This window comes from Hemitrygon akajei, chromosome 3 (assembly GCF_048418815.1).
Source record: "Hemitrygon akajei chromosome 3, sHemAka1.3, whole genome shotgun sequence".
NCBI classification, from domain to species: domain Eukaryota; kingdom Metazoa; phylum Chordata; class Chondrichthyes; order Myliobatiformes; family Dasyatidae; genus Hemitrygon; species Hemitrygon akajei.
Genome location: NC_133126.1, coordinates 142,951,582 through 143,499,131, shown reverse-complemented (window position 1 = coordinate 143,499,131; position 547,550 = coordinate 142,951,582). Strand labels below are relative to the sequence as shown.

At 39.2% G+C, this 547,550-nt stretch overlaps 5 protein-coding genes and 1 long non-coding RNA gene across 8 annotated transcripts; 3 read left to right on the top strand and 3 right to left on the bottom strand.

The window, feature by feature from the left end:
• Positions 1-8,476: 8,476 nt before the first annotated feature.
• Positions 8,477-71,553, bottom strand: gfm1 (G elongation factor, mitochondrial 1). Its single transcript, XM_073040977.1, has 18 exons — positions 71,407-71,553; positions 64,574-64,726; positions 62,941-63,073; positions 61,824-62,028; positions 59,858-59,974; positions 52,136-52,286; positions 51,709-51,863; positions 50,767-50,851; positions 49,652-49,789; positions 47,496-47,597; positions 46,778-46,834; positions 44,640-44,777; positions 35,916-35,998; positions 14,771-14,933; positions 13,664-13,808; positions 11,097-11,257; positions 10,368-10,421; positions 8,477-9,221 (listed from the first exon to the last, which is right to left on the bottom strand). Exons 1-18 carry the CDS (start codon positions 71,479-71,481, stop codon positions 9,090-9,092), a joined length of 2,247 nt encoding a protein of 748 aa, XP_072897078.1. The 5' UTR covers positions 71,482-71,553; the 3' UTR covers positions 8,477-9,089.
• On the top strand, positions 24,525-33,349 carry lxn (latexin). The gene is made up of 6 exons (XM_073040979.1): positions 24,525-24,775; positions 31,811-31,876; positions 32,144-32,312; positions 32,413-32,549; positions 32,645-32,707; positions 32,824-33,349. The coding sequence occupies exons 1-6, from the start codon at positions 24,557-24,559 to the stop codon at positions 33,016-33,018; spliced, it is 849 nt and encodes a 282-aa protein (XP_072897080.1). The 5' UTR covers positions 24,525-24,556; the 3' UTR covers positions 33,019-33,349.
• Positions 71,554-81,029: 9,476 nt separating the features above from the next.
• On the bottom strand, positions 81,030-119,721 carry mlf1 (myeloid leukemia factor 1). The gene is made up of 7 exons (XM_073040976.1): positions 119,500-119,721; positions 112,268-112,430; positions 110,700-110,777; positions 110,351-110,479; positions 109,101-109,260; positions 95,058-95,169; positions 81,030-82,928 (listed from the first exon to the last, which is right to left on the bottom strand). Exons 1-7 carry the CDS (start codon positions 119,532-119,534, stop codon positions 82,805-82,807), a joined length of 801 nt encoding a protein of 266 aa, XP_072897077.1. The 5' UTR covers positions 119,535-119,721; the 3' UTR covers positions 81,030-82,804.
• A 2,891-nt stretch (positions 119,722-122,612) lies between these two features.
• On the bottom strand, positions 122,613-507,058 carry rsrc1 (arginine/serine-rich coiled-coil 1). Of its 2 annotated transcripts, none has more exons than XM_073040974.1 (10): positions 506,930-507,058; positions 477,066-477,263; positions 474,992-475,120; positions 428,629-428,805; positions 338,662-338,698; positions 289,702-289,753; positions 177,334-177,399; positions 130,416-130,519; positions 124,567-124,710; positions 122,613-122,882 (listed from the first exon to the last, which is right to left on the bottom strand). In XM_073040974.1, exons 2-10 carry the CDS (start codon positions 477,245-477,247, stop codon positions 122,784-122,786), a joined length of 990 nt encoding a protein of 329 aa, XP_072897075.1. In that variant the 5' UTR covers positions 477,248-477,263; positions 506,930-507,058; the 3' UTR covers positions 122,613-122,783. The 2 variants fall into 2 exon arrangements, with proteins under 2 accessions (XP_072897075.1, XP_072897076.1); XM_073040975.1 differs by having other exon boundaries at positions 477,066-477,257; positions 506,930-507,026.
• A 2,747-nt stretch (positions 507,059-509,805) lies between these two features.
• shox2 (shox homeobox 2) lies at positions 509,806-519,141 on the top strand. Of its 2 annotated transcripts, none has more exons than XM_073038574.1 (5): positions 509,806-510,409; positions 512,702-512,904; positions 515,185-515,242; positions 515,594-515,682; positions 517,718-519,141. In XM_073038574.1, the coding sequence occupies exons 1-5, from the start codon at positions 510,163-510,165 to the stop codon at positions 517,994-517,996; spliced, it is 876 nt and encodes a 291-aa protein (XP_072894675.1). In that variant the 5' UTR covers positions 509,806-510,162; the 3' UTR covers positions 517,997-519,141. The 2 variants fall into 2 exon arrangements, with proteins under 2 accessions (XP_072894675.1, XP_072894667.1); XM_073038566.1 differs by having other exon boundaries at positions 512,702-512,910.
• Positions 519,142-520,171: 1,030 nt separating this feature from the next.
• On the top strand, positions 520,172-521,430 carry LOC140724074 (uncharacterized). Its single transcript, XR_012098033.1, has 2 exons — positions 520,172-520,410; positions 521,285-521,430. It is a non-coding gene; the product is annotated as an uncharacterized lncRNA (long non-coding RNA).
• The last annotated feature ends 26,120 nt before the right edge of the window (positions 521,431-547,550 follow it).

Below are 547,550 nucleotides of genomic sequence, written 5' to 3'. Positions count from 1 at the left end.
AGGACAACAGGGTGGTTCAAAGCTTGCACTTAAATCTATAGAAATGCAATTTGAAGTACTGTAAAAAGAAATGCTAAAATGACAATGACATAAGTAGAATTAATAGTCTTAGAACGTGACAGCGCCAGCGGGAAAGGAACGTGAAATGGTTCACAGAAATGGAGAAGGAACAGTTAAATCAATTTTTAAGGTGTTGACTGGTCCACCTGAAGGAAAATGTCTCTTCCTTCACATATTTAAAATATCGTAAACAATAATGATGTTTGTTTTTCAGATTTTGATAATGGCATTTTGCAATTTCTGTATAGTTTACGGAAGGACATCTGCCAAACACACTGTTCCCTCCAAGAATCTGACATTTTCACGACACTCGTAGCAACTTTTACTAGCAATGACAGCAGGTATAATACTGGAAAATTAACATTTTAATGTCTAGAGAGACTCAAATAGTCCCTCCACGTTAAACAGCAATTCATTTGTATCTCTGCCTATTTAATGTGCTGCATTGAATGCTCACGATCTGGTCTTCTCTATAATGAAGAACCAAATAAGAATAGCGACTAAAGGAGATGCAAATGCTGGAACTTGCAGCGAGAAAAAAATGCTGAAAGGCCTCGACCATTCAGGCAGCATTTATGAAGGCATAGGGATAGTCAATATTTTGAATGCAGAGTCCTGAAGTGTCAGCTATACTTAAACCTCCATAAATGCTGCCAGATCTGAATTCCTTCAACAGATTTTATTTTTCTTCGGCCTGGGAAGTGCATTGCAGAATGCTTCTGTATAGTCAACAGGGTCGATCCTGAGATTCAATTATTTTTTAAATCAATGTTGAAAATTTGACCCTCAAATTATTCCCATAAAGCATTATAATAGATGAAGAAACATCATCTTCTGAGTGGTATGTTTTGATGAATGGGTAGAATCACAATTTTCTTTCTCCATCTTTTGCCTAACCTGCTGAATTGTTTCCAACATTATTTTTCTCCTTTCTTCCTCATTCATCCCTTAAATTTACATCTCTTCCAGATACGTTAGCTGTCATTAAAAAGCCTTCACCAGCATCTCTCAGCCAGTACAGTATTCATGTAATTTTTGTCTCCATTTGAAAATACATTGTTCTGTCCTTTACTCCAGACCCATATCATTTACAACTTTAAATATTTGATTTCTGGTTTCTCCCAAATTTTGATAAAATATCATGGACTTTTTTTCTCTTTCTCTACATTTGCTGAGTATTTCTGGCATTTTCTGATTCTACAGCCTGTGCACCTTTGATCTCGTGTTCTCAATATCTTGTTTATTTATTATTTTTGTTTTGTATCCTTTTTGTATTTGCAGTTTGTTGTCTTGTGCACATTAGTTGTTTGCCCATCTTTATGGACTCTATTGTATCTTTGTATTTACTGTGAATGCCTGCAAGAAAATGAATCTCAGGGTAGTATACGGTGACAAAAATGTACTTTAATAATAAATTTACTTCAAACTTTAAAAAGTTGCAATCATCTAATTTTTTTTTCTCTTGGACATTCATCAAATGGAGAACAACAGAATATTTAGAAAAGACACTGCAGGTTGTGAAAATGTCATTTTGGTTTATGTGACCTAAAACATCAGAAACAATTTCCCCAAACCTTTTAGGATTAATAGAAAAGCATAAAAAGGTGTGGCAGAGTATGTACGCACATTAACAGTTAGTGTAACACTTTATAATCCCAGCTTTAAGATTGGGGTTCAATTCCCTTCACTGAATGCAAGGACTTTGCATGTTCTCCCTCTGAATGTATGGAACTCCTCTGGGTGCTTTGGTTTCCTCCCACATTCCAAAGACATGGGTTCAGGTTATAAAGTTGTGGGTATGCTATGTTGGCACTGGAAGCATCGTGACACTTGTGGGAGTGTGTTGGGACATTGAAGCAAACAACACATTTTACTGTAAGTTTTGATGTGGATGTGACATATAAAGCTAATATTTAATCTTTTAAGCTTGTGAAATACATGGTCATTCCAGTCCCGGAAATTACAAACTGCCCAATGCATCACCAGCACCAGCCTACCCACCATCAAGGACATATGCACAGAAAGATGCTGGAAAAGGGCCTGTAACATCTTTGAGAATCCCACCCACCCTGCTTATCCCACTCACCAAGGAAGATACTACATAGGATCCATCCCAGGACCAACAGTCTCAAAAACAGAAACTCTTTCCAAGCTGTAAAGCTGATCAGCACTTCTGCCCACTAACTGCACCATGGTTTTATTTCCCGTTAGTCACCTAATGTAGAGCACAGTGCCACTTTATGGACATACAATCAATCTTGCAACTTATGTACTTATAGTTAATGTGTTTTATTAACTGGCATGGAGAACTTTACTCACAACTCAACCTACATACTCACTTTCAAGGACTTTTTCCAACACAAGTATTCATCATTATTATTCTATTTGGACAACTTGTCTTCCTTTGCACATTGTTAGTCTTTGTCTATGTATGGGATTTCATCAATTCCATTTATTTTCCTGTAAATAGCTGAGAGAAAATGAAGCACACGGTATAGTATATGATAAAGACATACTACGATAATAAATTTTACTTTGAGTGAGTTTAAGTGTACAGTTGATGGTTGGTAGGGGTTCACTGGCTAAAGGGCCTGTTCCTCTGTTGTATAACAGTATGACTCTAAACACCAACAAAATCTGATTCCAATTATGCATCCATCAAGCTGAAAAGGGCAGAATGAGATCAGGTTTAATATCACTGACATATTTCATGAAATTTGTTGTTTTGCAGCAGCAGTACAGTGTAATACATTAAAAATGACCATAACATACAAGAATGTATTCAGGATATATATATATATATATATATATATATATATATAAATTAAATAAGCAATGCAAAAACAGAGTAAAAATAGTGAGGCAGTGCTTGTTGGTTAGTTCATTGTCTGTTCAGAAATCTGATGGCAGAGGGGAAAAAGCTGTTCCTAAAACATTGAATGTGTCTTCAGGCTCCTTTACTTCCTATCTGATTATAGATGGGGTCCTTAATAATGGATGCCACCTTTTTGAGGTATTGCCTTTTGAATATATCCCCAATGCTGGGGAGACTAGTAGCCATGATGCAGCTGGCTTTTGCAACCGTCTGCAGCCTTTTCTGATCCCACAGTGGCCGCTCCATACCAGAAGGTGATGCAATCAATTAGAATGCTTGCTACAGTACATCTGTCAAATTTTGCTTGAATCTTTGGTAACATGCCAAATTTCCTCAAGGTCCAAATGAAATATAGCCATGGATATGCCTTCTTCAAAATTGCATCAATATGTTGGGCCCAGGATATTCAGAGATGTTGACACCCAGGTCTTGAAACTGCCATCCTTTCCACCACTGACTCCTCGATAATGACTGCTGAGTGTTCCCTCAAAAAGTGAATGGGCGTATTTATCATAATGTGCCAAAAGTTCCAAATTCCAGGAAATCTATATTCCTGCCAACCTAACTGCTATCTATATTACCATCTAATTAGTAGCAGATTGTTCTCACAATAAAAACATTCGAGTTAGGAGTAAAGAAATTTGGCCCTTTCAAACCTGCTTTACCATTCGATAAGAACGAGGCCGATCTGATTTCACCACAAATATATTTCTGACAAATGTTTTTCCTTGATCTATTAACACAGCCTGAATTGCTGGACAATCTTACATTTATAATTTTTAATTTTCCATTGTTTATATTCTCACTCTCTAACAGTCCTCATTTCATTGCTTTTGTTCATTTCCTATGTCTCTAATTGCCCCATCTCATTAATCCATTGACCAAATGTTATGAACAATTTATACCCATGGTTACACTTGCCTCGCACTACCATAGATATTCCCTGTATATTCCCCCACTTTGTCTTCAACTTTTCCCCCAATTCTGACCAAGGGTCTTCAAGTATTCTGTTTTTCTCTTTCCACAAGTGCAGCCTGATCTGTTAAGTGTTTACCGTATTTATTAAGTTAAATAGGATTTTGTAAACTAAAGCAATAAGACAGCACTTAAAGAATTCAATCGGGAACTACTTCTTGTTACATACATCTGTTAGGGTGCATTCTCCAGATACCTTATGAGGTAACCATAGCCTTCAGCCAGGAGCAGGTGTCATCAGGTGGTTCCCAACCTTCACAGAGTGTTTCGACCCTTAAACACGACACTGTCCAGTTGGTGGGCTGACAGTGGTGGCCAAATCACTGCCCATCTGCTCCTGGCTTCCAGCTTCTCTCCTCTCTCCTACTCCAAATCCAACAAGAGGCTCTTTCTGCCTCTTCCCCCATCCTACGAGCTGCTTTCATCCAGGCTCAGAGCTGACAACAACCACCATGCTGATTTGGCTGGGAAACCTCTGCAGCTGATCTCCACAGGGAACAACCATGCCTGCCATCCCTGGTCTTTGTACTCCTGCACAAAGAACTGGTACTTCAAGGCCTTGTTCTCGTGGGCCTCTTCCCATCCCTCCTCCCACGGCACCGTCAGCTCAACCAGAATTAATTTCCGGTCTTCAGTTGACCACAATACCGGGCGGAGGGTTGTGTGCACCACCTCAGGGAACTGCAGCCTTCTTCCCACATCGACCCTCATCTCCCAGGACCTGGCTGTTAGCAGCAGATTTGGCTTTGGTTGTTTAGTTACGAAAGGCCTGGCTCCCTCTTTGATGAAGGTGATGGCCTTCCTCAAATCTGTGCCAGCCGTCCTCTTCTTGCATCTCTCTCGCTCTTGTGTGTCAGCAAGAGCAAGCAGCACCTTATCATGGCACCACCTATACTGCCCTTGAATTAGAGCTGTTTTACACCCAGACAGTATATGAGCCAGTGTCCCCTTTTGACCACAGAGCTTACAGTTTGGGTCCTCTCTCATCCCCAATGTGTACAGATGTAATGGCAAAGGAAGGGTGTCATACACGGATCACCAGAGGAAGGAAATACGGAAGGGCTCCAGTCTCCATAACTCTGCCCATGAGATCTTGCGCTTGGGCAGATCCCATTTTGTCCAGACACCCTGGGACACTTGTTCCATTGCCGTTGACATTCGCCTCTCTTCCTCACGGATCCATACTTCTGCCTGTACCGTGTCTCGCCTGTTCCTTATGCTTGCGTTTCCCCACTGCTGGAAGTGAACTGAGCCGAGGCCTTGCAGCTTCAGAGAACACACTGCCTGCTCGACTGCTGCATTGGCTGCCCATTTGCGCCCAGATCTGGTTGCAACGCCTGCTTGATTTACCAGGTCGTCATTGGAATCTCTCAAGCTTGATAAGGCTCTGCATTTAGCCACCTTGAATTCCTCCACAACAGATGACAGGGGAAGCTGCAGTTGCCCAGATCGCATATAGAGGCCCACTGAAGAGAAGCTTGGGGGATCTCCTAACCATCTCCGCAGGTGCTTGTTGGTTTTCCTCTCAATGCCCTCTACGGCAGTCATGGGGAACTTGTAAAGTGTGAAGAACTCTTCTGAATACTCTACTAACTGTGGAGGCTGAATCATTAAAAATGAAGACAGTTTTTTTTTGGTCAAGAAAGGAGTCAAGGGTGAAAGAGAACAGTGAGAAAAAAAATTCCAAGGCCTAGTTGAGAACTTCCATAATTTACAAATGAAAGGAGGAAAGAGCAAGCTGTCTGATTATTTTGATGTTATAATGAGGAATTCTACCAAGCTTCAAAGAAAAATGCTGCAACAAAATCTAAAGAGGGTCTCCTGGTGGCATAAAATAGAATTACACCATCTAACAGAAATTAACAACCCTTACATTAGGATGAGCAATACAATACTAGAACATTAGAAAATTTTTGACAAGAACAGGCCATTCACCCAACAAAGCTTGCCAAATTATTATTCACATAGTGTGTTAAAATAACCATAGAGTTTAGATTTCAAAGTCTCTAAGGTACTACTCTCAACTACATAACTAGGTAGTTTGTTCCATGTGTCCACAACTCACTGTGTAAAGAAATGCTTCCTAATGTTAGTCTGAAATCCCCCTTTAACCAGTCTCCATCTATGGCTTCGTATCCTTGTTGATGGATTAATTTTGAGTAGCAACTGGCATCCACTTTACTTATACCCTGAATGATTTTGGATACTTCTTTAATGTTTCTTCTCATTTTACCCTCTACTTAGGCTAAAAAGAGTTAATTATTTCAATCTTTCATCCTATCTCATACCTTGCGGGCCTTGAATGAGTCTAGTCACCATTTTTGAAACTCTCACCAGTGCCTTCACATCCCTCACAAAATATGGAGAAGTATATATTGATACAACACATTCAAAATGTTGGAGGAACTCAGCAAGCCAGTTATTGATGATGCCCTGCACAAAAAGTGATTAAGTTCATGTCCAAAAATTAAGAGTTGCTCTAAATAGCATTAGCCAGCAACCTTTATAAAAACATAATCGGAATATCTGAAAGATAAAATGTTAGAATGGGCAAAAAAAGTAGCAATTGGGATATAATGTAGGGAAGAGTATGGTCATGCATTTTGGTACAAGGAAGAGAGGCATGGACTATTTTATCAAGTGAGAATATTCAGAAATCAGAGGTGCAAAAGGATTTGGGAGTCCTTGTGCAGCATTCCTGGCCATATGTGCACAAGGACTCCTAAAGATTAACTTGCAGACTGAGTCAATGGTAAAGAAGGCAACTGCAATATTAACATTCATTTTGAGAGGTCTAGAATATATAATCAAAGGTATAATGCTAAGGCTTTATATGGCATTGGTCACATTACACTTGGAGTGCTGTGAGCTGCTTATCTAAGAAAAGGTGTGCTAGTATTGTGAAAGGTCATGAGGAGATTCGTGAGAACAATTCCAGGAATGAAAGTGTTAATGAATAATGAGTGTTTGATGGCTCTGGGTCTGTACTCACTGGAGTTTAAAAGAATGAGGATCTGATTGAAACCTATCGAATATTAAAAGGCCTAGACAGAGTGGGTATGAAGAGGATATTTCCTATAGTGGGGGAATTGAGAATGAGAGGACACAGTCTCAGAATAGAGGGACATCTCTTCAGGACAGAGATAAGTAGGTACTTCTTCAGACAGAAGCTGGTGAATCTGTGTAATTTGTTGCCACAGATGGCTGTAGAGGCCATGTCATTGGGTATATTTGAAGTTGGACAGGTTCTTGAATAGTAAGGTCATCAAAAGTTACAGGGAGAAGGTTGAAAAATGGGGTTGAGAGGGATAATCAGTCATGATGGAATGGTGGAACAGAATTGATGGGCCAAGTGGCTTAATTCTGCTTCTATGTCTTATGGTTTTTCTGAAATCCCTGACCACAAGAAGGAGGTGATTGAATAGTCGGTGGAAATGATTTCTTTAAGGAATGCTATCATTGGCAGAATTATAAAATCTTCCATGACCAACAATTTACTTTATATTTATAATTTTATTTATAATCTGACATCTGTTTCAGATCCTAGAAGCTATTCTAAAGTGGAAATAACTTAGAAACATGTTTCCATAACCAACTGCTGCCAAACTAGACCTGCAATGGCATTTCTTCAACTACTGCCAGTTTGAACAATGCTGTACAATGTACAAACAACTTTACATTGTTTCAATTCAAAAAGTGGTAGTAAAACATACAAGTAGGGGTCTTAACAATTGTAATGGCCTATCGTTTTGTTTTCTTGGAGATCTGAACAGTACAGTGTTCCACTCTACAACTTATTTCGCCTACGTCACCTAAGTGCCAAATATTTTGAGATTAATGCACTCATCTAAATTGCTTAGAGATAAAAGTCACCTGTTGTAAAATTTCATGCTCAGCATGATGGGAATGAAAATTGTTCAAAACTAGAAATAACACGACCTTCAATTTTCCAAACCACAATAGCCAGTTCTATAGTTTGCAGTTCAGTGCAATTAATGTTTCCAATTCTACTTCCCTCAAAATAAAATATTTTAAATCATGTTTTGGAGATTTCAGAATTGTAATCCATGGATTTACAATATATTTTGAAGATCCCAATCAAAAAAGGATTTGTATGTAATTTCAAAAGGACCTGGATGACCTTAAAAGTGAGACGAGAACTAAAAATGCAATGGAACATGAATCTACTTTTCCGTGGTGGGAATTTTATCTTTAAATAAAACCCCATAAAATTCTCAATTCAACTGGAAGACACACATAAAATCTATTGTTAATTAGCCTGTACATAATAATAGCCAAATTAGTTAACAGTATCATCAGTGGCCAAATGAAATATATTTCACCTAATATAACATTTTTCGTATTCTGTCTTTGCCGTAATTTGCTCACTGTGAAAATCCCTGTGATACATGCTAAAAGGGCACTGACTTAGTCCCATCTACAATCAAATCAGCGAGGGCTATTGATACCATAGCCTGCTTAGTATTTCCAGAATTCTCTTTTACTTCACTTTTGAAAGCTTGATTTAATGTTTAGATGCAAGTATGCCACCTTTATATGCCAGCATATTGAAAAAGGCAATCTTTATGGAAAAATCATTCAGGAAACATTACAACAGAATGTGGTAAATAATCTCAATAAATAGCGGTACATTTTGTAACTGACACATGACAATGCACCAAAACTTAGTTATCTTCGTCGTCAAAAAACAGTGGCTTCATACTTTAAATTAATGCAGTACCCTTTTAAATTATCACAAAATATAAGTTAAGTTTTATTTTTGAAATACAATGTCTAATCGGAACAAAATTTAATTGTCAATCACTGTTGTAATCAGAATTAAACAGGTCATAGTTGGTCAAAAATCAGCCTTAGTACAGGATTTTGTGCTTTGATGGATGATGAAATACTAAGGAAAAACAACAGAAACAAGAAAGATTGTCTTCAGGAAAAAATGCTGAAAACAAGTTTTTGAGGAAAAACCTTTCAAATAAGTTCAAAGTGCTCTAAACAACAGTGGATTCAAAGTAGCAGCATGAAGAAATAACTGTCCATGCGTTATAACCTGGTTATCAGTTTCCTTAAAAAATAGGTTGATCTGTTAACTGGAAAATTACAGTACAATCAGCCACTTCTTGAGATGTAGCGATTACTAAATTAACTGATAATTACAAGACATTTAGTTCTTGGCTTTTCCTTTTTTAGCTGGCAATTGACCAGTTGCTTCCAGGTACTTGTTGACCAACTCTTCTTGTACACTGGGCAGACAAGGCTGGTATCTGGTGTAGTCCATAGTGTATTCACCTTTACCCTGAAAAAAATATTTTAAAAAAGTTGTGAACAAAACTTGGTGTACCCTTTAAAGTATTTTGTCATTAACTTGAATTAGTTTTGATATGTTCAAAGACTTAATACACTTGATCAATTAGTTTTCATTACATTATTGCTGAGTGTCATTGAATTGTCGTCAACTCAAGGTGACACTATGGATAGTGTAGTTGTCCATAGGGTTTACGAAAGTAGGTTGCCAGGCCTTTCTTCCGCGCAGACACTGCTGTTACCCAGGTTGGGACTTGGTCTGATTCAAACTCAGGACCATTCACCTCGAAGTCCAGTGCTGATGCCAGTACACCACCAGCCAGCCCAGTTTTCATTATATAAAGGACAAAAAATCAAATCCAAAATATTTATACTTAATCTACAAATAATGTATCCTTCAATCACATTGCTACATCAATTATTGTGAAAAGTGATTGAATAAGTGATTGACAATAAACTGGACTGGTCAAAGAACACTGAGGCTGTCTACAAGAAGGGTCAGAGCCGTCTCTATTTCCTGAGGAGACTGAGGTCATTTAACATCTGCTGGACGATGCTGAGGATGTTCTACGAGTCTGTGGTGGCCAGTGCTATCATGTTTGCTGTTGTGTGCTGGGGTAGCAGACACCAACAGAATCAACAAACTCATTCGTAAGGCCAGTGATGTTGTGGGGGTGAAACTGGACTCTTTGACGGTGGTGTCTGAAAAGAGGATGCTGGCCAAGTTGCATGCCATCTTGGACAATGTCTCCCATCCACTCCATAATGTACTGGTTAGGCACAGGAGTACATTCAGCCAGAGACTCATTCCACCGAGATGCAACACGGAGCGTCATAGGAAGTCATTCCTGCCTGCGGCCATCAAACTTTACAACTCCTCCCTTGGAGTGTCAGACACCCTGAGCTAATAGGCTGGTCCTGGACTTATTTCCACTTGGCATAATTTACCTGTTATATTATTTATGGTTTTATATTGCTATATTTCTACACCATTCTTGGTTGGTGCGACTGTAACGAAACCCAATTTCCCTTGGGATCAATAAAGTATGTCTGTCTGTCTGTCTGTCTGTAAATGGCCTTCAAGTAGAGAATTATGAAGTTATCAACAATAAGCAGTTTTATATATTTCATGATCTACCTCTGTGCAAGACCGGAGTTCTGAGGCATATCCGAACATGTCATTCAGTGGTACCTGCAAAAAAAAATAAAAATTTTGCTTTCTAGACAATTCAAAATTGCTTTCCCTTACTCAATTAAGTGTTCGTTGTTTTGTGATTTGGCATGAAAGGTAAATGACTTGACACTTAAAAGAAACAGGTAAGGAAGTAAACTGATTCAAAATTAGTCTTTTTAATAGCTTTTTTGACAAGTCTCACAAAAGCATATTATGAAGATTCTTACAGAGTCTATCATACCTACTGCTACACAGTACACTACATTATATCTCACCAACTGGGATTCTTTATATGTGATACCACTATTGATTTTTCATCAATTATATCTAGAACTAAATAAAAGATTTTGCAGAAACCATTCCAGTTAGTCACATCTATTTAAAAATTTTGTGAACACACAAGCAGGAACATTTCTCGTAGAATTCTTTAGAATATTGCTGTGGCACTTCTGTGGTTCATGTGATGACAAAATACCAATATTGCCACCAAAAATGGCAAAGATTTCAATCCATAATACTTTAAAATTAATCTTTCATGACATGTTCCAAATGTAGGATCTCCTTCTGAAACAGCTTTTGGTGCTTATGGACAGGAAGTACAAAGAGGGAAATATCTTCTTCAGAATAAACATCACCATGGTGACTCGGTGATAATTAACCATATATTACACAATAGACAGGCATAATACTTACATCAGCATAAAGTGTGAAATATCCCTCTGCTCCATCCTGGCCAGTGATAACACCATGTCGGCGATTGATCCCAGCAATGACAACTCCTTGAAATTCATTAGGAGCTACCACCTCGACTGACATGATGGGTTCCAGAATGATCACACTAGTCTTCTCCATAGCTGAACAACAAAATTAGAAAGTAGTTATTACTGTAATATGCTTGCTTCTTCAAAATCTCAAGGATCAGGACTACTATACAATTAGGAAGGTATGCAAATCCTTGTTTAGGAGTGAAGATACATTTTCTACGTCCATCCAAACCAGAGCTAGGTGTTTGCTTCTCTTTCTTATATACCTTCAGGGGATGCTCCACTCACTGAATGCCAACTGACCAACTGAGTTCAATTGACCAACTGATGCCCACATTCTCAAATTTAATATCTAACCTGCAATTTACATGAAGTTAAGTATGCTCGTAATTTTTCTAATTAATGCAGCTGCAAGAAGCCACTTCCATTCCTCTCCTTCCCCTCCTCCACTCAAGGTGTTAACAAATCACATTCTAAGATAGCAGGGAGAGAAAAAAGATTAAAAGACCAATTAGCCAGTTGGTAGGAATTGCTTGAACATAATGTCCACGAAATAATAACAGAATGACTAGAAAAATCACAATATGCTTTAAAAAAGTCAACATGGTTTTAGAGAAAAATGTAAATTAAGTTCTTTGAGGATGAAGGTAGAACAGGCAAAGAGAAATAAGTTGACATACTATGTTTAGATTGTCAAAAGATTTTTGATATGTGTCATACACAATATTGTTGCACAAAATGAGCTCTCTGACCTATTTTGTATATTAGCAAGGATGAATAATTATGGAAACAGAAGAAACCTAGACCATAAGATACAGGAGCAGAATTAGACCATTTCGCCCATCATGTCTGCTTCGCCATTTCATCATGGCTGATCCAATTTTTTCTCTCAGCTACAGTCTCCTGCCTTCTCCCAATCAAGAATCTATCAACCTCTGTCTTAAATATACATAAAGACTTGGCCTCCACAGATGCCTGTGGCAAAGAATTCCATAAATTCACCACTCTGGCTTAAAATAAACAGACTATTTTTGGTCAGCAGGTTATTACTTGCTGATGGCACAAAATGTTATGTTGGACTTACTGCTATTGACAATTATCTGAATGAAACTGAGTATAATGTTTACTAACAACACTAAATTAGTTGGTTAAATGAGCTAAGTTCGATGCAAAGGGCTATTGACAAGAATGTGCACTGTAGTAACATATTAGAAAATGTGAGCCTTTACTAATTTTGGTAATAATTAAAAAAACACATCAGAATATTTTTAAATGGTAAAACCAGAATAAATGTTGACATGCATGTAGTTGGCAGGTAATCAAACTACAAAAAGATATCATTCAGGTGAATGATTTGGAAGACAAATTTTATTTTGTCTTTTATCTCCGGAGTGTTGAGCACAAGAGAAATCCAAAGAAATTTATTTTCATTACTGTCTTAAGCACTGAACCCAGAACTCTGTCCCTGATTTTAGATTGTCCTAGCCTCACAGCATCTTTCCTGTTGAGACCTCTTGCTAACTCACGTGTTTCAGTATGATCAACTCTCACTCTTCTGAAGTACAGGGCAAGGAGACCACTCCTGCTCTTTTCCTCAGTGCAAATCCCTCTTCCAGAAATATTCACTAACCCCGACTTAATTATCTTACTCTTAAAGAGGACACTAGATGCTCATGTCAATAAATATATTCAAAGCTGATATTCATACAGAGGGGTAAAATGGGAGTTAAAATTTTGGGTGGAAAGTTCATGATTTGCATGATTTTGATATGGGAAAAGTCAGCTCAATGGGTTGCATGGATATTTCCAGCTTCCATTTCACAGATTCTTAGCTGACCATTCTTACCAATGGCTGGGTAAAAATAAATCCAATGGAATTCACTTTCCATCAAAATGTGTGATTATCTAGATCTGTATAACAGTGTTTTACGAAGCCATACATTCCTTATATGCAATTACCAAAATTTGTAGAAGTTCAATTTTGTGACATGTGCTTGCTTCGCCCCCCCACCAAATACATCAGATACAGTTACAGTAAATGTAATATAACACAAAGTTAAAATGAAAATGATAATATTTTCTTTGTGAATAATCTTTTGTCAACAAAGGCAAAGCTCCTAGCATGAAGAAACTTAGTATCATTTGTGGCATCTGTTAGATAAAAATATTAAAATTTTAATTTTTCCAGAGTGCCAATTTAATTCTCAATTTCGAAACAAAGATATCTACAAAAATAAATTCATGTTTGCTGAAAATAAAACATTTGTACTTCTCAAACAATAGACACTTCTGGCCAAAATTAGATCATCTAGTAAATTCAATAACATATTCCTTAGTAAAAAATTTATTGAGGAATTTGTATAATTCATAAATTTTTTAATTAAGAAATATATTATTGAATTTACTTTAATTTCACATTTTAACTCCCAAGATACAGAGGACTTTGAGAATATTCATAGTTAATATTTTTTCTTATTTTCTGTGAACTCTACAAACCCTGCTTGACTGCACCCTCTCCGGCTCTGATGAAAGAGATTTCATTGGAATCCACCATGTGATGTGCACCATCCTCCAATACAAATCGCACTCCAGAGATTTTATGAGCTGTAAGAGGACCCTTTTCACAGGCTTCAAGAAAACCCTGTAAAAATAACATGCAACTTTATGATATTTGAAACACACAGATACCAGAGGAGGTCTAAACCTAAAATAATGCCTGCTAACTGTTAAACCCAATGCAGAAGATAAAGTAAGCTGTATATTCACCTTGTAGATAAATGTTTAATGATGCTTTTAAGATTAAAAGGATTTGATGAGATGGATGTAATAACAATGCGTTGATCATTTGCAGGACAATATATTTCAATTTCTCCTCCTCTCCCTTCTCTCTTTTTCCATTTCCCATTCTGGCTCCCCCTTACTCCTTCTCTTCTCCGCACTCACTACCGGCTCCCCTAGGTGCCTCTCCTTCTTCCCCCTTCTCCCAAGGTCCACTCTCCTCTCAGATTCCTTCTTCTTAAGCCTTTTACCCCTTCCACCTATCGCCTCCCAGGTTCTCAATTCTTTCCCCTCACCTGACTTCAATGATCACCTGCTAGCTTGTACTCCTACCCCTTTCCCCACCTTCTTCTGGCTTCCTCCCCCTTCTCACATCCTGATGAAGGGTTTTGGCCCCAAACATCGACTGAGTATTCCTCTCCACAGTTGCTGCCTGACCTGCATTTTGTGTGTGCTAGCCTGGATTTCCAGCATGTGCAGAACCTATTGTATTATATTTCAATTTAGTACTAGATATCGTACGGTCCCATAAATTTCATGTGTTCTAGTTAGCTAGTTTTAATTTTGCCTTTATCTACCAATAACTCACTTCTTTTCTGCTTAACAAACTTAAATGTTTGGTTCTGTTGGGAGTAATTTGTGGGTAGCAATTATTCTGACAATTTTTCTTCAAAAGCAATTACAAAATCTCGACATTTCTGTTCTCCTACCCCAAAGAATACAGTATAATAAATTGGGTTGTTGAAAATATTGCTGGTGACAAATTAAGAAAAATTATAGTAGATAAAAATGAATTAAATGGAGATAGAAGTAATAATCCATTACCTTCTCAATGGCTGGTATAAACTGCTGTGGTACATTTGTTCCAATTGTTCTGTCAGCAAATTCTAACTTGATGTAGTTTTCAGGCTCCAAAGGTTCCAACATTCCAATAACTTTGCCAAACTGGCCTGCACCACCAGACTGCTTCTTGTGAGTAAATTCAAAGCTGGGAAAAAATAACAATCATCAAAAAAAGATCCTGTAATAATTATGTAACTTGTAAATACAAAACATTTTCTGCTAATGTATTTAGTTTGTCAGAGGGTACTGTTTTAATACTTACGTCTGAGAAGTGGAGAGGATGTTTCCTATAGTGGGGGATTTTTGGACCAGAAGTTATAACCTCAGAATAAAAGGATGTCCTTTTAGAATAGAGATGAGGAGGAATTTCTTTAGCCAGACAATCCGAATCTGTGGAATTCATTGCCACAGAAGCTGTGGAGGCCATGTCATTGAGCATATTTAAAGTGAAGGCTGATAGATCCTTGTTAATAAGAATGTTAAAGGATATTGAGAGAAGGCAGAAGTATAGGCTGAGAGGGATAATAAATTAGCCATGATGAAATGGTGCAGCAGATTCAATGGAGTGAATGGCCTGATTCAGCTCTTATGTCTTATGGTCTGAAGATAAACTATCTCTGATCATTTTCATTTTGAGATCCAATCCATTCAGAATGACATGACGCTACAATGCTCCTGCAATTAACTATCTTTGGGTAAACCTGCTGCACTTTGGGCTTTTCTATCACAGAACCAAATGAAAAATTGTCATGAGAATGCTTAATGAGATTGCCATGGAGAACAGTGATAAACATTATTACACCACTTCCAAAACTGTGGCAAACTTCAGGTCAACTTCACATTAATAAAGATACATGACAGACTTCATTGCAGATATTTATGTAAAACTCATAACCAGAAAAGACTTGTTGTTAATACGAGAGAACAGCAATAATTAAACTAGTTATTTGACCTTCATTCTGCAGAAGATTATAAAAATGTTTCATCAGAATCAATTAATCTGAGGCGCCACTGTAATTTTTGGTAGGCTTCGGGAAGATGTGGGGAGAATCAGTGAAACTATCTTCTAATTTAAATTACTATAATCCCTAGCAATAGGCATAGTATGGAGAATAAACAAGAACAAATATCATCTAGCTCATTTTTTGTTAGTTTGTTTCTAACATTTATACATATTTTATAATAAAAGGTAGTAGGCACCATCTACCAAAAAGACAGGACAGCTGAGTCTTTTAAAGGAAGAGGAGGTGGAATTTGCTTCATGGCAGTTCTTTCTCAATCCTGCTCACCCGACCTGGAACATCAAGTAATTCCACCCCTGGCCAACATCACGCAGAGCTGAACACTGTGGACAGCAGTTATAAAACAGCACCCTCTGATGCCCTCCCTATCATTGCAGGAGATTTCAACCAGGCCAGGTTGAAGAAGTCTCTGAACAACAGCCACCAACATACTGCCAGTGGAGCCATCACACTTGAACACTGTTATGCCACCATCAAGAATACTTCCTGTGCCATCCCACACTCACAATTTGTAAAGTCCAATCACCTGGCTACACTTCTACTCTTGGTGTATAGGCAGAGACTAAAAACGCAACACTAGTTGTGAGGACTAAGGTGTTGTCAAGGGAGGCGGAGGAGCACTTACAAAACTGCTTTTGAGTCGGTGGACAGGACAATATTCAGGGTTCATCTTTGAACTGAATTAGTACGCCACCATTGGCACTGACTTCATCAAGACCTGTATGGAAGAGTATATGCATTGGAGAACTTACCCAAACCAAAAGCCATGGATGAACCAGGAAATTTATAGTCTGCTGAGGGCTAGATCAGTGGCATTCAAGATTAGTGATCCAGAACTATACAAGAAGTCCAGGTATGACCCATGGAAGGCTATTTTAAGAGCGGAAATACAATTCTAAAAGAAGTTAGAGATGGAATCAGATGATGTCAATTCTGCTAGGGCTTGCAAGCCATTATTTCCTACAAGGTGACACTTAACATCATGTATTGCTGTGATACTTCATTCCCACATAAGCTTGTTGCCTTTATGCATGCATTGAAAGGGAGAATAAAACTAGACCTGTGTGAATCCCTACAGAATCTTGTGATCCAATGATCTCTGTCTCTGAGGCCAACACAGGCAAGGCATTAGGACCTAATGGTATATCTGTGAGGGCACTAAAAACTTGTGCCAACCAACTGACAGGAGTGTTCAAGGACATCTTCAATCCCTCACTACTGCAGTTGGAGATCTGTATTAAGTTCCTGCCTGCTTCAATTGGGTGACAATCAAACTAGTGCCCAAGAAGAGCAGGGTAAGCTGCTTCAATCATTATTGTCCAGTTGCACTCATATCTACTATGATAAAGTGCTTTGGGAGATTGGTCATAACCTGAATGTACTCCTGCCTAAGAAAGGACCAAGACTCACTGCAATGTGCCCAACAGGTCAAAGGCAGATGCAATTTAATTGGCTCTCCACTCGGCCTTGGATCACTTGAACACTGAGTGTGTCAGGCAGCTATTTATTGATTACACCTCAGCATTCAACACAATCATACACTCAGTTCTAATCAACAAGCGTCAAAATCTGGGCCTATGTATCTCATTCTGCAACTGCTTCCTTAACTTCCTCATCAGGAGATCATTGTCTGTGCAGATCGGAAGTAACATCTCTCACTGACAGTCAACTCTAGCACAATTCAAGGATGCATGCTTAACCCACTGCTCTACTCTCTCTAACATTGAGCTAGGCACAGCTCAAACACCATCTATAAATTTGCCGACGATACAAATATTGCTGGCAAAATTTCAGATGCTGACGAGGAGGTATACAGGACTGAAACAGATCAACTGGTTGAGTGGTGTCGCAACAATAATGTTGCACTCGATGTCAGCAGGACAAAGGAATTAGTTGTGGGCTTCATGAAAGGGAAGTCAAGGGAACACACCCCAGTCCTCATCGAAGGATCAGCAGTTTCACTGGGTGTTAACATCTCTGCAGATCTATCCAATGTATTGATGCAATTACAAAGACACGACTGCAGCTATATTTCATTCGACATTTGAGGAAACCTGCCGTGTCACCAAGGACTCGTGCAGATTTCTTCAATGTACTGTGGAGAGCATTTTAATTGGTTGCATAATAGTCTGTTATGGAAGGTCCACTGCACAGGATCAGAAAAGGCTGCAGGAAGTTCCAACCTCAGCCAGCTCCATCATGGGCACTATCCTCCCCTGCATTGAGGACACCTTCAAAGCATTGCCTCAGAAAGATGGCATCCATCAAGGACCCCCATCACCTTGGGAGATACATCTCACACAAACTACCATAATCTCAGAACACATTCTATACTATCAGGAAAGCTCACCAATGCCTCTACTTTCTGAGGAAACCAAAGGGAGTTGGACTATGCACTTCTATACTCAGGTCCTTTTACAGATGTGCAGCAGAGAGGAAGGCTCTACAATGGGTAATCCAAAACTGCCCAGTATGCGCCAGAAAAGGGCCAGTAATGTCATGAAGGATCCTACCCATCCTGCTCATGGACTATCTGTCCCACTTTTCTCAAGGGGAGGCTATGTAGCATCCATGTCAGGACCACCAGATGCAAAAACTACTTTTCCCCAAGCAGTAAGCTCCTCCACCACTTTAGCATTTCCTACCACAGTCGTCTTATGTACAGACACTCCTAGTATCACTTTATGTACAAAGTATGTAAGCTATCTTATTTATATTGTGTTTCATTGTGTTCTTTATCTTATTGAACTTTTTTCCCCACTGCATAGGATCAAGGGTAACAATTATTTCTTTTTCTCCTTTACACTTGTGTACCAGAAATGACATTAAACAAACTTTAATTTGAAATCTTGAGGAACAGATCAGGAAACAGATTTTACAAAGGTACAAAAATAACAGGGCTGTTGTCATGGGTGACTTCAACTTCCCTAACATTAATTGGCACTTCCTTAGTGCAAAAGGTTTAGATGGGGCAGAATTTTGTTTGTTGTGTGTAGGAAGGATTCCTGATAGAATATGTAGACAGTCTGACTAGAGGAGAACCATACTGGATTTGGTGCTCAGCAATGAACCAGGTCAGGTATCAAATCTCTCAATAAGTGAACATTACAGAGGGACCTTTAACATTACCTTTAAGAGGGATAGGGCCAGATGGAATGGGAAAGCAATTACTTGAGGAGGGGGAATTAGGATGCTATTAGGCAGGAAATTGGGAACATAAATTGGGAATGGATGTACTCATGGAAAAGTGCAAGTTGTTTAGGGAGCACTTGCATAGGGTTCTGAATACGTTTAACTTGCTGAGTTAAGGACAGTAGGGTGAAGAAACCATGGTTGATAAGAGATGTGGAACATCTAGACAAGAGGGAAAAAGAAGCATATATAAAGTTTAGGAAGCAAGGATCAGACAAGGCTCTAGAGTAGGGTTTCTCAACCGGGAGTCCATGAGAGATTGTGATTAATTAAAACACATCACTTTTTGAACCTTGTGCTCGCAGTGGTGGGCAGTGACTGAGTGACCCCATTAGCCATCGCGTTAGAGGTCTCTCAGCCCAGTACAGCAGTACACAGTAGGCCTCTGTTTATTTGGTTGAGTCCATGCTCAGTCTTTTTCTGATGCGAGATGGGGAGGCCATTGATAATTGTTGAGCACTGTATTGCATGGAGGGGAGGACAACAGGCTGATAAGGAGCATGGTGCATTTTCCAAGCACTGAATGGACTTACCCATCTTGGGCTGTGACGTCAGCCTCTCCCTCCCGAATTACCCTTTACATGCGCTTTACTGACTTATGGGAGTGAACAAACTCTACTGATGTAGTAGAAAATTGGAAGGAAATTTTCATTCTAAAGAAGACATTTTTACATGACTTGACTCAGCTGCTGCCCTGCTGCTTTGCTGTTGTGGTAAACATTACAAAAGGTGGATTGTGTAGGTTAGAAGTGAATTGTATAGTGAAGTTCCCTCATTTAATTACTTATTATACTGCTCTTTTTGAGGCCCATGTGCCACCTAGGCACTAAGGGTTCAGATGACAACGACTGCTCTAATTATGCAATAAGAACAGAAATAAAGTCTGTCTTTACAATGAAAACTAATTATCAATGGGCTTTACATGGACTGATGATCCAAGTTGTGCTATTCCTTTGTCCTTGGTTTGTAGCAAACAACTTATAAATGCAGCAATAACTCCAGCAAAATTGACACTAACTACAAATTACCACCATATGACATGTAAAAATGCTGATTATTTTAAACAGCTATTGGAATCTCAAACCAAACAGAGTAAAGCTTTTGTTAATAAAGTCACAGTCAGTAAAAAGACTCAGGAAGCAAGTTATTTGGCAGCAGAACTTACTACCCAGAACATTTTAGCCAGAGAGTAGTTAATCTGTGGTGTGCTCTTCCACAGACTGCGGTGGAGGCCATGTCAGTGGGTATACTTAAGGTGGAAGTTGATAACTTTCTGACCGGTCAGGGCATCAAAGGATATGGTGAGAAGGCAGGGGTATGGGGTAGAATGGAATCCAGGAATAGCCATGATGAAATGGTGGTGCAGACTTGATGAGCTGAATGACCTAATTCTGCTCCTATGTCTTATGGTCTTCCCCCGAAAAGGAAAAGTCACACAGTTGGTGAGAACCTAATACAGGTGTCTCCTGTTCTTCGAATCTTCGATTTACAACACCTCTCTGCTACAAAAGACCTACATTAGTTACCTGTTTTCACTGACAAGAGTTTTCACCATTACGAAAAAAGGCAAAGTGCGTGAAAAAAGGCAGAGCCTCCCCCAGAACTGCATTCTAGCCGGCAGTGCTTAAACACGTGCCTGTGAGTATTTGTGCTTTATGTCGATTTATTTTGTGCATCCGTTAGCAAGATGAGTTCTAAGGTACAGTATGCGAAAAGCCTAAAAGAGCTCGGAAGGGTGTTACACAGCGTAAAACTAGACATAATTAAGCATTTCAATCGTGGTGAATGAAGTAAGGACATGGTAAATTTGGCTAAGGAGGCTGGGTTTGTGGAAGTTGACGAAGATGATGTTGAAGAGGTTTTGGCATCCCATGACCAAGAACTGACAGATGAAGAGCTGATGCAATTGAAAGAGGAAAGGATAACAATCAAAACCGAATGCAGTAAGAACTGAGTATGAAGCAATTGCGTGAGATTTTCGTTGCAATTGACAATGCTGCAATGACTGCAGAAAAGTATGACTTTAATTTTGAAAGGGTACGTTGGTTTAGGGCACACTTGTAGGATGGTTTGAGTGCTTACAAAGAACTGTATGATAGAAAATGCACGAGGCTAAGCAGTCAAGAAGACTGTTGTTTTTCAAGCCTTCCACATCAGCCACAGCAGACGACGAAACTCGACCTTCGACATCGAAGCAGGCAGACACAGAAGATGTTAGTGACATGCCTGCCCTGATGGAAACAGAAGACGATGAGATGACACCCCAGTCTCCCACCACCCCAACCTCTGACGATTCAGCCTAACACACCATCATCAGTGTGCTCGCTTGTCTTCCTGATTCCGGTAAGTGAAGCTACACTGTACATACATCATTTCTACTTTATATAGGCTGTGTATTTTTGTGTGTTATTTGGTATTATTTGGCAGCTTCATAGCTTAAAGGTTACTGGAAAGAGTGGTTCTGCCCAGAGCACTTGTGCCGGGTGTTTTTGCCGAGAGCACTTGCATCAAGTGTTTCTGCTGCAAGTGCTGCCAAGAGCGCATGTGTGAGATTTTCACTACGGTGGACAGTGTTGCAACGATTGCAGAAAAGTATTTCTACTTTATATAGGCTGTGTATTTATATCATATAACCATATAACAATTACAGCATGGAAACAGGCCATCTTGGCCCTTCTAGTCCGTGCCGAATGCTTACTCTCACCTAGTCCCACCTACCTGCACTCAGCCCATAACCCTCCATTCCTTTCCTGTCCATATATCTATCCAATTTTTTTTTTAATGACGTTGATAGAGTGGTTAAGAAGGTGTACGGTGAGAAGCCTTCATTATTCAGAGGGATTGAGTTCAAAAGCTGCAAGGTAATGTTATAGCTCTATAAAACCCTGGTTAGATCACACTTGGAATATTGTGGTCAGTTCTGGACACTTAATTTTAGGAAGGCCATAGAAACTTTAGAGAGGGTGCAGAGGATATATACTTAGAGACGCTTTTGTTACGTACCCGTGACACGTGACAGTGGTGTACTTGTCACGTGACAGTGGTGTTGAAGCTATACTGGACTTGAGGTAATGGTCTTGTGATGGTGGAGTGACGTCATTTTCCCGCCAGTAGAGGTCATGTGACAGGTTTTTTTTTACAGGGTATAAAAGGAGGACCCCTCCCTGTGAGGAGGGGCAGTTCGTGGCTGGATTTGCCAGTTTGACTTCATGCCACTGTGTGGTTCAATATTATGACACAGTTTAGTTGAAAGATGGAGTTTTATTTAATGCCTAAAGTTTAAAAGGTCATTGCCGGCAGTTTCTTTATCATACTGCCAGTTAAAAATCAGTGGAGAGTGAAGATCGGAGTTCGGGAGTTAAAAGATCGAGGGAAGTCGATTTCAACGGTGAAACAGGTTTGACCTTGTTTGATCCTCATTCGGAAGGAATTCGTTGGCTGTCCCTCTGATAACCCCTGTGAATAGCAGAAAGGGTTTGGATAGTTTTGTCAAGGAAAGGTCAGGGCCTTTAAGCCGTTTCATTTCCATCTTCGTAAATTCTCCGTGGGAAAAGTAGTTTGACTGGGAATCACAACAACACGACGTGAAAGAGAATTTAAATCGTCTAAAAAGTCTCTCCTTTAATGGACTGTAAGCATTTTGAACTTTTGCAGTACTACGTTGAAGAACTGTTTTTGCAACATCGCTTTAAGAACTGTTTTCGCTTTATTCCTTTAAGAACTGTTTAAGCTGCCGCACAGCAGTTGATTTCCGGTTACGTTAGTGGTTTGTTTACTTTTGGGGGTTTGTTTTTCAGCGTTTAATAAATGTTTTATTTGTTATAAAAACCCCTGCCTCACTCATATATTTATTGTTGCTGAATCCGTAACACTTTAAAGACATACTGCCTGTATTATAATGGAGAGGTAACGTACCACGGCTTTTCCCTTTAGAGTTACGGAGAATGAGAGGTGACTTAATAGATATGCACAAGATGATAAGAGGCATAAATTGAACAGATAGTCTGAGACTTTTTCCTCAGGGTGAAAATGGCTTTTTCACCAGGGTGGGCATAACTTCAAGATGATTGGAGAAAGTATAGGCGAATGTCACAGATAAGTTCTTTACATGGAAAGTGGTGAGTACATGGAATGCCCTGCTAGGGCTGGTGGTAGAGTCAAATACATTAGGGGCACAGAAGAAACTCTTAGATAGGCACATGGAATATAGAAAAATGGAGGCTATGTAGGAGGAAAAATGTTAGATTGATCTTAAAATATGTTAAAAGATCAGCACAACATTGTGGGCCAAAGGGCCTGCACAAGAACCAAAAGGTTTTGGGTTTCTTAATAAACATTTCAGTATGAAAGACCTATAACTTTGGAAAGATGTAAAATAAGCTGCAGTCTTCATATGACTTACATGATAACCGATTGCTCTTTGAAATTAACTTATTTCATTATTTAACACTAAATGCAGACAACTAATTACAACAATGACACCTGAATACACTTTCATCAGACGCTTCTCAATATCTGTCTAATTAGCTTAGACAAATAACTGTAACGAAGCCTCAATCTGATGAATCAAATTCAGAACAATTCAAAAGTTTAATATTTTCTGCATAATCACTGTCATGTTAAAGTGCTAACAGATTTTAAACATAAAGTATGAGATCCAAGAGATTTTGATTTGCATTACATTATTTCACCTCCATTTATTTCACTTCACCCGGTGAGCCATTTACTTAATCATGTGGAAAATAAATTGCACTCACCAAACGGGAGTAAAAAACTCAAAGCTAGCCAAGTAAAAATACAGAGACCAGATGAAATGACCCAAGGCAAACATAACCTTTCATTCAGTTTGACATTTGAGATACACTGGTTAAACATTGGACTCAGGGTGTAAATGGCTTTTTTGGTTTACTGCCTTGCAACCTTTGCAAACACATACTTCCCTCCCCCAACCATTTCTGAAAGTTTTTGTAGTTATCTGATATCCTAAATGCATAATTTATTTTGGACTATCTAAGTACTCCACTTCAAATTTCTAAGCTAGCACAAAATGGAAATACAAGAGATATACCTGTAAACTGTATTGGGTTCCTTGAAACAGCTGTACTTCAAATCTCTGTGCAAGCAATTTAAAATAATTCTCTCAACAATGACAAACAAGTAATGGAAATAATCAATTTGTTACTATGATGCTTCTGTTATTAGTTAAGATTGAAGGTGATGGAAATTAACAGCATTACAAATTCCTATCAATAGGGAAATAGGAAAAATGCACTACAATGTATTTTGGACTGAACATCAAATTTCAATTGTTAAGGGAAATCTTTTTTTCTTAAAACTGAGATACACAGAAGAAACAAAATCATCAGGGCATCATGGATAAAGGGAAATGGTCAGGTATTACAGACAAGCTTTTAAGGTCATGGCAAAGAACATGAAACATTAGAATTTATTAAATGCGCAATGGTTGAGATCATGATTCTGACGCAATGTTGAAGCTGTACCTTCAACAAAAGTACAGGCTCAAAGTTCAATTCCAGATTGGTTTTATTCAAGCATGTACTCGATTCGAGGTTTAGTCATTTGTGTCTTACTATCATTGAATGGATTGTCAAAATCAAACGATTTAGAGATTCCAGGCACTAATACTGAAATTCCTGTAGGAAACCGCCTTGCTCACCAAGCTGCAAGTGTGGCTATTCATTACTTAAATTACTGTCATGGATCGCCATACCGACTCTATCAGCTACATAAGCTGAAAGAAGTCCATCCTGAGGTAAGATTACATTAAAAAATAATCACTTGCTTTCTAAATTATTATTTACAAAGGTTGTCTCAAGATATATTTTAAAAAGAAATTCTGAATGTGCTGTTGCTGCAAACTGTAATCAATTATGTTTCATACCAGACACTCAAGTTACAAAGTAGGTGTAAATTAAAATGCAAAGCACATAAACAAGAGATGACACTGCTTCGTTACTGATTCAGAAACTGTGCAAAAAAAAACCCCTCAATATTTATTTTACTAATAACTCGGGACTAATCAGAAAATCAGCTTACATTATAGTTACCAGCTTATATCACTCACTCTAGCTAGCATTTTTAGTTTCAATAATAAACTCATTGTTTGTAAGCTTATAAAACTAAATGGCAGATTTAAAGTTGAAAGCTCCTTTCAAATTTTCAAGTTACCTTTTTCTAAATCACCTGTACATACTGTACATTTGCTTTACAAACTGTTCACTTTACTAAAGAAATGAAAAACATACACAGCTCTATTCTGCAAACATCAGGGTGGGTTAGGCTGTTTAACAGTACAAAAACTATTTTGGCTTCAATCTATGGTGCTTAGCAACAAAAAAGATCTCTTGCATTTACTAATACAATATAATATTTAATCTTAGAAACCTAAATAAAAATTTCTATAAAATTTATCCAACTCAAAGTTTGCAGATTCTTCTGCTTTTTTTGAAAAAGGTCATTTCCTATCAGTTTACATGGTTAAACATTAGTCACTCTTTCTTAACTAGACAATAGACCAGTGAACAGAGTACACTGAGTTAATCCACACTACATTATAAACAAGAGAAAATCTGCAGATGCTGGAAATCCAAGCAACACACACAAAATGGCAGAGGAACTCAGCAGATTAGGCAACATCTATGGGAAAAAGTAGTCGACATTTCAGGCCGAGACCCTTCAGCAGGACTGGGGAAAAATGATGAGGAGTTAGAAGGGAGGGGAGGAAGAAACACAAGGTGATAGGTGAAACTGGGAGGAGGAGGGGTGAAGTAAAGAGCTGGGAAGTTGATTGGTAAGAGTTACAAGACTGGAGAAGGGGGAAGCTAATAGGAGAGGACAGAATGTCATGGAAGAAAGAAAAAGGGGAGGGGCACCAGAGGGAGTCAAAGAGATAAGGTGAGAGAGGGAAAAGGGGACGGAGAATAGAGAAGGGGGGCATTACTGGAAGTTTGAGAAATTGACGTTCATGCCATCAGGTTGGAGGCTACCCAGACAAAACATAAGATGTTGCTGCTCCAACCTGAGTGTGGCTTCATCGCGACAGTAGAGGAGGCCATGGACAGAGGTGTCGGAATGGGAAGTGGAATTAAAATGGGAGGCCACTGGAAGAACCAGCTTTTTCTGGTGGACGGAGCATAGGTGCTCAGCAAAGCAGTCTCCCAATCTGCTCGGTTCTCACTGATATACAAAAGGCCACACCGGGAGCACCGGAAACAATAAGTGACCCCAACAGCCTCACAGGTGAAGTGTTGCCTGACCTAGGACTGTTTAGGGCCCTGAATGATAGTGAGGGAGGAGGTAGAGGCGCAGGTGTAGCACTTGTTCTGCTTGCAGGGATAAGTAACAAGAGGGAGCTCAGTGGGGAGGGATGACTGGGTCCAATCGTCCCTCCCCAGTTTCACCTATCACCTTGTTTTTCTTCCTCCCCGCCCTTCTAATTCTGACTCGTCTTTTTTTCCCCCAGTCCTGCTGAAGGGTCTAGGCCTGAAACGTTAACTGTACTCTTTCCCATAGATGCTGGCTGGCCTACTGAGTTTCTCCAACATTTTGTGTGTGTTACTAGATCTTAATTGGATTCTTTTAAAACACATTAAGGAATGGCAGATATACTTAAATAATTTGTAAGTTTTTAGTTATATACTTTATATCTCTGTTTTTGCTTAAAAACTGACATTGGGATTTATTAGAATGCAATCTCATAAAAATTTACTGATACAAATGATAAATCAGAAGTTCTCACTGCAACTCTAATTTAAACTGGATTACCTCTGAGGGTGTATATGAATCAGAATCATATTTATTATCACTGGCATGTGACGTGAAATTTAACTTAGCAGCAGTTCAATGCAATATATAATCTAGCAGAGAAAAAATAATAAATAAAATAAAAATAATAATAATAAGCAAGTAAATCAATTACATATTTTGAACAGATTAAAAATGTGCAAAAACAGAAATACTGTGTATTTTTTTAAAAAAGTGAGGTAGTGTCCAAAGATTCAATGTCCATTTAGGAATCAGATGGCAGAGGGGAAGAAGCTGTTCCTGAATCACTGAGTGTGTGCCTTCAGGCTTCTGTACCTCCTATCTGATGGTAACAGTGAGAACAGGGCATGCCCTGGGTGCTGGAGATCCTTAATAATGGATGCTGCCTTTCTGAGACACCGCTCCCTAAAGATGTCCTGGGAACTTTGTAGGCTAGTGCTCAAGATGGAGCTGACTAGATTTACAACTTTCTGTAGCTTCTTCAACTGTGAGTGAGTGAGGCCTCCATTGGTCAGGGTCAACCACGGATGTTGCTTCATTGCTGGTGAGATACGCAAGCCTACACAGTACAATATGGAGAGCAAGCTGTTGCCCAGGTAGCAACTGCCCCTCTCCACACATCTAAAGAACCCAAAGGAACAGCAGAGACCGATACAGTTTGGTACCAGCAGCATTGCAGAAGTTACCAGGCAGCACTGAACTCAGCTTGGGTCTGCCTTAGGGACTCCGGCTCAAGATTCTTCCCTTGTACGCCCAAAGCTTTCCCCATGAGTGGGCATAGCCACAAGGCAAATGTTTGAGATCAGAATATGATCTGTACATTTATATAATAATGTCAAAAATATTGAACTATACACAACTGTCCATGCATCAATAATAGCAAATCAAAGTTAATATAGATAAGGTGTTCCTCTCTTAGCATCGAAACCACAAGGATGAGATGTTAAATTCCATTGAGATTTGTTGCAGTAGATCCTTTGTAAACAGGATCTTGTTTTTCTTGACTACTAGAAACAAAATCCTTTCTTGACACAGAAACCCAAGCATCATTCTGGTCACCAAGGTACAGGAAGGATATGAGAAGACTGGAGACAGCAGGGAGAGATTTACTAGGATTTTGAAAAGAAACATGAACAAGATATATAAAATAATGAGCAATATGGATGACACACACAAAATGCTGGTAGAACACAGCAGGCTAGGCAGCATCTTTCAGGAGAAGCGCTGTCGACATTTCGGGCCGAGACATCGACAGCGCTTCTCCCTATAGACGCTGCCTAGCCTGCTGTGTTCTACCAGCATTTTGTGTGTGTTGTTGTTTGAATTTCCAGCATCTGCAGATTTCCTCGTGTTTGCTCTAGAAATATGGATGGATAGATCGCAGGAAACCCTTTTCCATGTCAGAGGTAGAAAAACTAAAGGACATAGGGTAAGGGGAAGATTCAGATGGGATACAAGGGAGATCTTCTTCTCCCAGAGAGTGACAAGACTTGGAAATCACTGCCTGATGGTGCAATTGAAACTGAATTGCTGACAGCAAGTGTCAAAATTCATGCTTAAATTGCTAAGAGGACTATAAACCAAATTTTGGGTGATGGAGTTAAAAAGGAAGGGTACCGACTGGTTAGAATGAACGTTGGGCAAAATTGCCAGTTTTTATGCTGTACAAGTCTATGATTTTAATAAAATGGTTGATTGGTATCAGTGTTACCACCATGTGTATTGCCGGATACTTGTTTTAACACTATTGAAAATGAAGCTCAAAAGATTCAATTTTTCACAATAACAATTAACCCACTACATTTCATTTTTTGCATTCTGAGCCCTTTCTGCTTAACGACTATGATTTTCTAACATTACTTGCCTTTCATTTGGTTTTCTTCATATGAACAAAATTAGCAAAAGGCACAAGGATGTAAAATTAGCAAAAGGCACATAGTTTATAAACTATGACAGGCAAATCAACATTTTGTTTTAAGTGTTGGCACATACATCTTGTACTGGGTTGCCATTTGAACACTTTTATTAATATAAATTTCAGATTGTGGCAAACACTATTCAGTCTATCAGAGGCTCATCACATCCATCCATCCAGTCAATCTTAATAGTGCATTGCATCTGGCAGGCTGGCAGTCTCAGAGATGCCTACCACCTTCACCATTCCTTTTTCTCTCTTCTACACACAAGGGAAAGTTACAGGAGCTTGAAACCTGGGATGACTAGACTCAAGAACAGCTTCTTCCCCACTGCTATCACCTCGTTCACATTCCCTTCACAGTGGTAATGCCAGTGTCATAAACCTATGATTCTTCTTCTTCTGTTATTGTGACTTTAGGATTTCTTTCTGCATACCTCAGTTTGCGTTGCTATATTTTGCACTATTCTGTTGTTTGATGCTTCTCTGTGTATTTATGTTGTATTTATTATAAACATGTTCATTGTTTATTCCTTGAGCTTTCGTCGGACTTCTCAAGGTTGTTGTCTAGTGTAGCACAAGCTAAGGTGATGGTGAGTGCCTGTACACAGGCAAGTTTGGCTGATCAGGAATGCCACTTACACATGTTTAGAGTAATTTTGATAAGACCAATCCTTGTACTGATTCTAAGTTGTAAAGTTGATGCAGAATGACCAGTTAGACTGAGCCACAGTCTTCCTCAACATTAGATGACTAGCCAAACTTAGAATATCAACTCCTATCACCACTATCAAGGCACAACAAAGAATGACAAATAGGTCATTCTCTTTTTCTGGAAACCTTCTTCAATGAAAGTCATGAAATATAGGACCTAATTGCAGCAGCTGCACTCAATGCTTGAAGGTCTCAAAGGGATTGTTTAAAGATCAGAGAGAAATTATTTATAAAGTGCCTTCTCCATTAATTTGCCCAATGAAAAGTCAGTGGCTTGAGGGATTCACAATGGCTTCCCTCTTTTTAGTAGCCTGCCCCCATCTCTTTGGTGATTTGGTGTTTTGGTGAACAGCTTTCAAACACATGTTTTGGTGAACAAGTTTAAAAACTCAGCAAACAGGCATATCCTCTTAACCCAAATGGGACTGATGGGACTGAAGGCTGATAAATCCCCGGGGCCTGATGGTCTGCATCTCAGGGCATCCCAGTACTTAAAGAGGAGGCTATAGAAATCGTGGACGCATTGGTAATCATTTTCCAATGTTCTATAGTTCCTGTGGATTGGAGGGTAGCTAATGTTGTCCCACTTTTTAAGAAAGGAGGGAGAGAAAAAAAACGGAATTATAGACCAGTTAGCCTGACATCAGTGGTGGAGAAGATGCTGGAGTCAATTATAAAAGATGAAATAGCGGCACATTCAGATAGCTGTAACAGGATTGGTCCAATTCAGCATGGATTTACGAAGGAGAAATCATGCTTGACTAATCATCTGGAATTTTTTTGAGGATGTAACTAGGAAAATTGACAAGGAGGAGCCAGTGGATGTAGTGTACCTGGACTTTCAGAAAGCCTTTGATAAAGTCCCACATAGGAGATTAGTGGGCAAAATTAGAGCACATGGTATTGGGGATAGGGTACTGATATGGATAGAAAATTGGTTGGCAGACAGGAAACAAAGAGTAGGGATTAACAGGTCCCTTTCAGAATGTCAGGCAGTGACTAGTGGGGTACTACAAGGCTCGGTGCTGGGACCGCAGCTACTTACAAGATACATTAATGATTTAGATGAAGGGATTAAAAGTAACATTAGCAAATTTGCAGATGACACAAAGCTAGGTGGCAGTGTGAAATGTGAGGAGGATGTTATGAAAATGCAGGGTGACTTGGACAGGTTGGGTGAGTGGGCAGATGCAGTTTAATGTGGATAAATGTGAGGTTATTCACTTTGGTGGCAAGAACAGGAAGGCAGATTACTATCTAAATGGAGTCAAGTTAGGAAAAGGGGAAGTACGAGATCAGGGTGTCCTTGTTCATCTGTCACTGAAAGTAAGCATGCAGGTACAGCAGGCAGTGAAGAAAGCTAATGGCATATTGGCCTTTATAAAAAAGAGAGTTGAGTATAGGAGCAAAGAGGTCCTTCTGCAGTTGTACAGGGCCCTGGTGAGACCACACCTGGCGTACTGTGTGCAGTTTTGGTCTCCAAATTTGAGGAAGGACATTCTTGCTATTGAGGGAGTGCAGCGTAGGTTCATGAGGTTAATTCCCGGGATGGTGGGACTGTCATATGTTGAAAGATTGGAGTGACTGGGCTTGTATACACTAGAATTTAGAAGGGTGAGAGGGGATCTGATTGAAACATACAAGATTATTAAGGAACACAAATTGCACTACAGATGGTCAAATCAAGACGTACAAAAAAGCTGGATGAACTCAGCAGGTCAGGCAGCATCTGTTGAAAGAAGCAGTCAATGTTTCGGGTCGAAACCCTTCGTCAGGATTGGACATGCCAGAGGCAGGAAACATGTTCCCGATGTTGGGGGAGTCCAGAATCAGATGCCACAGTTTAAGAATAAGGGGTAGGCCATTTAGAACGGAGTTGAGGAAAAACTTTTTCACTCAGAGAGTTGTGGATCTGTGGAATGCTCTGCCTCAGAGGGCAGTGGAGGCCAATTCTCTGGATGTTTTCAAGAGAGTGTTAGATAGAACTCTTAAAAATAGCGGAGTCAAGGTTTTTGGGTGAAGGCAGGAACAGGGTACTGATTGTGGATGATCAGCCATGATCACATTCAATGGTGGAGCTGGCTCAAAGGGCCGAATGGCCTACTCCTGCACCTATTGTCTAATGTCAAAGTTGTTCAAAATAAATCCCACTAGGTGCAGTAGCTGTTGTACTTTTAATGGAGGCAAGAGCTGCAACTAATTTCTGCAATATGTAAGGAAAAGGGCAAATTCTAGAGAACCAATTTTTGTGAAATTGTACCCAGCTTCTTATTCTTGGGAATTTTTGATAAGGGCTGATGATGAGAAACAATTATTTTGCATTCTGAATTATATTTCCATTAGGAGCAAGAATGACTTATCAAAGAACCACAATAACACAATTTATTTCGCTAGGGAATTTTCAATCTTGGAAATAAGTACCACCTTGAATTTGAAGTGAAAAGTGAAAGCTCCTCAAATGTAAGTAAAATATCAATACCAAAATTATGTCATGCATGCAATATTCTTTGTCCAGTTTTAAACAAATAAATCTTCTTTTATACATAATTTGATTTTGGTAATGTGCTTTTCGCAGTCGGGAATCACATGAATCATTTGTAGTTATCTGTTTCAAACAACTAAACTAGGGTCTAAGCACCCTTGCCTCAAAAGAATAAACAGAGCCAAGTGATGGAAATGATACTACAGAACTAAACTGAAAATTAAAATCATTGCCTTTCATCATAGGTTACTGAAACCTGTGTAGCACATGTAACCTTTTACAAGAAAAATACTCCAGATGTATCTCTGCAGTGTGATTTAAGAGACCTCAAGAATGACAGCTTAAAGAAAGATAATGAATTTTTCTTCAATTTGAGAAATAAGGAAGACCCGGTGATAGGCGGAAATATTCCTGGTATGATGTCTTAGTTACACATGTTTAGTAGCATTAGCATTAAGAAAAATGTTCTGAAAATATTATGACTTTAAAACTATTTCTCCCCTCTGAACATCAGATAATTTTGGATTTATAAGCCCTGAAATGATGCCAATCTGGCAACTGTCAAAAGTTAGTGCCAGCTATATAATGTGGCAAAAATCCACTGAAATTAAGAGGTATAACATGCTTCAAATACGGAAAATTAATCAATGGGTAAGAAATCAAAATAACTATCTTTTCATCATTGGGCATTGCTGATTTGTGGCATTTTCATTTCATGTTTTAATAATTAAATATCTATCTTTCAGATCAAGACAGACAAATTTCTTCAATTTACCTACACTGTTCTTCTCCATGAGATCCCAACCCAGGTAAATTATTCAAAAATGAAATCCATTGGCTCCATAGCAAGCTCAAACTATTTTCATAATGAACAGGCAGCACATTAATTACATGAAATAAATGCTATTTTCTTTGTCCTGAATAGGAAATAATTATATGTAATATGTGGGTGATGTGGAAGCCTAAACATTCACCGATGGTGAAATACACTTGCTTACCCTCTCCATCCGAAAGTTCTTCTGAAGAGTCAGAATTTGGGAGGACGGAGAGCCCTGGATTCCAAGTACCGCAGCAGCCCAGATCACAAGTGCTGGAACACCCCGGAGCGCAAAGGCGTTAAAAGTCAGCTACTTATTACTAAATGTCCAAATGGGACACCATGTATTTACTAAAAGAGTTATTTTCCTTTATACTGGCAGCCCAAAAGAAACCAAACTAGGGACATTATGAGAACAGTATCTGAAGTAGTTTACCTGTTACACTAATAATGCTACTCTAAATGTCTCACACTCTACCTTGTATTTCAAGACCTGCTATAAAACTACATGTACTTTGTACAAGATAATCAAGACATACAGGGTAAACCTCTTTCAAATTAAGAAAATAATTGTTAACATCCATTTATTGCATTAATAAAACCTGTGTTTCTATCAAAAAAGAATGGTCAATGAAAAATTTTATTTCTGAGCAGATTTATAATCCATCATAGTCTGCTTTGATATGTTCCACATCATAGCTTTAGATCAAGAATACTTTTTAGCAAACCAAAACATCTAATCTTCAAAACACTTTAGTGAAGGAGTGTGAATGTGGCAACAAAGACTCAAAAAGCCTGGAATGCACAGACTTAAGGTGTCTGTGTTTTCAGTCAGCAAAATTTATTTTATTCAAACTGGATTTTTGCTACTGTTTACTGTCAGGTAAAATTTACAAAAATAAAAAAAATCCAAGCACATGCATATTATTGCTAAGAGCTCTAACTTAATCCTCACCTGCTCTTAAAAAGAGGACAGTCTTTAGAGTGAACATACTGTAGACTCACAGCAGTGTTAATTCAGAACAACACACACAATATGCTGGAGGAACTCAGCAGGCTAGGCAGCATCTAACGGCCTGCTAAGTTCCTCCAGCATGTTGTGTGTGTTGCTGGGATTTCCAGCATCTGCAGGTTTTCTCTTGCGTGTGTTAATTCAGAACTCCTGTTCATCTATTTTTATTCCAACTTCTTAAATCTTTCCTTGAAAATTATGCCTTATCTTCATCAGTATTTCGACTACCTTGAAAAATTGTCTCCATTGTTTCTCTGTGTCAAAATTTAGAAATTGGCTTGCACTTAGCATTTCTAAAGAGGCCACAACTTATCACTATTTATAGTCAATTTACAATGAACCATATAGAAATAACTGAAGTATACATGTGCAATTAAACAAAAAAATTCAAAACTTCTATTAGTAAATCACAAACACAAGAGATTCTGCAGATGCTGGAAAACTAGAGTAATACACACAAAATGTTGAAAACCTGTGCCCTATCTGCCAAAAACAGAACTTCCTGGTGGCCAGCCATTTTAATTGCTTTCCCCATTCACGTTCCAACATGTCAGTCCATAGCCTCCTCTTGTGCCATGATGAAACCACTCTCAGGGTGGAGGAGTAAGGCTTCCTATTTCATCCAGATAGCCTCCAACCCGATGGTATGAACATCAATTTCTCCTTCCAGTAAAAGCGTTTTCCCTCTTCTTCTATTCCCCACTCTGGCCTCTTACTCCTTCTCCTCACTTGCCTCTCACCTCCCCATGGTGCCCCTCCAACTTCCTTTTCTTCCATGGACCACTCTCCTCTCCTATTAGATTCCTTCTTCTCTAGTCCTTTAACCTTTCCCACGCACATGGCTTCACATTAGCCTGTCCTCCTTCCCCTCCCACCACGTTTTTACTCTGGTGTCTTCCCCCTTTCTTTCCAGTCCTGAATAAGGTTCTCAGCCTGAAACGTTAACTGTTTATTCATTACCACTGATACTGCCTGATGTGCTGAGTTCCTCCAGCACTTTGCGTGTGTCAATCAAGCTTCTAATAGTGGTTTGCTGCCTTTCAGTAGGTGTGTGCTGCTCTGGTATCTTCAGTATAATCTTTAGAAAAATGATTCGATGAGAACTTTGTACAATTATTCAGACTGTTAAACATGCAAGTCTTGCAATGCAGACTGCTGATTCTTCATTGGGGCTTTCTTTGAGGCAATTGAAAAAGTCTTGCCATGGTAATCAACATGTTGCTCGATGAGAATCATTTTAGCTTCTGAACTGTATTCAAATGTCTTGTAATTCAGAAAACAATTTTCCTAGTTAAACCATTCCAAATTAACCCAAAAGTACAAAAAAGAACAGCATTCTCAGATTTATTGCAACATTATTCATGGAACATGAGCATAAGAGACTGCAACTTTCACTTCCTCATTTAATGAAATGCAAACTTGTGAGTGCACAAAATCAAACCAACAATATTCTCTCTCTGCCAATATGCTGGAATTCATTCACATTACAGTGTTAACTTATGTATTTCCCAATATGAAGATTATAATTAAAAAGATCATCACACTCGTAACACACACTTATCATTAGATTCTAGTTCTTCCATTATAAAAAAGATTGATCAAGCTTTACAAAATCTTGGAACCGTTTGGAACCATGAACAGTTTTAGGCTGATATTGGCATGGAAGGCCGATTCACCAGATTGTTAATGGGCTCCAAATTAATTTTACATTTCATGGAATAGATACTTGATTGACATTTTTATCAATGAATCAAAATAACATTTTCTGTTGGTAAAAGAATGACGTTAAAATCAGCGACTGACCACGTAGAAGAGATGTTCTCACAAAAAGAAGCTCTTGATATTACTACTTTTAAATGTAAAATTGATAAATTTTGGTAAAAAAAGAACAGCGAATGATATGGGGCCCAGGTGGATAAGGTAGAGATCAGCTGTGATCTCACAGACTAACACAATAGAAGCAAGTGGACAATAAGTCTCCTTTTGTTCCTAAACCTCCCAGCCACGTAGTGCCTTAAGATAATTTTCTTAACAGCAACATTTTACTAAGTATAAAACATTTCAATTAAAACACATTAAACACTCTAGGTGGAACTTCAGTAAAATTGGGAAATCAGATTTTTAACTTCCTTCAAAGCTCCACAACATAGCATACATTAGCAAAGTTTTAATATCAAAATTTACTTACGGAACAGGTGAAGAAATAGTTTCTCTGAAGGCAACTTTAGGCTTTCCCATTACACATGGACAATTGTATTCTCTTTCTAATCTCTAATAGTGAGCAGAAGAAAATCAATTAAATACCATCTATGTTTATTTAAAGCATCACATTGAGCTTACCACAAGTACGGTTAAAGGTACTTTTACATTGCTTATTATAGTTCTGAATTAGGGAAACCAATGTTCTTAAATTGGTTTAAGAAAACTTAGATCATTTCAATCTGGAAATCATTTTTGGAAGGCTTGCCTGATGCAGCTGCTTTGGAATCAGAATAAAAATAGCAGCATAAATACATCGTATAAAGTCTTATACATGGAGAAACAAAACCAAAATATGTCATTGCATATATAAAAAAGTTAGTGATAAAAATTGTGTATCCTAAAATTTGTATATCCTATGTTGCATATAAGATGGCAATAAAGAAATTACACATGGACTAAGATTTCAAAATGCTCAAAACCTCAAAGAATTCAAACAACTGTTTTTCACTGAACTTATTTTTTTATTTTAACAATTAGTAAACTATAAAACAAAATACATTTTGAGCATCAGTTTTAAACAACTAAGTTTTTGGAAATGTGAGCTACCAACTTACATATTTGCTCTTTATTTTAGGATCCCAGGGATTGTCTGGTTGTTGCTTTCTATGCATTTCAAGAAAGCATCTTTCTTAGAAATTGATGCCTATTCAAAATACTTCACAAAATCAAGCAAAATCCCAATGTCATAGCCAGTTTCCTCTCAATTTCACTAAGAAGTGATTGTTATAATATTCTGGAGCAGCTAATCTTTTGGCAGGTTTCTGACAAAGAGCAGCCTGTGTGGATCATACCAGCTTTCCTCCATTGCAATCCATAAGCAATCAGGTTAATTACCGTAGATTCCGGACTACAGAGCGCACCTGATTAAAAGCCGCTGGCTCTAATTTTAGAAATAAAATCAATTTTTTAATTGTAAAGGCCGCACTGGATTTTAGGCCGCACCGGATTTTCGGCCGCAGGTGTCCCACGTTGTAATATGAGATATTTACACAGAAAGATATTACACGTGAGGATTTTTTTAACTTTTAATTAAATCCATATGGTAACAAAAACAAATACATATTGCAAATGCTTTTTTTCGAACCGTGCCCGTAACGCGGCTACTTTTAAATATACGTTGCGTATACTTCTTTACTGAACAACATTCCAATATCTCCTAACGACTGGTAAAAAATATATATACTACAGCCTACCAGGAAAAGTTATTGATCACCTTTAACTTAAAAGCAGCGTTCGCTCAGATCCAAAGCCGCTCGCGTAATGCGCTCCCTCCCTCCGTCCCGTTTCATCGCAAACCGGCATTTTCCCACAAGACACCGCGAAACCGGGTGTGACGTCATAGCATCCCGCGATGTAGTACAGAAAACAAATATAGTTAAAACTCTTCTAACTTTAACTAGAAAATGAATTACTAAGCGAAAATATTATAAACTAAGTAACTGCCATAAGGCAGCACAATGCTTCGAGTGTTTTCCATGTTGATGAGGGTGAGTACAAATGACTGATTTACAATAATTTAATTGTGAAAGTGCGCTTGATTTATCGTACAATTTCATTGGACCTCTGTGAACTACTCATCAATTTTATTGGTCTACTGTTATGAGGCAAAATGTTTACGAGGCGGCATGAAAAAAAAAACCATGCATTAGCCGCTCCGGATTAAAGGCCGCAAAGTTCAAAGCTGTTCAAAATGTGGGAAAAAAGTAGCGGCTTAAAATCCGGAATCTACGGTATGTCCAACTGTAATAGAAACATTTTAAAAACTGATGCTGTACTTGGGTCAGATTACCAATTACAACTTTATATTTTAACATTTCAATTTTTTTCCAGGTCTGGAAACTATCAAGGCTGGCAATGTTGGCAGTTATGTTGCTGCTCTAGTTACTCCTGAGATGTTGGACTTGAATGCTTGTGTCACTTTTCATAGTGCTTTAAGAAAGAGAATTCCGGGATTTACTTTCAACAACAAGGACATGGTGATATATTTCCAACTTGTGGTGGTGTGTGACTAGATGAGGAACTTTCTGATGGTGCTGTTCCTCTGGACCTATTGGCCATGCTCCCTTTGATGGTGGAGGTCATAGGTTTGACAGACAGCATTGGAGTATGTTCAGTTGACGTTACACACTTCAACCACTGTACATCAACAGTGGATGGAATAAATATTTGGAATAGTACATGGGGAACTAATCAAGTGGGTGGCTTTGTCATAGCTGAGTGGTATAATAACAACAACCTCTCACTCAATGTCAATAAGACCAAAGAACTAATTGTAACTTACCAAAGCACTAATTCAAGAAAGAGAAACAAGAGAGCCATGAGCCAGTAATCATTGGAGGATCAGAGGTGCAGATATCAGTAACTTTAAATTCCCAGGTGTCATTATCTCAGAGGAGCTGTCCTGGACCCATTATATACATATTATTGCAAAGTAAGCACAACAGTGCCTCTGCTTCTGCAGGAGTCTGCAGATGTTCAGCTCGTTATCGAAAACCATGGCAAACTTCAACAGATATGTGGTGGAAAGTGTGCTGAGTGGCTCCAGTACAGCCTAGTATGGGAATATCAATGCCTCTGAATGGAAAATCCCTCTATGGGAATACCAATGTCTCTGAATGGAAAATCCCTCTATGGGAATACCAATGTCTCTGAATGGAAAATCCCTCTAAGGGTAATGGATTCGGCCCGTACGTCACAAGAAAATCCTCCCAACCATCGAGCGCATCTACATGAAACGTTGCCATCATCAAGGTTCCTCACCACACAGGCCATACTCTTTACTTGCTGCTGCCATCAGGTAGAAGGCAAAGGTGCCTTAGATCTCGCACCACCAGGTTCAAGAACAGTTACTATTGTTCAACCATCAGGCTCTTGAACAAGATGGGATAGTTACACTCCTTTAAGGACTCTGTTATACTGTTATTTCATACTTGTTATTTATTTATATCTACATTTGCACAGTTGTTTACAGTTAACAATTCCTGATGTTTGCAGTTTAGTTACTGTTCTATAGATTTGCTAGGTATGCCTACAGAACAAGAATCTCAGGGTTGTATGTGGTGACATGTAGGTACCCTAATAATACATTTTACTTTGAAGTTTGAACTTAGAGCTAGGATGCACCTCGACAGGAAAGGCATTGGGCAGTGTGGGCTAATGCAGACAAAGGGGATCAGCATAGATGGATGATAAAGTTAGCATGAACAAAGAATTCTGAAGGGGCCCAATTTTATGCTGTATGATTCTATGATTTAAGTTCCAAGTTATGCACATTGCTGTTCATCCTCTACCAATGACCTGCCAGAAATGAAATCTTGGAAATATATTCCAGGCAGATGGGGCTTGTCAACCACGGTTGCAGCTTATACAGAAGAAGGAAAATTCTGATCTCAAACCTCTGCTACCTTGCAGCTATACCCAACCATAGGGAAAACTTCTGGAGCTTGAGACCCCAAGGCAGTGCTATGTTGAGTTCAACATTGACTGGCAACTCCTGAGCCAAACTGCACCAGTCTTTGCTGTTCCTTTGGACTCATCAGCTGCATGGAGAAGAGAATTCTGCTAAACGAGCAACAGCTTGCTCTCCATATGATAAAACCACAATTGGTCTCTTTTCCAAATACATATATTTATTATAGAAAGTGCAGGGAAGATTCATCAGACTAGTTCTTGTAATAACAGGTATAAAGGGGGTTTCTTCTTTTTCTTTGTTACTGTGTATGTAAACAAAATGGCTTCTTTGTTTTGTTAAAAGTAGGAATGCTTCTTTGTTATGATAAGTGCTGTAAGTTTGTTTGGGTTAAAATTACTGATATCGTGAATTGTATTTGTTTGTTAACCAATTGGGATTTATGTTGTTCTTTCTTCTGAGTCTGTAAACTATTGTTGGCGGGCTTTTGGGAGATCGGCACGAGGGGGTGAGAGAGAGAGGATGTGAGACTGTAAACTGGGCGAGGAACGGACCTCAAGGGGAGGGGTCCGAGGCCAGGAGGTACCCCGAGGAGAGGAGACAAAGATAGATGTGTTTGGTTGACCACTTCGGATGGTCCTGAGCTGCGAGTCGAGGAGTTTGGAGGGGGTCGAATGGTGGCCAGAATACTTCAATAATTGAGCTCCAATGGTTGTGCACGAAGTGGTTTGGACTTTGAAGTGGGTGAATTACCCGGGAAGCCCTTTCTAAAGTATGTGTCCGAAATGAAGATGGAGAGACTGGAGAAAGTTGATCTGGAAGAAGTCATGAGGAAGAAAAAGCTGGAGAGAAGTGCAGTGAATACTGAACAGGAGGCTGAAGAGACTGCAGGAGCAGTGCAGGCCATGTGTTTCCGTTTGGAAAAGATCAAACAGCAGCTACCGATCGCAGAAATGAGGAAGAATGCAGATTTGATGGATGATGTGCTGGATGTGTGGTATATGCTGCCTTTCCCTTGATTGAAAAAGAAACCTTTGGCCCTTCTCCCACTGAGTCAGGTGTAGTGGGGAGGGTTAGCTGTGTGCAGTGTGGGGCATGAGTGAGAGGTTGAGAGAGGAGTTGGTAGCGGGCCCGTGGTATCCCCAGTTGTGTCCGAGTCTGAATGGTTTAGGTGAGGAGGTACGGAGGTCTCAGAAGGGTTAGGGAACTCCCAGATAGTTGGCCTATGTAGCGCCTGAGGAACAGGGCGTGAGGTTTACTGTGTGGGGAGGAGATGTCACTGTTTGTGCTTGGGTTAGGGTGTATTGGCAGGAAAGGTGGCAAGTTATTTAATAGTCATGAGGACATGACTTTTATTTGGTGAGGAGAGAGTGTAAAGGGGGTTTCTTCTTTTTCTTTGCTACTGTGTATGTAAACAAAATGGCTCCCTTGTTTTGTTAAAAGTAGGAATGCTCCTTTGTTATGATAAGTGCTGGAAGTTTGTTTGAGTTAAAATTACTGATATCATGAATTGTATTTGTTTGTTAACCAATTGGGATTTATGTTGTTCTTTCTTCTGAGTCTGTAAACTATTGTTGGTGGCTTTTGGGAGATCAGCGCGAGGGGGTGAGAGAGAGAGGACGTGAGACTGTAAACTCACGGACCTCAAGGAGAGGGGTCCGAGGCCAGGAGGTACCCCGAGGAGAGGAGACGAAGATAGATGTGTTTGGTTGACCACTTCGGATGGTCCTGAGCTGCGAGTCGAGGAGTTCGGAGGGGGTCAAATGGTGGCCAGAAGACTTCAATAATTGAGCTCCAACGGTTGTGCACGAAGTGGTTTGGACTTTGATAAGTTTGGTGCCTTTTGCTTTTTCTTTTATATATATTGTATTGTCTAGTACTCTTTTAGCTTTAGTAAACTCTTTAAAGTGTATTCCGTAATGGTATCTGGTGTGAGTTTGATATTGTGTGTGTACGCGCGGCATAACCTTGATTCCCACAGCCCCTGCGTGTACGGGAGGTGGGGTTGGTGAGTGGCTGGATCTCCTTTTCCCCTAGACATATACCAGCCTGTTGGGTAAGTGTTACACAGGTCTGTTATATGAGGAGTGAAACAGCAGGCTAGGTCTTTCTCTAGAGTTTAGATCAACTCCATTTCTCACTCATTAAAGTGTCAAGGAAGACTGAAACATCAAGGCAAATGCGGTAGAGAGCAAGTGGTCGAGTGGTCACTCTCCTGATGCTGCCACAGGATGTTATCAAAATTCTGAGATTTATGAGTTGAACTGTGGACTGTAGTTCAAACTAAGTGTAGTTCATATTGGTCTCCTTCAGTTTTCTGTATTTGCGTCCATATTTTCTTGTTGCGAGTTGAGGTTGGGGGATTTGGGGTTTGATGTCGTTGTTGCTGTTTTTCCGTGTGGATCAATCTGTTTGTTTTTTTGTGTGAGGGAGGGGTTTAAAGGTTTGGGTTTAGCAAGTTTTTGTTTCTTTTTTGTGCGGGGTGGGTGGATTGATGTCTTCCTTTCAATGACTCCCACGGTTTACTTTGTTTTGTGGCTATCTGGAGAAGACTAATCTCACAGTTGTATACTGTATACATACTTTGATAATAAATGAACCTTTGAACCTTTATACACTCACGATTGGAATAATCAATCAGGACTAAATCAAAGAGAAATTTCTTTAGGAGGTGATGACTTTCGGAAGGGTAAGAAGAAGAAACACATACCAATCCTCATAGAGGAATCAGATGTGGAGAAAGTGAGACTTTCAAGTTCCTGGGTGTCAAGATCTCTGAGGATCTAACCTAGTCCCAACACATCGATGCAGTCATAAAGACAAGACACCAGCTATTCTTCATTAGGAGCATGAAGATATTTAGAATGTCAACAAATACGCTCAAAAACCTCTATAGATATATCGTGGAGAGCATAATGATAGGCTGCATCACTGTCTGGTATGGGGGGAGGGGGTTACTGCACTGGACCGAAAGAAGCTGCAGAGAGTTGTAAATTTAGTCAGCTCCATCTTGGGTACTAGCCTACAAAGTACCCAGAACATCTTCAAGGAGCGTTGTCTCAGGAAAGCAGCGTCCATTATTAAGGACCTACAGCACCCAGGGCATGCCCGTTTCTCACTGTTATCATCAGGTCGGAAATACAGAAGCCTGAAGGCACACACTCAGCGATTCAGGAACAGCTTCTTCCCTCTGCCATCCGATTCCTAAATGGACATTGAACCCTTGAACACTACCTCACTTTTTAAATGTTCATTATTTCTGTTATTTTGCAAGATTTTTAATCTATACATACACTGTATTTGATTTATTTATTTATTATTATTTTATTTTGGGGTTTTTCCTTCTATATTATATATTTCATTGAACTGCTGCTGCTAATTTAACATATTTCAGGTCACATGCTAGTGATAATAAACCTGATTCTGATTCTCTTTGGAAGATCCTACTTTGCAGAGGACATATCCTTAACAGCATTCAAAAATCAAACAAAATGGCGTAACAGGGGCCAGGTGTGCAGGGCTGGATGGCCAACTTCTGCTCATATATTTCATGCCAATCTCAATGAAACAATTCAGCTCATGGGTTGGATCACCTGCTTTACTGTCTCCCCTTGAGGTTCAGTGAGATCAAACATGCAATATATAAGATCAAACACAAGATTATATCAGTGAACCTCAGTGCCTCCACTGCTGAAATCTTTATGCATTATTTTGTAAGCTCATGACAAGCCATCCGCTGATGCTTTCCCTGTCCATAACTGCATCATCTTCTCATGGAGTTTGGTCATTTACGACTACTGACATCTACTGCTTCCCTGACCCCCAATACACAAAATGAAACTGGTAAACACAAGAAAGTCTACAGATGCTGGAACTCCAAAGTAACACACACAAAATGCTGGAGGAACTAAGCAAGTCAGGCAGCATCTATGAAAAAGAGTAAACAGTCAACATTTTGGGCCAAGACCCGAAAGATTGAGAGTTTACTCTTTTCCAAAGATGCTGCCTGACCCGCTGTTCCTCCAGGTTTTTGTGTGTGTTAAATTGAAACTGGTCATTGTTGGCATATCCCTTAACATCATGCACCTTATCTCTCCAACCTGCAGCCCTACATCTTAATGCGCGTTGTACAATTCAACGATCCTCCTTCCGTGTTCCACTTTACTTGCTGGTAAAGCTTTTAACCACTTTCATCTGCCCAAAATCATTTCTCTCACTCTTTTGTGAAACATGTTAGAGAACTGTTAAAGACAGTACACAAAATGTAATTGTTGCTGTAACTGCTAAAACACACACTCTCTCAGGTTTTTCCATGTTCAAAACTGCCAGATTCAATAAATGAATCCAAAAGAAACTAATGTAACAGAAAGATAAACTTCAAACATGTTTGTGTATCAGTATAAAAATGGTCGTTTTTTTGAGAAGATTCGATACCCTGAAAACCGCAAGGTTTTGCATGGGTTCTAAACTTATTATCACTAAAGTGAAAGGTAATTATACTTCACCAATTACCTTTATAACTGTCAAATCAAATGTAATTTGTCCAAGTTAAATGAGGCATACTTTACTTAATGTAAATGAAGTCATTTCCCAGTCCATAAAATTAGCAACAGTAAAGCTACCATAAATTCCAGTATAATGGTTTCGTAAGTATGAAGGTCACAGTGGCTTGCTTAATACTGGGCAGGATAATGAGAAGATAAATTATATCAGTATGTAAATTCCAACAAACTAGACCATAAAACCTAAAAGGCAATGCAAATCACACTGCCATCATTAAAACTATATGGAAATTAATATTAGGAAGGGAGTATCTTTGTCAATAACATAAGCAACGGTTACTCAGCTGTTTCCATATTTGGACAATGGGCGAGAGAGAAAGGGAAGCCCAAAAGTTGACTATAATAAGCTTCAGCAAAATCCATTTCAGAGATTAAAGGACTTACCTAAGTTATGCATATCATTAGAATTTTAAATGAATTACAGAGAAAAAAAATTCTTCACACAGGTCAGCTGAAATTATTGGACATTGTCCTCTTTTTACATGGGTGTAAATAGGTATTTTTCATGAACCCACATCTTTAGTGTAACTATAGACATCTCAGTTCAAGTAACAGTATAGACATACAATTTTAAAGTTCTGTGAAATACATTGATTTTGAAATATAAACTTCAAAATGTGATAAACTAAACCAAAAATTTAAACTATTAGATAAAATGTAATAACAATCAGTTAAATACCTGTGCATAAATTTCCAAATGCAATTCACCCATTCCTGATACAATGGTCTCTCTGCTCTCTGCGTCATAAGTAATTCTGAAAGTAGGATCCTCTCGGGTAAATCTTCCAATGCCTTTGGAAAATTTATCCAAATCATTCTGAAACAAAATGCAGGAAATTATGAAGTGTTTTCTATAATATTAGAGCAGAGAAGTACTTTCATTCTCTCAAAACAGTATATTTAAATTTTTAATATACGAACAAAGGAAACTTGTATCTTCGTATTTGCAAATCAATACAGATTGTGGTGGGTTACAATGAAATACAGTCAGCCCTCCTTATTCGCGGATTCCACATGCGTGGATTCAACCAACCGCAGATCGGGAAAACCTGGAAATTCTCTCTCCAGAACTCGTTGTTCGAGCATGAACAGACTATTTCTTCTTGTCATTATTCCCTAAACAATACAGTATACCAACTACTTACATAGCATTTACATTATATTAGGTATTATAAGTAATCTAGAAATGATTTAAAAGTACAGGCAGTCTCCAGGTTATGAAGGAGTTCCGTTCCTGAGTCCGTCTTTAAGTCGGATTTGAAGTCGGAACAGGTACGGCCGGTATTATTTAGCGTCAGTTAATCAAACGTTTTTCTTAGTATATAGTATATATTTTATGTTTCTATGCATATAAAACACTTAAGAAATGTATGTATTTCAATAATCAAACCACTGCATTGCTTATTAATAATTGTAGCTTTCATCGAGGCAGGGCCTTTCACATTATCCATTAAAATTGTTCCAATCGTTTACCAACTGTAGCCTAACACTTTTCCAATCATCGATGGCGTTTCACCTCTTTCCGATCGCTTTATTACTTCCACTTTATTTTCAATCGTGATCATTATTATTTTCATGAACAGAAACACTGCGGATTCACAGCTGCGCTGGGTCCTAAAGACCATCACACTGAGACAGGTTAAATAAGGGATTTGAGCATCCTCGTTTTTTGGTATTCGCGGGGAGTCCCAGAACCAAACCCCCGGGGATAAGGAGGGCCGACTGTAACTTGTGATTTTAATTGGAGAACTTAGGGAACCAAGAATACTAAATGATTTAAAAGAAACATTTTCTATCTAATGTCCTCTGCCGTTATTCAATTGTTATGCACAGAAGCATAGGTTATCTTAAATATTCTTATTTTAAACATAAATATTTAAGAAAACCTATTTGTCCTTAAATCTAACCAGTGTAATGTATTTACTTAGAATATTACTTTTTAGAAACATTGAAAACCTACAGCACAATACAGACCCTTCGGCCCACAATGCTGTGCCAAACATGTACTTACTTTAGAAATTGCCTAGGGTTGCCCGTAGCCCGCCATTTTTCTAAGCTCCATGTACCTATCCAGGAGTCCCTTAAAAGATCCTATCGTATCCGCCTCCACCACCATTACTGGCAGCCCATTCCACGCACTCACCATTCTGCATAAAAAACATACCCCTGACATCTCCTCTGCACCTACTTCCAAACACCTTAAAACTGTGCCCTCTCGTGTTAGCCATTTTATCCCTGGGAAGAAGCCTCTGACTAGCCACACTATCAATGCCTCTCATCATCTTATGTTTCTAAACACAAAAGGTAAAACATTAAGTAAATACATTGCACAGTAAAGCATTAAATTAACCTGGATAAAAAGATCAATTTAGGGGTGAAAATTATAAAATGTAATTTTGCTATAATAAATTACTTCACAACCTATTTATTTATTTAGAGATTCAGCATGGTACAGGATTATTCATCCAATCTATTTTTACATTATTGTTCCCGCTTCAAATTATGATGGAAACTTTGTCATTCTTTGCGATTTTTAGAAGGCCAACAAAGTACTTGAGTAATATTTATACAATATTTATTTCTAGCCAATCCTCTTCAAGATGATCTGAGACTGGTTGAGAACGAGTAACACAAATTCACAAGCTATTTTGCGATATTTGCCTTTATTAGTACACTTAGGAGGACTTTATACTCCAGCGTTTTGAATTATGGAGAAAAGATCTAGAAACTTCGAGCTTACTGTTCAAAATAAATGTATGGAATGGAATTCAACACATAGAAAATACAGTTCAGAAGTATGGATCTAGAAATGCATACCTTATTAACAGGCTTTATTGCAACTGATATCACAGGTTCAGGAACATGAATAGACTCCTGTAAAAAAAAATTAGTATCACATTTGTAATATCACAGATTGCATTAACAGATTATTTTTTCATTAAGTTCCAGTGAATTTCTAAATTATTTTGTTGGTGCATCTTCAACAGCAAACATTTTAAAATGTTGTGATTTAAGGAACTTGAAAATAAAACAAAATAAATTTATTTCATGTTAGTTACCAGATTTTAATGAAATAAATTTATAATCTGGTTATTTTGAGGCAAAAATGGAAGAAAGCCAATTGAACCATTCAGTTCACATGCTTACAACTATTTTCTGCATCAGAATATCTTTACAATTTTACCAAATGAAACTTATAAATAAAACAACTGGTTAGCTGCAGTTCACTAAATCAACGCAACAACTGGGGAGAACTTGAATATATGAGAACAAGTGCAGAACAACAGTGAATACAAAGTTTAAACAGCTGAGCTCCAGTGGGTAATAAATTACTTGTCACAGAAATTCATAATATGAACTGCTTCAAATGATTACAAGACTTGTAGACTGACAGAGTCACATATTTTCCCTTGTTGCCCGATCTTAATTGAATTTCAAAAGACAAGATGGATTTTCTGGAGGAGTGTGTATCTTACTATCATAGTTGGAGAAACTAAAAATATTTGCAAGATTTTGCTGATAGTTCCTTCCTTACCATTGAAAGATTGCTGTTTGTTTTCGAGGTAAACGTATCACCACTTGCACAATCAATGCCAAATAAAGCACAAATGTCACCAGCAAAAACTTCCTCCATATCCTAGCAAAGAAAAGTGGAAAATTATTTTTCATGGGTAAATTGAAACAATTAGCCATTAATGTTTACATTATTTTTATTCCCATCAAATAAAACCAAATGAAGTGTCTTACTAATTAACTTGATCATAATGTTCAAACATTCAGTTTTGGCAGACTATAGCTTGTACCACTTCCACCAATGAACTGAAAGTTTTGTAGTCAAATCTAATCAAGAAAGCAATCATTTAATTTCAACAAATACTTAACAACTGCACAGAAGAATTTTGCATTGTTGAACAAATTGCGTGAGACAAAACTGAAACAATTAAAAATTTTGGCAGGTTTCTTCCAACTTATTAAATCACTGTAAAGAGATTAATGTAAATTAATGTGGAGTCTGATGCATGACAGAATGATATCCAACTTACTTTAATGAGTATAAGGCAATTCCTGTATTTGCCTTCGTATAATGGATAGCCTTCAAGTAGGACAGATAAAGGGAATGCAGTGGATGTTGCATATTTGGACTTTCAGAAGGCCTTTGACAAGGCGCGACACATAGGGTTGCTGACCAAGTTAAGAGCCCATTGTACTACAGGAAAGGTACTGGCATGGTTATGGCATCGGCTAATTGGTAGGAAGCAGCGAGTGGGAATAAAAGGGTTCTTTTCTGGTTGGCTGCTAGTGACTAGTGGTGTTCTGCAGGGGTTGGTGTTGGGACTGTTTCTTTTTATGCTGTATATCAATGATTTAGAAGGTGGAACAGATGGCTTTGTTGCCAAGTTTGCCCGGATACAAAGATTGGTGGAGGGGCAGGCAATGTTGAGGAAACAGGTTGGCTGAAGAAGGAATTAGATTAGGAGAATGGGCAAGAAAATGACAAATGAAATACAATGTTGGAAGATGCACAGTCATGCACTTTGGGAGAAGGAATAAATGTGCAGACTATTTTCTAAATAGGAAGAAAATTCAAAAATCTAAGGTGCAAAGAGACTCAGGAGCCCTGGTGCAGAACACCCTAAAGATTAGCTTGTAGGCAGAGTCAGCAATGAGGAAGGCAAATGCAATGCTAGCATTCATTTCAAGAGGTCCAGAATACAAGAGCAGGAATGTGATGCTGAGAAGGCACTAGTGAGGCCTCACCTTGAGTATTGTGAACAGCTTTGGGCTCCTCATCTAAGAGAAGATGTGCTAGCATTGGACAGGGTTCAGAGCAGGCTCACAAAGATGATTCCGGGAATGAAAGGGTTATCATATGTGATGGCTCTGGGTCTGTACTTGCTGGAACTTAAAAGGATGAGGAGAGATCTCATTGAATCCTTGCAAATACTGAAAGGCCTAGACGGAGTAGATGTGGAAAGAATGGTTCCCATGGTAGGGGAGTCTAGGACAAGAGGGCACAGCCTCAGGATAGAGGGGCGTCCATTTAAAACAGAGATGCAGAGAAATTTCTTTAGCCAGAGTGGTGAATTTGTGGTACTTATTACAACAGGCAGTTGTGGAGGCCAGGTTGTCCGGTGTATTTAAGGCAGAGCTTGATAGGTTCTTGATTGGACAACATGTCAAAGGTTATGGGGAGAAGGCTATGGAGTGGGGCCAAGGAGGAGGGGAGAAAGGATCAGTATGATGAATGGTGGATCAGACTCGATGGGCCAAATTGCCTAATTCTGCTCCTATGTCTTAAGGACATAATCACATGACAATACTGCCTGTCCTATACTGATGGTTAAAATCAACTGCCTTCACTTTAGTTTTTTTATTTTTGTTTGGATTTATGATACATATGGTTATCACGTGAGCAGCAAGCATTAGAATCATAAAAATTCTTTAAAAAAATTTGACATACAAAATGCTAACTTCACAAGGTAAACTTCAAGATCAAAAGAAAAACTAAGACTTTTAGACATCGTTCTGAATAAAAATTGCAGTTTTCTAATCTGAGTACATGGGTTATATCACAAAATAACATATAGGTTGGATGGGCAGAGAATGGATACAGAATTATGTGCATTAAAAGTAAACTGGAGAATGTACAGGTCAAGGAAAGATATTTCATAGATTAAATAGAAGTCATACCTCCATTTGATCTGCATGCATTCGAACTAAGCGCTGCACTCGAATCTTTTTGCCAGTTCGTGTGTTGTATATGTTTTCACTTTTTTTCAGCATGCCTTGGTAAACTCGAATATATGTTAACTGTCCAAATTTGCCTGCCTGATAAAACAAAAGGAAAACTATACTTATGCAAGTAAAGCTTTTCTCAGTATAATTCATATTCATATGTAGTAGTGGAATTCTTATTCATTAAAAAAATTGTATTATTGCAACTGAAGAAAACAAGTCCAACTGTGCTTTTCAGTTACATTAAACTTAGTTAAATACTACATGTAAATATTAAGGTTACAATTTTTAAAGGTTGAAATTATTTTGCAGATTACAGAAAATTAATGTAATCAACCTTTCCTGATAGCAAATGAAAATATCAGTAGTTAGGTCTATGATACAAATTTGCTTCAACTAAATTTGAAAGTCAATGAAGAACAGCTTTTTAAAATAAAGTTCCAGGTTTATCACCAATGCAATTTGTTTATTTGGCTACTGAGCTTTTTTAGGCAATCAATCATTAGATTTAAAAGTAATCTAACAATTGGAAAATTGCACATGGAAGTATTCAAAGGAGATTCAACAATTATAAGTCACTCTGAAACAATTAACTGTTTAATTAATCCTATATTGTCAAGTCCTATATTTAATGAACTTACAGCCACAATATCACATACTTATTTCATTTGTTTTTATCACTGGCAAGCAACTGTAATCAAAACAAGACTACAAACAAGAAAAACATGAGATTCCAGATTAATCTTCAATCATGTGGCATTTCGGTTGATTTATTTTTTCTTTGTTTCTTATCTGCAGTTGGTTTCATAAACCTTTTAAATGATGATAATTTCCATCAAAACTACTTGCAAATGTCATGTTTTGTTGCATGAGGGAAATGAGCTTTTTGCTTCTCTGGCACGAAATATACTAACTTTGAGTGATAGATTATGTAAAATTTCATTCAATGTTAATAAAAACTACCGAACCCTATTTTAAGGAGCAACTTAAAAGTTTGCCAGAACAGTCATCTTTTACCTAGCTATGGAATTAAATGCATAAGCAAAAGAATGTAATCATCATCAAATTACCTCAAGTTTGAAGGCTAAACCTACGAATGGGTAAGATGCATCTCTTTTAGGATCCATACAAACTTTCACATAATCTTCTGAATTCCTGAAGAAAATAATGTTTTTTAAATGTATTTTTCACTCAGATTTTACAGTTAACTTGTGAAAATATCAATGCAATCAAATCTGCTACTTTCATTCCATCCTACATTAGCCCTGTTTAGTATTCACCCCACTTCTCATGAACGTTAATTTTTTAATGTGCAAAATAACCTGTTTAAATTCCTGCCAAAACTTGGCCCTCCCTATCCCAGGAGCCGATCCAACAACAAAAGCCTCCATTTTCTATTTCACAAATTCTGACCAACTCTGCATTCTCCATTTGCTTTGGTACAGCATGCCACAACTTCAGCAGCCTAGTCATGACATTCTGGATTTTCCACTCTTCACCTCCACTTCTCCAGCCTGCCATTCTCTTTCAAAATAAAACCCTCCATTTATTAAGCTCTTAGGGTACAAATCCCTTCAGATTGTTTCTTCTTTTTTCCTTTTTAAAAACATCCATTTTTTAAAGATCTGCTGGCTACAATGTGCCATGGCATATACTGCTATATACATAGTACTGACATAGAAAAATAATCACAGGCCTGTCGATATATTACCAATGAATCTAAACAAATTGAACAGATAAACAGCTTAAAGAATCTGAACTCCACAAGTATGATCTGAGCTTGAAGGTTAGATTGCCTATCCTTTTTATCATGTTTTTCTGGCTGAGTAAGTTCTTGTTGTGAGAACAGATTTGTCTCCCTTAGAGTTAAAGCTTCAAATTCTAATAGCAGTTAAACTCGACCCTTATCACAGGACAAAAACAATAACGATCAGTATAACCATTAGTTGAATAATTTTCATGATCATGCTAATGATTGAAGTTTTTAAAATCAGTAACAAAAAAAAACTTACTCCTGGTTAGCAATGGCAAAATTTTGGACTTCACTTGGATCTGGTAGATAGTCTAGAACAGCATCCAACAGTGGCTGCACACCTTTATTTTTCAAAGCACTTCCCACTAACACAGGAGAGAATAACCTGCTTATAGTTACTCTCCTTATAGCAGCCTAGAAATCAATAAAGACAAAAAAGATCTCAATACAGCCACTAGATAAACTTTACAATTAAAAAAACAAAATGATTTCAACAGTTGCTTCACTCTCAGCTTTTGTGTCACCTTTATTCCAGAAAGACAATGATATGAAATCTGTAAAATGAGATCTAAATGCATTGAATAAAGTTCGTCAACATCTCACTTGCTTCTTATAGATAATGACTTACAAGAAGTCTGCAAGCATTTGAAGTCTGGCACCATATCCTATCTGTCAAAAAAACATACCTTCAGATCAGCAATTGTAGGAACTTTCTCTTCAAGAAACATTTCTCCAAGCTGCTCATCCACATTGGCCACACACTCAACCAGCTCCTGACGTCTGTCTGCAGCTTCTGCACGCATATCAGCAGGAATGTCATCATACCTAATATTTTGACTAAGCAAATAAGACAGATATTAATTTGTATTCAAATCCTTCAATATATGCCTTGTATTTCATCAGTTACTAACAAGTAATAAAACCAAACACATAAAGCCAAAATTCTTTATAGCTTAAAACTTATCCAGGTTTCAAACAATATGTCAAATTATTACAACAGTACATGTATAATATCTGAGAACCTGACTCTGATCTTTTAAGTACCATTGGATATAGAAGCTATGAAAATATAATACTTCTTGTTTAAAGATGATATGCAATGTAACATTCCAGCTGACATTAGTAAGGGGTTTCTGGAAGTACTAACATGGATAAAACTCATGCTGATTTTATTCAACAAGCAGAGATTTGTAAAATGCAATTTGTACCTGACATATTTAATGCAGTAGAAGAAGCAAATACGGTGGATTATATGTCAATGTATTTTGCAATGGTGTTTGGTTAAATAGAGATTTATCGATAACACTGAATGGTGTTTTAACAGAGAAAAGTACGAAAACAATATCCGCTTTTCAAAGTGAAATGGTGTAAACACCAGACTCCCCCACAAATCAGCTCATTGCTAGTTTCTTTATAAATTTACATTATTTCTATGTGCATGATCAGGACTTGGGTACACAGAGAACAAAACAAATTATGAAGTAAACTGTCTCAAGTGAAAATCAAAATCAAATTCAACATCTGATTTGAAGACAGCATTACATACTTATTATACCAGCTGTACTTCAAATGATTTACAATATTTGCACAAGAAACCTTGAAATTACAATTAGTGGTGTAAGTTGGATAAGTCACCGGGACTGGATGGGATGTACCCCAGGCTACTATGGGAAGTGAGGCAGGAGACTGCTGAGCCTCTGGCAATGATCTTTGCATCATCAATGAGGACAGGAGAGGTTCCGGAAGATTGGAGGGTTGCGGATGTTGTTCCCTTATTCAAGAAAGGGAGTAGGGACAGCCCAGGAAATTATAGACCACTGAGTCTTACTTCAGTGGTTGGTAAGTTGATGGACAAGATCCTGAGAGGCAGGATTTATGAACAGTTGGAGAGACATAATATGATTAGGAATAGTCAGCATGGCTTTGTCAAAGGCAGGTTGTGCCTTATGAGCTTGATTGAATTTTTTTGAGGATGTGACTAAACACATTGATTAAGTTAGAGCAGTAGATGTAGTGTATATGGATTTTAGCAAGGCATTTGATAAGGTACCCCATGCAAGGCTTATTGAGAAAGTAAGGAGGCATGGGATCCAAGGGGACATTGCTTTGTGGATCCAGAAATGGTTGCACACAGAAGGCAAAGAGTGGTTGTAGACGGGTCATATTCTGCATGGAGGTCAGTGACCAGTGGTGTGCCTCAGGGATCTGTTTTGGGACCCCTGCTCTTTGTGATTTTTATAAATGGCCTGGATGAGGAAGTGGAGCGATGGGTTAGTAAATTTGCTGATGACACAAAGGTTGGAGGAGGTGTGGATAGTGTGGAGGGCTGTCAGAGGTTACAACGGGACATTAATAGGATGCAAAACTGGGCTGAGAAATGGCAGATGGAGTTCAACCCTGATAAGTGTGAGGTGGTTCATTTTGGTAGGTCAAACATGATGGCAGAATATAGCATTATTGGTAAGACTCTTGGCAGTGTGGAGGATCAGGGGGATCTTGGGGTTCAAATCCACAGGACACTCAAAGCTGCTACGCAGGTTGACTCTGTGGTAAGGCATACGGTGCACTGGCCTTCATCAATTGTGGGATTGAGTTTAAGAGCTGAGAGGTAATGTTGCAGCTGTATAGGACCCTGGTCAGACCCCACTTGGGGTGCTCCATTCTGATCGCTTCACTATAGGAAGGACGTGGAAACCATAGAAAGGGTGCAGAGGAGATTTACAAGGATGTTGCCTGGATTGGGGAGCATGCCTTATGAGAATAGATTGAGTGAACTTGGCCTTTTCTCCTTGGAGCAATGGAGAAGAAAGGTGACCTGACAGAGGTGTCCAAGATAATGAGAGGCATTGATCGTGTGGATAGTCAGAGGCTTTTCCCCAGGACTGAAATGACTAGCATGAGAGGGCATATTTTTAAGGTGCTTGGAAGTTGGTACAGAGGAGATGTCAGGGGTAAGTTGTTTTTTTTTTATGCAGAGAGTGGTGGGTACATGGAATGGGCTGCCGGCAGCAGCGGTGGAGGCTGGAACGATAGGGTCTTTTAAGAGATCCCCTGGATGGGTACATGGAGCTTTGAAAAATAGAAGGATATGGGTATAGCCTAGATAGTTCTAAGGCAGGGACATGCTCGGCACAGCTTTGTGGGCCCTGCTGTACGTTTTCTACGTTTCTATGTTTTCTATGTGTTAATCCTGTCATAAGATTACAGAATGTCCAAGCACAGAAGCTGTACCAACTGAATATCAAGTCCACGCCAATGTTTTTCACCTCCTTTAAGCATTTAAAAAGGAAAATTCAAGATGATAAAACTTCAGATGGGAGGGGTAATGGTCATATTTTGATCATTTCAACTGATGAATTTAGAAAAAAAAATTTTTGACTTGGTAGCATATGACTTGGAGTCAAATTCAGGATTTCGAAATTTAATTCCCAAGCAATATAATGGAATGTTATCATAACAAAGTTGATTAAGACAACATCTGGACTGGGAGTCTTAAGAAGCACTTGTGAAAAATAATACAATGAAAGTTCAAAGTAAATTTATTATCAAAGTACATTCATGTCACCATATACAACCCTGAGATTCGCTTTCTTAAGGCATACTCAGTTAATCTAAGAAAGATAATAGAATCAATGAAAGACTGCACCCTATAGGATGGACAACCAACCAATGTGCAAAAGACAACAAACTATGCAAATATAGAAGAAAAAAAAGACAAATAAGAAATAAATAAGCAATAATTATTGAGAACATGAGATGAAGAGTCCTTGAAAGTTAGTCCATGGGTTGTAGAAACAGTTCAGTGATGGTGCAAGTGAAGTTATCCCCCCCAGTTCAAGAGTCTGATGGTTAAGGGGTCATACTGTTCCTGAACCCAGTGGTGTGGGTCCTGAAGTTCATGTACTTTCTCCCTGATGGCAGCCAAGAGCAGAGAGCATGACTTGGGTGCCAGGGTCCTTTTGGACAAATGAGGCTTTCCTGCGGCAGCGCTCTGTGTAGATGTGCTCAGTGGTGGGGAGGGCTTTACCCATGATTGGCTGGGCCGTATCCACTACTTTTTTGTAGGATTTTCCGTTCAAGGGCATTGGTGTTTCTATACCAGACCATGATGCAACCAGTCAATATACTCTCCACCACATATCTAAAGAAGTTTATCAAAGTTTTAGATGTCATGCTGAAATCTTCGCAAATTTCTAAGGAAGATGAGATGCTGCAGTGATGTTTTTGTAATTGCATTTATGTGCTGGGTCCAGGACAGGTCTTCTGAAATAATAACATTGAGGAATTTAAAGTCGTTGACCCTCTCCACCTCTGATTTGGACTGACTCATGGACCTCCAGTTTCCTCCTCCTGAAGTCAATAATCAGCCACTGAAACTTCTTCACTAAGCAATTTAGGACAATAAGGAAAATGTAATCCCAATGGTTCCAGTAGTCATTCACATAAAGAGTATTCACAGGAGCTGGCTTCACAAATACACAAAGGTTGCTTGCCTGTATTCACCTTCTCTAAACAGAAAGAAATGCTTGTTGATCAACTGCATGTTCAGTCCTGACTAAGAGCTATGACAGGATAAATTTGGACTTTCTTAAACAGCTAAGGCCAAAGTAAACAAATGTACTGTCTAACACTGAGTTGATGGAAGATTTGCACGTGAGGCAGACAGGAGTAAAATATCTGGTGTATAGAGCTTCAGTAAAAGACTATAATGAGCCATGTACTGACAGCATCCCTGGTAGAGTGCTCAGAGGATGTGCAGACCAGCTAGCAGATGTTCTCACTGACATCTTCAACATCTCCCTGAGCAGTGCCACCGTTCCAACGTGCTTCAAGGCCGCCACCATCGTCCCCGTGCTGAAGAAGTCTTCAGTGTCCTGCCTAAATGACTACCGTCTCGTTGCAATTACATCCATCATCATGAAGTGTTTCGAGAGGCTCGTCATGAGGCACATCAAGACCCTGCTGCCCCCCTCACTGGACCCTCTGCAATTTGCGTACCGTCCCAACCGCTCAACAGATGACGCCATTGCCATCACCCTCCACCTGGCCCTAACCCACCTGGACAAAAAAGACACATACATTCGGATGCTGTTCATAGACTTCAGTTCAGCATTCAACACAATCATCCCTCAGAAACTGATTGGAAAGCTGAGCCTACTTTGCCTGAACACCTCCCTTTGCAACTGGATCTTAGACTTCCTGACTGGGAGACCTCAGTCAGTCCAGATCGTGAGCAGCCATCTCCAACACCATCACACTGAGCACGGGGGCTCCCCAGGGCTGTGTGGTCAGTCCACTGTTGTTCACTCTGCTGACCCACAACTACGCTGCAATACATAGCTTGAACCACATCATCAAGTTCGCCGATGACACGACCGTGGTGGGTCTCATCAGCAAGAACGACGAGTCAGCTTACAGAGAGGAGGCGCAGCGGTTAACAGACTGGTACAGAGCCAACAACCTGTCTCTGAATGTGAACAAAAGAGATGGTTGTTGACTTCAGGAGGGCACTCCCCGCTGAACATCGACGGCTCCTCGGTAGAGATCATTAAGAGCACCAAATTTCTTGGTGTTCACCTGGTGGAGAATCTCACCTGGTCCCTCAACTCCAGCTCCATAGCAAAGAAATCTCAGCAGCGTCTCTACTTTCTGCAAAGGCTGAGGAAAGTCCATCTGCCACCCCCCCATCCTCATCACATTCTACAGGGATTGTTTTGAGAGCATCCTGAGCAGCTGCATCACTGCCTGGTTCGGAAATTGCACCATCTCAGATCGCAAGACCCTGCAGCGGATAGTGAGGTCTGCTGAGATCATCGGGGTCTCTTTTCCCGTGATCACGGACATTTACACTACACGCTGCATCCACAAAGCAAATAGCATTATGAAGGACCCCACACACCCCTCATACAAACTCTTCTCCCTCCTGCTCTCTGGGAAAAGGCACCAAAGCATTCGGGCTCTCACGACCAGACTATGTAACAGTTTTTTCTCCCAAGCTATCAGACTCCTCAATACCCAGAGCCTGGACTGACACCTTACTGCCCTATTGTCCTGTTTATTATTTATTGTAATGCCTGCACTGTTTTGTGCACTTTATGCAGTCCTGAATAGGTCTGTAGTCTAGTGTAGTTGTTTTTTTTTTCTCTCTGTTGTTTTTTTACGTAGTTCAGTCTAGTTTTTGTACTGTGTCATGTAACACCATGGTCCTGAAAAACGTCTCATTTTTACTATGTACTGTACATAGCAGTTATGTTGGAAATGACAATAAAAGTGACTTAACTTGGCTTAATTGCACACTATTTCATTATATTAAGCTATCATTAAAACTTGGTGAATTTGTAGACAATTGAATTTAGGTTTAAGATTTTTTTTACATTTTCACTTCCCACCTACCCTAACCCCATTATTTTGGAATTAAAAATCTGCACAGTTGAATATGGGATAGCAGAGGAGAGGAAAGACTCTAAAAACAGAAGTAACTCAAGTCAGTAAGAACGCCAAAAAGAACAAACTGTTATCTTGTCTAAATAACCGCACTGTTACAAATTAAGTTATAATACAGAATAATTACTGTTCGTTCATATATACTTAAGCCTTTCTATCTGATGAAAGGATTAAAAATTCTTTGTCTATCCTTCAGAAAGTAAGAGTTGAGAAATACATTTGTCCACTTATGGGAAAGTTTTACTACTAGAACCTTAGCTCATGTAAATATACTAACTAGATAATGGCCAGTGCAAGTAGAAACTAAATCTAAGGGATTCTAGATCTGCATTTGAAATTAAATTGAAGGAAGAATACATAATCAAGCCCCAATTTGAAAGAAATTGTATGATTTCTAAAAGGAGTGAAGCTATTGACAAAGCTTAAGGGTTTCGGTCTGAAGTGTCGACTATTCTCTTTTACATAGATCTACATGGCCTGCTGAGCTCCTCCAGCATTTTGCGTGTGTGCTTTGAATTCCAGCATCTGCAGATTTTCTCTCGTTGGTGAAAACTATTAACTTGCTTGCCATGACCAAATCTCCTGCTGCTGCTCTGCCATTCCTCATCAGGCAGCATTCCTGCAGCATCTGCTTGAACTGGATAATATTTGATGGAAAGAAGGGTTCATTCTCAAGGATATGCAAGATGAAAAAAGGTAACAAATATAAAAGCATTTACTCACTGGGTATTGCAGAAAAAGCATATGTCTGTTGCCTTGGTCAGAGTACACATATTGGTTGAAAGCATTCACTAGAATCCCAGAGCTTATTTAGAATTTGGAGACCTATACATAACATGATCTTCTCAATTCAGCAGTTGAAAGGAAATGGCATAAACATTGCCTTCAGTGGCCTCACCAAGTTCTTCACTTGTCTAAGCAAGGGTGATTCATTTAGGTTGTTGAAGAAAATTTCAGCTTGCTAAAGATGCTCAGAGTCATTTACTCTTTTCAAACTCCAAAGGGCAACATTTCATTATCACAGGGCACCAATGAAATCCATCAAAATGCAAACCGGGGGCAAAAAGGGTTACATTTTCATGTTAAGGTGAATCAGTCTTTCACATGCCATCTCAACCACAGAAAGCATCTATTTCCACAACAGAAATGATGGAAAACTGTCCAGTCTTGTCAATCTGAGAGCCAAATTAACAACAGATCCTCATCATGAAATTGCTCTACACTGACAATGAATTGATAGGACCTCATACCACAGAAAAATGATCATGCAGGACATTAACTGTGGGCTGAACACCAAACTGAGCTTCCCAAACCTGTCAAAGCAGCAAAGAATGCACCACATGTAAAAGTATAAGAAACAAAAGGACAGCTTCCACCTTGCATGTATTAGACATGTCCTAAGCGTTTTCTGCATATGCTATGTTCATCGGCATACAGCCATAATGAAGTCAATGAAATCTGCGGTGTTGACCATGTCCATCCAATAGGTAATAGCCGAAGTCTTTTCATATCGGGGAGCTAGTTAATGGATCACAACTTGTTGCAAGTCTGTAAAAGAGCTCCGAGGGTAACTGCAAACAAAATGTGAAGATGCTGGGCGCTGAAATGGGCAATTGGAATATCCCCACCAATAATTATTATTGATTAATTATAATCAAGACCTTTGAAGACTGACTGTCCAGGAAGAAAGGAAGAATGGAAAATACGGCTGGCAAAGAATAGGACCAGAGTAAATAAAAGACATCAAATTTCATACCTTCTCAGTTACTACCCTCATCTGCAGCAAGTGCAACAGAAACCAACATACTGCAAAAGGCACCATTTTATCCAATAGAATCAAAATAGTAAAATAATTTTCAATGGCCTTGTATGCTTACAAAACAAATAATATTGTTACCGTTGTGGCACTAGATTTTCCAAAAGTTATAAAGTAAGTTACTATAACATCTGTATTATATTCTTACCCAAACTGGCCATCAAAGTAAACTGCACGTTCCTCTATGAGATCAATAATGCCAGTAAGGTTTCCTTCCAGACCAATTGGAATTTGAACAAATGCAGTGTTAAGATTCAATTTTGACCTGCAAGTTGAAAGAAAATCATTTTTTGCACCATCCATTAAAACAAAACATGATTCATTTTGGATATTCTTACTTTCAGATCTTAAGATACAAAATAAAAATTAAGTCCAGTAAGTTATGCATCATAATGAAAAATAAAATTACCCCTTAAAAGATGGGCTCGTAAATGTTTCAAGTACACATAACCAGTAGTCAAACAGAATGGACTACCTCACATAGAACCACATTTTCAACGACTAATGGTTACTCTGAAATGATGACAGGCTGAGCTAAATAGAAATAAAACAAAAATAAGGACACCTGGGTTTAAGGTTATCTAATGAAGTCTACTGGAAGATCTGAGGTCAACTGCAATGATCCAAAGGTTTAAATCATCCAGTCACAGTCTCTATCACACAATGTATCTTAAGGGTGGGTGCCAATGTCAACTATAATAATTCACTCAAGTACAAGTCATATTTTCTTCTTAAATACTGGAGACAGATGCTATTAACACTCTTTTTGCAAAATATCAAATCACACTGTATTAATGTAATACATTTTTTTACATAATGGGTGCTAAATTGTGAAAGGCTTAAAGCAAAAGGTAAGGATTTTACACAAGCGTAGGGTTAGCTTTACTATGGCCTAATCTGCCATCTAGTGGCAGAAATTTAGATGATCAGCACAAACTGAAGTGAGGCTACAAACTGAATGAAAAATAAACAAGTGAGAATTTGCTATTTTTAATTGGGATAGAAAAGGTGAAAAGATTGAATGGGAAAATTTTAAGAGAATCGATATTCTAAGAACCTAGACAGGTAGGTTGGAATAAAAAGGATTTGTTGTATTTGTAATGGTGTATAGCAAATCTCCAATTATGAAAAGGGAATTAAAGAAATCTGCACTCAAATGAGAAAATTGAAAGACGATGATAGAGCTACTTGGAGATCTTTTAAAAAATTATAAAACTATCTGGAGAGATGCATGTCTCTCTAACACTAAATGGGAAAAAAACAGAAATTCCCACAATGTATTGAGGATTCCGTCCTCATTTAAAAGAATCTGACAAAATTCACTTTATATGTGATTCCAAAAATAACAAATGTAAAACACTCAAAAAGAAACATATTAAAAGTCAAATTTAATCCTTGAGAGTAACATGCACCAACAAAAATTTTGATGGCAGCAGCTAACATTTTCTGTGTGCCTGCCTGCATCTTTTAAATAAATTTCACATGAATTCAGAAATTTTTATGTTACTGTATTTTTGCCAATTCTACTTGAACACTAAACACCAGAAGATATGGCTTAGTCCTTTCATTGCAATGTGCTGCACATTAGAACATAATTGTACTGTTCAATATATCACAACTGTCCACCATTTTCCTGCAATTCTTTCCTAATTGAAAGACTTCCTCTCAGAAGTATCAGGAGCTTTACAAATAAGAAAGCAACAAACAGCAGATGCTGCAAACCTGAATTAAAAGCTGAAAATGCTTTGTCAACAGCATCTAAGGATGAATGGATGTGATAACGCAATGTTCCAAAACATTTTTTTTTTATCTCTGTGGATGTTATCTTGCCTGCTGAACATCTACATTACAGCATTTTCTGATTTTATATCAGGAGTTCAACATTATCTAAGAGAGCAATCTCTAAAAATAATTAGAATATGTATAAGAAACCATGAATGTTCAAGCCTTCTTTCTAATGTTATAAACCAGCTGTCATTTAAATTTCAAGGTATTCGCCTCTACTGCAGCCCTTCAACTCACTTATTGAGCTGAAATCTTATGCATTTACAACATAGTTAAATCATGTAGTCTCATATTTAACAGTTTGATATTTTGCACATTCACCAACAAACCTCATTTGTTGAAGAGCACGATTGGGATTAGCTCCCAACCTGTCCAACTTATTTATGAATGTAAGGAATGGAACACCATAACGCTTCATCTGTCTGTTCACAGTCATTGTCTGGCACTGAACTCCACCAACTGAACATAAAACTAGAACAGCTCCATCTAAAACTCTTAGTGCACGTTCCACCTCTATTGTAAAATCAACGTGTCCTGAAAAACAAAAAAATAAAATATCTGAATCACTAGAAACTACATTACACGATACTAAATTGCAATTTGTTTAGTGATATTATAATTTTTTAACATTTGATAAATGACAAGACTGAACCAGAGTCAATACTTTGCTAAACAAAAAGCTGCGCAATTTTTCCATATTTAAGATAGAGTGATGTGCTTATGAACATTATCAACAGGGAAGGTTCCAGATTCAATTTCTGCTCTCAAATTAATTAACTGTCTTTCAAAGAAAAGGCACTGTGGAGTTTCCAATTGCTCCATCAAAAGAAAATTTAAAAAATAGGATCCACCATCTTTCCTGTGATGCCTTTGAGAACAGTCCATGGATTTGAGAGAACTTAATAAATTCTGCCTGTAAAATCTACATCACACTGATACTTAATAATTAACTTCAAAGATAGACGGCATTCGAAGACAAATGATACACCATTACAGGCTGCTAACTTTAAGTAAATGGGAAAAATGGGGACAGTCTTAAATATTTGTTTGTGTTTACTGGTTTAAAATGGGCGAACATCTAATTTTAGCTCACAGATTATTAAATAAAAGTGTGACTAAATTTGTTAGGGACTAGTGATGTGGGGCAGACAAGTTTCTTGTACACTAAATAAATTACTGTAGACTGAACCTGCATATGCAACACATACAAAATGGTAGAAGAACTCAGCAAGTCAGGCAGCATTCATGGAAAAGAATAAACAGTTGACGTTTCAGGCCAAGACCTTCTTATACCTTCAACTATCTTCCACTCAACTCTCACAACATAATTTTCTTCTGACAAGCAATTTTTGGACAGAATTATTTCTCCCTTCTCAGTATTATTCAAAGCTCCTCTAAGTTTATCTTTAGAAATTCATGGATATTAATCATTTTCTTATATATTACCTGGTGTGTCAATTATATTGATATTCCTTGATTTCCATACCGTGTAAGTGGCTGCAGATTGGATAGTGATGCCTCTTTGCCGTTCCAGTTCCATGGAATCCATTACAGCACCCACACCATCTTTTCCTTTTACCTGTCAATCAAAAATGAATCATTAACATGGAATAATTAAATTTGAAAATTCAAATTTATCTTAATTTTGCACCCATCCTGTATTTGCTAACTAATGAAATACATGCCTACCTAAGTTTGGACACTGTTATTTGTCATACTTTGGATCAAAGGAAGAAAATTAACAGACTGCTGTGTTAATTTATCTGTATTAGTATACCACAAGTTACTCAAACTTTAGGAGCTGTGGGAAGTTTGAATGAAATTCCCTTGTTCTTTATTTTAAAAGAGAGCCACAATTAACTGATATATTGTTCTGATATTCTGATTTATTATTGTTTATACAATAGCAATACCACATAATTACTAATTACCAGTTTATAGTCTAAATGCATAATTCATTAAGAAGTGACTTTCCTTGCATCCTGATGCACTGTTATGACTGAGTTATCAAACTAAATAATTTAACAAGATATCCCTAAGTTATCACAGATATCCCTAAGATAAAGAAAAAAACAATAGTGCTGAAATCACTGAGCAGGTCAGCAATATCTGTGAGTAATAAAGTGAGTTTAACATTTAAGTCAATGACCTTCCACTAGAATTAAGAAAAGTTACAGGTAAGTCACCATTTCTTTCTACAGATGTCATTGACTTAATAATTTAGACATATTATGTTTTATTTCATAATGGTTTTCTCTCAGATTTTTGTTCAAAAATTGATAGTTCTTTCAATAAAAGAAAAAGGGTTTAAGAAAAAAGTAAACCAAGAGTAGTTAACTATTTACAAACCAGACATGTTGCTACATGTATAGACACTATAACCAGTTACAAGTTCAAAGATAAATGCAGACTTATTTTCAAGTAAATGAACAGGTTTCAAGAAATATTTTTATTAGTAGCATGACACTTTGCCATCTAGAAACACTGAGTGAAAGTTTGTTCTCCTCCCCCCAAACATGTGACACATAAAAGTTTGCAATAGATGAATCAGACCAGAATTATTTCATTCCAGCTCTGAAACTAATGGTAGCATAGTGATTAGTGTGACACTATTACAGCTCGAGGACGTCAGAGTTCGGTGTTAAATTCTGACTTAAGAAATTTGTACATCCTTCCTGTGAGCATGTGGGTTTCTTCCAGGTGCTCTGACTTCCCCTACAGTCCAGACACAAATTGGTTAGCAGGTTAACTATTCACTGTAAATTGTCCCATGCTTAAGCTAGGGATAAACAGGCGGGTTGATGGGCGATGCAGCTCGTTTTGCTGATAGGGCCTGTTCCACACTGTATATCTAAAAAAAACATGCTCAAATAGAAAAATTCAGTGGTTGGGTTTCAACAATTTAAATAACTTGTAACTCGTGAGAATTCGGCTGCAGAAGTAAATTATGTAAAATTATTCTGATGAAATTACATATTAAACTTGGGCCAAAATTTTATTCTTTTAAATTTCCCCAGAACTTGTCAGTCAACAGGCTAAAAATTGGAACATTTGAGAAATGTAAAAGGATTCTTAGTACCTCATGCATTTCAGCTATTCTTCCTGTATAGTATAGAACTCTTTCTGTCAGTGTTGTTTTCCCAGAATCAATATGTGCAGAGATTCCTATATTCCGAATCATTTTGTTAGGTAATATTCGAGATGAACATTGTCGACAGACGCTCCATAAAACCTGGTAGAAAATAAAGTATTGATTTTACAACACCTCTATATTGCTTCTCACAAAATTCTGCACTTGTAATTAGTTTTAACAAATGATTAATTTATATTAAGTAAAACAGTGACATTATATCTCCATGATTCAAAACTTTAAACAAATTTCCAACAATATTTCCCATTGATTTCCCCTTGGACAGTAATCTGCACACCTTTAATTATTTAATACAGTTCTTCCTAGAGTAAGAAGTTATCAAACGAGAGAAATATGACCCACACAATCTAATTGTCTATTCATCCAATCAGCTGACAATTTTTACATTGAATGGAAGATATTGACTCCTATCCCCAAGAGGAAATTACTGAAGAATCAAAAATTTGTTATTTTACTGACTCAATTTGCAGACTCAAACATCACGATTTCTTCTGCCATTACAAAATGTCAAAAACTAGAAGATTCTTATTTGAATGTGATTTTCAATAAACTGCAAGCATCACTGAATGGCAGTTTGGCAAATGAGTGTTTTAGTGTCTCATCTGCACTCTCCCTCATGATAACAATGCTACCTCAACAAAACCACACTGCAGCAGGCTTGAATTACTGTTCAGAGACATGAATGAATATTAGCATCCCTCATAAGAAATGAATTGAGCTAACGAATGAAAACGAATACCATATCAAGAAAATAGTGATGCTCCTGAGAAGCTATAGGGGCTTCCTAACAATATGATTCGATAAAGGTCCTAGCTTATACAGGGCAAAGAGTGGATGGTTTTAGGCACTAAGGATTTAAATTGATGGACATCAGGTATAAGAGTATGAGAAAAAACTGTTTACTAGGCGGGTCAATATACCACCTAACCCCCAAAAAATTGCAAAAAACCGTTTTATGATCATTTATTTACTATTCAATGTGGAGAACAACGTATCAAAAGTTGGACAATTTTGACACACTGGAAAGTCCCTAAAAATAACATCAAAAAACAAGATGGCCACCAGCAGAAAAATGTCAAAAATCTTACTGATAACCATCAAATTGCAAGTTTTTTAAACCTGATGTTTTAATGAATGCTCTTTTCACCAACGCTTTTCATATAACAGTAGTTCCTGGAATGAAAGTTGCACTTGTACTGACGTCATGACACATAATATGCTACCTTATGGCTTCTCAAATGCAGTCTTGTTCATCATCCTCTTCTACCACTGGCTCATTTGTCATATTGTCACAGTTGCCATCTCGGCAATGCCCACATGCACTGGTGCATTCCAGCCCGTGCTTTCTGCAGGTACATATTAGCGTACTGCAGCCTCCTGAAAAGTTGCAGTGAATCATCTGAATGAGTACCGGTACTTCTAGAGCAGGCCTTTTGTCTGTCATCACTGGAATGAGTTTTTCCCCTTCTACCCTCCGTCCCCACTCAGACGGCTCCATTTCATCACTACAGCCCATCCACTCCATAACCTGGTAGTAAGTCTGCAGAGAGTGAAACTTACAGGCCGAGGTGGTTGGTGGCAGTCTTTCAGACGTGACAGAAGTCTTAGCTCTCACAACTTTCTTGCAGAGCATATTGTATCTGATAGATGCCAGGGAGTTGTTCTGATTTCCATTAAACAACGCCACCATTGCCCCTCAGGCATTGGTTTCCACAACATCTTGACGTTGCTTTGGTGAACAGAACGCTTTCGAATTGTCTCTGATTCCCTTTTCTTTCTTGATAATTCTTTGCAACCCCGACTTCTTTCTGATCCCAAATACTCTAGACGTTGAGTCACATCCGGTAAAGGGACGGAGAAACAAAAGATCATTACAAGCCGAGTACCTGCTTGATATTATAGGCATTTGATTTTGCCTTGACCGAGCAGAAACAGAGTTCAGTGTAGTTTGTTACCACTACATGGTAGAGGAAGAGCACGAGGAGATCTGTATCTTCTCCAATGTGAGTGGTAGATTTGAAAGCAGACATTGTGGCGGCTGATTTTGCAATCTCAATGTCGGCATCTTCTTCAGCTTGAATCACTTTGCAGCCTCTCTGTCGTAAATGTTCCCAGATGAGCTGGATAAATATCTGCTTGTTTGCCTCATTCGACAAGAAGTCCTCCTTTTTTCTAACAAATTTTGTCACCCCTGTAATGTTTACCTTGTTCGCATTCAAATTTCTACTTTGACGCTGATGAGTACAGCCCTTTATGCTTGGCCCAACCCCATAACCATCAAACACTACAGTGGCTCTGGCGTAATGTTTGACAGTGAATGAGGAGTAGTCACCTGCAATTGAACTGTAGGTGCACCCCTCCGTCCATTTTCATCTGTGCAGAAGTGATCCCCCATTTAGGACATAGTGATCTGTCACTGGGACCGTCTGTGTGACAGCATTGTCCGATTTGGAGGTGACAGTTCTTTATCGCCTCTACCAGTTGTGGCTTATCCAGCTGGCGCAAGATGTTCTTTGCTTCAAACAAAGACATCGCATATGGACAGAGTTTATTAGTTCATCACTTCGTCTAGCCAGAGATCACCTGTCTGTGATACAACTAGGAACCTCTGGAATAAAACGCTGGGTCTATGGTACGGTCTTCAGCAACTTTGACTGCTCTGCTGGATGCTACTGTCTTGACCTTCAAACTCCGTCCATCTTCCTAACTATGTCATTTCCTATTGTGACCAGGCCATGTACATTGACATCCACATTTGCATAATCCCCTGTGATGATGTTGCTCAATGATTTATCGTCCGAAAATGGTGTGAAACAGTCCAGTTTTGCTGCGACTTTTTCATGGTCAGCCTCATCTCTACTCACTCTTGAGGTGAACAACTCCTTATGTTGTTCACCTGTTGTGTAACCCTTTGCAGTCAGTTCCTGCATGGCAAGGTCGACACAGTGGAAGACAGAGTCCAAACTGCTCTCTGGTGCTCTGATATCCCACTTCCTCGCGTTAGGCCCCCTTGGCTTTTTAGTGAGTGCATTATTGTCTGTTCTATCACAAGATCAGAGCCAAGGCCAGCCTAGTGTTGGCTGCTACACCTGATTACATGGAACCCAGACTGGAACTTCTAATGAAACTCAGGGTTGTCATCCTCCAATGCATGCATCTTCTAAAGATAGAGATAGGCCGACTTCAGATAATTTGGATGGCCAGAGGCCGCAAATATCGACAAGCAAACTGAGATGGCACTGAGATGCATCTCCCATGACCCCATTCGATCGGTCGCAACAAGTGCCCTAGCAATCTCTACCATGTGCTGGTAAGCTGACCCACAGTGTGACGTCATGAAATAATAGTTCATAGTTCTGGCGATAAAACACACTCTGCGGGTATTCCCATTCACATTTTATACCACAATTATGGCACTACCATTGTTAGAAACAGTGAAATATAGCAAAATAAGACAGGTATGGGTCTGATTCTTTTCACTGGCAGACATTTTTTTAACGTCAGATTTTTTTTTTATTTTCCTGTGCGTTTCTGTCCAACTTTTGATATGTTGTTCACTACATCTTAAAGTACAAGAAATGACCATGAAACTTTTTTTGTAATTTTTTGGGGTAGGGGTATTTTGGTGCTATATTGACAGCATTATACACTCAGTAAACAGGATGTGAAATGTTTGATATATGAAGAAACAGAGTCAATTCCTGCAAAAGGAAAGTGGACAGACATCAGATAGGATAAGTTGCAGCATTATGAGAAAAAGGTACAGAAATAGGACTGAGAGAATTGGTCTACAGGAAATGGGCAGAGATTCAATGAGCCCAAGATTCAAGTATATTATTAAGAAATGTATAAATTACATAATCTTGAGATTTGCTTGCTGTCAGGTAGTGACAAGGCAAGAAACTTGCAAAAAAAAACGATTTAAAGAAAAATAAAGGAATACAAAAGACCAATACTCAATGCACCAGAGAAAGAAAAAAGTACAAATCATGCAAACACTTGAAGTGAACAACAACAGCATTCTGAACCAAAATTGAGTCCCCAGATCCGAACCATAGAGCAGCCCGCAGAAGGCCCAGACCCATGCTAATCAATTCATCATAATAGCGGACACGGAAAACAGCAACTGGAGCAGTCTTCACAGCCTCAGCACCACAGAGAGAACCATTGTGGAAAACAAGCAAAATCAGCTCTCGCCCATCTTTTCAGTCCACCTGGGCCAGCATTTAAATTGACCCTGTGATGGAACAGTGAAATGCTCTATCACGCTGGAGAGAGGGATGAAGATCACAGAGAGCAGGCAAAATCAGTTATTAGCTTCAATCTGGGCTGGCATTTAAATTGTCTAAGCAGTAGCATCACTGCTGCTAAACACCCCGGGCCAAGATCACGCTGCCCAGCGACTCACTCTGGGCCCACGTTTCATCAGCCAGGCTGAAGCTGCTCTCAAGCTCTTCAAATAAGCTCAGTGCCCTGAGCGATGCAACCTTGCACTCGGGCCAGTCATACAGGCATCAAAATCGAATCCCCTCTGCCCAAGTACCAACTTCTCCTGACCGCACCCAGAGCGATTCAACCTTGCTCCGAGCATCAGAACTCCATCTGCATCAATTCATCCCTCTGAACTCGCCTCACTATCACCTGCCCCTTCACAGTTTGCGGTGATAATTGAACACAATTTACCTCAGGAAAAGTATTTTTAGCTGATTTCTTAGTTTTTTTTTGACTCCCAGGAAGCTGCTGCACACATTTGGTATCCTCAATTATCAACTGCAGTGTTGCAATAAACTTTGATAGCAATACATACCAAAATCCATTTTGCAGAGGACATTTGTTAATTGGCTGATGCAATTTGAAACTTCATATAAATAAATGAGAAGGAACAAATTATATTGAGCTTCCAACCCTGATTCATATCGAAAGGTGAGGTGCTGGCTGGTAAAGCAGCAATGCAGAACTATTTACACGCTAAACAGTGACAAAGCTAAGTTATCCCGTGCCCAACAAATCAGATAAAAGCTGTGCATCCTGCCTCATCCAGTTGTGAATGGTGCTGGACAGTTGCTGATGCGTACACAAAGTTCAAATCCATTCACAAATCCTCAGCAGGAACCAGTCGTTAGCTGCATGCATCTATAATCAAGACAATAATCAGGCATAGACTAATAACTGGCATGTAACATTCGGACTGCAAATGTGCCAGACAATAGCCATCTTCAACAAGTTTAGAAACCTACCCTTCACACTTAATGCCACCACCATCACCAAGTCCCTCACCAGCAATATCTGGATTCACCATTGTGCAGAAACTTAATCAAACGAATCACTTAAGTACAGTGATTACAAAAGCAGGTTGAAGCTGGGCATGCTGTGAAATGTGACACATCTACTGACATGGCACTCCAGGAATATAAAGGCACACCCAGCATTTGCCTGACTGAATGCAACTTCAAAAACACTTGACAAGCTTAAGAACATCCAAGACAAAGCAGCATGGTCATTCCAGTTGACCCAAACAAGTGTAACTATGAGTACGTTAAAGGGTTGACACAATATCATGGGCCTGTACTGTGCCACCTTCAGTGCGGTACAGGCAGCGGGACACCTTCAGCACAGTACAGGCCCTTAAGCCCATGATGTTGTTTTGGTAGGTCCAATTTGAAGACAGAAAATAATATAAATGGTAAGACTCTTGGCAGTGTGGAGGATCTGAGAGATCTTGGGGTCCGTGTTGATAGGGCACTCAAAGCTGCTGCGCAGGTTGACAGTGTTATTAAGAATGGGTATGGTGTATTGGCATTCATCAACCATAGGATTGAGTTCAAGAGCTGTGAGGTAATGTTACAGCTAAATAAGACCTTGGTCAGACTCTGCCTGGAGTACTGTGTTCAGTTTTGTTCACCTCACTACAGAAGGATGTGGATACTATTGAGAGAGTGCAGAGGAGATTTACAAGGATGTTGCCTCGGGTGTACCTTATGAGAATAGGTTGCAATTACTTGGCCTTTTCTCCTTGGAGCGACAGAGGATGAGGTGACCTGATAAGAGGTGTATAAGATGATGAGGGGCATTGATCATATGGAGATCCAGAGGCTTTTTACCAGGGCTGAAATGGCTAACGTGAGGGGGCATAGTTTTAAGGTGCTTGGAAATAAGTACCGAGGGGATGTCAGGGGTAAGTTTTTCAGACAGAGAATGGTGGGTGCGTGGAATAAACTGCCGGCGGCGGTGGTGGAAGCGGATACAACAGGGTATTTTTTTTAAAGAGCCTCTTAGATAGGTACATGGCGCTTAGAAAAATAGAGGGCTATGCACTAGGGAAATTCGAGGTAGTCTGTAGAGTAGGTTACGTGTTCGGCACAATATTGTGGGCCGAAGGGCCAGTAGTACGCTTGTAAATTTCTATGTTCTATGACGGTGATGGACAATTTAAACAGCTGATAGGAGGACCATACTACAACAATAATCTCATCCCCACTGATGATAGGCCCAGTATATGAATGCTAATGGGACGGCGGCAGCTTCAGGCAGAAATGTTGAAAAGATCCATCTCAACTATCGCCTGCGATCCCTGCCATCAAAGACGCAAGTCCAGAAGCAGCTGCAAGACCGGATTGCCAGTGACAGCAGGGACAACAGTGCACGTTCAGTCGGTGAAAGCTGGCTCAGGAATCACGGTCCCCATCATTAAACTTGCTCCTGCCAAACTGCGACAGGGGTCTCAGACCCCTTCTCCAGTCCACCTTCAGGACTGGTCTTACCTGGCGGACACTGCACAAAACGGCGGGCCGCGCCGGTTTCCGCGGCAACGCGAGAGCGGCTTTCAACAGGTACATGGCGACGAGTCCTGTCTACCCACGCCGCCGGCTTCTCTGCGCTGCTGCTTCCGGCAGGCAGCACGCAAGGTCGAGGCTGCCGCTTCCGCCGCACGGCGCCGGACTCCGCACACTGCGCCCTCTACCGGCGGGGCCTGGGGAAGTTCCTCCGAGCACATCCGCTGCCCCGCACACCACAGCCGACAGCTCACCATCAACTTGTATGTTGTTCCTGGGTCGTCCCTTACGCTCATGCTTGTAGCTCCTAAACCCCGATCTCAAAAGGAATATGCAGAGACAAATTGAGAGCTCCTCAAACAAGGAGGTTTTATGTTTCACTCCTGGACAAGTAGTCATAGTGAGGGACTTCAGAGAAGATCAAAAGTGGGTACAGTACTTGGAAAGATTAAAGACAGAACTGGACCCCCCTCTCTACACAGTGGAGATTGTATCTGATGTCATCTGGAGATGACACGTCGATCAATTGAGGAGAGCAGTGGCAATTGTTAGAGAAGGAAGATGGTCACAGCTGTCAGAACCACTCCCCTGCAGTCCCAGAGTCACCTACTACAGAGGAGGCTCAGAACCCGGTATTGTTTCACAACCACAAATCTCACCTGCCAGAGTCCTCACCGCCCCCACTTCTATCAGGAAAGACTTTATCCCACGAATCCTCCACGACGATTACAGTTTTAGGCCTAAATGGGACAGTTTAAAATCTTTTGCTGTTAATAAAAGCCTATCGCTCACTTCCAGTCTCCTGAAGTTATTGATGGTGCATCAATGGGTGAGCGGCAACATCAAAGAGCCGGGAAATAGTGTGGGATGTAATACCTTGAGAGAGCAGCAAGCACAACTATGTATTACCAGTGATGATTTATGATATATAGGGTAATTAACCACGTAAAAAGACTGCAAATCAAACTGATATATACTGCATGAAAATGGCCCAAATTTAAATTAGTCAGGACTTCATTGGCAGTGGCATTTTAAAGTACATTTTTAACGAAGAATAAAGTTCTAGATCAATATTTTCAGTTACTTCAAATCACATTAATGTTGAGTAGTTCTGAGAGAAAGGTTTTTGACCCTTTGAGACTTTACTGAGACATGTTAGAGAACCTAACAAGAACTTAGCCAGCTCTTTACGTCCTATTCCTGAGGCCTGACATCTGCAGTCAGCTACTCTGCAAAGACTTTTTTCCCGTACATCTTTAAACTTCCCTTCCTCAGCTTATGCACATGTCCTCTAGTATGACTGACTGCCCTGTCTGTGCTTCTCATAAGTTTGTCAAACATAGAACAGTGTAGTGCAGGGCAGGCGCTGTGACGCACGATACTGACCCTAGTGTATCTGCCTCCAGCAGTGTGTTTCACAAATGCACCTCTGATATCTCCCCTATGCTTTTCTGCAGTCACGTTATAAGAATGCCCTCTTGTATTTACCATAGCCACCATGTGAAAAAGGCACTGGCTGTCCACTCTACCTATGCCATTTATCATCTCATACAACTCTATCAAGTGTCCTCTCATCCTCCTGTGCTCCAAAGAGAAAACTCCTACCTCAGTTAACCTTTGCTTTTTAGATATGTTCTCGAATCCAGGCAAATTTCAAACAAGAGAAAATCTGCAGATGCTGGAAATCCAGGCAACACACACAAAATGCTGGAGGAACTCAGCAGGCCAGGTACCCACTATGGAAAAGAGTACAGTCGATGTTTCAGGCCGAGATCCTTCCTGGTAAATTTCCTCTGCACCCTCTCAAAAGCTTCCATATCCTTACTATAAGGATGTGACCAGAACTACACAGTACTCCCAAGTGTGACCTCACCAACATCCTATACAACTGCAACATAATATCCCAACTCCTGTAGACAATGCCCTGACTGATGAAGGCCAGTGTGCCAAACACCTTCTTCAAACCTTTCCTTACTGAAGGACCCGGCACACCAGATGGCATCTTTAAGAGGCCAAAGGCTCATTGATATGGCTGAAAGCAAGGGAGAGGGGGACTCCAAGCCAAGCTGAGACAAAGAGGGTTGAGGCCTCCTCTATCCAGCATCCTGTTGGAGTCACTGGAGAACAAGATTGAGAACCTCACAGTAAGACTGCTGTAATGAAGAGAACTGAGGGTCTGTCCACTGTTTGCTTGATTGAGATGTGGTTTTCTCTGGGCACACCAAATACAGTGATCAAATCCAAATGCTTCTTGATTTACTGTATGGAGCAATCAGGTGAGTCAGGAAAGCCAAAAGGAAGAGGTGTGTGTTTTATGATGAACTCTTGTTGGTGCTCCAATGTGGTGGTTTTGTTGAACTCGTGTTTCCCCTGACCTTGAACACCTCGCAGTCAATGCCATCTGTTCTCTTTACTTAGGGAGCTCTCTGTAATTCTGACCACAGTTTACATATCACCAGTGACGGACTATAGTCAAGCACTCACAATACTGCATGATGCTGTCTCCAAATAAGAAACAGTCCATCTTGGTGTATTTCAAATCTTAGCCAGAGACTTCAACCGGGCTTGTTTGAAGAAAATCCTGCCCAATTACCCTCAGCATATAACTTGGAGCACCAGAGATCCCAAAACACTGGACCACTGTTATATTAAGATAAGGAATGCCTAACTTTCCTTGCCCTGACCACATTTTGGTAAATCAAATCACTTGGCTGACCTTCTCCTACCTGCATACAGGCCAAGGCTAAAAAGCAAAGCTCCAGAGATGAGGAAAAAAGAGGTGGTCCTGGGAGGCAGAGGGGCAGCTACAGGATTGCTTTAAATCAGTGGACTGGGCCAGGTTGAAGCATTCAACTAGAGATCTGAAAGAATCAGAAGCCCTGCATGAACCATGAGAACAAAATCTGCTGAGAGCCAGATTGGAGACATTCAAGTCTGGTAACCAAGAAAGTTACAAGAGGTGTAGGTACAATTGTCGGGAAGCCATCTCACAGGCAAAAAGGAAATCCTGGACCAAACCAGAATCAACAAAGTGTGCTCAACAGTCGTTGCAGGGCTTGAATACGATCACCTTTTATATAGTTAAGTGACATGAGAGACAGCAGGTCTCATTGCCTCCTGTGCTCACCTTGACCATCAAAACATGGAGGAACCATCACAAACTCTCACATCTCCCAATAATCCTATGACTTCAGTCTCTCAACCCAACATGGAAGCTGCTGTCAGGACGGTGAGCCCATGACAAGATCTGGCCTGGACAGGGTACCCAGTACAGTAGCACTTACATCCACTGTGATGAAGTGCTTTGAGAGTCTGGTGATGAAACACATCAACTCCTGCCTGAGAAGTGACTTCGATCTGCTCCAATTTGCCTACAGAAGCAACAGGTCCGGATCAGATGCCAACTCATTGGCTCCTTGCTCAACTATGGAACACCTGGACAGCAAAGATGCATACACCAGAATACGCTTTATCAACAACAGCTCATCATACAATACCAGCATCCCCTCAAAACAAATCAATAAGCTCCAAGACCTTGGCCTCAATACCCCCTTGTGCAATTGAATTCTGGATTTCCTCACTTGTAGACCCCAGTCAAGTTGGATTGGTAACAACATCTCCACGATCTCCATTAGCACAGATGCACCACAAGGCTGTGTGTCTAGCCCCCTGCTCTACTCGCTTTACGTTTATGACTCTGTGACTAAGCACACCTCCAATGCCATATTCAAGTTTGCTGATACACCACTGTCTCAGGCCAAATCAAATGTGGCAATGAATCAACATATAGTAGAGAAATTGAAAATCTTGCTGAATGGCGTCATAACATCAACCTCTTCACTCAGTGTCAGCAAGACCAAGGAACTGATTATAGACTTCAGGAGAAGGAAACCAGAGGTCTGTGAGCTACCCCTCATTGGAGGATCAGAGGTGGAGAAGTTTAGTAACTTTAAATTCCGGGATGTTATTATTTCACAGGACCTGTCTTGGGCTCAGCACCTAACTACAATTCTGATGAAAACATGGCAGCACCTCTACTTCTTTAGGAGTTTGTGGAGATTTGGAATGACATCTAAAACTTTGACAAGCTTCTATAGATGTATGGTGGAGAGTATATTGACTGGCTGCATCACAGTCTGGTATGGAAACACCAATACCCCTGAATGGAAAATTCTACAAAAAGTAGTGGATACAGCCCAGTCCATCACAGATAACATGAAATGCTGTCACAGAGGAGCAGCATACATCATCAGAGACCCCCACCACACAGGACACACTCTCTTCTCACTGCTGCTTTCAGGAAGAAGATATAAGAGCCTTATACCTCATTTAGGAACAGCTACTACTCCCTCAACCATCATGCTCTTGAACAAAGGGGATAACTTCACTTGCCCCATCATTGAAAGGCTCCCACAGCCAAAGGACTCACTTTCAAGGACTCTTCATCTCATGTCCTTGATATTTATTGCTTATTTTTGTATATTATTGTTCCTTCATTTTGCATTTGCGGTTTGTCATCTTCTGCACTTTGGTTGAAACCCCTAGTTTGGCAGTTGTTCATTGATACTCTTATAGTTACTATTCTGTAGATTTATTGAGTATGCCCACAAGAAAATGAATCTCAGGTTTGTATATGGTGACTTTGTACTTATAGCTTATATTCTCTAATCCAGGCAGCATCCCAGTAAAGCTCTACTGTACTCTTTCCAAAGTCTCCATATCCTGTAATGAAGCAACCAGAATTACACACAATACTCCAGGTGTGATTTCAAGTGCCCTGATCAATGAAAGCAAGCATATCATACACCTTCTTGAAAAATGCTATATACTTGCTTGGCTACTTTCAGGGAGCCATGGACTTGAACCTAAAAATCCCTTTATACATCAGTGCTGTTAAGGGTCCTGTCATTAACTACCGGTATATATTTCCTCTGACCCTTAACCTCTCAAAGCATAACACCTTGTACTTGCTTGGATTAAACTCCATCTGCCATTTCTCTAACCATATCTATTACTGATGTATATACAAAATCCCATATTATCAAATTTGAAAATCTGATATATGTACGCATTTGTTCCTACAATATTGAGTGGTCCTGTTTATTTCTCATTTTATCAATTTCTGCTAAAATTGAACCCATTCATAATGCTGGGAAAACCTGTATATGGGTACAGTAATGAATTTTCTGGCTTTTTCTCAATCTATCTTCTTCAGAAACCATCATGCTGTCAACAAAAGACTATTCCCTCATCCTCAATAAATGTAATCCCATCCCAAACTTTGCTGCCTTTTTTCTCACTACTTGGAATTCCCTTTAATCACCCATAGAAATCCTTCAAAAGGACCACAACCTTGTCGTAGTTTGGAGGTTTGTGTGCCTCAATGACATGGAGAGGTGTGTTGGCTGGAGTCAGGGCTTTATGCTTTGGCTCTTGATAGGATCATTCATGCCAAACAGATCAAAGGGTAGAGGCCAGACTAAGAGTGGTCCACCGATCCTCCATTTTCAGGTGTTCAGCTCGGGGCTAACAACCATGACTGGTAAAAACGGTTCCAGAAACAGCAATGAAACACACTTCTGCATCTGAGTGTGATGGTATTCCTGAGTCTCCACCCGGGACGTGCATAACGGACAAAGTGAAAACTGAGCTACTGACATGATGAAGGAAGTCCTGAACACTGCTAGAGATGGAGGACCTTCATTGCTACCCTGAACATCAGTGGCCTAATGGGTAGTAGGACCCATACACATACAGCATTTCCTCTTGATACCCAAACAAATTCCAACTTAAATTTCTTATGCACATTTGGCTTTATTTTCCCCTATATATTTCATCATTTATGGACTCTTCAGGATCTCTAATTCTCCCAACTCTGTTTCACAATTGATAATCAACCTTTAAAATATCATTGTACACACACTGGAATTCTCTCCTGAAAAATTCTCCTTAAACCTAATCCCTGAGGTCTTTAAGATCTCCTTTGATCTGGTCTCAACATTAATTAATTTCCTTTAAGAAATAAAGTTGGTCATCAATCTGAAAAGACATATGCTTCAGTGAGATTACTAATATTTTTATTATCATGATAATGTTATTGGTGGTTATGTTGTATGTGATGCCACCACCCATTTTTCCTGTTATAGCATTAGACTGTAATAGTATTTATAGTACAGTACTTCATAGATTGTGTAGACTCAGACTGTTCACTCCCATCAAGGGAAGACCCAGTCTGTTTATTACAGCATCTTCCAATTCACCTACATAAGAGATACTACCCGTCCCTATATATCTTCCTACCATCTCTTCTGCTTCCATGAAGCCAAACTCTTCTTCCATGTTAAGCATCAAATTGATGGTAACTCTTCCAATCAGTGTATACATTTCATGCTTATGGTATACTTGTCTCTTTATTGGAGAAACCCAAATCAAATTGAATGGCTGTGTGGATCAACTGTATTCAGACAGCAAATGTGATTGTGAGCTTTAACTCACCATTCCATTTCCTGTTGTGAACTCTCTATTCTTGGCTTTTTATAAAGCTTATGGTGTAGCATCTCATCTTTCAACTTAGCACACTATAGCTCTCAGAATTTAACACGAAGTGCAACAATTTCAAATAACAAATCCTTCCAGTTTGTATCAGCACTGGCCAATCCTGATGAAAAATTATCAGTCTGAAATCCTAACATTGAAATTTTCCATCTCTGCAGATGCTTCTGACTGGTTGCAAATTTCCAGTATTTTCATATTTCCAGCACTAGCAATGTTTTATTTCCCCATTATTTTATGCCATTACCTTACATTTTCTCCCTTTCTTTCTCTGTTTATCATTCATTTCATTCTATTTATATCTGCTCTAGGCAGATCAGCTGCAATAATTTGCCAAAATGTCTCCTAGACAAAATTGTACTTGCCTCTACCATTTGTCTGGAAACTTGTTCCAAATACCCAGCACCCTCTGTGTGAAAAGAATGCCCTTCTGGTCCTATTTAAATCTTTCCCCTCTCACTTTAAATATATACCTCACACAAGAAAATCTGAAGATGCTGGAAATTCAAGCAACACACACAAAATGCTGGTGGAACACAGCAGGTCAGGCAGCATCTATAAGGAGAAGTACAGTCGACATTTCACGCCGAGACCCTTCATCAGGAAAGTATCAACTGTACTTCTTCCTTTTGATGCTGCCGGGCCTGCTGCGCTCCACCAGTACTTTGTGTGTTAAATATATACCTTCTAGTTTTAGACTTCCCTGCAAATAAGACTGTGAATATTCACCTTATCAATGGCCCCCATGGTTTTACATAACTCTATAAGATTATGTAACTCTATCAGACTCCTTTGTTCAGTTCCAGCCTATCCAGCCTCTCATAATTCAAGACATCCTATCATTGTGAATCCTTTTTTAAACTATCTCTAGTTTAAACATATCTTCCTATATAATGCTGACCAGAAGCCTTTACCAACATCATGTATGTCTGTAACATGATGCCCAAATCCTGTATTCAATGCCTTGAATCCCATTGACTATTCCATAGCTCACTTTCACAGTTACAACCTTAGAAAACTGTCCTCTGCACCATTAATTTTGCTGCCAATCACAGACTGACTAATTGTGCCACATTCTGTATATTCTCATCCAAGTCATTTACATCTATGACAAACAACTGGGGAATCATTACTGATCCTTATGGTACACTATTTGGTACAGGGCTCCAAACTAACAAACCACCTTCCTCCACCATCCTCTGGTTCCTTGAACCAGGCCATTTTGTATCCAACTGGTGATTTCACCTACATCCCATATGATCACATCTTCTTCTACACCAGCTTACCGTGCGAAACTTGTCACAAGTTTTCCTAAAATCCAGGTAGATATCTGCTATCCTGCAATCTTCATAAAAGAAATCCTGTCAAATTTGGGAGACATGTACGAAGCCACGCTGACTATCCGAAACAGTGCTTGCCTTTACAAATGGAGATAGATCCTGTTTCTCTCAGAATACCCTCAGTACCTTTCCTGCCAGTGATGTAAAGCTCACTAGACTGTGGTTTGCCCTTAGAGCCTGTGGTGAACTACATATACCTGTCTGGACTGCTCCTGTGGCTCCTCCCACAGACCCCTGCTGACTGCTCCTGTGGCTCCTCCCACAGACCCCTGTATAAAGGCGATTGAGGCCTGAGCCCGGCCTCATTCTCCAGGATGTAGTGTTGTTCATTCTTCCAGTCAATAAAAGCCGATATCTCACTTCTTACGTCTCAGAGTGAGTTATTGATGGTGCATCAGAGCCCTTTGTAAAAAAAAGGCATTGAATTAGCCTTCTGCCTTTCTTCTGCTACCTTACCCATGGCTATGGCTGGTATAAATATATCTGCAGAACTCCTGCAATTTCTTCACTTGCTTCCTACAATGCACTAATTGGTCAGGTTGTGGTGTTTTATCCACCTTTGTGTTCTCAAGTCTGTGAATTCCTCCTTTGTTAGATTGTTATGTTTCAGGGCATTACTGTTCACTCCCATGAATTCACCAGCTACCACGATCCCCTGAAGTGACCATGTTAGTCAGGACCCTGATCAGTTATCCATAAAGACAGTGTACTCCCCTTCTTTGTTGTTGCCAGCTTGTTAAAAAAAAACAGTAGTATAAAAGTTTGTTTTAAAAGGATGTGGGGAATTTACACTTTCCAAACCTTAAAGCACTTACAGTTTACCTGTGCAGCTTTCAACAAAGGAAATTTTTCATGTTTATTTCAGATTTTCATCATATGCAGTAGTTTTTGATTTTCCATTTTATGGGCTGCTCCTGAAGGTGCTTCCAATGTGGATTGAGGCCTCACACATTTTTGCTCTGTCCATTAAAAGAGCCAGGATCTCTGATGGTCAGCCATTTTAATTCCACTTCCCATTCCCACAATGACACTGACATGTCTTTCCATTACCTCCTCTAAAGCCACCTTGAGGCCACAGATTGGAGGAGCAACACCTCATATTCCATTTTAGCAGTCTCCAACATGATGGTATCAACGTTGATTTTGATAACTTAAGGTAATCACTCCCTATTGTTTTCACTGATCCCTCTAAGTCCATTCTCTTTCCCTGTTCCCACCCTCACAACATTCCCATAACTTATACTCTACTCCCTATGGTTTTCCACCTCCTTCCCTTTGTCCTATGTTTCACTGTCCTCTCCTATCAGATTCTTCCTTCTTCAGCCCTTTGCCTCTCACCTATCACCTCCCAGCATCTCACACTACTTCCTTCCCCTGTCCCCCCTACCACAAATTCCACCCTCCTCATCTCACCTAGATTCATTCACCTTTCAAGTGCCAGTTAATGCTTCTCCCACCACCTGCCCTTTTTATTTAGGCTTCTGCTCTCTTCCTTTCCAGTTCCAATGAAGGGTTTAAACCCAAAATGTCAACTGTTCATCCCCTCCCTAGATGTTGGCTGATATGCTGAGTTCCTTCAGCATTTTCTATGTGTTGCTTCATCTGCAAACTGCTCACTTACACAATGTAAATATCGTTGAAGTAGAGTTCATACTTTTTGAGCAGTAGTATTACTTTGAGAGTATTAGTTCTCCATTAAACTTCTGTCTTTAGGAGGTTAATTTCCCCTAACATCTTCCTCATTTGGAATTTTTTTTCACTTGCCATATTGCCAGTGAGATTGATACATAGAAGTTACATTCAGGAAGCAGTAAAGGTACAACGTGGTTTAGTATTAAAGCCCTAGGATCAATGTGTTTTAAGTTAGCCTTTGTTCTTTGCTCTGGATTTATTTTAAATTTCCTCAAAACCCACTGTCAAAGGGTTGAATTCAGGCAGCCTCTGATTACAAAGCATCAACAAAGCTGCATGCATTTAAATAATGGTCTCATTAGTTTTTAATATGTACAAGGTTATCACCATTATTGTCTTAATGATTAACATCTGAATGTATTTAATTTTAAAGAGTGCCAACATATGCTCTATTACTATCTTGAGGATAGAAAATGGGATGGAGACATTTTGTCCTGGATTACCTCATCGGATAGATATTTTTTCTTCAGTAGCTATTTAGTCAAGTGCTTTTTTATCTGATAGGCAGTCGTGTACACCCGTTTGTCAGAAATTGCTAGCACACTGAATAACCACTGAAGCAATTTACACCACATAACATTCTGGGGTTATTTATCTGAAGAAGAAAGTCTTCTCCAAATGCTAGGAGTTGCTTGTTTGCCCCCCCTGCTACTCCAGCTGTCCAGAAGCACAAACTGTGCTAGGCACAGTGGGAATCGATGCAGGCAGGGGGTTTTGAATAGAGCAGAGAAGCGAAGGGAGTGCTGGACTGTTGGGTTCCATGGAGAGCTCAGTGTTTCTGCTTCATTGCCCAAGGGTTGTAGAGCAAAACATCAAAGGTTTCAGTTTAGTGTTCAGTTTCAAGCAGAAAAGTCAGTAACTGCCAACAGCTCACAGCCAGAAAGGTTTAGGAAGATCACTACTGTTACTTGAATCTCTTGCCTCAGTAGTTGATGCCTTTTAAATTTATTTATTTGGAGAAACAGTGCAGAACAAGCCCTTCTGGCCCTTTGAGCCGTGACACCAGAAACCTCCAATTTAACCCTAGCCTAATAACGGGACAATTTACAATGTCCAATTAACATGTCCAATGTCCAGTTTGTACTGGAAGGAAATTTAACATGGCATCTAAAAAGAAGAAAGCACCACACCATGAAGACGCAAATACTTACCAAAACCTTTTTTTGAAGTGGAGGAAGATATTACAAAATAATTGAGAAGTTATAAAATTATTGGTGGTGCAGCTGAAAGAAAGGTCATGTAGCAGGATTCTTGGTAAAAGAGTCTTTGTAAAATCAGCTGACTTTTTCAGATTTTTTCAGACCCAGTTGATATAAGTGATATAACTACTTTAAGAAACAAAAAACCTGCTATATTTCCTGGGTCTATTATGCAGTAAAATTAATGCTGGCAACTAATCATTCATTTGCAAATTAAGCTATAGACCAAAAATCAATTGGATCTCACAGTAACGTCATCTAGTAAATACAGTTCCATACAACATATCGCACATATTTGTATGTAGAGTACAAGAAACTCACACCAAAATTGATTAAGTCAGCTACCTTTTCTGTATTTCTGAACCCTACTTTATTGGATGCCTAACTTGATGCAGTAATTATTTACTTTTAACATCTATAAAATACACTTCCTTTATTTGGTGCCCCTTGAAGATGACAAAAATGAAATGCTATTTATGGAACTATGGTAACTAGCTGGAAGTGAACTGAATTATTCCACAGGAACTAAATTAAAACTCAAAAAACAAAGCCTTGGTATAATCACACAGAAATTGCCTGAGCCAAATAGTTTCAGAAAAACGCTTATTTTCTTCCATATTTTGATGATGCTTTCATTCCTGTAGGAGCAGCACTCGTACTAGGGCAGCCACAAGAAGCAGGGGGAGGAGTAAGTTTCGAAACAGGTTGTTTTTTACTATGTTTTGTCCTAAAAGTGGAAATAAAAACAATATTGTTACTTTAATTTATGCACATAACATCAAAAGAATTTTCACTTCTATCAACAATTCCTTTTTAAATAGTACTGACAATAGAAATAGAAATTCTTCATTTGTCAAAATTCATTTTATCTGTGATTTTTAAGTGTCAAATACAGTGGATTCTGGTTAATTGGGATGCATGAGAACCAATATGTTTTGGTCCAATTAAGCGGCTGTCACAATTATTTGAAGTTTCATGGAAATAGTTAAAAAGATATAATAATCAGTTTAACTGAATAACAAAGTATGTATTTAAATGAAATACAGAACAAATTAGAACATTACTAATATTATTACTGTACTCTAAAACTGTGTATTAGTTCATAATGATAACCAATGGAGGAATTCATTAAGTATATGCTGGCCTAATACTCAATTAGTAAGGTGTACATTCTTAGCCCCTTAAAGTATCAAGGTTCAATGCATTTCCCAAAAAACAATAATTTCTTTTTATTAGTTCCTGACATATTTGAAAAACAACACAGTTATGGAATCCATTGCTTTCTTTTGTCATAAAAAATAATAGTCCGGACTTTAAACAGGCTTGATCGAAAAAAATCTGCCCAATTATCATCAGCATATAACCTGCAGCACCAGGGGTCCTAACACACTCGACCACACTATACTATGTTAAGAAATACTGTTCCATGCCTAGATTGCATTTTGGGAAATCTGATCACTCGGCTGACTTCTCCAATCTGTATACAGGTAGAGATGAAAGAACAAGTTTCCAGAGATAAGGACAGCAAAGAGAGTGTTGCGGGAGGCAGGGAGCGGCTTCAGGGTTGCTTTGAATTGCCGGAAAGAGGGCCGTATTCAAGCACTCATCAGCAGATCTGAATGAATACACCACAGTTGTCATGGACTTTAACAGTTGTACATGAGTGTGTCCTCACAGAAACTTTCCGAGTCTTCCCCAGTCAGAAGCCCTGGATAAACTATGATTTTTGCAATCTGCTGAGGGCCAGCTAAGGTTTATTCAGGTCTGGCAACCAAGTAAGATACAAGAGCTTCCAGGTATGATCTCCGGAAAACCATTTCACACGCAAGGTTATAATTCTGGATCAAATGAAACTGGAAGGATGCTCAAAAGGTGTAGAAGAGCTTGAATGCTTCACTCCCAGATGAGCTCAATGCCTTCTATGCTCACTTTGACCATCAAAGCATGAAAGAACCTTCACAAACTCCCACAACTCCCAATATCAGTCTCTGAGGCCAATGTGAGAGTATCCTTCAGGAGGGTGAACCCAGCCCAGATGTGGTTTCTGGCCGAGTACTAGATGCCTCTGCTGATCAACTGGCTGGACGGTTCACTGATATCTTGCTTTGACTGTCTGAAGTACCTACCTGCTACAAGTAGTCTTTAATTATACCAGTGCCTAAGAAGAAGAAGGTAACCTGCGTCAATGACTATTGTCCAGTAGTACTTACATCCATGATGATGAAGTGCTTTGAAAGGTTGGTGATGAAACATATCGATTCCTGCCTGAGAAACAACTTGAATCTGCTCCAATTTGTCTACTGGCACAACAGGTCCACAGCAGATGCCATTTCATTAGCTCTTCACTCAACCCTGGAGCATCTTGTCAGCAATGATGCAGTCATCAGGATGCGCTTTATCAACTACAGCTCAGCATTCAATGCCATCATCCCCTTAAAACTAATCAATAAGCTTCTAGACCTTGGCCTTAGTACCTCCTTGTGCAATTGGATCTTCAACTTCCTTACTTGTAGACCCCAGTCAGTTCAGATTCGCAACAACAGTTCCTTCATGTTCTTCATCAGCACAAGTGCACCATAAGACTGTGTGCTTAGAACCCTTTTCTAGTCACTTTATACTTATGTCTGCAATGCTAAGCACAGCTCCAATGCCATCTTTAAGTTTGCTGATGGCACCACTGTCATTGGCTGAATCAAAGGTGGTGACAAATCAGCATATAGGAGGGAGATTGGAAATCTGGCTGAGTGGTGCTACGACAACTACCACTCACTCAATGTCAGCAAGACCATGGAGCTGATTATTGACTTCAGGAGGAGGAAACCAGAGATCTATGAGCCAGTCTTTATCAGGGGATCAGAGGTAGACAGGGTCAGCAACTTTAAATTCCTTGGTGTTATTATTTCAGAGGACCTGAGCTGGGTCCAGCATGTGTGCAATTCTGAAGAAAGCACAGCAGCACCTCTACGTCCTTAGAAGTTTGTGAGGATTCTGTACAAAGAATTAGAATTGAAAATACACATGGACTAAGATGTTAACTGTCCTGTGCTATCATCAGTGGGATCATCAGTTGATCTGCCACCTGTCCTCAGGAGTTTTGGCCCGCTTATGATCAAGACTCCCTCGAGGTGGTGGGCCAGCAGTGCTAAAGCACCACCTCCCACTGATGAGCTTAACAACTTGGCATCTGCCTCTATCAGAGTTGTTGGTCGCTTCCATCCAACAGATAGTCCACTCTTCAGGTATCTACGCAGCTACTGAAGAGTTTACAAAAGATGGATACACTGTCTGACTATCTGCCCCTCTAGACGTACTTAGTCCACACCCATGATGATCCTGTCTCTGCTGCCTCAGCTACAGCCCTGCTGGTTGACTTGATCTCTCTTCTAGTAAAGCCAAGGTCATGCAGCCACTTCTGGAAAGTGAACGCAATAAAACCACGGCAACCTACTTCGAATGGATAGCATGAGACCTTCCACCCTCTGTCTCTGCACTCCTGATCTTAATTCTGCATACTTGGTTAACTCAGGGTTGTATATGGTGAAATATATCTAATTTGATAATATGTACTTTGAACTTATTTGAACCTGATAGTGCTGTGTGTTTCTGGCAAAGGGAACCATACAGCATGGCACAATAAAAAAGGTCTGCTTCATTGGCATTGTAGACACCATCTGCACAAAATCTTTGAAGCAAGTAGTGGGAGTTAATAGATTTCCATGTTTCAGCACTTACAGCATCAACACTACCTTTCTCAGTGAGAAAGGAAGGATTTAATCAAGATAGGATTAAATTTCTTGAATTTAATGTGCTGCCTACATTTCCATCGAGACAGTCAACTTTAAAATCTTCATGACCCAGCTTCTTTGCTAGTTCCACTTACATGTTCTTTAACGCTGGTCCACTAATGCACACTTCGTCCAGTTTAAATGGAAAACCATTGATTGAAGGCCTCTTCAACATCTGGATCCTTATCTTCACTATTTCATTTTTGGAATATTTCCTGTTGTCCCTCGCATAATGCCCATTCTTCTTGCAATTTATCTTGCTGATGTATTAAGCGTGCAATTGTAGACTTCGGCACTCCAGTTATCTCCAGCTGACCATGAGTGGTGTCAGGTGGATGGCTTTTATTTTAGTCCAGTAAGGTAATTTTTTTGGCTATTGTCAAATCTTTAAATAGCAAGGGTCTTGAAAAATTTTCATGACAAAATAAAAAAACAAAATAACCAAAAACCACTGCTTTTTGAATTGGTGTCCATCAGCTCGAATGGATAACATAACACAAGCATATGCAACTGATGCAACTGTTTGCTCTAAGCATGAAATAGTATCTAATAGCCACACAAGTGCACATGACTGCAAAATAAGCAGCATAGTGCCCTAAATAAACAAAGGGAATCCTGGCTATTTTCTTGATTTGTTTTTGTTCTTTAAGAGTTGTCCCAAATAAGCGGATTAACCAATGGCACAATTAACTGGAATACACTGTCACAACCATTGTTAAAATTCTTTAAAGACAAAATCTCCAAAAAATTCTCATTCAACTTATTTCATAAAAACTGCAAGTGTTTTCAGCCTTGCCTTCTCAGCAGTTGGGATTTTAAAAGATTTAACAATTAAGTCTTCATTATATGTATGTATGTATGTTTATATGTATAAATGAATAGATAAATATTTACAACTGCTAACCAAATTTAAGTAATATAAGTAGTGACAAAAATGCAATTTTTACAACTATGTCAGTTAGTAGGTCATTGTTCATGGAAAATCTATTGAAACTAAGTCACCCCCAAGGCTCTAACATCCAAATCCTTGGATCAGTGATGAACAGCTGTTCAGAAATCTATCAATATTACAAAAATAATGTTTTGAACAAATAACAAGTGAAAAATAATCTAAGGCATGCGAGTCAAACCAATTTATTGTTTAGGAATTTTAATGTGTTAAGTTCAGGCATAAAATTTTTTTTGATAAGCTAAATTTAAAAGAAAATCAACCAAAATTTGTTTGGCGTATTAGGACAGAATACTAAGCAAATCCCTTTCGAGTACTGCTATCTGTTCCATACACTTGACTGAATTTCGGTGCAGAGTTCCATTCAGTAAGTCATGCAAATGTTATTTTTTTTTTCTGAGGGAATACAAAAGCATCTAGCAATTTTTTTTTGAGGATTAGAAAGTTAATTTACAAGGAATAGTTAAATAAATGTTGGTTCTGCTTTGATTTGGAAAACAAAATGGGAAAAAAGAACAGTTTAACTGATTTTCTTTAAGATTAAGGAGGAATGGCAAAAAAAAAGCCTGTGGCTTTATCATGATAACAGGCTCAAAGAGTATGGGGTAAAATTTAAAAATAGGAGCTTAAGCTCTGTACTTGCTTAAAAGCTGTTCATCTCTAAAATCTTCCTCTATTGATGAAAGATCATTGACCTGACACGTTAATTCTGTTTCGCCCTCCACAGAAGCTGCCTGACCTGCTGGGTGTTGCCAGAATTTTCTGTTTTCATTTAAAAAAATAGGATGTTAGGAGTTAGGAAAAAAATAACATTAAGATCATCAGACTTCTGGAACTTTGGCACAGGCTTTTTTTTTAATAATTTAAGTGATTATTATAATAGTTTTCATAAAATGTTAGGATGCTTTTGAGCAAAAAATTGAGGAGTCATACCTTCAAAAAAGTAGACCATTATGAAAACATGCAGATATACAGTACCTATAAAAAGTATTTACTCCACCTTTGGGAGTTTTCATGTTTTATAGTTTTACAACATTGAATCACAGTAGATTTAATATGGCTCTTTTGACACTGATCAAAAGAAAAAGACTGTTTCATATCAAAGTGAAAACGGATCTCTATAAAGTGATCTAAATTAATTCAATATAAAACAGAAAGTAATTGATTGCGTAAGTATTCAATTAATACTTAATTAATTGTTAATTAATTAACAATTAATTACATATTAAAGGTGTGTCCTTTTAATATGACACACCAAATCATCACTGGTGCAGCCAATTAGTTTTAGAGGTCATGTAATTAGATTAATGGAAATCTGATTTTGGAGACCTGTGCAGTCAATGTGTTTCAATTGACTGTAGTAAAAATACACCTGTATCTGGAAAAATCTGGCTAAATCTACACCATAAAGACAAACAAATACTCCAAGCAACTCCATGAAAAGTTTATTGAAAAGCACGAGTCACAAGATGGATACAAGAAAATTTCCAAATCACTGATTATCCCTTGGAGTACAGATAAGTCAGTCCTCAAAAAATGGAAAGAATATAGCACAGCTGTTAATCTGCTTAGAGCAGGCTGTCCTAAAAGTCTGAGTGACCATGCAAGAATGGGACTAGTGAGGGAGGCCACCAAGAGACCTATGACAACTCTGGAGGAGTTCCAAGCTTCAGTGGCTGAGATGGGAGAGACTGCACATACAACAACTGTTACCCAGGTGCTTCACCAGTCACAGCTTTATGGGAGAGTGGCAAAGAAAAACCCACTGTTGGAAAAAAAAACTCCCATGAAATCTCAGCTAGAGTTTGCCAGAAGGCATGTAGGAGACTCTGAAATAGCTGGAAGAAGGTTCTATGGTGTAATGAAACCAAAATTGAGCTTTTTGGCCATCAGACTAAATGCTATGTTTGGGGTAAGCCAAACACCACACATCATCAAAAACACACCATCCCTACCATGAAGCATGGTGGTGGCTACATCATGCTGTGGGGATGCTTCACTACAACAGGCCCTGAAAGGCTTGTGAAGATAGAGGGTAAAATGAATGCAGTAAAATATAGGAAAATCCTGGAGGAAAATCTGATGCAGTCTGCAAGAGAACTATGATTTGGCAGATTTGTTTTCCAGCAAGACAATGACCCCAAGTGTAAAGCCAAAGATGCATAGGGAAGGCTTGAAACAACAAAGTTAATGTCCTGGAGTGGCCAAGTCAGAGTCCAGACCTCAATCCAATTGAGAAATTGTGGCTGGACTTGAAAAGGGCTGTTCACTCAAAATCACCATGCAATCTGACAGAGCTTGAGCAGTTTTGAAAAGAAGAATGGGGAAAAATTGCTGTGTCCAGATGTGCAATGCTGATAGAGAACTATCCACACAGACTCAAAGCTGAAATTGCTGTCAAAGGTGCAATTACTAAATACTGACTTGAAGGGAGTGAATACTTATGCAATCAATTATTTTGTGTTTTATATTTGTAATTAAGTTAGATCACTTTGTAGAGAGGTGGAGATATGTTTTCACTTTGACATGAAAGGGTCTTTTTACATTGATTAATATCAAAAAAAGCCAAATTAAATCCACTGTAATTCAATGCTGTAAAACAATAAAACATAAAAACTTCTAAGGGGTGAATACTTTTTATAGGCACCGTAACTGTTCTAATTCCTGCTTATTCCTCGTCCTACACTTCTTTATGATACATTACAAGGAATTCAATTATAATTAAATTAAATGCTTTACATTGCAGATGTATCTTTTCCATTACATATTACAAGTATTAAACTTGTTTCACATCTATCACTGAAAATCTATGAAATAAACATTATGTCTGAAGTATTATTACTGGCTTGATTTGTAAAGCCAGATGATCAAGTTTATTTCTGAGATTCAGGCTTTTTTATTGCTACCAAAAGCCAAATATTATGTTATTTTTGGTCCTGCTGAAAGATTTTGGCCTGAAACGATGACTGCACTTTTTGCCATCGATGCGGCCTGGCCTGCCGAGCTCCCCCAGAATTCTGTGTGTGTTACTCAGATTTCTAGTATCTGCAGATTGTCTTGTTTGTGTGTTTTCTTTATTTAGTTTAAGGAAACTCAAACTCATCAATTCTATAATGCTAGTAAGACACTGGACCAAGGGTTTAGAGCCACAGAGTCATCCGATGTAATAAATACAGTTGTGTGTTGTCTGCATAGTTGTGGTAATTCACCTTGTGTTTTGGAAGAACCTGACCTACTGGGAGCAAGTAGAGTGAGAACAATAATGGGCCAAAAATTGATCCTTGCGGCACACCAAACACAATATCATGGATTTTGGAGGCACAATCACCACAGTTAACAAAGAATTTTCTTCTTGTTATATAAGATTCAACCAGCTTTAAGCAGTACCAGAAATACCTACCCACTGACTAAGGCAGTTTATGAGAATACTGCAATCTACAGTATCAAGCAGTGTCTCAAATTCAAGAGCACAAAAACTGAAATGTTACCTATGTCGGCATTAAGCTGGAAGTCATTAACTGTTTTAAGCAACACAGTTTCTGTACTATGATTTGACCTGATTATACTTGTCAAGAATAGAATTTTGTGATGTACTTTTCATTATGTTTACAATGCTTCTAAAAAGTAAGACACTGCTATTGTAGAGTTGTTAAAATAAAGGAACGTAATCAACAACATGGTAGGAGGTAAGGTCCTGAATCCATTTTGGATGACTAACAATGCATTTTGTAATGTCCAAGACCAGTAGCTACATGTGAAGATTTAATTAAATTGTCCTGTCATTAATTACTAACCTATTCATAGCATTTCATGTTGAATCTGTAAACAGTTTCTTTTGACAAAAATGCTACTGTGTTCACATATGATTGTAAACTATGTCAAATTTGATTATTGCACGGGAGCATAACTGTCTGTGTAATACTATTACAGCACCCGTGACCCTAATTCAATTCCGCCACTGTCTGTGAGAGGTTTGTACGTTCTCCCAGTGGCTGCGTGGATTTCCTCCAGGTGCTCCAGTTTCCTCCCACATCCCAAAAACATACATAAAGTACTGGAGGAACTCAGCAATACAGGCAGCATCTACGGAGGGGAATAAACAGTCGATGCTTTGGGCTGAGACCTTTCAGTCCTCTATCGATGTTGCCCAACTTGCTGAGTTCTTCCACCAGCACTTTGTACATATTTCTCATCCATATGTTGCCCTTGGTAGTATGATTTAACAAATATCATATTTTGCATGTTATTGCACACCATTGCCTCTCAATACTTCCACTGTATATGATTTGTCCCGCTGCTTGTACAATAACCTTTACAAGATGAGCATTAGTCTGACTTTGGTGCACATGGCATCAATTTCCTAATCACCAATTCTATCATACACCTCCAAAATCTGACAATTCAAAGTATTCCTCCTGGACCTCGAAAGTCAACCAATCATTTGTTTTTATCTTTAACATTATTAACAGATCATCTCACTGAACTCATCTGTGCAACAGAGAGAGGCATTTGTTAAGCAGATAACAAAGGTTCAATATTTCCATTAAGAAAGGGGGATGGACTGAAGGCAGGAATTTCATGAATACAAACATAGTATTTGATAAGCATAGAATGAAAACTAAGTATCCAGCATCTATAAGAGTGGATAAATCACCAGGCACAAGCAAAATGGATCCCAGGCTTCCCAACTGGAGATCGGAAGCCTGAGAAGACAAAGCTCACTCAGGTTTGCTGATTGAGTAGAAAAGGCAGCGACTCATGGCAGTATTGTGCTTTGAGCAGTGGCCAATCAGCATTTGGGATTGATTGACAAGAACAAATTCAAGTAAGGCAGGGGGCAAGCAGAGCGGCCATCGTTGGAGTGGACAGTGTTAGAGTGGGCTTTTGAGGCATTCGCTCTTCAAGGCTTTAGTCAGAGAATCTCCCCATAGTTCATTGTTTTTCCTTTACAGTTGCTCAGTTAGCAATAGTTGAGATGTCGGGCAGGATAAGTGGGATGCTCCTCCAGTGGGATGTGGGAAGGCAGAGGGACCTCTATGTGTCCCTGATAACCAGACATGTGAGAAATGGGAGTGCGGAATGAGCTGCCAGATGAAGTTGTAAACGCGGGCTCACTTTTGACATTTAAGAAAAACTTGGACAGGTACGTGGATGAGAGGTGTATGGAGGGATATGGTCCAGGTGCAGGTCAGTGGGACTAGGCAGAAAAAATGGTTCCGCACAGCCAAGAAGGGCCAAAAGGCCTGTTTCTGTGCTGTAATGTTCTATGGGTCTAAGTGCATCCAGCTGCAGCTTCTAACATTCCGCATTAAAGAGTTAGAGCTGGAACTGGATGAACTCTGGATTATTTGGGAGGCTGAGAGGTGATGATAGGACATATAGAGAGGTAGTTATACTCATGGTGTAGGACAGGAAATTGAGTGACAGTAAGGAACAGGAAAGGGGTTAGACAGCCAGTGCAGAGTACCCTTGTGGTCATCCTCTTTAACAAATATACCACTTTGGATACTTTTGGGGGAGATGACCAAGTAGAGGAAAGTCACAGCAGTCAGCTGGCTGGCAGAGAGTCTGGCTGGGTCTGTGACTCAGAAGGGAAGGGGGCAGAAGAAGCAAGATGTTGTCATAAGGGATTTTTTAGGGGAACAGAAAATCATGATCGAACTTTGCCATTTGATCATGATTTACTATTCCTCTCAACCCTATTTTCCTGACCTTCACATAACCTTTGACACCCTCACTAATCAAGAACATATCAACCTCCACTTTAAATATACTCAGTGTCTTAGTCTCTTCAGCTGTATATGGCAAAGAACTCCACAGATTCATTACTATCTGGCTAAAGGAATATTCTATTTTAAGGCTGTGCCCTCTTGTCCCTTCTTCCCCACTAATGAATATATCATCTCCATGTCCATTCAATTTAAGTATTTCCATATTCAATAGGTTTCAATAAAATCCCCCTTCTTTCTTCTAAACTCCAGTAAGTACAGGCCCAGAACTATCACATGCTCCTGATACATTAACCCTTTCATCACTGGGATCATACACGTAAACCTCCTCTGGACACTCTCCAATGCCAGCACATCGTTTCTTAGATATGGAATGTAAAATTGATCACAATACTCAAACATGGTCTGACCAATGCCTTATAAAGCCTCAGCGTTATATCCTTGTTTTTATATTCTAGTTCTCTTGAGATGAATGCTTCCTTACAATTGACTAACCTGGAAGTTAACCCTTAGTGAAATCCTGCACAAGGGCTAAGTCGCTCCCTGTTTAGAAAATATTCTACACATTTATTCCTTCTACTAAAGTCCATGACTATACACTTCTCTGTACTGTATTCCATCCACTACTGCTTTGCCCATTCTTCAATCCTTCTGCAGACACCTTGTTTCCTCAATACTATCTGCCCCTCCACTTATCTACGTATCTCCTGATAACTTGGCCACAAAGCTATGAATTCTGTCATGCAGATCATTAACATAAAATGTGAAAAGTAGCAGACGGAACGCAGCTACTTGTGTAACACTACTACTGTCACCGGCAGCCAACCAGAAAAGGCTGTTATTCCCATTCTTTGCCTTCTGCCAGTCAACCAATATTCTATCTATGCTAGAGTTTTCCCAATAATACAGTGAGCTCTTATTTTGTTTAGCAGCCTCATGTGTGGAACCTTGTCAAAAGCCTTCTGAAAATCCAAGTCAACAACATTCACCGATTCTCCTTTTGTCTATCCAACCTGTTATTTCCTCAAAGAATTCCAACAGATCTGCTAGGCAAGATTTCCCCTTAAGAAACCCACACTGACCTTGTCCTATCTTATAATATGCCTCTAAGTACCCTGAATCCTTATCATTACTAATGGACTAACAAACTGCCAACCACTGATGTCAGGCTAACTGGCCTATGATTTCTTGTTCTTTGCCTCCCTCTTCTCTGAAAGAGTGGAATGACATTTGCAATTTTCCAGTCCTCTGGGACCATTGCAAAATCTAGTGATTCTTGAAAGGTCACTACTAATGTTCTCATAGTTCTTAAGTTCCCTCTTTCAAAACCCTGTCATTATTCAGTACTTATTCAGTTTGTCCACCATTTCTTTGTTCCCTCTTTACAACTTCTCTAGCATCTTATTCCTGTGGTACTCTTTCCTCTCATTTACTTATACATATATATATATATATATATATATATATATATATATATATAAAACTTTTGGTATTCTCTTTTATATTATTGGATAGCTTATCTTCATTTCTCATCTTTTCTTATTTTTTTTGGTTCTTTTTAAAAGTTTCCTTATCCTCCAGCTTCCCACTATTTTTTAAAATCATATTGTATGGCCTCTCATTTTTCCTTTTCTGCTGCCTTTAACTTCCTTTGTCTGCTACAGTTGCCTCATCTTCCCTTTAGAATGTTTCTTCTTCTTTGGGGTGAACAAATCCTGCACCTTCTGAATTACTCCCAGAGACTTCACTCTACTTTCATCTCTGCTAGTGTCCACTTTCAATCAACTTTGGCCAGCTCCTCTCTCATGCCTCTGTAGTTACCTTTACCACCTAAAATACCAATACATCTGATTATAGCTTTTGCTCTCAAACTACAGGGTGAATTCTGTCTTATGATGATCACTGTCTTCAAAGAGTTCCTTTACCTTAAGCTCTCTAATCAAATCTGGTTCATTGCACAACACCCAATCCAGAATTGTCTTTTCTCTAGTGGGCTTGACCATATGCTGCTCTAAAAGGCCCATCTCATTGACATTCTACAAATTCCTCTTGGGGATCCAACACCAAAGCATGGAATTGTTGGGCAGAAACTCCTGTATTCATGCTATATTGCTCAAAGACTCTACGGTTCTATGTAGAAGCAACAATATGAATAATCCTCAAGAGAGGGAAACTTACACATAACAAAAATATTTCTAAATTGTCAGCAGTTTTTCCTGAACCTTGATATTTAAAAAAATATTATAATTAAAGGTAAAAGTACAAAATATGTCAGTGAACAAAATATGCTCATCCACACAAAGCAACATTATTAACACTTACTAAATTATATATCAATATTAGGCAACATTATTAAAAAAAATAGCCATGCAGAGAAAAACATCTTGAGATACCTTTGTCCTTCCATGGCCTTTTTAACATCCTGAAGACCATACACTTGTGCTCCCAGAGGCATAAAATCTGACACCTTTTCCCGCCATTCCTGGTCAAACAGGTGTGCATCATCTGTGAAATTTCGAAAACAAAAATATAGTTATAAAATATAAACTGAAAGAAGTGAATCAATGATGCCCAAACATGAATTTCATCTGGATTGATTTCAGAAGGTCATGTAACAGAGAAGTTTCTGGCTTGGTTTATGGATGTATGACCATAGGAATAGAATGGTAACTATTGATTCAAATACAGGTTTCTCAGTTCAGTTTTCTACCTGTGGAAATCAAGACAATAGAAATGTCTTGGCAGTTCATTTCTGGAATAAGATGGTGTTCAATTTCTTGGTTTTAAGCAAATTTCCTGGGAGTTTTTCAGTGTTTATTTGTGTTAAAATGATAACATGTTAAAACAATAAATATGTATTCAGATCTTAAAAATTAATATTTCCATATTAAGTGCTTAAAATAATTTTGCAATATTCAGGAAAAGCAGGACTTACAAGTTTAATATTTCTATTGAAGTTTGAATTCAGTACCACATAACACTAAACAATATATTAAAATACACCACATAACACTACTAAAATACACCAATCACAGCAGCTAAATATGAACAACAACACACACAAAATACTGGTGGAACACAGCAGGCCAGGCAGCATCGATAGGGAGAAGTGCTGTCAATGTTTCGGGCCGAGACCCTTCGTTAGGTCTCGGCCCGAAACATTGACAGCACTTCTCCCTATCGATGCTGCCTGGCCTGCTGTGTTCCACCAGCATTTTGTGTGTGTTGTTGTTTGAATTTCCAGCATCTGCAGATTTCCTCATGTTTGCTAGCTAAATATGAAATCAGTTTGATTCTGCCTGAACAACTCTGTGATTTCAGTGAGTCTTATATTTCAAAATTGTTTTAGTTTAATCACATAGTACAGAAGCAGCAGTTGCTCAGCTATCATTAACACTGTTCTTTTACCTCACTGTAACTGACCCATTCTCCTTGATTCTCTTAATTTCCAAACATCTACTGATCTCTGTCTTGAAAAGACTTGGCAACTGAGCCTCCATATTCCTCTTGAGGATTCCAAAGATTCACTACCTCTGCATGAATAATTTATTTTTGATGCAGTCTAGAATGACTGATTATTGAGACTGTGATCCTGGTCCTAGACACCTTTGCATAAAGAATAATCAGCTTTGCATCCACCCTGTCAAGCTGGAAAAATTTTGTTTCAATGAGATGATAATTCATTCTCTCAACTTAAGAGAGTCTTCTGCTCATTACTGTCTCAAAAAACCTCTTAAAAGCTTTATCAAAAATTACCTCTTTTCCATGAATCCATGTTGATTTTTTGATTATCCAATTGCCACCTCTACAGAGTCTAACATTTTCCTGCTGCATATGTCAGGACAATTGTTGATACTTCACCATTTTCCTTCTTGTTTCCTTAAGTGTGGGTTTACCTTCTAATCTCTAAAATAATCTGTATTTGTTTCTTATGCCTTTCACCTCTAGACATGTTTGAATGAGGAAAAAGCACATAACATTTATTTTGCAACCTTCAGGGAAGAAGATATAGTGAAATATTGGGGAAAAAACCTTTACACTCTCAGTCTGTAAGGAATGTACCTTTGCTAACCATTTCCTTTTACACATTACTGTACTAGTTTTTACAGGCAGTGCTTATGCTTACTAAATTACTTTTCCATTCATTATCAATATCTTGGCTCCTTTTTGCTGAAGTCTAAACTTTTCCCAATCTTTTGGTAACATTATAAACCTTTTCCTTTGATGTTACAATCTCTTTTTTTTGTTTTGTTAAACAAGACCAAGACCTTTCTTAACAATATATTTGTTGTGAACTGTCTGTTAACTTGTCAGATGCTATCCATTGCTTGTGTATGTCAAAGCTTATGATAATTTCCAACCTTTGCTCTGCAGTTTGCTTTGTTCAGATTTAAGAACCTCAAATTGCACAGTTACTTTCAATTTGATATAAAATTTTATCATCATTATTCTTCCCAGAACAGCACTTAATTATTTATTATTGCAGAATTCTGGATGTAATATCATATGTTCTGTTAATAGTAATTCAATATACTGATCTAAAAATCATGTCTTATGTTGTCTACTTGAACAATTTATCTTACATAACTATTCATTTTGTTTGTTCACTTTATTAAGTAGATAAAGATTCCCATAAATACCTTCAATACTGGATGCACCTCAAATTCCTCTACTTGAACTGTGCTTCACATTTTCTCTAATGTTTAAGACCAACTGACTCCTCCACAAATGTTTTACCAGTTGCTGTTTCATATTTCCACACAACTGATTCTAGTTCCTGATTTTCTGAACTTCAATCCTTTCTTTCTACATTCTCACCATTCCATCCCTTATCAGCACTACCCTGATCACTTTGCAAATATGTATTTGTAATGACTATCAAACTGTGCACATTAATTTTCCATTTGTGCCATTAATTCAGTCATCTTGTTATGAGTGCTCAGTAAAATAATACTGCAGAAAAAAACAATCGGAACAAAAATTATATATTAATAAAAATGTTCTAATTAAAAACTATAGTATATCAATAAAACAGTTACAATATTGAATATGAAGGAAACTAAGTATTATCACGAATTGCCAGCGGCATGCCCTGGAAATAGTAACAGGCCAGTTCATTGGATTTTTATAACAAATTTAATAATTTTACAAAGTAGTAAGGACTGCACTATTCAATCCAGGTTGTAGTGGCAATGCAGATGTAGAAAATATTCATGGCTCCCACAATGGTAATAGAACACATTAACCTTTTTTTCATGAATTGTTCCTTCGAATTTATGTAACTCTTCCATGTAATCTGTGGAAATATATTCAAAACTTTGAGATCTTTTATGTATTTAATCTTGTAATATGTGACAAACTGGATCCTGTATAATCCTAGAGTACTTTGCTATAAACCACGTGTGTACATGGCATGAGGCATTTAATGTCCTGATCTTTGTTCATTGTGTAACTAAGGATGATGGTTGATAAACTGCATGGCCTTGAGTACTGCAGGAGCGGACTCCCAGAATACATAACAGCCAAAGAATAGCCTGAAAAATGAACTTTGTAAGCTGTAAATTAGAAGCTGCCTGCCATCCACGAAGAGTGGAGGTGCTCCTCCTTGCAAGTGAAAAAATGCTTTTGAACAGATTCACTGTGTGTGGTTTTCTTTGGTTCCCTGTTGTAAGACCTAGTGAAAGGTACACGACTGAACTTGAAGTTCCAGAGATCGCTTGCCTAAGTGCAGCAGCAGTGTGGGGGAGTCCCAGTGACTGGGTTGCCCGAGAGAAATTCCCTGGCAGTAATCATTGCCAATAAGTAAGTCTCTTTTCACTTCCACGGATTTTCTCTCTTGGAGTCAGACCTTGGGTTTCTGTTTCTGTTCGCTATTGCCCTATACACTGCCCTATGCCCTATGCTATGGCCTTGAGTGGATCAGTATATTTCACTGTGACTCCAATGCATTCAGCACATTGACAAAAATGCTAAGGTGACCAGGATAGTAAAAAGGGTAGTAAAAAAGGTGAGCAAACAAATTGGATGATTCAGTGTGAGGGACACTTAGAAAGATCGACCTACTATCTGGGAAGCGTGGCTCGAGTGGCTAAAAGTTAAAGGATAGTGTCAGGGACATATGGGAGGGTCGATCCAGTGCCTAGAATATACTAAATTACTGTTAGTCAAAGTGAAGTGGTACTAATTGTTTACCCCTAAATCAACAAAAGGACATAACAAAAATTACAAATACGTCCGAACAACGTAAGGTTTGAACCCTACCTGTAGTGGAGAAGCAAGAGAGTGCACTGATTAAGAACGAAAGAGTAAATTAATTGAAGGGTAAGTGAGAGATGGGACAGAATGCATCTTTCCCTGATCCAGAAAGTGAAACTTACTGATTCATAGATACAGAGAAGTATGGATTAGATATGGCAAAGTTATTTCCCATGGTAGGGGAGTCTAGGACAAAAGGTGGAGGGGGAGGGAGAGGGAGAGGGAAAGAGAGAGAGCAAGCAAAGGCTGCTCTGTGTTTGCTCTGTTGATATTGAGAGAAAGTTTAAATTAATCTTGTGCTCAGGAAATATTTTACTTGAGTGAATTGGCTCTTGTGTTTTAAAATGTGTTAATATGTTGAGGCCCCCACGCAGTTTTTCCCCTGCTTGGTTCTTTGTAAAATGTGTGAAAGCTTTTCACAGTGAGAATTAACTGTTACTATTTTAAGTTTTGCAGTTACTCTTGAAGGTTCTGAAGGAAAAAGAGTAGAAGCATGGATTTTTTTTTGTTTTGTCTTGTTGGGTTTTTTTTGGTTTGTATTTCCTTATTTGATTTTCATGTAATTGATTTTAGATAAATGTCCATATTGGTCATGTGAAATCAGGATTGAGAACACTGGAAATCTGTACACCTGTATTCTGGATATGAGATGCCCACATTTCAGAGGGAAATGGGCATTTGGGGAAATTGCTCGGTGACGGACACTTAAATTGGGAATTTGAAATTTTGGAAAGATTGGAATATTTTTGGGAGCGATTCTAAAAGTTGCATACTAACAGGACTTCTTTTATAGAACATGAAAGATGTTGGTCAAGACTTTTGATATATTGATTTTGAGTTTGAGATTCCTTGGAAGAGAGTTCAAACTTCAAAGTTCAAAGTAAAATTTATTATCAGAGTACATACATGCCACTGTATACAACCCTGAGATTCTTTTTCTGTGGGCATACTGAGCAAACGTATAAAACAGCAACTGTAAACAGGATCTGTAAACTGTAACCATCAACAATTGTAAACTGTAAACAAACTGTGAAAATGCAGATAATAAATAACAATAAAAAATGAACATGAAGTAACAATATAAAAGAGTCTTTAAATAAGTGTTGTTATCCCTTTTTGTTCAAGAGCCTGATGGTTGAGGAGTAGTAGCTGTTCTTGAACCTGGTGGTGCAAGTAGTGAGGCACTTCTACCTTCTACCTGATAGCAGCAGTGAAAAAAGAACATGGCCTGGGTAGTGAGTATCTTTGATGATGGATGCTTTTCTACAGCAATGTTTCATTTGATGTCCTCAATAGTTGTGAGGATTTTACCCATGATGTACGGGGCCGAACCCACTACCTTTTGTAGGGCTTTCTGCTCAAAGCTTTGGTGTAATCAGTGTTTTGTCATGTAAATTGTAAAAGGAAGAAGGTAAGGTGTTTCTTGGGGACTCTACTCTAATACAGTACTTGGATGACCCCCCCCCCCATCTAACTCCCCAAGCAAGGAAGCTTGTGAGCAGGGTTCCCTCTATGGCTTTTACATTAACTAGTTAAGAAAGGTCATAAAGCATCAAATCAGAAAAACAGTTTAGAAACATAGAAACATTAAAAACCTACAGCATAATAAAGGCCCTTCAGCCCACAATGCTGTGCTGAACATGTGCTTACTTTAGAAATTACCTAGGGTTACCCATAGCCCTCTATTTTTCTGAGCTCCATGTACCTGTCCAGAAGTCTCTAAAAAGACCCGATCGTATCCGTCTCTACCAATGTCGCTGGCAGCCTATTCCACGCACTCACCACTCTGCGTAAAAAACTTACCCCCTGACATTTCCTCTTTACCTGCTTCCAAGCACCTTAAAACTGTGTCCACTCGAGTTAACCATTTCAGTCCTGGGAAAAAAGCCTCTGACAATCCACACAATCAATGCCTCTCATCATCTTATACACCTCTATCAGGCCACCTCTCATCCTCTGCGGCTCCAAGGGGAAAAGGCCGAGTTCACTCAACCTGTTCTCATAAGGCATGCTCCCCAATCCAGGCAACATCCTTGTAAATCTCCTCTGCACCCTTTCTATAGTTTCCACATCCTTCCTGTAGTGAGGCGATCAGAACTGAGCACAGTACTTCAAGTGAGGTCTGATCAGGGTCCTATATAGCTGCAACATTACCTCGGCTCCTAAATTCAATTCCACGATTCATGAAGGCCAATACACCATACACCTTCTTAACCACAGGGTCAACCTGCGCAGGAGCTTTGAGTGTCCTATGGACTCGAACCTCAAGATCCCCCTGATCCTCCACACCGCCAAGAGTCTTACCATTAATACTATATTCTGCCATCATATTTGACCTATCAAAATGAACCACTTCACACTTATCTGGGTTGAACTCCATCCACCCCTTCTCAGCCCAGTTTTGCATCCTATCCATGTCCCTCTGTAACCTCTGACAGCCCTCCACACTATCCGCAACACCCCCAACCTTTGTGCCATCAGCAAATTTACTAACCCATCCCTCCAGTTCCTCATCCAGGTCATTTATAAAAATCACAAAGACCAGGTGTCCCAGAACAGATCCCTGAGGCACACCACTGGCCACCGACCTCTATGCAGAATATGATCACTCTTTGCCTTCTGTGGGCAACCAGCTTTGGATCTACAAAGCAATGTACTCTTGGATCCCATGCCTTCTTACTTTCACAATAAGCCTTGCATGGGGTACCTTATCAAATGCCTTGCTGAAATCCATATACACTACTTCTACTGCTCTACCTTCATCAATGTGTTTAGTCGCATCCTCAAAAAATTCAAACAGGCTTGTAAGGCACTTTGACAAAGCCATGCTGACTATTCTTCATCATATTATGCCTTTCCAAGTGTTCATAAATCATGCTTCTCAAGATCTTTTCTATCAGCTTACCAAACACTGAATTAAGACTCACTGGTCTATAATTTCCTGAGCTATCTCTACTTCCTTTCTTGAATAAGGGAACAACATCTGCAACCTTCCAATCCTTTGGAATCTCTCCTGTCCCCATTGATGATGCAAAGATCATTGCCAGAGGCTCAGCAATCTCCTTCCCTTGCCTCCCACAGTGGCCTGGGGTACATCTCGTCCAGTCCCGGTGACTTATCCAACTTGATGCTTTCCAAAAGCACCAGCACATCCTCTTTCATATATGCTCAAGCTTTTCAATCCACTGTAAGTCATCCCTACAATTGCCAAGATCCTTTTCTGTAGTGAATACTGAAGCAAAATATTCATTAAGTACCTCTGCTATCTCCTCCGGTTCCATACACACTTTTCCACTGTCACACTTAATTGGTCCTATTCTCTAACGTCTTATCCTCTTGCTCTTCACATACTTGTAGAATGCCCTGGGGTTTTCTTTAATCTTGCTTGCCAAGACCTTCTCATGGCCCCTTCTGGCTCTCCCGAATTTCTTTCTTAAGCTCCTTCCTGCTAGCCTTATAATCTTCTAGATCTCTATCATTACCTAGTTTTTTGAAACTTTCATAAGCTTTTCTTTTCTTCTTGACTAGATTTACAACAGCCTTTGTACACATGGTTCCTGTACCCTGCCATCCTTTCCCTATCTCATTGGAACGTAACTATGCAAATATCCCCTCAACATTTGGCACATTTCTGCAGTACGTTTCTCTGAGAACATCTGCTCCCAACTTATGCTTCCAAGTTCTTGTCTGATAGCTTCATATTTCTCCTTGCTCCAATAAAATGCTTTCCTAACTTGTCTGTTCCTATCCCTCTCCAATACTATGGTAAAGGAGATAGAATTGTGATCACTGTCTCCAAAATGCTCTCCCACTGAGACATGACACCTGGCCAGGTTCATTTTCCAATACCAGATCAAGTACAACCTCTCCTCTTGTAGGTTTATCTACATATTTGTACAATCAGAAGTTACTTGTCTAGGACATACCCTATCCCATGATAAAAGATCATTGATTAAGACCTGAATTGAAGCAATAGTTAAAACCCCACTGCCAACAATTCGAAGAGAAATTAATCATTTCCTGCAGATGAGTAGGTATTGTAGACAGTGATTTTTAGATTATGCAGCTATTATTCAGCCCCTCCCATATCTCTTCCCAGTCATCCAATTTGTTATCCTGGACCCCGGAAGCTGAGGAGGCATATGAACGTATAAAAGAGGCAATGGTATCTGCCCTAGCTTTGGGCCTCCCAGACGAAGAATGGCTTTGCTCAGTCCATTTTGACTCAGGGGAAGACAAAGGCAGATAGCTTATTTCAGTGCTCATTTAGACCCAATAGCTAGAGGTCTACCCAGCTGCCTTCCAGCGGCAGAAAGCACTTGCCTTGCTGTTCAGCATATGCAGCCTCTGACTCTTAATCATCTAACTCATATCCGTGTCCGACATTCAATGGAAGCATTACTGACTCACTGTGCCATGCAACTCTTTCTACGCTGCTGTGAAACTGTTAAACAAGTATTAATACCTCGTGAGGACCTATTTAATTTTCTGTGGTGGTGCAGACATTTAAAAGAAAGAACAGTATGGAACCTTGATTTTAGGTATTGCTGGTCACTAATAAAACCATCGACATAAGAGGAAAGCCATTGTGGATTCACACCTCAGTGCAAGAAGATGCCTAATGAGATTAAAAAAAATCAGTGATAGTTGGATTAGCTCTTGCCCTTTCCCTGTGTGACCGCCACGAACACTCAAGCTACTGGGATTATATGGCTGTCCTGGCACATGTAGAAATGGGTGTGCTCCTTTTACCTGTGTTCTTCAATGGAACAGAGATGAACTTTTACTTTAAGTGGTCCAAGCCCTCAGCCCAGGCAGGACATGTTTGGTTTCTGGTACAGTGATGATAAGACTCAGAAACACAGCCCCCTTCCTTCATTTATCAGTATAGCCAGAATGTCACTGGCAGAAGATGGGGATATAAATTTGGAAACAAGTGTTCCAGAGGATGGTATAATCCCATATGACAATAACCTCAGGGTAAAAAGGACTTAATGTTGTCCCCGGGGAAGTTAACACTTACCTAGGGAACCAGCAAGGCAGCTTGGGAACTGATTAACATGGTATCAACATTGGAAAAGTTAGCAAATGAAACTGCATATACTCTCAATCAAACCAATAAGCATTATCTAAATTGTTGGCAGAATTGGTGACGGTCCATACAGTGGCATTGCAAATTTCAATGGCTTTGGATTTGGTTTTAGCTGAGAAAGGAGGCACGTGAGCCCCTGATTGACCTAGGATGTTGTACTTGCATTCTAGATGAATCAAGAGAATATAATTCACTTGAGAGATCACATCCAAGATGCCACCAAGAAGGTTAAGAAGCAGGAGATCAGTTCAATAATTATAATCCCACAGGAAACTGAGGCTGCTGGGGATGACGGGATGATGAGAGAATGATGGACTGCTACCCTGCATTATGCAGTCTCCATTGGTATTATAATATCGGCAGTCATCCACTTGCAACTTTCATGTAAGGCATTCGGACCCAGAAGAAGAGAGTATTAGAAAATAGCTACCTGTTAGTGTGGACTAGGAAAAGGGGATTTTGCTTGACTAAAGCTCAGACTGTATCATTATATTAATGTCTGATGCCTCTTTGATTACTGCATTCTAAAGCAGAAGCTTATGAAATTATGGTGTTGTAATGTAATGACAAAAGGGAGGGAATGTGGAAATATATTTGAAACTTTGAGATGTTTAATGTATTTAATCTTGTTATGTGATAAAATAGAACCTGTATAGTCCCAGAGTGCTTTGCTATAAGTTAAGTGTTTACATGGCTGGATGCATTTAATGTCCTAATGATTGTTCATTATGTAACTAAGAGGAGGTTGATAAACTGAATGGCCTTGAGTACTGATGGAGCTGACTCCCAGAACAGGCAAAAGCCAAAGAATAGCCTGCACTTTGTAATCACAGAACTTTGTAAACGGTAAATCAGAAGCTGCCTGCCATCCATTGAGGAGTAGAGGTACTTCTTACAAGTAATAAGCATATTTTTGAATAGATCCACACTGTTTTTTTGATACTTTGTTATAAGACCCAGTGAAAGGTACATGACAAATCTTTCTCCGCCATGAGTACTTATTGTATTTTAATTTGCATCTTATAAAGTCATTCATAGAAAACAATTCTACATAAGCAAACCATTATATAATCAAAACTGCTCTGTCATACAATAAAATCATTGCTGATTTCTGAATTCACTTTGTATAATCAACACTTCTGCCTTTTGACATCTCTGAATTCAAATACTCAGTTGACAAAAAATACACCAATCTTGCATTTGCAAAAAATACTATTTTCTTTTCCAGAAAGATTTCTAATTTTTTGTCATGATTAACAGGCTAAACAGGATAAACTATGATCAACAAATTTTAGGACAAGAAACTAGATGTTTCAAGTTTATGTCTTCATGCATAGATAAATACTTCAATATGGAAAGAACTCATAACCATTTCTCTGTGAAGCATATTTTGCTTTCTGAAACTGGCAGTAATTTGAACTTTTAATCTGAACTTCTGGATGTGTCAAATGGTCAACAGTCCAATACTTAATCATGTTTAAATAATTGAATGTCCATGTTTCCACATTGACCCTCCAACATTAGACAGCAACTGCAGCCTGTCCATGTATGAAGATCTTCCAGCTTCAGCTTCGTATCTTACAAACTTATGCCAGCAGTTACACCCGCAAGTGCCTGTATTTTCTAGTGTATCAACTTGGAAAATACTTTACAAATAGGCATATCCTCAGGTCGAAGTATTGCTTCCAGGGCACTCATTCTGTGATTGAGCTCTCAACACAAGTCAAAACAAATGGAAAGTGCTAAGATACTCTACGACTTGGATTCTGAACCACCGGTTGACTAAATGACAAAGATATTGCCGTGTATCCCTTCTATCTAATTTCAGCTTGTTGAAATAAACCAACATATACTAACATACCAAACCCCAGTCCCAGTCACAAACAAACACATATGCTAGACCCCAGGTATTCCCAGTCCCAATCGAAGCTGGGCGGCGGTGTTAGCTGTGAGGAGGATGCTAAGAGGATGCAGGGTGTCTTGGATAGGTTAGGTGAGTGGACAATTTCATGGCAGATGCAATTTAATGTGGATAAATGTGAGGTTATCCACTTTGGTTGCAAGAACAAGAAAACAGATTATTATCTGAATGGTGGCTGATTAGGAAAAAGGGAGGTGCAACGAGACTTGGGTGTCATTGTACACCAGTCATTGAAGGTGGGCATGCAGGTACAGCAGGCGGTGTAAAAGGCAAATGGTATGTTGGCATTCATAGCAAAGGGATTTGAGTACAGGAGCAGGGAGGTTTTACTGTAGTTGTACAAGGCCTTGGTGAGACCGCATCTAGAGTATTGTGTGCAGCTTTGGTCCCCTAGTCTGAGGAAAGACATTCTTGCCATAGAGGGAGTACAAAGAAGGTTCACCAGATTGATTCCTGGGATGGCAGGACTTTCATATGAAGAAAGACTGGATCGACAAGGCTTATACTCATTGGAATTTAAAAGATTGAGGGGGGTTCTTATTGAAATGTATAAAATTCTAAAGGGATTGGACAGGCTAGATGCAGGAAGATTGTTTCCAATGTTGGGGAAGTCCAGAACGAGTTTAAGGATAAAGGGGAAGCCTTTTAGGACCAAGATGAGGAAAAACTTCTTCACACAGAGAGTGGTGAATCTGTGGAATTCTCTGCCACAGGAAACAGTTGAGGCCGGTTCATTGGCTATATTTAAGAGGAAGTTAGATATGGCCCTTGTGGCCAAAGGGATCAGGGGGTATGGCGAGAAAGCAAGTACAGGGTTCTGAGTTGGATGATCAGCCATGATCATACTGAATGGTGGTACAGGCTCGAAGGGCCGAATGGCCCACTCCTGCACCTATTTTCTATGTTTCTAACCCCATGATCATGACTACTGCTCCACAATCTCTTCAGCTACCAATTTCAGAACCCTGGTGGATAGTCCATCTGGTCTAGGTGACTTATCTACCTTCAGGTCACTCAGCTTTCCAAGCTCCTTCTCTTTAGTAACAACTACTACACTCACTTCTGTGCCCTGACACTCTCTGATTTCTGGCATATTACTGGTGCCTTCCACTGTGAAGACACTGTTTGTCCGCTATTTCTTTGACCCGTTACTAGGTCTTCAGCATAACTTTCCAGTGGTCCAATATCAACTCTTGCCTCCCTCTCCTTTACTCTTTATATAGTACATCTGAAAAAGAAATTGGTATCCTTGTTTTATCATTGGCGAGCTTACCCTTATAGAAACAGAAAACCTACAGCACAATACAGGCCCTTTGGCCCACGATGCTGTGACAAACATGTACTTACTTTAGAAATTACCTAGAGTTACTCCTAGCCTTCTATTTTTCTAAGCTCCATGTACCTATCCAGGAGTCTCTTAAGGATCCTACCATAATCGCCTCTAAGACCCTATTGTATCCGCCTTATAGTTCATCTTTTCTCTCTTTACGGCTTTTTTAGCTGCCTTGTTGGTTTTTACAAGCTTCCCAAACCTCTAAATTCCACTATTTTTTACTATATTATACACTTTTTCTTTTGCTTTTATGCTGTCATTGACTTCTCTTGTCAGTCACAGTTGCCTCATCATTCCTTTAGAATACTTTTTTGACCTTTGGGATGTATATATCCCGTGCCTTCCCAACTGCTGCTAGAAACTTCAGCCATTTTTCTGCCTTCATCCCTGCTCATGTCCCCTTCCAATCAACTTTGGCTACCTCCTTGCTCATGCCTCTGTAATTCCCTTTATTCCATTCTAATACTGATACATGATATTTAATAATACTGATACTGATAATACATAATACTGATAATTCTAATACTGATACATCTAACTTTTATCTTCTCCATCTCAAATGTCAGGAAAAATTATATCATGTTCTGATCACTGTCTCTGAAGAGTTCTTTTACCTAATCAAATCTGCTTCATTACACAACACCCAATCCAGAATAGCCTTTCCCCTTGTGGGCTCAAACACAAGCTGCTCTAAAAAGCCATTTCCCAGGCATTTTACAAATTCCATATCTTGGGTTCCAGCACCAACTTGATTTTCCCGATCAACCTGCATATTGAAATCCCCCATAACTATCATAACATTACTCTTTTGACGTTTTTTCTATCTCTAGTAGTAATTTATGTCCACATCCTAGCTACTGTTCAGAAGCATGTACATCAGGGTCTTTTTACCTTTGCAATTTCTTAGCTCTACCCACAATGATTCTACAATCCTACGCCATGACTTTCTAAGGATTTGATTTCACCAACACAGACCTACCTGCCTGTCCTTTCAATACAAAAGTAATGGATGTTAAGCTCCCAACTGGGATCTTCTTTCAGCAATGACTCAGTGATGTAGGTATCCCACAACATCATAACTGCCAATCTCTAACTGCGCTACAAGATTATCTGCCATATTCTGTATACTATGTGCATTCAAATATGATACCATTAGTCTTGTATTTATCACCCTTTTTGACTTTGCCCCCATGTTACAATTCAACTCATATTCACTGATTGCAATTTTGCCCTATCATCTGCATGTCCTTTCTCTCAATCTTACTACACACTGCATCTACTTGCATACCAACTGCCCCCATCTTTAGCGCTATCACTCCGGCTCCCAATCCCTTGCCGAACTAGTGTAAATCCTCCCTAATAGTTCTAGCAAACCTACACACAAGGATACTGGTTCCCCTTGAGTTCAGGTGTAACCTGTATTTTTGTACAGGTGATACCTTCACAAGAAGAGATCCCAATGATTCAGAAATCTGAAATTCTTCCCCCTGCAATAGATCCTCAACCACCCATTCATCTATACTATCATCCCATTCCTGCCCTGACTAGCATGTGGTACTGCAAATAATCCAGAGATTACTACATTGGATGAATTGCCTTTGGATTAAATAACAATCTTAAATGAGTTGATAACATTCTGAATCAGTCAGACAGTACAAATAGAAATAGAAGTTGAACAAATATAATTCCAGAGCATTGGTTATGATTGGGTCATGAAAATAATCCTAAAATAATGAAATTGAGAAATTCTTTCAATGTTTACTGTATATGTTGTTAACTTCAATGTACTTAATTGCAATCTTTTGAAAGAGACAGCCAGGATGGAGATGCCTCACCTTCATTTAGGTTGACAAACTCTTGATTGACTTCTTCATCACCTGTTTTCTGGTTTCTGACTTTCTGAATGACATGAGAACGATCTTTAATGTGATGGCCAATTGATATTTTTTCAATTCCACTTTCAGAGTCTTTTATGGCCCGTCTTGTCTCTTTAAGCTGTAAAATTCCTAGATTGTTAATATTTTTCCAAGTATGTTTCCAAAATACCTAAAGATTACATTTTCCAACACAAATTATCACTAACTTTAGTTGGATATTAAAATAATTTAACTGTTTTAACAGGTTTCAAATCGTAAAGATTGATCCTTGTTCTGTATAATTATACTTACATAACTCATGGGACCCTAAATCAGTAAACACTGAAAATATGAAAATATGAGAAGAATTGAATTAGGGCAGCAGACTTCAGTGAAAACAAAGTCAATAGGAATCATTCCACCACCGGCTGGAGTTTGCCCAGCAGAAAGATCCAATCTTCTGCAGCTGCTTCATCAATGACCTTCCTTATATCCAAAAGTGAGATGTGGGAATGCTGATTGATAATTGCAATGTTCTGTTCATTCCTCTAAAAAAAACTGTACCTGAATGTAGCCAGACCTGAATTACAGCCAGACTGGGGTAATGAGACTGAATCAAATCACTTCCCCATCATACTTAATAAAATAATTATCAATCAATCTCAAACAAAATTCTTAGTAGCTGGATGAGTTGGAGAAACCAAGGTGTGCAGCTTACAATTAGAGTGATCATCCATCCCAACTTAGTTGATAAAATTTATGAACAGCAAAACTTGAGTCCTAATGACAGAATGACTGGCTGTAGGACAACATTTGTTCCACATTACTTAAATCCCATCCAGCATTTCCTTCTAGGAACTCCCTAAGCCATACTTTCTAACACAGATCCATTTTGTGGCTCCTTTCACCAATGTTTTGCTTTTTAAGTCAGGCCATGACCAACTCACTTCCAAATAGACACTGAAAGTGATAGAATAATGACATTCATATACTTTAACAGAACTGTTTAGACCAGGGGTTGGCAGGTGCTGGATCGCGTTTTAATGAGTGGACAGTGGGCCAGATAAATGCCATAAAAAGTTGAAATAAGGGAATTATCCATTTAAATACATCTAGTTATGTTTTGCCTCAAATGAATGAATAACGCATGCTAGAAAATCATTTGTGCTTAAGGTTGTCTACCCCCTGGTTTAGACCTATTGAGAAATTCACTATTTCAGAATACTTACTCCACCAGGAACATAGTATACATGACTGGAAGCCTGGAACACTTTAGGAGGTTCATTTCCCACTTTTGAATAGCTCATTACAGTGGAAGTGTTTGAAGAATGATCTTTGGGATGCTGAGATGTATTTTTCTGTTGAAAAAATATACACATTTAAAAAAAAAATTAAAGGCTGCAGTTGTCTTGCAAAGCTAAATGAACATTAACATGATAAAACTCTGGAAGCGTGGACTAAATTAAACCTAAATCACAATATATAACTTTAAATTATTTGATAGGCAACTTTAACATTTGGTTGTAGTTGTGGAAAATACGAGATTTTGGCTGTTTACCTACATAACATTACACTTACAATGTTGTGTTGCATTTCAATCATTTCTTTTCTCATTTTTTCCATCATTGATCTGAAAGGATCTGCTGAGCTACTTGCCTAAGTAAACACAAAAATGGTTATAAAAAATCTAAGGAATGTAACCAGCAAATTATGAGTAGCATTCAGTAAATTAAATTTTACACTTCACATATTAATGAATGGCAACATTATAATAGCAGGATGAAGTAAGATTATGTTTTATTCACTGGTTGGATTTTACCATCAGTTGCTAAAGAATGGAATGTGCCATTCTTGCACACATTAGATCAGGAATAAAAAAAGGTGAATTTTTAATTAACACATACAAATGTTCGATGAACTCAAGAGGTCAGGCAACATCTATGGAAATGAGTAATAGTTCACCTTTCAGGCTGAGATCCTTCTTCAGGACTGAGAAGGAAGGGGGAAGATGCCAGAATAAAAGGTAATGTGAGGGGAAGGGTGCTAGCTGGAAGGTGATAGGCAAAGTCAGATGGATGGGAAAGGTGAAGGGCTGGAAAAAAAGGAATCTGACAGGAAAGTAGAGTGGACCATAGGAGAAAGGAAAGTAGGAGGGGTCCCAGGGGAATTAATAGGTAGGTGAGAAGAGGTAAAAGTTCAGAGTGGGGAGAAAAGAAAGGTGGGGGGGGGGGAATTGGTTTACCAGAAAGAAAAATCAATATTCGTGTCATCAGGTTGGAGGCTACACAGGTTGATTTTTTAATTAAAACATTTGACATCAGAACAAGAGCAGTACTCTTGAAAATCACCATCTGTGAAAGAGAGTGCCACACTTTCCATGCAGGACACTGTGAGAACATTCTTCTCCCAATGTTTTGCTTATATATTTCCAATTTTCATTTAAAAGTGGACACTGCACTTTTTGCCTGGATTAAATAGTAATTCTCACCTTGCAGCTTCATATCTAGAACGTTCATTTTGTCATACAGATCAGCTAGATATGCCACATCTCCACGTGGAAGTTCAATCATGCTTCCCAAGCTCTTGTTGACTTTGAGCAAAAATTCAACCACAGTGTCAGAAAAGATAAAAAAAACATTTTAAGCAGCAGCCTTTTGACAGCCAACACAGTTCAGTGGAAAGAAGCAAGTGTTCAAACTTTTCATCGTTATCTTAGCATAACTGGTGAAATATTCTGCTATTTAATGGATGAGCTTTTATTTTGTTGATAGCAGATACTACAAGAGTCATGCTTGAAAAAAGTTGCTGGCTGAGGTTTTTGGCTGCAAGATATTGATGATGAATTACACAAAGAATTGCAAATAGACTTGGAATTTCTTTCTTCATAAATGTCAATACACCAGCATGGCAATCTGTCATATGGTGCTCCATCTGCTCCACAAGAAACAATGTTCCTAAGTGGAATACTTTTATTCTCAGTACACATTTTGAGCTTGTCATAGATTGATTCAAAACATTTTTTACATATGCCTCAGACTTCTGCAGAGTACTGTGTGTGTGTATATGATACTATAATGGAAAATAGTTATATTTACATACTCATCACCCATTTGAGAAATTTCATTTCCCGTATTACAAGCGCATACCACTACTGAATGCTTGTTCCTGTCCGTCAAGCTCTGTTGCCTTGGGCATGTCTGAGGAGGAACTCTGTCATCTGGGAAATTCAACAAGAGGTCTTGATCCAGTTGAATTGGAAAACTGGACATCAACTGACTGAGGTTTTCCTGATGTGAATGAAAAGGGTCCCTAAAATTGGAGAGAAAATTATTTTTTAAAAATGTAATAAATTTATGACACTCATTAAAAACCTCCTAACTCATGTTTTAAAAGTTACATTTTGTGAAAAATGTGACTGACATTCTTTCATCCATCAATTTAAATAAAAGATCTTGAATGTAATTAGGTTGTTGTAACTGAATTGAAAAAAACTTTACCCAGTTGATATAACAACACATGCAAAGTACTGGAGGAACTAAGCAGGTCGGGCAGCATCTATGGAGGTGAATGAACAGTCGACGTTTTAGACTGAGACACTTCATCAGGCCTGGAAAGGAGGGAGAAGAAGCCAGAATGGGGGAAGGGGGGGAAGGGAGAGACAGGGGAGGTCATAGGCAAAACACAGTGAGGGGAAAGTGGGTGAGTGGGAGAGTGAGAATGAAGTAAGAAGCTGGTAGGTGATAGGTGCCGAGCTGAAGAAGGAGGAATCTGACAGGACAGGACAGTGGATTATGGAACCTAGTGCACATAGTTAATTTTGTTCTTTTTAGACATGCATTCACAAACTGGACTTCATAGGTCTTACAGTAGGAACACCAAACTGTAAGGAGAACACAATGCAATATGGGTCCTCATGCAAAATAGCAGATATAAAAGTGTAGATGATGTAGATGTCAAAATCAGCAGCTTTGCAAAAGTTAGCATGGTTGAAGACAATTTCCAAAGCTCTGTTGATTTCTCCAGTTTAAACTTTTTAACAATGTCAGGATCCGGTCCGAGGGCTCCAGACTCCGGGTCCTGCAGTTGTCCCTCCTGTCACCCATGATCTAGTTAGGACCCTTCTGGCTCAAGGAAGCACACCTGTAACTCATTGAGCTGCAGGTGTTTATAAGGGGCCTTGGGACTGGGAGCAGGCGGGTGGTCATTTTGTTCTGTTTCCCCGCTGGCTCTGAACTCTTCTCTGCATTCTGTTATCCTGTCCGGGCTCAGATCTACTCTTCATCATGCTTCTCTGCCCCGTACCAGTACTACCAGGTTGGTTCTCTCCCCCACCTTTCTTCCCATGCGCTGGTCCCGCTTCTCTGCCCCGTACCAGTACTACCAGGTTGGTTCTCTTCCCCACCTTTCTTCCCATGCGCTGGCCCCGCTTCTCTGCTCGTTTGTCTAGTTCATGCGGTCACGCTGTCTGCCGGCCATTCCCGATTTTCCTGTTATCATGACTGTTTTGTTGGTCACCTTGGACCTATGCCCGTTCCTACCCCTTGCCTCCATCGGGCAGATCCGGCCGACCTGCTGCTGCCCGACAGTGGTTCTGCCCGTTCCTATCCCTTGCCTCCGTCGGGCAGGCCCAGCCGGTCTGCCGCTGCCCAGGGAAGGCTCTCCTCTGCCCCGTCCTCCTCTTCTGCCTGAACTCTGGGATTGTGCCCTGCACCTGCCTAGGGGTTCGCGTTGTGCCTAGGCCTCTGGTGTTTCCGCCTGGGAGGCGGCCCTTCCTGAGATATATGTGGCCCGCCCAGGGAGGGCTCTCCGCCAGCCTATCTAGCCACCTAGATCTGCCTGCCTGAACCCCGGGGAACTGCCTGCCTGCCTGAACCCCAGGAGCCTGTCTACCTGAACTCGAACTCCGGGAGCCCGCTCTGCTCTGCCTGCCTGAACTCCGGGAGCCTGTCTACCTGAACTCGAACTCCGGGAGCCCGCTCTGCTCTGCCTGCCTGAACTCCGGGAGCCTGTCTACCTGAACTTGAACTCCGGGAGCCCGCTCTGCTTTGCCTGCCTGAACTCCCGGAGCTCGCTCCGCTCTGCCTGCCTGAACTCCGGGAGCCCACTCCGCTCTGCCTGCCTAACACTCTATCTACCTGAACCCCAGCTCTACCCTTAAATGCCATGGCATCCCCATCCTGCCCTCCCCCTAGTACTTCAGTGTCTGCGTCCTGCGTTTGGGTCCATCCGGCCACGTTACTGACAAACAACCCTATCCCCACAACCCCTCCCAAACTGGAGTGATCTTCCAAGTCAAAATTCGACCCTAGATCAAAAATATGCGTGTTTTCAAGCTAATTAACAGTCAATATCAAGCAAATTTGTTCATTCCTTGAGTAGAGACAGAGAAGCAGTTTCAGCGACAGGTTACTATCGATGCAATGCTCCTCAGACAGGATGAAGAGGTCAATACTCCCCAATGCCATTAGGCTTTACAATTCTACCGCCAGGACTTAAGAACTTTTTAAAAGCTATTATTAATGCTTTTTGAGATGGTGATTTAGATGCATATCATATTTTTTTTTACTGAGTTAAGTATTGTATGTAATTAGTTCTGCTACAACAAGTGTATGGGACATTGGAAAAAAAGTTGAATTTCCCCATGGGGATGAATAAAGTATCTATCTATCTATCTATTGATGTGGCTGTTTAAAACACTTAATAAGCTAAAAGTTTACATTTGGCTTGAGAAGTGATATAACAAAGGAGCCATCTTATCGAAAAGTTAAGTAATTGCAGGGCTGCAGTTTCAGTAGTAATTAGGAAATATAATGCTAGGAATTAGGAAACATTGCCGTCTTCTACAAGTGGCTTCTGAACTTATTGACTGGCAGATCTCAGCCTCAAATTGGTTATAATATTTCATCCACCATGACCCAGTTTCTCAGGCTGCATGCTCATCTACTTTCTGCATGCTCATGTCTGTGTGACCGGATACAATACTAACTCAAACTTGCTAGTGATATCACTCTTGTAGCCCTGTTCAACAACAATGAAAGAGATCGCAAATGCTGTATCATTGGATAAGGGCAACAATCTAGCCCTGCAGGGCAAAAGAAACCTGGCAGATTATCAGAGGGAGTGGGGAAGTGAACACAATCACGTCCACATCAAAGAAGCAGTTGTTGAGATGGTTGACAGCTTCAAGTTTCTTGGCATCCACATCACCAGCAAACTTATCTAGTCCCTCCACACTGATGCTGTGATCTAGAAAACAAATCACTGTGTTTACTTTCTAAGACATTTGAGAAGATTAGGCTTGTCTGCGAGGATTCCATCAAAATTCTACAGATGCTCCACATAAAATTCCTTAAATATAAGAGTTCTACAGATGCTGGAAATCTTGAGCAACATGCATGAAATGCTGGAGGAACTCAACAGGCCAGGCAGTGTCTATGGGAAAGAGTAAACAGTCGATGAATTGGGCTGTGACCCTTCATCAGGACTGGAAAAGAAGATGAGAAGTCAGAGCAAGAAGGTTGGGGAGGGGAGTAATAAGTCCAAGGTGGTAGGTGATAGGTGAAACAGGGAAAGGGAATGGTGAAGTAAAGAGCTGGGAAGTCGATTAATGAAGCAACTGAAGCCATGCTCATGTTGGAGGAGAAACACCTTATATTCTGTCTGGGTAGCCCCCAACCTGATGGCATGAACATCAATTTCTCAATCTTTCAGTATAGCCCCCCCCCCCCCCCCTCAGCATTTCCCCATTTGCATTTCTCTCTCTCTCCTTTTCTCCTTACCTGCCCATCACCTCCCTGGTGCTCCTTCCCTTTTTTCCATGGTCTTCTACCCTTTCCTATCAGATTCCTCCTACTCTATCTCTTTATCTACACCAATGAACTTCTCAGCTCTTTACTTCAGTCCTCCCCTACTCCCAGTTTTACCTATCACCTACCACCTTCTACTTCTTCCTCACCTCAACCCCCCTTTTGCTCTAACTTCTCATCTTTTTTCCCCTGTCCTGATGAAGGGCCTTGGCCCAAAACATCATCTGTTTCCTCTTTTGCATAGATGTTGCCAGGCCTGTTGAGTTCCTTCAGCATTTTGTGTGAGGTGATAGGTGAAGCCAGGTAAGGGCTAAAGGGGGGTGGGGGTGGGGTTGATATGTAGAAGGGCTGAAGAAGGAATCTGATCAGAGCGAACAGTGGGCCATGGAAGAAGGAGAAAGAGGAGGGAATCAGAGGGAGGTGAAATTACAAGGATTTGGAGAAATTAATGTTCATGCCATCAGGTCAGAGGCTACCAAGACAGAATATGAGGTGTTGCTCCTCCAATCTGAGTCTTCTTCATGGTAGTAGAAGAGGCCATAGACAACCATATTAGAATGGAAATGAGAAGTCACATTGAAATAGGTAGCCACTGGAAAATTTTGCCTTTTGCAACAGAGCGTAGGTGCTCAACAAGGCCGTTCGCCAGTCTAGGTCAGGAATCACCAATGTAGAGGAGGCTGCACTGGGAGCACCGTATAGATGACTGCTACAGACCAGCAGGTGAACTGTTGCCTCACCTGGACGCACAGTTAAAGTGTCACCTATCTCTCACCTGGTCTTACCTATCACCTGCCAGTTTGTACTCCTTCCACCACCACCACCTCATCTTCTGCCCCCTTTGCCTTCCTGTCCTGATGAAGGGTCTCAGCCTCAAGCATTGACCATTTACGGTATTTCCCTCCACAGATGTTGTCTGACTTGCTGAGTTTCTCCAGAATTAAGAGTGTATGGAAAATTTCCGGTTAGATTATATCTCAGCCTGATGTAACAAGTGTACTGTTCTGGACCAAGGGAATCTGTAGAAGGTGGTAGGCACCATCTAGTTCATCACAGGCCTATCAATTCCCATTCAGTCCAGTTTCATGGTTTACTGCTTTAGGAAGACAAAGATTATCTTCAAGGATGACTACCACCCTAGCCATTCCTATTCTCTCTTCTACTTTCTAGGATTAGCTGCCAGGAGTTTGAAAGCCTGGATGACCAGACTTAAGAACACCTTCCTCCCCACTGTTATCAGACTTCTGAAACAATCATCTCTTTCACATTCCCTTCCTGGTGGAGATGCTATATTCCCCAATCTTTAGTTCTACAGATGCATTATTTAAAATTCTCTAAATACAGGAGATTCTGTAGATGTTAGAAATCTTGAGCAACACACAAATGGCGGAGGAACTCAGCAGATCAGGCATCATCTGTGAAGGAAAATGAGCAGTTGATGTTTAGGGCAAGATGCTTCATCAGGACTGGAAAGCAAGGGGGCAGAAGCCAGAACAAGGTGGTGAGGGGAGGGAAAGGAGTACAGGTTGGCAGATGATAGGTGAAACCAGCTGAGGGTGAAGGTGGGTGGATGGGGGAAAAGGAGGATGAAGTTAGAAGTTGGGAGCTAATAGGTGGATGAGCTAAGCTAAAGAGCTGAACAAATAGGAATCTGATCAATGGACCATGGAAGAAAGGAAAAGAGGAGGGTATCGGAGGTGAAGGACAGGTGAGAAGAGAGGGGTGAGAAGGTAGCCAGAATGGTTAATTCTTCTCCATTGATAATTTCATTATTGTCACTTCAGCATTCTTCTTACACTACTTCAGATTACATAATCTTTGCAGCGTTTTGTTGTTTTGTGCACTTCACTGTATACAGTATTTATTATCAATCCATACTGTTTATACTGAGCTTTACACAAGGAATTTCATTTACACCCTAATGTATATAGTATGACAATAAACTAATATTCTTACTTGTAACATACATAAATTACCACCCAGGTTCTTATCCAAGTCATCGTGTATATTACAAAAGATTGTTGGAGCTGCACTTATCCACTTGTGTGGATAGTATGCGATTAAAATCATTTCTTGTCCCATTACTTACAGCTATGCGAGGCATTCTTTTAATCCTTTTGTAACCAAGCTCTCAACTGATTCATTTCTTTTTTCTCTTAAATATGTTCTACTTTAAGAATACAGCAACAGCATCAGCAAGTTTGCTTCCATCCACCCCCTCACCCCACATCCGTCCCTGTCCTTATCCTCATTGATTCCAAACGTTCGAAATTATTCAGAAGTTGTGTACAGAAACCACGGCCTCATCCCAACGTGTGTCTAGGTTATAAATCAAGTGTGTTTCTATTAAAAAGTGCATCCCCTCATTTGAGACTTAATGTTTAGCACTTTTGAGCACTCTGTACAATAGGCATCCATCTAATGTTCTATCCTTTTATGTCTGAGCTTATATGTTCTTGTTGATTTTATTGTGTTTTGAAAATTTTGAAAATAAAGTATTTAAAAAAAGTGCATCCCCATTCAAGTATTTTCCAAGTGAGAGAAGTAAATGAGCAGATTGGCAAACAGCAAGCACTTTGGATACACCTTGGTCATTACAATTAGTTGAGGAATCTATACTGCAAACACCTAGCTGAAGGGAGTCAAGTGCAAAGTTTACTGCCGTCCCTTTTGAACTGATTTGATCCTGGCACTTATCCATGCAAGTAAAACCAAGTGCTACACCCGTTCCCTGAACACAATTCAGGGCTCAAATAGTCCTTCCAAGTGAGGCAATGCTTCACCTGCTGGTCTGTAGCAGTTATCTGTTTTGTCTTTGCTGCTCCCACTGCAGCCTCCCTCGTCTGCACTGGTAACACCTGAGCTCGAGAAGGGAATTACTCTGTTGAGTACCTTCACTCTGTCCACCACAAAAGGCAACATTTCCCAGTGGTTACCCATTTCAATTTGACCTTCCGTTCCCATTATCATATGACTAGCCATGGCCTCCTCTATTGCCACGAGAGCCAAAGCAACATCACATTTTCCATCTTGGTAGCCTCCAACCTGATGGCATGAACACCATTTTTGTTGATTTCTGGTTATTTCTGCCCCATTCCTCTTTTTCTATTCCCCATTCTGATGACCTTTTTGCCTGTTCTCACCTGCCAATCACCTCCCTCTGCTTCCCCTCTTCCCTCTTTCTTCCATGATCCACTACCCTCTCATTCTTTCTTCAGCCTTTTATCTCTTCAGCTGAACCCCTCCTGGCTTCCCATTTCATCATCTTTCCCTTGCTTGGTCTTACCTGTCACTTGCCAACTTGTTTTCCTTCCCTTGCCCCCCCACCCACCTTCTTATTCTGCCTTCTGCCCCCTTTACTTGCAATCCTGAAGGCTATTGGCCAGGTCTTGGTATTGCCTTCCACAAATGCTGCCTGACTTGCTAAGTTCCTCTTGCATTTTGTGCGCGTTGCTCAGATTTCCAACATCTGCAAAACTTCCTGTGCGTTTGATTTCATCCCCGTCCTTGGTCAGGTGGATTTGGACACGATATGCCAATTTAACATTGTAACTCAAGGACCGGCAGCTTACGAGAAGAAGGGGTCTTCTTCCATTTCACGGAACATGGCGGATCGTCGATGGTGCTTAGCTCGGGAAGGACTTTGTCCGCTCTTGGGACTCCTCAGGCTCCGACCACTGCCAGTTTGGATGTTATCGCCCTCACTTCTAGCCCTCCAAGCTCTCCTCCCCTGCCGGGGAGATCTCCGCGCACAGCGCAGCTTTTGTTTTGATTCAGAAACGGGGGTCGTTATGACGACGCTAAACACAGAAGTTGCTCTGACAACGCAGCCGGGCAGATGAAGGCAATCTGCGCTGTGATTGGCGGATACGAACACTTCACAGCCCGAGCCTCCCGGTCTGGTTCAATGAGTCCTCCCGTCATCATAATCGTAAGTGACGTCAGCCCAAGGACTGCCATGACGCAATGATGAGACCCACGGTGCCGGGAGGAAAGCCAGCATACGTTTACTGCAAATTGCTGCAATGTCGATAAATGAATTATAATCAGCAACAACAAAATAGCGAAAGTTAGCGGGCTTAAAATTTCTAAATGTGCATTAATAGGCACTGAATCGGTATTTTAAAATTCGTATGCGCAAAACATAAACCAATATTCATATGCATTGTAACGGTCGCTGCATCTTTTTGACTCTTTGCATTAACCATGAATATTTTACATGATAATGCTAACTTTGATAATGTAATATACCGCAAGATGAAAGTTAGAACATAGATATCAGAAATGTAATTTTATATCCTCAGTAAACCGAACGATTTGGTTTAAAAATATTAATAGGTTATAAAGAATAATATGTCATTCATTAATTGATTTTCTAAGTTACAAGTGCACAAGTATTCGCAATTGTTATGGGCATCAATGCTAATTTTTTTTTACATATGTATAATAAAGTGCCTAAAATAATATTAAAACTGGCAGGATATTTGCATTAAAGATTGAACTATAAATTATTTAATTTGTTATGACGAATAACCCATTTATATACATAATCAATGTATACATTAAAGTTTGATGAACAATACCACTATGCAAATAATCAATACTATTAAACAAAAAGCTCTTTGGTTCAAGCCCAAAGATTCATTCGTAATTGCACAAAGTCAAGTGGTGTTTTGAGTGATGAATCCAGTTTCCTGTAAGGTGATCTCCAACACAATAAATGATCTAGTGAAGACAAACATAGAACATAGAGAAGTACCACTCAGAAACAGGCCATTCGGCCCACAATGTTTTGCCAAATTCATTGAGAGGAGCACTGTTGAGAGCGTCCTGACAAGTTGCATTTCCATCTGGTAAGGGTGCAGCTGTGCATTGGACCAGATGTTCCTACAAAGGACTGTGATTATGCTGAAGGGTCTCTCCACCATCCATCAGGGACATTTATCAGGGGCACTGCATACGCAGGGCCCTTAGTATTATTAAGAATCCCACCCATACGTCCAACTCTGACTTTCTACCATCAGGCAGGAGACACTGCTGCATAAACCAAGAACGGTCAGGATGAGGAAGTTTCTTCTCCTCCCAGGCCATTAGGCTTCTGAACTCCCCGCCATATCATATTCGAAGTGTCACTGGTTAATCTGTCTGTACTTTACAATATTTAATATTAATGTGCATTAATTTGTTATTTATGTGAGGTTCATCTGTAGATTTTATCCTTACCTTCGCAAGTTATCATGTATAATGTGTGTTATGTGTACTACTGTGCTTGAAACCATGGTTTGAAGAAACATCTTGATTCTATATACATTATATGGTTATATACATTATATACATGTATCTAGTTAAATGACAATAAATGTGATTAGACTTGACTTGAACCAGCTAAGAAGAATATCAAAAACACCCAAACACTAATCCCTCCTACCTACACCAGGTCCATATTCCTTACATTCATGTGCCAGTCCAAATGTCTCTTAAAAGCCTCTAATGCATTTGCCTCTACCACCATACCAGGCTGCGCATTCCAAGCATCTATGATTCTGAGTTAAAAAAAAATTACCCCTCACATTCCCCTTGAAACTACCCCCTCTCACCTTCACTGTATGCCCTCTGGTATTAGAGAGTTCAACCCTGGGAACCAGATATTCTCTGTCCATTATCTATGCCTGTCATAATCTTGTAAACATTTATCAGATCTCCACTCAGCCCCCGCTGCTCCAGAGAACTCAAGTTTATCCAGTCTCTCCTGATACCACATGCCCTCTGACCCAGGCAACATCCTGGTGAACCTCTTCTGCAGCCTCTCCAAAGCCTCAACATCCTTCCTGGTGGGGAGACCACAACTGTATGCAATATTCCAGAGCAACACACACAAAATGCTGGAGGAACTCAGCAGACCAGGCAGCATCTATGGAAAAAAGTACAGTGCAGATTTTCTTTTGTTTGTGCATTACTCCAGATGTGCCCGAACCAGAGTTTTATAAAGTTGCAACATAACCTCCTGACTTTTGAACCCAATGCCTTGACTAATTAAAGCAAGCATTCCATAAGCCTTTTTAACCACCTTATTGATCTGTGTAGCCACATGATGCAATTACAAAGACAGTGACTATATTTCATTAGGAGTTTGAGGAGTCTTGCTATGTCACCAAAGACTGTTGCAAATTTCTACAGATGTATCATGGAGAGCATTTTAACTGGTACACAGGAGCCGCTGCACAGGATCAGAAAAAGTTGCAAACTCAGCAAGCACCATCACGGGCACTGCCTCCCCAGCATCGAGGACGTTGTCTAAAGGCAATGCCCCAAAAAGGTGGCATCTGTCATTAAGGACCCCATCATCCAGGACATGCCTCTCTTCTCATTGCTACCACAAAAGAGGAGGTACAAGAGCCTGAAGAGACATAGTCAGAGTTTCAGGAACAGCCTCCTGTTGCATCAATGCTCATGATGTTGATATCACACGAATAAAATTAAGAATAAAATTCTGCCTCAGATGATCAAGAATTCAAGTCAACATTTCCAAAATCTTTAAAGGGACAAAGTATACAACAAGACTTGTTGCAATGTCATAACGTTGTATAGTAGTTATGCACGCAGTAATTTTCTGAATGGTTTTATACTATAGCAATATTATCCACTATGAAAAATTGCATATTTATAATGTTTAAAGATGAAAATGTTCTGTATATACAGATTTTTTATTTAAGAAAAACATTGCTGGATGACAATACAAAACAGAAGACTTTTAAGTAGAAATCCATGGATTACTTATGCAAGGTTAATCACTTAAGCTTGTACAACAAACTTAATGGCTGCTGAGTCAATCATTTAAGAAGTAACATTAAAATGTTCACAATCCTGACACTGGGCTACCCATCAATTTCTCCTGTCGCAGAGTGATTAATCTCTTGAACCATTTTTCTTCTGCTTCTTTCTTGTCTATGAATAACTGCAATAGTGGAATAGAACCAAATGAAAGAATTAGTTTTAAGTATTGACATAATTTACAATTATTTTACAACCAAACTTTTCTAAATGTAGTGCATCCAAGTCCAGTTCTTTTTGAAAATGTCTTTACAAGAGAATAGGTATACATTTGCATTTTCTTTCACAAGAGTCGCAGAGGGTGACAGACTGTGATACAACATCATGAACTCAGAGAAGACAAACTGGCAATCTTTCTGTCGTGGAACATGAAACTCAGTGCAGTAATATTGAAACTTGTTTCTTTATTTCACATGTATCATTCCTTTTCCAGCATTATGGAGGATCATTGAATACATTTTCCTGGGAACAACCACTGACATTCACTTCAGGGACAATCAGTTATCTTCAAACAGTACTGGATTGGGGCATCTGTCAGATTAGAAACCTTTCAGTTTGAAGGAAGCAGTCCCAGTTAGAGGAAAGTGTGTTAAACAAATAAGTGAAACAGGAATCAAAGGCCTCAACCAGTTAAGGACAACGTTGCCCTTTTTTATTGTTTCAGTACATCTTTGTATAAATCTTTACCCTAATATCTCTTCAGATGACGATGTGATATTTTGTTTGATAACAATTCTGTCGTGCCTTGACATATTTTTATTCAAGAGCTTATAACGTTAACCTTAGCTGCTCTAGGCTGGCATCTCATTTGGATGTACCAAAGAGACAATAGTTAATATAGGATAGGTATGTGGATAACTTGTGTGGTATATTGAGACTACCGTTATGCACCAAATGCTGATTTTATCTTGCTACCTCAGACCTCCTCATTTATTCCCAATTCAATAACGTTATTATATGGGAAACACTATTGAAATTTCTTAAGTGCATTTATAGTAGTATTAAATAAGTGGTGGAGGTGTTTTATTTCTAACAAGGCACTGTATTAGTGATATGTTTTACTATAGTATCAGTTTTTGCAGTTTTAGAGAAAATTATTAAATGCCTACAAGAAATCTGAATTCAAAGTTTACAGAATTGCTAGGAGATAGAACTGAGAGCACTTAATTCTCAATTCAGAATGAAAACAAGAACGATTATTTCCAGCTTTGGCAAAGACAACAAACCAATGGCAAATGAAAATTGGACAGGGTATACAGTGTCTTGAAAAAGTATTCAGCCCCCACAACTATTTCCACATTGTACTGTCTCATTCTCGAAATCTAATATATATTGAGGTAGGATTTTTTGAGCAAATCTACAAAACATTGCATATCATGTCATATCAAAAGAAAACTTCCAAAATCATTGTGTTCACTTCTGATCCCTCTAGGATTGCTTTGTGTTCTCTCGTCTTATCCTTCCTGACATCCACAATCCGCTCTTTGGTCTTGCTGATGCCAACTTGTAACTGAAAGTCACAAACCATGTGCTCACGGTTGTGAAATTTAATGAAGGAGTATTTTTCAGTGCTGTCGTTAACACACTCCAGTTGTGTTATCCACACCATTAAAAATGCTACTTGGTTAACTTAATTTCATCAATTTGTTATCAACAGCTTTTAAGATTTTGACATTTAACTTATGCATTAAAGTTTTAGTGGTAATACATACAACCACTGTTGGTGCATTTTATTTGCAATTAGTTGATGATATGCTTTCTTGTTTCAGTAACATTAGTAGTTTACAAATTTCGAATTTAGTACTTACGCTAGGATGAGCCACCGAGTCATCATCTTGGTACTTAATGGCAGAAGGAACATAATCGACCTCTTGTTTGATTTCAATGTTCAAGCCTGTTGCTCGGTTGCTAAGCACAGCAGTTTCATGCTTAGCTTCTGTAGGTTCTTGTGTCTAAAGCACAGATAAAGATTGAACCATAAACATTCCTTAAAATCTCAACAAAAATCAAATCTTCTCTCATCAGATTCTATCATGGGAATCGTAGTAAAGTGGTTAAATAACTAAATGCAGATATTGATAATCTGACATAAAAATACAAAATGCTGGAAACACTTAGCAGGTCAGGCAGTATCTGTGTAAAAAGTAACAGAGTTAACATTTCCAGTCAGAGAGTGTTATAGGCAGGGGTTTTAGGGAAATGGTCACTACAGAGGTTCAGTCTGATAGACAGATGACTACCAGGGAGGTGCAGGCAGGGGTTCAGGCCCTTGGATTATTGGGGTCTCTTTGGTGCATAAGGGATTTGTGCTTGAAGGATGGGTTGCACCTGAACTGAAGGGTGACTAATATCCTGGCAAGAAGCTCAGTTAGTGCTCGTCAGGAGGGTTTAAACTAATCGAGCAAGGGGTGGGGTAAGTCTCACAGCAGTAGTGTGGCAGATGAGAAAATTGAGGAAAATATACAATACAAAGTGAGCAAGTTCAGTAGGAAGGATAGGCAGGAATAGGACAGGGAGCAAGGACACTCTAATTGGCTTACCTGTATTTATTTTAATGCCAGAAGCTTGAAAGATAAGGCAGATGAACTCAGAGCACTGAGGACTGGGATATTAAAGCTAATACACAAGCATGATTGGAAGGATGGGCAGGACTGGCAACTCAGTGTTCCAGGTCCTAGATACTACAGGTGGGAGAAGGGTGAGTTGGTGGGGTTTTGATTAGACAGAATATCATGACAGTACTTGGCAGAATATGATGTTCCCTTGGGACCATCCAGTGAGATTATCTGGGTTTGTATGGTACAAAAGGTGTCTCTGAGTAGTGAGCGAGATTTAGAGGAACAAATATATAGGGGATGTGGGAGATATTAAAGAAAGAATTAGGAGGCCAATAGGGGTCATAAGTCACTTTGGAAGTTAAGGTAAAAGAGAATTCCAAGTGATAATATATTAAGAGCAAAAATATAACTGTGAAGACTGTAGGGCCCCTTAAGGATCAATGGGTGAAATCTTAAACAGATATGAAAATGTTATGGAAGCTAGGGAATTCAGAGAACAGAACAGTGATGTTTTGCAGCATATCCACATGACACAAGAGGAAGGGACGATGGTCTTAAAGTACATAAAGAGGGATAAATTCCCAGGGCCTGTTTTTGGGAAAGTATTGCAAAAATTGCGTGGGTATTGGCAGAGATTGGTCAATACAGGTCATAATAAAGGGAGGTTAAAGTGCCCTTTTAGCAATCCAGCCATTTCCACTGTTATGAATATCATTACAGTTCTTACTCAGCCATATCTCTTATTGAGTTACCCATTCAGAGGGAACTTCAGAAGTTTCTTTCACTTTTATGAAACGCTCACTTCTTTGTCCCAATTTATTTTTTAATGTTTCCTCTGACTGTTCTACACATTCTCTTTCCTATAATCAGTCATGCATTCTTTTTTCCTGACTTATCTTACTCTCTACCTCTTTGAACACACAGGCTGCCTTTCTTTGCTTTACCTATAACCTTGCTGAAAATACAGGTTGAGTATCCCATATCCAAATATTCAAAATCTGAAAAACTGAGAAACCTGAAATCTTTTTGAGCACGACATGACGCCACAAATGGAAAAATACCCTGTCGATGCATAGGTCTCTGTGCACCAGAGACAGTTCTGAGAAATGTCCTCACATACCCTGAGTGGGGTCATGTTGGTGCCAATTTGTTTTCAACAGTCATCAAAGTCAGGCCTTTGTGCATTACTTTCAGTGATTACCATGCATTTTGTACTTATTTTTATGGTTGAAAATGTCAAAAAGACCTGCAGTTATCTCTATGAGAAATAGTGAAAAGAAAAAGAGGAAGAATTTATGTTTATCTATAACACAGAAAGTCAAGTTGTTGGAAAAATTTAACAGCGATGTAGGTGTGAAGCATCTGACAGAGATGTTGGTGTTTCTGCAATCGGAAGAGACAGAAGGACAAACTATTGAAGTTCTATCCTGAAAGTATTGAACAGAAGTTAATGAAAAATAGAATAGCATGACATAAAGTGAAAAATGAAGATCTTGATCGTGTACTGAAAGAATGGATTTGGTGTCAGAGTGAACATCTGCTGCTTAACGGTATTGCTGATCATGAAACAACAAAAACTCAAAATTGAAGGTAGTTACAAATATTCACCAGACTGTTTGCAGAATTTTAAAAGGGAAGGCATTACATTTTTAAAGATTTGTGGTGATAAAGCATCTGCTGATCATGAAGCAGTACAGAAATTCATTGATGCGTTGGCCAAGATCATTGCTGATAAAAATCTAACACACTGAATGGCTGCAATAGTACATATGTGCGATCATCAAGTGTAAGATAAAGACTGCTTACCAATAGCACATAAAGTCAAAGTTGAGAATGATGGTGATGCTAAACAGTCACTGACTGTCTAGCTGGGTGCCAGAGCTTACCTTTCTGATGGTTCAATGTTTAATGCACAAAATTATTAAAAATATTATATTAAACTACATTCAGGGAATATGTATAAGCTATATATGTACAGTAATGGAAATGGATTTCCTGTTTAGACTTGGCTCCTATCCCAAAGTTATCTCATTATATAATCGCAAATACGGGTGTCCCCCGTATTTCGAACGTTCGCTATACGACACCTCACTGTTACGAAAGACCTACATTAGTTACCTGTTTTCAGTAACAAAAGGTATTTTCACTGATACGAAAAAAGGCAGCACTTGAAAAAGGCAGCGCACAAAAAAAGCCAGTGTGCAAGCGCCGAGCAACTAAGCTCCTCCCCCGAAACTGCATTCTAACCAGTATTGCTTAAACACGAGCCTGGGAGCATCCGTGCTTTATGTCAATTTATTTTGTGCATCCATTAGCAAGATGAGTTCTAAGGTATCGGAAAAGCTTAAAAGAGCTCATAAGGGTGTTAGACTTAGCGTAAAACTAGACATAATTAAGTGTTTCTATCATGGTGAACGAAGTAAGGACAAAGTGAGTTTGGCTTGTGGAAGTTGACGAAGATGATGTTGAAGAGGTTTTGGCATCCCATGATCAAGAACTGACAGATGTAGAGCTGATGCAATTGCAAGAGGAAAGGATAACAATCAAAACCGAACACAGTAGCGAATGGACCAAAAGTGAAATCATCGAGGAACTGAATGTGGAGCAATTGTGTGATATTTTCACTGCGATTGACAACACTGCATGATTGCAGAGAAGTACGACTTTAATTTTGAAAGGGTATGTGGGTTTAGGGCATAGTTGCAGGATGGATTGAGTGCTTACAAAGATCTGTACGATAGAAAAATGCGCGAGGCTAAGCAGTCAAGCATACAGTCGGCCCTCCTAATCCACGAGTTCCGCATCCGCAAATTCAACCAACCGCGAATCGAGAAAACCCGGAAGTGCTCTTCCAGCACTTGTTGTTCGAGCATGTACAGACTTTTGTTTCTTGTCATTATTCCCTAAACAATGTAGTATAACAACTATTTTACATAGCATTTACATTTTATTAGGTATTATAAGTAATCTAGAGATGATTTAAAGTATACGGGAGGATGTACGTGGGTTATCGTGGATTGGGATTGAAAAAAATCAGAAGTTCTCTTACTAAGTAAGTCGGAACAGGTACATCTGGTATTATTTAGCGTCAGTTAGCCAAATGTTTGTCTTAGTATATAGTATATATTTTACCTTTCAATACATATAAAACACTTAAGAACGTATGTTTCAGCGCCGGGCTTGGGAACAGAAGTTCCTAATCCAGTGACAGACCGCTCTTGAGTGCGCTCTCCATCCATGCCAGGTTGATGTGGAGCATCAAAAACCCAAAACCCAATAATTAAACCACTGCATTGCTTAGTAATAATTGTAGCTTTCACTGGGGCAGGGCCTTTCTTACATTATCCTTTAAAATTGTTCCGATCGTTGACCGACATAGCCTAACACTTTTACCATGACTGATGGCGTTTCATCTCTTTCCCATCGCGTTATTATTTCCCCTTTATTTTCGATCGTGATCGTGATTATTTTCGTGAACAGAAACACTGCGGATTCAGAGCTCCGCCACCGGGTCCTAATGTCCACCGCACTGAGACAGGTTAAATAAGGTCTGGGGTTCTGCTGTGTCCTAAGGACCACCGCATTGAGACAGGTTGAATAAGGGACTTGAGCATCCGCATTTTTTGGTATCAGCGAGGGGTCCCAGAATCAATCCCTTGTGGATAAGGAGGGCCGACTGTACTGCCATTTTTCAAGTCTTCCACATCAGCCACTGCAGACGACGAACCTCGACCTTCGACATCGAGGCAGGCAGACATAGAAGATGATGACCTGCCTGCCCTGATGGAAACAGACGACAATGAGATGACACCCCAGTCTCCTCTACCTCCCACCACCCCAACCTCCGATGACTCAGCCTAACACACCATCATCAGTGTGCTCGCTGTCTTCCCGATTCCGGTAAGTGAAACTACACTGTACATACATTATTTCTACTTTATATAGGCTGTGTATTTTTATGTGTTATTTGGTATGATTTGGCAGCTTCATAGCTTAAAGGTTACCGGAAAGAGTGCTTCTGCCGAGAGCGCTTGCGTGAGATTTTCACTACGGTGGACAGTGTTGCAATGATTGCAGAAAAGTATTTCTACTTTATATAGGCTGTGTATTTATCATATCATTCCTGCTTTCACTAATGTTACTGTTATTTTAGGTTTTATGTGTTATTTGGCATGATTTGGTAGATTATTTTTTGGGTCTGGGAACGCTCAGAAGTTGCTTCTTCACTTTACGACGTTCCGGCTTACGAACCATTTCATAGGAACGTTTTACCTTCGGATGGCAGGGGAAACCTGTATTCCAAAATCTGAAATATCCGAAATCTGTAACACTTCCAGCCCTAAGCATTTCGGCTAAGAGGCTCTCAACCGGTAATTCTAGCAAAGACCCAAATGCATTTCTCTTTAAAGGCAACACATTGTTCAATTACACATTTGCCTTTCAGTCTTTGAATCTAATTTACATTGGCCAGATCTACAGTATTTTCAACTCACTGAAACTGACATTCTTCCAGTTACATATATTTACTTATGATATCTCTGATTATATTTCCATAAGTATAGTACTGTGCAAAAGTCTTAGGCATATAAATCTGGTGGGAGCAAAGGAGGTTGGGAATGGCAAAGGTGGAGGGCTGCTAGGGATGTGGGACAGGTAGCAGAGGAGGAGTACTGGGGTGGGGGTGGGTGGTGCAGGTGCAGGCACAACCAGCCCTGGTACACCAGGCAAGTTCGTCTGATTCCAAACAATTGGCTTATTGATCATTACAGAATGTCTCTCTGGTGCATTCCACTCCCAACCCTCTCCATTCCCCTTTTCCCAACCATGATTCTCCTCTCCCTGCCTCCTCCCCACTCTCTGTCCACAATAGAGACCCAGATCAGAATCAGATTTATCATCACTCTCATTATGAAATTCGGCTTTTTTGTGGCAGCAGTACAGTGCAATAGTAAAATTGCTACAGTACTATGCAAAAATCAGGCAAAAATTTTTTATATATAAAAAAGACTTTTGCACACTGTATTTTAACCTTGTGGACTGTGCTCATTGCTTGCTGAGTGACAATTATTACAACTGATCCTTCTTGAACAACTACTTACTTTTTTCACATCTCTATTTGATCTGAAAGTTTGTTGGACAAAAAAATCACTTTCAATAGCTTCAATACTTTTGACTCGCTTCACCTGTTCTTCAATTGTAGTTTCTGCAAAAATATAAATTAAAAAGACTTTAGTTTAAACAAATAATGTTTCCAAATACTGTTATGTAATTACCCCTGCCGCTTTTGTCCAATTGGTACATTGTCCCAATAACCTTACTGCAGCAAATTCCTCCACCTACTTCTATATTATTCTGTCCCATATTCTAGGTTATTAATATACATTTAGTGGCCACTTTATTATGTACCGTCTGAATCTAATAAAGATATCACTGAGTGTCTTCTACATGTTCATGGTCTTCTGCTGCTGTAAGTACATCCACTTCAACAAAACATTTTTACCTTAGTTGAACTATTGCAAAGTGCCAGCACCATTCTGCAATTAAATGCATTATATTCAATAAAAGTTAATTTCTTGTTCTCCAAATTCCTACATGATACAAGTAGTCTGAAATTATATTTGTGTTAAGCTGCAAGTGGTCTATCATCAACAAGTGGATGTACTTACAGCAGAAGACCATGAACATGCAGAAATCTTTATCAATAGATTCACTTATTTAACATTCATAAGCTTCTCCACATTCTCAGACATGGACACATGGACTTTTACACACATATCATGGTTTGCATGCCCTACCACTTCCTCTCTCAGGACTATATTTATAATCCCACCTCTGTCAATCCCAATCATTCTACCTGTCACTTGGGCAGCCTAGTCTTCTGTTGCTGTTGCAAGATAGTGCAGCGAACACTGAGCCTGCAAGAATCGGGGTTGTTCAAGGTAATACGACAAAACCAAATTCACCCATCTCCGCATGAATTCAGCAATCTTTCACCAGCTTTGCTGGAGCCACTGAAGTATTAGTTCATGCAACAACTGGGACAGGTGAAGACTGTGATTAAAGGAAAACTGAAGGGTAACCAGGTTACATTCAGTGGTATCTGACACATCCTGATGCAAAGTTGCCTTAAATCCTGAAGTCTTAACATGGGGAAATCTTTTGTACACAAGGAGAGGGGTGGTTGTTCAATGCACTATGGAAAAAGTGATGTACTGCAGACATTCAATTATAATGTTTAGAAGAGAGCTGGATCAGTATCTTAAGGAAAAGAATTTACAGGGCTATTTGGCGTTGGCACTAGTCGAGTTAGTGTGAACTCAGTGAGGCAAATTGCCCCTTTCATGGTGTGAATCTCTCTGATTCTGTGAATACTGAATCTGTGAATTTTTTGAGTTTTGCTTCTGCAATTTTTTTTGTTGATGATAGACCATTTGAAGCTGAACACAAATATAATTTCAGACTACTTGTATCATGCAGGAATTTGGAGAAACGAAATTAACTTTTAATGAATATAATGCATTTAATTGCAGAATGGTGCTGATGCTTTGCAATCATTCAACTAAGTTAAAAATATTTTGTTGTTGATTTTCATTTGTACTCAGTGTGTGAGGCCTCTTGCTTAAATATCCAACAAGAATCAGACAGCATTGCTGGAGTCCAATTGCCCTAATACCGTTTCTCCATAACCAAAATGTCCTGGTGAAACCTTTCACCATGCTTGTCACTGACAGCAGCAAGATTTGCAGGGAAGAAGTCTAAATGGGAGCATAGAAGATGAATAGTTAGTGACATGTTGCACTTCATGGTTTCAGCTTGCATTGTGGAAACATTTTAGTTGACTTGAATTATGAATTGAAATAACAAATATAGGTGATGTCAAAAAGTAATGCGTGACAGGGAAATTTCATGGTGATTTTCATGATCAGTAGCCCAAAATCCTTAAGACATACCCAGATGTATTCAGGAAGCAAAATCTTTGTTGTCCAGTGATATCCACAACTTTACAGTAATGCATTTAGGTTCTTCCATACCACTGAGACGGTAACATATAATTGATAATTAAAATGAGCAACTGCAATGGCTCCTATAGCTTGGATTTATTTGAAGTGGTGTAAGCAATTACAGGAGAAGCTGTGTGCTCTAAGAAGAATAGTTCAACAGGGCATGATGTGCAGTCAGAATGAAGACTATGGAAAAGTTGCTTCAACAGATTAAACTGAAATCTATCTCACAACCATTATCGAGGGTGTGTGAGAGACACTTCAGGGAGAAAGCAACAGAAGAAAGAAGGGGATACAGACAGGCATTGAAAGTGACTAAGAAATAGGAACACAAAGGAAATGAAACTGTAAAGAGAGTTATCAATTATCTTAGGAAACGGATCATTTTTGAACAGATGCAGTTTAGAAACACTACCACCAGATGGTATGCTGAACAGTTCTATCCTCAAATAGTAATACAACATGTTAACCAGGAGAGGTCAGCAGATAATAAGCTTACACGGCCACATTGCTATTCTTAGTATTTCCTAAATTAAGTCCATTTTAAATATTTCTTACAACAATGTTACTAAATTGACTAATTCCACCAATATTGTCTTTTCTGCTTAATTTGCAAGTGAAACCCCATCTGTGTTGTTGGCTCTAGTCTTGAACTAATGCAATGGATATATTATCTTGTTTTCAAAGAACTTTGCTTCCAGGGTTGTAACTTGATAGATAGATAGATAGATAGATACTTTATTCATCCCCATGGGGAAATTCAACTTTTTTTCCAATGTCCCATACACTTGTTGTAGCAAAACTAATTAATTGTACAGCACCATTCACCCATTATACCCATGTCTGCCTTTGGTGAAGCAATGTTTTATTTTAAAATCTTCAACTTTGCTTTCAAATCCTTCATCCGTCTCTCCCCTTCCTATTTCTCATATTGCCTTTGCAGCCCTTTGACCCTTTGTAACCCCTGCATGCCACTAAATCTCACCTCACGATTTCCCCAGAATTTTACTGCTCAACCACTTTCAGCAATTGGTGGATCTAGTCTGTATACAGAATTTCATTTCTTGGTCAGCCAAGTTTTAAATTTAATTCTTATAAAGAAGAGCATTTTACATAAATTAGTCTAAACTACCAGTATAAATTCTTAGATGATTGAACTTGTTCAATTGGAACTTTAAACTTGGCTTTGCACTGAGCAACAATTGCACTACACACAGTAAAAAAGGAAGCAGTGATCTAACCAAGGTGGTCTCAAGTTTATTAGTATACCCATAAGTTAGATAATCAATGTTACTTTGAAGGCATGAACATTTGTCAACATGCAGCTAAAAGCATTTTACAATAGTTTGAATTTTGAAGTTAAACTGCAACTACCAAAAAAAATTAATTCCTGCATCACCAGTAAACTAATTATGGCTTTCAGAAATCTGAGTAAATGCTGAGAATTTTTAAAAATTAAATTTGTAACTCTCAGTAGGGATTGTCCCTTAAGCTACAACATTAAAACATTGTGTTATTTATCAAGGCTGAAAATCTCACACAGAAAAAAAATCTATTGCCGAAGAATTGATCAAATGAAACTAGTCTTTTGAAATGTAGAAGAAAACAGAAGCAGAGGTTCAGTTACGTTGGGGAGCTATTATATACATTCTGCTGTCTTTTCCAGTGCTTGGAAATAAATGCGAGCTTTTGTGAGAAAGGAATGATACTTGGTGTTAAGCAAGGACAAGAAGCCTGCTAAACGAGAAATTTATTTACTCCAGACTTCAGCATATTATTTTTCACTCAATTGGTAATTTCAGTACATCTTCTGGAAAATAATATGATTTTCAGCTCTAATTGTTTAAACTTGTAAATATATCTCAGTCAGCTCATGTAAACATACATTATGAATTTTGTTAATAAAGTTGAGTGTACAGTATATGTTTTCGAAATTAGGCTTCAATTAACATTCTCTATGTATAATAACTTAAATTTTGATAATTATCGAGGATGTCTTTTTGCAAAGGACAACTGTTTTCTAAAGAATATATTTTGATCAGGGTAGAAGGCGAGGATGATTGTATGCAATAACATGTGAAATGTAAAAATATTTAACATTTTACAAAACAGTGCAAGAATAAATCAAGACAATTTTATGATCAGTTTTGCTGCTGGGATCCCTTGATAGCCAAAGCCATAATACAATTGATCTTCAAATAGGAATGCAATTCTTATTATGTTGGTAGTTTTTTAATCATTTACCAATTAATTCTGAAAATCCCCTTAAAACTTGAAAGCATCAAATTGTTTAAAAAATTACAATGCTTCACTTTACTATCATTTATGTAATATATGTCAAAAGAAATTAGCTTTCCCATGTTTTATTCTAAGTATAAAGTCATTACAGTTAAACTGGAAATATTAAATTGAATGAATATCAAATACTGAATAATTGTATCGTGCTCATAATGGATTGGAAAATAAATGGCCTGAATAGCCAACAATATTGTCATCTATTCCAAAGCTCTTCTTGGAGTAGACAACAATATTGTTGCCTATTCAGGGCATTTATTTTGAATGGCTATAACAAAGCTTTTCACAGAATAGATTAATTTACTATGAACCAGAACACAACGTGTTTACAAGGTACCAGCCATTAACTACCATCTGCTAGCCATCTTCAAACACCCCATAACCACGTACAACTAGTCTGTCAGAAGAGGTAACACAGACATTACAGACTATACCATTTTTGTCACTCAGGCTAGGTCAGAGATATGCCTATAATAGACAGCTCCTTCTTTCAAATACACAGGGCCAGATATGTAATTCAATGCTCAATTTACTCTTGCCTCACAGGAGATTTTTGCCTGCTAATTGATAGAAATTAAGCCATTAATCAAGCCACTAGCCATCATTCAGCCCAGAGAAGATGAATACAAACTTTCATAATAACCACCTTCACCATTTTAGTGCTCATTAGCATTAATTTTTAATGCAATTATGCTATTCTTTTACGCTGAGCTCATAAATTACAGCTCTTCTATAGCTGGCTGGCCTTGTAAAATCTACAGTAATGCTTTGTAGTCTGATCTTAAAGGCAATTACTGGCTTCTTCTATCTTTTATCTCTCTGTCTGCCCAATAACCTTCTACTACTGATTTATTCCAAATCCTTTCTTTCTGTTTGCTTTTATTTTCTGCTCATTGAAATGCTTTGAATCTGAGGTTTGTAATATTCTAAAATTCATTAAAATGCAAAATAAAATCAAGATTTAAAAGGAGTTATCTATAACTGATGGTTATGTATAGTTTAAATTTTATAATTGGTAGTTTTACATCATAAAAGGGACCAAGTCACCCAGCTCTTAAAGTAAAATGAAGCCAGAATTATCTGGATTATATTCACCAAGATAAGCAACGACACAGTGAATGGTTATAATAAATACTCCCATTCTAAGGTATGACAACATTTTGTTGTTGAAAACTGGCATTCTATGCAACCTGCAGCTAAGTTTCTGACCTTGTATTATCAATAGCTTATGAACTGCCTACTTTCACTTCTAAGGCTGCCCATCTGCTGCTGAAACCCTCCCGTATTATTGTGAACACCATGGTTGACTTTTCCAAAGTTTTCATAGTCAGCATTTCAACTTTCACTTTACACAAGCATGAACACATCCCAAATATGATAATCTACATCAGTCACTCCTGTTCTCATGGATCAAGACTGGCAGTTCTAACTCTGAATTTAAAACGAACATGTTCAAATTTCTCCACAGCATCAATCCTCCCTTCACCCCTCCAACTATCTAAGGGATTTGTATTCTTCCAATATCAAACATCTCAGTATTCCGCTTTCTCCCAATGCTGGTGACTTTACTTCCCAAACTTCAAAAGAAAGTCCTGGAACTCTTTCCCATTCTTTCTTGAAACCTATCCTTTCAATTAACCTTTTTCATCATCTCACTAACCACTCCTTCTTGATTTAGTGCCAAAGTCAGTATACGGATATTACCCATGAAACTTCTCGTATATTTTACTACAATAAATAAACATAAAATGAAAATATTGAGTCCTGGTGAAGGGTCTCAGCCCAAAATGTCAACTGTTTATTCATTTCCATAGATGTGCCTGAACTGCTGAGTTCCTCCAGCATTTTATGTTAGATAAAGTGAAAATAGTTGTTGGAAGTTTAGATACAGTTTCATGAACTGTGGTAAAGAAGACATGACACACTTGGCTGGGTGTGCAGCATAAAAGTAGGGAAGTCATATTGCGCTATATAATATTTTGGTTAGGCCACATTTGGAGTACTGCAAGCATTTCTGGTTGCTACATTCAGGAAGGATGTAGAGCTTTTGGTGAGGGTGCAGAAGGATATTCACTTGAGTTAATTCAATGTAAAAGAATTCCTACCTCATGTACTTTGGCAATAGGGATCAACCAAAAACCAACCTCATTGCTGATCTTGATCCTAAACCTAACTTGTTGGCCTCAGAAATAGTCTCTTGTATATTAAGCAGAAATCAGAGGTAAGAGGACTGATATTCCTCTTGTTTTGAACATGATTTGAGAATGGGAATGAAGGTTTGGTCAAATTACACTTTACAGTCAAGGTTACACACAGCACTTCAGCTAAATTTTGAAAGTTAAGTGGAATTTTTTTAAGGTAAAGTCAAGTGATTTATAGTCAACAATCCCAAGTATCTTTTCTTCAAAATATTAAAGAGCTCTTAGACTGCTGAATCATGGAGTGAGACACAACAAAGGTAAATCTATATCTTGATGGCAAGAAATATAGTACAGGGATTACACTGGAAAAGGAAACGTCCTGCTATTGACCTATGGAGATAATTTTACCAGTTGGCAAGACAACAATAAATTGACATATTTCCCCTCAGCCATTTTGCTTTGAATTTTTTATTTTGCTTTTCCACTTGTTTGAAGCAGTAGTTTAGTTATTTACATGCATAAATTATATAATTACATCCCTTTCCATGCCATATAGTTCTATGATTCTATGATTAAAATTACCTCTTATCTGTTCACAGGATGTGGAGTTTAATAATACCATTAAAGGTTAACTACATTGGTGGGGCTGGAGTCACAAATATAGCAGACTGGTAATAACTGGAATTTTTCTTTCCTGAAGATATTAGTAAATTAGGTGGCACATGAAATGAGAAACTAGTAGCCTCATGGTCTCAATTACTGAGAGTAGGTCTTTTTATTGCTAATCAACTTAAATACTTAATTTAAATTTCTGATACGTGATATTTAAACTTGCCTATTTAGACCAATAGTCCAGGCTCCTAGATGCTCATTCAGCAACTTAACCATTCTCACACCATGTAAGGTAATTAAGAAAATAAAGCTACAAGAGATATACAATTATTCATACTATTTCTAAAACAGACAAATGGTTGTTTGTTTTCTGCTATTTCAAGTAAAAAGTAAAATGGATGTTGAGACCCAGTTCTCCATGTGATACACAGGTTGGTACTCAAGCCAGAGCAGTACAATATAGAGAGCAAGCTGTTGTCCATGTAGCAGGCTCCATGGAATGAAATAATAATTCCCAACATTTTGGAGCACTCAGCTTGAAGTCACTGCAATATTTTCCTGCTCTACTAACATGTAAATCAGCACTTAATCCCGTCTGCTTTTTCATTTTAACTTTTTCTCAGTAGCTTTTCAGTTAACAACTTACTTGACTAACCAGCACAATTTACACTGAAACACAACTACTCTCTCCTTGTAACGAGTCATATTCAAATCTACACATGAATTAATAAATAATCTGCTCAAAGAATGTTGTGCAAGTGTCTGCACAGGAAAACAAAGATCATCTCCAGGAATTACCCTATCTTGTGGAGCTCGAAAATTATCACCGTCAAAACTAAATGCAAGTACTATTGCCAAATCATTAGAGTCAGAGAGATATTCTACCAAAATTTAGAAACATTACAATATTTGTCATCCAGTTTTTCAAAAGTGTGCATTTAAAAGTAATAAAAGCAAGAAGCTTATAACTAGTTATCTCTTTCAACATTTCTAAGTGCACAATTGAGAAATTTCAGCGAGCAACTTCCCCACCTGTTCCTACATACAGTCATGCGAGTGTAGCCAAGCATATAGAATTTGCAGATCTGGATCACTGTTTCCTCCTGGGACAACAAATTGGTGAATTTTCAACAGAATAATTGATTTGCTGTCCCAGGCGGCCTTGTCAGGCATTTTCTCCCCTGCTGTTCTTGATGAGTATCTCATTACCAGTCCCAGTTGTAATTCTGACCTGAAACTACAGTTTTGCTTTAGTAGTGGCCCTTGTGCTGGAACCGAGATATTCCTGGAGGTACATCAAACTTCAAGACGTAGAGATTTCTTCAGAAATGAAACGCCTCTGGCAGGTGAAAATTTAACCTGGATTACCAACAGCAGAAGGGTAGAGGATGGCTGTTGCTTGGAAGAAATGAGTGTCACTCACTTTTGCTTGAACTTCTGTGATTATAAACTGACCAGTCATAAAGTTTTCAAGATGAACAAGGTTGCACTATTTTTGAAAGTTGAGTTTTCACATTCATAGTTTTCTGGGGAAACTTATTCCCAGAACTACCTTGAAATCTATGTGCCAATAAAGAATCGTGTATATAGTTGCAAGCACTAATTACGAGATTTCTCTATATAGTGAAACTACTAGAACAATGTTAATTACTGACAAAATGAGATGCAAATTGGTCTATTGATAGTTTCCCAAGTCATCTGACAATCATATTAATACAGAAACTTAGCTACAATGCGAAAAACTGGATCGCAAAGTTTCATCAAAACCTCTTAAAAATGATAGAAATTTCAGCTAAAATAAATATCCAAAATAACTTTTGCTACTAACAGCTTTTATAACAAAACCAATAGATGTCTGGATGTTGTACAGTTAATAGTTCACAGTATGAGCTGAGTTCATTCATTAGTTGACCAAATGTAGAATAATTATGATAAAGAAAATTTGATGGAGGTGTTCAAACTCATAGATGGTTTTGACAGTGGTTGTGCCAGTTCTCTGGAAGTTTCAATTTGTAGTTGTTACCTCATAATGTTGCAAATATTTCTTTTTTTTTTGGCATAAATGCAATTCACCTTTGAGAATCAACTGTTTAACCTGCTTCCAGCTCTCATATAAACAATGCAATCCAGACTATAATTACATCACTGCATATATAAGAAGTCATATGCGTGCCCACAGATGTTGACTGCGCAACACATTCGTCTTCCTCGGACTTCGAGAGACTACTACTATACATAAAAACAATATTAGTGCCTCTGCCTCCTTTGGTATTCAGCCAAATAACCCAAGATCACAATAAAACAAGAATAGCAGTGGACCACCAGACTCCTTAGGGCTGCCCTGCCATTCAATAAGATCATTGCATATCTCTGCTGGCCTCACTATCAATCAGTGCTTGTTCTTTACCAATTTTTCTACCACCGAAAATACTCTCTACTTGCTCTATCAAAACATATACAAGTTTTAACACTTCCATCAAATCAATATTTTTTAAATTTTAAGGAGAACAAATATCGCTTCTTCCTTGCCCCCAGAGAATTAATAAAATCATCAATTCCATCTCAGATTTTAGCATCCTTTCTAACTTATGGTGCCCAGCTAAAACCTAACCAATACTCTAGTTACATTTCATTTCACTCTCCAGTGATAAATCCAAGGATCCCATGGCTTATTCATAGCTTTCTCAATCTGCTCCACTTTAAAAGTTATGTGTTCATGCAACCTCCACCAAAAACACATGGGTTAACACTCATTTATTTTCCTGATGAAGGTTACTGAATTAGATTCAGTAAAAAATGTTCTCTAATAAAAGCTGAAGATTCAGTAAACACTAGTGGGTAGTATCAAGGTTTTATGGATCAAGTGGGTGATGAAATTTGCCTATTCATGACATTTTGTGATTATATCTTAATTCTTGGTTAGGAAACATTCATTTTACTGTGAATTCATTTTACTGATTATAGAAGTGGATGAATTTGGAATCCCTTAAATTGTTTCTACGCAATTCTACAGGAAATTAGTAAAAACGCATTTTATAAAACTGCAAATTTTGTACACTGCAGGATTTAAAAAAACTGTTACTTGCACCTATGCTTGAATCTTTCTAATTTTTTAAAATCAAGACTAAATGAAGAGTTATTAAAACATTCCAATTTCAAATATGAAATGTTTATTTCTATAAATCTAACTAAAATGAAATTTGCTCCTGCATATCAAAATGGTATTAGCTTAAAATTAATAATTATGAATAAAATTAAGGGGTGTATTCTTTCAGTGTTTACTGATATTAGGTTTTCACACAGTAAATGATAATAATTTGCCAATGTTTTCAAAGAACATGTTCAAACCTTCATGATCTCTATTTACAAATTACGTACCATTTTGATATTTCTAAGCACAAAACTGTACAAGGAAGCTTGAAATAAATAATGAATCATTTCATGACAACAGAATTAAGTAAGCTACACAGACATTTTGAGCTGCATTTTAAAAAATCTAACAAGTACATTACAACATACTGTACAAATAACCATTGCACACCTGGTATCCTCATTCACCTCCAAAAAAACCAATGTTGAGGCACTTCCAAGACACATGGTAAACATTCTGGTTTAGTTTTACATAATAAATATTTCCTGCTTGTACTCAGTGATATCACACAATAATATTTATTTATTGACACACAGTGCAAACCGGCCCTTCGAGCTGTGCCACTCAGCAATGCCCCAATTGAATTTTAGCCTTATCACCGGCCAATTAATCTATCAACTGGTACCTCTTTGGACCATGAGAAGAAACCGGAGTACCCAAGGGAAACCCATGCAGTTAGGGGGAGAACGTAAAAACTCCTTATAGGCAATGGAGGGAATTGGATTAACTTTAAATAAATAATCCTGTATTGGCACATAGCTGTTTCCTGGCAGTTAATAACTTTTGATAATTTTCCAGAAACCCAGTTTGTGAGAAGTTTTTGATCCACACAGAAACCTGATTTAGTTTAGTGGCCATTTTTCACAAACACTAGCAGAAACCTCCAAACAAAATGGTGGAAGAGGAAAAAAGGCAGAAGGTCAAAACAACCAATAAAAATATGCAATTAATGAAAATGCGCATGACATTTGTCAAAATAAATATTTAAAGCAACTGAAATTCAAAAACTTACCATATGGTTATAAATTTTATTGTGACAAATTTCATATGGCAGCAGCCATTTGTTCTATTTATTTATTTTCCAAAGATTAAAGATTAATTTTATTTGTCACATTGAAACAGAAAGTGAAATACGTCATTTGTTTCAACATAATCCAATATATGCTGAGGGGCAGCCCGAAGTGTCGCCACATCTTCTGTGCCAACATAGCATGCCCACTACCTACTAACCCCAACTGGTACATCTTTGGAATGTGGGTGGAAACTGGAGCACCTGCAGGAAACCCACATCATCACGGGGAGAACATACAAACTCCTTACAGACAGTGGTAGGAATTGAGTCCTGATTGCTATTCACTTTGGGACGGGGAATAGTTGGTTAACACTTTTGTAATATAGGAACTACTTATTTCTATCTACTAGGACACCCTCTCCTACTGAAGAGAGAATTAAAAATAGTTGGCCAGAAAATATTCATATATTGGTAATTAGTTGTAACAGGGGACCCAATAAACTGTCAAACAAGTTATGACCCAGGCTTGAATACCAGATCTGTTCTATAGAAACAGTAAGCTATTGTATTTCTGCTTTATTTAAACCACTTCCCTCTCTTGTTCTGCAATCAGAATAATTTTAAATTCATCTTTGAAACAATGAAGGAAGTAATCTCACAAACACCCAATATTTGAGAGTGCTTGCAACAAGCCATTCACTAAATATATTGAGACCCAGATTTTAAAGTAATCTCAACAGTAGTAAATAAAATCACCATTGTTGAGATTACTAGAGAAAAAAAAACTGGCTTAAGGCAAAGAAAATTGGAAATAAAGACTTGGCATTCTACACTGTCTTTCATAACCTTGGTGAAGTATTTTTCAAGAATATTTGCTCTTGTCATTTAAGAAATATGATAGCCAAGTTATGTACAGTCAGCACCTTAAAGAGCACTGTGATTAGATCAGATAATCTATAATAGTGAAGCTACTTCAGTGCTGAACAACCCCAAAAGTAACTTTACTGCTCCATGTCAATTTTTTCTGTCCACTTTGGAAAGACTATGATGCCTTAGTTTAGCATCATATTCAAAAAGCAGCACAACGAACAATGGAGTACTTCCTCGGTACTGCACTAGATTGTCTGTCTTGTATTATGTGCTTAAGTCTCAGGAGTGGGACTTGAATGCTTAACCACTTATTGATACATTACAAATTCATTTATATCCAAAATCTGGAAATTCGCAGTTGATCAGAACCTTCCAATAGCAACTTATTTGCCTCCCTCTGGGCAAATTCTGATAAAAGCTAATATATTTGGCATGTGTTTTTATAAATGTCTTCAATCCTTTGTCTTTTAAAATAATTAAAAATTAATTCAATTATTTGTATTGGATCTCTGCATAATGTCTCATAATTAAATATTTTGTTATCTTTCCTACAACAAACTTAAAAGTTAATTTAAATAAATCTATACTTTATTGTAAAATAATGATGTTAATCATGAATGAAGATGCAATAAGCGGTAATGAATATATTCTGGTAGCAATGAGAAAATAGTTGTGACCCAAACTGCCTATAATACTGACAGCATTAGACATGACCATGCAAATGCATCAACTGTGTACCATAATGAAGAGCTATTAAGGCTATTGATTTGCTGATTTCAATTGATAGCTTCCAAGCTGAAATTGCACATCAGTATTTGCATGAGTAATGCCCAGAAGGTAACCACACTGACAAGTGCAAACCTCTATTTGCATTATAGCAAAATATTAATATAAAGAGCAGTCAAAAATAGCATATATTAGACTTTTAAAACACATCTGGCAAATTAAATATTTGGCTAATGATATAGATTGGCAAAACATGTTAAAAATGAACTAAATTTCTAAAGTGTAAAATATTTTCACTAAAAGAAAATCAGGCATCTTATCTAACGAGTGGCTGATATGACACCATTAGTTAAAATCCACAGCTGAAGTTGAGTTCTGTCCCTGTGTACAGTAAAACTGAAAACTAGCCCAATATAAAATGTTTTTTCCATACATTTCTGACTTTCCTTCAGATAATTGATTTCCCTGGAAAATTTTGCTTGTGAAGAAAGTTATTTGGGTTAGGTCAGTATAAATGTACAGCGATAATGTTACACCTATTCTTGTCAACAAACTCAACCTAAGTGCAAGGAAATAATATAAGAAAATGAAGAGACAGGAAGAGTTGTGATGCCAAGTAATCAGCTCACTCATTACTACTGCTTATAGGAAATGAATAACTGACCCAAAGGGAATGCTCTTTAATCTGACCTAAATAAAAATGCAAAAATGTTCAATAACTGTCCATTTAATGAAAGCACCTTTCAGCCATGTGGGAAAAAATTATAGATTAAGAAGTTCAAACATGCTCTGCAAGTAAGATCTTGATCTAACTGGAGTAGAAATGCTTTCTGAAAATCAAAGTCAGTTGTTGTGCATGATCTTGTTCTTTAGAATTAAGAGGCAACTAATCTCAATGGTGTTTGTGGCAACTAATCTCAATGGTGTTTGAAAATGAGTGTTGTGATGACAGATTCTTACTGCCCACTGATTACCATGAATGAAGAGCACTCCCAACACTAACTGTGCTGTTAAATGGCTGTATGGCACATTAAAGGGCTAATAATGTTGTTGTCTTGCGTTTTATAAAAGTTGACCTGCAGCACTTAAAGGAACAGTGTCACAGGTGATGGAAGCTATGTGGGAAATTATTCTGACATGGATAGGAATATACTAATGACACAACATAGGAGAAAGCTATCCCCAAGGAGCACTATATGGCAGAGAAGCCTCAACTACACACCAAGATAAACGTAGCTACTTCCTGGCCTCACCATCTCTTCCAGTTTAAAATGCCGCAGAGAGTCTAAATGTTGACAACTTACCTTCAGTCACCTGTTCCTTATTATTCGGGCTTTCTCATATCCCAAAACTACAACTTTCCAAGGCAAGAAAGCAGTGGCAGTGAAAAAATATTGTGAATTGATTGCAGGCACTAGCTCAGGTACCGAGATTGTAATTCTAAGCCTGGATCTAGATGTGGTGAAACATTGGGTGTGACTATCCAGGAGCCCAGAGCAAATGAAGAACTATTCATATACAAACTTCCACAGGGCAAGGTTGTATACCAATTCTGGAGCACAAAGGTCAGTATTTTAGTTAGATGGTCGACAGGAAATGGTTGTTGCCCATGCTTAGGAAAATGCTTGGGAATGTAAAGAGTCTTATAGTCTGCACATAGGAGCAGAAGTAGGCCATCCGGCCTGTCGAGCCTGCTCCACCATGCAATAAGATCGTGGCTGATCTGGCCATGGACTCACCTTCGCCTACCTGCCTTTTCCACATAACCCTTAATTCCATTACTATGCAAAAATCTATCCAACCTTGTCATAAATATACCTACTGAGGTAGTCTCTACTGCTTCATTGGGCAGAGAATTGCACAGATTCACCACTCTTTGGGAAAAGCAGTTCCTCCTCTCCTCTGTCCGAAATCTACTACCCCAAGTCTTGAGGCTATGTCCCCTAGTTCAATCCCTTCAATCCCATCAGTGTGATTGCACCTTGCCTATTCCTGAGTTACACTCAAATAGACTCAGTTTCCGACCTCTCCATTATGTCTTCTCCGAGTGCAGCTGTGACATTGTCCCTGATTGGTAATGCAACCCCTGCCCCCTTTTATCTCCTCCTCTATCTTTTCTAAAACTTCAAGAACCTGTTACATTAATCACCCATTCCTGCTCCTCTTTCCACCAAGTTTCAGTAATGGCTACAACATCGTAGTTCCATGTATTGATCCGTGCTCTAATTTCATCACCTTTGCCCATAATACTCTGAGCTATACCCAGAATTGTTCTGCACCTTCCTATATCACCTCTTTATAATGATTTGATTTATTTTTTTTACCAACACAGCCACACCATGCCTCCTGCATACACGTCTTTGTGTAAAATTCAAGAATATGGAGGAATTGAACATCAACTATGCAAAGGGCTTTCCACAGAACTTGAAGTTCATTCATTCCAGCATGAAAACTGTACCAAAGGTTAGCAGACTTTGAGATCCAATCATAATGTAACAGCCAGAGTCTCAGTTTATTTTGCAGAACCAGCAGATGTCACCCACTAGATCCTTTTTTATGCCATGGACCCCTACCTATAACCGAGGGGTCCTGGATGCCAGGGTGGAAACACTGCACTAGATGCTGCTGTAGGGGCTCAGAGTTCTGCTCGGATTAATCTGCTAAGTGCAGCTACAAGCACTAGTGTTCAAATGTGTTAACAAATCCACAGACTTCCATCTAGATGACAGAGTTTGTCCTTTCAACCTAATCATTCCAACTATCTCTTTGCTGCTTTATGACATGAAGCCATTCCAGACTACATGCACTCACGCTGAGATGGCACAATCCAAGGCTGGGCTTTTTGGGTGCAATCCTGTTTGACCACAACCTCCATGGACTTCTGCAACTTCTTACACAGTAATTTCACAGCTATTCTGCAGCCACTAGGGTCTAAGACTGCCAAAAGTATACAGGTATCAGGGGAACAGATTGAAACATGACATAGTTTAAAAGACAAAATGTTTAGAAAAGTTCAATTTTGCACCATCTTATATTTGTGCATTAAGATATAATGTAAGACAATTCTTGAATAAAAGTGAGGTTTCTTTAATGCTGTGGCAGTGAGATAAGACGCTTACAGAGACTGCAAGGCGAGTAAGGGACTGGCAGGTTGCTTACTGCCTTCCTCTTTTTATCTTCTCCTTGGATTCTTACTATACAGCTGGTGGCAAGAGCTGTGTTATTATGACTGTGACATCGTGTGGAAAACAGCAGATGACCAGAAACACTGGAGTGGAGCCTCTCCCTCAATGGTTTAGACAGGAGGACTACGTCAGCATACCGATGTTTTCCACTTATTTGCTGTACTTTACATAAATGCATGACTTTTGCTGCATATATCCTGTTTGTGTGCAAGAGGCTTGTACACTGGAAGCACAGGCCGTGTGATGGCTTGACGTGGTTTGCCCTGGTGACTTATATATTACTGAATGTCCTCTTCAAAATGGCATCTGGTGCTGGTATAATTTGTATAAATAATGTATACAGTGGATCAGACACCATTTTAGAATGGAAACAGTTCCCACAGAGTTCAAAAACATTTGCTATGGAGCTAAATACTGTGCTTAATATTTAGCTTTCAGTAATTCTGATGGTTGTACACCTTTCGCCTGCCTGTCCACAAAATTAATTTTAACGAGGATCAATCAGCAGGTCAATAGATTAAGATCACAGTCACAGCCAGATGCTAAAGCAACCTCAGGAGGTTGACAATGTACACAGCAGGTGGCGGAGTCAGCTTAATGAGGCCATGACATGTACACTGGGGAGGCTTTCAACTTCCACAAGCCCCATCTGTACACACTAATGCTGTATTTACCTTACCGTCCTGACATTGTTAGCAGCTCCAATTGTGTGCCTGTGTTTTAAGGTATGAGATGGGACTGCTGCCCATGGTGATTGCAAGAATCAGCTAAAACTGATGGTTTGTCCAGCATTCTGGGAAAAAATAAACAAATCTTTTGAATTTCACTTTGTTTAATTCAGTCCATTTGTAGGATGATTATGATCAGTCCCCATGAGCCAATTCCTTGTGCTTCTACCAAAGGAAAAAAAAATGCAATTCTGGCAGCAGAACAAGGACGTTGATTTTAGCACCATAAAAATACTGGCAGTAAGAGTCTGTTATCTGTGACAGAAAAGAAATACCAACATTAAAAAAACAGCCTGTTCTTAAATCCACTACAATTTGGTTAAATAGCTTGCTCTAGTGGTATTTCATCTGTATATCATATATCGTGTAGAAATATGCTGTTTGGTCCATTGCATCTATGCTGACCACCAGGCCTGCCTGCATTCATTCCATTTAACAATGTTTTGTTCTTTCTATTTGCCTCTAAATATTCTCTCCTTCATCAGTAGGGTCAGAGGTTCTTTGACCAGAAAATAAATGTGGGAATTTTAACTTTAAAATTACAACACAATAATTCTACAAATGAATTATCTCTACAAAGGTCATCTCCATCAAAGTACCTGTTAAATGAAACCTTTGTTCAGATAGCAAATGGTTTCCCTCATGCAAGTTATAAACCTTAGAAGGTGGCAGTCTAATTAATTAAATCATACAATAAGTCACTCAATTATTTAAAATCAATTATCCACTGAATTAACTACCAGTATGGTTCTGATTTGCTCTGTAAATTCTTATTGCTCATAGTTTACAGGTGATACAGTACTTTCCAATTTGATACAGCTCAACTTTCAAAACAGAAGTTGGCTGACTCTGCTGAAAATGCATTTAAATTATAGATCACAAATACTCAATATGAAGTTTGAAAGGTAGTTCTAGATTTTAGAGCATTAATTATTAATCACAGCAGCTGAAAAAATAAAACTGTTCTATTAATGGTAATACATGATGTCAGTGCCTTTAGCTTTTATGGCTGATCATGGGCTTAGGTCACTGTTACACACTCACATTGGGATAAAATATACTTCAATATTCCTGAGTAATTGAATAAGCAAATCTGACCTTTGACCAAAGCTAATGAACTGAAATACATCTTAATATATTATCTTATCATTGGGCATAGCACTTAAGGAATTGCACTTGCAAAATGTGACCTTTTCCAAATTGAATGTCACTCCTGCAAACTTGAACAATCCCTCCACAAAATTAATCAACATAAAACACTAAAATGTAATGATTAGTTTTATATTTGGTTATTTGGAATAATGCAGAAGTTAATAATTTCAGAGGCTAGGCTTCAACTAACTTGAATTTTTTTCAAAGCTATCAAGATCTTAATAAATGTACTTATTTTTCAGTCAGGGTGCAAAATCCATAGGTATGCTAAACTTCCTTTAGGTGGTTAATTTACAAGCTTGCCTGTAAGTGGCCACTTCTCATAACATAAACTGAAGTCAGTGTCCAGTCAGTTTTATGTAATGGGAACAAATCTAAATAGCATTCATCTAGAACAAAATAGATCCACAAATTGAAAATAGTATGAACATTGTATTCAAGTTTGAGTCTACATTGATCCTTGTGTCAGAATGTGGCTTTCAGGCACACCTGATAAAAAAGCTGTGATAGTATGCTCGAATCCTCTCACATCATGCTGGTGAATCCAGTTCCATTTTATGGTCATTCCTGCGAGTGAGAAAGGTCAATTATGATAAAAGGCGGAATGAGATTACTGGGATAGGGCAAAGTGGCAATTGGTTGGAGTATAAACAAAATAACTGTATTATGCAATCCTAGACACCCCCACAAGTAGGAAATACCCTCTCCACTATATTTTCTGAATGGGAAAAAGCTTCCTAATGTCTTTATTCAAGGCAGACCATTTTGCAAAGTGCTCTCAAACAGCCACCAAACCTACTTGCTTACATCAAATGTCCAAATTCTCTTCCAGTCTACTACTGAATCAAATTAAAAATGGTTTCTTTTTCACATTCACCATTTTAACGAATGGTACATTTCTGGTACAAATGGTCTAATGGGCCAAACAGCCTGTTTCTGTGCTGTCATATTATGTGACACTAAGACTACAGAATGTAATTGCATACTTGAGCCAATCTAGTGGAGGCTCTGGTATCTATTTCACTTGCAAAAACCAAGCATTGTACTTACAAATTTCTGACCACCATTTCATATCAAGGCCCATTTTGTGATTTTTTTTTTTGAAAACTGCAATTCTGCATTGGTCAGTCAATTCTGCTGCAAATGAAGGTGGGCAAATGAATCCAAATAAATCAAAGGTTGAACATAGTTTTCAAATGGCACAACTGACTGCATCTCAGTGCATGAACACCTGAGCAATAACAACAGGAAACATGTAACTATAAGATTAAAACAAAACCTGTAAATACTCTAAATTCTGCTCTGAATGGAACCTAAGCAAGATAAAATGCATTAATTAAGAACAAGAGGAAGATTTTCTCAGGAATAGTCCTATATATATATTTAATCATTATTCTTAGCCTTGATTTCTATAGTCATCCAAGTTTATTCTGAATTTAGCAGAAATACTTTATTCCTGTCACATAAGTAACATTTTGAAGAAAAATGAACTGAAACCTAGACACTCATCTGTCAAAAAAGACACCATATTTTATCATAATTTAATTTCTAAGATATAATTTAATCACAATTTCTTTCTGAGATGCTAGGAAAGCAGAAGAACTGACCATCAGTTATATTACTTCAGAGTTAAACCATGTCTCACTCATTAAATAAAAATTATACTAAACATTTCAACCTATTGTATCCCATATTTATGTAACATGTGTTTTGAGATTTGCTAACTGGAAAAACAGAACAGATGGCCATGAGTTTGCCACAAAGATGTAACACAATCTCTGGGTTCTGAAGAATGTCATAAACCACAAGTGTAAAGTGGCCATGAGAGTCTGACATCTTGGAGCACACATTTAAAAAAAACATACTATGTAGTATAAATTTGATTTCATTCAATGTTGTAAATTATTTGATTGTATCATCCAGCAATTGTTTCATGAATTCTATGCAAGTTAAAAGAACAAGCATACAATCAAAATTTTGTGGATAATTTAAGTAACCTTGAGGTCAAAGAGATTATATTAATTGCATTTGTACAGTTCAAATGAACATAAATAAAAGATTAGAAACCAAACCTTGGTGTGTTGTAAATTATTTTATTTGCATATTTATTAATATTAATGTCCATATTTTCCCTTAGCACAAAATACACTGGGCTGACACAAGAATATTTTCCAATTTTGCTATGTTCTCAATTTTTCAGAGCACTCCTTGATTATCACTAAGTTAACCATTTAAACTAAATATAGCAAATTACCTGATTCAAAAATGAATTTAAATTATCTGTAGTGATTTTTTTTAAATACTAGGTTCATTAAGCATCCAGCACAAAAAAGTGAGACTTGCAGCATGATTTCATCCCTCAAAAGAATTTTACCAAGAAAATAAAGCTCCTATTATTTGAAATATTTAAATGATAAATGGATCCTAAAACAAACTTTCTTCATTAAAAAAAATATTACAGAAGGCCCTTGAAAATATTCATAGTAACTCCAAGTTTTATTTACCACCAATGGATCTGCAAATATCCAATAATCTTTTTCAAAAAGTGAGTTAACATTTGGGAAATATGTAGCAGTTTGAGCCAGGTATAGCTCTGAAATATAAGTAATATCTTAATAGTTGAACCAATGTTTCTCTAAATTAGAGAAACATTCTATATTCAAAAAACTATTTACTAGTTCACTAAACAATAGGCTTGCATACCATATTTGCTAGTCAGATAAGAATTTGAATAGTAGCATGATAACTAGTATAATTAACAGTATTTCATGACAGAAAACAGACTAGAAATAACATTCTTAAGAGCCAAATTTGAAGCAGAAAGAATGTGCATATTCATAGGTTTACCTGCTACCAACTGATGAAGGCAGAAATGGGCATGGAATCAGGATTATACCCTATGGACAGTTAACTGGAAAATTAATGTCCTTTTTAAATTAAGACCATAAGACTAGAAGGCAGAGGAGCAGAATTCAACCTACTGAGTCTGCTCCGCCATTCCATCATGCTGATTTATTATCCCTCTCAAACTCATTCTCCTGCCTTCTCACCACAGCCTTTGACGCCTCACTAATAAAGAAACTATCAACCTCTGCTTTAAATATACCCAATAGCTTGACCTCCACAGCTGTCTGTTGCAATGAATTCCACAAATTCACCACTCTCTGGCTGAAGAAATTCTTCCTAATCTCTGTTCTAAAGGGATGTCTTTCTATTCTGAGGTTGTGCCTCTGGTCCAAGACTCCCCCCCCCCCCCCCCCCCAACCACTCTAGGAAACATCCTCTCCACATCCACTCTGTCTAGGCCTTTCAAAATTTAATAGGTTTCATTGAGATCCCCCACCCCCACCCAATCTAAACTCTAGTAAGTACAGGCCCTAGAGTCATCAAATGCAATTCATACACATTCAAGCACAACCCTTTCATTCCTGGGATCATTCTTGTGAACCTTGTTTGGACCCTCTCCAATACCAACACATCCTTTCTTAGATAAGGGGCTCACATCTGCATACAATACCCAGTGTGGTATGATCAATGACTTATAAAGCTTGCATCCTTGCATTTATATTCTAGTCCACTCAAAGTGAATGTTAACATTGCATTTGCTGACTCAACCTGCAAGTTAACTTTTAGGGAATCTTCCAGGACTCCCTTGTCTCTTTGGACACTAACTTCTGAATTTTCTCCCCATTTAGAAATGAGTCGATGCCTTTATTCCTTCTACCCAAGTGCATGAGCATACACATCCCTGCATTATATGTCATGTGCCATGTCTTAGTCCAATCTCCTAATCTATGTCCTTCTGTAGATTCCCTGCTTCTTAAACACTACATTCCTTGCACTCTTTGTATTGTCTGCAAACCAGGTCACAAAATCATCAATTCTGTCTTCCAAGTTCTGTCGTGAAAAGAAGTGGTCCCAATACCAACCCCAGAAAATGCCCCCTTTATTCCCACTCTTTGCCTCCTGGAAGTCAGCCAATCTTCCATCCATGCTAGTATCTTTTCTGTTATATCTCTTACCTTGTAAGAGCCCATGATGTAACAGCCTCATGTGTGGCATCTTGTCAAAGGCCTTCTGAAAATCCAGTTAAACAAAATCAATCGATTCTCACTGAGTCCTGATGAGGACCCAAAATGTCTACAGCTTATTCATTTCCATAGATCGTGCCTGACCTGTTGAATTCCTCCAGCATTTTGTGTGTGTTTCACTGATTCTTTTTTCTTTATCCTGTCCATTATTTCCTCAAAGAATTCTAGCAGATTTTTTAGGCAAGATTTCCTCTTAAGGAAACCATGCTGACTTCGGTTGATTTTATCATGTGCCTCCAAGTACTCCGAAGTCTTATTAAAAACTCCACATATCTGACTACCAGTAAAATTTTTCTGTATATTCAGTTTATGTTAGAGTGCAGTTTTTTGCTGAAATGTACAGAGAAATCTTAGCTTACCCGCTTCTATGGCAAAAGCTCACCAGCTTCACCCAAACATGTACATTATAGAAATATTCAGTCAAAACAAATTCATTATTCTGAGATAGATATACCGTACTCAAGTGAACAATGCTACACCATCACTTCAAAGAAATAGCGTGCAAAAATTAGGAACTTTTAATCAGTTCAATGACTTTTAACAACATCAGGACCAAGGAACTTTAAGTCTGTCTATTAATCCTATTGAGTGAATTGAACATCTTTTTCACTAATGAAAAGGGCATCTTTTCTGTCTGCAGGAACATAAATAAGATATTTAAGTGATCATTTTTAATGGCCTGTAACATATTAATACATGCCCAATCACACAGAAGCTAATACATTTAACAAGATGTAACAAGACTGACATTCACTTCAATCTAAGACATGATTCATTCATGTCAACATATTCTGTTTACATATTGCTTGTGATAACTAGAATGAATGTCATTCATTTATTGGTCATTACTCTGGTAAATTTATTGTTACATCATTTATTTGAGGATTTGCTTTTTAGTGAGTAGAAGCAAAGTAATTGATATTTCTGTTGCGAGTGAGTATGCATTATGGTTTTCACCTCATCTGATATGTGCTCTCTGACGAATACAGGATAAACCCAATCTGCCAAAATGCCACCACTAATTTACTTCCAATCATCTAAAATAAGGGAAGGCATCTTTCTTCTAAAGCCTCCTGATCAATTCCAAGAAATCCTGTCTCCTCACTGCAGCTTTAGGCTAAGAAGAACTAAATTGCAAAGGTGAGGTGAGTGAAACTTCCCTCAGCTTCAAAGCATATTTGAGGATTAACTGGAGGTCAACTGCTTCGGCACCTGACCATTAATTTAAGAATCTCTCAGGGAAGAGCCTCAGTTAAACCCATGTTCATAAATGTCCTTTCCCCACCTTAATATCAACTGTGGGAGCATCTTCAACAAGATACCCTACCCTTCCTGTTCAGTGGCATTAATGAAGCCATTTGAGGTGAGGTGGCCAAGTCCACATGGATCAGAATGTTCACTTTGCCAGATGAATGGGTCACAGCAGATCTCAATCTGTATATTCTCCAAAAAGTGATCTTGTTCTATCAGCTACAAGGCACCAAGTAGTAGAGTATTAAATTTATCACTTCCTGCCTGGATGAGTCCAATAACATTCAAATAACATGCATGATTGGCATCCCATTCACAATGTTAACCTGTGGCTATAGTTCCATCACTTACAAAATGTTCCACTACAATTAATTGCAGGTTTTTGTTTTTGCCAGGACTTCCCAAACCTAGGTAGCAAAGAAAATAATTACCTGCACTTTCTTTGCAAGACATCTCTGTTCTGGGTCAACTCTTTCTCACAGCCTTGAGGGAGCAGTTTGCCCTCATGAGCTGCTGGGATTAGCACCACCTGCTCAATGTACAAGTATAATAAAAGCAACAGTTGATTGCAAAGCTGCGTTTAGGGTATTTCATGAGTAGTGGGGCATATCATCCAATGCCGGACTGCTTATAGGCTCTGGCTTATTTTGCTGTTCTGGCACCTAAACAATACTTCGATGAATTAGGATCAGAGGAGCTGCAAGCATGTTCATGCTTGCTTGCATGACATGGAGTGAGATGGTACAGACAGGTTATCATGGTTGAGAACAAACTAAGAACAACTATTATACAACATGACAGCGTAAGAGGGTGACGTGTTAGAATGCACTGGATCAAGTGATGTGAAAGAATTCAGCAGTAACAGCAGCAGCTGAGCCTTGTATGAGGGAAATGTGGCAGTCAGAGGGGAATATTGATTGGTGAATAATAAAGTAACATTTTCCAGCAGTTAATTTGATTACTTCTTCATAAATGAGAATATAGATACTTATTTGCTTAGCATCAGCTAAATCATTAGATCATTAGAGTTAACTAAACGTCAACATTAACTGCACTTCTCAGCTAGTCTTGTTTTTTCTTTCACAAAGATATACAAAATAATTTGTTTTTAAGCTACACATTAACAAATAAACCTGACAGCAGAGATCTTAAAAATATATTTTAACATCACAATTAAATTGTTTTCATTTTTGTTTTACTGTCGGCAGAGTAAATTAAATGCAGAACATTTAAAATATATTCTTTTAATTATAACCCAATTTGGCTAAGTGAGATCATCTGTATTGATGACATTCGATTTTCTTAAATCTTATTGATACCACTATATTTTTAAATTGCAAATATTTGATTTTCAGAAGTCAAAAAAAGCGTTTCAATTCATTAATTTGTCATGTTGTAACTCATATTAATAAAGAAATATTTCTATTACATGTACTTACCACAGCATGACTCTGGTCAATGCTTTTCTTTATGACACTAACCCTATTAGACAGTGGCTGAACTCATTCACATTTCAATGCCACGTGGGCTTAACTTTCAAGCTCATTCAACTGAAGCTTCAAACCGTGTGCCACATGACTTGTTCATATAAATAGAGCAAATTAAACTGTCTCTGCAGATACCCTATCACATTTGTACCCCGAATCATCTAGTTAACACGTGGGCAAAACACCACATTATCTGCCTGGAAAGGTCAAGCTCCGAATATCAGATTCTGCCACAGTTCTATCTTGTACTAAAGGAAGAGGAAACACTTAATCACCCTAGCCTTTTCAAGAAAATATCAACTTAAAATTTGCCATGATGAAAAATCAATAAACCTGTAATTGCTTGGCTTATCATCATGTGGAGGGACAAATTGGGAAGCGAAACTTGGTGTCTACACAGATTTCCCTGCAACACTGACAGTTTCAGGATCACTGGTTTGGAAAAGGGAAAGGTCTCCAAGTGATAATTAAATCTTCTCATGCTGATTTTCTGCCAAATTTATTTCCCAAGAGTGCATAACCCTGATTTGCTGGTTACAAACCAGGCATAACTAATCAATCCACCACAGATGCACTACCTCCCCTTTTGTAAACAACAATTTAAAGGATAAAAGGAGGTTTAAAAATATTAGGTGGAACTTTTTCCCAGAGTTTTAGGTGTCACTGCAGAAATATAGATTGAACATATTTTTGTTTGAATTTCTGTTTTATTTGAAGGAGTTTCCAGAAGGTTTGTGCAGAACACTTATTAACTAACAATCTTTTGATAACTGGTTGGCATTTCAGTCATTAACATAAAAATTTTGTAACACAGTAATTCCTTTCAAAACATAATACCTTTTAAAATGCCATTGTACAACAAGCCAAACCCCTAAAAAATCTGTACCATGTAGTGTAGAATTAGGGAATGAGTACATAATTTAATCTGCAAGGAGCACGCTTTTTCATTGTGCCATTGGGGGTGATGCTGAGTAGGAATGGATATTTGTAATGAGTAAAAACTGATGGCCAAATTGCTTTGGATTGCGGTTTCACTTCCTTATAGTAGATTTTCCTATGGTTTATTTGTCAAAGAAACTGAAGAGAAAAATTTGGAACAACAATAAAAATATTATCTCAAATTTATTACCCAGTTGTTCGAATTCTTCAAGAGGCCAGATTGCTACAACATACAGAATACTGATCAGAAGTAACTTTGATATTAGTACTGTAAGTTGATATACTTAAATAATTCCTTCATAGTAAATGACGGACAGATTAAAACTTATGATATGGTTGATGGTGTTCAAGTGCTACATTCAGTATTCCAGAGGGGTACTAAATTTGCATGCTAATTTATTCAGATGCAGATAACTCAAAATCAACCGGTATACTTGAACTCCAGGCAGATTGAGACTCAATCTAAATTGTAGGTCTCAGTCCCAAAGGACTTGGGGCTGGGAGCCTTCTGGTCATTAACCAATACTTAGCCATCACTCATAAGTGCTACATGACTAAAAACACTGCATTATTTACAAACTTGCGTCTCTTTCACTTATGTACAGAAGTCTGATCTGTCAGAAATTAACGTGCATAAAATAAATATCTGCATAAGTAATACCTTTAACAGTAGTTTATTTACTATCTCAGTATTGAGCATTTTACATTCACTTTCACTTTTTTATTTTGTTTCCCCTACTCTGTACCCAGTGAAGGGGAAGGAAATATACTGAGGGATAGGATAAGCAGATCATAAAATCATAGCATCTTGAAGCCACCAGTTCCAAAAATCATGAGCAATATACTGTAAACTGATGATAGCACAAGCTGACAGGTACAAGGACAAAGGGTTTAAAAGCAAATTTGACACCCTTTTCAATTATAAACGGGGCATTAATCAGCATGAGGTCTCCACACTAGAATAGAACACTGAAACCTGCACTATAGCCATTAGTAGATAGCGTGGTTGCTCAGAGTATCACTCTCAAGGTCAAATGACATTTTTAGAATGCAAGACCCTATTAGGTACTTGTATCTGCTAGTCAACTAATTGGAATATGCAGTATTCATGCACACAAACATTTATAACATAAACAATATTTTATAATTTCATTGGAACTACTGAAAACTATAACATTTGCACAAGTAACTAAATGCTACACAGGACACCGAAGATTCATAGGTCCAGCCCGATCATAAAAAGCATAAATACACCCAATAGAACCTATTCAAACTGAAACATGTCAATTTCTTAATATAATTAATTATTTTTCAAGTGCATTTTACTCATTATAGAAGCACATGTGTGCAGGTAGCTAGTATTAATTATTGGACATTGGAAACTTGCCAGATGTCTTCAAAGCAGCATATTATCAAATCATACGTAAACATAAAATTTTTTACTGAGTAGGTCTGAAGAAACACTCTCCTAGTACAATTCAGATAACAATGGCTACTTTTGAGACTGCAACTTGCTGCATGCATGTGATTATTTCAGATATTTATTATACATTCAAAACATTTCCAGATAGACCCTGATAATGTACTAATGCAGCAGTAATGCAGGATCAAATGTTATTTAAAATTGATTAGTTCTATAAACATTCTATTATGCAGCCACATTATTCTGCCTTACAGAAAGTCTTTAGTTGCATGACAGATAGTTTATTGGTACACAGAAATTATTTAGTATAACCACATAAATATGTTGGGACTCTTTAAGCATTTTCAATTTTGAAGATCCATTACTAATAATTTTCCAAAAGATTATATACATTACTTGTCAAACACATGCAACTTCAATTACAATTGATTAATGAGTTATTTTATAACTTGAGTTAAAGCATTCCTATACCACCAACTTCATATTCCACATTTTAGCTGAAAACTTGCTGTTTTTATCAACATTTTCTAAATTTTCATGTGTCCTTCAGCTGGCAGTGAGGACTGTGGTAATTAAAAGATTTAAAGCAGCACAAACCCCTAGCCTCTAATCTAATGCCTAGGTCAGTCGCTTGTAGATTCTAATTTGTCCTCTATTTGTATTCATGACATGATGGTTCTGAATATTTAACAGCAAACCAGCAGGAGTGTATTTTGTAGGGCTTAGAGGTCAAATAATTTGATTTTCAAGCAGATTATAGTTAACACTTTCGTCCAGTCATTCATTTGTTTGTTGTATAGATGTACTGAAAACAATTAAGCTGGAAGTACTGCAGTAACAATGCATGAAATTTTAAACAGCAATGACAGAAGAAAAAGGTAGCTTTATCAATTTTGTATTCTGTAATAAAATGCCATGAATTCATTTTTAAATAGAAAGTCCTTTTGGAATTAAATATTATCTGCAGCTCTGGGAGAAGAATATTATTTGTAACCAGTCAAAGAAAAACAAAATAATGTCTAAAATCTACTTTGCTAAATCCATTTTAAAAGTGTCCAGAACCTCAAAAAAAAGGGGGGGGGGGAAAGAATAAATACATGCTACAAATAGATCAGCTAGCATAATGAGAAATTTAGTAACTTAAATGTAGATATTCCTTCAGTTCTCAGGTAATGGATTCCACAGTGTGAATCCACGGAAGTTGGATTCGATCCTTATTGTCCAATGACCAGATTTCAACATGGAGTTGCAGATCAAAAGCCCAGAAATATTTTAATCCTTTTTAATTCCCTGTATTGCTGGGACTAAATACTGCGACAATTTACAAGAAGGCTCCTCTATTTTCCATGGTTTCTATTTCAAGTGTTTTTTAAAAATATTATTTTTACTCATGTTTAGTTCTGACAGCAAACTATAACTTCTTCCCCATCAAATGAACAACTCATTCTACTTGTCTATTTCTTACCTCCCTAGCAAACCTGGCAATGTTGATTTTTTTTTACATAACTGTCAGGTAGACATAAAAGGTTATATTTGACACTGGTATTTTGCTTTCCCCAAAATTTCTGCTTCTTTTCTGAATAATTAAACACACTATGTACATAAGGTATTGTTTTATCTAAATTTTTGGGGATTTGTGATTGCTTTACAATTCTCCATTGCTTTTGCTTGGCCTTTTTAAAATTCTAATTCTGCCTTCAACGTCTCTGTTTAACATGTCCTTCCTTCCGTGGCAAGGTCCCAAGGGTGTTCTGTTGCATCACGATTATGAGGTATGTGGCAAGCTATAATTCCAGATGCAGTGCAACCAGCCACAAGGAAACACCTGCATGGAATGAGTGGCCGATCAGCTGAAACGAAGGAAGGACAGCGCCTCAAATGCCTGATAAGACAGTCAAGACAGAGAGAGCAGAAGTAAGTGTTAGAGAGTCAAGAACCCCCATGTGGAGTTTTCTCAGACAATATCCAGAGTCATAGATATATCTGTAAAATGCCACTGTATATTATGGGCTTGTGCAACACTGTGTATGCTAGAAGTGAGATAAATATTGCCAAACGTATAGGGAGAACTACGTTCAAATATTAGTTTGGGATCTTTCATATCCATCAAAACAAAAAGATTAAATGTAAACTCTCTATTGCGTGTGGACAACCCCAATCACTATCTAACAAACCTACGTCAGATAGCCTGTGTTTCACATTAAAGAATGGCTCTAACATTCATGTGGATATATAATACATCAGAAACTAGTAGTATATAATGCAACACAAAAAGATTTTGACTTAAAACACATTTTAAATAGGAATAGGTGTGTGAAATAAACATTAGTGAAGGGTCCCAGCTCAAAACACTCACTATTCATTTCCATAGATGCTGCCTGACCGGCTTTGTGTGTGTTGCCTTTTCTATGTAGTTGCTCCCTATTTTTCTAAATAGCAAAGAGATAAAATTGGCACGGCTGTTCATTCCCATATCTGAGAACTGATATCATTGTTACCTCCCTTTTAAATATTATCGAAAAGATCAGTCATTGCATGTGATTGATTATTCCACTGCCCCTTTAGGCAAAGTAGTCAATTTATCAGAATTGAAAACTATAAGAAAAAAAGAGAAATTCATGTTTGATGCAAGTACAATGTGATTCAAACCATATTTACCTATAAATTGTATGAAAATATCCAACTAAAGAATCTGGCGGATTTTTGCGGTTCAATAACAAAACAGGAACTTTCAACATACTTTTTGAGTATTGTTGAAAATTGCTTAGTAACTGGATCGGAAATGAAATGGTTAATTGTAAATCATGCACAGAAGTACTTCTGTAAATATTTGGAAGAAGTCCACCCATTTCTGATATTAGTTCTATCTTGTAGGAAATCTGATCAGACATTTTCTGTTGCAATTCACCTCAAAGCTGGTGTCCTTTCCCTATCAGATTTCACTCACATTATAAACATTTATGTCTTACCAAAATAAATTGGATCAAACGGTTATAATTTATTAGCTTTGTTGTTCTAATAAAAAAATGCAGATGCTGAAGCATGAAAGATACTGGAAACAGATGTTGCTTGACTAGCTCAATGTTTCCAGTAAATTCTGGCTTTATTTATGTGTGTAGTTTTTAACTGGTACCACCTCATGTAGAAAGACAGGAACCAGAAATTAAGGTTACAGTTTGATTTTGCCATACTCCCTTACATGGATTAACAAGTGCTGACCTTTTGCAGAAGGGCAGATGAAGGGAGCAGTATCTCTGCCAATGATCACTGTGGCAGAAGCCTAAGAGTAACTCAAGGCCAAATCACACTGCTCTGTGGTATAGGATCTCCATTACTCAACACTGTTATTCCACCCTAACCTGTCCTAATTTCCCCCTTTTCCCCTCGACTCCTCTTGTCCTATTTCCACCTTCCATTCCACCATATTGGACAATCAACAAGAGGGGGAGCATAAAAGGAGCTACCTTTCAATCAGGTCCGCGATCAAGATTTAAAAGGCAAAGCTTCGGGGCGGTTTCTCTGAGCTGAGCTGTGACCAATCAACGAGAAGGATTCATTAGGATGGGCAAATAAAAATAACACGTGCAAGTAGAATGGCCATTCTATTGAATGTGCAGTTTTAGAGTGGCTATGGCGAGATCAGGCTCGGGTGAGGTAAAGCATCTGGTAAATTTCTCTATTTTTGTTCTTCTGTGTTCATACCTGGTCTGTTAGGGCAGAGTAGAGTAGTGAGAGTGGCTCCGGGGCAGTGTTTTGTACTGTGCGTGGGATGTAGGAAGTCTGGGAGTCCCCCGGTCTCCCAGATAAACACACTGCACCAGGTGCACCAAGATGCAGATCCTGAGAGAACCGGTTAAGGAATTGGAACTGCAACTTGATGACCTTCAACTCACATGGGAGAATGAAGAGTTGACAGGAGCTCCAGGGGGGTAGTCACACCTAGGTTGCAAGAAACAGGTGACTGTCAGGAGGGGAGGAAAGGCACCATCAGTGCATCGTATACGTGGCCAATCTTCTCAATAATAAGAATGCAACTTTAGATATTGTTAAGGGGAAGGCACTGTGATCAGGTCTCTGGTGCTGTGGCTCAGAAGAGCAGAGAGGTCAAGAGGACTGTAATGTTGATCGGAGACTTGATAGGCAAAGGAACAGAGACAAGATTCTATGGGAGCAATAGAGACACACGGATAGTATGTTGCCTCCCTGGTGCCAGGGTCAATGACATCTCCGATCAGGTCCGTGGCATTCTCAAGGGCAAGCGTGAACAGGCAGAAGACTTGGTGACATATGTAGACAAGATGAGGAGGTCCTGAAGAGAGATTTTAGGGAGCTAGATAGAAAGCTGAAAAACAAGATCTACAGGATAGTAAACCCTGGATTGCTGCCTGTGCCACACCTCTGTGAGGGTAAGAATAGGATGATCTAGTGGGTGAATGCGTGGCTGAGGAAGTGGTGCAGGGGACAGGGGTTCAGATTTCTGGATCATTACAACTTTTTTCTGGGGAAGGTATGACCTGTACAAAGGGACGGGCTACGCTTGAACTCAAGGGGGACCAATATCCTTGTGGTCAGGTTTACTAGAGTTGTTCAGGAGGATTTAAACTAATTTGGCAGGGGGATGGGAACTGGAGTGATAGTGCTGAGGATGAGATAGTTGGTTTATAAACAAAGACAATGTGTAGTGAGACTCCTAGCAAGAAGAGGATGATGATAGGTAAAATTGCAGTCAACAGGATGAGTTGCAATGTAAAAGGCAGCCAAAAATCAAAAAGGGTGAATACAGGACTGAAGATGTTATATTTGAACGCGCGTGGTATATGGAATAAGGTAGATGAACTTGTAGCACAGTTACAGATTGGCATGTATGATGTGGCTAACAAGAGACATCAAAGCCAACATAAAACCCTAAGAGAGAGCATATAATAGAGCAAAAATTAGTGGGAAGTTAGAGGATTCAGAAGCTGTCAAATACCAACAGAAGACAACCAAAAATGTCATTATCTAGCCAGTAATATTTAAAAAACCCAAAAATTTCTTCAGATATATGAAGTGTAAAAGAGTGGCAAGAGTGGATATTGGACTGCTGTAAAACTATGCTATTTTGTATCAGTCTTCACTGTGGAAGACACTAGCAGTATGGTGGAAGCTCCAGATGTTAGGGGTCATGAAGTATGTGAAGTTACCATAACCAAAGAGAAGGATCTTGGGAAACTGAAGGGTCTGAAGGTAGATATGTGACCTGGACCAGATGGTTTACAACTCAGTCCTGGAAGAGGTGGTTGAAGAACCAGAGTGTAGGAACAGATGTATCGGAGAAGGAACAAAAAGAAGACAGTAAATTTCTTTGTACTTTTAGAGATAAACAGAGAGGAAAGAGGTGAAGAATTTCTTAAATGTATTTATTTTAATGCTAGGAGCATTGTAAGAAAGGTGGATGAGCTTAGAGCATGGATTGATACCTGGAAATATGATGTTGTAGCTATTAGTGAAACATGGTTGCTGGAGGTGTGTGATTGGCAACTAAATATTCCTGGATTTTGTTGCTTCAGGTGTGATAGAATCGGAGGGACAAGAGGGGGAGGTGTTGCGTTGCCTGTTAGAGAAAATATTACAGCGGTGCTCTGGCAGGATAGATTAGAGGGCTCGTCTAGGGAGACTATTTGGGTGGAATTGAGGAATGGGAAAGGTGTAGTAACACTTATAGGGGTGTATTATAGACCACTTAATGGGAAGCGAGAATTGGAGGAGCAAATTTGCAAGGAGATAGCAGATATTTGTAGGTAAGCACAGGGTTGTGATTGTGGGAGATTTTAATTTTCCACACATAGATTGGGAAGCCCATACTGTAAAAGGGATGGATGGTTTGGAGTTTGTAAAATGTGTGCAGGATAGTTTTTTGCAGCAATACATAGAGGTACCAACTAGAGAAGGGGCACTGTTGGATCTTCTGTTAGGGAATGAAATAGGTCAGGTGACGAAGTAATGTGTTGGAGAGCACTTCGGGTCAAGTGATCACAATGCCATTAGTTTCAATATAATTATGGAGAAGGATAGGACTGGACCCAGGGTTAAGATTTTTGATTGGAGAAAGGCTAAATTTGAGGAGATGCGAAAGGATTTTGAAGGAGTGGATTGGGACAATATGTTTTATGGGAAGGATGTAATAGAGAAATGGAGATCATTTAAAGGTGAGATTTTGAGGGTACAGAATCTTTATGTTCCTGTTAGGTTGAAAGGAAAGGTTAAAAGTTTGAGAGAGCCATGGTTTTCAAGGGATATTGGAAACTTGGTTAGGAAAAAGAGAGATATCTACAATAAATATAGGCAGCATGGAGTAAATGAGGGGCTCAAGGAATATAAAGAATGTAAGAAGAATCTTACAAAAGAAATTAGAAAAGCTAAAAGAAGATAGGAGGTTGCTTTGGCAAATAAGGTGAAAATGAATCCAAAAGGTTTCTATAGTTATATTAGTAGCAAAAGGATAGTGAGGGATAAAATTGGTCCCTTGAAGAATCAGAGTGGACAGCTATGTGTGGAGCCGAAAGAGATGGTGGAGATTTTGAAAAAGTTCTTTTCTTCAGTATTCACTAAGGAGAAGGATATTGAATTGTGTAAGGTAAGGGAAACAAGTACAGAAGCTATGGAAACTATGACGATTAAAGAGGAGGAAGTACTGGCGCTTTTAAGGAATATAAAAGTGGATAAATCTCCAGGTCCTGACAGGATATTCCCTAGGACCTTGAGGGAAGTTAGTGTAGAAATAGCAGGGGCTCTGACAGGAATATTTCAAATGTCATTAGAAACGGGGATGGTGCTGGAGGATTGGCGTATTGCTCATGTGGTTCCATTGTTTAAAAAGGGTTCTAAGAGTAAACCTAACAATTATAGGCCTGTCAGTTTGACGTCAGTGGTGGGAATTAATGGAAAGTATTCTTAGAGATGGTATATATAATTATCTGGATAGACAGGGTCTGATTAGGAACAGTCAACATGGGTTTGTGCGTGGAAGGCCATGTTTGACAAACCTTATTGAATTTTTTGAAGAGGTTACGAGGAAAGTTGACAAGGGTAAAGCAGTGGATGTTGTCTATATGGACTTCAGTAAGGCCTTTGACAAGGTTCCACACGGAAGGTTAGTTAGGAAGGTTCAATCATTAGGTATTAATATTGAAGTAGTAAAATAGATTCAACAGTGGCTGGATGGATGATGCCAGAGAGTAGTGGTGGATAACTGTTTGGCAGGTTGGAGGCCGGTGACTAGTGGTGTGCCTCAGTGATCTGTACTGGGTCCAATGTTGTTTGTCATATACATTAATGATCTGGACGATGGGGTGGTAAATTGGATTAGTAAGTATGCAGATGATACTAAGGTAGGTGGCATTGTGGATAATGAAGTAGGTTTTTAAAGTTTGCAGAGAGATTTAGGCCAGTTAGAAGAGTGGGCTGAATGATGGCAGATGGAGTTTAATGCTGATAAGTGTGAGTTGCTACATTTTGGTAGGAATAATCCAAATAGGACATACATGGTAAATGGTAGGGCATTGAAGAATGCAGTAGAACAGAGTGATCTAGGAATAATGGTACATAGTTCCCTGAAGGTGGAATCTCATGTGGATAGGGTGGTGAAGAAAGCTTTTGGTATATTGGCCTTTATAAATCAGAGCATTGAATATAGGAGTTGGGATGTAATGTTAAAATTGTACAAGGCATTGGTAAGGCCAAATTTGGAGTATTGTGTACAGTTCTGGTCACCAAATTATAGGAAAGATGTCAACAAAATAAGAGAGAATACAGAGAAGATTTACTAGAATGTTACCTGGGTTTCAGCACCTAAGTTACAGGGAAAGATTGAACAAGTTAGGTCTTTATTCTTTGGAGCGTAGAAGGTTGAGGGGGGACTTGATAGAGGTATTTAAAATAATGAGGGGGATAGATAGAGTTGACGTGGATAGGCTTTTTCCATTGAGAGTAGGGGAGATTCAAACAAGAGGACATGAGTTGAGAGTTAGGGGGCAAAAGTTTGAGGGTAACACGAAGGGGAATTTCTTTACTCAGAGAGTGGGAGCTGTGTGGAACAAGCTTCCAGTAGAAATTCGGTATTGTCATTTAAAGTAAAATTGGATAGGTATATGGACAGGAAAGGAATGGAGGGTTATGGGCTGAGTGCGGGTCAGTGGGACTAGGTGAGAGTAAGCGTTCGGCACGGACTAGAAGGGTCAAGATGGCCTGTTTTCGTGCTGTAATTGTTATATGGTTATAAGAGATTATGCAGGTATTAGCAATGATCTTGTAGTGGTGTGCTACACGCAGCGCTGCAATAAACCACATGGAGTCGGTGAGCTGCAGTTGCAAAAGAGATTTATTCAAACTTCACGGCCTCGCTTTAAAGCCTTCCTGATCCCACCCTCCCCGGGCGGAAATGTGTATTCACAGTCCCGTCCCGCGTGCAGGCTTTCCCCCTTGCTGGTGAAGCAGACTTGGCGCCCTTTTTGGGACCGGCCTCTATGCCGGCGTGCGCCACTTTGTGAGCCGGTTCGAGTGTGCTGGGAAGTGGGTTGCCACATAACCCCCCCCCCACCCAGAACCGGCGATACACCCCCCAATGTCCACAGTCTGGGTCGGACTCTGTTTGGGAGGTCTGCCTCTGCGCCGCGGTGCCGGAATCTCAACCGGCTGTGCCACGTCCACATGGGCTGGTTTGAGTCGGTCCACCGTGAAAACCTCCTCTTCGCCGCATCTGTTCATGCAGTTTCGTTAAAACTGCCAAGCTTCTGGATGCTGCGACCTCACCAATGGTTCCAGCAAGCAGAAGCCCAATTCCACATTCGGCAGATAACCTCGGATGCCACACGTTACTACTACGTGGTGAGCTCCCTCGACCAGGAAACAGCGGCCCAGGTTGAGGAGTTCATACAGTCGCCCCCAGCGGACGGCAAATACACAGAATTCAAAGCCTTGCTCATAAGGACTTTCGGACTCTCACGGCGCGAGCGAGCTGCCCGCTTACTGCACCTGGATAGTTTGGGAGACAAGCCACCGTCGGCTTTGATGAACGAGATGCTACCCCTGGCCGGAGGTCACAAGCCCTGCCTCATGTTTGAGCAGGCATTCCTGGAGCAGCTGCCCGAGGACATACGCCTGCTGCTGTCCAACGTGGATTTCAGCGACCCCCGGAGGGTGGCGGCCCGGGCGGACGTTGCAAAGTTTGCAGACGATACAAAGATTGGTGGAGGGGCAGGTATTATTGAGAAAGTAAAGATGCTACAGAAGGACTTTGACAGATTAGGAGAAAGGGCAAAGAAGTTTCAGATCGTATACAGTATTGGGAAGTGTATGGTTATGCACTTTGGTAATAGAAATAAAAGAATAGACTATTTTTTGAATGGAGAGAAAATTCACCAATCTGAGGACTTGGGAGTCCTTTTGCCGGATTTCCTAAAGGTTAATTTGCAGGTTGAGTGGTGGTGAAGAAGGCAAATGTGATGTTAGCATTCATTTCAAGAGGACTAAAATATAAAAGTAAGGATGTAACATTGAGACTTTATAAAGAACTGTTGAGGCCTCACTTGGAATATTGAGAGTAGTTTTGGGTCCATTATCTTGGAAACGATGTGCTGCCACTGGAGGGGTTTCAAAGGAGGTTCATTAAAATGATTCCATGATTGAATGGCTTATCATATGAAGAGTGTTTGATGGCTCTGGACCTGTATTCACTAGAATTCAAAAGAATGAGAGGTGACCTCAAGAAAACTATCAAATGGTGCAAGACCTTGATACAGTGGATGTGGGAGAGTCCAGGACCAGAGGACACAACCTCAGAATAAAGGGGCACCCTTCAGAACAGTGGTTCCCAACCTTTTTTTGGCCATGCCCCACCTAATCACCTCTAAAATCCTGATGCCCCCTGTGGTGATATATAATTCTTATTATTCAAAAAGTGAACTCCTATTCACCTGGAGGAAGCCTAAAAGACCATTAACTTGGTTTAAACAAGCTTCCAAAGAACATGGCATTCATGAAAGAGAAAAATAAAAGAACCAAAGGACTGTTAAAGTTCTGAGGAAGAAATTACTAAGAAATTGTAAAAAAAAAGAACATAAAGTGATATTAAAATAATAATAATAATAAATAAATAAAACAATGCCGATTCGTTTCTACAGCATACAAAGACAGATACACCGTTTAAAAGAGATGACGCAATGTACACACCTTCACACCACCAAGAACCGAAAGCTACTGCAAAAAGCAGCATTGGCGCGACCTCGTACGAGTTTCTTACGCGTTTGGACTTGTTCATTCGTTCCTTCCTACATCAGTCAATTCATTAATTTAATTATGAAAGCCATTTGATGGTTGTAATGATGGTGATACACTATATATACAGTACATATGCAATTACACATGTACATACACACAAGTATTTTTATGTATGCATACTGTATATACACATACGTATTAACTCGCACACACACTCATACTCACACAGACTTACTAGAAAAAATTCACTGTTAATAACTCATTCTCGAATTGCCCCCCTTAAAAATCAAATTACCCCCCTGTGGGGCGTACGCCCCACATTGGGAACCACTGCTTTAGAACAAATATGAAGAGGAATTTTGTTAGCCAAAGTGTGGTGAATCTGTAGAATTTGTTGCCACAGGCAGCTGTGGAGGTCAAGTCATTGGGTATATTTAAGGCTGTGCTTGATAGGTTCTTGATTAGTCAGGACACAAAGTGATACAGGGAGTTAAGCAGGAGATTGGGGCTGAGAGGAAAATGGATCAGCCATGATGAAATGGTGGAGCAGACTCGACAGGCCAAATGGCCTATTTCTGCTCCTATATCCTATGGTCCTATATTCCTTTCATCCCTATGGAAACCTATGTGGCTATTACAAAGAGATCCACTTACAAGACAGGTGGTAGGTACAAGCTCAGGCAGCTGTTCCAATTACTCTTTCACTCTTTTTCTTGTGGTGATAAACATTTTGGCATTAGGGTAAGTGTAGCATCTTTAATGACTTCTGGGCACTGAAAATGTTTCAAACCTAATGAAATATCTTTCAGCTTTTAACTGTTTTAATGTATGAGAAAGAGTATATGCTAAATATGTAGCAGCATTTCATGAATGGTGTAGGCATAACCAGGACTGTCCTGTATTCTGATGTTAACAGCCTCAATGCTGGAGTTTAGAGAAGCTCTCAAAAGTTTGTAAAAAACTTGTTGGTACTTGTTCAAAAACAGCAGTATTGGATGCCCTCATGTAACATCAGTTTCAAGGACAGTGGGTATTAGTTTTATCACAAGGCAAACATCAGAATGTAGTTTTCAAATGGACTCCCCACCTTACAAGCATTGTATTGCTAACAGGCATTAACAATTTTGGGAAAATGAAATGAAGGTTGATTGAGGAACCTGTACAGAACTGAAAACGGAGTTGGCATCTTCCCTGTGCAAAGGGACATTTCCTGGAAAGCCACCCAGAGCTGCAGCTAAAAGGGCATGATGACCTGCTCCGAATGCCTGCATTTTGGGAGCCTTGCAATGCTGCCTATGCTCTCCCACTTCTGACTGCACAGGCTGCATTAACTTAAAGCTGGAAGGTTTTCACCATCATGTTTAAGCTTTCGTGATGTTAGCAATGCAGTGGTGAGCGTTATCAGAATCAGAATCAGAATCAGGTTTATTATCAGTGGCATGTGACGTGAAATTTGTTAGCTTATGTTATACATCTCAGCAGAGGCAGAATGGATGGGCCTTGGAATTAGATTTCAGGTCAGCTGGAGGCCAGAAAAGTAGTGCTACAGTGCATGAAATTCAAAATTCTCACAACAAGATCCGTGCAATATCAAAAACTCTTATTAACTTTTTCAGACACATGCACAGATTTGCTTAAGACATATTAACTTGATTTTGGTCTGTACACTTCTGCCACTCTGACACAAGTGAATTTCTCTGTTCAGATACAGTCACAATTTAGAAAACCTGAGGATTCTGTATTTAGCTCACCACGTACAGATTTTGCACTGCCTTTCACTTGCTAGAGCCCGAGTTCCTGCGCTCTCACTCAACTCACTGAAGCTCCAATTCTCATGCTCCCTTTAAAGTTAACTGGTTCACTGGAAAAATTATTACATAATTTTTGTTATTACAAAAATTTTAGATATTTTTGTAATATCTAAAAACATGGATTAAAAATGTGTTGGGGCATTGATGTGAATAACATGCAACAGTTTGGAAAACTTGCTAATCCAGCACAACCAAAGTTCTGAATGTGTCCAATTTAATTTGTAAATTTCTTTAATATCGTTGCATTTACTAATATATGGTGGAAAACCTGCCCAGCAAACCATCCATTCAGATCCAGTCATGACCACAGTGCACTGAGGTAGTTCAAGGTAAAACAGTAACTGAGTACAGAATACTGCTAGTTACAGAAAAAATACATTGCAGGTAGAAAATAAGATACATGGTATTAATAAGATTGATTGTGCTGTTTAAAGTCCATCTTATTGTACTGGGGAGCCATTCAATAGCCTTATAACAGCGGGATAGAAGTTGTCCTTAAGCCTGATATTATGCGTTTTCAGGCTTTTGTATCTTCTCCCTAATGGGAGGGGGGAGAAGGAAGAATGTCCAAGCTGGGTAGGGTTTTGGATTACACTGGCTGCTGTACTGAGAGAGCAAGAGGTATAGGCAGAGTCCACGTAGCACAGGCTCGTTTCCATGATGAATTGAGCTACGTACACCACCACCTGCAGTTGATTTAAATCATGGAAAGAGCAGTTGCCATACCAAGCTGTGATGCATGTGGATAGAATGCTTTCCATAGTGCACGGAAAATTGGAGCACCCATAGAGGATGTGCCGACCTTCCTTAGCCTCCTGAGGAAGCTGAGATGCTGCTGAGCTTTCTTTGCTGTGGTGGCAATGTTGTTGGACCAGGACAGGCTATTGCTGCTTTTCATGCCTTTGAGTCTGAAGTTCCCAACTCTCTCAATGTCAACACCTTCAATAGAAGAGGATGCATATGCACAAACCCGTTTCCAGAAGTCAATGAGCAGCTCTTTTGTTTTGCTGACATTGAGGGAAGGACTACTGCCATGTCACTAGGTTCTCTATCTCTTTCCTGTCCTCTAACTCATGTTATTTTAGATACGACTCACTACAGTGGTATCTTTTACAAACTTGTGGATGGAGCGAGAGCAGAACCTGGGGGCTGGGAATGCATCTGTACGAGGCACTTAGTGTTGAGAATAAACTTGGCAGAGATGCTCACTGCCTATCCTTAGTGATTGTAGGCTGTTGATCAAGAAGTTAAGAATCCAGCTGCAAAGGGAATTGTTGAGTCCCAGGTATAGGAGCTTGGAGATAAATTTGCTTGGAATTATACTATTGAAAAAGGAGCTGTAGTCAATAAACAATAGTCCACTCAGATGAGTGTAGGGGCAGGGAGAAGATGTCTGTCATACACTCGTTTTAGTAGTAGGTGAATTACAGTGGGAGGTTGGAGTTAATGCACGCCATGCCCTGCTTCTTGAGGCACTTCATGATAGGGACGTCAGTTGCTGAGTGATATTCATAAGGTACGTTTTCAGATTGTCCTGTTTGGTACATACTCCTCAAAACCCTTGGTGATAAAGTCCATGACACTGGTGACATACTCATTGAAGCTGGCTGCTGGACCGGTCTATCAACTTTAAAGCAGTCACATATTGGAGTTTTAATATATCCTCTTTTGATGACATAGTTTAACAATAAATGTTGGTTAGTCTTGCCATGTGCTTCTTTGTCTCCTTGGAATAGTTAGACCAAAATATCTTTCATGCCTCATCTGAAAGATGGTTAGAATGTGTCATAAAGTATCTTTATTCCAAAATGTAGTGTTGGAAGATGGCAATTTCAATGGATGATCAACTCAGGCTACTTCTTATTAGTGATGAGGAGAATATTTGAGAAGGAAGTAGAGACTAGAATGTCAGGACATATTTGATACTTTCAAGACATCTGTTTTCAAACAAATGTGAGCCTTTTCATTGTAAGTGAAATGGTTGGATATTTAGAAGACTTGACTTAATGAAAGTGTTGCTAAGATGCCGTTCAGTTCCAGCTGAACTATAGGATGCATTCTAATGTCTTATACATTTATGTCAAAAAGCCTCAGTTGCTGAAGGGAGCAAGAAGCTAATTTCAGCACTGATTTAAACCCTATACTGGCAGAAAAATAATCATGAAATGCAGAGAACCCAATTTCAGTAAGATAAAGAGTACATTTGAAAAATCAATTTTGCTGTGATCAAAGTTTACATGATTATGTGCCACATGTACTACGTAATTATTCCTCTGGAAACAGGACCGAGTAGGAGTGAAATTCAGATACAAGCTCCCCAGTTATTTGTCCAGAGCAGGAGAAAATCGCTCTCATAACTGAGAACTCTTCAGATATCATCCAGTGTCCTTGTTAATCATATCTAACTCTAGGTTACTGGAGAAGTAGAGCCCCATCCAAACTATATGGTCATTACACATTTCCAAAATGTTTCAGATTACATGTTTCAGTCTTTCCCATAAGATACTATTAAACATTGTCTCACCACAATTAGACATGTCAATCCAGGAACTTTGGGACACGGAGGTGCCTATACCCATACAATCATTGCTTTCTGCTTTCAGATAGTCCAATTTTTCAGCTGTCTGTTGTTAAAATATGAATATATTTTCATTTTGAAACTCGTGCTACTTGTGAGTTGGTAATCAACAATAAAAGCAGCTGTGGGTGGGTGAATATAGTCTGTGTGAATTCAACACCTTCTTCCTGGGATTCCAATCCCCATGAGTAATAGGCAACAATTCAGAAAAAAATTCAGTTCTACATGTGCTGTGGCTGAAAGTTTTAAGTTATGAGATGAAAACACTACTTTTTAAAATTCGTGTACAATAAGAAAGCTAATAGCAAACAAAGTCCCCATATGTAAGCAAAGCTCACCATTTCCCATATCTACCTGAAGAAATATGGTGACCTAAATCAAAATTATAGGCAGCTAGACAGAAAATCTTCCCCACTGATGTTGCCAAAATTTAAATCTGTCTAAGGAGGTCCAAAGTGCTTCCTCACCAACTTCAACCCAATGATCTATTTGGTGTAGATCACTGTTTCATTATCAATGTCTTGAAACTACTTGAGCAAAACTATTACGCAAAAGCTATGAGCTGGCTGTTGAACTGGAATTTGATTCACTGATAGGCTAAAGTCCTCATACTGATGCAGAGTCAACAGTTTTAGCTGGCTGAGCCAGACCAACCTTTCTTTTCTTCTTGCTCATAATTATGCTGGATGCTGACATGGCCATGACCTTACATTCTCCATCAATAGTGAAAACTCTGTTATAAAGACTTCCTCTTCTCCAAAGCAAGATGCTGATTAAAAGTATTAGGCTAATTGAAGACCACAAGACCCTCAGACATAGGAACAGAATTTGGACAATCAATTCTGCTCCACCATTCTATTATGTCTCACTTATTATCCCTCTCAACCCAATTCTTCCGTCTTCTTCCAGTAACCTTTGACACCCTGATAATCAAGAACCTATCAACTCCGGCTTTAAATATGCCCAATGACTTAGCCTCCACAGCTGTTTGTGGCAATGAATTCCACAGATTCACCACTGCCTAAGAAATTCTTCCTCACTTCTGTTCTGAATAGATGTCCTTCTATTCTGAGACTCTGCCCTCTAATCTCTTAGACTCACCTACTATAGGAAACATCCTTTCTTTTTAGTCCTTTCGATATTCTATAGATTTCGTTCAGATAGCCCTCATTCTTCTAAGCTGCAGCGAGTACAGGGTCAGAATTATCAAACGCCCCTCATATGTGAACCATTTTATTCCCAGAGTCACTCTCATGAACATCCTCTGGACCCATCTCCAATGCCAATACATATTTTTTTAGATAACGGGTTCAAAACTGCTCACAATACTCCAAGTGGTGTCTGACCAATGCTTTATAAAGCCTCAGCATTATATCCTTGCTTTTATATTCTAGTCCTCTCAAAATTAAGCTTCTCCCTCTCAAACTGCAGGGTATATTCTATCATATTATGATCATTGTCTGTGCTCCTTTACCGTAAGCTCCCTCATCATATTTGGTTCATTACACAACACCAAATTCAAAATTGCCTTTTCCATAGTGGGCTGCTCTAAAAGGCCATCTTGTATGCATTCTACAAATTCCCTCTTTTGGGATCCAGCACCAACCTAATTTTCCCAATCTACCTGTATATTGAATTTCCCCATGACTATCGTAGCATTGCCCTTTTCACATGACTTTTTTAATCTCCCATTGTAATATGCATCCCACATCCTGGCTAATGTTTGGAGGTCTGTATCACCCATCAGGGTCTTCTTACCCTTGCGGTTTCTTAATTCTACCCACTAGGATTCTTATACTTCTAATCCTGTGTCACCCCGTTCTATGAATTTGATTTCATTTTCTACCGACAGAGCCATCCCACTCTCTCTACCTACCTGTCCTTTTGATAAAACTTGTATCCTTGGATGTTCAGCTCCCAACATACCTGCCAATCTCTAACTGTGCTACAAGATCATCTACCTTATTCCGTATACTGCGTACATTCAAATATCACACCTTCAGTCTTGTTCTCATTTACCCTTTTCAATTTTGTCCCCATGTTACACATCAGCTCATCCTACCGACTGCAGTTTTGCCCTCTCATCTGCCTGTCCCACCTCACAGTCTCACTACACACTGCATTTACTTGCATACCAACTGCCCCATCTTCAGCCCGCTTATTCTGGCTCCCATAATTTATAGACAAATATTATGTCTATTTCTAGACTTCACTTCCTGCCCGAATTGCTGAGTACTTCAAAAAAAATAAGATTTCATACAAGATCAACCCATTCAGTTCCACCTCTCTACTGTCTTCTAACAGCTCTGCAAATTTTTTCCATTCAGATGCTCATCCAGCTCGGTTTTGAATGCTATGCTGAATGTATCTCCATGACTAGAATCTTCACCCTAACCAAAATCCCTTTATTCTTACATCCCTTTCACAATTTTGCTCTCTAGTTTAAAATCCCATCTTTTCAGTTTTTCCCCAAGTAAAATGTACCACTTCATGTTTCTCAGTATTAAAATTCATGTCATTTAGCTGTTAATTCCAGTCTCTCTATATTTTCTTTAGAAGACCTTCATGGTCCTTACAGCTCAGTGCACTGTTTTTTTGGTCATTGGCAGATCTGCAGGTAAAAATCAAAGTTAATAACCTACATAAAGAAAAGCAGTGCTCCCACTATTGACCCCGGTGAACTGCTCTGCAAACTTACCTTCAGTCTGAAAAACAACCATTCACTAGTTCCTTTTACTTAGCCAGTGTTTTCCTAACCCCTTTTAATGTATGCACTTTGTACCACTTACTCCACATCAACCACATTTCAATCATTTGATATTCCCTTTAATTTATTAGTTTTGGTCCAGAAGCTTGGTGAGCATCAAATTGCCTCCATTTACTTGATAACTAACAGAGAAGACAGCACTTAATTTGTGCGGTGTACATGTTAAGAACCTGCCAAAATATGACTGAAGTTTAATAAACAAGATGAAAGTGGTCAAAGTGGCAAAGCCTTCTGCACACGCAGATTTTCCTACAAAACAATTGTCATTATATTGAGTGGCCACAACAATTTCAGTTCCCAATGCTGTGGAGAAAAGCTTTGAATGCCACTGACCTTTCAGGTTGATGGAAATTTTGAATAGCTCTAAAAATAGGTCTATCTCAACGGTGCTGAGTTTGAGACAGTTGAGGGTTTCAAGTTCCCAGGTGTGACCATCACCAGTAACTTGATTCATGGCCCAGAAAGCTCATCAACGTCTCTACCACCTCAAGCAGCTAAATAAATTTGGCATGTCCCTGTCAACTCTTACCAATTATTATCAATGCATCACAGAAAGTGTTCCATCTGGATGCATAACGGTTTGGTATGCCAGCTTCTCTGCATGTGACTGCAAGAAACTGCAGAGAGTTATAGACACATCTCATCACATTACAGAAACCAGCTTTCTCTCTATTGACTCTGTCTATACTTCTCACTACCTCAGTAACGCAGCAAGCATATTCAAAGGCTTCATTGACCTTGGACACTCTCTTTTCTCCTCTCTCCCATCAGGCAGAAGATACAAAAACCTGAAAGCACGTACCACCAGGCTGATGGACAGCTTCTACCTCACTGTTACCAGACACCTGAATGAACCTTTTCGAATGAAAAGTGACTCACCATCTACCTTGTTCTGATGCACACTTTGTTTACCTGCACTGTACATTCTTGGTAGCTTTTACACAATTCTGATTGTTATTGCTTTATCTTGTTCGAACTCAATGCACTGTGTAATGAAGTAACCTGTATGAACAGTATGCAAGACAAGCTTTTCACTGTATCTTGGTATATGTGACAATAATAAACCAATACTAAAACCAACTGAAATGCTACAGAATACTCGAAACATTTAAAACATTTCGGTCTATTAAACTTAATAAAAATTAATATCCAATATCTGACAGCTGTCTACTCCATTAACATTAGTGGAAAGTAGATCCTTCCACCAGTTCCAATGGATTTTCTGCTGTAAGTGATACAACTTCAAACACTATTTGAAGTCCCATGTCATAAGCAAAAGACTGGTCAAATGCTGTCAGCAAGTTGGTGACATCCATGTTTATATCTGCATATACAGTAACACCAAACTTCTGATACTTATGCAGGAACTGCCAAATGCACCATACAAAACAACCAGTATTTCCCTGCAAAATCTGACCCATTATCTTGAAATCATCACCTGGATCTGAAATTTTATAAAGTTGCCAAAACTAAGTATGTAATAGCAACTCAATTCCTTTTTGGGCTCCAGACAATATTTGAGCTAAATCTCAGACGGTACAGGAAGCCAACTCGTGCAGCACATCAGAGTGATCAAGCAATTTCTGTACACATTACAGGACTTAAAATGAGAAACAAAATGAAATATACATTTTGTTCAAACAAATACTTAAAGGCTACATTCTCAAATTTCAACTTTCTTGAAACATCTGCAAATTCCATATATTTTATAATTTTACTTTCCACATAAAAATCCTCTGCATCTGTGATCTATTTAAAGCAAGTTATTCTTTTCTTAATGGATAAGCAGTTTCATCCCGAAACGACTTCCAAAAAGAGATTTTTGAGAAAGCAAAGTTTATGTTTAGCACACACATATCCAAACATTTTTCATCTATTGCGCCTAATTTATCTTTTTTTCTAGAAAATACACGTCTAGGTATTGGTGAAATAAAATACATAAATGTTGTTCATCAAGATTTTAAAACAAATTTGTCCAACAAAATAAAAACAGGTGCCCAGCTTTATGAACACATGTATAGCACTATTTTCAGCTTATTTTACTCATTGTAAATGAGGAGTCATTTATATCACTTAGCTTAAAATGGACAACACATTTGTAAATTTGGGAAATAGCATTTTAAAGAAAAGATTCAGTTATTATCAATTGTATAAATTATACACCCTGATATTTGTTTGCTTACAGGCAGCCATAAAGTAAGAAACCTGAAGAACCCAATTAACAAAAACGACCATAACCACTGGGCTAAGAGGGGGCGCACGCACGCACGCACGCACGCACGCACACACGCACACACGCACACACGCACACACGCACAGCCAGCCAGCCAGCCAGCCAGCCAGCCAGCAACAGGAGTCAATGACAGCATTCCAAACCAGACTGAGTCCTTGATTGCAACCAAATTCTGCTCCCTGGAGCAACCACAGTTCACCTAAGCTTTTATCTCAGTTCTTCATGCTAGTGGGGCAAAGACACCACAAAACTTGCAGTTATACTCAAAAATTCTCGATGCTATTTTAGTTAAATTAATTTCTGTTACCTTGCTCCTTTTTCTTTTTGGCATCTTCTTCTTTTTCCTTAGCTTTTAATACTTCATCTGCTTTTGCTGAAAAGTATAAAGAACAATTATTAAGAAAATCTTAAATATTGTTCATAAAATTTCATTCCTAACCAATTATTAAAATTAAATTTTAACCATATAAACCTATTCAACATGGTCCATTGTACCATTTGCTTTTAAAAATCAGAAACAGCTAAATTATTTAATTTCTCTAAGAAAGACTTTGTTTCTTCTTGCACTTTCACAACAAATCAAATTTCATCTCACATCTATGCAACCGTTACAGCTCCTCGGGATCCAGGATAACTTGCCCCTGTTCCAGGTCTGTGGGTTCTGAGGTGACCGATGAGGCCAATACGAGACTCTCAGACTCTATCGCAGATGGGGCAGAGAATGCCTGATGAGACCGTTTGTGATGTTGTTTATGAGATGACATGCATTCCAAACATTGCTTCTTACATTGGGCTTCTAAGTGCTTCCAATGCTGTCCATAATGCTACTTCTTCATTGATTCTTCAGCGACCAATGGGGATGTCCTATTATTCATTAGAACATCCACAAATCTTTTTCTCTGTTCACTTAGCAACCTTTAAGAGTTGTGAGAGTTTAGAATCAACTTGCTATTTTGGGATTCTATTATCAGGTATGTGAACAACATGGCCTTCCTAAAAGAGCTGACTGAAAGTGCACAGGGTCTCAGTACTGCAGATCATAGCTTGGGAAAGAGCACTGATGTTGGTTCGTTTATTGAGTAAGTGCATTTGGAGGAGTTTGTGAACACAGTATTGGTGCTCTCTCTCCAGCACTTCAAACTACTACTTGCTGTTGGGAGTTGGGTACCTGGGCACGGGCAAGTGTGTGGAGAGGACGGGCAAGTGTGTGGACAGGAGTGGGGCTATTTTTGTAGCTGGAGGGCATATGTTCAGCAATGGGGCTAGGTTTGTGGTCGGGACACATCCAAAAACAGCGGCAGATGGAATTAGCAGAGCAGAACCTTTTCAGGTGCAAAAGCTGCTGTGTTCATAGAGGAAGGATAGTATAATGGCTGGAGGGAGGGAATCTGTAATCCAGTTCATCTCTTATTGAGCACACTTAAGCCAATTGGCAAATCTGGTCAACCATCTTGGTGACTTTGAACCAGACTTTTGAGCAGCTGATTTCAAGTTTGTAAGGAACACCATATCCTCTCCAATGACCGCAATTTCTGGATTTTACTGGTTGCCCCTGCCCTTGACTACCAGTCACACATTTTTTTCCACTGATATATTAAATTTGCTTTAATATGTGCTTTATTTTCCTTAATATCAAAGAACTATTCCAGTCTGCTTAACCTTCTGTTTCTTCATTTCTACTAATAAGTATCTACTTTGAATATTGAGACTGAGAGAAATCAGTCACACCCACACAAAATGTCACTACTAAAATAAAGATTCAACGCTTAAACAAAAGGGGCACCCACACAACTACCTATACAAACTGATAAAGATGAATTTTGCTTGTTATTCAACAGTTCAGGTACAACTTCTTCTCCTCTCCCATCTGATTTCTAACTGGACATTGAACCCGTAAACACTACCTCACTACTTATTTTTATTTTTGCACTACTTATTTAAATTCATTATATACACTGATATACATGTACACACATACACACTTACTGTAATCCAGTTACTTTCTCTATTATGTATTGCATTGCATTGCTGCCACAAAGACAACAAATTTCACAACTTTAAAATCTGATTCTGATTTAAAGATGGAAATTAATGAAGTAGAACCAGTGGCTCACATAGTTTGAGATAATGATTTACACTAACATTCTGAACAAACTTTCACATAAGATTTAACAACGGCATGCATACCATTGGTTGGTCATATTCATTTAAATAGCCAAAGGCTCCACACCCAAGAGGAAGTTTGATTGGCATGCCAACTGGCCAATCTCTGTATGAAAAGGTTAAATAGACAAGCCAAGCCTTTGAGCAAAAACACATTGAAACTGGTTCAAGTCTATAGGGGTAAGACAGTCACTGAGCTATCTATCTATTGTTTTCCTAATGTCAGAGTCAGTCTGTTCCAGAGAAAAAAATCATATTGGAATGAGAATCCAGGTTAATAGTTTTACCACAATTTATACCTCCTATTTTACAGTTATTCCTGTTCATTGTTTAACTCTTGTTTGGGAGCTTGCTTTCTGGAGCTGAGTGCCCTGTTTCCGATATTAATTCAATGAATATACATCAGCTTTCATTGGCTGCAAAGTAGTTCTAATATCCTGAAGGAACCATGTAAATACTACTCTGTCTTAATTTGGAAGAAGAGATGGCTCAATGCAAAATACTATAAAATGTTAATCTCTTCTGTTCTTTGGTCACAAAATAAGGCAAAAAAATCTTAATTCATCTTAATTGATTAAATTGAACACCAGTCTACATTCTAGAAAATAGAGAACACAAAATGGACCACTTGAGTATTGCTGTAGAATGAAATGTAGAGTTTCACTAGTCTGTTTTGAGTTTACTGTTGTACATGTTACTTCTGGATCGGAAAGGACATGAAAGCCACAAATCAGAATTGGAAGTTTAGAAAATATTTAGGGCAGACTCACAGCATACAACAGTTCTGACAAAATGTATTCAAACTGGAATCATAACCCCTTTTCTCCTTCCTCAGATGCAGCTTGACTTACTGAGCATTTTCATCATTTTCACATTTTTATTTTGGAAATCTGACTAATGTAATACGTAATGTGAACTTCCTGATTGTTAGCTACCCTGCCAATATACTCACTATTTTTTCACAATCAGTAAGGGAAATTATTCAAAGTAGATTTTTAAAAAACATCTCATAGTGTGCCCAGCAAAGTTTTAAAGATTTGTGGTCAATTCTAGGAATCTATAAGAAACCTAGAGGATTGGCTCCTGATAAGATCTACATAATAATTTCTGACAATATTATTTATGCTAGTCCAACATAATAAACAATGTTACAAAATGAGATTAACACTCTTGAAATATGAAACAAACAATCCGTGAAGGTAATGTACTGCAATAGCAATAATAAGTTCAAAGGCCACAGAAAACAACAATATTAAATAAAGGAGGAAGCCTCTTTCCCAAACTAATTTTCTTACACATTTTCCACAAAAATGTATTTGGTCATATTTATTTTTATCACACAATCCGTGACACATTCTTGAAAACTGTTTTAAAATATTACAATGCAGATGTTAGAAAAAGATTAACATACACTGCCAAGAAACTAGAGGTTATCAATAAACTCTGTAAATTAATTAAATTTCTGTTCCAGCATATCATTTATTTCAATACAAAAATGTCTCGAGGGAACCATTTCCCTTTATTGCTAAGCTCTTGGTGAGTGAACTATGAGCAAAAAAAACTCAAGAAATAATCTTTCATAACAATTGCCACTTGTTTCATGGTGAAAATATTGTATTATAACTAACATTTTATAATTTCACATCAAAAAAGTTCTACATCCAGCGAAATATGCTACAATAATTAAATTAAAAGTTTTATCATTCATGAATGTTTGTCACACCGAGGTTTGTTACTTAATCACTATAGAAATATTTGCATTTCATTAGCTAAAGGTGTCTGACACAAACTATTTTATCCAAAATGAGCTTAAAAAATATCACTTGGTAAAGTCATATTTACTAACATTCAACTTTTATTATAAAGAAAGCATAATTTTATTGTAAGCTTAGTACTATAAAAGAATTGTTGTTGGAGTTTAAATCAAAGTCTCCAGCCACTCACAATTCATATACATTAAATTACTTTATCAAAACAATCATTTAGAATGGTAAAGAACCATATTTCATATACACTTCATTGTGTTTTCCAGAAAGGGAAAGATAATAAAAATTCCATTTAAATTCAATTTTGGCTATATGTGTAATTGTAAATAGACCCCCTTGAGTCATGTAAAACGTTTGGCTAATGTTTCATTCAAATTATCTTGCTGCAGAACACATTCAGCACTTTACAAAAATCTTCAAAATGTATTAGCAGTGCTCATTAGACTGAAATTTAATAACTGAAACATCACATGGATTTCAAGATCCCCCATTAACAGTGGAAGATTTATAGCTTCAATGGTGTTCGGAAGCCAACTGGGCACAATTTAGATTCAACAAACTCATGCGCCTGATTTTGATTTATCTGTTGTACTTCAAAGGTTTTGCTTTAGAGTGGTCTTTTGTTACTCTTTAGGTTGATCAATTTATAGAAATTCTGATATGCTGTGGGGGTAGGATTCTGGAAATATTATTGCTAAGAAGTTTGCCACAGACTTTTCACTCCAGGTTTAATAGATGTTTTGTTTCATCATTGACATTATATAATTCATGGTGCTTTAAAAATGACTGCACATCCTTTGGCTTTGGCTAGTGGTAGGTGAATGGAGAAGTTGGAGACAAGGCAAGATTATTGAACTTTGGAAGCAGTACGTCTCAATCTTTAAGTGACGTTAACCTTCATATATCAATGGGGCAATTTTTCATAAAATTTATGTATTTTCATGCCCTTCTAACCTTTTTCTATTCCTCTTCCAGACTTTCCAGAACAAATTGTGGAAAACACTAGTTTGCGAGTTAACAATAAGAAGTAGGAAGAGTGCAAGAGTGCTCTGAGATACCAATGCTTCCAACATGCTAGAAGTGGAGCTAAGAAAGAAGGAGGAACCTGCCTTATTGACTAGTAAGAACTCAGTCCTACTCTGAAGGGATATCCTGAAGAAATCCCCAGTGAGGTCATACGAGTAGATAATGGAAATTAAATAAAAAGGGAGGTTGCATTTTCTGGATTCTATTTCAGGCTCAGCAATATGCAGGGAAATTACAAGTAGGTATAAGAATAATAGTATTGTAATAGTACACGTTGTAATAGTTGCTGCAAACTGTTTGGATTCTCGATAGTTCATAAATTGTAAATGTGGCAATGAAACACATTCCCGGGTAGCAGTAGATGCCTGCAACCCCACAGAAGCAGGAAAATCTATTCCACCAAACTCTCAAATGCTTGAGCACATACACAGGCTGGGGAGGACTTGTAGGTGATTTCAACTTCCCCAAGCTTGACAGGGATTGGTTTAGTGCTAACGGGTTAGATGCAGCAGAATTTATTTGGTGAGGTCAGGAAAGATTTTTGAAGAAATATATAGATGACCATACCTCTATGAAAGGATTAGTCCTCAAGCTAAAGTCCTAAATTGGGGGGAAGAAGACAAATTTTGATGACAACGGACAGGAACTCTGAAAATTTGATTGGGAGAGGCTGTTTGCAATAAAGTCATGTCTGGCAAATGGGAAGGCTTCAAGATTGAGATAGGATGAATTCATTGTGCTCCTGTCAGAGTGAAGGACAAGACCAGCAGAATGAGGGAAATTTGTTGGATGAGATGTATTTAGGGTCCAGTCAGGTATAGGCAGGTGAAATTAAGCAAATCTGTTGTGGAAGATAAAGGATGCTGGAGACACTTTAAAGGAAACTAGAAGACAAAAAGGGGCAATGGAAGATCCCTGGCAGACTATAAATATTTTAAGACTAAATGGGTAACTAGGGAGAAAGTAGGTGGCCTTAAGTGAATACTTCTCATCTGTATTTGCTGTGGAGAAGGATATGGCAGCTAGTGAGTTCAGGGAAGGAACAGTGATACTCTGCAACATATCAAGCAGGAGCTGTTAGGGTAGTAAACTACAGCATAGGCCAATGAGCCATACATCAGTGGTGGAAGAGAAACTTCAAGGATGCTGTGAGAGGATATACTTGCATTTGGAAAGGCATAGGCAGCATGGGTTTGTATGTAGGAAACGTTTCATGAATTTGATTGAATTTTTTGAAGAGCTATGGTGACTAAGAATATTGATAAAGGCAGCTTGGTACATAGAGTGTTTATGGATTTCAGCAAGACCTTTGACAAGGTTCTGTTTAATAGACAAGTCTAAAAGTTAGAACATATGAAATCGAGGGTGAGCTAGTCAACTGGTTACAAAATTGGCTTGATAGTATGAGGCAGAAAGTGGTTGTGGAGGATAGTTTTTCAGATTGGAGCCTTGTGGCCAGTGGTGTACCACAGAGGGTGTAGCTGCCTCCTATGTTGTTTCTCATGTATATTAATGATTTGGATGAGAATGTACAGTAGGTGGCATGATTTGTAGGTTTTCAGATGACATCAAAGTTCGAGGCATGGTGCACAGTGAAGAAGGTTGACTGAGATTACAATTGGACTTAGATCCACTGGGAGAGTGGGCAAAGAGATAGCAGAGGATGGTAATGGCACGTATGAACTCCAGCCTCCCAGGCAACTTCGAATCACTACAATTCGTAAACCTTGACCGCAGTGGTAAGCTTATTACACTTTTTGAGGCTCTCCATATGGCATCATGGTACTTTGCTCAGGAAGCGATTTCTTGGAGTTATTTCCTCCTACTACTGCCCCAGTCTATACCAGTAGTGTGCCTTCTTGATGGAAAACATTCCTTCCATCTCATTGATCAATGTTTCCTATGCAACACTGGACTTGGCTCCCTTCACTGTTAAGTTGCTTTGTGAATGATATTTGCTGCTGTATTCAATTCCACCAAATCTGAAGCATCATTAAAAAGCCATCCCTTGGACATTCTACAAGTTCTCTCTCTTGAAGTCCAGTACTGACCTGGTTTTCCCAATCCACGTCATGTTACAGTTTTACAAAACATTGGTTAGGTGCACTTGGATTGGAAGACTTGATTTATAAGGAAAGGCTGGGACAGTTTACCCTGGAGCACAGAAAGCTTAAAGGTAACATTGTAGAGCTCAAAGAAAAATCAAGAGAGGCAAAGATAAGGTGAAAATCCAGACTCTGAGTTACGATGAGGGTCTTGGTCTGAAATATTGGCTGTTTATTTCTGTCCAACTTGCTGGATTCCTCCAGCATTTTGTGTGTGTTGCTCAAGATTTCCAAATTTGCAGATTCTTTTGTGTCTGTTCCCCCGGTAGGGGTGTCTAAAGCTAGAGGGCATATGTTTAAGGTGAATTGGAAAAGGTTTCAAGAGGATCTGAGAGGCAAGTTTTCAGATAAAGAGCAGCAGCTATCTGGAATGAGCTGCCAGAATATGTGCTGGAGAAAGGAGTAGTAATAACATCAAAGAGGCATCTGGCCAGGAACTTAAATGAACAAATTATAGATGGATATGGAATCAATGAAGGAAAAGTGGTAATAGCATAGATAGACATGTTGGTTGGCATTGACGCCGTGGACCAAAGAACCTGCACAACTCCAAGTCTCTATGACAAATAAGTAACATGATTATGTGCAATATAATTTAATTCTCAACACAAATTTGATAAGCCTTCCAGCTGTTACACTGAAATTGTAATTTTTTTGCATCTAAGCCAGCTGAGTTCATTTTATCATTTTTTTATCTTTTATGTTTCTACTGTCATTAATATTATACACTGTTTTTTCCATAAGACAACCTATTAAAAGAAAATCGCCAGTAAAAATCTGTAATGAGTTTTAGTTTTGTGTTACGTTGCATTGTTCATGAATTAAGTTAAATAGAAATAAATGAAGATGAGCAAGTTCCATGTGAGTAAAAGGATTATGATATGACCCAGGATCAGCACAGAAAATGATCAACTATACACAGACATCCAGGAAGGAAGAAAACCTAGACAATTTCAGATGCCTGTGGGCAATCTCAGCCAACCCATCTTCTAATTAGAACTGCTGGTGAACCCATAATAAACTGCCACAGCAATAACATCAAGTTTCTTAAAAATAGTAAATGATGTTGTCATAAAAAACTTTAGTCTAAAAATTGCTAAACACCAACATCCAGAAAGTTTCTTAAATGTTTTTTATAGTTACATTTTATTCAAGTTTTTGTAGTATGCAGTGTGGAACATAGGGGTGTTTTAAAATATTGGCCCATATCATGTCAGAACAGAACATTCTGCTATGTTAAACATTTTATACAGACATTTTTGTGCATTATCCGACTCAATATGTTATTGCATTGTAACTTTGTGGATGTGCAAACATATTGTGGGTGCTGAATGCAATGGGGTATCTAATACCTTCGCTCGCCAATAATATAAAAGAGTATATCAAAAGTAGTTTTTAAATGTATAAAGAACAAAAGAGAGGTGAGAGTGGATATTGGACCACTGGAAAAATGATGCTGAACAGGTAGTAGTGGGGGTGACAAAGAAATGCAGAGAAACTTATTTTGCATTAGTAGTCTCTGTGGAAGACACCATCTTTATGCCAGAAATTCGAGTGTATCAGGGAGCAGAAGAGGTTTAGTTGCTCTTATCAAGAAAGTGCATGAGAAGCTGAAAGGTCTGAAGGTAGATAAGTCACCTGGATTAGATGCACAACACCCCAGGTTCTGAAAGAGATAGCTGAAGAGATTGCAGAGGCACTAGTAGTGATCTTTCAAGAAACAATAGATTTTGAAATGGTTCTGGAGGGCTGGAAAATTGCTAATATCACTTCACTCTTTAAGAAGAAAGGGAGGCAAAAGAAAGGGAATGATAGGTCAGTTAGCCTGACATCAGTGTTGGAGACCATTAGTAAAGATGATGTTTTGGAGTAATCTTGAGTCACATGATAAAATAGGTCAAAGTCAGCATGATTTCCTTAAGAAGAAATCATTCCTTACAATTCTGTTGGAACTGTTTGAGGAAATAACAAGCAGGGTAGACAAAGGAGAGTCAGTGGATGCTATTTACTTGTTTTTTCAGAAAGCCTTTGACAAGGTGCCAGTGGAGACTGCTTAACAAGATAAGAGCCCACGGTATTACAGGAAAGATACCAGAATGGTTAGAAGATTAATTGGTTGGCACAAGGCAAAGAATGAAATAAAGTGGGTCTTATCTGGTTGGCTGCCAGTTAGTAGTAGTGTTCCACAAGGGTTGGTATTGTGGTCCTTCTTTTCATGTTATATGTCAGTGACTTGGATGACAGAATTGATGGCTCTATGGCTAAGTCTCTGGATGGTACAATGATAGATGGATGGACAGATAGTGTTGAGGAAGTAGGAAGTCCACAGAAAGAAAATGGGCAAAGAAGTGGCAGATGGACTACAGTATAGGGAAGTGCATGGTTATGCACTTTGGTAGCAGGAATAAAGGCATAGACTACAGGTCTAAAGGGACTTGGGGTCCTTGTGCAGGTTTCCCTGAAGGTTAACTTGCAGGTTGAGTTGGTGGTAAGGAAGGCAAATGCGATGTTAGCATTTATTTCGAGAGGCCCCGAATATAAAAGCGAGGATGTGATGCTAAGGCTTTATAAGGTAATGGTCAGATTGTGCATGGAGTATTGTGAGCATTTTTGAGCTTCTTATCTAAGAAAAGATGTGCTATCATTGAAGAGGGTTCAAAGGAGGTGTACAAGAATGATTCCAGGAATGAAGGGTTAACACATGAGGAGCATTTGAAGGCTCTGGGCCTATACTCCATGAAGTTTAGAAGAGGAGGGTGAATTTCATTGAAACCAATCAAATATTGGAAGGTCTAGACAGTGGATGTGGAGAGGATATTTCCTATAACGTCTAGGGCCAGAGGACACAGCCTCAGAATAGAAGGGCATCCTTTTATAACAGAGATATGGAAGAATTTCTTTAGCCAGAGGGTGGTGAATCCATGGAATTCACTGCCACAGATGGCTGTGGAGGCCAATTGATTTGGTATATTTAAAACAGAGGTTTATAGCATCTTGATTAGTCAGTGCATCAAAGGTTACAGGGAGAAGGCAGGAGAATGGGGTGGAGAGGAATAATAAATCAACCACGTTTGAATGGCGGAGTAGACTCGATGGGCTGAATGCGTAATTTTGGTGCTATGTCATATGGTCTAATGGAATAGTAGGAACAATAAAATAACTTATTTCTCTAATCAACAATGGATAGTTTGGTGTGTTTTAGAGTGGATGTAGAGTTAAATCAGCTACAGAATAAGCTCCTTAAAATAAGGGGCTAAGTGGTACAATCCGGTTTGAAGATTCACAAATCTGAGCAACTCTCCTAATACCTTGAACTTGTTTGTCAACTTTAATATTAATTGCAATTATATCAGCACTTCCACAATTAGATCTAGAGCATTCTGAAGAATATGGATTAAAATGGCCAATATTCTAAGAAAATACAAAATATAAATACAAAAGTTGAAATTAAATCCCAAATGTAATTCTGGACACCATATTTAAAGAAGGAATTTAAGGTTTTAAAGAGGATTAGAATATATTTGTTAGTTGTCGTAGAATACACCTTCTGGTGCTACTTGGACACGTCTTCAGTGATGAACCTGGGGTCGTAGGATGTTTTGGGTCTTTAATCATCAGACACCCTCGCCTGGGCAACCCAGCCAGGGGTGATCAGCCCCTGACTTGTGTCCAAGTGGTGCACTGATCCACGGATCCCCCCTCTGGATCCACAGCCACCGCGAGGCCATTTCAGCAGCCTCCAGAATGTTCTTGGTGGCTCTTCTGCACTGTAGTCCTTTAACTCCAAGGAGTTTTAGAGTTCACTGTAATGAATGGCCAGCAAAGCCCTGGCAACCAACTTTGACTGGCTCACAGCGAGCTCTCCAGCAATTGCACCCAGCTTTAACTGGCTCACAGCGAGCTGTCCAGCCATTGCTCCAGCATTTGTGCAACAAGATCTGTGTATTTAGCCCTCTTGAGCTCGTTGGCCCCTTCAATCCAGTCTTCCCAGGGGACAGTAAGTTCCAGCAGGACCACTTGCTTTGTAGACTCCAATACTAACACCATGTCCGGGCGGAGCGTAGTAGCTGTGATGATCTCTGGGAACTTGAGCTGCCTCCCTAGGTCGACTTGTAGTTGCCACTCTCGTGCAGTGGCAAGATACCCTCCCGAGGAGCTAGGCCAATGTTGAGCCTTCTCCCCCGCTCTAATAAAGGTGACGGACTGTTTGGGAGCGTGCTGATTTTTGCTGTCTTGAATCGCTGTGCTGATTGCGTCCGCCATAGAGCTTAGGACTTAGTCATGGCGCCAGTGGTATCGTTCTTCCCCCAACACCTTCGGGCAGCAACTGAGGATATGCTCCAAACTGCCCCTCTTCTGGCACAGTTGGCATGCTGGAGTGCTTGCAATGCCCCATCTGTGCAGGTTGGCCGGGCTTGACGAACGTCGGAAACCGATTGGATGAGAAACTTGATGCGCAATGGTTCGGCTCTCCAGAGCTCTGTCCAGGTGAATTTGTGAGGTTCCGCATATTCCCATCTAGTCCAGGTGCCCTGTTTGTACATGCCGACCATCCTGCTGTATCGATCTTCCTCCACTTCTGCTCGTATCTCGTCCTGAACTAGTTGACGCTTCTCCTTTCCGTGGGTGTTGTCATAGCGTGGTTTGGGAAAACAGCCCAGTCCTGCCCGCCCCACCAAAATGTTGTGCCACAGCCATGTCTCCGCTCTGTCGACAGCTTTCTGTGCCTGCCACTTCCTTCCGGTCTTTACGTGCATTCCTGCCGAAGCAACTTTAACATCAGAGGAGTCTCGGTACATCATAACCTCCCTGGCTCAAGTGACTTTGAGTTCCTCTGATAGGCCGCTGATAGGGAGCTGCAGCTTGGTGGAATGCCCATACAGGGCAATGCTGCTTAAGGTCCAGGGGAGAAACTGACGGATGGTCTTCTCTAGAGCCTCCACTGTCGACATTGGCACCTCGTAGACCAGAAGGAGCCAGAGTAGCCTTGGCAAGACTCCGTGTTGATGAATCCAGGCTTTGAATTTTCCTGGAAGCCCCAATTTGTCAATTGCGGTGAGCCAGGTTATCAAGGCACTCCTGGTTTGTTGAAGTGCGGCTGTGTCCTTCAGTGAACTGTCGAAGATCTTGTCTAGGCTCTTGACTGGTTTTTCTGTCACCGTTGGAATCTGGATCCCTCCCAGGGTAAAGCGGAACCGGTCGGCCACTCTTCCCTTCTTCAGGACCAGAGACCTGGACTCGGCTGGTTTAAAGCTCATCCTTGCCCATGTGATGAGCTGTTCCAGCCCTTGAAGGAGCCATCTGCACCCAAGGATGGATGTTGCCATCACCGTCAGGTCATCCATTAATGCTCTTATGGGAGCTGCCGAGTGCCAGGTCTAGACAAGGGGCCTCTACATTCCACCTCCGCTAACTTGACAATTATGTTCATGGCCAGTGAGAAGAGTGACACCGAGATTGTTCTAGTTAAGATGACAAGAACTACACTTGCATATTTGAATATTTTCCTAGGGTTTATATAATTGTGATGTACAGCAGTCTCCCACTTATTTCTTATCCCTATATAACTGCTTAAAATGTTAATAGAAGATAATATTTCTGAAACTGAGAGAACATTTCAAGTTATGTAAAACTACAGCTATGAATTTATGAAAATAGCAGTTAAAATAAGTACTGCGAGGTAAAAAAAAATGAAAAGTAGACATTATGAGTCTGTGTATCACGACAAAATTTTTTTTTGCTACACAACACCAAAAATCCGATATAGAATATTTTTCATTGTTGTGCTGCTATTTGAATGAAAAATAGATAATTTGTTTTCTATTTTAGTACAATTATTCTACTCTAAACTTCTTGGGTAAATTATTTGTGTTATTAATTTGTTCAATTTTACAACACAAATATTTTGGATCAATTATTTCAAGAAAACTATTCCTTGATTAATTGTTGCCATTTCTTGACTGTTACTCTGCCATTGTTATGATGTCACATTTCACGTTTAAAGCTTTGCAGCGATCAGAAATAAAATCAGGTTTACTAACACCAGCATATGTTGTGAAATCTGTTAACTTTACGGCAGCAGTACATTGCAATACATGATAAATAAACAAAAAACTGAATTATTTTTAGTATATATATGTATATTAAATAGTTAAATTAAGGTAAGTAGTGTAAAATTGGCGTTTCTGGGGCACCAATTAAGGAGACTTGAAGCGGCACAGCACGATGGGAACAATCAAATATTCCTGTTTCAGCCTGCTGCAGCTGAGAACCACAAATGCATTTAAGTTTTGCTACTATTTTGTTGTCTTTAAGTAATACACAATTATACATGGTGCAATTACAACTTACAATTCTTATTTTATTGACCCTATTAATAAAACGATTCAAATTGTGTTACAGAGAACAAAATCTCTACCAACTCGATGCAAGTAATTTCAATAGTGCAATTTAAGTTAGTGAGGGTTGGACCTCAATGAAGAGCAATAATAATCCTCATTACATAGTGCTATACAATCATTTTCAATTTTTGACACCCTAGGGCCTGTTACTGACTGGCCAAATGTGCTATATTATTCTTGATGCTACTTTCATGTAATTTTGTTTTAATTACATGAGCATCACAACAATCTCATCACCCTAACACCATAGAGTTCAAACATGGTACCCAATGTCCTTGGCAATTGGACAAATACTCACTGGACTTTGCACATCATTTCCCTTCCAAGCTGTCTAAACTAAATATTCACGCATGGTCCAACATTGCTTTCTCGATCATTGCAAATTGTTGAACACTATCTTTTCATTCAACTTTGAAATGACCTAATAATACCAATACAAGCAAATAACGAGGTTATCATTTGACTCTGTTGCTATACATACATTAAATAAATTATCTTCACAACAGAATGTCATACATAAGAGTATCAAGTCTTCATCAGATTTGAGTCATGACCCATATTGCCCAAGAGACAATTCAGGAAAGTTGTTCCAATCCTATAACATTACAATAAATTAAAGCTGCTTGTGATTTAACATGAAGTAGGAGAAGAATTACAACACAGAATGCATTATGTGCTAACAGTGATCTATGAGTAATTTACTCAGAAAGCTCTCTCATATTTCTAGTATCTGAACCACTTCATTGTTCCTTTGCCCAATTTCTTAATACCCTTCTGTTTTCCAACGTGTATCTCCATTATTGCTAACTCTTTTGTTTCAAAGATCTCAATCCTTGAAATTTGGCTCAAAGTATAGTACCCAATGTTTGAAGGAGCAAAACAAACTGAAGGCAGCTGACCCATGAAAAATGATGATTCACCAGTATGGTAGATTTCTGCCAAATAGATTTTCTCACCATACTTCCTACAAGCCATTTTTACAATCAATTACATGAATTGAATTTTTTTTACTATATTATCCCACTATGTTATCTATTTATTTCTGGCATTATATTCTTTGGAAGGTTGCACAATATGTAAAAGTTCAACCAAATAGAAGTATACCCTACAGCAAATCAATTTGAATTTAAATATGAATGTACACTAAAATCCAGTTCCTTCTATATGAATTTGATTGACACTGAGCTCAATTTCATGTTATAGCTAAGAACTGTCAGTGGGTGGCAGGCAAAGCACAATTTTGTAATTTTTAAGCATATTTGGGATTTTAACCTCTCAAATCCAATACACAGGATTACAAGAAGCTGCCGAAAATGACAGACTCAGCCAGCTGCATCATGGGCACAACCTTCCTACCAAAGAAGAAATCTACAGAAGGCAGTATGTCAAGAAGGGGACATCCAACATTAAGGACCTTCACCACCTGGGACATGCCCTCTTCTCGTTACTACATCAGGGAAGAATTATAGGAGATTGAAGACACACACACTACAATTCAGGAACAGCTTCTTCACAATCAGATTTCTGAACAGTCCATGAACACTACCTTGTTGTTTTTTTTTTGCATTGTTTATAGATATTATTGTACTGTTGTCACAAAACAACAGATTTCACGTAATGTGTCATGACAATAAATCTAAATCTGAATCTGAAACATTTAAGCACAGAAATCTTAAACCGTTTTTAAAAACATATTTACAATAACTTTGAAAATTATCCTCTGGTCATGTTTCAAAAAAACCAATTTCAAAGCTTAAAATGGAAGTCAAACATTGTGTAAGGAATAGACTCTCTGTTGATTACACCACCTTATTAAGTGTTGAAATTCATCCTGATGACAATCAATTTTATATTTAACTAACATGGTGAATAAATGTATTGTAAAGTGTGTAAAGCATTATGAACTATAATATTTCTATTCTGCACAAAAATAATAAAAAGACTTCCTAGAATTATTTTAAAAAAGAATCTTTTGACCACGTTTTGTCAGTAGGTGGCAATAAAACTCTAAGCATTAAAATACTATATACATACCTCTTGGATAAGGACAACTTGAATTTAAGTACAGTATTTCGGAATTGTTTAAAACCTCATTTGTTTTGTTCAATTCACATGTAAAGATCTTAATAATACTTATTTTCAGGTTTGGAAGGCTTTATAAACTGAAAAAGCATTGAAAAAATTACCAAATGGGCAACAATAAACTTACTTTTGAACTATTCCTGCAAGAGATCTATATTTAATCTAATTCAATATTCAATATTGTGGCTGAAACCCAACGTCAATGTATGGAAAAACAAATGGTGCTTCACAGCAAAAGCAATCATAGCCAGAAACTTGGTCAAAGTGGTTTATATTACTGAGGGAGCTTACATAGAGACAAAGAGCAAAATAATAAAACAACTTGAAAAAAGAAAAGATGACAATTTTAAAATTCAAGCATTGTTAAAATGGGGGCTGATAAAGTTCAACATGCACAATGGTGAAAGGTTACATTAAAGGCAAGTAGATAACTTCTGGTTTATGAAGGATAGAATGCAGACGGCTGAGCAATAATTGATACCTGAAGAAGAAATAAAGGGATAATAGTTCCAACAATAATTGACACTAAAATTGCAGTCTGGCTCAGCTTCAGAGAGTGGTCAAGGAAGAGGGATGGACCTTGTAGGCATCAAAGGTGGTCAGTGATGGGAACAACTTGGAACATACAGTTGGAGGAGATTTCTGCCAACACATTCCTTAATCTTAAGCAAGCAATCCAACAATTCAGAATCAAGAAATATTGACAGGCAATTTCCAAAAATTGGCCATTGACAATTTACATTGTGCTTTCAGATGAGCTTGACAAAGACTACAATGCAATTAAGAAATTACATGGCCAAATTTGGATCCTCGGAGACATCAAATTTTATAATTCAAGACTGGAAAATAGCAGCCTTTGTAGATGAATCTCTGATACACAAGAATGAAACCAACTCAGTATTTAGCCCAAATGGATAAGGTGGACAGAAAATGCATATTCACATTGAGGTTAACTAAACCAAAAAGGGCAAACTAGTTGAGAACGATGAGAAAAAAATAGTCAGCATTTGCCAAAGTTATTTAGATGTCACTTACATTTTTTGATGAACCATTCTGCAAGTGGCAGGGTCAAAAATCTAATTGGAGGGAATTCAAATATGAAGTTCTGGTACAGATTAGCATAGTGAAGGACCTTGAAAACAAATGGAAGACTGGGGAGGATGAGGCGTACTCAAGCTCAGAGAAGCAGAGTCATGGACGACTTATACAAGGATGAATATGAATGCATATGTGTGAAATTTTTTTTAAAAACTAGACACTTCTAGTTATAAGCACACTTCTTGAAGAAAGCGGAGAGACTGCAAATGTTTGTAAAGTTGAATGAAAAGGATTATTTTCTTTCTGAGAAAAATGATGTTACTTAATTTTTATTTAGAGATAAGGTGTGGAGCAGGCCCTTCTGGCCCAATGAGCCACACTGCTCTGCCATTCACTTAATAACATGAGCCTAATCACAGGACACTTTACAATAACCAATTAACCTATTAACCAGTATAACACACACAAAATGCTGGTGGAACACAGCAGGCCAGGCAGCATCTATAAGGAGAAGCACTGTTGACTTTTCGGGCCAAGACCCCTCGTCAGGACGTCTTAGCCTGAAACGTTGACAGTGCTTCTGTGTATAGATGCCGCCTGGCCTGCTGTGTTCCACCAGCATTTTGTGTGTGTTGTTTGAATTTCCAGCAACTGCAGATTTCCTCGTGTTTGCTTATTAACCAGTACATCTTTGGACTGTGGGAAAACACCAGAGCAATTGGAGGAAATCCACAGGGTCACTAAGAGAATGTGCAAACTCCTTACACAGAGCACTGTAATTGAACTACAAACTCCAGCACCCTGAGCTCTACTAGCATCCCATTAACCGCTGTGTTACCATGGTGACCATGATGACACAACATTTGATGGAAGGGGTTGGTTATTAGAGATAGAACACTGACTAAAATATACTGTCATTGGATTCATGAAGTCAGATAGTTAACAGTTTAGTCAGTGGTTAAAGGTTAACAGAACAGGAGATGGTTCTATGGGCTTGGAGAAGGCAAAAGGGAAGATAGATGAAAAAACGATGTTAAGTCATGAGTTCACATCAAAGTTGGGGCAACCTTCGGCATCTTGTCTTTCGTATTAATGTAAGTAAGGGAAATTGATGACCTGACTGACAGGCTTGGCTCAATCTCACTTATAAGTTCCAGAGTTCTCACAAGTTCATGGAGAAGTGCTTTCCAAAATTAATTTTAATACTCCATGACTATGAGCTGCAAATCAGTCTCCAGCACTTCAATTGCAAAAAAAAAATGCACCTGGGTTTTCCGTCACATGTTACTTTATGAATTAGTTGGTTCAGTTGGTGATTAGACAGATTACCAAGATTAGTTTTTGTCTGTAGCCTTATTTGACATCACATAGGGCATTCTCTATGTAATGCCCTGGGTATGATTTCTATTGCTGTTGTGAGGTATTTTTATTTTAGCAGTTGTCTGTAAAAACAGTGTGCCCTGCTAGTATGAGTATTTTGGCTTCAGCTAAAGATAAGGAGCCATGTTGTCCAATTTAGGAATGTGGTGTCAGTCAGTCGGGGTTGTCTTGGTATGTGTCATAACTTTCTGCCCACTGGATCATCCGAGAGTGCAGAGTGTGAGCAGAATTCTGAAGGACAGTAGTCTGGTTTGAGTCCTTGTTGTACAAAGTACTTTGTACAGATGAATGGCTCCAAGGAGGAAGGGCCAAAACTCCTGACAGAGCCAGTTCGTTTCAGATGATCTTCAAGGGAAATTCAGTAATGTACCTTCACGCAGACTGTGGGTTCAGTGCGTGAGTAAAGCAATATACCTGACTACTCCAGAAATGAACTCCAACATTTATGTACACACTAAGCCTGGTTTAACTGTAATGGGCCCTTAATATAATTGATTATTAAAGTTGAAAATTTGCTAAGTGTATTCCTCTTGTAATTTTATGCTGGTGTATGATCTGCTAATTTTCTGACACACGATAACATTGCATGAAGCAGTATTTACACAGTATTCACTACAATTCATGTTCCGCCCTGGAACATCCTACCTTTCCTGTTTGGTTGAATCCCAAATCATACTGACCCTCGACATACAGTGGCATGCAAAAGTTTGGGCACCCCTGGTCAAAATTTCTGTTACTGTGAATAGCTAAGTGAATAAAAGATGACCTGATTTCCAAAAGGCATAAAGTTAAAGATGACACATTTCTTTAATATTTTAAGAAAGATTACTTTTTTATTTATATCTTTTACAGTTCCAAAATAACAAAAAAGGAAAAGGGGTGAAGCAAAAGTTTGGGCACGCTGCATGGTCAGTACTTAGTAACACCCCTTCTGGCAAGTATCACAGCTTGTAAATGCCTTCTGAAGCCAGCTAAGAGACTTTCAATTCTTGTTTGGGGGATTTTTGCTCATTCTTCCTTGCAAAAGGCTTCTAGTTCTGAGAGATTCTTGGGCTGTCTTGCACGCACTGCTCTTTTGAGTCTATCCAAAGATTTTCGATGATTTTTATGTCAGGGGACTGTGAGGGCCATGGCAAAACCTTCAGCTTGTGCCTCTTGAGGTAGTCCATTGTGGATTTTGAGGTGTGTTTAGGTTCATTATCCTGTTGTAGAAGCCATCCTCTTTTCATCTTCTGCTTTTTTATAGACAGTGTGATGTTTGCTTCCAGAATTTGCTCGTATTTAATTGAATTCATTCTTCCCTCTACCACTGGCTGCAACACAAGCCCAAAGCATGATCAATCCACCCCCGTGCTTAACAGTTGGAGAGGTGTTCTTTTCATGAAACTCTGCACCCTTTTTCCTCCAAACATACCTTTGCTCATTGCGACCAAAAAGTTCTATTTTAACTTCATCAGTCCACAGGAGTTGTTTCCAAAATGCATCAGGCTTGTTTAGATGTTCCTTTGCAAACTTCTGACGCTGAATTTTGTGCTGAGGATGCAGGAAAGGTTTTCTTCTGATGACTCTTCCATGAAGGTCATATTTATGCAGGTGTCACTGCACAGTAGAAAAGTGCACCACCATTCCAGAGTCTGCCAAATCTTCCTGAAGATCCTTTGCTGTCAAATAGGGGTTTGATTTACCTTTCTAGCAATCCTACAAGCAGTTCTCTTGGAAAGTTTTCTTGGTCTTCCAGACCTCAACTTGACCTCCACCATTCCTGTTAACTGCCATTTCTTAATTACATTATGAACAGAGGAAATGGCTACCTGAAAACACTTCGCTATTTTCTTATAGCCTTCTCCTGCTTTGTGGGCATCATTTATTTTAATTTTCAGAGTGCTCGGCAGCTGCTTAGAGGAGCCCATGGCTGCTGATTGTTGGGACAAGGTTTGAGGAGTCAGGGTATTTATAAAGCTTTGAAATTTGCATCTCCTGGCCTTTCCTAACGATGACTGTGAACAAGTCATAGCCCTAACAAGCTAATTAAGGTCTGAGACCTTGGTAAAAGTTATCTGAGAGCTCAAGTCTCTTGGGGTGCCCAAACTTTTGCATGGTGCTCCTTCCCTTTTTTTCCCCACTCTAAAATTGTACAAAACAAAAATGATACACTGATCTTGCTTAAAATGTTGAATGTTTCATTTTTAACTTTATGACTTCTGGAGATCAGTTCACCATCTACTCACTTAACTATTCACAGTAACAGAAATGTTGACCAGGGGTGCCCAAACTTTTGCATACCATTGTATATTACTTATGAAAGGTGCCCTTCTCACCACTGAATCACATGGCTGTTTGCAGAGTTAGCTAACGAGCCAAGTTGGTATATGAGCCTGGTGAGAGGGCTGCACCTATTATACTCAAGAAGTAACTTGAGGACTAAGCACTTCTGATTGGGAATATGCCTAAAAATGCAAAATGAGATATTCTTGTATTTGCTAGTTTCAAAATCAATAATAAAAGGCTGAAAAATCAAGCCTATTAATGATGTTTCTGTCATTGCCAGAAAGAAGGAAAAGGAAGACATACTGATCAATATCCATTCATATTCCAAACACATTAATACTGTTCAGGTGCAATGTGCTTTATTACTAAGTGTAAAAATTGAGATAGTCTTTGTTAGTCACAAATTGGCTAAAGTGGCAAAATAATCCAAAATATTCACAAATAAAAATCACTTGGCTCATGGCATCACGTTCATGTGAGAAATCAAGTAGAGTTTTAGCTCCAATTTCAAGAGTACTTCAAGACGTGTACTTTAATTTTGTTATATGCACATCAACCACTTGTGTGAGGCTTACAGCAAACTATGACTCGATAAAGTGTTCCATTACAGCAGCACTGTGGTGTAGCTAGTAGAGATGTTGTCCCTCAGCTACAGGAACTTGGGTTCAATCCTGATTCTGACTACCAATGCTGTCTGCATGACCTTTTAAATTGTGTGGGTTTCTTCCAAATTATAGTTTCTTCAGACATCCAAAGACATATGGGTTTGTAAGTTAATCGGCTATTAATAACTCAATGTGTAGGTGACCGATAGAAACTTGGGGGAATTATTTGAATTGAGATATTAGTTTAAATGGATTTTTCATGACTGGTATTCACTCTGCGTACCATAGGACCTCTTCTTGCTGCTTAACGATTGGCAGGTACAGCATTTTGCACAGAGGAAGTTTAGGTGTACATTATGTGCCTTCAAAATAACAATGGAGTACTAAGTTGATAGGCCATTGTCTCTCAAGCATAAAAAGAGAATAGACCTTGCACTAGGTGTTGATAAAGCCCTGACAATATCCTGAAAGAGAAATGATCACATGGCCCAGAACACATTGGCTATCACTCTATAACTAACCATGTCTCCAGCAAACAGTTCTACTAAAGGTATAAGACTGTCATTCGAGAATATGGAAAACTGTCCAGATATGTTCTGCCTTTTAAAAAATGGGACAAATCCAATTCAGACAACTACAAGCCATCAGTCATCTCTGAAACATCAGCCAAGATGATAAAAAGGGCCACTGACATGACTGTCAATCTGCAATTACAAATCAAGTACTCACTCACTGCTGTTGAAATGAGCTCCATTAGACTAATGCTCCAGACTTTATGAATCTTAGGCCAAACATAGGCGCTGAATTCCAGAAGTAAGGTCATTGTTCTTGACACCAAGGAAGCACTTGAGCAAGTCAAGATTCCCTTGGTAAAACTACCATAAATCAAGAGAATCAACAAATATACTGGAATCATGAAATGATTGGCATCAATGAACATAAAGAACAATTAATATCAGTAACTTCCCAGGGATAAGGGAAGCTTTGTTCATTGATGCCAATCAGTTTTCTTCCCATATCACAAGTGCCTTAAGAGTTGTTCAGGAAAAATTCTTTGAGTGCCTCATTGACGACCTTCCCTCTAGAGTAGCATGAAAACTAAGGGCACCCTCTGATATTTAGCCCTATGCACAACTCAGAAACTGAAGCAGCCACCAAGAGCTGGAAAACATGCTTGAGGTTACGAGAAATTCACAGCAAGTGCTAGGCACTTGTTCTACTCACCAAAAAGCAGTCTGCCTGAATACGTATTGTGGTTAATTCACTGCACTAGATGACACATGGATTTGAATCCCAACATGGAGTGTACAGAATTTGAGAACTCAAATATGGTATCAACAACTCAAGAAGCTGACGTAATGAAGGACAAAAAAGGTCTGATTGGTTGCTAAGGTTTAAAACATTTATTTGTTCTAACTGTATCTCAATGCATTGAAGTATAGGAAATTCTTAGGCAAGGTTTCCCAAGCCCATAACCTCTACAATGGACAACTGCTCCACTTCCAAGATTTTCCTATCAAAACACACTATATTTATACTGGACTATGCTGTTTAGCTCACATGTCCCTCTAACCTCTTAGCACAGCAGAAAGGCCATAAAATAAGCATAATGCGTGGCATTACACGTAGCATATTGGTCTGCTGTATTCAGTCTGCATTCAACCATTGTGGTCAATACAGCTGGTAATCTGTGATATCTCTGTGGAATGTTTCTTTAAAAATCAGGTTCTGTGTTTTACTCATAAATGTTAGTACTCCAACATAAATTTTGTTCATGAAAATTATATTATCAAGTTGTAAGAAATTCAGAGAAGCAGGAAGTAGTTTTAAGGCAGAATACAAAGAAGATTCTGTACTCTTGTTAAAGACTGTAAACCACCATGCTTTAGCTGCAAGGCATCTATAGCTCCCTTGGTATGAAATGAGCAACTTGAAATCAAATGAATTGTAAATGAATCAGAATTAAGGAAAAACTATAAAGCCACATTGAAATAAGGCCTAAATAGCTAACACATTCCTTCTTTCAGTAAAGAAGCTGACAGAAAATAAAAACAAAGCTGTTGATCCTCTGAAACCACTAAAGAATGTAGTATAATTCACGACAAATGCATACTGTAAATTCAGGCCTGTTACTTAACACAGTAATTCACTTCCTTTACCATTGGCAGTCTATGCTACCAATTTTATCATCTTTAAAATTACAGAAAACCCAACTTCCACAGTATCTGCAAAACTCAGTGGCCATAGCCACAAAGGAAGAGAAGGTCGGGAAACACAAGAGAAAACATCACCTGCATGTTCAGTATCAGGTCAAACTCCAAACTATTTTGCAATTACTTCTGTTGCCTCCTTTATTGCAATTACTTCTGTTGCCTCCTTTATCACTGGTTCAAAATACTGCAGATCCTAATTGAACAGTCTTGTGATTAGTTTTGTTACAAATTTTCCATCTGATCAACAAGATGGGTCTCATCACATTTTCAAGAGCAATTAGGGATCGTTGTTAAATCTAACCTCATGTTAGTACCATCAGATCCATGCAAGGAAAATTATCAAGGAAAATGAAATTCCCATTCTAACACAGTTCTTATCTTCTCTTTCCTTCCGTAACTGGTTATCTCAGAATCTACTTCACTACAATTCAGAAACACAATCAAATAAATCAAACTTCCAAATCATATTTATATATCTAATCAAGAGGGAAGAAACCATACACACTGTATGTCAACAAACCTTGCATGCCCCTTTAATGTTCGAGATGTCTTGTTTAACCTACTATTTCTTTGTTGACCTCCCTTAAGTGCCACAACCCGAGCTAAAATTAGACTGGCTTTGGAGGACAAGCACCAGTAACTCTGCATCTAGATTATCCAGCCTGGGTCTCACAATAACTGACAGCAGTCTTGCAAATTGACTGACAAGCATCAGCTAGGGTCCTGCTGGTGAGAGAGATGGGCTCGCATATGCTGCCACCGTGGAGGAAGACGGTCAAGTTATACTCAACACAGCCAATGCCACTTTCTCTGGTTGATTGATATGCCTGTGACAAGAAACAAATCCAATTTGAACATTGTGCACAGAACAACAATGGCTGAAGGACAAATATCGTAGCACATACCAAGTGCAATTCACATCCCTATCAGAATGACACAATGCATCTTACAGGGCATGAAGTGTCCTTAAGGCACTGTCACTATTGCAATGTAAGAAACACAGCACCAATTTGGTTAGGGCAAGCTTCCACAAAAGATGATGTGAAAAAGACCAAACACATTAAAACTCGAACAATTTACTATACGACAATTCAGAAAGGAGAAAAAAAAAATGGCTCCAGGGTTGAGCAGGGGAGGGAACAAGTATAAGGCATGCTGCTGACTCCATTAGCAGCCTGTAAATCTGAAAAAAACTATGGAATAATGGGGAAGTAGAAAATAAGAATGAGATTTAGGTAGAATACATCTACAGAAAAGTCTGAGTTTCTCCTGGCCACAAACCCTGCTGAAACCATTCTAATAACGGTCAGAATTTGGTCCTGCCAGTTCGTTGACATTGGCTCCAATGTACAGTGATTGAAGTGTGCATTTATCAGCATCTTGCAATTATTTTGGTTGATGTGGCTATCATGATTGATTAACTGACAATAAACATAGGCTCTATGATTCCAGACCTGGCGGTAAAGTATAATGATTTTATGTTTGTGATGCCAGTGCTGAAAGTTGGAGAGGATTGGTAGGTGAGTGAAGATAAAAATATATTTATTCATGCTTGAGACAAATTTTGTAGTTGGAAGGAAATCTAAACTCATAATTCCTTAACGAGAATTAAAGCATTAAACTATATCTAATTCCTTGGGACATAACTTTCTACTTGCGCCTTAACTTTGCCTTCCACTGCTGTTTCACTAGGTGTATATAATATGTTCTGCCACCCCTGCTATAGCTGGAGGACCTTCTTGTCCACTGAGGTCTCCTCCGAAAATCAGAATGCCTCCTTTTGTCTGCCTTCTGTGGTTTCTTCTACTGATCAGCCAAGGCCTCTGAAATGACTTCCATCATCAGTTCCAGTCACAATTAAAATCCATCCTATTAAAAATAAATGTGTAAAGTGGATCTATCAGTGCCAACTAATAAACACCAGTGGCAACAACTCAGAACATTTTCCTCCGGGGTAAACTTGTATGAGCTAAATCATATATCATGGCCTCAACATCTGTTTTCCAGGACTATCCATTTATACAGTATACTCTGTAACGAAAGAACACCACATAACAGAGATACAATGCTGAAAACTGGGCAAATTATTAGTAAATGGGAACACTTGTGTATCGTTTTTATAACATTAGAGTGTCACAACGGTAGCATTTACATTGCTCCTCAACATTTTACAGGCAGCTGAAATTAATTGAAAACCAAACAACTTTTGATATAAAACTGAATATACGTAAACACGTGAGGCAATTCATCTGCAAAGCTGCACAACACCAACTAATTCATGCACGGATTTTGGAGTTGCAGAGAGAATTTTCCGTTAGTCTTTTGAAAAGACAATGGTGGGAAAGTGGCCACCGGAAAAGGAAAGCGATCTTAGCATCTGCAGCAAAAAAATACGATGCACTTGAATGTCCCTGCAGACATGACAAGTGTTGGTTACAGCCTGCTATATTAAGTCTGCCTTTCTCATCACTTAATGCTTATTTTCATCACTTTGTTTAAAATATTGATAATCAATTACAGTTACGTCTGTTTTGCCACAGATTCTGTGTTGCAGTCTATCAGACTGTCAGGACCAATTCGGTCCTTGTTCAAAGTTAATTTTTTCTTCATAAATCTGCCTTTGGAGAAGTCATTAAGTGCAGAACATAGCCTGAGGTGCAATCACCTATTCTCTTTCATTAGGCACAGACAGGGAAGGTGAGGGAGATTATTAGAACTTTGCAATGATCACAAAGCAGTGTGCTGCCTGTCAGATCCCCCCAACATTTAATTCATCTCACCAACTTCAGGGCAGTCTTGCCAACAGTCTTAAGTGGACATTATTCATGAACATCTGTGACACTGTGAATATTTTGAACTTGAAAATGATGAAAAGGAATTGCCCTTTTGACTTTAAAATTAGTGCACAGACAAGAACATTAAGAATAAATAAATGAGCCAGAACTGTTTCGAGATGTTTATTTCATACGACCTCAGAATTATATTCATTTTCAACTTAATAAATTCAAACTTGGCAGTGTTAATATATATATTTATATAAATATGAAATTACAGTAGGATGGTTCTCTTTTAACGCATTGAGTATGAAAGCTGTCTGAATAATCAAGCTCATAAAAATGAACACATAGATCTTTTCAGATGCACAATTGGGGAAAGATTCACAATGGATTAATTGGAATGCAGCTGTAAATTTTTTAAAAGCTTTTAACAGAACTGAATTTCTTACATCGGCATACAGAGCCAGTGATGGCTGTGATTTGTTTTATAGCATATCTACTGTCTATTGAATACAGCATTGGCAAAATAAAAAATGAAGAATCATGGAACCAATCTGATTTTTAAAATATAGTGCATTTGTGAAAATCTAGTAATTGTTGTTCCAAGTACATTCTGAAAAGTTTCAATGCATTCTCTTATTCTGAATATGGATTAATTGTAGGCTTGCAATTCAGAATGAATTCACAATGTCATACTATTACTGAATCTCACAGAGGTACACTCCACCAATTAAGCGTTCCATATACAATTCTGGAGACCTGAATCAAAACACATGCACTCTAATTGCTAAGAATGATAGACATGATGTACACATTAGAATAATAGAATAATGCATGTGCGATCGGAAAGGAGTTTAAGAGACAAAGATTCCAAAACCCACAAAGGGAAACAAATCCAATAAAGAAGCCATTTTAAAAACACATGCTCAAGGAAAAACGCTTGACATAAATATAATGCAGATTGCCATTTATTTTATTCCACTTTCTCAAACTTCAAGCATTTTAAAAACGATTCAGTTAGTTTTCTGGTGATACTTATTTAACCTGTTTTTATCCATCCCACCATGATGTGCATTATTCTCATATACAGTGTATGAGAATATTCTACCAATGCAATTTCTGAACTACCTACGTATATGTGTAAGTGATTTCACATTTTGATGCTATGCTGAAATTACAAAATGCAAGACTATTGTTCCTGTGCAAAATCTTGCGACTTAGCATTGGGATGTTTAGTGAGAAACCCATGGACCCAGAAAAGTTATATCCACAATTATCATACAAGTCAGTCATGATTATGAGTGACACAATCTAACTTAATGCAATTTTACCGGTTTAATGTATGATTATTACAACTGGCACTATTCAAAAACATCTATACACACTGACACCAAATTTTGTAGAGTTTGTTAGTTTGCTGCCAATTTTCTTATACAGCACACTCCCCTCAAGACTTAAGAAATAGCTGCAGATCCATCTGCATCATTAGTTGCTGATGTATCGTTCCAAACAAGTTTGTCTGCTGATTTAAACGATAACATATTATAATCAATGATATAATGATTCTCTGTCTGAACATTTGTGTCTGCAAAGTGAAAGACAGCATCTAATTGATTTAAATTAGACATTTCTCTGTAATGTACTGAAGCATTGAGTACAGCAGATCATATGTTGAAGCATATTAAAAGGTCAATACTAGACCAAAAAAGTCAGGTAATGGGACCACTTAATACATTACTGGTGCACTGACAACAAGCTAAATATTCTTTCACAGGATGTGGGTGTTGTTGGCAAGGCTGGCATTTATTGCCATCATAAATTACTCTCAAGAGGATAATGATTAACAATTAGATATAGCATACAGTTCTGGTCATCACCATCCAAACAGTATGATCTAATCACTGAAATAAGACATTGATTAAAACATTCAAAAAGTGGAGAAAATAGAAACTGAATCTAACATAGAAAAATATAGAAATTCTCTTAACTACAGAGCTAGGAAGAGAATAACACATTTACAGTATATATTGCATTCTGAGAATCTGAAACAGGGAATTTAATAATGGGGATAAAATGAAACAGCAAAAAAATTAAATAGTATGCAAACCAAAACAAAAATACATTATCAGCAGGCAAAAGGAAGCAAAGAAATTAAAACCCAATTAAAAACTAGTGGGCAGAAAACTAAGGCTTGGGGCCGACAAATACCCTGGATGGACCCGATTGCTCAATGACCGCAAAGACGGTGGAAGGATTGCAAATTACGTCAAATCCTGAAAAGGTTCCAGTGGGATTGAAAAACAGCAGAGGTAACATCACAATTCAATAAACGGTGAACAAGAAAACAGAGATCTACAGCTAGTTAGACATATCAGTTGGCAGTGAATGCTAAAATCAATTACAAAGGAAATGAAACAGTTAAACATATTACTTTATGAAAAAAGAGATGAACTTATGAATAGAGAATGAACTATAGGGATAGTTGAAAATGATCAATGAATGTAGTGAATTTTAATTTCCATAATGCATTTCAGAAGGTGGTGCATAAAAGTTTGCAGCATAAGAGAATGAGGTTGCCAAGTAACATAAAAGAGACATTTGGTTCACAGATAGGAAACAATAGGTAGAAATATAAATGCATCATTTTCAAATTATTAAGTCAGAACTAATAGGGTGCTTATCGATGAGTTCTGGGACCAGTCATTTATAACCTGCATTAAGATTTAGATGAGGGAACTAATGATAAGGCAAGTTAATGAAAAACTCGTGAAAACAACACAAGGTGTCTGAGAAATATTGGCAAGCAATAGGGGAGTTTAAAAAAAGGTGATGAAATATAATGAGGAAAGAAGAACTTAGATACAGGTGCTACAACTAGTTAAGGTAAATTGCAAGAGTGATAGAGAGCAAGAACAGTAAGTCTGCTGCAATTATATAACAATTTGGGGAGATCATGCGTTTAGTACTACGCTGCACCACACTAACATCTTTAGTACGTACTGAAGACCATGTTTGCCTTTTGTATTGTACTCTTACCAAGAGCTCACCAATGCAGTGAAGGACCTAGTGAATTGCACATGGTGGGTTGGGCAATCCTTGACAGGCGATGTCACCTTGTTTGGGGAGGTAGAACTTTAAGTGGGCTGAATACCAAACTAACAGGTGTAAATAATATTTCATTAAATTAATCACTTCAACTACCTCCCCAAGGAGAATGAAGAACCTATTAACATTGTTTAAACAAGTTAATTTCATAAAATATTTTCTGGAGCAATTTACTATGAAGTGGAGACTCAATATAGTTGAGAAGATTAAAGTAAACTTGGACCCAGATTTCTGAAGATTTGCCATTATTAGTTTGCAATTTCTGTTGCAGACAAATTGAAAGAGTCAAATTGTTCTGATTTGTCAATAATATTATTATTTCATCATCCAACGAAAGTCTGAACCAATTGCCTGTATTGGGCTAATAGCACACACCATTTTTCATTACTGTAAGGACCAAATACAAAGATATGACCAAAACTTCGACAAATATGTTACCTACTTTTCAAAAATTGAGCACTCGCTATTGAACGTGGGAATAACTTCATTACGTGAACTTCAGTAGTTCAGCACTACCTCTTCAAGAGCAAATAAGAAATGCAATATATGTCACATCAATAAATGAATAAAATTTGTAGGCATTTTTTTACTCTGTACTCTTTGAAAAAGCAACCTTATCTTGCTTTTGAAGAACACCTAAAGGCAATGGTTTAACATTAGTACTTAATACTATAGTGATGGTAATGGACAGTTACGATGTTTTTTTTAAAAAAAATTCCTAACCCCCTGGGAGGATGCACCTGAAAGTGTGATGGACCAATCCTTTTTCCACTGCTGCTCAAAATTCTCACTCTGCATGTCAATGCTGCACGCTTCTTTTAAATCACAATTATTTTCCTTAAACCTGTTCTCATTTTAGTTCAATTCTTCCTTCGTCTTATAACTTCACCTTCATAAAATAAACACTATGCTTGTTCACACATAAATCATTTATTCATCCTGCAATCTCCCAACTTGGGTGATAGTTAACAGTCTTTCATTTCAAACTGAATGCACTATAAAAAGTGTCTTTACATGGACAAGAGATTGGCAGATGACAGCTTTCACTTTAAAAATAAAGACCATTTTGTTTTGTTTCAAAATCATGTAACACATAGACAATTACAATCTTTGAAAGTCAACTGACAAAAAGAAAACTAGACAAAAATAAGGTGCTCATTTAATCTTGGATAAAGCTGTAAAAATCTTGGATAAATAAAATTGTTTCAATAATGGTGTGTAATGTTAAAGTCAGAAAGGGATAAATAGAAAGGATACACTTCTCATTGGAGATGGGAGGCTCAGACTGCACATGCTCCTGCCGTTTAAAATGCTCTTCAGCTTTTGAGGCCCTTCATTGGTCAGAGTCTTTCATAGATGTTGCGTACATAAGCCACAGCAGTCTGGTATGGAGAGCAGCTAGCTGTTGCCTTTGTAGCAGGCTTCCCATCTACACGCAACTGGTGAATCCAAAGAAACAGCATAGACTGATATAATTTGACACTAGTGGCATTGCAGGAGTTGCCAGTCAGCAATGTACTCAACGTAGGACTGTCTTAGGGACTCTAGCTCCGGATTTTCCATGGGGTTTACTCCTGAAGCTTTCTGCATGAGTGGGTATCGTGGCAAAGACAGCAGAGGTTGGCGATCAGAGTTTTCCTTCTCTTAGATGAGCTGCCAAACATGGCTGACGAGCCCCATCTGCCCAATGTGACTGGTTTTAAGGCACTAGTAACCCACCTTTGCCCTTTCTCCTGTGAGCAGAAACTGCTCCGCTGGGCTCAGTGGCTAAGCCACACGTGAAGGCCAGGAAGTGGACTTGGTTGTCAAAGGCTATTTGAGACGCTCACCATTTGGGAGCACTTAATAGGTAGTGGAAGCTTATCCCCAGTACTACCCCCGGCTATAACAACCTTAAGGAACCTGATCAGCTAAGATAATGTGATATAAGCAGTTATTAAACTTAAGTTATGGTTACAGAACCAGAAACTATGAATACAAAATTAACCAGCCTGAAGCAGTACTAGAGATGAGAAGAATTTTCAAGAAGATTTGTTCTTTGCAGACCAAGAGATATGCAGAACAGAATTCCTCCAAAAGCAATTAATTTTATGCCAATCTAATTCTTCTGAATAGGAGTGGGCCGGATATCTAGTTACAAAAATGATTGAAGGTTACAGGGATAAGTGAGGCATAGATGATTAAATACTCTACAGATCACTTTGGTTCTACACTGCTAAGGGACTGGGAGTGTCACCATTGGATGCAACCAATCACAGTTGAATGATGTGCATTATTAAGTTTATAAAAATTGGGGAGTTTTTTTCTTCATTGGTTGATTAGAATCTAGTACAAAATTCCTTATTTTTATTTCTTGAACCTTTTATGTGCAAAATGTCATATCCCCTGTACATTTAAAAGTACCAAAAGCAATGAATACATTGACAATGATAATCTGGGTAGAAAATTTACCCTTGCCCCACTTTTTCTGTTGCATTGTCATGGATTTCTTCCATCATCAGATAAAAGTACTTAAGTTACATTTAAGCTATTCCTCAAGCCATCTTATTTCACATATTTATATGTAAGGCAATGTTATTTTTATTTGAACTGCCAAAAATGCACTATATTGCATTTAGGATCACAGGGAGACAAAATATTTTAAATTCTTTTTCCACTTTTTTTATGCTTTTCTAACAAAGATCTAAGTCAACTGCAAAAGGTTGTAACAGCGTGAAGTCCTTTAAATGAAAACAGCCCCATCCGGTTACCAATCTCCATTTATGCTAATTAGAAATGGTCGACTGTCAAGAGATGATTGCTGAAAATTATACAAACAATAAACATTTGACTGGTGATAAACTCTTCTAAATGTCATTTCAAGACTTTAATTATTATAAACTGACAACATCTATTATTAGAAATTGAAGTTTATCCTCAGGAAAAGATGCTTTTGTTTGAATAAATGCATCCCAAAGAATTCTGAGGCAATAGAAGATCAAGAGTGTGGTCTGAGAAATTCATTGGACTGTGATGCCTGAGCAATGGAATAAACACTGGGAATAGAAGAGGTGACTTTCATTATCATTAACATACTGTAGGTAATTCTAGTTCAACAGTCGATGTTGATTTGCTCTCTTCTCCATTTTTTGTTTCTTGAAGTGAGTTGAGCCCCGAATGAATAACTAATATCCAGTGCAACATGTTTCTCACTGACATGCCAACAAAAAGAGGTGAATACAGCCCTGGTAAAGCCCTCTTCACAGTTGCACACATTTGCAAAGCTGTGTCCTCTGGTTTTAGACTCTCCCAACATAGGAAATATCCTTTCCAGATGCATTCCATCAAGGCCTTTCACCATTCGATAGGTTTCAATGAGGTCACACCTCTTTCTTCTGAATTGCAGTGAGCCCCAAGTCCTCAAACACTCTTCTCATATCAAGCCATTCAATCCAGGAATCATTTTCATGAACCTCCTTTGAACCCTCTCCAGTTTCAGCACATCCTTTTTAAGGTAAGAGGGCCAAAACTGCTCTCAATACTCATAGTGTGGTCTGACCAATGCCTATTAAGCCTCAGCATTACAGCCTTGCTCCTATATTCAAGACCTCTCAAAATTAATGCTCGCTTCGCATTTCCCTTCCTTACTACAGACTCAACTTGCAAATTAACCATTAGAAAATTCTGCACAAGGACTCCCATGTTCCTTTGCATCTCTAATTTTTTTAAAAATGTTCTCCCTGTTTAGAAACAGTCTACACCTTTATTCCTTCTATCAAAATGCACTACAATACACTTCCCAATACTGTATTTCATCTGCCATTTCTTTGCTTATTCTCCTAATCTGTCTAAATGCTTCTGCAGTCTACTTCCTCAAAACTACCTGCCCTTCCATCTATCATATATCATCTGCAAACTTTGCAACAACACCATCAATTCCATCATCCAAATCATTGACATATAACATAAAAAGAACTGGTCCCAACACAGACCTATGTGGAACACCACTAGTCACCGGCAGCCAACCAGTAAAGGGTCCCTTTATTCCCACTCTTTACTTCCTGCCAATCAGCCACTGTTTTCTCCATGTTAGAATCTTTCCTGTAATACCATGGGCTTGTAAGCCTGTAAAGCAGCCTCATGTGTGGCATCTTGTCAAAGGCCTTCTGAAAATCCAAGTACACAGTTTCAACCGATTCTCCTTTGTCTATGCTGCTTGTTATTTCTTCAAAGAATTTATTAGATTTATCAGGCAAGATTTTCCCTTGAGGAAACCACATTGACTACGGCCTATTTTATCATGTGCATCCAAGTACCCAAAGACCACACTCTTAACAATCGACTTCAACGTATTCCCAACCATTTAGGTTGGGCTAACTAGCCTATGCTTTCCTTTCTTCTGCTTCTCTCCCTTCTTGAAGAGTGAAGTAACACCTGCAAATTTACAGTCTTTCAGAACCTTTCCAGGATCTAGTGATTCTTAAAAGATCATTACTAATGCCTCCACAATCCCTTCAGTCACCTATTTCAGAACCCAAAGGTGAATACCACCTGGTCCAGGTGACTTCTCTACCTTCAAACCTTTCAGTTTCCCAAGAACCTTCTCCCTTGTTATAGTAACTTCACATACTTCATGGACTCTGACACACAGAACTTCCACCATGCTGCTAGCGTCTTCCACAGTGAAGACTGATGTAAAATACTTATTCAGTTCATCTGCCAATTCCTTATCCCCCATTACTACCTCCCCAGCATTGTTTTCCAGCGGTCCATTACCAACTCTCGCCTCTCTTTTACACTTTATGTATCTGAAGAATTTTTTGGTATCCTCTTTAATATTATAGGTTAGCTTACCTTTGTATTTCATCTTTACCTTCTTGATGACTTTTAGTTGCCTTCTGTTAGTTCTTAAAATCTTCCCAATCCTCTAACTTTCCACTAACTTTTGCTCTATTATATGCCCCCTCTTTGGCTTTTATGTTGGCTTTGATATCTCTAGTTAGCCACGGTTGTATCATCATACCTTCAGAATACTTCTTCCTCTCTGGGATGTATATATCCTGTGCCTTCCAAATTGCTTGCAGAAATTACAGCCATTGCTGCTCTGCTGTCATCCCTGCCAGTGTTCTTTTCCGGTCAATTCTGGCCAACTTCTCTCTCATGCCTCTGTAATTCCCTTTAATCCACTGTAATACTGATACATCTGACTTCAGCTTCCCCTTCTCAAATTTCAGCATGAATTTGATCAAATTATGATCAGTTTCCCCCCACCCAAGGGTTCTTTTACCTTAAGCGCTCTAATCAATTCTGGCTCATTGTACAACATTCAATAGCTGATCCTTTAATGGGCTCAACCACGAGCTGCTCTAAAAAGCCATCTTGTAGGCACAATCCAACACCAACCTGATTTTCCCAATCTATCTGCATATTAAAATCCCCATGGCTATTGTAACATTGAGCTTTTGGCATGCATTTTCTATCTCCAGTTGTAATTTGTATACCATATCCTTACTACTGTTTGTGCTCTGTATATAACTCCCATCAAGGTTTTATTACCTTGCAGTTCCTTAGATTTATCTACAATGATTCAACACCTTCCCACCATATGTCCTCTTTCTAATGATTTAATTTACTCTTTTTTTTACCAACAGAGCAACGTTGCCCCCTCTGCCTTCCTGCCCACCGTTTTTGATTTTGTCCACCTTTTACATTGCACTCAACCTGTTGACTGCAATTTTACCCTATCAACAGCATCTCTTCACTAAACATTGCCTCTGTTTGTAAATCAGCTACCTCATCATCAGCACTATCTGCCTTTCCTATGATTCTTCTTTCATTGAAATACACACAGTTCAGGACATTAGTGGCACCATGCTCAACCTTTTTATTCCTAACTTTGTCTGACGTCTTACCAACATCCACCTCCACAACCTCTACTAACTGTTCTGGCACTCTGGTTCCATCTCCTGCAGTCTTAACACACCTTCTCGCTAGGAGATTAATCCCCCTTCAGTTCAGGTACAAACTGCCCCTTCTGTATATGTCCTAACTTCCCTGGAAGAGTGTCCAATAATCCAAAAGTCTTATGCCCTCTCTCCTGCGCCAACTCCTTAGCCACATATTAAACTGTATAATCTTCCTAGTTCTGGACTCATCAGCACATGGCACAAGCAACAATCCTGAGATCTCAACTCTGGAAGTCCTGACCTTTCACTTAGCACCTAACTACCTAAAGTCCCTATAAAGAACCTCGTAACCACGACTTCTGGCTGTCCCACTTAAGATATCCGAGATATCTTGGAGCTTGGCACCCAGGAGGCAACATACCATCCAGGAATCTTATTCTCACCCACAGAACCTCCTGTCCATTCCCCTAACAAATTCCCTATCCCCACAGCGTGCCTCGTCCCCCCCCTTCTGAGGTACAAAGGCAGACACTGCCAAAGAACTAACAGTATCCAAAGTAGTATACCTGTTGTTGAAGGGGATGGCCAGTGGGGTACTGACTCCTTAACTCCTTTTCCCTTCCTGTCACCCAGTTTCCTGTGTTCTGCACCTTGGGTGTATTTACCTCTCTAGATGTCCTGTCCATCACCACCTCAGCCTCCCAAATGATCCAGAATTCATCCAGTTCCAGCTCTAACTCCTTAATGCTGATTGTTAGAATCAGCGTGGATAAATTCACCCACCTCAACTCAAAGGGGAGAAGGAGCGTGATAGGCAGATGAGGAGAACTGGCAAGAAGCTAGTCTGGGGAATAGGAGAAGAGGAAGGGGGAGGGAAATGAAAAAAAAAGAAAAAAATTGATGTTCATGCCATCAGGTTGGAACCTACCAAGATGCAATTTGAGGTGGTGTTCCTCCACTGAGAATGGCCTCATTGTGGCAAAAGAGGAGGCCATGGATCAAAGTATCAGAACAGGAATGGGGATAGGAATTAAAATGGTTGACTACCAGGAAATTCTGCTTTTGGCAGATGGAGCAGAATCCAGCAAAGCGGTACCCAACTTATGGTAAGCCTCAACACTATACAAGAGGCAGCACTGGGAGCACTGGATACAACAGACCCCAGACAATTCACAGATGAAGTGTTACATCACTTGAAAGGACTGTTTGGGCACTGAATGGAGGTAAGAGAGGAGGCGAATGAAAAGATGTAGCTCTTCTGTCACCTGCAAGAATATGTACCAGGAGATTGGTAGGAAGGGACAAGTAGATAAGGGAATCCCATGGAGAGTAGAGAGTGGGGAGGGAGGTAACTGTGTGTTTGGAGGTAGAATCCTGTTGAAGATGGTGAAAGTTGCAGAGAATGACAAGTTGGATGTGAGGGCTCAATAGGATGGTAGGTTAGGACAACAGGAACTCTATCCTCGTTAATGTGGTGGGAAGACGGGCACAGATGTCTGGGAAATGGAGACCATGTGAGTGAGGGCAGCATCAATGCTGGAGGAAGGGAAACACCATTCTTTCAAGAAGGAGAATGCCTCTGATATTGTGGAAAGTAAAATCCTATCCTGGGAACAGATGAGGTGGAGATGAAGAAACTCCAAAAAGGGAATAGTATTTTTACAGGAGATAGGGTGGGAAGAGGTATAGTCAAGATAGCCACGGTAATTTGTATGTTTAAAAAAGATGCCAGTGGACTGTTTGTCTCCAGAAATGGAGACAGAGATCGAAGAAGGGAAGGGAGGTGTCAGAAATGGATCAAGTGAATTTAAGGGCAGAGTGGAAATTGGATGCTAGATAAACCATGAGATCTGCAATCTACTGAGGTCTAGATCAATGGCATTCAGGTCTTATGACCAAGTAAGATTCAAGAGGTCCAGGTACAATCTCCAGAAAACCATCTCATGTGTGAGTGGCAATTCTGAACCAAACTTGAATAACTGAAGAATGCTGGACAGCTGTGGCAGGGCTGGAATGCTATTACAAAGTAAAAGCAAGTGGCATAGGGTGACAAAAAAATCTTCACTCTCAGATGAGCTCAATAAGGACTCAGCTGTTTAGGAACAGCTTTTTCCTCTCCATTGGATTTCTGAATGGACAATGAACCCATGTATGCTACAACTCTTTATTTTTCTTTTCTTTGTTCTCTTTTTGCACTACTTAGTTCATTTAATTTTAATATGTATTTCATACTGTAATTTATAGATTTTATTATGTACTGCAATATACTGCTGGCACAAAACAACATATTTCATGACATATGCCAGTGATATTAAACCTGATTTAGATTGTGCATATGATATTGAACTTGACTTCGACTTTTTTATTACTGCTCATTCACCACACTCAAAGTACCTGCATCTTGAATGAAAGCCCAGTACTTGACCCACTTTTATTTCCATCAAAGGACGAATTATAACAATGATGAAGACAAGACAAAGTTTGTTAAAAATTCCTTCCCTCCTGTCAATTTACTTTCATTGTTAGGCACAGCTGCATGCTGATTTGCTCAACATGAATACTAGGCAGTTAAAATAATCACTAAGGTGATTTGTAGCAATAATTAATTAGCTGTGATTACCTGCAATCTGGACAATGCTATCAAAAGTCACCTGGGGTGGAGATTATATTCTGTGCATTTCAGATCATCATTCCTGTGCAGTATTGTCTAATGAGAAACTTACTGCAATAAGGTATTTTCTATCACTACATTTTTTTCTAGTACTTTTATCACTGGCTTTGACCAGTGATCAGGTTTGCTGGAGCTGCTCAGGAGGATTTAAACAAATATGGAAGAGGAATGGAAATCTGTGTGATAGGGCTGATGAAGGGGAAATGGTATATGAGTCAATGTATTGTATAGGCCATTATTGGCCATTACGGAGACTTGGCTGGGACCAGGGCAGGAATAGATTCTCAATATTCCTGGATTTCAGTGCTTTAAAAGGGATGGGGGGGGGGGGGGGGGGCATTACTGGTCAGGGATACTATTACAGCTGCAGAAAGGGTGGGTAATGTAGCAGGATCCTCTTTTGAGTCAGTATGGGTGAAAGTCAGGAACAGGAAGGGAGCAGTTACTCTACTGAGGGTATTCTATAGGGGTCCTGGTAGCAGCAGAGATACCGAGGAGCAGATTGGGAGGCAGATTTTGGAAAGGTGCAAAAATAACAGGGTTGTTATCATGGGTGACTTTAACTTCCCTAATATTGATTGGCACTTGATTAGTTCCAAGGGTTTAGATGGGGCAGAGTTTGTTAAGTGTGTCCAGGATGGATTCCTGTCACAGTATGTTGACAGGCCGACTAAGGGGAATGCCATACTAGATCTAGTATTAGGTAACGAACCGGGTCAGGTCACATATCTGTCAGTGGGTGAGCATCTGGGGGACAGTGATCACCGTTTCCTGACCTTTAGCATTATCATGGAAAAAGATAGAATCAGAGAGGACAGGAAAATTTTTAATTGGGGAAGGGCAAATTATGAGGCTATAAGGCTAGAACTTGCTGGTGTGAATTGGGATGATGTTTTTTCAGGGAAATGTACTATGGACATGTGGTCGATGTTTAAGGATCTCTTGCAGGATGTTAGGGATAAATTTGTCCCAGTGAGGAAGATAAAGAATGGTAGGGGGAAGGAACCATGGGTGACAAGTGAAGTGGAAAATCTAGTCAGGTGGAAGAAAGCAGCATACATGAGGTTTAGGAAGCAAGGATCAGATGGGTCTATTCAGGAATATAGGGTAGCAAGAAAGGAGCTTAAGAAGGGGCTGAGAAGAGCAAGAAGGGGGCATGAGAAGGCCTTGGCGAGTAGGGTAAAGGAAAACCCCAAGGCATTCTTCAGTTATGTGAAGAACAAAAGGATGACAGGAGTGAAGGTAGGACCGATTAGAGATAAAAGTGGGAAGATGTGCCTGGAGGCTGTGGAAGTGAGCGAGGTCCTCAAAGAATACTTCTCTTTGGTATTCACCACTGAGAGGGAACTTGATGATGGTGAGGACAATATGAGTGAGGTTGATGTTCTGTAGCATGTTGATATTAAGGGAGAGGAGGTGTTGGAGTTGTTAAAATACATTAGGATGGATAAGTCCCCGGGGCCTAACGGAATATTCCCCAGGCTGCTCCACGAGGCAAGGGAAGAGATTGCTGAACCTCTGGCTAGGATCTTTATGTCCTCGTTGTCCACAGGAATGGTACCGGAGGATTGGAGGGAGGTGAATGTTGTCCCCTTGTTCAAAAAATGTAGTAGGGATAGTCCAGGTAATTACAGAGCAGTGAGCCTTAGGTCTGTGGTGCGAAAGCTGTTGGAAAAGATTCTTAGAGATAGGATCTATGGGCATTTAGAGAATCATGGTCTGATCAGGGACAGTCAGCATGGCTTTGTGAAGGGCAGATCGTGCCTAACAAGCCTGATAGAGTTCTTTGAGGAGGTGACCAGGCATATAGATGAGGGTAGTGCAGTGGATGTGATCTACATAGATTTTAGTAAGGCATTTGACAAGGTTCTACATGGTAGGCTTATTCAGAAAGTCAGAAGGCATGGGATCCAGGGAAGTTTGGCCAGGTGGATTCAGAATTGGCTTGCCTGCAGAAGGCAGAGGGTCGTGGTGGAGGGAGTACATTCAGATTGGAGGGTTGTGGCTAGTGGTGTCCCACAAGGATCTGTTCTGGGACCTCTACTTTTTGTGATTTTTATTAACGACCTGGATGTGGGGGCAGAAGGGTGGGTTGGCAAGTTTGCAGACGGCACAAAGGTTGGTGGTGTTGTAGATAGTGTAGAGGATTGTCGAAGATTGCAGAGAGACATTGATAGGATGCAGAAGTGGGCTGAGAAGTGGCAGATGGAGTTCAACCCAGAGAAGTGTGAGGTGGTACACTTTGGAAGGACAAACTCCAAGGCAGAGTACAAAGTAAATGGCAGGATACTTGGTAGTGTGGAGGAGCAGACAGATCTGGGGGTACATATCCACAGATCCCTGAAAGTTGCCTCACAGGTAGATAGGGTAGTTAAGAAAGCTTATGGGGTGTTAGCTTTCATAAGTCGAGGGATAGAGTTTAAGAGACGTGATGTAATGATGCAGTTCTATAAAACTCTAGTTAGGCCACACTTAGAGTACTGTGTCCAGTTCTGGTCGCCTCACCAGAAGGATGTGGAAGCATTGGAAAGGGTACAGAGGAGATTTACCAGGATGCTGCCTGGTTTAGAGAGTATGGATTATGATCAGAGATTAAGGGAGTTAGGGCTTTACTCTTTGGAGAGAAGGAGGATGAGAGGAGACATGCTAGAGGTGTACAAGATATTAAGAGGAATAGACAGAGTGGACAGCCAGCGCCTCTTCCCCAGGGCACCACTGCTCAGTACAAGAGGACATGGCTTTAAGGTAAGGGGAGGGAAATTCAAGGGGGATATTAGAGGAAGGTTTTTCACTCAGAGAGTGGTTGGTGTGTGGAATGCACTGCCTGAGTCAGTGGTGGAGGCAGATACACTAGTGTAACTTAAGAGACTACTAGACAGGTATATGGAGGAATTTAAGGTAGGGGGTTATATGGAAGGCAGGGTTTGAGGGTCAGCACAACATTGTGGGCCGAAGGGCCTGTAATGTGCTGTACTATTCTATGTTCTATAGTGAGACTGTGAGGAAGGACAGGCAGATAAGGCAAAATTGCATTCAGTGGGATGAGTTGAAGTGTAACACGCGGACAAAATCGAAGAGAATGATGAATACAAGACTGAAGATGCTATATTTGAGTTCACACGGAATAAGGTAGAGGACCATGTAGCACAGTTAGAGATTGGCAGGTATAATACATGGGCATCACTGACTCATGGCTGAATGAAGAATATTACTGAATGAAGCTTAACATCCAAAGATACACTTTGTATTTAAAGGTCAGGCATGTAGACAGACTGGGTGGGGTGGCTCTCCTGGTTAAAAACTGAAATCAAATCCTTAGGAAGAGGTAACATAGGTTTGGAAGATGTAGAAACCCTGTAGGTAGAGTTAAGAACTGCAAAGATAAGAAGATCCTGATGGGAGTTATATACAGGCCTCTGAACAGCAGCCAGGATCTGGAATTTACAACAGGACATATAAAAGGCATGTTAAAAAGGGAATATTATGATAGTAATATGCAGGTAGATTGGGAAAATCTTATTGGTGCTGGTTCCGAGGTGAGGGAATTTATAGAATGCCTACGAGTTAGCTTTTTAGAGCAGCTTGTGGTTGAGCTGGATTGGGTGTTGTTTAATGAACCAGATATGATTATGCAGCTTAAGGTACAAGGACCCTTCAGAGGCAGGGATCATAATTTGACAGAAGTCAACCTACAGTTTGAGAAGGGGAAGATAAAGTCAGATGCATCAGTATCACAGTGAAGTAAAGGGAAATACAGAGACACAAGAGGAGAGCTAGCCACAGTTGAGTAGAAGGGGACACTAGCAGGGATGATGGCAGAACAGCAATGGCTGGAGTTTCTGGGAGTAATAAGGAAGACACAAGATAGATACATTCTAAAGATATTTAAGAAACATTCTGAAGAAAGGATGAGGTAAATGTGGCTGACATGGGAAGTCAAATACAGCATAAAAGGAAAAGAAAGGGCATATAATACAGCAAGAATTAGTGGGAAGTTAGAAGATTGGGAAGCTTTTAAAAACTAACAGAAGGCATCTAAAAAGTCATAGAAAACATGAAAATATGAAGGTAAATTAGCCAATGCCATAAAAGAAGATGCAAAAAGTTAGTATGAGAGGTGAGAGTGGATATTGGACTGCTGGAAAATGATGCTGGAGAGGTAATAATGGGGTACAAAGGAACGGCGGACAACCCATTGTATTTTGTGTCAGTCTTCATTCTGGAAGACGCTAATGCAAGGGTTCAATCTGGGGTCCACAAACTCTTCAATTAGTGGTAGGGGTCCACGACATAAAAAAAAGGCTGGGAACCACTGCACTGCCAGTCTGTCAGAAATTCGAGAATGTCAGGGGGCAGAAGTGAGTTTAGTTGCCATAACTAAGGAGAAAGTGCTTAAGAAGCTGAATGGTCTGAAGTCAGATAAGTCACCTACACAATTGATGAAGGCATTGAGAATAACATCAGCAAGTTTGTTGATGATACTAAGCTGGGTGGCAGTGTGACATGCGATGAGGACGTTAGGAGAATTCAGGGTGACTTGGATAGGCTGGGTGAGTGGGCAGATACTTGGCAGATGACGTTTAATGTGAATAAGTGTGAGGTTATCCACTTTGGGAGTAAGAACAGGAAGGCAGATTATTATCTGAACAGGGTAGAGTTAGGTAAGGGAGAAATACAAAGAGATCTAGGAGCCCTTGTTCATCAGTCACTGAAGGTGAATGAGCAAGTGCAGCAGGCAGTGAAGAAGGCTAATGGAATGTTGGCCTTTATTACAAGGGGAATTGAGTACAAGAGCAAGGAAATCCTTTTGCATTTGTACAGGGTCCTGGTGAGACCACACCTGGAGTATTGTGTACAGTTTTGGTCTCCAGGGTTAAGGAAGGACATCCTGGTTGTAGAGGAAGTGCAGCGTAGATTCACAAGGTTAATTAGTGGGATGTCCGGACTGTCTTACGCAGAGAGGTTAGAGAGACTGGGCTTGTACACGCTGGAATTAAGGAGATTGAGAGGGGATCTGATTGCAACATATAAGATTATTAAGGGATTGGACAAGATAGAGGCAGGAAATATGTTCCAGATGCTGGGAGAGTCCAGTACCAGAGGGCATGGTTTGAGAATAAGGGGAAGGTCATTTAGGACAGAGTTAAGGAAAAACTTCTTCTCCCAGAGAGTTGTGGGGGTGTGGAATGCACTGCCTCAGAAGGCAGTGGAGGCCAATTCTCTGGATGCTTTCAAGAAGGAGCTAGATAGGTATCTTATGGATAGGGATATGGGGACAAGGCAGGAACCAGGTATTGATAGTAGATGATCAGCCATGATCTCAGAATGGTGGTGCAGGCTCGAAGGGCCGAATGGTCTACTTCTGCACCTATTGTCTATACACAAGATGGATTACACTCCAGGGTTCAAAAAGAACTCACTGAAGAGACTGTGGAGGTATTAGTAATGATTTTTTCAAGAATCACTACATTCTGGAATGGTTTCAGAAAACTGGAAAATTGCAAATATCACTCCACTCTTTAAGAAAGGAGAGATTTAGAAGAAAGGAAATTATAGGCCAGTTAGCCTGACTACAGCACTGGAAAATTGTTGGAGTCTATCATTTAAGATGAGATGAAGGGTTACTTGGAAACACATGATGAAATAGACCAAAGTCAGCATGGTTTCCTTAAAGGGAATTCTTCCTTGTCTTATCTGTTGGAATTCTTTGAGGAAATAACAGGCAAGGTAGACAAAGGAGAGTCAGTGGATGTTGTTTACCTGGATTTTCATTAGGCCTTTGACAAGGTGCCACACATGAGGCTGATTAACAAGATATGAGCCCATGACATTACAGGAAAGATACTAGCATGTGTAGAAAATTGGCTGACTGGTAGGAGGCAAGGAGTGGGAATATGGTGGTGGGGGGGGGGGGGTTCTGGGTGACTGCCAATGACTAGTGGTGTTCCACAGGGATCAGTTTTGGGGCTGCTTTCATTTCAATGATTTGGATGATAGAACAAATGGCCTTGTGGCCAAGTTTTCAGAAGATACAAAGATATGTAGGGCTCTCAGTACCAGTACCTGTGGTGTTAACTGTTCAGGCTAACAAAATGGCTTCTCTGTATTGTTATCATGAAATGGCTTCGCTGTAATGTTATTTAATGCTGTAATGGGTTTCTGTGTCTGGAATGTTTGAGTTATGACTGCAGATAAGTGGGGGAACTAACCAATGGAAAATTGTTATGCCATCTTGTATGTGTAAGCTGAGCGTGATTTCGTGGTTTTTTTCAGGAGGCGAGCATGGAGGACAGACGTGTGAGGAGCGGACAGCGGTTCCAGGGTGGTGGATACTGGACGTTGGCGGTTCAGACAACGGCCGAAAACTTGGAAGGTTGTTGTGGGCGTAACCGGAGGCGTGAGCTCCAACATATTAAAATAATATGTGCACAAACTGATAAACTTACTGATTTGGGCCTTTAGGCTATCTGTTTCTACTAACCCATCACTAAGAAATAACTATAAAGTTGCAATTATTTATTAGCCTTTGGTGTATTGTCTGATATTTGTGTTGAGATTGTGTACTTGGGGGGCATTACACCATATTGACATCGAAGTACTGTAATTTTGGCAGGGTGATGGCGGTTCACCCTAGGCAAATGGGTGTAAATTGGGGGCGTGGATGCTACAGATAAATGGATGGGCAGGAAGTGTGGAGGAAACAGGGTGTCTGCAGAAAGACTTAGACAGACTGGGAGAAAGGGCAAAGAAATGACAGATGGAATATAGTGTAAGGAAGTGTATGGTCATGCACTTTAGTAGAAGGAACAAAAGCCTAGATGATTTTCTCAATGGGGAGAAAATTTTAAAAATCAGAGGTTAAAGGGTATAGGAGTCCTTGTGCAGGATTTTCTAAAGGTTAACTTGCAAATTGAGTTGGTAGTAAGAAAGGGAAATGCAATGTAGCATTCATTTTGAGCCGACTAGAATATAGGGGCAAGGATGTAATGCTGAGGCTTTATAAGGCATTAGCCACTAGGAGTATTGTGAGCAACTTTGGGCACATTGTCTGAGAAAAAATCTGCTGCCATTGGTGAGGGTCCAGAAGAGGTACACAATGATTCCGGGACTGAAAGGGTTAATGTATGAGACGCATTTGATGACATTGGGCTTTACTCGCTGGAGTGTAGAAGAATGAGGGGTGAATTCATTGAAACCTATCGAATATTGAAAGGCCTAGATGGACTGGATGTGGACAGAATGATTCCTGTTGTGGGGGAGTCTAGGATCAGAGGGCACAGTCTCAGAATAGGAGGATATCCATTTAGAACAGATATGAAAAGGAATTTTTAGCCAGAGGGTGGTGAATTTGTTGAATTCATTGTCATGAACAGCTGAGCCAAGTCCTCGAGTATATTTAAAGAAATTGATAGGGTCTTAGTTAGCCAGGGTGTCAAGGATTATGGAGAGAAGGCAAGAGAATGGGTTTGTGAGGGATAATGAATCAGCCATGATGGAATGGCTGATAGAATAGCCTAATTCTGGTTGTGTCTTATGGTCTTATTACTTACAAAATATCTAGATTTCAGAATCATCACTGATTTATACAAAACTGAAGTTAATTATTTGGAGAAATTGAATCTTTCCTAAACTGAGGTACATGCATGTTACATTAAAAATCTGAGAATGCAGATCTATATTATTAGGTTCTGCTCTATTGCTCAATATCTCTCCATCTTCAATGAAAACATTGACTTAGGAGATTAAAAAAGTATCTGCAGACTTCTCTATAATGTTGGCCCTTCCTTCAAAGTTGAATCAGAAATCAGAAATAAATACCACTGACTAAGCAGACAGCTATATCAATGTTTCAAAAATGTGCCATAAATATTGCCAAATGGCTTCCAAATGACCTGCACTTTTCTTGGTACTGTATGTCATTTTTAATCAGTTAACTAATCAGTTTATAAAATTATAACTTCTAATAGTTGTAACAAAATATCCACTAAGAATGCATTCTGCTGAAAATCAAACGGCAGAGCAGCAACTATTTATTACTATTACATTTTCTGCACAACTTCAGATCACGATCAATCCCACTTTGGAACATTATTGCACCAATGAGGCAACAGGCTATTTTCAAAGTGATTTTGTGCAACAAGAAAGGGAACTTCACAGTCAAGCAATTAACTGTTTCTCGGGCAGTAATTATTTAAAGCTTGGAAGTTCAACCTGAAACCAGAGCCGAAGATCTGAACCAAGAAAGTTGTTAGGGTATGAGGCACACATTGGTTATGCAGATTGAGAAACTACATTGAAATGTATGTACCGAAGTCAGTGAGAGATAGAGCAATGGCAAGTGGCAAGTGAGTTAAGGCATGGTTCACAAAGAAGTATCATATTAAGCGATCTAGCCAGTTTGTGGAAGGGGTGGTTGTGGCACAAAGAAAGGTTAACTACAGTATAAAGGCAATAGAAAGAGCAATTGGCCTGATGATTGTGAAAATTTCAGAAGCTAACATTTGACGACAAAGAAATTCATTAAAGAAGAATATAGTATTCCAGTGAGAGACAGATTGCCTGTAAAAAGCACATAAAAAGAAACAAATTGGCAAATGGTAATATAGGTCTTCTACATACTGACACAGAAGAAACTCCATGAGGAATAATCACATGGCTGAGAATTACTAATATGTGTGCCTGACTTTATGGAAGAGCACTTTAAAAATCTGCTGGAAATAGCGGAGAATATAGGATCTACAACGGATGAAGATTGGAATGAAATTAATATCAGTAAAAAGTAATGAATAATTCAATGACAGTTAAATCCCCAGGACCAGTGATCTGCTTTGGAAGAGGCAGTAGTGGAGAGTGGATATACCAGTTGTCAGCTTCCAAAAATCAGCGGATTATTGCATACAACAAACCGCTGAAGGAACTCAGCAGATCATCTCTGGAGGCCAAGAAATTAGCAACATTTTTGGTTGAGGTCTGGCATCAGGACTGAAATGATAATGCTAGAAATCCAAGCAACACACATAAAATGCTAGAGGAACTCAGCAGGGTAGGCAGCTACGATGGAAAAGAGACGTTTCAGACCGATACCCTTCATCAGGACTGTGTGTGCTGTTGCTGCTTGAACTGCTGAGTTCCTCCATCAGCTTGTTTTTTTAAGTTCCAGATTACAGTATTTGTATTCGCGTCTCCACTGATTGTAGAATGCTTCCCATGGATAGGAAGATAGGAAATCTAACAACACAAATCAAAGAATAATGAGAGAAAAAACAAAGTTCAAAATAAATCTCTTATCTATGTATATGTCACCAAATACTACCCTGGGATTCATTTTCTTTCAGGCATTCACAGTAAAGCAATAAAGTACAATAGAACCAATGAAAAACTACAAAAGACGACAAGCTGTGCAAATACAAAATTAAATAAATAATAATTATTATACATTACAGGATCCAGAATCAATCTGACACATACACAGGCACGATCAAGTGGAAAACACCATTCATCAAAACCTTGTTTTCAAATATAAACTCATAAAAGATATGGTACCCGAGTATAAATGCAAACGTGATCCAGAGTCAGAGTACCAGAAATTATATTATGACTGATTCACTTTTACAGATAAGGCAATCCATAATAACCGTTCAGATATAATATTACAGGATAAACTATCAAGAATAACTTTCTTAACATATATAGACATTCCAAACACTCGTAACATAACGGAAATCAGTAAGTGAAAAACACCAGAAATATGCTGAATTAAAAGAGGAAATTGAAAGACTATGGAACATTGTCCCAATAGTAATATCTACAACTGGTATCATCCTAAAGTCACTTCACAATAGCATTAAACAATTTGGCCTACACAGCAATATTAACGTAAATCTCCAGACAGCCATAATATTGAACAGTAAAATAGTCCAAAAGTTCCAAGCAATTGAGAAATGAATGTGCTTGGATATGCCCATACCTCAAGTTTTACTAACTTGAGCTGAGCTATTAATAATAATATTAATAAATACTTGATTGATCCCGAGTGGGAAATTCTTTCATTGCAGTGGCAACATTTAAAATGTGCAAACTTAACTAATAATAAGGTATAAACTAATAATATACTGAATAATAATTTACCAAGGTGCAATAATAATGTACAAAATAATAGAGAGACTATTGTACTATGATATGTGTTCTCCTGTTGCACAGAGATGAATTGTTGTATATGCTTACTGTATTTGTTAGGAAAGATCTTCTGTAACGATCTTTGTGACAGGGGACCTGGATGAGTCTGTTCAAAAGGGTGCTCCACTACTTATTGAGTAGGTCATGGAGAGGATGTGCTACATTGTCCATAATGGATAACCATTTCCTCAGTGACCTCCTCTCCACAACTAACTCAAAAGAGTCTTGGTTGTAGCCAAAGACTGATCCAGCCTTTTAAACAAATTTATTAATAAATAAATAATGCTGAGAACATGAGTTGTAGAGTCCTTGAATGTGAGTCCATAGGTTGTGTTCAGTGATTATCTCAGTCTTGTGGTAAGTGAAGTTGTCCATGCTGATTCAGGAACCTGATGGTTGAAGGGTAATAAATGTTCCTGAACCTAGTTGGAAGGGACTTAAGCCTGTTAAATTTTCTTCCTGATGTTAGCAGCAAGAAGAGAGTATGACTTGGATGGTGGAGGTCCTTGATGATGGATGCTGTTTTCTTGTGGCAGCATTCTTTGTAGATGTGCTCAATGGTGGGAAGGGTTTTTCCTCTGATGAACTGGGATGTATCTACCACTTTTTGGAGGCTTTTCTGTTCTTTGGCACTGGTGTTTTCATATCAGGCCTATTGAAATCAGGATACTTTCCAATGTATATCTATAGAGGTTTGTTAAAGTTTTAGAAGATGACATGCTGAATCTGCTCAAACTTCAAAGAAAGTAGAAGCGAGGCCATGGTTTTTTGAAATGACATTTACTGAGTCAATGTCAAATGACATTTGACAGATCGTCTGATATGATAATGCCTAATGGTCACTGGCTCATGGACCCTAATTTCTTCCTCCTGTAGTCAATAATCAGCTCTTTGGTTTTGCTGATGTTGACTGAAAGGTTGTTGTTGTAGCACCAGTAAGCTAGATTTTCAACCTCTCGTTAATACATTGATTCATCGCTACCTTTGTTTTGTTCAGCTACAGTGGCGGCTTCAGCAAACTTAAATATGGCATTAGAGCTGTGCTTAGTCTTGTGGTCATAAGTATAAAGCAAGCAGAGCAGGGGCCTCAGCACACAGCATTGTAGTGCACCTACGCTGATGGTGATTGTGGAGGAGATGCTGTTGCCAAATCATACAGACTGCTCTGCACGTGAGGAAATCAAGGATCCAGTTACACAAGGAGGTATCAAGTCCTCGTTCTTGGAGCTTATTGATTAGTTTTTATGGTGTTTGATATTGAGGGATAGTGTAGAGAGATACCTGGATGCCAGCCTTGCGGGATATTAAACAGAACATTATCAATAACGCTACTTGCAAAACATGTGAACTCCTGCCATGTGGGAGTGGCATAGGAGAACACTATTAACTACCACTACAGTTTTGGAGAGATGATAATGTTGAACACAAAGCATTCAATGATGAGCATCCTGATGTATGCATTTTCAGTGTCCAGATGTTCCAGAGCTGGGGAATGAAAGAGCAGCTAGCCTGGTGAAAATGTTGCAATCTATCATGGAAGTGGTAGCAGGACAAACGGAGAATAAGAAGAAGACTGGGAGAGTCGATAGAGAATTAACATGAACTCATAGTTTACAAATTGTGCTTTTTGAGGCTGTAGGAAACAAGTTAAGGTACCAGCAATCCAGTTAATGTATTTGTACTGTATTTGCAAATTAAGAAGGCCCTTGATGTGGTGTCACACAACAAGTTATTGAACAAAATTAAGACACATGGAGTTAGAGGCAATATACTGACATGGAATGAGGATTGTTTGGTTAACAGACAATGTTAATTATTTGGATGAGATGACAAATGTTGTTTATCCATATGCGGTCATGTTACAGAGCTGGAACCATTTTGGGCTGTGAAGAAGCTGTGGAATGGTTTTAAGGGGATCCTGTAGTTTAAGTGAATGGATGAGAACACAGCAGATAAAATGAAATGAAGAAAAATTATGTATTACCTACCTATTTGGTAGAAAAATGAGAAATATTTTTAACCATTTGGTACAAAAAGAAGTATTTTTAAAATGGTAACAGACTGAACACTGCTGGTGCAAAAAGGATGTGGCTGGCTTTCTATACAGGTTACGGAACCAAGTACAACAACAGCAAACAATTAATGTTGGTCATTATTGCACAAGAGGATTTGAATTCAAGAATAAAGAAATCTTCATACAATTATAGAGGAATCTGTTAAGACCACACTTACAATAGTGTGGATACAGTATATCTGATCACCCTACCAAAGAAAGGATATAGCTGCTATAGAGGCAGTACTAAATAAAGCTCATGGGATTAATTCCTGAAATAGCGGGGTTGCATAGCAAGGTGAGATCATAGCAAGCAGAGCAAATTGTGGTCAGATTGCCTTCGCCTGCTTCTATTTGTCATTATCTAGCTCTCGGTTCATATGAATCTTCCAGAAGACTGATATCTGGCTAAATCATCCACAGTCTACTATCTCCTCTTACTGGTCTGGTCAAAACAGAGAAATAATAATAACAAGTTTATCCCAATATTTTTTGGCAGCATAGCAGTACGTAAATGAACAGTTTGGTATTTATTATTCAGAAAGTTAGCATTTGTTGCTAATTTGCCTTAGGCATAATTACACACAAGGTTGGGGGTGTTGTGGATAGTGTGGAAGGCTGTCAGAGGTTACAGCGGGACACTGATAGGATGCAAAACTGGGCTGAGAAGTGGCAGATGGAGTTCAACCCAGATAAGTGTGAGGTGGTTCATTCTGGTAGGTCAAATATAATAGCAGAATATAGTATTAATGGTAAGACTCTTGGCAGTGAGGAAAATCAGAGGGATCTTGGGGTCTGAGCCCATTGGACACTCAAAGCTGCTATGCAGGTTGACTCTGTGGTTAAGAATGCATACGGTGCAATGGCATTCACCAACCGTGGGATTGAGTTTAGAAGCCAAGAGGTAATGTTACAGCTGTATAGGACCCTGGTCAGGCCCCACTTGGAGTACTGTGCTCAGTTCTGGGTGCTTCACTACAGGAAGGACATGGAAACCATAGAAAGGGTGCAGAGGAGATTTACAAGGATGTTGCCTGTATTGGGGAGCTTGCCTTATGAGAATAGATTGAGTGAAGTCGGCCTTTTCTCCTTGGAGCAAAGGAGAATGAGAGGTGACCTGATAGAGGTGTATAAGATAATGAGAAGCATTAATTGTGTCAGGGGCTTTTTCCCAGGGCTGAAGTGGCTAGCATAAGAAGGCATAGTTTTAAGGTGCTTGGAAGTACCTTAAAATGTCAGGGGTAGTTTTTTTTAACGTAGAGTGGTGAGTGCATGGAATGGGATGCCGGCGAAGGTGGTGGAGGCGGATAAGATAGGATCTTTTAAGAGACTCCTGGATGGCTACATGGAGCTTAGAAAAATAGAAGGTTATGGGTAAGCCTAGGTAGTTCTAAGGACATGTTCGGCACAGCTTTGTGGGCTGAAGGGCCTGTATTGTGCTGTAGGTTTTCTGTGTTTCTACATATGGTAAGTTAAATACAAAGTTTCTGAAAACACTACCACATGCTTGTTATTAAGAGTTCACTCCACTGTAGTGGTTAATAGAGAACTAACTATATGTTTAAAAAGTCAAAACAAATCAGAACTTTCCAATAGCTTGTGGTTTAAAGTATGCTGTAAAATGTTAAAAAGATGTCACTATGGCTTTGAAACTGTTCATTAGAAACAAAGATGTATTGGAAGCAGAATTCACTCCTTGAAACTTGTTCCAGCAGCAAATTGAATAGGATCCAAGAAACACACACAAAATGCAGGAGGAACTCAGCAAGGCCAGGCAGCATCTATGGAAAAGAATAATGTCGATGTTTCGAGCTGAGACCCTTCATCAGGACTGATTTTCTCTTGTTTGTGAATAGGATCCAATTGCTATCAGAACTCCATCCAATCATATACTAAAACATATACTAAAATGTTATCAATCTTAGTTCTGAAAATTTTAATGAACCACCAGAAGGAATGGTTCCTTTTGTTCTAATAAACCACCTCTTTCAACGAATTTTCATATCATTGACTTGTTTCAATTATCGCTTCATTAGTTACCACTCTTGCTCACTATAGAAGATGGTGGATTCCTGATTTATTCCAGAGACTTGGCATTTAGGCTAGCATTCTAGTGCAGAGTCAGTGCTATCTATTGAGTGAGTCATTACACCAAAACTCACTAAAATACCTCCTATCATGATTCTGAAGCAGTGTTTAGGCCATTATTTATCTCTCAAACAATACAACTGAAGCAATATAAATCACACTGCCATTTGTGGGTGCTTGCTGTGAACAAATTTGATGTGTTTTTGATAAAATATTTGCAACCTATTTAGATTTTACTTACTCAGATTTGCAATAACTCTATCAAATCATTTAATTATCCAAAAACCTCTACAAGCAATATTTAATATTTGCATATTGTTCCAGTAGCATTAATATAAAAATAATACTAAGACCAAAAATGACATTTGCCTTATCTTAGTGACAAGGAAATAGAAAATAGTGATATGGACCATTTTCATGGAATACATCACCTGCTTTATGCAAGAAACACATGTAAACTATTGAATGTACAACCTACACATTATATAAAACTCTAGAGTATGTTGGAAAGCTACAAAATATTGATAATTGAGGTTATGTCATCACCATGAGAGCAAAGCTCAAGGTTCTATATATAATTCATGTTGTTTTCTCAAATGCCTTGTAATTTATTTTTCCACTTCCACAATGTTTTCCATTTACATGTATGAATCATGCTCCAGTAATATACTATGATGATTATATCATAGCCCCCTTGCAGTTTCCAATTAATCCTATTCAGGTATTACTTTTAGCTTTTGGAGTAGCATTTATTTACATGCAGCAATATATAAATAAATCAGGAGTACTTGAAAGTAAATAAAAGGTTTTAAGCTATTGTTGATGTTCCTAAATAAATCTTTCTTACATACTTGTCTGACTTAGATTATAGTCTATTTGTTATTAATTTCCATGACTTCGTACTTTGGTTAAATGATGAAACTATCTGAATTATCAGTACTTTGCAAGAAACAAAGTAGCAAGATATTCCAAATTAGCTGTAACATTTATTGAAACCTTCATGAATTGTAAGTTAGATCAGCCACCTGAGCAAAGACCTAGACCCACTGCAATTTGCCCTCCACCACACAGGTCTACATTGGACACAATCTCACTGGCTCTCCACTTGGCTTTGCACTACCCGCACAACAACGTCATCCCCGCCAGGCTACTGCTTATCAATTACAACTCAGTACTCAACACCACCATCCCCTCTGTGCTAATCAGGCAAGCTTCAAAACTTGGGCTTCTGTACTCCTCTCTGCAACTGGACTGGTAACTTCAATCAGTACAAATTGGTAATAACATCTCCTTGTCACTGACAATCAACACAAGACAAAGTTCAAAGTAAATTTATCCAAATACATATATGTCACCTTATACAAGGCTGAGATTTATTTTCGTGAGAACATTCACAATAAATAAAGAAACATGGTAGAATCAATGGAGGTCCGCACCCAACAAGATGGACAAACAACCAATGTGTAAAAGATAACTGTGTAAATACCAGAACACAATAAAATAAAAAATAAACAAGCAGGCAATAACTAGTGAGAACATGACCACAAGAGTCCTTGATAGAGTTCATACGTTATGGGACTAGTTCATTGATGGGGTGAGTGAAGTTATGCCCTCTGGTTCAAGAGCCTGATGGTTGAGGGGTAATCATGATTTCTGATCTAGTGATTAGGGTCGTGAGGCTCCTGTACCTTCTTCCTGATGGGAGCAACAATGAGGTTGTGTGCTCAGCCCACTACTAACCAAGTTAATATATTTTACAACATATACTGATGATATTAATTCTGATTCTGCTTTCTCTATGCTCATGACAATGTGACTAGGCAGAGCTCAAATGTCATCTATATATTTGCAAATGACACCACTGTTGTTAGCAGAATTTTAGATGGTAAAGAGGAGGCATACAGGAATGAAATAGATTGGCTGCTCAAGTGGTGTCACAACAACAACCTTGTACTTAATGTCAGCAATACCAATGAGCTGATTGTGGAGTGGGGAGAACACACACTAGCCCTTCTTCAGGGGTCCACGATGGAAAGGGGGAGCAGTTTAAAGTTCCTGAGTATCATTATTCCAGAGGATCTATCCTGGATCCATATTGTATCACCATATTGATACAATCATGATGAAGGGATGCCAGTGGCTATACTTCATTAGGAGTTTGAGGAGATTTTGTATGTCTGAGAGATGTATGGTGGAGAGGATTCACACTAATTGTATCACGACTGGTATGTAAGCATCGAAAGAGGCTGAAGAGAGTGCTAGACTCAACTAGCTCCATTGCGGGCACAAAGTTCCCCACCATTGAGGACATCTTCCAAAGGCAAAGAAGATGGCATCCATCATCACAGACTCTCACCATCTGGGACCTGTTGTCTTTTTACTTCTACCATCAAGGAGGAGGTATGGAGTGCTCACTTAATGTTTTAGGAACAGCTACATCTTATCTGCCACTCGATTTCTGAATGGTCCATAGCCCATGAACAATACCTCACTATTCCTCTTTTGCACTAGATATTTTTATTGTAACTTGTAGTAATTTGTTATGCTTGCACTGTTGTGTCTCCACGAAACAAACTTCACTACAATGACAGTGACAATAAAGCTGACTCTGATTCTGATCAGTGACTTGCAAGGAACCTGCAAGTGCCCCATGCACCTGATGTCTTTGGTGTATTTTATATTTGGGATTATGGGTTGGGAAGCTGCTCTCCAGCTGACCTGGACAAATAATTACAAAGCTTTTGGTAGATGGCATACATGGCAGCCAACCTGTGATGGTGATTGTGGGCGGCATCATAGTTAAAGCATAACTCAGCACATACACTGACTTTTAACATATATATTCAAAACTATTTTAGGGTTATGAAAATATTCTTAAAATTTAAACAAATTGTACAGTTTCATCTGCACACTGTATATAACTACTTCATCAGCTTATCAATGCAACCTCATCTAACATTAACAAAATATGACTAGGTATAATGATTGGCTGACTTCCCAAGATTCTCTTGATTTCACGGTTGTGATACAAGAAAAAAAACACCAGTTATTTTACTTCAGAAATTTGTTCAGCCTTGGGGAGACAAAAAGACAACTGGGTATTCTTTATTATCCACGTTCAGTGGAGGTTTGCATTCATCAGTTTCACTTCAGTTTCATTGTATTTAGAATCAATCCTTATTCACTTCAACTTTTAAGCTTTCAAGTTGAGTACAAGGAAGAATGTATATATTCAATTTCTGGAAAAAGGTTTACTTCATTTGCCAAGTCATAATTCAGTCAACAATGAACATTTCCAGCTGCACATCATTAAAAGTGATGGTGGGATCTACCATAGCTAAAGCTTACCTCAGCACATACTGTATATTGACTTTCACCTGATATATTTAAAACAATTTTAAAAGTATGAAAAATATGTTGAATTTAAACTTGTGTGCAGATCACTAAGGAGTGTTAAGTTTAGTCAATGACCAAGACTAGCATTGGTTTTTGAAGAGAATAATTCCATGAAATTAAGATGGAAGATTGAAACTTCTTTTCACAAGCAATGGCTATTAGCAGCAGATTCTTGATTGGGAAGTCAACAGACCATAATCACCAAGGATAGGCAGCAACACCTCTGCCATGATTATCCTCAACCCCGATGTCCCACAAGGCTACATCCTCATCCTCTTACTGTACTCCCCAAAGACCCACAACTATGTGGCCAAATTCGGCTCTAACTCTATTTACAAGTTTACAGATGCAACCACTGTAGTGAGGGAAATTTCAAACAACAATAAGACAGAGTACAGGAAGGAAGTAGGCAGCCTAGTGGCTTGGTGGTAAAGCAGCAATCTTTCCTTCAATGTCCACCAAACAAAGGAACTAGTCATTCACTTTGTGAAGTGGGATGGAGTTCTGATGAAGAGTCTCAGCCTGAAATGTCAACAGTTTACTCCCATCCATAGATGCTGCCTGACCTGCTGAGCTCTCCAGTGCATTATGCGCATTGCTGTAGATTTCCAGCATCTGTAGTGCATCTTGCCCTTATTTGTATTAACTGTGCCGAGATGCAGATGGCTGAGAACCTCATGCTCATCACCATTTTCCTGGATCAGCCATGTGGACAGAACAGACAGGAAAGCACATCATTACCTTTTCATCCACAGAATGCTAAGGAATTCAGCATGTCCCCAGTGATTCAAAGCATCCTATTTGGTAAAATCACAGCTTGATACGGCATCTGCTATGCCCAAAACCTTAAAAAAATTGCAGAGAATTGCAAATGGAATCTAGTCAAATACACAAACCAGCATCCCCTCTCCCTATTGACTTCAGCATTTTCTGCTCATTGGGAAAGTAGTTAACATAATCAAGTCCCCTTCCATTGAGAAGATGCAAACACTTCACAGCGCCTACCACCTGGCTCAAGGACTCCTATCCTACTGTTACTGAACTCTTGAACAGACCTTTCATATGCCAAGAGATGAGCTCTTGATCTCCCAATCTACCTTGTCATGGCTCTTGCACTTTGTCTGTCTGCAGTGCATTTTCTCTGTAACATTAACATTATATTCTGCATTGTTTTCCTTTCACATCCCTTGATGTACTTACATGTGGAACGATCTGCCCGGATGGCACACAAAAGCTTGATACATGACACTAATAAACTAATTCCTATTCCAAACATATTCAGCAGCAAGGCATAGGAAGAGGAATGGGTTTAAGTTAGAAGGAAGATGAAGTCAAGGAATCATAGAATCAGCATGGAAATACGTCATTCAACACTGTCAAGTGTTTACACCAATCCTACATGAATCCTATTTTCTTATTCTCATCAACTCTCTATCACACCAGGGGCAGTTTACATTTGGTAATTAACCTACCAAGGGACGTGGGTGAGAATTAGAGCACCCGAGGTCAGGATTAAACCTGGATCTCCAGAGCTGTGAAGCATGTGCCTTTATTACTTTGTATGGGTGATAGCTTCTAGATTTAACCATTGCTGCCTCTGCACTCCTCAGTGAGTGGCGTACAATATACATAGATCTTGTAGTTGCCATTGCTGAATGTCTAATGATATGATCCAGCTGGGAGCTGTGGAGGTACACACACACACACACACATTATGTGGCTTGTAAAAGTGATAAGTATGTAATGGTATATTGGAGCATATGAATGCAGGGTTTGAATTCTGATTGGAAAGGACTATTAGTGAGTGATGGCACCGTTGTAAGTTGAGCTAGGATGTGCTTTAATGCAGTTGTTATAGCACTTGAAGATGAATTCACCAACCTCATGTATGTTAGATGATTGAACTGATGTCACTGTGTCAAATCCACGGGACCAGACTCCTAGCACTGACCTAGATGGCTATCCATACCCAGCATCTTTTAAACGTGTGCCTGGAGTTTCCTCTGGCCTCTTGCTGATACAATATACTGCTCCAATTTTGTACATCCTCCACCAAGGCCCAGACTGCAACATTTAAAAAACTTGCCATCTCTCGTGTTGATTCCAAGATCAATTATTTTGTAAATTAGCTGTTCCAACCACAAGCTAGCTTTTAGCAGGGTTAGCTAGCTTTAATTGGTTGCCAGCTGCTTGTGCTATTGAGTCCCTGCTGATGTGTCCAGCCAATAAATAGCATGGTTAGCGTCATTCAGAAGAACACATTGAACAAAATTGGCACATCTTAGATTCTCTTGTCCATTTTGAGGGGATGCTAGAATTTAACCACTGCTGTTTCATAGCTTCCAAATTAAAATGTTAAGGTTAGAGTTAGGCCTTAAGTTTTTATTAAAATTCAATTCACTGGATGGTTGTTCCTATCATCAACAATATCCAAATTTTTTTTGGACTGGACTCCGCACTCTACTGGAATCTGAAATCTTTATTTCATAAGTGTTAAATTTGTCCAGTAGGCTGATACTAGCCCAAATTGCCATCTCAATCTGTGGAAGAAATTAAATTCATTCAGTGTTACCATTAAATGATATAAAATGAATTTTACCACACAACAGATATAACCACTCTGCCTTCATATATCCTGTCAAGTTTTACTTTGTGAAAGAGAGAAAAAAAAAGTTTGCAGACAGAAAACTCATCTGGCACAGTGCAATTCTGTGGTACGTCTTTAAGCTTATTGCCATGTCCACAATCACACTTCTCTCTAAATAAGTGGCAAGAATTAATAATACCCAAAGTTTCTGCAGCATAGAATTTTATTTTGTCCTAGATCCAAGAGCACAGCTGGGTGTTCTTGTGGCGAAAATCAAAACAAATCCAGAAAATGGTGTGAATTCAGATCTGATTTTCACTTAAAAATCTTTTTTAAATGATCATCCAACTTTAGATAGTTCATAGAGACTGAATGATCAAATTCACAAAGGAACTGTGCTATATAGCTTGGTTAAAGGTCTAAGGCAAAATCTTTACTTAGATTCTCTAGCTTTTCTCTTTCCTGTGTATACCTAGCATCAATGGATCCTTTACTGCTGTGGAAACACTGGGCTGCAACACAATATTGATCTCCTTTAAAGCTACTGAATAATAAATTTCAGGAAAACATAGCACAAGCCGATGAAAACCCTTTAATTACATCACTGCTGAAAGGAAATCATTGATCAATGGCATTATGGGAAATTAAACCACCCCCAAAACTGGATCAAAGTCAATGAAATAGCCTCTTCTCTATCCCCGAATGGGACACAAGGTGGATTAGTGTTTGTGGACAGACAGAAGCAGCTCCACCGTCATGCTATGCCTGCAGTCCTTTTGAAGTTTTACTAGGTAGATGTCGTGCACTGAGCAAGGTTATTGATTACTCTAATTAAATATAATAGTTTTGAATAGACTTTCCTATTGGTTTCCTTAAAATCTCCTTCTAAAGCTCAAATAAATATCAATTTTTGTTAGTGGTCTACAGAATATAATAAACCTATGCTTGCTTTGATGTAACTTGCTCGTCTTATTTCTTGACTCAGAAGTATTTTCTTGAGCAGTACATCGCATATCTAAAAGGGAATCCCACAAGCATAAAAGACTTACAATAATATTGTTGATATATTTTCCAGTAGAGATTTAAGTTAAGACATTTATAAATGACACATAAATTAACTCAAATTATCTGAAACCAGTAAGCCCTATGAGTATCAACCATACTCTGCACTTATAACATTACCATGTTAATCCTGCTAATGAATTGATATCTGCATTAATAATACACTTCTGATCTCTAATTGTCTCATTTGTCATAGGACTGAAGTTCGTCCAAAAAAAGGTGACCATCACATTTATACTTTCTTATAATGCCATCGAGTCAACCCAACTCACATAACACCACCTGAAAATTTATTTACAAGGAATTTGGGGGATGTTATATGTAATTCATCAAACATAAGCTTGAGATTAAAAAATTTTAGATGAAAACCTATGACTCGACCCAAATCTCAACTCAAATCTGGAACTAAACAGCATAATAAAAAAGGAGAAATAAGCTGTTGCTCAGCTTTGAAATTAGACAAATATGATTGTTGGCTTTGAAGCGTCAGGTGCACACAACCTTCAGGACTACTGCAGTTCAAAAGGACCACACAAATTAGCATTAGCATCTTATCATTCTAACTCAATCTTTGAATTAATTTTTTTAATATAAATGTTTCATAACCACTATGTTCTGTAAGAGACCCAGCATTCAACACACATGTTGTATGAACTGCAATGATTTTCAGAATGAAATCCAGAAAATTTGTCTTCGAACAAAAACAGGCTGGCTGCTGACTCCTACCCTCCCCCATCCTAACCTCTATTAATCATTTCAATTCCCTCAGGTGGTTCTTGTTGCCCAAGTCCAAATGGCAGCAACCTGTTGCTCAGCTTGTCTGCAAAATCCAGCCTTCTGGCTAATTTACCCATGGATTAATACTCTAAGACGAATCCAACCTGCTGCTATGCTTCTATACAAAAATCCTGCCCATCAGGGTAATGCTGCCAAAAGCAAAGAGGTACTTGTAAATAATTGATACATAAAGGATAAACTACTTCATCATCACTAGCATAAAGAAATAAGAAATAAACAGGCAAGGTGGAATAAAAATTCTGTGGAAATTATGTCTGGTATTATTGCACAACTTCGGGAAACCATTTAGTCATTTCAATCATTGTAAATTGACGAACAGAGGAAGTAATTTGCCTCACATGTCCATTCTGACCTGCTTAACTAAATACGCAGTTGTTGAACTGAATGAAGTTTCCTTCGGAAAGGAAAATATAACATAATAAATCAATCGGCCAGCTTGAATGCTGGTTAGTATCCCATATATTTAGCAATGCACTTTACCAAAACAGGTAATTTAAAACAGCAAAAAAAAAATGTTTTAATTCAAAATTGTGGTGCAGAAATACAAGCCTGCAAATAAATAAAATTTATTTTTTGTAATATGTTGGATTTCTTGCTTGCAATTGCAATAAATTAGTCTGCAATGGTGATACGTAGATTAAATACCCAACAGAAAGAATTGCAAAATTCACATGTACATTCTAAAGTAACAGAACAAAATATACAAGCTAAGGAACTCATGTTTAGGGAGATAAACTGCTGTGACTTTCTGTGGTGTCAAGGTGTGAAACCAACTCATGGAAAAGTGATGCCATTCAGAGAGATAAATATTTTAGAGTTCTGGTCAAAAATACTTATGTTGAACTTCTTCCCAAGAATTGACATGAATGTAATACAATCTCCTTGAGTAACATGAATGGGCTCTTAGTATTTCAAAATGTATTTCAAAAGCTATATCAAAGTGCAAGTGTTTTTTTGTTGGTTAATTTCATTCACATTATGGTCTCCCAATTCCTCAACATCAACATTTCAAAAATAACCTTGTGAAATAGAAGAATGTGTGTTTGCATTATTTTTCTAATTTCCTCCCCTTTGCCTTGGGAGCCAGTACAGTATACTGTAGTTCACAGGTGCTGAGACCCTACAACATCCTGGCGAAGAAACCATTCCCCTTTTATCTATCAGTATAGAAAATGAGTTTTACCATATGATTCAGCCAAGGAGATCATTAGAGCTAAGTCAAGTTTTGCTTTCATAGACATGAACACATGTACACTTTCGAACTGCACTACATTGGATAGCAATCAGTAGCCAGCAACTTAGGTGATTTTTCGTTTCCTAGGCCCAGGGGAACTGAGAACAAATGCAGCTTCTCCAGCTGAGATTAACAAGCTCAAGACAGAGAGAAAATTGAAAATAAGATGTTCTTATTTGTGCAAAATTAACCTTAAAACTATCAGGAGACATTCCTACTACTTAAAGACAGTGAAGAAATTTGTGATAAAAATAGAATGATTTATAAAAATCATAAATAACAATCTGGCAAGTGTTTTTAAATAAACTTATTGATTAGGAATCTCAATATTCTTGTTTAAAATGCAAATGCAAAAGACACTATTTAGGTACTAAATATTCACAAGAGTTTTAGAAAAACTAATGATTCTCAAAAACTGTCAATGACTTGTATTTATATGGTGTTTTTATACAGTAAAAACATCGAAGGGTGCTTTACAGATGCAGTATCAAACAAAATTGGATAAATAACTTCAACAATATGTCATTGTAATGTTTAGTCAAAGAGACAATTTCAAGAAATGACATAAAAGAGTAAGGCAGAGAGGTAATTAGGAACTCGGGAATCTGTTCACACTTGCACCATTGATGGAGAAATTAAAATCAGCAGAGGTCAGATAGGAGTTGTAGATCTTCAGATTAAAGGTGAGCAGAAACAAGGGTCTGGAAGGATTTAAATATAATAATGTGAATTTTAAAATTCAGATACTGCTGAATTTGACTCATTGTTGGTTGCCAAACACAGAAATGATATAATATACATGTCATGTATGAAACAGTACTCTAGATTTATAGCTGATCACACAAGAAAGGGATTAAACTGAATGAAAAAAATGATAATGACTTATCATTTCTAAGCACCTAAGTGAAGGAAAACTGTTTTGAGTATTCCACTGTGTAAATGGCCCAGAATTTGTTTGGCTTTTGACGTTCAGGTTAAATAACCAGGGCATGCTGCTGCAAATCTCAGCAGTGCACAAGGAAATAAAATCAACTGTACCCAATTAAAGCACTCAAAGGCCATTATAGAGTGTGCAAAGTAATTGCATTGGGTGTCACGATTTAAAATAGAGACCTCAGATAGAGGGATGGGGCATTCAGAAGGGTTTTGATCAGGAACAGCTTTAGGGGTCCAATTTCTAGTCCTGAAACTTTATTGCCCTAGGGAGATATGTTTTGTTATGTCAAAGCTATGAGCTTTGTGTGCAAAAAATTGTGGAAGTAGCATCCCAGCATGTACTGCACATCAGTGGACACCAATGCAAATGTCTGGGCTTCTCTGTGCTTTAATACATCTCATCTAAGTTAAATCCAGAGTGAAGATCACAACACTTCACAGTGCTCAATAAATTCTGGATTGAACTTCACTATTGTTGCTTAAAATTACATTGTGCAGCAAGTATAAACATTACACAACATAATATAACTTTTAGCCCAGTGGAAACACAACCAATAGAATACGCAGGGCAAGAATAAAATTTAAAAAAATCTTTATATTCAGATTCAGTTTGTCATTTTGAAACCACAAATGCAATGCAGTTAAAAAATGAGACAATGTTCCCCCAGAATGATATCACAAAAGCATATGACAAAACAGACTACACCAGAAAATCCACGTAACGTTTGGCAATCCCCAATCCAGAGTCTGGAGAGGCTGCTATGTATTAATATCGCGCTACCGTCTAGCACGTTCCGCGGAAAGGAGCTCCAAATCCACCAGACAAAAACAAGACCAAAAACTAAAGCTACAAGACCTGCACAAAACGACATAATTACAACAGTGCAAACAATAGCATAATTGATAAAAAAAAAGACTATGGGCACAGTAAAAATAGTCCAAGATGTTAAAGGACTGTAAGTTCAAAAGAACTCACCAGTTTCCACAAGTCCCCAGGGTCCCGACAGACTCGCCATCCCACGCTGGCGGCAGAAGGGAGTACCTCCGCTATGGACTTCCAAGGCGCCACCCGACTCAGCCTCGCAGACGCAGCACACAATGAAAGCTCCGTCGAAACCAGCCTCGCAGACGCAGCACACACCGAGAGTGATCTGAGTCTGTCGAAACGACTCCGAGTCTGTCGTACCTCCGAGCCGACGACCATCCCCTCCGGCACAGCTTCTCCGAGCACCATCCTCTGCCGAGCATATTAAGACGGCCCCGCAAACTGCCATCGGCAACGCGACCCCGAGGACCGGGGACCTTTTCTTCCCAGCAGAGTCCCGGACCTCACAGCAGCAGCAGCAACGAAAAAGGTCTTCCTGGAATTTCCCGATGTTTCTCTGTGCTTCCACGTCCATTTTCAATCAATTATGATTCACAATTATGATATTATCAATTCACCCCACTTCACAAATAACAGATAATCAGTTTCAGAGTGGCCGCTGCAAGCTGTGTCGCACTGCCATCTTGGAATAAATGGAATATATGTACACTATCTTCCTTTTCAGTTTAGTAAGTGCAAACAGTTATTCTTTAAGTTTAGTTTATCTGCATGCAATAAATAGTAAAGTATTCCCAGTTTCCATCAGGTATCAAATTATAAGCTTTACAATATAATCTGCTTGTTGTATACCTCCACAAATATCAGATGTAGATCAGAGTGGTCTCTTCCCCAAGTACGGTATCAAATATGCACCTTTTCAGTGAAACAAACTCTAACTTGGTGCCAATGATTAAAAAATAAATTATCCCATTTGGTATGATAAAAACATCTAAAAGTGATGAAGGAATTTTAGTAAGAATAAGGGATTGCTCATACAAGAATTACAGTGCCTATATAAAGTATTCACCCTCCTTGATAGCTTTCATGTTTTATTGTTTTACAACATTGAATCACAGTGGATTTACTTTGGCTTTTTTTGACACTGATCAACAGAAAAAGACTATTTCATGTCAAATAGAAAACAGATCTCTACAATGTGATCTAAATTAATTACAAATATAAAAGTCCGTGAAAAGATGATTGAAAAGCACAAGTCAGGAGATGAATACAAGAAAATTTCCAAGTCACTGAATATCCTTGGAGTACAGTTAAGTCAATCATAAAGAAATAGAAAGAATATGGCACAAATATAAACCTGCCTAGAGCAGGCCAACCTCAAAACCTGAGATACCGTGCAAGAAGGGACTAATGAGGGGGCCTCCCAGATCCCTATACCGACTCTGGAGTAGTTACAAGCTTCTGTGGCTGAGACAGGAGAGATTGCACATACAACTGTTGCCTGCGTGCTTCACCAGCTGCAGCTTTATGGGAGTGTGGCAAAGGAAAAGCCACTGTTGGAAAAAAAAACTCACGTGAAATCTCGGCTAGAGTTTGCCAGAAGGCATGTGCAAAGCTGATAGAGACCTATTCACACAGACTCAAGGCTGTAATTGCTGCCAAAGGTGCATCAACTAAATACTGACTTGAAGGGGGTGAGTACTTATGCAATAAATTATTTTGTGTTTTATATTTGTAATTAATTTAAATCACTTTGTAGAGATCTGTTTTCACTTTGACACGAAAGAGTCTTTTTCTGTTTGTCAGTGTCAAAATAAGCCAAATTAACTCCACCGTGATTCATTGTTGTAAAACAATAAAACATGAAAACTCCCAGGGTGGGGGGGGGGGGGAGTGCATTTTATAGGCACTGTATATAAATTATTTTGATCTATAATATTTTTGTCTTACATTGTAATGTTGCTGCGAAACAACAAATCTCAGAACATATGCCATTAATAGTAAACCTGATTCTGATCAATATCCTGGGCTTAGGATAGATCTTCAGAGATGTTAACACCAGGGAACCTGAAATTGCTCACACTTTCCACTGTTAATGCTTCAATGAGAAATGATGTGTGTTCCCTCAACTTCCCCTTCCTGAAGCCACAATCAATTCCTTGGTCTTAATGACATTGAGTGCAAAGTTGTTGTTGAGACACGGCTCAACCAATCAATGTATCTCACTCCTGTATGCCTCCTCGTACCGATCTGAGATTCTGCCAATAACAGTTGTGCCATTGGCGAATTTAAAGATGTTGTTTGTGCTGTGCCTAGCCAGCCATGTGTGTATAGAGAGCATCAGGCTAAGCACACATCTTTGAGGTGTGTCGATGTTGACCATCAGAGAGAAGATGTTATTTCCAATCCACATTCATTGTGGTCTCCCAATGAGGAAGTCGTGGCCAGCATGTGTTCTCATTGCATTTATAAGTTTGCAGATGATACGAGAATTGTGGACTGTATCTCATACAACAATGAGTCAGATACAGGATGGAGATAGAGAGCCTAGACACACTGTCATGACAACATTTTCCTTAATGTCAGCAAGGCAAAAGACCTTGTCATTGTCTTCAGAAAGGGGGGCAGTACACTTTCAATCTGCATTTATCAAATGTCTTCTGCCATCAGGAGGTACAGGGGCCTCAGGACTCACACCACCAGGTTCATCAGGTTCAGAAACTTGAACTTGAAAAGGCGTTCAATGTTTCATTGCGAAAATTACAATGAAGAACTAGTGAACATCTAATGTGAATCCAACTCATAACAAGGTGTTCATTAACATTTGTCTGGCCTCCCAGTCCAACGATGATGGAGGACAACTTTGGATGGTTTACTTCCTTATCACAACAGCAGTGACCATCTCTAACATCCTGGTAATGGTTAGCCACCTCTTAGGTCAATATAATTATAATAAACTGCAAACATCTATGCAATTAATGAACAAGCATGAGTTTTTACATACAAATATTCCTATTGTATAACAAACATTTATTGTTATCCTCACGATTGCAAATGGGATGAGAGAGGTTATGAGGTGGGTCGCAAGGTAAATTTTAACTCAGGCATTAGTGTAAAATGAATCAAAGTGGATCAACAGCATATTTTAGACATCTCCTGACTTCCAAATACAATTGTAAATAGAAATTGGGAGTAGGGCATAAAAAAGCATAATTATTCCTTTTGCACCATCACACTGATTTCAAATATTGGCAAGATTTCTGATGAGTATGGTCAGAAGCTTAATCCATTCACCATCTCAGCAAGCATAGTTGCTCCTGCTATAGAACTCTCACAAACAACGATTACATGCTGGTCCAGTCCATTAGAGGGTAATTCAATCATTTTCTATTTGCTACCAAAATCACATTCAGTCAAATTTTATTGCCTTGCCATCTAAATAGTAAATAGTTATTATTGGCTCAAAATGAGCTTTTACTAGCCATGGGCATATACTTTGCATTTATGGTTAAGCTCTGTTATAGCAACAAGAAGTTAAAAAGGTTATAAAGATACAATTAAAATCATGTGACAGTCTTGACACAACTTAAAAATGCTCTGTAATTGAAGGTTTCATTCAAAGTGTATTATCTCCATGTAAGGGAACAGTTAATATACTGCTGTAGGCTTCATTTTGTTGCAGCCTACTATGACTGCCTACACACCACGAAGTAGATAACACAGGTTACTGGAAAACAAACAAATTGTTTTTAATCAACTGGTATGGACCAGTGACTTTAAATAAAATGCTACTTTTTAAAAAATCTTCTCTGGAGAAGCCAGGTTAACATCAAATCAGAACAACAAAACTTCAAGAGATGATTAATTTGGAAGGAAAGACAAGGTCTTTGGGAACGTTTACAAAATCTATTTCAATTACACAGTACAACACATGATAAATAATATTGAATTTGACACTTTTATTTTAATTGCACTGCTTAATGTTTCAGGTAGATTCTGTGAAATGATTTGAGATAGTAATGCCACATAAAATATCATTTAATAAATGTGTCTTTTTGAAGGCAAACGATTGTTAAAAAATAAATTTATTTCTACATTTCTCACCATTCTGCCATCTTAAAATGTGCATGGTCTGAACGCATTAATAACATATCATGGCTCATCAAGAATGTTTCTGAAGTGAAGGTCTGCACCTCTACCATCTTTTCAAGAAGAGAGATTTACATCCTTAACATTTGTCTAATTCAAAACCTTCTAAGTTTAGAGGCATAAGAACCAATGGAGAAATGGTGTGTCTTCTTCCAATCACTCTGAGAATTAGTTTCCTTATTGATACTGGCTTCTAATATGCTCATACAGTATCATGCTGTCTTTAAACAGTTTCATTGATTTATGCTCTTCAATCAGCTATGTTCCTTCAATGTAGCTTATTGCTGATGTTTTATTTTGGCAGATGCTCATTTTGTCTACGTGTAGAGATTCTAATGATTGCACAATTGTGTGAGCACCTGACTAATACAAAATTGTAATCAACAGTTCCATTATTGGCCGCAATTCTATCATCCAAATCACTGAGATATAATGTGAAAGAAGTCCCACACCGACCCCAACAGAACACCACTAGTCACTGGCAGCCAACCAGGAAAGGCCTCCATTGTTGCCACTCTTTGCCTCCTGCAGTCAATCTTTCCTGTAATAACATGGCTTCTTACCTTGTTAAGCAGTCTCATGTGCACCTTGTCAAAACCCATCGGAAAATTCAAGTAAACAACATCACTGACTCTCCTTTGTCTATCTTGCCGATTATTCCCTTAAAGAATTCCAACAGATTTATCAGGCAAGATTTCTCCTTAAGGAAACCATGCTGACTTTGGCCACTTCATCATGTGCTCCAAAACCTCATCCTGAATAATAGATGACATCTTCCCAGCCAGTGAGGTCAGGCTAACTGGCCCATAATTTTCTTTCTTCTGCCTCTATCCCTTCTTTAAGAGTGGAATAACATTTGCAATTTTCCAGTTCTCTGGAACTATTCCAGAAACTAGAGCTTCTTGAAAGATCATGACTAATGCCTTCACAATTTCTTCAGCTACCTTTTTCACAACCCTGGCATGTAGTCCATTTGGTCCAGGTTTAGCAACCTGATGTGCAGCATTTTGTCAAAAACCTTCTGAAAATTCAAGTAAACAACAAGCACTGACCTTGCACTTTGCATATCGATACCAACTTTTGTTATCAGCTGAAAACTTTACGAGATAGTAGCCACTTTATCCAGAACAATGATTCTAGTAATTTCCCGGAGAATTTCTTCAATTATAGAACTCTTCAATATTACAGAGTTTCATTCACAATTTCCAAAAGGAATGACTATGTACTAAAAAAAAATGTAAGTGGGTGCCGCAGCACTGTTTGTATAGCTTCTAGGAATTCACTGAGCAATTGAAATGTTTGTGCAGTTAACCCACATTTACTGTTCAGAATGCAATTAAAGACTGAATGCTCTTTTCAATCACTGCTTGTTGGAGGTCCAATTCATTCATTTTGCTTATCATCAGATGACCTAGAGTTGATCCTCCTGGTTAAAGCTTTCCACAATTAAAATAGAAAAAACCGCCAATGTTGGAAATCTGAAATGAAAAATACCCAAAGATCACACCAATTTTGCTCTATTGAAGACATTCTTCTCTCCCTGCAGTTTGACAAACTTCTTTTCTCTCCTTTCCAGTTCTGGCAAAGGGTCTTCAGCCTGAAACGTTAACTCTGTTTCTCTTCCCGCAGAAGTTGCCTGACCTGGTAAGTGTTTCCAGCATTTTCTGTTTTCAAGCTGTATACAATGACAGTTTCATTTATCATAATAAATCTTATGTTGGGTGTTTTCATCCACCGAAAATGGCTTTTAACAGATAATCAATAAATGCTAGCTAAGGAAGGAAAGGCAAAGCCTTCAATCTTCAGTAGTTGTACATAAAGATTAAAATACAATACACTTAAGATGTGGATATGAGAAGTGAAATTACATTCCCAACAACAACTTTCATTACTGATATTCTACTTACATTCAAAAATCTGTTGGCCACAGTTGGATTGGATTCATGTCAGTAGTGTACACATACTGGACAACATTAGCATAAATAAATTATCAAAAATGTTGCTCGTTTTGCTTTTCACTCAAGGCTGTGAATACTCTTGAGATACAACAAATTATTTTACATCACAGTTTACATTTGAAATCTAAGATTTAAATGTTCATTTTCAATCTATGTATCAGATTATCACATCTACTGACGTGTCATATTCATTCAGTTGTGTCTCATTCACAATTCCAAATTAAATAAATGTTTTAAAAAGGTAACTAAATAGTTCACCTAGATTGATAGGTTTTTCCATGCATTTATTTCTGAATCATAGAAAGTATTGTGATTAGCCATGATGTTGATGAACCGCAATGCAGGCTAAAAAAGGGCCAGGTAGTCTACTCCTATTCTGATTTCTTATTTTCTGTTATGTATTAATGGAATCAATCTATTTATGCAAAGAGGTTTATTTATAATTCCTATCAGTACTGACATATAGCTTGGCATTGAAAAGGGAAATCCACATCACATAGCCCACTTGCTGAAGATTTTTGAAGCAGATTTCTTCAAAATAATGAGTGACTCAACCTCTCAGTCATCATCTGGAAATTCTAGCCTTATGCTATTGAAAATTACAAATCAATGCTGCTTCAATACGAAAAGGAAATGCATCCCCGTCAATTGAATTGTGTCAAGTTTTCAACAAAACAACTAGTTAGGCAGATTTAAAATAGCAGTATACAATTATCATTGGTGTAAATGTTATAAAATTCCATAAATAAGAGTCAGAAAGGCAAATGCAATGTTAGCATTGAAATAAATAATTTAAATAAACTACAATGGAAAGGCAGAACAGACTCGATAGGCTGAATGGCCTACTTCTGTACATACGTCTATGGTCTTATTGTCTAAATATTTCTTCACAGGGTCAGAACTTTGAATTTTCTGTTATTTAACTTAATTAAAGCAAAATTTATGAAATAAAAGAACTAGTTGCTTCCAAAAGAGAAATGTATAATGATGTAGAAAATGAGGAAGAAAAAGAAATTTGATACAGATTAGATTAATATTAGAAAATAAACACAAATTGGACAAATACTCTCACTTATGCTGTAACATACAATCATACAAAGGAATCATCTTTGTGGATCATTTTCCATCTTTAACATTATTACAAAGCAGAGTTTCAAACAGAAAAAAAAATGTAGATTCAACATACTAATGCAAAATATTCGCTGCTATATACCACGATGTTACACCAGCGTTTGAATCTTGGTGGTGAAAGTGTTGTTAAAATTTGGATTCTACTGGTTACAAGAATAAAACCTATAGTTATACTCAAACAAGAAAAGGCATCGATGATACACGGTGTTTTAAAGGCACTGGAAGTGATTTTGAAATAACAGTTGAGGGGGAAGAGGAAAAAAATCATGATATAAAAATATTTTGGATCTGCAGGAGAGGAATTATTGGGTATCAACTCTCTGACATCATTTAGAAATTCACAAATGCAGATATAAAACTGCCCATGACCTTGGTGAGAGACATTCTCAATAACTTATATTCATACTGTACAAAAGTTTCCAGTAGTTGCTATCCTTAATTATCTTGTGAAGTCTAATTTATTTACCCTATGCAATGGACATAACACAATGAAAGATTTACTTTTATCATTCTTGTAATCTTTGTGGTAAGTAAATCCAATCTTCACACTGAGGATATTCTCCAACATATTCTGCAATATCTCAATCATGCAAAGTAGAATAAGATTCAGATTAGATCTCTCACCTCAATGTTTGTATCAATGGTGTGCAAATGGTTCTTTCCAGCAGAAATATATTTTATTGTCGTACTTAATCTCAGTTCACTGCTTCCTCACTCTGTCAGAAACATTTTATCTATGACCAATTGTCATTCAATTACTGTAGAGCAGCCATCATTCCTAAACTGATATGTCAGCGTGGCAAAACTACAACATAGGACTACACAGAGAAAGTGGCATGCAACAGAAATAAAGAATCTCATAATCTAAAGGATCACATAAAAGCTTTCTAAGTTTGCACATCTAGCAATGTATTATGGGTGGCAGCCAATGGGAAAAAGAGTCAACATTTGAGTACTCACATGGAGCTTAATTTCTGATGGAACTGAAAATGAGCCTCATCGCAAGGTTCACGTTATCATAGAAACATTTTTTTTAATTCCACATATCAAGAAATGAATGTAGCAATTGTTGTGAGATCCAACGAACCTTTGACAGTAGTCCTGAAGATTTGTTTTACAGACCTCAGCAGCATTCCCATCATTGTAGCAAAAGCATTAACTCAACCAGCTGAAAATTTCTTAGACATGACCAATTCACAAATTGCAGGAAAAAAAATCCCAAAACTTCCAAACATCTGCAGCTTGATGAATACTTGCTTGGATGAGTATAGCTTTAACTCAAGATCCTCAACAACATTCAGTAGAGAGGAGCTGTCTGGTGGCCAATCCATCATCCAAAACATTCAAACACGAGGAAATCTGCAGATGCTGGAAATTCAAGCAACACACACAAAATGCTGGTGGAACACAGCAGGCCAGGCAGCATCTATAGGAAGAAGCACAATCGACGTTTCAGGCCGAGACCCTTCATCAGGACTAACTGAAAGAAGAGATAGTAAGAGATTTGAAAGTGGGAGGGGGAGAGGGAGATCCGAAATGCTAGGAGAAGACAGGAAGGGGAGGGATGAAGCGAGGAGCTGGAAAGTTGATTGGTAAAAGGGATACAGAGCTGGAGAAGGGAGAGGATCATGGGATGGGAGGTCCAGAGAAAAAGGTGGGGGGGGGGGGGGAACCAGAGGAAGATGGAGAGATGGAGAGCAGGCAAGAAGTGATTGTGAGAGGGTCACAGAGAGAAAAAAAGGGGAAAATAATAAATAAATGAGGGATGGGGTAAAAAGGGGAGGAGGGGCATTAAGAGAAGTTAGAGAAATCAATGTTCATGCCATCAGGTTGGAGGATACCCAGAAGGAATATAAGGTGTTGTTCCTCCAACCTGAGTGTGGCTTTATCTTGACAGTAGAGGAGGCCATGGATAGACATATCAGAATGGGAATGGGACGTGGAATTAAAATGTGTGGCTACTGGGTGATCCTGCTTTCTCTGGTGGACAGAGAGTACGTGTTCAGCGAAACAGTCTCCCAGTCTGTGTCGGGTCTCACCAATATATAAAAGGCCACACCGGGAGCACCGTACGCAGTATACCACACCAGCCGACTCACAGGTGAAGTATCACCTCACCTGGAAGGACTGTCTGGGGCCCTGAATGGTGGTGAGGGAGGAAGTGTAAGGGCAGGTGCAGCACTTGTTCTGCTTACAAGGATAAGTGCCAGGAGGGAGATCGGTGGGAAGGGATGGGGGTATAAATGGACAAGGGAGTCGCGTAGTAAGCAATCCTTGTGGAACCAGAAAGAGGGGGAGGAGAGAAAGACGTGCTTGGAGGCGGCGGAAGTTACGGAGAATTATATGTTGGACCCAGAGGCTGGTGGGGTGGTAGGTGGGGAAGCCTCTTTGTTTAAAAAAGGAAGACATCTCCTTCGTCCTGGAATGAAAAGCCTCATCCTGAGAGCAGATGCGGCAGAGACAGAGGAGTTGTGAGAAGGGGATGGCATTTTTGCAAGAGACAGGGTGGGGAGAGGAATAGTCCAGGCAGCTGTGAGAACTGTGTGAAAGTTTAACAACAGCTCCATCATGGGCACTAGCCTCCATAGTAACCAGGTCATATTCAAAAAAAGGGTGCCTCAAAAAGGTGTCACCCATCATTCAGGACCTACACCACCCAGGGCATGCCTCTTCTCATTGCTATCACTAGGAAGGAGGTGCACAAGTCTGAAGGCACACACGCAATGATTCAGGGACAGCTTCGTCCCTTCTGCCATCCGATTCCTGAAAGGACCTTGAACCCATGACACTACTTCACAACTTTTCTTCTTTTTTTTTGCACTACTTATATAACACACACACACACATATATATGTATATGTACACACATATACATACATATATACATATATGTACACACATATATATACATATATGTATACATATATTCCCTGTTTTCTTTTTCTATTATCAAGTATTGCATTGTTTTGCTGCTCCAAAGTTAACAAATTTCATGACATATGCCAGTGATATTAAACCTAATATGATTCTGAACATAAATGTACTGAAATGTGAAAATAAGGATGGGAGTTAACAATATACATTTGATGTGAATGATAAATACCTTAAATAGAAAATAGTAAATTTACTATTCAGGAAGTCACCAGGGCCAAATCCCAGATTCATAGGAATTGCTCAAATACATTAAGAAATGAGGCTAACATTCAGCAATAGCACTTTAGGCTAACCATATGCCTTGCAGATGCAGTCTCTAACAATAGATCCTTTATTTGAGTCAATAGAAATGTAAATAACTCAAGGAAAATGTACAAGATTTTTATATACATGTTAACAATCTTGTTTATATTTAAGTGTGGTTTACATTTAGCATTTATTGTCACACTTAATAATGCATCAAAATGGAATAGTTCATCCAAGAGAAAATTTTTTAATGACTGCCAAATTAAGCTTTAAACAATTATCAAAAGTGCATTTGATTTCCAACATCCTCTGTTTCCAGCCATTAATCAGAAATTATGATATATCCAAATGTTTCTTTTGACAGCACATTTGTCAGAATAGTTTTGCAAGGCACTGACATTGACTAATGTGCTGCTTGTTGGAAGGGTCAATCATAAGCTCATCAAATGCTTCATTTAATTTCTTAATTTAGGCAAACAAAATTTGTTTATGGGAAGATATCAGGTGTTCTTGAATGAATAATAGCAATGAAACTAACCTCCATTAATCAGTCGGTGATTACAAATGAATTTGATAGTATATATTCTCATTTCACCAATTGGGTCAACAAAGAAACTATAAGCCATAGTCACATGAAATAGGATATCAATTTTAATATTTTAAATATACTTATTGAACCAAATGTCTTCACTTTGTAATTAAATCCATAACATAGCCAACAAAAATCCTTCAGGACAGAATATTGATCAACATTTCAAGCACCACCCATCAACTCAACCAAACATTAATTGTTCATGTTATCACTATCTCAGGAAGTTTTTCAGCACAATAGCAGTAAATTCCAATCAAGTTATTAAAATGGAAAGTTTATTTTGAATGCAAAGAGCTCGGTATTTAATCTTTAGCATTACTTTTAATTTTTAATTATTTTAAGGAAGGTTTTCAGGACAGAAACAGGAGTTAGGGGGTCAGCAACATGCAGAGTCTGCAGATGCTGGAAATCTAAAGCAACATCGACCATTTACCTCTTTTCCATAGATGCTACCTGGCCTGCTGATTTTGTCTAGCATTGTGTGTGTGACATTAGGGGTTCGGCTAGGGTTTTACAAAGAGATGTGGGGGATTAGAGGTCAGACGAGAATCCAAGTCTCTGTTCCACATTCGAAGACCAGCGACATGGACATGCGACATCCGTGGTCGGATGTCGCACTTTGCAGGAAAGTAGATGAGGGTCCCACCAGGTTAGCAAATTATCAGCAGGTTCCGGATTTGGACTTCCGTGCAGGGAGGAGGAACAAGCTCTAGTGACCCCATGTGTTTGCAATTTGGGGAGACCAGAGTTTGTGGCCTTGCGTTCAGAGTCACACCATCTGTGATTTCACATCTCAAAGCCTGGTGTTAGGGGATTTGTGTGTCCTGGAATCGACACCAAGGATCAAGGACAGAGGATGAACTGGAAGTCCAGAAGTTGAAGCCCATTGGCTGGAGCAGAGTATCAGAATTTCTGGAAGGCTAATGGCTGCAGGCCCAAGTCTATGTTTGCTGAAGGCTGGAGCTGGAGGCCTGCCCTGGGGTTAAAGGACTGTATCGCTGTATGGGGTGGGAGGGAGGAACATGACTTGTTTTGCCATTGTTGTTGGTTGCTTGTGTTCTGTGTGTTCCACTAAGCATTGTGGGCATGCTATACTGGCTCCAGAATGTGTAGTGACACTTATACTAGAATGAGGTCTACTAAAACAAAGATAAATGAAACAAAATAGAGAAGAAACTGCCATCTTCTTCTGAAAGTTGACTGGAATGGAAAAAAGCCGATATGTTCTATTTGCAGGTTGCAATTTGTGAAGAGAGTATGAAGTAATTCTGGCACTTAAGCTCAGTAAAGCAAAAAGCAGCAAAATAGGGTTACTTTGAGTTCACATCAATCACAAACAAATGGGTTAAATTGTGAGGAGAATATTCTATTGCAAATTATGAATATTAGGAAGTCTGCAGATGTTAGAAATCCAAAGCAACACACGCAAAACGATCGAGGAACTCAGCAGGCCAGGGAGCATCTAGGGAAATGAATATGTTCAACGTTTCAGGCCAAGACGCTTCTTCAGGACTAGAAGGAAAGATGCCAGAATGAGTGTGTGTGTCAGCGTGTGAGCACATCAGTGCGTGAGTACAGGTGTTGGCAGAGGGTCACTGTAAGGTAAATGCAGGTGGGTGCGAAAGGTCAAGTGCTGGAGAAGAAGGAATCTAATCGGAGAAGCTGTTCTTGAAACTGGTAGTGCGGGTCTTCACACTTCCGTACCTTCTAGCCAAGGTACGGGGCCCTCCCTATCAGGGTAAATTTGGTAAATTATGTACCAAAATACAATTGAAAAACCTCTTGCATACCCTCCATATACAAACCTCATTTCCAGAAAAGTTGGGATATTTTTCAAAATGCAATAAAAACAAAAATTTGTGATATGTTAATTCACGTGAACCTTCATTTAACTGACAAAAGTACAAAGAAAAGATTTTCAATAGTTTTACTGACCAACTTAATTATATTTTGTAAATATACACAAATTTAGAATTTGATGGCTGCAACACACTCAACAAAAGCTGGGACAGAGGCATGTTTACCATTGTGTTACATCACCTTTCCTTTTAATAACACTGTTTAATCGTTTTGGAACTGAGGATACTAACTGTAGTAGATTTGCAATTGGAAATTTTGTCCATTCTTGCTTGATATAAGACTTCAGCTGCTCAACAGTCCGTGGTCTCCGTTGTCTGATTCTCCTCTTCATGATGCGCCATACATTTTCAATAGGAGATAGTTCTGGATTGGCAGCAGGCCAGTCAAACACACACACTCTGTGTCTATAAAGCCACTCTGTTGTAGCCCGTGCAGAATGTGGTCTGGCATTGTCCTGTTGAAATAAGCATGGACGTCCCGGGAAGAGACGTCGCCTTGATGGCAACATATGTCTCTCTAAAATCCTAATATAGAGTCAGCCTCAGAGTCAATGGTACCTTCACATACATGCAACTCACCCATGTCGTGGGCACTGATGCACCCCCATACCATCACAGGTGCTGGCTTTTGCACCTTTCGCTGATAACAATCAGGATGGTCATTTTCATCTTTGGCACTGAGAACGCGACGCCCGTTTTTTCCGAAAACTAGCTGAAATGTGGACTCATCTGACCACAGCACACGGTTCTACAGTCTTTCGGTCCATCTGAGATGAGCTCGGGCCCAGAGAACTCACCGGCGTATCTGCATAGAGTTGATGTATGGCTTCCTCTTTGCATAATACAGTTTCAAGTTGCATTTCTGGATGCAGCGACGGACTGTGTTAAGTGACAGTGGTTTTCCGAAGTACTCACAAGCCCAGGTGGCTATATTGTCACAGTAGCATGACGGTTTCTTAGGCAGTGCCGCCTGAGGGCTCGAAGATCATGCGCATTCAACAGTGGTTTCCAACCTTGCCCTTTATGCACTGAGATGTCTCTGAACCGTTTCACAATATTATGTACTGCAGATATTGAAAGACCTAAATTCTCTGCAATGTTGCATTGAGAAATGTTCCTTTTGAACTGACTAACAATTCTCTCACGAATTTTGGCACAAAGGGGTGAGCCACGACCCATCCTTGCTTGCAAAGACTGAGCCTTTGATGGACGCTACTTTTATACCCAGTCATGATACCTCACCTGCTACCAATTAGCCTGCTTAATGTGGAGTCTTCCAAACCGGTGTTACTTGAATATTCTGTGCACTTTTCAATCTTATTTTAACTTTGTCCCAACTTTTGTTGAGTGTGTTGCAGCCATTTGTGTATATTTACAAAATACAATTAAGTTGGTCAGTAAAACTACTGAAAATCTTTTCTTTGTACTTTTGTCAGTTAAATAAAGGTTCATGTGAATTAACATATCACAGATTTTTGTTTTTATTGCATTTTGGAAAATATCCCAACCTTTCTGGAAAGGGGGTTTGTACATCAATTCATTATAGCAGCACACTGAGGCAGTACTGGGTACAGCAATATCAAATATAAAGTGCAGGATAAAATTTGTTAATTTATTTATTGAGATACAGCTCCAAATAAGCTCTTCCGGCTCTTTGATCCACACCACCCAGTGATCACCCAATTTAATCCGAGACTAACCATTGTGTAATTTACAATGACCAATTAACTGACTGGTACATCTTTTGACTGTGGGAGGAATGCAGAGTACCAGAGGACAACCATGCAGTCACAGGGAGAATGTACAACTCCTTACAGGCAGTGGTGGGAACTGATATTGTAAAGTGTTGTGCGAACCACTACACTCCTGTACATTGAAAATGTGGAGACAAGACATGCTGGAAATCTTGAGCAATTCACATAAAATGCTGAAGGAATTCAGCTGAAAAAATGCAATGAAAGCAGACTGAAGGTCACATCTAGATCATGAAGTCAAGTCCATCTCATTGTACTAGGAAACATTCAATAGTTTTATAAGTCTGATAGAAGCTGTCCTTAGACTTGATAACATGTGCTTTCAATCTTTTGTCTCTTTTCCCATTGGGAGAGAGGAGAAGAGAGAAGGTCTGGGGTGAGTGGGGCCTTTAATTATCCTGTATGCTCTACTGTGGCAGCAAGTAGTATAGACAGAGTCCATGGAGTGAAAGCTGGTTTCTGTGATTGCTGAGCTGTGTCCTCAGCTCTCCGCAGTTTCATACAGTCATCGGCAGAGCAGTAACCATACCCTGCTGTGACACATCCGGATAGGATGCTCTCGATCAGAATCAGAATTAACATCACTGGCATATATCATGAAATTACTTGTTTTGCAGCTGCAGTACATTGTAATACATAATAATAAAAAACTAAATTAAATAAGTAGTACAAAGAGAGAGAGAGAAAAAACATAGTGAGGTAATGTTCATGGATTCATTGTCCATTCAGAAAACGGATGGCAGAAGGGAAGAATCTGTTCCTGAATCATTGAGAGTGAGTCTTCAGGCTCCGGTATCTTCTCCTTGATTGTAGCAATAAGAGGAGAAGATTGCATGTCCTAGGTGATGGAGGTCCTTAATGATGAAAGCTGCTTTTTGAAAGTATCCTCAATGCTGGGGAGGCTACTGCCCCAGCTTCAAGATGGATCTGACTGAGTTTACAACTTCCTGCAGCTTTTTATGATCTTGTGCAATGGTCCCTCCAGACTGGAGAGTGATGCAACCAGTAAGAATGTTCTCCATGGTACACAAGGAGAAATTTATGAGTGTCTTTGGTGACGTATCAAGTCTCCTTCAAACTCCTAATGAAATATCACCACTGTCGTGCCTTTTTGTATCAATATGTTGGGCCCAGGAAAGATCTTCAGCAATGTTGAAACCCAGGTAGTTTAAATCTCCCTTTCAAAGTTCTTGATGACACATCCTCACCTACATAGGTCTTGATGAAGTTGGTGATAACTGTGGCATATTCATTCAAATTCAAAGGTGAATCCCTGAATAATGTCCAGTCCACTGACTCAAAGCAGTCCTATATGCTGGGAGTAGGACAACCAAGTGATCAGACTTTCCAAAGTGTATACGTGGACTGATATGGTAAGCGTACAAGAGTGGTCAAGTACGTTGGCTCTTCTGGTTCCGTAGGTGGTATGTTGGTGGCAGATGTTCAGAGGCTTCTTCAAGCTATAATAGGGAAGATATCAGGGCACGCTGCTTTGTGCCCACTGGTTGCAGTGTTCAACTTGTCCAGTGCCTGCCTGACTTTGGCCTGATGTGGAATATTATCAGGATGATGGTGGAAAGCTCCTTCAGCAAATAAGGAATATGATATATCTATAAGAGCTGGTGGGGGTCAAAGGGCACATGTCAAATTTTGTTAGCCTCTTGAGGAAGTCGGGGCACTAGTGAGCTTTCTTGGTTGTGGTATTAATATGATTAGACCATCACAGGTTGCTGGTGATGTTCACTCCAAGGAACTTGATACTCTCAAATCTCTCAACCTCAACACCATTGATATAAACAGGTGCATGTGCACTACCCCCTCCCCTTCCACCCCAAGTCAATAACCAGCTCTTTTGTTTTGTTGATATTGAGGGAAAGATTGTTGTCATAACAGGCTCTCTATCTCTTTCCTGAATGTCGACTCACCAAGATTTGAGATTTGGCTCACTGCAGTTGTGTCATCTGCAAATCTGGTAAAAGGTTAAGTGGAGTCAGCGTAGAATATGGCCACTCAGTTATGAATGTTTAGGGAGTAAAGTTGGAGGCTGAGGATCCAGCCGTGTGGAGCACCATTATTGGGAATAGGCAAAGATGTGCTACCTTTCCTTCAGGAAGTCAAAAATACTGTTGCAAAGGGAGGTGACTCGACTGAGTCTTCGGTAAAATTACAAAGCAGGTGACAATGGGGAAGCACTTTGGGACCAGTGACCATAGACCATAAGACACAAAACAAAGGACCAGAATTAGGCCATTCAGCCCATCGAGTGTGCTCCAGCATTTCAGCATGGCTGAATGGGTCTATAAATTTAAAACTAGTTATGGATAAGTACAGCTGGTCCACAGGTTCAAAATGTAAATTGAGGCAAGATGAATTTTGATAGCGTGAGGAGCTTGCAAAAGTTGATTAGCACACGTTGTTTGCGGACAAAGAGAATATGGGCCTTGTTCCCTTTTCCCACAAATAACCTGCTCCAATGAATTGTTAGACAGTGAGAGCTCAAAGTCTGCATGCTCCTATTTGAACGAAGGGATCAGAGAGCCTTGGATGATATGGGACTCTGAGGCCCTGGCCAGGATAAAGAGGAATTGGTCGGGCACAGGCAGCTGGGATCAAGTGAATCCCTGAAAGAGTATAGGAGATGCAGGAGCATACTCAAAAAGGCAAGAATACCTCAGAACTAGGAAAGGTAAATGAGGAGATCTTGGGGATAGTCCATATTACAGTAGAGGAAGTGCTGAATGTTTTGATTCATTACCTTTAAGACATTTATCTGTCCAGAAACACTGGAAAAGTTGGAAATTAAATTGTGGGAGCCCTGCTTGAGATACTTACATCATCATTTGTCACAGCTGAGGAGCCAGTGGACTGGAGGACAGCAAATGTTCTGCCTTTAAGAAAGGCCACAAAGAAAAATCTTGAAACTATAGACCAGTAAATCTAACTGGTAGTAAATCTGGTAGGCAAGATAATCGGAACATTCTGAGGGGTGAGATATATCTAGAAAGCCAGGGCTGATTAGGGGAATTTCACTTAAACCTATTGAATATGGAAAGGCCTTGATAGAGTGGATGTGGAGAGAATGTTTCCTAAAATAGGTGAGGGCCTCAGAATAGTGGGCTGCCCATTAAGAACAGATGAGGAGGAATTTCTTTAGCAAGAGGACAGTAAATCTTATTGTGGAGGCCGAGTCATTGGATATATTTAAAGAAGAGTTGATATGTTCTTGATTAGCCAGGGTGTTAAAGGTTAAGGGGAGAATGCAGGAGAATGTGGCTGGGAAGAATAATAAATCAGCCAGGATGGAGCAGACTTGATGGGCCGAATGGGCCAATTCTACTCTTATGTCTTATGGCTTTGTGCCTGGGAAACCATTTCTCACAAACAATTGAGTTTTTTGATGATGTGACCAAGAAACTTCAATGAGTGCAGGGTAGTAGATGTGGCCTTGATTCTACATGGTATGTTGCTCTGGTAGGTTAGATTGCAAAGAATCCAAAGAGAACTGGCTAATTGGATACATAACTGGTTTGATGGTAGAAAGAAATGGGTGCTGGTGGAACGCCATATCTCAGACCTGAGGTCTGTGACTAATGTTCTATGGTTCTATGGTGTGTCTCAAGGGTCAGTGCTGGGCCCATTGTTTCTCACCTATAGCAACAAATTTGATAATGAATGTACAGGGCATGGTTAGTAAGTTTGCAGATGACAATAAAATATGTGGTATACTGAACAATAAAGAAAGATAATAAGTAGTACAGGTGGATCTTGATCTTCTGAGTAAGTGGGATGAGGGATGGCAAGTGGAGTTAATTTGGAAAAGTATAAGGGGTTGAATTTTGGAAAGCCAAATCCAAGAAGGTTTTTCCACAGTAAATGGCAGGGGCCTGGGGAGTGTTGTTTGAGAGATAGATCTTGGAATACAAGTACATAGTTCACTGAAAGTGGTGTCACAGGAGGACAAGTTGGTGAAGATGATTTTTTTGGTACTTAAGTCAGGACATAGAGTATAAAAAGTTGCAAAGTCATGGTGCGAATGTACCATCATCATAGATCCTCACCGCCCATGCCATACTCTTTCCTCACTGCTGCCATGAGGTAACAGGTAGAAGGTAGGTACAAGTGTCTCAGGACTCACACCACCACATTCAAGAACAGTTACTACCCCTCAACCATCAGGTTCTTGAACAAAAGGGGATAGCTACACTCATTTAAGGACTCTGTTATATTATTATTTCATGCTCATTATTTATTGCTATTTATGTGTTTATATCTACATTTACAGTTTGTTTACAGTTAACAGTTCCTGATATTTACATTTTATAGTTACTGTTCTAGAGATTTGCCAAATATGCCCACAGAAAAAGAATCTCAGGGCTGTATGTGGTGGCATGTATGAACTCTGATAATAAATTTTACTTTGAACTTTAGAGCCTCCTCCTTTACTCTCTGTATACCCATGACTGTGTTGCCACCCACAGCTCCAATCTAATTAAATTTGCTAATAATACTACATTGAGTGGCTTTATCTCAAATAATAATGACGCAGCCTACAGAGAAGAAGTCATCACCCTGACACAGTGGTGTCAAGAAAACAGTGTCTCCCTCAATGTCACAATAACAAAGGAGCTAGTTGTGGACTACAGGAGGAATGGAAACATGCTCACCCCTATTAACATCAATGGATCTGGGGTTGAGAGGGTGAACAGCTTTAAGCTCCTTGGCATACAAATCACCAAGAATCTCACGTGGTCTGTACGTACCGACTGTGTGGTGAAAAAAGCACAACAGCGCCTCTTTCATCTCAGACGGTTGAAGAAGTCTGATATGGATCCCCAAATTCTCAGGGGCACAATCACGAGCATCCTGATTGGCTGCATCACTGCCTGGTATGGTAATTGTGTATTTCCCTCAATCACAGGACTCTGCAGAGATTGGTGTGGACAGCCTACCACATCTGTAGATGTTAACTTACCACTATTCAGGACAGTTACAGAGACAGGTGCGTAAAAAGGGCACAAAGGATCAATGGGGACCTGAGTTACCCCAACCATAAACTGTTGCAGCTGCTACCATCCGGGAAACAATACTGCAGCATAAAAGCCAAACCAACAGTCCCTGGGACAGCTTTTTCAACCAGGCCATCAGACTGACTAATTCACGCTGACACTTTATGCTATATTGACTGTCCTGTTGTGCATACTATTTTTTTTTACAAATTACTATAAAATGCATATCGAACATTTAGACAGAGACATAACAAAGAATTTTACTCATGCATGTGAAGGATGTAAGAAATAAAGTCAATTCAATTCACTTGTGAGACCCATACTTGGTGTATTGCCATCAGTTTTAGTCATCCTGCTAGAGGAATGATGTTATTAAACTGGAAAGAGTACAGAAAAGATTTTAACCAGAGATTCCCAACCTGGGATCCACAGGCCGCGTGGTTAATGGTTGGGATTAATGGCATTAAAAAAAAGTTGAGGATCACTGATTTAAAAGGATGCTGCCAGGACTTGAAGGACTGGGCTACAGAAAAAGTTGGATAGGCAAAACTTTATTCCTTAGAGTATAAGAGACTAGGAGGTGATCTTATGGATGTGCATAAGATCATATGGGGCATAGATAGGGCAAATGAACTCAATCTTTTTTCTCAGAGCTGGGAATAAAGCATTAAAGGGCAAAGGTTTAAAGCCACTTGGGAAAGATTGAAGAAAGGTAACTTTTTTTTTACATGAGGGTGATATTTATATGGAAACAGCTGCCAGAGAAAGTGGTTGAGACAGGTATATTAACAAAAGACAATTGGATATATCCATGAATTGGAGATGTTTAGAAGGTTATGGGCCAAATTCTGGCAAATGGCACCAGTTTGGACTGGGTATCTTGGCTGGCATGGACCTGTTGAGTCAAAGGGCCTGCTTCTGTGTTGCATTACTCAATGACTGTAATATCTATTAATACAACCCTTTCATCTTTTACATTCTGACTGATAGCTGCCAAGTTCCCTTTCATTTCTGAAGCATTGATTTGACACCAATTAATGAGGCTATAAGAGGTATGCATTGTTGTTTGCAGGACTGATTTTTATTGGGAGGTTGGAAGACTAGGAGCATTTGAACTAGATGTCAGATTTGGGGGGTGGGGAGGATAACAGTGAACTATGCCTAATTGAATTAGTCACAATAACCAAGGTATCATGGTCAGCAGTGTATGCAGCTACTTTTGCAATATCTATATTAACTTTCTGTTTATTCTCCTCCTCGTCATTATAATTCTGATGACTAGGGGTTACTAAGGGGCCCCACCAGATCTGCCTCTACAAGTCACTTAATGTTCAATGTCAGTACAGTATACCTTGATATGCTCAATATTTCTGCTGTCAGTTAATTTCAATCTCTTCATTTCTAAGCTGCATTAAATTGATAAATTAATGATTATCAATAGTCACATTTGAGTGGATAGCTCCCAGCACTGTGCAACCATCTAGCAGTCTGATTGGAGGTGCTAAGAGATCAAGGGTTGGTTGCCACTGAACAAGGACATCATGGAAACCATCTGAGCACCCTGCCCTGATTTGCAGAATTATCTCGTGATAAACCAAACATTCACAAGAGAACAAACTTAAGAAATGAGGTGAACATGACAAATCTGATATTAGTTCAGCATTTAGCCATATGTGTTTTGATGAAACTGAAGTCAGCAAATATTAAGGAGAAAAGACTTAAATAGCTGAAGTCATACTCGACCTGGCTGTGATTGTTGAAGATCAATCATTGCAGCTATTAAGTATCAGTATAGATGTTACTCTGGCTAATGCCCCAAAACCAAACCTTCTTCAGCTGCTTCTTATCAGCACTCCTTTCTTCATCAGGTAGAAAATGGAGATGTTCCAAATATAATTCCTCAGAAAATGAAGAAGAGCATACCTGCATACTCTAATACGTTAGGACATGGGCACTTCAGTGACTAGTAACCACTGTAGAACACAGCCAATGACTGGTTCTAACAACCTTTATTAAATCCCTCACCACTCAACACAGATTCAACTAGATCAATACATTATTATTGTACTATAAGGGCAGATTAAAGTTTGAACATCTTTGACTCACCAATGCACTCCATTATCAATGGTCAGGAGTGAAATTGCATTAACATTTATCTGGAAATGTATTGCTCCAGCACTCAAGATGTCTGCTACCAACCACAGCAAAGCAGACTGCTTAATATCCCCCTTACCTCCTAAGCATACACTCCATCAGTAGCAAATCATAACTACTGCATACACTATCAACAAATGTACTGAAGTTACGCCAAAAGCATAATCTAAACCTGGAGCATCTCTGACCAAGGAAAGCAAGCACTTTCTGGACTTCACAAAGCTGCACACAACCACCCACTAAAAAAGAAATAAAACCTCAAAAAAGCTTAATACCTCTGATTGCCACCTGAATTTATTCAATGTCATACTGCACTTGTGTGAAGCCAGAAAAAGCTACGTAATTAAAGACCCTGGTTGTTGTAAATGGCTTCATTGTAAGTATAGTCAATATAATTGATTATCCAGTAAACAAAGACAGAAGACATCTGCCTGATAAATTTATGTGACACTGATATCTTTTTCTTTGTGTTCATTCGGATGTATAACGGCTTGGTATGGCAACTGTTCTGCCCTTGACTGCAAGATACTACGAAGAGTTGTAGACACTGCTCAGCACATCATGGAAACCAATGTCTCGTCCATAAACTCTGTCTAAACTACTTACTGCCTCAGTAAAGCAACCAACATAAAGACACCACAAACCAGACATTCCTCATTCTCTCCTCTTCCATCAGGAACAAAATACAAAAGGCTGAGTGTACTTACCATGAGACTCAAAGACTGCTTCTATCCTGCTGTTATTAAACTATTGAATGGTTGCCTAGTACAAAAACATGGACTCAACCTCACAATCTACCTTGTTATGATCTTGACCCTATTGTCGACCTGCACTGCACTTTCTCTGTTGCTGTTTCACTTTATTCTGCATCTGTTTATTGTATTACCTTGACGCACTATGTAATCAATTGATCTGTAGAAGAGTATGCAAGACAAGCTTTTCACTGCATATATGACAAGAATAAAGCAATACAAATTTGATTTCTATATTCTCATGACCTAGAGTGATTATTCCCACTATTTCAGTCACATATAATGGACAAGGGGAGTTTGATCATTGCTCTTCACATACTTCCCATTTTCTCTCCCATCTCTGTCCCCTTTTTTTTTGCCTACAAGAACCTTCTTTCTCAATAATATTTTCAAATTTTCAACCATTTAATCTTTTCCTGTCTATTCCTGATTCACAGACTTCTGTTACAAAGAGTGTGTTCAACCAGTTTACAGATTCTGCTTCTTTCCTTAAGTGTTAATTGTTAAAATTATTATTTGCTAATGATTGGTCCTCATTCTTCTGTGACTAGCTCAATACACTGAAATCATAATGACATTACCTTCATCTTCTGATATCACCCAAAAGATATCAGGAACATACAGGCTGAGAGTTGCTGGGATAGTATTAATATTAATAAATTGGCATTATTATTGAAAACTTAATCTTTGAGTAATTAAGTGGCAAAACTCCTGCTCAGCTTTATTAGGAAAATACAAGAGGAAAAAACATACCTGTCCAGTGGTGTTAAAAGATCTTCACTTTGGTCACTCTGTACTAGTAAGTTGGTGCCAAGTGATCCTCTCGATGCATCAACCAAGCTGGCCCTTTATCTTTCCCTACCATGTCATTTCAGAACTAATTTATAATTTCATGTTAAAGGACATTATCACCTGTGATTAATGTCTTAAAGAAAAGAAATGAATGGCCAGGGTCCCAGGACTGTTGCTGAACTGTCAGTGATAGTGAGATGGAAGAAACATTCCTGCCACTGCCTGCTAGGAGTTTATATTTTCTCCCAATGACAAGTGGGTTTTTCCCCGGGTGCTCTGGTTTCCTCCCACAGTCCAGTCACGTACTGGCTGGTAGGTTAATTGGTCATTATAAACTGTCCCATGTTTCAGCTAGGATTAGATCAGGAGACTGATGGGCGGCGTGAAGAGCAGGAAGGGCCTATTCTGTGCTGTTATGTCAATGAATAAATAAATATTCTATGAACATGAACATCCATAAAACAACAGGATTTAGGTGACAAAGTGTGACTTTAATACAAAAAGTGAACCTGCACTTCAAATGACTTTTGTTTTCATTCTTAAGTGTTTCATCATCCCGTGGGAATTATTACCTACTGCTAAAATGTAGGAAATGAAGCAGACAATTTGGATTGAATAAACAGACAAGTATAGTGTAACACTTACCCAGCAGGCTGGTATATGTCTAGGGGAAAAGGAGATCCAGCCACTCACCAACCCCACCTCCTGTACACGCACGTGCTGTGAGAATCAAGTTTATGCCGCACATGGCTTCTTTGGTTTGCTAGAGTAGGAATGCTTCTATGTTTGTTAAGTGTTTTCTCTCGCAGTTCTTTAGCTTTTGACTTGCTGATATGGGGATTGTATTCATTTTTTAACCAATGGGGAATGTTATTTTGTCTTGTGAGGCCGGGAGCTTGGGGGTTTCGCTGTCTTTTCAGGGGAGGCGGGAAGGAGACGCCGAGGAAGGTGGACGTGCACTGCACTGCTTGGTCGACCACCGGGGGTGGTCCCAGGTGCGAGGACATGGAGGTCGGAGGAAAGTGACGAGGGGTCGAATGGTTCGATGGTTGATCTCCAACGACGTGCTCTAAACTGACTGAACTTTGGTAAGTTGGCGCCTTTTACTTTATTTTCTTTTCCTTCATATATATACTGTATTGCATAGTACTCTTTTAGTTTTAGTAAGATCTTTAAAGTGTATTTCATAACGGTATCTGGTGTGAGTATCTGGTATTTGTGGGGTGCTTGTTGCGGATTGGATTGTCAGGGGCTGTGGAATCGCGCAGGCAGCAGAACGGAGATGGACAGAGATAAGATTGTTAACTGGTGCGAGTTGGAAGATGTACCGGTGCAGTATGCCTGTGTAGTGAGCGGAGTGGATTTTCAAGTTTCGGGAGGTGCGTTAGTGCGGGGGTTAAGTTTGGTAAGAGGTATTGGGCAGGTAGAATTGGTAGTTAGACGGTGTGGTAAAGAGGTAGAGTCTAATTGGGTGTTGGTTCGTACGAGTGCTGACGTCATGACGTTGGAACTGCCAGCGACGGTCAGTGTTCCGGGGGCCCCAGAGAGGTGCCCGTCACTAGTAAAGGGGGGTCGGAGGGGGAAGGCGTGTCTAGGCCCCGCTCCCTAGGTAGGGGGGAAGCCTCGGAGCTGGCAGCCGCACTTAACTCCCTGGTGGGAGTGGCCGAGAGGTCACGGCTGAAGCTGGGGGTGTTCTCCGGAGCCAAGCCTACCCCGGATCGGGAGGTGGACTATGAGACCTGGATCGAGCATACGTCTTTGATGTTAGAGGAGTGGCCAGGCTCGGAGGAGGAGAAGAGGCGGCGATTGGTGGGAGGTTTGAGGGGTTCGGCAGCCAAAACAGTCCGGGAGTTGAAAGCTGAAAATCCTGGGGTTTCAGTGGAGGAATGCATAGAAGTTTTGGAGGGAGCATTTGGGTTGTCAGGGGAACCCTGGCTGCTTTTAGCAGAGTTCCAACGCCTGGAACAATGGAGAGGGGAAAAGCTCTCCGAGTACATATTTCGGATGGAGGGGATGCTTACGGGGTTGCGGCGCCGGGGGGTAGTGAAGGCGCCTGACGTGGCTAGCGTGAGGATGAGTCAGATATTCAGTGGCTCTCTGGAGGAGGACAAGGTGGCATGGACTATCCGGCAGGCTTATAGGAAGGGCCCCCCTCCATCCTTCAGGCAACTGATCAGAGAGGTGCAGGAGGAAGAGAGAGTGTTGGGGCGGAAAAGGGGCTCGGGCCACCAGGAGCGATCCTCAGCGATACAGGAAGTGGTGGCTGGGTGGAGGACTGAAAACCCCCAGGGGATTAGGGACCCCCCTCTGGAGGGGAAGAACAGGGTAGGTACTCACTCCCGGGGGCGGCCCGTGCAATGGGTTGGGAGCGGGGGCCGTCCTGGGAGAGGAGGGGCGGCAGGCAGCGTGTGCTTTAACTGTGGGAAAGAGGGGCATTTCAGGTGGGACTGTGGGAGGCCAAGGGTGTGCTATAGCTGTGGAGAGGAGGGACATTTGCGGTGCGATTGTGAGAGACAAGGAGTCCTGCGGAGGGCAAGCCCTCCTGTGACTAAGAAGGGAGAGGTGTCGGGAAACTTAGGAGAGGCTCAGTGAGGGAACGGACTGGAGCCTCTGAAGGAACACATTCCCAGAGATCAGCCAGGGGACCACCGGGTGCCCACGCCTCTATTCCGGATGGGCTGGTAGGACCCCGTGCCAGTGTGTGTCTACAGATAGAGAGAGTTTACGCAAAAGCCGTTCTTGATACGGGATCGCAGGTGAACTTATTGTACCGGTCTTTCTACAACAAATATCTAAAGCATTTGCCCGTAACCCCATTTGACGCCCTGCAGATTTGGGATGTGAGCGAGGGTGATTACCCGTACAATGGGTACCTATCGGTGAGATTGGAGTTCTCGGAGGGCGATGTGGGAGTGTACGAAGTTATTGAGACGTTGGTGTTGGTGTGTCCGGACCCGGTGGAAACTGGTGATGCTGTCCTCCTGTGGGGACTAACCTCCCCATTGTGCGACGGCTCCTGGGAGCTTGTAAGGAGAAAGGGGGGGGGGGGGGGGGAACACTTTCTGGAGACCCTCTCGGTGCATCCAGTGCTTCGAGCGGTATTCGAAGAAGGGGTTGCCCCCCAAGGGCTGGACCCGGAGTGTAAACGAGGGACGGTGTGGTGTACGCAGGTGAGGCACAAGGTGATTTGACCAGGGGAGGTAGCACTCATGATGGGGACCCCCAGATTCCCTGGAGTGCTGACGGGCGAAGCCCTGTTAGTAGACGCCCCGGACGATCTTGAAGGGGAGACACGATTTTCGGAGGGGACGCTGGTGAGGCCCGAAGTGCAGAGACCAGGGGTGGTACATGCGAGGCATATAGCTCTAAGTGTCAGGAACACTACAGCAAGAGAAATCACCTTTAAGAGGGGCTAGCGCATCTGTTCCCGGTGACGGTAATATCTAACACACCAGTGGGGACCCCTAATGGGGAGGGATTGGAGCATCGAAGGGAGCTGACCGCTGAAGCCTTTAACTTCGGGTTGCCCTATGTTGCCGGAGTGGAAGCGCAGGCTAGTGGAGAGATGCTGAAGATGGAAGCTGTTTTTTCCGGGGCGAGTTTGACGTGGGCTGCTCCAAAAGCACTCGCCACACCATCCGGGTGACGGAGGACATCCTGGACGAGCCCCCACAAATGTAACACTTACCCAACAGGCTGGTATATGTCTAGGGGAAAAGGAGATCCAGCCACTCACCAACCCCACCTCCTGTACACGCAGGTGCTGTGAGAATCAAGTTTATGCCGCGCGTACACACACACAATATCAAACTCACACCAGATACCGTTATGGAATACACTTTAAAGATTTTACTAAAACTAAAAGAGTACTATGCAATACAGTATATATGAAGGAAAAGAAAATAAAGTAAAATGCGCCAACCTACCAAAGTTCAGTCAGTTTAGAGCACATCGTTGGAGCTCAACCATCGAACCATTCGACCCCTCGTCACTTTCCTCCGACCTCCACGGCCTCGCACCTGGGACCACCCCGGTGGTTGACCGAGCAATGCAGCGCACATCCACCTTCCTCAGCGTCTCTTTCCTGCCTCCCCTGAAAAGACCGCAAAACCCCCAAGCTCCCAGCCTCACAAGACAAAATAACATTCCCCATTGGTTAAAAAATGAATTCAATCCCCATATCAGCAAGTCCAAAGCTAAACAACTGTGAGAGAAAACACTTATCAAACATAAAAGCATTCCTACTCTAGCAAACCAAAGAAGCCATTTTGATTAACATACACAGTACATTGTACATTAGGATGAAAATGCTGTGCACATTCAAGACTCCCAGGTAGTAACTGATTTGAGAAAGGTATGGAGTGATATTGAAAAGAATTAAAAAATATTACAATACTAAGATCAAGCAGTATCTAAAGAAAAAATTTCTAGGTGCCAAATCAAGTATTTTAGCTCTCTGTAGCATTTTGGTTTTGAGATATTGAGTGGGATCTTCAGGTTGACACTGCTCGCATGGAAGTTCATAAACTAGTTGAGTTTCTTTTCAAAAGAAGCCTGTGCGGCCAAGTGTTTCTATTTCTCTGCTCTAAGTGCAAGATTGCTTAAGCCCAGCCTCATAAGCTGTACTTAAGGTAAACAAGGTAAACAAATAGGGTAAACAAAATTAAGTTTTAAAAAAATTACATTGCAGCTCATCCATATGACCATGGAAAGTGAAGAGTAATAAAAGTGCATACAAAAATCTGGCATACTCCTGCAACTTTCAACGTTCCTCAAGTACTGATTCAGCCAGCCTTTATCATTGCTTCATGCTATAGAATAAGCTGCTTAATATGTCATTTAATATTGTAAAAACACACGCAATATGATAAGATGGGAATTATGGGTTAACTAATACCCATTACACATCAAGTCATAGATGACACAGCTATTTATTAAAATAAACAGGCTATATTTTTAACTATTCTAAACAAATTGATAGCAAATAAGGAACTGAAATATAGTGTGACACAAGATGATGAATATAAGATTCTCAAAGTTAATCACTTTCCTTAAAACTGTTATTGCTGAATTATTAAATTTGTTATTGAATTATGTGATTGTGGAAGGTTTTGCACTCACTTTGCCATTATTGGAAAAACTATAAATTATCTCGACCAAAACATAATCTTCGTTCTGATCTATTACATTCAATTGAACATATCAGGATATAAATTTTGCTGCATAGAATTGATTTTTGACTATACCGCAAACGTCAATGTGTTAAACAATCATGTCATAAATATAATGAAAGATGTAAAACTAATCAAGTCAGAACTCTTCAGTAACAAGAATAATGCTGAAATTAGAATATTGCCAACAGGCAGATTTTCACACATTTCACATATGTAGCCACCTGTCAGTAATTTTTTTTTGTTCTCGATATCTTCCCACATACAGATTGGCTGAATGGGATCCTCTTTTATTTTTAAAATACTTCTTATAATAAGCCTAGGCCTCTGAAAGTGAAGAGTGATCCAATTAGTTCCACCAGAGTAAAATGATACAGTCTATGTATGTGGTCTCTTCTGCCACATCTGTCATGGGCCATTTCGAAGTTCAGACTCCTGCAGAGTTCAGATCACTTAATGCTCTTATTTACTGTGTAGGCATTACAGAAAATCCAGCTACTTTCCCTTTTCAAATGAATTAACCACAAACAAAATGATTTACAAAATAAATGTACTTATGGTGATTGGATTTCAAAATACAATTAAACTTGAAGATCTGTTGTCTGTGGAAATGAAATGTTAAAGCTGATGTCATTACAAAAATAAATTTTAAATTTCATTTTATAAGTGACATTAGAATGAAATTTTGTAAAATGAAAAAAATAATTTACTTATGAAAAGTTTAACTAAGGCTTTGAGGAAATAAATCAACCAATGCTCTCATAGTCTGGCAGCTCTAAGTGACAGAAGCTTCACTAAATCCTCTGTTTACACAGGGGATTAACGGAGTAGATATTAAGCAGCAAACTGAACTGTCCATGGTCAAGGGAACCTGCTCTCTTGTCAGCCATTGGGGCATAAAGACAAAGCATAGACCTGGCAGGAAGTGACCCATAAATACATCTTTACACTAGATTTATACAAAGAAAGTCTGCCAGTCACAAACCCCATATGACCATTAACTGCCCCGCAAGGCTTGCCAGGAGGCCTAATTACAGGTCTACACAGTCTAATAACAAAAGCTGAAGAGGTTTAGCCTAGGGATGATCTGCCTCATACTGACTTGAGAGAGTCCATACAGTGTGACACCAGAAAAAGACCCAGCTTTAAACCTCTCCAGAGACACAACACAGAATCCATGCCCAAGTAGCCATGTGCAACTCAGCTTTGTACAAGCTCATGCAACCAGTTTTGAAACATTAACATTCAACTTCTGCATGCTTAACATCTGTTTAGAAAAAGACATACTATCAATTGTGCATTGCCAGATTTTGCTTTGCATAGTGTTATACATTTATAAATAAGCAACCAACATTTTCATTATCAATTTAATAGTATTCACATTTGCAACAAGGTGCTGGGTAGAAAGAAAGGGTTAAAAACTTTCAAGATCTGATTCATGTTTTATTCTTTCAAAAAACCATGGCAAACACTTTGCAATTCCAATGTAGAAAATATTGTAATATACATACAATTTATTAATAACTAGGCATAAGTAAATATTGCAATTTTTAAAATCATTTTCTCTTCAAAATAAATATGATTGGCAAGGTGACAGAATGATACAATTTTAAGATTTATATGAGATCATCCTATCATGTAGAGAAAACTAAAGTTTTCAATCATTTTTTACCTGTAACAAAAAAACTTCGAATTTTTTCTGACTGAAGCAAAAAAGATCACCTTATATCATCTGTAACAAAGACTAAAACTATCTTTTTTCCCTACATGGTGCAATATTATTTAATGATTTCACTGGTATGGTTATTATGCACACATAAATAAAGCAAACCAGAGATATCCAAATGATACACAAATCCTGCACATCCGTAATGAGTTGTATATTCTCCAAATACCATGCAGAAACAATATGCAGGCAATAAAATATTTTGAGGTATTAACATTTGAGACTCTTTATAAAATATGATTTGGAATGTGTGAAAGCCGAAATTCAAAATGAGATAATTTGTCACATCTACTCCAGTATAGTTATGTCCACCTTTACTTTGCAAGTCTTATTCAGCCAAATTCTGATTTTGAAGAATCAAAATATTTTGAAGCTGTGTCCATTATTTTTACAAGGCAGGAATGACGTTTCGTTCCAAACAGTATTCCAGTTCGTTTGGACACGAACCTTCATAAAGAATTTGATTTGAATGGTACGAAGTTGTTGGAATGTTACCATCTTGCAAAAATTTTAATACTTGTTCTGGACCTGAGGTCCACTCAAGTTTGATTGAATATTCTCTTCATTGTGATTTAAACCACTTGATTCTATTATAGTCTGGGTTTTTGTTTTGTTGATTGGTTGTTTTTACTATGGTTATATTCAAAGAAACATGATAATGGCTTAATGTACAGAGACTATTGTACATTCTGTGGAGCTGGTAATTTAAGCTTATTACGCAGAGTTCATTCACCCCTTATGTGATAAATGTGAAAATAAAAATGTTGCAGCAGTAACACTGCCACGATTATGCCATAGAGGAGAAATACTTCTCTCACAGAAACATAATTTTAGACAATTAGGCTTTGGTGTTAACTAGGATTTGAACCTAAAATATGTATGGAACATTGCATGGAGAGATGACTCTTCGGAATTTTTGGTAAAGGCATCTGGCAGTTTCACAATCCAGAGATTGCAAATTGAAAACACTCCATGGTAAAAAAAAATACCAATAAATCTTGAAATAGAACTCAAATTTTACATTAACATCTTTCATAGAGAAAATTCAGGGCAACTAAGAATGAGTCAATAAAATTGGCCTGCATTACTACAATAGATTTACAATTTGAGATGTTGCTAAAAAGGGATTTTACAAAGCATTCAGATTTACATTCTGCATGTATATAAATAAAAAGATCTTCAATAATTGCATCCCAATCGTCACTGATATAAGTAACGCGTTTCTCCTAGGATTCTCTCATTGGGAAAGAACTCTTATCGTGACCATCGTTATTTAACATCCACTACCAAAAACAGAGGTTTTGCTATTCACGTGAATTAAGTTATGGATAAATAGCAGCCAAATAATTTCAAAAATTGTTTTTGACATGAAATATATTATGAATATATAATTTGTTTTAAGCATGGGTGAATATACAATATTTCAAAATACATTGCACTGTTTATCTGCAGTCATACTTGAAAAATGTTGTAGACAGGAGACCCTTCTTCCCAATATGCTAACTGTAATCATAAGGCAAAACTTTTCATTGTACATTTAAAAAACAGAAGTGAATGTAAAATTATCCAGAAGAAAGGACTTAAGCTTTTCACAGATTCCATTATTCATCTAGTTTACTCATGAACAGTAGGATATTTCAGGAAAATATGCATATAAAAACTGTTGCAACAAATGTAGCAAATCACAATAAGAACTCAAATATTGTAAGTAGGATGCACGGTGTCTAAAAGAGTATTCAACTTCCACGCTCCCCCCCCCCCCCCCACCCCCGGAAGTTTTCATGTTTATTGTTTTACAACACTGAATCACAGTGGATTTTATTTGACTTTTTTTGATACTAATTGAGAGAAAAAGACTTTCATGTCAAAGTGAAAACAGATGTCTACAAGGTGACCTAAATTAATTACAAATATAAAACACAGAATAATTGATTTCATAAATATTCAGCCCCTTTAATGTGACACACCAAATCATCACTGGTGCAGCCAACTATGGAGATCACCATGTGAGGTCAAGGTGTTTCAATTGATAGTAAAAATACACCTGTTTCTGGAAGATCCAGCTGCTGGTGAGTCAGTATCCTGAAAAAACTACACCATGAAGCCAAAAGAAAACTCCAATCAACCTCGTGAAAAGATTACTGAAAACCAAAAGTCGGGAGATCAATACAAGAAAGTTTCCAAGTCACTGAATATCCCTTGGAGTACAGTAAGTCAATCATCAAGAAATGGAAAGAATATGACACATATGTAAATCTGCCTAGAGCAGGCCGTCTTCAAAAACTGAGTGACCATGAAAGGGGACTAGTGAGTGAGGCCAGCAAGAGACCTGTGACAACTCCGGATGAGTTACAAGCTCTGGCTGAGATGGGAGAGACTGCACATACAATAACTATTGCCCGGGTGCTTCATCAGTTGCACCTTTATGGGAAAGTGGCAAAGAGAAAGGCACAGTTGAAAAAAAAACTTCACAAGAAATCCTGGTTAGAGTTTGCCAGAAGGCATGTGGGAGACTCTGAAGTCAGCTGGAGAAGGTTTTATGGTCTAATGAAACCAAAATTGAGCTTTTTAGTCATCAGAAGAACACACCACCCCTACCATGAAGCATAGTGGTGGCTGCATCATGCTGTTGGGATACTTCACTGCAGCAGGCCCCAGGAAGGCTTGTGAAGGCAGAAGGTAAAATGATTGCAGCAAAGTACAGGGAAATCCTGGAGGAAAACCTGATGTAACCTGCAAGAGGACGCAACTTGGGGAGATTTGTTTTCCAGCAAGACAATGACCTCAAGCATAAAGTCAAAGCTGCACAGGAATGGATTAAAAACAAAGTTAATGTCCTGGGGAGGCCAAGTCAGAGTCCAGACCTCACTCCAATTGTTGCCAAATAAATACTGACTTGAAGGGAGTGAATACTTATACAATCAATTATTTTGTGTTTTATATTTTTAATTAATTTAGGTGACTTTGTAGAGATCTGTTTTCACTTTGACATGAGTCTTTTTCTGTTGATCAGCGTCAAAAAGCCAAATTAAATCCACTGTGATTCAATGAACATAGACAATACATTCACTGTAAAACAATAAAACATGAACTCTTCTGGGGTGGGGGGGGGGGGGGGGGGGGAGTGGTGAATACTTTTTATAGGCACTGTAGCTAAATACAAGGATACGCTTGGCTTAATAATGCCCAAAATGGAATTGTTGCACATATGAAGGAACTGCCATAATATTATTAAATACAAAAATATTCATGCGTCTACAAACAACGTAACCTTTTTTTCCTCTTTCCACTTCTAGTACTTGTTCCTTTTTTAAAATCAGTCTTATGTTGTCCTGGTTCCCTTCATTACAATGCTGTGGAGGTACGATTACCACATCTAGTGGTGACTTCTTGTGTATTTTCTGACCAAAGGACAAATTGACATAAGGACTTCTGGAATAACACAACCAGTTTGTTTCACAGGGATGACCTGTAATTTTGCTTTGAGTAGGAGCAAAAAATTGAGATACATAAAATATGATAGAAAAACAGAATGATGGATATAGACAGCATGTCAAGCAGCATCTTTTGAGAGAAAAGCAGAGTTGTGTTTCAAGTTGATGATCTTTCATCAGTATCCACAGAGTATAGAATTAGCTCTTTCTATAACAATACAACAGTAATACTTCTCAGCACTTCATGAACAACTTTCTTTTTTCTAATAGACTTTCCTAGTTAACTTCTCTATGCCTTCATAAATTAAATATTAATCATAGACAAATTGACCATGCATCAAAACTATACACTTTGTAAATAGTAAGAGGCTCTTTTTAATACTAGCATGTATATACGTAGCAATAACATGAGCCCTTACGATGCTTGATTTCTTGTTGAAACTCAAAAGATTAAATCACGTTGTTGGCTATATCTACAAAATTCCAGTGCTGTGTTACATGATTATCCAACAACATAAGCCATTGTGCAATTTAATATTTCATCCAGCTGTTATGCATTACAAGTAGCTACTCAACTGCAAGAAACACACTATTTTTATTGCTTAGATTAGATCTAGTGAACCAGGAATCAAAGCTCAAAGTGCACCTGCAAATCACCAGCATTTCCCATTAATAACTTCTAATTGGATTTACCATGTCTAAGCAATTGTATCTTTCAAATAAACATCTATAACTTGACTTCTAAGTGCAGGGCCCAATGACAAAGTCCTCATTAATAACCATTTACTATATTATACTGGCTTATTTAACTGCAGAATTGTGTTTGTATAACTCAATAATTTTAATAAAATATGCATCCAACATTGTTATTTGATAAAGTAGCAATACATGATTTTGAAGTAAATGAAAGAACTTCATATGCTAGAACTTTGAATAATATTGGTATCCAATGATTTTTGTGCTGTAAAATAACTATGATCAATAACGAAAATCTTCAACACTAAACATATCCAAGTTGTTGGTAAGATGCTAATGATGCTGTATTTGGTAAATATTTAAGTAATATTGTTGCATATTATTATTCTATGTTTTGCATCAATGTATTAGTAAGTAAAATATTACAAATGTAAATATTTAAATAGTGCCATTTTATATAGTATTAGCCTTTTTTCCCCTATTCAGAACGCATGTGATTCATTCACTCCTTCAAATGTTCACACAAAAAATAAGGTGCTGTGCACTATATATTTGATTTGAATCACACAGATTCAGGATTGGGATGATATATAACCCATAGCATCTTTATCAACATTGTGGGACAGTGGAGAAGGGAGGGAAGATGAGAAACATGTGTTAGTAGCTAAGTCAAAATTGATTCAAAATTCCTATTAAAGATTTTTCATTTTATTAATATCATTCAAATTATCAACTGGAATTTAGTTCAATATTAACTGGCTGCTTTTATATACAACACTAAAAATACTGCACCAGTTTGAAAATTCAAGTCTTCTTAACAGTGGTAAAAAGCACCAAACCATTTTCAAAATTGTATAAAATAGGTTGTATTTTATAGAGAACAAGCAACATGTGTAATAAATGAAAAATTTCCAATTATTTTCTCCTCTTTTGTCTTCCACGGATTAACTCTTTGCTTGGCTGCAAGTGGACCAATAGTGTGCCACCCAAGTGGTCATTGTTCATGTTAAAGCCATAGCCTTTCACTTCAGTGTCAGCAGTTGAATACAGTTGGGCAGATATCAAAACAATGGAACAAGAAAAAGAGACAGAGGGCAACAATGAGCATGGGACTGAGCATTGTCAGCCCTGAAAGAAACTGAAAAAACTCCGGTACTCAAAAAATCAGTGCAACTCAAATGTCTGCTAATCTTATTCGTTGTCAGCGGCCCTGCTATCTATACATTCGTCTTCAGTCACCTTTACAGCTACGTAAATATCACTCAAGTTTCTAATCTCCACCTCTGCCCTCATCAATAGATGCTTATGCAATAAATGAAATTGGTGGTTGGCAGTTGACAGAATGGCAGCACCAATTTCAATACTGATGCTGCTGTATTTTGCTGCTCCAAGTGTGTTGCCAATGTTAAAGTTGCTTTCCCAATGGTTACCAGAATAAAAAAAATAGATGGACTTCACACATCTAAAACTTAAGGAGATGACAATGTTCAGTTTATTGTCCATTCAACCACACACATGTATAGTGCCAAAAGAAACAATGTTCCTCTAGACCAAGGTTTACAATACCAAGGTGTAACTCGCACCCATAACAAAAGTAATATTACCACAAATAAATTAATAAATATTAAGGTGTATTTATGATACATTAAAAAAGTAAACAGTACAACGCTACTGGTGCTTCATACATGAGAGCTGGGTGCTGACATGGAGCTCAGTCGTCTTAAGGCTTGAGAGGAGAAGCTGTTTCCCATCCTAACAGTTCTTGTCTTAATGCTACGGTACCACCTGCCTGATAGTGGGTAAGATAACCGTTTCCTCTCAATTAGTTTGAAACGAAGTACTCACTACTTGTTTGATATAGGAATTTAAGAACACAAAATACAAGGACTTAGGCCAATTCAGTTCCTTCAAGCCTCCCTTATTACTGAACATCTTAGCTAAGCTGCCCGAAGCCTCATCTTCCGTGCCAGTTCCCAACAGCCCTCAATTACCTGCCCTACCAAAACTTTATCTATTCTTCTTTGAGCACCCTCAAGTATCCACACACTCCAAATTAAATAATTCCATGGATTCTCCATCTCAGCTTCAAATGACTGCCCCTGACAATTGCAATTAAAACCAAACTCTTGCCACTTCTGAAATAAGCTAATCATGGTAAGTATTTTCAAAAAGATACGGTGTTTCTTTTGGTGGTATACAGGCAGGGAGGTATCCCCCAGACTTGGGCAGCCCTTTGAATAAATTCAAGAAATGCTGAATGACAGATGGTGATACTCCACATGAACTCCAGTGGTGGAACCTGACTATAATGGGATTCCCCAGCATTATTGAGTGAAATGGTTCTGCAATTCGACACTAGATACACTTGGTCAAGGAATGGAATTTTCATTTGATCAGGGGTTTCTGACTGGAGATCATTGAAAAGTTCCACAACTTTCTTTTTTAAACGTAATTTTATTTTAGCAGTTTAATTTAATTGTTTATGTATACTTTTATATTATTTATTATTATTCAATATTATTTATTGAAACTTGATTGTTTCCTTCTCAGTCACTTAGTGATTTAAATCATTTATGAAATGTGTTGCAATGCCATTTTAACATTATTCCAAAATCTCATCAATTTCAACAGCAGATGAAGATCTGAGCAGTACCTTAGCACTACGCCAACCAAGTCACCACAAAGACATTGCTAACTGATTCAAGGATCAAGAAAGCCCAGCTTTAATAAGCCTTTGGGGATAGTGTAGCAGCATATCCCAACAACAAATCAATTTGTATATTCAGTAGATTCCTGTTAATTGGGCCATCCACATTTCGGACAACTCTAAAAGAACAATAACTAATCATGAAAATAGCCAGGATTCCCCTTATTTAGAGCACGACGCTGCTTAATTGGGGCAGAAGACTGTAGCTGAACAGCTTCTACCTAACATCAGTCACGTGCACTCGTGTGGCCATTAGACACCACACTGTGATTAGAGCAAAGCGTTTTTAAATAGCGTCCGTTGTGTTCAAAAAGCAGTGATTTTTGTCACTGATAGTTGATGTGAAATAAGTAGTAAGATAAATCAGAACTGTTTTGTTCACTATGTTTTCAAGCATTCAGGCTTGGAGATGAGAGAAATGACTGGGAGTGAAAATGAAATGATTTCACTACTTCTGAAATGAAAATAAATTATTTGGATGATGAAATTGTATGACGGCAATCCATTTTCTGCACTAGCTCTGCGCTGATCTTGTCAATCAAAAAAAACCCAGCAGTGTACAGTGGATTAATTCCTCCGTCGATAACTGTTAGGAACTAATACACAGTTTTACATACTGTTGTAGCATTGATGGTATTCTACATTGTTCTGTTTTTAATTTAAATACATAATTTGTTATTCAGTTAAATGACAGTTTGTCTACATAATTGAGCCAAAATATACTGGTCCTAATGTGTCCTAATTAACTGGAATCCACTGGAATTAATTCTGCACTGAAGGAATGACAGCATGGTAAATCAAACTGATATATAGTAAATGCCTCAATCCTGATTTTAAAAAAACAGGCATTAAAGGGGTGAAAGCATGGTATATCAAACTGGTATATAGTAAATGCCGCAATCCCAATAAAACACACTTTATTGTGATAACATGGAGACTTTGCCAAACCCTGCAGATATAACTCATCTTAGAGAAATGGGATTGCAAATGATAGAAACATCCTTTCAATAAAGATATCAGATTGCAAGCCATAAAAGACATGGTTCTGAAATCTCACAATTTACAGAGTGGAAAGGGTGCATTTGGAAATTCTTTTCAGACACAGTGGGCCATTAGCAGAGGACAGGTTTAAACAGTACTACTATGTTCTTTTCATGTGGTCACATTTCTGCAATTTGTTGAAACTCAGGGAACTGGACCCCAAACCCCTTGAGAGTTTTTGGTATGAACCACAATTTATGAGGGTCTTGAAGTTCTTGCTTTGAAACAAGCACTTGTGAGGTATATAAATTGTCAAGTGCTTACTGTGCTGGAGCATACATGAGTTCATCTGGCCTCTGAAATAATTTCTTTCGAAGATTATTCCATCTCAGGGAATGAGAGGTTTCCTTCTCAAAAGAGCTTTTGCATGTGGAATAAATCACTGCATAATAAGCCATCAGAGATCAGACTAGTCCTTGTGCTGGAAATGTCATAAGTAGAACTGCAAGGCCACGATTGTAAGACAATGGTTATCTTGTATTTGAGCAACTTATGCTCCAGATACAACAGTGAATCAGAATAATCAGGATTAAAAATAGGGGTGCTAACTGCTTGGATGATGATAGTCTATACCACTTCCAAGCCTGGGTTTGTCTGATCTGGGTACATTCCAAGTTGTCTTTCCACTTTAATGTAGTGATGAGTTTGAATCTCTATTTTTTTCAAGACCACTCTAATAATTTATGCAGTTAATTTAGACCCAGACTTAAGAGGAGTCCAAAGGGAGTGAATACTGTTGAAATGCTGACCTAGAAATTATTCTGAGCTTAAATTAATGCACTGAATGACGCTGTATAGAGGATACCTCCTTGTTTCTCTAGGTTTATTTTTCCCTCCCAACAAGTACATAAATATGCAGGGTCATGATTTTTTAACTGTCACATTAAGCACTCATTATATAATCAACAATGCACCTGTCAAATTCTTTGCAGGATTGTTTTTAAACCTTTATCAAGGTTGATAGTTGACAGGTCACATTGAACATCAGCAGTGGACACTGTTCAGAACAAAAGATCAGTTGGCATAGGTCTAGCACCAACAGAGGCATGTAGCTATTGAGCAAGAACATTACTTTGACACAAAAACTATGTAACCTGAGATCTAGCCTGCATTAGCTCATGTGCCCAGGCAACAGTATTTACCAGATTTAGAACCATAAATTGAGGCACTTTTGTGTGATGGTAATCAATTTCCTTCATTGATTTCACATTCTAAAACAGAGGCAATTAGTGAAGATGGACCTTGGTGTTTTATTATATCACTCTCTTAGAATTCATGACTAGTGCCATGAGACTATATCAAAATGAAAAGGCATTGTGGAATATATTGCCAGTTCTATGTAAACATAATGTAATAAGCTTCTAGTTAAATCTAGCATCCAGTTTTGGCTTATTCAAATGATTGATAAAATTTAGGGCCCAAAAATTATTTCAAGGAAGGCTGCCAAAATGAGAAACAAAATTCTTGCAGTTTATAAAGTAATTGTCATCGTTTTAGGATTGCAGTGCTTTTACAACCAAGTAGGTACTACAGAAACATAGTCACTGCAATCCAGAAAGCAGTACAATTTGACAGGAAAGGAGTACAGGGCAAGGCTCTGAAAGGAAGTCCCACCTTTTCCACTTAATCTCAAGGGACTTCTATTGTCCATTTTATCTGCAGATTTGATGGTGCTTCTGTGCAGAATTCAAGACACTTTGCACCTCACAGTATAGCAAATCATAGTCATGTATTGAAGAACAAAACTAGATTATATGCTCAAATCTGCACCTTAACTCATGAATTGCTGAATTACAGATGAGAGTGCTTAATGGAGTAAAACTCAACTCATTTTAAGTGTGCTTCAGCTTTTCTTTTCATTGAACTTCAGAGCAAGTTATTAACTCATTCAATATACTTGATGCTGATTCATTGCAAACATCAAAGACACCGAAGAGGATGACGAGATGGAGGCATCAGTGTACTGAATATAGGTAGGGTTTTCTGTAATGAATATTCTCAATGTGATCTTCATTCATTTGTTCAACATTAGAAATTTACATTCTATATAAATTCATTCATGCAAATAAAATCCATATAGCTCAGCCAGGTAGTTTTAAATGTCATTGACATACTCAAAGGACCTCAAATTAAACCTTTTGTAAACATGTCAAATGAGAAAATCAGCCAATGCTGTAAATACAAGCAACACACACAAAATGCTGGAGAAACTCAGCAGGCCAGGCGGCATCTATGGAAAGAGAGTACAGTCAACTTTCTGGGCCAAGATCCTTCAGCAGGATCCCAAATGTTTTGGATTAACATACAAAGAAATAACTAAGATTCTAGAACTGCACAAGACAGAACCTAAGTTTACTGAAGTGTACTGCATGTACTGGATCAGCTGCATTCGCCTCAGCACTGAACTGGCTCCAAGGCTATGGACACACTTATAGGGAACTCTGCAGTTCACGTTCTGCATATTATTTGCTTACCTGTTACTGTATGCACAATGTTCATTTTTTTCTCCCCCCCCCCACAGTTTTTCTTGAGTGGGTTTATTGTGGATTCTATTGTATTTCTTTTGTTTTGTGGCTGCCTACAAGAAGATGGATCTCAAAGTTGAATATGCTATACTGTTCATCCTTTCATCATAAATGCATTTTGAACTTTGAACATATGAAGTACTGAGACAATTGAAGAGACACTTGGTCAAGTGTCAGTGTACCAAGCATAAATGAAAATAAAAGTTCTAAGCAAATAAATATGCAATAAGACATGAAAAGTAAGTTGAGTCAGAAAATGAATGGTAATGTGGGATACAGCAGTGGTCCCCAACCACTGGGCCCCAAGGAAATGATATGATTTGGCGATATGAAACGATGAGTCAGCTGCACCTTTCCTCATTCCCTGTCACGCACACTGTTAAACTTGAACGCATGTGAGGTCATTATGCACGTGAAGTCATTACCCACGTGAGGTCATCAGTCACCTAAATGCAGTGCCCTAAACCCTCGCGCCAGGGATCACTGGTTGGCCTCGGGTAACCGGCCGCCTTGCTTGGCCGGTGAGAAGTGCTATTGCTAATGGCCTGGAGCGTGGACAGATGGGCGCTGCCTCTAAACCTGGTTAGCACACCGAATGTTCATGGGGAACCCGGTGCTAAAATATTCGCAGACGACCTAATTCGGGCTCAGGGTTTCATAAGTAGCAGAGCAGCTACCTAGCTGTGATCCACTGAAAGTCATCCCTTGAGCCAAACTTTTGTCGGCTGATGAATCCTACCTACCTACAAGGGGGGGCGGGCGCACGCCCTGTCGCACTCCTCGCTCAGTCGGTTGCTCTCTCCGGACTGAGACCACCGTGACCCCAGCACAGGGACCTCCAGCCTTTATCTTGTCCTCTCACTGGTGTGTTGTAATGATTTTATATGTTCATATGAGGAAAATATGCGCTGTGTGTTTAATATCCAAAAATACTTAAAATGTTATGATGCTATTGACTTATAAGTGACTAATAGTTGACTTATCACTATATTCATGTGAGGAAAATATGCACTATGTGTTTAATATTAAATTCGTTAGATAAATCCTTTTAGAAACAAAATTAAGTGTATTAGCCACTTATAAGTGACTTATAGTTGACCTATCACCTATATTCCGGTCGTGATTAACACCCCCACAAACCCCTAACCCCGTCGGCTGGTCTGCAAGAATACTGTCAATATTAAACCTGTCTGTGGTGCAAAAAAAGTTGGTGACCCCTGGGATAGAGAATTGAAAAGCTTTAAGTGAAATCTAACAGCCACCAAATGTAAAGTTGCTCTTGGTAAAAAAAAAATCAGCTACTGATTTTGGGAGATAAAAGTAGCTGAAATTTGAAAGCTTAATACCTGTTGTTGATTGACAGTAGGAAGTAGGGCAGTGTTCATTGCACCATTACAACAGAATGGTGTATTGGAGCAAAGTGATTCAAGTCCATATCTGCATGCACTTTTTAAAAAATTCAGAATATGGCACATTCATATGATCAAAGAAAAGCTTTCGGCAGTCCAAGATGCAGATATTATTGGGCATGCTATGGTACAGGACAAACATATTCCGGAAGAATGCAACATTTCAAGTGAAATGTCCAAATCATGATAAACTAAAATAATCATTGATTCATATTCTATAGGGCACCTGAGACCTAAATGAAAACAGTGTAAAAAATTATGCTCTATATTTCACTTATCTTCTTCAGCATAAGTATTTTGCTAAAATTCACAGCATATTTTTAAAAGAAAATACTGAAAACACATTTCTTAAATTCCGTTAATCATTCTTCAACAATTCATTGTGTTCGATTCAATCCGATATTAAAACTTGCATGTTTTTATGTTCTCAGTACATTAAAATTATATTAAAAAGCTGCTTCCAAGCAAAGATATGGCATGCCATTGCAAAAAATAACATGAAGGAACTAGCAGCAGAGTGGTTTTACATAAATTATTAAGGCCATAATTACATGTTTCAGACTGGTTTCAAGCAGTTGCCTAATCAAGTCTAAATATAGCACGGAACACTAAAATCATGCAATGGTAACAAATTTACAGATTGGCTTCTGCTCCACCTATGTATGAATGCTAATGAAAATCTGGCAACAATCTTAAATGAAAATATAAAAACTACAGATGCTCAAAATTTTAAATAAAAACAGAAAATGCTGGAAGCACTCACATCAGGCGACATTTGTGCAAGTCAACAACCCTTAGAACTGCTCTCTCAAACGCACCTTCTCTTTCTATGTACTGTATCCTGTCTGACCTGCTATGAGTTTCAGCTCGCTGGGGTAGCATAAAGCACAATTACACTGCATTTCACTATTTAAGATGGTAACACCATTAGACACAAAAACAAAATTCGGCCATTCAGTTCATTGAGTCTGCTCCTCCATTCCATTATGGCTGATTTAATATCCCTCTCAACCCCATTCTCATGCCTTCCACATAACCTTTAACAGCCTGACTAATCAAGAACACATCAGTCTTGAAATACTCTCAATGACTTGGCCTCCACAACCACCTGTGGCAATGTATACCACAGATTCACTATCCTCTGGTTAAATAAATTCTTTAACTCTGTTCCAAATGGATGCCCCATTATCGTGAGGCTGTGCCATTTAGTCCTAGACACCCCCCAACTATAAAAAAAATCCTCTTCACATCAACTTATGTAGGCCTTTCAACATTCGCTAGGTGTCAGCAAGAATACCCCTCATTTTTTTTTTAAAACTCCAGCAAGTACAGACGAAGATTCATCAGATGCTCTTGCATTCCTGGAATCATTCTTGCAAAACTCCTCTGGACCCTCTTCAATGCTAGCACATCTTTTCATAGATAAGGTGCTTCAAAGCTGTTCACAATACTCCAAGTGAAGTCTGACCAATGCCTTATAAAACCTCAGTATTACATCCTTGATTTTGGATTCTAGTCTTCTTCAAATTAATGCTAACATTGCATTTGCCGTCTTTACTACTGACTCAACCTGCAAGTTAGCCTGTAAGGAATCTTGCACTAGGATTCCCAAATCCCTTTGCACCTCTGATATTTAAATTTTCTCCCCATTTGGAAAATGGTCTATGCCTTTATTCCTTCTACCAAAGTACATGACCAAACACTTCCCTACACTACATTCCATCTGCCACTTCTTTGTTGTTTTCTCAATCTTCTTAAGTCCTTCTGCAGGATCCCTGCTTCCTCAACACTAAATGCCACTGCACCTATCTTCATGTTGTTTGCAAACTTGGCCACAAAGCCATCAATTCGACCATCCAAATCATTGACATATAAGCAGTCCCAATCCTGATCCCTGCAGAACACCACTAGTCACAGCAGCCAAACAGAAAACGTCCCCTTCATCCCTACTCTTTGCCTCTTGCCAGTTAACCAATTTTCTATCCAGGATAGCATGTTTCCTGTTATACCATGGGCTCTTATCTTGTTAAGCAGCCTCACGTGTGACACCTTGTCAGAGACCTTCTGAAAATCCAAGTAAACAACATCCACTGACAGCTCCAATCTGCTAATTAAATTTGCAGATGATATTACATTGATTGGCTTTACATAAGAACATAAGAAATAGGAGTAGGCCTTCTGGCCCATTGAGCCTGCCCCGAAATTCAATAAGATCATAGCTGATCTGTCCACAAACTCAGCTCCATCTACCTGCCTTTTCCCCATAACCCTTAATTCCCTTACTATGTAAAAACCTATCTTAATTGTATCTTAAATATATTTAGTGAAGAAGCCTCAACTGCTTCCCTGGGCAGAGAAGTCCACAGATTCACCACTCTCTGGGAAAAACAATTTCTCCTCATCTCCATCCTAAATCTTTTCCCCTGAATCTTGAGGCAATGTCACCTAGTTCTAGTCTCACCTACCAATGGAATCAACTTTCCTACTTCTACCTTATCTATCCCTTTCAAAATTTTGTATGTTTCTGTAAGATCCCCTCTCATTCTTCTGAATTCCATATAGTCCCAGGTGACTCAATCTCTCCTCATAAGTTAACCCCTTCATCTCTGGAATCAACCTGGTGAACCTCCTCTGCACTACTTCCAAAGCCAGTATATCCTTCCTCAAGTATGGAGTCGAGAACTGCACCCAGTACTCCAGGTGCGGCCTCACCAGTACCCTGTATAGTTGCAGCATGACCTCCTTACTCTTGAATTCAATCCCTCTAACAATGAAGGACAACATTCCGTTTGCCTTCTTAATAACCTGTTGTACCTGCAAGCCAACTTTTTGCGATTCATGCACAAGCACTCTCAACTCTCTCTGCACAACAGCGTGCTGCAATCTTTCACTATTTAAATAATAATCTGCTCTTCTATTATTCCTTCCAAAATGGATGATCCTACATTTTACCAATGTTGCATTCCATCTACTTCAATTAATAATGAGGCAGCCTACAAGGAAGTCGTTACCCTGACACAGTGGTATCAAGAAAACAACATCTCCCTCAATGTCACAAAACAAAGGAGCTGGTCATGGACTACAGGAGGAATGGAGACAGGCTAACCCCTATTGACAGCAATGGATCTGTGGTTGAGAGGGTGAACAGCTTTAAGTTCCTTGGGATACACATCACTGAGGACCTTACGTGATCTATACGTACTGGCTGTGTGGTGAATAAAGCATAACAGCGCCTCTTTCACCTTAGACAGTTCAAGAACTTTGACATGAATCCCCAAATCTTAAGGACTTCCTACAAGGGCACAATTGAGAATATCCTGACAGGCTGTATCACTGCCTAATATGGAAACTGTACTTCTCTCAATTGTAGGACTCTGCAAAGCGGTGCAGACAGCCCAACGCATCTGTGGATGTGAACTCCCCAAAATTCATAATACTTACAATGACAGGTGAGTAAAAAAGGCCCTAAGGATCATTGGGGATCCGAGTCACCCAACCAAAAACCATTCCAATTGCTACCATTCAGGAAACAGTACCATAGTTAAAGCCAGGACCAACAGGCTCCGGGGCAGCTTCTTCCACCAGGCCATCAGACTGATTAATTCATGCTGACACTATTGTATTTCTAAGCTATATTGACTGTTCTGTTGGACATTCTATTTATTACAAATTACTATAAATTGCACATATTGTAAAGATGTTCACTCCTCATGTATGTGAAGGATGTAAGAAATAAAGTCAATTCAATTCCTTTGCCTGATATTTCCTCAAAGAACTCCATCAGATTTATCAGGCAATATTTCCCCTTAAGAAAATCATGGTGACTGGTCAATTAAATGATGTGCCTCTAAGTATCACAAAACCTCATCCTTAATAATGGACTCCAACATCTTCCTGACATTTTAAGTTAGGGTAACCGACCTGTAATTTCTTTTCTTTGGCCTCTCTTCCTCCATGAAAAGTGGAGTGACATTTACACTTTTCCAGTCCTCTGGAACCTTTGCAGAATCTCGTGATTCTTGAAAGATCATTATTAATGTTTCCACAATCTCTTCAGCCACTTCTTTCAGAACCCTAGGATGTAGTCCATCTGATCCAGGTGACTTACCTACCATCAGAACTTTCAGCTTCCCAAGCATCTTTTCCGTAGTAATAGCAACAACACTCACTCTGCCCCCTGAAACTCTCCAATTTCTGGCATGCAAAATAATTAAGTTCGTCTGTCATTTCTTGGCCCCCATTACTACCTCTCCAGCATAATTTTCCAGCGGTCGAACATCCACTCTCATCTCCTTTTTACTGTGTAAATATCTGAAAAAACTTCTTGCATCTACTTTATATTATTGGCTAGCTTACCTTCATATTTCATCTTTTTTTCTCATAATAGCTTTTCCAATTGGTTTTTTAAAAGCTTCCCAATCATCTAACTTCCCACTAGTTTTTGCTCTATCATATGCCCTTTGCTTTGGTTTTATGATGTCTTTGATTTCTCGTGAGCCACTATTACCTCATCCTCCCTTTAGAATACTTCTTCATCTTTAGGATATTTAGAAAATGAACCTAATCTGCACTTCTTACTTTGGTGTCTGCAAATTCTTCATCTTCACCTGCACAGTTTTCCATTGTTGCTCTGTCTGTTTGCACAGCTACACCAATTCAAACATCTCTCTATCATAATAATTCAATGGTAGCTCTGGCTATTATCTTTTAACAACAGAAAAATCTCTGGGACAACAGTGTAGCTAAAGAGAGGCAGAAGTTTACCTCACATCCAACCCGGGTGACTACTAAAGAACTGTGCTGGAGTATTCACTAATATATTTAACCTCTCACTTCAGCAGACTGAGGCACCAACCTGCTTCAGGCAGGCTTCAATTATACCAGAGCCTAAGAGAAACGTGGTAACCTGCCTTAATGATGACTGTCCAGTAGCACTTACATCCATTGTGATTAGGTGCTTTGAGAAGTTGGTGATGAAACATTTTAACTCCAGCCTGAGAAGTGACTTGGATCTACTCTACAAAATGCTGGAAGAACTCTGTTGGCCAGACAGCATTCAAGGAAAAGAACCAATAGTCAACATTTCATCAAGACCCTTTATCCTGATGAAGGATCTCGGCCTGAAACATTGACTATTTACTCATTTCCACAGATGTTGCCTGGCCTGCTGAGTCTATCCAGTATTTTGTGTGTGTTGCTTTGCATTTCCAACATCTAAAGGTTTTCTTGTGTGTGCTCCAATTTACCTACTGGCACAAAAATTTCACAAAAGGTGCCATTTCATTGGCTCTTCGCTCAACCCTGGAACACGTGGACAGTAATCATCATCTTTACCATCATCCCCCACAAACTAATTAATGAACTTTGCAAACTTCTATAGGTGTGTGGTGAACTAGCTGCATCATGACCTGGTATGAATGGAAAATTGTACAAATGGTAGTAAACACAACCCAGTCCCTCATGGAACACTGTCGCAGGAAAGCAGCATCCATTACCGAGGACCCCCACCACCCAGGGGATGCTCCCTTTCCGCTCCTGCCATCAAGGTGGTGGTATAGGATCTTTGGGACCCACACCACCAGGTTCACAAAGTTCAGGAGCGTTTATTAATTGTCAATCATCAGACTCTTGAACTAGAGGGGTAACTTCACTTGTCTCATCACTGAACTGTTCCTACAACCTATGGATTCACCACCTCACAGTCTTGATATCTATAGCTTATTTATTATTTTTCTCTTTCATATCTGTACAGTTTGTTATCTTTGGCACATTGGTTGTTTGTCTGTCTTGTTGGGTGTGGTCTTTCCTTGATTCTGTTGTGTTTTTGGCCTGCCAGAAAACGAGTCTCAGGGTTTCACACGGTGACGTGCATGTACTTCGTTAATAAATTTACTTTGAACAGGTGGTAATGAGGGAGTGTGAATAATCTGGGTGATCTATCCATACCTGGAGAGGTCACTGTCAGTGCCCAGCAAAGGTCTGCGCTCGTAGTGCCACACAGTGAATCCTGCAAATCAGTGCTGAGTTGTCAAACCATCTGCCTAAGCTAGACCCACACCAGCCCTCACAGGCAACCTCCTCACACCAATACATGGAGTGGTTCATTGCTGGATTCACACAGGCATCTCAGGGTAACACTGCACAGAATCTTTGAGAGCAGGGGTTCATGCTATATTCTTGGCATAGCATCAAGGAAAGCAAGAGTTTGTGCCAGGTTATGAACACAAAGGCGCAGTCAATAGCACATCTCTCCATACTCAGTACTATTATAAATCCTTTGCAGAATGGTTCCATTGGCACTCTCCTTCCTGCTGTGTATTTGCCGTCCTCCAGGGGCGACTGTATGAACTCCTCAACCTGGGTGGCTGTCTCCTGGTTGAGGGAGCTCATCACGTAGTAGTAACGTGTGGAATCTGAGGTTATCTGTCGAATGTGGAATTTGGCTTCTGCTTGTTGGAACCATAGGTGTGGTTGCAGTGTCCAGAAGCTTGGCAGTTTTAACGAAACTGCCTAAACAGATGTGGCGTCGTTCATCTTCGGTCCAAATATTGTTTGGGCCGTCGGGGTCACCAGTTGTAGCGGTGTGCCACACACAGCGCTGGAATAACGATACGCAGACGGTGAGTTGCAGTTGCGTAAAAGAATTTTTCAAACTTTGTGGCCTCGCTTTTAAGCCTTCCCATTTCCGCCCTCCCCGGGTGGGAATGCTGTAGGGGGCGCATATTCACAGTCCCTTCCTGCGCTTTTCCCCTTGCTGGTGAAGAAGGCCTGACACCCTTTTTGGGGCCAGCCTCTCTGCCGGCGCGCCATTTTGTGAGCCGGTTCGAGTGCGCTGGAAAGTGGGTCACCACAGTACCATCGAAATGGTCCAAGAATCTTTTACCACATGAAGTTATATCACTGGATGGAATAAATTACGCCAAAATGAGCTTACTACAACGCTATCGAAATTGTTTAATGAAAATTGTGACTTAGTTTGCATTTAAAATGGCAATTATAACTCACTCAATAAGGTTAAACTTTTTAATGATTCTGCCCACTAGAGTTTGAAATTCAGCTCAAGTAAGTGAACACCCTGCAGAGGAGTTGGCAATGACGCCATCTATCACAGTTCTGAGTTCAAGTGCTTATGTGCAAACACATAAATTGCTTTCAGTGTCACAAAATAATCACAGTGAACACAGATAGTTTTGTCGCATTCAAAATTGCAAATTCAGCCCCAGGTCCATCTTTCTAGAAGCACTGGCCTCTACCATGATGGTATATTCTAATTTAAACTCCCCATCATGTATACACACACGTTCCACGTTAATTAATCAAGTACAAGTTGTTAAACTACCAAAACTAGTATCAGAACTAGAAATAAAGCTATATTCACAAAATTGTATACATAAAACACAAAATGCAATTGAAAAATCAAATGTGTGTTTGATTAAAGGGTATTGCAAACAGAGAACATCATTACTATCCAATATACTGACTTTGAACTAAGTAATAACTTCCAACCACTTTAAATATCATGGCAACACATCCAAAGGCAGCTAAAATCCTCCTTAATAAAGCAAATATGAAAAATGTTTACAAAACTTATCAGTGTTGACATACTATTCTTTGTGAAAGCATGTCTTTAATTAAGCATTTATACAAATCCTTGTTTCAATGTAAATTTCAAAAAAATACTGAAGGAGCTTGGCCATTACAAATAAGTTATATCTGCCAACAAAGTTGCACAAAAAATTGTAACTAATTTCAGAATCTGACTTCAGTAAACTTAACATATATTAATGAAAACCCTGAGGGAAAAAATATTTATTCCATTTATTTTTGGTGAAGCAAAGTTTATTTTAACAACTAAGGAAATAATTTATCGGCTGAAAATATAAACCACCTTTTGAAAACAACTGCATAATGTGTTTTGAGGGTTTAACCTCAGATAATCTTGTATCCTGCATAATATTTCTCTAACAGAAAACAACATGATACTTCAGTCTCATCACCTACCAGCAGCCTGGAGGACCAACTGCAGTCTTGCTTTTGCCTGTTCCGCAGGGGACTGCAAAACAACAAAGGTAAGACCCACATCAAATAATGGACTTTGTTATTAATGATGACACAGAGGAAAGGATTTCCATTCATCAAAGAATAAAAGAACAACTGTGCAGGACACTATACAATTAATATGCAATCAAAAAGATACACCACTCAGTAAACATCTTGAATGATTGGTGGCATACTTTTAGTTTAGGATTTAGAATGAAACGAGGCAACACTAAACATTCAAGGATATTTTACATAATTCTTTAAGTGTTTCTAAGTCTAAGTGTAAAATCTCCTCATAATACCTGTCACACATCCTCTTACAGCTTCTCAGTTCTACGAAGTGAGATGCAGCAAAATGTATTATAAATTTACAAATATTAATTGCACCCACAAAATATCCAACCCTCAAATCCAGAGTGCATTTTTCCCTTCAATACCTCTGTCAGACAAAAAAGGGCACTTCATTTTTGCATACATGCTGCTCTGCTGCATCTATTATAAAATAATGAAGTTACAACAAATAAAATAGATGTGAAGTTTGCTTTAATTCTTTGTAGTTTGGGATAATTAGATTATTTGAGGATTTGCATAGTCAGTTCATACATATGTGCCACCAGAGCTTCCTGCAATCCCATTCAGCAAAGAAATGTTTACATTTGCATAATCCTTCAAAGACATCAACCTCCTCCTCCCCCCACACAAATCCTAGGAATTACTGTAGCATCAAGAATGATCAAAATCACACTTTCTGCAACTTTGTGAGATGCAAACATATCTATTACATAGAGGTGCATAAATTAATACAAACTAAGGGTATGAAATATTATAAGGGTAAGAAAACAGTAGAAGATATATTGTAAAATCTACAACTCGGAGACCTACGGTGAAGCTTTTGAAGAGAGCACATTATTTTGCTTCTATTTCTGCCAATTATCCCTTGTTCCTTCATTTCCTGAAGGCATTGGATCCTGGCTGGGATACACCACTCATGATTCAAAATGGCCATTCCTGATTTATTTGCTTTGGCAGTAAGCATTAACAGGCTATTCCAATCACAGTACTATCATATTGAAGACAGTTTACATTCTCATTCACTTTTGTACAGAACATGCATCACTGAAAAGGCATCTAGTCCAATTCCTTCCTAGTCCTAGCCTGCTGATTTCAATTGAATTGTACTGATAACTAATGTTACTCATGTCATACAAGTTGACTTTTAGATTTAGCTTTAATAAACTCTTGCCACCATAAAAATATTTACATTTATACAGCACTTCTTCAGGACTTCTCCAGGAACAATGGTGTACCAGCAGCCACATTAGCACACAAAAAAATTCCACTAAATGCTAATATGATGACAACTGGACAATTTACTTGCATTGAGATTTAAGTGCTGGCAAGCACACTGGAAAGGACACTGACGGTCAAATCAAGTCGCTTTTATTGTCATTTCAACCATAACTGCTGGTACAGTACACAGTAAAAACAAAGCAACGTTCTTCCAGGACCCTGGTGCTACATGAAACAACACAAAACCACACTAGACTACCTGAAACAACACAAAACTACATTAGACTTCTGACCTACATGGGACTACATAAAGTGCACAAAACAGTGCAAGACAGTACAATAATATAATAAACAAGACAACAGGCACAGTAAAGGGCAAATTACAATATAATAATAGATGATGTAAATGTCTTCAAAATTGTGCAAAACTCTGAGGAACCATTGCCTGCACAGAGTCCAGCAGGGAAAAAGGAGTCAAATGCTCCACGATTTGATCTCCAATAACACTCAAAATGCTGTAGAAACTCATCAGGACTACAAAAGGAAGGGTGGGGAAGGCAGAGGAGTGGCAGGTGATAGGTGAGAACAGGTAGATAGGTGGGAGAGGAGGAATGATGTGAAAAGCTAGGTGGTGATGTGTGGAAGAGGCAAAGGCTGAAGGAGGAGGAATCTGATAGGAGAGGATAGTAAAACAAGGAGTAAAGGGAAGGAGGTGGGGAACCAGAGGGAGGTGATGGGCAGGTCATTAGGGCAGAGCCTCGAGGGATAGCAGAATGAGAGAAAATAAAAAGGGGTGAGGAGAACAGAGGGGAGTGGTTAACAGAAATTAGAGACATCAACATTCATGTCATCAGGTTGAAGGAGGCTACCCAGATGAAATACAAGGAGCTGCTCCTCCAACCTGCATCCAGCTTCATCATGGCAGTAGATGAGGCATGTCAGTGTGAGAATGAAGTCAAAATGAAATGGGTGGCCACCAGGAGAACCTGCCTTTTGTGGCCGACAGAGTAAAACTGCTTGTCGAAGCAGCACCACCGACCGCACCCCTCCCCCACCCACGGTCTGCGCTGAGCCTCACCAAAGTACAGAAAGCCATACTGGGAGCACCAGATACAATAAATGACCCAACTGGACTTTTAGGTGAAGCCCCAACTCATCTGGAAGGACTGGTTAGGGCCCTAAAAGGTGGTGAGAGAGATGTTGGAGTAGGTGTAGCACTTAGCGTCATTGCATGGGTAAGTGCCAAGTGCCAGGAGGGAAATCTGTGGGGATTCATGAGTGGACTAGACAACGGGGTGACCCGTTGGGGCACCCTTTGAGAGAAAGGTAGGGCAGTCTGATGTGACCAGAATGAACATTAAATTTTCCTGAATGCTATTGGTATTCGCTTTGCTTTGGAAATTGAAGAAGAAAGCCTCAGTTTATTAAAGAAGAACGACACGTAGCAAGGCAAATATAGCTCCTCCTCGTTTAACGAAGGACACTTTTGATAGCATAATTTCTGGTTGATCTGCCACCCTTGTGCCTCTCGTTGTCATTCTGGAGACATGCAGTCCTTTCATCCACCGTCTCTTCATCTCTTCTGCTGTTTATTCCTTGTCTCTGATCCTGGAGACGTGCATTTCTCAGCTCCTTTGTCTCTTCCTCTCTCCTCCTCCTATGCCAGTTGTTGTTATTTTAGGGATGTGCTTGCCTCTCCTCCTCTGTCTCTTCTTCTCTCATCTTTTTTGTCCTGACTCTTTGGATCCTGAAGTCGTGCGGCCCTGGCCTCATGCTATCCTTGTTCTCTCCCTCTCCTTGCCACTTCCCGACGACGTGTGGCATCATCTCTTGACCATAATGTCCCCCTTCTCTTTCCACACAGCATAATTAGGCTGACCATATTTTTTTTTACCCTAATGCTGGATAGAAGATACAAACCATAACACTAAAGCCTCCAGGATGCTGATTATTCTTGATGATGTGGTTGGCGCTCTCCTAAATGGACGTGATATAGTCACCGCTGTCCTTTGACTGCAGCAAAGGGTTTGATGAGTGCCTCGAAGTACGTCATTACAATAAGATTTAATTATCTCTTATTGATGGGTGGCAGTTAGATCTGTCCCAATCCTGCACATGCTGATGGTCATTAGCAGAATGTGACCGCTCGAAATAGGGCTGCTCTGCCCTTTTGCTCCAGTTGGTGCCACTGCTGTGAGCATCGTGAATCGTTTCTGAGGTTGGCCGTGTGCATGCGTCGTGGTGTCGCGTCACGGTTTCCATCATGGCAGACATCGGCTCTCGGGTGAAAGCGGGGCTGTTGATTTTGGCGAGTGAGCAATTTTATATGAATATATAACCCTTAACTTTGCCTGCATTCTGTAAGTTAGTGCATTTTAAGTCAATTTAGCCAAAAATAGTGCCGCTGTAATGCACAAACAGGAGAAGAATAAGGGCATAGACTCTCATTGACTTCATTTTGTTTCCAAGCTTGAAGAAGTCCCTGAACAACTACCGCCAACATATCACCTGTGGAACCAGAGAAGCCAGCATACTTGACCACTGTTACTGTTACACCATCAAGAACACATACTGTGCCATCCCACACCCACACTTTAGAAAGTCCAATCACCTGGCTATACTCCCAGTGTATAGTCAGAGACTAGAATCCACAGCATCAGTGGTGAGGACCAAGAAGGTGTAGTCAAAGGAGATGGAGGAGCATTTTCAGGACTGCGTTGAGTGAGTGAACTGGACAATATTCAGGGATTCACCTTCCAATCTGAACAAGTATGCTACAATTATCGCTACTTCAAGACATGTGGATAAGTGTGTGCCTTCAAGAACATACTAGACATACCCAAACCAAGAACATAAACCAGAAGAACTGTTGTCTCCTAAGGGCTAGATCTGTGGCATTCAAGACTGGTGATCCAAAGTTTATACGAGAAGTCCAGGTGACCTATTTTAACAGCAAAATAACAATTCTGATTGAGGTTAGAGACAAAATTGGATGCACGCCAGCTCTGGCAGGGTTTGCAGGCCATTACTTCTTACAAAACAAAATCTAATGTTATGAATGGCTGTCATGCCTCACTCCCAGATAAACTCAACACCTTTTAGGCATGCTTAGAAAGGCAGAATAAAACTAGACCTGTGCAAAACTCTGCAGCAGCTGGTGACCCTGTAATCTGTCTAAGACACTGACGTTAGAACATCTCTCAAGACTGTAAACTCTCAAAAGGGATCAGGCCTTGATGGTGTACCTACACGACTCTGAAAACCTTTGCCAACTAACTGACGGAAGCATTCAAGGACATCTTCAATCTCTCACTGCTGTTCTCGGAGGTTCCCACCTGCTTCAATAGAGTAACAATCATCCCAACACCCAGAACAGTAGAGTGAGCTGCCTCAATGACTAGACCCTATTGCACTCACATCTACTGTGATGAAGTGTTTTGCGTGGTTGGTCATGGCTAGATCCCTAAGCAGGGGTCTGGACCCATTGCAATCTGCACAATAGGTCTACAGCAAATGCAATCTCACTCACCCTCCACTCAGCCTTGGATCCCCTGGACAACAGTATTGCCTATACCAGGCTGCTGTTATTGATTACAGCTCAGCATTCAACACAATCATACCCACAGACTGAATCAGCAAACTCCAAAACTGGGCCTCTGTACCTTTCTCTGCAATTGAATCCTTAACTTATTCACCAGGAGACCAGTCCGTGTGGATCGGAAATAACATCTCCTCCTCATTGACAATCCACACTGGCGCACCTTAAGGATACATGTCTAACCTACCACTCTACTTTCTCAACGCCCATGACTGTGTGGCTAGGCACAGATCAAATGCCATTTATTGAATGCAGAATTCCCGATGGAAGCATACAGGAGCAAGATAATCAGATCCTTGGGTGGTGTTGTAACAACTACCTTGCACTCAGTATCAGTAAGACTAAGGAATTGATTATGGACTTCAGGAACGGGAAGTCCAGTGTACACACACCAGTTCCTAACGAGGAATCAGCAGTGGAATGTGTGAGCAGAATTAAGTCCCTGGGTGTAAACATTTCTGAAGACCTAACCTCACTCAAACATTTTGATGCAATTACAAAGAAGACACGAGAGCAGCTATATTTCATTTGGAGTTTGAGGAGATGTGAGATATGTCACAAATTTCTATGGATATGCCACTGAGAGCATAAATGGTTGCATCACTGTCTGTCTACTACTACACAGGATCAGAAAAAGCTGTAGAGTGTTGTAAACTACATCAGCTTCATCACAAACACTAGCTTCCCCATCGTCGTGGAAAACTTCAAAAGGCAATGTTCCAAAAAGGCGGCATCCATCATTAAGGACACCCATCACCCAGGACTTGCACTCTTCTCAATGCAACCATCAAGGTGGCAGTCCAGGTGCGCGAAGACACACACTCAACATTACAGAAGCAGTTTCTTCCCCTCTGCCATCAGATTTCTGAATAGACAGTGAACCCATAAAAACTACCACATTGTGCTTTTCTCACTTTCTTTTTATTGCACTACTGATTTATTTTAATTTTTTTCTGATATACTTCTAATGGTAATTTATAGTTTTTAAAAAATTATTAAGCATTACAATGCATTGGTGCCACAAAACAATAAATTTCACAACAAATACCAGTGATATTAAACCTGATTCTGCTTTGAATATGTTCATTGGTAACATGAGACTGCAGATGTTAATAAACTACATATGTCTAATTATACTCCCCATAGGATGGGTCTTAACATTCAGCTGAATCTCAGTTTATATTTCATTTCTAGCTGCAGGTAGACTGCTCTAATTACACAAAGAACTTCAAAGTACTTTCCTTGCATCTAAATATGCAACATCAACATTTTCTGGATCAATATAAAAACTTAAAGTCATTGCACTGGAAATGATGTTGCCCATAATAACATGCATTAGAAAGAAACAGCACAAAAAGTTCTGCTGGTTCTGGTATAGTTAATGCAAACGTTTTATACGCACAAACGGTGCAAGAGCATTGGCATTGTAAAAATGCAGATTGTACAGTTTTACCCATAACATTGTACATTAAACACAAATACTGTTTAGGATATGTCTCTGTAAAAACTGAAGAGAATTAACTGGGCGTAGCTCTATCTCTCACAGGAAAAGTGACCATTCAATACAATCACTGCTGCAAGTTACAACACAGCTTTGGAAGTACTACATGGAAGAATCACAACACAGGTATGGACAGGATCACCCCATTTCAAGGTCAACATCTTGGCAGAAGAGATGAACAATCTTAGAGATTGAGTGCACAATAAACCTTAGAATTTCCCATTATTCATATGAGCTGAAAATGTGATGATATAGTCCTGCTTAAGGTCAATAAAACTGGCATTTAATGACCGCACCTCACATTTATTTAAATTCAGATATTATAACCATGCAGTCGTTTCATATACACAGTGAAACACACTCATTACCACTTTCCCCTCTTTTCCTGCAGAAGGTCACTAGCAACTGCCACCTGTAACAACAAACGAAAGGAGGAATCTTCAATTGCTTGGATGAAAGTGTTCTGTAATAGAAGACTTGTTAAGGATGTTCTTGAAAATGCTTTGGTATCATCTTGTCCACCCAAAAGACTGCATGAAATATCACTGAGTCTTGGGTGTCCAGCTCCAGAGCATTCACAAAACTCTACTGGGAACCCACATTTTGCAGGCATTGATAACTAGCACCATTCAACATCTGCATAATCTAACTATAGTTTAATGAAGGGTAATAAAGGGGCAGGACTCCATCACAGTACAGTAAAAGTCCTTTTAAGGCCATCATAACTCAGGATCCTACTGTTGTTAGGGCTTTGAGGCAGCAAGGATGTTTCTATAATTTGTACTACAACTCACTGCTGAACCAGTTGACTGCCCTGTTTTAGGAGAAATAGGTGGATACAATTTGGATGTCCTCCCTTAGGACTGCTTTTCTTATTGCAATGTATTAAACATGTGGTCAAGACTCAGCCATTCAGAACAAAGCAGTACGGTTCAAAGCCAGGACATTAACGTTCAGAAATACTGCTGGTCATTCCTCAGAACTTAACCTGCTCTACAATATAGATTAATCATCCAATGGGTCTGATCTGCCAGCAGACAAACAAAAACAGGACACAAAAATGGTGAAATCAGGAATGTTAACCAATTGGTGTGATTCTTTTTGTATCACCATGTCAAGCTGTTAATGTCTTACTCTCTGGAAACGTTCTTGCAATTTCACCTAAAACCCCTGTCCTGGGACAAAACCATAATTTGCTTGTACACAAACTATGGAATTAAGTGAAACAGCCAAATTAATGCTAATGAAAAAGAGACACAACATACAGGATTTTTGTGCTCTTGTTTGGAGGGGAATAAATAGTCACCATTTCAGGCTGAGAAACTGACTACAGATGAAGGTCTCAGCCTGAGATGTCAACTGTTTACTTCTCTCCACAGATGCAGACTGACTTGCTGAAATCCTCCAGCATCTTGTGGTTTGTTCACTGCTTACTATATCTGCAGAAACTCTGATGACCAGACACACGCAAGGCTTAGTCGTCCCTGCTCAAGAGTCTCTGTGCTAGGCTTAATGAGGTGATGCTGCCATTACTCCATTGGAGTGCATAAAGCTGACTGGTTTTCACTCGAAATTCCAGACATACCTTGACATTGGACCATGGATGAAATCAATAAAGGGGCAATGTCCCTGAACTTGGAGCAGTGTGAAGTGATGATAGCACTAAATGGCGACTCCTTTGCTTGCATCTTTGGAAACAGCTCTAATTCCATCTTTAATATCTCTATTTTTCCCTTTCAGGGTTCTTTTGAAGACTCTGACCTGGAGTTACATGCTGACTACGGTTCTTTGTAGGAATGGGATCCGCTCTCTGGGTTTTATAACTGGCCATTATTCGGCACACCAAGGGCTTGGCCTAAGAATTCGGCTCAACTTTGGAGGCCTAGGATGTTGGAGGTCTGGAGACAGACGTATCAAAGGTCGGTGTCATGACAGCAGATACATGTGTCGTTGGGGGGAGACAGAATATCTACTGCTATATGCCCAGTGACCAGAGATCTTTGGGCATAGAGCTTGAAAAAAGTGACATAAGGGACTTTTAACATCATAAGCTAGCGAGTTGTTTGTAATGTCTCCCCTCTCACTGTGAAACGGAGACACCTCTTTCTCCCTTATTAGGGAGAGAGCCTGTGATATATCGAGTAACAGGTGAAACTCAGTCTTTGGAGCAACTGCAAATCTGTGTCTTTGCTGTTACTTTATTCGTGATTGAGTACTCGGTAGCAGGTGCCGATGCTTTTTTTTTGCCGGTGGGGGGGGGATTGCTGCTTGCTGCTGCTTATGCGTGGGAGGGAAGAGAGCTGGAGGGGATTTTGTGATTCTAACATTTAACTGTCGTTCACTCTTTGGGATACTCCTCTGTTTTCATGGATGGTTGCGGAAAAAAAGCATTTCAGGATGCATATTGTATACATCTCTGACATTAAATGTACCTTTGAAACCTTTGAACTTGCATTAGGAAATTGGAATACTAAATCTAAACTTGGTTGACCTGGTGCAGGAATTGTTACTCCATTTATTTGAAAGGAGGGAGACAATATATATTTTTTAATTTGACAGAGCCCTTGACCATGCTTTCTCTATTGCCCACATTTCAGTGCTGACACCTTCTCTTTCTGGAACAAGAGCAGTTAAGAGTTCCTGATCCTCAATTTCATTCACTAATTTCCTTATTCAACTGAGCACCTTTTGCAATTTTTGCTATTCTCAACAAGTTTCAACCATCAGATTTTCCCTCCAATCTATTTCAATCTTTCAGACAAACATCTTTCTCCATGACTCATTGGTCCACTCTTCCACCTCTATGAACCATTCAAATTTTCAAAACTTTGCCATGCCACTAGTCCCTGCTCTTTTACCTCATCCCTTATCACCATCCAGGAACCTATAGAGTCCTTTCAGGTGAAGCAGAGAAACATGTACTTTGTCCAATACAGGGTACATTTTGTAAATTAAACACAAGGTAAGTGATTGCTTAATGAAGCACCCACATTCCATCTGTAGGAACAACTCTGAGCTTTAAATTGCCTCTCTAACATTCATTTTTCCAATGAAACCCAAGGGATAGCAGAGGAACAGCACCCCATCTTCTGTCTGGCACCCTTTGGGATACAATTTTGAATTCAATAGTCTCCCAACTTCTCTAAATATATCAAACTTAACTAGCTCAACTGTCAGATTGCCCATCTGAAATTCTGATTCAGTTTTTATCTCTACAGCAACAGCCTAACCTGCTGGGTATTTCCAAAATTCTTTGTATAGTTTTAGTTCTCCACAACATCTGTGATCTGCATTTCTCAGATTTTACATTTTTTCTTCTTTCTAACAGCACACATTAATCTATCAACTAATCTATTAACCTATCTATGAGTCCTGACGAAGGGTCTCGGCCCGAAACGTTGACTGCTCATTTCAACGGATGCTGCCCGACCTGCTGAGTTCATCCAGCTTGTTTGTATGAATCTATCAACCAAACACCTTCATGACATCTCAACATGGCAAACATGGCCTTGCTCTATCAGACAGTTTCCTAACTCCTCCTTTTGCACCCACTCAACAGTTTAACTGTTCTTCTCATTTTCCGTTTCAGTTTATGAAACTTAGTTTATATTTTTCATTTTTAAACTGATTTAGTTTCTTTAAATGCTTCTATACAGTATGTCAGAGGCACAGTATTAGCATTCAAATTATTCAGATGTGAAACAATTACAGCTGTTTCCTGATATGATTTTTTCTTTGCATTTTTCCCAATATTGCATATTAAAATAAACAATTTAAATTAATATTCTACATGCATCTTGAATACCTATGCAAAAGGTTAATTCAATTAATAAAGTATAATATATCATCATAACTTTGTCTACTCTTTAAATGAACAGCTATATAAATATGAGACAAATAAAATAAAAAATTATAAATAAGGCACCAATTTGTAATATGGAAAGTCATTACTGAGGGAACACAAACTAAACATTACAATAATCATCCCAAATGAAAATCTTGTTGCTACAGATATGAAGACAATTAAATGAATAAGAATAAATTCCACCAGAACTAGAAATAGGATTAACATTTGTTCCAGCTCTTTCCTGATAACATATATTCATCAAATTTTCTGTTATAGCACACTCTTAAAAGTGCTATTTCAGCAAAAATGCTTAAAATTTGTCAAACACCACAACAGCATTGGAAAATGCCAAGCAACTAGATGGTGAAAATGATAGACCAACTTATTCCAATGTTTCTTTAAAGGAGAATAGATCCATAATACTATAATTTATATTCTATCAACAATATTTTAGGAGCTTTGCACCATTTCTCAAACTTCATGACCTTTAAAATTTTTCCAAAACTTTTATTTCCACTTAGTATTCTGAACATATTCCATTACATATTTTAAATGTAAACAACTTTGAATAATGATGTGGACTGTTCTGTGATTGTTGCTCTGACATTTGTGCGTGAAGCGGAGATAGAAACCTAGTGCATTAATTTAGCTCTCATCTCCAGTAACTGTGCTTCTGTAAAAAGTTTTATACTGAACTCACATAAATCATGTAGAAGAAAAATGAGAAAATCTGGTGCCCAACTCATCATCTACCATTCTGCGAAATGAAATCCACTAAAATACCTATCAAAACTGCAATCATCAGTAGATAATATCGTCTTAGGTCTATCTGCACTTTCCGATTTAATTTCCTCCATGCCCTTGACATCCACAGATACCATTAAGATTAAGCACATACAGTAACTGAGCATTTTTCATATTTTGATACATGAGGCCGAAGAGCTAAATGTAATATCATCATTTGAAAATTAATGCAATATTTCTTTTGTTATTTTTTTTGACTTGGAAAGCAGGATGAATACTTTGGTTTCTCTAAAGTAATTTCCCCATCAGAATGACACACAATTATGAATATATATGCAACTTGTCAAAGGTCAGCTAAATTACTACATCATTAAATGAGGGAAGAGATCAAAACAGAGCTTGGTGCTGCTGCTGAAATGGTTATGCTGCCTGGTACATCAAATATGATGAAATCATTAGAGTAATAAGCATGGAAATCTGTTTGCAGATTAACCCATGGTTTCACGCTGCTTTTATCTAATGGGGCATGGTGGAAATCTTGTCAGCTTTTCATCAGCCACGATCAAATTACTGAAACCATGAACACATCATGGCTGCAAATGAGAATGGTATGCTTGATTGGCATTTTTATTTATATAGCAGCAAAGGTTTAATTTTATGCCAATAAATGCAGTCAGATAGACAATCTGTCATTAGGAATTAATACAGCACTGAATATTTAAACTGATCCATGATACGATGATATATATAAACTTTATATTTAAAAAAGAACATTTGTTAAAAATGCACATAATTCCAAATTTTAAATTAATCCCATCCACAGGATGAAAAAGAATAGTATCATTTGCAGTATTCTATCTACATTGCTTTGCATTGATTGGTTGATATCTAAATCCACTTGTTGTATTCAAAGATGATCACTGTTTGTCCACAATTCATAAGAGAACCACCATCATGTGTCACTGTACTTCCGACTTTCACAGCTGGAAGAACATGCTAGAGGTCAGATGCTATGCATCTCATCCCATCTTTAGACAGCAGGTCCAGGGATCAAGTTCAGTTATACTGAACTGCACTTCACGTCTAGCCTCTTACCTTTACGTCAGTGTAGCCCCACTCATTTGAATGCAGTTACTGACCTGAATGCAACAGCTAACCAGTTCGATTTTTATATTTTGAGAGAAAAACCAAAAGAAGACTCTCTGATCAAATCCAAGGTTCTGAAAAAATAGCTGGAAGAAAATCAGTACAGAAATCAGATCATATGAAAATATTGAATAAAAGGTCGCCAGATTTCTTCAAATTTAAAGGATGTATCCAATGTCCGACTTCTTATTTTCTCTAGACTTAAACAGGACATGATAGACGAAAGCCAACAAAAGGCGGTAGGAGGGCTAGGGTCCTTCTATTTCAGTAAAATGGCTTTCCTAGCCAATAAGGTCGAAAAGGCTATTGGTGGGTCTTTTTTTCTCTTTTCTTCTATATAAAAATTTCTATTAGTCCTTCCTTTCTTCATAAATTGATAAGAGGAGAATTATACATTCTATATCAAATTTATACTTTGTGATTCTGATATTATTTTACCTTCTGTATATACTGTTATTGACATCTATACCAGCAATATTCTCCTCTTGTTTGTATACACACATTTTTTAAAAATCAAAAAAAGATTGAAAAAGATGATTTTTATATTTTAATTAACATAAAAACAAAAAAATAAAACTAACCACTCACCTTTTCCAAGTCCACATTGGAAAAGACTGAATTTCCACTCTTAGGCTATCCCATTTCATACAAAGTCTATCAAGGCCTTGAGCTCCATTAGACTTAACTGGCTGCAAAAGTTAGCAGCTCAGAGAGAATTGCATGGACCCAATCAGAAATATATTCTAGCCAACAAATCAGTATAGTTGCAAAAAAAGGTTGTATTAACTAAGCATTTTCTTTATAATTTTTACAAAATTATGCTATTAACTCAATTGATCATCAAGTACAGGCTCACATCACTTCAGGAAAAAATGTATATTTGGCTACACTGTACTACCTTAATAGATAATGCACCAAACATTTTAAATATTTCCTTCAGAGAACTATACTTCTAATGACATGCTTTGGATGATCAATTGCTGCAATTTTAAGCCCAAGATTCCTTTTTTACTACCTCCATATAAAAAAATACATTACATACTGTAAGCAGAAACTATTCCAAATGTAGCACAAGAACTTAGTACATTTGAATTTGAGAAATAGTCATGAACTTTTGTAATTTTCCAGCCCATTTTCAATATTACAAAGATACATGAAAAATAAATTAATATATTTTTCAATTTTTGAAACTCTCTCAATGAAAATTGCATGTGCAACACCTTTTCAAAGCAATGCAAGTAACAGAAAGATGAAAAAAATTGAAAACGTGAATTACCAGTGTAAGGAACAAAGGAAGCCCAAAAGAAATTCCTAATGTAGCAAGGTCAATTCAAAAAATACATGGCTCCCTAATGGGAAAATACTCTATAAACAGCTCACCTGGTAGCTAAGCATGTGTTCACCTTGATGTGAGCACAATGAATCAATTACATTTCTCTGATGCCCAACATTAATTCCAGAAATGAATTATGTAGTATGACATAATTCAATAAAAGCATTAACATTGTGTCTGAAGGAGTGTGCAAGAAGTGGATATTTTACCAAATGAACTGCAAAGAAATTTACAAAACAAATGAACTCCATAATTAACTGAGACAGAATTTTACAGACATTGACATTTTTTCAAAAAGGTTCTGAAGAACCAAATGTCATTGCAGTTTTGATGTATCATGATCAAATTTTCTTGCCCAGAAATTAAGACTTCATTCACACTTGCTTCATTAAACAAACGTTCTATAAACACAAGCACCAACAGCTAATTGGATGCATCAACAAAATGCATGAAATTGGGCAAAAATAAGTTAGAGACTGTGCCACAGCAGTTTGCACATGAAACAGATGGAAAAATTGGAACTTGTGTAAATTACCTCGAGAGCTGCTTGAAAATCCTACAATTGTCACCCATGAAGGAAAGGAAGAACATAAAACCTAAAAGGCTAAGTAAAAGCAAGAAGAGCTAAACAAAGGTTGCCATGGAGGTGAGGGAAAGGCAGGAAAGGCAGAACACGGGCATTTCTCTGTGCCTTACAGTGCCTCCCTATGTGATGGTGTGCTTCCAGACAGTGAACAGCTCCATGCCACCAAGAGGTACAAAATGATCAAAGGACCAATGATCTCAGCTTGCAGCACTGGCATGAATTGCACAAAAGGTTGCCAACAGTGAAATGACCAGCAATGATGCAGTTTTTATTATCCTGAGCTTTCATAGCTGAGGGGATAAGCAATTTATCTATGTGCAGCTTCTTTAATTGACATCGCAAGTGTTCAACGAAGGTCACAGGTTGTACTAAAAGGTCCAGTTTGTAATGGTAAGGGAGAAAACGTGACATTCTACTTAAGCAATCATTTGGTGTGCAGTTAATGCTGATAGAAGGTCAACTGCATGAAGATTTGTAACTGAAAAAATCAAACACTGAAAAAAGCTGCAAAAAAAAAATTAAAATCATGGCAAATATTCTAGAAGTTATCACAAAATGTAGTAAATATTTGGGTGGTCAGGCTGAAAGAATAAGTTAATGCTTCAGATTGAAGAGCTTTTGTCAGACAAAGGATCTTCAACCAGAAACCTTAACTCTATTCCTCTTCAAACAGATGCAGCCCGAGTATGACTGCTCAGATTTTTAACATTTTCAGTTTTATCTCACACTTCAAACTACCTAGCTCAATTTCCTGAATAGCACAATTCTAAACAGAAAAGATCACCAGTGCAATTTAATTTGGATATGCTTAACTCCACGAGTAATGTGTGCAAGGTAAAGTTGGAGGGGGGCAGGAAGCCCAGTCCCAATACCACTTTCCCACACTGGGATCCCCACACCCACATCACCACTCCACCAGGGCCTGAAACCCTTGGCCGATGCACAATCCCCCCTCCCGCGCTGGAGTAGTTGGCCAATTTTACTGGGCTCCTGCAGGACAGAGTACCCAGGGACTGTGTGCGTTGAAATGGATGCAAATTCCAGGCAGCTATTTAAGAAGCCCCTTAAGCCCATTTCGCTCTTCAATGAAATCATGACAGATTTGTTTTGTAAACCCATCCAAAGGCATTGATTCTAAAAGCTCTCTATACTTTGGGAAACAAATTCGTAAATCTCACATAATCAACATTTTTTAAAAAAGAACAAAGTACAGCACAAGATCAGGCCCTTCGATACACCATATCAAAGCCATCAACGAGGCCAAACCAAATGTAACTTATCTGCCTGTACATAATCCATATCCCTCCATTCCCTGCATGCTCCTGTATCTCTCGTAGTGCATCTTAAATGCCACTATTGTGTTTGCTTCCACCATTTCTTTTTAAACACACCACTTGTTAAAAAATCTTATCACATACCTCCTTTAAACTTCCCATGCTCGCCTTAAACCCACGTCCTCTCTTATTTTGCATTTCAATCAGGGGAAAAAAAGACTGCCATATTTCCCCAAATATACCTTTCATAACTTTATATACCTCTATCATGTCTCTCCTCAGCCTCGAAGTCTCAGAAAAAGCAAGCCATGTTTGTTCAACCACTCCTTGTAGAGACAATATTCTCGAATCCAGTAAACATGCTGGGGAAATACTTCTGCACCATTTTCAAAGCCTCCACAATCTTCAGCAATGGAATGACCAAAAATGCAGACAATATTCCATCTTTGGTTTAACTAAAGCTTTATACAGCTGTAAGTAATATTACTTATCGATTCCTATACTCAACGTTCCAATCAATGAAAACAAGTACAGTCGGCCCTCCTTATCTGCGAGGGATTGGTTCCGGGACCCCTCGCGGATAACAAAATTCACGGATGCTCAAGTCCCTTATTCAACCTGTCTCAATGCTGTGGATCTTAGGACCCAGCGGAACCCAAGACCTTATTTAACCCGTCTCAGTGCGGTGGACCCAGCGGCAGAGATCTGAATCAGCAGTGTTTCTGTTCACGAAAATAATCATGATAACGATTGAAAATAAAGTGGAAATAATAAAGCGATCGGAAAGAGGTGAAACACCTTCAGTCATTGTAAAAGCGTTAAGCTTCATTGGTCAACGATCGGAACAATTTGAAAGGATAATGTGAGAAAGGCTGTGCCCCGATGAAAGCTACAATTATTACTAAGCAACGCAGTGGTTTAGTTATTGGATTTGGTGGGTTTGGGTTTTTGATCCTCACATCAACCCGGCACGGTGGAGAGCGCACTCGATAGCGATCTGTCACTAGATTGAACTCGGGAACTTCCCGAGCCCAGTGCTGAAGCATGCGTTCTTAAGTGTTTTATATGCATAGAAAGGTAAAATATATACTATATATGAATGCAAACGTTTGACTAACTGACGCTAAATAATACCGGATGTACCTGTTCCGACTTACTTAGTAAGAGAAATTCCGATTATTTTTTATTCCGATCCACGATAACCCACGCACATCCTCCCGTATACTTTAAATCATCTCTAGATTACTTATAATACCTAATACAATGTAAATGCTATGTAAAATAGTTGTTATACTGCATTGTTTTGGGAATAATGACAAGAAAAAAGTCTGTACATGCTCGAACAACAAGTGCTGGAAGAGCACTTCTGGGTTTTCGCGATTCGTGGTTGGTTGAATTCGCGGATGCGGAATTCGCGGATAAGGAGGGCCGACTGTATACCATATGCCTACTTAACATTTCAACTACCTTAGTTGCTATTTTCAGGAAGCTATGGACTTGGGGCCCCCAACAACCCTATGACCCCAAGGGTCCTGCCGTTAACTGAGTGTTTTTCCCTTATACTTGACCTCCCATAATGCAACACCCCACTCTTATCCTGATTAAACTCCATCTACCATTTCAGAGATCAAAGTAAATTTATTATAACATTACATAAACGTCACAATACACTACCTTGAGATTCATTTTCTTGCAGGCACCTACAGGAAAATAAAGAAATACAATATAATTTATGAAAAAATCTATACAGAAATAAAGACTGACAAACAGCCAACGGGAAAAGGAAGACAAATTGTATAAATAAAAAATATAAAATTAAACAATAAATAAATAGTACCAAAGACATGAGTTGTAGTACCCTTGACAATGAGTCAGTTTAGCACTGAAGTGAGTGAATTTATCCTCCCTGGCTCAGGAGACAGATGGTTTGATCTTGAATCCAGTGGTGTGGGACCTAAACCCTCTGTACCTCTTGCTGATGGTAGTAGTGAGAAGAGAGCACGGCCTGCATGGTGAGGTCCTATTCTGCAGCTGATCTACATCCAGCTGTATTCCTTTGACAAGCTTTTTCACTATCCAAAACTCCATCAATTTTTGAGCCTTCATAAACTTACTAATTGACCCATCTACACGTTTGCCCAAGTCATTTATATATAATCACAAAATAGCACAAATAGCAAATTCCATCGCTGATCTCTGTAGAACACCCACTGGGCACAGTCTCCACTCCGAATAACACCCTTTCTTCCACCATTATCTTCTGCTTCTATGGCCAAGCTATTTTTGAATCAGTCCAGGAAGTCACCATGGATCAATGCCTTATTAAAATTCAAGTCGACAACATTGATTGCCCTACCCTCATCAATCATCTTTGTCAGCTACTCAAAAAACTCAATCAAGTTATGAAATATTCATTGCTTTTTTGTGGGAGATACTTTCAAGTTTTACAAATTTGAGTGAAGAGTTGTTTCCCAAAATCACCCTTGATTTCTCTGGTTCTGATTTTAACACATCCCTTATTTATTACACATTAACAGTTGAATCTGTTTTCCTAACTTATTGCTTATTTTCATCATTGAACACATTTACAAGGAGCGTTGCCACAAGACAACAGCATTAGTTATAAAGGATCCCTGTCACCCAGGCCATGCTCTCTTCACACTACTATCATTAAGCAGGGTGTACAGAAGTCTTAGTCCCACACCACTAGGTTCAGCAATATTTATTACCCTAAAACAATGGTTCCCAACCATATTTTTAAGCAATGGACCCCCACCATTAACCGAAGGGCTGGTACATCCTAGTTTGGGAACACCTGTCCTGAAGCCATCAGGCTCCTGAACCACCACGGGTAACTTCACTCACCTCAACAGTGAACTGACTCCACAATCCACAGACTCACATTCAAAGACTCTGCCACTCGTGCTCTCATTATTATTTATTTACTTCTTTTACTTATTATTTGCATGATTCATCCTCTTTTGCACTTTGGCTGTTTGTCAGTCCTTGCCATGTATAGCTTCTTCATAAATTCTATTCTACTTATTTTCCTGTAAATGCCTGCAAGAAAATGAACCTCAAGGCAGCGTATGGTAGGAGATACATACTTGGACAACACCGGACAGCAAATTTTTTCAAAAGTGTTGTTTCCTCAGAAATTGTTGGGGTCATGAGAAACTGCTTGAAGCTAAACACAAGTATAATTTCAGACTACTTGTACCATGCAGGAATTTTGAGAAGCAAAAAAATTAACTTTTATTGAATATAATATGTTTGGTTGCATAATGATGCTGATGCTTTACAATAGTTCAAAAAAGCTAAAAACGTTTTCCTGATGATTTTCATTTGTACTCAGTGTCTGAGGCTTCTCACTGAAATGTCCAACAATAATCAGACAGCATTGATGAATTCCAGTTCCTCAATACCATTTCTCCATGACTGCAATATCCTGGTGAATCCTTTCACCATGCTTGTCACTGACAGAGCCAAGATTTTCAGGGAAGAAGTCTAAATGGGAATGTGGAAAATGGATCTTTAGTGACACGTTGGAAAGTGGCCAGTGAGTGAGTGGGCCAGTGAAGGAGTGGAGATTTGAGGCTTTGACTTGAGAGATTCTGGCAGTTTTGGCAGTTGGACTGTGCAATCAAGTCAATCAAGATTTGAATAGCTCAGCAGACAACCGTTGATTAGACAATCAAGATTTGAATGGCTCAGACTCAGCAGAAAGCAGCTGATTAGGCAATCAAGGTCAGGTCATCAAACAGTTTGAAAAACTCAAACAAATTAATAGAGGGGTAGCTCAAATGGAGCAGCCTGCGGAAAGTGACCAGTGAGTTGGTGGGCCAGTGAAGGAGTGGAGATTTGAGACTTTGACTCGAGAGGCTTCAACGAGAAGAGGCTGAGGACGAGCTTCACTCCAAGTGAGGTAAGGCTGGGTAAGTTCCTTTCAAAGGAGAAAGTTTCAAAAGTTGAGGCAAGTATTGGGTAGGTCATGGCAGCTGAGATCAGCCCTGTGGTTTGTTCATCCTGCAGCATGTGGGAAATCAGGGATACTTCCAATGTCCCTGACGACTATGTGTGCAGGAAGTGTGTCCAACTGCAGCTTCTGGCAGACCGCATTGAGCATCTGGAGCTGCGATTGGATTCATACTGGAGCATCCGCGATGCTGAGAAAGTCCTGAATAGCACGCTCAATGAGTTGGCCACACTGCAGGTAAAGGCTACACAGGCAGAAAGGGAAGGGGTAGCTACTAGACAACGTAGCAGTAGGCAGGTAGTGCAGGAGTCCCCTGGGGTCATCTCCCTCCTAAACAGATATACTGTTTTGGATACTGTTGGGGGAGAGGTCTCATCAGGGGAAGGCAGCAGCAGCCGAGTTCATTGCACCATGGGTGGCTCTGCGGCACAGGAGGGAAGGAAAAGGAGTGTGAGAGTTATAGTGATAGGGGATTCGATTGTAAGGGGAATAGATAGGCTTTTCTGCGGCTGCAAACGAGACTCCAGGATGGTATGTTGCCTCCCTGGTGCAAGGGTCAAGGATGTCTCTGAGCGGCTGCAGGACATTCTGGAATGGGAGGGTGAACAGACAGTGGTCATGGTGCACATAGGTACCAACGATATAGGTAAAAAATGGGATGAGGTCCGACAAGGTGAATTTAGGGAGTTAGGAGATAAACTAAAAAGTAGGACCACAAAGGTAATAATCTCTGGATTACTACCAGTGCCACGTGCTAGTCAGAGTAAAAATAGGAGGATGGGACTTCCGGTAAGATGGCGATTGTTTAGCTGCTCCGAACTTTTGTTCCGTTACTGTCGCTACCTTTGCACTAAATGTCTCCATTTTTTAAACGTTAGTTAGGAATTATTTCGGTATCTCTTACTTGTCTGTGAATATATCTAACTTACAATGTCTAGCAAGAGTTCTAAATCCGGGAGAAATGAAGCTATGACCCCGTCGGACGAGACGCTGGTTGCGCTGGGAAAGCTCCGAGACAAAATCTTAAAGGAATTTAAAACTGGATCGGATCAACGATAAAGTGGACAAATAGCTGAACACTTATCTCGCATCGATTCGACTTCTGAAGATTTAGAAAGTCGTGTTCGATACTTGGAGACTCTCTGTTCCAGCTTAGAGGAAAAATCTAATAAACTTCTTTCCAAAATGGTGGATCTCGAAAATCATAGCAGGCGATGCAACCTCAGAATTCTGGGATTACCAGAAGCGACTGAAAAGGGATCGACCGTGAAGTTTTTCGCCGAGTTTCTCTGTGAGTTATTCGGGAAAGATTTGCTTCCGAAGCCGCCCGAGCTCGAACGGGCACACAGGGTTTACGTTCCCCCCGGAATTCTGGGCTCCCGTCCGCGACCAGTAGTCTTGTGTTTCCATCAATACCAGGTAAAACACAGTCTGATTGTGGAGGCACGTCGCAGAGGTTCTTTTTCTTTCCAGGATACCACCATTCGCTTTGTGGAAGATTTTGCACCCCAGACCTTAAAGATGCGCGCTGAGTTTAAAGGCGTAATGAAAGTGCTTTTTGATCGTGGTTTCAAACCTTCCCTTCGTAACCCTGCTGATCTACGAATCAAGCTTAATACCGGGGAATTCAAGTGGTTCAAATCAGCAAAGGAAGCTGAAGCGTTTGTGGCAAGTCTTCCGGCTATCCAGGCATCTTCGGAATCTGATCGGACCTCCTAAAATGGTGGATAAATACTACTCGTAGTAAAATTACTTTCTCTGGACTCGGAATTCACGTGAATCACTCAGACATTGTTCATTGAAACTCTTAAGGGCTGTTGACAATCTCTCCCGGGATTTGGTGTGTGTGTAACCTATTTTTATTCTTGTATAACTTTACCTACAGAGTTCTACAACTAATTCTAACTTGTTTTGGAGGTTCGAAGTCTTTAGTGAAGGCCTCCCTGTTTGTCGGTTCACAGTTCAACTGCTGATTTATTTTTCCTTTGCTTTAAATATTTATCTATTTTATCTTTTTCTTTTCTTCACCCCTTTTTTCTAATCTCTGAATTTTTCTCTCCCTTCTCTGTAAATGGTTGATAAATACTCGTCTTGAATTTATAATTTTCCCCTTCCTCTTCTTTTTTCCTTCTTACCTTTTTTTCCCCCTTTCTCTTACTTTATTCTTCTATAATTTTTCACGGGTAGGTTAGTTTTGGTTTTCTCTGTATTAAGTTGTATATTTCTGCAGAAGGTGTTCTAATCTGTAGTTATGTTTTCTAGTACATAAACTAGTTATTATTTGCTATAGTATTTATACGGAACTGTTGTTAATGACACAGATCTGGAAGTTGTATTTGGGTTAATTTTTTTGGTAGAGCTAGCTACTTGTTTTGGTAGCCGTCTAGTTTTGGGTTGTGCGGGTGGGGTGCGTTTTCCAGTTCCAACATCTCTTTATTGCTTAGGACATGTTTATATTTTGACCTTACGAATCTATGTTTACATCTCTGCTCCCAGACTGCTATTGTACTGCTTGATTTTTTTATATGCCTGCTGCCTTTTATGCATTAGTAATTGATAATGGCTAGTGCACTTTAATTCGTGAGCTGGAATGTAAAGGGACTGAACCACCCTGTTAAAAGGAGGAAGGTATTCTCACATATTAAACAACTCAAAGCTGACATTGCTTTCCTCCAAGAAACTCCTATTCGTTGTTCTGATAACTCCCGGCTTCTGTCAAAGTGGGCGGGTCAGCATTTTCATTCATCCTTTGCCGCTAAAGCTAGGGGAGTTTCCATTCTTATTAACTCAAATATTCCTTTTGAACTCCATAATAAAATATCTGATACAAATGGCCGTTTTATTATTGTTTCTGGTAAACTATATAACACTAAATTTGCACTAGCAAACCTGTATGCCCCCAACTTTGATGATGTTAACTTTTTTGAACAGTTTTTTTCCTCACTGCCAGACTTAAACTCATACTCTCTTATATTGGGTGGTGACTTCAACTGTTGGTTGGATCCTAAACTGGACCGATCGTCCTCTGTTACCAGATCACCTACTAAATCTGCCTTAGCTATTCAATCGTTTCTCTCTAATTTTGGTATCTCTGATATATGGCGTTTCCTCCATCCTACGGAGAGATTATTCTTTTTTCTCACATGTTCACCATACCTTCACTAGAACTGACTATTTCTTACTCGATAACCAACTTATCCCATTTGCCCACTCTTGTGACTCAGAGTATATTGATCTTTGACCATGCCCCAATTACCCTCTCTCTGAACTTTCCTGGTCTCCCTCAGAGGAACAAACACTGGCGGTTCGATTCAACTTTACTATCGGATGATGATTTCGTAAAATTTATTATGGACCAGATAACCTTTTATTTTAACACTAATACATCACCTGAAGTGCCATCCCAAATTGTCTGGGATGCCATGAAAGCATATCTGAGGGGTCAAATAATCTCTTACACAGCAAATCTCAATAGAAGATTCCGTGCTGATCGAGCAGACCTCATTAACGAGATTAAAGATTTGGATCAAATATATGCCCAAACTAAGAACCCTGAATTATACAAGAAGCGCGTTGAACTCCAAACTAAATTTAACCTTCTGTCCACTCAACCTGTTGAACGCCAACTTCTCGAAAGCAAGAGTCGCTTTTACATTCATGGGGATAAGTCTGGTAAATTCCTAGCCAATCAGCTGAGGCGTTCCAAAGCCAAACAACATATTACAAAGATCCGGAAGGAGAACAGAGACTTTACATCGGATCATTTAGAAATTAATGACGCATTTAAAATTTTTTATTCTCGGCTTTATTCCTCTGAATCCCTGAATGACAATATCTCTTTGGATCAATTTTTACAATCTGAATATCCCCTCACTTTCATCTGATTTCAAAGCCAAACTCAATGCGCCTTTATCACCAGAAGAAATATCTTTTGCAATTTCTGCACTGTCCTCAGGGAAATCTCCTGGACCTGATGGGTTCCCTGTGGAATTTTATAAATCATTCTCCTCACTTCTTTCTCCTCAGTTACTTTCAGTATTATCTGACTCGTTTAATTATGGCAAATTGCCACCCTCTTTCAATGAGGCATCTATTATTCTTCTTTTAAAAAAGGGCAAAGACCCAACAGAGTGTTCCTCGTACAGGCCGATCTCTCTGCTCAATGTTGATGTAAAGATCTTAACTAAAGTGTTGGCTCATAGATTAGAAACCGTTATTCCCTCCATTATCTCTGATGACCAAACAGGCTTTATTAAAAACCATCTCCCTTTTTTTAACATTCGGCGTCTATTTAATATTTTATACTCAGTTCCAACTGGGACTCCTGAATGTATTATCTCCCTTGATGCGGAGAAAGCATTTGACCGTATAGAGTGGAACTACCTTTTTGCAGTCTTAGAAAAATTTGACCTCGGCCAAAGTTTCATCTCTTGGATCCAATTGCTGTACCTGTGTCCTACTGCTTCTGTTCTAACTAATTTTCAGAAATCCCAAGTATTTAATCTCAAACGTGGCACCCGTCAGGGATGCCCCTTAAGTCCCTTTCTCTTTGATTTGGCTATAGAACCTCTGGCGATAGCATTTCGAAATTGTCCTGAATTGACCGGGATTTGGAGAGGGGGTGTTGAGCATAAAGTTTCTCTCTATGCTGATGACTTATTACTCTTTCTCTCAAATCCGTCTACATCCTTACCTCTAATGTTTTCACTTCTTGACCAGTTTAGCCAGATCTCTGGCTATAAACTCAACTTACATAAGAGTGAACTTTTCCCAATTAATAAAGAAGCACAAGAACTAATATTTCGTGATCTCCCTTTTAAAGTACCGTAGATTCCGGACTACAAAGCGCACCTGATTAAAAGCCGCTGGCTCTAATTTTAGAAATAAAATCTATTTTATAAATGTACAGGCCGCACCGGATTTTAGGCCGCACCGAATTTCTGGCGGAACGGATTTTCGGCGCACTGGATTTCCGGCGGACCGGATTTTCGGCGCACTGGATTTCCGGCGGACCGGATTTTCGGCCGCTTGTAATATGAGATATTTACACAGAAAGATATTACACGTGTTGGGCTTCAAATTCTGCCCTGTGTTCGTTTTGGAAGAGAGACAACCAACACCGGATTACAGTGCAGCGTGGCTTTATTGCAGAACGCGTTTTGCCTTCCCCTTACATTCTGCTCTTATTTATACTCCTTTTTCCCCCAAACCAAACCCTCGCTACACATATTTGGTAAGGCTAAACTTTGTTATACCTACCGGTATTTGGTAACATCGGACACTTGTGTCCTTATTGGCCCGATACCATTCACACACGAGTTTTACTGTTTTTTTGTTTACTGAATCGCTAGCAGTTTCGGTGCAGCGGAATCCTCAGTTTCGCTCCCTCCCTCCCTTGTACTGCTGTCTAATATCACGTGAGCCATTCCTGACCTGAAGCGGCAGTCCCAAATTAAATCTCCACCGTCTCACCATCGATTCATGTATGCCAAGATTACGCGCAGCAGCTCGATTTCCTTGTTCAACCGCCAGATTGATTGCCTTTAACTTAAAAGCTGCATCATACGCTTTTCTTCGAGTGTTTTCCATGTTGATGAGGGTGAGTACAAATGGCTGATTTACAATAATTTGTGAAGTGCGCTTGATTTATCGTACAATTTCATTGGACCTCTGTGAACTACTCATCAATTTTATTGGTCTACTGTTACGAGGCAAAATGTTTTGGCGGCATGGGAAAAAACCTTATATTAGCCGCACCTTATTATAAGCCGCTATGTTCAATGCTGTTCAAAGCATGGGAAAAAAGTAGCGGCTTATAATCCGACATCTACGGTAGTCCATAATCAATTTACTTATCTTGGAATTACAGTCACAAGGAAGTTTAAAGATCTCTTTCGTGAAAACTTTGTCAATCTTTCATATGCTATAAAACAGAGTCTGGTACAATGGTCACCTCTATCTATGTCCTTGGTAGGTCGTATTAATGTTGTTAAAATGTATGTTCTCCCCAAATTTTTATACTTACTTCAATCTATCCCAATTTTTATTCCTAAATCTTTTTTTGATTCCTTAGACTCTATTATTTTGTTATATCTGTGGCAGAATAAGCGCTCTAGAATTAATAAAATCCACCTCCAAAAATCTAAAAAAGAGGGTGGCATGGCTTTACCTAACTTTCGCTTATATTACTGGGCAGCTAACATACGTTGTGCTGCCTTCTGGTCTTTCTTCCACGGTCAACCCGAGTGCCCTAACTGGGTGGCAATGGAGTTGAGCTCCATTAAAGAATTATCTATATCTGCACTTCTTGGCTCTACACTCCCTAGCAGTCTGCCCAGATCAATAGCTAATCCTCTGGTTAGACACACTTTGCAAATATGGGCTCAGTTCAGGAAATGCTATGGTTTCCAGGGGTTTTCCGTTTCTAGCCCTGTTGCACATAATCACCTTTTTTTACCTACTACGTACGATTCAGCATTCCATGTTTGGTACAGGAAGGGCATTAGACATTTTGAAGATCTCTTCATTGATAATCGCTTCGCTTCTTTTCAGCAGCTCTCTGTTAAGTTCAACCTGCCTAACGCTCACTTTTTCAGATATCTCCAAATCCGACACTTTACTGCTCCTTTAATTCCTAACTTTCCTGAAATGCCTGCGAAAAATGCTATGGACCTATTTCTTTCCATTAATCCACTAGGTAAAGGTTTAATTTCAATTATCCGAGATAAACTAGCAGCCTTACGACGGGCCCCTGTGGATAAAATTAAAATGGCCTGGGAGCAGGATTTAAATATCTCCTTATCCGAGGAGAGCTGGGACTCAGTTCTCAAATCGGTTAACTCAACCTCCCTTTGTGCTCGCCATTGCCTCTTACAGTTTAAGATTGTTCATAGAGCCCATATGTCTAAATCTAAACTATCTCGATTCTACCCTGGCATTAGTCCGCTCTGTGATAAATGCAAGAGGGGCGTGGCCTCTCTCATCCACATGTACTGGTTCTGTCCTAGCTTGGAGAAATTCTGGAAAGATGTCTTCACTACATTATCGGGTATTCTGAATCAGCACCTAGAACCTAACCCCTTAATTGCTCTGTTCGGTTTTTGGGGCGAGACAGATTTATGTCTGGGTCCGACCAAATGCCGAATACTATCCTTTGCCTCTCTCCTGGCTAGACGCTTGATCCTCCTTAGATGGAGAGATGTTGGCGTCATTCAATGTCTGTAGTGAGATGCTGAAGATGTTCTATAGGTCAGTTGTGGAGAGCGCCCTCTTCTTTGTGGTGGCGTGTTGGGGAGGAAGCATTAAGAAGAGGGACGCCTCACGTCTTAATAAGCTGGTAAGGAAGGCGGGCTCTGTCGTGGGCAAAGTACTGGAGAGTTTAACATCGGTAGCTGAGCGAAGGGCGCTGAGTAGGCTACGGTCAATTATGGATAACTCTGAACATCCTCTACATAGCACCATCCAGAGACAGAGAAGCAGTTTCAGTGACAGGTTACTATCGATGCAATGCTCCTCAGACAGGATGAAGAGGTCAATACTCCCCAATGCCATTAGGCTTTACAATTCTACCGCCAGGACTTAAGAACTTTTTAAAAGCTATTATTAATGCTTTTTGAGATGGTGATTTAGATGCATATCATATTTTTTAACTGAGTTAAGTATTGTATGTAATTAGTTTTGCTACAACAAGTGTATGGGACATCAGAAAAAAAGTTGAATTTCCCCATGGGGATGAAGTATCTATCTATCTATGTTGCCCCGCCCACTCATGCGCAATGGCTTAACGACATTAAGTGGTTGGACCACTGCTTGGACCTCGAAAAAATTCATTATTCAGTTCTTAATTCGGATCTAAAGTTCCACAAGGTCTGGGGACCTTTTATCGAGTACTTTCATAACCTTCCTCTTGACTAGGGTTTTTTTTTCTTTTTTTTCTTCTTTTCAGTCCCTTGCTTTCAGCTCCCTTTTTTTTTCCCTGGTAGCAGGCATTATTATCCTCTGTTGCTAAGTGTATTCATAGTCTGGGAGTTTGACTGTCCGGACTTATACTCTTTATACTGTGTGGTGGTTGGTCTGGAGTTGTTGTTTTTTTCTTGTGTTGTGGGGCTTGGGGAGGACGCTAAGCTCACTTGTCTTTAATTTAGGTGCTTTTTTGTTAAATTCTCTTCCTTTGTAGCATATTGTTATTGTATGCTTAATCTTGCACTGTATTAATGCTCCCCATTGGGATTTGGGGTTTTTAATTTTGTAAAATGTTTTGAAAAACTAATTAAATTTTTTTTAAAAAAAATAAATAAAAAATAGGAGGATATTTCAGATGAATACGTGGCTTGAAAAATGGTGCAAGGGGGAGGGATTCAATTTTCTGGGGCATTGAAACCAGTTCTGGGGGAGGTGGGACCAGTATAAACAGGATGGTCTGCACCTGGGCTGGACTGGAACCACTGTCCTAGAGGGAGCATTTGCTACTGCTGTTCAGGAGGCTTTAAACTAATGTGGCAGGGGGATGGGAACAAGTGCAGAGAGACAGAGGGGTGTAAAATGAGGGTAGAAGCAAAAAGTAGTAAGGTGAAAAGTAAAAGTGGCAGGCAGGCAAATCCAGGGCAAAAAGCAAAAAGAGCCGCTTTTCAACATAATTGTATAAGGGCTAAGAGTATTGTAAAAACAAGCCTGAAGGCTTTGTGTGTCAATGCGAGGAGCATTCGTAGCAAGGTGGATGATTTGAATGTGCAGGTAGTTATTAATGAATATGATATAGTTGGGATCACAGAGACATGGCTCCAGGGTGACCAAGGATGGGAGCTCAACATCCAGGGATATTCAATATTCAGGAGGGATAGACAGGAAAGCAAAGGAGGTGGGGTAGCATTGCTGGTTAGAGAGGAGATTAACACAATAGAAAGGAAGGACATTAGCCTGGAGGATGTGGAATCGATATGGGTAGAGCTGCATAACACTAAGGGGCAGAAAACGCTGGTGGCAGTTGTGTACAGGCCACCTAACAGTAGTAGTGAGGTTGGGGATGGCATTAAACAGGAAATTAGAAATGCGTGCAATAAAGGAACAGTAGTTATAATGGGTGACTTCAATCTACATATAGATTGGGTGAACCAAATTGGTAAGGGTGCCGAGGAAGAGGATTTCTTGGAATGTAAGCGGGATGGTTTTCTGAAGCAACATGTCGAGGAACCAACTAGAGAGCAGGCCATTCTAGATTGGGTATTGAGCAATGAGGAAGGGTTAGTTAGCAATCTTGTCGTGCGAGCCCCCTTGGGTAAGAGTGACCATAATATGGTGGAATTCTTCATTAAGATGGAGAGTGACATAGGTAATTCAGAAACAAAGGTTCTGAACTTAAAGAAGGGTAACTTTGAATGTATGAGACGTGATTTAGCTAAGATAGACTGGCAAATGATACTTAAAGGGTTGACGGTGGATATGCAATGGCAAGCATTTAAAGATCGCATGGATGAACTACAACAATTGTTCATCCCAGTTTGGCAAAAGAATAAACCAGGGAAGGTAGTGCACCCATGGCTGACAAGGGAAATTAGGGATAGTATCAAGTCCAAAGAAGAAACATATAAATTAGCAAAAAAAAAGCGGCACACCTGAGGACTGGGAGAAATTCAGAGACCAGCAGAGGAGGACAAAGGGCTTAATTAGGAAAGGGAAAAAAGATTATGAGAGAAAGCTGGCAGGGAACATAAAAACTGACTGTAAAAGCTTTTATAGATATGTGAAAAGAAAAAGATTGGTCAAGACAAATGTAGGTCCCTTACAGTCAGAAACAGGTGAATTGATCGAAGGGAACAAAGACATGGCAGACCAATTAATAACTACTTTGGTTCTGTCTTCACTAAGGAGGACATAAATAATCTTCCGGAAATAGTAAGGGACCGAAGGTCTAGTGAGATGGAGGAACTGAGGGAAATACATGTTAGTAGGGAAGTGGTGTTAGGTAAATTGAAGGGATTAAAGGCAGATAAATCCCCAGGGCCAGATGGTCTGCATCCCAGAGTGCTTAAGGAAGTAGCCCAAGAAATAGTGGATGTATTAGTGATAATTTTTCAAAACTCCTTAGATTCTGGATTAGTTCCTGAGGATTGGAGGGTGGCTAATGTAACCCCACTTTTTAAGAAAGGAGGGAGAGAGAAACCGGGGAATTATAGACCGGTTAGTCTGACATCGGTGGTGGGGAAAATGCTAGAGTCAGTTATCAAAGATGTGATAATAGCACATTTGGAAAGAGGTGAAATCATCGGACAAAGTCAGCATGGATTGGTGAAAGGAAAATCATGTCTGACGAATCTTATAGAATTTTTTGACAATGTAACTAGTAGAGTGGATGGGGGAGAGCCAGTGGATGTGGTATATTTAGATTTTCAAAAGGCTTTTGACAAGGTCCCACACAGGAGCTTAGTGTGCAAACTTAAAGCACACGGTATTGGGGGTATGGTATTGATGTGGATAGAGAATTGGTTGGCAGACAGGAAGCAAAGAATGGGAGTAAACGGGACCTTTTCAGAATGGCAGGCAGTGACTAGTGGGGTACCGCAAGGCTCAGTGCTGGGACCCCAGTTTTTTACAATATATATTAATGATTTAGACGAGGGAATTAAATGCAGCATCTCCAAGTTTGCGGATGACACGAAGCTGGGCGGCGGTGTTAACTGTGAGGAGGATGCTAAGAGGATGCAGGATGACATGGATAGGTTAGGTGAGTGGGCAAATTCATGGCAGATGCAATTTAATGTGGATAAATGTGAGGTTATCCACTTTGGTTGCAAGAACAGGAAAACAGATTATTATCTGAACGGTGGCCGATTAGGAAAAGGGGAGATGCAACGAGACCTGGGTGTCATTGTACACCAGTCATTGAAGGTGGGCATGCAGGTACAGCAGTCGGTGAAAAAGGCAAATGGTATGTTGGCATTCATAGCAAAAGGATTTGAGTACAGGAGCAGGGAGGTTCTACTGCAGTTGTACAAGGTCTTGGTGAGACCGCACCCAGAATATTGTGTGCAGTTTTTGTCCCCTAATCTGAGGAAAGACATTCTTGCCATAGAGGGAGTACAGAGAAGGTTCACCAGATTGATTCCTGGGATGGCAGGACTTTCATGTGAAGAAAGACTAGATCAACTAGGCTTATACTCACTGGAATTTAGAAGATTGAGGAGGGATCTTATTGAAACGTATAAAATTCTAAAGGGATTGGACAGGCTAGATGCAGGAAGGTTGTTTCCGATGTTGGGGAAGTCCAGAACGAGGGGTCACAGTTTAAGGATAAAGGGGAGGCCTTTTAGGACCGAGATGAGGAAAAACTTCTTCACACAGAGAGTGGTGAATCTGTGGAATTCTCTGCCACAGTAAATAGTTGAGGCTGGTTCATTGGCTATATTTAAGAGGAAGTTAGATATGGCCCTTGTGGCTAAAGGGATCAGGGGGTATGGAGAGAAAACAGGTACAGGTTTCTGAGTAGGATGATCAGCCATGATCATACTGAATGGCGGTGCAGGCTTGAAGGGCCGAATGGCCTACTCCTGCACCTATTTTCTATTTTTCTCTGTTTCTATGTTGCGTTTCATGATACTGTATGCTTGAAGCATGTTGTCAACCAGCTTGATGCTCTGTAGTTGCCAGGAAAATTCTCAACAACATTCTTGAAAGCCTTCTGTGATTTTCTCTGGTCCCAATAGAAGTTCTTCAAATTGCCTATCATTGATGTTTGATTTGTGGACCAACAAAAATGCCTGCCTTAATCTTGGTATCAGTTATTCTGGGAAACCTCAGTCTCAAATATCAATATCTTTCACAGAAGTTTTTGTACCAGGTGGCAGCAGATTCCATCCTTGCAGTCTTGAACTCAGTAATTCAGCTCTCTGACCCAGTCATTTAGCTCAGAAACACAAGAAAATCTGCAGATGCTGGAAATCTGAGTTAACACACACAAAATGCTGGAGGAACTCCGCAGGCCAGGCAGCACCTATGGAAGAGTACAGTCGACGTTTTGGGCCGAAACCTGCTGAAGGGTTTCGGCCCAAAATGTGGACTGTACTTGTTCCATTGGTGCTGCTTGGCCTGTTGAGTTCCTCCAGCATTTTGTGTGTGTCATTTAATTCAGATCAAGTTATTAGATGAAGCTCACTTGACACAAAGGGTTCAAAATTTGTGTAAGAACCAGTGCCATTTTTCATTCCTGTCTCGTGCATCATGGCATCTTCGTCTGCCTTCTCTAGAATCCATATCTCTGGTGGCTTTGGTACTGGATTTCTTGTTTTTAGCAGAGAAACCAGACACACTGGTCAGACAGAAGTAGTAGTCTGTCATATTATCCTTCTGCTGGCACCATATCATCAGGACAGCAAATGCCATTGACTTCTGAGTACCTCTGAGCCAAGCTCTAAGATTGGTAGTGCATGTTGCACAACAGAAGTGAGGATCCCAGGTTTTCTCTCCGTCGCTAATTTTACACCCAAAGTAAAGTTCATAAGGTTAAGGTTACAGACCCAGTAACCCTCCTGGGTCATAGGGGCGCTGTACAGATGAATCATAGAAATCTACAGCACATTACAGGCCCTTCAGCCCACAATGTTGTGCCAACTATATAACCTACTCTAGAAACTGCCTAGAATTACCCTAACCCAGAGCCCTATTTTTCTAGGCTCCATGTACCTATCCAAGAGTCTCTTAAAAGACCGCAATGTATCCGCCTCTACCAGTGTTGCTGGCAGTGTATTCCACACACCCACCACTCTTTATAAAAATCTTACCTCTGACATCCCCCTTGTACCTACTTACCATTAAGAGCCTTACAATTAATACTATATTGACTTCAAATCTGACCTACCAAAATGAACCACATCACACTTATATGGGTTGAACTCCATCTGCTACCTCTCAGCCCCGTTCTGCACCCAATGTCCTGTTGTAGCCTCTGGCAACCCTGCAGACGATTCACAATATCCCCAAATTTTGTGTAATCAGCAAACTTATCAACCCACCCTTCTACTTCCTCATTCAGGTCATTTATAAAAATCACAAAGAGTAGGGGTCCCAGAACAGATCCCTGAGGCACACCACTGATCACCGACCTCCATGCAGAATATGACCCATCTACAACCACTCTTTGCCTACTGTGGGCAAGCCAATTCTGGATCCACAAAGCAAGGTCCCCTTGGATCCCATGCCTCATTACTTTCTGAATGAGCCTTGGATGGGAAACCTTATCAGATGCCTTACTGAAATCCATAGCCAGTCGGCCCTCCTTATCCGCGAGGGATTGGTTCTGGGACCCCTCGCGGATACCAAAAAACACGGATGCTCAAGTCCCTTATCCAACCCATCTCAATGCGTTGGACCATAGGACCCAGGGGAACCCCAGACCTTATTTAACCTGTCTCAGTGCAATGGACATTAGGACCTGGCGGTGGACCTCTGAATCCTCAGTGTTTCTGTTCACGAAAATAATCACGATCACGATTGAAAATAAAGTGGAAATAATAAAGCGATCGGAAAGAGGTGAAACACCATCGGTCATTGTAAAAGTGTTAGGCTATGTCGGTCAATGATCGGAACAATTTTAAAGGATAAAGTGAGAAAGGCCCTGCCCCGATGAAAGCTAAAATTCTTACTAAGCAACGCAGTGGTTTAGTTATTGGGTTTTGGGGTTTTGAGTTTTTGATCCTCCACATCAACTCGGCACGTTCCCGGCGCTGAACCGTAAGTGTTTTATATGCATAGAAAGGTAAAATATATACTATATACTAAGACAAACGTTTGACTGATGCTAAATCATACCAGATGTACCTGCACCGACTTAGTTAGTAAGAGAACTTCTGATTTTTTTCAATCCCGATTCACGATAACCCACGCACATCCTCCCGTATATTTTAAATCATCTCTAGATTACTTATAAAACCTAATACAATCTTACTATGTAAAATAGTTGTTATACTGCATTGTTTAGGGAATAATGACAAGAAAAATAAAGTCTGTACATGCTCGAACAACAAGTGCTGGAAGAGCACTTCCGGGTTAGTTGAACTCGCGGATAAGGAGGGCCGACTGTACAATACATTCACTGCTCTGCCGTCACTGAGTTTTGTTACTTCCTCAAAGAATTCAATTAGGCTCATAAGGCACGCCCCGGCCTTGAGAAAGCCATGCTGACCATCCGTGATCAGATTAGTTCTCTCCAAATGTTTATAAATCCTGCCTCTCAGGATCTTCTCCAACAACTTGCCCACCACTGAAGTAAGGCTCACTGGTCTATAACTTCCTAGGTTATCTCTACTCCCTTTCTTGAACAAGAACACTTACAACCTTCAAATCCTCTGGCACGTCTCCCGTCCCTACTGATGATGCAAAGATCATTGCCTGAGGCTCAGCAGTCTCCTCCCTCACTTCCCACAGTATATCTCGTCTAGTCCTGGTGACTTTATCTAACTTAATACCTTTGAACAGCACCAGCACAACCTCTTTCTTAATTCTATACAGTCAAATGTTTCAGTCCGCAGTAAGTCATCCCCACAACTCCAATGTCCTTTTCCCTGGTGAATTCTAAAGCAAAGTATTCATTAAGTACCTCTGCTACCTCCTCCAACTCCATGCTCATTTCCACTATCGCACCTCATTGGTCCTTTTCTTACACGGCTCATCCTCTTGCTCATCACATAATTGTAGAATGCCTTGGGGATTTTCTTAATCCTGCTTGCCAAGGTCTTCTCATGGCCCCTTCTAGCTCTCAATTTCATTCTTGACCTTCTTTCTGGCACCCTTGTAACTTTCTGGAGCTCTGAAACTTGCTTGTTTCTTAAACCTTCTGTACGCTTTTCTTTTCTTAACTAGATTTTCTACATCCTTTATACACCATGGTTCTTTGACCCTACCACCCTTTCCCTGCCTCAATGGAACATACCTATGCAGAACTCCACGCAAATATCCCCTGAACATTTGCCACATTTCTTCCGTACATTTCCCTGAGAACATCTGTTTCCAATTTATGTTTCCAAGTTCCTGCCTGATAGCCTCATATTTCCCCTTACTCCAATTAAACACTTTCCTAACTTGTCTGCTCCTATTCCTCTCCATTGCTATGGTAAAGGAGATAGAATTGTGATCACTATCTCCAAAATGCTCTCCCACTGAGAGACCTGACACCTGACCAGGTTCATTTCCCAATACCAGATCAAGCACAGCCTCTCCTCGAGTTGGCTTTTCTACATGTTGCGTCAGGAAACCTTCCTGAGCACACCTAACAAACTCCACCCCATCTAAACCCCTTGCTCTAAGGAGATGCCAGTCAATATTAGCCAAGTTAAAGTCACCCATCACAACAACCCTATTATTATTGCACTGTTCCAGAATCTGCTTCCCTATCTGCTCGTCAATGTCTCTGTTACTACTGGGGGGGGGGGGGGGGGGGGGTCTATAAAAAACACCCAGTAGAGTTATTGCCCCCTTCCTGTTTCTGACTTCCACCATGACATCTTTTCTTTAGCCATGATACAATCCCTGATTAGCAATGCCACTCTCCCACTTCTGCCTCCCTGTCCCTTCTGAAACATCTGAAGCCCGGCACATTGAGCAGCCATTCTTGCCTGAGACATCCAAGTCTCTGTAATAGCCATATCATCATAGTTCCACGTATTGATCCATGCTCTAAGTTCATATGCTTTATAAATGCTGCACCAGTTGCCTCCATCTCTCTCAGTCGTGGATGAATGCCCAGGTTGTGGCAAAACTCTCTCCCGTCCTCTCTGCAATGTTGTCTGCCCATTTGTTCTTCTGTCCCTCCCTTTTTCTTTTCCCCTATACTGTTCCCTGAAGAATGGTCTTTGAGAGTCTACTTGATCTTGTTATGTAGCCATACCATTTCAACAGGCTTTCAGAATAAAAGGAAACAGGCTCCATCTTTGAGATTTAAGCATATACTTGCCAGAAATACAACAGAAAGTATCGTGGCTGTTGCAACATTGGCGAGACATTTTGCTATCACCAATAACTCCTACCACCCAAACTGCTTTAACCCTATGAAAATAATGCAAACAAAACTGAACAGGAAGAGAAGAAAAACAGAGTGAGAACTAAATCAAAAAATAATTAAAATTCATAAAAGAAAGCAGCTTCAGTAGAATGCAACTTCTGAGGAAGAAAAAATGATGATCTATAAAGATTGAACAACTGAATCTATGACTATGACAGATGGTGACAGCCAAAAATTATGACCATGCTCTGTATATTCATGGTTTCTTATTTATGAAAAACAACCTAAATATTTACAGCACCACAATGAGATCTTTTTGAAGTTTATGATAAACACTTTTTGATATATTGCACAAAGTAACTTTTCTACAAAGCTAAAAAGCAAAAATGAACTTGTATCTGAAAAAAGAACAAATGGGAAAATCTTTAAACAATTCAAGCGAAAACAAATCTGTATCAAAATTTTCTTTGTTCTGTCTCAAGAGAATGCAGGCAAACTTTTCAAATGTTCTTGCTCACAATTAATGCTTCCATCAATAGTTAGTGGGCTTCCATGTCTGCCAGGCACATGTCTAATTAAGATCTTGCCAGATGGTATGAGGATTTTTGTGCATTATTTTTTCCCATTCAGTCACAGTACTGTACTCTGTTGGTGGCACTGACTGAAACAAGGCAATAGACTGGTGTCAGACATGTTCCAAAGACAACTGCGTCACAGAAATAATACAGCCAGTGATAGCACTGACTCATTTGGCATCAAACTTTCTCCTGCTTCTTCCAAGTTCTGGGACTGGTGCTCTACTACTCACAACCATCTCAGGTACCTTTATGTGCTGCTCACTAGTCACCAGATTGACTGCCTTTCGAGGCTTTCCAATGTATGAAAGAAAATTCTTTTAAACATCAAACAAGAAATTCACTTTTAAATGTATTTTTTGTCTGTTTGCAACCTATCTAGCAGCTCACAGAGCTCTGAATGCATACTTGAATAACTTCAGAGAAAAATGTTTGCAGAGGATAACTGCACTTAATAGAATGCCTTGTATTCTTTAAAGCTTTTAACCATGAAATAAAGTGATTTATATAGAGGCAAGTATGGTGTTAAAAAATTTGACTATACTCACTATGGCCTGCCGTAACCTGAGAAGGACCTGTAATAGTAAGTTGCTACAACCAACAAATTGAATGGTTACCAAGAATTTAACACACAGAATTTAAGGTGGAATATTAAATATAAAAATTATGTGCAAAATTTTGGGGAGTAATAAATAACAAATGAGAGAGAGATAAATGAAACCATGAGGAAAGGTTTAACAATCATTTTTTAATATGAATGAGGAAATGAGTAGGCTGTCTGACCCTTCTAGTTTACTCCATCATTGATCTAAATCACATTCTTTGCTCCATTTTTCTCTACTCCCATGACTCCCTTATCATTCAGAAATCTATTAATCTCTGAACTGAATGAACTCAATGCCTGAAACTCTACAGTCCTCTGGAGAATTCCAATGATTAACCAGTATTGGGATAAAGAAATTCCTTATCTCTGTCATAAATAGCTATTTTCAGAGACTGTCACCCCTGCATCTAGAATCCTCATCCAGGGTAAAGGTCCTCCCAACTTACAACCTATCAATCCCTTTGAAAGTTCTGTAAGTTTCAATGAGGTTGCTTCTCACTCCTCTAAACTTTTGGGAATATAAACCCGGTCTACTCAATATCTCCTCAGACAGTAAACACAACATACTGGGAATAGTCTGGTGAGGCATCATTGTACTCCCTCTATGGCGTATACATTTTTAAGGTGACCAGAGCTGAACATAATACTCCAAATGTTGTCTCTCAATTTAATTGTAGTAGGATTTCTTTACTCATGTATTAAAATCTCTTGTAAGAAAACTTAACAGAACAGTTAGCTTCCTAATCTCTTACAGTATCTGCATTTTAGCTGTCTCTTTTGTGCAAGGAATACCTGGGTCCTAAAATAAAGGCTAAAATACCAGTTTCCTTCCTGTGTGTGTATGTTAGCTTTTCATAGTTTGCATACAATCAACATTTCACAACCTACTGCCATTTAAAAGAAAACTCTGCTGTTTTGCTTTGTTCACCAAAGTGGATGATACCACATTTTCCCATATTATATTCCATTTGGAAGATCTCACCCACTACCTAGCTTGTTTAATTCCTCTTGAAGTCTCTTCCATTTAGCTTTGTAATATCAACACAGGAAATGTGAAATTTGATCCATTTAGCCAAATGAGCATTTGCACAACAGGTTTGGTCTATAGCTAAGGACAGAGAACTCTGAAATTCTCTGCTCCAGAGGCTGGTGGAGGTGAGATGATCAGATTTAATCTAGGTGGACATAATTAAATATTACAAAGATCGAAGAACTGGGGAATTAACACAGGAGTTGAAACCAGCATGGATCAGCCATTATCATATTGAATAGTGGCATAGACATAAAGCCCTCTTGCTCCAATATTCTTGTGACCCCATAATCATGAAGAAGGATTCACTCTCCACTGCTCTTGGAAGTGGTCCATGAAGTGACACAGATCAAGAATAATTAAGCATAAGGCTTGCTTGGCAAAGAAAACCTAGGCATGTCCGCAATACCTACATATTGTGAACTACCTATTAAAAAGTCCCATAAATTGTGGTTGTTCAGTCATGATCAAGACTTGTGAATTAAAAATTTGCACGTACCTCAATAGATGAACTCCAATCATTTCTGATATGTTTCTATGTCCCTCAAGTACTTGAACACAAAATTGTTCAGTGAGGCTTCTGACGAAACAAGCAACCCTTGCATTAGGAGATACCAGAAGAGCTATCTGATTTACTCCTCAATACTGGTGACACTTCCAGCAAAGCTTACTGATATTCTAACCATGAATTTCAGGTCAACGTTCTCCTAGAATTTATCATCAATACTGAAGCCATGGGATTTGACAATTGTCACTAACCTCAAACAAATATCTAGAGATAACTGTACAAAATATTCCAGTTGTCTATTTAACAAAATCCCTGGCATTCAGCTGGAAGTTGTATCAGTGCACAGAAAAATTATCAGATCACAAAACTGGAAAGAAAAAGTATTGTTACAATTAACCTGTAAACAAGTAACAATTTTTTAAAAGTTTGAATATAAACATATGATTCAGGGAGATCTTAAAATATGATTCTGGAATTCATATTTTGACATATTAATCTGAAGTAATTACAATATCTGTACATTAAAAATATTTGTTATGTCCCAAAAGTGTGTTAATTATGGATTAAAACAGCAGGAAAAGGTCACTTATAAAGCATACTATAAAGCATTTTTTGATATTCTGTCATAAAATTAGTTTTCAGTTGATTTCTTTGATTCCACCAGAGAAAAGAACAGACCATAGGAAACTGGAATTTACACAATGGACAAAGTACAAGTGATATCTCAGATGGAGGTCAAAGTTTAGCTACCATTACAACTCCAAAATCTAGGCCATAGGAACTTTTACACAGAGTGCTGGGTGCATGAAATGCACTACAGGGATGGTGCTAGAGGCAAGTACATTCAGGATATTTCAATGTCTCTTAAATAGGCATATGGAAGGAAAAAAAATGGAGAGCTGGATTGGAGAGAAAGGTTCGATTCATCTTGCAGTCAGTTAAAGGTGGACACAACAGTATCGGCCAAATTGCCTGTGCTATGCTACGCTATTCTATGTTTCAAAATAATTTCTTTCCCATTAAATTAAAAACTTAATTCATTGTGTTAGCAGTTTGCAAACAAAACTTATAAATATGCAGAGGTCCACACAGCCATTTTCTTAAGTAATCTAAAAACTGAGTTGTGTCAGAGCACAAGAGTTCCATTCCTGTGAACTGTTTGCAACCTAAATAGTACGCAAGTCAAAAATGCATCACAAATTGAGTTCCACTGGGTAGGAGATATCTGCAGCCCTTCAGCATCTGGCAAATCCATCCTATCTCCCAAATATTCTTTTGTACATATGGGTTACTGGGAAGACCATGCTACCTTCCTGCATGCTAGGAAAATCAAAAATCTGAAAGAAAAACACAAAATGCAAGGAATCCTCAGTAAGTCATTTGCATCGATAGAAGGACAGAGTCAAACTATTTGTTGAATTAATAGAAACATTTACTCATTCATCAAGCCTGGTTCTAGTTGTCAAAAGCCTGAAACTTCAACTGTTTTTCTTTTCACAAATTCTGCCTAACTTGCTGTGAATTTCCAGCATTTTCTGATTGTATTGCCACCTTGAAGGCTTGTGCTTGTCTGAAATAGATTTTCCTAGCATCTTGGCTTTAAGTAGTAAGGTCCAAATAACAAGTTAAGTAAGCCACACATCCAGTTTCACCCTTCTGTCACAGATTGAATGTTTATCAAGCAACTGAAACATAACAGTTAATTGAATGAACTCAAGAAAATTTCTATAGCAGCTCAAACTTACCTCTTTCATTTTGAGTTAATCCTTCCCATCAAAGTAAATGAAGTAATTGAAATGGCCCAGCACAAAACATTGCATAGGTTCAACATGCAAATTTTTCTGTGCAGTAGATGCTGAGAAACTGCAGGAAGTAGGTGCTCTGTTAAGAGTCTGAAGGAGGAGCATAGTTGAAATGACAACATCACAGGCCACTCAGAAAATTTCAAAGTCCACTCTGAGATTCATTTTCTTGTGGGCATTCACAGTAGATACAAACAATTACAATGGAGTCAATGAAAAGGTTACACACGCAGACTGACAACCAAGTGCAACAGAAGACAAACTGTGCAATTCAAAACCAAATAATAGATTTAGACAATAGACAATAGGTGCAGAAGTAGACCATTCGGCCCTTCGAGCCTGCACTGCTCGAAGATTTATAAAATGAGTTGTAGGATCCTTGAAAGTGAGTCAATAGGCGCAATCATATTCAGACATAATGTTTTAGGAACAGCTTCTGACCCCTCTGTCATCAGAGTTCTGAGTGGACAATGAACCCATATATAAAGAAAAAATCTCCAGATGCTGGAAATCCAAGGCTCACACACACAAAATGCTGGAGGAACTCAGAAAGCCAGGCAGAATCTATGGAAAAGAGTAAAGTTGACGTTTCGGGATGAGACCCTTCATCAGAACCCTCCTGAGGTCCTGCTGAAGGGTCTCGGCCCAAAATGTCGACTGTAGTCTTTAACATAAATGCTGCCTGGCCTGCTGAAAACTCATAAGCACCAAGCTTTTTTTTTGTTCTCTTTTTGAACAACTTATTTAAGTTAATTATTAAGTATATTTTCTGTTGTAATTTAGTTTTTTCTTGTTTTGCATTTCACTGTACTGCTGCTATAATACAACAAATTTTTACAACATACGCCAGTGATATTAAACCTAATTCTGATCCTCATTCTGAAACAACTTTCAAAATGAGACCTATTTTAATTAAATTATAAATATCTACGGCATAGATGGGGTTCATTAAGCCCCTGTTGTACCTGTCAGCCAAAAATATTATTGACCTTTTAGTCAACAATAAATTAGCATCCTTCTAGCCATCTGGAGAGACAGCTATTACCAAAAATACTGGAAAATGCTTGCCAGAGTCTGAGCTCTTCTCCCTGGGTTCTTTCAAGAAACTGGGACTCAGTCTTACCTACCAACTTCTAAACTTGACAGTAAAACCTCTCCCTCAATATCTATCATTTCCAACATTTCACATTTGTCCTACTTAATCTGAATACTTGTATCATCCATTTTTCCGCAAAATCAAAAAATGAATTATTTATTCAAATGTTACACACCTTCCACCTCTATACCCAGACTATTGCTTTAGTTTCTCATAAGATTAATTTTCACATAGTTATCCTCTTTCCCTTCACAAATTTATCAAACTTAAAAGTTTTTATCATGATTTTATCACGCTAGTTCACCATTCTTGTTACTGCTTGTGGTCTGCAAGCCTCAAGCAGTGGATCTTGGGATCCCGACCCTGGAACTCACCTAATGATCAGACACTTGTTATAAACTGCTTAAAGGTAATTAATTGCAAAAATAAAATAAATACTTTAAACAGTCTTCATGTAAGAATTACTTTTAAAATTGGAATCAAATAGAATAATTTTTATTAAAAGTTCCCAGTCAAGGTCAATAACCCTATTCAAATTTAATGAAGTTGCTTTCTTTGGCATAAGGCCAAAAGGTTAGATGTGAAATGCCAAGTATTTTTTCATGGGCTATGCTTGCTTTCCTAACTTCCCCTTTTAGTTTCTCTAATGCACTTTAATACTCCAATAGGCTTTCTGCTGCATTCAGTCCTCAGTACCCGTCATACTTCATTTATGCTCTATCCTGCTCTGTTATATTTCTTTGGGCGGGGGGATGTAGGCATGGGTGGGAGGTGAGCGTAGAGGATGTGGTCCAGAATTTGAGGTTGTCCCATTTTTTAAACAATGGGATGAATACTTTTTTTATTAATCACATTTCTATAATTTTAAATAATCTGATCTACAAAGGCTTCCATTTAACAAGTGGGACACGTGACTCACGGAGGTACACACCAGGTGTGCAAAGTATGCTTTGGAGGAATTTAAAATAGAAGACAAAAGATTAGCTTTATTTGTCACGGGTATTTCAAATCATACAGGGCAATGTGTTGTATGCACTGATGACCAACACATTATAAAGATGTGCTAGGGGTAGACCTCAAGTCTTGCAATGCTTCTGGCGCCAACATTGTATGCCCATTAGCTTACCTACCCTGACCCATGTGTCTTTAGGAATGAGAGGGGAACTGGAGCACCTAGAATAAACTCGTGTGGTCACAGGGAGAACATGCAAACTCCTTGCAGACAGCAGCGCAAATTGAACACTTTTTCCAATTGCTGCCACACTAATCGTTACACTACGTTGCCACTCCTTATGCTACTGAGCTGCCCTATACCCTAACCTAATGGTCACCAACCTTTTTAAGCCCAAGATCCCCTACCTCAGCCTTAGTGAAAGGCAAGATCGACCCCAGATCGATTAGTTACACGCATGCACACCGGGGTCAGAAAAGACCGGAAGTAAAACCCTGCAACCTGGAAGTAGAAATTATGTATAAACACCAGGGGTCACCACCCTCTTTTGCATCGCGGACCAGTTTAATATTGACAATATTCTTGCGGGCCGGCTGAAGGGGGTGGGTGGGCATTAAAAACAACAGGAATACAGCGATACTCAAAGCAGGTTCCTTATGTCCAGTCTATTCCGCAATTCAGTTTATGCAGCTCTCGGCACTTAGTTTCTGTCTGGCTTGCTCATGTTTTTTCCACTCACAAAGCGTAATGGGTTTGTCTTTAAGTGCAGGGTGCTTGGACTCAGGGTACCAAAGCAGCTTTGAGGGCTTCATTGCCTCATTAGACAGCCTCCCCACCCGAACTTCAGCTTCCCGCCTGCCGCCAGACGCCTTGGCCAGGTGCGGCTGGTCGTGACTGGGGTGAGAGGACAAGGTCAGGGCCAGAGGTTCCCATACCGGGGCCGCTGCAGTTGCAGTCCGGAGAGAGCGACCGACTGACCGAGGAGTGTGACAGGGCCCATGCCCGCCCCCCTTGTAGGATCTATCGGCCGATAAAAGTTTGTTTCAGTAGATCGCAGCGAGGTAGCTGCTCTGCTACATACGAAACCCTGAGCCCGAATTAGGTCGTCTGCGAATATTTTAGCACTGGGCTCCCCGCGAACATTCGGTGTGCTAAACAGGTTCAGAGGCGGTGCCCATCTGTCCACACTCCAGGCTGGTAGCAACGGCACTTCCTGCCGACCACGCGAGGGTATCACGGCATTTAGGCAACTGATGACCTCGCGTGGGTTCAAGTTCAACAGTGGGCGTGACATGGAACGAGGAAAGGTGCAGCTGACTCATACCGTTTCCTCGCGGCCCAGTGGTTGGGGAACACTGAAGTACACTGTGTAGTGCGGGGGGAGCTACACGCATGCGCACTGGGCAGAAGGAACGGAACTAAAACCCCGCAACCCGGAAACAATCTCTCAACAGTATTTGTGTATTTATTTTTCATTATTTTCCGGGATCTACTGGGAAAGTCTCAAAGATCGACCAGTCAATTGCGATCGACGGGTTGGCAACCACTACCCTATCCTATATTTCTTCCATCCCGTTTCTTATGAGCAATATGGGGCATTATCCACAAATTTAAATGCATTCCTGCAGGTGATGGAAGTCCAAGCTTTTCCCTGTTATACAAATGTCAATATTGTGATGTTTTAAATCTACACAAAAAAAAATCTGACTGGAAGTAGGAAAAGACAGAGAAAGCACTTTACTACTTCTTTTCTATATGATTACACTTTTGGGATGACCAAGTCCCGAAAGCAACCATTCTTTCTCAATATGACTCATTGTCAATGTGAAACATAACTATAGTAAGTGTCAAAGTGGTTCTTGCAGCAGTTCAAAAAGATAAAATATTATTCCCATGGTTTTACATCAAAAGCTGTAACATCCACGGAAGGAAAATACTTGTATAAAATTTGATGGAAATGTCATAAATTCTAACACTATATTGAGCACTGTATTGTTGCAGAATTACGAGTTCATACAATAGAGATTATTTCTGCATATTTGCAGTCTTACTTTCATTCTGAAATAAGAAGCCTTTGCAGCAGAAAACTTTGACTGCATTGCCATGCCACACATTGTAAATCATTCCTTTTATGTCCTTAAATTCCATTTATGACACCTTCAAAATATAATCTGATTGCTTTATGCTATTTGAATTTGAAGTTGCTGTGCTTTCTCTCAACAATAGTATAGGCAAGATAAAATAAATGCTGAATACTACCTTTCTTTCAATGAATATGCACTACTTCACAAATGAACATATGATTGAACCCTTGGATTCAGATTTCTTTTTCGCAGTATTAATTCCTCATGATTCTGCTGGGTATTGGGAGTTCATTTTTTTTTACACCCTTTTGAAGCTGCTAACTTTAGCCAATTTTTCCACATGCATCATTAAGTATCAGTACTTGTTTTTGCAGTAAAATGCTTTTTAGTTTGTATTACCACATTTAACAATTCCTAACTTGCATTTGCCATTTTGGGAGACAACACTGTAAATAATTTAACAAATGAACACATATTCTCCAAATTATCAATCCAAACGATCAGCACACAATGAGCATTTGTCACAGCACTACAACGATCATCAGTTCACCTGAAACTTGGAATATTTTTAAGAAACTAAGAGGTACAGCTTGCTCAACAATCTACCAATATATATTTATAAAATGTTCCAAAATTATATATATAAAACACATCATCCATCTACATATTGCAGCAGTGTGAAAGTTCTTTATTCTTGGCTCACCAGACAATGAATACCTCACCTTAGCTAGGTTATCAAGAACACAGAGCATGCAAAAAGAGAAAAATCAGACACATGTTGACCAAAACCAGAGCATTACATGACATTCATCACGTTAAAGCACCAGTAAAATATTTTCTAAGAAAATTTTCAAACTCCAGCTGCAGCAAGAATTCACAATTTAAGTGGTAACAGCCATACCTGTGGAAGCATAGGCATGGACAACATTTTGGGCCAAGGCCTTGCATCGTTTAAAAGGCCGCTTGAAAACTTATTAACATGCTTGCAAACAAATACAACGGGCCACCAGTTTTATTTTGCATCTTTCATTTTTACACCATGTTTGCTATTCCATTTGTTTAATCAAAAGTATAACATTTAAAAACTCAATGTGCTCATACACATAGTATATGAAATTAGAACACATTCACATACCTAGATCACTTTTAATTAACAACAAATTGTCATTGAAATTTCTAGCATGAGGCTATTCTGGCCATCAAGCTTTTGCTAACATTTTGAAAAGTACTTGTTTCATTATACAATTTGTCCACAACCTTCAAGAACCTGCCGAACTCGTTTTTAAGACGATTTATGAAATTGCCTTCCACCCTTTATTAGCTAAAATCATTATGTGAACATTCCTAATTAAACCACATTTTATTTGAAAAGTATACTTGGTTTCTATATACAAATGCAAAGGAGATTAACTAGCATTTTCTCAAAATGCAGCTTTTATTCTCAACTCGCTGGGAAGATTACTTCTTTTTTTCCGCCATCTTTCCAAGAAATTCCATTTTGAGTAAATTTGATTTCATTTATCTATTGCTGTTTGTGATGGATATTCACTTTCCAGGTCCCATGAGGCTTATTGCTAACCTAGCTTTCTTGTGCAGCAGCATGACATTTCCAATGAGTCAGAGTTGTTTGTGACAAAGTTCAACTTCTAACAAAGTTTGTTTTTGTAAACAAGAACGAGTCTTCAATTGCTAATGTAAATTGCAAGCAGCAATCAGGTTGAAGTTAAAAGCACAGTTTTACAAATTGCAGTGTTACAGAGCACAGGCTGCTGGCCCACAACAGGAGGCTGGCTGCTAAGAAATACGGTTTGCAAAGTGAAGTAGCCATGAGACTTCTTGCTCTGCATCAGCTAAATGCAAGACAATGGGGTTATGGTAATTGGTCTAAATCAAACCAGGCAAATACAGCTAAATTATTTGCATCGTTGTGATATAGATCAGGGAAGGTTCCAGACAGGGCTTAATTTGTCACCTACTACATCAAACATGATCATATGTGCAATCAATCAATAGCTGGGATATTTGTGTACCTAAGAGTCAGCACTAATTTTGAGTGTCTGGAATCTCCGTACCCAGAAGCTTCTAGACCATCTGTATGAATTAATTTAAACACCGGCAAGATATCTGATGAAACCCCACATGCAAATAACATCAACCAGAAGCAAAGCAGTACAAATATTAGAATGCATTGGGGATGGTTAGGAATGGTAAGGAAGATGACAGAAAGGCGGGGTAACAGAAAGAAGAACTAGAATTAATTCCTCAGCTTTAGGTTTTTGCCACGACCGACCAGTTCATCTGCAACTTATTGGTAATGTTCTTTTACTTCATAAGAATCGTACCAGTGTTTAGAAATCCTTTGTAGTTTGTAAATCTTTTAATAATAAAAATAACAATTTATAGTGAGTTATTTTCATGCAAATGATGTTCAAAGTACTTTACAATGAGAAGTGCATTTATGAAAATAAGAGAAAAAATATGTTAGTTAAAAGCAAGCTTAAATAGATAGGTTTTTAGCTATTTAGTTATTGAGTTAAAAGCTAGTTATTGAGTTAAAAGTGTCAACTAAACCTGCATCCTCTATAGTTTCAGATATTGAGATGCATAATTTCGGAGCTTAGTTCAAAAAAGCTGACCTGCCAATTAACTTTTGGGAAAGACCGTTTAAATTTAAGAGACCGGTGGAGGAAGACTTGAGCGCTCAAGCAGGATTATAAACTGAAAGATTCTGTGATGTACTCTGGTCACAGACAATTGAGAGGTTTAAAAACAAGTAAGAGACCATTAAAAGTAGTCTAAAGAGATACAGGAAGCTAATGAAGAGTAACTGGGATGGTTGTGTTATGTTCCTTCATCCTGGTTTTAGTTAAAAACTTGGCAGCAGCATTCTGAATGAGTTGAATACCATCACATGACATGTTAATCACTAAAACCATGAACTGAACAGCAAGACAATCCAAAGCACAACATGTAATACATGAGCAAATTTTAATGAATTGGCATAAAATATAGTTGGAGCATGAATGATGTAAGAATACATTACAAACAGAGAAAGGTTCTCGAGAGAATTGGCAACCTACATACATCTGGTCAAAAAAGGTTTAACAATAGAATTACCCTCTTTAGATCAACATGTAATCAGCAGTGAAATAAAACAACTCTTCTGCCAAATTACATTAGAACTGAACAACCAGAGGGAGTGGTCAAAGATATATACAGGTGATAACCATTTGAAGCAAAAGATACTAAAACACTTGGAGTGGTCTTTAGGGTGAAATAGAATAGGGCTTAAAATCTTCTTCTGAGTAGAAAAGCCCACATTGGAAGTATCGGATACAGTTGACAACCCCAACAGATTCACAGATGAAGTGCTGCCTCACCTGGAAGGACCTTCTGAGGTCCTGAATGGAGGCAAGGGAGGTGAATGGGCAGGTACAGCATTTTGGCCACTTGCAGCGATAAGTGCCAGGAGGAAGATTAGTGGGGAAGGATAACTGGACAAAGGATTCATGAGGGAATGATCCCTGCAGAATGCAGAATGAGGAGGGTAGGTAAAGTTATGTTTGGTAGTAGGGTCCCTTTGGAGATGGCAGAAGTTGCGGAGAATGATGTATTGGATGTAGAGGCTTACGGGATGGCAGGTAAGGACAAGAGGAACTCTATTCACTGCTCAGGCAGCAGGAAGACAGAGTGAGCGTGGATGTTCAGGAAATGGAGGAGATGCGGCTGAGAGCAGAGGAAGGGAAGCCTTGTTCTTTGAAGAAAGTGAACTCCTCTGATGACATGAAAAATAAGGCCTAATCCTGGGAACAAATGAGCTGAGATGAAAGAACCACACAAAATAGCATTTTTACAGGAGGCAAGCTGGGAAGAAGTAAAGTCAAGATAACTGTGGGAATCAGATTTATTTTGTACCATCTTATTTTAAAGACTGCATTTCTATTTTACTGCTGTTGACTGAAAGAAAATGTAGGTTACAATTCCAAATCATTCCATAGGGACTTCTACATCCAAGAGAAAGGATCGCCAGGGATACAACAGTCCATTGGCAGAGAACATTAGCCTAGAACTTGTGCTGAAGTTTCGGGGTTTGAACTTGAACTTTATATCATGGTGCCAGCGAAGAAAGGGTGGCACCTAATTTGCTTACATCACAACATTCCATGACTCATTAATACTGTGGCATGTCTGACTATTTCTCACTTGCTCACAAAATGTTTGCATCTCTAGCCATTTGGCAGTCTAGATGTGCCAATTCAAATGGGCTCTTTGATTCAAAATGTAGAAAAAATAGTTAATTCCACAGTAAAAAGTGATACAAAACCTTTTTAAAAATCTGTATTTAGTGCATCATATACTCAGTCTACTGCTATTGTAATCTTAAAATCAGAGTGATACTCATATAATTTATATGAATCAAGACTAAAGATTGGGAATGCTTTTCTTAGTCTTTGGATTATGGGCATCAGCTCCTCAGAAATGTAGCACATCATTGCACTGACCAAAAATAAATTCATGGGGATTTGACTACAAATGGGAATATGTCTTCAAGTGCAGCAGAAATTACCTAGTATACCATGGAATATTGTGGTTAAATGCATTAGAATGCTAAAGAAGACTTTAAATATATATTAATCTCAGCTATTGTATCTGCAGAAGATTCATTACTAATCTTCCTTTTGTGAGAAGAAACATACAGTCATCTTTTCTACATTCACAAGTTCCCTCCTCCACAGTGGGTTTCAGTGTACTTTATTTCATCTTTACATCAAAAAGATATAATTTAGAACAAAAAAAAATAATTCCCTTGGAATACAGAGATTAATGAAAGTGTGAGTGCCTTGCACATAAGAAAAGTAAGGCTGCTCCTTTGGGAAATTGTCTCCTTTCAGAGTGCTAGGTATTCAAAGCTTGTTCAAAAGTGTTCATTTAGAATACAGATATCAAAAGATGATGCAAATATTGAAGAGATAATCATGAAACTTACCAGATGTTCTAACCCTACTTTGATGTTCACAGAATCCCTGTAAAAGAAAAAAAAATCCTAAATATCAGCTTCTCAATAAAGCCAATACTCACCCCAGTATCTGTTTACTAATGTTAACCCTAAATTGAAACCATAGAATAATGCAGTCTACAAAATAAGAGTAACAGTAATGCCAACATATTTTGTTATTAGATCACGATATCCATATTTTGCTTTGAAGCAGGGAATTGTAAGTTTTAATACTTGGCAATATAGGATTTAAAAGTAAATATATCACAAATTTAGTAGTATGTTATTTGATAACTTAATGTAAAACATACATTCCAGAGGTTTGTGAAACAACTGAATCAAATTTCAAGATACATGAAAATAATCCCAAGACATACACTTACAATTTTCCCCAAGGACCATCCAAGTATAATAATTTCTGAAGGCGAAGAAACTTAAAAAAACAAAATCCCCCCCAAAAAATGAAAACTTTACATGGCACTGTATAGGATTTTGCAGTCCACTTAATGGAACTGAAGTAATAAATGCACTCTGCGGAAGCAATAAATGCATTTTGGTTTTCTTTAAATACATTTTTTTGTCTGTCAAAAGCCAAACACAACAACATGAAAGAAAGAACGCCTCAATTTTACTAAATTGAGAAATTAAAATCTCCAACAAGAGTGGATCAATCCACCAAACAGCATCACCATCACTGTTTACCCCACCATCAACATCATGGGATGAACACTGATCAAAAACTCAACAGGACCAACCACATAAGTACCAGAGTTACAAAACAGCTGGATATCCTGTGGCAAGTTCAAAGTAAATTTATCAACGTACATATGTTTCACCATATACAATACTGAGATTCATTTTCTTGTAGGCATATTCAATAAATCCATCACAGAATAATAACCATAATAGAGTCAATAGAAGACTGCACCAATCAGGGTGTTCAACCAGTGTGCAAAAGACAACAAGCTGTGCAAATACAAAAGGAAAGAAATTATAGTAATAAATAAACATTGAGAACATGAGAGGAAGAGTCCTTGAATCCATAGGTTGTGGAAACATATCAATTATGATTGTGAAAAGTTATCTCCTTTGGTTCAACAGCCTGATGGTTGAGGGGTAATAATTGTTCCTGAACCTGGTAGTGTGAACCTGGTAGTGTGAGCCCGGAGGCTCCTCTACATTTTTCCTGATGACAGCAGTGAGAAGAGAGCATGACCTGGGTGGTGGTCATTGATAATGGGTGCTGCTTTCCTGTAACAATCCTTCATGCAGATGTGCTCAATGGTGGGGAAGGTTTTAACCCTTGATGAACTAGGTTGTATCCACTACTTTCAGTAGGATTTTCCATTCAAGGCCATGATGCAACTAATCAATATGCTCTCCACCACACATCTATAGAAGTTTGTCAAAGTTTTAGATGGCATGCTGAATCTTTGCAAACTCCTAAGGAACTGGAGGCCCTTCCGTGCTTGTTTCTTAATTGCAATTGCATTCTGAGCCCACAACAGGTGCTCTGATATGAAAACACTAAGGAATTTCAAGTTCCTGCCCCTCTCCATCTCTGATCCTCTCCTAAGAACTGGCTCATGGACCTCTGGTTTCCTCCTTCTAAAGTCAATAATCAGCTCCTTGGTTATGCTGACATTGAGGTAGAGGTTGTTGCTGCGGTGCCACTCAGTTTGATATTTAATCTCTCTCCTACGTGCTGATTTATCACCAACTTGGATTCAGCCTACAAACAGTGTTATCATCAGCAAACTTTAATATGGCATCAGAGCTGTGCTCAGCCACACAGTCACAAGTGTAAAGCAAGAAGAGGAAGGGACAAAACACAAGGCTTGTGGTGCACCTGTGCTGATGGAGATTGTGGAGATGTTGTTGCCAATCTGAACTGACTGGTGTATGTAAGTGAGGAATTGAATGCCAAGTTATAGTTGATAAAGAGCACCTTAATGAATGCAGCTTTGCTGCTCAGATGTTGGAGGATTGAGTGAAGAGCAAATGAGATGGCATCTGTTGAGAATCTTTTCTGCCAGTTAGCAAATCGGTGCAGATTCAAGTCGCTTCTCAGCAGTTGATATGTTTCATCACCAACTTCTCAAAGAACGTCATCACAGTGGATATAGGTGCTACTGGACAATAGTCATTGAGGCAGGTTACCATGTTCTTCTTAGGCACTGGTGTAAGTGAGTCTGCTTGAAGAAGTGTGTAACTCAGACTGTCAAAGCGTGAGGTTAAAGATCTCAGTGAATGCTTGAGCCAATTGATCGGCACAGGTCTTCAGTACTTGACCAGGTACCCTGTATGAGCCAAATACTTTTCGTGGGTTCACCTGCCTGAAGGCCGTTCGCACATCGGCCTGAGACTGAAATATCCGGATCGTTGGGGGCTACAGGTGTTCATGATGATTCCTCCATGTTTTGATGGTCAAAGCAAGCAAAGAAGGTATTAAGCTCATCTGGAAGCAAAGCCCTGTTGTTGCCTATGTGGCTTGATTTTACTTTACAAGAGGTGATAGCATTCAAGCCCTGCCACAACTGTCAAGCATCCTTCATTGTTTTAAGTTTCATCTGGAATTGCTACTTCACCCATCAGATGGCATTCCTGGAGATTGTACCTGGACCTCTTAACTTTCTTAGTCACCAGACATGAACATCTTTGACCTGGCCCTCAGCAGATTGCCAATCTCATGGTTCATCCAGGGCTTCTGGTTGGGGCATCACTCATCTACACCTGTTTCAATAAATTCCATGACAATCATGGTGTTCAATTAGACCCACAGCTGAGTCCTTGAACACGGCCCAGTCCACTGATTCAAAGTAATCCCATAGTTACTCCTCTGCCTGCCGTGACCACCTCTTTGTGTCCTCATCTCTGGAGCTTTGCTCTTTACCCTTGCCCTGTATGCAGGGAGAAGGATAGCCAAGTGATAGATTTACTGAAATACGCTCCGGACGTGGAACGAGAGGCATTCCCTTAGTGTAACAGTGATCCAGTATGTTGGAACCTCTGGTACTACAGGTTATATGCTGAAAGGTAATTGGGCAATTAGGCAGGGTTTCCTTCAAACGGGCAGGGTTTCTTTCAAATGTGCCTTCAAATATGAAGTCCCGACTCTGATTTGAAATGCGTCAGGATAGCCTGTTTTTTGTTTGGAGACGACATCAAGCAGTATCTCAAGTGCCTGATTCTAGTTGGCCACTGGTGGAATGCAAACTGTGGTCAGGATTATGGAGAAGAATTATTGGCATTTGACCATTAGGTACTGAAGGTCAGGGGAACACAAGTTTGACAAAATTGCCACATCAGAGCACCACAGAGTTGAAATGAAACACACACCCCCACTTTTTGCCTTTTCCAAATCAGCATTTCAGTCCATCCATGGAATCAAGAAGACTTCAGGGTTGATTGCTGATTCTGGTGTGCTGGAACTAAGTCACATCTTGGTCACATACTGAACATAACAATCTTTCATTTCCCTCCATACAGCAATCTTGCCCTCAGGTCCTCAATTTTATTCTCCAGTGACTACACATTTGCTAACAAGGTGCTGGTTAGAGGTGGCCTCACACCTCTGCCTTTCAGCTTGACTTGGACAACCCCCCTCGCCCAACCTACTTTTGGCCATGGCTTAAAGGAGCCATACCTCCTTGCTTGAGAATTAAGTCCGTAGTGTCTTCATAAGATCGTGAAAGCTGCAGATCATTAAGTTAATTTAAAAGTACATTGCTTAAAGGGAAATTATGCTGTGGATTTCAGTGAGTAATTCCCAGCTGATATCCCAAAGCTTTTGTACCAATTACATCACAGAAGTCAGAAGCATGAAGGAGCACTCTCAACCTGAACGAATGGATGCAGCTCCAAGAGAGCTCAATAATTTCAACACAATCCAGGACAAGGCATTCTGCTTGATTGGTTTAATATCTTACGTATTACACATTTATTCCAATCATCACTGTTGCATCTTAGCATTATCAAAATGCACTTCAGTAACTAATGCGGATAGCAGCAACAACACCTCCCATATCCGCCAACTCTACAACCAGAAAAGGCAAGTATCATCTGAAAGCAACAGCATTCACAGATTCCCCTACAGGTTACACACCAACCTGCCTTGAAAGTATAGCACTGTTCCTTCACTGGTGGTGGGCCTAACGCCTGAAATTCTAACCCATCAGGATTAGGGTCATAGGGTTATACAGTATAAAAATAGGTCCTTCAGCCAAATTTATCCATACCATCCAACACGGATGTCTGAATTAGTTCCAATTCCCTGGCATTGTGGGACTAACATCAGAGAGACAAAAAGCTATTAATAAAGGTGGATCACCACTACTTTCTCAACAGTGATTTAAGTGGGTCATAAATGCAGGTCTAGCTAACAACACCCTCCTCAAAAATGAATAGAATAAAATTAAATAAAATCCAATGGTGTTTCATTCTACAGAAAGAGCATAAGGACAGCTGCGGACAGAATGGGTCTATTTTGGACCAAGAAGATAACATGTGGAGAAAGAAGATGTGAGCAAAGTTCTTCATTTCTGAAAAGTGGAGACATTGGAACCCTGTAGTTAAGGAAGAATTTTAAATATTAGATAAACTTAGTGAAAAAAATATTAAAGGGTGTGAGATACTTGAAAATGGATGAATTACTATGCCAGGATGAAATATATCCCAGGCCTTTGAAGTAAGGAATAAAACTGGAGACAATGTGACCTTCATTTTTCAACTTAGTCTGGCTACATGAACACTGCCAGAGAAAAGACAGAGATTTCTACCATGGTCAAAAACTAAAAAAATAACAGAGTACTCACAGATCAATTACTTCAACTTCTATGGTGGGAAAATAATTATCATCAATGCTAAGGAATATTACAAGCAATCACTTAAGAATACATATTAATTACAGACAGTATGCATGAACTTATTAAGGGAACTTCACATCTAACCGACTTGACTGAATGTTTCGAGGGACTGATATGGGTAGTCCATGACAGCAGTGCATTTGATGTAGTTTACATGGATTGAAGTGTGGAAGGTTGATCAACAAATTAAAAGCCAAGAGCAGATATATGGATAATGGCAAATTAGGTTCAAAACTGAGTAACTGAAAGGAAACAAAGGGAAGTGATGGTTTTCAGAGTAGATAATAAGGATCTGGAACACATTGCCTGAAACGCTAGTTGAGACAGAAATCTCCATTACATTTAAAAGGTATTTGCATATATACGGGAATAGTCAAGCTTCAGGTCTATGGACAAAATGCTGAAAGGTGGGCTTAGGCTGTGTAGCACAGTTTTTGACTGGTATTGAACACATACATAAAAATGCCAGTACATGTTTATCTCCACAATATCCGATCATGTAGTAATTATAGAAATGAAACAAAAACATCTTTCTTTTAAATTATATAATTCAAATATGTTTCATGAGCCAAATATTTTCCTGGATTTTGGAAAGCAAACTAAGGTCATAAACTCTGAAATAGCTGCATTACAGCTTGGCAGTAGAACTATAAAAGACTGCAGTAAATTATTTAAAGTAATTCATCTTTTCAGTATGCATATAAATGCATTAGAGATTTATGTAGGTCATCTTCTTAAAAAAAACTTCTTCACTTATTTCCTCATACCTTTCTAGCTTTCTCTTGAAGGCCAAAGAAGAACTGGAAAGTGAGTGTCGTTTGATAAATCCTGCAAGCCTAATTCCAAACAAAAGTCAACAGGTTGCAAAGCTGAGCAATATATACAATTCAACCAATCAGAATTGCTGGAAATATAGTATTTCAGAATCTTTAAGGAGTTAAATTTGTTAATGTGATGAAGACGCTGGTCAATGGATAATTATTCAATGAGTTATTCCAGTTTTACAATGAAGTATCAGAAACAAGTTCATGATATCCCAATACTTAGTATTCTGAATACTAATAGTATTCCGAATACTATAATACAAGAGTATTCCTTAAAACTACAATAGACACCTTGAGTTCTCTGCCCAGTTTTGGAACTTCAATTTGATAAGTAATGAAGGGCTGGTGCTCAAGGTCAAATTTCATGATTAAAATATACAACTGTTAAGAATTTGAACTTTGAACAGTAGAACACAGGATCAGTGGCTTCAGCCCACAATGTCTCTGCCAATCATGATGCTATTTAAAATATTTAATCTAAACCTATCTGCCTGTATGTGGTTTATATTCCTCCATTCTCTGCTTATTCATGTGCCTGTCTAAATTTCTTTTATCTGCTGACACCACTTCCAGGAACTCATCTAAAAAAAAATTTCTCATTAATCTCCTTAAACTGTCCCTTTCAATTTTAAAACCATGCCCTCTCATATCAACATCTTCATCTATTGTTTCCCCAAATCCAGTTGACAAATTCCTACTTGTCAAAAGGGATGAACTTAATTTTTTTTAAACAGCTAGATTTTTCAACAGTACAATACAGTCAACAAATTGTGTTGTTTAGGTATGTGACGATTAGACAAATTTGCAGAAGAATATTTTTGTAATTTAATATTTTCATGCATCAAGTGAAGCAAATGAACAGGGAAAAGTTCATAAACTTTAATGAAAGTAACCTTTTAAAATGGCCAAAAAGTAATTTGGCACCTTGGTCCAAAAAAAATTGTCTTGTAAAGAAAATAGATCCAAATTCATGGCCTAGAATTTTCCCATGCTGAGCCATTTATCATGTGATATACTGTCTGAGAAGTCATGTTATCTTGCACTGAATGTTTTCCCACGAGGAGGAAAAAAGTAAATTTATAGGGCTGAAACACCCTTCTTGACAGCTAGATGATTTTCATAGGAAATGAGAAATACAGATTAATATAAATAGTAATGGAAGCAATGAAAGGACTTCTTAAAAAAAATCAAGATAAACATCTGCAAAGGTGCTTTGATTTCATTCCTCTGATAATTGAATGGCCTTAAAATTGTGTACAGTCTGTTGTTTGTTTCCAATTTGGCAAGAAATTATAGGCAACATGGCATCTGTCAAATTGCTGTAAGCATGCTGGTATCTGTGGTGGAATTACATGCCAGATTTATGCAGGTACTAATCATAATGACTGTTTATGCACAAAGAAATGATTGGAGACAAATGTGACAACATTTGACTTCAAAGGCAGCTGAAGTCATCCATATTCAGCTTGAACAAAGGACCTATCTAATAATACCAAAAAGAAAGCCCCAGTTCTTACATTTTTAAGGTTTTTAAATAAACTGCAGGTAATGCTAAAGGATTTGCAGTATGTTGTGAGGAGAAGCAGCTGTTGGTTGTTTCCAGATATGCCTATGGGCGTAGAAGAGTCAAAGACTATATCTTCACACTTTAAGCATTTCACAAAACCCATTTGCTCCCAGACATGGCTATTTCAGTTCACCACAATAGAGAGAATTAAGAGGCTACATAAAGCAGAGTAAATTACTCCAAGAAGCAGGAAAGAAAAAGGGAGATGGGAAAAGGAGAAGAGGAGGAGGAACTGAGGTATTCTACTGGAAGTCTGACATAACAAGGTTTCTTAGGAAGCAAGTCTCTTCGGCTCAGAGCAAAACATGGTGGGGGGGGGGGGGGGGCTCTTGTTAATACATACCTGCTGAAACAGAACATGTCAGACTCTAGCAGTCTTAGTTAGCATAGTGGCATAACCAGAATAGCATTATTTGAAAAAATATTTATCCCTGGAAAGTTGACATTGTTGGCATCTACTGTTCATCCCCAGTTTTTCCTGAAGGAGAAGAAAGCTAAAAAAAATAATTACATCGCTGGGGTTTAGAATTACATATAGGTTACAATAAGGATAGTGGGTTTCCTTCTCTGATGGATGTGATGGAAAACTTGTGCTGACCAAATGTCTGGAGAATTCACGGACATCTTTAATCTCTCAATCCAGCAGTCAGAGGCTCCAACCTGCTTCTAAAGTGCATCAATCATACCAGTATCTAAGATGAGCAGGTTAGGCAGCCTCAACAGCTAACACAAGGTAGCTTTCATAACCACAGTGATGAAGTGCTTTGAGAGATTGGTTATGGCTACAATTAGCTCCTGCCTGGGCAAGGACTGACAACTGCTGCAATAACCTACCACCACAACAGGTCGACAATTGTCACAATTTCACTGTTTCTCCATTCAGCTTTAGAGTACTCAGACGACCGTGAAACATACATCAGGCTGCTGTCTATCAATTATAGTTCAGCATTCAACAGCATCATCCCATTAGTATTAATCAACAAGCTTAAAACCTGGGGCTCTGTTCCTCCTCCTGCAGCTCGATTCTTAACTTTGAGGTGTTTGAGAAGATTTGGCATGTCACTCAAAACTCTAGCAAAATTCTACAGATGTACATTGGAGAGCATTCTGACTGGTTACATCATTGTGTGGAAGAAAGCGCTAATGAATTGGATCCAAGGAGGTTGCAGAGAGATGCACAGACAGTCAGTTCCATCAGAGAAATAAACCTTCACACCACCAAGGACATCCTCAAAAGGTGGTACTTCAAGAAAGCTGCACTCATCATTAAAAACCCTCACCATCCAGGGCATGCCCTCTTCTCATTACTACCATGAGAAAGGAGGTACAGGAGCTTGAAGACCCACACTCAGCGTTTTAAACTCAGTTTCTTGCCCTCTGACACCAGATTCCTGGATGGTCTGTGAGCCCACAAACACGACCCTCACTGTTCCCCTTTTGCATCATTTGTTTAATTTTTACACTGTACTGTTCCCACAAAACAACAAATTTCATGATATATGTGAATGATAATAAGCATGATTCTGTTAAATCTCACTATTATCGATGAACCAGATGGTATATGAGGTGAGATTAAGCATTCCTTAGAGTTCACTCACTTTGATACTTAGATAGGGTGGGATTTCTTTGGTTCGTCCCAAGAGATGTTTTTAAAACATTATGTGGAGAGCCCAACTGGAGAAGAATACATATTGGACCAGTTTCGGGAAATAAACCTGGCCAGGTGTTAGACCTGCTGATGGGTGAACACTTTAAGAAGAGTAACCACAACACCATGGTAGCATAGCAGCTGGCATGATGCTATTCAAACTCAGGGCATCGGAATCCGAAGTTCAATTCCAGCGCTGTCTGTAAAGAGTTTGTACATTCTCCCCATGATTGCATGGGCTTCCTCCCATATTCCAAAGATGTATGGGTTAGTAGATTGTAGGTTAATTATCCTATGATTAAGCAGGTTTGACACAAGTGGGTTGCTGGACGGTGTGGCTCTTGGGGCCAGTAAGGCCTGCTCTGCGCAGTATCCCCAAGTAAAACATAATGCGTTTTTATTTTATTTAAGCTAGTTTTGAATATTGATAAAATCAGATCTTGCAGGAAAGTAATAAATTGGAGGAGGGTAAATTAAAACAGGAAAGGACAGGAGCAAAAGTACATTGATCGAGAGAAGCTGCTTTCAGACAACTTCATATCAGATACGTGGGAGTTATTTAAAGACTAGCTGATCATAGTTCAGGATCAGCATGTTCCACTGAGGAGCAAGGTCAAGAATGGTAAGATGAGAGAACCTTGGATGACCTGAGAGGGCCTAAATTTAGTTTGGAAGAAAAAGTAAGCATAGTTTATCACACTGGGCCCTTGTGGAATATAAAGCAAGCAATTAGGAAGACCAAAGGGCCATGAAATGTTCTTGGCAAGGAGAATCCCAAGGTATTTTATACTTATTATTAAAGAGGGTAAGTCCACTCAAGGATAAAGGATGGAATACGTGCTTTGAGTCAGAGCAAGTGGTTCAGATATTAAATGAGTACTTTGAGTCACTATTTATGGAGAAGGATTCGGAGGATAGTGAAGGCAGAGTGGGGCATATTAATATGATGGGATATTTTGAGATGAAGATGAAATGAAGTGCTGGGTCTTCTGAAAACCATTAAGATGGATAATTCCCCAGAGCCTGATGACATATATCCCTGAAAATTTAAGTGAGGAAATTACTGGAGCTATAGCAAAGATCTTTGTGTCCTCTCTGACAACAGGTGAGGTCATGGAGGACTGGAGAGTAGCAAATTTTGTGTTCATTTTTCAAAAGAGGAAATAGAGATAATCCAGGCAATTATACCACCAAGAGGATCACAACCTTGTTGTTGGGTTTGGAGACTTCTGCATCTCAATGACCTGGAGAACTGGAGTCAGGGCCTTGTGGTTTGATTTTGGTAGAGTCATTCATACCAAAAAGATCAAAGGGTAGAAGAGGTCAGCTAAGTGTAGTCCACCGGTCCTCAAGGTTTGAGTGTTCAGCTCAAGGCTGAACAAACCTGACTGGTCCAAAAAAATTGTTACAGAAACAGCAATGAAGATGGATGACCGTCATTGCTTCCCTAAGGGTAGTACGTAAGTCGATAATTATAGGCCAGAAGACCTCATGATAGTGTTAGGAAAGCTATTGGAGAGGATACACTCAGAACCCACAAAGCACTGATTCGTTACAATGCAGTTATTCAATTCTTTATTGAAATTTTTTTTTAAATAACAAAAATTCATTCTGAACAACACTTAAAACTTCAAGAGCAGCCACCATTACAGTAAGCATTCAATCAGTCAATGAGAGTGCTCACTGGACCCCCTGCAGTTCGCGTATCATCCCAACCACTCAACAGACGATGCCATCGCCACCACCCTCCACCTGACCCTCACCCATCTGGACAAAAAAGACACATACGTTCGAATGCTGTTCATAGACTTCAGTTCAGCATTCAACACAATCATTCCTCAGCACCTGACTGGAAAGCTGAAACTGCTGGGCCTGAACACCTCCCTCTGCACCTGGATCCTAGACTTCCTGACTGGGAACTTCAGTCAGTCCAAATCGGGAGCAACATCTCCAACACCATCACACTGAGCATAGGGGCCCCCCAGGCCTGTGTGCTCAGTCCACTGCTGTTCACTCTGATGACCCACGAATGTGCAGCAATACAAAGCTCGAATCACATCATCAAATTCGCCGATGACACGACCGTGGTGGGTATCATCAGCAAGAACGACAAGTCAGCATATCGAGAGGAGGTGCAGCAGCTAACGGACTGGTGCAGAGCCAACAACCTATCTCTGAATGTGAACAAAACAAAAGAGATGGTTGTTGACTTCAGGACAGCACAGAGTGACAACTCTCCGCTGAACATTGACGGCTCCTCCATTGAGATGGTTAAGAGCACCAAATTTCTTGGTGTTCCCCTGGTGGAGAATCTCACCTGGTCCGTCAACACCAGCTCCATAGTCAAGCCCAGCAGCATCTCTACTTTCTGCAAAGGCTGAAAAAAATCCATCTCCCACCCCCCATCCTCACCACATTCTACGGAGGATGTATTGAGAGCATCCTGAGCAGCTGCATCACTGCCTGGTTCAGGAATTGCACCATCTCAGATCACAAGACCCTGCAGCAGACAGTGAGGTCAGCTGAGAAGATCGGGGTTTTGAGGTCAGCGGGAGACGCTCATGGAGTGAGTACTGTTTTAGATTCGCTCCATAACCTTTACTTTTTTTAACCTTTGATCACCCTTATTCAACTTATTTTCACCTACACCAAAAGATTCTTGCTATTTTTTTGGACTTATCGTTAAGAGTTTATTGTGAATTTTTGAAGATATGTACTCAGAAATGGCTCTTAGATCTAAAGGACGAGAACCTGGGCGGAACCCGAATAGTAATGGAAAGAAGCAAGCTCATCCGCAACGCACTGAGTTAACTTATGAATTGTTATTGGAGGTTTTGGATAAAAAATTTGATGAGCAACAACAAATTTTTAAACAAGATATGAAGGCTTTTCAAGACTATATGGTTAAGACGGATTCAGTAATTAACCAGCAGCAAGTTCTTATCGCATCTCTGCAAGAAGACGCTCGGAAACGAGATTTGATAATTGAAAAATTGCAACAGGACTTACTTTCGACTACTAAACTGGTGGAAACACTTAAAACCAAGAGTGTCGACTTTGAGAATCGGTCCAGAAGACAGAACCTACATATACTTGGTCTCCCAGAAGGTATCGAAAAAGACGACCCCAGGGAGTATTTTGCTCAACTTTTAAAGGATGCGTTCCCGTCTGTTTTCCCAGACAGCCCGCCGTTACCTGATCGCGCGCATAGAATTACCGTAGATTCCGGACTACAGAGCGCACCTGATTTTAAGCCGCTGGCTCTAATTTTAGAAATAAAATCATTTTTTTAAATGTAAAGGCCGCACCGGATTTTAGGCCGCACCGGATTTTCGGCCGCAGGTGTCCCACGTTGTAATATGAGATATTTACACAGAAAGATATTACACGTGAGGATTTTTTTAACTTTTAATTAAATCCATATGGTAACAAAAACAAATACATATTGCAAATGCTTTTTTTCCGAACCGTGCCCGTACGCGGCTACTTTTAAATATACGTTGCGTATACTTCTTTACTGAACAACATTCCAATATCTCCTAACGACTGGTAAAAAATATATATACTGCAGCCTACCAGGAAAAGTTATTGATACCTTTAACTTAAAAGCAGATTTCGCTCGGATCCAAAGCCGCTCGCGGAATCCGCTCCCCCCCTCCTTTCCGTTTCATCGCAAACGGCATTTAAAAGCAGATTTCGCTCGGATCCAAAGCCGCTCGCGGAATCCGCTCCCCCCCTCCTTTCCGTTTCATCGCAAACGGCATTTAAAAGCAGATTTCGCTCGGATCCAAAGCCGCTCGCGGAATCCGCTCCCCCCCTCCTTTCCGTTTCATCGCAAACGGCATTTAAAAGCAGATTTCGCTCGGATCCAAAGCCGCTCGCGTAATGCCGCTCCCCCCCTCCTTTCCGTTTCATCGCAAACGGCATTTAAAAGCAGATTTCGCTCGGATCCAAAGCCGCTCGCGGAATCCGCTCCCCCCCTCCTTTCCGTTTCATCGCAAACGGCATTTTCCCACAAGACGCCGCGAAACCGGGTGTGACGTCATAGCATCCCGCGATGTAGTACAGAAAACAAATATAGTTTAAACTAAGTAGGGTAGGTAGCACAATGCTTCGAGTGTTTTCCATGTTGATGAGGGTGAGTACAAATGACTGATTTACAATAATTTAATTGTGAAAGTGCGCTTGATTTATCGTACAATTTCATTGGACCTCTGTGAACTACTCATCAATTTTATTGGTCTACTGTTACGAGGCAAAATGTTTACGAGGCGGCATGAAAAAAACCTTGCATTAGCCGCTTTGGATTATTGGCCGCAAAGTTCAAAGCTGTTCAAAATGTGGGAAAAAAGTAGCGGCTTAAAATCCGGAATCTACGGTATGCGTCGATCACTGAGTGCTTCAGCAAAACCTTCGGTTGTAATTGTCCGGTTCCATTATGTACATATTAAAGAGCAACTTATTCGTGTGGCTCGACGTGTAGGTATGATTAAATTCCAAGATCACAACCTCCGCTTAGTGGAAGATTTTAGTCCTGAGGTAATGAGAGCACGGCTTCTTTTTAAACCGCTGATGTCTGAATGTTATGAGAAAAATTTAAAACCAGCGCTCTTATACCCTGCGAAGCTCAGAATCTCTCCGCCGAACGCTCCTCGCCGGGTTTTTCTTTCTACATTTGAAGCGAGAAGTTTTCTGAATGAGAACTTCCCTACTGCTACGGGCTCTCAGGCCGAATGAATGAGTGATTTCGATCGTGTAAGATGGTTTTTGATCCTCCAAACAAGATTTTGTTTCTGGTTGTTGGTGTAGGTTTACTCTACACTTTATACTCAAGCTAAAGTGTTCTTTCGACGTATTAATCGTTTTGTTTTACACACTTTAACCATTATACTGTATCGCTGACTATTTTCTGTTCCTTCGAAGGTGCATTTTTAATCCTTCGAAGGTGAATACTTTCTTACTAAGATGGTGGTTTTTTTGATAAAACATTTTTGGTGTTTTTTAAGATGGCGCTATTTTTTTTCTCTTGTCTTCTTCCTACAATGCATCGCTTATCACAGTTTAAATTTTTTTTTTGGTTTGTTTGGGTTTTAACCCGATTTATAAGTTTTTAGTGATTACATTTTCTTCGTTTTTTTTTCCACTACCAATTATATTAAGAAGTCTGGTTCTAGTATAGTGATCATAATTTTTAAAGTTTGGGTGTTTTTTTAAATATATATATCCTTTATATATGGAGTGGTCTTCCGCTGATATGGGGGTAGGGTTAGTTTCATTTTTTCTCTTTCCCAGCCTTTTTTTGGCTGTGGTTTTTTTTCGCTTTCTTGAGTGGGAGGGGGGTGGTCTTTTTTCTAAGTCTATATTTTTTCTATCAGTTTTTTTTAGTTTTTTCATTTGGGCTGATTTTGAACTACAAATATGTCCGCGATGTCGTCACTTCCGGGTTCACTTTTTATTTTTGTTCTTCTTCCGGGGGCATGAGTTTCTAATTTGGTTAACCCTTCTTATACCAAAGGGTTGATCTTAGAACTATGGCTCAGACCAGTAATTTTGTTTCTTGGAATACTAATGGTTTAAACCATCCAATTAAACGAAAGAAGATTTTCAAAGTATTCCAAAGACTTAATGCTCATATCATTTTTGTACAAGAAACTCATGTGAGGAAGGAGGACAGCTATCGCTTTTTTAGGTTTTGGCGGGGGTCAACAATATCATTCGAATTCGAATGCCAAAGTAAAGGGAATTTCAGTTTTTATTGACTCCTCTATTACATTTGTCCAACATGATATCTTTTCGGATCCGAATGGTAGATTTTTGTTAATTACGGGTTTACTTTTTAATAAAAAGGTTGCTATGGTTAATGTCTATGCTCCAAATGTGGATTGTTCTGATTTTTTTTAAGTCCTTATTTACTTCTTTACTTAATCTAAATGAATATAAGTTAATAATGGGTGGTGATTTTAATTGTTGTTTAAATCCTTTGATGGACAAATCTATATCTACTCAAGACTGTACCCAATAAGTTGGCCACTTGTATCAACTCTTTTTTGACTGATAATGGAATTTTTGATATTTGGAGATTTCGGCATCCTAAGGACAAAGAGTTTTCTTTTTTCTCACGTTTATTATTCTTATTCGAGAATTGATTATTTTTGTATTGACTCTTGTTTGATTCCTTCGGTAAATGGTTGTTATTATGATAGTATAGCTATTTCGGACCATGCTCCATTAAAACTTTCTATTAAATTTATGGACACAGTTCATAATGCTAGACAATGGCGGTTTGATTCTACCTTATTGCAAGATCCGGACTTTATTAAATTTATGAATGAACAGATCGATTTCTTCTTCTCAACCAATTCCACGGAAGATACTTCTTACGGAACACTTTGGGACACTTTTAAAGCATATATACGTGGACAGATTATTTCTTATTCTGTCGGTCTGAGAAAACGCATAAAGAAGGAAACTCTTTTATTGGTTGATAAAATTAAAGAGATTGACAAGAAATATTTGATTACTCCTAGTAAGGAGCTTTACAAACAAAGGGTTGAACTTCAAACAGAATATAGTTTATTACTTACATCTTCGATTGAAAATCAACTGATGAAGTCCAGATCTGATTTTTATATACATAGTGATAAATCGAGTAAACTATTAGCTAGTCAATTGAAGAATGCTTTGGTTAAACGTCAAATTACTAAGATCCGTCAGCAAAATGGGGATTTGACAATTAACCATGATGAGATAAATAAATCATTTCAAGATTTTTATACTTCCCTGTATCATTCTGAATTTCCTCAGGATTGCAGTGCCATGTGTGATTTTCTTGGGAAATTGAATTTCCCAAGATTATCACCAGATGATCTTTCAATATTGGAAACTCCTATGACTGATGCAGAAATCGGAGGGGTTATTTCTTCCATGAATTCAGGGAAAGCACCTGGTCCGGATGGGTATACAGCAGAATTTTTAAAAATGTTTTTCCGCTACTCTCTCTCCTTGGTTATAAGGTTTTTGAAGAAGCAATTAGACTGGGCAATTTGCCACAATCTTTTTATAGAGCTTCTATTTCTTTAATATTGAAGAAAGATAAAGACCCTACTGATTGTGCATCCTATAGACCGATATCCTTACTGAATGTAGATTCCAAGATTTTTTCCAAGTTACTTGCATCCAGATTGGAGAAGGTATTACCCCAAATTATTTCGGAGGATCAAACCGGTTTTATTAAAAATCGTTATTCTTTTTTTTAATGTTAGGAGGTTATTGAATATTGTGTATACTCCTTCACATAATATCTCAGAATGTGTTATTTCATTAGATGCGGAGAAAGCATTTGATGGAGTTGAATGGCCATACTTATTTAATGTGTTGGAGAAGTTTAATTTTAGTCCGACATTCATTTCCTGGATTAAACTGATTTATCATACCCCAGTAGCCTCGGTGTTTACTAATAATCAAAGATCTCCCTTTTTTCGTTTATTTCGGGGCACTAGACAAGGCTGTCCTCTTAGTCCACTATTATTTGATATCGCTTTAGAACCCTTGGCAATTGCTATCAGACAATCACAGGATATTCTTGGTATTAATCGTGGGACAGACATTCATGTTATCTTTGTATGCAGATGATTTATTATTATTTATTTCCAATCCTGAGAAATCTATTCCTGTAGTTTTATCATTGTTGGCTCAATTTAGTGATTTTTCTGGGTATAAGTTAAATCTTAATAAGAGTGAATTGTTTCCTTTAAATAGACAGGTCCCAATTTATGGAAACTTACCTTTTAAATTAGTTAATGATTCTTTTATTTACTTAGGGATTAAAATCACAAAAAACCACAAAGACTTATTTAAGGTTAATTTTGTACCCTTAATTGATCAGATTAAATGCTTGTTTACTAAGTGGTCACCATTATCTTTATCTCTGATAGGTCGAATTAACACTATTAAGATGGTTATTTTACCTAAGTTCTTATATATTTTTCAAGCGGTACCAATTTTTATTCCGAAATCCTGTTTTACTAACATTGATTCAAAAATTTCCTCATATATTTGGCAGAATAAAAATCCTAGGTTAGGTAAAATATACTTACAGAAGGCAAAGAAGGAAGGTGGATTAGCATTGCCTAATTTTAGATTTTATTATTGGGCAGTTAATATCAGATATTTGATATGTTGGTTGAAAGATTGGGATGGATCTTTTAGCCCTCATTGGGTGAGCCTGGAAATTAAATCGGTACCAGGTTTTGCACTGGGTTCTATTTTGGGGACTTCTCTCCCTTTTGCTCTTTTTAAATTGCCGAAACAAATTGACAACCCGATAGTTAAACATACTTTACGTATATGGTTTCAATTTCGGAAATTTTTTGGGTTGACTCAGTTTGTTTTAAATATTCCTATTGTATCCAATTGTTTTTTCCACCCTTCAATTATAGACCAAGCTTGTTTGGCTTGGAAGACTAAAGGAATACTACGATTTTCTGACTTATTTTTGGATAATTGTTTTATGTCTTTTGAGCAGTTATCTAATAAATATAATTTGCCTAGATTTCATTTTTTTAGATATTTACAGATTAGGAATTTTTTAAATACTGTACTTCCTACTTTTCCAAACTTTGTGTCTTCAGGCATTTTGGAGAATTTGTTTGAATTAAACCCTTTTCAGAAAGGGCTTATATCAAAACTTTATAATATAATTATGAAGATACGTTCAGAGCCCCTTTATAAGACAAAAAATGATCGGGAAAAGAGAGCTCAACATTATTATTCCTATTGAGAATTGGGATAAAATTCTTCAATTAGTTAATACATCATCTATATGTGCCAAACATTCATTAATACAGTTTAAGGTTGTACACAGGGCTCATATGTCCAAGGATAAATTGGCTCATTTTTATTCCTATATAAATCCTATTTGTGATAGATGTCAATCTGAAATAGCGTCTCTAACTCATATGTTCTGGTCGTGTCCGCTTTTGAAAAAATATTGGAAAGATATTTTTGATATTATCTCTGCGGTATTGAACATTGATTTACAACCCCATCCTATTACCGCAATTTTTGGTTTACCAATGATGGACTCACTTCATTTATCTTCTTCCGCTTGTTGAATGATTGCATTTCTTACACTAATGGCTAGAAGATCTATTTTGTTGAATTGGAAGGAAATTAATCCTCCTACTGTATTTCATTGGCTTTCTCAAACTATGTTATGTTTAAATTTAGAAAAAATTAGAAGTGGTGTATTTGACACTTCTACTAAATTTGAAAAGATATGGAGACCATTTATTCAAAATTTTCATATGATGTAATAGGACCCTGTTCCAGGCCTATTTGATTTTCCAGTTTTGATTGCATATATGTCAAGAGGATCGGAGTTGACGACACTGATGATTTAGTATTTTTGTGAGATATTATAAACAGCCCCTTTTTTTTTCTTTTTTTTCTTTTTCTCTTTTTTGTTTGTTTTTTTCCTCTTCTATTAGTTATTAGATTTTTAGATTAGTTTTTTGCATAATGATTTTTTTCTTTTTTTTCTTTTTCTTTTTTCTTATTTTATATTATGATATACTTAGGTTTGCCTTGTCTATTTGTATATTGTATCATTTATGATGTGGAAATACTCATTTATACTGTAATCATTGCTCTTGTAATCTTTTATAGTTAGTTGAAATATGTATGCGTGTAATCTCATTATCTATGTATCAATTTTATTTTGTTGTTATTAATAATGATAATAAAAAGATGGAAAAAGAAAGAAAGAGAAGATCGGGGTTTCTCTTCCCGCTATTACAGACGTTTACACCACATGCTGCACCCGCAAATCTAACAGTATTGTGACGGACCCCACGCACCCCTCACACAAACTCTTCTCCCTCCTGCTGTCTGCGAAAAGGTACCGTGAGAGTCTGGTCGGGCTCTCTCGACCAGACTGTGCAACAGTTTCTTCCCCCAAGCCATCAGACTCCTCAATACTCAGAGTCTAGACTGACACCTACATCATTTATTATTATATTGTAATTTGTCCTCTACTGTGCCTATTGGCTTGTTTATTAATTATTGTACTGCCCTGCACTGTTTTGTGCACTTTATGTAGTCCTGTGCAGGTCTGTAGTCTAGTGCAGTTTTTATGCTATTTTATGTAGTCTACTGTTGCCTTGTGCTGTCTCACATAGTCTAGTGTAGTTTTGTGCTGTTTCATGTAGCTCCAGGGTCTTGGAAGAACATTGTTTTGTTTTTACTGTGTACTGTACCAGCAGTTTATGGTTGAAATGACAATAAACTTGACTTGACGTACACAGAGTCACTCATAGCCAATCATATATTAGTTCATGCTCTACCTTCCCCCTATGTGTGTAAATGTTCTTTTTCCCTCACAATATCTTCCAGTGAGGGTGGTACATCTAAGATGTCCAGGAAAAGCATTAGCATGGATGTGAAACTGCAAGTGATATGCCATTTGGAAACTGGTGAGCATCAGGTTGATCTTGGCGCCTCTTGGAAATGGCTACATCAACACTCAGAACAATTATAAAAATATGCAGACAAGATAAAGCTTCTGCAATGATGACCTCAAAAGTTGTCATCAACAAAGGTGACTAACTCAAGGAGCCATTTGCTTGAAAAATGGAAAAAAGACTAAACATATGGGTGGATGACCAAACACAACGAAACATGCTCCTCAACCAGCTGATAATAATGCAAAAAGCAATCATATTCAAGAAGATGATACATGGGTAACATTCACAGCCAGCAGAGGTTAGTTTGATAGATTTAAACAGCGCAGCAACCTCTAAAGCATACGCATCTCTGTTGAAGCAGCTAGTGCAGACAACAAGAGCCTTAATAATGAACAGCTTTGGGAATTAGCACAGTAATGCATCCTGGGTGAACCCAAGGACAGGTGGAGAAGAGGAAACACCAGCAAGAAACCTCGCCACAGAATTCCTCAGCACTAGCCTCACCACAATCACATAGATCATGGACCAGTTCATTGATAATGATCATGATTGGGAGTGAAGCAATAAGACAAAGAGAGGTGTTCTCAACATGATTTCCTGTTACCAAGAACTGCTTCATCAGAGGAAACTCAAGAGAAGGCAGTCAAATCTTGATGCTTACTTGAAGAAGAAGCCAAAGTTAGAGGAGGACCCACAGCCTGAGAGGTAACCACCACCTGCTTCCCTCTGCTGCTGCTGTGATGTGTTGCTGCTCCATTGATATACAGGTTAGGCCTATGTGCATGTTTGTTACTCCACGAATTACCGTGTATACATAAAATATCATACATCTCAGGTTTGATTTTTTGTTAAAAATCAGGCACACATGTCCATTTACATAATGTTATATTGACACCGCGGGGCACTGATTTAAATAGCACTCCACCTCCGAGGAAGCCATCCTCAGCGTTAAGCGGGGTCTGAATGTACTATGGAGTAAGTATTATACACATTTGGAAGAGCATGACCTGTTTAAGAATAGTCAACATGGTTTTTCGCAAGGCAGGTCAGGCCATACAAATTTTAGGAGGTGACAAAGGAGCTTGATGAGGGCAAGGCAGTGAACATTATTTACATGGACTTCATTAAGACATTTGTTAAGTTCCCTCATGATTGGTTGAGTCAGCTGATAAAGGTGCATGGAGATCCGGAGTAAACTGCAAGTTTGGATTCAGAACTGGCTAGCCTATAAAAGGAAGAGACTAATGGTGGAAGACAGTTACTTTGGTTTTAAGGTTCATGGAGAATAATGCTCCAGGGGTGTTCAGACTCTGTTGCTTGTGATATATATCAATGATCTGGATGAATGTTGGGTGGATGGATTTGCAGGTTTGCGGGTGACATCAAGCTAAGTTGTGGACAGTGTGAAAGACTATAATAGAGTACAGTAAGATATCATTCAATTACAGATATGGACAAAGAAGTGGCAGATGGAGTTTAATCTAGACAATTGTGTGTCTTGCACTTTAGAGGTCAAATGAAAGGAGAAAGGGCACAGCTAATGGTTGACCCTTAACAGCTTTGAGATTCAGAGGGATTTTGGCGTTCAGGTCCATATTTCATTGAAAGTGGTTATGCAAGTGGATAATATGGTAAAGGTGGAATATGGCATGCTTACCTTCATTGGTAGGGATGTTGAGTATAAGAGTAAGGAAGTCAAGCTGCAGCTGTATAAAACATCAGTCACACTGCACTTGAAGTATTGCTGCAGTTCTGGTCACCACTATTATAGGAAGGATGTGGTGTGGGTGGAGAGTTGGTTTCCCAGAGGCTGCCTGGTTAAGAAGATATGAGCTGTAAGGAAAGGTTGGGCAAATTTGGGTTGTTTTCTCTGGAACATCAGAGGCTGGTAGTGGTGTTTTTTTTTTAAAATGAAGAGCAGCACAGGTAAGAGAAACAGTAAGTTACCCCAGAAACTGATCGAATGGTGAAAAAGACCTTGATAAAGTGGATGTGTTGAGGATGTCTCCTATGGTGGGAGTGTCTAAAACGAGAGGACACAGCCTCAGAATAGAGGGGCATACTTTAAAGACTTGGCCTCTATTTAAGGCAGATGTTGATAGATTCTTGATTGGTCAGGGCATGAAGAGACATGGGGAAAAGGCAGGAGATTGGGGCTGAGAGGAAAATTGGACCAGCCATGATGAAATGGTGCAGCAGACTCAATGGGCCAAATGGCCTAATTCTGTACTTATATCTTTTGGTCTTATGGTCTAATAGTAATGTCAAACACTGGACAGCATATGTATAAAGTGAGAGGAGGGAGTTTAAGGGTGATGTGAGAGGAAGATTTAATGTCTTTACATGGAAAATGGGAGTAATCTGGAATGGATTACCATGGGTAGGAATAGAAGCAGGCAGTTCGGTGGAATTTAAGAGGCTTTTAGATACACACATGAATATGAAGGGAATGGGCGGATAAGAGCGATAGGAGGGGACATTTGGTATAAATGGGTGTCAATTGGCATAGCATCATGGATCAAATAGTCTGTCCAGTGATCTATGGAAGTTCATTAAAGGCAGCTTGATAGCTGTTTAGATATTGAGGAAATCAAACAATCTGGGATAAATGCAGGGAAAGGGAGCTGAGGTATTATTGAATGTTAGACCGAATACAAGAAGCCACATGGCCATCTCTTGCTTCTACCTATATTCTTTGGAGGAAGATGAAGAAAAAAGGAAAAAGCAACAAGTAGACCTGCAAGGAGATACAGTACCTGTCAGAAATTAGCTCATCCAACTATATCGTCAATAAATATAGACTCAGTTCCCCCATAGCAAAAGCTTTCAACCAATCTTCCCTCTCCAGTTAATCATCAAAATGAGAAAATCAAAACCAATGCCAAAATCAACATTCTAAACCACTTTTCCTCTTGCAATTATGACAAAAAATATGCACACATGAAATGATGCTTGTGCTTGTTTCCTGCATGGATTTGCTTGTCCTCCTGCTGCTACTCACTGTAATAGCAGCATCTGTCCCTCAGCTGGTCACAAGTTGCTGACCTTCCCTACAGAAGGGTACAAGAAGCCTTAGAGGACACAAGAGTAGCACTGAGCCCTAAAACCCTGTCTTCTGACCGTGACTGTTACAGTTTGGCTTGCTTTGCTGATGAACAACTGAACAGGCATCGACTTCTGTTCTGAGAAATTGTCATAAATATTGACAAAATGAAATATCCATGTTCCAGGGAACCAATGCTGTTTTCCAAGGATGGTGTATTAGCAATCCATGCAATTACAAGAGGACTATTGCTGTTCTGCTGTGAGACTGCAATCCTCACTGAACATTTATCTCTGAAACATTATATCAATAGTGTAGGCTTGCATAACATAATCAAATCATGGCAGGCTTCCACTTGTTGTGTAATGAAAGTTGTGATGCCCGTCACCTAACATAATACTTTAGCTTCTTTCCTGGAAAAGATGGAAGAATGTTGATACTTCACACTACTACAGTGATTTCTTGATGTTATGTGGAATGAATTCAGTTGGCTGTGGACTAGCCTCTTTGATGATAGAGATTACAGGAGTAAACTGAGATGGCTAATCTGTTTGCCACTTCTGGCTGAACATGGCTGTGAATGGTTCAGCCTTTTCCTTGGCACTCACCATTGCTGAAGAAGCCTCCTTCTACTTAGTGTTTAATTGTTCACCACCATCCTAATTATATGCAATAGGACTGCAGATCTTTGACTTGATATGTTGGTTACGAGGTCATTTCACAGTCTATTGAATTCTGCTTTTGCTTATTGGAATTGAGGGAGTCCTGTATTAGAGCCTCATTATTTTAGGTCTATCAGGTGCTACTTCTTGCAAACTCCTCTCCACTCTTCAATTACCTAGGGTTTGATAGAAATTAGAAAGAATAATAAAGTGAGAAATATTTCCTAGTTGAAGATTCCATCTACTGGGCTGAGAGCAACTTTGCCACATCTAACATCCCAGAGCAATGTCAGTATCGGAGCTGCTGACCGAAAGTCATCACAACAACTGATAATATCAATAATAATGATCCCATGGGGAGTTTTCTGTCTCTCACTGGGTGCATCCCAGGCGGTGGATTGGGGAACACTGTGTAGATATACAGGGCAGGTGGGAAATAAAACGGCACCTGCAGACCAAAGCAGAATCAAATCCAGGCACGTCTGTACACACATTGGGTGGTGCTCTGGTCAGCATTTGCTCTCCACGTAAAAGGGCGGCAGAAACCAAAGCTTGACTGCAGATATAAAAAGCAATATCCTTTCACTTAGAAATGGAGAGATGTCTATGGAATAGACTACTAAAGCCACTGCCTGGGGATCACCAGGGCATACCTGGATCTTGTGCTAGGCATGACAGTAAGCAAACTACTAGTGGTGCATTGCTGAATAGACCAGCAGGGACCAGAAAACCTGAAAAAGATAGAACCAACATTCAAAGTATCCCACCAACACCACAGGCTGTGTCTGCTGCAGGAGTTTCTCAGGGGAGCAGTCCACTTATAACTGAGACCACTCAAGCAGTTAAGAGAAGAAAGACATGCATGAAATAGTGTTAGAAGTAAACGCATTCATAATGTGCATATATTATCGAGTAACGGAACTTTAGACTAATGTGACAGCAAACTAATATGGCAGGGGAATGGGAGACAGTATGATAGAGCTGAGGATGAGCCAGCCCGTTTACAAGTAGATGATATAATATGCAATATGAAAGGAAGGGAGGACAAGCCAATGACTGGGTACAACTGCAGAAAGAGCAAAGAGTTAAATTGAACCACAGAGGCTAACTTCATAAGAGCGAAAAAGGCAGGACTGAAGGTGCTGTACTTAAATGTACATAGTATTCGGAATAAGTTGGACGAACTCGTGGCACAATTAGAGATTGGTGGGTATGACATTGCAGGCATGCGTCATGGCTGAAAGGTGGTCAGTGTTGTAAGTTTCACATCACAGGATAGACTTTTTATTGAAAGAGCAGGCAGGAAGGCATAGGCTGTGGAGTGGCTTTATTGGTAAGAGAGGGAATTACATCTTTAGAAAGTGATATAGGGTCAGACAATGTCGAATCTTTGTGGCTAAAGTTAAGAAACTACAAGAGTGAAAAAAAACATTACGGGAAACACATATAGGGCTCCAAATAGTAGCCAAGATGTGGGATTGAGATTGCAAAGGGAGTTGGAAAGGGAAATAATAAGGGTAATGTCATAATTGTAATGGGGACCAATATGCAAAGGAATTGGCAAAATGAGGTTGGCGTCAGATTGTATGAAAGGGAATTTGTTTAATTCCTACGAGATGGCTTTTTAAAGCAGCTTGTGCTTGAGCCGATCCTGGGAAATTTGCTATCTTAGATTGGGTGTTGTGTAATAACCCAGATTTTATTAGTCAGCTTAACATATAGGAACACATAGGAGGCAGTGATCATATTATGATTGAATTCATACTGCAATTTGAGCGGGAGAAGCACAAGTCAGATGTATTGGTATCGTAATAGAATAAAAGGAATTACAGAGGCATGAGAGAGAAGCTTGCCCAGGTGGACTGGAGGAGGATACTGGGGAATGATGGCAGAGCAGAGATGGCTGAAGTTACTGGAAATAGTTCAAAAGGCACAGGAGAAGGAGATGAAGATGAAGAAGAAGAAAGCCCTTAACTCCGAGGAGTCTTGTTTTCAAGCAGGCTTTCTTGTTTTTATGAGGCCGAGGCTCGACGCTCAACCCAGCACAGATGGAAAGCGTGCAAGGGAGCTGGCTGGATTCAAACTCAGGAGCCTTCACTCCAAAGTCCGGCACTGATGCCACTATGCCACCAGCTGGTGCATCCCAAAGAAGAAGCTGTTCTCAATTGCCAGGGTAGGCAACTGTGGCTGACAAGTTAAGGACTGCATGAAAGCCAAGGAAAGGGCATATAAGGTAGCAAAAGTAGGTGGGAAGTTGGATGATTGGGAACTCAAAAAAGCTATAAGGGAAAGATGAAATATGAGGGCAAACTAGCTGATAATATAAAGCTGGATACTAAAAGTTTTACAGTTATATAAAGAATAAAAGGGAGGTGAAAGTTGATATTGGATCACTGGAAAATGATGCTGGTGAGGTAGTAATGGGAGGCAAAGAAATGGCAGATAAATATAATAAGTACTTTGTATCAATCTTCACTGTGGAAGACACTAGCAGCATGCCAGAGGTCCATGAGTGTCACGGAGCAGGACTGAGTGTCATTGTTATTACAAAGCCTAAAGTGCTAGGCAAACAAACATCTTTAGATGGACAAGTCACCTGGGACAGATGGACTACATCCCAGAGTCCTGAAGGAAGTTGCTGAAGAGATAACGGATGCATTGGTCATAACGTTTCAAGGATCACTTGTTTCTGGCATGGTCCCAGAGGACTGGAAAATAGCAAATACCACTCCACTAAGAAGGGAGGAGGACAGAAGAAATTGTAGGCCAGTTAGTCAAACCTCAGTATATGGAAAAGTGTTTTGAGTCCATTACTAAGGATGAGTTTTCAAGGTGCTTGGAGACTAATGATAAAATAAGTCTAAGTCCATAAGACCATAAGATATAGGAGCAGAAGTAGGCCATTCAGCCCACTGAATCTGCTCTGCCATTCAATCATGGGCTGATCCAATTCTTCCAGTCATGCTCACTCCCCTGCCTTCTCCCCATACCATCTGAAGCCTATCTGAATCAAGAACCTATCTATCTTTGCCATAAATATACCCAATGACTCCGCCTCCACAGCCACTCATGGCATCGAATTCCACAGATTGACCACCCTCTGACTAAAGTAATTTTTCCACTTCTCGGTTCTAAATGGACGTCCTTCAATCCTGAAGTCATAACCTCTTGTCCTCGACTCCCCTACCATGGGAAATAACTTTGCCATATCTAATCAGTTCAGGCTTTTTAACCTGCAGCATGTTTCGATGAGATCCACCCTCATTCTCCTGAACTCCAGGGAATACAGCCCAAGAGCTCCCAGATGTTCCTCATAACTAACCCTCTCATTCCTGGAAACATTCTTGTGAATCTTCTCTGAACCCTCTCCAATGTCAGTATATCCTTTCTAAAATAAGGAGCCCAAACAGCACACAATACTCTAAGTGTGGTCTCATGAGTGCCTTATAGAGCCTCAACATCATATTCCTACTCTTATATTCTATAGAAATGAATGTCTTCTTCACCACTGCTTAATCCTGGAGGTTAACCTTTAAGGTATCCAGCACAAGGACTCCCAAATCCCTTTGCATCTCTGCATTTTGAGTTCTCTCCCCATCTTAATAATAGTCTGCCCATTTATTTCTTCCACCAAAGTCCATGACCATACACTTTCCAACATTGTATTTCATTTGCCACTTCTTTGCCCATTCCCCTAAACTAGTGGTCGCCAACCCATCGATCGCGATCGACTGGTCGATCTTTGAGACTTTCCCAGTAGATCCCGAAAAAATGAAAAATAAATGCACAAATACTGTTGAGAGATTGTTTCCGGGTTGAGGGGTTTTAGTTCCATTCTTTCTGCCCAGTGCGCATGCGTGTAGCTCCCCCGCACTACACAGTGTACTTCAGTGGTCCCCAACCACCGGGCCGCGAGGAAACAATGTCAGTCAGCTGCACCTTTCCTCATTCCCTGTCATGCCTACTGTTGAACTTGAACCCACACGAGGTCATCAGTCGCCTAACCGCAGTGATACCCTCGCACGACCGGCGGGAAGTGCCATTGCTACTGGCCTGGACCATGCAGTGCGGACAGATGGGCGCCGCCTCTGAACCTGTTCAGCACACCGGATTTTCGTGGGAAACCCGGTGCCTTTCACTGAGGCCGAGGTAGGGGATCTTGGGCTTAAAAAGGTTAGTGACCACTACCCTAAACTATCTAAGTCTCTCTGCAGGCTCCCTGTTTCCTCAACACTACCTGCTCCTCAACCTATCTTTAGATTATCAGCAAACTTAGCCACAAATCCATTAATACCATAGTCCAAATCATTGACATACATTGTAAAAAGCAGTGGTCCCAACACTGACCCCTGTGGTATTCCAATGGTAACCAGCAACCAGCCAGAATAGGATTCCTTTATCCCCACTCTCTGTTCTCTGCTGATCAGCCAATGCTCCATCCATGCTAGTAACTTCCCTGTAATTCCATGAGCTCTTATCCTGCTAAGCAGCCTCATGTGCAACACCTTGTCAAAGGTCTTTTGAAAACCAAGTACATCATATCTTCTGTATCTTTTTTTGTCCACCCTGCTTGTAATTTCCTCAAAAAAATTGCAGTAGATTAGTCAGGCAGGATTTTCTTTTCAGGAAACCATGCTGGCTTTGGCCCATCTTGACATATGCCTCCAGGTACTCCGTAACCTCATCGCTAACAATCGATTCCAACAACTTCCCAACTACTGACGTCAGGCTAACAGGTCTCTAATTTCCTTTCTACTGCCTCCCATCCTTCTTAAATAGCAGAGTAACATTTGCAATTTTCCAGTCATCCAGTACAATGCCAGAATCTATCGATTCTTTAAAGATCGTTGTTAATGCCTCTGCAATCTCTCCAGCTACTTCCTTCAGAACCCAAGGGTGCATTCCATCAGGTCCAGGAGATTTATCCACCCTCAGACTATTAAGCTTCCTCAGCACCTTCTCAGTCATAATCTTCACTACACATACTTCACTTCCCTGAAACGCTTGCATGTCCGGTTATACTGCAGTTATCTTCCACTGTGAAGACTGATGCAAAATACGCATTCAGTTCCTCTGCCATCTCTGCATCTCTCATTGCAATATCTCCAGCATCCTCTTCTATTGGCCCTATATCAACCCTCAACTCTCTTTTACCTTTCGTATACTTAAAAAAGCTTTTAACTTCTTTGATATGAGTCACCAGCTTCCTTTCATAATTCATCTTTTCCTTCCTTGACCTTCTTAGTTTCCTTCTGCATTTTTAAGAGCTTCCCAATCCTCTATCTTCTCACTAGCTTTGAATTCCTTGTATGCCCTCTCTTTTGCTTTTACTTTGGCTCTGACTTCACTTGTCAACCACAGTAGTGTCCTTCTTCCATTCGAAAATGTCTTTATTTGGAATATATCTGTCTTGCATTTCCCTCATTTTTTCACAGGAACTCCAGCCATTGCTGTCCTTCCTGCTAGTGTCCCTTTCCAGTCAACTTTGGCCAGATCCCCTCTCATGCCACTGTAATTTCCTTTATTCTACTGAAACACTGGTACATTGGAATTTAGTTTCTTCTTCTCATATTTCAAAGTGAACTTGATCATATTGTGATCACTGTTCCCCAAGGGTTCCTTAACCTTAAGCTCCCTTATCACCTCCAATATCATTGCACAACATCCAATCCAGCACAGCTGATCCCCTAGTGGGCTCAACAACAAACTGTTCTAAAAAGCCATCCCTTAGACAGTCTACAAATTCTCTCTCGAGGTCCAGTACTGGCTTGGTTTTCCTAATCCACTTTCATGTTAAAAACCTCAACGATTATCATGACATTGCCCTTCTGACACACCTTTTCTGTCCCCTGCTGTAATTTGTAATCCACATCCCAGCTGCTGTTCGAAGACCTGTATACAACTGCCATTAGGGTCCTTTTACCCTTGCCATTTCTTAACTCAACCCATAGAGACTCTACAGATTCCAGTCCTATGTCATCTCTTTTTAATGATTTAATATTATTTCTTATATCCAGGGCCAAACCACCCCCCTGACTACTAACCTATCTTTTCAATACACCATATATCCTTGGACGTTCAGCTCCCACTGGCAGTCAAGTTTCAGAGATGGCCACAATGTCATACTTTCCAATCTGTAGCTGAATTTCAAGATCATTCATTTTGTTTCTTATGCTGCATGCATTCAAATATAACACTTTCAGTCCAGTATTTGTTGCTTTCTATTGTAAATCATCCTACTGGCTGTGATTATGCCTCATCTCCTGACTGTCATCTATCATCTCTGTTGCATGCTATCTTTGATTTATTTCTGTTTTCTTCTTCCGCAGCCCTATCACTCCTGTTTCCATCCCCCTGCCAAATTAGTTTAAACCGTCCCTAACAGCTCTATTAAACCTGCCTGCTGGGATATAGGACCCCTCTGGGTTCAGATGTAACGTCCTTTTTGTACAGGTCGTACCTCCACCAGAAGAGGCCCCAATGACCCAGGAACCCAAAGCCTTGCACCCTGCACTGGTCTCTCAGCCACACATTAATATGCCTGATTATGCTATTCTTGCACTTGCTAGCATGTGGCACAGGCAGCAATCCTGAGATTACTACCCTGGAGGTCCTGCTTTTCAGCTTCCTACCCAACTCCTTGAATTCTCTTCAGGACCTCCTCCCTTTTTCGACCCATGTCATTGGTACCAACTTGTACCAAGACTTCTGGCTGTTCAGCCTCTCCCTTCAGAATACTCTGCACCCGATCAGAAACATCCCATACCTTGGCACCTGGGAGACAACACACTATACGGGTATCTCCATCAGGCTGAAAGAACCTCCTGTCTGTTCCCCTCACTATGGAATCTCCTATGACTACCGCATTCCTCACCATCTTCTCTCCCTTCTGCACCATGGAACCAGGCCAGAGATCCAGTTGCTATGGTCGTCCTCTGTCAGGTTACCCCCCTCAACAGCATCCAAAGCACAATAACAATTACTGAGGGGGATGGACACAGGGGTGACCTCTACTATCTGAGCTCCTCCCTTCCCTTCCCTGACAGTTAGCATGGTTTCTGTAAAGGGAAATCTTGCTTGACATCTGTTAGAATTCTTCTAAGCAGGGTGGACAAAGGAGAGGCAGTGGAAGTCATTTACTTAGATTTTCAGAAGGCATTTGATAAGGTGCCACATGAGGCTGTTTAACAAGATTAAATCCTATGGTGTTACAGGGAAGATAGTGGCATGGATAGAAGAATAGCTATAGGCAGGAGGCAGAAAGTGGGAATAAAGAGGGCCTTTCCTGGTTGGATGCCAGTGACTAGTGGACTTCCTCAGGAGTGAGTATTGGGGCTGCTACTTTTCATATTCTTTGTCAATGATTTAGATAATGGAACTGATGGCTTTGTGGCAAAGTTTGCAGATGATATGAAGATAGGGGGAGGGGTAGGTAGTGTTAAGGAAGCAATGTGATTGCAGCAGGACTTAAGACAAATTGGAAAAATGGGCAAAAAAGTGGCAGATGGAATAGAGTGTTGGGAAATGTATGATGATGCATTTTGGTAAAAAGAACAATAGTGTGGATTATTATCTAAATGGGGAGAAGGTTCAATCATCAGAGGTACAGAGAGACTGTATAGGAGCATTTGGCAGCTTTGGGCCTGTACTCACTGGAATTTAGAAGAATGCGGGGGGGGGGGTGATCTCATTGAAACGTACTGAATGTTGAAAGGACTGAATAAGGTGGATGTGGAGAGGATATTTCCTCTGGTGGGGTATCCAGAACTAGAGGGCACAGCCTCAAAATTGAGGGGCGACCTTTTAGAATAGAAGTAAAGAGGAATTTTTTATTGAAAGAATGGTGAATCTGTGGAATGTTCTGCAACAGACTGCAGTTGATGGATTCCTGATTGGTCTGGGCATCAAGGGATATGGTGAGAGGACAGATGTATGGGGTTGAATGGGATTCAGGGTCAGACATGATGAAATGGCAGCGGGACTGAATGGCCTAATTCTGCTCCAATGTCTTATGGTCTTATAAAAGGACAAATTTCATCAGTTTATAGCACAATATCCCTTCCTGTAATCAAATGCACAAGGAATAGCATATCAACGTAGGGTGATCCTAAAAAATAATAACCCCTACACATGCTAAACCAAATAAAACATGAAGTTGCACAAGAAATAGAAAAAAAACAACCTAATGATCACAACAATGCTATACAAGAAAATAATGAAGAGGTCACCCACCACACCCCACCCCCACCCAAAGTGCTGATGAATATGGAATTACTTCAACAACTGCTCCAGAACCTGACAGTAATAGTAACACAGATGTAGAGCTTCCACAAAATGCTGATGACGAATATGAGCTGCAGACAAAATTATCCTAACACTTAACACCATACTAACTGAATAGATGGCCAATGAACCAACAAAAAAACCCTACATACCAAAAGAAAACAAGTTGTCAAATTAATGCACATTGTACCGCTAATACAATAGTGTATTAATAATACAAATGCTAATACCTATTATATTAGTGGTATATACAATGTTCTACCACTAATAAAGGAAACTTGAAACATTTGAAGAACTACGCACAAAAACATGCTGTGCAGCATTAACAGCAGTGCAGTGGTGCCAAAATAGAGGCACTCATTAACAGAAACCCTATACTGAGTAATGAAATGAGTACATCGAAATGGCAGAAGAGATTTAGAAACAAGACTGAATCCTTAAAGAGCAGAAATAGCCCAACTAATATACTCTAAACAGATAACCCGAGGAAGAAAGTTAAGAGAAAAGCAAAGGGAATACAAGGTCCATCCAAGATACAATTTTCTTCATCTGTACCTATTAATACATGTAAACTACTTTTTTTTAAATCCTGAAAAAATGCCCGAATTTTTGACAAAAGGTAAAACATCTCTTACCCAAAGGAGAAATCATAAGTAACCTCTCAAAATATCACCCTATTACTTGTATACAAACAATATAAAAATTTTAAGACTTGGTATCCTGCACCTAATCACCACAAGAAAGGATGCTCTAAAGGTATGAAAGGATGTAAAGAACACTGATAATAGATTCTGTAATTCTAAATCAAGCCCAGCAGAAGAGGAGTCACCTTTGATGCTGTTATACTGACTACTAAAAAGCATTTGATTCTGTCCCACACTTGTGGTTAACAGCTCTTTTTGACAGGTCAATATCGTACAAATTATATATAAACTACACCCAATACTTGTGAAATTCCTCCAACATTTTATGAAGTATTGGCATACTATAATCACCCTCTTTTAAACACCATTATCAAAATAAACTGAGGCATTTTGCAGAATGACACTCTAAGCTTACTATGGTTCTGTCTAGCTTTAGATCTGTTCTTTAATTTAATGAATCAGGCAAAAATAGGGTATCAAATCAGACAACCAAAAGAGTTATACGTTAGCACACCTTCTATTCCTAAACAATCTGAAATTATATGCTCCTTCATCAATAAGGGTAAAGCAATTAATTCAAATAATAGTGTAGGGTGACACAATTGGTGGAGATGTACATAATTCACAGCCACTGACATTGAGTTTGGGTTTAACTTTAAGAAATTTAATGTGATGAAGGGTGTTTAGCATGCTTTGAGTTCAGTTTTTTGGTGTTCAATAAATGAGTCGTCATGGCTTTTCTGAAACATAAAGCAACTCCGCCATTTCATTTGCAAAATCCTGCACTGGTGACCCCAAAGCTCTCAGATATTGGCAAGAAAGTCTTGAATCCCTGGTTCAGAATTGCAGACCTCTTCCCAGAAATAGAAGGGTTCCTTGTGGCAAAACAGGACCAGGTAGTTAACACAAAAAATTATCAAAAAAACGTAATAAAGAACCCAACAAATTCAAGGCAATAAATGCAGAAAATCCCAAGAGAAACCAGAAAGAATCCAATACAATATAGGGATCCTGCAGCAGTTTAACTCAATCTGATTACTTCCACAGACATGAACAAGGTTCAAGATTCAAATACATTTATTATCAAAGAACGTACAAGTTATAAACCTTGAGATTTGCTGGCTCACAGGTAGCCACAAAGCAAGAAACCCAAAAGAACCCAATTTAATGAAAAAAATAAAAGACCAACAGCAAGAGAAAGCAAAAAATAACGTCATGCAAACAACTGAAGCGAACAGCAACATTCTGAACCAAAACTGATCCTCAGATCTGAACCCTGAAGCAGCCTGGAGAAGGCCCAAAGTCTCGCTCATCAATTCATCATATTAATGGACACGGAGCACAGCAGCCGGGGCAATCTTTGTAGCCTCAGCTCCACAGGGATCCATCACGGAGGATGAGCCTTTGACCCTGGTTCCTGACACCCTGTCATTTCAGTCTATCTGGGCCGAGAGGAGACCGAAGATGCAGAGAGCAAGCAAAAACGGCTCTCACCTCTGATCTGGGCCAGGGTTTAAATTGTCTAAACAGTGCAAGATGACTCGCACTAGGACCCGGGCATGGCTGCTGCAAAGGGTCCTGGCCCTAGACCACGCTGTCCAGCAACTCGCTCCTGGCCCAGATTTCGTCACTCAGCCTGAAGCCACTCTCAAGCTCTTCAACCAGCTTAGCAACCTTTCACCATACTAACTGTATAAGCATCAAAATCTAATCTCCTCTGCCTGGGTCCTGACTTCTCCTTTTGGTGCCCAGAGCTATCCAACCTTGCTCTGGTACCAGCTGTATGGGCATTGGAACTCCATTGGCAACGATTCAACCCCCGAATTCACTACACCAGGGGTGTCAAACTCATTTTAGGTCACGGGCCGGATTGAGCAAAATGCAGCTTCATGCGGGCCGGATCAGTCGGACGCGTGCGAACGCAGCTTTCGTTGCCTCCGTTTTTTCAGCCTGCTCTCATGTGTCTCAGTCTCTGCTATAACTACAAAGTGTTTCACTTTACAAATTCCGTTTCTTATGAAGAAGACGGCCGAGCAAGACTGCCGAATAAACACTAAAAACCCTGAAAACCTGGTACCTGAATAAACTCAGCATTAGCCATATCATGCGCCATAGGTGCTTCGATTACTGGGGCCAGCTTTAATAGTAATTAGATATTATCTCGCGGGCCAAAGTTAATTCCACCGCGGGCCTTGAGTTTGACATATATGCACTACACTATCACTCGCCCCTTCACTCTTCGCAGCAATAATTTAACACAATTTACTTCAGAAAATATATTTTTTTAACTGATGTTTTTAAGTCAGAATTCTTAGCATTTTGACTACCAGGAAGCTGTTGTACACATTCAGTAGCACCAACTTAAACAGATCAATCAACTGGATTAATCAAGCAGTAAGCATCATTCACAAAATCTTGCTTTAAAATACAAACTCATAAAAGACACCTTACCTTACTATAAATAAATCTGATCCAGATTTAGAGTCAGAGCCATACAAATCATATTATGACTGATCCATTATTACAGATAGGACTGTCGGATATAATATTACAGGATAAACAAACAATTCAACTTACTTAATAGATAAAGCCATTCCAAACTCACATAAATGAAGAAATCAATAAGTGAAATCACTAGAAAAATGCTGAATTAAAGGAAACTGAAAGACCATGGAAAAGAACAGGGTATTATGTGGCCTCTTTCAGGCGTGGTCGACCATGGGTACTGCATCTCTCCAGGGCGTAAGCCAGGGCAGAGTTGATATGGAGGTCCGTCTGTTGCCCATGCAGTGGGACCGCACCCCCCCCCCCCCATGCCGATGACAGGTCCAAAGGAATGACCAAAGTCGAGACAGTTTGGTGCCAGCAGCGTCGCAGGAGCTACCGTGCTGCTGCTGGGTACAGCAGTCAGCCGCCTTCGGGACTCCGACTCCGGATTTTTCCTCGGGGTTTACTCCTAAAGCCTTTCCCAAAAGCAGGTATAGCCGCAAGGCAGCGGAGGGTTGAAATTGGAGTTTTCCCTCTCCTAGATGAGCTACCACCCATGGTTAACGAGCCCCATCTGCCTGGAGCAACTGGTTTAAGGCGCCAGTGGCCTGCCTTTGCCCCTTCTCCTGTCGGTAAGAACAGAGTATACATTGTCGCAATAGTAGTATCTACAAAATGGTATCATCCCCAAGTCACTACACAATAGCATTAACCAATTAGGCTTTCACAGCAATATTTATGTAAATCTCCAGAAAGCCATTATACTAAACACCACTAGAACAGCCTAAAAGTTCCTAACCATTAAGAAATGTATGCTTGGCTGTGCCTATACCTCAGACTTTACCAGCTTCAGCTGAGAAAAAAAAATATAATTAGTGCCCATCTTTATTCTCAAACACTCGACTGCGTGCCAGCTCTTGGGCATCTTAAAACAGGATGGTACAAGACTACACTTGCAGCAAAATAGTGGGTTACGGGTCTTCAGTGAGTGAGAAGTATAAGAAAGATGGAGAGGTCTAGGAGTTGTACACTTGCATCACTTAAGTCAACAGACATTATTGGGACAGAAGCCAGATGAGAGAAGGATTATGCTTAAGAATAACTCCATGGTGTCAACTTAATACTGATCATGAATATGCAGTTGCTTCATTAATGGAGTGTTGCATGGAGACTAATATGAGGGGTGATTGATATGTTCGTGGCCTAAGTTAGGAGTCAATTTTAGAAAACCTAGCGCATTTATGTCTTCAATATTTATTTTTGTGCTACTTAGAACTGCACGACCATCTTTGCACCATTCTAGTGTTTTATGCTCCTCACTGTTATTTATTATTATTATTATTAGCGTGTATACTGTTTACACTGAGTTTCATAGGAGTGAAGAATTTCATTGCACCCTAGAGTATATGACAATAAACTAATGTGAATCCATCGTCTTATATTACTACTATCATGTCAACGGGGCTATACATCTGTTATTGACCTCAACAGTTAAGTCCTCCTAATGCCACTGCAACTTGGGCCTGCATTGACTGATAGTGGGCGTGCCTCTTCACCTCCTAAGGCTCCCAATGGAATGTCACAGAAGGGCCGGATATTCATTTTCACCAGTGTTAAACCAATGCTTCTAACAAGGTACCCAGACCAAGTTCTTGAATTATTTTGCAGCTTTTGATGCAATCACATTGCATCTTTCTTTTCGGTCAGGGGTTCCCAACCTGGGATCCACGGACACCTTACTTAATGACATTGGTCTATGACATAAAAAAGGTGGGAACCCCTGTTTTAGGTGTTAGTGACCGAGTTTTAAGCAATGCAAACCAGCTTGATTTTGTACAAGCAACTAGAAAAACTGTTCCACTGTGAAATGCTAAAGCAACTAACTGAGCAACTAGTACTAGTTAGATGATGAAATGATGTGAAGTACCGCAAATTTCAGGAATCACTAAAACCAGTTTGAATGGGTGCAGATTAATCATATGCCATGATCCATGTACATTTTCCATTACTGTGCATTTTAACCTCCCCAACACCCCAGGTTTTATTACACATGACAACAGAATCAAAGAAATGGTCTGCATATGTTTGTATATTTTTTTAAAAACTGAAATAAGGGAAGGCAATATTTGCTGAAGGAGCTGTTTCCCATCATGTACTGAACTTATTGCACAGGTTTTAACTGTTTCTTAAAATGCAGCTTACTTCCTTGCATGTGGAAATAAGTTATCTCAGTCTTCAACAGGACAGAACACCCAAGGTCTCTTTTCCTTCATAACTGGTAACACATGCACATTACTCTTGAACAACACATTTAAGATACATGAAAGCTGCAACACTGAAAATATTAAAACTCAAAATACTGCAATGTACTTCCTTTTGCAGTGCAAGTTGAAAGCAGCCTGCAAGAAACATGAGCAATTCTGCAATGCATGATTCCGAAAAGAAACTGGTTCATTTTAGATTTATTACTATTCAGTGCAAACAGCCTAATGAACAGCAATTATCAGAAACCGTTTACATCGCATTTGAAGACTGTTCAAACGAAGCCTCCAGTTAATGGCATATGAAGACTATCCTATCAGTGGTCTGTCTCCAGCACTGTCCCTGTCATGATTCCATCAATATTTGTACAGCTTCTTCCCCTGCGCTGAAAGCAGACCTAATTCAATTATGGGTCTCAAAACTGATAAAATGGTCCTAAAGTGGAAAATGGGAAGAGATTATTGGCAAATGAATAAAGATTTATATCGAACAAGCACACAGGAGTACAACAGTCCTTTTTTTTATCATCTTCTGCCTTTGGTCTGCTGGGAACCTTGAGTTTCTCTTTCTCTCATACAGCACATCGATTTCTGAATTAGACTGCAATATTAAATAATTAATATACTTGCCATGATTGATGTTTTGCATTAGTTGAATATTAGGTTATCAATCAAAATCCACTTGGTTTAATGTAATAATATTGAAAAAGTGTCAGGGGCTGTTCATCCAATTTGTAGTTGAAGCAGCCCAGATAGTCATATTGGTGTAACACAAACCTCTGAAGCAGGAAATGTACTGGTTTAACATTCATAAGTCAGAGATTAGGAAACTTATGGAAACACAGCTCAGGCTACCCTAAATAAACCTCACGGCACTTGCCAAATTCAATCACGAAACGTCCACACAGAAATAAACCATTATCCATGATTGCCTTTCATCAGTTCCACACAAAAAAAGTCTTCGGAAAACACAAACACAGATTTTATTTAACAGCAAATCAGAATGTTATTGAGACCATGTTCTACTAAGCACATCTACTTCAGCTATCATGTTCTTGTTGCAAAAGGGTGCAAACTTTTATTTGCCCATAGAAAATAAATTTTCACATTTTAATTAATGTGACTGCCAAAGGATGTCTAAACTGATGGTGAGTAAAGCCATCTGCTTCCCGAGTTTTATTTTACAGTCTGGAGAGATGAAAGGATATTAGGCTGTTCAGCCTCTTAATAATGAACAATAAAATAAGAACCTAAAGAGAAGAAAATTATTCTTTCACAAAACAATATTTTATTTATACCTTACATAATTAAGAGGAAGAACAAGTGTTAAAAAGGTTTGCATTTAATGCATTGCCTTTGCTGCAGTCAATATTGGCAAATTGGAAATGTCTAGCATATCATTCATGTCAAGGGAACTGTGTGGCTCCAACCCAAATCTCTTAGTCCCATGTCGACATCATTATCGACTAATTCTGAAGGCTACTGTTATGTTCATAGTTACTAAATTTCTCTGGAACAGCTTCCTTTAATCTGTAGCTTGAATTCCAGGTAGCATGCAATTAATTAAAGCCAGAACACCAGTTGAATTTTCATTCATGGTCAAATTTCAAATAATTGCATTTGATTTTTTTGCTATACCGTCTTTTCCTGCCACAGCTGAGGCAAACGCCCATCGTCAGGAACCACAAATTTAAAATGCAAAGCCAGTCATTTGCTTCCCACCTAACAGGGTGGCCCATTAGCACACTGCTCATCAGTGATGCATTATGGTACAACAGCTTCAACGTCCGACATCTAATTTAAAAAAGAAATCTTTGTAAAGATGTGATGTTGGTGCATGGAAGTGTCTGCTAGTGATGACATGAAATCAGAAGCAACTTCAAGCTTTGTCAACCATGTAACAGAACTGTGAAGATATTGTTAAACATTTAACAAACTGGGCATAAAATACATAATGTTGAAAAAAAATCTTAGTTCTTTTAAAAAATATTTGTAATCAAAAGAAAGTGGTCAATTTACCACTTTCAGAAGGTGATGGCGAATATTTTTTATTGTATTTCATTTCTATTTGACATTACATTGTGTACAAACCACCAAAGGGAACAGGCACCTATTCTAATTCTATTTCCTTCCCAAAACAAATTTTAATTGGGGGAAAAAAAAGACAATAGCTGTGAAACGTATGCATAATTTTATCCGGCTGCAAGAATAAACACCATAAAATACCCAAATAATGTAATTTTTGTTTCTGTTACAGTGCACTAATCACAATGTTCTCGTTGAAACATGAAGAAACACAAGGGAATGATCTGGCAATGCACCTTGCAAAACTCCCAACAATGTTTAGACCAACAGAAGGAGAATGATGAGAAATGGAAAAAAAACAATACAAACTGGATAATCATGTGAACTTCTAACATCCTGGTATAAATTTGAAATTTAACTTTTATTTGGATTGATCAAAAATGAAAATGACAACATATGGCTTTAAGTTAAAAGTAGTAAAACAAATTTTTATTAAAAAAAATACTCTGAGACACAAATCCCTGAATCTCTTCTTGCTCCCTTGAGGTAGGAGCAAAATTAACAGGCTGATATGATGCATCTCTTGGTTTAACTATGCTAAAATAAAACAAAATAATGTACATTCAAGAGCAACCCAGCACATCTACTAGCATCTGAAATCATAATAAGACTGAAAATTTAGACTTAAATGTTTTCTAAAGGAGCTGAATGGAAAGTGAGATTTGAATTCTGAACAAAATACAAACAGCACTATTTACATGTCTACATTTTGGAGTAGCGTGGTGGTTAGCATGATGCTCTACAGTACAGGTGACACAGGTTCAATTCCCACTGCAGCCTATAAGAAGTTTGTATGTTCTTCCCATGACTGCGTAGTTTTCCTCCAGGTGCTCCACTTTTCTCCCACAATCCAAAGCCATCAGGGTTAGTAGGTTAATTGGTCATTGAAAATTGTCTCGTGATTAGGCTAGCATTAAAATGGGGGTTGCTGGGCTGCATAGCTTGAAAGGGCAGAAGGGCCTATCTTGTGCTGTATCTCAAAAAAATAAATAAACCAACAAATTTAAAGCAGCTAAGATTTCTTAATAATATTAATTAATTCTTGCACAGATCGTGCTGGTGCCTAAAGGTCAGAAGCAGCATGCTCAACCACGCATTTATTTATTGCCGAAGTAGTTCAATAACCAGTGCATCCCCCTCAGTTAATTGTAAAGGTCCATGGCATTAAAAAAAGGTTGGGAATCTCGGTAGTGCAACTATTAGGATGAAAGTGGGCAGTGAATCCATGATATGAGCAAGTTAAGATGCATTATATGACATCACAAAAGTGGAGCAGCCTTTTCTCTCCGACTAGCTATTGAACTGAACTGACTCACTGTGGCTCAGAAGTTGTGCTTACTTTGACTAAAGTACAAATGTGGAAAGTTCTAAAAAAGAATTCTCAGATATTGAAGGGTTGGTTCCCTTGAAAACTGTTCTTTTCCAATGCTGACTTCTTTAAAATTCTAACAGGAGAGTATATGTTTATATCTGCATCCAAAATTCAAATTTTAACTGTGAACATCAAAAAAGTTGAAGCAAAAATAATTCTTTACTCTCAAATATTTATGACAGTTTTTAGCATTCTGAAAAGTTTTGTAAATTGCAAACCAGTTTACATTTAGGGCCTCAAGTCCTGCTTTGGTGTTCCCCAGAACACCTGTTTTTAAGAAATTTTTAAACTTCAAGTTAAACATAAACAAGTTGGCTTGCTGTGAGCAGAAGTATTCACATTATGAAGGATGAATGGCAAATTACATGGGTTAAATTGTCATATTTGATACTAGTACCTTAGATTGAAAATCTACTTTGAAGTTGTCCCATAGTCAGTAATTTTCCATTTATAAAATTAAGCATGCTTGTGCTGCAAATGATAAGTGCCATAGCTTGACAGAATTTACTGCAATTTCAAAAAAACATAAATGGTAAAAGGTAAAAACACTGTTGGGACTTCCAGAGTCAGTGGTGACAAAAGCAATGCTAAAGACTTTTAATAAAGTTGTCAATTCAGATCTAATACTAATTTCAGCAGTGTGAACTTCTGATTGCTGGGAAGGTACAGTTCAAAATGGCAGTGCCAACCAATTACACTGAGTCATTTGAGAGCAGACCAAAAGTCAGAGTGCATTGTTGTTATCTGATATTATAAAATGGTGCATGCAGTTGATTAGTAAAAAGACTGAAAGATCATCAGCAAAAACATGTTTAAAACACAATCTTCAAATATTTATCATAAATATTCATAATCTATTGTTGATGCTGATGAGAGGGCATACAGGAGCGAGGTATATCAGTTAGTTTGGTGGTGTCACATCAACAACCTTACACTAGACATCATCAGTAAGACCCAAGAACTAATTGTCTACTTTAGAAAGGGTAAGACGAGGATACACACACCAGTCCTCAGAGGGATCAGAAGTGGAAAGAGCAAACAATTTCAAGTTCCTCGGTGTCAGTATCTCTGAGGATCTAACTGAACCTAGAATATCGATGCAGCTACAAAGAAGGCACAATAGCTGCTATATTTCTTTAGGAGTTTAAGGAGATGGTTGGTATGCCACCAAAAACACTAGCAAATTTCTGCAGATGTATGGTGGAGAGCACTCTGACTGGTTGCATCACTGGTCTGGTATGGGGGCGGGGGGCTACTGCACAGGATTGAAATAAGCTAAATAAGCTGCAGAGTTGTAAACTCATGGGCACTAGCCTTTGTAGTATTCAGGAGATCTTCAAGGAGCAGTGCCTCAGGAAGGCGGCATCCATCATTGAGGACCCCTCATCACCCATGTCATACCTTGTTTTCTTTGCTAACATAAAATTGACAATTCATTTTCAATTCTAATTATTAAAATCCAGGAACAGTCAATAAATGCCTGCTTTGTTATTTCACATAATATATTGGCAACAACTTCAAAATCAGTGCACCGTGTTGGATATGTAGGTCTCCGTTAGTCTCATGAGACCATGGATTTGCGCCTTGAGAAAGCTTCCAGGGCACAAGCCTGGGCAAGGTTGTACAGAAGACCGGCAGTGCTGCAAGTCTCCCCTCTTCACGCCACCGATGTCGTCCAAGGGAAGGGCATTAGGACCCATACAGCTTGGCACCGGTGTCATCGCAGAGCAATGTGCGGTTAAGTGCACAAGGTTCGAACTAGCGATCTTCAGATCACTAGACGAATGCCTTAACTACTCGGCCCCACGTCAACACACTGTTGGATAAGAAGTCACTGAAAGCAACTAAACTTCACTAAGTACTCATATGTATACTCTTAAAGATACTGTCAAATCTAGTGTAATCATGGTAGCTATCTTTAACAAGAATACAATATCAAAATTAAGATGTTCATTGTTTTTTTACCCTCCAGAGATACCATTTGAATGGATGAGATTTTCCAGTATTTCTATTTCAGATTAATGGCATCTGTAACATTTTATACATGGTGATTTTATTGGTTACTTTATTCCTTTGACTGGCAAATTATGTTGTTTTTCATATTTGAATTATTGTTCTCAAATAATACATCTGTCTATTGAACTGCTAGACCAAACACCATCATGTAGAAATACACTTTCTCTCATCAAGATGTTGCTAATTTACAGATAAAATATCAATTGTGTGACTACTTCAGACAGACATGCTTGTTTGTCCATTTCCTATCTGATAATAGGTTCCAAGGTTGTCAAGCTGAGGAGTGGTAGTGGGGACAAGCTCCCAGTACCTAAAAGTGCTCCTCACGGCATGCACTTCAAACAGCCTCAAACAACCAAGTACAACTCCTGGCCTTCTCGTGCGGCTTAGCCCCTAAGCCCAGCAGAACTGTTTCTACTGACCAGAGAAGGGGTGAAGGCGGGTCCTAGTGCCTTAAAACCAGTGCTTCGGGTAGATGGAGCTCGTCAGCCTGGGAAGGCAGTCCATCTAAGAGAGGGAAAACTCGGATTTCAAACCTCTGCTGCCTTACAGCCATACCCACTTTTGGGAGTAAACCCTGAGGACAAATCCGGAGCTGGAGTCCCTAAGGCAGTCCGATGTTGCTTTCAACCTCACTCTGGCAACTCCTGTGACATCACTGGTGCCAAGCTGTATCAACCCTTGCCCTTCCCTTGGACAACATCGGTGGTGTGGAGGGGGAGACTTGCTGCTTGGACAACTGTCGGTCTTCCATACAACCTCGCCCAGGCCCGCGCCCTGGAGAGGACACTCTTGAAGCAAGACTTTCCAGGCGCAGATCCATGGTCTCGCGAGACTAACGGATGCCATCATCACCTGATAATTATACCGCAATTGTAAATACAATTGGTACAAATACAAGTCATAAATTTAGGCAGCTCCATCTTGGGTACTAGGCTCCATAGTACCCAAGATATCTTCAAGGAGTAGTGCCCCAGAAAGGCAACGTCCATTATTAAGGACCATCAGGAGGGAGATACAGAAGCCTGAAAGCACACACTCAATGATCCGGGAACAGGTTCCTCTGCCATCCAATTCCTAAATGGACATTGAACCCATGAACACTACCTCACTGCTTTTTTTTCCATTCATTTCTGTCTTTGCACCATTTTAAATTATTCATTATGCATATATATACACTTACTGTAATTAATTTGATTATTTTCTTTCTATATCATGTTTTGCATTGTACTGCTGCTGCTAAGTTAACAAATCTCATGGCACATGCCAGTGATAACATAACCTGATTCTGATTACGCATCACTCCCACAATTAAACAGGATTATTACAATGAAATTCCAGTTTTCTATTTTAAAGATTAATCAACACTACTGATGGGAAGTCTCCAGCCCAATAGAATCCTTTAAAATTAGGCTACAAATTTGAGAAAGTGATGATAGTCATTGCATCATTGTGAACATAATATTTTAAGATTAACCTGCCTAAACATCACTGTAAAGTAATATACCAAGGATTTTGTTTTGCAGCAGCTACCCGCATAGGTAACAATAAGACTTGATGGGCCAAATGGCCTAATTCTGTTACTAAGTCTTATGGTCTTAGCAGAGAGTATTTACAAGAATTTTAAGTGGCATACAGATCACCCAAAAATGTTTTCTCATCAGAAATGATTCATGTTAAGTTCAAACACACACTTGAATCAAAATGGAAAAGAAAAATAAAGCTCAGTATAGATAATAATATTTCATGGATTTTTTTTTAAATTTCAGATGTTCACTGCATAAAACATCCTGTGGAAACGATTCACTAATTAAAGAAAAGATTCTGCAGGTACTTCTCATGTTTTCCTCCAATAGCAAGGTCATTCTACTCACCGAATCTGGTGGTTCTCAGAGCATTCCCAACAGCCATATCAATGTACAACTTTTTCAACAGATTTTTCTCTCACTTCTATCCCATCAACTTCTCTCAATTTTCCTGCCACATATTAAGATGAATTTACAGTAGCACATATTTGGGATGCAAGTGGAAACGAAGCATCTCAGTGAAACCCATGCAGACACAGGCGAATGTGAAAACTTCACACAGGGACTGCATCAAACCCAGGCGGCCAAAACGGTGGTGCAGCAGAACTGACCACAGTGCCGCCTCACTTTGCCACTCAAGTACTAAGATATCTGCAAACTAGCTGGACCCAGGATGGCTTACCAATAAGGCAAGCATATTTAGCATAATTAACAATCTGAATAACTCATTTGAATAGAATGATATTTAAAAAAAACACCCAATTCTATTTAAATAAAATGAAATAAACATATGCAATAAAATTAAAAGATAGGTGCTGCTGCAAAAAGTTGAACGAATGTTTAAAGGGGGTGATACTGAAGATACAATACGAGTGACTCCATCCTAGGCAACTGGAAGTCTTAGCACAATTATGGTACCGATGTAGATTAAAAATTCAATAAATTCTGGCATAAACCAAATACAGAATTTAGACTAGATATCAAAAGGACAATAAAAAGAATTCACAATGAAGGTGGGATGTTAGCCTATCCATTCTTCAATCAAATTAACCCAACTTGACAGACAAGTTCTCATAATTGGCAATGACAGACAAACTGCGTTCACTCCTAAGCAACAGGTGTATAAAGCTGTGCCACAAAGAATCTCAATGCTCAAAGTAAATTTATTATCAAAGTACATTGATGTTACTTTATTCTACCTTGAGATTCATTTACTTGTAGACATTTACAGGAAAAATGTTTTGCTCAGCCCTGTGGACACAAATTCTTGCCGGTGTCACAAACTGAAGCGTAATGGGAGCCGGAACATCGAAGATGGCGAGAGTGGATGTTGAAGGGCTCTGCACTCTGATCGATCGCGCTCCCTTTCTCTTTCACAATGGTGAGGGAGTTTGCTGCTGTTTCGTGAGTCAGGGAACTCTAAATAAAAAGCAACACTTCAGACTGACTAAAATCGAAAGAGCGACTGTTGTCTCCCCTCTTGCTGTGGAAGGAGTGATAATCGACCATGGCCTGACTTTGGGGGCTTTGCTCTTGCTTGCACGGTGGGTGATGGGAATGCTGATGCTTTATGCTGGAATAAATGAGAGAAGGGGGAAGAGGGGAGGGTTGATGCTGTTTGCTGCTGCTTGCATGTGGGGGGGGGTGCCAGAGGGCTTTGGGGTTCTTATGTTTTTATTGTCATTCATTCTTTGGGGTTTTTCTTCTGTGTCAAGGATATCTGCAGAGAGCAAGAATTTCAGGTAGTAAGCTGTATACATTCTCTGATATTAAATAAAACCATTCAATAAAATATATTAAAAAACATACACAAAACAGACAAACAGTACGCAAAAGACAAACAGCAAAATGAGAAAAAAAAATTGACTTTATAGATAAGATATCTTTACAGATAAGTTGCAAAGAGTCTTTGAAAGTGAGTTTGTAGGTTGAAGAACCAGTTCAGAGTTGCAGTGAATAAAGTTATCCATGCCGATTCAGAAAACTAATGGCTATAAGGTTATAACTGTTCCTGAACCTGGTGGCATGGGATCTAATGCTTCCATACGTACCCTGCCCAATGGTCACAGTGAGAAAAGGGCATGGCCTGGAAGGCAGGAGTCTTTGATGATGCATACTGCTGTCTTGTGGCAATGCTCTTATGCAAATATACTCAATGGCGGGTAGGGCTTTCCTGTGATAGACAAGATTGCATCCACCTCTTTCTTGGACATTGCTGTTTCAAAACCAGCCTGTGATGCAACCAGTTCAGATGGTCTCCACTGTGCATTTATAGAAGTTTATCAATGTTTTAAGTGACATGCCAAATCTGCAAAGACTTCTAAGAAAACCAGGACAGATCTGTCCATGCTGGTCTCAGGACAGATCTTTTGATATTTCAACCATATCATCGCCAAGGAATTTAAAGCTACTGACCCTCAACATCTGATCCCCAAATGAGGTCTGGCTCATGAATCTCCAGCTTCCTCCTCTATTGCCTATACTGATCTAGCTCCTCCAACAGTCACTAAATATCAATCAATAAAGTATGGCCTGCAAGAATTGTTCTTCTTATCAGTGTTCTGGCATGTTACTTTTCTGTTTGAATCTATTTCCAACAACAGCAACATATAGTAAAAGCAGGAACAATAGGATAAATACAGAGCCATTATAAAGTAGAAATACTTTTCGCAAGCATTGCAGCACTGTCCAGCATAGCAAAAATCTCACGCAAACGCTCTCGGCAGCAACTCTCTTTCCAGTAACCTTTAAGCTATGAAGCTACCAAATCATACCAAATAACACATAAAAATACGCAACCTTATACAAAGTAGAAATAATGTATGTACAGTATAGTTTCATTTACTGAAATCTGGAAGAAAGCGAGCACACTGATGGTGTGTTAGGCTGAGTCATCGGAGGTTGGGCTGGTGGGATACTGGGGTGTCATCTCGTCGTCTTTTTCCATCAGGACAGGCAGGTCACCTTCTTCTATGTCTGCCTGCCTCAACGTCGAAGGTTGAGGTTCATTGTCTGCTGTGGCTGATGTGGAAGGCTTGAAAAATGACAGTATGCTTGACTGCTTAGCCTCGCGCATTTTTCTATCGTACAGTTCTTTGTAAGCACTCAAACCATCCTGCAAATATGCCCTGAACCTACGTACCCTTTCAAAATTAAAGTCATACTTTTCTGCAATCATTGCAGTGTTGTCAATCGCAGCGGAAATCTCACACAATTGCTTCACGTTCAGTTCCCGGACGACTTCACTTTCGGGCCGTTCGCTACTGAGTTCAGTTTCAATTGTTATCCTTTCCTCTTGCAATTGCATCAGCTCTTCATCAGTCACTTTTTGGTTATGGGATGCCAAAACCTCTTCAACATAATCTTCATCAACTTCTACAAACCCTTAGCCAAACTAACTATGTCCTTACTTCGTTCACCACGATCAAAACGCTTAATTATGTCTAGTTTTACGCTAAGTGTAACACACTTAAGAGCTCTTTTAGGCTTTTCCGATACCTTAGAACTCATCTTGCTAACGGATGCACAAAATAAATCGACATAAAGCAAAGGCACGTGTTTAAGCAATGCCGGCTAGAATGCAGTTCCGGGGGAGGAGCTTGGCTGCTCAGTGCGCACGCTGCCTTTTTTCATAACAGCAAAAACACCTTCTGTTAGCAAAAACAGGAAACTAATGTAGGTCTTTCGTAACAGCGAGGTGTCGTTAAGCAAACGTTCGAAAAACGGGGGCCACCTGTATACTGAAATGCAAATTATTATCCAGAAACGGCACTAGAACACAGTCACCTCAATTCCTCAAACCTGTTCTCTTCTGTGTTGGACCCCTTTGGGAGCTTGCGATTGGTAAAAATAAATTTACAAAAAATGCACTGATATCTTGCAAAATAAATACTACTGTAGTTGGAGAGGCAAATCATCTTTACCCTGTGATATTCCTGATTTTTTTTGATTAATTATGAACACTAAGCCCCAATCCCAATTTCTTGTATCATTTATTCTTCAAAATATTTTTTACAGTCACAGAGTAATGCAACATGGAAAAAGGCCCTTCAGCCTAACACATCTGTACCAACCAAGGGACCCAATTGACAGCATTTGGTCTATATCACTCACATTTCTTACCCATACAGTTTTCCAAATATTTCTTGAGTGTCATTATTGTATTTGTCACAATTACTTTGTTCCATATATGCACCACACTCTGCACAAAATTGTCCCTTGGGCCTCTTTCTAGTTTTTCCCTTCTCACCTGAAACCCATGCCCTCTAATTTCCAGTTCCCTTACTCTGAGAAAAATGCCTGTGTTATTGTTTTCACCCTTTCTATGCCCTTCATTAAATGCAGGGCACAGAGAACCACCCCATCCCAACCATCTTCCCGGCTAAGGTACAGTCTCTGGAAATTAAGCTGAAGACCTCAGAGCAGGACTGCAGTACCAGAGCAACATCAAAATTTGTTGTGTGCTCTGCGTCAGAGATCTGGCTCACCCAAAGCTTCAGACGCAGCGCTCGAGCCCGATGTGTTCACCATTCATTACAAGGGCTGGTTAGCAGCTTAAGGTAAAGGTAGAGGTGATGATATTGGTTTCATAATGAACTCATTGTGGTGAAAGAACATGGAGGCTCTGTCTCAGTCCCATGACCTGAAACATCTAGGAGCTGTGTCGTTCATTCCATCTGCCAAGGGAGTTCTTTGCCTTCAGCCCTGGCAGACACCAAGCTGGCACTGGAGGAGCTGAGCATTATGATCAGCAGTCATGAAAATAGTACAAGATGATTGATGCCTTTCCAATCATCATGGGGGACTTTAATCAGGCCAGCTTTAACAAGTCTTTGCAAAGTAAAGCCAACATGCTACCTCCAAAACCAGAGGAGTTAACGCTCTTGATCACTGTTACACCAACAAAAATGCTCACTGTGCGATCCCTCGTCTGCCCTTTGACACATCCAATCACCTAGCTGTATTTCTTTTCAATGCAAACAGGCAAATACTTAAAACCGCAGCACCAGTGGCGAGGTCAGCAAAGACTTGGGCAAGGGAGGAGCAGACTTTACAGGACTGCTTTAAATCAGTGCACTAGACTATATTCAGAGATTTATCTTTGTATCTGAATGAACATGCCACGGCTGCCAATAACTTCGTCAAGATCCAATTGTGTAGTTTTGAGAACATCCTGTGTCTTCACAAACTAGAAGCTCAGGATGAACCAGGAGATCCACACACTGATGAGGGCTAGACGTATGGTATTTCTGAGTGGTTATCTAAAATCCTATTACAAGTCAAAGTACAACCTATGGAAGGTCTTCATCAAACTGCAATGGGAATACCATATGAAGTTAGAGAAACAAGCAGGGGTTTGCATGCCATTACTTCCTAAAAGGCAAAATTCACATCTTTTATGCACACTTTGACAGGGGGAATAGCACCATGCCCATACAAATCCCCACAGCATCTGGCGACCCTGTGATATCAGAGGCCGATCTCAAAACACCTTTCAAGAGGTTAAGTCCTTGCAAGGTGTTAAGCCCTGATGGTTTACCAAGCAAGGTATTGGAAACCTGTGCTGTCCAACTGACTGGAGTGTTCAAGTACATCTTCAACCTCTCACTGCTGTAGAGGTTCCCACCTGCTTCCAAAGGGTATTAATTATACAGTGCCCAAGAAAAACAGAATGAGCTGCCTTAACAAGTATTGCAAGATCCCACACACATCCATTATGACGAAGTGCTTTGAGAGGTTGGTCATGACTAGAATTAGCTCATGCATGAACAAGGACCTGGACCTCCTGCAATTTGCCGACCACAACAGAACTACAATGGTCGCTATTGCACTGGCTCTCAACTTGGCTTTGGAGTGCCCAGACAACAGCAAAAACGTACATCAAGCTGTTTATCAATTACAGCTCTGCATTCAACACCATCATCCTCTCAGTGCTAATTTACAAAATAAAGGCCTCTGTACCTCCCTCTGCAACTGTATCTTTGACCTCCTTATCAGGGAACCACAGTCAGTGCGGATCAATGATAATATCTCCTCGTTAGCAGAATCTCAAGATGGCGATGAGATACACAGGAATAAGAATGATTGGCTAGTATCAACAACTTCACTCAGTGTCACAAAAACTAAAGAATTGTTGGGAAATTTGGGAGAATGCACACCAATTCTCATTGGGGGCTCAGCGGTGGAAAGGGTGAGTAGGTTTGATTTTCTATGTGTCAACATCTCAGAGGATCTGTGCCAAGTCCAACACATTTATGCAATCATGAAGAAAACACAACTGTGACTCTACTTCATTCGGAATTTGAGATTTGATACAGTATCTCAAAGATTGCTGCAAATTCCAACAGACGTACACTGGAGAGCATATTGACTGGGTACTTCACAACCTGGTATGGAGTGTCAAATCCACTGGATCACAAGAGGCTGCAGAGGTTTGTACACTCTGCTGGTTCCATCACAGGCATAAGCCTCCCCACCACTGAGGATATCTTCAAGAGGAGGTGCCTCAAGAAAGTAGCATCCATCATTAAGTGCTCTCACCATCTGGGACCATGCCCTCTTCTTGCCACTAAAATTAGAGAGGAGGTACAAGAGCCAAAAGACCCACACTCAACATTGTTAATTATTTTTATTTATTTACAAATACGACATGGTTACAGCCCTTTCAGCCCAAGGGGCCCATGCCACCCAATTACACCCCTGTGACCAATACAGTAAACATATTCTCCATATATCTTCAGAATGTGGGAGGAAACTGGAGTAGTTTAAGGAAACCCATGCGATCACAAAGAGAACATATAATCTCGGGTCACAGGTAATGTAATAGTGTTAACCTAACTGCTACACGAATGCGCTGCCCGAGTTTTAAAGAACTGATCTTTCTTTCTGCCATCAGATTTCTGGACAGTCTATGAATCCATCTATGATCCTGTTAATTGCCTTTTGCATTATTTATTTTTTATAACAGTCATTTTTATCTCTTTCCCTTACAGCCACAAAGCCACAAGTATCACAACATGTTAATGATAATAAACCTGATTCTGTTTCTACATCTCTATAAGGGCACCCCTCTGTCTCTTACGTTCCAAGGAATAAAGTCCTCATCTGCCCAACCTCTCTCTATAGCTCAGGTCTCTGAGCTCTGGTAGCATTCTCCTAAAGCACCTTTGTGCTTTTTTCAACTTAATGATATGCTTTCTATAACAGGGTGACCAAAGCTGAGCACAATCCTCCAAGTGCAGTCTCACAACTGCCTCGTATAACTCTCATACACACTTCTCTGACTGATGAAGGCAAGTGTGCTAAACACCTTCCTCGTCTACCTGTGACACCTTTCGGCAAACTATGTATTTATATTTCACTCCTCAGGCACTACCAATCATTGAACAATTCCCATCTTAATCTGACTTCCAATGGGAATGAATACCTCTCACATCTCCTTGGACACAATCTGACAGATGCCTCCTCTTTAACCATTAAAATATCAAAGGGAATTCATCAGTCTTTTATAAAATTAATAATAGTTTTATTTTTGCATGGCATTTCTCAAAAATAAGAGGTTCAAATTTTAAATATTCCATTCATCAGAACACCAAATAAATTATAAATAAGAGAAAATTTGCAGATGCTGCAGATGTGTTGACCAAACATATTAAGTTTTTATTCTTTCCCATGTGATACATATACAAGTGTGAAAGTGTAACAAACAATGGCGGAAATACAATTGTTGCTATTATCAGTTTATTACATATATTTAACGTCACATAAACTAATTTCTATTCAGGTAAATCCCGAGGATAACTTATTTCTAAATTACCAATTTGATGCAAGTTTGCTGATTGGAAAAAATGATTTTATTACCACTTCATAAGATGGTTCTGCAAAGCCAATCCTACTTGATTTTTCTGTCAATTCCTGTAAGTCACTTACAGCAGTCTTACTGACCTTAGAGATGAATATTTCATTTTTAACATATAGATTGAAACAGTATAATGCCTTCATTCCCTAAGGAATACACCAGTTCATTGTTTCCATTGCAGTCACAGTACTGACATAACAGTTAGTGGGTTCATGGCTGTATGCGTTTTGAATCAGTGGAAACAAATACGACATTGTAAATGCTAAGCATAACATCCCAGTGGTAGATACTGTAAAAAAACTAAACATTGGCAAAAGAGTTCATTCAAAAACTATGAGCAAATCATGGCACAATTCATCATTAATTAAAAAAACTAGTTTCTGAAGAAATCTAGTTAAATCAAATATCATGCCAATACTTACAAACAAGGCATAACTACCAAATAATTCAATACTAGAAGTTCCAATTTAGGCAACTTAAAAAATTAAGAAGCAGATAGCAGACAGTAAATGCCCATTGTCTATTGAAACAATAAATTAATCACGTACAAGACCTTTTCAAAGGCACAATGCTCTTCCAAGACTTCAAAACCAAACTAATCACTTTCTTTAGCTTTGCATGTGTTGAACAATGTTTTTGCAATGCTAGTTAATATATCAAATTGTTGTTCCAGTTCTTAAGAATTACACATAACTAGCCATTGAAACTGAAAATGAAAACCTGTATTATTTGTACAAACCCAAAATAGATTAGTTTTATAATAAAGCTGCAACTTCACATTCCTTTTATCATGTACAGATGTCCCCCCGCTTTACGAATGTTTGCTTTATGCCACTTCATTTTTACAAAAGACCTACATTAGAAACCTATTTTCGCATTACAAAGAGGACTTTTGCTTTTACGAAAATTTTTCCCAAATAGATTAATGGTTCTTCGCTTTATGCCATTTCGGCTTAAGAAAGGTTCCATAGGAACGCTATACCTTTGTAAATGGGGGGGGGGGGGGGGAAGAAATACTCTTGGTCCTCAAATTTGGTCACTCAATCTTCACCCTTCAGCATCAGCCCCTGTAACTAGTGTGATTTTCACATACATTGAATCAATGGGATGAAACCTTTGGAATTTCTGCCCAGTACTACTTTCCAGGTTGATTATTTTTGATATAAGTACGGGTTGAGCACCCCTTAGACAAAATTACAATATAAGTAAAACTCATAACCCAAAATTTTTGAGGCATAAATTATGACATCATCATTGGAAAATTGCAAAGGAACCGGGAAGGTTTCCAGGTGTTACGCAGGTCTCTGCGTACCACATACAGTTCTGAGAACTGACCTTACATCTGCAATGAACAGAAGTTAATGAAAAAATAGAAAAACATTGCATAAAGCAGAACAATAGAGATCTTGATAGTGTATAGAGAGTGGATTCATCAGAGTCAGAGTGAACACACACAAGGCCGCTTAACGCCAGCTGATCATGAAACAAGCAAAGATCTAGCATAACAAACTGAAAATTGAAAATAATTACAATATTCAGCAAGCTGGTTGTGGAAATTTAAGAAAAAGCACGGCATTAATTTTTTTCCACTCAACTTCACTTGCTCCATTATTGAAATGTCCCCACAACCTATGGACTCACTTTCAAGGTTGCTTCATCTCATGTTCTCGATATTTATTGCTTATTATTTATTACTTCCTTCTGCATTTGCATAGTTTATTGTCTTTTGCACACTGGTGAACGTCCCCAAGTCTGCGCAGACATTCATTTCATGGTTATTATTGTATAGATTTATTGAGTTTGCCCACAAGATACTGAATCTCAGGGTTGTATGTGTTGACATGTTACGGACTTTGATAACAAAATTACTTTGAACTTGAAAATCTTTTAAGATAAAAGTGCATGCTGATCATGAAGCAGCAGAGAAATTCACTGATGAAAATGCAACACGGTGAACAACTGCATCAGTACATAGAGTGACAAACAAGTATAAGAGGAAAATGGAGGAAATTCAGTACTGTTGCTGCTCTTCCTAGGACTGGGTATCCTGCAAAGATCACACAAAGAGCACAACCTGCAACGTTGAAGGAGGGGGGAGAAGAACCCAAGGGTAACAACAAAAGACCTGCAGAAATCAAGAACTTGCTAAAGTCTCTGTTCATGGAAGGACACCACAGAGAAAACCATTGATCTCCCAAAAAAAAACACTGCCGCATTTCTGAAGTTTGCACAAGACCACCTGAATGCTCCACAATGCTTCTGGGACAGTCTGATGTAGACAGATGAGGCAAAAGTTGAACTTCTTGGCAGAAATGCACACCATGTTTGGAGGAAAGAGTTCACTGCACACCAACACCAAATCCTCATCCTAGCTGTGAAGCACAGTGGAAGGAGCCTCATGGTTTGGGACTGCTTTGCTGCCTCAGGGCCTGGATAGGTTGCAATCACTGAGGGAATAATGAATTCAAAATTGCATCAAGACATTCTACAGGAGAATGTCAGGGCAGCGGTCCATCAACTGAAACTAAATAGAAGTTGGATGAGGCAATATGACAATGATCCGAACACTAGGGAAAATCAACATCAGAATAGCCAAGTTAGAGTCCAGACCTTGAGCCCATTGAGATGCTGTGGCATGACCTGAAGAGGGCTGTTCATACAAGATATCCCAGAAATATTAATGAACTGAAACAGTTTTGCATAGAGGGATGGTCTAAAATTTCTCCTCACCATTATGCAAGTCTAATCAGCAGCTACAGAAAATGCTCGATGGAGGTTATTGCTGCTAAAGGAAGCGTTACAACTTATTCAATACAAAGGTTCACATAATTTTTCCAGCCTGGACTGTGAATGATTAACCAATGTGTTTTCAATAAAGACGTGAAAAGTACAAATGTTTTTGTGTTATTAGTTTCAGCAGATTGTGTTTGTTTATTATATGACTTAGATGAAGATCAGAAAACCAGGTAACTTAATAGGGTTCATAAACTTTTTCTTGCAATTGTAAATCAGAAAAAAAACTTTTGGCATCCTAAGACCATAAGACATAGGAGCAGAATTAGAACATTCAGTTCATCAAGTCTGCTTCACCATTTCATCATGGCTGATCCCAGATCCCACTCAACTCCATATACCTGCCTTCTCACCATATCCTTTGATACCATGACCAATGATGAATCTATCTACTTCCACCTTAAGTATACCCACGGACTTGGCCTCCACCGGAGATTGTGGCAGAGCATTCCACAGATTTATTACTCTATGGCTAAAAAAATTCCTCCTTACCTCCAGACTGTGTCCTCCAGTTCTAGATATACCCACCAGAAGAAATATCCTCTCCACATCCACCCTGTCTGGTCCTTTCAACATTAGGTAGGTTTCAATGAGACTCCCTTCCCCACCCCAACCCCATTCTCCTAAATTCCACTGTGCACAGGCCCAAAGCTGCCAAGTGCTCCTATGTTAACCCCTTCATTCCTGGAACCATCCTCGTGAACCTCCTCTGGACCATCTCCAATGACAGCATATCCTTTAATCAGATACGAGACCCAAAACTGTTGACAATACTCCAAGTACAGCCTGATGAGTGTTTTAGAAAGTCTCAGCATTATCTCCTTGTTTTATATTCTATTCCCCTTGAAATAAATGCCAACAATGCATTTGCCTTCTTTACCACAGGCTCAACCTGTAAATTAACCTTCTGGGAGTTTTGCATGAGGACTCCCAAGTCTCTCTGCACCTCTGATATTTGAATCTTCTTCCCATTTAGGTAATAGTCCGCACTATTGCTCCTTTTACCAAAATGCATGATCATACATTTCCCAATGCTGTATTCCATCTGCCACTGTTTTGCCCATTCTTCCAATTTGTCTAAATCCGACTGCTTCCTCGGCACTAGCTACCCCTCCACTTATCTTTGGATCATCCACAAACTTTGCCACAAAGCCATCAATTCCATTATCTAAATCATTGACAAGCAATGTGAAAAGTAGCAGTCCCAATACTGACCCCCTGAAGAACACTACTAGTCACTGGCAGCCAACCAGAAAAGGTCCCTTTTATTCCCAGTTGCTGCCTCTTGCCCATCAGTCATTCTGCTCTCCGTGCCAGCATCCTTCCTGTAATGCCATAGGATTTTATCTTGTTAAACACCCTCATGTGTGGCACACTGAGCATGGGGGCCCCCCAGGGCCGTGTCCTCAGTCCAGTGCTGACCCACAGCTGTGCTGCAACATACAGCTCGAACCATATCATCAAGTTCGCCGATGACACGACCGTGGTAGGTCTCATCAGCAAAAACGACGAATCAGCATACAGAGAGGAGGTGCAGGGGCTAACAGACTGGTGCAGAGCCAACAACCTGTCTCTGAATGTGAACAAAACAAAAGAGATGGTTGTTGACTTCAGGAGGGCACAGAGCGACCACTCCCCGCTGAACATCGATGGCTCCTCAGTCGAGATCGTTAAGAGCACCAAATTTCTTGATGTTCACCTGGTGGAGAATCTCACCTGGTCCCTCAACACCAGCTCCATAGCAAAGAAAGCCCAGCAGCGTCTCTACTTTCTGCAAAGACTGAGGAAAGCCCATCTCCCACCCTCCATCCTCACCACATTCTACAGAGGTTGTATTGAGAGCATCCTGAGCAGCTGCATCACTGCTTGGTTCGGAAATTGCATCATCTCAGATCGCATGACCCTGCAGCGGATAGTGAGGTCAGCTGAGAAGATCATCGGAGTCTCACTTCCTGCTATTACGGACATTTACACCACATGCTGCATCTGCAAAGCAAACAGCATTATGAAGGACCCCACGCACCCCTCATACAAACTCTTCTCCCTCCTGCCATCTGGGAAAAGGCACCGAAGCATTCAGGCTCTCACGACCAGACTATGTAACTGTTTATTTCCCCCAAGCCATCAGACTCCTCAATACCCAGAGACTGGACTGACACCAACTTACTGCCCTCTACTGTACCTATTGTTTACCATTTATTGTAATCCCTGCACTGTTTTGTGCACTTTATGCAGTCCTGGGTAGGTCTGTAGTCTAGTGTAGTTTTTTTCTGTGTTGTTTTTATGTAGTTCAGTGTAGTTTTTGTACTGTTTCATGTAGCACCATGGTCCTGAAAAACTTTGTCTCATTTTTACTATGTACTGTACCAGCAGTTATGGTCAAATGAGAATAAAACATGACTTGACCTTATCAAACGCCTTCTGAAAATCCAATAACATTCACTGCCTCTCCTTTGTCCACCGTGCTTGTTACTTCCTCAAAGAACTCCAACAGATTTGTCAGGCAAAATTTCCCTTTAAAGATACCATGCAGACTGATTTATTTTCTCATTAGTCTCCAAGTACCCCAAAACCTCAGCCTTAATAGTAGATTCCAACACTTTCCCAACCCCTCAGGTTAGGCGAACTGGCCTACAGTTTCCTTTCTTTTGCTTTTCTCCCTGCTCACAGAGTAGAGTGACATTTGCAATCTTCCACTCTTCCAGGACCATGCCAGAATTAAGTAATTCTTGAAAGATCATGACTAATGCATCTATCATCTCCTCAGCAACCTCTTTTAGGACTTTGAGATGTTGCCCATCTGGCTCAGGTGACTTAATTCACTCTTAAGACCTTCAAGTTTGCTGAGCACTTTTTCCTTTGTAACAGCAATGACACTTACCCATGCTCCCTGACACTCTCAGACCTCTGGCACACTGGTACCTTCCACAGTGAAGACAAACGTGAAGTTCATCTACCATTTCTTTGCCCCACATTACTACCTCACCAGTTATCATTTTCCAGTGGTCCAATATCAACTCTCACCTCCCTTTTACTCTTTATGTAACTGAAAAAAAACTTTTGGTATCCTGCTTTATATTACTGGCTAGTCTGTCCTCATACTGTAAATTCTGGTGTACAAGCTGAGAATTTGGCCCTAAATTTTGGTCCTAAAATTAGGGGGTCGTTTTAGACAGAGGGTGCAAACTTTGGAAAAACGAATACATAGAAGACAGGTCGTATTTATTGGCTGTTTTTGAGTCAAATTTGTTCCATTGTCGACGCATGAATTCTTTGAATGGTTCGTTTAAACTCACATCTAGTGGCTGGAGCACGGACATCAAACCACCGGGGATGACTGCAATGTCCGTATTTTCAGCTTTCAATGCTGCTTTTGTCTCACCTGACAAGTGCGCTTTGAACATATCCCAGACAAGTAGCAACTTTTCCTTCCTGACACCTTCGGGATGTCGACGCCACACCTCTTTAACTCACTTCAATCAACCCGCTTCGTCTATCCAGCAGCGTTCTTGAATGTAAACAACAACACCCCGTAGGAATTTTCTGAGCAATCTTTGTTTTTTGTCTCAACACAAGATCATATTTATTCATAAACTGGGTGACCCAACTTCGCATAGCTTTGAAATTTTTGCTGACCTCACAGTGTTTCTCGTCCCATTTCAATGCTTGAACTCGAATCATTTCTCTGGTAACAATGTATCCAGACGATCGCTGGTGATTCACCCACTGTAAAACTTTTTCTTCCAGTTCTGGCCACTGGTATGTTTTCCCGCAGTTTGCACACTTCGTCTTTGGCATTTCCCTCAGCGTCTCCTCTAACCCTCTCTACTCTCTCACTTGTTTCTTGTTTACACTAAACTTTTTAGCAGCTGCAGAATTATTCGTTCCTTTAGCAAAATCAACAACCTTCAGCTTGAAGCCAGCATCATATCGTATTCATTTTAATCTTTTGTACATGGTGGTCGCAAACTCAATACTGAGGACACATACTGATCCCGCCACCCTGTTATGTTTTAACGAGATTACGATGGACACTAAATAGTTTCATGGGGGTTACATTTCAGAGGATTCTTTACCACTGGGAACCTAATTCAAAACTTCCCTCCCTGATTTATTTATTAAGAATTTGCTTATAATGCTCTACAATGCATGGCCTGTTTTCTTAGCAGGTACTGGTTTACAAAATTTCCCGGTTTCGGATCCGGCAAAGCTGAGTACCGGCATGCGAGATCTTGTGATCTTTTCTGGTCGACTTATACAAAGGTAACATGAAAAAGTCACTTTTTTAACCTTGAAAATGGGGGGCCTTCTTATACTCTGGGTCGGCTTATACACCAGAATTTACGGTATTTCATCTTTTCCCTTCTTATAGTTTTTTGTAGCTGCCTTTTGTTGGATTTTAAGCTTCCCAATCATCCAACTTCCTGCTCACTTTTGCTGCCTTATATGCCCTTTATACAGTCCTTAACTTCCTTTGTCAGCCACGGTTGCCATTTGAGAACTTCTTCCTCTGTAGGATATACCTTGTTAACTATTCACAGAAACTTCAGCCATCTCTGCTCTGTCGATATCCCCACCAGTATCCTCCTCCAATTCAGCTGGGTAAAACTCCTCTCTCATGCCTCTGTAATTCCTTTTATTCCGTTGATACATGGACACTTCACCTGTGTGTCTGTTGGGGTGACCTACTGCTCAGGGTGTAGCCTCCTGTATATAGGTGAGGCTCAACAGAGACTGGGAGACTTCTGATGCTCCCCTTTTCCTTTCATCCATTGTCTTCTATCCTCTCCTATCAGATTCCCCCTGCTCTTTACCCTCTGCCCATTCCCACTTTCACCTGTCACCTACCACCTTGTATTTCTTCGTCCCCTCCCCCACCTGCTTACTCTTACTTCTCTTTCTTTCCAGTCCCGATGAAGGGTCTCAGCTCAAAACATCGACTATTTACTCTGTTTACTCTTTTCCAAAGATGCTGCCTGGCCTGTTGAGTTCCTCCGACATTTTGTGTGTGTTGCTTTGGATCTCCAGCATCTGCAGATTTTCTCGTGTTTGTGACTTCCGGTCCTGTATTCATCATGCTTCTGTTCAATTTTTTTGCTATATTTTGTCTTTTTGTCTCTTTTCAATTTTGCCTCCATGTTTTGATTTTAATCTCCACAAAGTTAAAATATTATCTGATTATGAACTTTGTCTTATTCTTTTATTCTAGAAATTTTTGTAACTTCACCTCACCTAGCTTTACTTTTCCAAGCTGCCAAAAACACCTCCCTGTAACTTGGTTTAAAGCCCTATCCACAGCCCCAGAATGAGATTCACTAAGACTCTGGTCTAAGTTGAAATCCATTTGTCATTCCTCTGCCCATGTCACAAAATGATCAGGTTTTCTTTGCAATTCATTGTTACTCCACTTCACTATCACTAGACCCCTTAATATAGTATCATGGGCAAACATGCTAATTACGCCATGCTCATTCATATCCAAATAATTTAAATAATTAATGAATAACGGAGCTCCAACACTGACCCAAGGGGCTCTCCACAAGTCTCCAGTCAGAGAATCTACCTTCAACCAACACCCTCTGCTTTCTATCATGGAGCTAATTCAGAATCTACCTCACTAGCTCCCCATAAATTCCATGTGACTCAACCTTCCAGATGAGCCTGTCATGTAGGACTTTGTTAAAGACCTTACTTAAGTCCTTTGGACAACATGTCATTACTGAAAAGCATACTATTAAGTGGCACCTCTTTAAAATACATTCTTGCAATTATTAGTGCAGAATTATACTTCAACATGAAAATAAACACAGCAAAATATAGCACAGAACTTCAATATTTTAAAAATAAAACATAGTAACCTAACAAAATGTCGACAAGTTCCCAAAATATAATTAAATTAAAAATAATGGAATCTGGAATAGTCACCAAAAACAATTTTGTTTTCAGTTGCAGATGACGACAGGAACCTCAAAAGAAAATTCAGCAATGGCTAAAATATTGTTGGGAGCTCAAGACAAGCTCAAAACTCTTAAATCAGTCCTGTGCACACCTCCTGCAAGAACTTAAGTACATTACAAAACCTACAATAAGAACAGGAATCACTGGAAATATCCGGCAGGTCAAACCACATATATGGGAAGAGACAGAGAGTTAAATGTTTCAGGCTGAAGTCTTTTCATAAGAACTCTCAGGATCAGAAAGCTAGCTTAAACTGTAGCATTTTGTTTTGTTTCTATTGAAGATTTTCAGCAACTGCAGTTTCATTTAAGTTTTTCAAATTATTCTATTTAACTTATTGCTGCACATTTAATGTCAGCAATTTCAGAAGTCCAAGTAGCCAACTGTAACTGACCTGCACTAATTCACAGCAAGCTTCGACATCTTTATCGGCAGGTGAGCATTAATTCCAACCAAAGCTACAAAATCTTGAAGACCAGTGAGCAGAAGGACACAGTCCGTGACTAGTGAGCAGACCAATGGTCTCGAGATCCTCATGGGAGAAATTACTGCAAATGAGAAGCGGCAGGTAGCCACCAAAGGGTAAAATGAAGCAGGAGATAGACAGTAAAATCATTTTTCACAATGCTGCCCAAGTATTTGATTCCACTGATGGAAAATGTTTCATGACATCATGTTTTGTCAGAATTAGTGGAAATAACAATAGATTCCACCTATCAACAAGGCTTCCGTAGTCACAAACTTGCCACCTCAATATGCACAGCTAACACTGTGGGAGACAATCTGTAAACTTATAATTCAATGTACCCAAAAAAATTAATCTGTATCCCTCTCTTTCTTTCAACAAGTCCAATAACTGCAACAGTCACTGCAGAAATGGGGGTCATGATGTTCACAGAATCAGAACTGGAAACTGCTGAGCATGAGTTTAGCCACTGGTGACTCTGAGATCCAAGAAGACAAGGGGTCTATTTACATCAAACCCATGTCATTTCTTTCCAAAACAACAATACAGACTAGTCTTACTCTGACCACACCCAGTCTCATATTTCAGATACCTTATAATGCCAACTCACCAAGCTCTGCAGCACAGCCACCCAACAGCGGAGGAAGGTGAAGGCACATCACTTGACCGTCTATCAACCAGAACAAAGTAGTGCTTCACAAACATTAGAAAATAGCTAACAGACAGGATTTACATTGGGGAAGCTACCAGACATAAGCAGATAGTGACAAGGAGAAGCAGAAACAGCAGCTCTCCAGTTCCATCACAGGCAGAAATATCCCAGCATTTAAATGATGCAATTGAAAGTTCAACAACTTAGTTGCTGAGACTGGAAGGACAGTGCACTGAAATATTAAGCCAGGCAAATGCACATGGAAGACAGGAACCACAAGAGAAAACTTGCGTTTCGTACCTCACCCTTGCACGGAATGCAGAGGCCCCCATGCTCCAACTTACAAAGGGCAACTCCCACCTCAGGGCTCAGATTTACATTTTCCAAAATTTCTTAGTCTGCAAGCATGCACAAGGTCATTTTCAAAAGCCATCTAAACAAACTTGCAGGTAACCTTTTGTTCTTTCGTTCCTCTATATGGCTCCTATTGAGTCTTATTTGCAAATGGATGGATCAGTTTGCACCAGGATTGAAGTTACTTGTGCACACTTCCAGTGCATTATGTGGTTGTATATCAGCTGCAGGAGCAGAGGAAAAAAAGTAAAAGTACAGCAGAAGTAAAAATGAGCGAAAGTAGTTGTAATGCTTTGCATAGACGGTTCTGATTCCATTTCAAAAATAAAAACAAATCAAATTTTCAAATACACACCATGCATTATGTAAGTGACTATCTAGGCCAATAATTTTTGCTGAAAATTACTTCCACTGAAGGTGAACTTCTTGATTTTCAAAATGCTGAAGTGCTCCAATATCCTACACTGCATGAGATACTAAATCACAGCTATCCACTGCCCTCTCAAGTTAATGAGTAAGATCTTATTGGAGTATTCTGAGAACATGTCCTAGCTACGATTTTCCTTCTTACACACGACTATACAAGACATTATTTGGTCATTCTATAGGACACATATACAGCCGTTACTTGGATTACAACTGTGACAGAACTACAAAAGATGCTCTGTTGCTCAAAAGGCACTGTGACGAAGAAAAATCCACCATATCAGTTTGTTTTATTCTTCTTGCTTTTCTCACATTAGCAGTGGATCAACGCAAACATCCAGTTTTCCCTTCTGGCGATGCTCTGGTAATCCACCAGAATGAAGAGCCTTCACCAAATCAAAATGCTGCCATTCCCAACATTGTTCATTTGCAGGTATGAATTACATTGTCTCTTTCCAGGAGCTAACTTCTGTGTGCTACTTATTGAATTCTGCTTTGAGTTCAGTATTTCTCTTCATAGTATATATAAACAATCTTAAAGATGACAGAAGACAATCACTATATGTTTGTGCCGAGATTTCACCTGTCAGCTCCTTCACCAAAATAAAAACTACATCCATACCATATTCGAACTAGGCATTCTTACTTTAACAAGACCTTGCAATTTATAGCTCCAATATTATTTTAGAATGCAAGATATTGTACAGTACTTTGTACTCACGTTTTAGATGAGTTCATCATTCAGCTTCTAAGAGTAATACCACAGAAAATCAAGAACACTTCTTTAAATGTACAAATTACAGTCAAACACTGTCATTGTGTTGTTGTCAAAGTAATACAGCACTAATGAAAGAATAAGGACACTCATTTCATATATTCACCACTTCACAATATTTTTGTTATGCACATTAACATTCTGGTAAAAGCAGAAAAAAATTTACGTATGCAGATAAGTTAAGTACTTCATATTTAGATTAACGACAGTTACCTGAAGAAAGTGTTCAATAATTACAATATTTAGCAACTCACAATCTGTGTTGACATATATACCAACTAAATAAGCACAAGAGTCGAACAAATTTCTGACTTCTTTTAAAGTCACTTAAGTATGACAAAGATCATGAGCAAACAGCAGTCTGAACACAAAGAAAACAAGTTGTGTTAATGATATTTTTCTGATATACTGATAGTATACATTTCATACCTATATTCAAGATGGTTCTATCCAAGTGAAAAATGATAACTTCACAAATGCCAATTAAGAAATTATTTTGAGAACTGTAAACTGTTTTTTCATCATTTCACTGAATAATCAAGAGAGCTCAGGAAATCCATTTATAATCTACCAAAAAGGCTCATGTGCCTCTAATGATACAAAGGCACTTATAATACAAAGACCCACTTCAATTTTGCCTAAAGAATTAATGCAGAACCCAGTTTGAAAAATATACTGGTTCACCAAATTCTGAAAAATAAGATTTCACTGAAACACTTGTACCCAAAGAAGGATTTCCAATCATAGTGATGCAAATATTGAAATAAACATCAAAATTGTGAGCTCTTTTGCAAGTGTAAGACTTTGAGAGAACAATAGCATAAAACATAGCATCTGTCATATCAGAATATAAAAAGATGATCCTGGCACAAAATGAAAAACCCCCTAATTCACTTGCAAATCAACCCTGTCAGTTCTATTTCAAGCTGGCCGTAACTGTCAGGAGTTAACAAGATAATCACTTTCAATCCTGCCTTCAATGGCACATTACACCCCTTATCCCATTCAATAGGCTCTCTCTTTGGGGCAAAAGATGAATACATTTCACTTAAAACTCACACAAAAAGTCAAGGCAAAAATCCTTGGAGCTTGAGCAAGAAATCCCTTTATGGATATTTATCTGACGGCACTTGCTACCAGGCGGGACAACGCATTCTGACTACATCTGTGTCCAGTTAGCAACACTGGTGCTTCAGGCCTCGAGGTCTGAAGTCTTGAAAGGCATTGCCATTAGAAGAAAAAAAATATTAGATAGAATGCATATAATGCTTGAATTGTTAATTAGATTTATATAGTGTGACTCCATTTAGACCATTCAGATGGTGAAAAATCTGCATGACGTTATAAAAATTGAAGCAAACCTACAACCAGAACCATTGTCAAATCCCCAAGACAACGGCAGCTGTTGTTCTTCAGCAGCCCCAAAAGCAATGCAGTTTTATTCAATATGAAAAAAAGGCTCTGGTCTGTGATTTTCAAAAATTTCATCAGGTTCCTCTGAACTATGCTTTGCAATATGCACCAAACAGATTTTCATCATTCAACCTAAATTAAGACTTTAAAGTGAGACATACAATAAAGTAACAGCAAACGGTAATAAATGTGAATACATAAGGTGAAGAAAAATGGGATTTAAAATGGAATTAAAAGAAAATGTGAAAGAATTCTGTTAAAAGGATTATGAAGCTTGTCCGAAGAAGCAAAATCAGTCAAAGATGGATGCAAAGTGATAGAAGGTGATATTAGGAGAGGAGACTTAAAGCTTAATCACAGAGGTAGGTCTGAAGGAAGAAAAGGGTGAAGAGGCAAGAAAGGTTTATGGAGGGAATTAAGAGCTTAATATCTTGACAACTGAAAGAAAAGCTGTAAATGATGAGATGAAGGAATGAAGCAGAGACATGAGATTTGAGTAGAACAATACAGGACAGTCTGTATGCTGAAGATGATAACATAAAAAGGGAGGGACAAAGTCACAAAACTTGACTTTTCTAGAGTTCACTTCTAGAGTGGAATTTTAAACGCAAGGAATTAAGGGTTAAACTCATTGAATTATTAAGGAATAAAAGTTCATTTAGTTGGAAACTATTATTGTACTTTAAAGGTGTGAAGAAAGTAAGAGTATTTTCACTGATTGAAGATAAATAAATGATCATCTATTTAAATTGTTATTAAAAGTGAAGACAGATTAAAGTACATTTTGCACAAGGACTGATAAATCAATTCACTTTCACATTAACTAAAATTTCTTCTGATGGAAAAAAGGATATATATTTGAAATTGGGATCATATCGAAATACAGAGTGAAAATAGGGCAGCGGGATTTGCTTTAGTTTGCTACAGCATCAAGTGTGCAGAGACACAATGGGTCAAATAGCTTCCTACTCCAACACCCAACTTCAATAAAATCCTCAATGCTGAAAACTAGTCTACTCCAAATTTGAATAATTCTAAGGCACCCAATTCTCCATTTACTGAGATTTGGGTGCCTTTCTTTACATTTTTTAAATTTTGGACTAAACTAGTTTTCAACTCTGAGGTTTTTATTGAAATCGTGTGTTGGAGTAGGAAGCTATCTGACCCATTCAGTTTCTGCACACTTGATGCAGCTGCATGTGCGGGGTGCATACACATACATACACACACATATATATACACATATAATACACACACGTACATTGTACAAATATGGTACTAAACAATTCCCTGAAGAAAAATTACCAATTCAATTTTATTACATTTTAAAATGTGCTTTTCATTTGTGCAGAATAAGCAATGGTGATTTTGTTAACCACATGGAAGACTTTGTAATGGCAGCATTTAACAAATTTGTTCTTCTCCAGGCAACATAATGACACAATAAATGGCAACCAAAAAGACTAGTGAAATGATGCAACATCTAGAATAATAGATGTCTGCAACCACATTACAAGGCTGTAATTCAATTAGCGATGATTTACACAAAGTTGGATATCATGTTAGTAGAAATCTGTGCAAATCACTTATCAGAACCGTTTCCTCGTATTGTGCTTCAGACAAAATAAGAATTGCTCATAGTTTTCATTGGAAAACCTGCTAGTGAAAATGAAAATCAGAAATGTCTCATAGGTACGGAAACAGTTTAAAAATATGCTTGCTCCAGGTAGAATGAGCAACGGACAGCAACTTAACTTTAAGTACAGGAATTGTAAGACGTTGAAATCAGTTTCAACACTGACTTCAGGCAAATACAAAGGTGAAACACTTGAGCAAGGGTGCATTATTTAATAAGAGCTATATTTAGAGTAAGAACAGCACTAGACTTCACTATGCATTAAAGTTAGCATAAATCTTGCACAAAATACAAAAAATACAATATGCACTATTGAAATATTGTTTTTAAAATATAACATAGCAATAAAACACCTGTATCAACTGCAATTGACTTGAAGTTAATTTTTAAGTGGGAACTGTAAATAGCATCAAAAACTACAGAAAATTAGAATTGTTTTGTGCAAAAAACAAAAGTCAGTCATTTTCAAAGGTGAACAAAATTACTATTTTGATATATCATCTGTTTAATCTCTAAGAATTCTTCTAATTTTTAAAATTATGAATTATTAGATCAATTGAAGGGAAATTTTAAAAAACTAAAAAACCCTACTTGTGTACAACACTATTCAATTTCAACCTACATAATTTAAAAGCACTGCATTTTGGACTTTACTTCAAATATTACAGATACATAAAATCTCCCTGCTAACCAAAGTAACCATGGATTTCTATGTTTACCATTGCCTTACATTTTATAGTCTATATGCATCTAAAAGGGATCTTCCTGTAGTAATTTGGCCCATGAACCAGCTCTGACGATCTAAAATGCATAGCATCTTCTAACAATAAAAGGTAGGCTCCCCACATAAACACACTTGGTCTTCGAACTAAACCCATCCCCAGACGCAACAGCTGTCAAAATTCAAGTGGCTGCCTTTAAGTTAAATGTTCTATTAAAAACACTATCACTAGGCAATTGTTTTAGTTAACTCACCTAATTCTTTAAATAAATGCAAACTGCCTATAACTTACCTCTCTGCATCACAGCCACTTTTCTCCACTGAAATGAACCTTTTTGCTGAAACTATGCTTAAGCTAAACCTAATGAAGATTGAGAGGACAAATTTTCTGCCATAAGTGCTGAAAAATTGCAGGTAACTGACACTGCATCATCAGGGAACTTTAAGTGCTATGTTGGAAGTCAATTGGAATAATAGGCAGGAATCCCACACTCACTTATGCAGGGAAATGCCAAATATTACGTGTCCACCTATCAGTCTTTCCCAGGAATATCAGGGACAAACTATGTTTATTCTTTATGAATTCCATATGACAGATGTTTCAGAGATTTGAGATGAGATCTAGTTCAGACTTCCCTGGTAAATGTTGGCAACTATAAACAGATCCAGATGCATATAATTGCTGACAAGTCTGGAACTTCCATGCATGGGTAGTCTGAAACTTACTGAACAAAACTAGACACTATATCTGTCAGACACCATGCCATTGGATTTCCCTTAAAGCAATTGCTGGGATCCCTCCACTTATTGCAAGCAAAACAGCTCTCAATTCCATTGTCAGATTAGACTGGGTATAGATGCCATGGATTCTGGGGTTGCGTTGAAGGAGGGTGCGGGAAATGCATATATTTAATAAAAATTAGTCAGATATAATTTATTGCTTTGAATTACTTACAATTGCTTTCAGCTAGTTTTTTTTTAAATATCTGTTTGCTTTTTCAGCAAGTTCTAAGGATCTTTACAACTCTGACAACCAACACAAGTTCAGCCACTTGACAAAAGATTCTCTTCTTCAAACACCATCAATGCTCTACCACTGCTCAGATACTGTCAAAGGAGTCCAATCTTTCTGACCGGTGAACTAGAGGCCATTAACAAAACCAGGACAATTGGAATGCAGTGACCATTAGCAGTAATTATTGATAATTTAATACAAAACAGCACAGTGCAAATGGCCCTTCAAGAAAGGAATTCAGCTGGTTGACCTATATCCAAATAACACAAATGTCTCAGTTGTATTAGTTTTAAATTTAGGACCCACCATGTAAGCTTCTTTATTCCAGAGTGATATGTTTCAGCTGATTTTTTGAAGTCTAAAGATTTTACAGTAGCTCATGTCCATTTCAAGACCAAAATTGTTTTACTGGTCCACTCCAGCTTACCTCATGATCCTGTGAACATTTTGTGACATGGCAGAAGATGTCTGCACCTCTGCAGCAGCCAGCAAATTGAAACCACTGGTATCATTCATATCTATGTGATACACCCAAGTCAAGAGTTCATAAACTGAAGAGTACCCGCACTGGGCATTTTTTAAAACTTAATCTTTTCTTTTACTTAAAATGGGATTTCAAAAGTTGGCTTCTTTCGTCAGATCGAGATTACAATAATGTATTACTTCTCAACATCACTGAAAAACAGTAGTCGTCTCTGCACTCAAAAGCAGTGCGTCAGCGAAGTCTAACTATCAGGACTTGGAGATCATCATAACCTTAGATACCTAAACACTAAATATCTGGAAGACTATAATTTCATAAAAAACTTAAGAATCATAATTAGCAAAGTAGATCTTTAAAGTTAGATTTTAAATTGAAGTGTGGATTGGCCACTCATTCTTCAAGCATGCTCCACCATTTAAAAAATCATTCATACCTTCTACCAATAACCTTTCACCCTCTTGTTAATCAAAAACTCATCTATCTCTATGTTGAATATTCTCAGAGACTCTGCTTCCACTACCCTAGAGGAAAAGTTCCAAAGACTCAATCCTCAAAAAGAAATTTGTCTAATGTCTGCCATAAATGAAGAGCCCCTAGTTCGGGATTCTGTCTTAAGAGAAACATCCTCTCCATATCCACCTGTCAAAATCTTACCTGAACAGAAGTTAAACAATAATATATCCACAAAGGACCATAGAAAAATGAGAAGTACATGAGAAGAGGAGCAAATTCCATATTTTTATTTAAAAAAGGTAACTGTTTCTCCTTGGTGTGTTTTCTAACAACAACGAATTCCAAAAATGTTTTTATAATACTGTAAAGGATGAAAATATATTTTTTTATCATTAGTGCAGTCTGGAAGTGTGTCTTTTCTAGCTGATTTTTGTAGTTAAGTAATACATCAGGAAACTGTTTTACAAGTAAATCAGGTTCTTGAATTGACAGAAAATGAAGATTCAAAACATCACAAAAGTTCACGTGGAAACCAGTATTCTGCAGTTAAACCCTTGTGATCTTCCTTGCACCAAAAGTCTCTTGTGATCAAGGCTCTCTTAAATCTGAAATTTTAACAAAAAAAAAGCAAAACATACGGCAGTCAACAAACACTGGGCTTCTTTGCAACCTCAGGCTCAGGCTGGTTCAGCTGCACCGCAAGGGATGATCTATGGCCATTAACAGCTAATTTGAATAATCAATATGACACCTTATTTTTTGATGCAAACAGGATTGCTACAGCAAGGTGTCTGACCGCCATAGCACAGTCATGGCCTACTTTAACCTCTAATTAGATTTAGGTGATTATCCCTTCACTCTCTTACAAGTGTATAGCCTGGATAAGCAGCAACAAAGACTATGTGCTACTTATGCTGCTTTTGCAGGCTGCAGGTTACCCAGGGAGATATGGCAAGATCTTGCAAACAATTGTTATTCATATCATCTACAGTTTTAGGATGGTCACAGTTTTCATCAGAAGTAACTAAAAAAGATGGCCCAAAGCACTTGGCAAATGAGGACCATTTCAGGACATCAGGGTTATATAAATGCTAATCCAAGGTGAAATACTAAGAAAATAATCCAAAACTGATGTGGTCTTTGTGACATAAACAACTAGAATTAAGTTCCAGTGAGGTTTCCTGCTAATCTTATACATTAATGCAGTCTACTTATGACCTATGAAAGCTTTTCATATTTACACTTTGGTTAATTTTTTAGTGCCTCAGAACATTAAATTTTAATAATTATCCTTTTCCAAAGAAGCAGAAACATTTTGGTAGCAATTAAATCATTTTTCTGCCTGCTCAATTCAGTGAGAAAACACCATCAACTGCTTTGTCACAAATGTCATTGAAATGTATCAAAATTGTGAACTTTACAAAATTTTGTTTTTTCAAAAAAATCTGTTTAATGTGTTGCTTCCAGTAACTTGGAGATAAAAGACCATGTAATATCAATGAATTTTTTTCAAAGATTATTATTTTAAACTTTGATTATCTATAGGCTTTTTATTTCCACAAGTCAAATTTTATTGAAAACAGTATTTATTTCAAACTCTCAAAATGGGATAGCAAACTAAAAATATCTAGCTACAAATGTTAAAATGCTGCTAACACTCAGTTTTCTTTGAGCTTTGGATCATGCAAATCTAAGAAAATTATGATTAATAAAATATGAAAAGTGCCACATACTCTATAAATGGATTTAAATATTAACATAAATGTTGAACATCAGAGGCCACATCGCAAAAAAAAACCAGGAGCCAAGCTCCAATGAAGTAAAAAAGTAATCACATATACATTGTTTTTCTGTTTCAGATAAACCTCATCCTGACAATAGCAAAAGCACAGATTTAAATTATGCCAAGTCACATCCTTTGGAAAGGATAAACAAAATAAAAATTAACTGCTATTTTCCCCGTTGTGTAGGATCCTTACCCTAAAAATACCTCAATTGGGATAGAACTTCATCATTTCACCACTGTCAGCTGAAAATGGAAATGAACTGCGAACCATGTCAAGGCAAAAATCAATCAAAGTCACCCCTTCCAGACAACTACATAATAGAAACAGGTCTAATTAAAAATTCAAGATTCAAAGCACACTTATTATCAAAGAATATATAGATTATACACCTTGAAATTTGTCTGCTTACAGGCAGCTACAAAGCAAGAAACAAGAATAACCCAACAAAAAGACCAAAAACCACTGTGCAGAAAAAGAGAAAGAAGAAAACACACATCACGCAAACAATAGAAGCAAGCAACAGCATCTCGAACCAAACTGAGTGTCTGCTCCTGAAGAAACTGGAGTAGGCCCAAGCCAAGCCTTGGTCTCCAGTTCATCACACCATTAGGGCAGAAACACACAGCAGCCAAGTCAATTTATAGCCTCGCCGCCACAGAAAAAAGAACAAACATTCGCAGGAGAGAAAACAAAATTAACCTGACCTTCGAGCTTCCAGTCTATCTGGGCTGACATTTAAATTGTCCAGGCACTGGGTAGTGCCACACTCCAGGACCCAAAACCAGGCACTCTGATATGTTTGGGCTGCCCTTAGAGACTGCTCTGCCATTCAATCGTGGGCTGATCTAATTTTTCCGGTCATCCCCACTCCCCTGCCTTCTTCCCATACCCTTTGATGTCCTGGCTAATCAAGAACCTATCTATCTCTGCCTTCAATGCACCCACTGACTTGGCCTCCATAGCTGCTCGTGGCAACAAATTCCACAGATTTAGCACCCTCTGACTATTTAAGTAATTTCTCTGCATCTCTGTTCTAAATGGACATCCTTCAATCCTGAAGTCATGCCCTCTTGTCCTCAACTATCCTACCATGGGAAATAACTTTGCCATATCTAATCTGTTCAGGCCTTTTAACATTCAGGATGTTTATATGAGATCCACCCTCTGAACTCCAGGGAATACAGCCCAAACAGCTGCCAGATGTTCCTCATATGGTAACCCTTTCATTCCTGGAATCATTCTCGTGAATCTTCTCTGAACCCTCTCCAATGTCAGTATACCCTTTCTAAAACAAGGAGGCCAAAACTGCACACAATACTCCACGTGTGGTCTCATGAGTGCCTTATAGAGCCTATACATTTCAGGCTAAGACCCTTCATCAGGACTGAAAGATTCTTGGCCGGAAGCATTGACAGTTTATTCCCATCCATAGATGCTGCCCGACCTGCTGAGTACCTCCAGCATTTTATGTATATTGCTCTGGACTTCCAGCAACTGCATAATCTCTGATGTTTAACATTTACAGCCATTTCTGAGTTAAATTTTACTACCTGTAAAATTCTGCACTTGAGGTTGGAATGCAAGATTGTGCATGTGATGTTTTCTCAGACACCCACCATTGACAAAACTTGTGTCTCAAAAGATCCAAGAGATGACATCCAAGCTAGATTATAAAAGTAGGGCTAAAAGCAGTTACATTCTCTGTAATAATGCCATTTAAAGAGCAACTCATCAAAATAGTCTCATCATTAACTAATGTAATATATGTATCATGGTCATGCCACCACAAGAACCTCAGTAACATTAGCTTTAGGCTAGCCTTTATAGGAGAACCAAGGTCAAAATGGCTAGGGAAAAAGGCACAGAAAAATCATACATGCACAAATCATATCATGGGTTTTCAAAGGCATAATTCACCTTCAAGGATACAAAGAAAATGCTGGAAACACTCAGCACATCAGGCAACATTCTTTGAATGCAACATCTATATCAAGCAGTTATTTCCAATCCACTTTCAATAGATCACTGCTCAGCCTAGTGAAATTGTCCTTACCTCTTGGGATTGAACAGCTTTATTTCAGATTTCTATGACTATGTTAAATCTGACTGAATCTAATGATTACTGAGCAAAAAAATTGCTCCCCTCGTGATATTTCTTCCACATGCATTGCTTAATTTTGTAAAATTTCGTTGCAGAATTGCCTCCATCTTCAGGTTTTTCAACATTCTGTGTAAAAGTACTGCATATTAAGAACAAATACAATTAAGAAATTCTGTGCCACCTGTACCTTTATATTGACTGCATCCCAGTAAACATTAGGGGAACAGAAATGGCCTACAATTTCACCCTAATGTTCTTTTATCTTCTTTGGATTGCATCGAGCTTTGTGGTGCACTCTCTGCCACATAACTGTTTCTTATTTTGCTCGAGTACAACTTCAATAAATGAATGAGCTAAAATGTCATAAAGTTCTCAAAACTATTTAATAACCTTTGCAAGGGCACAGAACTCTAGCTGTGCATTGTTACCTTCAAGTTTCAATTATTATACTTATGACAAAGCACTAATAATTAAACTAGGTGATGACAGTCAGATTCTTCACTATTATTGAACTAGTTCTGACAATAGTTCATTGACCTGAAATGTTAATTCTGTTTATCTTTCCAAAGATGCTGCCAATCTGATGAATGTTTCTGAATATGATTCATGCAACTATAAAGCTACCCAAGTTTTGCAAGAACACATGATAACCTGAATAAGGCTTAAAAATTGATTAAATGAACCAAAAGTTGATTATACATTTGATTGCTTTGTATATTAAAATATTTTGGAGTTTCAAAATGGATGCTTCTGAAATATCTTCCCTCAGCTATAGTTGACAGAGCCTTTGATTACTTCTTTGAGAAACTTCTGTGGATACATAGTGGAGAGGATCCTGACTGGTTTCATTTGGCTTGGAGACACCAATGTCCAAGAATAGAAAAGGCTTCATGAAGTGGTGGATACAGCCCAATCCACTATAAGGCAGAGACCTCACCACCAACGAGCACATCCACAAGGAACACTGCCTCAAGCAGCAACCATCATTTTGTTCAAGCCATCAGGCAGGTGATATAAGAGCCTTTGGTCCCACACCACCAGGTTCAGGAACAGTTACTGTCATCAGGGTCCTGAACCAGAATGATAACTTCACTGACCTAAACACTGAACTGATTTCACAAACAATGGACTCACTTTCAAGGACTCTTCAACTCATGTTCTTCGTATTATTTATTTTCGTATTTACGCTGTTTACATTTATTTACATATTGATAGTTTCTTAGTCCTAGATTGTGTGTAGTTTTACACTGATTTTATTATTGCATTTATCTCAAATGAATACTATGCCCAGAAGTCTGATGCAAACTGCTGCTCAAATGTGAGAAGATTAAGCAAAGCTGATGTTTTGACCAAAGAATGCAGAAGAATATCTTCCTGCTGTCTACTGCCTGAACTTTTATAAACAAGTACTAGTTGAGTAATGGTCAGCTGGCGGTGCAGCAACATCAGCGCCAGACTCTGGAATGGAGGTTCCTGGGTTCGAATCCAGTCGGGCCGTTCCCGAGTATGCTCTCCATCCGTGCCTGGTTGAGTGTTGAGTTCGCAACTCAACTTCGTAAAATAAAGAAAAATACTGCAAAATGTCTGTGTGAGGAGTGGCGCGCCACACAGTCTTTCGTTCTGCGCCTTGTAAGGCATGAAAATACTCAATGCTGGCCTCTCAGGCCCGAGTCAATGTCATCATCATCATTACTGGTTGAGTGCCTCTCATCCAAAATTCAAAAACTTCCAAATCCAAAGTTTTTTCTTAAACACTGACATGACATCACAAATGGAATATTCCACAAGACACAGGAAGATTCCCAGATGAGGCACTGGTCTCTGCACAGTTCTGAGTAGTGACCTCATACATGTAATGAACAGAACTTAAAGAAAAATAGAACAGCATGAAGTGAAAAATTAAGATCTCGATCGTGTATTATAAAAATAGATTTGCCAGCATCAGAGTGAGCATATGCCCCTTAACTGTACGCTGTCATGAAACAAATAAAGATCTATCACAAGGAGCTGAAAATTGAAGCTAATTATGAATATTCAGCAGGCTGGTTGCAAAAGTTTATGAAATTTATTTAATGCAGGGCATTACATTTTTAAAATGAAAATCTAACACCAGAACAAGTCTACAATGCTGATTTTTTTATACCTTACATAAAACATAAAAAATGTAAAATACAAATATAGTGTACTGTAAACTTTTAATCAAAATGTAACATTGTAGGTGGAGACTGAAAGCCTGCCATTGTTTGTTGTTGTTCAGCAGCTGATTCAGGTACTCTCCTGATATTGCTGTGCTGCTTTTGTTACCCTGCACACATTATATTGTCATTATACTAATGGTATGTAATCATTTTTACTGTGAAGTACACATGTGCAACAAACAAGTGCAAGACAAAGACTATTTACCGGAAGCACACAAATTCAGAGGTCGGAAATAATGGCAATCCCAAGCTATCACATTATATTATCCAAAAATATCCAAATTCTGAAACACTTCTGGCCCCAAGCATTTCAGATAAAGGGTACTCAACTTGAATTAAATATGCTTTACTAGATCTTATTTCTTGTGTTATATTGTTGAAGTAGTCAAACAGTTTTATTTTCACTCCAGGTCATTTCTGGCATCTCCAAGCTGGAAAGCTTGAAATCATAGTGAGCAAAACAGTTCCAAATTGTCTTGCTGCTTATTTCTTTCTCGGCAACTATCAGTGTCAAAAATCGCTGCTTTTTGAACAAACACAGATGCAACTGACATAATTTAAAAACTGTTTTTAAATAGCAACAGACTTTCCTGGCAACATCACACCACAGTCTAATCTTATCTTTGATTATAGCTTTTCTAGCCTTAGTGATTGGTTATTTTTTTTTAATCCTTTGCCTTGGGACCAATTTTCACATTGCTGAAGGTCAGGGACAAAACTAAGAAATCCTGCACAATACAATTTTGTAAACTACTACACAGAAACCAGTCTGCTGAGTCACTAACAGTTTAGGTTTCCTGCAGCCACTGCTCATTGAAACTGTGCTCCTGAAAGAGTTACATTATTAATTCTCCTCTGAACCTACCTGAGGGCTAGAGGATAGGAAGTCACAAGACTAGGAAAGTGACAGGACACTATCCTACCATAGAGTGAAAAATTACATAAGCTTACTGGTTAACCAGACAGCTTGTTTACTTATTTCTAACAACCATTAACACACCAAACCAATGTACAAGAGTGGAAAAGCAATAATTCGACCTTCTGAATATCCAATGAATAATAGCTTGCCTAATCATAGCACTCAACCACATATTTGTTCTGCAGTTCAGATTGTGTTGACAGTAAATGCTTATTTAAAATTAGACAATCATTCTCTTTATGGTTATTTGATTGACTGACTGAGAAATGTATTAGTTGTTTTGACCCTGAAAATCTAAGAACTGTTTCTATCGCAATTCCAAATGATGTGTTTCTTGTGTAATTGAACTCTAACATAAAAGGCATAATCAGAAGTATAAATGCATAGAAGACTTACAATCTAAATATCTTCAATTACAGATCCAGTTGATGTATTTTAAATATGGAATTACGATTTGAAAAACAATTTTTTTAAGAAGTGGAGTGCTCAGCCATACAGATGAGGATGGACTAGATTTGTATGAAGTACCGTAGATTTGAGCCAAAATGGGAATGGAGGTGCTTCAGCTGACCGCAATGACTTGGGCAGAGGATAATGAGACAGCCTTCTATTTCTTGATCACTAGCCAGCAAACCCATATCTGTATGCATGTGTCCGTACATTATACGAAGACAAGGGGTGTGTTAATGGAAGGCGCTGCAAGAAAACATCCTTTCAATATTCAAATTAAAGCTTCCACAGGAACTGTCCCTTCATTGGTATGGTACCAGACGCTGACCTGTGATTGCAGAATAACAGTACAAATAAGGAGAGCCAAATAAGAAGGGAAGTTTACAATAAGGGTGGGGAAAAAGCCTGTAGCACAAGTTAAGGAGAGTAAATCTTCATAAAGTAATTTTATTTTCTGAAAAAAACATTGTTATTTCAGTTAAGTAACATTGTTGCTCATAATAATTTGACGAAATAATTTAATGCCCAACACTAAAGGGTCAATTCAATATCTAGTAGTCAGTTATAAGTATAGGCAAAAAGCTCTCAGTGGCTTCTACTTGTTTGTGCATTAGCAGACCAAATTATTCTTTTCATTTTGTCTAGGATTATTATCTTTGGTGAACTATTCATCTCTGCAGCACATAGTCTCCAGGGTATCTAAACAGTACCATGACTTTTCTTAGGCTGTAAAGAGATTACTGCTCACAATAACTGGATTTTTGCAGCTCTCAAAAACTCACGTAGCATAGCTCTGATCAACATTAAGGTGATCAAATTCAATTTTTCTTCCCATTTTTCACAACAGCAGGTCACTATCAAATCTGACAACACAAATGGATGACAGACTAAAAAGAAGCCTAAACCAGATGGGCACAAGGTTTAAATCTGTTCGTGTGATTTCATAACTATTGTAAGTGATAGCAACTTGTACCAGCAAATGTTAGTTAACAGAAATTGTTTCAAAATGAATGGATGAAAGTAGGTTTTGAATTAGACAAATACTAGAAACATGCACAAGTATGTCAGAGTGCTAAATGATATTCCAAATAAGGTCATGAAAAAGCAACTCATCATAATTACATTTGATATGTATGCTATTTCATGAATTTCATATTAGAAAAACGGGAGAATACCTTTATCCTTGATGACTTACACCACTTTTTTTTTTAATTGAATAGATTGTTTTATTTTCCACTCATCAATTCTCCAACTGATCATTACCAACTAAATACCATAATTCTATTTGTGGTGAACAATCTTACAACACCAGGCTAAAACTAGTGTACAAGAGGCTGCTTTTGAATTGCCATTGTCACAGAAGAACGTATACAGGTAGATGCATTGATCACAGGAAGGAACTCAGACTGTTTTCTTTTCTACTTTCCAATCCAAAGACTGCAGTGGATTGCAGAGGCATCTGCGTCCTGGCAGGATCAGTCAAACTAACAAGTCATAAAAATGGAAAATATAAGTTACAATCCCAAAAACTGAATCTGTGTCATAACTGCAAGGTACAGGTTCAATTAACTAATCTGACACCCAGTATTTGCTGAAACCCAAGGGATCCATTTATCCATTAAATTACTGAGTATTGGTAAACTGCAGAAGTTTCAACCCATTCTACAGAATCTTCACACAAATGATAATTATTGACTCTTGGTTAATTTAAACACTGATTTCAAAAGAAAAACCAAGCATTGCAATTAATGGCTTTATTTACTATAAATCCCACATTTAACTCTGATATGATCTATGCTGAATCCTCTACTGCTTTAAGGAAAGCTAAATGTAAATGTCTGAGAAGGTAACATAGGCATGGTCGGTAAGATCCAAAAAGAACGGAGAGACATACAAATATGATTCATGTTCATAATGGCCTCCTTCCAAGATTACCCATCTCCCAGATTAATATTATTCCCAGAGAAAGGCAGGTATCAAGACTACAGAAGTGGCACCTCTTAAAAAGATCACATCTTCCATAAGCAAGAGATTCCAAAAGCCCCAAATAAATATCACATTTTCAGTATCTGCAGATATTTTCTTTCATATGATGGGGTGAATGGCATAGCTTGAAGTAAAATTATCAAAGTACATATATGTTGCAATATACTACCCTGAGATTCATTTTCTTGTGGGCATTCACTTTAAATTAAAAAACACAATTGAATCAATGAAAAACTACATAAAGCCAATGTGCAAAAGACAACAAATTGTACAAGTACAAAAACAAAATAATAATAATAGATAAATCAGTAATAAATAATTTTAAGAATAGGAGTTGAAAAATCCTAAATAAGTTAGTTCCAAAGGCTATGGAATCATTTGAGACCTCAGTGTTGGGTGAGTGAAGTTATCCATTCTGGTTCAGAGCCAGACAGTTGAGGGTTAATAATTGAACCTAGTAGTGTGTCCTAAGGACACTGTACCTCCTTCTTGATGGCAGCAGTGAGAGAATGGCCTAGATAGTGGGGTCCTAATGATGGATACTGCTTTCCTGTGACAGCATTCCTTGTAGATGTGCTCAATGGAGGGGAGAACTTTATCTGTGATGATTGTGTCCACTAGCTATTGTTGGACATTGTGTTCCAATACCAAGTCATAATGTGTTCAGTCAGTAAAGTCTCCGTGCATCGAAAGTTCAAAGTTTTCAATGACATGCCAAAACTGACAAACTTCTAAGAAAGTACAAGTATTGCTGTACTTTCTGTGCAATGACATTTAAGTACTGGACCCAGGAAAGATCCTTTGAAATGATAATGCCAAAGAATTTAAAGTTACTGACCCTCTCAACCCCTGATCCCCTGATGAAGATTGAGTCATGGACCTCCAGTTTCCTCCTCCTGAAATCAATAATCAGCTCTTTGGTTTTGCTGACATTGAGAGATTGTTGTGGCACCACTTAGCCAGATTTTCAATCTATCTCCTTTTCTATGTCATCTTTCCACAAAAATATATGTTTAACACTGCAAGATATAAATGAAACAGGAAAGGAATAAATTTGCTTTGAGTGCAACGTTAATGGCTATTAAGTTTAGAATGCCTTAGGCATCAAGGCTGATTCTAATTTTGCTTCCACAATATGCAGGCAATCTGATACTAGGAACAGGGAGCATAAGATCAAAACTTACTGAGACTCAAAGTGAAGAAAACCATCAGGTCAGACAGCATCCATGGAAATGAACAGTCGACACTTTAGGCAGAGGCCCTTCTTCAGGACTGGAAAGGAAGGGGGAAGATGCCAGAGTAAAAATGTGGGGGGAGGGGAAGAAGGATAGCTAAGGGAAAGGTAAGGGGTTGGAGATAAAAGGGTCTGATAGGAGAGGAGAGTGGATGAGTGGATCATAGGACAAAGAGAAGGAGGAGAGACACCCGGGGACAGTGATAGGCAGGTAAGAATTAAGAGGCCTGAGTGGGGAACAGAAGAGGGAAGGGGGAGAGAATTTTTTTTAACTGGAAGAACTGTTTGGGGCCCTGAATGGAGGTGAGGAAGGAGGTGAATGGGCAGGTATAGCACTTTGGCAGGTTGCAGAGGTAAGTGTCAGGAGGAAGAATAGTGGGGAAGGACAAATGGACAAGGGAACCATGGAGGGAGCAATACCTGTGGAAAGCAGAGAGTGGGGGTGGGTGGGAAGGGGTAAAAATGTGTTTTGCGGTAGGACATCTTTGGAGATAGCAGGAGTTGCAGAGAATGATGTGCTGGAAGTGGAGCCTCATGGGTGGTAGGAAAGGACAAGAAAAACTATCATTGTTAAGGAGAACAGCCCATCCAAGTGAGGCAACCCTTCAGCTGCAAATCTGCTGGGATCATCTATTGTAACCAGTGCTCCCAATGTAGCCTCCTCTACATTGGTGAGCCATCTTAAATTCCAATCTCAGTGCTGTTCAGACATGTTCCCTACAGCCGTGATGAGGATATTCTCAGATTGGAGGAGAAACTCATATTCCATCTGGGTAGCCTCGAACCTGATGGCATGAACATTGATTTCTCTCACCTCATAATTTTCCCCACCCCCTTCTCTTTCTTCATTCCTCACTCCAGCTCCCCTCCTACCTCTTCTCTTCACCTGCCTATCAACTCCCCCTGGTGTCCCCTTCCTTCCATGGTTCACTCTCCTCTATTAGATTCCTTCATCTCCAGCCCTTTACCTTTCCCACCCACCTGGTTTTACCTATCACCTCCGAGCTGTCCTCCTTCCTCCCCCCCCCCCAAAAAAAACCTTTCATTCTGGCATCTTCCCATTTCCTTTCCAGTCCTAAAGAAGGTTCTCTGTCTGAAATGTCATGTTTGTTCATTTCTATGGATGGTGAGTTCCTCCAACATTTTGTGAATGTTGCTTTGAATTTGCAGCATATGCAAAATTTCTTGTTTAAGAAATCCATTGAGGCTTATGGAAACTGGATAAAATATACAGAAAATATTTCAGGTGGCATTTGAAATACTTATTTTAGAAGGTAAAATAAGGAGTTCAATGGAAAGATGTATAAGAGTGGGCATATACAGGAGCTAAGAAAATTAAATGACAAGAACTTGAAAGTACAGGTGATGGCATATATAGTTATGAAAATAATGACATTATAGAATTCAGTATTAAATATAAATAAGAAACCCAAAACACAGACGTAATTGGATTTTGTGCACAATCTTGGATAGGTACTTACAACACTTATTTATCTATCCGATGTCACAGAACAGAGCTTAGCTTTGGCAGATTAGGAAACGATATTGAAAGGTATAGCAGTAAATAATCAATGACTAACATGTAACCATTTAAAGCATTGTTAGTCTGATAATCAATTTTCATTCCATAATGATATATTGTCTTGAATTCTATATGCTCTAATCTTGTTGATTGCCCTTCTTATTGAACACCCAAATATATCATGTCTATTGCTTTCCCCTTGACTATTCTACTAACCACATCTTCAAAAACAAGCCAATTAATTAAATACAACTTTTCTTTTATAAATCTAGACTGGTTCTACTCAATACTACTACGATTTTCAATCTAATCTATCGTGACATCAAGCCATTTGGAATCCAAATGTCATATTGACTTCTAATGCAAGACAGTGAGTTCAATTCTGCTACAATTGGAAAGGGCTCTGGTGAGACAACATCTGTAATATTGTGGACATATCTGACTCCCTACAAAGGAAGGATATACAGTGGCAAGAAAGTTTGTGAACCCTTTGCAATTACCTGATTTTCTGAATTAATTACCATAAAGTGTGCTCATATCATCATCTAAGTCACAATAATAGACAAACACAATCTGCCTAAACGAATAACACGTAAACAATTGTACACCTTCTCATCAATATGAATATACCAGTTAAACAATCACAGTCTAGGTTCAAAAAAGTATGTGGACCTCTCGGGTAATGTCTTCTACAAAAGCTATTTGGAGTCAGATGTTCCAATCAATGAGATGAGATTTTGAAGTGTGGGTTGTGGAGGTGCCCTGCCCTATAAAAAAGACACACAAACTCAGGTTACTGACAGAGCCTGCTCTTCTCAAGAAAAATCTGTTGAATGTGCACCATGCCTCGATTACAACAACTTTTAGAGGACCTTAGAAGAATCATAGAGATGTGTAAAACTGGATAAGGTTACAAAAATATTTCTAAAGACCTGAGTGTTTATCAGTCCACAGTAAGAGAAAATGCCTACAAATGGACGAAAGTCAGTGCTGTTGCTACTCTCCCCAAGAATGGGCATCATGCAAAGATCACACCAAGAGCACAATGTGCAAGGAGGTGAAAAAGAACCAAGGGTAACAGCCAAAGATCTGCAGAACTCCCTAGGACTTAAAGTCTCTATTCATGTGTTCACTATAAGAAGCACACTGAACAGGCATGGTGTTCATGGAAGGACATCATGGAGAAAAACAGCGCTCTCCAAATAAATAAAATAAATCAATCAATCAATCAATCACTGCAGGTCTCAAGTTTGCAAAAGACCACCTGGATGTTCCACAACATTTCTGGGACAATGTTCTGTGGACAGATGAGACAGAAGTGAAACTTTTTCACAGAAATGCACACCACTATGTTTGGAGGGAAAAGGGCACCGCACACCAACACCAAACCTTATCCTAACTGTGAAGCATGGTGGAAGGAGCATCATAATTTGGGGATGCTTTGCTGCCTCAGGGCCTGGACAACTTGCAATTGTTGAGGGAACAATTAATTCAAAATTGTATCAAGATATTTTACAAGAGAATGTCAGGGTAGCGGTCCATCCCTTGAAGATTAACAGAAGTTGGATGATGCAACAAGACAATGATCCAAAACACAAGAGTATATCAACAACAGAATGGTTTAAAAAGAAGAAAATTTGTGTTTTAGAGGGGCTAAGTCAAAGTCCAGACCTTACTCCAATTGAGATGCTGTGGCACGATCTGAAGAGGGCAGTTCATGCAAGGTATTGCGGAAATATTGATGAACTAAAACAGTTTTGTATGAAGGAATGATCTAAACTTCCTCCTTGATGTTATGCAAGTCTGATCGGCAACTACAGAAAATATTTGGTGGAGGTTATTGCTGCTAAATGAGTTTCAACCATTATTAAATACAAGCATTCACATAGTTTTTGTCCAGCATGGACTACGAATGATTAAACAAGGTGTTCAATAAAGACATGAAAAGTACTATTGTTTGTCATGAAGAGGTCACACTCAGGTTGGAGGAACAACACTTCATATTCCATCTGGATGGCCTCCAACCTGATGTATGAACATCAATTTCTCGAACTTCTGGCAATGATCACCCCTACAATTCCCCATCCCCTTTTCCCTCTCTCACCTTATCTACTGGCCTGCCCATTGCCTCCCTCTAGTGCTCCTCTCCCCTTTTCCTTCTTCAATGGCCTTCTGTTCCCTCCCTTCGAACTCGCCCTTCTTCAGCCCTGTATCTCTTTCAACAATCAACTTCCCAGCTCCTTACTTCATCTCTCCCCCTCCAGGTTTCACCTATCACCATATGTTTCTCTCTCCCCTCTCCCACCTTTTAAATCTACTCGTCTTTGTTTTCTACCAGTCCTGCCGAAGGGTCTTGGCCCAAAACTTTAACTGTACTTTTTCCCCTGTAGATGCTGCCAGGTCTGCTAAGTTCCTCCAACATTTTGTATGTATTGCTTGAATTTCCAGCAAATTTTCTCTTGTTTGTGTGTTATTAGTTTAGGTAGATTGTGTTTGTATCTTATTGTGACTTAGATGAAGATCAGACCACATTTTATGATTAATGCAGAAAACCAGTTAATTTCATAATATTTTTCATGCAACTGTACCTGCAAAACAGGGACTTCACCTGATTGATTCCTCAGATATTAGGCTTTCACTGCAAATGGTGATTATGCAAATTAATTCTGCACTCATGAGTTCAGAAAATTGAGATGTGATCTCAGTGAAAGATACAAATTTCTTACAGAGCTTGACAGAGTACATATAGGGATGATATTTCCCCCGGGAGGAACTCTAAAACCAGGGTTCACCATTTCAAATTAAGGGATCATCCATTCAAGACTGAGATGGAAGAAATTTCTTCACCCAGAGGATGAAATTCTTTAACCAAGTAGGCTGTGACGGCTCAGTTGCGTAGAACACTCAAGGTGGAGATAAATTTAATTTTTAGATCTTTAGGGAATCCAGGAATGTACAATTAATGTCATTCTCTAGTTTAAGGTTCCAGAAAGCATAGATTCGACAGGTGACCATGTGAAACCAGTGAAAAATTATAATGAAGACACTTCAATATTCCTTTTCGTAAATAGAAGCAGCATCCTGTTATTGTTAGAAGTCATAAATACTGAGTTTCAAGGAAATGCAGCATTTGCCCCTCATAGTCTTTGCAGCAAATTCATTTGTATCGCATGGAGGGGCTCATCAGTAATCCCCTAACTTGTCCCGAATCCATTGCTGGTTTATCAATTGTGAAGTGAAAAACAACTGCATGGACATCAACTGATGAAACTCCTACAGACACCAACTCTCAGACTGCAGTGTAATCAACTTCATTAGAACTGTTATTATTTAAAAGAGTGCAACCAACTCACTTGTAATTTCTACCCTTTAAACCCTTAATAACTTCACTCGCAAATTTCTACAGACCTACCGAAGTGAGCATTCTAACTGGTGCATCCGCGCTTGGTAAGGAGGGGCCACTGCACAGGAAAAGAAAAAGCTGCAGAAAGTTGCTAACTTAGCCAGTTCTATCATGGGTGCCAGCCTCTCCACAGAGGACATCTTTAAAAGGCAATGATTCAAAAATGTGGCATCCATATTTAAGAACCCCATCACCCTAGACGTGCCTCCTTCTCATTGCTACCATCAAGGTGGTGGTATAGAAGCCCGAAAACACCTTCAATATTTTAGGCACAGCTTCTTACTCACCATCAGATTATAGAATGGGCAATGAACCCATGTGCACTTCCTCACTTTTTTAATATTTTCCCCTCTTTTCGCACTACTTATTGAACTTAATATTACATATAATTTTCAAACAGCATGCATCATTTTAAAATTATGTAGTTAGAGTAAACTGTCTTGACATAAAAAACTGTTCTTGGCAAAAGCAAAATCAACATTTCACTTCAATGATTTCAGACCTGAAAGATTTCCAGGTTCTACCTTTTATTGTCATTTTGTAAACAACTATGCTTCCAAACTCCCCCCTTCCCCATTAGCACAAAGATTGTGACTTCGATTTATTAAGCATCATTATTTTTCACAATGTTATAGTGAACAAATTAAAAAAAGAACATTCCCTACAAGTGAAATTCTGGTTTACTCACCAACAATGTGGATCCAAATAAAATTGTGCAATCATTGGTAACCTATTACAACGTATGCCAGGATATTCTATTAAGGGTATGATAGAAATACAGCTCCACATGTATGGCTATATCAAAATCCGATAATTTCACGTTTGTGTCAATGCTTTATTAAATATGTCTCTATATCAAAAATAAACATGCCATTTAATAAATTCACTATTTCCTATGTGACCTTGTCAAATAGAACAATTCAAGTGTGAAGTCAAAGGTATATTTCCTTTTTCCAATCAACCATTTACCCTTTTGCCACTGGTGAAAGGCAACAAGATCCCTTTACAATGCCTCGTCTTTTTCAATAAATTTTGCATGAAAACACGTTACTCAAGCACAAAGTTGCCTGCTGTCACACTGGAAGTGTGATAAATGTTTAATGAAAACAACACCATACAGCTTGGTGTCAGACAACACCAATCACATAAGCTTGCTTTCATCTGAGTAGACACTTTAAAGAGGTCCTGTGCATGATTCATGCAGCAGAACTCTGTAACCTGTATGCTAATAATGTTAAATTAACATAAGGACTTCCTGCAGTATTGGAAGGTGGGGGAGGGGAGGGTGGGGAAAGATTATTTAAAGGAATGATTGTTTGGTTGAGTTAAGGATGTTATCAAACTGAAAGCTGGGTAATTTTTGTTCACACAGAATACAACTGTCAAACACGTGAAACAAATAAAAGTACAAAAGTGACAAAGTGACAGCATCACTCTGTACACTTCAAAACAGATTTGGAAAACATTAATCATTTGCACACACAGATGTTTTGATCTCCAGTATTATGTCTTCTTCACAAATAAGTAAAACAGAATTTGATGTTGAGTCTGTAAGAACTTCCTTGGTTGAAAGTTGATATAATACCATGTCATCCGCTGCTCAAAACTGTGACAGGAAAGTTTGCTCCAATGAAGACTGTGCAGTTGAGATTAAACTAGCATGTATTTATCAACATAAATGTAAAAATCTGTTCTTTCTCACTTCTCCATCCATTTTACACAAATTATTTATTTTTTATTCTTAAAATATTTAAATACTCTAAAGCAACATCTTTCTTAATAATAGACTCAATCTGAAATCAACCTTTAAAAAAGTGATTAAGATTGTTAATGCAATCTGTGTTTTGTAAGGAACTGTGCTTACAAACTTAAATGAAGTGATATAATTGACAAATGAAGCAAAACGTCAAAGGAAGAATCATGCAGCAGTTAGTGTGCTCTCTGTGCTCTTTTTGTCATGCCCAGCAAATGTCTCTTTATAAATATAGTTCCAACTCTCCTTAGAAAGAGTTTAATAGGATTTGCATCCAACAACCCCCGTTAGTACATTTCTGATCGCATTAACTCTCTCGATCCAAAATTCTTATTGGTTCACTGATCTTTGGCTAATTATTTTATATTGTGTTATCTGGTTATCAACACCTCTACCAGTGGAAGCCTTTTTTATCTGATCAATATCGCTCATAACTTAGGGCACCTATATAAATTCTCCCATTGTAAAGAAACTTAATCCAGCCTCTCGGTTTCTCCCCAAAACAAAAATGCCCCAACTCCAGTAACAATTTCCATAAATCTCCAACAAATCTTGCAAGATCCTATTTATCTGCAATTCAATAAAATATACCAAATGATACCTAACCAGTGATCTCTGAAGGTTCAGTAAAACTTAATTGCTTTTGCATTCCACAGAATTACACCTTGGATCCTGCAGGCAATCTGACTTGAGCAGGATTTAAGACACAAATGAAATCATTGGGGAGATTAGGGCAAAGATTTTGATGGCAAAGAGGAACATAAATTGCACACTAAATTATTATAATTCTGATAAAATCCCCATAGATCTGTTGGTTGAGATGCCATAACTGGGCAATACCCCAGAGTTGTGGTGCTGCCTCCTGCTCAGTAAACACTGACCAGACAACATCAAGAGCACTTTTCCCTACAGACTGCAACAGAACACCATAAATGACTGTGGATTTTTCGGCTCTCATACTAGGAAGCTGTTCCCTCTAAGCTGTGCGGGTGCGTGGCCGCGCTGTAACTGAAATGCTCTTGCGCACATAGCCTTTGTTGCCACGCAGCTGGAATTTTCTTTTATATGATGTTTTATTAAAGTACCATGAAGTTTTCAGGCTCTGTAAAAATCTCATCAGAGCAATGCTTGGTCAACGGAGCTGTTGAACAAACTAGAGCAAAAGTTGTTGGGAAACCTGACTGTTGAACGCACAGCAACGTATCCTGGCTCAAAAGACAGTTACACCACTGAATTGAGTGGGAGAAAACAGCAAGCAGGAGAAATTGACTTTTGGGACAAAGGCTTTTTGAAGATTTAACTAAGTTAAAGGTTTTTGATCCTTGCATATGCAGGTGTATGTGCATTTATGTCTGTGTGCAAACCTTTCTACAGTAAAACATTATTTTCAATTTCCTTGACATAACTCAGTTCAAGCCATTCACAAAATTTAATTTGAACAGCATGCTTGGGATTTCTCAACTGGCTATTTGCATTGCAAAATGCCTTGCCTCAAAGTACTAGGAGTCTGCCTCCTAGCAGAAAACCACACCCTGGACCATTAGGAAGAAACAGCAAGGTCAAGGGCACATGCAGCTTATAATCCTGGGATCTGAGAAGATCTATCCCAAATTTTTCAAATTATTTCATTCTAATTCTTCATATTAGTGTAAATTTATTTTTAAGTTTACTAATTTAAACATTTTCAGTTTACTTCACTTTTAATCAGTTTAAAATACCAGAAACATTTAGTGACAGTTCTTCCAACCTAAAAGGTTTTAAAAGGCTGCCTGGGGAGTTTCATCATTCAGACTATACCAGTAAACTCAGAGTGAGGTAAGATCTTTGATTCAGAAATTGGTGGAAACCAGCCCAACACATTCTTACTAATTGCTTTTCAGCTTTTCAAGTGGGCACAGCTTCCTGTGATTTCCAGACAGGAACACCTAAATCAATCCATTTTGCTTCTCCGTAAATTTCAGACTTCAGATAAATGTTAAACTGGTAAATCTAAAGTTAAGTGTTTATCTTTTCTTCCCTTTCCCCTGAAGATTTGTAATTTTCTAACCCACTGAGACAAAGAGCTTTGAAAATTACAATTAAACTCACAATCAATTTTTTCACATTTATTTTAAAACTCTGGGTTAAGTATCCACAAGTCAGTAACGTCACTGATACAGAAAAAAAATCACCACTATTAACAGCAGATTCATAAATAGTAAACCTCCACAAATCTTACCAACAAAAATATCCTGGAAAATGTTATGGTGGATGTATCACTATGTCATTTTTAAATAAATCTCTCACTAAATTCATTATATTGTTCAAATGAACAACCTGCGTACCACATTCCCCCCCACCACCATTTCCACCAACATAATAAATAAATCAGATATTGCAATGTTGTTAGACAATCCAGCAACACTATTAAACACTTGCAACAACTCCAGAAACAAGATAAAAACATGTTCTTGATCGTGCAGCCAACCATACGTTTACGCCAGCAGGTACTTTGTGTTTACTATACGTTTGCCCATGGCAGGTGAGAAGTTGAATGTCTCCTGCCTGCTAAGTCCAATAAAATATTTTTACTCCCAAGAAAGGAAGAAGAGCCTGTCAAAGTCTGGCACTGCAACTTTAAAGAAACCACAAAAGTACTTAAATGCATATTTGGCATGAACAGAGCCATGCTGTTATAAAAAACCCCTTTTTGATGATTTCAAATACGAGCCTTTATAAACCAGACTAATACCACAATAATGCAATAACATATAAATAAAAACAAATGTTTTGATCACATAACATTAATATTTTGCAGCTGCAGGACCCTGAAGAATCATTTGATACTTTCCTCAAAGAAGCCATGAGTCACTAAGTATTTCTGTTAGGAAAAGCCAATAAGATGCAAAAATTATATTTTCCTTCTCGATGAAAAGATCTTTTTCTCTTGACTGAAAACATAATGCATTTTACATATACTTGTTGATTAAATGAGACTTAAACATAGAGTTTTGATTTTATTCATTCTTATGCTAAATGCTATTAACTTGGCATTTCGTTAATTGTTGAAATAGTGAATAGTTAATGCTCCCAACAGGGAGTGAGTGCCTAAAATAGCCTCTGACAATCAAGTACAGTTCCTGGCTTTGACATAACGCTTAGCTACTAAGTCCTGAACTGCTTTTACTGACAGGAAAAGGGACAAAGGCAGGTTACCAGAAGCTTAAAACCAGTCACTTCAGCCAGTTGGGGGTCGTCAACCATGGTTGGCAGTTCATCTCGGAGGATGAAAACTCTGATCTTAAACCTCTGTTGCCTTGCAGCTTACCCACTCTTGGAAAATCTGGAGTTGGAGTTCCTGAAACAGTCTTACGTTGAGTTCATCACTGACTAGCAACTCCTGCAGCACCATTGGTGGCAAAATGTATCAGTCACTGCCATTCCTTTGGATTCATCAGCTTTGTGGGGCTTGCTGCATGAGCAACAGCTTGCTCTCCATATTGTACTGACCTGGCTTACATATCACATAGACAGCTAGAACGTAATATCCATGGTCGAATAAGACCAATAAGGACTGCATTCCAATGAACAATGTTGTCACCTCAATAAAATTACTATAAAATGTCTTGACACCACTAAAAGTACAATTGTTGCATTGACTTACATAAAAGAATCCTTATAAACCCCAGACTATTCATATACATTTAGACTAACAGAACCCACGATCAAACAGTAAATAAGTGCATGAAAATATTCCCCCAAATATTTTGGCTTGAAAATTCCTAGTGTGGTGGTAAGACTTACAATGATCCAGAAGCATTTTCTGTTTTGATAACATAAATCAAAAATCATGATATTCTACAATTCAAATCTTACCCTTTCTTATCACTTCGTGATTCCCTTTCTTTTCCTTTTTCCCGGATCTTATCGCGCACCTTGTCTCTGCCTTTGCGCCTCTCCCTTTCTCGAGACCTGCTTCTGCTGTAGCTTCGTCTCCGGCTTGAGCGTTCACTGCTGCGACTGTGAGAGCGATGTCCATGTTGAGATCTTGAACTATGTGAAAACAATAAATAGATTGTCAAAAGGGGGTTCCTCCACTCGACACATTCAATTTAAGTTAAAATGATTTAAATATATTTTATAAATAGCACTTCAAAAATCCCATACGCTTATAAAATAGACAACTTGTACAGTCGGCCCTCCTCCTCTGCGAATTCTGCATGCGCGAATTCAACCAACCGCGAATCGCGAAAACCCGGAAGTGCTCTTGCTGTTCGAGCATGTGCAGACTTTTTTCTTGTCATTATTCCCTAAACAATGCAGTATAACAACCATTTTACATTGCATTTACATTGTATTAGGTATTATAAGTAATCTAGAGATGATTTTAAGCATACGGGAGGATGCGCGTGGGTTATCATGGATCGGGATCGAAAAAAATCGTAGGTTCTCTTACTAAGTAAGTCAGAACAGGTACATCCGGTATTATTTGGCGTCAGTCAAACATTTGTCTTAGTAGATAGAATATATTTTACCTTTCTATGCATATAAAACACTTAAGAACGTATGTTTCAGCGCCGTGCTCGGGAACGGAAGTACTCAGGATTTGGGACAGACCGCTCCCGAGTGCTCTTTCCACCTTGCCAGGTTGATGTGGAGGATCAAAAACCCAAAACCCAATAATTAAATCACTGCATTGCTTAGTAATAATTGTAGCTTTCATTGGGGCAGAGCCTTTCTCACTTTATCCTTTAAAATTGTTCCGATCGTTGACCGATGAGCCTAATGCTTTTCCAATAACTGACACCATTTCACCACTTTCCTATTGCTTTATTAGTTCCACTTTATTTTCAATCGTGTTCGTGATTATTTTTGCAACCAGAAACACTGCGGATTCAGACCTCTGCCGCCGGGTCCTAATGTCCACCACACTGAGACAGGTTAAAGAAGGTCTGGGGTTCCACTGGGTCCTAAGGTCCACCGCATTGAGACAGGTTGAATAAAGGACTTGAGCATCCGCTAATTTTGGTATCCGCGAGGGGTCCCGGAACCAATCCCCCGCAGTTAAGGAGGGCCGACTGTAGATGATTTGCAAAAAGTAAATCCTCAACCTCACCTGTACCATTAAAATTATTTGAGAACTGATGATGGAATTGTGCTAGCAAATAAAGTACTAAAAGGAAATGGTGGACATGTCATCTTGACCTGAAACTGTTTGCACAGACACACACATCCAACTAAATATCTCAAAATGATTTTTACACAAAACTCGGAACAAGCCAATTGCCTAGTTTTTGGCTTAAGGGATAAATCTACAAATCTAGAAAAAAGAATTGTGCAAGATTCCAAAGCAATACTTGAATAATGACAGCTGTTTCTGAAAATCCAGGGAAGATTCTAGAGGCACTAAGAGTATACTTCAAATCTGGCTCCACAAGTACTAAAAGGGCATTATTCTGCAAAATATTGAGTAAACTCTGAAAGCAATAAAGCGCTACCTAAAAGATGGAGTTGCCCTTTGTTTTCGTGACAACACTCACGGACTCTTGTAGTTGCTATAAACTTTTAAGAGCACTGAAAGACATTTGCAATAGAGCACAGATAGTGCCTACAGATAGGATTTTGGAATCCCTTTAGCTATTGTATTAAAGATATCAGTATCTAAGTCTCAGAATATATTCTTTCTTTCTCTATAATGGTTGACACAAAGTGTTGCATTCTTGAAATTTTTTTGAAATATACACATAGCATGTCATTAATTGATTAATCTTGATGGTCTTGCTATTTGAGCAATATTTAAGTAGAACATTTCAGTGGAATCACCATGATACTTCACTACCAAGAGCCAAAACAATGCAAGAAGTATCATAGGAAAGGTGGATAAAAATGCTGAAGATGATGTAGTTGGTTTACAAACAGGGGCAATGTGTAGTGAGGAGAGGCTGTTGACAGGGCAAAATTTGCAGTCAACAAGATGAGTTGCAATGTAAAAGGCAGACTAAACCTAAAAGGGTAAATACCGGACTGAAGGTGTTGTATCTCAATGCGCACAGTACACAGAATAAGGCAGATGAACTTGCAGCACAGTTGCAGATTGGCAGGTATGACATAGGCATCACTGAATAATAGCTGAAAGATTACAGGTTGGAACTTAATGTCCAAGTATCCACACTGTATTGATAGGATAGGCAAGATGGCAGAGGGGGCAGCATTGCTCTGTTGGTAAAAAATTAAATTAAATCATTGGAAAGAGGTGATATAGGGTCAGGTGTTGAATCATTGTGGACAGAGGTAAGGAACTGCAAGTCCTTCTGCAGACAATATGAAGTTAGGTGGAGGACCAGGTAGTTTTGAAGAAGCAGAGGTGCTACAGAAGGACTGAGACAGATTAGGAGAATGGGCAAAGAAATGGCAGATGGACTGCAGTGTCAGGAAGTGTTGGCCTTGCACTTTGGTAGAAGAAATTAAAGGGTTGAGTATTTTCTAAATGGAGAGAAAATACAAAAAAACACTGAGGTGCAAAGCCTTGTGCAGGATTCTCTAAACATTAACTTACATGTTGAGTCTGTGGTGAGGAAGGCAAATGCAATGTTAGCATTCATTTCAAAAGGACTAGAATATAAAAGAATGTAATTTTGAAACTTTATAAAGCTCTGGTGAGGCCTCATTTGGAGCAGTGAGAGCAGGTTTGGGCCCCTTATCTTAGAAAGGATGTGCTAAAACTGGAAAAGGTTCAAAGGAGGTTCACAAGAATAATTTCAGGATTGAATGGCATGTCACATGAAAAGCATTTGATGGCTCTGGCCCTGTATTCACTGGAATTCAGAAGAGGGGTGACGAAGTCCTGACAAAGGGTCTCGGCCCGAAACGTCGACAGTGCTTCTTCCTATAGATGCTGCCTGGCCTGCTGTGTTCCACCAGCATTTTGTGTGTGTTGAAAGAGGGGTGACCTCACTGAAACCCATCAAATGGTGAAAGGCCTTGACAAAGTGGATGTAGAGGAAATGTTTCCTATGATTGTGGAGTCTATGACCAGATGACACAGCCTCAGACTAGACGGGCGCCCTTTTAGAATGGAGACAAGGAGGAATTTCTTTAGACAGGGAGTGGTGAATCTGTGCAATTCTTTGCCACAGGTAGCTGTGGAGGTAGAGGTTGATAGATTCTTGATTGGTCAGAGCATGAAGGGATACAGGGAGAAGGCAGCAGATTACCCCGAGGGGAAAATTGGATCAGCTATGATGAAAATGGCAGAGCAGACTGAACGGGCCAAATGGCCTAACTTTGCTCCTATTTTCTATGGTTTAAAACACAAATAAAACTGCTTTGGTATGAAGCTGAACCCCCTTGAATTACTGGATTACCAACCGAACTGACACCTTACTGTTTCTGGAACAGTATATAAAATTTGTCCAAGTTTACAAAGTATAGTAAACTACTCATTATCTGGTATTAATGCATCCAAAATTCTCATGCAACCAACAAGAATTTCTAAGGACAATCTGCAATTTCATACTCGCCTACATCATTTGGAGCGTTGAGTACACAAGTCATGAAGTCATGTTGCACCCGTACAAAACCCTGAATAAGCCATAGTCAGAATACTGCAAGCATTTCTAGTCACCACATAACAGGAAGGATGTGGAGAGGACACAAATGAGTTGGACCAGGATGTTACCTAGATTAGGTAGTATCAGCTACGAGAAGTCAGACAAACTTGGATTGTTTCCTCGAGAGTGGCAAAGGACAGAGAGATCTAACACAAGTATAATAAAATGAGAACATAGGTAGTAAGTTGAACATTTTGCCCAGAGTAGAAATATCAAACACTAGGGGGCACAGCTTTGCGGTGAACAAGTAAAAGTAGATATACAAGGCAAGTATGTTTCTTTTACACAGTGGTAGGTGCTTGAAATGTGCTGCCATTGGGTGGCGGTGGAAACAAGTGGTATTTAGAAAGATTCATGAACAGAGAATGAAGGAACATAAACCACGTGCAGGCAGGTATGCAGTTTAAATTGGCACAGATATCAGAAACAGACGTGCTCCTGTGAAATTCTAATCCATGTTTTCAAAAATGTAAATTTGAATTTGGCTAGCTGGATTCTCATGTGGTTTTCTTCAAACACAAAGGGAAAGTTGATTCCAAATATGTTTCCTAAACTTAGTGACTAATTTTCTTTAAAATGATTGGAGAGCACATTTATCTCAGAGCCAGTGCTGGTGGCACCAAAAAAAAAAGAAAATCAGAGTCAGGGTTTCAGATTTATGCAAAACCCTCCGTAATGTTCTTATTTGAGCCATTCGCACAGACCAACAACCCCATTTCCCCGGATGCTGAATGGCTGAGAGTACTGACAGCTTTCTATACCACTCAATAAGATAGGAACCATTGGTGCAGAATCAGTGAGTTCAAGGGCAGTGAATTAAACACAGTTCTCAATTTTTACTGGATTGGGGCTAGGCATTAAATGGATTCCTATATGACTTTACTCATCACTTATTTAACAACAAAACTCATTTAATGTCTTCCATAGAAGCACTGATAAAAATAAAAGCTGTGCTTTAAATTATCAGTTGCAACACTATCCCATTTTTGGGGCACTGAAGAACTTCTTTAAATGTTACATACACAATGCTGGAAGAACTCAGCAGGTCAGGCATCATCTGTGAGAAAACAGTAGCCAATGTTTCGGGCCGAGACCCTTCATCAGGAATGGGGGTAAAAGAGAGGGCCGAAGCCCAGTAATAGAGATGGGGAGGGGGTAGGGCCTAGAGGTGCCAGGTGGAAAACCAATCAGAGGAAAGATAAAGGGGGAGGGGGAAGGGGATAAGCATGAAAGAACTGTAGAGATAAAGAAGTTGAAAGGGGAGAGAGGCAGAGAGGGACCTGGGATAGGGGAAGGGGGAGGGGAGGGAATTACCAGAAATTGGAGAATTCAATGTTCATACCACCAGGCTGGAGGCTACCTAGACGGTAGATGAGGTGTTGCTCCTCCAACCTGAGTTTGGCCTCATCATGGCAGTAGAGGAGACTATGTATGGACATACCTAGATGGGAATGAGAGGCAGAATTGAAGTGCGTGGCAACCGGGAGTTCCTGTCTATTGTGACGGATGAAGCGTAGGTGCTCGACGAAGTGGTCCCCCAATCTGAGTCGGGTCTTGCCGATGTAGAGAAGGCCACACCGGGAGCACCGGATGCAATAGACGACTCCAGCAGACTCACTATAGATGAGTAATCCCTTGGTATTATAACTCACTCATGGTTCTAGACATCCTCATTGTCAAAGCACCCTTTCAGGTTCTGACAAGATTCAATCAAGCTCCCCCTCATTCTTTTAAACTCCGGCAGGTACAAGTTCAGTCCGGCCAACCTTACCCAATAAAATGACCAAGGCGATCAGGCGCTACTAACAAATTTCCAATGAACACATCACAGGACAATAACATTTCTTCCTAAATAAACCAAAAGTGAACATTATATTTCAGTTGTGATCTGACCAATATCCTATGTAACTGAAGCAAAAGCTTTCTACTTTTGTATTCAACATCTCTTTTAAGAAATAACTTTCTGATAAGCCTTCCCAATTATTTGCTCTACTTGCATACCAGCAATTTGTGAATCATACACTAACACACTCAGATCCTTTACGTTTTCAGAGCTCTGCAATCTCTCAACATTTAGATGATATGTTCCTATTTTTTTAAACTTTTTGCCAAACTTTTCACATTTTCTCATGTTATATGACATTTGCCAGATCTAAAATGTTCGCTTAACCTATTCTACATCCCTTTGCAGCATTACGTTCTCCTCACAATCTGAAATTGTGAAATAACATTAAATACAAAGAACTTAAAAGGCTTCTTGATTAAAAGACTTGTATGTTATATTTTGTGGCCTCAATTTACTTCATCACAGTTTACAACTAATTAAGTACTTTTGATAAGCAGTCACTTCCTAACTAACCTCCTGCAACTCTAGTCAAAGTCAGTGTTTTCCAGACCCTGTGCCAAAAAAATACTCCAGTATAAAAATTTGAGGAGTTCACACAGACAGCAATCAAATGCATTGAAAAATGCAGAATCAACCGTAGCACCACGGTAGCTTAGCAGTTAGCACAATGCTACTACAGCTTGGGGCTGAGTTCGAAGTTGAGCTCTGAATTTATCTGTAAGGAGATTGTACATCCGCCCCACGTTTCCTCTGGGTGCTCCAGTCTCCTCCCACAATTTAAAGGTGTACTTGTTAGTAGGTTAATCGGTCATTGTAAATTGTCCCGGGATTAGGCTAGGGTTAAATAGGTGGGCTGTCAGTGGCATGGCTCGAAGGGTATTCTGTGCTACATCTCTGATTAAAATAAATAAACCATTTTGTGATTATACTTTGGATTTACACTTCTGACAAGCATCCCTAACTTGCTAGCTTTTACCTACAGAACTTCAGCCAAGACTATTATTCATACAGATGTTTTTGCAAATTTCTTAAGCAGTTTTCAATCACAAGAAAAAGAACATTTGTTGAAAGTAACAATTTACAACAAAATGAAACACAGCTTCCATATTTTCCATTTGACTATCTGTGTAGCAGGTCTCTTCCACAACTGCATCGTATTCCCATTCCTCTTCCAATTACCGGTAGTTTTCTGCCAAACTTTTTAATCTTTCTAATGTAATACCTTCTCGTCATACTATCAATAAAGCAATTATTTCCATACGACTGCAAAGACCAGTTTATCTCTAATGACCCACCACACTGATATAAACCTGAACAAGAACCATAAAATAATTGTGTTAATATAAGCTACTGAGTATCACAGTTAATGCTGTGACATGTTTTCAACAAATACCAACACCAATTGGACATGCTGCCATTTAGCAAATGATATCACTGTATTATCTGAAGTATTCTGAATATTTTCAGCTTATCAATCTAAATGTGCATGTCCTTCATCCAAAATATCATTACCAATTCACCCACGTAAAAAAGTCTGACCTTTAAGTTAAAAAAACAAGAAATTTCTCATCCGACGTCTGATGAACAAAAGGAAAACATAATTACACAAAGTGAGTTTTAATATTCGTCTAAAGTCTCGAATTACACAGCCCAATTTGAATCTTCACTACAGAATATTAGTAAATAAAATCAATAGAACTGATTCTGACTAGCAATTTAATTTAGCTAGTTTTGTCTTTCCCTCCATAATATTTACTTTTTAACCATATAACAATTACAGCACAGAAACAGGCCATCTCGGCCCTTCTAGTCCGTGCCGACACTTACACTCGCCTAGTCCCACTGTCCTGCACTCAGCCCATAACCCTCCATTCCCTTCCTGTCCATATACCTATCCAATTTTGCTTTAAATGACAATACCGAACCTGCCTCTACCATTTCTACTAGAAACTCATTCCACACAGCTACCACCTTCTGAGTAAAGAAATTTCCCATCACGTTACCCTTAAACTTTTGCCCCCTAAGTCTCAACTCATGTCCTCTTGTTTGAATCTCCCCTGCTCTCAATGGAAAAAGTCAACTCTATCTATCCCCCTCATAATTTTAAATACCTCTATCAAGTCCCCCCTCAACCTTCTACGCTCCAAAGAATAAAGACCTAACTGTTCAATCTTTCTCTGTGACTTAGTTGCGGAAACCCAGGTAACATTCTAGTAAATCTTCTCTGTACTCTATTTTGTTGACATCTTTTCTATAATTCGGTGACCAGAACTGTACACAATACTCCAAATTCGGCCTTACCAATGCCTTGTACAATTTTAACATTACATCCGAACTCCTATACTCAATGCTCTGATTTATAAAGGCCAACATACCAAAAGCTTTCTTCACCACCCTATCCACATGAGATTCCACCTTCAGGGAACTATGCACCATTATTCCTAGATCACTCTGTGCTACTGATTTTAAATTATCTTCCTCTCAAGAATATATAGCACACTTGTAACAGATTATTCAACAGTAAGTTAAACTATGTTGAAGATTCTTTAAAAAAAACTGGCATAATTTTATTAGTTCAAAATACAGATATGCAAAGGGACTTGGAAGTCCTTGTGCAGGATACCCTAAAAGTTAACCTCCGGGTTGAGTTGGTGGTGAAGGAGGCAAACACAATGGTGGCATTCATTTCTAAAGGTATAATATATAAGAGCAGGGAGTGGATGTTGAGGCTCTATAAGGCACTCGTGAGACCACACTTGGGAGTACTGTGTGCAGTTTTGGCCTCTATTTTAGAAAGGACATGCTGACATTGGAGAGGGTTCAGATAGGATTCACAGGAATGATTCCAGGAATGAGGAACGTCTGGCAGCTCCAGGACTGTATTCCCTGGAGATCAGGAGAATGAGGGAGGATCTCATAAAAACATTCCAAATGTTAAAAGGCCTGAACAGATTAGATATGGCAAAGTGGTTTCCCATGGTAGGGGAGTCGAGGACAAGAAGGCACCACTTCAGGATTGAAGGATGTCCATTTAGAACAGTGAAGAAATTACTTTCGTCAGAGGGTGGTAAATCTGGAATTTGTTGCAACGAGCAGCTGTGGAGGTCAAGTCATTGGGTGCATTTAAGGCAGAAATAAATAGGTTCTTGATTAGCCAGGGCATCAAAGGACATAGGGAGAAGGCAAGGGCTTGGGGATGACTGGAAAAATTGGATCAGCCCAAGACTGAATGGCGGAGCAGACTCAATGGGCCAAATGGCCTACTTCTGCTCCTATATCTTATGGTCTTATAACTTACACCATCATAAATTTAATAGCATTGAATTCACATGTACTTCTCAATATATGTGATTTAAAATTGATAGCAATTCTCAAGTAAACATCTCCAAAGCAAACTGGTATGTAATTATACTCAGGCAGACTCCTCATCATGCATGCAACTAGTATTCTGACAACAGCAAAAGCAAACAATTTTACCAACTGAATTCACACAAAGTACATAGAAAAGAGCTTCAGCACTGTAAATGATATTGGAAATACAGTGGATTCCGGTTAATAGGGCCATTGGTTTATAGGGGCAGCTGTTTATTTGGGACAACTCTTAAAGAACATAAACTAAATGGTTAAAATAGTCAGGATTCCCTTATTTATACCACTTAAATGGGGAAGTAGACCGCTGACGAACAGCTTCTAAATAGTGTCAGTCACATGTACTTGCGTGGTCATATTACGTCTTGCCTAGAGCAATCAGTTATTAAGTAGCATCTGTTCCACTTGTTTGTCTTCAAAAGCAGTGATTTTTGTCACTGATAGTTGGCGAGAAATAGGCTGTAAGACAATCCAGAACTGTTATGCTTACTGTGGTTACAAGCATTCAGACTTGGAGATTTGAGAGACAGCCGGGAGTGAAAATGAAACAATTTCATTAGTTCAACAAGTTAGGAACCATGAGGAAATTGAAGGTAACAATAATCATCTGGAATGTCACAGTGAAAAATGAAGATTTGTAGGATGCAATTGTCAAAAGCATTGCACAAAGGCAGTCCACTAACTGCACTAGGTGCCTGCACTGATTTTGCACATTTATAGTCAATCAAAAGAATACGACAGGTGAATTGCTCCATTGATAACCATTAAGGCTTATTTATACTTGTGCTTCGCATCTACGCTATATCCGACATCGTTGGGTGATTTGCACCTCCCCAAAAATGTAACTCGCGTGTCGCAGTGACGCAACCCGCAACAACTGTGATTGGTCTGCATGGTAGCACCTCATTTCCTCCTACGCATTTCCGGTTGCTTCTTCTCCGCTATGTCTATACACCAATGTGAAATAGATGAACCAAATCGTCAAATCTGCCTGCTGACATGTGAAAATGTTTGAAATGCATTTCTTCGTCCATGTCTCTCACGAAGAAACTCAACACAGTGGCATAGAGACCCCACCACCAACTAGTGTTTTCTCGCACACCAAATCGCTACGGCGTAGAGCAACGCAGAAGTGAAAATCAGCGCTACGGCATAGGCTATGGCGTAGCCCGTATGCACAACTGTAAACCAGCCTTAAGGAACTAATACACAGTTTAATAGTATTGTAGATGCATTGGTACTGTTCCAATTTGTTCTGTATTTTTAATACATAATTTGCTACTTTAAATGGTAGTTTGTCTTTTTCACACCTTTTAACTACTTCCAAGAAACTTCAACTAATTGGGGCAGCCACTTCAGTGGGCCAAAATGTACTGGTCCCAATGTGTCCCAATTAACCAGACTCCATTATTACAAATTTTTAAAAATCCTCAACTTCAAATCTATAGCAAATTGATAAGGAACATGTACACTGTCAAATACAAAATAATGATACAATATGCTCTTAGGGGAGAAATCATGTGAACTCTTATCTACATCAGTGAGTATCAAACCTAGGTAAGAAAGAATAACTCACACGCAATCAGTTGCTATAATATATAGACCATGTCACTTGCCCGAGGTAGCCTCAAGGTTTGGGAGAGTACATTTAGGGTAGAGATGAGGAGGAATTGATTTTCCCCAGAGAGTGGAGAATCTGTGGAATTCTCTGCCCAATGAAGCAGTGGGGCTGCTGCAGTAAATATATTTAAGGTTGGATAGATTTTGCATAATATGAGAATTAAGGGTTGTGGGGAAAAGGTAGGTAGGTTGAGATGAGTTCATGGCCAGATCAGCCATGATCTTATTGAATGCCGGAGCAAGCTCAATGGGCCAGATGGCCTATTCCAACTCTTATTTCTTATGTTCTTATGCAATCGATCAACAGGAGGCTAATGTGAATCAGGCTGAAAGGAAAGCAAGTGAATATAACTGTGATCCAGTGCACTAAAGATAGTGACGTTGAAGCAAAGGACAGTCTCTACGAACAGATTCAATTGGAAGTAGAGTTAACTCCACTCCATAATATTATCATTGTCATGGGATATCTAAACGCCAAAGTTATAAATAACAACTCAAACTTCACTAGGACCATGGACATGCATTGATTTGGAATGATGAATAACAATGGTGAAAGACTGGTGGAATTCTGTGCCGAGAATAATCTGGCCATAGGAGGGACCCTCTTTCCATACCGTAAAATCCACAAACTGATATGGTGCCCACCTAATGGATGCAACAAGAACCAGAATGACCATTTGATGATCAATGGTACATGGGGATAATCCTTGCAGAATGTAAAGATGAAGACAGGATCAGACACAGGAAGTGATCGTCACCTTGTTGTAGCAGTGATGAAACTCAAGCTGAGAAACACTGGGATCAGTACACATGTACAGTACACAAGACGTTTTAATATTGAAAAACTCAAAGACATTCCACTTAAGAACAGATTTCAGTCCTTGCAAGACTTTGTCGAGGATGTGTCAGTGGACAAGATCGCCACAATGCAGAAACAAATTGCCTCAGTCTTCGAGAACAGCAGCGAGGCTTGTCTAAGATACAGACCTGTAAAGAAGATCAAAGAATGGATACAGCAGAAAACATGAACAGCCTTAGAAGAAAATTAAGAAGTATTAAGAGAGTCTAGATGGAAGACCTTGCTGTGGAGGCTGAAGAAGCAGCCAGTCAAGGTAATCAGGGAAATACATACAAGATTTAAAATTGGTATGTGTATAGTTTCAGACCAGATCCAGTGGTCCCATGAGAAATAAGAACGGTCTGCTTTCGACAACTGAGAAACAGCAAGAAGCACAATGGACAGTCTATTTCAGAGAATTACTGAATAGACCACTAAATAAAGAACCTGACATACAAGAGATAGCAGAGGACCCCAACATTAACACAGATCCACCCAAGAAAGAAGATTGTTGCTGTGATTAAAGAACAGCAAAGCTCCAGGACGTGACAATTTGAACACTGAATTATTCAAAACTAAACCAAAAGTTGCAGCAGCCAACGTGCAACCACTGTTTACTAAAATCTGGGAATGGGGACAGACACCCAAGCACTGGACAAAGGGACTTACTGCTAGGATCTCCAAGAAAGAAGCACTAAGTGATTGCAACAACTGATGTGGCATCACACTTCTGTCAGTGCCCAGCAAGATTCTCGCCAAAGTTATTGTCCAACAGGTGCTATTGATGTGTACTTTAAGAAGGAGCAGGCTGGCTTCAGGAAGAACAGAGGCTGTGTCGACCTGATCTTCACACTGCGTAACAGCACAGAGCAGTGTACAGACAGGCAGAGGCAACTGTATGTAAATTTCATGGGTCTTGAAAAGGCTTTTGATAGCGTCCACAGGGACAGCCACTGACAAATTCTCAGATCAAACAGGATCCCTTCCAAAATTGTCCAGCTTATCCAGAGTTTCTATACTAACTTCACCTGCACAGTTGAGTTTTGAAATCAAGACAGGAGTCAGGTAATGCTATGTGATGTCTGCAATTTTGTTTAACTTGGGACTGACTAGGTTATGAGGCAAACAACAAAAGATAAGGTGTGAGGCATTGGGTGGATCCATTCTCTAAAAGATCTTGACTTTGTAGATGGCATCACATTCACACCAACACATGCAAGAGAAAGCTCAGTGGTTGTGTAGCTTTGGTGGACAGGTTGGATTCAGAGTCATCCAGAGAAAGACTGAGGCCATGTCCCTCAATAAGGTCTCCTCCTCCCGTCAAGACATACGGCATTGATTTCCCCAGCTCTGGCAGTTTCATCTACCTGGGCAGTATCATTTATCCAGATGGTGGGACCAAGGACGGCATCCAGTGCAGACTCAGCAAAACTAGAAATGTCTTCAGATCAATGAGCAACAAATGGGGATTAACTAAGTATAGCATCTACACTAAGGTGAAGCTGGAGCAGAGTTGTGTTCTGTCCACACACTTGTATAGGTCAGAATACTGGCACATGACAGAGAGCAACCTTGCCAAGCTGTCGTCACTCTACATCATAAGCCTCCAGAAGATCCTCCTTATTTTCTGGCCAAGGAAGATCTCAGACCTTGTCCTACTCCTCCTGTATCATCAAGGCGGCATGGCCATAATCATCATGAGCAAACATTGGAGGTGGATTGGGCACGTGATAAGAGAGGCCAACTCCATTAAGACAGCAATACATTGGATTCTTGAAGGGCGAAGGAAACGTAGAAGACCAAAGACAACTTGGCACCGTACTGTAGAGGCAAAAATGAGGACCCTGAACCACACCTGGGCACAATAGAGAAGCTGTCCTAGGACTGGCAGACATGGAGGACTTTCATTGCTGCCCTAAATACAAACAGCGTAATGGACAGCAACTTAACATTTCCACAAGAATCTTTCAAGTTTCGAGTGCAAAATAAAAATCAAAATGTTGGAAATACTCAACAATCTAGGCAGCATCTGTGGAAAGAGAAATGAAGCTTTCAAGTCAGAGATGTGTTCTCAGAACTAGGAAAGAGAAAAGTTATTATGTTGCAGAGATGTTGAGGAGGGATAAATGGAAAAAAAGTTATGTGCTTTAAAAATGTGAAAGTCTCAGAGTACCCCAAGTATTCATTAAACAAGAAATGACAACAACCCAAAATCTAAATCATTTTCGAAACTGAGTTCCCGCTTGAAAAGTTTGACACTGGTATTTGGGGAAAAAAAGGGTTCCGATATCATCTAAGTTCAATGGTTCTCGTATCTAAATGCAAATAAAACCAAACCTGAAACAATATAAGCATATATTGCAACCCCAAAAGTATGGTGGACAGACATAAAATAAATTCAAAGAGCTAAGCATCAATATATGTAACAATAGAGCATGATATCAAAAAAAAATCACCAATTAGACATATTGAATATCCTCACATTTATTAGAGTTTAAAAATAACTGCAGTACATTTTAAAAGTCAGATTGTATCATCATTTTCATGCATTGCTGGCACTGTTTCCTCAAGGTGGGGTTATTCTCTTAATGAATATACTAACCTTTGAAGACTGTCTATGGGAGAGATCAATTAAGCTCATTTGAGTGAAACAAGTTTCTACATAGGTATTTATTCCAATATTGTTAATACTGTTATTACATTACCTACCTGCCATCTTGCAACATGTTTCAATCTTGATATATTCAAGAGTTGATATTCTATAACATTTGGTATTAATATGATGGTAGCAATGCCAAACATGCTCTAAATTTTACCAGAAACAAAAGAGATTCTGCAGATGCTGGAAATATTGAGCAAAGCACATAAAACAGAGGAACTCCAACATATTGTGTCCATATATTTTACCAATTGTCTTTTTATTTGAGTCAGAACAGTGCCAAAGTGAAATAATGTGCAGAAATAACATGAATGAAAATATATTCACTGTGGGAGTAATTTTCAACTGTCACCAGGGTAGCAGCTCATGAAATTGACTTTGTAGATACCAAAGTTAAAATCACAGCAAGAAACTTACTTTTTTTGAGGTTTAGTTTTGAGACCCGAGATTGTGCAACACTGTGGCTTGATTTCAAAACAGTATGAATGTAGAGGTAATAATGAGGAAGAACATAAGTCATCTAGTCTTCAAAATTTTATTTTTTAAACTCCAGAAAGGCATTAACCACAGCAGAGCCCTGAAAAAGAAGTCACAGTGTGGCAGAAAGCTTGGATGGTGTAAAAGGTAGAAGGGTCATACTTAAACTTTCTTTAGTATGCAATCTAACAATGCCTTACAAACATTACATCCTTCCACAATTTGGACCTCGAACATCACAGAGAGAAAATTAAGTTAATGTGATTGAAGAATAATGCAAGCAGACGTTTCTTTAGATAGTTTTAATAATAAATGAAGTTGAACAAATCATAGACAATGAAGAGAAAGATTAAAAATTCTAAATAAATACTACAAATAAGTTATTGAATGATATGCAATTTTATCATTGGTTAGAATTGCAAATGGCGTTAAGAAATTGCAGTTGAAGGCCATATTATTTTAATTGACCCAGCAAAAGAGACATTTAACTAAAATAGTTTAATAGAAATGTCCAACAAGAACAGTGTCCTATTTGAATCTACATAGTTTTTTCATAAATGTTTTGCACATCCCCTCCAGCAATTTAGAAACTACAGCTATTGGAGTTCACTCTCTACACCATTAGAGGAACCACCACCACCTTATTATGCAGCACGACCACAAAGATATGAAGTATTTTCCATAACAGCTCTATATTAAAATAATACAATTAATAAACCTGAATTAGACTAAAGCATAAACATGAGGAAATCTGCAGATGCTGGAAATTCAAGCAACACATACAAAGTGTTGGTGGAACACAGCAGGCGAGGCAGCATCTATAGAAAGAAGTACATTCGATGTTTTGATGTCCTGATGAAGGGTCTTGGCCCGAAACATCGACTGTACTTCTTCCTATAAATATTGCCTGGCCTGCTGCGTTCCACCAGCATTTTGTGTATGTTGCTAGACTACAGCATAGTGGTTGGTGCAACACTATTACAGCTCGGAGTATTGGAGTTCAATTCCTGCGCTGTCTGTAAGAAGTTTGTCCTTCTCAGGACCACATCCCGGTGCGGCCTCCTCTACATCGGCAAGATCCGACGCAGACTGGGGGACTGCTTCGTTGAGCACCTCCACTCCGTCCGCCACAACAGACAGGATCTCCTGGTTGCCACCCACTTCAACTCTGCTGCACATTCCCATTTGGATATGTCCATACGTGGCCTCTTCTACTGCCATGGTGAAGCCAAACTCAGGTTGGAGGAGCAACACCTCATATACTGTCTGGGTAGTCTTCAGCCCTATGGCATGAACATTGAATTCTCCAACTTCCAGTAATTCCCTCTCCCTCCCTTCCCCCCATCCCAGTTTCACTGTGCCTCCTCCTCCAGCTACCCATCACCTCTCTCATGATTCCGCCTTCTTCTACTACCCATAGTGCTTTCCCTTTACATTCCTTCTTCACCTTTCCTGCCTATCCTCTCCCTGCTTCCCCTCCCCCACCCCTTGATCTTTCCTCTTACTGGTTTTTCACCTGACACCTACCAGCCTTCTCCATCCCCCCCTCCCCCCATCTTCTTTATAGGGCCCCTGCCCCCTCCCTCTTCAGTCCTGACGAAGGGTCTCAGTCCGAAACGTTGACTGCTCGTTTCCACGGATGCTGCCCGACCTGCTGAGTTCCTCCAGCTTGTTGTACATATTGTTTTGACCCCAGAATCTGCAGAGTATTTTGTGTCCTCCAGGTGCTCCTGTTTCCTCCCACAGTCCCAAAATGTACTGGTTAGTAGGTTAAATAGGTGGGTTGCTGGGCTCGTTGGGCCAGAAGAGCCTATTACTCATTGTATCTCTCAATAAAATTAAAATAAAGATTCAAAATTAAAACTGCTAATTAAGCTTCAAACATCAATGCAACCAATTTGAGCAAAGTTCTGAAAGTCCAACCTTTATCCGTTTTTGTCATTACAGTTATCATCTGAATGTGGATTTGTAAAATGAATCTGTTCAGAATTAAGTAAATCAACTGCCTTACAAAATGGTGCAAATATAAATAATAACTTAAAACAGAAATGGTAGATTACAAATAATCAAGTATGTTTGAGAGCACGGAGAAATCCCCTTAATTCATATACACTTACACTGATCATACTAAATACTCCAGCCAAGTTACAGTAACTGCCCTAAAGAGTGATAATTTGCTAATTCTTCACAGGTAATCAGTTGAAAATTGGAATACAAGAACAAAATTAGTTGCATTAAATTTAACAGCTGCTCAGTTCATATAATTAGTTTCACTAGAACCATCTGTGCTTTGACTTCACAGAAACATACGCTTGTTAAAACAAGCCAGAACAAAACTTTAAATGTGCACTAGTATAATAAAATTTGTACTTAACTAGCGAATGTGTTTTAAAGTACACACAGTACTGATTTGTAGATTTATATTTATTAAGTGTCTGAAAACCTAAAGACTTCTATAAACTAAATTTATAGCTTACATGTGAATGTTTTTCCTTAACACTTTGATAATTCAGGTCATTTAGAATTCAGCAGTTGGGAAGGAAGAAGAAAAAAATAGAAAGCAGAAACACGAGAGAACACATGGACAATTATACTGAAGACAGACTCATGACAAAAAGCAGATACACATACCAACACCAAAAGGAAACTACACTTAATTAAATTTATACTTGCACCTGGAATCTTGGCTTAATAAAATTTAACTGTTAATTTCTCGTGTACTGAAGGAAACAAGATCATTTCTTGGCATTGTTCTTTATATTTCAAATACCATTAAACTAAATCAAAATTAGAAAACTCTGGAAAAAAACAACAAAAATTACACAATTAAAATTATAAAGTGAACAATTCGGCCCAAAACATCGACTGTACTTCTTTTCCATAGATGCTTCCTGGCCTGCCGAGTTCCTCCAGCATTTTGTGCGTTTTGTCTGAACTTGATTTCCAACACTCAATCTTAAGGATAAAAGTCCTAACTTTTAAATAAAACATTGAACATAGAACAATGCAGCACAGTACAGACTCTTCGGCTCATGATGTTGTGTCAACCTTTTAACTTACTCTAACATCAATCTAACCCATCCCTCCTACATAGCCGTCCATTTCCTATCACCCATGTTTCTTAAATGTTCCTACCACCACCCCTGGCAAACGGTTCAAGCACCCACTACTCTGTGACATCACCCTATACTTACCTCCAATCATGTTAAAATTATGCCCCCTTATATTACTCATTTCTGTGCTGGGAAAAAGCCTCCAGCTATCCACTCTATCTCTGCTTCGTATTATCCTCTACACCTCTTTCAAGTTACCTCTCACCCTTCTTCACTCCAAAGAGAAAAGCCCAAGCTCACTCAACCTATCTTCATAAGACATGACCTCTAGTCAAAGCAGAATCTGGTAAATCTCCTCTGCACCTCTCTGAAGCATCCACATCCTTCTTATAATGAAGCAACCAGAACTCAAACCAATATTCCAAGTGGGGTTGAACCAAGGTTTTATACAGCTGCAACATTATCTCGCGAGTCTTGAACTCCACCCCCTGTGTAATGAAGGCCAACACATTGTACACCTTCTTAACAACCTATCAATTTGCATAGAAACTTGAGGGATCTACAGATGTGGACTCCCAAGATCCCCCATACCTCCACATTGCCAAGAATCCTGTTATTAGGCCTGCATTCTGCATTCAAATTCAACCTTCCAAAATGAATCACTTTGCATTTTTCCGGGTTGAACACAATCTGCCACTTCTCAATCCAGTTCTGCATTCTATCGATGCCCATTGCAACCTACAACAACCCTCCACTCTATCTGCAACTCCACCAAACTTTGTCACCTGCAAACTTATTAACCTACCTTTCCATTTTCTCATCCAAATCATTTATAAAAATCACCAACAGAAGGAGTCCCAGAACAGTTCCCTGTGTAACATGATTGGTCGCTGACCTCGAGGCAGTACACACTCCATCTACTATCACCCACTGCTTTCAATGGGCAAGCCAATTGTGTATCCACACAGCCAAGTTTCCTTGGGACCCATGCCTCTTGATTATCTGAATGAGCCTACCACGGGGAACCTTATCAAATGCCTCATGAAAATCCAAATACACCACATGCAGTGTTCTAACTTCAATGTGTTTTGTTATATCCTCAAAGAATTCAGTCAGGTCCCCTCACAAAGCCATGCTGACTGTCCTGCTGAAGGGTCTCTGCCCAAAACGCCAAATGTACTCTTTTCCATAGATGCTGCCTGGCCTGCTGAGTTTCTCCAGCATTCTGTGTGTGTTGCTTGGATTTCCAGCATCTACAAATTTTCTCTTGTTTCTGGCAGTCTCTAATCAGGCTATGTATGCTTCGTTAAATACTTACAAATACTGTCTCTAAGAACTCTTTCCAATAATTTGCTCACTGCTGAAGTAAGACTCACTGGTCTATAATTCCCAGAGTTATCCCTACTCCCTTGCTTTAACAGAAGGAATAACATTTGCCACCCTCTAATAATCTGGAACTACTCCTAAGGCCAATGTATGAGTAGACAGCTTTTCCTTAGAGATAGAGACAGAGAACTCACTATGCCTGCCTTTTCTTTGGTGACGTGGAACAGTCTATGTTCCAAGCCTTCTCCAGTAACACACCCCAAATCTTTCTGTGCTACACTGACGACTGCATTGGATGCTGCTTCATGCACCCATGCTGAGCTCGTCAATTTCATCAACTTTGCCTCCAACTTCCACCCTGCCTTTAAATACACTTAGTACATTTCTGACACCACTCTCCTCTTTCTCAATCTCTGGGGGGAAGCTGACTACCGATATCTTTTATAAATGCAACAAACCTCACAGGTATCTGACTATACTTCTATCCACCCTGCCACCTGTGAAAATACCATTCCCTTTTCTCAGTTCCTTTGTTTCTGCCACATCCATTCCACAGATGTGGCTCTCCTGTACAGAACATGAGAGATGTCCTCCTCCTGCAAAGAATAAGTTTCCCTTTCTCCACCACTGATGCTGCCCCTCACTCGCATCTCCTCCATTTCCCAGACATCCACCCTACCTTCAAATCACCCCAACAGGAATAGAGTTCCTCTTGTCCTTACCTACCACCCCATGGCATGAGCCTCCATTTCCAGCATATCATTCTCCACAACTTCCACCATCCTCAACTGGATCCTACCACAAAACCTACCTTTACCTCCCCTCAACGCCTCTCTTTGCTTTTCATCGGAATTGCTCTCTCCATGACTCTCTTGCCCATCCATCCATCCCTCTCCACTAATCTCTCTCCTGGCACTTATCCCTGCAAGCAGAGGTGCTACACCTGCCAATTCATGTCATTTCACACCTTCATTCCGGGCCTCAAACAGTCCTTCCAGGTGAGGCACCACTTCACCTACAAATCTGATGGGCTGACTACTGTATCAAGTGCTCCCAATGCAGCCTCCTCATCATTGGTGGAATTCAATATAAACTGAGGGACCACCTTTGCTCCATCCATAACAAGCAGGATTTCCTGGTAGCTAACCATTGCAATTCCAATCCTCACTCCCATTCCAACATGTCAATTCATGGCATCCTCTACTGCCAGGAAGCCACCCACAGGTTGGGGGAGCAACAGCTTATGTTCCATCTGGGTACCTTCCAACCTGATGTCATGAACATTGATTTCTCCATCTTCTGGTAATTGCCCACCTCCTCCTCCCCTCATCTTCCATTTTCCACTCTGGCTCCTTCTTACCCCTTTCCTCCTCACCTGCCTATCACCTCCTCCGGTGCCTCTACCCTTCCATTTCTCCCATCGTCCATTCTCCTCTAGCAGACTCCTTCTTCAGCCCTTTACCTTTTCCACTCAACACCTCCCAGTTCTCATTTCATCACCCTCTCCCCAACCACCTGGCCATTCCTACCACCTTCTAGATTGTACACCTTCCCCAGACCACCTTCTTATTCTGACTTCTTCCTTCTACCATTTCAGACCTCACAAAGGCTCTCAGCCCATAATGTCAACTATTTGTTCTTTTCCATAGATGCTTCCTGACTTACTGTTACCTCAGCATTTTGCATGTTACATTTTCAAGATTACTGACATCTGACTGTATATACGTGCAGTACAACCAAACAGAACAGCATTCTTCCAGACCACAATACAACCACCAAACATACAGCACATAAAATATTATCACAAATTAGTACAATACCATTCAAGATGCAAACAATGTGCAGCACAAGCAAACCGCTTGCTGGCCTAGTGATGAGATCTTGATGGTGCAGGGTATTCATTAATCTCTCAGCCTGGGGGAAGAAAAGATTATCCACCCTGGCAGTCCAAGTCCTGATGTTCCTGTACCTCCCTTCCTGATGGTAGTGGGTCAAAGATTATGGGATAGGTGGTGGGACTTCTCAACAATGCTTTGGACCCTTCATAAACAACACTCCCAGTAAATATCACAAATTGGAGGAAAGGAGACTCTGGTGATGCCCTCAGTGATTTTACTATCTTCTGTAGGGTCTGGTCCCTTTGCATTCTGTGCATACTTTGATTTACGGATGAGCAGAAAATTGCATATTATGATTTTCAATGAGAAGAACACTTCACAGTTCCATTTAAATACAGAGCAGTTTTGTTCACTGTGGTACTACACACAGAGCTCCATACTTAATGAGAATCATAGAATATAAGTTTTAAGTCAGAGAAGCCTCACAAGATTTTGTTGCCACACTTGTTGGCACAACTGTTTTGGATACGATAGATCTCATTTGAGGGTTTATATTCCGAAAGCAAAAGGAAAAATAATCAAAGACTGTCTTCACCAAAATTTTAAAACTTCAAAATTCAGTTTACAGATTGCATAGTTGCCGGATGCTGTGAGATTTCACACAGGTGTAGGGTTATTCTCCTCTTCAAAGTGTCCATAAAAGGTGTTGAACATATTGGGGTGTGAAGCATCACTGCCAATTATACTTTTGGGTTCCACTTATAGGAAGAAAAAGGGAATCCAGCTACAGCAAGTCATGCGTCTGCAGCAAGCTTCACTTGGAAGGCTGATGTTAGAGTGCAGGGGCAACTCCAATAGATAATCCATGGAATTCTTGCAGGACCAATAATACAGAGGGATGAGACACCGGAGGGTTGAAAAATAAAGATTCTCAGTGCTTAGCTGAAGTTCATGTCAGTCAGAAATTCTGGAAACAATGGCGAATAGGACAAAATGCAAAATTAGACATTATCAGCAATTTGGATGGCCTTAAAATTTAGCTATAGTATGTTCTTGACAAGACTAGAGGTTACAAATGGCATAAATGGAAACTTCAGATCTGATGAGCAATGGGAAAATAGGAGAGTGCTGAGCAATATTTCCAAAGATGGAATTGGCTATCTTAATGATGCTGTAGATCCTTTGCCAATAATTCATTTTCAGATCAAGCATACCAACACAAAATGGGAATAATCTGGTTTAGCCTCAGACAATTGCTCAAGGAGACCAGTTGGAGTCAGTGATTTTGGAGCATGTGTATTTGTGGCAGGAATAAAGACAATGACTTGGTCTTCACAACATTTAAACTGAAGAAAATTTATATTCATTTTGTACAAGACATCAGGTGAGAAGTCTGAGAGTGGAAGAATTGACAGAGCTGGTGGTAAGATATGGTTAGATGTGTCAATCTAAGCATTTCTTAAATGCCCCTAAAGTATCTGCCTCTACTACCACCACCATCACTAGATTTTTATAGAGCCTTGGTGAGATATCACCCAGAGCACTGCATACAGTTTTGGTCTCCAACTAAAGAAATACTTTTCATAGAAAGCGTGCAGTAAAGATCTACCAGGTTAGTTGCCATATTATGGAGAGTTTAAACACAAAGTTAACTGTTATTTACTCTTGTGTAAATAATATTTGTTAACGATGAAAGGAGTGATGGGATTTAAATATGAACATTCTTAAACATTATAGGATAAAATGCTATTTATTATGCTAAGACAAACATGCAACATTTTAAATATTGACAGCTGTGATCACATTGCTGCAGGACTCCTTTCACAGAGACCCTTTAAATGCAGTTATTTTCATCAGAAAATCAATATTGTTACCACAAATCTTAAGAATATTCTCAAATTTGACTTTACTTATGTTTATGTTTGTACTGACCAAAATAAATTAATTTCATTCATTCACTTAAAGCATTGTTACATTTATGTTCCCATAAAAACTGCTACATAATACTCCTATAAGGATATCTACACAAGCAATTACAACACTTCTGTGAAAATGTTTAGATTTCAATACACTTGTAAAGGACTTTGAGACATTGAAAAGGAGACAAAAGGTGCCTCATAAATGTTTGTCATTTTTAGGTGTAAGAAAAATAATGATCTTTAATATACTTATTATAAAGTGAATTTAATATTAAATTAAAAAGGACAGAAAAGTATACGTACATAAAAGTTAGTTAGAAAGATCTCTAACACAAATCGTTTGAACAATATTCTTAAATTTAAAAAACAAGTTTTATACTCGTTTAAAAAAAGCTCAAGACAGACTAGCTGGCAGGATAATGGGATCTTTTCCAGGATTTATTTAAGAAAATTTATAAGCTAAGGTGCAAGTGCAGACTGGAAGGCAAATGGCATATTGGTCGTTACTACTTGAGGATTTGAATTCAAGAGTAAAGATGTCCTACTATACTTTTAAAGAGCATTGGTGAGAAAGCACCTGGTAATATTGCATACAAATTTGGTCTCTAACTAAAGAAATACTTTTCATAGAAAGAAATCAGCAAAGGTCTACTGGTCTGGTCGCCATCTTAAGCGGAGATTTAACAAAGGAAAATGGAGCAGAGTAGAACTTATATCCCTTCAAGCAAGCTTTGCTCTGTTATTCTTCAAGATCACAATGATCTTTCACCTAAATGTCATTTTCTACTCTATTACTGGATTCCTTTAAAATCCAGAAAACTATCATCCTCTATTTTGAATGAACAATAACTGAGGCAATTAAAATCTTTTCTCAAATAAAAAACCTGCCTTCTCTCAAATCAATCTTGCCAATCAAAACTGGAAAGACTGTACTTATATTATCTTAAGTTTAGAAAAACAAGAGGATATCTAACTGGAACTTAGAAAATTCCTACAGGCCTCAGAATGGTTGCAGAGTGGATGCTTCTATTCATTAAGGAATGCAAAACCAGGCATCATATTCAAAATAAGAATGAAGCCATTTACAACTGTAATTCTCAACCCTCCATTGTTGTGGAGGCTCAATCATTGAGTATATTCAAAGCAAAGGTCCTGGGGTTTCTGGATTTTTAAGTAAATCAAGGAATAAGGGACTGGTGCATCAAAAAAAAACACTGAGGGTAGGTAAGCCTTAATCTTGTTGACTGAGGGAGCAAAAGCAAAAGTGTCAAATGACACACTGCTGTTCCAATTTATTATATTCTAAACTCACTCCAACTATGAGGTCAGGCTAGTTACGTGACACAAAAGTAACCACAATTTCCTGATCTTATTAGCAATATTAATATATGATTAAGGTTAGACTAATAGATTTGATCTTCTGCAAATTAACAGCAATACAAGTTAAGCAGCATCCATTGAAGGACCATTGCTCATTAAGTATTTAGTTCGTAAATTTGTTTAGGATAAAACGATTTTCCATAAAGATTAAGATTTACAAAACATCACCTTGACATCTAGTGGTTGCAGATAAGAATTGCATACATTATATAATCAATTCCTTTAAGGAATTTTACACCATAGGAAAAGGATCATTTGGCCAACTAAGCTTGTGCCTGAACTTCCTATCCACAGTGCAGTTTAGCCTAATCCTATTTTCTTACTTGTTCCTCTAAAGCTACAATATTCCCCCTTTTCAAGTGTAATGCCTTGATTTCTACTGCATTGCTGTGAGGCATTTTTATTTTAGCAGTTTTCAGCAAATGCAGTGTATTCTTAGTAACCTTCATAAACCAGTGTTTTGGCTTCAGCTAAAGACAAGGATTTATTTGCCCAACTTAGGAATATTGTGTCAGCCAACTGGATTTGTCTTGGTACGTATTGTAATTTTCTGCCCAGTGGGATGTGATGGAAGAGACAGCTAGACAGGATCAAATTTTGGAAGGACAGTAGTCTGGTTTGGGGTCTTTTGGCAGGGGTAGCAGAGCAGAATACAAGGGAAGATGCTAACAAAAGGCCACTTGAAGGTGAGAGCCCATTGTAAATAGTGCTTTGTATGGACAAATGGTTTCAAGGAGCAAGTGCCAATACTTCTGAATTGGCCAGCTTGTCCGTGATATACTTTGAGGAAAGTTCTGCCTGTGGCTAGTGATAAGAATTCAGCGCTGTAAGTAAAACAATACACCCAACTTCTCCAGAAAGGAGCTCCAATGTTTACATGCACTGGTTTAAATGTAATAAGCCCTTTTATTTTTCTGTTAACTGTTTGCTAAATTTAAACAATAAGTAAATATATTCCCTTTGTAATTTTATGCCAGTATATGATCTTTCACTTCTTACCAAACATTAACTGTGTAAGGGGCAGTACTTATGCAGCATTCACTATAATCAATGTTCCTTAACATACCAACTTTCTTGTTTGGTTAAACCTAAATAATACCGATCCTAGATGTGCATTGCTTATGGGAAGGAGGACTTCTCATCGTTGAGTCACATGGCTGTTAGCAGAGTTAGCTAATGAGTCAAGTTTGTATATGAGCCCCGGTGAAAGGGTTACATTTGTGGGGTACTTGTTTGGAGATTGAATACTGTTTGAACAGTGTACAAGGATTGATTAAGCAGCTTATTTGTCTGTTTAAGCCAGCATTTTGTGGAAAGTGAGGTACTTTATTCTGGATACCGCGGAGATCAACGTTGGGTGAAATATGACTCCCAATGATGTGACTGAAGTCTCACTGCCCGATAGGATAGGAATACTAGTGAGGCGGGGCTATGGTCAGTTCACATCTCTGGAGTTGCTGAGAATGTAGCTGAGGGTGAGGATTTTCAAGGCAAATTGTCTCTCTTTCTGTGCAGTGAGGAGAAGACTTTGTCTGTTGTGAGAAGTCTAAGTCCCTCAGCTGTTGATTTAATGTGTGCGTCGGTTTCAGCTATTACATCACTGGTTGTTAAATGCCAAAAGATGTACCTGCAGAGAGCCATTTCTCTGGAGTCAAGCCCACATCCGATGGGGAAGAAGAATATGAGACTTGGATAGAGTAGACACCTCAGTTACTGGATGCATGCAGTGCTCAGATAATATGAAAAAACAGACTGGTAGAAAGTTTAGAGGGTCCAGCGGCTGATATAGTGAGGTTCTGAAAGGCAGAAAACCAGTTAGCCACATCAGTAACTATATGCACACTCTGGAAGATGTTTTTGGCACCAAAGTTCAGCTGATCTTATGATTAGTTTAGGAACACATTCCAGGAGGAAGGAGAAGCCATCTGCCTACCTTTTCAGGTTGAAGAAACTGCTGTACTGTTTGTGTCACATAGGGGGCATTCAACTGTGCAAGAAAAATTGCCTGCAGGTGGAGCAAGTTGTGAAGGGCCCGCTGTCACATGACATGATTGCTCTACGTATTCAAATAACCCACAAGATAAGCCCTCCTCCATCTTTTACTGAGTTCCACCTCAGAGTCCTCTACTGGGAGCCCATTTCCTAGCATTTCAGCATCTCAATGCAGTCTACATGTAGAGAGCAAACACGAGGAAATCTGCAGATGCTGGAAATTCAAACAACAACACACACAAAATGCTGGTAGAACACATGCTGTGTTCTACCAGCATTTTGTGTGTGTTGTTACATGTATTCAGGCCTGTTTTACTCATAGAATGGTCTTGACAACCAGAAATACCCTGCCGCATATTCACCAGCTATCTGATATCAAGTCTTATAGCTTGTGAATTTGTTTTAAATTCATGAACAATTGAGATAAAATTATTTCAAAAGATAAAAATATTAATTTGAATTTAAAGCACTGAAAATACTTGTAGACGTTAAGTTAATTAAGCACACTGAAATTAATTCAGATAAATTACCCTTTCTTTCAAATATATTTTCAATTCATTTTAATTCTGTTGTACTTTTGGCTCAACAGGAAGGTTTGAAAGTCTACACTACTTCATGGATACCAAGGTAAGTGGACGAGTGCAGCACATCAGTGGCTGCAGTTCAAGATAGCAGAATGGAGGACACCATGACTTACTTCGACTCAAGCCAGGACTGGAAACCAGGAGCTCTATAGGATTGTACAAAGATAAACACAGGCAATAAAAGTGTTGGTAGTGTTACGTACCCCATAACTGGGTCACTTACCAGCAAAGATATAGAGAGGTCCGTTGAAGTCTGATGGTACTATTTTTAAAAATCTTTATTTATAAAGAGGCACAAAAGTAAGGTTAATACAAACATTCAGATAACATACGTCGTCAATACTCAATCTATTAAGCGCGGGTATAGTAATAATCATCAATAAGAAGTAGCTCTATCGTTTTTGTCTAGGGGTAAAAATATTGTCCGATAGAAATATAAAAGTCTCTCAAGTTCATGTAGGCTTTAGCCTTTGGGGACCGCTGGGTTTTCACTTGTTGGAGAGAGAGAGAGAGAGAGAGAGAGAGATTTGTGATAAGAGAAACTTGCCCGGGTCTTTTGATGAGGCCGATCCGATGTGTCGGGGGAATTGGTTCCCCGTTGTTAGTTACAGAAACTCGTTTCTGTGGTATCAACCACCAGCTCCCAGGCCTGGGAACCGAACACACGTGGCTTCCTTCAAATGGCTGCCCGCTATACGGGATCGCTAGCGTCTCTTCTGGTGTGTCTGAGGGGCCTGCTCTACAGCCCCTCTTTTTATCTGGACTCACGGGGTCTCAGATGTCAATCAGGTTGGGATGATGCAATCTCTCCCCGTAGCCCAGCCCACGTTGCCCTGAGAGCTGGCACGTAGTATAGGATCGCAATCCACAAAGGTGTCTCCAAGAAACAATGGCCAAATCCATTGCTTTGTCTTGCTGAGGGGCCAGGACACATTCCAAAACCTTGAGGATTCTCTCTAATTTCCTGGGTCCAAGACCCAAATTAATAGTGATCTTGCGATTCTCAAGAAGGAAGGGGCTGGGATCATAACAGTAGGTATGCTGGTTTTAAAAATTGTGTTGCTGGAACTTTTGCACGTTTAAGAAATTGGATGGAGCCTAATTGCAGTACTTCATCTGATAGAAAGCACCATCAACAATATAGTAAAGTACAAGATTTTTCTGTTCAAGTACCTGAAATGGAATTTGACCCAAAATCCAATATTGCAGAACTGAGAATTCTATCAACTGAGAGAATAATCTTTAAGAAAGTTAACAACTTATTCCATTATCTTCTGGTTCCAGTAAAAAAAAGTTTAGGTTTTTCTTCTAATATGCAAACTCACAATTTTGCTTATAGCCAGGTTACACTGTGTAGGAACTATTCATTTGTTCTCTATCTGCATTGTATTCTGTGCTATGGTTATTTTGTACATTATGGTGACTAGACACGTGAGCAAAGACATGGTAAAAGCAAAGGGAACAAGCTGCATATTCGTGTTTTGTTCTGGATAGTTTAGTTTGGAGCTGGGGACTGATGAATGTCATATCTTTTGTTGACTTCTTAAGTAAGTTTATTTACACTTAAATGACATTGCTTCAAGAGTGTATGGTTTCTAGTTGCTGATAAAGCAGCAAATACAGGACTTCAACTTTTGGAACATCATCACAGGAGTGATAGAAGGTGCTTTATACAAGTTAACAATCCATGGGGGTTGTCAGCGGCAGCACTGGCTTGTTAGAATAGCTGCTATGCACTGTTTCTCCACTCTCTTTATACCCTTGAAAAGAATGCCCAATTCTCTGTTTTCATCTCTGGGTTTAAAACCAACATAGAAAATTGGGATCAACTTCTCTCTGCAGCAAATATTGCAATGTAAAATTAATACAGATAATTCAAAACAAAATTTTCAATTAATGGCCTAAAATCATTCATAAATATCAGGTGCACTTGCAGAAGGCAGAAGGATAGTCACTGCAGTATGTGATCTCATTCTAAGAATAGGTTTCAAAATTCTGCTGGATCATAAAAAGCATTTAAACCTAACAGTGCATTGTTTGATAATGCACACAACCCACTGTGATACAAAAAAGCTAAATTTCTTAAACACTTTGAAGAATAATAAAAGAAACTCAATAGAATGTGTTTCCCATACATCACAAAAATGAAGTTTATATCGTCTAATAATCCACTGCCAACTGATTTTGCATGGAAATAGATTCACGTAGTGAATGCTACATCTTCTGCAAAGAATTAAAGCCTATGAATACTAAGACAGTAGCACCTTGGGACTCTACTGTACTCTCATTTAGTTGAACTCTAAGCAAATTTTAACTCCCATTTGTGGATTCCACTGAAATAATGTCAAAATCTCATTAATCCATTTATGGACCATTCCTGAACAAAATCTGGTCCCAGCATACTGTATGCACACAACAATATCCACAGAATATACATAACCAAGTTAAAAATATTTAAAACCTGCTATATTATTTGGGGCAATACAAAGATTGTGTTATTGTGACCAGGACTTGTAACTTTGTAATTTGCAACCATAAAAAAAATTAACTCAACTAAATTCACTGGATTTTCAATGCAAGTGTAATAGTTCCAGAGCACTTTACATATTAAACATTTTGTCTGAAAGTGATAAAATACTTGAACTTAATCTGGAAACAAACTTGTCACATTGAACCAGTATGTGAACTTCCTTGTTCGTGACAATAACCTCAAAACAAACTTAACCAGTTAATCTGTAAGTCTACTCATACCCATTTGAAACATTTGTGACACATCCTCAAACAATCAAGTCCTTAAAATCACTGTCCCTTCTTTTATTTGACATCCATTTTGTTTCTCATCTTCTTCAATAAGGTTATGCATTTTAAATATTCTACTAAACAAATAATACTAACAGTTAGAAAACAAAGTTTGAGGATCTGAGTTGGCTCAACTGAAGTGCACATTATTTAAAGATGAGCTTTATTTGTCACATGCACATCGAAACACAAATGTGTTGTTTTGTGTCAACGATCAACAGTGTCAGGACTGTGCTGGGGGGCCAAGCTGCAATTGTTGCCACATTTCTGGCACCAAAGAATGCCCACAACTTATTAATTCTAACTGTACATCTTTGTAGTGTGGGAAGAACCTGAAGCACCTAGAGAAAACCTGGACGGTCATGATGAACCTACAAACTCTTTACAAACAGCTGTAGGAATTAAACCCCGAATAGTAATAGCTGGTATTGCAAAGCATTATGCTAACCACAGCTACTGTGCCGCCCTGTTGGTTCAATTATAAAAATTGAAAACCAAAATTCTTCACCCAAACTGAAGACAAAGCTGGCCTTCAATTCTAAATCTACATTTTACTCTATAGCTGGGCAGTTAAGCCATAGGAATGGCATTTCCACAATAACAACATTATTCAGGTGTTTTTGATTCAGTACTACTGGGCAGTATATACATTTCTTTTCTCATATGCACACTTAATGGAATGTGAACTCAAATGTAACTTGGGTTAAAGTGAATAAGGGAATAAAACTTTATTACATAGTTGACAGATAATTATAAATTGTCTTATTACTTCCATTTGTTTATTAACTGTCACAATTACAGGTAATGGCTGTGTAATACATCCACTAAGGCCTGAATAAACGGCAGAAGCAGATACTAAGTCCCGTTTACTTCTGGTTAAGTGCTGGCCTTGAGAACATATACAGCTGTCAACAGCTGGAGTGTAGATGTCACTAACCCACAACAAACCTCTTCTGGAAAATGTCACTGTTAGATTGGGATACTTCTTGCTTGAATTTTAAAATGTAATAACCAACTCCACTGGGATTTGGTTAAAAGCTTTAAAAAAAAAATTATCCTTGGGAAAGTTGTTTCACTCAACAGTCAATCTAAGGTATTACCTGACAGTGTTGAAAAGATAATCAGTACTTAACGTGAAAAAAAGATACAGTATACTTGAACACAAGGTATAAACTATGCACCAAATTCACTGCATGCCTAGACTAAGATGACTTTTGGCTTCCATCAATACTAATATGTCACTAAAAAGGACAGTGATGAAAGACGACTCTACTGTTGTGAAAGCTAAACAAAGTGACACCCACAATTATTGTGCTAATTGAAAATGAATATATAGTCAAGTAGCTTTAAAAAGGATAACTTCACAGAGATTACTTTAGGCTCTGACCTCTGCATAAGTAAAGCATTTTTAACTGTAGTCCAGCAAAAGTGATTAACGGCGCCAGCCAAGGCCAGCAAATATCTCAAACTTTTTCTCTATCACATGGCCCCGAGGAGAGTTAAATGAACATTAAAATGGCTACAAACAGCTCAATAACTACATAGTTCTGCCAATTAGAAATAATTAGACAGTCATTTTGGTGGCAAATCTTTTTAAGTGCATACATACTGATGCAATGATGCTTATTAGCCAACTCACATAAGCATGCTCAAACATCCTGAAGTAATTATGTGTATTATTAAAGCCCTGAAGATCTCTGTACTTCACCTTAATGCATTTAAAAATCCACTTCATTACCTACAGTAATTAATCCTTCATTAATTGCAGGAAAAGCCCAGTTTACTGTGCTTCGTTTCTAATTATCATCTTATAAATAGTTATCGTCCTAATTAATGTGTTCATTATGATGAATATCTTTCTCAAAGCCATGCTTAGAGCAAAGGTTCATTTTTACTCTTAGAAGTCTAACTAGCCATAAGGCAAGGCCATTTTGGTTTTATTTGCTTTTATTTTACTACATTCAACCTTCTAATTGGCATTTAAAATCCAATTTGGGAAAACTTCAAGCAGCTTAAATTGAAGCAAAAATCTTAACAGAGGAAAAAAATATCAATTTGAAATTATATCCTGGTATAGACAACTTGTTCAAATAAAAAAAAGTGGCTTTCAACTTACAAATCACAAAATTTTAACTAAGTGTGACTACAAATATTTCCAAAATACCCCCACTACCCTACCCACCTCAAAAAAGCATCTTTCTCAATGAAACTGCACAACATTAATGTTAATTTAATCAACTTTGTTTATTCTTTAAAAACTTTCAAACATATTCTTGTACATCATGAACTAGGTGACGTACAAGGAAAACATGGAATTAAGGGCAAAAATATTTTCCTTAAGATCAACAGTAGTTATTCTATGTGAGGTATTTAATTTGACATTGAACATATTTAACAATCTTTTTTCAAAATGATATGGAATATTTAATAAGAGAATGTCCTCAATACAAGGTCTATCTATATAGAATTCCATGGCTGTAGCAAATAGTATAATGCAACCAGCTGAGAGTGTTACTGCTACTTTTACATCCATTGCTCAAAAATTTAAAACTGCAGAATCAGTATTATCACAATCATGAAATGTGTTGGTTTGAGGCAACAGTACATTGCAAGACATAACATTTACTATAAATTACAAATCAATGAATAAACACAGTAAAAGAAAAATATGAGGTAGTGTTCATGGACTGTTCAGAAATCTGATGGAGAGTAAGAAACTATTCCTAAAATGCTGAGTGTGGGCATTAAATACTCAGATTAATGAACTAGTAAAATTGTTGTCATATCATTTAAATTTTACATTTGGTGCACAGATTACTCAAAATGTGAAAGCAGAATACTTGAGGGTGGCATGGTAGTATAGAGTTAGTTATTTGCTATTAGAGCACCAGTGATCCAGGCTTAATTCTACTGCCTTGTGCAGGAAGGCACAGAGTTGACTGTACTTCCTAAGAAGGTTGGCGTCATTCAATGTCTGTAGTGAGATGCTGAAGATGTTCTATAGGTCAGTTGTGGAGAGTGCCCTCTTCTTTGTGGTGGCGTGTTGGGGAGGAAGCATTAAGAAGAGGGACGCCTCACGTCTTAATAAGCTGGTAAGGAAGGCGGGCTCTGTCGTGGGCAAAGTACTGGAGAGTTTAACATCGGTAGCTGAGCGAAGGGCGCTGAGTAGGCTACGGTCAATTATGGATAACTCTGAACATCCTCTACATAGCACCATCCAGAGACAGAGAAGCAGTTTCAGCGACAGGTTACTATCGATGCAATGCTCCTCAGACAGGATGAAGAGGTCAATACTCCCCAATGCCATTAGGCTTTACAATTCTACCGCCAGGACTTAAGAACTTTTTAAAAGCTATTATTAATGCTTTTTGAGATAGTGATTTAGATGCATATCATATTTTTTACTGAGTTAAGTATTGTATGTAATTAGTTTTGCTACAACAAGTGTATGGGACATTGGAAAAAAGTTGAATTTCCCCATGGGGATGAATAAAGTATCTATCTATCTATCAATCTGTAAGGAGTTTGTGCGTTCTCCCCGTGACCACGAGTTTCCTCCGAGTACTCCAGCGTCCTCCCATATACCATAGACACAGGTTGATAGGTTAAATGGTCACATGAGTGCAGGGCCTTTTTATTGCATCCTATCTTGAAATAACTAAATAAATATTTTTCATCTGTTATTCTCAAATCTGAAGCACAACTATTACAAATTATTACTCGGGTATTGATAGTACTTTCTATAAAACAAAAGAGTAGGCATTTTTTCACTATCATTCATTGAATTCACAAGCAGCAGCTTATACTCAAATTTGGTTGAATTGACTTCGAACAGCTGCTCTTATATTGCATGCAACAAACAACTGAACAAAGATTTCCACTTCATAGTCCATAGTTATATGCATTCTTGTTTTGAATTACAAAGTGGAATATCTAAAGTTATCTATAACAATGTGGTGTGTCATTCAAAACATTACAATGCTGCAATATTAGAAAGAATCTCTAATATCCACACATTATTGAAGCACCCCATTCAGCATTTTAACTATACACAAAACAGGAGCTTCATGCAACAAAAATGCTTAACTATATCCTCAATGCTACCAACAAGTTAATGATCAGTGATCAGCTTCACAATGATCTTAAACTTGGATGGTGTGAATCAGGTACATGTTTACAAGGTCTCTATAGGAGGCTCATCCAGATTTAAGATGCATGGGGTCCATGGTGAATTGCCCATTTGGATTCAGAACTGGCTTGCCCATAGAAGATACAGAGTAGTGGTCAAAGGGAGGTCTGTGATTAGTGGTGTTGCACAAGGATGTGTCTGGGACCTCTGCTATTTATGATGGATGCTGGATGAAAATGCAGATGGGTAGGCAAGTAGGTTTGTAGATTATATGAAGATTGATGGTACTGTGGTAACACAGAAGATTGGCAAAGAATACAGGATATAGATCAGTTGCAAATATGGATGGAGAAATGACAGATGGAGTTTAACATAGCCAAATGTGAAGTGTTGGTAGGGCCAAATGTACAGAGGCAGTATACTGTTATGGGCAAGACTCTTAAGTGTTGATGAGCAGAGGATTTTGAAATCCAAGTTCATGGTTCCCCAAAAATTGTTATACAGGTTAATAGGTGGTTAAGTACGTACATTGCATGCCTGCAATTATTAGTTGAGGCACTGAATTCAAAAGTCAGGAAGTAATGCTGAAGCTTTATAAAACTCTAGTTAGGCCCTCAGTTCTCAAACCCAAAAGATGTCAGGATTTGGAGAAGGTGCACAAGAGGTTTACCAAGGTGCTGCCTGGATTAGAGTGCACACGTTATGAGAGGTTGGTCAAACTTGGGTTGTTTCCTCTGGAGCAGAGGCTGAGGGGAGATCTGACAGAGGTGTACAAGTTTAAGAGAGGCATAGAGTAGACAGAGAGTATACTTTTCCCAGGGTTGAAATGTCAAAGACCAGAGGGCATGTACTTAAGGTGAAAGAGGGTAACTTCAAAGGAGAAGTGAGGGGCAAGTTTTGTTTTATAAATATAAACACAGAGTGGTGGATGCCTGGAGTGGTGGTAAAGGGAGACATGAATGTGAGGTGTTATGACCCCAGCCCCCTCCTTTGTGAGATTCGCAAGAGCCCTAGTCAAGGGGGGGGGGGGGGTCAAATGACCCAAGAGAGAGAGGGAGACGTGCTGAAGACCACGTTCCCCAGGGAAGCAGAATAAAGCGACTCTTTGACTATTGTCTCATGAAAACCACGTGTAAAGCCCTCGGGCAAAGTGGGCTGGTCGCTCAACAAGACAAAAGCCTCGGACATAGCCATTGTCTTGGGAGACACCTTTGTGGGATAAGGAATTGGCCTACGTGCAAAATCTCAGGGCAATGTGAGATGGGTGATGGGGGAAGGATTGCCTCGCCCCCCTACCCTGATGGACATCTACAACCCTGCCAGTCCAGATAAAAGGTGGGCTGCCGAGGCGGGGCGCCAGACGCACCAGAAGATACGTGAGAATTCCTGCGACTGCGTTTAGAGAGCGACAGCCGGTGGTGGGGTTCATGTGCGTCCTTCCCTTGCCTGGGATTGGCGACCTCACCACGGAAGAACGGCTTAGCTACAGGGGAAGCCACAGATGAGAGTCCATTCCCCCTTCCGACTACCTCCTACAGGTTGGAAAACCTGTCAGGTAAATGTTTCATTCTCTCGCTCTCTTTCTAACAAAAGTGCACCAACGCGACACCACGACAACGGCAGCGGGTGGAACTGCAGTGACCGCAAAAAGACTTTTAAATATCCAGTAAACAATATATATCTACATTACCCCTAGACAACTGTAGAGCTTATTTCTGATTGATTATTACTATACCTGTGCTTTAGATTGAGTTGTGACGATGTATATGATCTGAATGTTTTGTATTAACCATACGTTTGTGCCCCTTTATAAATAAAAACGTTTGAAAATAGTAGCATCAGGCTTCGGTGGATCCATCTATCTTTGCTGGAAAACTACCCGGTTACTGGGGAACGTAACAGAGGTAAATGGAAGGCACAATGTTGTGGAAGGGCCTGTTCCTGTGCTGTACAATGTTCTAGGTGTTAAAATCAAAATGACTCAAACAGAAACAAATGATGCCTGCTTTCATCAGGATTCATATCACATCTGCAATGTACTTAAACATCAAAACCTGTTTTAATTGAAAATACATTCTAGGAAAGATATATAAAAAATGTTTCCAAATACTGAAGACTGAATTTAGAAATTACCGGTCTATGCGGATCACTGCCACATTATCATGGCAATCTGCTATTCCATCGATTAGAAATCCCAGTGGTTCACCATTTGTATCTCTTTAAATACACTGTACCACATTCCCTGCTCTTCCTTTAGACTCAATGGGATCCTGTTCCCCATACTCTCTTTAAACTCACCCTGGCTCTGTTCCCCACACTCCCATAAAACTCACTCATGCTCTTCTTCCCCATGCTCCCTTTAAACTTCTGGTTCACTGAAAAATGTATTACCTACACTGTGTAACATTTTTTAAAACATGAATTAAAATTGTGTTGATATATATTAACTGGAATAATCTCCAGTTGTTGGAAAATCTGACTGCTCAAGGGTATCAGCAGTTCTTCCCATTGCAGATGAATAAGCAGAACTATTCCTCCTTCCTAACTAAAGTAATGCAATTTTTTGTATTTGCATACAAAGATGTAACTAAGCTTTTTGAAAAGTTTAAGATAACAGCATCTGTTCATCGTAAGCTGGAACAATTTGATTCATACTGGGAAAATGTTTTAACTATATAATGCCTCATAGGCCTGATTTTATTCTCACAAATCAATGAATCTGTTGTAAAAAAAAGATCACTCCCTCCTTGTACATAGTTTTTTCCTTTTGCTTGTTTTTTCTTCCCGCTCTTTTCTATAAGTGTATACCTCAGATAAATACTTAGTGGAGATTTGTGATATATATGATTATATGATATATATGTACAATGTCTGAAATACATCTTATGGAAATGTTTGTTTGATGATGAACTTCAATAAAAAAAATTATGAGAAAAAAAAGAATACCCATAATCTTATTGGATGATGGGGCAGGTAAAGGAATGAAATGGCCTCCTGCCTTTTAAAAAAAAAAGTTTTATGTAAACACTTCATTCATTTTCTTCTAGAGATTTAGGATTGTTTTGTGCAACACAGTTAACATCAGAAGATATGATCGTAACCTGTCATTGAACATATAACAGGAGGACTAAAATTCTATGCTCACATTTAAAGTTATGATATATGCACTCATTAAACATAAAATAACTCATCTTTAATAGGAAATCATTGACCATTCAAGGAAGTACAGAAAAAAGCTGTGATCATATTTTTTCAGATTTTGTTGAGCTTTCACCATTATTCTACATGAATCTTCTTTGAAACTCGCATTACATTTAAAAGACTTTTACTTGGTAAAGAGACAATAAGGCAACAACTGCCTGTCAATATGCTTTTTAGAGGAACTTTGTGGGCGGGTCTTGATACACTTACAGCATGCAGGCAATTACATTGTTTGAGGCCTTGCAACTATCATGATCTCATCATTTGGCAGTATCTGGTCAAAAGATCGGGCAGTATTAATGGAGAGAGAACCCTGAATTAATAGCACAGAAAAATGACTTGCAGCAGAATGGCAGGCTAAGATGCAAGCTGAAAAAGGAGATAAATGAGTTGTCTGAAACTGTTGAATTTGATAATCAAATCTACAGTACCAACAAAAATCATGAAATGCTTTTCCTCAATTTTGCATTAGTCATTACTAGAACAGTGAAGGAAAGTGACCGATGAGTTAAAATGAGAGTGGGATGGAGAATTAAATGGGCTTGAATGGGCATTTCACCCATTCCTTTTTTGTGAGGGGCAAGTTTTTTTAAAAATATTTCCCTCATTAACCTATCAAGCAAATTGGTTCATCAACAGCTTATCCCTCAGCAATTTCAGAATCAGCAAAAGAATCAGAATCAGGTTTACTATCACCGGCATGTGTCACTGAAGTTGTTAACTAAGCAGCAGCAGTTCAATGCAATATATAATATAGAAGAAAAAAAATTTAAAAAATAAATCAATTGCAGTTTATGTATATTGAACAGATTAAAAATTGTGCAAAACCAGAAATAATATTTAAAAAGTGTCGTGTTCAAGGGTTCAATGTCCATTTAGGAATTGGATGGCAGAGGGGAGAAAGCTGTTCCTAAATCGTTGAGTGTGTGCCTTCAGGCTTCTGTATTTCCTACCTGATGGTAACACTGAGGAAAGGGCATGCCCTGAGTGCTGGCGACCCTTAATAATGGACGTTGCCTTTCTGAGACACCGTTCCTTGAAGATGGCCTGGGTACTTTGTTGGCTAGTACTGAAGATGGAGGTGACCAAACTTACAACCTTCTGCAGCTTCTTTTGGTCTTGTGCAGTAGTTCCTCCATACCAGACAGTGATGCGGCCTGTCAGAATGCTCTCTACGGTACATCTACAGAAGATTTTGAGTGCTTTTGTTGACATACCAAATCTCTTCAAACTCCTGACCCAGGTTAGATCCTCAGAGATCTTGACACCCAGGAACTTGAAACTGTTTACTCTCTCCACTTCTGATCCCTCTATGAGGATTGGTATGTATCTCTTCATCTTACCCTTCCTGACGTCCACAATCAGCTCTTTTGCCTTACTGACGTTGAGTGCAAAGTTGTTGCTGCGACACCACTCCACTAGTTGGCATATCTTGCTACTGTACACCCTCTCATCTCCATCTGAGAGTCTACCGACAATGGTTGTGTCATCAGCAAATTTATAGATTTATGGTTCAGAAATTTGTGTCTCACCCCATCAGAAATATTCTTTCACATTTCCTTTGCTTATCTTGTCATTACTGCAACTTACATTGGACTTGTTCTCTTTCCCAGTTCTGATGAATGGTTTTCAACCTGAAACATCAATTCCATTTCTCTTTCCATATATGCTGCCTGACTTAATGAGAGTTTCTTTTTTATTTTATTCCTTCTTTAACATTCGAAGTTTTTTTGTGTTTATGACATTTTATTTTGTGAAGAGTTCTCCAAATACATCTTGCTGTTGTCCTACTGCTGCAATACAACTTAAAATTGCCTTTTTCCATGCCAGGTACCTTCTATGGAATCCTCTAAGAGCTGTCTACAATTTCTAAACTACATGCCACTTCAAGTAATGCCACCTAAAAATATATATCGACAACACCCAGCTCTACCTCAACATCACCCCTATAACAACTTGGCATACAATCTACCTGACCAATCAAATAATGGAGATAGAAACTATGCTTTGGCCAATAGAACTTTCTGCTTGCCATTGACACAATTTTCTATTTTATCCCCTTCAAATTCACACTTGGTTCAATCCACCCATTAGCTCTGTATTTACTAACATTCACTGGCACCAAATCCAACAAAGTCTTGGTTTTAGAATTTTCATGGAACAGTACATAGAAGAGGAACAGACCCTTCAGCCCACAACCTAAAAAGCAATTAACCCAACACAGAGCATGTGGTACATATCTCTCTCAGGTCTAACACCACAATCTGGTGCCCCTGTTTTCATACCACTCATATCCACATTCCTTTGTCCCAAATTCTCATAATTGGGTTTAATCTTAAAATAATTGTCAATTGTTTATCAAATGTCTACTGATGGATACCAAGGGACAAAACTGGCCCACTTGAAGATTAGTATCGTCATCTATGCTAGGAGTCAAAAGAGACTGAGGAAGATATTAAATTGATTTTTGCATCTGTCAAGGGATGGACACAGAACTAAGGCAAAATGGTGATGAGGTTATGGACTGTATCCGGATTACTGAAGAGGAGGTGTTTGCTGTCTTGAGGTAAATTAGAATGGAGAAATCCCCATGGCCTGATAAGGTGTCCGCTCACACCTTGTGAAAGGTTTCTGGCAGAGGTTTTTAAAATGTTCTTAGCCATGGATGAGATGTTGGAGAATTGTTGGATAGCTAATATTGCTCCATTGTTCAAGAAATGCTCTATAAATAAGGCAGGAAATCATAGGCCAGAGAGCCTGACATCAGTAGCGGGTAAATTATTGGAATTTTTTTAAATTATTTTTTTTTATAAAGAGACCAGATATACTAATTAGATACAGGGCCTGATTAGAGATACTCAACATCACTCTCTGTATTGTAGGTTGTGTCTAACCAAGCTCAGATATTCTCCAAGAGATTAACAGAAAAATTGAAGGAAAGGCAGTGGACACTCAACAAAGTCCCTCATGGGAGGCTGATCCAGGAGGTTCAGTCACTTAGCATTCAGGATGAAGTAATGTCTCTATTTTCCTTTCAAAGTGGCTAGAGTCCAATTGGGACAGTGGGGGACTTTGGGGTTCTTATGTTTCTTCTGTCATTCATTCTTTGGGGTTTTTCTTCTGTTCCGACGTCTGCCGAGAGCAAGAATTTCATGTTGTATATTGTATAGATTCTCTGGTATTAAATGGAACAACTGAAGTGGTAAATTGGATTTGATATTAGCTTAGCGGGAGAAACCAGAAGGTTGAATATGGTTGCCTCCCCAACTGGAGGCTGTGACTAATGGTGTGCAGCGTTTGGTGCTGGGTCCATTGCTGTTCGTCATGAACATTAATGATTTGTGGATGACACCAAGACTGGGCGCATAGTGGATGAGGAGGAAGGCTATCAAAGTTTGCAGTGGGATATGGACCAGTGAGAAAGATGGACTGAAAAATGGAATTTAATGCAGAAGAAGATGAGGTACTGTACTCTGAGAGGACAAACCAGTGTAAGACTACAGTGGAAGGTGGGCCACTGAGGAATGTGGTGGAACAAAGATCTGGAAATACAGATCCATAATTTCTTGAAAATATGCCAAGCTAGATAGGGTCATAGAGCTTTAGATATTTTGGCCTTCACAAATCAGAGCATAATGTACAGGATTTCAGATGTTATGTTGAAGGTGTATGAGATGCAGGTGAGGCCAAATCTGGAATATTGTTTGCAGTTCTGGTCCCTATGACCATAAGATATAGGAGCAGAATTAGGTCATTTAGCCCATTAAGTCTGCTCTGCCATTCAATTACAGCTGATTTATTAACCCTCTCAATCCCATTCTTCTGCCTTTTCCCCATAATCTTTGGAGCCCTTACTAATCAAGAAGTCAACCTCCATTTTAAATATACCTAATGATTTGATTGAGGTATACAAAATTATGAGGGTTTAATGCAAGTAGGCTTTTTCTACTAAGGTTATATGAGACTAGGGGAATTTGAGGCCATTGATTAAGGGTGAAAAGTTAAATATTTGAAGGTACCCTGAGGGAGAACTTCTTCACCCAGAGGGTGGCACAACTGTGGGACGAGCTGCAAGAGGAAAAGATGGGTGTGGGCTTGACTGCAACATTTAAGAGAAGTTTGGAAAAGTACGTGTGGGAGGAGTATTGAGGGCCACGGTCCAGGTGCAGATTGACGGGACTAGGCAGAATGAAAGTTAAATGTGGGCTAGAAGGGTCAGGAGGTCTGGCATTTTTTGCGGCAGTGCTCTATGACGCCATAGTTAACTATCTTATGGGATTGTCAACTTCTATTCAGTGGGAAGTTGCACCAATAATACTTAAGTTTAATCACAATAATAGATGGCATTACTTTACAGGGAATAATAAGCCTAATGGGTCTGTTTGCTTTGTCTTTCATTTTTTTTGAATATAGATACTGCATTAACCAGATTTCAATATACTCTTTATCCCCAGTGCCTACTTAGTTTTGCAAGAAAACTGCCCAAGCCTTGCAAATCCCACCATTACTAGCTCTAGACACCAAGACAAACAACATCTAACCCTGGATATTATTATTTTTTCTGTTTTCCTTGAAGCCAACATCATTTCTCTCAAAGACTTAAATTTGATTTTGTGTTCATTGCTGATTTCCAAGCCTACAGACAACTTTCAGTTGTGCACACTTCTGTTTTGCTATATTCTGAATCTAAAGCAATATTATTCTCCAGGATGTTTTTTTGACCTCTATCCTTTTGCCTCATTTCCTATATCAATCTGACCATTATCTTCAGATTATGTCCTTAATAAATTTTGTTATTCATTTTGTTCTTCTATCTTTCTGTATTCATGCTTCACTGTTTAAATGTTACATTATTTCATTTAGCGTTTTATTCAGCAATACGAGTTAATACAAAAATGTCTCATTCAAAAATGTGTTCAATTTATTTGGTTTAACCAAAAGAATTTTCAAGTTATGCTGTACACTTTAAGTGAGGGCACTTACAATTGTAACTTTGACATCAAAAAAGGATTCTTACTTAAAATGCCAAGTTTGGGTACCATTAATTCTGTGTACTGAATGCAAGTATATATTTTCTATACATCAAGAAAGAACCACTTTTTGAAAAGCTATTTGTGCATTAAAACCTCTTTTACAACCCACAAGAAACAATTGCAGATGGATCATTCTTGCTTGCATGATACAAAGAATTTCCACAATATATATTGTAACAGGAAAGAATAAGGCATTAATCATCAGGGCAACAAAACCAAAGAGTCAGCACATTGACATGTTTCAAGCATCTTACATCCTTTACCAAATGTCAAAATCCTGTATCCAAATTCTTCATTTAATATAATCGTTAAAGACAAAGAATATATTGTGTCAATTCAAAAATATAGTATTCAGTAAATTCCCACTACTTTTATTCTCATTAAACTATTATTTGCAGGGTTCTGAGCAAGATGCTGTATATTATTCAAAAAAACAAAAGTCACATAACTAAGAAATATTAAAATAAATATAAATCAACAAAACTTCATTAAACCTTCTTGTGCAAAAAAAATCATCCATGATAAAATATTATATTATTTTCCTTTTTAAAGATATTTGCTTTCAGTACTATGATTGTCTCAATCTAATTACTTCAAATTCCATTAAATGAAAACTCTTCTTTAGTTATGACACTGGGCACACTTGTGAAAAATCAGGTTCCTTGTCAATTGTGAATGTGTCAGTTGAAAAATATGCAAAATACAAGTTAAATATAAATAGCATTACATTCAATACTTTTGAATAAAAAATGTGATTTATTTATTCAAAAAATATGTCATGGAAAGCATTTCAAACAATTTTATTATACCTAAATGTGTAATATTCCAATAATTACTATCCAAATTTTCTCTCAGCAATATTTTCATGCCACTATTATTCTCATTTTGTTGAATAATATCCATACTCCAGAGCCATTTTCCGCTCATTTTCAATATCATGCATTCTTATATCAAGATTCTTTTCTTCATATCCTGTCAGAGTATCAATCACTGTCTCCTGTCCACTCAATCCAGTTTTGATTTATCAGCAGACGCCTTTTTGGACTCCATAACTAGACCCAAACCATTTTAATGCGACAGTGACAAATAACACCCCATATCACATCAACCTGTTCCACTTAGTAAACTTAGAAACAGTAACTATGACATCCCTGCATAAGTATTACATTCTATTCCCTAGACTGATGTATATTAATGAGGAGCTGCTATTTGAAACGCTTCTTCCACATCAGCATCTAATATGATCAAATTAGGAAATGGGATGATTTATTAAATTTTGTCATGCCGAAAGATTTCTCTATGTTCTCATATAGGCAGTTTGAGAAATCTATAAACAGATTTTTCTCTATATTTCTCCAGATCAAAGATTTATAAAACTGAATGCACCGTATGGACTCAATATGAAGAATCACAATTTTAATTATTACATTTTCCCCAATTAATTCAGTTTTTTCTCTACTTACCACAAACAAGCTGACCATTTAAGATCATTTTCTAAATAAAGGCATTTTTGTAACACAAGTATTTCAACGTAAAGGAATTACTGTTAAACTAAATGTTTTGAATATAGTAAAATACTTCTACCAAAATTAAGTCTGAGAACTTTGATAGCAGTGAAAATCATTGAGTTAACCAAACCAATTAAAAAGGACAAAACTTATAACAACTTTAAATTTTGTCCATTAGCAGATGTCAGTAATCTTTTCAGAATCATTGGAATTATAGCTACTTATTTAAGAAAATCTTAAGAACACAGACTACTATATTCAGTACGATTTAAACATGTGCCAACATTGTTACAGTAACTTAGTGTACAGGCTGAAAATCTCAGGAGAATACTACATATACTTCATGGGAGCAATCAAATTAACCTTCCTTAAGTAAATAGAGCATAGTCCTTAATGATTATTATTGACCAACTTAAATATTGACAATACTAATATCTTCCTGAAAAAGTTTTTTTAAAAAGTCATCAGTATTCTGTTAAGTACTTCTTCAATAAATTAGTAAAATTACAATGTCATTCTCAATCAAATGCTCTCATGAAAGCCTAATATTAATCTAGATATGCACAAATTTAGAAATCAGCCATTCTTTGTAATATGCAGTCATGACTACAAATATCTAAACTCAGTTTCATATTATTTGCAAAATTAATATTAACACATTAAAATGTTGAATATTGAATTCAAATTCACACAAAAACATTATGGCGCAAGGACAAGGAATGTTAACAAGCTTGGGTTAAAATTGCATTGCAGCATTGAGGTTATTAATATTTTATCTTGCCAGGATCTTAAATGTCTTTGTACATGGATTACATTTAATGTTCCACTGGTTCTAAGGTGTCTCAATTTCTGAATGTGTATTTAAGTAAGCAAACAAAAGAAAAGCAAATTTTTTAAAAATTACAATGTCATGATAAGAATGTTTCCCAATAATGTTAACTAATCAGTCACTGACTTGAATTTTTTTTCAAAAATGTGGTCACCTTTTTTCCTTTATTGTGTCTATAACGGACGGTTACTACAAGCAGCATCAACCACTAAGCAAATTGCAAAAACATTTTAAAAATAAATTCCATTTGAGTAACCTATTTACTAATAAACACCAAGTTCATTTCACCATACCTTATTAGGGGTGGGGGGGGGGGGGGAGAGAGAAGGGATTCACTGACCTACAATGCTTTACTGTTCAAATTTGAACAAATCTTATCCTTGTGATCAGATTCCTCCAAATCCCTGTGATATCTTCTCACTCATCTCTAAGATTTTGTGTTATTCTGCCTTCAGCAGATTATCACTGCATACAAATATGAACACACATGGAGCCACTGTACACAGAGCATCCTTATATAGTATCTATGTACAGCTGATATCCAGAATTAAATTCTCAAGAGGTTCATAAATGGTTTGGGCCTTAAATATTGAAGCAGATTTTAACCAGAGGGTTGAGACCTGTTCAATGATTAAAAATGCCCATCACAACCTGGGTGAGAGTTGGGGATTCTGAGATACTAGTTATATAGAGCTACTACAAGTATATAGATACTATCAAGATTCTGTGCTACTATAAGCAGACTTGCAGACTTCAATTTTATCTTTGTAAACAAAATGATCAGCCTTTTACTACTATAATGCCAATACCTGCTTTGCCCCCTAGAGCTTTCTCCACTCTGCCCTCAACAATCTTCTCGCCAGCACCAATATATTCCTCTGACCTCATGATCTTCTCAACCCAAACTTCTCCTTAGACTATTTCCAAACACCCTAACTATCCGGGGGTGGGGGGGGAGAGAGGGAGGACAGGGTGCATTTTTGTCTTTTCCGTAGCATTTGACTGTTTATTTAGCAGGCCAATTTGCTAGCTCAATACTCAACCTAGCATGGATGGAAAACATGCAAGGAGTCAGCTGGATTCAAACTTAGGATCATTGACCTCGAAATCCAGTGTTGATACCACATCACCTGCCAGCTAAAGCATTGGTTATACCAATCATTTTAATTTCCCAATCATCATTTCCTCTCCACCCCCCCATAATGGCAGGAGATCATAAAAAAAAAGGATTTTAATGAATAATTGCACGAGCAAGTCATTTTCCACAATGCATGATGCCGAGTCTCCTACATGTCAGAATATTGAAGCCTGGGTTCTCAAACCAAAACAAGATGGGGCCTCTTGCTAATCTTTTCCACACAATGGAACAAACAGTTTTTCACTTGCCTCAGCACTTGCTACCATTGCCAAGAATGCTTCTGCCTCTTCATCTGCCCTTCTCTGCCTTTGAGCACAATATGCCCTTTTATTTCCTATGTCTTTTAGTTAAGCATCTTAATAATGATTAGTATATTAAATTAACATCTTAATCATTTATGACTTCCTCTCAGTTTCTCTATTGAGAACCTTTTCTTCCTATAATTTCAAAGCAAGCCAGTTTCTCTAACCCCATATATAATTTCATGTCTTCTGTCCTCATTCACCTATTCCCTTCTTTTAAATAATTTAACCCACACACATAAACCCTTTTCTTTGGTTTATTTGGCCAATCCAGCCCAAACTGATCTCACTGAATCATTTGACACTCACATCCTCTGCCGACTTCAATGAAGGGTCAAAGGCTCTAAATTTTAACTGCTTTCTTTCCACAGATGCCACCTGACCTGCTAGTCTTTTCCAGCATGTTATTTTTACTTCAGATTTCCAGCATCTGCAATTATTTTAATTTTCTCAATATAACACTCACTTCCCTCCAATAGAAAATATCCCAAACTCCATCACAGTCACTATCAAACTTCAAAGCCTCTGTCCTTATGGATGTGCTCAGCTACTCTCTTACTTTTGTTTATGATGGCCTTCCGCTTGACAAAATAGTGATCAACCTCAGTCATCTCTCCAAACAATTCCTCTCCCCCTCCAGTGTCCATCTGTTACCGCAACAAAGCACTCTTTAGGAAAATGCACCAGCTAGAGTTGGTTTGTAAAATAAAAGACAAAATAGTTTAGAAACTGAAGGAAGGATTAACCAAACACATCATTACTTGCCGCATAGAAAAGATAATATCATACCTTCTATTCCTGCTTCTTGACCTAGAATGGCGTGATCTGTAGGACTTGCCTCGATCCCGTGACCTGCTACGACTCCTTCGTTTCTTTCGTTTCTCATATGATGAGCTACTGCTTGAACGTCGCCTATGTCTGAAGTATTAAGGATGATAAGTATGTTAGAAGCTGTTTGATGCAATGCATTTTTGTCTTCCACTTAGTTCAGATATTTAAAAAATTTAAAAATTAAAAGACTCAGAAAGCATTGTGAAACCAGTTTATGGTTCATAAAGAATTATGTATCAAGATTCACAGGTAGTTTCATTTTTGTTGTATTTAGCTGCGATGTTATGCAACAAATATTCCACTGAAAGAAGCATTTATTTCAGACATGCTTAAATTCATAAGAACTGTTTAAATACCTTGCAGTGCTCAAGACCCACTGATCGAAACATTCAATATAAACTATGAACAAAATAGTATCTCAACTATAGAGCTGTGCGATCAAAACATCAACATACAGAATATTTAATCTATTGAGCAAATGTTTATGCATACATTGGTTACTTGGTCATTTTCTAGCCAATCAAATCAATGCACAATTCCCAAGACCATATTTTCCTCTTGCAGCAAATGAGTACATTGTGGGAATTGTACAATTATAATTTGTTTTCTTAGCTTGTGTTTTTATTGTTAAATTCAAAGCCACATAAATTACTTTTCAGTAGAGTCCATATTAGTGGTCATTTCAAATAATACTGTATTGCTGCAACTCTGAATATTTTATTTACTATACATAATACACTACATCCTTTTACTATCATTTGCTCCATCCCATTTAACTTGCTGTACTTTGTCCAAGAACACAATTCTTTCCAATAGATCTCATTCACATTTTAATCTGATAATGTCACTTTGTTGTCAATTTCCAACTTTTATCTATTTTAAACACCAAGTGTTCATGCGCATTTACACTTTATCATCATTTTATTCTCATTCTAGTCAGATTCAAGTGTTTGGAGCCACCTTTAAATGAACAATGTTATCACAATATCCTCAAAATTGCACAAGCAGTCACTCCAAAAAGTGACAACTTCATTTTATAGAGTTTTATTGCATGATGGCTCATCTTGAATGTTTCTCTGAGGAAAACATCATTATGGAACAAAACCATTATTGTTGTCACTGACATTTTCGCCATAAACCAGTTGGTGAATCAAATATGACATTAAGAGCTATCTGCTATATTACTCTTCAGCTGAATTTTTTCTTACCCACAGAATTTCATTTTCTTTCATTGAAATTAATATTACTAGGTTCATCCTGAAACCAAGCAAATTATAAATGATGTCAGCTATAGTTCCGAAGACCACTTCAAAGGGAGGTGTTTACTCTGACTTCAAATAGACACAAATTGAAATAGATCAGATGTTAAAAGTAGACTATCATGGTGCACCTCATTAGTTCAATTCCATTTTTTGCAACATTAAAACATCAGGTATAGCCACTTTTATTCAGAATAAATCTCCTCTTGTAGTCGTTCTTGGTATTATATCTGAGAATTACTTAGAATTACCTGCAATTTGCTTATTTTTAAAGATGAATTAAGAAAGCTTTAATTTCTGTGCAAAAAAAAATTCTACAGATAAGAGAAGATTTAGTTGAAAAGTAATACGGCAGATAGCTCTTAATGCCACATTCAGTTTGTCAACTGCTTTATGACACATTCTGCCCAGTGCCTTCATAAGCTCTCATATCAGTGGATGGATTTATATAACCAATAACAAGCAGATATAATTTCACTTCAAACTGCTATCCTGAATCTACTGAACTGATGGGAAATATGCCAACCTGTTATTTTCAATTCCATCAACAAATATGCGATGAGTACCAATTTGACATTCCTATCTAAACCAAAACATACTCGATCAAAAACTGCCAATGCAACTAAGTTATAGAGGGGGACATGAAAAATATTAGCAAAAATCAGGCAACAGATATGTTGATTTTATTCTTTTATTTCTGTTTCTACATGGAAACTATGTTAACGCCAGTTAATGTATTGATACATTGCTGTAACACATTTCATGCTACTTACCTTCTATCTTTTGAACGGGAATGGGAACGGCGACTACGTGAGTGCGATCTTGTTCTTCTACTAGATTTTTTCCGAATGTACGTTCTGCTGTCAGAAGAACTGCTGGAAGTGGACTTCCTCCGATGTTTCTTCTTACGACGACTTCTTGTGTCAGCTTCACTGTCCGAAGAGTGATGGCCCATTTTCCAACCTCTAAAGCTTCCAAAGATCAAGGATAAAAAAAATCAGTAAATCATTGCCCTGATGAAGGATCTCGGCCAGAAACGTCAACTGCTTAGTCCTTTCCATAGATGCTGCCTGGCCTGACGAGTTCCTCCAAAATTGTGTGTATTACAAATCATTGTAGGAACTAGCTCTTTGAATTGGGGCATTAATTTTTCCATATCAGCCATAAAAAAGTTCAAAAAATTTATACCAGTATAATAAATTTGATTCTTTCTGTTGTATTCCTAACATTCATGTATTCCACCTTAAGCACAAACAGAAAGTGTTGGAAATACTCAAGAAAGGTTAAGCAGCATCTTTTGAGAATCAGTGTTAACAGGCCCGATTCAACCTGTCACCACAACATCTAGACCAGATGAGAAGAACTGATCGAGTTATCCCTTCGTACCTGACAAAGCATAGTGTATTCTAACTGACAGCAAAGCCTCAGACAAGTTGATGTTCTATCCTTACCTCTCCCCCCTATCCTTACCTTTTACGGGAGACACAGCTGGGGCAGAACTTTGTCTTGTATCTAAACTGAAAGAACCATTTTGAAAGTTTTTAAAGTGCTGTGATATGTAACCATACTTCAAAATCTACTAAGATCACTACAATTAGTTAAAAATTGTAGATTTTTAAGATGTTAAAAACTAACAAATAATTTATTCATAGAACAAGAAACAAAAGATGTAACTTGCCTCTTCCCTCCAAACCTCAAAGCCAAAACCCCAAATTAATTAAGATTCTGATTCTACATGTCTTACTAGCATAGATGGGAGATATGTACCCCTCAGGGAACTTATCAAGACAGGGCTCCACTGTTGAATTCCAAGAGGAATTCTGTGACAGCAAAGTGTGATAGATGTACATTGACCTTTGGAAGATGCTTTGTAAGTGTAAAAGAAATTAGTGGTGACTATACCAGGGTGTTGAGAAAGGATTAATCTATTCGAAATGTCAAAAGGGGAAAAGTTCCAAAACAGAACCTGAAGCTGAAAATGCAAAGGAGAACTGTTAGATGAGAAAACAGGTAAAGAAGACAATGAGAAGAACTTGTTATGTTGTGAGAAGGGTAGATTATATAAATGCAGAACTGCTGAAAAATTTAACAGTCACGATCTAGAATCCAGTTCACAATGACAGAAGGAAATTTTTACTTGGCAAAAAGAGGAAGATATATTCAAAGTTTGTGTTGGAATATATAATATTCTTTTGGGTGATTCTACCACAAAATACTTAATGAAATCAAAGAGAAATCAGGAAGTTATCCTATAATCATTGCAATCATATACTGTACAGAGTTAAAAGTGTAAATTTGCACCAGTATATTTCTTCTTTGCGCGCGGTCTAGTTTACCACTATTTAAATTAAATGATAAAAGTAATCTGGATGTCTAACAACAGTCTTGCCTGCGGCTTCAATGTATTTCAGCTCTTCTTTGGGAATGTAGAGTAAGCAGTTGATAACAGCTCACTTTACCTAATCGTGGTAAAGGGAACACACAAATATTGCTTTTCTCCAACTATTTCCACAAGATCAGAAAAAAAAACAAGAAAGATGTTCTGAAAAAAAAGTGATTAGCCCCTCAGGATTTCAAAATGTAGTTTGCTCTTGTCCAAGTAGCAGTATCTAAGAACAGTGTTTATTTACGATGTTCTGTCACCTTTGCAATGAATTAATGATGTTATGTTAATACTGCTACTTCACTGCTCTGGGAACCCAGATTTAACCCTGACCTTGGCTGCTGTGTGAAGCTTGCATATTCTCCCCATCATTGTTTTTGTTTTTATTGGATATTACCGTTTCCAATCACAACCCAAAGTCTAAACCCTCTGGTATAGATTAATACAAAAAAAAAGAAACAGAGTTCTTGGTCATGTGAGTGAGAGTAACAGAGGGGAATGAATGTAGAAATGCAACTGATGGTACTGCTCAGCATTATGGGAAGTTAAGTGGGGCAGGACTTGCACAGTAAATGGTAGGGCCCTGGAGAGTGTTGCAGAATAGAGACTAGGGGCACAAGAATTTAGCGCCCTGAAAGAGGCAACGTAGTTAGACAGGATGGTGAAAAGTGTGTGTGGCATGCTTGCCTTCATCAATCAGAACACTGAGAAGAAGATTTGAAACGTCATGTTACAGCTGTACAAAATGCTGGGTGAGACTAAACACTTTAAAATTCAGAGATTTTGTAGCTTTTAAAATAATACAAATTATGTATAAAGTAAAAAAAATGGGCAGCTACCACGAAGTCCAAAGGTTGTTTAAAATGAGAGAAAGTCAACATGATTTGAGGGGAACATGTAGATTTCAAAAACAAAGGATAAGAACAAATGCAAAAAAATCATTTTATTTCAGTCAGAGGGGTGAATCTATGGAATAGCTGTAGTATTTGAAAACATGCACTACACTTAACAAGTTTAAAAAATTATTTAAAAATTATTTAATGACCAAATATAAAATACATGATTTAAAATGAATGAGTGTAATGTGAATAAATTATATTTGGATTTGGATTTTGTGTTAAACGATTATGAAATTCTTTGTTTTTGATGTGATGATTGACGCCAAATATGTTGTTGTATAAGTAAGAGGGGTAGGTGTAATAAGCTGGAGCTTCAGCCTACACCCTTTCGGTCTGTTTTGAAGAATCTCTCTGTTTTTTGTGGTAATTTTGTCCCATGAAATCATCGTTGTAAATGATTCATTTTGTTATGTTTGTACTGACCGAAATAAATTAATTTCATTCATTCATGTATTTAATCATGACAAACATAGATAATGTTAAATCTTTTTCCCCCAGAGGAGAGTCTAAAACTAGAGACAATTGGTATAAGGTAAGAGGGGAAAGGCTGAGAAGTGGATCTAAGAGACAAGTTTTTCCACTCACAGATGGTGGTGAGTATGTAGAACAAACTGCCAGAGGAAGTGGTGAAGTTAATGAACAATTGGAGTGATTAAACATTTAGATAGGTACCTGCAGATGAATAAGAAAATTTGAAGGATATGAACCAAACACAGGCAAATGGGGCTAACTTGGGTAAGCAGCTGGTTTGGCATGAATGAGTTGGGCCAGAGAGGCTGGTTCTGTGCTGTATGATTCCATGGCAGCCAACATGGACTTGTATGAGTTAGCCAAATGGCCTCCATTGTGTCATTATTGATAATGCCACTTAAAAATAATTGCTACTGCTGTTGAAAACTTTTTATAGAAAGCTACAAAAATCTGGATCATTTGAGAACCTGATTATGCAAGCTATGTTTTCACATTAACAGCAACAACAAAAAGAATGCTTAACACTGATCAAGGTTTTGGGCTTTTATCAGGACTAAATGTTTTTGTCTCCCTAAATAATGGACGACGTTGAATTATTTTTATTCATTGCTACTATCAAATTTAACTACAATGTGTAGTACGAAAGTTGCTATTTGACTGCATCACAAAAATTAAAAATCCAATGGTGAATTAATGTACATAGAAAATGAAAAATCTGTGAACAGTAAAGCAAATCAAGACCAAATAAGTGCTTAATAAAGTCTTGAAATAGTAAAAGCAATAGGACAGGGTGGTGTATTATCCAAGGAAAGATACCTTATACCTTCTTTGGGTGCAGGGTGGAGATATATCTCTATAAAGGAGGTGTAAAGTGCTCCTTACCTCCACTAGCCCTGCAGGCAACCCTTGGGCAAGGTGTAGCACCTGCTTAGACGCCACAATCAGGGTCATGTGAAGCCACTGGAGTATGTGGTTGACGGTTGCATGAGCAGCTACTGTACATCACAAGTCCTGGTTATGCAACCACTGACACCAGGCAGACAATCTCTGAAGACTATTGATAATGGCTGGGGTGCTCATCTTGTAAAGACACTGCTCAGAAGGCTGCAAAGGCAAACTACTTCTATAGAATTTGCCAAGAACAAACAGTCATAGATGATGTCATACAACAGCACATAATGATCATGATGATTCTATAGCTGAACAAACAGCAAAGAAAATCCAGCATGCTGGCTCACCAGAATGGGACTCCACACATAATTGCTGTTACAGTGATCTGGAATAAAGTCTCCAATAAGAAATCATTCACAGGGACTTTTATGTAGATACTTATAAATGGCACTATGCAACTCAAAATGCCTATTTCTGAATAGCTGCTTTGCTCTGTCCAGTGCAATAACACAATGGACTTTTAATATACTGAAAGTCATTGTTTTCAAAAAAACATAAGACCATAAAACAGAGGAGCCAAGAATTAGGCCATTCAGCCCATCAAGTCTGCTCCGCCATTCCATCACTACTAATTATCTCTCTCGACCCCATTCTGCAGCCTTCTTCCCATAACCTTTACCACCCTGATTAATCAAAAACCTATCAACTTATACCCAATATATACCCAATGACTTGGCCTGCACAGTTGTCTGAGGCAATTAATTCCAGATTCACCACCCTTTGACTAAAGAAATTTTTCATTATCTGTGTTCTAAATCAAAGCCCCTCAATTCTGAGGCTGTTCTCTATGATCCGAAACTCCCCCACTATAGGAAGCATCTTCTCCAAAGCCACTTTACCCGGTTTTTTCAATATTCAAAAGGTTGCAATGAGATCCCTCCTCTCATTCTTCTAAACTCCAGAAGTACAAGCCCAGACTTATCAAATGCTGCCCATATGTTAACCCCTTCATTCCTGCGATCATTCTCGTGAACTTTCTCAGGACACTCTCCAATGCCAGCACATCTTTTCTTAGATAAGAGGCCCAAAACTGCTCACAATACTCCAAGTACAGTCTAACCAATGCCTCAGGATTACATCCTTGCTTTTATATTCTAGTCCTCTTGAAATGAATGCTAACAATGTATTTGCCTTCCATACCACTGACACAACCTACAAGTTAACCTTCAGGGAATCCTGCACAAGGACTCTCAAGTCTCTCTGCACCTCTGATTTTTGTATTTTCTCCTCACTTAAAAAAATTCTACGCCTTTATTCCTTCTGTCAAAATGCATGACCATGCACTTCCCTACATTATATTCCATCAGTCACTTCTTTGCCCATTCCCCCAATCCAAGCCCTTCTATACCCTCCCTGGTTCCTCAACACTACCTTCATTTCATCTTCAAACTTGGCTACCAAGCCATCAATTTCTTCATCCAAATCATTAACATAAAATGTGAAAAAGGTGGCCCCGACAACAACCCTGAAACGTCATCCTTAATAATAGACTTCATTTTTCCAACCATGAAAGTCAAGCTAACTGGCTTTTAATTACCTTTTTTGCCCCCCTCCCTTCTTAAAAAGTGGAGTGACATTTGCAATTTTCCATAACTCAAGACCCATTCCAGAATCCAGTAATTCTTGAAAGATCATTATTAATACCTCCATAATCTCTTCAGCTACCTCGTTCAGAACACTGCTGTGTAGTCCATCTGATCCAGGTGACTTATCTACCCTCAGGTTTTTCACCTTCCCAAGCACCTCAACAGTCATAGCAACAACACTCACTTTTGCCCCAACATGCTCAATTTTTTGGCATATTGCTCGTGTCTTTCATGGTGAAGATTGATGCAAAATAATTATTCTGCCATTTCTTTGTCCCCTACCTTTCCAGCAGCATTCTCCAGTGGTCTAACATTCACTCTTCTTGCTTTTACTCTTTAAATATATCAGAAAAAAATTCTTGTATCTACTTTTATATTCTTAGCTAGCTCACCTTCATATTTCATCTTTTTTCTAATAGATTTTTTAGTTGCCTTCTGCCAGTTCTTAAAAGCATCCCAAACCTCTCTTACCCACTAATTTTTGCTGTATTATGCGTCCACTCTTTTGCTGTCTTTAACTTCCTTTGTCAGCCACTGATGTCTCATCCTCCTTTTAAAATACTTCATCTTTGGGATGCATCTTTCCTGCACCTTCTGAATTTCCCCCATAAATCCCAGCCATTGCTGCTCTGTTGTCATCTCTGACTGTGTCCCCTTCCAATCTTCTTTGGTTAGGCTCCTCTCTCATGCCTCTGTAATTCCCTTTACTGCACTATATGATTCATCCGACTTTAGCTTCTCCCTCTCAAATACCAGGGTGAATTCTATCATATTATGATCACTGACTCCTTAAAGTTCCCTACCTCAAGCTCCTCATTCAAGCCTGTGTTGTTACACAACACACAATTCAAAATTGCCTTTCCCCAGTGGGTTCCAACACAAGCTGCTCTAAAAAGCCATCTCATAGGCATTCTACAAATTCCCTCGCTTGGGATCCATCACCAACCGGATTTTACCAATCTACCTATTTATTGAAATCCCCCATGATTATCACAACATTGCCCCTTGCACATGCCTTTTCTATCTCTCATTGTAATTTGTAGCCCCCTGGCTATTATTCAGGTGACTATAAAGGACCCCAGTCTTTGTACACTTGTTTCTTAAATCTACCCACAAGGATTCTACATCTTCTGATCCTATGCCACCCCTTTCCAAGGACTTGCTTTCATTTTTTACTAATAGAACCTCTGCCTACCTGATTGTCCTTCCCTTGGACGTTAAGCTTCCAACAATGATCTTCTTTCAACCACGACTCAGTACCTGCCAATTTCTAACTGTACTACAAGATCCATGTACTGTGTGCATTCTAATACTTTCAGTCCTGTATTCATTATCCCTTTTGAATTCGGCCCCATTTTACAACTCAATTCATCCCACTGACTGCAATTTTGCCCTATCATTTGCCTGACCTCATCACAGCCTCACCACATACTGCATCTCATTGTACACCAACTGCCCCATCCTTGACCCCAGTTGGCATCCCCCTGCCAAGTTTAAACCCTCCCCAATAGCTCTAGCAAGCCTTCCCAAAAGGATAATGGTCCCCATCAGGTTCAGGTGCAATCCTTCCTTTATTTCTACAGGTCATACCTTCTCCAGAGGAGATTGCAATGATCCAGAAATCTGAAACCTTACCCCTTGAACCAATTCTTTAGCCATGTATTCATCTGCCAAATTATCCTATTCTTACCCTCACTGGCACGTGGCGCAGGCAGCAATCTGGAGATTACCACCCTAAAGGTCCAGCTTTTCTGCTTTTTGCCTAACTCCCTATATTCTCTCTTCAGGACCTCTTCCATTTTTCTACCTATGTTGTTGGTACCTATCTGCACTAAGACTTCTGGCTGTTCACCTTCAGAATGCCATGGACTCAATCCGAGACATCCCTGACCCTGGCACCTGTGAGGCAACATATCATCCAGATGTCTCATTCACATCCACAGAATCTGCTTTTTGCTCCTCTAATGATGGAAGCCCCTATCACTACTTCATTCATCTTCTCCCACCTTCCCATCTGAGCCACAGAGCCAAACAATGCCAGAGATCTGGTCGCTGCAGCTCCCCCCACCCCCCCCCCCCCCGCCCAACCCACCCATATCCTTATTCAGGGGTACTCTGCACTGGCTGCCTATCCTGACAGTCACGCAGGTACCTGCTTCCTGCAACTTAAGGGTGACTACCTCCCCCTGGCTCCTACCTATCATCTCCTCATTCTCCCATGAGATGAAGGTCATTCAGCTGCAGCTCCAGTTCCTTAACATGGTCTCTAAGGAGCTGCAGCTCAATGTACTTCATGCAGATAAAGTTACCAGGGACACTGGAAGTTTCCCCAGAGTGGTCACACATACCACTACCTCCAGACCAATTCTCAGCATACTAGCACTAACACTTCGTAGAGTTCTGATGACCACGTTATAAAGTGAATACTTCAGTTATTGAACAGATAGAAAAGAAAGCCACCCAGACGACAGGTGCTAGAAGAATCACATTCTGTTATACAGTATTGCCAGGTACTTCACTAAGTCCAGAACATCTGAACTGGAGAATTCAGCCCGAGACAAGAGGCAATAAATGCTCAATAAAGTGTGAAAATATTAATTCATTGAAAAAGTGGACAATCTGTGAACCACACGGTTAAAGGACACAGTGAAAGGAAACAGCCTTGATTCATCCAAATGTAAATTATCCACAATGTTTTTCAGAAAATACATACTGAGTTATAGTATTGGTAATTTGAGACTAGCACAAGTAGAATTACATGCTTGAAAGGAACAGGTGAATTTGTCCTTTTGTTTTAAAGCTTTCAATCACTGAATCTTTTCTCACCTCACATCTGGATCTTTGGTACACTAAATGGCAAGAGATTGATTGTTATGATCAGCCAAAAACTCCATTATTGTTCTATCATGTGATTTCCAGGATGGTAAGATAAATACTTGTGGGCCTTGACTTGTTTCATCGAGCATTTTATATTTTCTAAGTCAGTTCCTTCTAAAACGCAAGGTCAGTTTTTATTTTCCCCAAGCTGCACCTTCCAAGAAGTCTGCCACCCAGTTATGTAGGCACCACTAACTTTAACTGACTATACCTAATTGTACTTTGTGTGAAATTCCAGAGTCTGATAAAAGTCATGCCACAGACATTAATACTTAAGGTAAAGATGATTATTATAATGTATACAAGTCAGATATGGACAGAAGAATTCTGCATCACCAGTCTCTTTCCTTGTTGAACTAGATTCTTCACTCCAGGACACAAGAAATTCTGCAGATGCTGGAAATCTTGAGTAACACACACAAAATTCTGGAGAAACTCAGCAGGTCATTCAGCATCCGTGGAGGGAAATGAAGAGTCAACATTTCAATCTGAGACGCTTCATCAAGAGTCCTGATGATCATCAAGACATCAGAGTCCTGATGAAGTCTTCAATCAAAAAGTCAACTGTTCATTTTCCTCCATAGATGCTACCTGACCTGCTGAGCTTATCCAGCATTTTGTGTGTGTTAGTCTGTACTTCAACAGTTATTCTCCTCAGAGCAAACAAAGCTGATGAGATTTGGTGAGAAGTACAAGATCAAGACAGATTTAAACAAAGCAAAGTTGATATCATCAGTTGGTTGCACTAAAACCAGAGACACTGATAAAGCTTTTATTGTGAGAAATGCAGAGGGAATGCAAGGAAAAACTTTGCTTCGTGTAATAATGGCTATGAGAAAAAAAAGAGTCAATTAATAAAAAAATTTGCAGTTGAAAATAACCTTGTAAGGCTACGTGGACAGAGTAAGGGAATTGGAGAAGTATTGAAACAAACCAATTCTAAGAACACATCAAATAAAATTCTGAAAGTACCAAACAGGCTGAGTAATACCTCTGAATAAAGAAGAATTTAAAGTTGACAACTTTTTGTCAGAACCATTCTAACGAAATGGTTATCAACCAAACACAGCAATATCTGTTTTCTTCTCCAAAGGTACTACATCATCTAAAGTTCAAAGTAAAAAGTATTACCAGATTGCATACAAGTCACCACATACAACCCTGAGATTCTTTTTCTGTAGGCATTCTTAGCAAATTTATAATAACAGTAACTATAAACAGGATCAATGAACACAAACTGTGCAAATGCAAATATAAACAAAGTGCAATAAATAACAAGAGTCCTTAAAGTAAAACAATCAGTTATAAATGATAACTCCTTTTGTTATCTCCTTTTGTTCAAGAGCCAGATGGTTGAGGGGTAGTAACTGTTCTTGAACTTGGTGATGTGAGTCCTGAGGCACCTGTACCTTCTAACTGATGGCAGTAGCGAGAAAGAGCATGCCCTGGGTGGTGAGGATTTTTGATGGATGCTGCTTTTCTACGACAACGTTTCATGTAGATGTGTTCAATTGTTGGGAGGGTTTTACAACATGATGTACTAGGCCTAATCCACTACATTTGTAGGATTTTCCAAAGGCATTAGTGTTCCCATACCAGGCCATAATGCAGCCGGTCAGCACACTTTCCACCATACATCTATAGAATCTGTAGAAGTTTGCCAAGTTTTTCAATGACATGCCAAATCTCCTCAGACTCCTGAGGAAGTAGAGGCACTGTCATGCTTCCTTTGCAATTGTAGTTATATGATGGGTCCAGGACAGGTCCTCTGAGATAGTGACACACAAAAATTTAAAGTTACTGACCCCTTCAACTTCTGATCCTCCTACGAGTACAGGTTCAAGGACCTCTAGTTTCTATCTCCTGAAGTCCACTATCAGTTCCTTGGTATTATTGACAATGAGAGAGAGGTTATTGTTATTATACCACTCAGCAAGATTTTCAATCTCTCACCTGTATGCTGATTCATCACCTCCTTTGATACAGCCCACAACAGTGGTATCATCAGCAAATCTGTACGTGGTGTCGGAGCTGTACTTAGCCACACAGTCATAGGTGTAAAGCAAGTAGAGCAGGGGGCTAAGCACGCGTCCCTGTGATGCTCCTGTGCTGATGCAGATTGTGGAGATGTTTTTCCCAATCCAAACTGACTGTGGTCTGTAAGTGAAAAAATCCAAAATCTAATTGCACAAGGGGGCATTGAGCAAACACAAGGCATTGAGCTCCAGGTTTTGAAGTTTACTGATTAGTTTTGAGAGGATAATGGTGCTCAACGCTGAGCTGTAATTGATAAACAGCGTCCCGATGTATGCACCTATGCTGTCCAGATGTTCCAGGGTTGTGTGAAGAGCCAATGAGATGGTATCTGCTGTAGATCTGTTGCTTCAGTAGGCAAATTGGAGCAGATCCAAATCGCCTCTCAGAAAGGAGCTGATATGCTTCAACACCAGCCTCTCAAAACACTTCATGACTGTGGATGCAAGTGCCACTGGGCAATAGTCACTGAAGCAGGTTACTACACACTTCCTGGGCACCAGTATGATTGATGCCTGCTTGTTGCAGGTAGACACCACACACTGCCGGAGTGAGAGATTGAAAATATTTATGAACACCCCAGCCAGTTGGTCAGCACAGGTCTTCAGAAATCAGCCAGGTATTCCGTCTAGACTGGATACTTTCCTTGGATTCACTCTCTTGACGGCAGCCCGCACATCATCTTCAGAAACTGTCACCAAAGGATCATCGGGAGACATCGGGGTGCATGTTTCCTCCCCGTTTTGGTGGTCAAATAGAGCATAGAAAGCATTGAGCTCTTCTGGAAAGCAAAGCTCTCCTGTCTCCTATGTTGCAAGATTTAATTTTGTAGGAAGTTATAGCATTCAAACCCTGCCATAGCTGTTGAGCATCCCTTCTGGAGTGCAGTCTAGCCCAGAAACTCCACTTCACCCATGAGATGGTTTTCCAGAGATCATACGTGCACCTCTTGTAACATTCTTGATCTCTAGGTTTGAATGCTTCTAATCTTGCCCTCAGCAAATTCCAGATTTCATAGTTCATTAGGGCTTCTGATTGGGATAAACCCAGAATGACTCATGGGAACACATTCATCCACAGCTGGTTTAATAAAGACTGGTGTAGTCATTCAGGTCATCGGATGAGTTCTTGAATACAGCCCAGTTCCCTGACTCAAGATGCATTCAGGGTTTACCCCAATCAGAAGCCCTGGATGAACTATGAAATACACAATTTGCTGAGGGCCAGGTCAGAGGCATTCAAAATTGAAGATCAAGTCTGTTGTTGAGAGGGCGAGTAGTTTCAAGTTCCTCAGTATACACAACACTGAGGATCTCAGCTGGACTGTACATATCAGCTGTATGGTGGGAAAAAGCACTGCAGTGCCTCTTTCACCTCAGACAGCTGAAGTAGTTTGGCATGAGTCCCCAAGTCCTCAGGACTTTCTATAGGGGCAACATCGATGGCATCCTGACTGGATTTGTCACTGAGTGGTATGGGAAGTGTACTACCCTCATTCACAGGGCACTACAGAGAGTGGTGCAGACAGCCCAGCGCATCTGTGGATGTGAAATTTTCTCTATTCGGCAGCAGGTGCGTAAAAAGAGCCTGGAGGATTATCAGGATCTCCAGCACCCCAACCACAAACTGTTTCAGCTGCTTCCTTCTGGCAAATGGTACTGCAGGCTACAGGACAACTTCCTTCACCAGGCCATCAGATTTATCAATACACATTGACCTGATTGCATATCTGACTGTATATACATGCATACAAAACGATTATGTATGCAATCTTAGCATTAGGGCAATATCCTCCCACATTTCCCTTCCTTATTGCTTGTACATAGTGACGAAGATACAAAAATTTCTTGTTCCCTCACGTTGTGAGATGACTATAAGAAATAAAAAGAATTCTAATTCAAGGCAATATGTAACTGCTCCTCTGCCTCCTGTTGTCAACTCAGCTGTCGTTATCTCTGGAGCCTTGCTTTTAGGCTCTGGTTGTATGCAGGTAGTAGGTGTACAGCCAAATGATTCAATTTGGCAGAATGTAGTCTTGGAAAGGAACAATCGGCATTCCTTATCGTACTGTAGCAGTGGTCTGGTGCGTTGGGACCTCTGGTGCAACAGGTTACGTGCTGGTGATAATTGGGCAGGGTTTTCTTCAAACAGTCCTGGTTAAAATCGACAATAATTTAAAAATGCATCAAGATGGACTGTCTCTTGCCTGCAGACAAGATCGTGCAGTTTTGCCAGTACTTGCTTATAATTGGCCACTGGTGGTATATAAATTGTGGTCAGTATCACAGATGAGAACCCACAAGGCAAATGGAATAGTCTACATTTAATCATTAGGTGTTCAAAATCAAGGGAACAAGAGGCTGACATAACCCCAACATTTGTGCACCAACAAGAATTGACCAAAAAGCACACAATGCCACCTTTTTCCTTACCAGAGTTCACAGTTCGATCCATTCTGAAAATCGTAAAATCCTCTGGTCGTACAGCTGCCTGGAGAATCCGCATCAAACCCAGTTTCAAGCAACAAACATCTCCTGAATATTCTCAAAAGTGTCTACCTTTTCAGATTTCCAGCAGCTGCAATTTGTTTTTTTTTTGTTCAAATGCACATTGCCTTACTAATTAAAACTTTCAGTATTTATACCATTGTAATGAATTGTGTGTTTTGCAAACCTCTCTATTCCAAAGCAAACAATGTATACCCTCTCTCACTGCTCGCCATCTATAATTTCTTCGGCCCTTCAACTTTTCGACTGCATTTTGACCCTATCATTTCGGATCTCCCCCTCCCTCTCCCACTTTCAAATCTCTTAGAATCTCTTCTTTCAGTTAGTCCTGACGAAGGGTCGCGGCCCGAAACGTCGACTGTACTTCTTCCTATGGATGCTGCCTGGCCTGCTGCATTCCACCAGCATTTTGTGTGTGTTGCTTGAATTTCCAGCATCTGCAGATTTCCTCATGAATGTGAATTCACTATTGATTTGTAAAAGTGCACTGGACTATCCAAAAGCTGACATTTTGAACTCTTAGATGTCACTTGCTTTAAGACAGTTTAGCTATAAAGAAATTAACTTTATCTCAAATACTATCCTAACAGGAACCAAATTACACACAGATGATACAAAGTTATTGTACAATGCTACTCAAGTCTGTATCAATAATTTTGTTAAATGTCAACAAGTTGATATCAGCTGGATGCAACTGAATACAGTCAACCCTCCTTATCTGTAGGGGATTGGTTCCGAGACCCCCCGCAGATACCAAAAAACGCGGATGCTCAAGTCCCTTATTTAACCTGTCTCAGTGTGGTGGTCTTTAGGACCCAGCGGAACCCCAGACTTTATTTAACATGCTCGGTGCGGTGGACGTTAGGAGCTGGCGGCGCAGCTCTGAATATCTTTCTATGCACAGAAAGGTAAAATATGTACTATATACTAAGAAAAACGTTTGACTAACTGACGCTAAATAATACCGGATGTACCTGTTCCGACTTCAAATCCGACTTAAAGACGGACTCAGGAATGGAACCCATTCATAACCTGGGGACTGCCTGTACTTTTAAGTCATTTCCAGATTACTTATAATACCCAATACAATGTAAATGCTATGCAAATAGTTGTTATACTGTATTGTTTAGGGAATAATGACAAGAAAAAATAGTTTGTACACACTCAAACAACGAGTGCTGGAGAGAGAACTTCTGGGTTTTCCCAATCCGTGGTTGGTTGAATCCACGCATGCAGATAAGGAGGGCCGACTCTATTAGCCAACGTTTTGATTTTATAAAATAATTAAACGGTTTTGTCCATCTGATGAATACCTTTTTACTCTGAGCAGCAACTTGAATCATTTTACTAAGACAGATTTCCTTTCTCTTCATCGCTCCCATCAGTACTTTTCTATTTCATTTTCAACACAAATAAGATTGGTTATTTCATATTTTGATCTCCTTTTTACCTCTTTACTATCCATACAACTTCAGATGAGGCCAAACAGTTTACCCTGAGAAAATGGTTGCAAGTCCTATTATCTATGTAGTTAACTTGAGGGTTTAGTCTTTTATTTCTTGAGAGTGACATCACTGGTATTCCTTGTTTTTAGTTTTAATTGGTAAAGAGCAACAGATAAAATTAAAGCCTAAATGGTGATATTCATTTTCAAAAGATTGGCTAATTTTTGGTGCAACAGAAAACAAAAAAAAATGTTTGTAACCTGACATTAAATAATGCAGTATCAAATTTCCATACTTTTTTTTTACTCAGCAGTTGTTACCTAACCAACTAATTCTGAGGGTCAAGGTAAATCACTCATGTTGAAAAGGCTGACTGGTAAGCAATTTCAAGACCATTATCTGAACTATGACAATTTAAACAAAGACCTAACAAATTCAAAATGAGAACAAAATCAAATTTATTGGAAAATAATCCACAATCAATCAGCAGAATGATAGGTCAATCCCAGTGACCAGCTTATTAGATAAACTTAGTGTAGCATCAATGTGAAACAAAAATACGTTGTTATAGTGGAAAATGCTGTAGTTTAACACTTTATGTAAACAATGGCAATTTAGCGAACCAATTATTGAACGAATTCATTAGTTTCAGGTTGAATAACAATTGCAGAACGTTATATAATTTGAAGAGACCAGAGCCATGATATTCACTCTTCTTTTTGTTAAATTGCTCGATAAATTTTCTCTATTTCCCTGTACCCCATATATTTTACAGATGACATGAAGATGCCTTTGTCCTCAAGTAAAAGCTTAGTGCACAACAGCTGAACTCAGCAGGCGGTAAGCTATGTCAGTAAACACTACAATGAAATCCATCCAGGATCCCATTAAATGGAACTTCTTTCCTGTTGAGCATATCATTATATGCTTTCATATCTGTCTTCAGCCACCAAGTCCTACAATCAGAAACTAAATTTTTAAAAAACTATAACTTAAAAAATTATTACTGGATCTGACTGACAGTCACCAACCGTCCTGATGCCAGTAACTGCATTGTTTCAGTAGAAAGATTGTACTTTTGTAATACCCTCGCACATAAGTATCACTATTACTTCTGCAGTCTCACCAATCCCAAAATGTTTCATCAGCACTTGCAATTCTCAGGACTCAACTAAATCTATCGAATTTTTTTTTTTAAACTGAGAAGTAGCATACAGCAACAATATTTCAAAATAATCATCTGTAACTAAAAACTATTTGGGGCACAGTGTTCAATCCTGGCATCCCCTTTAAGGAGTAAGTCTTCCCCAAGGAATGCTTGGGTTTTCTCTGGGACCTCCTGTTTCATCCCGGTGCAAAGTCATACCAGGTAGGTCAATTGGTCTTAGGCTACGTCCACACTACACCAGATAAATCTGTAACCGAAGCTTTTTCTCTTCGTTTTTACTCTCCATCCACACTAAAACAGTGTTTTTGTCCCCCGAAACTGGAGCTTTTCAGAAACGCTGTCCAGGGTGTGTAATTTTGAAAACACCGCTTGGGCAGATCAGTGTGGACGGGGTAACTGGAGAAATCTGAAAACACTGTCAGACGGCAGTGTGCCATTTCATTGTTTTCCTGAATGCAACCCTCCACACAATCTAACAATTTCGGAAGAGACAGCAACGAGACTGAAGCCAGAAGAGTTAGAAATGTATTCACCAAATACTTTGACCCATAACTTACTGAATAAATAAGTATACTCACTTTGCCCTGTTTTCTGTCCTTGCTTGTATGAAAGTGGTTTACCTATTTTTGCAAGTACTTCTCTGACAATACATGTGTAACAGCCTAATGTACTCCGTTGCATTAATAAAGCACCTTGTTAAATGTGTAAAACAGTACTGATGCAGACATGTTTGACACATTTAACAAGGTGCTTTATTAATGCAACGGAATTAGTCAGTTTTTCAATGTTCGTCATCAGCCGGTTCATACTGTCCATGAACTCCCTGTCGGTTGCCTCCATATTCATTTTTTTAACTTAAGTCCTCTTGCGCGAGAGCCAACAGCTGCCCATCGTTTAAGTTTTTCTAGTCTGTAACGCGCACTTTCACAGCGAGATTCAACACCAAACATGTCGGTTCTTTTCGGTAGATGTGTCCTGCGCATGCGCAGTAGGAGGAGATTCGTTGAAATCTCCATTTCAATGTGGACAGAGATATTTTTAAAAACGCCTAGTGTGGACGCCGATCGTTTTTACACGAAACCGGTGTTTTCAAAATTATCCGGTCTAGTGTGATGTAGCCTTAGTAAATTGTCTCGTGATTAGGTTCGGGTTAAATCAGCGTTCCTGGGGGTTACTGGGGCATGCAGCTCGGAGAGCCAGAAGGGGCTATTCTGCACTGTATCTCTAAATAAAAAATTAAATAAACAAATTCTCATCTAGTCTGAAAATTAAAAGCAATTATTCTTCTGCATAAACCACATACCTATTGATATTTTGGTTTCCTCATTGAACTATGATGCATTCTAAAACATGATAAATTTATCACACAAGTAGGCACTTCATCATAAATACTTAAAGTCTTCACCTTGGCTCACATGGAGAATGCACAGCCATATGAACTAATAAATGATTTTTGTACTTCCTGTCACTGCATTTTCCTAGTAAGAGCCTGGATATATGGCATCTTTCCATACTATAAACACATCTGATTCTATGAAGATGAAGCGCCTTCACACAATGCTGTTGACAATTGGCTTCTCCAAATATTCATTTTCATTATAACATTCAAGATCATTATCAACACCTTCAAATTCTTCTTAGTTTCTAACTTACTGAAGTAGTGAAATCTTTTCATTTTCATTGCCATTTCTGGCATCTCCAAGCCTGAAAGCTTGAAACCAGAGAGCAAAACAGTTGCGAATTGCCTAACTGCTTATATTTCAACAATTATCAGTGACAAAAATCACTGCTTTTTGAATACAAATACATGCAATCAACACTGTTTAAATTTTAAAACAGTTCACTCCAAGCATGTTGTGTCAAATGGCCATGCCAAGTGCATGGGACTGATGCTAGTTAGAAATTGTTCAGCAAGTCTCCTGCCTGTCTTAAGCAGTATAGTGTCCCGAATAAATGAAGGAAATCTGAGCTATTTTCTCAGTTAGTTTTTTGTTCTTTAAGAGTTGTCCCAAATAAGCAGCTGCCCCAATTAAATAACAGCCCAATTAACCAGAATCCACTGCAGGCACTAAGAATATTCACAAGAATATTGACTCAATGTATAATCATTATAAAAATAAATACAAAAAAATTATTTTGGCTCCCCCCACTTCTCCGAATCCAAGGTGCAGCCATGGGCACCCACATGGCCCCCACCCAGGTCTGCCTTTCTGTTGGTTATATGGAACAGGATTCCCTGGTAATGCTCCCCAACTCCTTCTGCACTACATTGATGACTGCATTGGTGCTGCTTCATGCATCCATAATGAGCTTGTAGCGATGTACTACACACAGCGCTGAAATAACGACACACAGTTGGTAAGTCGTTTCGAGACTCGTTTATTCAAACTTCACGGCGCTGGCATTTAATCCCCAGCACAGCTAGGAAATGACATCAGATGTGCATTACCAAAGTCTCTCCCCGCATGCTGGCTATTTGTGAGCCGGTTCGCCTGCGCAGAAAGTGGGTCGCCACATAACCCCCCCCCCCACCCCCAGAACCAGCAATACACCCCCCTAATGTCCACAGTCTGGATCAGCCTCTGTTTGGGAGGTCTGCCTCTGCACTGCGGTGCCTGAACCGCGACCGGCTGCGCCAAGTCCACATGGGCTGGTTTGAGTCGGTCCACCGTGAAAACCTCCTCTTTCCCCCCAATGTCCAGAACGTATGTGGACCCGTTGTTGTTGATCACCCTGAACGGCCCCTCGTACGGCCGTTGTAGCAGCGCCCGGTGTCCGCCCCTTCGTACTAACACAAACTTACAGTTCTGCAGGTCTTTGGGTACATGGGTCGGGGTCCGTCCGTGCTGTGAAGTTGGTATGGGGGCCAGGTTGCCGAGCCTTTTGCGTAGCCTGTCCAGGACAGCTGCGGGTTCTTCCTCTTGCCCCCTTGGGGCTGGTATGAACTCCTGGGACGGCCAGGGGCGCGCCGTACACCAACTCGGCCGACGAGGCGTGCAGATCCTCTTTGAGCGCTGTGCGAATTCCAAGCAGGACCCAGGGAAGCTCGTCCACCCAGTTAGGTCCTCTCAGGCGGGCCATGAGAGCCGACTTCAAGTGACGGTGGAAGCGTTCCACTAGTCCGTTCGACTGTGGGTGGTAGGCAGTAGTGTGGTGTAGCTGCGTTCCCAACAGGCTAGCCACAGCCGACCACAGGCTGGAGGTGAACTGGGCGCCTCTGTCGGAGGTAAAGTGGGCCGGTACCCCGAAACGTGCTACCCAGGTTGCGATCAGCGCTCGGTCACAGGAATCGGCAGATGTGTCAGTGAGCGGGACAGCCTCTGGCCACCTCGTGAACCGGTCTACCATAGTTAGGAGGTACCGTGCTCCTCGGGACACTGGTAGGGGGCCCACGATATCCACATGAATGTGGTCGAACCTCCGGTGGGTGGGGTCGAACTGCTGCGGTGGGGCTTTAGTGTGCCGCTGCACCTTGGCTGTTTGGCACTGCGTGCACGTTCTGGCCCATTCACTGACCTGCTTGCGAAGTCCGTGCCACACGAACTTGCTGGAGACCAGCCGGATGGTTGTCCTGATAGATGGGTGCGCCAAACCGTGTATGGAGTCGAAAGCTCGCCGCCTCCAGGCTGCCAGGACGATGGGGCGAGGTTGGCCGGTAGCCATGTCGCACAAGAGGGCCCTCTCACCTGGGCCTATGAGAAAGTCTTGCAGCTGCAAACCTGAGACTGCGGTCCTGTAGCTGGGCATCTCGTCGTCTGCCTGCTGCGCCTCCGCCAGTGCTGCATAGTCCACCCCCAGGGACAGGGCCGGGACAGCTGGTCTGGAGAGTGCGTCCGCCACGACGTTGTCCTTTCCTGAGACATGCTGGATGTCCGTCATGTACTCCAAGATGTAGGACAGATGTCGCTGCTGGCGAGCCGACCAGGGATCGGACACCTTCATGAACACGAAGGTCAACGGTTTGTGGTCTGTGAACGCGGTGAACGGCCTGCCTTCCAAGAAGTACCTGAAATGCCGGATTGCCAGATACAGTGTCAACAGCTCCTGGTCAAAAGCACTGTACTTGAGTTCGGGTGGTCATAGGTGCTTGCTGAAGAACACCAGGGGTTGCCAGTGGCCCTCGATGAGCTGCTCCAGCACCCCACCAACTGTTGTGTCGGATGCGTCCACCGTGAGGGCGGTCGAAATGTCAGTTCTGGGGTGCACCAGCATCGCGGCATCTGCCAAGGCTTCCTTGGCTTTAACGAAAGCGGCCGTGGCCTCCTCATCCCAAGTAATGTCCTTGCCTTTACCTGACATCAGGGTGTACAAAGGGCGCATGATACGGGCTGCTGAGGGGAGGAAACGGTGGTAGAAGTTCACCATACCAACGAACTCCTGCAGGCCTTTGACCGTGTTGGGCCGGGCAAAGTGGTGGATCGCGTCTACCTTGGTGGGCAGAGGTGTTGCCCCATCTTTGGTAATCCTGTGGCCCAGGAAGACGATGGTATCGAGACCGAACTGGCATTTGGCTGGGTTGATCGTGAGGCCGAAATCACTCAGGCGGGAGTAGAGCTGGCGGAGGTGGGACAGATGCTCCTGACGACTACTGCTGGCTATAAGGATGTCGTCCAAATAGATGAACGCAAAGTCCAGGTCGCGTCCCACCGCATCCATTAGCCACTGGAACATCTGTGCGGCATTCTTCAGGCCGAACGGCATTCGGAGGAACTCGAACAGGCCGAACGGGGTGATGAGTGCTGTTTTGGGGATGTCTTCAGGGTGCACCGGGATTTGATGGTATCCCCGGACGAGGTCTACTTTGGAAAAGATTCTTGCCCCGTGCAGGTTTGCTGCAAAGTCCTGTATGTGCGGCATGGGGTAGCGGTCTGGAGTTGTAGCCTCGTTCAGTCTGCGGTAGTCGCCGCATGGTCTCCAACCCCCGGCTGCTTTGGGCACCGTGTGAAGGGGGGAGGCCCATGGGTTGTTGGACCTCCGTACGATCCCCAATTCCTCCATCCTCTTGAACGCCTCCTTCGCCAGGCGGAGCTTTTCCAGGTGGAGCCTTCGTGCACGGGCGTGGAGGGGTGGTCCCTGGGTCGGGATGTGGTGCTGTACCCCGTGTCTGGGCATGGCTGCCGTGAACTGCGGTGCCAGAATCGATGGAAAGTCCGCCAGGATTCTGGTGAATTCGTTGTCCGACAGCATGATGGAGTCCAGGTGTGGGGCCGGCAACTTGGCTTCACCCAGGGAGAAAGTCTGGAAAGTCTCGGCATGTACCAGTCTTTTCCCTTGCAAGTCGACCAGCAGGCTGTGAGATCGCAAGAAGTCCGCCCCCAGGAGTGGTTGGGCCACGGCGGCCAGTGTGAAGTCCCACGTGAACCGGCTGGTGCTGAACTGCAGTTGCACTGTGCGGGTGCCGTAGGTCCGTATCGTGTTGCCGTTTGCGGCCCTCAGGGTGGGTCCTGGCTTCCTGTTGCGGGTGTTGTACCCCGTTGGGAAAAAGACGCTGATTTCCGCTCCAGTGTCGACCAAGAAGCAGCGTCCCGACTGTTTGTCCCAGACGTACAAGAGGCTGTCCTGGTGGCCAGCCGCCATAGTCATTAGCGGCAGCTGGCCCTGGCCCTTGCAGGGCGGGTGACAACGGCGGGCTTTTGTGCCCCACCGCTGGTGGTAGAAACACCACTGTTTACTGTCCTCCTCACTCCTGCCTCTGTGTTGTGTGCACCCCCCTGCTGGGCCTGGTCTGGTCTGCTGTTGGGCGCGTGGCCTGGTAATCTGACCGATGGATGCCACACTCTCCCTCTTGGCTTTCCACAGCACATCTGCCCGGGCCGCCACCTTCCGGGGGCTCGCTGAAATCTGCATCGGCCAGCAGCAGATGTATGTCCTCGGGCAGTTGTTCTAGGAACGTTTGCTCGAACATGAGACAGGGCTTGTGTCCGTCGGCCAGGGCCAGCATCTCGTACATCAACGCTGACGGCAGTCTGCCTTCCAAACTGTCCAGGTGAAGCAGGCGGGCACCCCACTCACACCATGAGAGGCCAAAGGTCTCAATGAGCAGCGCCTTGAATGCTTCATATTTGCCTTCTTCTGGGGGCGACTGTATGAAATCCGCAACCTGGGTGGCCGTCTCCTGGTCAAGGGCGCTCACCACGTGGTAGTAACGCGTGGAATCAGAAGATATCTGCTGAATCTGGAACTGGGCTTCTGCTTGGCTAAGCCACACGCGTGGTTGCAGCGTCCAGAAAGTCAGTAGTTTCAGCGAAACTGCATTAACAGATGAAGAGTCGGTCATCTTTGGTCCAAATCCTGTTTGGACCGCTCAGGGTCACCAATGTAGCGATGTGCTACACACAGCGCTGAAATAACGACACGCAGTCGGTAAGTCGTTTCGAGACTAGTTTATTCAAACTTCGCGGCACTGGCGTTTAATCCCTAGCGCCCGCCCTCTCCGGGCAGAAATTACGTCAGAGGTGCATTACCAGTCTCCCCCCGCACGCTGGCTATTTGTGAGCCGGTTTGCCTGTGCAGAAAGTGGGTAGCCACAAGCTCATCTATTTCAACAACTTTGCTTCAAACTTTTACTCACTTGGTCCATTTCTGACACCCCTCTCCACTTTCTCAATCTCTCAGTCTCCATCTCCAGGGATGAAATGTCTACCGATATCTTTTAAAAACCTACTGACACACAGGGCTATCTTGACTACACTTCTTTCCACTCTGTCTCCTGTAAAAATGCCATTCCCTTTTCTCAGTTCCTTCATTTCAGCCACATCTATTCCCAGGATGAGGCTTTCCTTTCCAGGACATCACAGATGTCCTCCTCCTTCAAAGAACAGCATTTCCCTTTTCTCACCTCACACGCATCTCCTCCATTACCCAGACATCCGCCCACACCCCATCTTCCCACCACCTTAACAGGAACAGAGTTCCTCTTGTCCTCACCTACCACCCCATAAGCTTCCACATCCAGCACATCATTCTCCATAACTTCCACCATCTTCAAAGGGATCCCACCAACAAACACACCTTTACCTCTTGCATAATCTCTCTGCTTTCCACAGAGATTGCTCCCTCCCTGATCTCCTTTGTCCACCCTGCTTGTTACTTCCTCAAATTAACAGATTTGTCAGGCAAGATTTCCCTTTACAAAAACCATGCTGACTTTGACTTATTTTCTCATTGGTCTCTATGTACCCCAACACCTTCCCAACCACTGAGGTTAGGCTAACTGGCCTATAGTTTCCTTTTTTTGTCTTCCTCCCTTCTTAAAGGGTGGAATGACATTTGCAATCTTCCAGTCCTCCAGAACCACGTCAGAATCAAATGATTCTTGAAAGATCGCGACCAATGCATCCGTTATCTTTTCAGCAACCTCTCTTAGAACTCTGGGAGAAAGTCCATCTGGTCCAGATGCCCTACCCACTTTAAGACCTTTGAGTTCGCCTAGCACTTTTTCCTCAGTAATAGTAATGGCACTCCCTCCTGCTCCCTGACACTCACAACCCTCTGGCATGCTGCTGGTGTCTTCCACAATGAAGAATGATCCAAAGTATCCATGAAGTTCATCTGTCATTTCTTTGTCCCCCATTACTACCTCACCAGTATAATTTTCCAGTGGTCCAATATAACTCTCACCTCCCTTTTACTTTATATAAAAGAAGAAACTTTTGGTATCCTGCTTTATATTATAGGTTAGTTTGTTTTCATATTTAATCTTTCCCCTTTTTATAGCTTTTTAGCTGCCTTTTGTTGCAGAGAAAAGCTTCTCAATCACCAAACTTCCCACTTACTTTTGCTAAGCAGCCACGGTTGCTTAGCCCTGTCAGCTGAGAATTTCTTCTGTGGGACATATCTATCCTGCGCCTTGTGAACTATTGCCAGAAACTTTAGCCACCTCTGCTCTGCTGTCATCACCACCAGTATCATTCTCCAATCCACCTGGGCAACCTCTTTCCTCATGCCTCTGTAATTCCCTTTATTCTACTGTGATACTGGTACATCTGACACGCTTCACTCTCAAACTGCAGTATGAATTCATATTATTCATATTATGATCACTGTCTCCTAAGAGTTCCTTTACATTAAGCTCCCTAATAAGATCTATATTATTACACAACACCCAATCTAAGAGAGTTTCTGCCCCAAGTAGGCTCAAGCACAAGTTGCTCAAAAAAGCCATCTTGTAGACATTCAACAAGATCCCTCTCTTGTGATTCAACATCAATATGCAAGGGGATTGGGAGAATCAGGTTGAGGTCCCCCATTACAATTGTGTTATTACCCTTAATACATGCCTTTTCCAGTTCCCTGTGCAATCTCAACCTCAACCTTGGCTACTATTTGGAGACCTGTATATGATTCCTATGATGTATTTTCTTTCCACCCTTGCAGTTTCTTAACTCCACTCAAAGATTCGATATTCCCTGGCCCTATGTCACCTCTTTCTAAAGACGTAATTCCATCTCTTACCAACAGAGCCACACAACCGCCAACGCCTTCCTATGATTTCTCCAACTTCGAGTACTTAACCACCCTCCCACTTCCACTTTTTCCATTTCCCTACTCTGACTCCCCGATTACCTCTTCCTTTATCCTTACCTGCCTGTCGCATCCCTCTGGTGCCACTCCTCCTTCCCTTTCTCACACAGTTCACTCACCTCTCCCACCAGATTCTTCCTTCTTCAGCCCTTTACCTTTTCCACCCATCATCTCCCAGTTTCTCACTTCATCCTCCCCCCCCCCATCCACCTAGCTTGTACTCCTTCCTCTCCCCCCACCCTCTTATACTAACACCTTCCCAATTCCTTTCCAGTCCCGACGAAAGGTCTCTGCCCAAAACGTTGACTGTTTATTCATTTTCACAGACATTGTCTAATCTCCTGAGTTCCTCCAGGATGTGTTCCTTTGTATGTACTACTCTGTGTGGTTACAAAAAAAATTGTTTTTGTCCTGAGAGATTTTCCATCACATGTGCAAAGGAGGCAAGCTCACAAGAATCACTTTGTGATTAGGGGTATTGGTTGAATATTGATAAAGTTTGCCAACTATTGAAAAGGCTCTAGCTGTTTCAATGATAAAGCCTGTCTTCAACTCCTTTTTGACATAACCAATGTTTAATTGTTATCTGAAATAATCTGACAGGTCAGTGAATTGTATAGTTAATTTCTCTGGGCACTGAGAGAAAAACAATATTGTGAATGATTATAGCTAACCTAATTGAAGCTTCATAATTACTTGCCATGATTATCTGAATTCAAGACACAAAGATGTTCCCAAACAAGAAACCATGGATGAATCAGAAGATCTATTCCCTACTCTAGTCCAGTACTGCAGTGTTCAAATCAAATAACTCTGGCTTATTGTTAAGCTATCTGGGATACCAAGGGACCACATCTGTCCAAAATCAAGTGCCAGATCAGTCATCAGTAGTGCTGGCTATGATAAGCAACAAAACAAAGTCAGGCAGCGTTGCCATCAACAGCACATGGCTTATTGCTGAGCTTAATGCATTTTATTCATATTTTGTATAGAAGAGGAATGGAATGTGACCTCCTGCCCTGACAATATTTAATACATTTCTACCCACACTCACTGCTGAAAATGTTAGATCAGTCTTCCACAGAGTGAACCTATGGAAAGCATCTAGCCCAAATGGGGACCCCAACCACATCCTTTAAGTCATGCACAAATTTCTGCAGACATTTCTAACCTCTCCCTTCCTCAGTCTGAGGGCGACATCTGCTTTAAGGAGAATACTATTAGCCCAGTACCTTAAAAATATAATGTGACTTGCTTTAACGACTACCACCTGGTTGCTCTGACAGCCACCGTCATAAAACGCTTTGAGAGGCTGGTTAGCACATATCAGCTCCAGTCTTCCACAGAACCTTTAACCACTGCAATTGGCTTTGAGGTCGCTAACAGATGCCATTTCCCTGGAGCATCTGAACTAGAAAGATACCTTAGTCGTTTATTAAACACAGCTTGGCCTTCAATACTATATTTCCAAGGAAACTCATTTCTGAACTTCCCGACCTGAGACCCAACACCTCCCTTTTTAACTTGATGCTTGACTTCTGGACAATCAGACCATAATCAGTAAGGGCAGACAGGAACACCTTGGGTACGATTACCCTCAACATGTGCCACACAAAGATACATCCTCAGCCTGCTGCTTTACTTCCTATGTATTCACAACTGTGTGCCCAGATTCTACTCCAACTCCATCCACAAGCTTGCCGGTGACACCACTGTCATGGGTCAAATTTCAAATAACGAGTCAGAGTACAGGAGAGAGACAGAGCACCTAGTGACATGACAACAATCTTTCCATCAATATCAGCAGAACAAAAGAACTGTCATTGACTACAGGAAGGAGGCAGGGCACATGCTTCTGTTTACATCAATGGCACTGAGGGCATGAATGTTGGCAGCTTCAAGTTCCAATTGCCTGTCCTCGCCCAACCACATAAATGCCATCAGCAAGAAAGTAAAGAAAGTAAAGAAATTTCACTTCTCCTTCACCATCAATTTTTATTGATGCACCATAGAAAGCACCCGATCCAGATGCTTCATGGCAACTGATCTTCCACAGACCACAAGAAACTACTCAGTGTACAGCTCAGCACATCACAGAAACCAACCTCCCCTCCACTGACTTAGTCCACGCTTGTCGCTGCTTGGTAAAGCAGCCAGCATAATCAAAGACCTCACATATTTCTCTTTGCCGCCACCACCACCATCCCACTGGGCAAAAGATACTAAAATCTGAAAGCACAGAATACCAAGCTCAAGCACCGTTTATATCCCAATGTATTGAAAAGTTCCCTGGTTCCATAAGATGGACTCTTGAACTCAAAATCTACCACACTGTGGCCTTGCACCCGTCTGTATGTCTGCATTGCACTTTCTCTGTAACTGTAACATTTTATTCCACATCATTTCGCATTTCCCCCTCCCCCAACTACTTTCAAATCTCTTAGTATCTTTCCTTTCAGTTAGTCCTGACGAAGGGTCTCGGCCTGAAACGTCGACAGTGCTTCTCCTTCTAGATGCTGCCTGGCCTGCTGTGTTCCACCAGCATTTTGTGGGTGTTATCCCACATTGTTATTGTTTTACCTTAAACTCCTGTATCTCAATGCACTGATGTAATTAAATGATCTGTTTGGATGGCGGGGAAAGTTTTTCCACTTTACCTTGGTCCATATGACAATAATAAACCAGTTTGCCATTCATATTATATTATACTATTCATTCAAGGTGTATTTTAATAGTACAGATAGGTAGAACAGTACAGCAGAGGAAATGGCCCTTTGGCCACTAAGACCATGATGCCAATCCAAACTAAACCCATCTGCTGGTATATGTTCTACACCTCTCCATTCCTTGCCTGCTCATGTTCTTGCTTAAATGCTTCTGCAATGTTCCTATTGCATCTGTTTCCACAACTTTCCCTGGTAGCAAACTTCAGGCACCTACAACTCTCAGTTTTAAAAACCTTGCATTTCAAGCTTCCTTTAAACCTCCCCCTGCTCATCTCAAAGCTACGCCATTTAGAATTTGACATTTTCACACTGAGAAAAAGACTCCAACTTCTACCCTATCTAACCTTATCAAAATTTTGGATATTTCCATTTGGTCACCCCTCAGCCTCCAATATTTCAGAGGAAACACTCCAAGTTTGTCCAGTCTTTCCTTATAGTTAATCCAGGCACTATCCTGATGAACTACTTCTGCATCCCCTCCACAACCTTACTGTGTCCCTTCTTCCGGCTCCAGTTGCAAATTCCCTTCTTTCCTTTGTGAATGGTTCTACCCTCCAGTCATTACTCTCATTTTAACACCTTGGGATGCTCATAAATCCTACTCAATAAAACATTTCATGGGCCATTTTGGCTCTCAGTCCCGGTTTAAGTTACCTCCTGTTTACTCAAAGGCCCTGGGCAATTTCCGGTTTGCAAATGTTACATATGAACCCTTATTTCCTTTTTGAATAAATGTGCAACATCTCATGATCCAAAGGTTTCTGAACCTTGCCATCCTTGTCTTTCTTCCTCAATGGAACATAGTAGACCTGAATTCTTACCAGCTAGACTCCAAACAACACACAACTTTCACTGTCAAATGTTGACTTGCGCAGTAATAACCACTTCCAATCTGCTCTCCCCAGTTCCTGCATAATACCACTGTAATTAGCTTTTCATCAATATAGCACTTTCCCCGTAGATCTTATCCTTAAATTTAATCACCACTGTTCCCAAAATGCACTCCCACTGAATCACCGATCACCTAACCAGCCTCATTTCCTAATATCAAGTCTGGTATCGTGTATCCCACAGGGCAAGGTTCTGACTTTTGGTACAATAAATAATACTAACTACAGAAATAAAAGAGAACATTCTGACTTATGTTATTTAAAACGGTTGAACACCTCTTTTGTTTTACCCTCCTACACAATTTTGGACATAAAAATTATCAAGTCTATACAAGAACACAAGAGATAGCAGAAATCGGCGCTCTTTTTGCCTGCTCTGCCATCGAATAAGATGTTTGATATTTTAAACACACTGCTATTCTTTTGCATTCAATCCAAACTCCTTGATTCTCTTACTAACTAATGATCTATTAACATCCATCTTGAAAATATTAATTAACTGAAAAACTCACAGCCCTTTGGATGAAGGAATTTCTTCTTACCTCAATCCTGAATGATGGCCCCTTGACTGTAACCTGTTTCTATACACCTCAGCCAAAGAAAATATATTTCATCATTTTCAATCCCATTTATTTCTCTAACACCAGTGTTGTTTTTGCTAATGCTAATTTCTTCCAGTATCTCACTCACTCTATACCTAGTGCACTCACTATTCTTTCAAATATTCTGCATCTTCCACAAAGACAAATGCAAACATCTGTGAATGATTCTGGAATTGACTTATCTCACATCTCATATCATCCAAGTAAGATTCATTAAAACATGAAACCAAAATCCACAGCGTGTGTGAACAAAGCCCTTCCATGAGCAGAGAGTTTAAAACTTATACCAATTGTGGTAATGTCACTTCAGCAATATTAAATGTACAATTTTCACATCGCTGAACTTTTCTTTCCCTCCCAATAAAGCAACAGTGCTTGTACAAGCACCTTTTAAACTGAGAATACCTGAATTGCAAAACAAAAACATAAGTGTTTGCAAGCAGGTTTATAATGAGAAAATTATTGTGCTGGTGACAAAGATGGTGAAACAGCTCTTCTCTGAAAAAGTGGCATTTTAAAATTATGTACTCTCAATTAATGAAAAGGACATTACTATTAAACAGGATGAAAGCTCTTTTTAATCAACTAAAATGAGCCAATTAAAACTGAAATTAGTCACTCAGATGACAGCCTAATGAAAGCTGGTCACAGAACAAATTGTCCAAAATTCCAAGAAAAAAAACATCAAGCTCACTTAACAAATTAAGAACGGTTGGTAGGATCGGAAAGAAAAAAATAACACTGTGGCCAACACCTTTTGTTAAGAAAAGTAACCACGAGGACATTGAATGAAATAGAATAGCCTCTTTTTCTCGCACCGAACATGTTTGTGCTTAATACTGGCAAATAATAATTAGACAGCATCAGTGTCGTGAACAGAATGTACTGTCAAAGTTCAGTAAACTGCTCACTTGAACCGAGTTTCTGTGCTGTTTTCAAATACCTCCTCGGACCCAATACTGAAGAGCTGTCGATTTCAGCGTCCATCAGCTGGCAACATTTACGAAGGCTACGCTCTCGGCACTGACTTCAATGCGTTTTTGCCCATCACCCCAATCCCTGAACCTTCACCTTCTAGTTGTGAGCACCCCACCCCTTTTCACCAGCCCCGCAAAGGGCCATCAACACCAGAGGCCTTTTCCCCGTTCCCAAGTGTAAAGAGCCGTGTACTCCACTGTAGCCCGTGTAGAATCTCCATGACTCCTATAACCCACCGACCCGGAAACAACCTCTCTCCCACCCCCATCTTAAGGCCACAGCAGACCCTGATCACCCCGGACTGCAGCAACTTCACAGGGCGACATTTTCAATTCTTGGCGCCAGGTCTATAAAGGCCAGTTAATTTCTACATCGAGCCGGCAGAGAGAGAGAGAGGGAAGGTGGCCAGGTCCTCACCCGGCTACTGGCACCCGGAGGTGGACGGATCTCCGGTGCCGGGCACGGTCCATAGGCCTCAGTGTTTACTTATTTCTCGCTTCTGCAAGCAGCCAGACAAGGAACTGTGCAAATAGGGCCAGCAGACATCAATTTGCATCTATTGCTTCCATTCTATCTCTTAAAATTAAAAATAAGTACCTGGGTGAGCACTGGGGTTTAATAAAGACAATTCTCTGTAGTCCCCACTACCAGGACGACGCCATGTCTAACAGACGTAATCAACGGATAACCGATCCAACCCAAGCCGAATGAAAGAAAATCGTTCCTGATTCATCGATTCGCGGACACGCGCTTCTCGTTCGAGTTGTTTCAGTGCATGACGCTGCTGGGAAGTTTACAACTATTTCTGATTTACCTCAATTAGCAATGCTGCTGAGTTGAAGTACAATGAGATTTTATTTCAAGTATTGTGAAGAAAAATTCATGTCGATACGGGGATACAAGTTTAAATTGTTTCCTCTATGAAAGATGAATACACTGTCCAAAAAATCTTGAGCACTTGAACGTGGAAAACACAAAAAGTGGCAAATAACTTCCGAGAAACTTTATTGCATATTGCACAGCTGAAACCGTTAATTGAGCGGCGTATTTGGAAGTACCATAATAACGATTTCATGCGTTGCGAATAAGTATTTTTGTTTGCTCTTCTTCGACTGTAGAATGGCTGAATGTAGCTTTCCGGAGTTAGCATTGACTTTTAGAAAGGACGAAATATCAGGCTGGCATTCGTAATTAAGAGACTTAACTAACCGCAACTATATTCAGATTTCCTCACTATTGTCGCTGATTATAATAGGGGGATTATTATATTTAAATACGACAGCGGCAACGTTTAAAATTCTGAACAAATGGAAAAATATATTGACGCGGAGAATTTGATTTAACGCTATAGTTTATGTAAATATATCTAACCGCCAACTTGTAAATTATTTGAAATAATACTCTATAAACAATCCAAGTGTTTATGTACATTTAAAAGAATTAAATGAAACAATAAGGAAACTTAAGAGTACAATTTCCACCAAATTCGGAAAGCATTTTAGTTCACTCAAAAGGTGTAGCAAATAGATTATCATAAGAGACTTCCTCACCGCACTCCGGCCCGAAACACGCACACGCAGCAAGTGACAAATGCCAATCGATCATAATTTGGTTTGTTTTGTGAATCAATTTGTTTCTTGGATACCTTCAGAGGAATCTGGGCGAATATATGAAAAGTTCCTTGAAAGTTAAGAAAATTGAATAGTAATGTTATTTTCTTTCTCGTAATATATTGCATATTTTAAATAAATCCAAGCTCTGTGAATGTCTAAGTATTTTTGTTACTGTGACTCGGGAAAAATCATTAAATTTTCCGACAGTCTGTGTAATCATACATTCAGCAACATCGTGGACTGTTTGATTTATCATTTGGTGTAGCAAGCAAAGAGTTGAATGCTATTTGAGAAGAGTCAGTAGATTATTGCCATTATATACCTATAAGAGTAAAATACACCGAAAATGCGCTATTCTGTTTCAATTGTAATAAAACATCTCCCTGTAAACGTAGTATCCTTGAAATTTAAATTTTAATTATTAGGCGTTGAACTAATAAGAAATGTTTATGCATTTTGTCAAAACGTGGGAAATGTAGTGCGATATGCTGTGATGACGGATAAAATGTAGTATTTTGTTCACTTGTGCTTGAGGTTTCATTTTCAAGTTAAATATATTCAAAAATTAATCTAATCTTGGATTAAGTGCACTTCTCCCCAAGAAGTTTCACAAAATATTTTTTGCATGCAATCCTAATATATTTTGAAAATAAACATAACTCTTGTAAAGTGCAATAAATATGAATTTGAATCATAGCTGAGATAAAGCAGCTGAAGAGAGATAAGAGTTACAGTCTAGTTACAATTTATAACCATTCGATGTATTTACAGTTCAGTATCTACACGGTAGCCTTAGTAATATTAATTTGATTAACAATATGTGGTAAATTGTATGTAATCTATTTAAATGATGAATATTAATTATCTTCCCGGAAAATTCATGTGAAGTGTAATCTTAAACGATAGTAAAATATTTTTGAACAGACGGCACTGCTGAAGGTGCAGATCAAATTACAGACTGAGTAAAACATGGACACCATTCACTGTGCTTATGTGAAAATGCTACATCAAAGTAACATGGATTACTTACGTTAAGCAATTTAACGTATTTTAAAATGCCATTTCAATGTTTTGCATATATGAATATATTTATTTTCGTTGACGATCTAATTTACATGCCGCCGAATTATATATTCTTTTTCACCATAAAAGTATGAGGTATAAAGTTCCTCCTATAAATAGGAAGAAATGGGGATATAGGGTAAACAACAACGTATAAAGCCACTTGCTGGCGGATGCTAGAATTAGATTGCAAGGAACAAAACTATGCGTGAGCGATTCTCTCAAAAAATATACATCAGGCATAATAAAGTGTCTTTTATTCACACGGTGCCACGTACCATATCGGCCGTAAATGGTTAAAACATCCACGAGGAAAACCACAGAGGTGACTTAAGTGACGCATTAATTTTCTTTTTGCCTGGTTCTTTTTGGAAGAATAATATGGTCATATAGTAAATTTAAATGATTTAAAATGCAAATTTACATCTAAAGCAAGTTGACCATCAAAACGTCTGTAAATCATTTCAACCAATTAGAACACCATTCAAGTGGAGAACAGATTAACAAATATTTCACAATTTACCATCAGCAAAATATGTATGTGTATTTATCATATTAAATTTGTAAATGATCTGTTGAAATATTAAATATTATGTGAGCTGTAAATACTATTTTGATTTACCTTAAGCAAATCAAAAAGTTTACCTGATTTTAGCGTGTTTTGGTGTTTAAAGCCGCTTGTTTTTGGGGACGATCCAGTCACCACGCTCTCCGATGTGTCATTCTTTTTGGCCACACCCCGGTGCCATCCCAGCTCCCCCGTGTTTAGCTAAGTAATAACAATAGCAGTAATACTCGCTAATTAAATTAATTACGAATGCTTGTCAGTGGTGGATTAATGGCCAATAGCAGACGCTAGGTATGAGTTGCAGCCCAGGGGCTGATGATAACTCTGTTCCAGGAGTGGGGACACATCAAGAGTACAAGGGGAGGTAATTGCTGAGTACAAGGGGCGCAGCTGGGCAAGCATTGCAAAGTATAAATAGTCTGACTTCAATAGCGCATCAGTATTAGATCTACATCTCCGAGCAAGCCGAATTCTGGAAGATCGGGTTTGCATTTCAACTCCAAGACGACATACCACAGAGAAATATTGTACGGTTAATGTATTGGAGAGAATAAAAGAAAGACAGGGTCATATTCTTCAGAGCAGCAATGGAAGAACTTACAGCTTTTGTTTCGAAGTCTTTTGATCAAAAAGTGAAAGAAAGGAAGGATGGGATCACGTACAGAGAAGTTCTTGAGAGCGGGCCTGTGCGAGCTCGAGAGCCGGGGCTGAGTGAAGGAAGCCGGGATGAAGTAATCAGCGCACAGCGTGGGGTGTCTCGATCCCCAAGTAGCGAACCAGAGATCGGGCCAGAGAGACCGCGGGACAGCGGCACTCCGAAATTAACTGATTCGGGTAAACAAACCTTAACATTTCAGAGATACCATCGCGACTTCGTATGACCTGCGTGGCACAATATCAATATTAGATTGGTTTATTTTGTGATAATTTCAGTAATATCATTCTAGTTTCGAAAATCAAAGGATATAAGCACATTTAGAACAAACTACCGAATGCTGTCAATTGTACTATTAAGTTAGCAGCTTTGCATAACTCAGGTGCAGTAAATCATAGTCACTTTATAATAAGGGCGACTAATTACTACATAATCAATGATTTTTAAAAAGTGGAAATTGCACATCGATAAGGGACACGAAATGTGTCCCGGATAATACTGCGAGGATGTTTACCGAGGATTCGGTGACGCAAGGAGTTCAATCAATTTTAATTGTGCTGTAAAACTTAACAGCTTCTGCTGGTTTCTGATTTTAAAAGAACGTGCCTTTTCCCTTAGTATCAGTTTTAAACCGGCAGGATTTGCTGAGATTGAAAATAACGTAATGGACGTGTTTTAAAAGGCACATTCAAAGCCAGTTGCAGTAGTTTGCTATTTATAGCCGTTTAGCCATAGGTAGATGACAGTGATGGAACTGATCTTAATATGTTTCCAATGACACGGTTGCTAAGTTTTGTTTTATTTGCCGAGATCAGAACACAATTCCAGAGCATCGTTCAGTAATGGTTTTACTGTTAGTTATCTATGATGCCATTTTAAAGGTTAATTCTTTGCAAACACACAACTATTCGCAACACTTTGCAGCCTATATTTCACAGAATATTGTAGTATTGCCTTGCCTCAAACTATTAAATGGTCGGTTGCATATGATTTCAGCAGTGGAGATTTTGAATCACTCGCCTCACTAAGTATAATCGTTTCTTTAATCACTTTGCAGCCTTTCCTTTGATACATTTATTTACGATAATGAATGAGACTCCAATTGTTAAATAAAACGAGTTCGCCCTCTTTCATACAGTAAACGTAAGGTGCAGATAACGTGTTCAATCAGCATTCATACTGGTGCAAAGCCGATTTTCTTTTCTCTTTTCATCTGTATTTGCAATAAATTGTAACAAAAAACGAACCATTTAATCTGTCTCGTGTAGCGTAGATGTTTTCACGCTTCAACGTTGACGATGATGCTTGACACAATTCATTTTCGGGACTTTTTATGTACACTTGTATTTGATTGCATTGACTTGTTCATTAAAAAATGAATTTAACAAAAGAAATGTATTGCGCATTCGCAAGACAATTAAAATAATGACACTTGTCTAAGTTTCCAGAGTTCACGCTATTACATTGTACTTGGTACACAGTAACCATTAATGAGTTGTATTTCTTATTCGTTACAAACAAATCGAGCCGCTAAAATGCGAACAACTGGGGAATTCTAACAAAGGTTCTTCTAACTCAAAGTATTCTGGTTTGAAAATGTAGGTATTGTCCTAAATATAAAAGACTTTGAACACTGCCTATGTGTCTAATTTGGTCAGGCTGCCCGTTCTGTCATTAACCGAGTGCCTGAGCCCGCTGTCTGTTGCATCTCCGTTACTATATAAAAAAATCTAGTCTAAATTCGAAATATTTGGAAGCTCCGCCACTAAATGTTTATTAATTATATTTAGTACAACCTAACAGTTCAGCTACTCAAACTTGGTCCTTTGTTATCACACGCATGTTACAGCACCTGAATATTCCTGATAGATAATGGGCGAATGAGCGAGCAGAATTTTAAAAAGAGCAAATACAGTACACTGTGAATTTGTATCATGGCTAATTTAGAATATTCAACATATTTGAATTATGCGTTCTTTCTGTGCAGTGGCACAATTTTCTGAATCAAATTGTTTAAAAGCGATACAGAGCGTAAATACTGAAAGGTGTTGGCTATTGTTATATCCTGACACAATCGGATCGACGCCACTGAATATTGAAGTTTATCATTATGCGAGTCGCCGACTAAGAAAATTATGAAAGTAAGAATCATTTTGAGAGGTCGTAATCATCTTGAATTAAAAAGAGCTTTTATTCACAAACGCAGGGCTTCCAGCTATTAAATGTTGTTTCGTTATGGTGGGATAAACGTACGCGCTCCAATGACAAGTTCGCTGGCAAGGGCAGAAGTTAAATTACGTTTACCATTAATTGTACCTTGTATTATTATAATGGTCGAGATTCGAACTGATTGTTATGGCGGTGTTAACTTTTTAGAGATATTCGTTTCAAACTTTCTTATCGATTACTATATCTATCGATAAATGTGGCAAAACACACCAGTAATTATCGCGTGCAATGGTCATTTGTAGGAAGTGGCGACATTAAAGAGAAAAAAGAAGACACCAAACCAGCGGAAGAGGAGGCGCAGACAAAAATTAAGCAACGGCGAAGTCGGACTAACTTCACACTGGAACAGCTAAATGAGCTCGAGAGGTTGTTCGATGAGACTCATTATCCGGATGCATTTATGAGGGAAGAGCTGAGCCAGAGGCTGGGGCTCTCAGAAGCCAGGGTACAAGTAAGACAAATATTCCCTATTTACACACCCTTCTGCTATTTTAGAATATAGCAAATATCGGTTTAATTTGGCACCAAAATGCTTTAATATGTTGAGTGATTTCATTATCTATGTTAAAACACACTTGCACTTCTGCGATAAATAAACACTGTTCTAAGGCACTCGGGTTTACGTGCAAAGGAAACAAATTAGGCAACTGCACAACAACAGGCTCAGGGCATAAAGGAGATGATTTATGTTTACATAAGTAGTCCTTCAGATGTCGACGCTGCATACGGCTATGATGAATTAAATAGGTTTGCGTCGTAAGAACTGATATTTAATTTACTAGAAGTTTCAGAGAAGTTGTGGTTGATAGGCCAGCGGCAGCGGCAGCTGCCATTGGGAAATTACTTACAGCATGCGCCCTCTGTTACAGTACCATCTGCATCAAGCTATATAGTATTCTTATGGGGGGTTCCAGCTTGTAATACGATAACGAGGTAAACTTAGCAGCAACTTGACCTGAACAAATCGACCAGTGTTCAAAAACCATCAAACAGACCTGCAAAAGGGGGGAGGGGGGTGGGGAGGAGATAGCTGCCTCAAGAACGTTCGAAGAGTGAAGAAATCATTGCTAGTATGATTATTTGCGTACTCCTTGAAATGGCTTCTCTGCATATAATAACATTTACTTAACAGATTTCCATTGACTCGAGTTCATTAAAACGATTTCTCAATATCGCGTCATAAATGGTGATGAAACATAATTAATGTTTTTAGTAGCAGCAATACCAAGTAGCTTAGTGCCACGAACATTTCAATTAAATTATTTATTCGGACTTTTACAGAGAACTGCACTGGCCAATTCGACTCGACTCAGGACTGTCTATCATGCACATTATAAATACAAGGCAGCAAGTGGCATATTTTTATACGAATTTAAAACAATTTTTCTATGTCCTTCAAAGTACACAACTTGTTTTTACTTTTACACAATGGCAGCTGTCGGCTTGTAGCAATTTTTAAAAACGGCTTTCGCGTCATTTATTCCCATTCTCTTGAACAGCTCTGGTCGTTACTATAACATTTTGTTGCATTGTAACATCTATATTACACCTGAAGTTCTCATCAATTTCATTGACTATATGACCATCCTTTGTTCTCAGAGACAATTAAATTCTATTTTAATTTACAATTAAAGAACTTGAGAAATAATGTAAATTAGATTTTTTTTCAGTCAGTCGTTCTTGAAGAACCGAAGAATACTAACTTTAGTTGCTACAAAAGGTCAACAATTGGATTTCCATTGTCCAAATTCTGATGATATTTTAGTCACAGACTACAGAATGTTGTATCGATTATGAGTCACTCCAACAAAGTATAGTGAAAGCTTTTCAGAAGATTGAATATTTGTTATATGCATCAAACTGTGTTTGATTTCATTATCGTTATTAAATCCGCAAGTTAAACACAACAATAGTATTTTTTTAAAGGCCACGTCTAAGTGCTATTCGACATAACGTAAAATTGGCTTCACAATTCCAAATGCACATAAGTTTTGTTTTTCTGCCCATGAATGCTTCTGGGAAACTTGTTCATGTGGTGCTACGTCCAGATAAAATGATTTCGGTATAGTACATGCATTATTTAACACCAGACTTTCATCCGAGAATTGAAAACCAGCTTAACATATTAATGCGGTATTTATTGTATGGGTTTTAATGTTTCCTTTGTGAGCGTATGTTGCCTCGCTATAATAAACAAAAGAATAAACACTGTATTTTATATACTTCTTGAATAATACCAATTACCAGGTATCAGTTTTATTCATTATCAGGAAGGCATTTTTTTTCTTGCGGGTACTTATTTTGGTCTACTAATAAGTAAAATCTTATTAGAAGGAGCTCTTTGCTTAAACGTCAAGTCCTTTGTCGTTTTGGTGTTAGTTATCACGGGGTTGTACTTGGTTCTTATGATATTATAACCTTTACTAGAGATAGGGCATAAAATATTTTGTCGAACCAATAAATATTAAGGAACAGACAATTTAATATGTTTTCGATTGGTTGCATATCTTCTGCCACCCCCCCGCCCCACCCCCGCCGAAGATATTGCCATGCATCGTGTATGTAAGAGTCAGATAATTAAAATAAACGAGGTCAATCACATTAATAATTAATAAGTCCGACGGGATATAGCATCGAATAGTTGTCAGTTTGAACAATATAACTCCTACATCTGAGATGCAGCTGCCAATCATTGCCATACAATTACTTCATTTTTGCCCTATAGGTATGGTTTCAGAACAGAAGAGCAAAATGTCGAAAACAAGAGAATCAACTTCATAAAGGTATGCATGTTAAATTACAGAATCTTAATCATTGCTAATATTCTGACACGTGCGGTTCAATGCATTGTTGTAAACTTCACGTGTACAATGTCTCCAACCAAGTTTACTCTGATGCATTTCTGTCCGTACGCTGGGTCAGTGGGTGGTTGGGATCGTGAGAACAAAACCAGTGAATGTTGCCACTGTTCATTCATTATTCATGTGTTAAGAAACATGGATTTAAGCAAAATTATAACGCTAATTTCAACATAATAATGGGATCGTTGTACGAAAATTTGCACAAACTAATTAAGAGCTATCGGGCCCTCTTGTGAGGCAAAAACGTACATTGATTGGAGTTTCCTGCTATAGGTGTGCTTATTGGAACCGCTAGTCAGTTTGAAGCTTGTCGAGTCGCACCATACGTTAACGTGGGAGCTTTGAGGATGCCATTTCAACAGGCAAGTAATAGTACTCACTTCGAACTGCATAAGACAATCGTACGTGATATATAAGTTGTTTTGTAGATTGCTTATACTCCTTGTATGATACTTGTTTTGAAAGTAAAATACCATTGGATACAGGTAATTTTAAAGCTATGATCATTATAATGTTCCAGAACAACTTTTCATATCATTGCTAAGATTACATAATTAGCAGGCGACGTCACTGGTTTCAATTGGGCGTGGTTTCAGAGGCGAATAACCGTTGAGGGTAGGAAAAATCTATAGATTTTTCGAGCTAGTTGAATATTTTAGCAGCTAAACTAGTTACGGTTGATTATTACTGAACAGCCCTTATCGTGTTCTGCCATTTTATCTGTAAGTACTGCTAATACTGCGACATGGATCGGTGTTCCTCAGGGCTTTCAATGACCAACATGTCATTCCATTCTTCATTTGCCCGACTTGGAGAAAGAATTCCCAGGTCGAAGAACAACATGTTGCTTGCCATTTGTCTGATTTATTTACTAGAATATAAATGGCAGCATATTTCGCAGTAACCCCCTGTACAATATCTATTTTCACTATACCTGAATATTTCAAAGTTTTATCCATTGCATTAAAACATCTTAAACACACACGGCAGATAATATTCCAATATTAGCTCAGTTTACTTCCAAGCCACCATTAATTTGTTTGGATGTGTACAATTTTCTCTCCGCCCACAAGCAGATTGATCTTCGCCCTCACTGCCGATATTGGCTGAGCTCCTCGCCCGATGTGACATTTTCGAGTCAAACTGCGCATGTATTCACGATGGCATTGACTGTATGGGCTTAATTCCTCAACAACATCCAGATATTTTCAATTAGAATTTGCTCAGTAGAAATAGAAATTTGAATCGTGTCCCAACTCGATTTTACCGAAAGTTGGCTCCTGCTGATCTATTTCTTTGTACTTTCTCACTTCGCCCTGCAGTATTGATTTAGTAAGCGTTCGTATTTCCACACGATTCTCCGTGCACTCGACCTACATATCTAGCTATTCGAATAGTAGTCCTCAATCGAGTTTGACAGACTATTTTCCAAATGTTCCACTGCAATTCTCCAGCAATTGTAAAACTTATATTCTAATGCTAATTTGGAGATGAGTTAAATCGAACTGAAGTAGGTATAATCTATCAAAGTTCTTGCTGGAATAGAATATGTTCTTCCATTCTTTCGTGAAGTATTGAGACAAGTTTGATAAGTTCAACGGGCTTGAATTTCCTCAGCTATCTGTTATGATTAAACTTCATCTTAAAGCATTCCTGGGTAACAGTTTACTCCTCCCTCCTCCAATAACGATATTTTTATACAAGACCATTAAGCATCGACTGATTTTCACAATCGTGAAAATGGAAGCGAAACATTTTCCTGCACATCTGCCTGAAGTTGTTACAATAGCAGAAATTAATCTTTTGTTTTTAACCAATTTCTCATTAAATATCTCCGCATAGCCAGGTGCGTTTAAGTAAGAGCCTTCCGTAACTCATTGCTGCATTTAAACCGTTATTTAAAGATAAAATATTCCTTATTCTTGGACAAATTGAGATCATTGCATTGCAATGAATTGGGTATTTTCCGTAACTGGTCATTTCCCAATATTGGCCCTTGAATATTGTCGGCTGGTGGAACAATTGTCAACAGGAACATTCTTTTTTACTCTCTATTTGATTAGTTCTGAGGTGTGAAAATCATGTAACTGTCATATGTCTAATTTGGTCACAATGTAAAGTCCTTATTTTCGCAGTTACCAAGTATTCAAGTGTGAAGGGATCTAATAGTTTTAGGACTATTTTCAGAGCCTTCACACATCTGGATTGCGAAACTTTGTTGAGAAACTATAACCTCAGTAGGTGACCAACATTATTTAACCATTCATTTCCCTTCTTATCCATTGATTAATGTCTAACACCTTTGGGAATATTTTCATTTCTTCAATGGATATTTATTGACAACTATGATGTCTGTAATTGATATTTCAATAGGCTTCTACTTCATTATTTTTTCAGGAGAATCATTGCAACATGACGCCATTGTCCTTTCAAGTCCAAGCGCAATTGCAGTTGGATAGCGTGGCGCACGCGCATCACCACCTCCATCCGCACCTGGCGGCACATGCTCCCTACATGATGTTCCCGCCGCCGCCCTTCGGTTTGCCCCTGGCCACCTTGGCAGAATCTGCTACCGTGGTGGCAGCGGCAGCCGCGGCCAAAACCACGAGTAAAAACTCCAGCATCGCAGACTTGAGACTCAAAGCAAAAAAACACGCCGCAGCACTAGGTCTGTGATCTCAAAAGCAATTTTCAAGTATAAAGACAAAACCTCCAAAGGAGGAACGACGCGCAGCTGGAAAAAAAGTTCGGAAGTGAGCTTTCTGCGAATTCATTTTAGCACAAATTTACTTGATATCCATGGAGGCTGGCCTCTCGTAGAATGGAAATCCTGACGCTTACTTTTGCTTCCAATACACTACTGGAACATTACACAATCGTGGTAATTGGATTTCGTGACTGTATGAGTGAACCATTTATGAGAGTCAAGAGTGAACAATCAAATGAAGTGCAAAGAATTACACTTGCATGTATATTTATACTATTTTCAATGACGCCTATGTCCTTTAAATCAGAATTGCACTTGGTTTATGTTGGGTAGGACACATTTGTTTATGTAAGTGTGAAGAAAATAATTTCAGAGAGTTTCATTTTAGAATTTTCCAATGTACTATTTTCTTGTCCTTACAATAACTGAAATAACGGACAACAATAACAATTCTATCTAGATGTCTATTTGTTTTAGATCAAAAGATATAAATTATGTATCATACATTTTACCGTAAACACATGTAGTTTAAACCCTACGATTAAGGTACGGTCCTTTGTGTAAAACAGTTGTTAATACACGAACAAAGTTTTATTTTGGTTAAATTGTGTATGACTGATAGACTGTCAGTATTTAATTTTATTTCATATGTGTTATTATTCATAAATATTTCTCTTGTGCTGTTGTGGGAATTCATTTCACATAGATATTTATGGAATATGTTTCTTTGAAGTGTTGGTTTCATTGAAACCATGATTCACAAGGGACAGCAGAATTTGAAGAGCTCATTGCAAAGGGATATTACTCAGAGTAATCATGTCCTTTCCCGCCATCATGATAGAGACCGGAGGTAAAGATGTATTTCAGTTCATAGATGCTGCGCCATTCTTGGATTATTTATAATAAAGAGAACAGACTATTTGTACAAGTGTTCTACGATGACTCTAAAAAAGAAAGAAAAACCTCTATTGTACAGTTCTACGGTTTAATGTCATTGCAATTAATCTGAATGAATTAGATTCAAGAAAATCAGACGATATCGATCAGATTTTGCATATATTGCAACGAGTGCCAAGTCAGAATGAAATGCTTTTATATATTTAATTAAAATATGTTGAAGTCGCCATTGTTTTTTTTTCTTTCACACTTTTCTTACTTCTGTTACCAAATTATGATTTGCGTGCAATATCAGTGGATTCTGCATTTGTTTTTGATTTGTTTTTGAGAACATTTCAAACATTGTTGCAGGGTCAGTAATAAGATTTGCTTTATTAAAACTGCTGTAGCAAACATAGAACAGGATTTTCAAGTATTTGCAACTCTTGGATACAAGGGTCAGGAAAATACAACGAGTTGAAAATTTCTTCAGTGATGCAGATGAAAGGTTTCCTTGTTTAAGTGTTTAGCAGTGGCAAATCAGAATATTCTAATAATTGTGTATTTTTTGTTTTTGACTAACATTTTCGAAATTAATATGCAGCTCAAAGCTTCTGAAGGGTAGGCGCGTAAAAAAATAAAATCAGTCTATCCAACTCGTCTCAAATTAAATAAGAAAGGAAAGCATTTATTCCACATAAAGATGTGCAGGACCAATACACTTCAATACTAGTGCTCGCTGGGACAAGAGTGGCATATTTTAACGACTATAATTTTACGTCATAAACGTTTGTACTAATTAATTTAAAAACTAGAAACTTACTTTTTCTCTCTCACCACATTATGATTAATGAATCAAATCTACAATTGGATTAATTTGTGAGAATAATAAATAAAGGTTCCTTAAAAATTGAACAAAATGTTACGAGGCATTATTAGCATTCCAAGACAAATATTTCTTAAATCTAATTTCGAGAAGTTTATTAGGGGGAAAAAAAACTCCTGTATCAGTTACTTCAACATCAGCCTTCAGATAACAATAAATTCTAACGCTGGAAAATTACGATATATTAGTATTGAGATCCACTTGTAAACTCATTTTCAGCTGCCACTGAGTTTTCTTTTGAGGTGACAAATACCACGGGTATGGACACACCTGTGCTTGAACAGAACTGCCTAGCGATTTGATTTGATCCTGTGTTGCTGTGTCCTATCAGGTGGAGCGACCTAAGGCGGGCACGTGTTTGATACACCGCTGTACAGTCTGATGCCATGAGGACCTTGGGTTTCCAAAGTAATTTTGCAGCTGCGTTTTCTAAAGAGTTTTGTTAGAATCAAACGACCTAGCCGACTCCAATGAGGAGCAGAAACGGCGCGAGCAGCAACACATTCACCTGGGCAACGAGAGCTCTCGATTCCAGAAGCCTCGGCGGGAGGAGGTTGCAGCAGCTGGAAGGGCAAAGCCACTGGAGGGCCTTCGAGCTGGACGGAGCAGCTGGCACGTCTGGTAAGAAATTCTACACCGACTGTATGCTCGTATGGGGCCTCCCTGCAACTGACCCCGGTTCTGTCGTTCTGAGGGTGTACTTAACTCCTCGGCTCAATCCATCTAGGTTAATTGTTGCCTGTTGTTTGAAGTTGCCATGACGCCGAATTGGCTGTCATACTCCGCAGCCAGTGAGCCATTTCTAATTTCGTGAAATGGGCGATAATCGACTAACGTAGTTCCGACAAGTTGATTGTTCATTTTCCTCCACGGATGCTGCCGGACCGGCCGGGTTTCTGTAGCATTTTCTGTCCTCCATACGGGGTCGATGCATTTGTTCCTCATTTATACCTATGCTGCCCCTCGTCAGTTGGCAGAGAGTGATTAGTATAATTGCAATTATAATACAAGACACGTTGGAGATGTAGAACACCTCTCTTTTATTTAAATAAATCATGGCGGCAAGGCCAGAATTTCTTGCATATTGCAGTAATTTCGGTCTCAGTGATCCAGGTAAGGTGTTTCCGGCGTTGCTTGGCGCCGAGTAGCGGACTGTGTGGATGAAAACTTTGTAAATACCCCGCCACGGGGTGGACCAGGAACGATGGTTTTGTATGTAGGAACACACACGATGCTGTGAGGAACTCAACAGGTCAGACGACATATTCGGAGGTAAATGAACAGTCCGAATCGTCAACTATTCGTTCCCCTCCATAGATGCTGCCTGACCTGCTGAGCTCCTCCAGGTTTCCATCATCTGCAGTCTCCCCTGTGTCTTGTTTTTTGTCTGTAATAATCGTAATGTCGTCAGAGTGGTGGAAACTAAAGTCTTGTCGGTGTTGCTGAGTACTTCTTAATGAGTTGTGAAAACTTAAGAGATTGTTTTTTATTGCAGATGTGACGCACTGCATTCATGATATGGCAGTGGAAGAGCGAAAAGCTACTTTGAGAGGTTGATGGCGATCATATGCTTAATGCTGGGCGGTTTGTAACCCTTTATTGCTGTTGCACACTTCGGGACAAATAAAGAATATTCCAATGGACTCTTAGACGTGATTTTCAGGAAGTTTAACGAAGTGGAGTGACTGTGTGGTACCGCTGCTGTAAACCAATCGGTACAATTCAATCCACTTTAAACTTCTTAATAAATGGTGAAGCCCAACCGCCCCCAAAGTTAAAGACCGGGGACTCAGTCCACTATAAGTATCATTAGCATCAGTATCTTGTTGGAAATGGGTTAAATTAATTGCCATTTATTAGTTCAGACTTGATGATCCCCAGGTATTGCAGTGTATGAACAGAGACAGGTCTTGCACCATGACCTGAACACCAGACAATACCATTGCAGTACCCAGAATGACTTTGGGTTGAATATAAAGTATAGCAATGGATTTTAGGTGAATCCAAAGCATTGTCTTGAGGGATTTTGGCAGTGAATCACTGGAGTGTGTTATGTAGCACCTAACTTGATATGATCTCAACCATTGAAGATTTTTCCCAATTCACCTATTTATTTCCTTGGTACTGTACACAATTAAATATTGAAATATGACATTGACAACCATTCCTAATTACATTCAGCTGGAATTCTTTTAAGAAAGGTTGTGGTTAAGTTTGGAGCTGAGTGATAGCATAGAAACCAGGTATACCATTAGTGACCCAATACCAATCAGCCCATCATCCTTTGTTTTGTGAGCAAGACAAGCCTGATTGCAATACTGATTGGTAAGTAGCATATAACTACTTGAACTGCGTGACAAGGAGCATAAGTCATGAAAACTACACCTAGAATGATACTAAATCCTTAGCTACAACACATCCTGCTAAATCTTGGTAAAACTTGGCTTGGCTCATTAGTTGAAGACTGACATCTATGTTAACGGATATCTCAGGAAGAGCTGGAAAAGGATAATTTATTTGGCTTTTCATATGATGAGCTGATAACATGAGATTATTAGTTATTTTCACTTGAAAAATATGTTAGTTATTTAGACATTTTGTGTAATTGTAATTGGTCTCACACTGGAAAGAACAGCTGACTGGTTAAGTAACAGGTAATTAGGTGAGAAAATATTTTAAGATCTGTATTAGAAATGATGGGGTTGTGGGAGGAGCAAAACGGGTTATAAAGCATATGCTAATGGATTAGTTGTGTATTCCAGAACACACACGGGAGGAGGTGGGTTCTGAAAGGGGTGAATCTGCTGGTCATTTCATACCTGCCTGATTTTGTTGCAGAGATGTGTAAATTTCATGTTAATTCTATGAATGTGATTTCCTGCTGGGCAAAATAAGTTAACATTCCACTTCCCTCTCCAGACCATGCATCCAGTGGGATGCTGGATCATTATTTCTTTTGATTTGTTTACAAATATTATGAGTATTCCTCTTTTGCTGTGGAACAGAACATTTGCCATCTACAAAATATAAATTGATGTATAAAATGTTGTTTGCTTTACTATATTTAGGTTTTTAAAATGTTTGAATTGAAATTGGAACATTTGATCTATTGTAGCTAAATTTAAGAAAATTTGCAACATTGAGATATCCAGATCAGCATGCATAAATAAAATAAAATGGAACTGCTTTTTTACAGGTTTATTATCTTTGATATAAAATTCTATACATGTTAGAAGAAATTATTTTGCTTAGTAATGTTTGTGTCTGTTTGAGAGGAAGGTACTTGATATATTTCAAATTTAAGGCTATGAACAGTTGAAGAGGAATGTGGTGGAGGAAATCATGTTTTTCTGACTCAGTTATAGGAGATTTGTGTTCTTGATTCTAATATTCTGTAGTTCTCAGAGCAGGGAAAGCCAAGTTTTAAAAAAATTGATGAAGATCATTTCTAAAATACATTCTGAACTCTAATGCATCTGGGTTAAGATTTAGTGCGAAATTTGTACTTTCCCCATTGAAAAGATACAGCTCTCTACCCTTTGTCCCTACCACCTTCTGTCTCTTCATTAGTCCAGAGTTCCATCCAAATCTCCATCCTCTCATTGCTTAACATTTTTACTGGTGTGAGCACTATTTCCTGCACTCATTGTTCTAGGCTGTCTCCAGATATGCATTCCTGTTTATTTTCTTTCTCTTCCTTGCGATCTTAGTCATCTCTGAGATCATTCAGATTTTACCACTGACTCAGATTCATGAACTGACCTCTCCCGGATCACCTGAGTTTAATGAGCAGACTTACTTGGCTGTGTGCTTTGAATGTGCTTGCATGCTGGAATTAGAATCACAGAGAGATTCGTCACCAGGAACACCCATTGACACTATGAAGCATATTATCTTATTATCCCTACATTCTTATCAACTCACCCCAGATTCTGCAATTCACCAGCACACAAGGGACAACATACAGTGGCTCAACGACTTGCCACCCTGCATATGCTAGGAAACAGGAGCATTAGAGGAAACCCATGCACTCTCAGAGAGAAAGTTCAAACTGCGTACAGATAACACTCTGGTTCAGGATTGAACCAGGGCCTCTGGTGATGTGAAGCAGTAGCTATGTTACCTATGCCACTATCCCATCCCTAGTTGAGTCACATTTGAGTCTGACTGTTGATAATTATTATTCAATATGGAAAAAAGTTACTGTGATCAGGAAAGCTTGACAACCATTGACAGAGCAGACTATCTGTTGAAAGCTTATTTGATTTCTCAAGATCATATGATAGGCAGCAAATTGTTGTTTGGAATTATTAAGAAGCAATCTTTGATCCTCCTCTCGGGATTGTTTTTGAAAATTAAATATATAATTACTTTTAAAACAGTGTTAAGTGTGCTGATATTGGACATTTATCATGCTTCCTTCATTCAATATCATATATTGCATTATTGGTGCTATTACCTCATTGATTTTTCCCATCACTGCTATTTTCCCTCATTAGCTGCTCACGCCTTAGTGGTTCAGATCCATGCATGAGGATTTGATAGGGAAGGGAATTTTCAAGTGCTAAATCATATCTTGAAGAGAAAGATTCTAAAGTGCTGTTTCTGCAGTTGGGTTGAGGCCTGGGAGGGCTTTATTCTAGACACCAAAAGATTCGTTAGAGTAAAATAATTAAAACTGATTTTAAAAATCTTTAAGGTAATAAATGTAGAGCTGAAACCAATGCTGATATACAGATATATATTAATATAAACATTGAAGAAGAATAGCCGTCTCAGTTTTGGATTTTGATAAAGTAATCTCCTAATCCACATTTCCTTGTTTTTTACTGCCCATTATGCAGATAGCGTATTAGGCAACAATGAAATTCTTTTGTTATTCCAGTTTCCGTAAAAAATTTCTTTAACCAGCCAGGATTGTTAGCCCTGAGCTAAACCCCTGAACCTGGAGGAGAGGTGGACCAGTGGCCTATACTCTTTGACCTGCTTGGCATGGATTACCCAGCCAAGAGCCAAAGCATATGGCCCTGACTCCAGCCAGCTTTGCTTTTTGGATCACTGAGGCACGCAAGCCTCCAAACCACAACAGGGTTATGGGCTTCTTGAATGACATTTCCTTACATAGCAGCATAATTTATAACCTGCTTCACAATTATTTTCCTGACGTTTATTAATGATTTTGTTCACCTTGATAATTTGAAAAGTATTGGCTGCAACTTTTATATAACGTATTATTTTAGAAAATGTATTGAAAGCACTCCTATTATTTTCAGAGATGAACTATTTCAGACTTTTTCAGAAAATCTGCGTTTCTAAAATAAAGTTGGCTGCTCAAATCTTCTTCTCAGAAGGCAATGTTTTCAACACTTTTAACTTAAAAAGATGAATACAATATCTCCTTGCCAACATTAAATAACACCAGCTTTAGTTAGGAATCCCTCAGTTTCACATACATGTGCCTATCTCTAACAAGAGTAAATTCAAACAATTTCAAATTGCTCTGTTCCTGTACCAGTTCTTCAAAAGAGCATTTTTTGAAATGACAGTTAGTGCTGGTTAGAGACCTCAGTGCATGAGTACCACAGTGTTACAACAGGGTGTGAGAAAAGTTTTAGTTTAAAAAGGATTTCTGAAGATTGCCTCCACAATGGCCCTTCCATCAACATGTCATACACGGCTTCTAAGTGTACCATAAACTAGCTTTACTGGGCATTCCCCTTAAGAATTTGGACATGTCCTGGGTCTTAGTATTGACTCCATGACCTATTTTGATTTTACAGGATGCCAGTTTCTCTTTGGACTGTGAGAGGAAAACTGGACGATCCGGAGGACACTCATGCATTCCACAGGGATAATGTACAGAGACTCCTTATAGAATGATGCCAGAATTGACCTCTGAACTCCAGAATGGCCCGACATATAATAGTGTTGCCCTAACCGCTATGCTACCATGGCACTGGTAGAGGCAATAGATAATAAATGATACATAATTTTTTGATGATATAAATGGTACTTTTTAACAGTCAGACAGGAATAGAAACTGTGTTCTTTGGAAAACTGTAGAACTGAATATCTGTTTTAATGCAACTTGTAATTTGATTTTTCTTTCAAGATACATAGATTATTTTTCTCTGTATAAAATTAATGTAAATACTGTTTCAGGCAGGGCTATTTTTAAAGCATCTGGTAATTTTTTAAATACCATTAAAATTTTTCATTCTTTATAGCCATGGGATAAACTACTGTATGTGATAAAATGGCATTAATGTTATCCACGGTTGGAAATTTTGAGACTGACTTGGGACATACATCTCTCTGGACTGTGTATTTACTATTTGCACAATCCCTACACTCTTTGATACACTTAATATTCAAATATCTCTTAATATTAGTTCCAAATATGCTCATAACTGAACCTCTACAATGCTTGTAAGTAGAGAATTTCCAAAGATCCACTATTGCTTTGGTGAAGAAATTTCTGCTTTTGTCTGACTTGACTGTCTGACCCTTTATCTTGAAGTTGTGATTTCTGATTAATGACACGCCAGCCAGGGAAAACGTCAACACATGTCTTAAGAATTTTGTTTTAGTGGAATCATCTCTCATTCTTCTAAACTCCACTGAGTATGGTGGAGACACAGAAACTGTTTTCTGCCCTATTGAGTGCAGACCTAGTCTGCGGAATCAGTCTGTAAGTTTTGGAAGTTAAACTAATGAAGCTTAATTGCTTTATATCTGTCACAACTATATCCTTCCTGAGGTAAAAAAGCTGAAAAATGATATATGATAAATAGATAATGAACACCTGGGGTTTACTACCATTTATGTTCTTCTAACTCAAAAATGTTCTATTTATTGTTGTACTCTTTTCTTTTGTCTGTTATCCAGTTCTTGCTCCACAGGTTCAATTCTTACTCCAACCCTATACATTCTAATTCTGTTGTGTGCCTCTAATCAAAAAAAGAACTATTGTGTTAAAAACACCCCAAGAACTGGTTTCTTCTAATTGCAATCTTATATTGATGTAGATTTATTAATCACGATTTCCATTTAATATCTGCTATATGTTGACTCTGTCCGATCCTATTATTACCAGAGCACCCTGCCATAATTTCCTGAATAGTAGTTTCTATTACTTTTCCCATTGTTGATGTCATGCTAATGGGGTTATGATTCCCTGTTTTCTTTGTTTCTCTTCTTTCTTTAAAGTGAGGTCACACCTACAAGTTTCCAGTTGGTGGGAACTGTTCCAGAATCCAAAGCCACCACTTTCAAACTATTGAATACAGGCAATCAGATCCTGGGATTTGGTTTTCAGTATTGTCAATTTTTCTAGTTATTTTTACTCTAACTAATTTCTTTGGATTCCTCTTTTGACCTGTTATTTTCCATGGTTTTAGGGTGGTTATGTTTAATTTCAATACCATTTCTCTTTTCCTTGGTTTAATTTCTCTTGTCTCAGTCTGTGAGAGATCCCAATTAACCTTAGTCAATTTTTTTCTATTTACTTATCCATAGAATCTCTTAAAATGTTTTCCTCTGGTTTAGTCTTGTATTCTTTAGCACTTTCCTCATTAATTTCTTGGTTTCTTTTCATTGAAATCTGAAAGTTCACATTCCACAGGTGTACTGCTCTTATTAGCAACATTATAAGCTTTTTCTTTTGATCTAATACTGTATTTAACTTCTCTTCATGTTACATCAATGCATCTTGGTGCAGTATAATACTTCTGCTGATATTTCCTCCCAAATGGAACGTTCAGCCATTTGCAAACCACCCCATCTAGTGGACTACCTGAAGACTGGTAGTGCACATTTTTGGGGTATATCCCTGTTTAAAAAAATAACTTTTCGTTATTGTTTTCAATTTCTTACCATTTCACAATCATAATTGTACTAATTTGAGGAATGCTTAGCAGATATCAGGAACTTTTGAAACATATTTTGAAATTCTTTCTGATGCTATCTGATGCACCAACAACTGACAAACCTTTTTTTTTATTAATCATTGAGAACTGAGTCATGAAAGAGCCTTTGGGGTGAGTATTTCTGAGCAAAAATGTGGGTATAGTGTACAAACTAAATTGCTTCTGAAAAATTCCCAAACATGCCTATTTAATGACAGTTTGATCACTTAGCTAGTGTCACCAGAACATATTACATACTACCAAATGATGTCCTTACCCTTAGTCCCTTCTCTCTGCCTTGTCCTTCCAAGCTATGTTGCAAGGTTTTCTGTGCACATTTATTTTTGCTGATTCTTATCAACTGGAGATTATCAGTTGTAATACCTTTTTGGAAATATAAAACTTATAAGAAGGATGCATTCAAATATTATTATCTGCCAGTTCAAATGGAAGAATGTAATCATTGTAAACACTTCTTCAGAGGATTCCTTTCTGTGTAAGTTAAACATAGACATTTAAACCACACAGAAATACTTACTTAGCAAGATGTGAGTACAATAATTTTGTGTGGTTATCTATGTGTTGGAGGGGGGGCGGTAATAGAATATATTGAAAATTTGCTGCACACCAGTTTGCTTTAGGTACCTATTAAGTATATTGCATAGCAGGGCACTTGGTCTGTATTACTTAGTCACTTCTGAGAGTTACTTAATTTTGCTGCCTCAAACTACTATTTGTGAACATGAAAACTTTTAAGCCTCAAAGCTGTGAATTAAAATATGATACTGGAGAGGTGAAGGAAATGGCAGGTGAACTGAATAAGTGTTTTGCATCAGTCTTCACTGCAGAAGATACCAGCGACATGCCAGAACATCACCTGGACTAGATGGACTACACCCCAGTGTTTTGAAGAAGCTAGCTGAAGAGATTGTGGAGGCATTAGTAATGATTGTTCAAGAATCACTAGATTCTGGAATGGTTCCAGAGGACTAAAAATGTCCAAATATCACTGCCCTCTATAAGAAGGTAAAAGATAGGAAATTATAAGCCAATTAGCTTGACTTCAGTAATTGGTATGATGTTAGAGATTATTGGTAAGGAAGAGGTTTCGGGGTACTTGGAGACACATGATAAATAGTCCGAAGTCAGAATTGTTTCCTTAAGGGGAAATTTTGCCAGACCAATCTGTTGGAATTCTTTGAGGATATAACAGACAGAATAGAGAAAGATCAAAGACAAGTGCAGAAATAGGCCATTTGCCTCATCAAGTCTGCTCTACCATTCCAAAGGAGTGTCAGCATGGATTTTCAGAAGGTCTTTGGCAAGGTGCCACACATGAAGCTGATAAACAAGATAAGATCCGATGGTATTACAAGAAAGATACGAGCATGGTCAAAAGATTGGCTGGCTGGCAGAGGCAGAAAATGGGAATAAAGGGGGCCTTTTCTGGTTGGTTGATCAGTGGTAGAGAGAGTCAGTATCTTTAAATTTCTTGGTATTATCATTTTGGAGGACCTCCCCAGGGCCCAGCAAATGTGAAATTATAAAGGAAGCATGGCAGTGCCTCTACTTCCAAAGGAGTTTGTGAAGATTTGGCATGTTAGCAAAACTCTGGCAAACTTCTATAGATGTGTGATGTTGTTGATTGGCTGCATCACAGCCAAGTATGGAAACACCAATGCCCTTAAATGGAAAATCCTACAGAAAGTAGTGGATAGAGCCCAGTCCACCATGTGTAAAACCCTCCTCATCAGTGAGCACGTTTACATGAAACATTGTCGCAGGAAAGCCACAAACATCACCCGGGCCCCCGCCACCCAGGACATGCACTTTTATCACTGCTGTCATCAGGACTCACACCACCAGGTTCAAGAACATTTATTGGCCCTCAACCATTAGGCAGTTGAACCAAAGAGGATAACTATACTCAACATCACTTGTCCCATTATTGAAATATTCCCACAACCTATGGACTCACTTTCAGGGACTCTTTATCTCAAGTTCTCAATATTTATTGCTTATTTATTTATTATTACTATTATTTATTTCTTTTTGTATTTGCGCAGCTTGTTGTCTTTTGTACACTGGTTGAACACCCAAGTTGATGTGGTCTTTCATTAATTCTATTATGCTTATTATTGTATTATACATTTATTGAGTATGCCTGCAAGAAAATGAATCGCAAGGTTGTATATGTTGATATATATGTACTTTGATAATAAATTTACTTTGACTTTGGTTTCTGGTGACTAGTGATGTTTCGCATGGGTCAGTGTTGAGTCCACCACTTTTTATGTTATATGTTAGTGAACTGGATGACAGATTTGATAGCTTTGTGACCAGGTTTGTGGATGATACAAAGATAGGTGGAGGTGCAGGCTGCGTTGAGGAAGAAGGGATTGTGCAGAAGGACTTGGTCAGATTAAGAGAATGTGCAAAGAAGTGGGAGATAGAATATAATGTAGGGAAGCTTATCGTCATGCACTTTGATAGAGCAAATAAAGACACTGACAATTTTCTAAATTAGGAGTGAAACTGGTTGCATCACCATCTGGTATGGAGGGGCCACTGCACAGATGTGAGTAATCTGCAGAATGTTGTAAACTCAGCCAGCTCCATCATGGACACTAACCTCGCCAGCATCGAGGACACCTTCAAAAGGCAATGCCTGAAAAAGGCAGCATCATCATTAATGACCCCCATCAACCTGGACACACCCTTTTCTACCATCAACAAGGAGGTGCAGGAGCCTGAAGACACACACTCAATGTTTCAGGCACAGTTTCTTCCCCTCCACCATCAGATTTCCGAATAGACTATGAATACATGAGCACTACCTCAATGTTTTCTCCCTCTATTTTTGCACTACTTATTTAATTATTTGTTTAATATATACTTGTAATTGTTATTTATGTTTTTTTATTACTATGAATTGCAATGTACTGCTACTTCAAAATAACAAATTTCACAACATATATTAGTCAGACTAAACCTGATTCTGATTCTGAATTCAGAAATTAAAAGTGCAAAGAGATAATTTGAAGGCTAAGATAGTAGTCAGGAAGGCAGTTGCAATATTAAAGTTCATTTCAAGAGAACTAGCATATAAAAGCAAGAATATAATTATGAGGCTTTTAAAGCCATTGGTTAGACCACATTTGGCATATTGTGAGCAGTTTTGGGTCCCATATCTAAGAAAGGATGCATTGACATTGGAGAGGGTCCAGGTGAGATTTACAAGATTTATACCAGAATGAAAAGGTTAACATATGAGGAGCAATTGATAGCTCTAGGCCTGTACCCCTTGTGAGTTTAGAAGAATGGAGGGGTAATCTCATTGAAACCTACTGAATATTTAAAGACCTAGACAGAGTGAGCATGCAGAGGATGTTTCCAGTAGCAGGAAAGTCCAGGACCAGAGGGCACAGCCTCAGAATACAAGGACGTCTGTTTAGAACAGAGATGCGAAGGAATTTCTTTAACCAGAGGGTGGTAAATCTGTGGAGTTCATCCTACTAACAGCTGTGGTGCTACGTTATTGGTATATTTAAAGCAGAGTTTGTTAGGTTCTTCAAGGTTAAAAAAATAAATTCAATGCATTTTTATTATCAAAGTACATATATGTCACCATATATAACCCTGAGATTTGTTTTCTTGTGGGCATACTCAGCTGATCCATAGAAGGGTAACTATAACATGATCAGTGTAAGATCAACCGGAGTGCAGAAGACAACAAACTGCAAATGCAAACATAAATCAATAGCAATAAGCAGCAAGAACATTGGGTAATGAGATAAAGATTCCTTACAGTGAGATCATTGGTTGGAGGAACATTTCAGTGATGGGGTAAGAGAGTGTAATTATACCACTTTATTTAAGAGCGTGACAGTTGAAGGATATTAACCGTTTTTGAAACTGGTGGTACAAGTCCTGAGGCTCTTGTACCTTCTACCTGATGGCAGCAGTGAGAAGAGAGCATGAGCTAGGTAGTGGGGATCTCCGATGATGGATGCTGCTTTCCTATCATGATGTTTCACGTAGATGTGCTCAATGATTGGCAAGTCTTTAACGGTGATGTACTGGGTCGAATTCACCACCTTTTGTAGGACTTCCCTTGACTAGTGAGAGCAAAAGCGGTTAAAGGGAGAAGACATGCAAATGGGGTTGAGAGGGAAAGTGCTCTTTGGTCTCATAGTATAATATACTTTAAGATGCAAAGAATGGAAAACAGGATCTTCTCATAAAAAGTAATTTCAGTTTGTTATGCTACATTCCTTGACTTATTATATTTCCCAATTCTTCCCACAAAATACACAGTATTCCACACTCCTATCACTGATATGTGGTGAAGTTTAACTTTAAAAAAAATTTGATTTCTTCTACAAATTCATTTTTATACAGTAATTGATTCCCAGGAGATCGGAGATATATTTCTTAGTTTGTATGCAATTCTTAAGTTGTTAAATACTTTGCAGCATATTTTAACTGAAAGCATTTAGCATTGCTTAATTGATAGTAATATTTTATTTCCAGATAAAAAGTGGCCACATGTTAAATATAAATTGAAATTAATACATTTGAATTTTAAAGTTGTATTCACCCTAAAGTGAAATGAAATGTTAATTAGCTATGGTGGTTCTGTATTTGTGACTTGATAGTTTTTATTTCAGGAAATGTTATGACTAATATACGTAATGACAACACAGGAGAACGTGTATGAGTTTTTGAGTAAAACTGGCTGATATCAAATGTACTATCTTGATGCTTCAAGTAAGTTGTAATAATACATTAGTCATGTGAACACTTTAAATAAAATTACTTTACTCTTGCATAGATGTGAGAATTTTGAATGCTCCTGTAACTTGAGCACATTAGTTCAAGTTTATTACAAGTTGAAGTTTATGATTATAGGCATACATACTGTACATACCGCAGGAAATAAGTGCTATATAAATTAGCTTTATGTAACAGCAGCAGAATACATTATAAATACACTATATATGTATAGGATAATGCATATACATGCATAGAAAATAGAAGAGAACAGGACTGTATATACCATTTAGCCCATGATGTTGTGCCAATCTTGATGCCAATTTATACTAAATGTCCTCCTGTTTGTTATCCATATCCTTTCATGCCCTTCATATCCATGCACCTGTCAAAAGTCTCAAACTCCACCATATTGTCTGCTTTCACTATTACCCCTGATAATCCATTCCGGGCTCTGAGCAATCTTGGTGTAAAAATATTTGCTCCTCATGTTGCCATTAAATTCCCCCTTTAACTTAAATGCATTTCCTTTGGTATTTGTTATTTCTACTCCAGTGAACCTGTCTACCTTATCTATGCCTTTCATAATTTTGAAAATCTGTATCAGGCCTCCCCCAGCCTCCAATGCTCCAAAAAGATCAAAGCCAAGTTTATAAAACCTGTCCTCTTAGCTCATATCCTCCAATCCAGGCAGCAACCTGGTAAAGCTCTTCAACACTTTTCCCACAATCTCTACATTCTTCCTATAATGTTGAGATCAGAACTACACACAATGTGGTCTAACTGAAGTTTTGTATAGCTATATCATGACCTCCTAACTCTTATACTCAACACGTTTCAGTACATGTAGAATGATGCCTCTATGTTGAGATAACTTCAGTAACTCATGTCTAAAATCTGATATAACTTGGGAATGCACCAGTTGGATGCACCTGGTTGTGGGCTGGAACTTGTATTAGTGGGTAGGTATTAGACAGCTTTGAGCAATTGTGCAAAATTGACTGTCATAAGTCTTTCAACATAGTAATCACCTTTCAAGCAATTCTGTTTGTAGTGGCTTTCTGAATAAATGTCCGTTAGCACTCTCCTCTTACTCTTTCTCATAACAAAGTAATGTGTTCAATTCAACTATATACATACATACCTCTTAAAATTACAGCAATGCCTATGTCCATTGTTCTTCCTTGCAGTTCTACTGAGGTGCATTATCTATCTCCAAACAATTGAAGCTAAATGCTGGGACAAATCCTACCTGCCATTGGGTGAATAGTAGTGAAATATTAATTTGTCCAAAGGCATCCAGTTCAAAAGCTCTGCACTCAGGTAATTTTTCTGTGTTTACATTGGCACATTGAACTAAATCCTGAAAAATAAGAATTAAATCAGTTTAAACCTTCAGTCAGCAGTGATTAAAAATGTAGTGTAAATAAAGAAAAAATACAAACTTACGAATCATGAACTTAAGGAAACATTTGACCCCCTTGAAGTTGTTTCACTGTTCATAAAATTATTGTAATTTGATTCTTAGCTCCCTGTTCTCACCTGTCCCTAGTATCTGTTAACCTTCTTGCTTATTGAGAAATATCTCCCTTTATCTTAATTGTATTCAAAGACTTTGCTTCAACCACCCATTGAGTAAGAAAGTTTCAAAGCTTCTGAGAGAAAAAAATTGCTTCATCCATGTCTTAATTGGATGACCTCTTGTTTTAAACATGACCCTGGGTCTAGATTCTCTCACAGAAGGAAACTTCTCCATATCTGCTTGTCAGTCTTCATCTATTTTGATTTTCTTCATATAAAATAAAGAAATGGCTGCTACATTGACAAAGCTAATAATACGTTCCCAACAAAATCCTTGCTATTTTGCCGAAGATTTGTGTGCCAGAGCTAAACACACCTGCAATACAACTACCACGTTGACTTACAATTGATTATGTAGAAAATTGCTAGGCAAATTCTGACCATGAATTGTGGGACAAATGCAACCAAGTCAGTTATGCCCCATCAGGCTTTCCCAATCATCAGGAAAGTGAAAGGAGTCATCACTGAGATTGTTATCAAGTATCATTACTAATTGATAATTTGCTCACCTGAGCAGTGCCCAGTGAATTATGCTGTAACCCTCACGACAAACATGAGTCTTTGTTCAAACATGGACTAAAGAATTGAGGTGAGAGTGAGTGTCTTTCAAATCAAGACAGTACATGATTAATTATGGTGAGGAGTGCTTATAAAAGGGAAATGAAAGTAAGTCCCTGTACCTTTATCAAGGAAAATGCATTAAATATGATAAGATACTGGGACCATTAGATGCTATTTAGAGTTGTGGAGTTATTTTCTGCTGGTGCTTCACCAATGCTTTTCTATCAAGTAAAATATCAGAAATGGGAATATAGACAAATGATTGCAGTATTCAATTCCACCTGCAACACCCAAGATGATGATGTAGATCATTCTAACCTGCAGAGAAATCCAACCCATATTTTGGCATACGCAGACGTTTGATGCAAAACTTCCTGCTCATTATGTGCCCAGAAATTACCATTTTAGACAATAAAAATGTGAATATCTCCTCTTGGCATTTGGTGACATTACTCTCTTCAGTACAGGGGATGGGAAGATGGGGGAAGTGTGGAGGGATACCAATAATGAGAAACTTAAATGGATCAGCAACATAAATACCTTGATTAAAGGAGCAGCTCAGGAGCTGGTGTTCCACAGCAAGTCACTCACCTCCAGACTACCTAAAGTCTTTCAAAGCTTATCAGGAGAATGATGAAATTGTCTTAATTGCTTGAATTCCAGAATTAATTGAAATTCTGCTTTATTTATGACACAGATTGGTATCCTATCTAATACCATAAATGTCATGTCCTTTCTCTACCAGCACTTTGTGGCTCTGCTGTGTAACATTTAGAAGATTCACTGCAGTGAGAAACCTACAACATCTTCTAAATCCTTGACTTTCACTGCTTGGTAGGACAAGGGCCGAAGATAGATTGGAACACCATCATCTACAATTATGTTTATCGCAGTCTGTTGAATTTTATTGTCATCCCATAACCATTACTCAATTAAAATTCTGCAACTCCTTACAGCAATGATGATACTTCCTCATCATTAACTTGGTTCCTTAAGGCTGTCATAGCCAAGGGGGTAGTGGGGAAAAGCTCCCACTGCCTATTAAATGCTCCCGATACATCAGAATCAGAATCAGACTTTAATCGCCAAGTACCTATGCACATACAAGGAATTTACTTCCGGCAGATGTTGTCTCTCTGCTCATAACAATAATAATGATAAATATAAATGAAAATATAAATTGTACATACAGGTAGTGCAATCCAAGTAATAGTTAGCCGACAGTTAACTGGCAGTTAACTGTTCCGCAAAGTGACCGCAGTAGGGAAAAAACTTCTCCAGTGCCTATTAGTCTTAGTCTGGAGGGATCTGAAGCACCTACCAGACAGGAGCAGATCAAACAGTCCATGCGCAGGATGGGAGGAGTCCTTTATGATGTTCCCCACCCTCTTCTTCAACCTGGAAGAGTACAGGTCCACAATAGAGGGCAGGGAGGCTCCAATAATGTGCTCGGCAGTCCTCACTGTGCGCTGTAGTCTGGTTCTATCCTGCTTGGTGGCGGCTCCAAACCACACAATGATGGAGGTGCACAGGACAGACTCAATGACTGCAGTGTAGAATTGCAGCAGCAATTCCTGAGGCAGACCATATTTCCTCAAGAGCCGCAGGAAATACATCCGCTGCTGGGCCTTCTTCAGGATGGAGCTGATGTTCTGCTCCCACTGAGAGATGGTGGTTCCCAGGAACCTGAAGTTCTCCACGGTGGACACAGGGCTGCTGAGGACTGTGAGGGGAGACATAGCGGGGGGATGTCTCCTGAAATCCACTATCATCTCCTTTGTCTTGAGCGCCAGTTGGTCCACCTGCTGTCGATATGCAGACTCATCACTATTCTGGATGAGTCCGATGACGGTAGTGTCGTCTGCAAACTTCAAAAGCTTCACATAGGGGTTGGAGGAGGTGCAGTCATTGCTGTAGAGGGAGAACAGCAGTGGAGAGAGGACACACCCCTGGGCGGCGCCGGTGTTGGTGATTCGAATATCCGAGGTGACCTGTCCCATCCTTACCTGCTGACTTCTGTTGGTCAGGAAGCTGTAAATCCAATCGCAGAGGTCACGTGGCACAGTAAGGTGAGACAATTTGGAGCAGAGGGTATGAGGGACGATGGTGTTAAACGCCGAACTGAAATCCACAAACAGCATCCGAGCATAGGTCCCAGGACGATCCAGATGTTGCAGGATATAGTGCAGTCCCAAATAGTTTGTGTCACAAATAGCATCTGACCAAGTATAGTTCCTGGCCTTCACATGTGGCTTTGCTACTAAGCCTGGTGAACTGTTTCTACTGATAGGAACTGATCGTTCTTTTTGTCTTGATTGTGTTTTGGAGACTGTTAGAGCCTGTGATGTGCAGATTGTAGTGCGGTTGAGTGATCTGGTACTCTGATGAGTGGGTACCTGGGCTGCCTCGTGCAGAAAACCAGAGACCATGATGATCGACTCCATTTTGAAGCGTCGAGGAAGATTGAAGCATCAAGGTGAAGGTGGAGGAGGTTAGCGGTTGTTCTTCATGGAGGCCACCAGTTAATGGCGGTTAGTAGCCAGACTGGCAGTGTTCAGAAGACCGCGGGTCGGCGGCGCGGAGGCCACTCTGCATGGAAGGACTGATTTCGAGCGGCTGCTCTCCTCGGTTCAGGTGGGAGGATGTTTTCAAAATTCTGAGACTTATGTGATTATTGGATTGCAGTTGATATTGCTCTCCTTCAGTTTTCTGTGATTTCTTTCTTGTTGCCGATTGGAGGGTTGGGGTTCCGGGTGGGCGATAAGTTGGTTTTTGTGTGAGGGAGGTGTTGGGAACTTGGGGTCTGATGTTCTTGTCGGTTTTTCTGTGTGGGCGATCTGTTGGTTTTTGTGTGAGGGAGGGGGTGGGGGTTTGGTGCTGTTGTTGCTGTTTTTCTTGCCGGGGGGTGGCTTGGGGAATTGATGTTGCTATTGCTGTCTCTTTTGCGAGGGAGGAGGATTTTGATGTTCTGTCTGTTGTTTTCCATGTGGGTGGTCTGTTGGTTTTTGTGTGAGGGAGGGGTGGGGGGGGGTTAGGGTTTGGTTTTCCAGCTGCCGTTTCTTTTGTGTGGGTGATTTGTTAGTTGTGTTGTCCGAGGGAGGGGGTGGGGAGTTTGGGGATTTTTCTTTTTTGAGTGGGGGGGGGTGTTGATATCTTATCTTTCAATGACTCCCGTGGTTTTTCTGTATTCATGGCTATCTTGAGAAGACAAATATCAGAATTGTATTGAACATGCATACTTTGACAATAAAATGAACCTTTGAATCTTTGGGGGTGCAAAGGCAGGTTACTGGCACTTTACAAACAGTCACTTTGGGCAGATGGGGCTTGTCAGCCGTGGTTTGCAGCTCACCTGGGAGAAGGAAAGCTATGATCTCAAATCTCCATTGCTTTATGGCTATGCCTACTCATGAGGATGGCTTCGGGAGTAAACACCAAGGAAAATTCCAGAGCTAGAGTCCTTAAGGCAGTCCTACGTTAAGCTAATGCTGACTAGCAACTCCTGTAACGCTGCTGGTGCCAAACTCTGATTCTCTGCTGTTCATCAGCTGCATGGATATGGGGAGCCTGCTGCATGAGCAACAGTGATACTCTCCATATTGTACTGCCCTGGCTTGTGTAGACGGGTAGGGCACAATATCCTTGATTGAACTTGATAAATGGAGGGCCTACTTACTGCAGCAGATCACCGTAGTTCAGCACTGCATTTTTAAAGGGAAATTGAGGGGTGGGAAAATATGATGGTGTTGCAAATGGATGAATAAAATTTCATCAATTTTCCATTTAGTCAAAAATAGCACCACACTCAAGAATAAAAAGTCACAGATTTGAGGTACCATTAAAATAGACAGGCATGAGAGATCTTGAAAATGAAAAAGGAAACAAAAATGACTAAAGAATTTGGAGAATCTGGGAAGGAAATAGTTACATGTCTAATATCATGCTTACTAAATATGGAAGCCAAATATCATCCAAAGACCAGGTACAAATGGTTAATAGTGATGCATTTATGTACAGCTATAACGTAACAAATATCTTGTATTGTAACGTAGTGTTAATTTTCACCTTCATCACTCAGATAGTAAAGTTGTCGAGTTATTTGCTTTTTATAAAAATCCTTTCACTTGTTTTTCCTTCTTCTCAGTGGCCCTTCAACTTAGTGGCATTCTTCCATTTTAACATTAAGGATGAATGCTCCCTAATGATTTTGTTTTGAATTATGAAATCCTGTCAAGTTTATATTCAGAATTCATCTTTGACTATCCAGAAAATCAGATGGTTTCCCATGGAACATCATTAGTTCTTTGTGGATGGTGGGCATACCATTTCTAAGGAGATTACGGATACTGCTTCAGTGATAAGAAAGGGATGATGAGGCTGGTCAAAGACATAATAGTATATTCCCAGACTGGTAGTGCACTTACACTCCCTCTCCACATCCATTGTTATTTCTTTTATGTTGCTTTGTGCTTTAATATGCTTGGTTGGAGGAGGTGTCAGTATGCTGGAAACTTGTATTCCACAGAATATGCGGCAGAATGCCAATGCAAGTGATGGATATTTAAGATCAGAGATGGGGATCAGTTGAGTGAATTTTTTTAATGGATGATATCAAACTTCTTGAAAGTCATTGCAGCTCTACCATGTTAGTGGCGTACATTCCATCACACTTTTGAAATGAAACTTGCAGATGGTGGATAGCGATTGGAAGGAGAAAAGTCTATCACAGAATAACCTGCTTTTGCCCTTTTCTTGTGTACATTGATTTTTTTGATGCAGTTAGGTTTCTGTTAGTGATAACTCAGGGACGTTGCTTCTGGATGAATAAGTGAAGTGATCTTCTGCAAAAAGTTAGTTGCTTGCTGTGCTGGAGTTGTTAGCGTTTTCAGTTTTGAGTCAGAAGTTTTTGGGTTCAAGTCGCACCTGATCACTAAAGTTGATGCTATTCTTATATATGTGGCAGTGTTGGTGATCTTTTCTTTCATGTGATCTCGGGCCTTTCTTATTCTTCCAAATTATTATAAAAGTTTTATGTTTAATTGCAAGCTCTTTTTTATTTTTAGTATTTACTTCTTTGTGGCCAATAATGTATGTGATGGATTTGTATGTTTATAAGTGAGAGTTTGTGACAGCTTTCCAACTATTTTATATGATCCCTTTGAATGTGGGAGAGAAAAAGCTGCTTATTATCATGAACCTACAGTTGACACCTAGCTTTGACCATAAGACCTTAAGACCATAAGACATAGGAACAGAATTAGGTCATCTGGCCCATCAAATCTGCTCCACCATTCAATAATGGCTGATCCTTTTTTTCTATCTCCTCTTCAACTCCAGTTCCCGGCCTTCTCCACGTAACCTTGGATGCCATGTCCAGTCAAGAACCTGTCAAACTCTGTCTTAAATGTACCCAACAACCTGGCTTCCACAGCTGCATGTGGCAACAAATTCCACAAATTCACCTTACCTTGGCTAAAGAAATTTCTCGGCATCTCTGTTTTGAAAGGGCCCCATTCGATCCTGAGGCTATGCCATTTTGTCCTAGGCTCTCCCACCATGGGAAACATCCTTTCCACATCTACTCTGTCTAGGACTTTCAAAATTCGAAAAGTTTCAATGAGATCCCCCCTCATGCTTCTGAATTCCAGTGAGTACAGACCCAGAGCCATCAAACTTTCCTCGTATGATAACCCTTTCATTCCTGGAATCATCCTTGTGAACCTCCTCTGGACTCTCTCCAATGCCAGTCCATCTTTTCTAAGATGATGGGCCCAAAACTATTCACAATACTCAAGGTGAGGCCTCACCAGTGCCTTATAAAGCCTCAGCATCACATCCTTGATCTTGTATTCCTCACCACCGACTCAACCTGCAAGTTAACCTTCAGGGTGTTCTGCATAAGGACTCCCAAGCCCCTGTGCATCTCATATTCCTGGATTTTAGAAAATAGTCTGCACATTTATTTCTACTATCGAAGTGCATGACCATGCATTTTCCAACATTGTAATTTCATTTGCCACTTTCGTGCCCATTCTCCTAATCTGTCTAAGTCCTTAGGCATCCTACCTGTTTCCTCACCACTCCCTGCCCCTCCACCAATCTTTGTATCATCTGCAAACTTGGCAACAAAGCCAATTGTCCATCTTCTAAATCTTTTATATATAGTATAAAAGGAAGTGGTCACATTACCGACCCCTGCAGAACACCATTAGTCACTGGCAGCCAGCCAGAAAAGAATCCTTTTATTCCCACTCGCTGCCTCCAAACAATCAGCCAATGCTCTAACCATGTTAGTAACTTTCCTGTAATACCATGGGCTCTTAACTTGGTAAGCAGCCTCATGTGTGGCACCTTGTCAAAGGCCTTCTGAAAGTCCAGATATACAACATCCACTGCATCCCCCTTATCTATCCTACTTGTAATCTCCTCAAAGAATTCCAACAGGTTTGTCAAGTAGGATTTTCCCTGAAGGAAACCATGCTGACTTTGTACTATCTAGTCCTGTGTCACCAAGTACTCCATCACCTCATCCTTAACAATTGACTCTAACATCTTCCCAACTACTGAGGTCAGGCTAACTGGTCTGTAATTTCCTTTCTGCTGCCTTCCTCCTTTTTTTTAACATTTGCAATTCTCCAGTCCTCTGGCACCATACCAGAGTCCAATGATTTTTGAAAGATCATTTCTAATGCCTCCACAATCTCTAATGCTACCTCTTTCAGACCCCTAGGGTGCAGTTAGTCTGGTCCAGGTGACTTATGTACCTTTAGATCTTTTAGCTTTTTGAGCACCTTCTCTCCTGTAACAGTAACTGCACCCACTTCTCTTCCTTCACACACTACAACACCAGGTATACTGCTAGTGTCTTCCACAGTGAAGACTGATGTAAAATACTTATTTAGTTCATCAGCCATCCTCTTGTCCCCTGTTATTATTTCTCCTGCCTCATTTTCTAGCGGTCCTATATCCACTCTCATTTCTCTTTTATTTTTAACATACTTGAAAAAAACTTTTACTATCCACTTTGATATTATTTGCCAGCTTGCTTTCATATTTCATCTTTTCCCTTCTAGTGATTCTTTAGTTGCCCTCTGTAGGTTTTTAAAAAACTTCCCAGTCCTCTACTTTCCCTCTAATTTTTGCTTTGTTGTATACACTTTCTCTTTGCTTTTACAATAGCTTTGACTTCCCCTGTCAGCCACGGTTGTACTATTTTAATATTTGAGTATTTTTTCATTTTTGGAATACATATGTCCTTCATCTTCCTCATTTTTCTGGAAATGCACATCATTACTACTCTGCTGACACCCTTGACAGCTGTACCTTCCAATTTACTTTGGCCAACTCCTCTCTCATACCACTGTAATTACCCTTAATCCACAGAAATACTGCAACATCAGAATTTACTTTCTCCCTTTCGAATTTCAAATTGAACACAATCATATTGTGATCACTGGTTCCAAAGGGTTCTTTTACCTTAAGCTCCCTAATTGCCTCTGGTTCATTACATAACACCCAATCTAGTGTAGCTGATTCCCTAGTAGGCTCAATGACAATCTGCTCTAAAAAGCTATCTCTTAGGCATTCAACAAACTCACTCTCTTGAGATCCATTACCAGCCTGATTTTCCCCATCGACCTGCATGTTAAAATCACTGATGACTACCATAACATTGCCCTTTTGACCTGCGGTCCACCTCCCAGCCACTGTTGGGAGGCCTGTTTATAACTGCCATCAATGTCCTTTTTCCCTTGCATTTTCTGAACTCAACCCACAAGGATTCAACATCTTCCGATCCTATGTCACATCTTTCTACTGATTTGGTGCCATTCTTTACCAGTAGAGCCACACCACCCCCTCTGCCTACCTTCCTATCCCTCTTGGACATGCAGCTTCCAACTACAACCATTCTTCAGCCACGACTCAGTGATGGCCACAACATCATACCTGGCAATCTGTAATATTGCAACAAGATCATCAACCTTATTTCTTATACTAAGTGCATTTAGATACAACACATTGAGTACTGTATTTGCTATCCTTTCTGATTCTGCATGCCTAATGATTTGATACTCAGCCTGTTGGCTGCAACTAAGCCCCATCACCTGCCTGCTCTTCCTGACTGCACACCATCTTAACTTTTTTACCATTTGTCCTTTCCCGAGTTCCTTCAGTCTGGTTCCCACCCCCCTTCCAAGTTAGTTTAAACTCTTCCCAACAGCTCTAACAAACCTGCACGCGAGAATACTGGTCCCCCTTCGGGTTCAGGTGCAGCCTATCACATTTGAACAGGTCATGCCTCACCTAGAAGAGATCCCAATTATCCAAGAACCTGAAGCCCTGTCTCCTGCACCAGCTTCTCAGCCACACATTTATCTGCCAAATCATCCTTTTTCTACCCTCACTGGCATGTGACACAGGCAGCAATCCAGAAATTACTAACCGGGAGGCCCTGCTTCTCAGCTTTCTACCTAGCTCTCTAAATTCTCTTTTCAGGATCTCATTGCTTTTCCTTCCTATGTCATTGGTACCAATATGTACCAGGACATCTGGCTTCTCCCCTTCCTTCTCCAAAATGATCTGGACATGATCTGAGACATCTCTGACCCTGGCACCTGGGAGGCAACATACCACCTGGGTGTACCATTCACGTCCACAGAATCTCCTGTCTGTTCCCCTCACTCTCGAGTCCCCTATCACTACCACTCCCTTCTTCTCTCTCTTTCTCTTCTGAATCATGGACCCATGCTCAGTGGTTGATTTCCTCGTCTCTAACATGTTATTCTAACTGTGTCACAAAATCACAGAATCAAAGAAACATGCAAAACAGTAACAGGCCTTGATCGTCATCCATGATACCCTTCTGCACTAATCCTATTTACGTGCATTAGGCCAGTATCCGTCTACTGCTTTCCTATCCTGGAATCTGTTCAAGTACCTTTTAAATGTTTCCAAACTACTTGCCTCCACAACCTCTCCAACAGCTTCTTCCAAATAATCCCTGTGTGATAAGCCTATCTCTCAGATAAATCTATGCTCCCTCATTCTGGACTCCTCTGCTCTGGGAAACGATTCTGACCATGTACTCTCGTTTAAGTTCAAGTTTATTGTCGTTATAGGCAGACATACATAGAGTGCAAATGCCATGAAAATTGCCATTTCTGCAGCAGCAGCACCATACATTATGAACATGAAAAATGTAAGTTAATATAAGTTTGTTATCATAAACTGACAGATCTATCTATGCTCCTTATAATTTTGTCGATGTTTAAAATGTTGAGTGCTTCTTTCTTCCTCTTAGAATTATAGAGGCTGAAGTTTAGTGGACCATTATTGCCATTGTTCCTTTTCCCCTTTGTAAGACAACGAAAGAAGATTCTGTCTAGCATGATAGATGTTCAATGAAGGTGGCAGTTTACAGCTCTATAACATTGGTTTCTTTTCCCAGCACTTGAAAGAAGTAAAGAAGATGTCTGTCTGTCTTAGCAGCAAAGCGGTTTTAAATCCTGTAACAGTCATCATTTCCCACTGGCCCCATTCTTGAGCTCCAAATTGCAGATGGAAAGCAATTTAAATTAACATGCCTCCACAAGTTTGTCGGTGTCAGCACTGACCTTAACCAATTGCTTAGCACAGAAGAAAAGATTAAAAAAATATTATGGTAGTCCAATTTTCTTAACATATGAATGTCAAAAGCCATTTCCTACACAGGACCACCTTTTCAGGTTCAAAGTAAGTTTATGATCAAGGTAAGTATGTGCCACCATATACTACCTTGAGATTCATTTTCTTGCAGGCATTTACAGAAAAATAAGGAAAATCATAGAATTTATGAAAAACTATATATTAACAAAGAGATAAACAAGCAATGTGCAAAAGAAGACAAATTATGCAAATAATAATAAAAGTAAATAAATAGTACTGGGAACATGAGTTGTAGAATCTTTGAAAGTGATTCTATGGGTTATAGAGTCAGTTCAGTGTTGTGTATCTGCACTGCTAGGATGCAACATTCATAGTTGATCCTGACAGTTGTGGTGAGTGAACTTATCCATGCTAGTTCAGGAGCCAGCTGCTTGTAGAGTAATAGCTGTTATTGAACCTGGTAGTGTGGAACCTATGGCTCCAGTATCTCCTGTCCAATGGTATCTAACACAGGATATAGCCCAGCCCATGACTGGATCCCTTGGATTTGTTATTGTTACTCAGCAGTCCCTATGGATAGCAATTTCATCTCAGTTTATATTTAGTGATAATTTGATGGTTTCCATATTGCCAGAATCTTAATCCTGTAACGATCTCCCTGCTACAGTAATGAGTATTTAAATCATGCAATTCTGCAGCCCAGTCAAAGCCCATTTGGCCCATCAGTGCTGTTTCAGTCCTATCAGAGAGCAATCCTGTTAGTCCACGTAACCTTTGAACATAACCTTTAATTTTTAGGTAATCTTGGATTATTATGCAATTTTTAAATGGCTACATTTGGCTGAAATGTATCTCTCTTGCTGATGGAGAACCACTGGTGATGCCCTCCTCAATAAATTCTTTATTTTACTCAAAGATGTTTTTAAGAATCTATTTTAATTTTATGAACTTTTTATATTTTTAGTTGTCATTTTTAGTTGTTATTAAATGTTGTTGATTATCAGAGATGTTCAAGAACAATTCAAAGTCCTTTGGCAGCAGTTTGGGAAAGGCAGTGCCTTATGGTTCCCCACCTGAAGTCAAGTCATCACTTTGGAACGATGCCATCTTTAGGATTACCATGGTAAAGGGGCCTCAGGCTGGAAATGCCTGACAGGATCACAAAAGTGTACTTGCCGGCAAGATAGAGGGTATGAAGATAGGTGTCAGGTGATCTGAGCTTGATCCAGATCATTGAACCTGCATCCATTTCCCTTTTTGGCAGTGCAAATTCTAACCACTTGTTGTTGTATAAAATAAGATTTTCCTGCTGTCTCTGGTTCTTCCTTTCTGCCCTTTGATGATCAAAAATTCAAAAATATAAGCAGCTTTTTCTGAATTCTTCATGTCTATAAATATGTCCTTAGACCCTGATTATTCTCACTGCTGGGCAGTTATAACACTGTCACCAGACATGCGCCATCCATCAGAAATCAACCATTCTCATCACTGTCGTTTTCTTGGAAGCTCAGATTTCTGTCTTGGAGACCCTGGCCATAAACCAGTAGGCAGAAGTCCACCTTGGGCAAATTGATAGAACCATTTTGATGGTGTCCTTCAGTATATGGACTCTACTGTCTGGCAAGAAGATGGAAAGTGCTAGTCCCTTGCCCTGTGGGAATGATAGTGGTCCTTAGCGACCCCATCAACCCACAGCATCTCTGCTTTGAGAAAGCGATTGATCCAAGTGGCCAAAGATCAGCCAAAGAGATACAGTCAGCAGACAGTCACATGGATTCCAACTTTCAGGCTGGATTTGTATCACCAGAGGCTCTACTACCTTCCACTAGCCAATGAAGAAGTGTTTCAGGGGAATAATAATAATGCAGTTTTCTCAAGCACATCAGGTTAATTACTCTTCTGGAAACATAATCTATGGCAAGGTTGCTTCAAGCCAATATTGACAGGTTTATAATATTTGCATGTTTGACCAATGGCTTATCTTCCTTGCTTTGTAATGCCCCCTGACATACAGGTTGACTTGAATTCTGTGTAAAAAGCTCACTGGCCTATTTTTCTTAATTTCCTTGAATTTATTCAACATAAAGCAGTGTGGAGCTTGACATTGTTTTATTCACTTGTGATTTAGATGCACCACTTATTGTTCCCTCCTAAATGCATCTCAGAAAGTGGTGGGCTATGATTTGTTCGAGTCACTGTAATCTTACCTGTGAAATTACCATGAGAGCATTGTTGCATAAGGAGTTTCAGGTGTAGAGCCTGTTGGCAGTAATGATATAAAGTGGTAGGATTTGATTTGAAAATATGACTCTTGCTCTACTTTTCTGATGATCTCATATACTGGAGTATTATTTTAGTTAGTCCTGGTTTGATTTCATACCCTTATTAGTCCAAAATTGGAACTACATTTCATTTCACTGTCCACTAAATCATGGAGAAAATTAGGTTTTGCCATCTTTTTATTGTGTACAGGTCCCAATGGTTCTGTTATTTGACGGTGATTTACTACTCACAGATTTTTCCATGTGTAAGTAGCAAACTAGTAACAGCTGACCAGTTCAATAAATTACATATATGCCATGACTTAAGCAATTCAGGCTAACATTCATGCTTCACACAAGTTTTCTCATTCCATTCCTCAGCCAAACCTATCAACACCACTTTCTGTACCCTACTTTCTTTAATGTTTGCCAAGTTTCCTCTTCTGTGAAATGATACTATTCATTTCAGTTACTCAATCTTTAAGGTAGAGAGTTTCATCTTCCCACCTCACATTTCTTCAGAATTCCCTATGATCTCCTTCCTAAATCTTCTATTGATGACCTCTAGATATGTACTCAAAACAAGTGAAAACATTCTCTCTGTATCCCATCTATCAAGATTTTTTTGTAAATTTAAAAACTTCTAAGGTCTTTAAAATATTTCATATTTGAAGACAAATAAAACTCAGTGAGTTCTTTTTCTGATTAGGCCTCCATCATCATTATTATAATATGGACAAAGTCACCAGAGAAGACACTGAAACTAATGGATACAGAAGTGTTTTATTCAACAAAATGAGATACTTCTGGAGAAAGAGGGCTCCCGACCCAATATTATATGACATTTTTATATGCTAAAGATCAAAGGTAGTCCACCATTCACTACGAATAGCTATGCATTAATCCCACTCTCTAAATTCTGTCCTGCATCTTGTTCCCTGACTTCAACCATTGAATGTAATTATTCATTTTTTTGTGGAGCATCTTATTCAAAGCATTTTGTAAATCTGGAGATATACCTATGTATGATATA

Excerpts from the sequence above, each read along its gene's own strand:
- lxn (XM_073040979.1), top strand. The coding sequence starts at position 24,557 with ATGTACTCGATTCGAGGTTTAGTCATTTGTGTCTTACTATCATTGAAT. Across the intron at positions 31,877-32,143 it reads AAAGTGAAAGCTCCTCAAAT|GTTACTGAAACCTGTGTAGC; the intron begins GTAAGTAAAATA and ends CTTTCATCATAG. Across the intron at positions 32,550-32,644 it reads TACGGAAAATTAATCAATGG|ATCAAGACAGACAAATTTCT; the intron begins GTAAGAAATCAA and ends TCTATCTTTCAG.
- gfm1 (XM_073040977.1), bottom strand. The coding sequence starts at position 71,481 with ATGTACCTGTTGAAAGCCGCTCTCGCGTTGCCGCGGAAACCGGCGCGG. Across the intron at positions 51,864-52,135 it reads CTACAATTGCTGATCTGAAG|GCTGCTATAAGGAGAGTAAC; the intron begins GTATGTTTTTTT and ends ATTGATTTCTAG. Across the intron at positions 13,809-14,770 it reads TTATACCAGCCATTGAGAAG|GGTTTTCTTGAAGCCTGTGA; the intron begins GTAATGGATTAT and ends TTATTTTTACAG.
- rsrc1 (XM_073040974.1), bottom strand. The coding sequence starts at position 477,247 with ATGGGCCATCACTCTTCGGACAGTGAAGCTGACACAAGAAGTCGTCGT. Across the intron at positions 475,121-477,065 it reads TCCCGTTCAAAAGATAGAAG|ACATAGGCGACGTTCAAGCA; the intron begins GTAAGTAGCATG and ends TTAATACTTCAG. Across the intron at positions 338,699-428,628 it reads TCACGAAGTGATAAGAAAGG|GGATTCTGTGAACATCAAAG; the intron begins GTAAGATTTGAA and ends TTTCTTTTACAG.
- shox2 (XM_073038566.1), top strand. The coding sequence starts at position 510,163 with ATGGAAGAACTTACAGCTTTTGTTTCGAAGTCTTTTGATCAAAAAGTG. Across the intron at positions 510,410-512,701 it reads TCCGAAATTAACTGATTCGG|GAAGTGGCGACATTAAAGAG; the intron begins GTAAACAAACCT and ends GGTCATTTGTAG. Across the intron at positions 515,683-517,717 it reads TGAGGATGCCATTTCAACAG|GAGAATCATTGCAACATGAC; the intron begins GCAAGTAATAGT and ends TTATTTTTTCAG.
- mlf1 (XM_073040976.1), bottom strand. The coding sequence starts at position 119,534 with ATGTTCCGTGAAATGGAAGAAGACCCCTTCTTCTC. Across the intron at positions 110,778-112,267 it reads GGAACAAGCATTCAGTAGTG|GCAAGTAGCTCAGCAGATCC; the intron begins GTATGCGCTTGT and ends GTGTTTACTTAG. Across the intron at positions 82,929-95,057 it reads AAGGCCATGGAAGGACAAAG|GACAAAACATAGTAAAAAAC; the intron begins GTATCTCAAGAT and ends TTCCACTTTTAG.